Below are 516312 nucleotides of genomic sequence, written 5' to 3'. Positions count from 1 at the left end.
TTGACCTCCCAAAGTGCTGGGATTACAGGTGTGAGCCACTGTGCTCAGCTGAAGATTTCATTGTTATTTGCCAAAGATGGTATAGACATTTAAAAGCTGCCAGTTCCTAGATTGATTGATCCATTCAATCCATCTATCATTCAATCAACCAACCAAACATGTATAGATTGCTCTCATGTACAATCTTTTTTTATTTTTTTTTAGCAGAGTCTCACTCTGTCACCAAGGCCAGAGTGCCGTGGCGGAATCTAGACTTACTGCAACCTCCACTTTCCAAATTCAAGCAGTTTTCCTGCCTCAGCCTCCCAAATAGCTGGAATTACAAGTACACACCACCATGCTTGGCTAATTTTTGTATTTTTGTAGAGACAGGGTTTTGCCATGTTGCCCAGGCTGATCTCCAACTCCTGACCTCAAGTGATCCACCCACCTTGGCCTCTGAAAGCATTGAGATTACAGGTGTGAGCCACTGCCCAGACTCTCATGTACAATCTTCTATGATAGATAAAGACTAAGGAACAAGGATTCTGTTCTCTAGGAGTGTACAGGCAATTGGGACAGATTTAAGACATATCTGTGTATATCTCTAATACAAAAAAGAATTTTTAAAAGTTTATGCAAATAAGATGCAAATAAGTGTTCTTGTAGTCCAGAGGAGGAAAGGTAATTTCCAACTGGTGATTTTGGTGGGGGAAGATATGTTGAGGAAGAACTTTGAGATCAGAAAATATGAACAATATATAGATATATGAAATGTTCCTTTGGCCCAGTAGTCTTTGCTCTTCCTGACCAGTATCAAAACCACTATTAACTGTGTGTGGAACTTCTCAGAGCCTCTGATATGCTAAGTAAACTTCAAGAGAAGGAGATATTATGTAGCACATTTCAAACGTGTTAGTAAATGTATCACTTTATTTATTTGTCAGGATGTAAGTTCCACAGGCCACGTTTCAGAAAATGCTATTTTACTCTATAGAAGCTGGGTGAATGTGGAAGAAAACAGGCCTCTGGATAATTTTGAAATCACATTCAGGGAAGAGGAAAAGATGTAACAATTTTCATGTGACTGAAATTGTGCTGCGTCCTGTATGTAACCACTTGCATGGGCTACCAAAAAGCTCCAGCCCAAGGAAGGGGTTGGTTTTGAGACCAAGGATGAGCAGGCTGTTGGGTGTCATGGGGGCTATGTGTTTCATGTGACAGATACACACCAAGAATTCATTTAGCTCCATAGTAACATGGAGACTGGCTGCCTCACTTAGCCGACTCATTTCCTCTTATGAAACTTGAACAGTACACGAAAACCAGGTTCCAGGCATCCCCCCAACACCCCTCCTTTTTTTCCATTTTCAGGATTAGAAATTTGATCTTTGGAATTATGCTTTTTTTTTCCTTTTTAAAATAAAACAATGGTGGCAGGTTTGGTATGGAATGCTTCTGTAATTGTAAATAATTGTTTCATATATTGGCAATGGGGCATACTTAGAATTGAAGGGTCCCTAGGTCAAAATGTGGAACCCATTCAGACAACATCAAAGCCTTCTCTGTTCTCTCCAGAGGGCAGAGAGCAGATACATCTGCTTGATCCAACACATACTTTTCTTGCAACCAACCAGTCGTTTATTGCTTTAGCACACACTGACAAGCAATGAGACAAGACAGGGACAGAGGAGGCAGCTTGCCAAGGGATAGGGCCCTGAGCATCTGTAAGGGAGCATTACAAAATCACAGAACACTAAAGCTGAAGGGAACTTACTGATTCCCATAAAAGAATCAGCTTCCCTAGACAAGATGGGGGGAAACTGAGGCCAAGAAGTCCAAGTGATGTTCCTTAATTAATCAAGCAATAAAATCAGATTCTGGGCTCAACATCTCAGTCCTAAATCAGTGTCCATTTTTCTGCATCACAAATTAGTTTGGATTTCATTATGCAATACATTATCTACTCTTGGCTTTTTTACTTTTAGTTTGTTTGAGAGTAAATTGGGATTCCCTGCTATCCTTTCCTCAGGCATGACCTTTAGAGGTTTCTAATTAGAAATAGTAGATGGTTCTGGCATTTGGATGGAGTGGAACACAAACAGATCTGCAACAGAGATTCAATTTTGTTGGAAACTCACTGAAGTTGCAAAATGAAAGACGAAATTGCCAGGTAGAAATGTGTTTGGTGTTTTAGTGAATCCAGAATGCTGAGAAAGAGTTGAAAAATTTGGACCAATCTCCTCATTGCTTGGCTTGCTCAGCCCTGCTCAGTACTACGGGAAAGTTTGGTGGAAAAAACTGGAAAGAGGCTTAGTCTATAAATATCCCAGCCGAGTCCACCAAAACAATCTTGGGCTCATGCTTTTATTCTCAATATATCCATGACCCAATTAGCAAATGTTTACTAAGCAACTACTGTGTGCTAGGCAGTGGGAATACAATGGCTTTAGAGATGCTCTCTCCCCTAGCAGGTTGTCTTCTAGCATGGAATTTCCAGGGGCCTGGCATGGTGGTTTGTGTCTGTAATCCCAGCACTTTGGGAGGCTGAAGGGGGAGGATTGCTTGAGCCCAGGAGTTCAAAAGTAGGCTGGGTAACATAGTAAGACCCTATCTCTACAAAGAATATAGAATTAGCTGAGCATGGTGGCATATGCCTATAGTCTCAACTACTCAGGAGGATGAGGTAGGAGGATAGTTTCAGTCTGGGAGGTTGAGGCTGTGGTAAACTGTGATAGTGCCACTGCATTCCTGCCTGGGTGACACAGTGAGACCCTGTCTCAAAAAAAAAAAAAAAAAAAAAAAGAGGCATTTCCAGGGGACTTCTAGAAATCATCCTTGACCTGCAGTTCAAGGACACTATAGCAGATGTTCAGGTACATCCTTCACTTGCGGAAGGGAACTTGAACTCAGCTCACAACAGAAGTTCAAACGTCAGTACTCTGGTCTAGTGCACTGGGGTGCCAGGGGTGGAAGTTGGGAGTCAGAGATCAAGGATCCCCTGAGAGAAAATCATCATGAGTGAAGACAGTGGGCCCAGCTGTTCAGATGGAACAATGTGATGATGGTCCGGATGTTGGAGAGAGTAGTGGTTTCAGTTTTGGTGTGAAACTACACTTGACCCAACCAATTCTCCATTCCTCAAGGGTGCTTAGTCCTTCCCACCAGGTATTATGTTATTTACGTGTCTCTTTCTCCAACTAGACTGTAAGCCTCTTAAAGGCAAGGTATATATTTTAAATAATAGTAACTTTTGTTGTTTTTTCTCTTCAAAGGAAATGCACATTTATTATCAGACACTTGGAAAATACAGATAAGCAAAATGAAGCAATACAATGTTTGGAAAATTTCCATATACCTTCTGTTACTGATTTCTAAATAAATTACATTGCAGTTAGAGAACATGATTTGTATGACTTTAATATTTTCAAATTTATTGAGATTATTTTAAGGACAAAAATACAGTCTGTCTTGCTGACTAGCGTATGTGTACTTGTAAAGACTGTGTATTCTGTTGTTGAGTGGGATGTTTTATAAATGTCAATCAGGCCAGATTGGTTCATAGTGTTGCTCAGGTCTTATATTCCCTTACGGATTCTCTGTTTACTTGTTTCGTCAATTAATGAGAGAGAGGTATTGAAATATACAACCCAAGTTGTGGCTTTGTCTATTTTCTTTTCAGTTCTTTTAGTTTTTGCTTCATGTACTTGAAGAAGCTCTGTTATTAGGTTCTAGTTCTTACTTTGGTGCTGCTGACCCCTGGGGCTGCACAGTTCAGGGTCTCATGGATCAGGGACAGGCTTTGAGTGTCTTGGTGAATACTATTGCTAATAAGAAATAATAAAGTAGGAAGCAGCACCTGATTTTGGTGCCATTCGATACCTTGTTTGAGGAGCCCCTCCCTTATTTTCAGAACCCCATCTCTGACTAACCCCTCCATGCCTTTGCTCCTCTCTGTGCTACATAGAAGCTCATTTAAGATTGTTCTGTTAGATTTATTTAAAATTTTCCTTTCTTTTACCCCTCTCCAAAATGTCTGGTTCTATAGGGTTCAGATGAATGGCAACTGTAACTACTGTAATGAGATTAACAAACTCTAGTTCAAATGTTCTGTCAGACACAAGTCTTGAATCTATCTCAAGCAAGAAAGAAATACACTGAAAATATATACTGAGTAACACAAAATACAGAAGGAGAAGGTTTCTGAGCTCAGAAATGACAGAAACTAAGGAAGGCCAGTGAATTAGTCCATTTTCACGTTGCTATAAACAGCTACCTGAACACTGATATAAAGAGCTACTTGAGACAATGTCATTTCTAAAGAAAAGAGGTTTAATAAACTCACAGTTCCACATGGCTGGGGAAGCCTCAGGAAACTTATAATCATGATGGAAGGTAAAGGAGAAGTGAGCACCTGTTTCAAAAGGCAGCTGGAGAGAGAGAGAGTGAGGTGGGAACTACCAAATCCTTTGAAACTATCAGAGCTCATGAAAACTCACTCACTATGAGAACAGCATGGGGGAAACTTCCCCCATTATCCGATCACCTCCCACCAGGTCCCTCCCTTGACACATGGGTATCACAGCTTGAGATGAGATTTTGTTCGGGCCACAGAGCCAAACTATATCAGCCAGGCAGCAGGTACATAATTTAGAACATGTCACAGGAACAGCTGGTTGGAGTATGGCCACTGACCTGACTGCCCCTGAGCACACTGAGCTACAGCTGCTGGCCTCCTGCCTTTGAGCCACTGTCTCTGTCCTTTACATCATTCTTTCTCTATTCAAAAATCAAAGGAAGAAGCATCCAATTATCCAGGCTTAGGTTTTACACCTGTGTCCCCTTTACCAGAAAGTTGAGGAAGAGAATAATTTGTCCCCTAACTCCAGCTTCTGTAGTTGGATATGGGCCCAAGTCCTCAAGCAGAAAGCATGTTTACTTCTTGTGCTGATCCAAACCAGAATAATGTAGTAATTGAATAATAATTTAACCTTCCTCCTGATAACATATTTTAATAAGTACATTCAAAACTTTAATGCAAAGTAGGGCCTAATACAATAACAGCAATGACTTCTCACAGCACAGTGGCTATCACACTTATTGACTCCCCTTTGACCATATCAAGTAATAACAATAACAATAAATTATAATTTAAATAATTTTTGCATAGTTTAAAAAGCATTCTTGTAAAAATTATCTCATTTCACCTTGATAATTTTCCTGAGTAACAGACAGTCTAGAATTTTGAGTCCTATTATACAGATGGAGAAACTGACACCTAAGGGGGTTTCACCTAGCCTGGAAGGGAGTAGAAACATGATTTGAACCCATGATTCCTTTTGCTACATTCTGTTGTCTGTCACATGGAGCTGCCAACTTTTGATAACCCTAGTTCACACTAAGAACCAGAAAACAGCTTCAAAAAACTCAGTGTCTAAAAAGTTGGTCTTGTTTCTAGCAATGGTTCTCAAATATTGGTCCATGGACCAACGGAGTCAGGTTCACCCGGAGCTTCTGCTGCACCCCATCTTCAGTCCTTCTCCCAGGTGTTTCCCTTGAGGCCACCATTTTTAATACTTTTAACTAAGTGTCTTAGTCCATTCATGCTGCTATAACAAAGTACCTTAGACTGTGTACTGTATACACCTTGTAAGTTTATTGCTCATAGTTATAGAGGCTCGATAATCCAAGATCAAAGTGCTGGCAGGTTCAGTGTCCAGTGAGGGCCTGTTCGCTGCTTCCAAGATGGTGCCTTGAACACTGTTTCCTCTGGAGGAGACAAACACTGTGTCCTCAGATAGTAGGAGGGACAGAAGACAAAAGGGCATAGCTAGTTCCCTCAAGTCCTTTGATAAGGGCATCATCCCATCCATAAGTGCTCTACCCTCATGACCTAATCACCTCCCAAAGACTGGCTTGCCAGCTTGCTTGTTTTTCTTTCTTTCTTTCTTTTTTTTTTTTTTTTAGACGGAGTCTCGCTCTGTCGCCCAGGCTGGAGTGCAGTGGTGCGATCTCGGCTCACTGCAAGCTCCGCCTCCTGGGTTTACGCCATTCTCCTGCCTCAGCCTCCTGAGTAGCTGGGACTACAGGCGCCCGCCACCGCGCCCGGCTAATTTTTTGTATTTTTAGTAGAGATGGGGTTTCACCGTGTTAGCCAGGATGGTCTCGATCTCCTGACCTTGTGATCCGCCCGCCTCGGCCTCCCAAAGTGCTGGGATTACAGGCGTGAGCCACCGCGCCCGGCCTCTTTCTTTTCTTTCTTTCTTTCTTTCTTTCTTTCTTTCTTTCTTTCTTTCTTTCTTTCTTTCTTTCTTTCTTTCTTTCTTTCTCTCTCTCTCTCTCTTTCTTTCTTTCTTTTTCTTTCTTTCTTTTCTTTCTTTCTTCTTTCTTTCTTTCTTTCCTTCTTTCTTTCTTTCTCCTTCCTTCCTTCCTTCCTTCCTTCCTTCCTTCTTTCCTCCTTCCTTCCTTCCTTCTTTCTTTCTCTTTCTTTCTTTCTTCTAAAAAAATGTGCAGAACGTGCAGGTTTGTTACATAGGTATACATGTGCCATGGTAGTTTGCTGCACCTATTTATCCATCCTCTAAGTTCCCTCCCCTCACCCTTCATCCCCCACCAGGCCCTGGTGCGTGTTGTTCCCCTCTCTGTGTCCACGTGTTCTCATTGTTCAATTCCTACTTATGAGTGAGAACGTGCAGTGTTTGGTTTTCTGTTCCTGTGTTAGTTTGCTGAAGATGACGGCTTCCAGCTTCATCCGTGTCCCTACAGAGGACATGATCTCATTCCTTTTCATGGCTGCAGAGTATTCCATGGTGTATATGTGCCACATTTTCTTAATCTAGTCTATAATTGATGGGCATTTGGGTTGGTTCTATGCCATTTGTATTGTAAATAGTGCTGCAATAAACATACGTGTACACGTTTCTTTATAGTAGAATGATTTATATTCTTTTGGGTATATACCCAGTAATGGGATTGCTGCGTCAAATGGTATTTCTGGTTCTAGATCCTTGAGGAATCGCCATACTGTCTTCCACAGTGGTTAAACTAATTTACACTCCCACCAACAGTGTACAAGTGTTCCTATTTCTCCACAGCCTCGCCAGCATCTACTGTTTCTTGACTTTTTAATAATTGCCATTCTAACTGGTGTGAGATGTCTCATTGTGGTTTTGATTTGCATTTCTCTGATGATCAGTGATAATGAGCTTTTTTTTCATATGTTTCTTGGCCGCATGAATGTCTTCTTTTGAGAAGTATCTGTTCTTATCCTTTGCCCCCTTTTTAATGGGGTTGTTTTTTTTCTTGTAAATTTGTTTAAGTTCCTTGTAATTCTGGATATTAGACCTTTGTCAGATGGGTAGATTGCAAACATTTTCTCCCATTCTATAGGTTGCCTGTTCACTCTGATGATAGTTTCTTTTGCTGTGCAGAAGCTCTTTAGTTTAATTAGATCCCATTTGTCAATTTTGGCTTTTGTTGCAATTGCTTTTGCCATTTTTGTCATGAAGCCTTTGCCCATGCCTATGTCCTAAATGGTATTGCCTAGATTTTCTTCTAGAGTTTTTATGGTCCACGTTTTAATACTATCACTTTGAGTCTTAAGTTCCAACATATGAAATTTGGAAGGACACATACATTCAAACCATAGCACTGAATCTGTTTGTTTATTTCTTTCCTATTCTTCTGATGGTTATCTTCATGTTTACTGCTAAATTATGAATTATATACTTTAGCCATTCTCTACTGTCATCCTACCATATTAGGATTTAGCTCATAAATATTGCCTTTGATCTCCTTACCTGTTCCTAATACAAAGATATGACTATTTTTGTTATTTAATTGATTACACTTGTAAATGTTGACTGATAATGACACTTGAATCCACATTTTGTACAATGAAGAAAATCGTGTCCTTTCTTAACAGTTTTCCTCTCCCACTTTCAGCTTCCAACTTTTCAGAGCTATACTTTTATGTTCTTAAGGTTGATAGTATTGGTATTTGTATCCTGTTTCCTAATCATTATTAAGAACTTTTTGTTTTAGCTATAAACTAGTTCTAAATATTTAAAATTAGAAAACAGTGTCTATATCATAGCAGTGTAAATATTGTTTACCTTGCTACACAAGAGATCCACACAATCTGTTATGATAATGGTTTATTTCTTGTACAGCCTTCTGTTTGCATAGGACAGGGGTTCACAGAATGTTTCTATAATAGATAGTGAATATTTTAGGTTTTGTAGACAATATGTCCTCTGTTGCAATTCCTTTTCAATATTGCTACTGTGGTGTGAAAGCAGCCAGAGACAATATATGAATGAATGAACATGGCTGTGCTCCAGTAAAACTTTATTTACAAAAATAGGCAGTCGGCTGGATTGAGTCAGCAGGTCATAATTTGCCCACCCTGAGTGCAGGAAACTCTAGTTGCCTTTCTATTTTCTTTAGCATTCACCTTATCCCATTCTTAACTTTGTCAGATGTCTCAAAGAAACTATTAAGTCTGTGAGATTCTCTTGTTTAATCTGTCTCTGCAGCATCTGCTTTAAATTCTGCTAGGATTGGGACTTACGGCTTTCTTTGTGCTTGTTGTCCAGCTATCATTCATTCAATTATTTATTTGGCACCTTCTTTTGGAGTACCTACAATATATTAGGCAACATTCTAGCTCAGAGGTAGCCTTGGGTCAGGTTTAGTATTACTTTGTAAAGATAATGCAATATGGTAAGTTTTATATACTTGTTTTTGTGTGAATATCAGCTGTAATAAAGCAAAGTAATTATATCTAAAACATATACATGTATAATAACAATGGCTAGCATTTATTAGGTTTTGATTATAGTATAAATAAGTGTTTTACATGAATTATTATCCTATTCCCTCTCTTAAGTCCTCATCACACTTCTGGGAAGACATTGGTATTTGGGAGGACAGGTAGTTACTTCTAATATTTTTTAGGATAATGGTCAACCAGTTAGTATAAAATACATAATTTCGGAATTCTTATAAAGTAAAGAAATTAATAAGATGGTCTCTGCAAGGAAATTGGACCGTTAGCAGCAGGAACTACAAATTTGGTGGTCCAGGAATAAGACGATGATATTAGTTTGTGACTTTAATTTCATCTAGATGGCTATAGGACCTTTAAGGAATGTATTGACATTAACAGCAAGAAAATAAAATCACCAGCCATGATCTGTAAGCTCTATCCTACCACTCAAACATTCATTCCCCTGCTTAGTCATCTTTTCATTTGGCTTTATCTTAAAAGGTGAGTGTCATCCTAGACAATTGTTTTATAGGTCACCAATTCTTGTTTTTTCATCAGACCAACTCCACAATTGTTTGATTGGGGAATCTGATAATTTTTTTCATATTTTCATGCAGACCAACAATGGTAAGTATCAGAGCTGATTTTATCCACAGTGGGATGAGTCTCTCATTACTCAGTTGCTTTTTATTGGTGATTATAACTCCTCTTTCCTCCCTCTTCTTCCTTAAATTTAGAGATCCCAGTACTTAGGGCAACTCTGGTCACTCCACTTGCATTTTTGAACTTCCTCCAGCCAAATTACTAAAAGAATGTATTCCTGAAGCAATTGCTCTGGTGATTACAACGATTTTGCCTTGTTCTAGCGACAGGTGTTAGGACCAGGGCAATCATGACTCACTGGAAAAAAAAATCCTAAATTGAATGCTGCCCAGGACCTAGGCATTCAGGCTCTCTGGGATTTGCTGTTCTTATTAAGGCTGCAGGAAGGAGGTTTTGTTATACTTGTCACCACCTGTTTAACTACACGTTCCCTCCAGATTGTTTGTCTGTCTGGCCTGCCTAGACCCCATCTCCTAAGCTGGGGAATTGATATGTTCATTTAGATCCTTCTTATTTGCTGAGGAAAACAGAGCCCCTGGGTTCTGCCTGGTTCAGTAGCCCTGCAGAGCAGCATGGCTGGGCTTGCATTCAGGGGGGATCTTTCTGTTAGGGAGGTTAGCAATTCTGTGACCAGAGAGCAAATAACACTAAAGCTGTAAATACCTTAAATTTCTCTGACTTCCACAGACAAGATATTTTGGAACAATGTACCTTCAAGAACTTACAATCCCAATGAAAAGATAAGTAAAAAACTAACTGTAAAAGAGGTTCTCAGTGTGAATTAAGAATCCTTAGGCGAACAGTTTATATATATAATAGTATATAAATTTATATATATAAATAAAATAGTAAAATACTAAGTAATAATACATAACAAAATAATAAAATGATAATCACTAATATTTCTTGAACACCTAATATATTAGTCCATTCTCACACTGCTATAAAGTATACTACCTGAGACTGGGTAAATATAAAGGAAAGAGGTTTAATTGACTCACAGCTCTGCAGGCTTAACAGGAAGCATGGCTAGGAGGATTCAGGAAACTTATGATCATGGCAGAAGGCAAAAGGGAAGCAGGCACCTTCTTTACAAGGTGACAGGAGGGAGTGTGTATGAGAATGAAGAAGTGCCACACTTTAAAACCATCAGACCTCATGAGTACTCACTCACTCTCATGAAAACTGTATGAAGGAAACTGCCCTCATGATCCAATCACCAATCACCTGGTCCCTCCCCTGACACATGGGAATTATTTATACAAGTCTAGATGAGATTTGGGTGAGGGCACAGAGCCTAACTGTATCACCTATCATATGCCAGGCTGTACCAAGTACTTTAATAGACTGTTTCATCATTGTTCAAGGTAGGTCCTAATACAATCTCTATTTTCAGAGGAGAAAACTGCATAGATGTCTTCTTTAGAGAAGTGTCTGTTCATATCCTTTGCCCACTTTTTGATGGCGTTGCTTTTTTCTTGTAAATTTGTTTGAATTCTTTGTAGATTCTGGATATTAGCCCTTTGTCAGATGGGTAGATTGCAAAAATTTTCTCCCATTCTGGAGGTTGCCTGTTCACTCTGATGGTAGTTTCTTTTGCTGTGCAGAAGCTCTTAGTTTAGTTTGATCCCTTGTCTATTTTGGCTTTTGTTGCCATTGCTTTTGATGTTTAGTCATGAAGTCCTTGCCCTTGACTATGTCGTGAATATTATTGCCTAGGTATTCTTCTAGGCCTTTATGGTTTTAGGTTTAACATTTAAGTCTTTAATCCATCTTGAATTAATTTTTGTATAAGGTGTAAGGAAGGGATCCAGTCTCAGCTTTCTGCATATGGCTAACCAGTTTTCCCAGCACCATTTATTGAACAGAGAATCCCTTCCCCATTTCTTGTTTTTGTCAGGTTTGTCAAAGATCAGATGGTTGTAGAGATGTGTTTTTTTCTGAGGCCTCTCTTCTGTTCCATTGGTCTGTATACCTGTTTTGGTACCAGTACCATGCTGTTTGGTTACTGTAGCCTTGTAGTATAGTTTGAAGTCAGGTAGAATGATACCTCCAACTTTGTTCTTTTTGCTTAAGATTGTCTTGACAATGTGGGCTCCTTTTTGGTTCCATGTGAACTTTAAAGTAGTTTTTTCCAATTCTGTGAAGAAAGTCATTGGTAGCTTGATGGAAATGGCATTGAATCTATAAATTACTCTGGGCAGTATGGGCATTTTCATGATATTGATTCTTCCTATCCACGAACATGGAATATTCTTGCATTTGTTTGTGTCCTCTTTCATTTCATTGAGCAGTGGTTTGTAGTTCTCCTTGAAGAGGTCTTTCACATCTCTTGTAAGTTGGATCCTAGCTATTTTATTCTCTTTGCAGCAATTGTGAATGAGAGTTCACTTGTAATTTGGCTCTCTGTTTGCCTATTAATGGTGTATAGGAATGCTTGTGATTTTTGCACATTGATTTTGTATCTTGAGACTTTGCTGAAGTTGCTTATCAGCTTAAGGAGATTTTGGGCTGAGACAATGGGGTTTTCTAAATATACAATCATGTTATCTGCAAACAGGGACAGTTTGACTTCCTCATTTCTTAATTGGATACCCTTTATTTCTTTCTTTTGCCTGATTGCCCTGGCAAGAACTTCCGACACTATACTGAATAGGAGTGGTGAGAGAAGGCATCCCTGTCTTGTCCCAGTTTTCAAAGGGAATGCTTCCAGTTTTTGCCCGCTCAGTATGATATTGGCTGTGGGTTTGTCATAAATAGCTCTTATTGTTTTGGCTACATTCCATACCTAGTTTATTGAGAGTTTTTAACATGAAGGGCTGTTGAATTTTGTCGAAGACCTTTTCTGCATCTATTGAGATAATCATGTGGTTTTTGCTGTTGGTTTTGTTTGTGTGATGGATTACATTTATTGATTTTCCTATGTTGAACCAGCCTTGTACCCCTGGGATGAAGCCAAATTGATCATGGTGGATAAGTTTTTTGGTGTGCTGCTGGATTCGGTTTGCCAGTCTTTTATTGAGGATTTTTGCATCGATATTCATCAGGGGTATTGGTCTAAAATTCTTTATGTGTGTGTGTGTGTCTCTGCCAGGCTTTGGTATGAGGATGATGTTGGCTTCATAAAATGAGTTACAAAGGATTCTCTCTTTTTCTACTGATGGAAATAGTTTCAGGAGGAATGATAGCAGCTCCTCTTTGTACCTCTGGTAGAATTCAGCTGTGAATCCATCTGGTCCTGGACTTTTTTTGGTTGGTAGGCTATTAAGTATTGCCTCAATTTCAGAGCCTGTTATTGGTCTATTGAGAGATTCAACTTCTTCCTGGTTTAGTCTTGGGAGGGTGTATGTGTCCAGGAATTTATCCATTTCTTCTAGATTTTCTAGTTTATTTGCGCAGAGATGTTTAGAGTATTCTCTGATGGTAGTTTGTATTTCTGTGGGATTGGTGGTGATATCCCCTTTATCATTTTTTATTGCATCTACTTAATACTTCTCTCTTTTCTTCTTTATTAGTCTTGCTAGTGGTCTAGCAATTTTGCTGATCTTTTCAAAGTACCCACTCCTGGATTCATTGATATTTTGAAGGTTTTTTTGTGTCTCTATTTCTTTCAGTTCTGCTCTGATCTTAGTTATTTCTTGCCTTCTGCTAGCTTTAGAATTTGTTTGCTCTTGCTTCTCTAGTCCTTTTAATTGTGAGGTTAGGGTGTCAATTTTAGATCTTTCCTGCTTTCTCTTGTAGGCATTTAGTGCTATAAATTTCCCTCTACACACTGCTTTAAATGTATCCCAGAGATTCTGGTACGTTGTATCTTTATTCTAATTGGTTTCAAAGCACATCTTTATTTCTGCCTTCATTTCGTTATTTATCCAGTAGTCATTCAGGAGCAAGTTGTTCAGTTTCCATGTAGTTGTGCAGTTTTGAGTGAGTTTCTTAATCCTGAATTCTAATTTGATTGCACTGTGGTCTGAGAGACAGTTTGTTGTGATTTCTGTTCTTTGACATTTGCTGAGGAGTGCTTTACTTCCAATTATGTGGTCAGTTTTAGAATAAGTGAGATGTGGTGCTGAGGAGAATGTATATTCTGTTGATTTGGCGTGGAGAGTTCTGTATATGTCTATTAGGTCTGTTTGTTGCAGAACTCAGTTCAGTACCTGGATATCCTTGTTAACCTTCTGTCTCATTCATCTGTCTAATATTGACAGTAGGTGTTAAAGTCTCCCGTTATTATTCTGTGGAAGTCTAAGTCTCTTTGTAGGTCTCTAAGGACTTGCTTTATGAATCTGGGTCCTCCTGTATTGGGTGCATATATATTTAGGATAGTTAGCTCTTCTTGTTGAATTGATCCCTTTACCATTATGTAATGGCTTTCTTTGTCTCTTTTGATCTTTGTTGGTTTAAAGTCTGTTTTATCAGAGACTAGGATTGCAACCCTTGTTTTTTTTTGTTTTCCTTTTGCTTGGTAGATCTTCCTTCATCCCTTCACTTTGAGCCTATGTGTGTCTCTGCATGTGAGATGAGTCTCCTAAATATAGCACAGTTTTAATTGTGATGTTAAGGTGTCAATTTTAGATCTTTCCTGCTTTCTCTTGTGGGCGTTTAGTGCTATAAATTTCCCTCTACACACTGCTTTAAATGTGTCCCAGAGATTCTGGTACATTGTATCTTTATTCTAATTGGTTTCAAAGCACACTGATGGGTCTTGACTCTTTATCCTTTTACATGGCTGGAAAAGAAGCAAGGCAGGGGAAGGTGCCACACACTTTCATTACTTACATTTATAAAAAATAAAAAACAGAGTAAAAATGATAATGAGCTGTATCTCATTAAAATAATAATTATTATTTGGTGAACTAATTGAAAAAAATTCTCATCTTATTAAAAGACGTGTGTCCAATAAAATTTTACTTTTTATGTTCAGTTTAATTATTCATTGAACTTTGTAATATATATGTTGTTTGGAACAATTGTATATTACCATTAATTTCAATGGCTACATCAATCTAGAAGAAATTATATGGATAAGAGGATTATGGATACAAGCAATTCAAAATAAATTCATATTTCAAATAACATGTATGTTAGTTGCAGAGTGTATTATAGGGTGATTAAAATAGCATAAATATATATTTATTTTGGCAAATTATGTGAGGGGCATTCTTTTTGATGCCTAAAAAAAGCAACGATGTAGCATGTATGTTAAATGTTCATTTATGTGTTTTTAAATAGTTGCATATCAAGTTGCTAGGGTATTTAACTTTCATTGGGCAAATTTATAAAAAGATGCAGCAGTTTTGATTTTAAATGTTGTTATTTACAATACACCGGAAACATCACCCTTTGCAATTACTTAAATTTATGATGAAAAACTTTAGAGGACATTTACAAAGTATGTGAATGGGTACTTAGCTTTCGATCTTTTGGTGAGTAAGCAAACCAAAAGTGGGAAGGTCATTGTTACAGAGAAAATGAAAAGTGCAATTTGGATAAGGTTGATGCTTTACTTACTGCAGGTAGCAAAGAGTAGTTGGGGAGAAGGATTAGCATACGTAATTTGCAGTACAACAGAAGTACCATAGAGGGGCGCTGGAAGACTGAGGGACAGAGAGGTACTTGACTGACCCAGCTGGAAGGGAAGTGGATCTTGGGTCAAGCGCGGGTAAAACAAAATGGCGACGGTTCGTCAAAGATGTTCAGCTGCACAAGGATATGATTGGATTCGTGACAAGGAATTGGTTTGGGGCAACAGATTTCCAGCGAGTCGGAACGGGAAGCTGTCCCAAGCACAGTTGGTGAGTTGGAGTGAGTGCCGATGGAGAGCAACCATGATGATTTCACTTGGGAGATGCTATAAGTCCATTCTGACAACTCATGTTTGACTCATGCAAAGCAGTCTGTGTGTCTTACGCATAGAAGTGAGAGCACCTCAGGATTTCCCATGCCACTTAGGAAGAGGAATGCAGTGTTGGTTGAAAATGAATAATGGGTGTGCTTACTGAAGACACCCAGGATCTCTTGGTGATTGTAATGATGCCTGTGTAAGCAAAAATTTACTTTCCAAAGGCAATCAGTATTTGGTTAAATCAACTACTGAACTTTTTAGAAAGAGTACTTTGTATTTCAGAGGCTCCTGGGTTTCTGGAAAGTAGGAGCTATCGTCCGTGAAAGTAGCAATTTAGGAGAATTCCTCCAGGATTTCACAAATGATGGTGCTGCAGAGACGATTTTCCGTCTTGACGATTTTCCGTCTTGACCATTCAGGTCAAGTTGCAATTGTATACTACCAGCTTGTTTATTGGATTTGAGGCAGATCTGGCTAGTCAAATGCAAATCTAAAAACATCTCCAAGACAAAAATAACTGTTTAGACTCTCAATCATTTCACATTATCTAAACCCTGATTTCTACTCCACCTTCTTCCTTTCCTTCAGAAGCACAAGTGTTCATATCACTAATTTCTATTTTGTAAATATTCCAGTTTTCCCAGCAGCTACTCTTGCCTGTAGAGGAAAATCTAATTTTTTTTAATCTGGCATTTAGGGACCTTCACAGTTTACCTCAATCTATATTTCTTATTTTATTTTTATGGTGTCCTTATGTGGAGTCTCAGCACAGTCCATCTGCTTCTCTGCCATCTGAATATGACTTCAGGATATAGCATGTGCCAGATTGAGATACAAAAGATGATTGGTGATCACTTTTAATAGGGCAATCAAGGAAGTTTTCAGAAAGAGATGACGTTTGAACTGGTTCCTGATTTGTTGGATTTCAAGGTATGGGTTTAGAGTGAAATACTGAGCTATTGGTGAGAACTTAGATGTAGCCCAGCTTTTTAGGAAATTTATTCCAATAAAAGTCACCAGGAAGCCAGGGACTATTTGTTTTGGTCTTTTCTTATTATATTCCATGCTGGTCAGGTAAAAGTGCCTCCATTAAATGTGTACTTAGGTGTCTTTCAACACATAGAGTTGTGAAGTAGGAACTTCCTGAATTTTGATCCATTAGTAGTCGGAATTTGATACAGGGGCACTTCTGTCTAGTATACTGTTTGAAACTAGGCCTCATAATTCCTAAGCCTCATAAAATTTAGAAAGCTTGGCCATCATGAAACTTAAACCCCAGATGGCCACGGATAGCCCCCCGATGTTCCCAGAACCCAAACAGAAAGACAATTCCGGGAAATAGCCTCATGGGGTCCCACCCTGATAACCTCATGAGGTCCCACCCTGATAGCCTCATGAGGTCCCACCCTGATAACCTCAATGGGGGTCCCACCCTGACTCAATGTCCCCGATGTTCCTGGAATCAGCAATTCCAGGAAAGAACCTCCTAAGGTCCCGCCCCAACCAATCAGAACAAGATACCTTGCTCAGGCCATAGACAGACCCAATTACCACGCGCCTAAAGCTTTGTTTGAATTTCACGCCCTAAGCTGTGTTTGAACTTGTGTTTGCCTATATAAACAACCTGTAACAAGCACTCGGGGTCCCAGGGCCAACTTAGAGCTTGGGACCCTAGCGCGCTAGTAATAAATAACTCTCTGCTGTGAATCTCGTGTCGGTGATCCTTCGCGGCGACCCCTGCCCAGGAGGGAATCGACAGTTCGGTTCCAACATGTTCATGTTGTATTATAATCAGAGAATGACTACATTACTATATCTTTCACCTGGAGCATTTTCACACAGGAGTTATCCAGACATCTCTTAGGCAAAGTGGTGATTCAGATTTTTTTTTTTTTTTTTTTTTGAGACAGAGTCTCACTGTGTTGCCCAGGCTGGAGTACAGTGGCGTGATCTTGGCTCACTGCAACCTCTGCCTCCCAGATTCAAGCTATTCTAGTGCCTCAGTCATCCCAGTAACTGGGATTACAGTCATGCGCCACCACGCCTGGCTAATTTTTGTATTTTTAGTGGAGATGGAGTTTCTCCATGTTGGCCAGGCTGGTCTCAAACTCGTGGCCTCAAGTGATTCACCTGCCACGGCCTCTTAAAGTCGTGATTCATATCTTTATTGTCAATCTGGGATTCAGAAAAAAAAATCTTTAATCAAGAATCTGAGCGTATAGATCCTAGACCTAGCAGTGCCACTTAATGCTAATAAAAACAACAACAACAAAAACCTTCCCCACCCTGGTTTTCCCACCTGTGAATTTATATAGTAATAATTTTTTTTATTTTTAGGTGTACAGTGGAAATTAAATGTTAATATAGGCAAACATTTTTCCAATATATAAAAAAGCCTTAAAATGCAAAGGATCAAATTCCGAGCCTTTTGTTCTCTGTGAAGGTACAATTAAGAAAAATGAAAAAATATAAGTATGCAAATATGTTAGATGGTACAGGTGAAGTTCAGGACAGTCAGGACTTTGTTTTGCATTATATGTTCAGTTCACTTTACCGACATATAGAGAGTATGTGAACAGTGCAAGTGTATCTGTCACATATGTCTGTCACATACTGACATTGTTCACATACTCACTATATATTGGTAAAGTGAAGGGATGAATGATTGACCGGAGGCATTTAGGAGCCTTCTGCTAGCTGGCTTACCTGGCTGCCAAAGCTCTATATCTAGGTGACCGGCTGAGTGAAGTCTCCAAACTGTGTGTATTTTAAGGATATCTTGCTTCCACCTGCTTTTCTCCCTGTTTTGATAATACTAACAGTTAATGTTGCTTGAAGACCAAATATGTGCTACTTCTTTACATAAACCATTGGTAATCCCCACAACCCTGAAAAAGTGTTTATTCCTATTTAAATATCAGGAACTTATTCTCAGAGAGGCTAAATAACTTACTAAAAATGGTATAGCTAATGTATCTGTTTGGATGTGTTAGATTATGCTGTAATAATAAACAATCTCTAAATCTCAGTGTGACGGTTAATACTGGGTGTCAACTTGATTGGATTGAAGGATGCAAAGTATTGATCTTGGGTGTGTCTGTGAGGGTGTTGTCAAAAGGAAATTAACATTTGAGTCAGTGGGCTGGGAAAGGCAGACCGACCCTTAATCTGGTTGGGTACCATCTAATCGCCTGCCAGCTCGGCTAGAATATAAAGCAGGCAGAAAAATGTAAAAAGATGAGACTGGCCTAGCCTCCCAGCCTACATCTTTCTCCCATGCTGGATGCTTCCTGCCCTAGAATATCGGACTCCAAGCTCTTTAGTTTTGGGACTCAGACTGACTCTCCTTCCTCCTCAGCTTGTAGATGGCCTATTGTGGGACCTTGTGATCATGTGAGTTAATGTTTAATAAACTACCTTTTCTAAATAGATCTATGATGTTAGTTCTATCCCTCTAAGAGAACCCTAATACACTAAGTAACTTAAAATATAATGGTTTATTTTTTGTTTGTAATACATATTCACCGGGAATCAGCAGGACGGCCCTGCTTATTATACTTAGAGATCCAGGCTGCAGAGCAGCAACCATCACAAATACTCCTACACCAGAGGGAAAAGCATCTCTGGAGAGTGTCATACCAAAAACAAATGCGCTTTACTTAAAAGTGACATCCATCCCTTCTTTTCATCATACTTTGACTAGGATTAGTCATATGACACCACCTATCCACAGGTGGGCCAGGAGATATAGCTCTGCCATGTGTCTGGAGGATAGAGCCAGACATTTTGGAGGTGATGCAAATGACTACCAGGGCAAGTAAGTCAAAGACATGGTTTCTGAATCCAAAAGTATTTTACTCCAAAGCCAGGTTTATTTCACAAAACCATATGGCTTTACTCAACTTGCCTAGAGTTCTGGGTCTGGGGAATATCCTTTTGACTTTCTGTTGCTTTTCAGTGAGGATTGTCTCCACCCTAAATTTTCATAGGCTGAGAATAACCCTTCCCTCTCAATTGTCGTACCAGAAAGTATGACCCCTTTGGCCTAAGGCAGATGAGGGCTTGAAAATCAGACCCTGGTGGGATATGGTACTTGTCCCTGTTCCTGCTATCTTCTGCCTCTGTATCTATGCACAAGTAGCATCAAACCACTTTCTGCTATTCCAGTCCCAGAGGTGCTAGAGTGACTTCTAGTACCAGAGCAGCTGGAGTGACCTAACAATTGGCTAGGTACATCCTGACCTATAGAAGATGTGTCCTGGGCCAAAAGCAGGACTTTTTCCTGCAAACTTGAATGGAGCTGATGACAGTGACCTGTCAACAGTGCTGTGACTGTAGTTTAGGGTCATTCACATTTCTCTCTTTATAGGAAGCCCATGGTAGGAGTTTAGAGTAGGCTGTCCAGCAAACAGCCCTGAATCAGAAGTCAGCAGCTTTGAAATCAGTCCTGGCTCTGTCATCACTAGCTATGTGATCTGGGGTAAATAACTTAATCTCTGTGAAGTGTGAGTTTCCTTATCTGGAAAAAGAATGACCATTCCAGCATTCACATTTTTTAAATGAAAATGCCAATCTGCAAATAGCGTGAAAGGCTAACATCTAAATAGTGCTTAATACTTTACAAAGGTTTTCAACTGCCCTGCTGTGTAGTCGTGATCGCCGTGATTTCCCCATTGAAGAAACTAAGTCTTGTAGGATTAGTTGAGTTGCCTAAAGTCTCACAATTAATAAATAACAGAAGTGGGACTTGAATATAAGTCCTTGTCTCCAAATATGGTATTCTTTCCCTTGTCTCCAAATCTGGTATTCTTTCCCTTGTCTGAGTCTTTAACTAGGGTGGTCCATAGGATGTGAAAAAGGAATACACAAGTAAAGAAAGTGGGAGGCAGAGAGAAAGCAGTAGAGGATTTGGATCCTTGAAGACCAGATTTGAATTCCAGCTTTTCCATATACTGGTTTGTAGTCCTTTAAAAGCCATTTCATCTTTCTTTTTCTGTTTGGCAAATGTAGACAGGGCTGATAGTCATGTGGTATATACTGGTACGGCCATATTGCTTATTAAAATACTGAAATCCTGCCATACTATTTAGTGTATTTAGGGGGTTCCAACTGATCCCCTCGTTTGAGGTCCCCTCTCACCTCCTCATACTTTAGCAACAAAAGGGTTGATAGGCTTAGCAGGGGATATTAAGGACCCACTTCACTCCAGGGCTATGGCTTAGCAGAGGATGTTAAGGACCCACTTCACTCCAGTGATTAGGAATAATGGCTACACAGATGAGAGGGTCAACCATAAACCTTAAAGCACTATTTTCTAAAATGTCATAGCAATGCCCTCTGGAAAAATAATTCTGTTGTGTAAAAAACAGTACATAGAATTTTACCTAGGAGAGACTTACTGTACATTAGCCTATTCAAGACTCTGAGATGGCCTGTTGTAAAGGCACTTATTTTACATTTTTAACTTTGATTTTTCTAATATTTGAGATTGTAATTCATTTTCCCCCATATCACCTATCATATCTTCTGCTCATTTTGTGAATCTTAGATTTTGATCCTGAGCTTATTATTTTCTGTCTACTCATTCTCTTACAGTACATCTTTTTATGTGGTGGCTCACTTAGTTTGTAACCCAGATGCTCTTTAGTCCAGGGTGGAGATAGTCAACTTCCTATGGTAGGTTTATTGCAGGTTATTCTAGAGTTCAGCTATCCTAGAATGACAGGAACAAGAAAAAACAATAGTATTATTAACAACAGTGGCAGCTAGTACTGATTGAGTGCTTTTGATAGACTCAGCTGAGTGCCATACATATTATGCTGGTTATGGTGCTTAACTCTGTTTCATTTCAAATGATCGGTCTAAGCCAAGGGGTAGTAAACTATGGCCTGTGGGCTATTCAGTCCTAGGCCTGTGATTGTAAGATACATGAGATAATGATTTTTAAAAATGTTTTTGCAAGGTTCCAAGAAGACTGGTGTGTTACAGAGACTGTATGTGGCCCACAAAACCTATGTTATCATTTTGCCCTTTATAGAAAAAGTGTCAATACGTGGTAATCCCACCTTGTTTTCTAATGGCTAGAATAAGTTTAGACATGTGGTCCATTCAAACAACAAATAGTCATTGAGTCCTAACCACTATATGAATGTTAGGGGCATAGCAGTAAACAAAACAGACACAAAATCGTATTCTTGTGTATCTTGCATTCTAATTCATTAGACTTAATGAGATATAAATCTGTTACTGTTTGGTTGAAGCTTCTCACACCTAAGTATGCAATATTGCAAATGATATTTCCTTTTTATGTTTAGCTATTTCTGTCTTTAAATGTGGTAGTTCTAACTTATAATTGTAAAGGGAACCAGTTCAAGAAAGACCCAGCACATTAAGGGTGACAGAGAAGAAAGTTGAGAATTAATTAATTAAGCTACTGAGTCAACCAATCTTGAATTCTGCCATATCTTAGGACTTCCTAGTATATTAGATAATAATTTTCCTTATTAAGTCCTTTTAAATCAGTTTTCTGTTACCAAAATTAACTAAAGGTATATGTATACACAAGTATTGCCTAATATAATCCTTATGACAACCCTATGAAATATTTATTATTCCATTTTGCAGAGGAAGAATCTTAAGATGAGAGAAATTAATTAATTACATAGTCAACATATTATGTAACATAACCAAGATGAGACTTCAGGTCTCTCTGACTCGAGTTCAATTATCTCCTGCTTACAGAATTTCTGAGCAGAGAGATTGTTAGAAGGAAAGGTAGGAAGCCAATATAGAGACAGTGTTTCATGTCCTGTGCCTGTGTATATGACTGTGTCATTGAGTTTCATCCTCTTTCTTAGATTAGAGTATGTTTCTTTCTTTCTTTTTCTTTTTTTTTTTTTTTTTTTTTGAGACACAGTCTTGCTCTGTTGCCCAGGCTGGAGTGCAGTGGTGCAGCAACCTGCACCTCCTGGGCTCAAGCAATTCTCCTGCGTCCGCCTCATGAGTAGCTGGGATTACAGGTATATGGCATGGCTAATTTTTGTATTTTTAGTAGAGATGGGGTTTCACCATGTTGGCCAGGCTAGTCTTGAACTTGCGACCTCAAGTGATCCACTGGCCTCGGCCTCCCAAAGTACTGGGATTACAGACATGAATCACCACACTTGGCCGAGTAATGTTTCTTGACTCCTATCCCACTATGAGAAGACAGCATTTTCCCGTTTGTTGGGCATTCATTGTCCTAAGACAATTGAATAACATACATAAAGAATGAGGGAGGGACAAATCTGTCAGTTTCTTTCATACATAAATACATACATAAATCGCCCAGGGAGGGACAAATCTGTCAGTTTCTTTCCCTCTTCTCTACAACCATCTGATCACTTTTCACTTTGTCTACTCCAGCAATACATTCCCATCTGGTCTGTTTATTCACTCCGGCCTTCCAATTCAATCTTCACATTGCAACTAGAAGATAAAAACAGATTTTTCGGCCAGGCGTGTTGGCTCACGCCTGTAATCATAGTACTTTGGGAGGCCCAGGAGGGTGTATCACCTGAGGTCAAGAGTTCGAGACCAATCTGGCCAACATGGTGAAACCCCATCTCTACTAAAAATACAAAAATTAGTCAGGCATGGTGGCGGGCACCTGTAATCTCAGCTACTTGGGAGGCAGAGGCAGGAGAATCACTTGAACCTGGGAGGCAGAGGTTGCAGTGTGCTGAGATTGTGCCTCTTCACTCCAGCCTGGGCAAAAGAGTGAAAGTCCGTCTAAAAAATAAAATAAAATAAAAAGACAGATTTTTAATATGGTCTACAAAGCCTCTTCAGCTTCATTTTTCCTCAAGTGCCGTCCTGCTTTCTCTGTTCTTGTGTACTGACTTTTATCAACCATTAGTTTCTGCCTGGAATGATGTTTCTTCCCTTCTATGCCCAGTAAACAACTATTTGTCCCTTTGATATCTGTTCAAGTTTTTCTTTTCATACAAACCTTCTCTGCCCTCCCTGACTAGATTGACTCCTATCATAAGCTCTTAGTGGGCCATGTGCATTTCCTTCAAAGCACATGGCACAATTGTAGTTTCTCATTAGTGTGTGTGATTACCCATTTATATCTGTCTACCCTACTATATTATATGCTCTAGGAGAGCAGTAGCCACATCTGCTACCCAGTGTGTGGCACACAATAGTTTCTCAGTACATATTTGTGGAATGAATGTGTAAATGTATACAGAAAAGACATTTTACATTTCATCAGTGATTTAAAACAGATTTCAGAGCTCAGGTTGTAGCAGTCTGAGTCCCTGCAGGAAATAAGTGAGATCCTCAAATGGAACAATTTCCATTTTGAACAAGGAAAGTTCAACCTAGGGACTATTTACATAGTTGTAACTTCGTTATAAGGGAAAGTAACAAGGGATGAAGAAGCACCCTGGGGTTAGCAACAGTGAGTTAGAAGTTGGTACCCCCAAAACCGAATGGGCAACTGAAGGGAGAAGTTTGGCCTTAAAGAGAATAGCCATGGTTCTAGAAGAGAGCCACAGGATAGGTGCTGTGGCCATTGTAGAAAATCCCAGCCAAGCCAATGAAGCTCTGCAGTGTCCAGTCATGTCAGAATTATAAAAACAAGAAAAAACATTGTTATCGTCAGCACTCTTTTCCCTTCCTTGACCTCCATCCAGTGCCTCCCATTGGCTAAACCCAACTGAAATCCAGAGGGAAGAGAACTGAATGATGTTCATAAAGGCCTGGACTTTTAGAGAACAGAGCTGGGTGGAAAATGAGTAAATGGATCTAGCAGGAGAAGTGAAAAATCCCAGCCATTGGTCACTGGGACAATTTCCTTTTTTTTTTTTTTTTTTTTTTTGAGATGGAGTCTAGCTCTGTCAGCCAGGCTGGAGTGCAGTGGTGCCATCTCAGCTCACTGCCACCTCCACCTCCTTGGTTCAAACAATTCTCCTTTCTCAGCCTCCCAATTAACTAGGATTACAGGTGCCCGCCACCACGTCCAGCTAATTTTTGTATTTATAGTAGAGATGGGATTTCACTGTGTTGGCCAGGCTGGCCTCGAACTCCTGACTTTGTGATCTGCCAACCTCCGCCTCCCAAAGTGCTGGGATTACAAGCGTGAGCCACAGCGTTCAGCCGACAATTCCTAATTTTTAAAGAATTGCTAAGATAAATAATGCAAAAAGGTAGCTTGGAAAGTTTTAATTTAATACAATAGGAAGCAGTTACTAAAGTTTGAGAGTTATATAGGTAATGGTAGCTACAAAAAGTTTTCTTATCATGGAAATGCCATGATTAATGAAATGGATTAATGAAAAGTCATGGGATTTTAAGTTAGATGTGAGATAGAATCTTAGCTCTACCATATCCTGATTTGTTAGCCTTGGTTTCCTTATTTATAGGGTGAAGATTATAGTGCCTCTCTCATAGGATAATTGTTAGAATCCATTGTCTGGCACATTGTAGGTGCTCATGAAATGGTAAGTATTGTGAGAAAGGCATGTAGTTATTGTCTGCTATGGCCTAGCACTATAATAAGGTCTCCTCCTGGGAGCTTTTGATGTAATTAGGCAAGCAAAGTCACCAGGAATGGAGCAATTAGAAACTAACAGAACAGGAAATAATGAAAATAATCAAAGACCCAATGGTATATTAAGATCCACAGGAAAGATGCAGGCCACAAGCTCTGACAGATCTGTAGTGAAACTGGACCACTCCTCACCTTTGACCCTTCCCCACTCCTTCTGCCACTCCCTGCACCCTGGATCTTTAAGGAACCTTCCAGTCCTAAAAGCTAGTGCATTGTAGATAATGAGGATAGTGGACGTCAATGAACTCTACCGAGTCACTCAGCTACGTGCAGTTAAACCACAGGCTATCCAAGCCAGTAAAAACAGGAGCAGTTTAGAACTCCTTAGTGGGTAGTTCTACCTTAAGACTTTAGTGACATTACACAGTCCAGCTCTGATGCATTGTTTGAAAGTGCCAGGTTCCCCCCAGCCCTCCACCCCCTTGCCCACTTCATAAAACTGCTCTTTGCTTACTTGGTGCCAAATGGCTCATGTGTTTACATGAAGGACAGATTAAAGACCACATTGTACTTTTCCTTGTCATTGTGTAAAGGGCATTATTTTCCATGTTGATAAGATCTGGAGGGAAGAATAAAGCACAATGGACTTTTATTTTAATCACTAACCACTCACCCTATCCCACAGAAAGCCCAAAGTTTTTTATGCTTCTCCTGGTTTCAAGGAATCTGCCATTAGGAAAAGTAAAGTCCAGTGGCTCAGATTTTATCCAATGGAGACTTAGCAGTGTCCTTCCCTCATTGGGAAGGGGTTGAGAAAAGAGATGAAGAAGCAGAATGTAATGACCCAGAGGAAAAGCTGAAGTGACAGTATTTATGCCTGGAGTTTACTGCCTGCAGCTGCTATGGGACCTGATTAAAGAGTCAGAACAATATGATTCTTGCTCTCAATGGCTTGAGACATTTTGGCAGAGAGGAGCAGATGCCACCTGTGTTAAGTAAGTCAGAGCATATTAGCAACGGACTTGGATAATTCCCACTTCACCCACATAGCCTTCTGTCCTGTGATGCTCTTTCTCTCCTCCATATTTTCTTCAAACAAGGCTAGCAATTCTTCTGTTGCCTCCTCTCTTTTTTCAGTAATATTTGTGCTTTATGTTGTCTCAGTTTGCTCTTGTATTTGAAGTCACATTGGACCAGAAATCAAGAGACCTACTTCTTCCATTAGCTTTGCCATATATCAGTGAACATACCCTTTTAGAACTTCCAATTTTCTCAACTCTTAAGAAATATCTGTTTGCTGCAGTTAACAGTGTTGAGAAACCAGAGAAATACATGTATGTAGAAGTAGCTTTTTTAAAAATTTGAGGTAATATTTACAAATGATTGAATGCATAGATCTTAAGTGTACAGTTTGATGAGTTTTAGAGAATGTATATAGGAATACCTCATTTTATTGTGCATTGAAGATACTGTGTTTTTCACAAAATGAAGGTTTGTGACAAGTGACAACCCTGCATCAAGCAAGTCTGTGGTGCCATTTTTCCAATTGCATGTGTTCACTTCATGTCTCTGTATCACATTTTGGTAATTCTTGCAATATTTCAAACTTTTTAATGATTATTATATCTGTCATGGCGATTCATAATCAGTGATCATTGATGTTACTATTGTAATTGTTTTGAGGTGCCACAAACCGTGCCCCTATAAAATAGCAAACTTAATAAATGTGTGAGTTCTGACTGCCCCACTGACTGACTGTTCCCCTTCTTTCTCCCTCTCCTCAGGCTTCCCTATTCCTTGAGAGACAGCAATGTTGAAATTCGGCCAGTTAATAACCCTATAATGGCCTCTAAGTGTTCACATGAAAGGAAGAATTGCATGTCTTTCACTTTAAATAAAAAACTAGAAATGACTAAGTTTTGTGAGGAAGGCAAATTGAAAGCTGAAACAGGTTAAAAGCCAGGCTTCTTGCACCAAACAGTTAGCCAAGTTGTGAATGCAAAGAAAAAGTTCTTGAAGGAATTTTAAAGTGCTACTCCAGTGAACACATGAATGATAAGAAAGCAAAATACCCTTCTTACTGATATGGAGAAAGGTTGAGTCGTCTGGATAGAAGATGAAACCAGCTACAACATTCCCTCAAGCCAAAGCCTAATCCAGAGCAAAGCCCTAACTCTCTTCAAGTCTATGAAATTTGAGAGAAGTAAAGAAGCTTCAGAAGAAAAGTTGGAAGGTAGCAGAGGTTGATTCAGAGGTTTAAGAAGCCATTTTTATAAAATAGAAGTGCAAGTTGAAGCAACAAGTGCTAATGTACATGCTTTAGCAAGTTATCCAGAAGATCTAGCTAAGATCATTGATGAAGGTGGCTAAACGACATTTTCAGTGTAGGTGAAACAGCCTCATATTGGAAGAAGGTGCCATTTAGGACTTTCATAGGTGGAGAGAAGTCACTGCCTGGCTGCAAAGTTTCAAAGGACAGGCTAACTCTCTTGTTAGAGGCTAATACAGCTGGTGAAGTTGAAGCCAATGCTCATTTACCATTCTGAAAATCCTAAGGCTAAATCTACTTTGCCTGTGCTCTATAAATAGAACAACAAAGCCTAGATGACAGCACATCTGTTTACAGCATGGTTACTGAATATTTTGAGCCTACTGTTGAAAATTACTGCTCAGAAGAAAACATATCTTTCAAAATATTACTTCTCATTGAAAATGCACCTGGTCACCCAAGAGCTCTGATGAAGATACACAAGGAGGTTAATGTTGTCTTCACACTTGGTAACTCAACATTCATTCTGCAACCATGGATCAAGGAGCAGTTTTGATTCTCAAGACTTATTATTTAAGAAATACATTTCATAAGGCTATCGCTGTCATAGATAGTGATTTATCTGATGGATCTGGACAAGGTAAATTGAAAACCTTCTGGAAGGGAGTCACCATTCTAGATGCCATCAAGAACATTCGTGACTCATGGGAGAAGGCCTAAATATCAACGTTAATAGGCATTTGGAAGAAGTTGATTCCAACCCTTGTAGGTGACTTTGAGGGATTTACAGCTTCAGGGGAGGAAGTAGCTGCAGATGTGGTCTAAATAGCAAGAGAACTAGAATTAGGAGTGGAGCCTAAAGATGTGATTGAATTGCTGTAGTCTCATGATAAAACTGGAATGGATGAGAAATTGCTTATTATGGATGAGCAAAGGAAGTGATTTCTGAGATGGAAACTACTCCTGATGAAAATGCTATGAACATTGTTGAAATGACAACATAGGATTTAGGATGTTACATAAACTTAGTGAAGCAGTAGCAGGGTTTGAGAGGACCGTTGCCAATTTTGAAAGAAATTCTACTGTGAGTAAAATGCTATCAAACAGCATCACATGCTACGGAGATTCTCTCAAGAGTCAACTCATATGGCACACTTCATTGTCATCTATTTTTTTTTTTTTTTTTTTGAGACAGAGTCTCGCTCTGTCGCCCAGGCTGGAGTGCAGTGGCCGGATCTCAGCTCACTGCAAGCTCCATTGTCATCCTATTTTTAAAAATTGCCAAAGCCACCCAGCTGATCAACAGCCTCATCAGTTAGCAGTCACCAACAATAAGACAAGACCTAACAGCAAAAAGAGTACGACTCAGATGATCATTAGCATTTTTAAAGCAATACTGCGTTTTTGTTTTTTTTTTGAGATGGAGTTCTGCTCTTGTCGCCCAGGCTGGAGTGCAATGGCACGATCTTGGCTCAGTGCAACCTCTGCCTCCTGGGTTCAAGCGATTCTCTTGCCTCAGCCTCCCAAATAGCTGGGACTACAGGTATGCACCACCATGCCCAGATAATTTTTATATTTTTAGTAGAGATGGAGTTTCACCATGTTGGCCAGGCTGGTCTTGAACTCCTGACCTCAGATGATCCACCCGCCTCGGCCTCCCAAAGTGCTGGGATTACAGGTGGGAGCCACCATGCCCGACCAATATAGCATTTTAACATTAAGGTGAGCAGATTGTTTTTTAGATGTAATGCCATTGCACACTTAATGGACTATAGTGTAGTATAAACATAACTTTTTTTTTTTTTTTTGAGATGGAGTTTTGCTTTTGTTGCCCAGGCTGGAGTGCAATGGCACGATCTCGGCTCACCGCAACCTCCACCTCCCGGGTTCGAGCGATTCTCTTGCCTCAGCCTCCTGAGTAGCTGGGATTACAGGTATGTGCCATCACGCCCAGCTAATTTTTTGTATTTTTAGTTGAGACATATTTGTATTTTTATTTCTCCATGTTGGTCAGGCTGGTCTTGAGGTCCTGACCTCAAGTGATCCGCTCGCCTTGGCCTCCCAAAGTGCTGGGATTACAGATGTGAGCCACTGCGCCTGACCCATAACTTTTCTATATACTAGGAAACAAAAAAATTCATGCGACTTATTTTACTACAATATTCATTTTATTCCACTGATCTGGAACTGAACTTGCAGTATCTCCAAGGTATGCCTGTACATCTGTGTAACCAACACTCCAATTAAGATATAGTATATTTCTATCATCCCAGAAATTTCCCATATGTCCCTTTCATATCCCCTTTCAACCAGTCCTTCTTATCTTGAGGTAACCACTATTCTATCACCAGAGATGTTTTTTCCTGTCCTTGAACTTGTTAGAAGCACTTTGAAAACTGAAAGCCACTGTACAAAATCCGGTATTATTACTGTATCTCAACTAGATGTTACATTATTTAAAAGACCTAGTGTTTTACTTAGTACTGAGCAGAAAGCATGGTAGACACTGACTCAATTCAATATTGAATATATCTTAAAGTAAGTGAAGTATAGGGAAAGGGCCTTTGACGTGGGTTCTGGGAAAGCTGAATTCTAACCTGCTCTGACTTACCTAACATTGTGACATTTAAAACAAAACAAAACATTTTTTACCTTAAGTGTTTCTTCTGCTAAGTAAAGGAGTTGGACTAGATGATGTTGTAGAGTACCTTCATGCTTTCAGAAATTACTTAACGATGATAATGACTAACATTTATTGAATGATTATGTCAGGCAGTACTCTAAATAAATTTATTAACTCATTAATCTTAATAACAGTCCAACAAGGTAAATCTTATTACAGTTGACTCCTGAACAACACAGGGGTTGGGGCTGCTGACCTGTGTGTTTGAAATCCATATATAAATTTTGACGCCTCAAAAACTTAACTACTAATAGCCCACTATTGACTGGAAGCCTTCCTGATAACATAAACAGTTGATTAACATATATTTTGTATATTATATGTATTATATACTGTATTATTACAATATAGTAAGCCAGAGAAAAGAAAATGTTATTAAGAAAATCACAAGGAAGAGGAAATATATCTACTATTTATTAAGTGGAAGTGGATCATCATAAAGGTCTTCACCCTTGTCTTCATTTTGAGTAGGCTGAGGAGGGAGAAGAGTAGGGGTTGGTCTTCCCATACCAGGAATTGCAGAGGCAGAAGAAACTCCGTGTGTAAGTGGACCTGTGCAGTTGAAACCCATGTTGTTCAAGAGTGAACTGTATTTCCATCTTAGAGATGAGCTTCAGTGACTTTCAACATTTTGCCATACTCATTTTCTACCTCTCTCCTTTTTTATAGAATAAAAACTTTTTTTTTTTTTTTTTTTTTGAGACGGAGTCTCGCTCTGTCGCCCAGGCTGGAGTGCAGTGGCCGGATCTCAGCTCACTGCAAGCTCCGCCTCCCGGGTTCACGCCATTCTCCTGCCTCAGCCTCCCGAGTAGCTGGGACTACAGGCGCCCGCCACCTCGTCCGGCTAGTTTTTTGTATTTTTTAGTAGAGACGGAGTTTCACCGGGTTAGCCAGGGTGGTCTCGATCTCCTGACCTCATGATCCGCCCGTCTCGGCCTCCCAAAGTGCTGGGATTACAGGCTTGAGCCACCGCGCCCGGCCGAGAATAAAAACTATTATGAAAAATTTCAAACATACTCTTATAAGTAGACGGATGGCATTTTTCACCCTTAAATACTCTAGCATGCATCTAAAAAAGGACAATTTTATAACTGTCACACCTAACAAAATTAATAATAATTCTTGAATATTATTTATTTACTACTAAGTTCGTATTTCTCTGATTGTCTTAATGTTTCTTTTTTGGTGTTTTGCTAAATTAAAGCCAAAAATGGTCTACTCGTTTTATTTGATGGTTGTGCCCCTTAAGCCTCTTTTAATCTAAAATCCCCTCTGCTTGAAGAGGGAGGATTTAGATTGTTGTGAAGGCAGAAGACCAAGGGGTGCCTTTCTACTTTGTTTCTCATACACAAAAATGTGGTGATGAGGTTACAGGAGAATACAGCAAAATCACTTCAGCTTCTTCCTATTTCTTGGACTCTTCACCCACCTTCTTACCTTATGGGTGGCCATCCCTATTTCTGTAGGTCACTTTCTTATGTGAATAGTAAGGGGTTGCTAGGAAGAGGCTGGTGGATTTCCTTGCACTTACCAGAAACAGGGTATATCACTACCAACGGAAATTACTATGAATAGCTCTCAGCAAAACACTTCCGTTGTAATAGGGGCATGATCTCAATGAGGAAATTGCCATTTGAAGATTTGTCTTTGTATACTTTTTTTTTTGATGCAAGAAGAGAAAACATGGGGTTATTTACATTGTAGGGAGGAACTCTTCAAGGTCAGCAGGGGCTCTAGTGAACTCAGCCTGGTTGAGGCTTACCAGCCTGTGCTTTGTGAGATTGAGTAGGCATCCAGAGAACCATGTCCATCCTCTCCATAGTCTGGATTAAATATGGAGACATTCTAGTAAAGAGTAACTAGAATCGCAGAAATGCATTACTAGCAAAGGCCTAAAGAATAGCCAACAAGTGTTTTCAAATGCTGTTCCCACAAGGCTCCAACCTTGGAGGCACTTTGAGTATTCTGCAAATGTTTTGTTTGAACTTCCTTAAAAAATGTGGTCAATTCTTTATTTTAGTACTAGTCCTTATTTTGGTTTTCTTTTCCAATCTCTCTCTTAGAATTCAATTTTCACTAAACTTTACCAACACTAATAATAAATTAGCCTCATCTCTTTGTCATGAAATCTCTGAAGTAATGATTCCCAAACTGCTATGGAAAAAGCAAGCATTCTTGATGCCAAAATGAATTTTTGAAAAGGTGCTTTCTTCTTGTGTACCTTAGTAAAATAATTTTTTGGAAGTCCATTCTCTTTGGTGGATCTTGAAGCCTGGGAAGACCCATTCTGGAGTGAGAGAATGCTCTCACAGAATAGGAGTTGTGTAAGTTAGGGTTTTTGTTGTTGTTGTTGTTGTGTGTGTGTGTGCAGTAAAAGTCTGAAGCTTTAACTCCATAGAGGCTGGTGGAAGGAATGTTCCTCATCTTGTAAAGATGATTTCCAAGGAAGAGTTTTAAAAGAAATGATTTGGGCCAGGAACTGTGGCTTACACCTCTAATCCCAGCAATTTGGGAGGCTTGAGGCCAGGAGTTTGAGGTTCAGTGAGCTATAATTGCACCACTGCACTCCAGCCTGGGTGACAGGGCAAGACCCTGTCTCTTAAAAAAAAAACATGAGGATAAAGTTGCCAAGTTTAGTATATTAAAATATGGGATGCTTAATTAAATTTGAATTTCAGACAAATAAATGCTTTTTTAAAAGTACATCATATTTGGGACATATACTAAAAACATTTGTCATTTATCTGAAATTCAAATATAGCTGAAACTTGTTGTTTTTCTGAAATTAAAAAATAAGTGGTTTTGTTTTTCATCTGGTGACCCGCTTGAGTAAGCTGCTTTTGTCTGTTATATTCAGAACTCCAGATTTATTAATTTGTAGTCATTCCTCCTATAGCCGTCTTTCCAGTGTGCTGAGGTCCTGCAAGACTCAGAGCCAGGAGAAATGCCTGTGTACTGTGCCACTGACACTTCCTGCACTTAGTGACCTCAAAGAGGTTGACCCCAGGGCGATGAGAAACAAAAGAGGAAAATCAAGTCTTGGGTCCCTGTGAAATCTTTTCTTTCAGGGCTGACCTTGATGGGTCGCAGCCTCCCGGTGGCCTGGTTCAAGTGGTTTCGTGTTGAAATTCTTTTAAGTGATTGTGTTAGTTTCCTTTTGGTAAACCTTATCTCTTCCTTGGAGTGTGTTTTAGTTTGCCTGGATGGAGTTGAGTATTCCATCGGCTCCCTGAGTCCTCACGTCGGACTTGGTTTCTGTGGGATTTCTCTTTGCTTATTTGCTTTAGGAAGAGGCTCGTTGATAAAAGAAGGCAGCCATCTGGGGGCCAGAGAGTCCTCTGGTGCAGCTGCCCACTTGGGACCCTGCCTCCTTCTCAGACTGCAGGGAGTTTACTAATAATCATGGAATGTTTAAGCTGTGAAGCACCTTAATGTGATAAAAGAGCATGGGAAGGGGTCCCCTCGCACCTCCTTCCTTAGTAGTTTCACTTTTTGTCTGTTATACACTGTAGGTTCCCCTGAAAGATATCATTTGATGAAAGGGTTCTACAGCTAGAAAAAAGCTACAAAACCAATTCTTAATTATGGCCCTGGCCCTTTACAAGTAAGGAATCTGAAGCCCAGAGAGGTTAAGTGACTTGCCAAAGATAGTACAGCAGATTAGCGGCAAAAAGTGGGAAAATAAAAGCCCAGTTCCTTCAGCTTCCACATGGTGATTTTTATTCAGGACTATGAAAGATAATGTACCAAGTCCTTAACATCATTACATGAGGAATTTACTAGTCGGATTACGCACATTCCAAGACTCAGGCAAGAACTCCTTGGCTCTCCAGTTCACACGCCCTTTATGCGTGATCAAGGAGGCTTGGAGATTGTTTTGATTGCTGCTGGGGGAGAAGCGGGGAATAGGAATGTGTTAAGGCATAAAATGTAAATACCGGGGAGAGGCTAGACAACCATTCTATTCCACACTTATAGAATAAGTAAAAAGATATGAGTTTGTTGCCTGAGAAAAATGTTTCATGGAGGAGAGCATAGAACAATCTTGGACTCTACAATTGGAACACTTACGTGAGTTGTCTTTAGGGTGGAAATGGATTCCAAGAGCACGGGAATGCGACTATGGCATATGTGCTTCTCAGTTTTTCTTTAGCTAATCCTTTTTATGGTATTTCTTCACCTCTGGGTGTGAGACAAATTTGGAATTCTCTTTTCTCTTTCCAGATTCTTTGCTGAAATGTGAGGCTAGGTACTTCACTTTCTTTCTTGTGTCATGTGCTTGTATTATTTGTAAACCTTTCCCTGAGAGATTCTCCATAGTTCTTTATTATATTGTTCCTCAAACACTTCAGGCAACAATAGAGAATCATAAATGCCAGGAACTATAGCCCCAAATATCCCTTATGCTTTCCTGTATGTAGAAAAATGTGCCATGTCACAAGGGGATAGAATAATGAGATGTTTAAGGACTGGGGGTTTGGATTCAAACAGACCTGGATTTAAGTCTCAGCATTGACTTTTCTTAACATGTGACTTTTAGTAAGTTATTTTTATCTTTGTGAGCTCAGTTTCTTCAAATACGAAAGAGGTGGATTGGGGGCTGGTATAATAGCCCATTCTTCATGGGATTGCTGTGAGACTTAAATGAGAAATGTGTATGAATTGTGATATGGCTTGGCTCTGTCCTGACCCAAATCTCATCTTGAATTCCCACGTCTTATGGGAGGGACCCACTGGGAGGTAATCATGGGGGCAAGTCTTTCCCATGCTGTTCTTATGATAGCAAATAAGTCTCACCAGACTTGACAGTATTATAAGGGGAATTTCCCCACCCAATCTCTCTCTTTGCCTGCCATCATCCACGTAAGATGTGACTTGCTTCTCCTTGCCTTTTGCAATGATTGTTGAGGCCCTCCCAGCCACGTGGAACTGTAAGTCATTAAACTTCTTTCTTTTGTAAATTGCCCAGTCTTGGGTATGTCCTTATCAACATTGTGAAAATGGGCTAATACAGGAAATTGGTACCAGTAGAGTGGGGCACTGCTGGAAAGATACCTGAAAACGTGGAAGTGACTTTGGAACTGGGTAACAGGCAGACGTTGGAACAGTTTGGAGAGCTCAGAAGAAGATAGGAAAATGTGGGAAAGTTTGGAACTTCTTAGAGACTTGTTGGATGACTTTGACCAAAAGCCTGATAGTAATATCGACAATAAGGTCCAGGCTGAGGTGGTCTCAGAGGTGGCATTTTACCCTTGCCCTAGAGATTTGTGGAACTTCGAACTTGAGAGAGATGATTTAAGATGTCTGGTGGTAGAAATTTCTAAGCAGCAAAGCATTCAAGAGGTGACTTAGCTGCTGTTAAAGGCATTCAGCTTTATAAAGGAAGCAGAGCATAAATGTTTGGAAAGCTTGCAGCCTGACAATATGATAGAAAAGAAAAAATGCTTTTTCTGGGGAGAAATTCAAGCAGCTGCAGAAATTTGCATAAGTAAGGAGGAGCCAGATGTTAATCCCTAAGACAATGGAGAAAATATCTCCAGGGCATGTCAGAGGTCTTCACAGCAGCCCGTCCCATCACAGGTCCGGAGGCCTAGGAGAAAATGGTTTAGTGGGCTGGGCCCAGGGTTCCTGTGCTGTGTGCAGCATAGAGACTTGGTGCCCTGTGTGCCAACTGCTCCAGCCATGACTGAAAGAGGCCAACGTAGAGCTTGAGCTGTCGCTTCAGAGTGTGCAAGCCCCAAGCCTTGGCAACTTCCATGTGGTATTGAGCCTATGGGTGCACAGAAGTCAAGAATTGAGGTTTGGGAACTTCTGCGTAGATTTCAGAGGATGTATGGAAACTCCTGGATGTCCAGGCAGAAGTTTGCTGCAAGGGTGGGGCTCTCATGGAGAATCTCTGCTAGGGCAGTGCAGAAGGGAAAAAATGTGGGATCGGAGCTCCTACACAGAGTCCCTACTGAGGCACTGCCTAGTGGAGCTGTGAGAAGAGGGCCACCATCCTTCAGACCCCGGAATGGTAGATCCACTGACAGCTTGTACCATGTACCTGGAAAAGTTGCAGACACTCAACACCAGCCTGTGAAAACAGCTGGGAGGGAGGCTGTACCCTGCAAAGCCACATGGGTGGAGCTGCGCAAGAGCATGGGAACCTACCCCTTGCTTCAGTGTGACCTGGATGTGAGACATGGAATCAAAGGAGATTATTTTGGAGCATTAGGGTTTGACAGCCCCGCTGGAATTTGGACTTGCATGTGGCCTGTAGCCCTTTTGTTTTGGCCAATTTCTTTCATTTGGAATGACTGTATTTACCCAATGCCTGTAGTCCATTGTATCTAGGAAGTAACTAACTTGCTTTTGATTTTACAGGCTCATAGGTGGAAGGGACTTGCCTTGTCTCAGATGAGATGTTGGACTGACTGTGGACTTTTGAGTTAATGCTGAAATGAGTTAAGATTTTTTTTTGAGACAGAATCTTGCTCTGTCACCTGGGCTGGAATGCAGTGGCACAATCTCAGCTCACTGCATCCTCTGCCTTCTGGGTCCAAGCAATTCTCCTGCCTCAGCCTCCTGGGTAGCTGGGATTATAGGCATGTGCCACCATGCCTGGCTAATTTTTGTATTTTAAGTAGAGATGGTGTTTCACCATGTTGATCAGACTGGTCTCAAGCTCCTGACCTCAGGTGATCTGCCTGCCTTGGCCTCCCAAAGTGTTGGGATTACAGGCCTGAGCCACCAAGCCTGGCATGCTGAAATGAGTTGAGACTTTGGAGGACTGTTGGGAAGGCATGATTGGTTTTGAAATGTAAGGACATGGGCTTTGGAGGGGCCAGGGCAGAATGATGTTGTTTGGCTGTGTCCCCAACCAAATATCATCTTGAATTCCCAAATGTTGTGGGAGGGACCCAGTGGGAGGTAATTGAATCATGGGGGCAAGTCTTTCCTGTGCTGTTCTCATGATAGTGAATACGTCTCATGAGATCTGATGGTATTATAAGGGGGAGTTTCCCTGACCAATCTCTCTCTTTGCCTGCCGCCATCCACATAAGATGTGACTTGCTCCTCCTTGCCTCCTGCCATGATTGTGAGGTCTCCCCAGCCATGTGGAACTGTAGGTCATTAAACCTTTTTCTTTTGTAAATTGCCCAGTCTTGGGTATGTCTTTATTAGCAGCATGAAAATGGACTAATATAAAGTGTTTTACGTAGTGCCTGGCAAGTGGTAAGCACTCAGTTGCTGCCAGTTGTGTTATTATTATTGACATCTTTATTATTTTTTTTTCCATAAACTTAATTTAGAACTCTTATACCATGATCTGGGGTTTGGGTCATTATTTCTTTCATTAAAGAAAATCTCTCTCTCCTAATCAAAATCTATTTATCATATTTTAAATTGTTTTCCATTATAATTGCTTAAGTTCTAATTCCATTTGCACCTCATTGTTGAAATCTTCTTTCACCATTCTATATCATTGATTTCTTTCTTCTTTAATCTCTCAATTTACACATTCCCTGTTCTAAATGATCAAGAGCAGCTTCTAACATTTTTCACATATTCTCCTTGTATTATTTTCCTTATGAATGCTGTTATTGAAAACATATTTTTAAAGCTGATTTTTTTTATTATGGAAATCTTAAACATACATAAAAATCATCATAAAGAATAGTGTATTTGTCTCCATGTATCTATTGCCCAACTTCAACAATTATCAACTTTTTGTCAATTTTGTTTCTTTTAAATTCTCTGCTCCCCTTTTATTTTGGCCACACTATTTTAAAAGCAAATCCCCAGACGTCCTGCAATTTTATATGTTAATAGTTCAGTATGTATGTCCAATTGATAAGGATTTTTTTTTTTCTAACTGCAATGCCATCATCATGTCTAACAAGATTAGCAATAATTCCTTTTTATCATTCAACACCCAATCAATATTCACATTTCTCTTATTGCCTCAAAAATATGTATATATATTTTTAGAGATGGGGCCTCACTCTGTCACCCAGGCTGGAATATGGTGGCATGATCACAGCTCACTGTAACCTCAAACTCCTAGGCTCAAGCAATCCTCCTGTCTTAGCCTCCCAAGAAGCTGAGACTGCAGGCATGAGCCACTGGGCAGGGCCCCTCAAAAATATTTTTTAACAGTTTGTTTGAATCTGGATTCAAACAAAGCCTACATATTTCATTTGGTTGCTATATCTCGTAAATCTCTTTTAATTAATTACAGTTTCTCTTTCCTAATTTTTTAAATGAGTTTTCTAAAAACTCAAAATTTAGACAGAAAAACAACTCAGACTGCATTTATTATAAAGAAGTCACTTTCTTATGTATTAAATGAGACGTCTATAACTCTCAGTCATGAGATAACTAAAATTAACTTGCCAATTTATCATCAGTTCAGCATAAAGCGAAGAAATTTGATATTTTAGTTAACTTATGCATCTTTATTTCAAGGCTTATTTCCATTTGTCCTTTTAAAATAAAAATAGTTTGGGAAGTTTTCTCCTAAAATGTAAAGTTGGGGCCAACTGACATTTATTATAGCAAGACAGTTTTTACTTTTAAATACCTAATATTAAGTATTTTTCTCAGGAGGAAGAGTCCTTTTATGTCTGCACTCCATTTCCCCAACCCTACCAGTTATCACTGATGCAGTCTGGTGATGCTTTCCTGTTCTCCAGGTCTCAGTCTTTGTCTTTGACCTATTCATTGGCTATTTTCAGCCCCAGTGACTTTGCCTTCCCCATGAGTCTGGACAACAGAGGGGATGAGGAAAGCATTTCACTTTTCTTGGGTTTGGAAGGAGGGAAGAACATGAGATCAGTGGAGAAGGAATCATTGAAATAGTCTAGACCAAAACCCTGAGAGAGACAGGAGCCTATAGATCTAAGTTAAGAAGGCTGATTTAGAGAGACATTTAGCTTTGGTGGCTGTGGAAATTATGTTTTATTCAGACTCAAAGTAGAAAGCATGTCCAATCCTAGGTCTAAGGTTTGTTATATTATTATAAAAATCATCTTTAATTTTGTGGATAGAGCCATCACCAGAGATTAAAAGGGCAGTTTTGGCTGGGCATGATGGCTCATGCCTGTAATCCTAGCCCTATGGGAAGCTGAGGCAAGAAGATTGCCTGAGCTCAGGAGTTTGAGATCACCCTGGGCAACATAAGGAAACCCCGTCCCTACAAACATGTTTTCAAAAAATTAGCCAGGTGTGGTGGTGTACACATGTGGTCCCAGTTACTCGGGAGGCTGAGGTGGGAGGATCACTTGAATCTGGGAGGTCAAGGTTGTAGTGAGCCATGATTGTGCCACTGCACTCTGGCCTGGGGGTCAGGGTGAGATCCTTTCTTTTATTTTCATTTTTTTGAGCTCGAGTATTGCTCTTGTTGCCCAGGCTGGAGTGCAATGGTGTGATCTCAGCTCACTGCAACCTCCACTTCCTAGGTTCAAGCAATTTTACTGCCTCAGCCTCCCAAGTAGCTGGGATTACAGGCACCCGCCACCACACCCAGTTAATTTTTGCTATTTTTAGTAGAGACGAGTTTCATCATGTTGACCAGGCTGAGATCCTTTCTTTTAAAAAGATATAAATAACAACAACAGCAACAATAATAATTTTTATTATAATAATTGGTGTAAACTAGGAAAGAACATGGCCAGTTTGATTCCTAGATAGTGACTCCTCTGTTACTTTAGTAATTTGATTTTTAATATATCAAATTATTTAAAATTCTTTAGAGGGGCTCACCATGCAAAGAAATATTCTTTTTTTTTCCAAAGTAAATTATAACCTTTTAATTACCTGTTTTGTAAGTTTTGGCTTTTATATTTTGACATTTCTTGAAATGAGTTCTAGCTAGATATTTGAGAAAATGAAAATAGAATCACTGATGTTACTTGGTCTACAAAGAGAAAATAACATTTCTGTTATATTCATTCTACTATTATACGTGTAAGAGATGCCACATACTCTAATTCTGATGACATCCAAAGGTTCAGTGGATGTATTCTTGAATGTTCTCTGGACATATGTAAACATGTTGAATACAAAACAACTTTCATTTTTCCTAATAATGGAAAATTAAGCATGCAATTAAATATATGACAGTCATGGATGACTTTGTAAAGGGATTTTAAACTGAATTATACAGCTAATAAAAAATACAACGAAAGAGTATTTACAGCTACTATGAAAAAATTACAAAGAAAACAATAAAATCATCTTTAGGGCTTTCTTATTAAAATTAGTTCTTGCTGTGTAAACATAAACTTTATCCTTAATTTAGGTTTTGTTATATTTTTAGCAAATTATGTTTTAAATTAATTGGTGGTATCAGAAGTATCATTAAAATATGTTAAAAAGATATTATTGACTGAGCAATCTGCAGTCTCAGTGTTGCCAGGAGATGTAGTTAGCTTAACTGAAATATAAGATATTTTTGCCTTTAGTTGTTTATAGTCTTCTTAGGTAAACAAGAGAAAACATAAAATTATGAAAAAAGAGTGAGTCGCGATTAAGTGACATACTGTGTCTTACAATCACTACTTGGATAAATAATTGATTGGTATGAGCTGAAGTAGTTTGTCTTGTGGTTCCTGATAGAGTTTATAAAATCAAATTACTATTCCAGTATCTTCTTGGACCTAGCCATTTGGTTAAAGGTCAAATTCCTCCTGCCACATATCAGAAATTCCATCTGTAATTTTTATTTGAACATTTCCCTGCCTTTTCCAATAATGTAATCCCACCCTAACCACCCACCAGAGAAAACAACACAGGATTCTTTTGTGTGCTGATGGCATTTTGTGAACAAAAGAACATGACACATGTGATTCAACTGAGTATCTGGATGTCTGCATGATGCTGTAATGTAGTCCTTTGGACAAGAATTACATGCATCTATCTTGGGAGTCACTGTACCAGGGCTGGTGTGAAGAAGCCTTGGACTTTAAAACCAGCCCATAGGCAGAATTCTGTTTTTGAAGGGAAAAAATAACCCAAGAATGGTGTGTGTGTGTGTGTGTGCGCACACGTGTGTAGTGGCAACAATGGCAAATTTCACAGATAAGGCAACGGCAACAGTTCTCAATTATTTCCTAATAATATTGAGTGAGGGAGGAGCTCTGTCTTTCAGCTTTCAAATTATGTAAGAGGGATGAACTGCTGAAACTAGCATCCTGTACCAAGTAAGTCAGATGCTATATACAAACTTAAGTGCTTCTATTCACCAGGCTAGGTCAGGCTGTAGTAACAAGCCATATCAAAATCTGAATGTCTTGAAACAACAAAGGAGTATTCCTTGATCCCTCTCATGTTCACGGTGGCCCAGCAGAAGATTTTGTTGCACTACACTATTGTCCCTACCTGGGACTTAGGTTGACAAAGCAGCCACCATCTGGAACATTACCAGTCAAAGTGGCAGAAGGGAAAACAAAACAAAAAAACCTCTCTAGGGTCTTGTATCTGCATTAGTCTTTAACTTGAATGTAATACAAATTAGTGGGGAGGGTTCCCAGATGGCCAAATAGGAACAGCTCTAGTTTACAGCTCACAGCGTGAGCAACACAGAAGACAGGTGATTTCTGCATTTCCAACTTAGGTACCTGGTTCATCTCACTGGGGCTTGTTGAACGGTGGGTGCAGCCCACAGAGCATGAGCTGAAGCAGGGTAGGGCATCACCTCACCCAGGAAGTGCAAGGGGTCAGGGAATTCCCTTTCCTAGCCAAGGGAAGCCGTGACAGATGGTACCTGGAAAATTGGGACACTCCCACCCTAATACTGCACTTTTCCAATGGTCTTAGCAAATGGCACAGCAGGACATTATATCCTGCACCTGGCTCAGAGGGTTCCATGCCCACGGAACCTTGCTCACTGCTAGCACAACAGTCTGAGGTCAAACTGCAAGGTGGCAGTGAGGCTGGGGGAGGGGCGTCCACCATTGCTGAGGCTTGGGTAGGTAAACAAAGCAGCCAGGAAGTTCAAACTGGGTGGAGTCCACTGCAGCTCAAGGAGGCCTGACTGGCTCTGTAGACTCCACCTCTGGGGGCAGGGTATAGCTGAACAAAAGGCAGCAGAAACTTCTGCAGACTTAAACATCCCTTTGAAGAGAGTAGTGGTTCTCCCAGCATGAAGTTTGAGATCTGAGAATGAACAGACTGTCTCTTCAAGTGGGTCCCTGACCCCCGAGTAGCCTAACTGGGAGACCCTTCCCAGTAGGGGCCGACTGACAGCTCGTACAACCAGATGCCCCTCTGAGGTGAAGCTTCAAGAGGATCAGGCAGCAACATTTGCTGTTCTGCAATACATTATTTGCTCTTCTGCAGCCTCCGCTGGTGATACCCCAGCAAACAGGGACTGGAGTCGACCTCAAGCAAACTCCAACAGACCTGCAGTTGAGGGTGGAAAACTAACAGACATAAAGGACATCCACGCCAAAACCCCATCTCTAGGTCACCATCACCAAAGACCAAAGGTAGATAAAACCACAAAGATGGGGAAAAAACAGAGCAGAAAAGCTGAAAATTCCAAAAATCAGAGCACCTCTTCTCCTCCAAAGGAATGCAGCTCCTTGCCAGCAGTGGAACAAAGCTGGTTGGAGAATGACTTTGATGAGTTGACAGAAGTAGGCCTCAGAAGATCAGTAATAACAAACTTCTCCGAGCTAAAGGAGGATGTTCAAACCCATCGCAAAGAACGTAAAAACCTTGAAAAGATGAGATGAATGACTAACTAGAATAAACAGCATAGAGAAGACCTTAAATGACCTGACAGAGCTGAAAACCATGGCATGAGAACTATGTGACACATGCACAAGCTTCAGTAGCTGATTTGACCAAGTGGAAGAAAGGGTATCAGTGACTGAAGATCAAATGAATGAAATGAAGTGAGAAGAGAAGTTTAGAGAAAAAAGAGTAAAAAGACAAACAAAGCCTCCAAGAAATATGGGACTATGTGAAAAGACCAAATCTAAGTCTGATTGGTGTACCTGAAAGTGACAGGGAGAATGGAACCAAGTTGGAAAACACTTATCCAGGAGAACTTCCCCAACCTAGCAAGGCAGGCCAACATTCAAATTCAGGAAATACAGAGAACGCCACAAAGATATTCCTTGAGAAGAGCAACTTGAAGACACATAATTGTCAGATTCTCCAAAGTTGAAATGAAGGAAAAGATGTTAAGGGAAGCCAGAGAGAAAGGTCAGTTTGCCTACAAAGGGAAGCCCATCAGACTAAGTGGATCTCTCAGCAGAAACTCTACAAGCCAGAAGAGAGTGGGGGACAATATTCAACATTCTTAAAGAAAAGAATTTTCAACCCAGAATTTCATATCCAGCCAAACTAAGCTTCATAAGTGAAGGAGAAATGAAATCCTTTACAGACAAGCAAATGCTGAGAGATTTTGTCACCACCAGGCCTGCCTTATTGCCTTACAAGAGTTCCTGAAGGAAGCACTAAACATAGAAAGGAACACCCAGTACCAGCCACTGCAAAAACATGCCAAATTATAAAGACCATTGATGCTTGGAAGAAACTGCATCAACTAGTGAGAAAAATAACTAGTTAACATCATAATGACAGGATCAAACTCATACATAACAATATGTAAATGGGCTAAATGTTCCAATTAAAAGACACAGACTGGCAAATTGGATAAAAAGTCAAGACCCATCAGTGTACTGTGTTCAGGAGACCCATCTCACGTGCAGAGACACACATAGGCTCAAAATAAAGGGATGGAGGAAGATCTACCAAGCAAATGGAAAAAAACCAAAAAAACAAAAAACAAAAAACAAAAAAAAAAACGGGTTGCAATCCTAATCTCTGATGAAACAGACTTTAAACCAACAAAGATCAAAAGAGACAAAGCAGGCCATTACATAATGCTAAAGGGATCAATTCAACAAGAAGAGCTCACTATCCTAAATATATATGCACCCAATACGGGAGGACCCAGATTCATAAAGCAAGTCCTTACAGACCTAGCGAGAGACTTAGCCTCCCATAGAATAATAATGGGAGACTTTAACACCCCACTGTAAACATTAGACAGATCAATGAGACAGAAAGTTAACAAGGATATCCAGGACTTGAACTCAGCTCTGCACCAAGCAGACCTAATGGACATCTACAGAACTCTCCACACCAAATCAACAGAATATACATTCTTCTCAGCACCACATCGCACTTATTCCAAAATTGGCCATGTAGTTGGAAGTAAAGCACTGCTCAGCAAATGTAAAAGAACAGAAACTATAAGAGACTCTCTCTCAGACCACAGTGCAATCAAATTAGAACTCAGGATTAAGAAACTCATTCAAAACCGCACAACTACATGGAAACTGAACAACCTGCTCCTGAATGACTACTAGGTACATAACAAAATGAAGGCAGAAATAAAGATGTTCTTTGAAACCAATGAGAACAAAGACACAACATACCAGAATCTCCAGGACACATTTAAAGCAGTGTGTAGAGGGAAATTTATAGTACTAAATTCCCACAAGAGAAAGCAGGAAAGATCTAAAATCGACACCCTAGCATCACAGTTAAAATAACTAAAGAAGCAAGAGCAAACATACTCAAAAGCTAGCAGAAGGCAAGAAATAACTAAGATCAGAGCAGAACTGAAGGAGATAGAGACACACAAAAAAAACCCTTCAAAAAATCAGTGAATCCAGGAGCTGGTTTTTTGAAAAGATCAACAAAATTGAGAGACCGCTAGCAAGACTAATAAAGAAAAGAGAGAAAAATCAAATAGACACAATAAAATGTGATAAAGGGGTTATCACCACCAATCCCACAGAAATACAAACTACCATCAGAGAATACTATAAACACCTCTAGACCAATAACAGGCTCTGAAATTGAGGCAATAATTAGTAGCCTACCAACCAAAAAAAGTCCAGGACCAGGTGGATTCACAGCCAAATTCTACTAGAGGTACAAAGAGGAGCTGGTACCATTCCTTCTGAAACTATTCCAATCAATAGAAAAAGAGGGAATCCTCCCTAACTCGTTTTAAAAGGCCAGCATCATCCTGATACCAAAGCCTGGCAGAGACACAATAAAAAAGAAAATTTTAAATCAATATCCTTGATGAACATTGATGCAAAAATCCTCAATAAAATACTGGCAAACCTAATCCAGCAGCACATCAAAAAGCTTATCTACCATGATTAAGTTGGCTTCATCTCTGGATGCAAGGCTGGTTCAACATATGCAGATCAATAAAAGTAATCCATCATATAAACAGAACCAAAGACAAAAACCACATGATTATCTCAATAGATGCAGAAAAGGCCTTCGATAGAATTCGACACCCCTTTATGCTAAAAACTCTCAATAAATTCGGTATTAATGGAACATATCTCAAAATAATAAGAGCTATTTATGACAAACCCACAGCCAATATCATACTGAATGGGCAAAAACTGGAAGCATTCCTGTTGAACACTGGCACATGACAGGGATGCCTTCTCTCACCACGCCTATTCAACATAGTATTGGAAGTTCTAGCCAGGGCAATCAGGCAGGAGAAAGAAATAAAAAGGCATTCAATTAGGAAAAGAGGAAGTCAAATTGTCCTTGTTTGCAGAGGACATGATTTTATATTTAGAAAACCCCATCATCTCAGCCCAAAGTCTCCTTAAGCTGATAAGCAATACAAAATCAATGTGCAAAAATCACAAGCATTCTTATACACCAATAACAGACAAACAGAGAGCCAAATCATGAGTGAACTCCCATTCACAATAGCTTCAAAGAGAATAAAATACCTAGGAATCCAACTTGCAAGGGATGTGAAGGACCTCTCCAAGGAGAACTACAAACCACTGCTCAAAAAAATAAAAGAGGACACAAACAGATGGAAGAACATTCCATGCTCATGGATAGGAAGAATCAATATTGTGAAAACGGTCATAGTGCCCAAGGCAATTTACAGATTCAGTGCCATCCCCATCAAGTTACCAATGACTTTCTTCACAGAATTGGAAAAAACTACTTTAAAGTTCACATGAAACCAAAAAAGAGTCTGCATTGCCAAGACAATCCTAAGCCAGAAGAATAAAGCTGGAGGCATCATGCTACCTGACTTCAAACTATACTGCAAGGCTACCATAACCAAAACAGTATGGTACTGGTACCAAAACAGAGATACAGACCAGTGGAACAGAACAGAGTCCTCAGAATTAATACCACACATCTACAACCATCTGATCTTTGACAAACCTGACAAAAACAAGAAATGGGGAAAGGATTCCCTATTTAATAAATGGTGCTGGGAAAACTGGCTAGCCATATGTAGAAAGCTGAAACTGGATCTCTTCCTTACACCTTACACAAAAATTAATTCAAGATGTATTAAAGACTTAAATGTTAGACCTAAAACCATAAAAACCCTAGAAGAAAACCTAGGCAATTCCATTCAGGACATAGGCATGTTCAAGGTCTTCATGACTAAAACACCAAAAGCAATGGCAACAAAAGCCAAAATAGACCAATGGGATATAATTAAACTTAGAAGCTTCTGCACAACAAAAGAAACTACCATCAGAGTGAACAGGCAACCTACAGAATGGGAGAAAATTTTTGCAATGTACCCATCTGACAAAGGGCTAATATCTGAAATCTGCAAAGAACTTAAACAAATTTACAAGAAAAAATCAAACAACCCCATCAAAAAGTGGGCAAAGGATATGAACAGACACTTCTCTAAAGAAGACATCTATGCAGCCAACAGACACATGAAAAAATGCTCATCATCACTGGCCATCAGAGAAATGCAAATCAAAACCACATTGAGATACCATCTCATGCCAGTTAGAATGGCGATCATTAAAAAGTCAGGAAACAACAGGTGCTGGAGAGGATGTGGAGAAATAGGAACACTTTTACACTGTTGGTGGGACTGTAAACTAGTTCAACCACTGTGGAAGACACTGGCGATTCCTCAAGGATCTAGAACCAGAAATCCCATTTGACCCAGCCATCCCATTACTGGGTATATACCCAAAGGATTATAAATCATGCTGCTATAAAGACACATGCACACATATGTTTGTTGCAGCACTATTCACAATAGCAAAGACTTGGAACCAACCCAAATGTCCATCAATGATAGACTGGATTAGGAAAATGTGGCACATATACACTATGGAATACTATGCAGCCATAAAAAAGGATGAGTTCATGTCCTTAGTAGGGACATGGATGAAGTTGGAAGCCATCATTCTGAGCAAACTATCACAAGGACAGAAACCAAACACCGCATGTTCTCACTCATAGGTGGGAACTGAACAATGAGATCACTTGGACACAGGGTGGGGAACATCACACACTGGAGCCTGTCATGTGGTGGGGCGAGTGGGGAGGGATAACATTAGGAAAAATACCTAATGTAAATGACGAGTTAATGGGTGCAGCACACCAACATGGCATATGTATACATATGTAACAAACCTGCACTTTGTGCACATGTACCCTAGAACTTAAAGTATACTAAAAAGAAAAAAAAAGGAAAAAAGAAAATAACACAAGTCAATCTTTTTACATTTTTAACGTATGTTTGTTTTAATCAAATACATTTTAACTTTAATAAAGCATTAAAAATGAGAATAAAAATTATAAAAACCTATCAGTGATATTTTATAATTTATTTTAGTTTTCGTTTTAGGTTCTGGGGGTACACATGCAGGTTTGTTACATGCATAAATTGCGTTTTGCTGGGATTTGGTTTATGAATGCTTCTGTCACCCAGGTAGTGAGCATAGAACTGGATAGTTTTTTAACCCTTTTAACCCTTACCCACCTCCCCAACTCCCACCCGGTATTCTTCAGTGTCTGTGGTTCCCATCTTTGTGTCCATGTGCACTCAATGTTTAGCTCTCACTTACAAGTAAGAATATGTGGCATTTGGATTTCTGTTTCTGTGTTAATTTGCTTAGGATAATGGCCTCTAGCTGCCTCCACGTTGCCTCAAATGACATGATTTTGTTGTTTTTGATGGTTGGGTAGTATTCCATGGTATATATATGCCATATTTTTATGATCCAGTCCGCCATCGATGGGGATCTAAACGGATTTCATGTCTTTGGTGTTGTGAATAGCACTGCAATGAACATACGAGTGTGTGTGTCTTTTAGGTAGAATGATTTATTTTCCTTTGAGTGTATACTCAGTAATGAGATTGCTGGGTTGAATGGTAATTCTGTTTTAAGTTCTTTGAGAAATATCCAAATGGCTTTAAACAATGACTGAACTAATTTACATTTCCACCAACAGTATGTAAGCATTCCCTTTTCTCCATAACCTTGCCAACAACTGTGGGGTTTTTTTTTGACTTTTTAATAATAGCCATTCTGACTGGTTTGAGATAGTATCTTATTAAGGTTGTAATTTGCATTTCTCTAATGATTAGTGACGTTAATGGTTTTTTCACGTATTTGTTGGCCACATGCATTTCTTCTTTTGAGAAGTATCCCTTCATGTTCTTTGCCCATTTTTTAATGGAATTGTTTATTGCTTGTTGAATTATGTAAGTTCTTAAAGATTCTGGGTATTAGACTTTTGTCAGATGCATAGTTTGCAAGTATTTTCTCCCATTTTGTAGTTTGTTCATTCCGTTGATAGTTTATTTCGCTGTGCAGAAGCTCTTTAGTTTAATTTGGTCCCACTTGTCAGTTTTTGTTTTTGTTGCAATTGCTATTGAGGCATAAATTCTTTGTCAAGGCTAATGTCCTGAATAGTATTTCCTAGGTTTTCTTCTAGGATTTTTTTCCAATGTTAGGTTTTACGTGTAAGTCTTTAATCCATCTTGAGTTAAGTTTTGTGTATCGTGAAAGGTAAGGGGTCCAGTTTCAATCCTGTGCATATGGCTAACTAGTTATCCCAGCACTATTTATTGAATGGAGAGTACTTTCCCCATTGCTTGTTAGTTCAACTTTGTCGAAGATCAGATGGTTGCAGGTGTGCAGGTTTATTTCTGGGTTCTCGATCCTGTTCCATTGGTGTATATATCTGCTTTTTTGTACCAGTACTGTGCTGTTTTGGTTACTGTAGCCTTATAGTGTAGTGTGAAGTTTGGCAGTGTGATGCTTCTGGCTTTGTTCTTTTACTTAGGATACTTTTGCTATTCCAGCTCTTTTTTTGGTTCCATGAATTTTAGCATAGATTTTTCTAATTCTTTGAAAAATGATGTTGGTAGTTTTGTAGGAATAACATTGAATCTGTAAACTGTTTTGGGCAGTATGGCTATTTTAACAATATTGATTCTTTGTATCCCTGAGCATGGAATGTTTTTCCATTTGTTTGTGTCATCTCATTTCTTTCAGCAGTGTTTTGTAATTCTCATTATAGAGCTCTTTCACCTTCCTGTTTAGCTGTATTCCTAGTTATTTTATTCTACTTGTGGTTACTGTGAATGGGAATGGGGTCATGGGAGCTCCTGCAGTTAAGATCCCAGAGGTCCGTGATGAGAGTGGGCTCCTTCACAGTTACTTCACTCACTCTTTCCTTAGGAGCCGTTAGACAAGTCAGTCTTGACAGTTTAGGATTTATTCAGTTTTCATAAGGTAAAACTCCACTGAGGTAAATACAAAGCCTTACATTTGAGATCTCTAATTCACATACCTGGGATGAGCATGTGTACGAAAAAGTCCGAGGGCTCAATATGAGCAGGTCAAATGTGTTATGTGATGACAAAAAAGGAAGTTAATTGATTTCAGGTTACAATAATAACATCGAAAGCAAAAGAGATAATGGTCTCTAACAGTTCTACTACACTCCCTAACATTCTAGATTCTAGAAGGATCTAGATTCTAGAACGACCTACTCAGATTTGATGTTATATGTGAAGATAGAGATTCATAAGTTAAAAATGCGTCTAGATGCAAATGAACAGGAGGTCGAAGGGTCAGGAAAACTCTAATGTGAGGAATGGTTGAAGAAACAGCTATTTCACTTAAGAGAAGATAGGCTGGGCACAGTGGCTCACGCCTGTAATCCCAGCACTTTGGGAGGCCGAGGCAGGTGGACGAGGTCAGGAGTTTGAGACCAACCTCACCAACATGGTGAAACCCTGTCTCTACTAAAACTGCAAAAATTAGCCAGGTGTGTTGGTGCACGCTTGTAACCCACTACTCAGGAGGCTAAGGCAGGAGAATCACCTGAACCCAGGAGGCGGAGGTTGCAGTGAGCCGAGATTGTGCCACTGCACTGCAGGCTGGGCGACAGAGCAAGACTCCATTTCAAAAAAAAAAAAAAGAAGATAGAGTTGGGATATCTTGGCTGCCTCTAATATATGGAGATGGAAATTCACTCATACCTATGTATATAGATGGTAGGATGGGACCCATGCATGAAAGTTAAAGGAAGGAGACTTCAACTCAGTATAGAGAACTTAGTCGTAATTAGAACTGTCTAACAGTAGCATGGACTATAGGGTGAGAGGTCTGTCTCTGTGAGAGTTTCTAATTGAACAACCTTTGTTACACGATGTGATTCCACTGTTGTCTCTGATAGACTTTTATCCTTATTTAGTTAGCTACATTTTTGTTCTGTGCAGTTAGGAGGCTATTTTAATCTTATTTGGGATTTCTGAAACTGTCAAAGTTCTTTAAAAACTTTTTGATAAATAAAATAATGAAATTTTGAAACTCTCTTTTAGGAATTATTAAATCACATATGTTGGAGTAAGACTGACTTGTGTTCACATGCTAGCTCATCCCTTACAAGCTTTCTCACTTTAGCAGTTTAGTTACTTAATCTCTGAGCCTAACTGCTGCTGCTACTACTACTACTACTACTACTACTACTACTACTACTACTACTACTGTAGTAGTGGTATTGCTGAGAGGGTTAAATCAAACGAGCTAATGCACATAAAGAGCTTTTATGGTGCTTGGCACAGAGTAGGCACCCAGAACATGAGGCTACCACTGTTATTAATCCTTTCCTTGACCTTTGTTTTGCTAAAGCTAACATGATGCTTAGTAAAGGCTGTTAGATCTTAGTCCGAGCTTCTTTTCACTATTGTCCTTGAGTTACTTAGGTTTCAGGTTTAAGTCAAGAATATCACGAATTTTAATGACTCTTCTATTCATTTACTTTCTTTACACTCAAATGCTCTAGAATCAGGCTTTTTTGATAACCTCTGCAGCTGCAATCACTCATTATTCAAATAGTAAAACGCATGGTACTGCAGCATGCAACTGTCTCACTTGTCTTTGAACCAGTCTCTCTGGCTCCATGCACACTTTAGATTTTGGGGCCATAGGCCAACTCATGTGTATATGATCTTCCTTAAGTTTCTCCTCACAGTCAAAGGCTTTTTAGTTTTTCTTTGGCAATTATCTAGAGTGTGAGACTTAGATAGTATTGTTAACTTGACCTTTCCATTAAACCAGAGGCAATTCAAAGGAATCTCATCTAAATCTCTTTTGGGGAAAATAAACTTTAGAAACAATAACATTTGCAAGCATTTAAATTTTTTATTTTTTATTGCCTCATTTTTTCCTTGGAGTCGACCAAAATAATTGGTATCTCAAAATCTGTTGGAGGCAGCAGACTTTTAAAATTTCATATTAGATGAGAATGTGAATAATCACGTTGTATGTATGTCCTGTTTTGCAATACTTTACTGAAAAATCACTAAAAAGGATGTTTTTGCCCGTGGATGGGATGCTTGCATCTAGCTCTTTCTCACCTATTCTGCTTAGATGCCAACTTGTCTTTATTTCTTGTTGAGTGTCCAACCTGTTGGCTTTATTCCTAAGGTTTGCAAGGAATTAATTCTCTACCTCTCCATAGGGACCAGTGAAACCTAACTATGTTGTGATATGGAGAAGCATGAAGCCTTTGGAATTTATGAATCATAGCACTAAAATCTGGAACTAGTCATGTAGCCCTTTGCCTGGAAGCATATTATTGAGCATTCAATTCATGGTTATAGCTTTTCCCTAGTGCCAGTTTGTAAGTTAGTTTAAAAACTGTTGTAATTCTATGAAGAAAGTCAATGGTAGCTTGATGGGGATAAGATTAAACCTATAGATTACTTTGGGCAGTATGGCCATTTTCACGATATTGATTCTTCCTATCTATGAGCATGGAATGTTTTTCCATTTGTTTGTGTCCTCTTTTATTTCCTTGAGCAGTGGTTTGTAGTTCTCCTTAAAGACGTCCTTCGCATCCCTTGTAAGTTGGATTCCTAGGTATTTTGTTCTCTTTGTAGCAATTGTGAATGGGAGTTCAATCATGATTTAGCTCTCTGTTTGTCTATTATTGGTGCATAGGAATGCTTGTGATTTTTGCACATTGATTTTGTATCCTGAAACTTTGCTGAAGTTGCTTATCAGCTTAAGGAGATTTTGGGCTGAGATGATGGGGTTTTCTAAATATACAATTATGCCATCTGCAAATAGAAACAATTTGACTTCCTCTCTTCCTATTTGAATACCCTTTATTTCTTTTTCTTGCCTGATTGCCCTGGCCAGAACTTCCAATACTATGTTGAATAGGAGTGGTGGGAGAGGGCATCCTTGTCTTGTGCCAGTTTTCAAAGGGAATGCTTCCAGTTTTTGCCCATTCAGTATGATATTGGCTGTGGGTTTGTCATAAATAGCTCTTATTATTTTGAGATATGTTCCATTAATACCGAATTTATTGAGAGTTTTTAGCACGAAGGGGTGTCGAATTCTATCGAAGGCCTTTTCTGCATCTATTGAGATAATCATGTGGTTTTTGTGATTGGTTCTGTTTATGTGATGGATTATGTTTTTTGATTTGCATATGTTGAACCAGCCTTGCATCCCAGGGATGAAGCCGACTTGATCGTGGTGGATAAGCTTTTGATGTGCTGCTGGATTCGGTTTGCCAGTATTTTACTGAGGATTTTCACATGGATGTTCATCAGGGATATTGGCCTGAAATTTTCCTTTTTTGTTGTGTCTCTGCCAGGTTTTGGTATCAGGATGATGCTGGCCTCATAAAATGAGTTAAGGAAGACTCCCTCTTTTTCTATTGTTTGGAATAGTTTCAGAAGGAATGGTACCAGCTCCTCGTTGTACCTCTGGTAGAATTAGGCTATGAATCCATCTGGTCCTGGGCTTTTTTTAGTTGGTAGGCTATTAACTATGCCTTAATTTTAGAACTTGTTATTGGTCTATTCAGGGATTCAACTTCCTCCTGGTTTAGTCTCGGGAGGGTGTATGTGTCCAGGAATTTATCCGTTTCTTCTAGATTTCCTAGTTTATTTGCATAGAGGTGTTTATAGTATTCTCTGATGGTAGTTTGTATTTCTGTGAGATCAGTGGTAATATCCCCTTTATCATTTTTTATTGTGTCTATTTGATTCTTCCCTCTTTTTTTCTTTGTTAGTCTGGCTAGCAGTCTATTTATATTGTTAATCTTTTAAAAAAACTAGCTCCTGGATTCATTTATTTTTTTGAAGGGTTAGTTCAACCGTTGTGGAAGACAGCGTGGCAATTCCTCAAGGATCTAGAACCAGAAATACCATTTGACCCAGCAATCCCATTACTGGGTATATACCCAAAGGGTTATAAATCATTCTACTATAAAGACATATGCGCATGTACGTTTGTTGCAGCAATATTCAAAGTACCAAAGACTTGGAACTAACGCAAGTGCCCATCAATGGTAGACTGGATAAAGAAAATGTGGCACTTACAGTATGGAATACTATGCAGCCATAAGAAAGGATAAGTTCATGTCCTTTGTAGGGACATGGATGAAGTTGGAAACCACCATTCTCAGCAAACTAACACAGGAACAGAAAATCAAACACCAAATGCTCTCACTCACAAGTGGGAGTTGAACAACGAGAACACATGGACACAGGGAGGGGAAGAACACACACTGGGGCCTGTCGGGGGTTGGGGGATTAGGGGAGGGATAGCATTAGGAGAAATACCTAATGTAGATGATGAGTTGATGGGTGCAGCAAACCACCATGGTGCATGTATACCTATGTAACAAACCTGCACATTGTGTCCATGTAAGTTCTGTCCCAGAACTTTAAGTATAATATTAGTAAAAAGCAATAAAAATAATTAAATAAAAATTTTAAAAAAACTGTTCATGCAGTCATTCTATGAGGAGAGTTATGCTGGCAAACACTTCAGTGTTACAGACATTTATTACCAAACTAAGCAAAACATTCCCATAAATGTTCATGTTTTTTTCTTTAAAACAGTCCCCAAAGGGCTTATTGCACATGGCCTCCTCACTTACGCATTCATCAACACTCCCTTGACTAATTGGTGTTAAAGTGATGATTGGGGCATGTTTTCAGTTTTTTAAAGGAGGAATTCACAGTTTTTTGCAGATGGATTTCTGTAAGCTAATCTTAACTGTTCTTAACAAACTTTAGATTACTGGGCTAGTATTCATAACTGGATTACCCTAATTTTGATAATGGGGGAAAGTTTAAAATATTTGAATTGCTCACTATGTACAGGCACTCTCATATGCAAAAATGAGTTACCAGAGAGAGAAATTCAGGTAAATTAGTATTAGTAACTTTCATATGAAAGTTATTGGGAAGGCATTAGGCCTCTAGTTCTTCATTTATAAAACAGGACTGCTAACATAATATCTCATAAATCTGTTGTGAAATTCCAAGGAGATTGTGCATAGCAGCTAACCCAGTGCCTATGGCATTGTGAGTGAGGATTTGATCTTTGCAAGCCTGTGACATAGGAGGTAGATTGTTATCTGCACTTTACAGATGAGAACACTGAAGCCCCAGAGGATTAACAGGGACTTGCTCATGAGAGTGAGATTTTAGTCTGAGATTCCTAACTTACAGTTCAGTGCTTTTTCACTATGAGAAGGTCCAGGGGCAATGAATCAGGTAGATTGCTCGACCTTAATCCTGTTTTTATAAGTACTTTTTCTTTGACTCTTAGTATTAACAGTACCTTAGTAGGACCTTTCACTTGGGGGTAGTATATTGCCCCAAAGAAAAATCTGTTACTTTCCTGCCCCAGAGATATAACTTAGTTGTTGTTTTTTTTTGTTTTGTTTTTCGTTGTTTTATTTATTTTTTATTTTATTTTATTTTTTTTGGTATTTTATTATTATTATTATTATTATACTTTAAGTTCTAGGGTACATGTGCATAACGTGCAGGTTTGTTACATATGTATACTTGTGCCATGTTGGTGTGCTGCACCCATCAACTCGTCAGCACCCAACAACTCGTCATTTACATCAGGTATAACTCCCAATGCAATCCCTCCCCCCTCCCCCCTCCCCATGATAGGCCCCGGTGTGTGATGTCCCCCTTCCCGAGTCCAAGTGATCTCATTGTTCAGTTCCCACCTATGAGTGAGAATACGCGGTGTTTGGTTTTCTGTTCTTGTGATAGTTTGCTAAGAATGATGGTTTCCAGCTGCATCCATGTCCCTACAAAGGACATGAACTCATCCTTTTTTATGGCTGCATAGTATTCCATGGTGTATATGTGCCACATTTTCTTAATCCAGTCTGTCACTGATGGACATTTGGGTTGATTCCAAGTCTTTGCTATTGTGAATAGTGCCGCAATGAACATACGTGTGCATGTGTCTTTATAGCAGCATGATTTATAATCCTTTGGGTATATACCCAGTAATGGGATGGCTGGGTCATATGGTACAGTGCAAGGGGAAAGGGAATCCATTTTCCTAGCCAGGGGAACTGAGACACATAACTTAGTTTTTAGCATTATGAGCAAAAGCCCTGGTGCAGGAGACTTTTACTTAATCTACTGTTTTTAGTATGGTATTGCTGCCTTCAACTGTGCCTGATGTTTCTGCATCCATAGAACTTCAGTTTCAGTATCTTCATAAAAATCAGTATGTCCAGTCTTCTGCTGGGGTTGGGGAGAGACAGTCTCCTGGCTTTGCCTGGTAGGAGAGGAAGTGCTCTTTCTATGGCTCCTTTTCCAGTCCCTTCCCATATTCGAAGCCAGTTGATGCCTCCACTTTCTGATTCTTTCTGGTGTTTCCCACTGTGAATCTGCTTCTTTGCTACCATTGCCCCCCGCTTCCAGCCTGCCACTTGTAGGTAGTGAGCTTTCTGTCTTTTTAAGGATGTTTCAGTTTCTACTCTTTATTTACTTTCCAGCTTCCAAAGATTTTGATGTGGATCATTTGTTGTCTTTTCTCTTGTTTCTGTTGTTTTTTTGATCCTTGTGGGTTTATGAGTTTTTGAAAATTAAGTAATTTTACCGTTTTTACAGGGTTTTTTTAAGAGATGGAGGAAATCTAAAATCACGTGTTCAATCTACCATGCTTAACCCTACCATTTTATTTGTTATTTTGAAGAACTTAGCATATATTTATTTTCAGATCACTTTACTAACTCTGTCTCTTTGGATGTGATTATCCTTTTAGTCTGCCTTTTGTAGCACTTAATTTCTGCATATTTGTAGTTGTTGTTAAGTATGTATTATCCTTTGTGGCTTTATCATGTCCATCATCTCCCTATGGGCATCTTTCGTCTTCTATTCCATCTCTTTACTGCCATTGAAGTGAATATGCTGCTTGCTAGGCTCTTCCTTCCCTATTTAGATATTTGTTCTTTTGTTTATGGCAATTGCAGTCTAGGTTACAATAGGAAATGTGAGGATATGATGGCTGCAAGAGGGAGGGGCATGGGGCGTTCTTCTTTTCCCTTTTTTTCTTTCTCATTCCAATCTGCCTCCTCGGATCTTTCTTCATCTACTGATGTCTTTACTCTTCTGCAGACCTCAGTGATAGTTCAGAGCATAGCTGCCAGCAACAGGGATTGTGACTGCAAAGGGCAAAGTGAGAAACCCCAAACATGCCCCACCAGTCCTAGGGCTGTCAGCCACATTCCTGCCCTGTCACACCTCAATCCCAAAAGCTCAGTCCTGTTTGAAAACCTTAAGGACTTTTTTAAGTGGATGTCTTCCTTTTATAACCCAGAGGGGCCTTAGAATGTCTTGGTTTTTCCCTTAGGACCTAAGTAAAAAGAAACGAAAGAAGAAACAGGAGGGAGTTATTCTTTTTTTTTTTTTTTCTCACCTACTTTTTTGCTTACTAGCAATTTAAAAAAATGACAAATGGGATCTAATTAAACTACAGAGCTTCTGCACAGCAAAACAAACTACCATCAGAGTGAACAGGCAACCTACAGAATGGGAGAAAAGTTTTGCAATCTACTCATCTGCCAAAGGGCTAATATCCAGAACCTACAAAGAACTCAGACAAATTTACAAGTAAAAACAACCCCATCAAAAAGCGGGCAAAGGATATGAACAGACTCTTGAGAAATGTCTTCTCAAAAGAAGACATTTATGCAACCAACAGACACATGAAAAAATGCTCATCATCACTCGCCATGAGAGAAATGCAAATCAAAACAACAATGAGATACCATCTCACACCAGTTAGAATGGCATTCATTAAAAAGTCAGGAAACAACAGGTGCTGGAGAGGTTGTGGAGAAATAGGAACACTTTTACACTGCTGGTGTAACTGTAAACTAGTTCAACCATTGTGGAAGACAGTGTGGCCATTCCTCAAGGATCTAGAACTAGAAATACCATTTGACCCAGCCATCCCATTACTGGGTATATACCCGAAGGATTATAAATCATGCTGCTATAAAGACACATGCACACATATGTTTATTGTGGCACTATTCACAATAGCAAAGACTTGGAACCAACCCAAATGTCCATCAATGACAGACTGGATTAAGAAAATGTGGCACATATACACCATGGATTACTATGTAGCCATAAAAATGGATGAGTTCATGTCCTTTGTAGGGACATGGATGCAGCTGGAAACCATCATTCTCAGCAAACTATCGCAAGAACAGAAAACCAAACACCGCATGTTCTCACTCATAGGTGGGAATTGAACAATGAGATCACTTAGACACAGGAAGGGGAACATCACACACCGGGGCCTGTCGTGGGGTTGGGGGAGGGGGGGAGGGATAGCATTAGGAGATACACCTAATGTAAATAGCTAATTAATGGGTGTAGCACACCAACATGGCACATGTATACATATGTAACAAATCTGCACTTTGTGCACATGTACCCTAGAACTTAAAGTATAATAAAAAAAAATCTGAAAACTAAGATTAGTGGTAAAGTTGTCAGATAATATTTTATTGTTCGTGGCTCCAGAGTGGAAAGAAATTGGTCAAAAGTTATGTGATGGCTTTAAAGTGAAAGGAGGCAGATCCGATTCATTCTAAATTTCTTTGGGAGAAACATGCTTTGCTCATAGACCGTCTCTTTGTTCCTTTACCTTTTCAGATTCTCCCTTTCCTCAAATTTTAGATAAAAAAGTGGTTCAGAGAGGAAATTCTAGAGCTAGACTTTTTTTTGAAGCCCAGCTTTGATGATTTTTAGGTATATAAACTTGAACACTGTCATAATAGTTGTGACAGTGTGATACTAATTCAAGCATAGACAAATGCACCAATAGAACAGAATAGACTCCAAAACAGACTAACTTATGACTTATGATAAGAGTGATACTGCAATTCAGTCCTTAGCCTCTGTATGTCTCAGTTTCCCCAAATGCAGAACAGGAATAACTGTATCCCTATGGTGGTGTCGTGATGATTAAGTGAATGAACACAAATGTGCTTACAATAGGGCCTGATGTCTAATAAATGCTTTATAAGTTCTACCTATTATTTGTGTTATCTGTATTTCAATAAAATTTTTCCTGGTCCCAGGCCTTAATCAACTTCCTCTGAAATTTCACAGTCCTTATTCTGCACTGCCTATTTTGGGACTTAATTATTCACTTCCTTACTTTGCTATCAAATTATTTTGTGTGCAGTAGTTGTGTGTCTCCATCTATTGTAAACTCTGAGGACAGAGACCACATGGACTGCATGTAATTGCTTGTCTAGTTATCAGGGTGCCCAGAATAACATTGAGTTCCAGCTGGCATTCAATCTGTGCTTATCAGTTGATTGGGCAATAGATCACTTTGGGGGTTAGGAGATGTTTGTCAGGAGATCTGCATTTTACCTTCCAAGATAGAGGGTAGGAGCAGTTCTGTTTTTTTGTAGCCTTATTTGTTATCAGAAACATTTGCTGTTTTTACTTTTTAGTAAACAGCTCTGGACTGTATGAGTTCTTAGGGATTATACCTGAAAGAATCCACCCAGAAGTAAATACACTGTGAAGAACCATGTAAAGACTCACGGTTCTTCGCCTTTCTTTCACCTCCAGGGCCTTTAAAGGAGACAGGAAAGAGTTTATGATTTTGCTCACTCATGAATAAGATTTTCTCATCCATATTGTTCTTTTGGGTCTGCTTAGTTTATATATTTTATGTTACAACCCGAGACTTCCAGTTGATTTTTTTTTTTCTCTTCTTTTTTGCCTTCCATTTTCACATTACCTTCTGGCCCTAGGAAATCTGGTTTTTCACAGTTTTTCTGCTTTGCCGAGACAGTTTGCCAGTTACCTGGAAGGTGGCATATTGCCCTTCTTCCTGTTTCCAACTAGTCTCAAAGTGCTTTCTTTCCCAAGAGGTGGCCAAAATCTGCTGTGCTGAAACGGTCATTTGTGAATACAGTAATTCTCAGGAGGCATAAATTCATATCCTGTTCTCACTATGTATTTTATTAACTGTTAGAGTTATTCTACTGCCAGGCCCTGGCTAGAACCTGACTTGGTGCCTAGTGCTAACAACTGTCTTTAAAGGATTATGAATAGGGTCATAAACACTATTTACATTAGCAGGAACATGTACTTTTAGTATTTCTACCACTCCTTCTCACTTCTGCTCACCCTCACAGGCATGGTCAGTTCATAATAGGTGCATGGGTACTCTGCATTTCCCCTGTGGTTTTTTTTTTTTTTGGTCACATGTGGATGAATTTGTTTGTTTAAACTTTATTTTTCACAATCAAGTCACTCTTGTATGCTGGCCTCCAGTCTTCAAATGACATGAAACTTCCCAGATTATGTGTTCTAAGGATTTTTTCCCCTTTCTTTTTAACTAGAGCCAAAAATAATAAACCTGGGTTATGATACAAGTAACCAGAAAGTTAAACCACTGCTTAATGTGCATTAGCATTAGTATCAGAGCCTTGTCATAGGCATAACAAAATCGTGGAACACTCTTTAGTTTAATGGCAAACTTAATGTTTACTCCCAGGTGTTTGAGATATTAAATATCAACTTCACATCAGAGAAATGTAAAAATGAGAGTTAGAGAGGCAGCTCATCCGTGGAGTTTTCCCTGTTTTACTTAGGAAGAAAACTGGATCGTTGAAAAGAGGGATTATTCCTGTTCTCTTAAGATGTGAACCCTGTCCTGTTAAAACATGTATTAGATGGCAAATGTGGGAAAGAGGCAGTATTGTGCAAGGGTTACTTCGATACTGACTGGCTTTGCACTAAGAACATATGGTAATACATGGTGGATATCATTCAAAAAGCTTCCAAGTGTATGTAGGACAGGGCTTGGATTCAGTTCAAACAGATGGATGAACATTCACTCATTCAGCATGCCCCTTTAAGTGACGAAATCAGAATAATGATAGCAGGGATTATAGATGACAGAGTCTTTCCTACGAAAAATGTACATGGCAAAGAAATGTAAAAACTAATGATTCTTTGATCTTCATGTAGAGATAAGGAAAACTAAGGGAAGATTGCTGATTTTATACTTAATTTTTTCTCATAGTCTCATTTTCTCATTCTCATGATTTGGCTATGCATTTTATATTATGTGTCCTTAAAACTGATCATAGTCATGAAGTGTGCCTGAAAATGCTTTTAAGCCAGCAGAAGTTTCAACAAACCACTAATCCTGTAGAAGCACTTCTGAGTAATTCTTAAATGCACTGGCTTTGGAGGTAGCAGAGCTATTCATTATAGCACCCACTGATTCAACCAGTCATGGATAGAAAATATTTTTTCAAAACAATAAAAAATAACAATACAACAATACAAGTAATACAAATTTAAAAAACCAATACAGGATAACACCATTTACACAGCATTCACATTGTGTTAGGCGTTATAAGCAGTCTAGAAATGATTTAAAATACACAGGAGGATGTGCACAGGTTATATGCAAATACTGTGCCATTTTGTATAAGGGACTTGAGCATTTGCAGATTTTGATATCTGCAGGGAGTCCTGCAGCCAATCCCCACAGATACCTCAGAACAACTGTAGAGTCCTGTTAACCATTACTTTGATTTTGCACTGACAGAAGATGTCAACTATTTGGCTAGTTTGAGTAACCTCTTCTCTAGACACTGCTAGAGAAACATAATGATATGTATTTCACATTTAAAGTCCATTTAAGGGGCTGGGCACGGTGGCTCACACCTGTAATCCCAGCACTTTGGGAGGCCAAGGTGGGTGGATCACCTGAAGTTGGGTGTTCGAGACCAGCCTGGCAAACATGATGAAACCCCTTCTCTACTAAAAATACAAAAATTAGCTGGGCATGGTGGCATGCACCTGTAATCCCAGCTATTTGGGAGGCTGAGGCAGGAGAATCACTTGAATTTAGGAGGTGGAGGTTGCAGTGGGCTGAGATCACGCCACTGCACTCCAGCCTGAGCAACAGAGTGAGACTCCGTCTCCAAAAAAAGAATCCATTTAAGTCTTTTAAGAGTTTTAAGTCTTTTAAAAGCCCATGTAAGTCTTCTGATTATAGCCATGTGTTATTTCTGCCCAGTTTATAGAAAAAGATTGTTCCTAGTTGTGCTAGGAGAGAAAGTTGACCAGTGGGTACCGATCCCTTTTTTAACATGGCTTCTGTCTTTAACCAAGGAGGGCTGCACACATGCCTCACCATAAAGAAGATAAGAGACAGTGAAAATTTAGAGGGTAACATTAACTGTAGTGTCTATTACAGAATGGGCTCTTGTTGAGGGGCTTTGTAAACAAGAAGGGATTGATCAAGTGAAATACATAGATTCAAACAGGAAAAGCTGGGGAATTTTCTAATTCTAGCACCTTCCCCAAGCCTCAGCATTTGTAGACCTTTATACATATGGTATGAAAAAGAAGAATCTATTTTGTTTTGTTTTGTTATTGATTTTTAACTACGAAAGAGTCTTCCCTATGAAGCTATTGTGTTAGTGAAATAAATTTTACTCCTTAGAAATTGAATCTTCTCTTCAGAAGGTCTTTGATGGCTCTTCTTGCTTTGAATATCCAGTGGAAAGAAGGCTTACATTTCTGTGCCAATATTTTCTCCACTTTGGAAGCACTTGAGTGAACATAACACATCATTTTTTCAGAAATCAAAGATTTCTCATTAAAATCTTTACTTGAAATTCACATACAATTTAATAAAGTTTCTGAGTTAATATGAAACTAATAGTCCATTAAGAATAAGGAATGATTGACTTGTATTTTTATTAACCTTCAGCTGTAAGCGACCTTAAAATACCATCGAACACATTCAAATTCACCAGGCATGACTGCCCAGTGCCTCACCCAACCTAGCCTCTTATTCATTCTCTTATTAAATCTCTTATTAAATCTGCAGTGGAAGAGATTGTGTCAGAGTCTCCTTCACTGGTCTATTTCAGTGTCTTACAATTCATATAATGCTTAAAAAGAGAAGTAAGCATTGTTTAAGTGTAGATGTTTATTTTGTTGTTTGCTCAGATTGAATCCTTTTCATGTTCTGCTGGCTGTCTTATTCATGCCCTAGTTGTTACTCATGATGCAGATTGCTGATACTATATCTGATGTTATTGTATACCATCGAAGATGGGCCAGCAAACATGCTGAGTGTCCATGAATCACACAGCAATGATTTGAAATCTCTTTAAGTATGAGGACCATTGTTAAATGACAAAATGTCATGCCATCACCCCAGCCCCGATCCCCTGACCTCCTTCCACACATATACACAATACTAGTTTTACTTTTAGTATCTAAGAAAATGTATAGTTGAAAACAACTGTGATGAGTGTAGTAAAGCTTTATAGTGAAAATGTATTTTATTAAATATAGTAACATCTTCATACATCTAAAAAGCAGTAATGATATGTCAAAGTTTTTTATCTAGAAAATGAAGGTACTGTATTTGTACAAGTTCTCATTCTGAGTCATTTAGTGAGAAAATTGGTGGTGTTTTACCCTTAAACATCCTTAAAACATTGTGCATATTTCTGGAGCTAATTAAAAGCAAAAATAACAAAGATTGATATACATTTAATGTTGTTCACTCTACATAGCTGCTATAGCCCACAGGAAGGGTTCTGCAAGAACACAGCAATCACTTCGATGATGAAGCATAATCACTGTGGGTGCTTCATGCTAAGTTCTGAGCCTCAGCCCATGTGGTCTATGGTTAAATCAAATAATGTTTGTAAATAACAGCAAAAGGTCTGTAATCTCAAAAAGTTACCTCTACACAAAACTTGTGTATATACATACTTTTCTCTATACAGAGTACCAAAATTTCCTGATTCATGAGTCTTCTTTAATTTAAAAGTTTAAAAATTGCCCTCTGTGGCATATGTGGAGATTATCTCAGAATAAAACAATCTCTTAACAACAACACAAAAGTATTTATGAGGGCCTACCAGGCGGCTGGCAAGAAATTAGTGGTTTCTCTCATGCATTTACCACATGTTATCTATTGGCCATAGATGAGTACTGAATGTCTGTTTCTATGGATGCAGAAAGGAATTTTTATATTGGTGAGCTGCATTTCAGTTTAGAACATTGACCCAGGTTTTGTAAAAATAGATTCGTCTTTGATAGATATTTTTTTGGATAGCTATAAAGGCACTGTTGTTTTCATTCATTTTTTATATTTGTGAAGGAAAAGTTGATTTGTATATTTTTGGTGCCGGTGAATTCTTTTTCTGCCCATATATGAAGAACTGAATGATTATACATGTGGTTCAATGTTTTTGTTAGATTGTTGGGGATAGTGATGAGGGTGGGATTAGGGAATTGAAAATTGTTATACCAAAGGTACCAAGAGATTGCTTGTCTTGATTTGGTGCTAATAGAGGGACAGAATTCCCCTTTCAGACCCTGGGAGGCCTGTTTGTTTTTGTGTGTGGAGATAGATACATGGAGGTTCAACTTGTAAATATAGTCAAATCTCTGCTAGAATAGTTGATAGAAAAGCTACTGTGGGTCACTCATATTTCTGGTTATCATAAAGGTCAAACTGGATATTTAAAAAATAAAACAGAAGGCTTTAAAGGACTGCTTCCCTTGCTGTGAAAACCATTCATGCCCCTCTGCAGGTAGCAGTATTTTGGTGGGAAAGATTGATAATCACAACTCTCATTATCAAGTTTAATATAAAATATGCCTAAAATACTTCCATTAATCATGAATCACAGACTTTTCTTGGGCATTCACTGTGTTCAGGGCACTGCAGTTGACAGTGAATACACAAATATCTGTGGTGTGATGAAATGTGAAGTTTAATTAATGGGCTCTTTTCATCCTCCGAGTTTAGTAACCCAAGTGAGTTAACTGCCCATTTGGCAGTTATACCTTGGACACCTATTGCTTTTGTGTTGCAAACACCACATGCCAAATTTGCAACTTCTAGCTTCAAAGAGTAAGACAGATGATTTGAGAAGAGAATGCCAGTAGACTGAGCAAGTTTCTTATCCTGTTTCCAGACTAGGTAAAAGACTCTTTGAACTAGCACAGGAAAGGAGCATTTGAAGAGGAAGAGTAGAATGAGACATAGTCCTGGGCATGACTTTTAGCCTCCCGATGGGGTTGGGGCTGGGCAGAGGATACAAGAAAATTCCCCTTGATGTTCTCAGGATTCCAAGAGTAGGGGAGACTTGTGCTGTATCTTCACTTTTCAAAACTTTGAAAGTAATAGTTTTACATAGCTGTCTTGTGCTATCTTTTTACAGGTGAGAAGACCATATATATATATATATACACACACACACCCACACCCACACACACACATACACACACACACAAATGGTGTCCTGTACATATGCCAAATGACTCTTACAGTATGGTAGATATTATAGAAGTTAAGAAGAAAGAGCAGTTATTATGGCCTGGGTTTGTTGGAGAACATTTAACTATTTTCCTATCTTAATAATTTTAGTATGGGTAACAGGATATTATATTAGCCAGTTAAGATGAATAAGATGTTTGTTACCCCCAGAATTTGATCAGTAATAGTCTTGGTTTCTTTTTTCTTTGTCCATATGTGTAATAAAATATCTACTTATTATTGACTAGAGAATGGATAGAGCAAACACACTTTTTTTCTTGACCCTTGGGGTGCTATTTTCTTCTTTCAGTTATTAAACTACTTCAGATCTGATGGTTAGTAATTTTCTTTTTTCTTCCTCCAAAAGTAACTGAGGTATTAGGAGTCTTGATCAATTGCCATCCATCTAATAGGCATTATAGAAGAGCAACAATAGCCCTTAATAGAACGAGTTCCAGCCATCACATTTTAGAAATAAACCTACATCCTAATAATCACTCAGATCACAGGGCACACATATCCATCCATTTCCTGTGTTCCAGGCACTACAGTTGACAGTGAAGAGTCCTCGCCCCCAAGGACTCACATTTCTTCCAGATGTTCCTTGTTCTCAAAAATTACAGAACAGTCACTACAAAGGTAACACTACCATAAATTTTGCCTGCCCTAGAAAACCTTCAGGTAAGAGCCTCATATATCCAATTTCCATTCCAAGAATAAAGTAATAAACCAAATTACAGCAAGAAAATACAACCCCCACATCATTTGTATCCCATGCAATTTGACCTCACAGGGAAACAATAATAAAATTATCATTAAACTAACTGCAGAGTGTACCATATGAACTGGAAATAAGAACTTTAAGGTTTGCAAAAGCCATTGGGAGATGCTGCTTAGATTTAATTACATCTATATTGTATTTCGGTTTTTCAAACATTATCAGTTGTTTGGTGAATTCAGAAGATCCAAATAACATAATGTGGAATACCAGTTCAGAATTTACATTATGCAATGATTTATACTTCTCTCTATCTTTTGTCCTTCATAAGAAAAGTAGCATTTTCTTGACAGTTCTATACCTGGTAAAATTACAAACTGAGGTGTGACTTTTCACCTTTAAGTATACAATTATATCACTACTTAGTAATAATCAATTCATCATCTACAGTTCACAGTAAATTAAAAGACATCTGATTCTCATTTCTGGCATGTGGCCCCAAGCCCTACCTTTCTTTTCTTAGTTCATTAATGATCATTTGTATCCTGGTGACTGTTGGACTCAATCAGCTTGATGGATGGAAAAACAGAGCATGAAATGTAACCTCATTTATTCTGAGCTGATTACTACATCCAGCTTTGTTTCCATCCCACAAAGCTCAGTTCTTAGATAATCCAGGTTTTCAGGTTTCTTCCTTTTTTTATTAAATCACTTTATTGCGGTATGACTGGCATACAAAAAGCTGTGTGTATTCAATGTATACAACTTCATGGCTGTATATTTACCTCCAGGATGTCATATTTCTTCATCCCATTTTGGTCCTGTAAGTACATGGACTATTTATTTGTGTTAATTTTCCATTGTGAGGCTTTCTAGCTTTGAGTGAGATTCCAATGGGTTCTGAATGGAAAGGGGAATATAGAAAGGTCAAAATCTTTCTTGTAACATGGATTGTGTTCTCTGTCTCCATGGAGAGACAAGGCTATCCCTTGATGGGCATTAAACTAATGCAAAGGTTCCACCCAGACTCAGTTGTGAGGAAAGCATTTGCTTGTGTTCCAGTGTGTAGCAGGCTTTTACAGCAGAGTAAAAAAAAAAAAATTAATCACATTTCCTGACAGTCTAAACACTTTCTTTATGTATTGCTCTTTGCTGGTGCTGAGGAGGGAGGGGAGGGGAGGGGAGAGGAGATGTTGGCAATCATAAGGCTCTGAATTATTAGCCTTTTGTCCAATTCCACAGATGTTCTGGCCTGAGAGCCTTCACTTTAAGGCTTAAAGACAATATTCCACCACCAACTTCTTCTGATAGTTACAGATGAAGAATTTGGATTCCATCTCTCTTTCTTTTTTTATTTTTTATTATTCATTTAAGTGCCTGATATACTTACCTTTCCATATTCTGTCTTTGCTTTCATTCCTTCCAGTTCTCTGTATTAGCTCACTGTCTTTCTATACCAAGGCATATACTTTGCTGGACTTAAAAGATTTGAACTTATATTCAATGTTGAAATTATCCCTGATTATTTTGCCTGTGTCTGTGACTTCTAGGGTATCCTACACTTTTCATGATAAAGAGAAGGGTGGCCAGCATGGAGTCAGTGACTTGCTATTTCTAGAAACTCATATGTATGAATTGGATTTACGGCAATTTAAGTACCTGCTCTCTGGAGGTCACTTGGCTGTCCAACTATACTACCCTAGAAGATTCTTGTTGGAAATGAGCTGTTAGTGCAGAGAGCAGCCTGTTAGTGCAGAATAATTCTGCAGTCAGCCAAAATATAATTATGGAAACATTTGCAAAGGTTGTATGACTTCAAAATAAATCCCCTGAATTTTTAAAGAAAACTTATCAGGCCTGGATATGCATGAAACTTACCCACAGACACACACACACACTCTATCATCAATCTATTTATACTACATACTACTATATAGAGTATAGTTCGATAGATAACATGTATTATGTTTGCTATATAATTTCCTTCTCCTAGGTGCCTCTAGGGAAATGGCCATCTCCTCCCAGATTAGCCTTGAATATAAGGATAGTAGATAGCCACTTTTATGGGATGATGGATTAACTTGTGTGAACCCAAAAACATCTCTCTCACACCCATCATAGAACCTTAAATTCTGTCAATTGGGTTTCATTCCTTTAAGTTCTGAAGACCTTTCAACATTCTTAATTAAGCATCAATTAAAATTTAAATGTTCTTGGGAATACTTATCAGCTAAAACTTGTTTGAAAGGATGAGAGAAAGAAAGGGTGTCTGCTGATAATTAGATAACAGTAAAATCTTGGCAAAAAGAGTCCAGGGTAGATAACCTGGGTTTTACAGGGGGACAGCTGGGAGTAGGGGATGGGACTCACAGCCAGAAGGGGTGAGAGGGAAGTGTCAGGAACAAATTCACCTATTTAGTTTTGCAGAAGTCTGGCCCAGCCCCCTTTTTGTGTGTAATGGGTGTTCACTTTGTCAAACAAGGACTTGGATGGCCTCTGAAGGGAGGGAGAGAAATAACTTTTCTCTCCAAGCTAACAGCCAGAACCATCACACACCTAAATAAACACCCTTCTGTGCCAAACATCACATTAGTTTATAGGGAGATGTCAGTGGTAGAGCTAAAATATTACTTTAAAAGCTTTCCTGTTGGAGGGGTCTGACAGAGGAGCTGGAGGACAGATTTGCTGGGCTGGACCAATAAATGCTCAACATTATTTTCCAGTGGCTGTGTTGAAGTTGTAATTCTTCACATGCATGCAATTTAATGTGTTTCCTTGAAAGTGAAATGGCTGGGATGCGGCTCGGAAAGTCAAAATCTGCCCCTGTCTGTTGGATTTGATGTTGATGGGGTTAGTGACAAAATCTTTAAATCTTTGTTTTGGTCTGAGTCTGTGTGTCATTTTCAGCCTTTTATGAGGACCCAGTTTCCTTTGCTAGCAAAGTTTGACAATCGTACCTTTGTTTCAACATCACTGATGAGTCTCAGGCTAACTAACTCCTTTTGGCCAGTCTCATCCTTCAGTTGCTTGTCAATACTATCAGTTGTCCCTATGTTTTCTGGGGTCCAGACTTAGCATCTCTTTCTTTTTTTTTCTAAAATTTTTTGTTAACATAACATATTGACCAGACCAGAGTGGTGGGAGTCAAAAAAACTAATGGAGGTAAAAGTAAGTACCTATTATGTGTCAGGTACTATGTAGCATTATTTACACACTTTATCTCATTTAATCCTCAAAGCACTGTGGCAAGATAGATAATTATGGTAATAATTTTCATATGTGTGTAAATTGTAGCTCAGAGGTTAACCTAGATACTACTTGAGTCTAAAGTCAATTATGGGTTCTAATCTTCACTCCACTCACTTAATGTCTCACTGTTTCCATTTTCTTATGTGTAAAATGTATGGAAATGGATAAACTTTTCATGTGCCTATCAAAAACATTTTCATATGGTTTATAATAAAAACACAAAATGAGGCAGCTAAAATTTTAAAAAATTTTATACAGCAGTGGTTTTCAAATGACAATCGCTGGAATCATAGGGGATCAAGTGCCATTGGGGGGAGGGGATTGGCTTTTTATTTTCTTAAATTTCTTTTCTTTTTAAATTGATACACAATGTTTTCCATATTTATGGGGTACAGGTGATATCTTGCTACATATGTAGAATAGTCAGAGTATCTGAGGTATCCATCACTTTGAGTATTATTTCTACTTGTTGGAACAATTCTAGTCCTCTCTTCTAGATACTTTGAAATATATAATACATTATATATCTATGATACATTGTTGTTTACTGTAGCCACTGTACTGTTTACTATAGTCACAGACAACACTTTGTTGTCAAACAATAGAACTTATACCTTTTATCTGACTGTGTTTGTATTGATTAACTTACCTCTCTTCAGCTCCTCTCCCTTCCCAGCCTCTAGTATCTATTATTCTACTCTCTACTTTTATTATATCAACTTTTTTTAGCTTGGGGTGGGGGATTTTTGAGAGAGATTTAGTTGGGAGTGCTTTAGCTCTGCTCTCAACAGCTGTACTTTTAACTGTTTCATGTATCAGGATTCTAAGTAATACATACTTTTTCAAGCCAAAGGTACATTGCTTATCAAAAACAAATTTATAAGTCTTGATTAGTTACAGAGTTGCAGAGGTTTGTGTGAGGAACTTGGGATGTCCAAGTTAGAAGCAAAAGGTTGATTGAATTTCTTAGCAACTTCTAGGGCAAAGAAGGAACTATGTTTGTTTATACAGTCCCTATTATCTTGTGTACAAAAGAGAAAGAAGGAAGAAAGAAATTAAGGAAAGAAGGAAGAAAGGGAGGAAGCCATGCCAGTCAGAATGGCAATTACTAAAATGTCAAGAAACAACAGATTCTGACAAGGCTGCAGAGAAATAGGAACGCTTTTACACTGTTGGTGAGGATGTAAATTAGTTCAACCACTGTGGAAGACAGTATGGCGATTCCTCAAAGATCTAGAACCAGAAATACCATTTGACCCAGCAGTCCCATTACTGGGTGTATACCAAAAGGAATACAAATCATTCTATTACAAAGATACATGCACACGTATATTCACTGAAGCACTACTCACAATAGCAAAGACTTGGAATCATCGCAAATACCCATCAATGATAGACTGAGTGAAGACAATGTGATACACATTCACCATGGAATACTATGCAACCATAAAAAGGAATGAGATAATGTCCTTTGCAGGGACATAAATGGAGCCAGAAGCCATTATCCTCAGCAAACTAATGCAGGGACAGAAAACCAAACACTGCATGTTCTCACTTACAAGTGGGAGATGAACAATGAGAACACATGGACCCAGGGAGGTGAACAACACACACTGGGGCCTGTGGTGGTGGGGGACTGGGGTACAGAGAGCATCATGACAAATAGCTAATGCATGCTGGGCTTAATACCTAGGTGATGGGTTGATAGGTGCAGCAAACCACCATGGCACGTGTTTACCTATGTAACAAAAGTGCACATCCTGCACACGTATTCCAGAACTTAAAATATAAAACAAAAGAATTTATATTAAAAAGCACAGCGAAAGGGAGGAAGGAAGGATAGAAGGAAGAGAGAGCAGGCAGAGCAAGGACAGAACAAGCAAATCAGTATGGCAAGGCTGACTTTCTCCTGGCATTAACTGAGGAGGAATTTACCATGTTTCTTATATAAGGGCATGATGGATAGTTATGGTTTTAGCTGTGGTTTTACGTAAGATATTGTTATGATGGATTTTTCTTATAACAACCTTTGATGAAATCTAAAGCATTGAAAAGCATTCCTGGGGGAGGGAAACAAAACAGGGTATATAAAATGGGTCTACCAACTTGCCTAGCCTGCTTTACAAGGTTGTCGCTGAAAGCTCCAAAGAGCTAATGTGTGTGAAACTGAAAACCTGTAGGAATCACTTAACTTGTAGATAGTTATATCATTCCTTAGACCACACACATTTATGGGGCTCCTCCTCTGTGCCTGGTAGTGTTCTAGGTGCTGTGAATGCTCAATGCCAATCATTCTAGGTTAGATTTCATTTGTTTACCTTTATTTTTAGCAAACTATAGATTTAGTTATCTTGCTACTTGGAAAGAAAAGATTAGTCACAAAAATAAATTGAGTGGGGATTCATCAGTGATTCCTGGATTGCTCTCAGAGCACGCTGGAAGGGTTCTAGGGGTTATCTGGTTCATCTTGCCAGTGTAGGACTCCCTCTCACAGAATTCTAGAGGCAGAGCACCAGAAACTCTTCAGAGATTTTGAATTCCCAGGCAAGCCAGCGTATCATTAGTTTAGTTTTTAGAGAATTTCTTCACGTTGAGCAGCCTAGAACAGTAGTCCACAATCTTTTTGGCACCAGTGACTTGTTTTCTGGAAGACAATTTTTCCATGCACCGGTGGTGGTGGTGGGGGTGGTTTGGGGATGATTCAAGTCCATTATATTTATCATTCAATTCTTATAAGGAGCACGCAACCTAGATCCCTGCATGCTCAGTTCATGACAGGGTTCATTCTCCTATGAAGATTTAATGTCTCTGCTGATCTGGCAGGAGGCGGAGGTCAGGCCTTAATGTTTGCTGGCCTGCCACTTGCCTCCTGCTGTATGGCCCAGTTCCTGACAGTCCATGGACCAGTACTGGTCTATGGCTCGGGAATTAGGGACCTCTGCCATAGAAGGTTGGCGAGCAGTGGTAGAGATGGGTATTAGAAAATTCTTGATATTCTTACGCTGATTCTTTTGCTCTTTAACTTTCGTTTATTGGCCCTCAAAAGCATGGTGGGAAGAATCCTGCCACCTTTGCACTTGACAACCTTTGAATGTAAAGATGTCTGTGTCATCCCTGCAATTTGTCCTCTTACAGGTTAAATGTTCTCAGTTCTCTCCCTCATCATTTGAGATAATTTCCAGACAGTATCTTGGTTGCCTTTGTCTGTATACATTGTTTTGACAGTGTTTCTTTTACAACACAGCATTGAGAAATAAACACAGTGTCCTAGATCTGGCTTTGCTAACACATTGGATTCTGTCCTGGAGAGTTTATTTTACATTTTTATTTTCTTTTTTTAAGCTTCAGCTCAACTTATATTTGAAATATGCACTTATGAGTGACCTCTGATCATATGCTGTCTCTCAAATTGTTTACTAATATCATTGTACAAATGGTATATCTAAAAGTAACATATCACATAATGGATGCTTGGATGAGGTAATCAAAGCAAAGCCTGTTTGTAAGTCATTAAACACTGTACAAGTATGAGATGTTGTAATTAAAGTCCTCATAATTTCAACATGTCAGTTTGAAATCATTGTTGAAATACCCCTGGATCCATAATTTTATTTAGGCAAAATAACCAAATATCTTCCAACTAACCAAATGTTTTTTTCCTGATCATTTTTTCTTTTTTTGAAATAAATTAATTGGGCCTACATTTTCACAAATCAATCAGGAAATAGTTATTGAGCACTGATAAGTGTACTGTTAAGCACTTCAGTGGATACAGGGAAATCTTGGACACTCTGTCACCACGGAGTCTCTCTCATGAAGGCAGGGTGGCCTTGGGCAAAAGTGAATTTGTCATTGTTGTTTTCATTAAAATATTCTTTCCAAAAGGTGCTCATTTGCTGGAAGAAGAGGGAACTAAAGCCTGGGAGACTAGAAAAGAGTGGTTGATTTTGGTGTATGTAGAAAATGTGTAATCTTCAGTTTTTAAATATTTGCACTGAGCTGACAGTGTGGACTTGCAGAGAACTCTTGCTTTCTGGAAGTGAAGGCAGAAATGAGAAGCTATAGTCTGGAAGAGAGAAGTGCAAAGAAGAGAGAAAATAGCAAACAGTGAGTGAGAGGATAGCACCCTGGGAATAGCTGATGGAGGTTAGCAACTAAGCATAGGTGAACTAAGGGGGTGTTTGCAACTGAGGGAAGGTTAACAGACACACTTGGCATAGCCCAGGGAGTCAGAAAGGCAGCGAGCTCTAGCACAGAGGTTTCAACCAGAAGATAAAGAAATTGGACAGATCTGTGGCCCAGCAGGACAAACTTGGCTGTTCCATAACTGAAAGGAAGCTGAAGTTCAGTCTTGAACTAGAAAGAAGGAATAAGGGAGGATGATCATAAATGTCAGCACTCAAAATGGGCTTTTTATTGTCTTACGTTAGAAGCTTGGAGTTAAAGGTACTACAGATAATTCACTGCCTCAGTGCTATGATCAAGGGCCCACCCAGGTCAGCCCTTCCCTCCCCTCTGTTTTGCCAGCATCAACATATTAGCTTTTGTTCTTAGATGAAATTCTTACAGTGTCAAGATGGTTTCAGTGGTTCCAGACATCACTATTTCAATACAGTTTTATATAAATATAGGAAGGTATACAAGTGGGGCTAACCTACTACCCTCAAGAAGAGTTTGGGGGTAAAAGTCTTCTCCAGAAACCCCGATATACTTTCCTTATATATTGGTTATATTTCCACATTTAAGTCCACTGCTCAATGCAGCTAGAACAATCATGGCATGCACCAATCATGGCTTGTATTTTGGAAATAGGAGAGAGGCTCACCTTTCCTGAGCACATGGCTGCCTGCTCTCACCCAAATTGGGAAGGGAAAATGGCAGGGGAGGCTGTTGATAGGCAGTCCACAATACCTGCCATAAATAACTCCGAGATCTCATTCAAAAAAAAAATCCTCTTTTTTGTTTTTATTTAAGGATATTGATAAAGGAACAAATACTATAGAGCAAGTTCTGGGAGGCATTTATTTATTTATTTTTAATGTTTGTGCCTACTGTGTAGTGTGAGGCTAAACTTGTGTTTTTTTTTCTAACCACCTTGTTTATAGGGTATTCAAGAATTCTGAATTTCTGTAAATTCAGCTTGGTAATATACATTCTGATTCTTGGGACTATGCAGATTAGATTTGCTGACTACTATGTATCAAAATGTTTTATTGAACTAAAAAATGGCTTTCTCTATTTTGTGCTTATAATACATTTCTCCCAAAGCAAAATACCACCAAAAAGATTTCAATGTCCAAGAAGTTTGGTGAGACATAAAATAAAAGTTATAAGCCTACAATTTCATACCATAATATAATTTCATCATAGTGGTATCATGAAGGAGCATTGGGTTAGAAGACAAGAGAGCTGAGGTGTATTACTGGCTCCTCAACAAAGTAACTTGTGGTCTTTATTCAGTGATTTTACTTCTCCAGACCTCAATTTCATCATCTCTTCCCTTGAGGGAGTTATGTTAGATCAGTGTTTCCTACACTGTGTTCCATGTAAAACTAGCTTTCCGAGAAAGGTTTATTGATATATGAAAACTGGAAAATTTGGTCGAACAACTTTGGAAAATACTGGGTTAAACCAAGTTAATCACATTTCTTCATTGCAGGATTTCCAGGGCCTTTACTATGCTAATATACATTGTGAATTTCCAAGAAAAGGAAAGAATGTATAGGGTTTTCTAACACTGTTTGGCCAGTAAATCTATTTTGTTTTTGTTTGTTTGTTCTGGTTTCAGTTTTTTGAAGAATCACAAAACATTTTTCTTTGGAGCACAGTGTGAAACATTGAGCTGGTTAACATTTGACTCTGAAGTTGTTCACAAGGGATGTGTTCTTTGATTTCAGAGGCTTTCTGTGAAAACAACTGGGTAGAGGGGTATCTCCAATTATATTGAAGGAGGAAAATCAAAACTAGAATCTGGGGCTGGGCATGGTGACTCACGCCTGTAATCCCAGCACTTTGGGAGGCCGAGGCAGGTGGATTGCTTGAGCTCAGGAGTTTGAGACCAACCTGGGCAACATAGTGAAACCCCATCTCTACCAAAAATACAAAAAGATAGCTGGGTATGATGACGCACACCTGTGGTCCCAGCTACTTGGGAGGCTGAGGCAGGAGGATCGCTTGAGCCTGGGAGGCGGAGGTTGCAGTGAGCTGAGATTGTGCCACTGCACTCCAGCCTGGGTGACAGAGCGGGACTCTGTCTCAAAAAACAAAACAACAACAAAAAAATCAAAACAACAACAAAAAAAACTAGAACCTGCAGAATGGATAGAGTTTCCATAGCTGAAGATGAGTGGAGACATTTTTGGATTAAAGGAATAAACTGGATAAAAACATGAACAGAGGGCTTCGAGAAAACCCCCACCATCTTCATTTGTAACTTCAACCTTCTGCAGTCCTCATCGTGCAGAAGTGGGTTGAGAGGGGTGTATGGTAGAATGAATGAACCCTTATGTATAATAGACTATGACATTTGAGAGAGCCTGGGAGGTGTAGGGCTGTGGTTCTCTGTGACCTATTGGAATGAGAGGTCCTCAGAAGGTGCCTGTGAATGTGCATGTGACTAGTATGCCATGTGTGGTCATGTGTGTGCATGCATGTTCATGTGTATGTGCAAGTGTTTGTGTTTTAACCAGTTTATTTGGATCTGAGATGGTTTTTATACATTCTTCACCTAATTTTAATATTTTTTCCTTAAATCGTTAGAGTTTCTTGGCTATCTTGAAAGAAGCTGTAGAAGTCACGCAGAAGGGGAGGTAAGAAGGCAGCTCATGCAGAAGGGGACGTAAGAAGGCAGCTCTAACATTGCAGTCTTCCTGTTCTCCATTCCTCTGCCACCTGGCAACTTTTGCTTCCTATAACAATTGAATTCTGGACCCAGGATTTTTAAGGGTAGGAACACATTTCTATGAAAATTTGCAGTCAAAGAAAACATGTATTGTCAACACTGTTTGGAATCCATGATAGTTATCATACTTGGCATCAGGGAAATTGAAATCCCACATGATTCATGCCCTAGGATTTTTCCCTTGGCTTTCATGTCCACTGAAACATTTCCTGGCTTGCTTGAGTTCTCATCCAGCCCAGGAGGTTCCTATCAGAGCTGCCTGAACAGACTGCGTAACATGGGTGATTTATGATGCACTAATGACGGAGTTACAGATTTTTTTTATTAAATACCAAGAACAAAAGGGAAACAAAAGGGAAAATTATAGATCATAACCGTTACTGCCTGAAGTCTTTGCACTGGGCATGTGAAAGACAAAGCAACAAGAGGCTCAAGTCTTACTGCGTCGAGCAAACTTGTCCGTGGATTTACGGGTTTATTCTCCTGGGGTTTTCTGTTTCTTCCCCTTTGGCCTCCTCTTTGGAACAACAACCTAGCAAATATTGTTATTCACAAACATTTTATTGAAGTGCATTTATTCAGTCAACATATATTTGTTGAGCAACTACTCTGTTTCAGGCACTGGTTTAGGCCCTGAGTACATGCAGCAGTGAACAAAACAACAAAAATTCTTTCACGGAAATTGTGTTTCTAGTGGGAAGATTTTACATAAACACACACATACATATAGTTGTGCTATAGATGTTATTTATTATATGTACATAATATACCCACATATATAATACATGTACCTATATAATATAAATACATATATACATATACAAATATATGTGTGTATATATAGTAAATTAAACAGTGATGAGAACTAAAGAGAAAAAAAACCAGGAAAGGTGAAATGGAGAGTTTGGGGAAGGAGAAGGGTTGAAATTTCAAATGGGGTTCAGAGGGAAGGCCTTATGAAGAAGGTGACTAAAGCCTCCAAGGCATTGAATCTTTCCAGACAGAGGGAATCTCAGGTGCAGTGGCTCTGAGGAGGGTGAGGAAAAGCAGGAGGCCATTATACTGCAGTGCACAGAACAGAGAGGAGGAGATGAGGGCATGGTAGCATGGAGCAGGCCTCGTGGGTTATAGTAGGGACTTGGCTTTCTACTCCTGTGACAAGGAAAGCCATTGGAGGGTTTTGAGCAAAATCTGAGCTTGACTTACGTTTTAGCAGAAATATCTGACTTCTGTGGTGAAACACACAAGAGCAGACACAGGGAGACAAATAGGTAAGCCACCTGGGAATCTGAGGCCTTGTCTTCAGTTTCTTCCAGGGAGCTTTTTTGACCAGACCTAAATTGCTGGCTCTTGCATATAGTGTTCCATATCCATTTCATGGGAATCCTTTCTTCATCTTTGCCTCAGCAAAATGCAGGAAATGCAGCAACTTCTTTCTGGCTGCCAAAGCCACAAGCCAACCTATCTCTTGCTTTTCAGAGTTTTCAGGCAGGATCAGACACCATATCAGTGAGTTCCCCTGTAACAGAAGATTAATGAAAAGCTATCTGAGTGCTTTCTTTGTAGCCTAATTTCTCTTGACTGGGGTCAAGAAGGAAGCACTCTATTCCCCATTGGGAAGGGAAAGACTCGTAAAACACCAATAATTTTCTCCACTGAAATCCCCTTTAGAAATTCTCTAAGTAATGTCCTCAAAGTCTCTCTCATTAGACTTTAAGAGCTAGTACTACTTCTATGCCTTTTTCTTGGAGGAAAAAAGATAGCATAACATTCTCTGAGGAAATCTTTCTTCTCAAGCTGTATTATTCCCATTTTTTATGCTCTGGATGAAAGTAAGGGATTAGAGAGTTTTGCAATTATTTCTTCCAACTACCACTTTTGAAATTTGCATCTTGGTCTGGCATTCTACTTTGCAATGTCATAGCTATTATATTTTGGTGCCTTGGTTATAACATCCTATTACAAAGGGAAGGGTTCTTTGCTAGTTAATGACTTATGCATTTCTGCCTTGATAATAACTATCAATAAATGAGAATGTGTTTGGCGGAGAGTTTCTAAAAAGAAAATGCAGGATGTCTTATATCATTGTGTTTTGGCCTGGCAATATGCATGTAGTAGATACTTAACAATATTTGTTGAAAGAATGATTGAATTTTGTGGTTTGAATGGAAACTGCAAAGATAATTCATATTAGGAAAGCAGTTCACGGTCAGAATTAAGTCCATCCCTCACAATGATAGAGCAAATAAGGTAACTCTGTTCTCATTCGATATCAGATTACCGCCCATGCTATTACTTTTTATTTATTTATTTATTTATTTATTTATTTTATGTTTTTATTTATTTTTATTTTTTTCAGCACAGGAGTTGGTCAGCAAGCTCTAAGCCTCAAAGTTGTTATGAGTCTGTAAAGAAGCTGCCACCTAATTAGATAACAAATACTTTCATATCACCAAGAGCGTACTGGTTTGTAGAAAGAGTAGGAGAGTTTTCTGACCAATGCAAGAGAGACATGAGCCTTCATGTCTAACCCTCAGACCTGGACTAGAGGAACGTGTTTTAGAAATGACGGTAAATACTGGAAGACTGCCTTAACCTGACCTGCTCTGATGTGGGATTCACACTTAGACTTTGTATTGCTTTTTAGCAATAAATCCTTATCAGGAGGATACTGTGAGCCAAGCCATGAGCTGGAAGACAAAGCATATGAATGAGAAAGGTTCAATAACAGTACAGGAATGATTGTGAGGCAGTTCATCGTCAATTGCCAGTAAGAGGTCTAAACAATGAGCTCTGTGAGAATAGAGGAGGAAGCAGTCATTGTGGGATGGGGAAAAATGTGAGGCTTTCTGAAGTACTAGAGAAGCTCGCTATATGCCAGGGTTCCACCCTATAAATTTTACACTCATGTAACATATGTCATGTGTGAAAAATATAAGTCACTTAATCACTCTGTGCCTCAGATTTTCATCTGCCCTTTATTACCTTTCAAGTCAAGAAATATAACACATACACAGAATAGTACCTCAAAAATAAATGTACAGTTTAATGAATAGAGAAAGTAAAGCCACATGTATAACTGTAACTACATGAGAAAACATGCATGGGGCTCTAGAAACCCTGTGTGTCTCTTCCCAAGCCCCATCTCCTCCCTCTGTCATCCAGATAACTGCTGTCCTGAGTTTTACGGCAGTGATTTCCTCAGCTTGCTTTTTAGTTTTGTGCACAACATACTGTCAAAGTTGCCCAAGCCTGGTCTGGAATAAAACTCATCTCTGTGATTTAATTTACAGATACTTTTGGGGAGAAGATTAGCATCCTTCATAAAGTGCCTGAACAATTTTCCAATAAACTTTAATGAGATTTCGATTTGTTTTGGAAACTACTCACTCATCAGTTTTGCTCTCAGTTGACTATCAGTCAAACATCTACTATTACTATCTTTAACCAAACTTTCATTCTTTATATATCTAGACTAAAAATAATACCTCATCAGCCTCCTTTCCTATAAAATGTACGTATGAGGAGTAAGTATTTGAATAGATCTCTACCTTTCCCTTGTGTTTAAAAATTTTTTAAAATATTTGCTACCTGCTTATAAGTAAATAGTCTGAAAAGTTTACTTTAATGGTAAGCATTACTAAACTCTGTATTCTAGTGCATAGGGCTCAGTTTTGAACCATATGAAATGGATTTATATTTTTTTTGTCATCTTTTTTATTTCACTGGATAGTTTTTAAGAGCTGACCATCTTGTTCTATGTAGTTTAATTATTTTTATTGCTGTATAGTATTACATTGGAGATACATACCAAAATTTATTCATCCTACTGTTGATGGACACTTTGTTGTTTCCAAAATTCCAGTTAGGGATGGCTAGGGACAAGAGTTTTAGGACTATTCTTGTGTATATATCTTGATGGAAATATCTAATAATTTCTCAAGGGAATGTACCCCAGAGTAGACATGATGAATCATAGAATATGCAAACGCTCAATTATAGTAAGTAATGCCAACTTCCTTTTCCATTGTGTTTCTACCAATCTGTACTCCTGGCGGCACATACCAGAGTTTCCATTTGCTCAATTTCCTTACCCAACACATTGTATTTTCAGACTTTCTAATTTTCTTGGTTAGTTTGGAGTAAAGTAGGAATCTCATTCTGTCTTTAACTTGTATTTGTCTGATTAGAAATGAGATTGAACACATCCACATAGATGTATTGATCACTTGGATTTCCCCTTCCATGATTTTCCTGTTCAAGCCTCTTGCCCTTTTTTCTATTCTATTAGGTAGTGTTTCCCTTTTTTTTTCATTGATTTGGAGTTCCTAAATATAAAAAGTCCTCTGTTGCTAATACCTTCTCCCACCTTGTACCTGTTTTTATGCTCTTTTCAATACAATCAAATTTAGTAATCTTTTCCTTTGTGGTTTGTAATATAATTCAGATGGGGACACAGCCAAACCATATCACCTATTGTTTTCTAAACTTGTTTGACTCCCAGCTTACTTTTGCTATTCTCCAGAACTTGTCTTCTGTGGAAAAAAACTTTGGGGAAAATAAGCCCTTGCAAGCTGACAAATTAGGGTCGGTTTATGGTCCTCATTTTACAGATAAAGTAATAGAGACTGAGAAGGCTTATATAACTTGGCAGTCATAACACTGTGAGTGGTAAAAGAGTTGTATTGGCGTTTTTAATCTTTCCCAATATTGCATCACTAAAAATATAATTTTTGTTGAAAGAAAGTAATTAATGATTGGGGAATCTCCATCTCCTGTCAAATGCACCACTAATGGACAAAAGGATTAGGTTTCCCTAACGTCCTCATTGGTATTGTTGCCTGGTGTAACATTTCTCACAATTAGACATCTCCAAATTCCCCAAGGGCAAATCTGTATATACTTCAGCCTATAAACACCTTCTGAGGGTCTCCTATCTAGAGATTATTTTTCTCCACATGATGAGATGTTTAGTGTGATTCCTGCATGAGAAGACAAATCAGATCTATCAAGGCCTTTTTGGTCAGAGGATGTTCAGGTAAATTGTACAGCTAGATTGGATGTACCCCATCCTCTTCCCACTCAATCACTGCTTACTAGTGGTCTATTGGGAGCTTGGGCTGGCCTCTGGTGAAACTTGTTGGGGTTCTATCTGTATTATTTCCCATGAAGCCATTTTTCAGTCACATGGTGACTGATGTTCTATAGGATGCACAAGAAGTATTTTTTTCTTCTATAAATTTTTCCTGTTGTTTGTTTGTAATTTCCTTATCTCTTTAATTTGTCTTCATGCCATTGGCTGGAGTATGAAGTTTTCCTTCTATGAAACAATCTTTGAGAGGGTACAGTCAGAATCAGCTGTGTAATTTGCAGGACCAGTGCAAAATGAAAATACGGGGTCCTTTTTTCAAATATTACCAAGAATTTCAAGACAGGTACAGCAGAGCATTAAACCAAGACAGGGGCCCTTCTGAGCCCCAGGCTCTGTGAGATTTCACAGGTCACATGCTCCTGAAGCTGGCCCTGAGTAGAGTATCAGGAATCAGAATATTACAGTTCCAGTTCTGACTTTGCCACAATCCAGTTGTCTGATCACTTACTGAGCCATTTCTTTTTCATCTCTTAAACAGGGAGCTGAATTAAATAGTTTCTAAGATTCTCTCCAATGATAACATCATTTACAGTTTCTTAGAGATAAACAGTGGTACTGAATGCATTAACTATTCATCTTTAATTATCCTCCACCCTAAAAATCCACGCACATATATACATTCAATGCTCAGACAGGGGGTAGTGGTGGGACCTCCTCACCACTAGACATTTTGGATGACTACTTCTCTCTTCATTGTATTTTCAGTAACAAATGACAGCTAGAGAAAGGCCTTTAGGTTCCCATTTTTCACTGGGGAAGATGGGCGTAAAAGTGAGAGACTGAGTTTGCTCTTAGAAAAATAAAGAAATTTTTAGATGTGGCTAATCATCTGGCTAGAGGCCTGGTTTAGTCCTGTCATGCACACATTCTGCATCATCTAACTATGTACTTTTATCCAGTTATTTGTCTTTATGTTGAATAAAAAGTGTCATTACCATGGAAATTGCTTTGTTGCATCAGACTTTGAGATAAAGCAAAAGAACACATGCTTTTTTCACAATGCCTCTTTATATTCATGGATAAAATGAAAACTAGAGCTATAACTTTGTTATTAACTAGTTCTTTTAAAGCAGTATAAAAATTATAAAGAGCTAAACTGAAGAGATCCATAGGTTACTGGATTCACAATAAAACATTCAGAGCTGCCGCTGATCCCTTGTGTTCTTAAACATTTTCACAAATCTTCTGTGCTCCTCACACTTTTTAAGATTTTTAAAAATTTATATACAGCAAAATTCACTTTTGGGTGTGTGTACAGTTCTGTGAGTTTTGACAAATGCATAAAATTGTGTAACCACAGGATATAAAACAGTTTGATCATCCTCCCCTGAAATTCCCTCATGCTGATTCCTTCAACCTTTACTCTTGACAACCACTATCTGTTCTCCATCCCTCTCATTGTGCCTCTTCCCAAATATCATATAAATAGAATTGTGCAGTATATAACCTTTTCAGGCTGGCTTATTCCACTTAGCAAAATGCATTTGAGATTCATCCATGCCACTGTGTGTATCAATAATTTGTCTCCAATTGAGAGACATTTGGGTTGTTTCCAAGTTTTGGCAATTATAGCAATTCATGTATGTGAATGTACAAAAATTCATGTATGTGAACATAGGTTTTCATTTCAGGATAAATATTTAGGAGTGAGACTGCTTGGTCACATGGTAAGTGTGCATTTCAATTTATAAGAACCCGTCAGACTCTTCTCCGGAGTGGCTCTACCATCTTGCATTCCCAATGGCAATATTGTTTTTGTTTCTTATTCTTGCCAACAGTTGGTATTGCCAGATTTTTTCAATTGTAGCTAGTATAATAAGTAAATAATGACACTTATTGCAGCCTCTTTTTTAACATTTCCCCAATGATCATTGATGGTGAACATTTTTTCATATTCATATATGCCATCCCTATTTCTTTTTTGGTGAAGTGCCAGTTCAATTTTCTCTTTTGCTATTTTTGAAACTTAGATTGTTTTCTTATACCTGAGTTCTGTGAGTTTTTTGTATATTCTAGATACAACTTTTTTTTTTTTTAGAAATGTTATTTGGAAATATTGTTTCTCAGTCTGTTGCTTGTCTTTTCATACTCTTAATACCTTACACCACACACAAAAATTAACTCAAAGTAGATAATAAACCTAAATATAAGAGCTATAATTCAACTTCATCATAATTAAAAGCTTTTGTTCTTTAAAAAAGTGAAATGATGACCCACAGAAAGAGAGGAGATATTTGCAAACTATGTATCTGATAAGGGACTTGGATGTAGAATATATAAAGAATTCTTACAGTTCAATAATATAAAGACAAATAATTCAAATAAAAATGGGCAAAGGATCTGAATAGACATTTCTCCAAAGATAGAGAAATGCCAATGAGCTCACGAAAAGACGGTCAACATGATTAGCCAGAAGGGAAATGCAAATAAAAACCATAATACATATTCGGTAGATGGTTATAATGAAAAAATGACACATCATAATAATTGTTGGTGAGAATTTAGAGAAATTGGAACTCTCATATACTGTTGATGGGAATGTAAAATAGTACAGTCACTTTGGAATACACTTTGGCAGTTCCAAAAAATGTTAAACAATCAGCAATCTCCTCCTATGTATGTACTGAAGAGGAATAAAAATGTGTTCACACAAAAACATTTACATGAATGTTATTTATGTTAGCATTATTCATAATAGCCAAAAATGACAACACAAAGTCCATCAATTGATGAGTGTATAAACACTGGCTGGTATAGTCACACAATAGAATATTATTTGGCAATAAAAAAGAATGAAGCACTTATACATGCTACAACATGAATAAATATTGAAAAAATTGTGCTAAGTAAAATAAGCTGGTCATAAAACCACATATTGTATTATTGCATTTAGAGCAAGTGTCCAGAATACATGATTCTGTAGAAAGTAGATTAGTGGTTGCCTAGGCCTGAGGGTTGTAGAGAAATAGTGAATGGGTATGGAGTTTCTTTGTGAGGTGATGAAATGCTCTAAAATTGATTGTGGTGATGGTTGCACAATTCTAGAAATACACTAAAAACTGTTGACTTACACATTTTATAAGTGAACTAAATGATATGTGAATTACTTCTCAATAAAACTTTAGGGAGGGGTTAATGGAAGAAATCTACATTAATTTCCTAAAGCAAGGATAACATATTACACACTAGGTGGCTTAAACCAACAGAGACTTACCCTCTCACCATTGTGGAAGCCAGCAGTCCGAAATCAATTTCAGTGGGCTGAAATTAAGGTGTTGACAGAGCCATACTCCCTCCAGGGGCTCTGGGTGAAAATCTGTTACTTGCTTTTTCTGACTTCTAATGACTGCCAGCATTTCTTGGCTTGTTAGCTGTATCACTCCAGTCCTTGCCTCCATAGTCATATTGCCTCTTTCCCTTCTGTGTGTCTCTTTGTTAAGCCTCCTTCTGCTCACTCTTGTAAGGATACACGTGATTGCATTTAAGGCCCACCTAGCAAATCTTACCATCTGAAGATCCTCAACCTAACCACACCTGCAAAACCCCTTTTGCTTCATGTTAAAAGAAAATTTTCAGACAAATTTAATGCAGTTTGTTTGAGCAAATAATGATTCATGAATTGGGGACTTCTCAGAATTGGCAAAGGTTCAAAGAGCTCTGCCCATCTGTGGGAGCAGCAAGCTTTTATAGGCTGGACATGGGACCAAAGTGGAGAAATCACCTGATTGGCTTTAGTTGGATGTTTGCCTTATTTGGGCATGGTGTGATGAAGCATTTGCCTGAAGGGGTATGGTCTAATTAGTTGGCTACCTGTGATTGGCTGAAGCTTGGCTGTTTGTGATTGGATAAAATGGCTATTTGTTACAAAATATACTCTGAATTAGGTTTTGGTTTGTTTACTACTGAGTTAGGTTGTAGTTTGTTATGTAGGAACTCAAACTATGGAGAGAGCCTCTGGCTAATGGCCTCCTGCTTATTTAACATTTAGCAGGTAACATTTACAGGTTCTAGAGATTACAATTTGATTATCTTTGTTGGGGCATTATCTGGCCTATCTCAAACTCCAAAGGCCTGTTTTATAAAGCATCTCTTTGATGGGAGTTATCTTCAAGGGGCATGTCTACGCCCAAGGGGCATGTTTATGTTTGGTGGTAAATTTGAGGAAGAAAGACCAGGTGATCTGTTAATCCCATGAGTCTACTTCCTAGAAACATTACTGGATCTACATGTTTCCATGATGTATTTAACACCACAGCCAAGAATTTTATATATATTACCTAATGTACTTTTCAAGTTTCAAGCTATTCTAAATTTTGTCTCAGATTTGTGGTAAACATGGTGTGTATTTGTGACTGGCTGAAATGCCTCATTTTGGCTTGGTTCGTATAAAGTGCTGATACTTCTCAGAAACATTATTGGGTCAGGAAACCTTCCTTTATGTTAGTTTTATTAGTTCCTGTGTAAACTGTGAATTTCTATAAACACAGGAGATCATTTTATTGGACATGTTCTCCTCTGATACTTCTCACTGCAGTACCTAATCATGAGTCCCCTGACATGGCTTTAGGCTTCTAGGAAGAAGGAAAATAATGTCTTATAAATTGAAAACACAGTGTGAGGAGGTACATTTTAAAATATGTCCTCTAAGAGTTCAAGGATTTGAAATTCGTGTAAACTATTTATTTTAAACTCCCATTGAACTCTTTAGAGAAAAAAATCTGAGACTCATATATAAACTGGAGGTAATGAGCTGAGTTTTAAAGTTATGATTAGAATTTTTGCATTAAAATGGCAGTTTTCTCTTAGAGTGCTGACTTGAAAATGGTGCATTTATTGTGATGATTTGGCCCTTGTGCAAAAACATTGGTGACTCATTTTGTGTGGGTGATTGTCTTTAGTCCAGTTTCTGAATAACTGAGCTCTTACTACCTTATAGTCATCCTTAATATTTGACCACAACTGGTATCACTCAGCCTGCTTATTTACTTCACTTGCCATTCCTTATTCTGAGTGATTTAGGGTTATTTAAGAAAATTAAATTCATCTATATTTGCTACAACTGAGGCTACTCAAAATAATTTGAGCTGATGTCAATAATGAAATGGAGCTCTGAGAAATTTTAAGTAATGGCAACTTAACGAGAGTAAGTGAATAGATACCAAAGTGGAAGACCTTCAACAGGACAATACACATTTAGATATGTAGATTTAGGTGTGAATGTGTTAATGATAAAATAAATCACATGTCTTGTAGTTACTTTGCATACTGCAACCCAAAGTACAGAATCCTTTGTCCATTGTATCCCTTGCCTGTCTTCAGCCAAGAATAAATACTTTTTGCATATTCATCATTTATTGAAACTGGTATAGGGTATTAGGAACTAAATGGACACAGTCTCTGATTTCATGGGGACATGATTAGTTAGAAACAGACAAATAAAAATATATAATATGTCATGGGTAATAAATGCTTCAGGGAAAAATTAAGGTAAGAGAGAAAGAGAGTGATGAGATGGAGCTATTATTTGGATAAAGTGGTCAGGAAAGACCTATCTGATAAGATGATGTTTCAGCAGAGATTTGAACAAGACAGCTAGATTTGTGGGTATTTTCAGGAGCAGCAGGAGCGGGATGTTGAGGAGAGCATTTTCCAGGAGGAACAGCATTTGCAAAGAATTATGCTTGGTTAACATTGTAAACTATGAGAGCAAATATCATGTCTCAAAAGACCATTCAGGACAGTTTAAGAATGAAGTATAAATATACAGGGGAGGAAAAATCTGATTTGTACTGGGAAAAGATCTCTCTCAATCAAAGCTCAGGATAAAAACTTTTCTGTGTCTTCTGCTTTTCATCCTACTCATGAGCATTTGAACTTGCTCTCCCTTTTAGTTTTCTGATCTCAAATTATTTGACTAGAATAAATGTAATCATGCTATTCTAGATACATGTCCATGCACTTAGGATGAGTCATTCTGATTCAGTCATTGTGTTAGTTAGCTTATATTAGTGCATTAGGGTTAAGACACATTGCTAAGGGAAAGGGAGGCTTAGGTGGAATGGGGAAAGATTTTTTGAGCAATACTTTTCATCTGGATATTTTTGCTGAATTATCTGTATATCTACCACAATCCTAATTTTTCACTCTTAGTTTCTAAAGATATGCTTTCTGTTAAGTCTGGAGAAAAACCATCTTTGGAGGATGATTTCTCAAATGTTCTTAAACAGCAAAATGAAGACTCCTGATGAGCCACAACGATAAACTTTCTCAAGCTGAGGGTTTTATTTTATAACAGAGGAGTTGGGACATAGTTGTAGAAATCAGTTTGAAGGAACTATATAGCTCCCTGTGAATTGTACTCCCTCAATTTACACTTGGTGGCATGAAAGCCCTGCAAGGCTAGGGGGAATGGAAACTCATGTATACTGAGTGCTTTCTGTGTGGCAGGCATTATACTGGACACCTTCATGTGTATCATCTTATTTTATCAGCTCCACAATTCCATGAAGCATTGCCAGGGATATGTATTAGCTCTTCTCTATTTGAGAAGTCTACTCTGCACACTCCTTCACCTTCTTTGCTCTGGGAGGCTAACCTTTCTGCATCTCATTAGCCAGATTCCTCTGCCAGAGGGAAGCATAAGCTGGAGATCAGAGGGTGGAAAATGAGAGAGGGCATGGTCTTTGTCCCCTAGCTCCTGTCTGGTCAGAGTCACAGTTTAATGGTGATGGGCAAAAATTGATTGAATTAGAGGGAAGAATCAGATGTGAAACTCAGATAATTAGCATAGATGGTTCTTTTAGGTACCTGGGGCGTTTTGTTCTCTCAGTTCTTCAAACATAATTACATATTTGAAGTTTCATTCTATATCTGGATAGTATTGTATTTGTATCTGCCTGATAAGAGGAAAATCCTCTGCAGTTTCCCAGTGTGTATCTTGGCTTGTCTTTAGCTTTGGCTAAGCATAAGTCAATACTTACTTATTTGACATATGTAATCATGAAGACTTTTCTTTCTGTCTTAATAAACGTGATACAGTGTGATTTTTTGCCTCTGGGATCTCTTAAAATGTGTTTGGAATTAAAAATTATATATATACACACACACATACTTTCATATACGCTATATTCATCTAGCATTTTAAAATCATGTCATTGTTTCTGAATGTGTAGAGCTAGAATTCTAAATGAAAGAATAAAGGAAACCATGGACTTTGATGGTTTTAAAATATGCTTCTTTGGAATTTTGAGAGGGAAGTCAGAAAAGAACTGCAAAAATGATGTATGAATGTAATCACTCTGTCTTTTGTAGCCTTTGTTTTCTGTTCTTTCTTTCTTGACCTCGAGCCAGTTTTCATTCTGTTGTATACAACTCTTTCCAGTAGAATGGATTTACGTTACTTGCAGCCTGGACTTGGTCCCTGAAGAGATATTACAGGAACAGTTTAATGGTTAGAGAGTTATGTTGGGAGCTGAGATTGCTGAGGCAGAACAGGACGCAGTTGTCCAGACTAGTTGCTTGGGGAGCAAGGTTGTCTGGATGGTGTAAGTCTAACTTAATGGCTTTGGCAGTGGCTGAAGGCGGAGGTTAAAGCATGTCTTAGAGCGGGACAGAGTGAAGGGGCTGCTGCTCTGAAGTTTAGTTGTAGTTCAGTTGCTCACAATTTCCATTTTATCTTCAACAAACTTAGGATCCTCTTGTAGTTTGGGAGCTTATAGAGCTCTGAAAAAGGTAAGATAAGAAGGGCATTAGCAAACTACTTGTGGGGACTTAGGTGTCTCTGAGAAGCAACACAAGTTGGCTGTGAATAATACAGAGCTGGGCTGCTTACCCTTAAATATTTTAGTGACATACTTCATCCCCTCACTTCTTCCTTCTCAATAAGGAGAACTTCCTTTGCAATAAATGAGCTTATAATGTGCAGGCAGGAGTTTTGGCTGTAAAATTGTATGACTTGACTTTGCTTTTATTCACCATAAATATTTATATTTCAAGATGCACTCCAAACCCCATAACAAGAGATTTTAAAATAGTCAGGCCCTAAAGGAAATACGTATGAAGATAATGGAAACCAGGCTGGTAAGCCTAAAAAGAATTCCATGTCTTCTATCTAGCTTTGGTTGTGACTGCAGAAAAAGGAGACTTAGTGCATGAAAAGGTAGCGTTCTGTCTAGTGATATACTGCTACTACGGGGGTGGCTTGGGTTTTGAGAATCTATTTGTTCATTTAATAAAAATATTAGACACCTTGTAAAGGTTAGTTATATTCGTTAGAGGAAAAGTACTTTTATTGCCATAGACTATGACCTGAATTTAAGGCCAGATAAATTTAAAGGGCTTGTAACTGAGCTTAGGAAAAGCCCAGATGAAAGCATTTGGAAGGATTAGGAAAACTCATCATCTCGACAAGGGAAAAATAATTTGACAAAACATGCATGCACAGGTTCACTAGCATGATCTCAAGTTAAAGGGAATATGTTAGGATGCTGAGACAAGCATTTTTAACAAAATTTAGGAACAATTTTGAAGACAGTAGAATTTTTTATTTGGAAGACTTCTATTTTGAATTATATAAGAAAATATATATATATATATATATATATATATTTTTTTTTTTTTTTTTAGGCCCAGGCTGGAGTGCCGTGGTGCGATCTCGGGTCACTGCAACCTCCACCTCCCTGGTTCAAGTGATCCTCCCACCTCAGCCTCCTGAGGAGCTGGGATTACAGGTGTGTGCCACCACACCTGGCTAATTTTTGTGGGTTTTTTGGGTAGAGAGGAGGCTTTGCCATGTTGTCCAGGTTGGTCTTGAATTCCTCATCTCAAATGATCCACCCTTGACCTCCCAAAGTGCTGGGATTATAGTCGTCAGCCACCGTGCCTGGCCCAGAAAGTAACTTACAAAGATGTGCCAAAGGAGATAATTCCAGGGTCTGTATCATAATTGTAGTGTGCTAAAGGACACTAATTTTAATTCCAAAATATTTGTATCTAAACAATTTTAAATTTGTTTAAGAAGAAAGGCCACTGGGATCTGGTGACATCCATTTACCTTAGATGAGTTTGTTCATTCATTCATTCTATAAACCTTACCTGAGAATAGACCATGGGATAGGCTTTGCAATAAGCACAGTGTGGTGAATTGTATGCATGCGACACTTCTCAGAAGAAGGTGGGAGTTTTGACATTTAGGGAAGAAACTTTCCTGAAAGAGAGCTTCTGGGTCTTGGTAACAAGCCCATGTAAGTGAGGGCAAGATGAAGGTCTCATGTGGAGAGATACAGGCTCATCTGGAGGCCTCTGACAAATGTTCCATGGGCCTTTAGGGATGTTTCCACAGTTTTCTTATTTGAAATGTCTTTAATTTTAGCTCCTCCTTTGCTTTATTTGCCAGGAAAATTCTTCAAATTCTGTGTAAAATGCAGACATTTTAGCTTAGAAAGAGATGAACTGTGCAATTTTTATAGTAAAAATATTCTTTTTACCTCCCACTTTTAATTTCTCAGTGTCTACCACTACATTTGCTAGGGGTCTCCATTTCCATGTATCTCTTACTTACTAATCTTGCATGTTGACTTATCTTTTTCTCCAGTATATCCAATGTTTGGGCAAATTTCATTATGGCTTGACACACAGATGGAAACTATTTGAGTTTTTAAATATCCAAGGCCTTTGCTGTGGTTTCTAATGTGTCTTTCCCAAGTTTCTAATAATAACTTCCTCTGATCTTTCTGGTGGCAGCCAGAAGCTACAAGGGTGATTGAGTTGCTTTTTCTAAATGTAATTTATTGAGTTTTCCTTCATTGGAAGAGATGGCTATTCTTGGACAGTAAAAGAGTTGTAATATAATTGATCTGATTTGTTATTTTCCTTCTCTTAGTCACTATCTATGCATGAGTTTTTAGGGCTTAGGGTAGGAGGTTGGTATAAATAGCAGTTATTTGTCTTCTCTGATCCACTTCCTCTAAGAATTTTACCTGATTTATGGAAATTTAGTGACAGCTTGAAATAGCAGTGTATATTTTTCTAAGTATGTTTATGCCCTTATTTTAATTCCAGATAGGTGATAAGGGTGCCTTTTTAAAAATAGCCAACTTCTTTGTGCTTTAGTCTTCATTCTTCTTGGACAATAGTTTCTCTAGCTAAAACTAATATTTTCTGAAAGTCAGTTGATTTGTTTACTAAATGTTCATTTTAAAATGGAAGAATCTTAGAGTTGGAAGGAATTTTAGAAATTCTTTATCCATCCCTCTATTCCCCATTCAGTGAAGAAATGCATTCAGACTGCTTGAACAGGTCTATTGAATTCAGCATCCTACCTCATGGGAATCATCCCATTTGTAAAAGTTCTAATTATACAGTGAGCAAAAGTATGTCACCTGTAGTTTCTACTCATTTCTTCTAGATGATTTTCTGTAATCAACTGGAATGTCTCTTTCTTTTACACGTTTAAAAATGGTAACATCCTTTTGCTCATAGAGCAGATGTCCATGGTCAGTTCATACAACCTGACTTTCAGGTCTATCATTGTTCATTTATTTTTTCCATCTACAAGAGTTTTTTTGAGTGTCATATTGTGCTGGGCATTGTGCTACCCACTGAGATTACAAAGACCGATAAGACACTAAACGAGAAAGTTTAGAGTATAATGAGAAAGAAAAATGAAACATAAGAATTTGGTGATTGACGCTAATTAGAAGTATATACTAAATTCTATAGAACACATAGTAGAGGCATCAAAGACATTTTGTTTTCTTAAAGAGTTAACTAAATTGAGACTTGAAGGAAAAGAGATATATGGACTGAGTAATAGCAAAGGCACAGAAATATGAAGTAGTGCAACATATTCATGTGAAGTGTGGCAAGAGTGAAAGCAGTGTATGGTGCAGTGATAGAAGAGAGGGCTAGAGAAGGATTTATAGGTTATAGATAAGGCCCAGATCATAAAGAGTCTTGTACACTTCATGGAATTTGAGCTTTATGCTGAGTACTGTGGGTAACCATCGAAGTATTGTAAGTATGGGAGCGACTTGATAATATTTGCATATTAGTCTGATCACCTTGGCAGCAGGTAAAGGGAGAGTGGGTTAAAGTAAAGTAAATCTGGAATCTGGGAGCCTAAGTAGGCTACTGAGGTCATTCTGGAAAACCTTTGAGGGGTGCAAATTTGAGGGAATTTGAGGCAGTGGGGAAGAAGGAGAGACCAAGACAATGGCCAGAGGAGATAGATAAAAGAGGTTTATGGCTGAGTGTGGTGGCTCACGCCTATAACCCCAACACTTTAGGAGGCTGAGGCAGGTGGATCACCTGAAGTCGGAGTTCAAGACTAGCCTGATCAACATGGAGAAACTCCGTCTCTACTAAAAATACAAAATTAGCTAGGGATGGTGGTGCATGCCTGTAATCCCAGCCACTCCGGAGGCTGAAGCAGGAAAATCACTTGAAGCCAGGAGGTGGAGGTTTCGGTGAGCCGAGATCGTGCCACTGCATTCCAGCCTGGGCAACAAGAGTGAAACTCTGTCTCCAAAAAAAAAAAGAGGTTTATATCTAATGTCCTGATTTTCTAACTTTGCTGGAAGTTAAAAACAAACAAACAAACAAAAACTGTTGCCTGGGGCCTGCCCTGTGAGATTCTGATTAATTGGCATAGGGTGAAGCCTCGGCATCAGGATTTTGAAAAGCTCCCCAAGAGATTTTAATTGTACAGCAAAGTTTGAAAACAACTGATCTGTACATTTCAGGAACTAAATAGGTACTAGTTTTCAATATCCTATTTCTATGGCACCAAGAAGTAGACAAAATGCTCCAGATGTGTTCTCATTAAGTAGGAAAATTACTTTCTTGGATCAAGACACTATTCTTCTTTATTAATGAAGCCTAACTTGGAATTTGTTTCCTATTTTGGCAGTGATATCACATTGTTTCACAGAGTAAGTTTATAATTAACTCGCCTACATGCCTCTGTCTTAGGAATTATGTTAAACAAGGTCTCTTCTAGTCCCCACATTTGCAGTTAATATTTCAGACCTAATTACAGGCCTTTACATTTAACCATGTTTAATGTTATTGTATTAGGTTTAGCGCATGGTTCACTAAATCTTGATTCTTGATTTAAACTCTCTTCCCTTGTCATCCATAGATATAGACATTTCTTCTAAGTCCTCAAACAGGTAATTAATAAAATATATTAAATAGAACAAGGACAATAATTTTTGAGTTTCAGTAGAGTATAGAATCCTCTGCTAGACATTTACGTGTGTGAGTATGTATGGGTGTTTGTGGGTATGGATTCACACAAGCTTCAGGGTTGGGGGTTACAAAACCTACTTTCCCAGCTTTAAAGCTTGTAGGCTCACATTTAGAGCTCAGACGAAATATTTCATTAAAAGATCCTGGGAGGTCTAGTTGGGTGAATTCTGCTTCTGTGAGTGCCCATAATATTCTCAGGAAGTGTCCTTTACTCCAGAAAAATCTTATGTATTTCTCACCACCTTATCACCACTAGAAATAGCATGAGAATTCTTAAGCTCCTGATTTACAAAAATTCTCAAAGAAGTCTCCTGATAAAGGCCTGATAGTCCATTGAAAGGTATTTGGTCAAAAGGTCTTCTGCAAGCTATAATTTATAATATGTGAAGGATAAAGGTTGGGAAATGACCACTAATATCCCTTTCTTTGGAGAAAAATGCTTTTTAAGCCCTGAATGACTTGAATAAATGCTGTTTTGTTTAAAGCGTTTTGACTTTAACCTCAAGGGTCTGAAGATGTCAGAAGTCCAGCTATCACTAAACAATAAAGCACTTGTTCAACTGACTAAGGAATGTAAATGCCATTTTTCTGACAATTGATGGAAAGCCATATATAAACTGTGAAACCTGCAATATGCTTTCACTGGATTTCATTTAGAAGAATTCTACTAGACAGACGCCTTTGACCCAAGGGCTTTTACTATAGACTTTCCTCCCAAAATGAATCTTTTCTGAGTTACAGACTTTAGCAAAAGAGGATTTGTTGTGAAAAACCCAAAGACATTTCTAATCATAGCAAGTTGAACAGGATTTTTACTATGAGTAAAGAAGGAATGTGGCAATTCTAAAGCCTTCCTTTGGAAAACAATTATAAAACTATTGCAGAATTAGAAAACTAATTAAAATAGTCATCTTTAATTTTGATAGTTGAAATTTTTATTAGGCTGTCCCTAATAAAAAAAAAGTGCTAAAGAAGATGAAGTTTCTTTTCTGGTCTGGTTGTCCCTGTTCTGTTTTTTTGGCCCCTTCTACCTTCCGATATGTCTCACCCCAGGATGTCTCATGCCCTTACATACCGTGACCAGGGCTGTCCTCCCACCCTTTACAGCACTACAATTAACATGTGAAACCTAAGCCTTTGGGCAGCATCCTAGCATCCTTCAGGCTCTCTTCTTTGCAGGCTGCATTGAATCTTTTTCTTTCAGCATCCTGGTACAAACCATTTCATTAGTTTCCAGTAAAGGGTTCACCTTGAGGGTACATGTCTTATTATTTTATTTTACCCTGAGGGTAATTCACAGAAGACAATATACAGATGTCCAATAAATATATGCTTGTAGGATATATAACTAGTAGACAGGGTTATGGGAGGATGAATTACCCCAACACAATCTGGCCCACACGTTTTTACCTCTCAATCTTTCTCTCCCATGCTTACTCTCCTCCTGTCACCTGGCTTTCGACATCTCAAGCATGCACCCCTTCAGGGCTTGCACTTACTTTTTTTTGTTATATTGAAAGTGAAACCTTCCCTATCTATGCTATTTAAAATTTCACCCTCTCCTCCCAGATACTCCCCCGTCCCCTCCCTGCTCTGTTTTTCTCATGGCATTTATTACCACCTGACATATGATTGACTGATTGTCCATCTACAACCTCTAAATTTAACCTATATCAGAGCAAAAGTTTTATTTGTTTTGATCATTGCTCTATTCTGTATCTGGAGCAGTGCCAAACAATTAACATTCCTCAAATATTTGCTAAATGTATAAATTAACCCTTTTGGAAAAGGATCTGGCAATATTTAGTCATACTAAAAATGTGCAGGATAATTTTACTCAGCAATCTTACTTATAGATTAAAGTTGGCTGCATATGATTTTGCTACTCCTCCTATTTATAGGTTTATGTCCAATCCTCTTGAATCTAGGTGGGCTCTATGACTGACTGACCAATAAAATATGGTTGAAAGGACACTGCCAGTTTCCAGCACCAGGCCTTAGGAGATTAGCACTTTCCATTTTCTCACTCTTGAACATTTGCTGCTAGAACCAGTTGCCATGCTGTCAGGAAGCCTAAGCAGTTCATGGAGAGGTCTAGGTGGAAAGGAATTGAAGTACTTTGTTAATAGCTCCTGCCAATAGCCAGCAACAACTTGTGGTGTGAGTGAGCTCTCTTGGAAATGAATCCTCTATCTACATTTAGGCTACCCCAGCCGAAGCTGCATGAGTTGTTGTGCTAAGCATTGCCCCAATTTTAAATTCGTAAGTTTTTTTGGTGTGGTTTGTTATCTAACAATTAGTAACTGGAATTCCACTTTTTATGAATCTATCTTATTGAAGCAAGAACGCCAGAAAACAAGACTGGATGTATTTGGGAATGTTTATTACAATGTTCTTCATGATTAAAAACAAGAAAGAAAAAATAAACTAGGAACAACTTGAATGTCCATTCTGTACATTATGGTTTAAAAGTATTGCATAGATCCGTTGTGGACTATATTTGGCTATTTGTTTGTTTGTTTGTTTGTTTTTGAGACAGGATCTCTGTTGCCCAGACTGGAGTGCAGTGGCATGAACAAGGCTCACTGTAGCTTCAATCTCCTGGGCTCAAGCCCACCTCAACCTCCCCAGCAGCTGGGACCACAGGCGCATATGCCACCATGCCCAGCTAATTAAATTTTCTTTTGTTTTTTATAGAGACGGGTTCTCCCTATGTTGCCCAGGCTGGTTGCAAACTCCTAGGTTCAAGCAATCTTCCTGCGTTGGCCTCCCAAAGTGTTGGGGATTAAAAGGGCAAGCCACTGTGCCTGGCCATATTTGGCTGTTAAAACATATGAGTTATGGCTATATATATCAACATGGAAGGATATCCAGAATGTATTGATAAATGGAAAAAAAGCAAATTTCAGAGTAAAATGCTTAGTCTAATTTCACGCAAACAAAACAAAACAAAACAAACAAACAAAAACCTCTATAGGCTGGGCACAGTGGCTCATGCCTGTAATCCCAGAACTTTGGGAGGCCAAGGTGGGTGGATCACTTGATATCAGGAGTTTGAGACCAGCCTGGCCAACATGGTGAAACCTCACCTCTACAAAAGTATAAAAATTAGCCGGGGATGGTGGCGTGACCTATATATAGTTCCAGCTACTCTGGAGGCGGAGGCAGGAGAATGACTTGAACCCAGGAGGCAGAGGTTGCAGTGAGCCAAGACCGTGCCACTGCACTCCAGTCTGGGCAACAGATCCAAGATTCCATCTCAAAAAAAAAAAAAAAAAAAGAAAGAAAACAGTATAAATATGTGTACTTTACATATATTTACATAAACATAAAGCATAAAAAGTATGAAGAATCTACACACCAAATTATTAACAGTGATTTTGTCAAGGAAATAGGATTGAGTAGGGAAGCTAGAAACTGTTTTTTTTTTTAAACTCTTCTATATTGGTAAAATTGCTACAAAAAAGTTACAAAAAATACTACTCTTGTAATTAAAAAAATATCCTGGGTTTCAAGCAAAGTGGTGGTGATATGTGTGCATGAAGGCAGCTATGTATTTGTTGGGGAACTTTCTTAGAAGTGCTGCTCTGTTCAAGGAGAATGGTTTCTTTGTGGGTGCAAGGTCGGGGAGAGGGCCTCAGGGACTAGTGACATTGAATCCGTTTTCTTCCATTTCTGACAATGGCTTTGTTGGGGGGCAGCAATACAAGTGTGACTAGAAGAAAAAGAGAAAGGTATGTTTCTAGTTTATTGTAGTCAGTCCTCCGAAGTGTTAGCAGGGAGGAAATCTTCAATACCGGTATGACAGGGCCAAGCTTTGTAGTGGTTTTGGAACTTGGTTATAGGGATTTCCAAGTGGAAAACAAAATCTGTCTAGTTACTAATTTTGGAAGTTTTCAGACACCTTTGACTCCTTTTTAGGGGATCTTCATAGAAATAGATTCTCAGAGGGTGACTAGTAAATCATTTTCTCTCATGTGGAAGCAGGGGAGAACACTTTTGTAATGTAGTGATTTATTTGCTTTGTGGAGAGATGATGTGAAAGCAGAACTTGCTTTGAAGATTAGGGACCTGTCTTTCATTAGTGGTGAGGAAATGGAAAGAGGAATCAAAAGAACCAGGCTCTGATCCTGGTTCTACTACTGACCAGCTGACTGGCTGACTGACTTCTCTGCGCCTCTGTTTACTTTTCTACATGGAGATATGACACAGAAAGAAAGATTATGCCTTTCATTGCCTATAGAAAACGATCAGAATATTTACTTTCCTACAGGAGTTTATAAAAATAGGTTAAGTCTCACCATTACAGCAGCTAGATGGCACCACCACCTCTAACATTTCTTTTTTAACGATTCAACTGTAATTGCAGCTGGTATAGAATGTGCTGTTTCTTTCCTTTCATGATAGCATCTGTAAAAAGGTATGACTTTTAGATGAAAAGGAATTTAGCTATGTTGCTTTGAGACATCATGGATCTCTCCAAAGGAGATTTAGCATAGATAAACCTGAAGTCTTTGAGAAAACTAAAAGCCGGTAATTATAGAGGATAATCACTGTATTGTAATTGTCCCTTGGGTTTTAGTTGCCCTAATTTCATCAGAGTTCTCTCTTTGTTCCCCAGAAGACATGCTGACAGGCTTAGCCTGAGGGAGTGATATTTTGTTAGCCGGGCAGTGTTCGGTTAGGGAGATTCTGTCCTTACCACATCTCTAGATACAAGGGAAGAGACCTCCTATGCTTTGTTGACTGTAGAATCATAGATTTTTAGCAATTCATGAGGAAGCCAACTTCTGCATTTTACAACTAGGTACATGAGACCCAGAGAATTTAAGTGATTTGCTCAAAAAGTAGTATATAGTAGTCTCAATACTCTTATTCCTTGTTTTTCCACTTGACTGTTGCTGCCTGTTTTTTGTGTATGTGTGTGTTTTTAACTTAGATAGACTGCCTTGGGGGTTACAGCTAAATGGGAATTGGCAGGATTGCTTAATATTTAAAAAAAAAAAAATCCCATAAGCAGGGTGGAATTTTAAACTATTTTTATCTCCCTTACCACCAATGCGCTTCAAAGAAAGGATGATTTGGGCAACTGGAGAATTGTGATCAAACCCTCTGCGGTTAAAGTTTTCTATTTCTTATAAACACGTTTAAGTAATATTTTGCCTGTCTTACAATATTGTACTGAAAAATTATGTGAGAATTAAGGAGTGTAAAAATTAAGAGTAAAAATTTGGAATTTAGGAACAGCTGAATGTTTAATTATTTCTCTGCCAAAGAAGTTAGTTTTCATTTTTCAAAATTTACTTCTTATTTATAATTTTTTTTCAGTTTGCAAGATGCTGAAGAACATGCTTAATTGACCCTTTCCCTCTTTAGTCTTACCTTTATCAATTTAAACATAAAAGAGTTGTGCATTCAGCTTCATCCATGCTCTGGTGTGCGTGAGCAACAATTATGGAAGGAGTGATATGCTAGCATGTTGTTCATTTCCTTGTTTTTTCTTTCTTCAAATATTGGGTTACTGAATTGTCAATTCCAAGGAGTTGCTAGGATTTTAGAAAGCTGCTTGAAAGACTATTGGAGTTTTATTGGGTAACACTTTGTCTAGTAGTCATATTTTTTCCTTTACATTCATCGAGTCTATTCCTTTCACTAAAAATTAAATAATAATTAGTTTTTATTTTAACTTTTTATGTACTGTGTTGCAACTAGAAATCACTTTATCCAGAACTCTGAGATGAGCATAGTGAACAGGTTTATTAGGAAATTATGCTGATAGTAATTTGATATTTTGGGGGTAGTGTTTCCTAGTCTATTTGAAAATTATAAGATGTTGAAAATAAACTGAAGGAATGTTGCATGATAATAGTTATATTTATAGTATGTGTTGACAATGAAAATATATAGTGACAAAAAGCAACTATGAATTCAGTAACACTGTTTACCTGACTTTGTATTTTATTAGTCACAAAACACACATATATATTTTTTAAAATAGGAATACTTTGTGAGCAAACTATATTATTCATTTAGTTAACAGATAATACTAGATGCACCTGAGAATTTAGTTGCAGTTTCTCTGAAGCTTCTGGTATCAAACCTAACTGTGGTCTGTTCACCCGGCGCAGGAAGACCAGATATCCACACTGAGGTTTGCCGCAGGAGAAAGGCAAGTGTTTATTTGCAGAGTGCCAAGCAATGAGAATCAGGCAGTTCATGCTTAAGACTCAGACTTCCAGAGGGCTTACTGTAAGATTCTCCCAGGGCCTGAAAGCTTAAGATGAGTAACTCCTCCCTTCTCAGGCCCAGTCCCAAGGCGCAACTTGCGCCAGCAGCTGCGCCAGCAAGATAGCAGAAGCAGGAAGAGAGCAGGCGGAAGACACCTACCCTGGCCGGAAGACACGAAGATCGAGAAAAAGGCCATCCGGGTACCACGTAGCAGTTACATCGGACTATGACACTGCCTGTTTACAGGAGACTGTAAGACCTTTGCCCCGTCCTCACTTGGGGCCGGCCTGCACCCAGGCCCTCATTAGAACAGCATGTTGCTCCACACGGCCTCGTGTTGTCTGTTGGCTGCTCTCAGGGTCGAAATGATACAAGAACCTTACACTTACAGGTAAGGGTTTTTAAAGGCAGGAGGGCAGAGGTTACAGGTGAAGTCATAAATCAATATATAGAGGCTATACATTGGTTTGACCTAAAATGGTGGGACATCTTGAAGGGGAGGGGCCCACAGGTCATAGGTAGGTTCAAATATTTTCTGATTTGCAATTGGTTAAGGAAGAGAAGCTTTGTTTAAAATCGTGAGGTTAGCAGTAAAGAATGTTAGCTCTGGCTTGTGGGTGTGACTTTCTCCAGGCCCCTCAGGAAGAAATTTAGGAGAAAGGTCAGAGTGCAGTCCTTAGCTCCCCCTTGTCTGAGGTCTCAGTGCCAGCAGATCCATTTGGTGGGGGTCCAGGTTGCTGAAAAACAACTCAGGTATACATGTTAAGATGTTATCTTTAGTTTCTGCAGGGAACCAAACATTCTGGTGATTCTAACTCCTTGGCTATTGTTTTAAGCTACTATTACCTTCCCACTTATCAAGTTGTTTATTTACTTTTTAAGGATGCCTAGGTGCCTGGAATTTCCCTTGAAGGAACTCAAGATTTTCCTTTATTTTCATGCTCATTGTTGGGGTGGTACTCACAGGCCCCTGTGAGGGGTCCCTGCCCTGTTTCACTTCCCCCAAACTGTAAGTTGGAAACACTGTTCTAGAATGATAAGTATCTCCAAGTGAATCAAGTTTTAACAATTTATATTCAGCAGCAGCTAAAATGTATTGGGAGCTTAATATGTTCAAGGAACTATGCAAAATTGCTTTATATGTATTAACTAACTTAATCCTCATAACAGTCCTATGAAGTAGGTGCTACCATTGTCTCCTTCTTATAAATGCAGAGCAGGAAGCTTAGATGGTTAAAATCACTTTTTCAGGGTCACATATTTTCAAAGATAGCCCCAGATAAGTTCAGTGCATATCCTTGGTTAAAAACCACTGGTCTAATTCATCTTCCTTATTTGTATTTGAGGAATTTGAGTTCCAGATGGGAAGCAAGTTACTCCTATGCCATATCTAATATTAAAATCTTGGCCGTCAACATAAACTTTTTTTTTTTTTCTGTTTTCAGAGATTTACAGAGATAAAAGACTCTTTGAGTGGCTTGCAATCTGAATAGGGAGGTAGGACTTGAGCAGAAAAAACAGAAATAATAAAAATAACTAATGCTATGTGGAGAAATGAGGGGTAGCAGAAAGAAAAAATATTTAATGGCGAGAGACATCTTTAAGGTAGGCTTCAGAGTGGAGGCAAGTTTTCAAAGAAAAGCAGAACCTAGTGAAGCCAGAGAGGAGTGGGAAGTTCTCTAGTCTGGAGTAGGAGTATGAGAAAAAGACAGGAAGGTGGGAAGACGAACAGAAGTTTGGGTTTGATGAACAGAAACATTCTAGTTCAGGTGAGTGTCTTTTAGGGGACAAATAAAAGACCAGTTATGGAAGTGGATAGGGTTTAGATAGTAGCCTCTTGTGCTGGACTAAGAAGTTTGTGTATTTTCCTATAGGAAGTGGGAAGCTATTGAAAGTTTTAGAGGATGAGTAACTGGTTAAAATATTTCCATGCCCAGTGGCTGAGTTTGAGGGTCGGGAATTGGATTCACTTGATGCTTTTGGGGTCCTCCTTCAATAGTAGTACAACTGGCTTGGAATTAAGAGTTGGAATGGTGAGTATAACTTGCCTGAGATGAATTGTCAGACACAGACTCTGATAGCAAATAAGCAAGGAGAGTCTTGCTCAGGACCATCAAAGCAGTGCCCTGAGCTACTTTCCATGGTGGAACTTCTAATATCTGTGTTTAAAAAGTTAGTATTCTTAAATTTCAAGGAGGATTGAGGAGGTGTTTAGAATTTAGTTCAATGTTTTATGTTTGTTTGTTACTATCTGTTCTTGCTCTAGCTAAGTATGCTGATATGTCATTACATGGACCTCAGGACTTTTCATGTGGTGAAATTGATCTGGCTCAGAAAGACAAGTAATAACTCTTCAGGAAGAATTTATTTATTTTTGTTTATTCACCCTTGTGGATTTAAAAAATTAAATAAATATAGATCCACATGTGGCTATAGAGAATAATACAGAGAGATCTTGTGTACTCCTTAGTCAGTTTTCTCCAATAGTAACATCTTGGAAAACTAGAGTTCAGTATCACAGCCAGGATACTGACATTTATTCAGTGAACATACAGAACATTTCCATCATCATAAGAATCTCTCATGTTGTCCATTTATAATGGCCATATCCAGTTCCCGTCTGCCTCCAACACCACCTTAACTTCTGGTAACCACTAATCTGTTGACTATTTATATAATTTTGTTTTACACACACACATACACACACACACACACACTCAAGTAAATTGAACAATACACGATGTAACATTTAGGGACTGGCTTTTTTCACTCAGCTGAATTCTTTGAAGTTTCATCCAGGGCATTGCATGTATCAGTAGTTTGTTCTTTTTTATTACATTCTGTAGTGATTTTGATGTATCTCTTTGAATAACTTGTTTAGTGATTGCTCCATATATCACATTATGTCTTCATTACTCTTCACAGTCTACTGGTATTATCACATTATTACTTCAAGTGAAGTATAGAAACCTTACCTCCCTTTAAATTTTACTATCCACCCCTATTTGCAACACAGTTGTCTTAGATACCTCTTCTGCATACATTTAGAACCACATCAAGTAGTGCTATATTTTTTTGCCTCAGCCATCAAACATGATTTAGAAAATTCCAGAAAAGTCTGTTGTATTTACCTATATTTTTGCTTACCATGTTCTTTCTTTTTGATGTTCCAGGTTTCCTGTTTTATAAATTTCTTTCTGTTTAGACCATTTTCTTTAACTGTTCTTTTTTAGTAGAGTTATTGGTGACAAATTATATTAGTTTTCCTTCATCTGAGAATATCTTGATACCCACTTTATTCTTGAAGGATATTTTCACCCAACATAAGATTTTGGGTTGACAATTCTTTTCTTTCAGTTCTTGAAAAATGGCATGCTATTTCCTTGTGGTCTCTATACTTTAAAAGTAATAGTTACACTGTCATTTGAATTGTTTTTTCTTATAGGTAAGGTACATCTCTTTTGCTGCTTTCCAGACTTCTTCTTTAGTTTTTGACATTTGACCATTATGTGTAATAGTACAGATTTCATTGAGTTTATTCTATTTGGAATATTCTCACCTTCCTAAATCTGTAGGTTTGTATTCTTTTGCAAAATTTAGGAAGTTTTTGGTCAACTCTTATTTCTTCAAGTATTTTTACAGCCCCATCCTCTTTTTTCACCCCTTCAAGAATAAAACATGAAAATTAGATGTTTTGTTATAGTTCCAAAGATCCCTAGAATCTGTTAACTTATTTCAATCTATTTTCTCCTTATTGTTCAGACTGTTTAATTCCTATCATCCTGTCATCTAGTTCACTGATTTTTCTGTTTCCATTCTGCGGTTGAACCCATCACTTTTTAAAAAATTTCAGTTATTATATTTTTCAGTTCTAAAATTTCCATTTGGTCCTTAATTATATCTTTCACCTCTTTGCTGAAACTTTAAAAAATTTCTTTGCTGAGACATCCTATTTTGTTTCAAGTGTATTTGTAATTGCTCATTGAAATATTTTTATTATGGCTGCTTTAAAATTTTTGTCAGATAATTCTAAGATCTCTGTCGTCTCACTGGCATCTGTTAACTATCTTTTTTCATTTAGTTTCAGATTTTCTTGGTAATTGGTGTAATGAGTAAGTATCAATTGAAACCTAAACATTTAGGCACTATGTTATAAGACTCTAGATCTTACTTAAATCTCTGTTTGAGATGGCTTTCTCTGACACCAAGGGAAGGTTGAGTGCTGCTTTGTTACTGCCAGGTTTGTGTAGCAGTCCATTCAGGTTCCTCAGTTTGGATACACTGGTAACCAAAGCCATATACTTCTTGCTACTACTGGGCAGGAATGGGAGTTCCAGATCCCCTCTAGTCTGCACTGATACCTTCCTAGTGGGGAAGGAGGACGTCCTTGCTGCTCCCTTCCTAGCTACTACTGACATGATGGGGAGAGGATGAGTGGCCTCATTTTCTCCTGGAGAGTGATGAAAGTCCTAACTTTCCAGTAGGGCTCCTCTGACACCACTCCAGTGAGAAGGCAGAAGCATACCTCATTACTGCCCGGTGGGTAGAAGTATGTTCCCCATGCATCTCCATTGCTCCCCAGGTGGTCTCCATTGACACCATGGGTGTTTGAAGGGAGCTGGCTCATTGGTGCTCAGTGGGGAAATGAATGTCCCACTTCCTACTCTACTACTATGATGAGGGATGTGGAGATGCCCTGTTACAGCCTGAAAAAAGTGGATTTTTGCTTGGCTTTTGCTGCTGATGGTGGTGGTGGAGGGGAGTGGCAATGGTGTTTGACGAGAGTAGAGCAACTATTTTCTAAACATTTTCTGCCTCTTTCCAGGACCTTTGACTAGAAAGAGCAGACTTTTGTTGTTGTTGTTTTATTTTTGCATTCATTGGTGTTTTGGGGTTGCTGACTTCTTTAGCTGCAAATCCTGAATATATGAGGCAATGAGAAAATGCAGGGAACTCATCACTGTATTGTCACTCAGATCCTGAGGTCCTTAGCCTGTCTCCCTTTTCTTAACCTATTAGTCTCTTTATATAAATTTTACATATGCAAAGGTTTTAATTGTATTTACTTGGATGAATACAAAAAAGAACATCTACTCCATCTTCCTGAAAGGGGAAGCCCCGTGAAAAATTTATTTTTAAACATTAGTCTAGACCTTTAGGGTAACAGATGTTCTGAAATGCATAATTTATAACTTGTCCCCTTTCATACTGATTTATGCTTTTAAAAATTAATAAATTTTCTTTGTGTATATTTGAGTTACTACTTTTTAAGTGAAACATTAAAATGGGTGCTATTAAAAAAGAACTTTTGGTTTTAAGTGACACTGCTCTCTAAGTCAGTTGACACTTAGCTCTCTAACTCAGTATTTATTATTCTGTCTTGCTGGGGGCGGTCAAAGAAGTCTCTGAGAATCTAATTAAAATAATATGCCTTTTGCTCCTCAATTTTGCTTACGATTTAGGAAGTTTATATGCAGCATATAGAACCCTGGTAAACAATTCACTTTCTAAGTATTGATAACATAAGAGCTATGAAACTAAGAAAACCCCAAGAATGGAAATGAAAAAAGTGATGAGGAAATACTGGACTCAGGCCTCTGTCTTGAGTTAGGCTGGGCAATACCTATAGCCCAGCTCTATGGTAAAACTCTATTTGATTAGCCTACGTGGAAAGATGACTCTTCTACATACTGGAAAGAGCTTCTGTCAATTCCTATAAATGCGATCCTTAAAGGTAGTGGAGCTACCGTTCTAGGTCTTCCTCATCTCAGTGTTTATACTTCTTAATGTCATGTCTTAAGCACACACTGAATATTTTTCTATTTGTACATTAACAGCAGTTTGAGGAATTTCCTAATTATGTAATGGTCATATCCTTACCTTTGGCTGACCAAAATTGGCATAAAATAAGCCATTATGTGAACAAAAATGGTATGTTAGTAAGGACTGATTTTTTTTTCCCTCTTGAACAAAAGACTGAAACAAAGTGTTGAATGACTCTTGAGGAAAGACTGCTAAAGGAAGGTTTTTCATTTGTCTATTGCTATGTGATAAACCACCGCAAACTCAGTAGTCTAAAAACACAACTATTTATTCTCTCATGTAATCCTCTGGTTTGTCAATCTAGATGGTACTTCTGCTGGTGTGGCCTGGGATCACATGATCATAGTCATACAATGACTTGGCTGGGGCTGGCAGTTAAATGTCCTCCCTAATACTTCTGGCAGTTGATGCTGCCAGTCAGCTGGGGTACCTTGGCTCTCCTCCATATGGCCTCTCAGCCTCCACTTGGTGAGACTGGACTCCTTGACAGCATGGTGTTCTCACAGTTACTTCAAAGAGAGAGAAAAATGGAAGGTATAAGGTCTCTTAAGGCCTGGCCTTTGAAGCCACAGTGTTATTTCTACAAATCAAAGGCCCAACCCAGATTTCCGCAGAGGAGAAATAGATTCCGTGGCTTGATGGGAAGAGGGGCAAAGTCACACTGCTAAAGGGCATGTGAGACGGAAGGAATAGTTGTGACTATATTTGCTAACAGTCTGCCACAGGGGACAGAGAAGTGAAATGCTGATGAGGTCGAGGAGGGTTGCAATGAGTGGTAGGGTGAGCTGCTGACACAGGGCCATGTGTCCTGGAGAAAACTCGAGATATGAATAGCAGCCAAAGAAAAGAGTGTGAAGCAGTTGGCAGGGAGACTTTCCATGATGACTTTAGACAGCCCGAGGGACTGCTCATTTTGACTGAGCCAATGGACAGAACTGTGCTTTTTTTCTAGAGTTTTCCTTTTATTGGACACAAAGACCTAAATCAACAGGCTGCAGTTCAATCTGGATTCATAATCAGCCTGGGACAAAAAGATTTTCCCAAGCTAAGCACCCCATGGGCTTAAAAAATTCAAATATGAAATGAAGCAGTCTGCAAAATACCTATTATGCAAACATTTTGTAAGCAATGAAAAAATGAAGAGTAGGGGTTTTGCAAAGTAAGTGATCATTTTGGTGCTTAATGACCCAGTGGATTATCACATTAGGTTTAGCAAACTAGCTCTAAAGGGGATGTTGTGGCTATTTCTTGGTAAAAGGTGGTACCGTACTATTTAGTATTGTGCCATCTTGATTACTTAGGTGAGAAGTTTATATCAGGTATTCACTTCTGGAACAAGAGCTTTGAACAGAAATGTGACTATGCCTGCAAGACAGAGTGAATGCCTAAGAATGATATTTTGGGGGATTAAAAGAAAAAAGACAAAAAAAAAAAAAAAAGAGTAGATGCAGAATCAGCTATATCTAGGAGAGACATGTATGTGATTGATTCCATGGCAAGATTCCAGTACTCAGTGTATGTCCAGTCATGTGTTTTACAAGGCTAGCTTTTAAAGTTTCACAATTTGGGATCTCTGAATTCTAGGTATGCAACCTTACTCTAACACAGCAGTAAGAAACAGCCTAGTAAATAAATGTAACTGAAGTATGGCAGTGATTGCAGACAGATGTCAAGACCCACCTTATTGTCCTACATGTATTTTATTCCTTTAATGGGAATATATTATTGAGAGTATCAGCAATATAGATAAGCCATTGTCATGGAAATTAACCAGATAGTGCATATGGCTGGTTTTATAAATATATGCAATAGCAAAGAATTTTAAGGAAAACTTACTGCAAAAGAACATCCTTTCTGACTCTTTTCTAAGATGTGAAATTTTACCACTAAAGCAATTCTCTTTCCCTGTTCCCCTCTTCCTTTTCCTTCTAATATTGTTTTCTATAGGTTTTCACTTTTAAAATGCAAATACTGCTGATATGTTACTATATCAAGCTTCATGATATAGTGGAAATCATATAGGCCTTGATTTCTGACCCTGTCTTTACTATGTGTGTGATTAAGGGAAAGTTACTAAACCTCTGTTAAATTCATTGGGTTTTGTGAGGATTAAGTGCTATAAAAATTATATGTATATTGAATAAATATGTATATGATGTTATGTACATAATTATTAAATATATAATCTATATGTTTATATTATATATGTTATAATTATATGTAGAGAGAGAGAGGGGGAGAGAGAGAACTGGCAAATAGTACATGTTCAATAAACTTAAGTTTCTAGCTTCTCTTAAAAAAGCAAGTTAGCAGAATATTTGGGCAGTACTTTCTTTCACTGCTTTTTTCCCGACTCTAAGGCAGAGGATTTTAACTTGGGGTCCCTAGGTAGAATTCAGGGGCTCTGGGAATTTTGATGGGGAAAATCACATCTTTATTTTCATTAGCCTTTAACTGAAATGCAGCATTTCCTTCAATTATAAATATAGGTTATAAACCACAGAAATATTGGCAATATCAGTGACTTTGTCACTAACAGAAGTCATAGATACTTTCATGTAATGTTATAAGTTAAAGAAATCTTGAAACATGATTTATGCTCATGTCTGCTTTGAAGTTGTGATAGTTATTAGACTGCCGCTACATATTATTTTCTGCACTGATAAAGATGCACATATGACAGTACATCACAGTTTGTTTAGTGATTGATAAGTGTATTCCGTGGTAATTGGTTTCATTTTAAATTTTATGTATTTTATTTTGCATTTAAAAACATTATTTTAAAACTGGGTCATATGCAGTGAAGGAAAATGATGTTGCTTGTACTTGTTCATTAGTGGTGTTTGTGATACTAACTTTTGTTTATTGTGAGGTTTAATCATTTAATCACTTACTCTTAGGGTTATCAATTGAGTGTAGACATGACTGCCTTTTAGCAATTCGCAATTTTATTGTTCAAAGTAATTCTCCACAGTGATTCAATTTATTATTGAACAATTAAAATTTTTATGTATGGGAGACTTTAATTAAACTATGACATATCTATAAAATAGAATATAAACCAGTATAAAAAGAAATAAGGAATAACTATATATACTGCTATGAAATGATTTCCGGGATATGCTGTGAATTCAAAAGAGCAAAATGAAGACATAAGTATATAGTATACCACATTTTATCTAAGAAATAGGATATGTAAATATAAAATAAAAATATATGTTAGCTTATTTTTAGAAAAATGGCCTAAATGCAGTGAGATATTCTAGATACTGGAACAGAAAGAGGACGTTAATGGAAAAGCTAATGAAATCTGAAAAAAGTTTATAGCTTAGCCAATAGTGTGCCAATGTTACTTCTCATTTTTGACATTGTACCATGATTGTGTAAGATGTCAGCATTAGAGGAGGCTGGCTGAAGGGCGTCTAGTCCTCTCTGTGCCGTCTTTGTGGCTTTTCTGAAAGCCGAACATTATTCCTAGTTTTTTAAAACAAGAGTAAAAAAATGAACAGATAAATAAGAAAATAATAAAAATATTACTTACTGAGGGAGAACATGATAGAGACAATAGGAGTAGAAACTAGAGGCCTCTAAATGTATAGTGTTTTATAAATTTAACTCTGGAAGTATGTAATGTTTTAAGTAATTGTAAAACAAAAGTGAAGGGAATAAATTTCTTAAAATCAAAAGCAAAAATAATTAAAATATAACTACTTTTTGCATCGCTGGCTTAATTACACAGAGGGGAATTATGTCAAGTGATTTTAAAACAGATAATTTGCCTGCACACTCCTAGTGGGAGGTATACTATGGCCAAAACAAACTGTAAAAAAATCTGTTTTGAGTAATTGCATACTAATATTAGCAGTGTTATTTTGAACCCATTATATGTGTACATATATATGTATATGCATATATATATGTGTCTGTGTGTATAATATATAGTAGTATAACATGAACAAAGTATGTTTATGTCATTGCTAATCAATATTTTCAGTACAATAGGCAAAAATAAAAACATAAATCTTCAAGAAGTAAAAGCCCTATAGTGATGTACATAAACTGGGAACACTGGGATGAATTCATGAGAATTTTCTCTTAAAGGTATCAGAGGAAATATGATATTCTTTTACTGGTGATTAAAAGAAGCAAATTAGAGATAAAGACATAAATAAGATAATTAAAAGACATAAATAAGGTAATTTATTGGTGATTAAAAGAAGCAAATTAAGAGATGCGTATGTAATAAGGAAAAGAGGTCAGATTGAAAAAAATCATTAAATCAGCACAGTGGTCTCCAGTGTGCAAGGCACTGTGGGGAATAGTGGGAAAAGGATAGTTTGCTCATTATAGCTATTGTCAAATGGAGGAAAGAGATACTTAGGAGATAATGAGTATGGGGCAAACCATCCCTTTATACTTAATCACTGAGGATATTACACTAAAATTAACGATACTGACAATTATGATTTGAATTAAGAAAAGCTTCAATCATGACCATATCCTCTTTTGGAGAGCAGTCAAATGTTTTAATATATTAGAAAATAAATAAAACACATTTCAGCATTTGAACGTAAGTTCAGGTATGTAAAAATTTATGTGTGTGGCTTGCCTTATTCCCAGATGATACTGCGAAATGAAGTGTGGTTATATTTGGAAGCACTTCCACATATGAGCTAATGTCCCCTATTGATTTGCACCATGTGATACCTTAAAGTATCTTGGTAGGAATAACAAGCGTCTGGTCTGAGTCTATAATTATGAAAGGAATTGGCTGATAAGTAGTTATATGAATCCATGTGTCTCTCAGAATGTAAGTGCTGCCTGAATAGGTCATTGCAAGATGATCAGGGTTGTCTAAATATACAGTTAATCTCCAAATGAATCTGGAGTATCTCCTCCCCTCCCCACAGTGCCTTGTACATTGGAGACCATTGTGCTGATTTAATTAACTATTTTTTTCAATCTGACTTCTTTTCCTTATTTATGTCTTTATCTCTTAAAAAGTAGTAGCACTATAGTTCGCTTCACATTTTAAACTTGGGATTTGTTGTCACTAGTCTCAGATATCAATGACAGAATAGCCTTAGTTGAACTTGTCCTTATGTGAGATACTCAGACCCTGATGGCTTTCTTTTTTGGTAGAATGGTTAATTTCTTTATACTTTACTGCTATCTGTTTTCTGGGGCCAAAAGTAAAGAAATATACTGAATTGATAGATCCCATTATAAGGAGAACAACTGATCTTATTTTTCAAACAGGGCAGAAATGTGCTCAATTGTATAAAATATGTTAATTCTTTCTTTCCTAAATATCTATATGCCAGGCACTAGTCTAATACTGTAACATGCAGGGGTGAATTACACGTGGAGAGTATCCCTCCTCACACTCTTGCCTCTTCCTACCATTTTCCTCTATGGTCTGAAATTCATCGCATAGTTGTAATGCAAGTGCCATTCATGTATTTTAACAAGTTTTTTAAAATGCATATGTATCTGGAGTTGGTAGAAGACTAGCCCCTTAGTATTAGCAGAATCAGATTACTTCCCTTCTAACACTTAGCTGGAATGAACCTCATTGATGGAATAAACTTTGTCTTAAAATGAGCGTTGTGGAAGAAATTGTTGATTAATTTGGCACATTAAATATTTGTAGTATGGACATTTGGACAGCTAGAAGACAGATGAGAGCAGTGAGTGTCTAAGGAATCTGGGGTAAGGGAAAGAAAGGAGTAAAGAAAGGAAGATCCATTTCTAAGGACAAACTGCTTTTGTCATTGTGCCACAGACTGACTTTGTAGCCTATCCCAGAGCCAATTCTCTTGGCACCTCGTCTCTTGCTCCACTCTCCCTCATCTCTCCCCTTGACCTTCCCTTTTGTTGAGGCTGTTCTTTATTTAGGATATACCAATCAGAGTATCCTCACAGTTTCCATGTTTACAAAGCTGTCAGAATGATATTTTATAAACCTAAGCCAAATCATATTACTCCACCAATTAAAACCTTCCAGTGGGTTCCCATTTAGAATAAAAATCAAACTCCATACCTCAACCTCAAAAGTCTGCTTCATCTGACTTGGGCCTGTTCTGTGATATTATTTCCCACAGTCTTAGTTGTTTTATATTGCTATCACAGAATACCACAGACTAGGTAATTCAAAGTGAACAGAAATTAATTTGGCTCACACTTCTGGATGCTAGGGAGACCAGAATTGAGGGGTTGCATCCAGAAAGGGCTTTGTTTTTGTTTTCTTTTCTTCTCTCTTTTCTCTTCTCTTCTCTTCAGATGGAGTCTCTCTCTGTCACCCAGGCTGGGGTGCAATGGTGCAATCTTGGCTCACTGCAACCTCCACCTCCCAGCTTAAGGCAGTTCTCCTGCCTCAGTCTCCCGAGTAGCTGGGATTACAGGTGCGCACCACCACACCTGGCTAATTTTTGTATTTTTATTAGAGATGGGGTCTCACCATGTTGGCCAGGCTGGTCTCGAACTCCTGACCTCATGATCCTCCCATCTCCGCCTCCCGAAGTGCTGAGATTACAGGCTTGAGCCACCATGCCCGGCTCAGTGAGGGCTTTCTTGCTGTGTTACAACATGGCAGAAGGCATCACATGAGTGGGAGACAGTGGGAGATCAAACCCACAGCCTCAAGCCCTTTTATAGTAATTGGCATTAAAACATTCATGAAGGCGGAACCCTCATGACCTTCCCATTGGGCCCTCTTTCCCAACATGGCTGCATTGGAGAGTAAGTTTCCAACACATGCTCTTCGGGGGACACATTCAAACTACAGCCCCCACTGTTCTGGTGCTTTACCCATGCTACCTTTCTCCCCGTGATTTGGACATCCTGAGTATATTCTTGGTTAGCAGATCTCGGACTTCTTTTTTCTCTCCTTCTCTTGACTCTTTCCCTAAACCATTGTATGTCACTAACTCTCATGTTAATCTCTAAATGGAAACACCTTATTTTTTTTGTTTCCTTGTTTGTTGTTTCTCTGATCTCATTGGAAAATAAGCTCCATGAAGGGAGAGATCTATTCTGTCATGTTTTCTGCTGTTCATTAATGATGTGTTAAATGAGCAAATACAGTACATTTTATTGTGATTAATTTTACTTATTATTTTAGGGGAATACCCTCTGTCAGCAATGCCTCATTTTCATTTAGTTTCTCTCTTTATAAAAAGGCCAAAGTTTTCAAATAAATATACTAATATATGCACAAGCTGAATAAAACTTTGCCTTATATTTAAGTCTCTTTAATTTGGGGGAAGTTGAGATGGTAAAAGAGCATGCAGCTCTCTTTTTCTTACAGTTCGTATTTGTGCTAGAAGGCTGAAAAGTATTCTTAAGTGTCTTGGATATGTTTCCTGGGGCTTAATCACTGTTAGCCAGAGAATGTTATCTGTTGTTGAAGAAAAAAAATAGGCAAGAGGAATGTCAGAACAGCTGTATTGCTTTCTATTTTATGTGATTTTTATTCTTACTGCGCTATCCTCCTTCTCACTTCCATGTCCTGTAAGTAATCTGGAAGCTTCTTAAGAATGAAAATGGGAACATCTATTTTTATTTCCCAGTGGTGTGTAGCACAGTGCTAGAGAGTAAATAATCACTATCACTTTTTCACTAAAAATTAATATTTAAGTTTTACATTGATCTTTACAGTTTAGCAAGAAATACATCATTTATTACAAAAACCCAGTGAAGTAGCAAGGAAGATATTAATTGCTTTTCTTTTACAGATTGAAAGACAGATTTCAGAACTTACCAGAGTTATCTGAGTTCACTCAGCGAGAAGTGGCTGAGCTGGGAGTAGAAACTCTGGAGAGTGTTCTGTTTCCTCTAAGTGCTCATGTCTCTGTGACACATTGTTACTGATGATGGTATTGCATACAAATTAAAAGAGGAAATAACTTCATGTAAGATTTAGTGAAATACTGTTAATTCTTTGGTAATAAAATGAAAACATGGATTAAGCATTTGAAACAAAACTCACATACAATCTCTCAGATACCAATGAGGCCTCTGAGACTATGCTGGCATTTTAGATCAATAGTGGAAGAACAAATGGTTCCAAGGGGTCTGAGCCTTCAAGCCTTATTGTCTTTTGCAAATTCGCTTATAAGCTGCTGAAAATGCCACAGAATTGCCCTATCATTAGAGAATATAATAGTATTAAAGAATTTTGCTTTTTCACTTCTAAGAGAATTTTGAAAAACTATTAACCTCCTTGCATATTTTTGACATTCAAAATTTTTGTTATAAATAAAATGGTTGACCTGGAGCACTGGCTCACGCCTATAATCCCAGCACTTTGGGAAGCCGAGGCGGACGGATCACGAAGTCAAGAGATCGAGACCATCCCGGCCAACATGGTGAAACCCCCTCTCTACTAAAAATACAAAAATTAGCTGGGCATGGTGGTGTACACCTGTAGTCCCAGCTACTTGGGAGGCTGAGGCAGGAGAATTGCTTGAACCCAGTAGGTAGAGAGAGGTTGCAGTGAGTCGAGATGGCACCATTGCACTCCAGCCTGGTGACAGAGTGAGACTGCATCTCAAAAAAAAAAAAAGGAGTAAAATAGTTGCAAATGATGGAATTGTGACTGGATTATTATAAATACAGTGATCTGCAAATACCATTTTGTATAAAATAAAATAAAACTACTATATGACTTTTTAGAATATGTTCAGTGGCATATAAGTGCAATTATCTATTATTAAAAGCAATCATATATTTTAAAACACTTGCATAAGCTCTTTTTAACAGTTGGAAATTTTATATCTCTCTCGGAACTATAATTTTCATTCCATTTTTCTTTCATAAATCATAATGTAAATAGTTTTATGCTTGCTTTACTTTATGGATCACTCATTACATACCTCTTAAGACATATGTCTATTATTATAAAATTTAAAACAGTTAATTTTCTGTGAACATAAGTCTCTATGTATTTAAAACATTCTCCTGAATTGCATTATCATTACAATATTATTACTACATGATTAGTACAAGATAAATATATATTTTAAAAATAATATATAATTATTAACATAAAATAAAATTTTCTTAGGCATACTTTATTACCATTATTAGATGGGGCAGGTGTTTTCCCAATCAATTCATGTGCCTGTGTTTACTATTTATTGCTAGGATGAAATAGGATTTAGCATCAGTTTTATTTCTGTTAATTTTTAAATGCATAGATGCTGATAAATATCATTCATACAAATAAGTAGATAAGAATGGAATGGAATAAGTTTGTTATAGCAGTATTATTCAGTGTGATATTAGGGCAGTATTCACTTAGTTCTTTTTTTTTTTTTTTGCAATAAATGCCAAAATTCATGTAGGTTAACTTTCATCAAGATTAATTTTAATGATTTATCAGCTGACAAGTTGATTTTGGCACTCCTTCAATTTTGCTCAAAGAATTTGAAACCATCTTATTTTCCAAAGGTTTTGCTTCCCTGTCAGAATAATTCATTTTCTAAAAGCTGATACTGATATTTGAAAATGTTGCTTTGCTTGGTGCCACAGATGTTTTGACATTCGTGGGCCATGAACTAGGGTAAGATTCTGGATGGGTAAAAAGTTTACCTGTTATCGGGAGAATCCGCTCCCGATGTTTAACATGGGTTCTTTTCTATTTCCTAAGTGTCTCAGCTGGGTTGAGAAATAAAGGGAAAGAGCACAAGAGAGAGAAATTTAAAGCTGGGTGTCCGGGGCAGACATCACATGTCGACAGGATCCGTGATGTTCCCCGAGCCGTAAAACCAGCAAGTTTTTACTAGCGATTTTCAAAAGGGGAGGGAGTGCACGAATAGGGTGTGGGTCACAGAGATCACATACTTCACAATGTAATAAAATATCACAAAGCAAATGGAGGCAGGGCGAGATCACAGGACCACCGGATGAGGTGAAATTAAAATTGCTAATGAACTTTAGGGCACAGATTGTCATCGATAACATCTTATCAGGAAACAGGGTTTGAGAGCAGATAACCTGTCTGACCACAATTTATTAGGTGGGAATTTTCCTCATCCTAATAAGCCTGGGAGCGCTATAGGAGACCAGGGCTTATTTTATCCCTTCGGCTTTGACCATAAAAGACAGGATGCCTTAAAAGGGGCCGTCTATAGGCTTACCTTCAGGGCGCATTCACTTTCTCAGGGATGTTCCTTGCTGAGAAAAAGAATTCAGCGATATTTCTCCTATTTGCTTATGAAAGAGGAGGAATATAGCGCTGTTCCGTCCGGCTCACCAGCGGCCAGTTCAAAGTTACCTCTCTTGTTCCCTGAACATCGCTGTTATCCTGTTCATTTTTTAAGATGCCCAGATTTCATATTGTTCAAACACACATGCTCTACAAACAATTTGTGCAGTTGATACAATCACAGGATCCTGAGGCGACATTCGTCCTCCTCAGTTTATGAAGAAGATTACGGGATTAAGAGATTAAAGTAAAGACAGGCATAGGAAATCACAAGGATATTCATTGGGAAAGTGATAAGTGTCCATGAAATCTTCACAATTTATGTTCAGAGATTACAGTAAAGACAGGTGTAAGAAATTATAGAAATATTAATTTGGGGAACTAATAAATGTCTATGAAATCTTCACAATTTATGTTCTTCTGCCTCGGCTTCAGCCGGTCCCTCCGTTTGGGGTCCCTGACTTCTCGCAACAGCCTGTCTTTTGTGGGGAGGGAGAAAGAGATTATGAAGGAGCATCACAGGCATATCCTCAGGCAGATCAGCTTTAGTAAAAAGAATGTATGGAAATTGAGTACCTGGAAATACAGTGATCTGCAAATACCATTTTGAATGCCACAGGGGTTAATGGACAAGCTGTCAATGTTGAATGAAACACCCTGATAAACTGGGTCAGGAAGCGGATGATCAGAAGCTGTCACGATTCACGTTTTATTATTTATTATTGATTGTCTCACTTTAGAGGAAAACTCCGAAGATGGTCAGATACAGTGACTTTTCATTGATTTCTCAGAAAAGTGCTAAGTCGGCAGAATAAAGTAAGCTATGTGTCTAACTTTTATTATTTAGAGATGTTTTGCTTACCTTTTGAACATAGAAATTTGGTGTTTGCTGAAAGCAAACTGGTTCACATTTTCTTTTTTTTTTTTTCAGGGATAAATAATAGGAGGGCTGGTTTTTGGCAAAATTTTGAGATAGCAATGTTGATTTTTGGTGATTTCTCACATCTTCCTTCAGCATTCCTTTTTCATTTTTCAGATTCTTCAGTCCTTCACCTCTTGAGTTGCTACAATGATCTACCTACCCCCGAACCCCAACCTCCTCATCTTCACCTTGTCTCTGACATCTCAATTTTAAGGGAATTCCTAAAGAATTCAAAACCTTCAAGACACAAAAGAATGCAAGATACAAAAGAGTAGTGACAGACAATGAGAAATGTTCTTTTGGAGTAAAAAGTTACTTCTTGAAATGTAGTTAGGTAGACAATACTACTTATTTTTTCTTCCATGGTCAGGTCTGGGGCACTGGGAAGGATAAGTAAAGGACAGCGTAGTTCCTGTGTGCTGGACCAGTGTTTATTATGTAGGCCAAGTAGTATTTTGTAAGCCAAATGACCTTCTTAGACTCAGTTCCAAGACTAGGCTATTTAGATCGGATCCACGTGATATAAATATTGCATATCATATGAAACTGAAGACAGTGACCAGATACTGACCTCCCAGGACGTGGCGCCGATAGATTAATGAATGGATGAAGTTTGGGTTTCTGACAGCATTTTGGCTTTTAGAAAAAGTTGTGAGTAATGGTAGTGACAAGCAAGTAAAGGACTGTTGTATGTAAGTCTAAATAAACAAAAAGATAGGAGCAGACTGAATATAAATAGATGAAGGTTTTTTTTTCTTAGTGCCAAGATAAAGCACATAGCAAAGCAGAATCTTTATTTATAATGATTATAGAGTCGAGTTTGAGTTCATTGCTCTTGAGAAGAATAAGCAAATCTGTGTACTTTTAAACATCTTCCATGCTAAATTTGATTTTTAACGAAATCATGTGCATCAGTTTACAGAGAAACAATATTCTCGAATCCATAGAACTTCAATTTTTGACATGAAGAATGTGGTTTAACAAGATACTATCCTGCAATTTTTTAAATGGAGTCAGTTTCTTCTTCAAAAAGCAAAACCATTCTTAACTCTATAAGAACATCATAAACTATTGTATTTCCATTCCAAGGAAAGTTATTCCAGCACAGCAAGCTGCAGCCATCATGATAAATCGTTGAGCCAATCACCAGAGTGTTTCTATATTGCTCATGAAGCCTTAGCATATTTTATATCCTACACAGTGTAGTGGAGAAAATTAAGCCTTGCAACAGCTAGGGACTTATGCCAGGGTAATTTCCTTAAATTATTTATTTAATTTATTATAAAAGTTATTAATACATAGGTTATAGAACTTCTGCCATAAAAAGGCCTGAGGAGATTCTCAATTTTTTTTTTTTTTTTTTAAATCTAGAGGTCTAGAGATTGGTCAAAGATCACATCATGAGTTAGTCCCAGAGCTGTCTCCTAGTCCACTGCTCCTGCCACTTTTCCAAGCACCCTCCTGAGATGGTCTGCTTGTCTGTATGCACATACATAAAGAAGTACTGGGAAAAGTAGGAAATAACACTCAAAGCTCTTCATTTGTATTTCCAGAGCCTGTCAGAGAGAATTTGTCAACCCAAGTAAAGTCTTTAGAGACATCAGAATATTTATTCTTCACTCTGATGATCAAATTTAGACCTGTCTGAGATTTAAGACGTTTGGTGAACTATAGCATCAGTGATATTTCCTCTTAAATTTTAAGAGCGGTATGCCAAAGAAATGCTGGGACACGGGACAGATTCACTGGGCAGGATCTGGGTATAGAGAAGCACAAAGCAGTCTGGAGAGCTGAATGTTTGTGGTAAACGTTTGCAAATTTGAAAATCTTGTTTATACCAACAGGTGCTCTGATTGAAGTCAGGGGTGAGTGTTCTGGAGCTCTGTTTACTTGTCTTTCTCTTTCCTCTGAGCAGCTGCTGCTTCAAAGATCCCTGGGCTTATAGAAAAGCACCTCTTGGAAACCATGGGGCTAGGAAATTGACTTGCAAAGGAATCATTTATTTGAAATTACAGACATATCACTTTCTTTCTTTAGTTCAACAAATATTTACATAGAGTGATCTTTTATGCAAATTTATGATGTGCTACTTTTCACTCTAATATAATGTTAAGTGAGCTGATTCCTCAATAATAATTTATTTTTCCATACCAGTTATTGGAGGAATGTCTATGGCCATACCACTCTGAATACGCTTGATGTTGTCTCATTTGGGAAACTAGGCAGGGTTGGGCATGGTTAGTACTTGGATGGGAGGTAGTCGACTATACATTATGAGATGTTTTCATGTAATTGACTCACTTGATCTTCGTAACAATTCTTTAAAACAGATATTTTAAATATTCATTTCTCAGGTGAAGCAGCAGGCCTCAGAAAAATTGAGTTGTCCCAAGACTGCATAAGTAGTCACTGGGGAAACCAGTATCTCAACCTAGGCTTCCGACCATAAGTCTGGGCATTTTAGACTGTTTTCTTTCTAACCTATGTGGGTTTGCCCATTGTCTTTGGTACAATTTGAGAAAATGCTAGTATAGCCTGTAGTCACAGAGTGAATCAAATCCAGATTTGGTTTATAAAGTACAGAAAACCGTGACCTCGGTTTCACTTGCACTTACTAACTAAGCTAACTGGCTGAGGGGAATAAAAATCTCCACTGTAATTATCACTGAAGCTTAAGCATGCTTAATTATAAACTGGAATCCTGGGTTGTTTTCATTACTGTCTGCTTCAAGATTCACTGTTCTTATTGAAGCATAGTCATGTCTATGAGTCCTCTAAGCAGAGCTATCTCTAGATAGTAAAAGAATTTTCCCTAAACTTTCATCTCTATTTTTTGTGCTAATGTCAGGGCAATGACTTAGGGAGGTGGGTGATGGGAAGAAGGAAGTCATCCTGCCAACAAATGCACAAAAGGACTTATACAAATATAATCAATCCACAATTTTGCCATTTTATGCCAAAAGGGATAGAATTTCTCTCATTTCACCCTCAAGCTGCAATTTTCTGACATCATTTTAAAATCACTGCTCCTAATACTCATTTCATCAAACTTTATCTCATCATAATAACTGAGATGTGGAGACAGAAAAGTAAGCTCATACTGATTTTCTTCCCTAACCCTGTCCCTCTCAGGAAAGTCGCTGCTAATAGGCACCAGCACAAGCCTTTTATATGTTCTTATACAATGCACAGCTGTGCATTAAGCACACAGAGAGGCACACAACACAAAACCAGTCACCTGGTGATCAAAGAAGAATCAAGGGCAGGGGAAAAGTCACAGTAAGATTTTTGGCTGTTTCTTCTTAGGACAGTGTTTTTGTCTGACTGTAATGTAAGATTGGAGATTTGTTGGCTCTAGTTTACAAGTCTGGCCACACTTAGCGAATCCTTTCCATGTGGGGATCATTTTGATCTGATAGGCAGCCACATACTTGTCTTATTTGTCTGGGAGTCCAGTCATCTCACCTCTTTAATTTCCACTCAAACTTTCCCACCATATGGTTAGGAGTTTGAAAATATTCGATATGGTCAGACCTCCAAGGTTTCTACAATGTGAATGTTTAATTGGCTCTGAAATTCTCAACCCTGGGAATCAGTTGCTATCAGCCAGAATCTCCAGAGGTCACTTCATACCATAGCAGACCACCTCTGATCTTCTCACCCGATGGTATTTTGGCAGGGTATTCAGACTTCCTTTCGTTTCTTAGTTCTCCTTGAAGTTTGATGCCAATTAGATGCCCCCACCATGACAATTTCCTCATGGACACATCTCCAGGTGTTGGGAACAAGTGTGTCTGGTGCTATATTTGAGTATGACCCAAACACATATTTTCTTTCTTCCCAGGCAAGCCTGGAAGCATTTTAACCATCTTTTCTGCACATATTTTTGAGGAAATCCTGACGAGAGAGTACAAGTTGTGGTTTTCATGTTGAATTTATTGCCTTTCTCATTAAATAATAGTAAGAAATGGAGTCTTGTAGAGTCTGTCCAGAGTTTCTGGTGCAGCTTTTGATGTTTTCTGGTTTATAGCCTGGTATGGATTTCCTGTATTCAGCAGACATTTGATCCTTTTTCCCACCACCCTCCTGTTTTTTAAACACTGGAAAGTTAAATTCCTGGGATGGCAGAATACAGTAGCTGATACAAAACTGTGGTATTTTAATCCTATCACACAGTTAATTGTTAAGTCCTTGGTTGTGGGACATACACTGTCAATGTTAAAAGGCCTCAGAATTGGGAATACCACTGTCATTCATTCAGCATGTATTTTTTTAAGCCTCCCTTTGGAGGGACAATGCTGGACTAGGCAACAAACTAGATTCTGTTAATTTATTTCAAATATTTTATCTTGAGAAAAGGAAAAATGTTTCAAAGAAAATAAGAAAGCACTTGAATTTATTTTTAGTTATTGGTGTTTTCAAAAAACGACCGAGTAAATCTATTTGTGGGATCTCACTATGGCCCCAGTTACTAAACAGAGATAGCGAATTAATATCATCACATCTTCTCAAGTCTTTATCTGAGAGGCATGGTTTGTCTTTGCAAATGGAAAAAGCAATATTAATTAACATGATGTATCTCCCTAGGAATGATGTATGATGTGGAGTCCCACCCTTGGATCTTTAATGCTTTGCCTGGTTCTCTATCTCCTACCTCTTAGAATTTGACACACGAGGATGGTTTTTATAAAAAAATACATAGGATATAATTAGGAAACTACTGATTCTTCCTGGTAATGTTAGTGTTTAGTGGCTGAGATAATAAAAAACAAGATAATTCAAAATCATTTATTAATTTTTGCAACCAATCATATGCATACAGTCACATACCACATAATGACGTTTCCATCAACGGTGAACCACATATACTGTGGTGGTTCCATAAAATTATAATGGATCTGAAAAATTTGTATCACCTAATGATGTCGTAGCTGTTGCCATGTCATAGTGCAGCACATTACTTCTGTGTTTGTGGTGGTGCCGATATAAACTAATCTGTGCAGCCAGTTATATCAAAGTCTAGCACATACAGTTATGTATAGTACATAGTTCTTGATCGTGATAATAAATGACTATGTTACTGGTTGATTTATTGTACTATACTTTTAATCATTATTTTAGAGTATACTTCTTCTACTTATAAAAAAAAGTTATCTGTAAAACAGCTTCAGGCAGGTCCTTCAGGAGCGTTCCGGAAGAAGGCATTGTTGCCACAGGAGATAGCAACTCCATGTATGTCATTGCCCTTGAAGATCTTCCAGTGGGACAAAATGTGGAGGCAGAAGACATTGATACTGTAGGCCTAGGCCAATGTGTTTGTGTCTTAGTTTAAATAAAGTTTAAAACATTAAAAACAATTGTTTTAAAAATAGAAACAAGCTTACAGAATGATAATATGAAGAAAAAATATTTTGGGTAGCTCTGCAATTGTGTTTGTGTTTTAAGCTAAGTATTACTACAAAAGAATCAAAAAGTTAAAAAAATTAAAAAGTTTATAAAGTAAAAAGGTTTCAGTAAGCTGAGGTTAATTTGTTATTGAGTAAAGCCTTTTTTTTTTTTTTTTTTTTTTTTTTTGAGACGGAGTCTAGCTCTGTCACCCAGGCTGGAGTGCAGTGGCCGGATCTCAGCTCACTGCAAGCTCTGCCTCCCGAGTTCACGCCATTCTCCTGCCTCAGCCTCCCGAGTAGTTGGGACTATAGGCACCCGCCACCTCGCCCGGCTAATTTTTTGTATTTTTAGTAGAGACGGGGTTTCACCGTGTTAGCCAGGATGGTCTCGATCTCCTGACCTCGTGATCCGCCCGTTTCGGCCTCCCAAAGTGCTGGGATTACAGGCTTGAGCCACTGCGCCCAGCCTAGTAAAGCATTTTTTAAATACATTTAATGTAGGCGAAGTATACAGTGTTTAAAAAGTCTACAGTAGTGGTACAATAATGTGCTAGTCCTTCCCATTCACTCACCACTTATTCACTGACCCACCCAGACCAGCTTCCAGTCCTGCAAGTTCCATTCATGGTAAGTGCTCTATACAGGTGTACCATTTTTTCTCTTTTAAAAGATAGTTTCACTGTATTTTTTCTATATTTAGATATGTTTTGATACACAAATACTTACCATTATGTTACAGTTGCCCACAGTATTCAGTACAGTAACATGCTGTGTAGGTTTTATAACCTAGGAGCAATAGGTCACACCTTATAGCCTAGGTGTGTAGCAGACTGTACCATCCAGGTTTGTGAAGTCACTCTGTGATGTTTGTACAGTGACGAAATGCCTAATGAAGCATTTCTCAGAACATTTCCCTGTCATTAAGCAATGCACGACTGTATTTATAAAATCAGATATATCTTCACTGATTTGCTTTATTTAGGAGAATGTTAAAATGTTTTCCCAAAATCACCTAAGACTTGGAGGTTATCTTACACAAGTATCGGAGATTACAAATGTATTTTGAATATCTATAGTAGATATTACATTCCGTATTTTTTCATATTTGTTGATTTACATAATTATTTTCATTTCTGCTACCGTGAAAACAAGAATGAGTTTAGCATGCTGTTCATAAGGTGTGAAAGGTATACTGGCTAGGTTGGAGTCACCTCTCCAGATCTGTCTCTTTCTATTCACACCTACTTCACCCGGCTCTGGCCCCTAGAAACTTCATAGGTATAGACTAGTCAGACTCTGGTGCCTCTAGCTTCTGGATGCTTTTGGTTATATTTCTGGGCATTTTTCCCGAGTTTACTTTCAGTGGCTGGCTCTGTTTCAAAGGTGACCATCTGACATGACGAGTTTCCTCTTGGGTTGTGGTCACCTCACTCCTCTTCCACCGTGCTTAGGAGTATCAACAGATCCTTAGGTACTATGAGCCTTCAAGTGACCTACTTACTGCCTCTTCCCTCACATACTTCCACACATTATATATCATCTTGTTGTAAATACAGCATCCTCAGACCCTTCTGCCTTCAGTGTGCCATCTGTTTCCTGTAAGGACCCCTTTTTTTTGTTTGTTTTTTTTGTTGTTTTTTGTTAAAGAAAAGATACAGAGCTCAGGGTGCAGGGTAGCTGTGGATTACTTTCATTTGTAAACAATGAGGGAACCAATAGAGAAGGAAGAAGAATAGAAAATTGTAGCTCACCTTTGGATTTGTTAGAAAAGAACTTAAAGCTCCTAGGATAAGCACATTTACTATATATATATATAGTAAATATATATATAATACATATATATATGTATACCTAGTGTTTACTCAGTTTTGTACATAGCTCAAAATTTCAGTTAATTTACTAGTGTATGAGTATGGGTGAAGAATAGTGGTTTAGATCCGCCCCATGGGTAAGATGCAATCCTTTTTTTTTTTTTTTTTTTTTTTCCCTTGACGAAGTTTTGCTCTTTTTGCCCAGGCTAGAGTACAATGGCGTGATCTTGGCTCGCTGCAACCTCTGCCTCTGGGGTTCACACGATTCTCCTGCCTCAGCTTCCGTAGTAGCTGGGATTACAGGTGCCCGCCACCATGGCCTGCTACTTTTTTGTGTTTTTGGTAGAGATGGGGTTTCACCATATTGGCCAGGCTGGTCTCAAACTCCTGACCTCAGGTGATCCACCAGCCTCGGCCTCCCAAGTGCTGGGATTACAGGCAAGAGGCAATTTTTTATTCCTGAGATTCTATATGTTTCTTCCAACTGCCCCTGAGATGATTCTTTATTATCCATAGTGATTGTGCTGATGGAATTTCTGAGGATGACTAATAATTCTGTCAGAGCTGACTCCAGTTAGAGCCTTTTCTTTGGCAAATGTCTTTTCTTTGGCAAGTGACTAAAAGTATTGTTACGTCTGTTATTCATTGTGGTATGTGGACTATAGTATTCTAAACCTTAGTGTTCTAGGTGGGCATTTGGAATGAGGAATGGCAAAAAGCTTTTCTACTCACTCAGGACTTTCATATATAGGATACAGGACAGGATAGGTGAAATGATAACTCTGCTTTTTTAGCATTTGTTTTGAAATAATTTTAGATTCACTAAAAGTTACAAAAATAGTAGAGTACTCTTGTGCACCGTTTACCAGCTTCCCCCATGATAGCATCTTTGCATAACCAGAATTTTATATTTTATTATTAATAAATTTTTTATAGAATAGATTTATTGATTTATTTCTGTTCTCCGTGTTTTAGTTTGTTCATGAGCTAATATCAAAGAAGCTCCACCTTTCTATTTTTATTTTGGGAAACAAATTTAGGATGCTTTTTAAGAGGGAACAAATAGTATAATAAATAGATTCATTTTGCTAGAAAGTATTAGCTGGGCGGATGGTGAAAGGCTGCTTTTCATGTAGAATTTTTAGCAATGACAACAAAATACTGACTTTTTTTATTCCATGGCAGAACAATTGGTTGTGATTTGTTACATACCAGAAATGCTTTCCCTAGCAGTGCCAAAGTGTATCTGGGGAAGGCTCTGTAGTTTATAGGCAGCCTTTGTTTAAAAAAAGAGAGAGATGGAAAGAACTCCTTTTTCTTTCCAATTTTTTATTTATTATAGCTAGCACATTTTTCTGTTTATAAATTTATTTCCAATGTCTGTCTCCCAAAAAGTAAAATCTGATAGAGTATGTTTGGATATTTTATTTTCATTTTCAGACGTATGGTCTGGAAAGACCTCTTTGACATTAAAAGATCCTTTAAGGCTTCAAATTGCCAAGAGCTGAAAATTCAGAGTAATAATATTTATGCTAAACTTGACTTTTGAGTACTCTGTAATGATTATTGTCTCTTCTGATGTCCAATTCCATATGAAATATTATACTTTTGTAAGATAATTTGTATTATAGCTATAGAATGATCATATTTTCATTCAGATAGCCCTGCCCTCAAAATGTGGCCGTGGTCTACCAAATCCTGTGTATTCAGACACCTCTTTCAGAGTCTGCTTTCGCTGAGGAGATGAAAGCAAGTGGAAATAACCTGCTCTCTGTAGCATTCATTCAGCTCTAAAGAGGTAGACCATTGGTCTTTTAAAAGATTATTATGTATTAGCTGCTTTTCACTGAGGTCAAGTCTACTGATCAAGAAGAAGACACATCAGCTAAAAACTAGTAACTTTATAAATGACCCATTTGCCAGTTTCCAATCATTATTTGAGATATTTGGATTTAAAATTGGAGAGACAAATGAAATTTTAAGTTTCCATAAAAAATGGTTATTAATTGCAATGAATTTTCAAGGTTCTATTTCTATAATATAAAGCAAATTTATACTATATTAAATTGTACATTTATTGTGGTACTTTCAAGCACTGAGTATTAATAGCCCTGGGGAAGACTGCAGCTTGTTTTACTATGCTCAGTAACAAGTCAAGGCTTGGGTTGTATGTCTGTTTACCTCCAATTTGAAATTCTTTCTACAAGTATCTTTCTGCCAAAGAGGAGAATTTAAAGATGGAACCGAAGTACAAGGAACATGTTCAATTTTGGTGAATACTTGGTTCACTTAACGTGAACCCTAATCCTAGGATCTAGAAAGGGACTTGCCACTCAATGGTGTGTTCTTAGGGAGCTGTGTATGTCATAAGGAACATGACCGAACTTCCTTTTCATCAGCTTTCTCTTCATTAATCCTCTTATGGTTTTTGCTTGCTGAGATTTATACTACTTATGTTGTAAATAAAGAGGTATTTTTAATAAGGCAAACCTCTTAGGTACCTACCTGTGGTCACTTTATTAGATGAGTTCATAACGACACTCATACTTGTGTATTCTCTGGGCTGTAGTGAAATTAGCACATACTGTTAATGACCTGAGGAGAGCTGTGCAAGGATAGTTGTGCATCCTCTTTTATGGTCACAAACTTTATTCCTAACCTGGCTATGTACTACTGGTTATAAAGAAGACTGGTCAACAAAGAATAAATCCATCACCACTACAAGGAAAATCCTTGGGATTTAAAGATTTAAATTGGGATATAAAAGGCATAAGACATGGTTTGTATCATCTTGGAGTTCATAATCCAGTGAGTTGGAAGTAAGCACAGAATTACAATGTAGTTTGTTAATGATATGATTAGACTGTGTACTATATCTTTTTCTAAGGGTGAGGTTTGGTTCAGGGAGAGCTACCAGGTGGAGGTAACCTAAAATGTGAGTTCTGGAAAGAAAAGTAAGAGGGCTTCAGGGTGGGCAGACTGGGGAGTGTTTGGGGATGTGAGGTGCAGCACAGTAGAGTCAGAATAGATGGTAATTAGGTGAGATACTATTATGAGCAACCGTGTGTCTGAGCTTTGCAGTTCTCACACACCTTCATTTCAGCCCATTCTATAGGCAAGCAAAATATCATTCCTATTTAACAAGTAAGAAAAGTAAGCCCAGAAATGTTGAGTGATTGCACAAAATCTTATAACTGCTACAGTCAGGGTTTGAATCCAGGTCTGGTGACTCTAAATTCTGTCCTTTTAGTATGCCATTTTGTTCACGTCCCTCTAAAGTGATAGTGAGAGTTGGACTATCTTTTCACTAATAAAAATGTACCAGTTTTCTTTCTGAGACTATGCATTTTTTTAGATGTACTACGTGCTATTTCACTTTGTATCCTCAACCGTGCTTAGCATGTGCTTGACTTGTAGTAGTAGATGGCCAATCATTGTTTTGAACTGAATTGAATTGATGTGTGGGTATTGTAAAACTTCACTGAATGAATGAAAGTCTTGGCCAGGACTTTTCACTTTTTGCTCTCCTTACTTAGTTCTCTTCTGGTCTGTTCTTACCTTCACAGGTGTCAACTCGCACTAGAACTTCATTCCTAGATCCTAAACTCGGAACGTCAGCTTCTCACCCTCTAATCAGACTCTCCTTTGCATGTGGTAGAGGGTTCCTTTTCAGATACGTTTATGTAGAAACTATGCCACACGTTTAGGTTTTTTTCCCTTCATATTCTTCGCTCCAAACAAAATCTTAACAAAGAAAATTATGCCTTTGTCTTGGCAAATGGTGTTTGTTATCAGTTTTCTTAAAACACTAGCAGAAGGCATAGGCACTCGGCTTCCTATGAAGACCTTGGAGTGATTGTATGCTATTTCTCACACTTGGTCTTGGCCAGGGTGGTGATGACATTTTTGTTTTTAGTGGATTTTTTGTTTGGTTTGGTTTTGTTTTGTTTTTGAAACAGAGTCTAGGTCTGTCACCAGGCTGGAGTGCAGTGGCACGATCTTGGCTCACTGCAACCTCCGACCCCCTGGTTCAAGCGATTATCCTGCCTCAGCCTCCCGAGTTTTGGTGGTCTTTTTTTTTTTTTTTTACCTCTACTTGAAATTGATGAAAAAGGAAACTATACAGTTTGTCTGGAAAGGAAATTAGAGATCATTTGATGCTGACCTGATGTTAAATGAGGACAGGGCTGAATTTAAGCAACAGAACTTGTTTGTACTGACTACTCTCCACTTTCCAGTCTTTGAATTGTGTTGACATTCACAGGAGCTGTGTGAGGCCAATTTTGTGTCAGAAAATCTGAATTTCCAAAAAAATCTATGGAAGTAATTATATGACTGTAATGGTTCATCTTCCCCACTGTAATGTGAGAGACAGATCCTAAAGGACAAGCTGCATCAGTCATCACTGGAAAAGCCTGTCCTGTGTTGGAGTGGCCCCATATCGAGGGTTTCTAGTGTTTCTAGTGAGGAATCCACCATTTCTCTTGGCAGCCCTTCCAATTCTCTGTCCATCACAGCTTTTTCCAGATGATGAGGCTTGTTTTCTGCAGCTGTGTTTGGCCAGATGGTCATGGGTCATTCTCCCAGGCCCATCCTGATCATGCCCAATAATGTTTGGGCCACAAAGTCCTGATTTGGATGCGGTGGAGGGAGAAGTATAAATGTTGTTAGCTTAAAGATTCATGTTTTAGTGTTACATTTTTGCTCTTAGTTAAGCCTCTAGGATCCCTGTTACTTGTTTCTTACAAATGGGAGATATCAAACATAGTGATACCTAGCTTTACTTTTTATCATCGCTTAGTTCTGTAGTGACAAACCAGTACCTCCACATCCAGTCTTCATCAATGTCGCTACATCTTCGTTGGGACCTAATGTCACAAGAAACATGAGGCATTCACTTGACCAGTACACCAAATGTTCCTGGCCCCACTTTCAAGCAGTACTCTATTGGAAAATCATCCATAATTTTCTGGCTGCTGTCATTCCTGGGCCTCTGCTTTCCATAACCTCTCATTCCTGTTGAACAGCTGTGCTTCTGATTAGTTTTCTCTGGAGGTATTAACTTTTCAGCACTCTGCACAGGGAAACTTTTGAAGTGATGGGAACAATGGGCCCATCCTTGCTTTGTTCCAGCCAGTTAGTCTGCTGTGCTTCAGAAAGAACACTGAGAGAGACATGAAACTAAACAAAAATAAGAATTCACGTAAAATTTTCTTGAAAGAAATCTTGAGCATTGACATTGTAAAAATCATGATTATCCACCCAGCATGAAACAACGTATTTACTTATTATATTTCTCTTATCTACTTTTTCCATATAGTTTGAGAAACAAATATTTAGTTATCAGTAACACATGCCAGTTCTCTGAGAATTTGAGGAGGGAATGAGTGACTTCAGTTGTCAAAGGTAACTATGCATAACCACTTTTACTCTTTTTTTCTGACCATCCAATTTTAGGTCAGATTCTATTGTTATATACACTTACTGAATGACATTTTCTTCATAGCATTTACCACTCATTAAAATAAAATCTGTTTTACAAATGTAAACATGGAGTTCAAGTGATTCTCCTGCCTCAGCCTCCCAAGTAGCTGGGACTACAGGTATGCGCCACCAAACCCAGCTAATTTTTTTGTATTTTTAGTAGAGACAGGGTTTCATCATGTTGGCCAGACCACTCTTGAACTCCTGACCTCAGGTGATCCACTCACCTCAGCCTCCCAAAGTGCTGGGATTACAGGAGAATCTCTTGAACCCTGGAGACAGAGGTTGTGGTGAGCCGAGATCTGCCACTGCACTCTAGACTGGGTGACAGAGTGACACTCTGTCTCAAAAAAAATGAAAAGAAAAATAATTCTATAATCCTATGTAATTCCTATTACAGAATAAAAGATTATCTGTAATCTTTCATTTTTGTGAAAAATATTTCTTTGTAATTCCTATTATAGAATAAAAGATTATCCATACTAATAAAAGATCATCCATAATCTTTTATTCTGTAATAGGAATTACATTGAATTTTTCAAATAGTAAATTAATTTTGTATGCCTAAAAGAAACTCAATGTAAACATAATTGTCATTCTATTTATCAATTGTTGAATTTTCTTTGCTAAAATTTTTCAGTGACTGAAAGATCTGTGGTGATGATATACCCATTTTTATTCCTAACATTGATTATTTGTGTCTTCTGTTTTTGTTTCTTGATGAATCTCCACAGGGAGCTATTAATCCCATTAGTGTTTAATGAAAACAAATGTCCTGAAAGGAAAAGAAAAGGTATGCACAGCTTTGATTTTGTAGAGAATTTAATGAAGGAAATATCTAAAGGTATGTTGTTAGGGAACCCAACAAAGGATTTTGAAGCTTTCAGGTCCTAACAACAAGAAGCCATTGCCATTACTGGGCTTGATATATTTACAGGAAAGACACCTAAGAGTATAGCATTAATAGGAATGAATGGATCTTAAGAGGTGTGCTTGTAGAGGGACATAGCACCTGCCACAACTATAGCATTGAAGCAGAGAGGAAACAAAGGAATTGATTGCCTGATTCCTTGTTTTCTTCCTATAATTCTGTCTCTTACCAGTGCCTCCCTTTGTCTGAACTCTATCAGAAGGCTAAGTTTGCAGAATATAGTGGTCAGCCTTCTGAGATTGAGAAAGGCAGAAAATGGATCTTGAGGTCAAACAGAATAAGCAGCACACAAACTTTTGTCTTTATTGATCTATATTTGCATAGTTTTTTATGTTGTTGATTTATCTCCTACATTTATTAAACTTAAACTGTTCTTAGATTCATTTCACACTTTTTTTCTAATATTTTGAGATAGATGCTTACCTATTAATGTTCAGTTTTTCTTCTTTTTAACATGAAACTATCATTTCCCTTTAGGCACTCCTTCAGCTGTATCCATATTATTTGAATTTTGTTATCATTTAATTCAAAACATTTTCTAATTTTTATTAAAACTTTTATTTGATTAATTGGGTATGTAGGAGTATATTTTTGAGTCTCCAAACATATGAATATTCTCTATAATTTTGTAATTGATGTTTAGCTTACATATAGTCATATGACATATAATTTCAATCCTTTAAAATTCATTCAGTTTTTTTATGCCCACTATATTTGTCAATAGATGTCCTGAGTGTTTGAAAAGAATGTGTTATGAATTTATAAATAAGTACTTCATATGTGACTATTAGGTCAAGTTTTAAAATTGAATTGTTTAGATTTTCTGTCTCCCTGATGATTATTTGCCTTTTTTTCCCCTGTCAGTTAGTGTCTGAGTGCATTTTCTGTTGCTATACCAGAATATCCAAGACTGCATAATTTGTAAAGGAAGAAGATTTATTTAACTCACGATTATGGAGGTTGGTAGGTCCAAGATTGGGCAGTTGCACATTTTTGGCTTCTGGCGAGGGCTGCATGCTGCATAACATGGTGGAGAAGTGGAAGGGAAAAGGGCATGTAAAGAGAGAGGGAGCGAAGAGGCTGACGAGTTTAATAACAACCTGCTGTCACAAGAACTCATCCAGTCTCAAAAGATTTAACCCAGTTTCGTGAAAAAGACATTACTTCATCTTAATGATCTAATCCCCTCTTAAAGGCCCCCACCTCACAACCCTGTTGCATTGGCAATTAAATTTCAACAGAATGTTGGAAGGGACAAACCACATTCAAACCACAGCAGTTCCTAAGAGGTGAGCATAAACTTCTGCCACTATGATTGTGGATTTGTCTATTTGTCCTTATTTTTGTCAGTCTGTTTATTTTGAGGCCATGTTATTAAGTTTATATGAATTCAAAACAGTAATATCTTATTTGTGAATTACATCTTTTAATCATTATGAAGGAGCCTTCTTATCTCCATGATACTTTTAGCTGTAAAGTCTAATTTGATGTTAATTTACTTATATCACCTTTATTTTCCTCAGTGTTGGCATGGCAAAATTATTTTGATCCTTTCTTTCAATTTTTCTGTATGTTTTCTTATGATTTCGCTGTGTCTTTCACAAACAGTCTATAGTTTGTTTTTAAACATAACTGAAAATCATTATTTTAATTGAAGCATTTAGTTAATTTATATGTATTGTATTTATTTTTATAGTTGTATTTATATCATCTTACCATGTGTTTTCTATTTGTTGCACTTGTTCTATATTCCGTGCTTGGCCTACTTTCATTTATTATTATATTTTTTCCTCAATTGATCCAGGAATTTTGTATTCTTTTACTATTTATATTCTTTTACTGAGCAAGTTGTCAATTTGATTTTTAATCCTTTAAAGGTAATCTGCCTTTTTTCCTCTGGTTGGTTTTAAGCTCTCCTATTTGTGGGCCACAATAGCTCACACCTGTAATCCTGGCACTTTGGGAGGCTGAGGCAGGAGAATGGCTTGAGTCCAGGAGTTCAAGACCAGCCCCGACAACATAGCAAGACTTCATCTCCTAAAAAAAAGATCCTATTTGTCTTTTATTTTCTGCAATTTTTAGTGGTTACTCTAGAGTTTATAGCCTGAACCCCTACTTATTATATCTAATATTAATTAATATTGAATATTAATTAGATGTTAATATTAGATATTAATTAGAATGACTTAGAATAAGTGAGCAATATTTACTGACCTTCCAAGGTACATTTTGTTATTTTTGTGCATTTTAATTCTTTCTATATTTATAGTCAATGTTCATCTACATCTATCCACATATTATTATTTTTGTTGTTTTCCTTTTTTCTACATTTCTAATCTTCCATCTAAATCATTTCCCTTTTTCCTGAAGAATATTCTTTAGTATTTCCTTTAGTTTGGTTTATGTTTCTTTTAGATTTTGTGTGAAGATAATTTTATTTTACGTTTATTCTCAATATTTATTTGGGGAGGTGTAGCTTTCTAGCTTGTCAATTATTTTTGTTAAGCACATGAACAATATCCTTCGATTAACTTTTGGTTCTCATTGTTTCTTTTGAGAAGCAAGCTGTCAATCTGATTTTTAATCCTAAAGGTCATCTGCCTCTTTTTCTCAGATTGGTTTTAATATTTCCTATTTGTCTTTTATTTTCTGCAGTTTTTCTATGATGTTTAATTGTGTATCTTTTTAATCCTAGTTGGGGTTTGGAGCTCTTTTTCAACCTGTGGATTGATGTCTTCCATCAGTCTCAGAAATTCCTCAGTCATTATCCTTTCAGATAATACTCTCCCAATTCTCTCTTCTCTGTTTAGGGCTCCAGTTGAACCTATGTTAGACCTACTCACTGTATCCTCTAAATCTCCTGTCCTATCTTTTATATTTCCTATCTTTTTGTCTTTCTGCTTTTTAAAATTCCGGATATTTTCTTCTGTCTTATTTTCTATTTCACTAACACTTTCTTCAAATGTGTCTAATCTGCTATCAAACCCATACTTAGAGTCTCTGATCTATTTACTAACTGGGTATAGAAAGGTCAAGGACCATTTTGGCTGTACTGGTGCATACCAGTGGAGTGTTAACCTTGGTGATGTCAACCATTCCCAAGGATTTAACTACTAATTGTATGTCAAAAACTCTCTAGCTTAATCTCTTCAACACATTCCTCCCTTTAGAACTCTAGACCCAACAAACAAATGCTTACTTAACATTCCACCTAAAATTACTTTCAGGTATCTCAAACTTTACATGTTTAATATTAAACATTCTATTTCCCATTCAAATCTGCTGTTCCTTGAACCTTTCTGTCATCAGTCAATAGAATTCCCACCAATTTATATATTCTTGCCAAAGCCTATGAATGGTTCTTGATATATCCCCTTCTCTTATCTTTAACATCCAGTCTGTCACAAATGTCATCTGTTCAACTTCCAAAATATATTTGAATCAATTCACTTCTCTCCAACTTACGGTCACCCTACTAGGCTAAGCTACAATCTCATTGTATCTTTTCTTTATCTATTCTCTCTGTTTCCACACTTGTCCTTTCTTCAGTTGTTTCTCCATTCAGCATCTGAAGAGATCTTTGTAAAATCTTAAATCTCGGACTTTTAAAAACCCCTCTTAGGATTTCAAATGCTTTCCCATAATACACAAGACAATACATGATGTTATCATAGCCTGCTTCTCCAACTTCCTAAAAACTTTCTCTTTCACACTATTTAGCCATACCTATTTTAGTTTTTTGAAGGTTGGTTTTTGTTTGTTTGTTGTTCATTTGTTTTTGGCCTAAAACTCTTTTCTCCTCATTCTCTCTTTCTGTCCTGTAGGCTTTAGTTTATAAGTAATTCTTCTCATAGAGGACTTCCTCATAATCCAGTTTAAAAAATGGGAGTTTCCTGCACAAGCTCTTGCTTTGCCTGATGCCATCCATGTAAGATGTGACTTGCTCCTCGCCTTCCACCATGATTGTGAGGCTTCCCCAGCCACTTGGAACTATAAGTCCAATTAAACCGCTTTCTTTTGTAAATTGCCCAGTCTCGGGTATGTCTTTATTAGCAGTATAAAAATGGACTAATACACCACAGCCCTCAGGGTACTCATTAAAATTTATTCTTCAGTATTAAAAAAATTAATGCCAAAGAGTAAAGATGATGACATCTTTTTCCCCACCACCATAAAACCAAGACCTAGTTTGTGTCTAGTACATAGTAGGAACTCATTAAATATTTGTTGAATGAGTGAATGATCTCCAAATGGCAAATTTTACTCTTCCAAAATTAAATTTCATTCTCAGCTCCCTGCTATATTCTTTTTGAAAAAATTTTTCTCAACCGTAACTTTCCATGTCTGTTATAAGCCATTCATTAGAGTTTTTTGTCCAGCATGTATTTACAAATCTAGTTAGTTCTTGTTTTTCCATTACAAACAAATGTCAGGACATCATTCTCCAAAACCCTATCTCAGAAACACAAATTTGCTTTTATTTTTGAAGTTTATTGTTTAGTTAGTTTAAATCAGATTTTCTTGATCTTTCCTTTTTACAATACAAACATGAATTCTGTTAACTGAGACTACCTGAAGCCACCCAGTTACCCAGTGTCAGTGTGTACTAACTGTAGATTTTTAGACCAATGGCCCTTGTTTTCTCCATACATTTCTTGGAATTTTTCTATTGCTTTTGGTATTAAGATTTTTTTTTTTTTTTTTTTTTTTTGGTCAAAACACTGGGTTTGCCCATCTCCTCCTCCTCCTCCAACAAGATGCCCAAAAGAAGCATGAGTCATAGGAAAATGAAAGAGGAATGTCTCAAATATTGGGATGAGAAGACTGCTCTTCTCATCTAACAGATTCTCATTTCCTGTCCTGAGTCATTTCTTCCCACTGAAATAACAACTGTAATTCTAGTCATGGATGTGTGTTTGTGGGGGTGGGTGGGAGGTCTTCAGAGGTCTCAATAAAAAAGAGAGAGTATGAAACTTTTGTTATTTCCTGTTTCTGAATATGTCTTTTGGTTTAGGATGTTGGAAGGGGTGAGAATCTTTGGATCTCTGTAGTGCTTGTAGTGGTGATGGAGAGTGTTGAATGTTACCAAGCCAGTACGGCACACTGAATAACTGGATCAGAGTTCTCTTTTGGTGGGAATAACAATAAATAATGGAAGGTAACTACATGTTGAAGACTGGTAGAGTAATCATGAGTGTCACCTTCTCATGCCAGGTGATTCTTCTTTATGGGTACAGTCCTGAATTTGGTCTTCTAGCTTCCGTGTGAAACCAGTCAACTTTGAGAAGTTTTGATCTGTCTAAACAGAAACGAATCAGGGAGAGGGGAAACAAATACATAAATGGTAGTTACATCAAGGTAGTATCCTAAGTACTAAATATAAATTCTCAAAACTTTTACCCATTTTCATTTAAAAATATTTATTTATTATTTGTACTCTCATAGAAAAAAATAAAGATCTCTTAAGAGGTCTCTCAAGACATTTGCAAACAATAAGGGTTTGTTTTTTCGTGAGCCAAGATAGATTTTGTTATGTCCTGACTTTCCTTGAAGTAGTTGTATTTCAAATGATTAATTGCCTTGAACTGCTTTTAAAAATTGTTTTCCTGCTTCCGTGACTTTTTTTGTGACAAAATATGAAGGAAGTAGTAGAAATAATATTCTTCTGCCAAATTTTAATTATTGAGATTTCAAGAATTTCTTCTTTCTCCTTTCCTTTAGGAATAAAATTAAAATGTAAAAATCTTGGAATTTGGCATTAACCAGCTTAAAATTTAGAATGCTAAAAATAATATCAATTCTACATTATTCTATGAAACTTATAAAAAATTTTGGAAACATGGTCTTTACAGATGCTATATATTTCAGTTATACAAATTCAGAATTAAGTGTTTATGCCACATTACATTTTGATTATAGAGTTACTTATATTTCCTCACCTTTCATATTTTATTAAAGAGATTCTCTCTCTAGCCTCTAGTAGTTTTTGATAACAGTCCTTTCTCCCTAGGGAACCCAACGTCTCATTAATGAAGTCCAAATATGAGTCACCAATCCACATTCCCAAACACTGTGCTTTTTAGGTGGCTCTTCATACTCCTTTACCTCTGGACCAAGCTAATCAGAAGTGGAGTCCTTCAAGTTAATAAGTCATGTTATATAACTTTTTCTATTATAGCTATGGCTCAATATTTTTTTTAAAATCCTAAAATACCACTAAGTGTCTTTGGCCACATAAAAGACTAGATTTCCAATTCAGAATGACAACAGATATAGGGCTTGACATATCAGGTACCAAATAATGCTGTGGCAAAGCTTGGATTTTTTTTTTAAGATGGTAAGATGTGTGCAAATCCTTAATATCACTTGCATTAATGGATTTCCAAGTAGTATATAAACCAGCCATTATTCTTATTAAGCAGTGCTAATATATTTTACATATAAAAATTCTTCCCAGTTTTATCCCTTTTTATGTGTCATATTAAAAGAATTAGTCAAAGCTGCTTTGCAGTTAATGTTTATGATGTTATATACTTCACAAAAGTACTCCTGTATTATGCTTCTAATGAAACTTTATTTTGTCTTGTTTTATGTAACACATTTGAAAATTCTATCTTTTAAAATACATTATTTTATTACTACAGGGGTATTATGATGCTTTCTTTTACATAGTTTATTCTTGTATTGATTTTAGTATTTCCAAAAATAAATTAATTCACATATTACTTTTGGTAATACCTGAAAAAAATTAAGTTTTTCACAAAATATTTGTGAATCCTGAATCAGTGTAAGTTCTATTCAATTACAGAAATAGTAATTGCGTACCTACTAGCACTCTCTGAAGTTATATATAGTGAGATTTTTGTTTTCTTATTTATTGCCTCCTTCCAGAGTATTGAGTTCCACAAGAGAAAGGCCTTTGTTGGTTCACTGCTGGATTGCTGGTTTCTGTAATATTTCATGGCACATAGTAAACTGCCAATAAATATTTGCTGAATGAATTCACTTATTCAGAAACTATTTATTGAGTGTCCACATATCTAGGCACTGAGGATAAAGCAGTGAATGGGCCAAAGTCCTGCCTTTCTGGAATTTATTTTCAAGTGGGAAGAGAGAGATTATAAAATACGTGACCCTGAAAATGTATGTCATATGTCTGATGTTGATAAGTGCTAAGAAGAAAAATAAAGCAGGACAAGGGATGGAGAGAGAGAATTACTATCCTAGCTAAGGAATTCAGTGAAGGCCTCCCTGAGAAGGTGAAAAATGATTGAATGTCACTACTCCTGTGCCACTGCCACTGGCGATACTGAAAAACATGGAAGACCAGGTCTTAGAGTCCAAGGTGACTATAATCTGATGATGAAGTCATACATGTACATGTACATCATAAACATAATGATAGGTGGTGCTATGATAGATGTGCAATGATAGTGGCATGCATGCAGTGCAATGGAACAGTGTCTGGAGAATGAAGCATAGCCATGTATTAGCAAGCAGGGTATATGGTGGTGGGCTGGAGGATGACTATTCTTTGAAAATGCAGAACTGATTCTAGGCTGTGAAGATTCTGCCAGATTAAGGACTTTGGGCTTCAGTCAATATTTGGTGGGTGACTAATGGTAGTCTTTAAACATGGAAAGGGACCAATCAGAGCTACATTCTAAAAACTAACTTTGGTAGCAAAATGAGTGGCTTTGAGGGCATGAGATTGGGTCAACTGATGTTTTGATAGAATTTGTGATCAAATATTACTTGAAATAACAGAACCTTAGTTGGGCCAAATCTTTTCTTCAAACAAAAGAATAGTGCTTCCAAGATTTCTGTTTTTATAGTCAAACTGGATTACCGTATAAAGTCATAAGAAAGAAAGAAATAATATTTCATGACAAACTGTAGCTGAGAAGGATCAAGAGAAAGGCAAGAATGAAGATTTATAATCTGGGATTTATAAAATAGCTGTAATTGGTACAGGGAAAACACTCAATTTATCTGGATATACTTGTGTTTCCCTATTTAATCCACATGGTGTCATTTTTTACATGTGTTTTCTCAGAGCAGTTATTTTCATTCACAGGCTGTGGTGATGACTCACTTCATCCCTTTTGGGTATTAGAGGCTCTTATTTCATTCAGGAGATTTTCCGATTCACCAGACAGTGCATTAGACATGATTGTCTTGTTGGAATTTGGCTGGGGGAAAATACTTAAAGAAATATATCACTGTTGCTTATACTACCCTCACATATACGTTTTATTTAGCAAAATCTGAACTTGATGAGGAATCTGTATTAGTTTGCTAGGGCTGCCATAACGAAGTACCATAGACTGGGTGGCTTACATGAAAGAAGGTATCATCTCACAGGGCTGAAGGCTAGAAGGCTGAGATCAAGGTATAAGCAGGGTGGGTTCCTGTTTTGGACATTGAGGAAAAGATACGTTCCAGCCCTCTCTCCTTGGCTTGTAGATGACATTCTTCTCCCAGTGTCTTCACATGGTCTTCCATCTGTGCAAGTCCCTCTGCACAAATCTGTATCCAAATTTCTTCTTCTTGTGAGGACGCTGTGCTTAGGGTCTACTCTAATAACCTCATTTGAACATAATTACCTCTTTAAAGATCCTATTTTCAAATATGGTCATATTCTGAGGTACTAGGGGTTAGGACTTCAGCATATGAATTAGGAGGATGGGGGATACACAATTCAGATCATAATAAGTCTAAATATTTGGCTTTTTCTCTCCAGATACCCAGTTTCCCTAAAGTGACAACCCACACCCAGTGACTGGCTGATGCAGTGCTATAAAGGTCTGTTCCACTTGCCCCAAATTCAGGCTAACTCCGTAAAGCCATCCCAGCCCCAGAGCTCCCTGTGCCATGAGCTGAGTTCTTTGTTATGAGAGTATCACAGCTCCCCTCTACCTCATCCTACTTCCTCACTCCCTCACAAGTGTTGGGTCCTTATACATTTGCCAAAGAACTCAACCTGTGACAACTTTAGTTCAATAGATTTGACACTTTCCTTGCAAGGGAACTCTTGGTTTCTTACTATTATTGTCAGTTGTCCTCATTAACAAGGTCATTTAATACCTAGCTGCAAATTACTGAAAGTTTGTTTGGAACGACAATTTTTCTTATAGACTTTAATGATTATTCTAGCTAAAGGTCATTTTTTTTTTCCTCCGAACTTCTGTAGGACAGCCCTGTACAATTTAGTACTTTAATGATGATTTGTATTTTTTGCTCATTCACATTTGTAAATGATTTAAGATTGCACATTTCCTGAAAGTTGATATGCTTCTATCATATTTTTTTCCTGTTCTTCACAATGTGTAACACAGTTTCAGAGCTCTAGTTGGTACTTAAGGAATTTGGGAGCATACAGTAGTGTAGACACCCCAGAATTTTTAAATGAGAGTGTGGAATCTGAATTATAAAACTCATATTAGGGAAAGCCTACACTGGGAAAAGAAACTGCATATGTGGTATAAAATAAATAGAAGATCTGTGTTTGAATATTGACTATGCTGTTTACCCACTATGTGATCTTATAAAAGTTACTTACCCTCCCTGAGCCTGAGTTTTCTCATCCATAAAATAGGAATATTATTAATAGCAATCTTATAAAGTTGCTGTGAATGTTAAATGAGATGCAGTATTAAATAAGATGCATGCAGTATTTAGCACATGATTCAATCATAAAATGGATATTATTACCTTCACACTTCAATCTTTCTGAATTCATGATGCATCTTGTGATTAGTGTCAAAAGAAATTTGTCAGTTTTATGCAAGGAAGTGGAGCATGATATGTTAATAGTTCTTAAGGTCTGTATGAGTGGACTTAGTCATCACAGAAGATAACTATTCACCCAGTTACTTGCCTCAGTTAAATACCTTGTAGTTGTGACAGAACCTTAAATTTGGATACCTAGTTATTATTTTAAAGTGTCCCCAAAAGGATTACATTATAATCCAAAGACATAGCTTTAACATAAATGGTTACAGTGGAGCAGATTGCCTATCATATGCCAAGTAATTCAGTTAAAGATGATGGAAAATATTTTAGAATTAGCTGTATAACTTTCAAAATTAGAAAAAGTTGTATGACCAATTGATGAATTAGGAAAACCAAATTCTAAATCTAATCCTAAAGAAGCAATCAAACAAACCCAAATTGAGGGTCATTCTACAAAATAACTGATCTGTGTTCTTCAAAAATGTCAGTGTCTGGAAAAGCAAAGCAAAGCAAAGCAAAGTTGAGGAACTATTTAGAGTTAACAGAGACTAAACCAGTATGACAACTAAATAAAATATATGGTCTGGATTGGATCTTGAATTAGAAAAAATAAAATTGCCATGAAGGACAAATTAGAACAATTGGTAAAATATGGTATGGACAGTTTGATTATCATATTGCATCAATGTTAAATTTTCTGAATTTTCTTATTATACTTACTATATTATATAAAATTCTTAAATACTATAATTAATCTAATTATACTGACTTATTGAAGAGTTTTCACAGGTTAAGTTCCTCAGCAAGTTTATAAGGACTCAACACTTGTGAGGGAGTGAGGAAGTAGGATTAGGGAGAAAGGGGAGCTGTGATACTCTCATAACAAAGAACTCAGCTCACGGCACAGGGATCTCTGGGGCTGCGATGGTTTTATGGAGTTGTCCTGAATTTAGGGCAAGTGGAGCAGACCTTTATACCACTGCATCAGCCAGTCACTGGGTGTACGCTGCCCCGGGGAAGAGTGCATGACATTCATCAAAGTGTGTCTCTTTAGCCAAGGACAATTTCCAGAAGGGGATTCAGCTGCAAGCTGTTCATTGCCAAAACTCTTCAGCTGATGGGGAGAATTAGTAGTTCAGTCCTAAAGAGGGAGGAAGAATATAGGTGTCAGACCACAGCATCCACTCTGATTATCATATCTGTAATTTACTTTAAAATGAGTCAGTAAGTAGAATGATGTGAGAACAAAGATAATACCAGAAATGGACAAAAGCAAGAAAGAAAGATCTCAAATTAGCAAAATACGAAAAAACCAGTGAATCTGAGTGAAGTACTGTTTTCAGCTTTTCTGTAGGTTTGAAATTTTTTTTAAAAAGTTTAAAAAATGAAATTCCCAGGTGATAACAGTACACTAGCAGATTGGAGAACTGTGGAATGAAGTCATCTTTAGAATTCATCCCAGCTCTAGCATGATGGAATTCTGTGACATGGTCAGATTGGTTATGGTGCATTTGCTTTGGGCTCTTGAAGCTATGGAACCACAGCATATTTCCTACATGTTTGTTTTGTCCATAAGTTCTCAAACTTTAATCATATTGTTTAATTAAATGGGTTTGAGGGATTGTAATACCAACCCTGGATTTATAAATAAGGCTGTTCTTTTCTCTATTTTGATGATCAACAGTGGGCAAGTTTCTGTATTAGTGATCAATTACCCATTTGAAGAAAAACAGGGAAGCTAAGAATATTTAAAATATATTTATTGAGATGATTTAAGACAAAATTATTAGACCTCATAGTTAATGAAATTGTGTTGTAATAGTTACATATTGCCAATAGTTTATTGAAAAACTGCAAGCAAATCAAATGTCTTTGCCTTTATTAAAAGCCAGGGGAAGATATAGCGGGCTCAAATATTTAATATTTATCTTTTTAATTGTGAAATCATCTTTGGAATATTTATTTATTATGAAATACGTTTTAAAATATTGCTTAATTCTAAAATATGATTTAAAATAAACTATTTCTCTATAGTTTTTACCGAGTCCTTATCTCACTAGGCTGGAATATTGATCCCAACTACATCTTGTTTTAGATGTGAGGATGGTCATGTCTTTCCACTCTGTTTTCAATGTTACATCAAAAAGTCTCAATTCAAGGGCATTGAAGACAGTTATTTTCTTATGAAAGGTTTGCCAACTCCTTTCTTACAGGGATCTTGCTGAATGCATTCAGCAAACATTTTTAAGCATAGACTTTAGAGTCAGTCTCCCTGGATCCAAATTCCAGTTCTAACACGTAGCTATGTGCTCTTTGGAAAACTACTTAACTGCTCTGTATCTTAGTTTCCTCATCTATAAAATATAATACTTATAGAATTAATAGTTCATATTATCTATGTTATAGAGTTATTTTGAATATTGAATGAGTTATAATATGTAGAACACCAGGCATGTAATAAGTACTTAATAAGTTTTAGATATTATTATTGTCATCATTATTAGATATTTATACTGCATACTAGAATCACATTTTAACTTAGATCATTATTATTATATTGATTTTATAAAAATAAAGATGCACGTTAATTAAATGTTAATCCAAAATCACCAAGGTCATCTAACTAGTGAAGGAGGAGAGCTGGAATTCAAACTTCAAGCCCAATTTTCTTTTCACTTTTGTGCACTCATGGGTGGGAGAATTCCAGTGTATTTTTTTGTCAGCCTCCCAGGACCAGCAGTAGATTACCATTTGGAATGGGCTTAGATAGATCCTGCCACCTCCAATGTGTTTTTACATGTAATCCTGCATGCTACAGATGTGAGTATCTGGGGACTTTATTTTCTATCAGATTATACATTATTGAGAGCACAGTCTAAGTCTTATTGGTATTTGTGTCCCATGCACTGCTTAGTGCAATGCTTTGAAGATAATAATTGTTCAGAAATTATTTGTCAAAAGCATTCCTGAACAAAATTACTATTGATTTTTAACATAGTTAGGTTGGGCGCAGTGGCTGACGCCTGTAAATCCCAGCACTTTGGGCGGCCGAGGCGGGTGGATCACAAGATTAGGAGATCGAGACCATCCCGGTTAACGTGGTGAAATCCTGGCTCTACTAAAAATACAAAAAATTAGCTGGGCATGGTGGCGGGCGCCTGTAGTCCCAGCTACTCGGGAGGCTGAGGCAGGAGAATCGCTTGAACCCGGGAGGTGGAGGTTGCAGTGAGCTGAGATCGTGGCACTGCACTCCAGCCAGGGCAACAGAGTGAGACTCCATCTCAAAAAAAATACACAAAACAAAACAAAACAAACATAGTTGATGCTTGTGTTTTAGTTTTACATGTTGCTATTCCAACATTTAGTAGGGATGCAATAGCCAAGACTCAAGCTTCCCACAAGGAATTAAACAATTTGAACTTTGCTTTGTCCACCAAAACATTCATCCCATTATGGTTTTATGTAAAATAAGCCTTATTTTCTGTCTATAAATAGATTATTTCAAAACATTAATTAGTGTGGCCAGACCTGATAATAGTTTCCTGATTTATAACTAGATCTTTTAATTTATCTAACCTTAAAGCTTTGTATTATTCTTTTCTCCTTATGAACTTATTGCCATTTCGATCAAGCTTGTCCAATCCTCAACCCACAGGCCGCATGCGGCTCAGGACGGCTTTGAACGTGGCCCAGCCTAAATTTGTAAACTTTCTTAAAACATTATGAGATTTTTTTTTTTTTGCGTGTTTTTTCTTCTTTTAGTTCATCAGTTATTGTTAGTGTTAGTGTATTTGATGTGTATCCCAAAGATAATTCTTTTTCTTCCAGTGTGGCCCAGGGAAGCCAATGTGGATACCCCTGATTTAGATGATAGTCCGCTTCTGCCACTTCGTTGAGCTTCATTTATCTGATCTGCCACATGCAAAGGTTAGGTAAGATGGCTTCTAAACTATGACTTTGTAAATTTTTGCTCTTTATAAGAAGATAATTTATATGTAAACCAGTTTACTTCCATACTAACCGAGATTGTCTCCTTTCACAGTAGTGAATCAGATTGCTATCCATTTGGCCTGGTCATTTGAGTCTTGCTAATTGGTCTATGAGAAACATTGCCATAGATTTTGAATCTGCTCTTTAGGGGGACATTTAGGTGAACCGGTGTGAACTGATAATTTAGGATTGTGTCCAATTGAATGTGTGTGTGTGTGGTGGGGGAGTTGAGGTTTGCCACATGATTAGTTTTTCATCTAATTTTAATATTAATTATTTGGAGAGTCCTAGTAATTGTTCATGTATTTCTTCTTAAACACAATATAAACAGACCCATTATTAGGATTCAAACTTTGAACTGTATCCTTTCCTCCTTCCTTCCCAACTCCTTTCTCTGTCCCTACTCCTCCCTCCTTTCTTTCTCTCTCCTTCTTCCTTTTCTTCCTCTCCCTTCTCTCCCTTCTTTTCTCTCCCCTCCAAATATTCTCTCCTTTCTCCTTCCCTTTCTTCCTCCCTCCCTTGCTTACTCACTCCTTTCCTTCCTTCTAAGAGAGTTTAATGAGAATCCACTGTGAGGCATTTTTCTGAGGACTTAACGATTCAAGCTTTAAATAAGGTCTAGTCCTTGTCCTCAGGTAGCTCTTAGACTCATAGGGCACACAGAAACGAACAGATACTAATCATAAAATAAGTTGGTAAGTACAGCAATGTCAAAAACACTGTGTTCTTATAGGGTTAGATAGAATTTAGGGTTAGGAAGCATTCCAAATGAGGCGATAGTTGGGTTGAGACTAGTCAGATGAGTATGGTCATGGTAACAATATATACAATATATATACTATATATACACACAATATATATACAATATATACTCTATATATAATGCATATACACACACACACACACATATATATATTTCCGCAAACACCTTTTACTGAACTTCTTGAGTTTCATGACTGCCCTTTAGAACTTGGAAAAGAACGCAAGCTACAGTAAAGAAAAATATGCCTGTCCAAACAAATTTGAAAGGTCAACTCTCAGTCTGTCAAACTGAGATTCTTGTTGTACACTTGATTCTCTTAGTGTAACACCCCCATGGTTTGAAGGGAAACATGCCCTTTAGAAAACAGGACAGACCGTCATGGGTTGGGTTTGTCAAACTTTTTTAGTACCCTGGGTTTTATCAAAATAACGCCATCCAGTTTTGCCAAGGGCTTTGCTCCTCACTTAAAAAGCCCTCGTATTTCAGTCCATGTGTTTCATATTCATTTAGACATCTTATCACGCTAGAGTTGGGTAAGAATTGTTTAGTGTCCAAAACGTCTTTCCTACTAGCCTTTGATTCTTAGATTCTTAGAAATAAAGATTATGCCAGGTATGGTGGCTCACACCTATAATCCCAGCACTTTGGTAGGCCAAGGAAGCGGATCACTTGAGGTCAGGAGTTCAAAACCAGTCTGGGCAACATGGTGAAACCCTATCTCTACTAAAAATACAAAAATTAGCTAGATGTGGTGGTGCTTACTTATAGTCCCAGCTACTTGGGAGACTGAGAATTGCTTGAATCCAGGAGATAGAGGTTGCTGTGTGCTGAAATTACACCACTGCACTCCATCCTGGCTGGAGAGTCTGAGAATGAGACTCTCAAAAAAAAAAAAAAAAAAAAAAAAGAAAGAATGAATGAATGAAAGAATTACACTTTGCCAAATGTAAATGAATTTCAGACCCTTACTTTTCAAAGGGGCTTTGCAAATCTCCTTGTGCTGTAGGCAAATCTGGAAAAATCTGTATGTCCCTATCCTGATTCTAGAGATACTCAGGCAGGGGAGCCTTTCTCAAAGTGATCTCCCTACATTAGAATCCCCCAGGGGTTCTTAAAAATGCCTCTTCATGGGCTCCAATACAGATTTACTAAATTTGAATCCCTTCTTGTTTTATATAATGTGATTCTTTAGAAGGAACTGCACATTCACTTAGTGAATATGTACTGTATATTTATATAGTGAATAGGTACTATATATAAATATATAGGTAAATATATACACACACACATAAATATAAATATATATTACTATATATATTTATATATAGTACCTATTCACTAAGTGTTAGCTGTTATTATCCAGATGCCTTCTAGACGTCTCAATTTGATATCCAACAGACATTTGGAACTCACCTTGTCTAAAATTGAACTCATGATCATCCCTCCAAATGTAGTCAAAAGTATGCCTTGTCTCAGGGGGCAGGGTGCCACCATTGCTGAATCTAGAAACCCCAGCAGTTACTTGCCTGTCACTTCCAATGGCTCATTATGTCCTAGTTAGATTTTATCTCTAACATCTTTCTAATTAATTCCCTCGTTTTCATGCCTTCTGCCACTGGCTGGTTAGATCCACAACATCACCTCCACCCTCATCCAGATTACCACAATCACCTCTTTCCTTGGCTTTCAGTCTTCCAACTTCTCCAGAGGACTAATCCATCCCCCACACTTAAATATATATCTGATGGTGCCACCTCCCTTTTTGACTGCCTGGGCTTAAGCCGTGATTCCTTATTAATGTCTAGGATGAAGTTTAACTTTTACTTTAATGCCCACAGCCCTTATGATTGGTCTCTTTCTTACCTCTGCAGTTTATCTCTCACTACCAGATGTGAATCCTTTGCTCTAGCCCTACAGATAAAGTTCTCCAAATGTGTTCTGCTCTTCCATGCTTTTACGTACTCAGTTATCCTCTGTCATTCCTATTCCCTTCCATGTGTCACCCTCTCCTAACTTCTTTTAGCTCTTACGTTTTCTTCAGAATCAGCTTTGATATCACCTCTTCTTTAAAGTCTTCCCCTATCAGTCTGATTTAATTGCCACTATCCTTAGCAGAGTGTAGTAAGTACTTAGCAAAATATAATAAATAATACAGTTTATCATTTATTTATTTTTTGGGAGAGGTCAAGTGGAGTTTACCACACTTTGTAAAGTTTACCACACTATAACTATTGTTAGTTATAAAGCTTATTTTGAGACCTGTTCTTTCCACATTTACTCTAGAACTTTCTAAATTTGTGAAAGTAGTTGATCTTTGGAATGCCAATTACATTTAGAGGGAGGTATCGGAGGGCTCCATAAGGCTTGCTGAAGTGCTGCTGATGACGTTCTATATCTTCATCTGGGTGGCACTCTATGAATATGTACATATGCAAATGCATTATTCTCTATTCTTAAATATGTCCACTTGACTATAAGTCATACTATATTTTTTAAAAAGTGAATAAAAGTAGCTGACCTTTTATCTTTAACTATAAAATTCTTTTTTCTGTTTTGTCTATTGAATGATATCATGGGCACCTTGCCTCCCGAGCACAACGTTAAATGCCATTATAGTAAGGCACATTTAGCTTCCTGGGGAAAAGGGCTTTTACAATTTTAACTTCTCACTAGGCAATGAAATAATAAAATGGGATTAATTGGAGAAGTAGTTTAATACTTGCTTTACTAATGTTTCTCCTCCCCAAATATTTATTTAATTTTGGTAGGTATTAATCTTGTTACTATTGTGATACTCTTTTTAGCTCTTCAAGGTTACCAGAAGTAAAGATTATTATGAATTATCCCATTAAAAATTATTTAAAATATAGATAAAAAATAAACCATTGCTTCTGAATTTTCAACTTCAGGTCTTAACTCTTTGACTTAATCATTGTACTACATGATCTGCAAACTCTTAGTCCTGAGGGTCTATGATTTCACTTGGAGTGTTTTCTTTGAAGAGACTTTATTGATTAAGCATTGCATTCATTTCCTATTTCTTTGAAAAGTAAATTCCCTTTAAAAGTAGACTTATAAACATAGATTATGTTGCTTGCTATTGTATCTCCAGCACTTAAAACAGCCTCTGACACATAGTTGATGCCAAAGTATAGTAACAGTAATATTGAGGCACACCCGAAATATGGGCCTCTTTATTCAGTAATTATGTGTATATATACAAAGCAACCCAATGCTATGTCTTACCTAGATTTACTTCTAATTTAAAATTCATGGATCACAGCACAGCCATATTTCTGGGAGATGGAAGCATCAATTTCGTTGTTACTGTGGCACTAGAACAAGTCTTGGTTTGACTGGAAAATCATAAGTAAATCTGGACTCAGTCCAAGTTTTATCAAATAACCTTGAAACTTTTAGATTTGAGTTAATCTCCTTGTACTGTAGGCAAGTAGAAACAATAAAATTGAAATACTATTTTTCCTTTTTATAATAGTATTAAAAATAAGAATGAAGTAAAATCTATAGTCATTGAAAAAATTAAAACATTATATGAATTTAAGATGATATTATTAAATATTTTTGGCTAGTACTGATAATAATTTGCAATAACCAGATAATGTGCATTTTCAGGTCCTAGTCATACTTGTTAGGATTTTAGAGATAAATTATATTAATAGCTATTTCTCAGAGCAACTGTTTCTGGAAAGAATATAGAAAATAATTTACTCATACTGTAGAAAATGTGTTTTTTCATAAAATATAAGAATGTATTTATTGGGCATATATTCAGTATATTCTGACTAAAATCAGCTTAGCACTCTTCTTTTTCAAAAAACAAAATATGGCTGGTTGCGGTGATCCCAGCACTTCGGGAGGCAGAGGCGGGTGGATTACTTGAGGTTGGAAGTTTGAGACCAGCCTGGCCAATATGGTGAAACCCTGTCTCTGCTAAAAATACAAAAATTAGCTGGACGTGGTGGTGCATGCCTGTAATCCCAGCTATTCAGGAAGCTGAGGCAGGAGAATTGCTTGAACCTGGGATGCAAAGGTTGCAGTGAGCCAAGATCGTACCATTGCACTCCAGCCGGGGCAACAAGAGTGAAACTCCATCTCAAAAAATAAAAAAAGAAAAAAAAAAAGGAACGCAAAAGAAGTAGCGTTTTCTTGCCATTCACTTAGTATGCCGTTACTGTTTTTCCAGATCTGTACTGGGTTTTGCGGAAAATATGGAAAGATTAGTAAACATGCTACTTACATTGAAAGGGTTTACAACCTTGTAGGATAAAATAAGCCATATCTGTGGCATTTTTATTGAACAGTTTTCTTGTTATTAACTGGTTTTCAAATCCACTAAATACATTCTTACAAAGGCTAAAACTCCAGCCTATTAAAATCCCTTTGAGTTAGTTTCCCAGGTAGGTTGTTAACAAATATAAGTGATGCTGCCTTCATTTTCTGAGTTTTTGTTGGTCAATAATTTCTTTTGACTGGTACTTCTTTGTTTTACATTTAAAATCGTTATTTCAAGTATTTACTATTAGGATGCTGTAAAATATCGATAGAAATGCTTTCTATATCATCAGAATTAAATAAGTGATTAAAATGGTTGAATTTAATTTTAAGGTTAAATAGCTTAAACTTTTTATTTCCATGTTTGTAGTGCCCTGGAGGAAAGACATGACATGTTTTACTTTCTTGCATACCCCAAGCATTATGTTTGTGCAAACAATGATACAGTTTTTCCCCCCAAAAGCTAAAGGCGTGGGTCATATCTATAATCACAGCACTCTGGGAAGCAGAGGTGAGAGGATCAATTGACGCCAGGAGTTCGCAACCAACCTGGGCATCATAGGAAGACCCCATCTCTACCAAAAAACAAAAGATAAAAAAATTAGCTGAGCACTGTGGCATGTGCCTATAGTTGCAGCTACTCGAGAGGCTGAGGTGGGAGTGTGGTTCAAGCCTAGGAGATCCAGGCTGCAGTGGGCCATGATCACACAACTGTGTTGTAGGACTTTCTCCTTAGTTTAGCTAAAAGCCGGGTTCTTGTCACATGGCCATGAAATATTAGGCTTGCAGACACTTTGAAGAGTGAGAAAACTGGAATTTATTGGGTGAAAGGGAAAAAAGGGAAACACAGACTCTCAGGAAAGTGAGAGTCCTGCTAGCTGGTTTCCTGCTTCATAGATTGAATGGCAGGTTACTACCCTGGATCAGAAAGGCCAGGCTCCTCCCAGATGCAAAGGGCATGAACTTCCTGAGGCCCCACCCCAGTGCACACTCCTCCCAGTGGCGGGCTGGTTGGAGGTTCTGCCAGGGGTCCCTTTTTACTTGGCTGTCTCAACTGCACTCCAGCATGGGAAACAGGGAGGCCCTGTCTTGAAATAAATAAATAAATAAATGGCCGGGCGCAGTGGCTCACACCTGTAATCGCAGTACTTCAGAAAGCCAAGGTGGGTGGCTCACTTGAGGTCAGGAGTTCGAGACCAGCCTGGCCAACATGGCAAAACCACATCTCTACTAAAAATACAAAAAATTAGCCAGGCGTGATGCTGGGCACCTGTAATCCCAGCTGCTCGGGAGGCTGAGGCAGGAGAACCGCTTGAACCCGGGAGGCGCAGGTTATAGTGAGCCGAGATTGCATTACTGCTCTCCAGCCTGGGCAACAAGAGCGAAATTCTGCCTCAATAAATACATAAATAAATAAGAAAAAATTTAAAATTAAATAAAGAAGGCTAAAGGCTATTAGAAATTATTATATACTAAGATAAATTTAACAATAATTATGTAAGATGCAGCGATGCTATTTTAATTATACAAAGAAAAAACAAATTTAAATCTGCAGATTGCAATGTCCAAATGAAGTAAAGAATTTCAAATTTTTGGCAGGGAACGGTAGCTCATGCCTATCATCTCAGCCCTTTAGAAGGCTGAGGGTGGGAGGATTGCTTCAGCCCAGGAGTTTGAGACCAACCTGGGAAACATGTAGTGAGACCCTGTCCCAGTTAAAAAAAAAAAAAAGAAAAAATTTCAAATTTTTACCTAACACAATGAAATCTGAGTTGAAATCTACTGAAATAGTATTAGATTTTCCTTTCACCTTCTATAGCTGAAATTTTATTTTGAAAGATGTCAAAAGAATAAATAAGTATATAAAAATATGGATTTGCTTCTTTGAAGTGTTTAAAAATTATTTCTCATTTTACTACTGGTCAAGAACTTGTATTAACTTAAATGTTTGGCATCTGGCTCATAGGTTCTAGCATGTAATAGGCACTCAGTAAAAGGTTTTATTAGTTCAGCTGGAAATTTAAGTTAATACAGTAACATGAATAAAAACAAAAAACAAACCAGGATCACCACAACAAAAACACCTGGCACAAAGCTCAATTTAGACAAAATACAATAAAGGATGAGTTCTTGCCTTCCTCCCTCTCACTCCTGCCTCTGAATGTTTCCTATATTTCATAATTTTGCTGCAAGAATCCCCTACTGGATTCCTTTATTTAAAACCTCAGGTTCGTTGGTTCTCTGAAAGTGCAAGTGATTATAATTAAATGTCCACAAATAGTCTTTCACATTAGGGCCAATGGGAGATAAATAGAGTTAGTCAAAATGTGTCATGTCCTAAGCTTGGTCACTTTTCCCATTATGCCTTGAGATCTGCTAAAACCTTTGTTTTAATGAACTTTGACTGGAGTGTTGCGAAAGGAAATGAAGCATGGTATGTTGATGGAGAGTTTGCTTCAGTATTATGTTCTTTCTCAAAATACACTATTTTGTTCAGGGCTAGCCTAATCCTAGTATGAACTTAGCCATAATTATATGACTCCATTTACCTTGTGCAATTAACTGGATAATTGCATGAATGTGAACATTGCTTTGGCCAGCCTTTCCTCCATATATTCCGCAGGGGACATCCTCTTCAGCTGCAATGTAGTCTTCTGGGATCTAATTATGATGTCTCTTGGAATCTGGCCCACATACAAGAATTCAAGCTGGTTTTCCAGGGTGGAGACCATGAAGAAATCCCAATCGGATTCACTGGAATTCATTTGTAAGCATCATGCTATTCGACAGTATCGTAATGGAGTAATTCATTATGATTTTAATTTACACGCTAAAATTGAATGCTAAAATATGTGTTGACCGTCGAGCTTCTACTTCAGCATGTCTGACCTGATATACTTAGTGAGTGTTGACTGATATATCTATAAGGTTGAGAGGCCCTATTGTGTTGTTAATGAGACAAGGTACTTGCTGCTGTTATGGGTTTACAGCAAATGGTTCCAGAATGAAAGAAGGGCCAACATTCTTAATTTAGAGGTTAAAATACATTATTTCTTCTCAAGGTGAAAGAAACTTGTAGCAATGGTCTGAACTGCTAAAACACTAGACAGAAAAATTGAAGATGAGTAAACCTTTACTCTACATTTTGACTGAGTGGAAGAAAATGTCACTTTTCATATTTCCTCAACTTGTCTTATTAGGGCTTAGAAAGAGACCACTGATGCTGATAGCCACAGCATTCTTCCGGGAGAATTATGTTTACATGGATTCAAGATTTTTAATTCATCGAGGACAAAGTACTACCACTTGTGAAGTCATTCACTATCCAAACTCATCTTCTTCTTAAAAAAAAATATTCACCAGGGAGAGTGGGATGTGGAGGGCTGATATGTAAAATGAAAAAATATGGCTAGATGGATTCCATTACATAATTGGGAATAGGTGTTAATCAGTCAATCTAGTTATTTAGCTGTAGTTGTATACTTGATCTTACAGCTCAGAGTGGTGGCAGCTGCTTGCTTTTGCTAATCCCTGGATTACTTTACCTTATTTTCACTTCTATACCTTGACCCTGTTTTGTTTCTTAGCCTTTGTATCACCTATGTAACTAAATTCCTTGTATTACATTTTCACATTCTTGTTTGCACAGTTGAACTCTGAACGATGAGAATGAGTTTTACTAATGGAAAGAAAGAGTAGAAAACAGTTGAAGAAGAGAAATAGAGCTGTATTATAATTTATGGATTGACAATGTGTATGTTTAGGACTGGCCTGTGAGCTGTTACTTTTTTCTTTCTGCTGTTTACCTAAGTCACTGCTCACTTGCAGTAGTTCGAAGGACTGGAGGTGGACATCTGAATTTGTCAAGTCCTCAGTGGTGGCTCTTACTAGAGACTTTCATTCCTGCTTTGTCATTTGACCCTCAGTAAGTTTGGTTTTCCTCCAAGAGGATACAGAATTTGTCCACTGAAAGGCTCCTGTATTTTTTGGTTAGTGCAATATGTGGAGAAAAAAGAAGGAATTCTTAACTGTTCAGTGTAGGAAATTAAATATTCAATCCAAATGAGTTCTCTTGTTCCCCATAGAGCTGCATTTATGAAATTCAGACTGATTTAGCATGTGTTTTTGCTTCTTCAACCAAATCATAATATTAATAATTTTTCTGCATACACTTTGGCTGAAATTTTCTCTATAAATGAAGCTCCTTCTAAAATGACTTCCTTAATGTGATGTTAGATGTGATTAGTTCACTGAAAAGCCACAGAAAATATTTATATGATCAACATTGTAAAAGTAATACCTCAGATGCTGTCACATCATATGAGTACTCCATAAAAGGCAATGCAAATGCTCTTTCCATCTATGCCTTAAAGGAGACCGAAAGAAACCATGATGTTCTCAGCTTCTTTATTATAAAAGTTGATCCTTTGATAAATTTTATTAAAGAATAATTTGCTGAATTGGAAAAGAAAATAAAAAATAGGTATGTCATCCAATAATTTGTCCTCTTTATGCTAAAAAAAAACAAAGAAACAAAAACCTCAGCATAATTGGATGCCTTTTAAAAAATCCAGGTTTTCTGTGGTTTTAAAGCATACAGTCATTTGAAAGACAATCCAGTGTCAAATATTTTGTAGAAGTTGAGAAATTGAAAGCCAAGGTAGAAACCAAGGTGGGCCTTGTATCTATCTCAGGGAGCTAGCCCACTTCTCTGAGACAATTGTGAATTGTTAGTTGCCTCCAATTTAAAGTATTTATGTTTCATATAAAAAAATCCTGGGTTAAATGGAACTCAGATGACCTAGGACTGACATTAGGAACCCCTTTACATGAATTAGAAATAGGACGTGCAAAGCCAAGCAGGGGCGACCAAGTGGATACACAAGCTTTCTTTGGCTCACAGAAGGACTTGCACAGCCAGATGCATTAACACTCTGTGGGCATACATACAGGAACAGCCTTATGTCAGTGTCAGGTGCCAGGCTGCTGATGGTGTATTAGAAATCATCTGATAGGTGGTAACACAAATCCGGGCTCCTCATAAAATAAGTTTACATGGTTTTTTTTGGTAGGAACCAACACCAGGTTGGACAGTTAATGAGCTCCAGAGCTGTTTATTGGTTACTCCTAGGGAGCCTGATGAAGTAGTTCAGTCAAGCTGAGATGCCGTTTGGCTGGTGCAGGGAACCTACCCAGCCTTACTGCTGTTTCCTCTCACATTATGGTAGATATTTCCCTTACCCAGAGGTCTGCTTTCTTGTTTGTTTGTTTATTTAGGGGGTCCATTGCATGGAAATTGATGGGGTTTGTTTGTGTCTTTATATATATATATATATTTGTAATCACATTTTGTTGGCAAAGGAGAAGAGGGGATTGGTCAGCTGGATGGCATTAGGTCAAAGGCAGACGGGGAAAAAATAGTCTTGGCTAAGGGGTCCCGGGCAGCTAATGGGTCCCAGGCAGCTTGCAGAAGGCTGTACTGAGAGAATGAAAGATAAGCAAATTTAGCAAGTGCAGGGAGAGGAAGGAGCACTTCCTCCTGGCAATTCTCAGAACTGTTTCTCAGCTATTTACTTCCTATTTTGATACCTAGAGCAACAAGAAACAAGGCCTCTGGAGCAGCCTTTGACTGGCCTTGTCCTGAGCTTGTTTATCCACTGCATCTGTCAGGAAGCAATTATGATAAGGCCTCTGGCACTGGTCTGGAAGATTTTTTTTTTTTTTTTTCTATTTTCTGTGTGGCTTTTGATTGATCATGTTGTACACACAGAGCTCTATTCTTGGATTGATTTATTAACAAGCTTCAAAAGAACCTCCACCATTTACAGGGTTTTTTCCTTTTGCTTCAGAGGAAAAGCATTATTTACACCTTTACATAAGGGCATTCTCTAGGCTTTCAGTTCAATAACTAATGAGGATGGAGTGACTTGTGTCTAGGGATCAATGCCCCCATGTCTAGATGTATTATATATGTGTACACTTGACACTTAATTTATTGTACTGGAGTGGATTTGTTTTATCTGCCGGGAAAGTAAAAGATGAAAGGCTTCTTGAAGAAAATGCTGGTTTGGACAAGTCACTTTAAGACTCCAGGGCTTATTCAAAGGATTTCTATTATTTTATTATATGTTAGGGAGATCCCTCTTATTTTCTTCCTGAAACCACTTCCCCTCCCACAGTTTTCCCTTTGCAATCACCCCAAGCTATACCATGTTGATTTTGTGTCATTGGTTTCATGTTGGATTGGGTCTGCATTTGGAATCTGCCTGCTTTGGACCAGAAATTTGATTTGCTTGGCCCCACTTCAAATATTGTCAGCACTCTGTGCATTAAGGACTCTATAAAAATATGAAATAATAACCACTGCTTTATGAGCTGAAAACAGCTTTTCTCACCACATTTACTTCTCAGTGGACAACAGTAATTTCCACATTTGAAAGACAATCAATATTAAGCATCTTTCATTATCTCCATGCTACTTCCACTGAAATGGACATAATGAGAAATTGGAAGCATCTTATTTCTCTCTGTTTGCAGATGATACAGACTCAATGAATGCTTTTCAAAATTGTAAAAAAGGATACACATTCTTCCCTGCAGTGAGGATGCTTAGATGAAAAATTTGTGTTGTCTGGCAGCTGCTATCACTTGTCATGTTTCTTTTTACTTCTATACCTTGACCAATAGCAAGGGAACAAGTAGAATAGACCACTGATAAAATTAGTTTATTTTTAGAAAAAAGTGTGACCATCTTGTAACTCAGAGCAGCTTTGGTTTCTGGAAAATATCATCTCAAATTCTGCAGAGTCATCAGATAGGGCAGTTGATTAAACAAACAAACAAATTGGGCGTGAGCAATAATTACACAAGGGCGATGTGGTGACAGCCAATGAGATCCTTTTGTGAAGTCATTATTCAGTATGGCCAAATGCCATGTTGAGTCAACAAATGTTGGTCCAAATTTTGCTGTTTTATTCTTAAATTACTGCTGTGTACTAAACTGGGACACAATACTGAGTTTTTCAGAAGACTAATTTTTTAAAAAATGTGATTATTTTCTATTAATGGGGTTAAAGCCTTTTATGAAGTGATTGTAAGGGTAGTAACTAATGCATCAGTGAACAACAAAAAGTGTTTGATATGATGCCAATTGAGTAAAATTTTACAAATATTTAATAGAGTACATTACAGATACCTCATTTAGTAGGACCCCAAGGAAGAGAAAAGTTACCCATGATTGGTCATGAGCTGACAAGTAGGATTTCTGGAGGCAATACCTCAGTTATATGACTTGCTTCTTACCCCTGGTGCCCATGATTATAATAAAGCATAAACTGCAAAACATAGGGCATCTGCTCCTAGTCCAGCTGCAGCACAAGCCTGTCATGTATTCAGACTTTATTCCTAAAGAGTAGCTTTCCTGGATCCATGAACAGCTCACCGGTTCTAAAAGCAAGGTCTGCAGCCTGAACTCTCCTAGCGTGGGCTTTTTGGGTAATGATACAGTATTTGGATCTGTGTTGTTACTTATCATATTATGGGATGTAGATAATATACTTTGTGGTGACGCTGAGAAAGGAGCATTGACTAGCACACCCAGGAGACCTGGGTTCTCCTTTCGGTACTGTTTTTAATCTGCTAGTGTCACTTGCTTGTGCTTCAGTTTCCATTTGTAAAATGAATGACAGAGTTGGTTGAGGTCAGTGTTTCTGGTCAGGATCTGTTTGCCGTATGCTTCATGCTCAAAAATGCCTGTTGAAACACAGATTCCCGGGTCTATCTTGCCCCTATTGAATTAGAATTTTGTGGGTTGGCCATGCAATCTGCATTTATACTACATTGTTCCTCACAGGTGATTCTTACACAAGCAGAAGTTTGAAAAGTACGTGATTGCACTGAATCTCTCTAGGATTCCTTCCTACTCTTCAGTCTTCTACTCCTCAGGGTAGTGCTTCATCGAAAGGAAGAACTCACTCTCCCTCCCCCATGGGAATGGATGATGGCTGTTCAAGGGTGTTTTGCCCGACTAAATTCTTTTGTAGATAAAAAACTGTGGAACTTAGTTATCTCCAGTACTTTAGGTTAGGAAGATTGCCTGCATCACAGAGATAAATTAAAACAATGCCCTTGTGGGGGGAAAGCTTCACAAGGTTTTGAAGGCACAGATGTCCTTGTATTACATTCCCCTACAGTCACCTTCAAAATAATCCCTTGAAAGTCCCAGCTTCCTCTTTGTGGGCAACAGTTCAGTCTGTGCCGAGACTCATGCAGCCAGGTGATTCAGCTCTTTGAAAGGCTTCGGTTCAATTCTGGTGAGGATTCAGTTCTTCCCTGACTCCTTCAGACTAAACATTTGAGTTACAAGCCACATTAAAACCATTTGGTAGAGATTGTAACTAGGGAAAGTCAGTTCACAATCTGACACCTTATAAAGCCTTATTTTAGAGTTTGTGGGATTTGGTGTATGAAATTTATTTTTTTGGTCTTAAGCAAGCACCTGGCTGTAGGTTTTTCTCTTGCTGGCTGACAAAACAAAACAAGGTTCAATTGATTTCTCTGCTTTAAACAGTTTTAGTCTTTGCCTAATTTTATTTGGACTTAGTTGAGCTAGCTAGGATCACTGCAAACACAAAGCAGCTGGAGGAGCCTGGGTACAGCCAGATGAATTTGAGCTTGGGTTTCCTTTCTCCAGCATTTACAGAGGTTGTTCTCAAACAGGGACAATTTACCTCCCAGGGACATTTGGCAATGTATGAAGACATTTTTGCTTATCATAGCGGGGCAGTTCTGGCATCTAGTGAGCAGAGGCCAGGGATGCTGCTAAACAGCTATAATGCCAGGTTAACCCTTATTGCCTACAAAGCATTATCTGGCTCAAAATGTCAACAGTCCTGAAGTCAAAAAGCCCTAATATTCTAGGGTAGCTAGAATAATAATCCATGTATTTTGGGGGTGAGATGTATCCATAAAGCCAGAAAAGAGTATAGGATGGAAGAATAGAAGGAGGGTGGCTTTGACATACACTTTTTGACATAACGGTGCTGAGCATGGTGGCTCATGCTTGAAATCCCAGCACTTTGGGAGGCCAAGGAAGGAGGATTGCCCAAAAGTCTGAGAGCAACCTGGGCAGCATATTAAGACCAGGTCTCTATTTAATTTAAAAAAGAAAACTTTGTATTTGAAAATGAAATCTAACTAATTTCTAGGACAAGTTCAAGCTCAATAAGGTGCTTACAACAGATTTTGACAAGGATCCAGGAGAGAACTGTAGGCTGTGTTAAATATATTAAAGCAGGCCCGCTCATTTTAGGCCAGGTAAGAAACAAGATGAGTTTCATTTATCAACAGAGACATATTAGACACCTTAGCAGTTTGTTTTTATGATGTGATTTTAACAAAAAATACATTTTCTTTTTTCTTTCAAAAGTTGTATTTATAGATTCTAGAATATTATATATATGTATATCCCTATCCTTTCAACTTTTCTAAGGCTATTAAAAGCATCAGATAGTTAACTACTAGCTAAAAAGAGAGCCTAGCTGAAAGCACTTGTTTTTACTGATGTCCCTAAGACCACCTTTGCAAAATTACAACAGTCTGATTTCCAAGCTGTCCTTGGTCATTCCTAAGCATACAGCAAGCTAACTTTGGGAGGAATTATAATAGTCCCTCCCTGAAACTAACCCAGGGACCAAATACTCCCTTTATAAGACTAATGAAAAGTCACAGGTATAGGATTATGGGAGGGGCCTGAATTCTGCAACGAGGTAGGCATAGTTTCCATAATTTCTTACTGCTCAGGGGTCCTGTGGCCAGAGATCACAAGCTTTGTGACTTTCTCAGTTGCTCCTATAGATGACGTCACTATTGTAGAACCTAAGATTGGTTTTTCTTGAGGTGTTTCTCACTGACCTCACCCAGACTCATGATCCATGACTCAGCTGGTCCTGTGGCCCCACCCAGAGGTAGACTTAGCCTGTGAGGATGGTTTTCTATACCCGTGTGATTTCATCCCCAACCAATCAGCAGTACTCTTCTCTAGCCCCCCGCCCACCAAATTGTCCATAAAAACCCTAATCTCTGAGCCTTCAGGAGGAAGTGATGTTTGAGTGATAACGTTAGTTCCATGTGATCTGGCCTTGTGTCAATAAAATTCTTTCTTTCTCTACTGTAGTGCCATGGTCTCAGTGGATTGATTCTGTTTGTGCAGTGGCCGGGAAGCACCTGTTGGTGGTTACATCCTTCTACTGTCAACCTGCACTGGTTATTTTCTCTGCTCCACCCATTGTTTTATCTTCCTTGTATACCGACAAGCTCCCTTGCTCCTGGTTTCTTTGTAGATTTGGCTAATGAGAGACACCAGTAAGAAACTGAGGGCAAGATGAAAAAGAAGTCCAGGAGGTTTACCCCAGTTCTCCCGACTTTACAGCATTCTGGCAACAGATGACCCTGTAAGACCCCTTCTTCCTCCAGTTTTGCTGGGAATAAACCCTGGTTTCTCCCCTTGCTCCTTCAGACCTAAGAGTAGTAACGGCTTTTCACTTTTCCTAGTTTCTAGATGCATCACAGTTTCCCTTTTTCCTGTAACTCAACACTACTCTGTAAATAGCCCCTTCAGTTCTTTTCAGTTAAGCCCTTTTTAGTGTAGGCCTCTCAATGATGCACTGTCAAATTTTCAGTGGAAGGATTTTGATTTTTTTTAATGAACTAGTCAATTAATATTGAACTGGAAGCTGTTCTTCTATTCAAGCTCTTTCCTTATAAAAACCCACTGAGTCTTAGTTTCTCATCTGTTAAATAAAGATTTAAAAATACGCCCTGTGTTACACAGAAATGTAAACATTACTGCATTGAAAATTGGAAGCCATATATATATAACATTTATGTTATGTTTTATGTATATAACTTTATGTGTATATTTTAGTTCTCTGGGACTCTTTTTTTCCCCATGATAAATATGCTGATTAGATTAAATAATCTCCCTGGCTCCTTCTAGCTCAAAAAGTTTCACAATCCTTATATATTCTGTTCTTATTGTTCTAGACTATTCAGTAGCATGACCTATAAAAACAAACGAAAAGAATGTGGAACATAAAACTAAAGAAAAATGTTGATAGAAGTTCTCCAGAGAAAGGAAAGTTAAAAGATCTAACTTCTATGTGGTTACAAAGGGCATAATCAAGACCATTGGCTAGATGCTATAGGAGGTGGCTGTAAGTACAATGAATGGGAAAGCCTTTGTAATATACAGACTGGTTCAGTAATGAAGTGGAATATGTTGACTTTCAGGGAAGTGACTTTTCCATCACTGTAATGTTCAAGAAGAGATACATATTTACTGTTTTCTCAGGGGTACTGTGAAGAAGATGCCTGTGAGGATATGCGGTTGAACATTGTTTTCACATTTAATGAAGTAATGGCTAGGTAAGTCACAAATGTGCAGTAGTCTTCCCTTATCTGTGGTTTCATTTTCTGAGGATATGACTATATGTAGAAACAGGGCATGTAAAGAGGTTATTAAGGTAAAACGAGGTCATATGGGTGGGCCTTATGCCTCTGCGACTGATGTTCTTTTAGGAAGAGGCAGAGGCACAAGGGGTGTGCATGCACAGAGGAAAGACCATGTGAAGACACAGGGAGAAGAAAGCCCCCTGCAAGCCAAAGGAGAAAGGCCTCAGAAGCCAAGTCTGCTGACACCTTGATCTCAGACTTCCAATCTCCATACTGTAAAAAACACAAATTCAGCTGTTGAAGTCACCAATCTATGGTAGTTTGTTCTGGTAGTCCTAGTAAACTAATAACATGATAAAGGACACTTAGTAGTAGCACATGATTTCAAACTTTTCTATCATATAGACATAATGTTTACTATACTTCCACATCCTCTTCCCCTCACATGTACTTACACCACTGGCACTGGGTGTGAACCCCTAGAAACTCTATACCCAGTGGTTTCAAACCTTCCAGGAGCTGCCATTGCATGTCTTTCCAGCATATCAGTGACTCACCAAGGAGGAGAGCAGCCAGGTAAGGAGGGATTACTGACTATTATTATTATCAAAGTTCTGTTTAGATACCTCCTGCTGGGATGTGCACAAAAGAGAGATCTGGTACATCACTGTAAGCAAGCCTCAGCCTTCAGAATGCAAAATGTGCTCTTGAATCTAATTAGATATGAGATCAAAGTAAAGAATTTTGTTCCCCAAATTAACTGGAAGTTTTGTATTTTTTTAGTGGACCGGGTCACCTGACAGTACCAGTCAACCTACAGGCTCAAACTGATTTGTACTTTGGAGGGAAGGAGAAGTGGCTTTGGAAACTGCAACCTTTTCTAAATCAAGGTATTTTCTAGATACCATCTGTTTTTGGCTCTAGTTGGCTGACCCTTCTAAGGCAGCACTGTACATCTGCAATGATTTATACAAACAGAGTCTGCAGCTTGGTTATTGTGGCGTGACTTCTTCCTCCCAGCCCTGTGCATATTTTTAGGACCGAATGGAAGAGCCCACCAGTAGCAGCACCCCATGAGGAAGAAGTTTGTTACCTATGGATTCAAGGTGAAAAAGACGAAGTACTATTTCTTTTGAAATAGGTGCTTAAGAAGCAGAAGAAACAGCTATAGGGAGAAGCATGCTCCAGGAAGATCATCATCTTAGGCCAAATGCTATCAGGAATGTAGCATGAAGAAGAAAAGCTTGAATAGATCAGGAGAGGTCTAGGTGTAATTCTAACTTCTAGCACAGGAACACAGTGGTTGGACAGGTCATTTAGACCTTCCATACCCTCCTAAGAAATCCAGTCTGTGAAAAAAAATAATGGGAAATTTTACATAGCAATTCAGGCACTAAATGCTTTATATTTATTGTAACTCAGTTAATCCTCCTAAGGGTTTTTGAAGCTTGTTGTCTTACACAGAATTCCAAAATGACCCTTAAGATTCCTGCCTCCTTGTGTATATGCCCTGTATGATCCTCCCTCCCTCACAGCCACCTGAGCATGCATGGGACTTACAAATATGAAGCCTATCACTTTATGATTGTTGCTTTCTAAGATGAAATAAGTTTGTAGATGTAATTAAGATCCCTAATCAGTTGGCTCTGAATTAATCGAAAGAGAAATTATTCCGTTTGAACCTGCCCTAATCAGGTGAGCCTTTAAAAGGGACTGGGCCCATCTTGAAAGAAGAAATTCAGCCAGGCGTGGTGGCTCATGCCTGTAATCCCAGTACTTTAGGAGGTCGAGGTGGGTGGATCACACGGTCAGGAGATCAAGACCATCCTGGCCAACATGGTGAAACCCTGTCTCTATGAAAAATTAGTTGGGTGTGGTGGCAGGCACCGTTAGTCCCAGCTACTCAGGAGGCTGAGGCAGGGGAATCGCTTGAAACCGGTAGGTGGAGGTAGCAGTGAGCCGAGATTGCACCACTGCACTCCAGCCTGGCGACGGAGCAAGACTCCATCTCAAAAAAAAAAAAAAAAAAAAAAAGATAGAGAAAGAAGAAATTCATAGAGGAGTCCGTGTAAGAGGGACTCTTCTGCTGGTCTTAATGTAGCAAACTTCTGTGTTGTGGAGAGGGACACATGTCAGGTATAGCAGGCAGCTTCTAGGAGTTGAAAATGACCCCTCCATTGGCAGTCAACAAGAAATCAGAAACCTCAGTCGTACAATCACAAGGAAATGACCCAAAAAAGCTTAGCAGTGAGTCTTTCCTTAGTCAAGTCTCCAGATGAGCATGCACCCAGCCAATTCCTTGATTTCAGCCTGTGAAACCCTGGGCATATACATATATATGCACTAAAATGTGACTGGCTCTGACCTGCAGAAACCATGGGAATACATTTGTGTTGTTTTAAGTCACGAAGTTTGTATCCACAGAGACTGCTAAGTTTGTGGCAGTTGTCATGCGGCAATAGAAAACTAATTCACTGGTGCTATCATTACCTCTATTTTGCAATAGGGAAACTTAAACTAAGTTGTCTAAGGTCACAAATAAACAAGTGGTAGAACTTGGATTTGAACCTGGCTTCTGACTCCAAAGTGTGTATGTTTAACTATTGCCCTGCACCAAGCTCTTGCCACCTGCCGTTTCCCTCTCCCTATAAGTCGCCATGGCGAGTGTAGACGTAGGACTCCTCCCTCTGGTATATCGGTCTGAAAAACCATTTTGAAGGCAGTAACTCTAGGCTCGTGGCCTCTAGCCAGTCTCCCACTCTGTAACAACTCCTATTTTTCATACATGGGAAATTCTAGGCTTCATTCCCAGAAGGTTTTTTTTTTTTTTTTTTTTTTAACACTTCTCTTAAAAAAAAAAAATCTACGGTTTTTAAATTATAGCCCTGTGGTTAAGGGAAAATGACATTTACTGGGGAAGCAACTTGTTACGGTCTTAGGTACTCTGCCAACTGCAATGAAAAGGGGGCTTTTAAATGTCATTTATACATTAAGAAAGATTTAAAGAGACACTAAAGAATATACCTCGCTGGCACTGCCAAAATCTGTAGGTCTTATATCTACGAGTATCCTGGGCTAAAATTTAATTCGTTCTTTTATGTGTGAATAGAGTATGTTCTGCCCCAAGTCTAAACCAAAATGTTTAAAAATCACCCTTCATTTAAAGGGATTCATGGAGGCATGCCAGATCTACAAAGATACTAAGTGTAGATCTGAAGAGGAGGCAGAAATCTCCATTACCTAGAGAGTCTCTTTTTAGGGTGGAAAAATTATCTTAAAATGAGGCAATATGCTGTTAAGTAAGAGGACTTAACCTGGATGAGTTGTCTTAAACTTTCTGAAAGCCAAAACAGAATCTCCTCTAATTTAAATAAAAGATGACTGAGGCCCAGGTAATAATAATGGTCCAGGTATCAAAAGATAAAGAGGTGAGTAATCAGATTTATTCAGCAATGCTATTGAGTTAAATTGAATTTCCACTGTGGCTGATTTAATCTGATCTCTGTAGAATAGAGGTTGAAGGAAGATAAAAGCTTGAGGATAATACTGGCAGTGATACCACTGTGATGCATTTTAGGTTCTGCCAGTTAATTTCATCTATGGCCATGAATATATTAGCATTATTTATCTCTGTTGTTTCATTGAGTTATTCATGTTTTTGCCTGTAAAATGCTCTTGAGAACACTTCTCCCACTAACCTTCAAACATCTTAGACCCTGTATTTCAGCTCTGCTCATTTATAGCCCTTACACTTGCCTTGGAAGGGCCTACAAAATACTGATACATTTCACTTTTCTGAGGTTGATGGAGCACACTAGCACATTAAATTGAAAAGTGGTCGTTATATATAAAAGTGACGTAAGAGTCTCAGTATCACTAGGCTGTGTATATCAAGCTGTTTTTATTATAAGTGTTGAATTTGGGCCAAGTCATTTAATGCGTTTTAATCTTGTGACCGAGAGTATGCATTTACAAGATTTTCACCAGGAATAAGTGTGCACTAGAGTAGATCTGCTTGCCATGTGTTGATACCACAGGAATATGATTTTTAGAAACAGGGTAAAAAATGGTACAATGGTGAGGGACTATTTGGTCAAAAAATTTGCAAAGACATTTTTAATGCTAAGAATTGGATATCTTTAAAAATCTAATTATGATGTATTTGTGTAGCACAAGACCTGCATCTTAGTAATAATAATCCCCCGTGTCCATAGCAAGGTCTCCTTGAAGGTGATATCTAACTCAGGATTGCTGTGATGAATTTAGGAGAAAATACATGAGACTGTACCTAACACAATGCCTGGCACCTGTGAGTCATTTAATTGGTAGAAAATAGAAATCTAAAAAACAAATTAACAGGTTGTATTGAGTGCCTAAAATAATGTATGAATGCAGGTAGGAAACATTTAAGATACTTATTAATGAGTAGGCATGGGATTTTCTGTAATATGACTACATAACTTCTTAACATTGAAAAACATTGTTTTAAGAGAGTTTTTGACATTTTAGTATCTCATGACTGTCAAATTCTTTTAGAGAGGAGCTTACACAGAGGGAATGTTGCATCATTGAAGAACACTGTGGGATGATAAATTGGGCTATACCAAATCAGGTCATCCTTAGTCAAAATATATAATGACGGTCTTTTCACAGACATCTTCCCTGGGTTAAAGTACCTGACCCAGGAGTTTTATCTGAATGATAGCTAGGTGGATAACAGTATTTTCTCATGCACACACTGTGAGCAGAAGAAAAGCCAGGGTGAAAAGCCCTTTCCCCCTGAGGCTTTAGCCACCTTCAGGCTTTAGCCAACTACCCTGCATGATACTCTGGTCTATTTAAAAACACATTAGTTGGAAAACAAAACAAAATATCAATTCAGTTGTAAGGATGTTGACCAATTCCCTCTACTATTTCAGGCATCGCGACTCTGCCCTAATTGGCAAATAGGTCACAGAAGGCTGATCATATTATTACATCTGCGTCACTATAAAATTGAACAGTTTTGTTTATTTAATTATTTTCATTAGATACCCTTGATGTTCTTTATTCTTTAATTTTCTTCTAAAGGAAAGATTGTATTTGTCACTCTTTTGGAGCCTGCCAAATAGTGTAATTGATAAAGGGTATTTCAGGTATTGGGCTCACTGTCTAGAATTCACTGCAGTCTTCATTGTTCTGGGGGAAAAGAAAACAAACACTTGGAAGTGGCAGTGGATAAGCCAGGGCCATGGTTTAAGCAGTGGAAGGAAGTGTAGTTAGTTTCAGCGTAGAGGAAATCTATCTAAAGGAAACTGGATTGAATTCTTTAAGGAATAAAAGCCAGAGTGCTCTGTGGGGAAGGTGAAACACACGGTGACAGTTTGCTCAGCTTTCAGTACAGTCACAAATACTAGTCTGCTGAGTAAGAGCACCTGGGAACAGTCACAGAAGGGCTCTACCACCGCAATGAGAGGCTGTGTAGGACCTGCCCTGAGCAAATAAACGAGAAAGTTTGTCCTCCACAGGTGTCCACGTCCCGCCTCCACCACCATATTCTGCAACCTCTTCTTCAAGTCTAGAGTTTCTTTTCTCTATTTTCTTTTCAAAGGCTTACGGTGTTTTCATTACTTTTCTGTTGTTGTTGAAAGTATTTCTTCTGTTTTCTTTCTGTAGTGTAAAGTTCTCTAATTAAAGCAGGAAAGTAGTTTGATAAACTGTATTCATACTAAGGTAATAGAGTCTCAGGATTTTTTTTTTAACACTTTGTAGTGATCTTTCCGCTAATACTTGGAAAGGATTGTGCTGAACTTAAGGAATTTTTAGACACTTGAGAACCAGAATGGAAGAGATAAGCAGGCACTTGAGCAAAAGTTGAACAGAGTGAATACAATTGTACAGTGGATGCCAATAGGACTGAAAGTGTTGAGTTTCAAATCTGTTTCTGCACTCTTGAAAAAAGGGTTATTTTGCTTGATTAATATGTGAAGTAGGCTTAATTACTACCACATTCTCTATCATTTCATTTTAGGTCCTTCCCAGAAAAAAATATATACTACCTGTAAGACTTCTTGTCCTATGAAAGTATAAATTTTCTTTTTTCTGGCAGTTTGTCATATATAATACCTAACCCATCTGCCATCATCTTTTTCAGTTTTTGTTTTTGTAGAGCTTAACATTATGCTGAAACTCAATCATATATTTTCCCTGGGAGTTGTATCAGTTTTGAAGAAATGAAAATGTGCTTATGTCCTAAAGAGGACAGGCTACAAAGTGTGACTTCTGTCCAGATAGAAAGGATTCCTCCATTTCCATCGAGCATCGGGACATGCAGAGGCTTCAGCCTAACCTGCAGAAATACATATCTCAATAAGACTGAAGTCTCCTTCCTATTTTTTTCAAACAACAATAGTTTGCTCTGTATCTCAGTAGTGCCTGTAGGGAAAAGAGCATGGGATTTGTAGACAGGAAAGTAGATATGTCTGTTTGGCATGCTGCCCTTCTGTATGTCCCCCACATCCGTCAGATTCATTCCACCCTTTTTTGATCAGTTCTGTGCCCGGGAAGCTGACCTTTTTTGATTGCCTCATCTGAGATCCTTACTCTCTGGCTTCTGCTTTATTTTGGCACATGGGAGGTACTGGCAGGGGACTGGAAGGTGACAAGAGGACAGGGTCAGAGTATTTCTTCACTGGCTTTAGGCGTGCATTGTCACAATTCTGGCAGTACCTGTGTTCACTGTCTGAGGCCACAGCTTCTGCCACACAGCTCCTCTCACGGTGGCAGCTCTCACCAGGCCCTGGGAACATTATTTCCTCTTCTTCAGGCCTCGATGTGTAGTCCTGCTCCCTGCTTTTAGTCCCTGAGTGCTTTATCTTTTTTTTTTTTTTTTTTTTTTTTGGCCCCCTTAGCTTTACTCTTCAATTATTTTCAGTCAAATCTGTAAAATGTGCCATCTGTTTCCTGCCAGGACCACAAAGGATACATTCAGCCTCGTGGACAAGTCAGATAATCTCTTTGACCTTTAATTTCCTTTATCTATAAAACTGGATAATACCTATATTGCCCACCTTGAAGTGTTGTTAGGAGGACCAATCATGCATGTGAATTTGTAGAGTGTCATAAAAATGCACACCATGGGTAGCAAATCCTCTGTTAATGTTGATTTCCCAACCAGCTTTCTTTAGGCACTTCATAAGTTTTTCTTACCTTCCCCTCTTGATAAATTGATATAAGCGTTGGGAGTGCAATTTCACATTGACTAAAGGTAAGCAGAAGTGGGAACGGGAATCCTGTATTCCATGCATTCGAAAGCTAAATATAAACCATCCTTAGGTTTATCATGTCTCTGCTCCCCTTCTTAGCAGTGTGTAGTTCAGACCTGGGAGGGCAGTAGAGAAGATCTTAACATACCTTTGTTTCTGCCCTGAATTTTTACACTTGATAATAATTTTGTCAAACAAAATTTCCTCATAGTACAGTGCATGTATGACTCACATCTCAATGAGATTGTAAAGCTTCTTTATAATGTTTCTGAGGATAGGGATCCTATCGTATATATATATTTATGACTCATAGTAACTCTCATACTGTTAAGCATATATTTGATAAAGTGGATACTTGGGAAGTGGATGGCTAAGTGTTAAGTGCACATTTGTTGATACTGAGATTTCTCAATCATGATAATGGGCATTCACTGGTTTTATGCAAGAGCACGCTCTCTCTGATTAGCATGGTCCTCTCTTTGCATGCATGGAAAGTGTTTGTTTAACAAATGAATATTTTATGGACATCTGTTGTGTTTTATGTGTGTATTTTATTGTGTGATTTGGCACATGCAGGACCAAAATTCAAGAGGAGAAACTCTTCCTGTCTGTCCCCATCTTACTAGGTTGGAGCTCAGTAAAATGATGTTACAAAACAAAATAAACATTGAAAACGAAGAATGCTTTTCCATCTAGTCTCCCAAAGCTAATTAAGAAAAGTAGTGCTGCTCCTGAAGACTAGGTAAACCCAAACCCAAAGTTCAGGGGGAAGCATTTACATTTCAGAATGTTAGGCCTGGGAATAGTGAGTGCTGGTTGACCCTCAGCACCGGCTCTAGAAAGGGTACACAGACAATGGTATGAGAGGTATTTGGCTCACTGATCCTTCCTTTCTTTGTTTTCTTACTTCTGGGTAGGCACAATGCACTCCAGAGAACCCTTGCTATTTTTTGTTCCCACATTCTTACTCTTTGAAAAATAAAAACAGAAAAATAACTGAGATAATCAGGGGCTACATTAAGGGCCCTTGGGAGGTCCAGACTGATCCTACTAATTTCTCTCAAGGAGAGGCTATGTAAAAACAAAATCAATGGCCTAGGTGAAGGGGCAGTATAAAACTTTATCCTAGTTCGCTGAAGTCACCGAGGTGCTGAGGAAAGTGAAGAAATGCTTGGACTCTAAAATAACTTTGGAAATGTAAAAAGCGGCCAGAAATATAAAATGGTAGGAATATATGTGTTTATGCATGGTATAAAGAAAGAAAAGCGTAATAGAGGGGTCATGGTAGATTAGCAGCTGACTGAGAGTAACATTCCAGTGTTACAGATAAGAGCACAGGACTACTGGGAAGTTCCAAGAGGAAAAGAGAATGTATGAGTTGGATACATTTCTAAGTTATTTGTTATAAACAGGAATGTCACAGAGGTTTAGACAATGGACAGATTAAAACAAAAAGAACCATCAGGGAACATTCCTTGAAGAAGGTGAGCCCAGCTGGCCTCTGAAGGGTTGGATTAGTGGAAGGCAGAGCTATGGGGGTGATGAAATGCCACACACCTTCTCATGGGAGAATTTATACATTAAAGCAAAGAAAACTGTTCAAATAGAATGCCCAGGAGAAAGTATTGAGGTGATATTGGAAAGTTTTCTCTCCTTCACCCCTTTTCTACGCGGACTCTAGGCAGAGAATCAGTCTACCTGGTAGTTAATAGTAATGTTCCCAGAACCAAGCTGGGTCCAGCTGCATTTTCTCAAGGCCCAATAACGAGAACTAGACAAACTGGGAAAGAAGGGAATTTATTGCTGTAACCAGATACAGGGAGAAGGCTGGAGATAATTCCACCAGACCAATTCTAAGTGTTAATGGTTTTCTTAGTGCTTATATAGGTTGGGGTTATGTGCCTACGTGCAGTGTAGCATTAACTTAAATCTATTGGTAACTAATTTCGTTTCAACTAGAAGGTCAGAGGCAAAAAAAAAAGCTAAGTCCGATTAAGCTGTGAGAGCTCCAGGACCTTCAAGGCCTGTTTACTGTGGTACCGGAGTGATGATTTCTATCTTATCTCTTTTGCAGCTTGGTCCAGAGAGCTGCCTTAGACTCTCTAATAAATCTATTCATATAGCTGCCTGTTACCTTGCCTCGTCTCAGATTTTGTTGACCCAAGATGGGTGCCGGCACTAGGAATGTTAAGACTGTCTCTTACATTCCTTATTTTGGCTTGCTACAGGTTAGGGAGAAGCCCATACAACGCTCCCACTTACCATGTGTTTTATTTCTCGCTTTGATGTCTGGGCACTGATTTCCTTAGGTTTAACTGTTTGCTTAACGTTCAGGCAGCTCTGTGGAAATTTGTCTGTATGTTTGAAGTGCTATGCAGGCCTGTTTGTATGATTGTCAGGGGGAATTGGCCCGCCACAGTAAGGCAGGGAAGGATTCCCAGGGTTTTCTTAATGGAGAGGCTGAAGGGGGTGTCTTGGTCAGCTCAGGCTCCCATAACAATACCATAGACAGGGTGGCTTAAACAACAGAAATTGATTTCTCACAGCTCTGGAGGCTGGGAAGTTCAAGATCAATGTACCAGCAAGATAGGTTTCATTCTGAGGCCTCTTCTCTAGGATTGCAGGTGGCTACCATCTTGCTGTGCATTCACGTGACATCTTCTTTTTGTGTGCTCAGAAAGCGAGAGGAGCTCCAGTTTCTTCCTCTTCTTTTAAGGGCACTAATCCCATCATAGGTGTCCCACCCTGGTGACATCTTATAACCCTAATTATCTCTCAAAGGCCCCACCTCCAGATACCATCACATTAGAGTTTAGGGTTTTAACGTGAATTTTGGGAGGATACAAACATTCAGTACATAACAGGGAGTAAGTCAGTTGCAAGAAAGGGAACTCATTCTGTGGGAGGCATCTGGAGAAGCTGTCACGTGAAAAAGGGAAAAGGTAGGCAAACAGCAGGAGGAACAGTAAAATCCTGACTACATAGTTATTTAAGAAACTGGGCCCAGAATAAGAGATGAGAAGATGTGACATATCTAGAGTTCATTGACTAGCCATGGGAACTAACTGGCAGACTAGGGACTGCTTAATTAGACAAAAGAATCAGAATGCACAGGAGTTGATTGGATATGGAAAAAACAAATATGAGGACTGATATCTGCATCTAGGGTTCAGATAGAATTAATTCCAGGGAAGGGGAAGTTTCTTAAGTCACTTCATGATGGTTTGGTTGCCAAGGAAGGACACTTTAGAGTCATATAGGAAATAATTTTTGACGTGTAAGGCCAGGAATTAATGGCAAAGGAACAGTTGCAGAGTAAGTGCAGAATGACCCACATTCAAAGAGGGTAGGGTCCTGGAGCAGAGACCTGGTGTACTGAAAGGAGATGGCTATATTGTACTTAGTGGAAATGGGGGAAATGGTGCAAAGTTAACCCTCTGGTATGGGATTAGGGAAAGGATGTTTTTGCAGAGTGGGCTAAGAGTCTTGACCTAACCATAACCCAAATGACTGGTGAGATATCCTGGGAAGAGATTGTGACATAGATCAAAGTGAGACACCAATAAAGAGATCATAGTGATTCTAGGATCTCTCACTTTTAAGTATAGTATCATTGTAGATAGGAGTAGCCTTTCATTTAATACCACTGAAACTCTGTTGCCCTGGGGCCAATGGGGGGTGGAAGGAGGGAGAACATCAGGAAGAATAGCTAATGGATGCTGCCCTTTAATACCTTGGGATGGATTGATCTGTACTGCAAAGCATCATGACACACGTTTACCTGTGTAACAAACCTGCACATCATACACATGTGCTCTGGAACTTAAAACCAAAGTTGGAAAAAAAGAAATAATATTAGCTATCTTCCCCCAGCCTCCCGCTCCTTAGGAAGTTCCAAAAGAAGACAGTGGCAAATAGAAGAGCAGCTGAAACATCTGAGGCCTAATACAAAGAGGCGGCTATTAATGTACTTGATGGAGAAGGAGACCAATTTCTTTTAGTAGAATGTGCTGACCTTGAACATTAAACCAATTTATACAGGATCAGTGCACTCCAAAACAGGCACTGTGGCATGCATACTTTGCATTTGTCCAAATGTGTATTATCATAATACTAAGAATAATTCATAATAAAAATAACTCTAATCAAAAAATACACAAAAATAATGTGAAACTATACATTTAAGATGATATGAGCTATAAAGTTTAAATTTGCATTCCTATTTCTACCTGTAAATATTTCATATTTATTGGGATAAATTCCACAAATAGTTTTTCAAGACCTTATTTAAAGAAACAAACTAAATTTCTGCCGCATCTGTAGAATCTACATTACACTGTGACCTCATTCTGAGACAATGAAACCTGGATAACTTACGGTGGCATGAATAAGTGGAAGAGATGTATACATATGCTTTCTGCATGTGTGCATGCGTGTGTCTGTGTTTTTTTCCATTGGATTTTAAACTCTCTCATTCATTACTCTACCATTCTATTCCTTTTCCCTGTCTGTCTGTCTGTCTGCCTGTCTATATTAGAGGAATCAGAGCCCATCTGAATGATTGTGGAACTGTAAATCTTATCTCTGGAGCAGCCAGTTTGAATCAGAATTTAAATACTACCAGCCAAAAGCTGACAAACAGTCCCAGAATGTAGAGTGTCTGCCAATGTCTGTTACTTGAGGATAGATGGATTTGGTTCTGATGTGATCATTCTCTATTGGCAGCAGAGACCTGTTATGAGACAGAGTGCTAGGAAACAAACAAGACATTTACTTATTTTCAAATCAGAAATTCCAGAACTCCTTTATGTAGGGTGATTATCTTTTGAATTAAAAAATTGAAACATTATTTGAAATGTACATTTGCATTTTATAGATTCCCTGGGCTAAAACTTTTTGGTTGCCCCAACAAAAGAGGATTAGGAAAAACCATAAACGAATAGATGATTATAAGGAAGGCAGCAGGCCAGATCAAACAAAGGTCAGAAGCAAAGTGAGCCCAGGCCTACCATCACTGCCCTACTAGATGGGCTCACTCAGTTGTCCTAATCTGTGTCATGAAACATGGCATAAGCTAACCCTGGAGAGTTGTAGAACATAGAACTTGCTCAGCCATGCTAGGTGCAGCTCACATACAGCCTCGATTTGTGTATGTGTCTCAAATTTGTAACAAAAGAGCATTGGCCCTTTTTAGTGGAGTGTATATGAGGGTGAGGAAGGGAATATGCTTTATGCTTAGGCCTGCCAGCTTTTGAGTCTTGCAGATGGCAACAAATTTGTTCAGGACCAAAGTGTATATGTGTGTGTGTGTGTGTGTGTGTGTGTGTGTGTTTTGGAACTTTGAGTGGAAAATTAGTGTGAGTGTATAATTTTTAGTTTTGTAAAATCCCAGCATTTCCACGGCTACCTATTTCCTTCTAAAATGATGCCATTCATATAAATGATAATCAAAGGTACATATACTAGGACCTTGAGATTTTAACAGCTAGGCTCCTAAGTAATAAAATCAGCTGAATTAAAAGACATTTTTCTACCCAATCTCTTTTCTATCAAAATCTAAACTTTAATTAAGTATTAAAGCACAACTATTACCTAATATATGTCTAAAACTGTACCAAGAGCTACCTAAGGTACTTACTGTCTTTAGAATGCTAATGCGGTCAATAAGAAACCTGAAATGAATCATAACTGACTTTGACATTCTTTTTAAGAAAACTAAAGAACTTATACAGAGAAATGGGAGAGATAGGTAGAATTAAAAAGAAATAGGGTATGGAGAGTGGACCCTGATTATTTAGACTAATTAATAATAATTTAAAAAAAATTTTGACCAAAAGACTGGAGGATGAAAAGTGATAAAGCGTTTCTGGAAGACCAAGAAGAAACTGTTTGTAGTGGATATGCTAATGTCTTAGAGGTTTTAAACTTATTCTGAAGATAAGACCAGATAGAGAAAGAAGATATCATAGTGTAACACACGAAAAACTGTAGTGGAAATGCTGTCCAGCTATTCTTGGCCATCTCCTACCTTATATTATCTCCCCAATGTGTCTCCCACCACTTTTTTAAAGCTCCCCACTCCAAGTCATATCAAACTACTTAAAATTTCATCAATCCAACATCAAGTACCTTTGTTCCTTGATGCTTTCATTGTTTGGAAGCTCTTTCCTCCTTTGGCCACATGGCAAACTCCTACTTATTTTTCAAGACTCAGCTCAAATATCTCCTTTGTCATAAAGTTATTCCTGACACCCTGTAAATTTTTGGTTTTGATTGTAATAATTGCACTATCAAAATTATTTATGTCTTCCCTTTTAGACCATTCAAAACAGGTATAGGCTATCATAGTCATCTTTCAGTTTCCTAACTCATACTAAGTGCTCAACAAATTTTTCTTCAACAAATAAGTGAATATTGAGTATCGTGATTTCAGAAAGACATATGACTATTTCTCATGATATAATTGTGAATCAGTTAAGGAAGTACAGAGTGGATTTATGGTTGGTTAAATCACTAGCCTAGAAAGTCATTGGTCAATGTGAATATAGGGAAGTCTCCAGTGACATACATTAAGACTTTGTCTTAAGCTAAATTCTGTACTGTATAATCAGTGACTTAAATAAATAAATAAAAGACTATAATTGATTAATTGCATTTATTCAACTCTTGGTAGTCTTTAAAGTTCTAAAGTTCTACAGCTCTAAGGTATGCTGTGCTCCTCAATGTATCGGTATTTTAGCTTTGTAATAAATTAATTTTGTGAGTTATACATTACTGTTTTTTTTGTTTGTTTGTTTGTTTGTTTTTTGAGTTGGACTATTTGTTTGGCTTTCCAGAGGTTGGAAATTTCTACCTAAACTAAAAAGAAATAGAAAAATAAGAAAACTAAAGATTCTGAACTTGTAATGGTGAAGTGTCTCTCTCTTTGTTATTTTCTCCTTAGTACCATAAAAACAACAGTAATTTGTCAAAAACTACAAATCTTAATTGTTTCCTTTTATTTAATCTTTTTCTTTTGTTTGTTTGTTTTTGAGACAGAGTCGTTCTCTGTTGCCCAGGCTGGAGTGCAGTGGCACAATCTCGGCTCACTGCAACTTTCACCTCCTGGGTTCAAGCTATTCCCTTGCCTAAGTCTCCCAAGTAGCTAGGATTACAGGCACCAGCCACCATGCCCCGCTAATTTTTGCAGATTTAGTAGAGACAGGATTTCACCATGTTGGCCAGGCTGGTCTCAAACTCCTGACCTCAAGTGATCCACCCAACTCAACCTCCCGAAGTGCTGGGATTACAGGCGTGAGCCACTGTGCCCAGCCTATGTAATAAGTAAGATGCAAGACACTGAATGTCTTCAGTATTTTTTAGATGGCCCTTGGAGACCAATAGGAAATACTAGCAAATGAAAATAATACTAGTAAACCCTTAGGTTGTTGAGAACAGTCAGACTCTTACAGAAAACATATGAGTTGTGTATGTGTGTTTTAAGTTTTAGGGTACATGTACTGGATGTGAAGGTTTGTTACATAGGCAAATGTGTGCCATGGTGGTTTGCTGCACCTAACAACCCATCACCTAAGTCTTAAGCCCAGCATGCATTGGATCTTTTCCTTAATGATCTGCGCCACCTTATCTCCCCCAACAGGCCCCGCTAAGTGTTGTTCCCCTCCTTGTGTCCATGTGTTCTCATTGTTCATCTGTCACTCATAAGTGAGAGCATATGCAGTGTTTGCTTCTGTTCCTGCATTCGTTTGCTGAGGATAATAGCTTCCAGCTTCATCCATGTCCCTGCAAAGCACATGATCTCATTCCTTTTTATGGCTTCCTAGTATTCCATGGTGTATATGTACCACATTTTCTTTATCCAGTCTATCATTGATGGGCATTTGGGTTGATTCCATCTCTTTGCTATTATGAATAGTGCTGCAATGAACATTAATGTGCATGTATCTTTATAATGGAATGATTTATATTCCTTTGGATATATACTCAGTAAAAAACTGCTGTTGGAAAATAATGAAAAGAAAGCCTCTCTAAACCTGTTGGCTTAGAATATAAACAAAGCCATTAATCCTGAGGTCTTGCTAATCTTGACATCTCAACTCTGCTTTCTCCATGCTACATAGAGGAACCAAGTGTCTGGGTTTAAAGACTGACTTGCACAGATATCAATGACTGCAAAAGAGAAAAATATTGATAGTTTTTGAGCCAGCTGGGAACTTCAGAAATCATTTGGCTTGTGTGTTTTCAGACCTGACTGCTCACCAGAATCACCTGAAGTGCTTTTAAAATATAGATTTCTGGTCCTCATCCCTGAGATATTCTGCAGAGAGTCTAGATAAGTAGATTCATTAGAGCCTCCAAACAGTTTTGATGTCTACACAGGTTTGGAAGCCACCAATCTGGTCAAGCCTCCCTGATTTCCAGATACCTAAACTGAGACACTGAAGGTGAAGTGACACTTAGCTCAAGGTTGACAAAGCCAGCATCAGAACCCAGTGCCCCAGTATGCAGTCTTCAGTGCATCTATGTTAAACCACGGAGGCACAGATGACATTTTTCTCTGCCTAAGTGATATTGTAAGTGACCTTCCATAGTTATAGAAGGCAGTGGAATAGTGAAAGAAAAAATATCCAAGTAAAACCAAAGACTTGAAATACTGCTATGAGAATCAGTGAAATGGCAGGTTAATGCTTCATGAACTGTGAAGTACCCATACCAGTACCTGTATAATATGGTATATGCAGGGGAGCAAAATTGTCATGTAAGAGGGAAATAAAAATATTTTAAATGAGTTGGTACATTAAAATTATCCCAACTTTTCCTGATATAGGCATAGTGTCGAGGTGAGCAGGAGCAGGAAGATCCATAGGTGCTTTGTATCTGTGGATTCTTTGTTTTGTTTTTGTTTTTGTTTTTGTTTTGAGACAAGATCTCACTCTGTCACCCAGGCTGGAGTGCTGTGGCATGCTCAAGTGACCCTCCTGCCTCAGCCCCTGCCTCCCCTGTCCCCGCCCCAGCAGCTGGGACCATGTACGCCTGGCTAATTTTTATATTTTTTGTAGAGAGAGTGTTTTGCCATGTTGCCCGGGCTGGCCTAGAAGTCCTGGGCTCAAGTGATCTGCCCACCTTCGGCTCCCAAAGTGCTGGGATTACAGGTGTGAGCCCCTGTGCCTGGCCTGTATCTGTGGATTCTAAGAACTGTGGACAAAACATTGAGACGTGGGTTTAAGCACTTCTACTTCTTTGCTGCTTGAGCTCTCTGAATTTGGTTTTATTACTGATTAAATTAGATGATTAAAAAAAGATGAAAGTTTGTTTTAGTTTCAATATTTTGTGATATTTTTCTCTGCCTATTTTGCAAATCTCTTTGCCATCTTGATTTCTCCTGTTTCCTGATTCTGCTTGGAGACTTTCCCCATTTTCATCTTATTTCCCAGTCTCTTTTTTAAAATTCAATCATAATTTATTAAGCAGCTTTTTAAATATGTTGCTCTGTTAAGGAGTTGGGATATAAAAATGAAGTGTTCCTGATCTTATAGAATTCACATTCTAGCTGGGCAGAAAGTCACGTAATAAGCACATTATGATAAAATATGATAAGTGCTACAATAGTAACATGGGACGTTTCCTGCAAGCACATGGAAAAGAAAGATTAATCCTTCTGGAGATATAGAACATGCATGTGGATGTTGTTGATGGATGATAGAGGTAGGGGGATTTGAGTGGGATGTATAGAATGAATAAAGCATTGGAGACTGCATTCCAGGTAAAGTATAGATCAGTGTGAAAGTGCCTACTGTGTTCACGGAATGGCTACTAAAGCTAGAGTGGGCCTACAGTTTGGTATAGGGTGTGGTGGTACTTGGATTAGGGACGGAAAATGAAATGGAAAACTAGGATAAGATGAGAGAATCATGGTAAGATTTGGATTCTAGAAAGATTTCTGAAACAGCAATGTGGTTGTGTTGAAGGGGGGTGGAATAGAGAAGGAACCCAGTCAGGAGAACATGTAAGTAATTATGAAGATAGGTGAAGAGAGTCGGAAGTAAGATGGTGACATTAAGGATGGAGAGGAAGAGGGATATAAGAAATGCTTAGAGGCAACATTTGTGGAATAAGATGGCTAGCTATAGTGAATGATGGAGAAGATGATTTGAGGTTTCTACTTTGAGCAACTATGGAATATAGGGCTAATAGATCGAAGGGCCTGGTAAACAGGAGATACCTGTTGGTTTCCCAACTGGAGTGTCTAGTGAGTTGTTTGAAATGTAAGTTTGGTTTTCTGTTTGTTTGTTTTGTTTTGTTTATAAAGTTTATTTATTTATTTTTTGAGATGGAGTTTTTCGTTCTCATTGCCCAGGCTGGACTGCAATGGCGCAATCTCGTCTCATTGCAACCTCCATCTTCTGGGTTCAAACAATTCTCCTGCCTCAGCCTTCCGAGTAGCTGGGATTACAGGCATGAGCCACCACTCTGGGCTAATTTTGTATTTTCAGTAGAGACAGGGTTTCACCGTGTTGGTCAGGCTGGTCTTGAACTCCTGACCTCAGGTGATCCACCTGCCTCGGCCTCCCAAATTGCTAAGATTTAAGCAATAAAAATGCATAGACTTGCTGGGGAGAATGTTTAGCTAGAGGAGATTCTACAGGTTAAGACTCTGAGCAGTACTAACATTTAAGAGTAGGTAGGGGAAGAGGAAGCAAGAAAAGAGAGTGAAAGGAACAATGAGATAGAAAATCAAAACAAAGCAGGAGAATGATGCTATAGTGACTAAGGAAGTCCAAGCAGGGTAGTTCATGCTGTTGGATGAAAACTAAAAATGGGCCATTAGATTGGACTACTTTGCTGGCTTTGTGAGAAATGTAATGTTATTATAGCAGCAGAGGCTAGACTTTTCTGGATTGAAGAATGAAGGAGAAATGAGGGCAAATGTAGATCACTTGAATGGTGGCAGAAAAAAAGAATGATAATATGATGACTTGAGAGAATTGTTTTTTAGGAGAGTAAGAGACTTCAGCAAATTTCTTCTTGAAATTAAAATAGCGTACCCCCTAACAACAAAGAAGCAAATCTGCATGTCATCTTGTGACTTTTTTCTCTCTCTCTCTTCTCTATTCCTTCTATTCCTCCTTTGCTTTTACTTTATTTCAAGCCAAGGCCTTACGCCACCTGGTTCTTCTTTATCTCTTTCCTTTTCTCACTCCTCTCCATTCTCACTCCTCTCCGGCTCTGTTGCTGGCACTCAGAGGTACTAAACGTGCTCCCACCTGTGGAACTCTGAATTTGCCGTTTCTTCTTTCTAAAATGTTCTTTCGGTCGAGTGTGGTGGCTCATGCCTCTAATCCCAGCACTTTGGGAGGCCAAGGCGGGTGGATCACCTGAGGTCAGGAGTTCAAGACCAGCGTGGCCAACGTAGTGAAACCTGGTCTCTTCTAAAAATACAAACATTTGCTGAACATGGTGGCGCATGCCTGTAATCCCATCTATTTGGGAGGCAGAGGCAGGAGAATCACTTGAACCCGGGAAGTGGAGGTTGCAGTCAGTCGAGTTCGCACCATTGTACTCCAGCCTAGGCTACAAGAGCTAAACTCCGTCTTAAAAATAAAAATTAAAATAAAATAAAATAAAATAAAATAAAATACTATTTCATCCTATATCCACATGGCTAAACTTTCAGTTTATCCAGGTCTCTGCTTAAATTTCACCTCCTCATAAAAGCCTTCTGTGGCCACCGGATGTATTCCTCCTTCTATCCCCCAGCCTGCAGTGTTTTCCTCTTTACACTGATCACTACTTGGCCTCTTATGTGCGTACATTTGTTTGTTTGTTGTCTGTTTCTATTTATTATAAAATATAAACTCCAAAGGTACAGGATATTAGTTCTACTCACTGTGTTATCTCCAGCCCCTAGTATAGTGTGTGGTTCACAGTAGGCATTTAATACATATTTTTTGAAGAATGCTGTCTTAGTTCTTTTTACTGCTATAACAAAATACCATAGACTGGGTAATTTACAAAGAACAGAAATGTACTTCTCATAGTTCTGGAGGCTGTGAATTCCAAGATCAAGGTGCCAGCAGGTTTTATGCCTATTCCTTTTAGATTTTGCTGTCTAGGTGTCCTCACTTGGCAGAAGGGGCTGAAGAGCAAAAAGGGGACAAACACTGTGTCCTTATGTGGCAGAAGAGCGAGACAATGTATTCTTCAACCTTAAGTCCTTTTATAAAGGTGCTGATCCTATGAGGGCTCTGCTCGTGGCTGATCCCATTCTTCAACCTCAAGCCCTTTTATAAAGATGTTGAGCCCATGATGGGGCTCTGCCCTCATGACTTAATTGTCCCTCAAAGGCTGCACCTCTTAATACTGTTGCATTGGGATGAAGTCTCAATGAGAATTTTGTAAAGAACATCATCATTCAAATCACAGCAATTACTTATGAAGGATGAATTTAATTGTGGACCTGGTTAAAGTGTCTATTTATATCATTTATTCTTATAGGAAGGTATAAGATAGTAGTTTTGTCTTCTTGGCTATTTGTTTTTGTTGTTGTTCTTGCTTTCTTCATTTTTTAAATGCATATATGCATATACATTAAAAAATACAAATCAATGAGCAATAGGATTAGAGTCTAGTATAGTTTGGATGTTTGTCCCCTCCAAATCTCGTGTTGAAATGTAATCCCAAATATGGGAGGTGGGGCCCGGTAAGAGATGTTTGGATCATGGGGGTGGATCCCTTATCAATATCTTGGTGACAACTTCATGGTAAATGAGTGAGTTCTGACTCTAAGTTCCAGGAGATCTGGTTGTTTAAAAGAGTGTGGCATCTCCCCCAACCCTTGCTCCTGTTCTCACCACATGACTTCACCTGCTCTCCCTTCACCCTCCGCCATGATTGTAAGCTTCCTGAGGCCTCACCAGAGGCAGACGCCAGTGGCATGCTTCCGTTACAGTCTGCAAAACTGTGAGCCAAATTAAACCTTTTTCTTTATAAATTACCGAGCCCCAAGTATTTCTTTATAGCAATGCAAAAATGGACTAACACAGGGTCTTACTGGGTATGTCTTATCAAATGTTGATCAATTTTCTTTAGGCTACAAGGTGTGAGTGTGTGAATATGTTTGTGTTTACAGGTGTGTTGGTAGCTAGGAAGAAGGGAGTGGCATGGCTTACTGGGAGGAGGTGTTTCCAAAGACTTAGAAGTAGTCATTTTTCAAGACTTTATGGTCATAGTGGATAAAAAACTTATAAAAGCACTTGCACATTTTTGGTTCCACAAACACTTTTGAGCAACATGCCAGGCACTGTGGAGGGGGTATGGTTGAGGAGGACAGAATCCCTGATATTAAAGTATTCAGTCTATTGATATATGGGATGATATGTTTACCCTGAGCTATGCTATAATATAGGCTGAGGGTACTATGTGCTGCAACAGAGAAGCAAAGTGCTCTGAGTAAGTGAGTGAAGAGTTAAATACAAACTAATAGTGATGAATATGTTCCTTATTAGCTAAGAGATGACATTCAGAAGGGACAGGAGGCTAGGAAGATTGGGCATCCACTCATACATAGGGGAGAATGTCTATTTCCTGTGTGCCCTACTTCCTGCCATCATGCAGATGCTTCTCCATCCAAGGCTGCCACTTGTCAAGTGAGTAACCTCACATGAGATGGAAATAACTCTTTAAGTTCTCTCAACTCTTCACAAAGTTTCTTGTAGTTGAATACAGGGGGAAAGAGGTACTAGGTTAGATATGTTTTGTAAACTCAAAACCTAACTAACTCTTATGGCATGAGGAACTTGCTGGGTAATTTTTAACACTGTTAGGCAGTGCCTGAGAAGGAACTCCTGTGGACACTGAAGCCCTTTGAAGACAGAAAAGCACAAGGCAGGACATGGGTTCATTTGCCATTTTACCTCTCCCCGCTCCTCCACCATGCAGTGTGAGAAAAGGTTATCATTTTCTGGCTTTCAAGATTTTCTCTCAGGAAAATCTTGGCCGTCGTTCTATGTATGCTGCAGGTACAAAAGCACCCAGTCCCTTAAGTCTGGAACACTGACACTCCAGCCACAGCAGCTGGGTAGCTGAATGAGTCAGTCTGGAATGGACTAGTTTGTGGTCTTATTATAGAAAAGAAAGAATATTGCTTTATATTTATACAATCTGGAAGGCACTGTTGCTGCACAAGAACAGAAAACCCTCTCCTTCCCATACCCTCTGCTCTAGTTTTAAGACAAAGACAAAAAGTGAGCTGAACTGGAAGCTTGCATGTCTAAAGAAAATGCTGCTTTCTCTCTTTAGCTTTTTGCTTTAGTGAGTTACAAGAGTGAGTGGAAAATGAGGACATGGAAAAGAGGCTGGAGATGAGCACATCCACCTGGAGAGAAGATTGTTGTCATTACTATATTCCTCAAAGGAAAAAAATAAGATAGTGAACTCAAGCAAGTTTAAATATCGTTTGTAAGGTATTTAATACTAAGGAAATGGAATTGAGCCACAGCACAAAGGGATTGGCAAGGCCCAGTGTATGAGGATGATCTGGTGCAGAGTCTGTCCTGGGTTTATTTGAATATTTGCAGAGAGAAAAGAAACAGTTGTAGCAGCATGTGGACCCTAACAGTGGTAGAAAGGAGAATGAATAAGGAGAGGAAGGAGTATGTATGTGTATTGTGAAGGTGGGTGATAGTTAAGAACATAGATGCTGACAATGAACTGCTTGGCTCACAGTTTTCACTTGCTAGTTGCATGTGTTAGGCAAATTACTTAGCTTCTTTAACTGAGGTCTGCTATTCCTCATCTGTAAAGTTTGGATATGAATAGTAAAAATCTCATAGAGTTTTTGAGGACTGAATAAGATAATTCATTTAAAGCACTCAGCCTATAATAAGTGCACAACAAATGGGAATTGTTACAATGAGTACATATATCTACTGCAGCTGACATTCACATTATATGGAAGTAAGGGTTGTTAATGCGCTGGGCATGTGATGAATGGATTTGGTGAGTAGAGGAGTGGAAATATTTCTCTTTGTCTTTTTTTCCCCCTACCTGATACTGCCTTTAATACCAACAGAGTTTTCAAGAATTTTGAATGTATTAAATGCCAAACAGAGTTCTGGAAGTTTGTTTTGAAAACTTAATTTTAGGACAGTTTTAGATTTATAGAAAAGTTGCAGAGATGGTATAGAGTTCCCATATACCTCCCTACTACCATCACACATATTCCCTTGTTATTAACGTATTTCACTAATATGGTGCATTTGTCAGTTAGTGAACCAATATTTACACATTACTATTTGTTGCAGAAAGTCAGGGACCCTGAACGGAGGGACCAGCTGAAACCATGGCAGAAGAACATGAATTGTGAAGATTTCATGGACATTTATCGTTTCCCCAATCAATACTCTTATAATTTGCTATGCCTGTCTTTACTTTAATCTCTTAATCCCATCATCTTCGTAAACTAAGGATGTATGTCACCTCAGGACCCTGTAATGATTGTGTTAACTGCACAAATTGTTCGTAAAGCATATGTGTTTGAACAATATGAAATCTGGGCACCTTAAAAACAGGGTAACAGCGATTTTCAGGGAACAAGGGAGAAAACCTTAAAGTCTGACTGCCTGTGGGCTGAGTGGGACAGAGCCATATTTCTCTTATTACTGAAAACAGGTAAGATAAATATCACTGAATTCTTTCCTCAGGAATATTAATAATTAACAGCCCTGGGGAAAGAATGCATTCCTAGGGGGGCCTCTAAAATGGCCTTCCTGGGAGTGTCTGCCTTATGCAGATGTAGATAGGGATGAAACACGCCCTGGCCTCCTGCAGTGCCCCCAGGCTTGCTATGATTAGGAAATTCCAGCCTGGTGAATTCTAGTCAGACCGGTTCTCTACTCTTGAGCCCTGTTAAGATGTTTATCAATGACAATGTGTGCCCAGTGGGACATGGACCTTCATTAGCAATTCTAGTTTTGCCCTGACCTTGTGATCTCACCCTGACCTTCTGCTTTGTGATCTTTTGTCGTCCTTGAAGCATGTGATCTCTGTGACCCACACCCTATTCGTACACTCCCTCCCCTTTGAAAATTGCTAATAAAAATGTGCTGGTTTTGCAGCGTAGGGGGCATCATGGAACCTGCCGACATGTGATGTCTCCCCTGGATACCCAGCTTTAAAATTTCTCTCTTTTGTACTCTTTCCCTTTGTTTCTCAGACTGGTCAACACTTAGGGAAATAGAAAAGAACCTATGTGAAATAATGTTGAATTATCGGAGGCAGGTTCCCCCAATAACTAAACTTATTAGTAAAGTCCATATCAGTTATTACCTAATGTCCTTTTATTTTTTTTTTTTTTTTGCTCCAGAATCCTATTCAGAATGTGGCATTACATTTTATTGTCATGTCTTTTTAGGCTTCCCTTGACTCTGACAGTTCTCCAGACTTTTTCTTGTTTTTGATGATCTTGACAGTTTTGAGGAGTACTGATCAGGTATTTTCTAGAATGTGCCTCGATTTATGTTTGGTCCCTTGTAAGAGGGGCCATAGGCAAAGTACTACTTCTGAGATTCATTTTCCTTATTATAAAAAGTAACATTATACTAGGTCTAACAGGGAATGGTGGCTCACGCCTGTTATCCTAGCACTTTGGGAGGCCAAAGCAGGAAGATTGCTTGAGTCAAGGAGTTTGAGACTAGCCTGGGCAACATAGTGAGACTTTGTCTCTACAAAAAATTTTAAAATTGGCTTGGTGGTGTGCACCTGTAGTCCCAACTACTTGGGAGGCTGAGGCGGGAGAATTGCTTGAGCCCAGGAGGTTGAGGCTGCAGTGAGTGTGATTGCACCACTGCACTCAAGCCTGGGTGACTTTTTCTCATGATTACTCTGAGGTTATGGGTTTTGGGAAGGAGCACCACAGAAGCGAAGTGCTATTCTCATCATATTATATCAAGAGTATATCATACCAACATGACTTATCACTGTTGATGTTCACATTAATCACCTGGCTGAGGTAGAGTTTGTCAGTTTTTCACTGTAGTAATTCCCTCTCTCTCCTCCTTCCCCATTTCATACTGTATGTGGAAGGATGTCACTATGTGCATCCCACATTTCAGGAATGAGGAGTTAAGCTCCACCTCCTTGAGGACAGATTATTGACATCAATTATTTGAAATTCTTCTTCATAGGAGATTTGTCTATTAAATGTCAGTGTTCCCCAGTGCTTCATCTTCAAGTCTTCTTCACCCTCTCTGCATACTCAGTGGGTAATCTCATGCTGTCAGTTACTGCCTAATTCCTCAAGCTTTGATTTCTTTTTAAAATTATTCTTATTTACTTTATGAGATGAGGTTTTTTTTCCTGTCACCCAGGTTGGAGTGCAGTGGCATGATCTTGGCTCACTGCAGCCTCCGCCTCCGAGGCTCAAGTGATCCTCCCACCTCAACCCCCAGAGTAGCTAGGACTACAGGCACATGCCACCACACCTGGCTAATTTTTTGTGTGTTTTTCATATGGATGGGGTTTTACCATGTTGCCCAGGCTGGTCTTGAACGAACTTCTAAACTCAAGCAATTCACCTGCCTCAGCCTCCCAAAGTGCTGGGATTACAGGCATGAGCCACTGTGCCTGGCCTCTAGCTTTGATTTCTATTCCAAGTTTCAAATTATATTTCTAGCTATGACTGGACAGCTCCTAAATCTAATTCAATGTTTTAAAAATCAAACTTTTTCCAAATCTCAGCTTCAGTCTTCTTTATTACTTTTCTCAGTGGTTGGGTTTATCTCCTATATACTTTCTTATTTTAAAAAATCACATTCGACCTTTATTCTTCCCTTCCTATAAACTTTACATACTCCCAATATCTACTGGTCATGACATCCTGTGGAGCGTATCTTTGAAATATTTCTCAAATCAAGCCCTACTTTCCATCCTTACAGAAGTGTCTAGTATTGGTCCCAGTGTAACCTAATAGGCCCCAAATAACTGCTTTAGGCTTCTAGATAGAAGTCATGGGTACAGCGTCTCCTATGTTTAGTATAGCCTGCACACAGGTGCCATGGTGATCTTCCTACATCAGAACTCCACATCTAACTTGTATTCCTAAAACTGTGCCATGGGACATAGCATGGTGTGAAAGCTACTTCCAACTCTGGCTTCTCTCTGACCTCTTCAGCTGCTATTTCCTTCCTTTCCTCACATCTTGAACTTAAAGTTCTATAGAACTTATTACTATTAGTGAGCACGCCATGCTCTTTTGTTCTGCTGAGATATTTAGATGTATAAAGCTGGAGGAATTTCTGCCTGAGAAAAGTCAACCTTCCCCTGCCAAAAATACTTCCCTGCGTTCTTTATGACGTCACTTGAATATCAACTAGTGTTTACTGGGAGCCTACTATGTATAGAGCCAACATACTATAATCTTCGTGTTTTCAGTAAGTGTCCTAGTATTAAGCATTTTGCTCTTTTTTACTTTCTTCTAAAATGTAAACATTTGGGGGAAAATAGCATATTAAGTATTTTATACCTAAGTGAGACTCAATTTATAACATTGTTTTCCTCAATGAACATAAGGGCCATGTGAGAAGAAGAAACAGTGATGAGAGGGAAGAGTCAAAGAAGAGGAAAATAGAAGTAGATACTGAGAATGGATAGCCTGTTACCATATTTTCCAGTCTGGAAAAGTGCTGTAGTCCACAAGTGGTATACTTTTTTTTTTTTTTGAGATGGAGTCTTGCTCTCTCGTCTAGGCTGGAGTACAGTGTCATCATCTCGGCTCACTGCAACTTTTGCCTCCCAGGTTCAAGCAATTCTCGTGCGTCAGCCTCCTGAATAGCTGGGATTACGGGTGTGTGCCACCATGCCTGGCGAATTTTTGTATTTTTAGTAGAGACGGAGTTTCACCATGTTGGCCAGGCTGGTCTCAAACTCCTAACCTCAAGCCAGCATAATATAATCTTTATGTTTTTAGTAAATGTCTTAGGCTTCCCAAAGTGCTGGGATTACAGGCGTGAACCACCACGCTCAGCCCACAAGTGGTATATACTCTTAACTGGATGATAGCAATAGAAAAAATTGTCAAGGCACAGACAAGACTGAACATCCCTGAGCTGAGTCTTAGTAAACTCAGAGGTGTGTAGTATGTCAGACATAAAAATAGGTCTTGAATTTAAAGCAAAGAAGGGCAAAAATGTGCAAAATCTCAGACTTTAGCGCTGTTCTTAGAATATGGTTCTGTGGTCAAGATTCCCTTCTGTGTAGTTAGGCCCTTCAGGCTAAATGTCAAAAAGGTTGTGGAAAGAATCAGGCAGTTTGAAGGGAAGTGATATCTCTAGAGAGGCTGTGCAATTTCAAGTGCTGTGTAGGAAAAAGGAAGAAGTGGATGGCAGATTTTTTGTTTTTGTTTTTTCAGTTTAAATGGACCTTAAAGATAACTTAATTCAGCTGTCTCATTTTGTAGTGAAAGAAACTGAGACCTTACATGTTAGCTTTGAGCAGATCTTAGCCCTCCTGCTGCAAGGATAGATAGGGAACTCCCCCAATCGGTTTTATTTTTCCGCAAATAAAACTAATACCAGGATGTTGCATAAACATTATAACAATAGCTTACATTTGTATAGAGCTTTGTTTATAATATTCTGGGCATGACATTATCAGAGAACGTGTACTGTTTCTGCCCCTGAGACACTTATTAATAATGTGTAACCATATAATTTATTATCTGAACCAGGACACTTTTGAAAATGAAAGGGGAGGCTATTAATACTTTTTCAAAAACAATAGGCATTAACTGGGAGTGTTCCAAGCACCCCGGGATATGTGGTCACTTGCTTTTCACCTAATTGCAGAATTTCCAAGGCTAAGGTCCAGATTAGGTTACAGTGCAAAAGTTTGTGGGCCAGCAGACTGAGAGCTGTTGGCTCAGGTTCTCACTCAGAATGGGAAGACTGGGTTTGTTTTCTGCCTTCAGGTTTAGCATGTGTGTGTATATATGTATATCTCTCCATGTTTGATGGGATTGTGTTCAGGCTAATTCGTTCAGTAAGCTAAACATTTGCTGAGAACCAGGTAAGCAGTGTTAAGAGAGAAAACTGTAGAGGTAGGAAGAAGTAATATCATTGAGGACAATTTGTGCCATATAATGAACTGGCACTGGTAATTTAGCAGGCAAATAGACTGCTGAATATTTAATTCCGTTTAGTCAGAATGAACAAACAAAATAAAAATACTGTTATTTCGTTTCTGTTATCACTACATTGAAATGCTGCTTTCTGGACTTTGATTCATTCTTTGGTACTTGGCCTCCATCATACACAAATGTATCTGCTTTTGCTTCCGCTAGTGCAGACTTAGAGAATAGCTAACTCTGGCCTGTTTAAGGACTTAGATCAGCGTTTCTCAGTGGAGGGCAATTTTGTTTCTCACGGGACATTTGGTAATGTTAGTAGACATTTTTGTTTGTCACAAATATGGGAAGGGATGCTGCTGGCATTTTAGTAGTTAGAAACCAGGATGTGGCACAACATCCTACAGTGAACAGAATAACCTCCTATAACAAAGAATTATCCAGCCCAAAATGTCAACAGTGCTCAAGCTGAGAAACTCTGGAGTAGATGGAGGCAGTATTTTTGATTCTTTGTAACATTGCTGTGTTGGTTTGGGTTCTTCCAAAGCAGAGCCCAAGATGACGACTTGGATATGGGAAGTAAGAGTGAAGGAATGGGGAGAGTGCAACAGAGAAAAATGAAGAGCTAAGATAAGGGGCATTATTGGGGTGTCCCTGTGTGTAACGGAATAGATTCCACTGAGATCTTCTGAAGAATATTCAAGATGTTTTTCCTAAAGGAAGAATAGTCCTTCCAAGAGGAATGAAAAATGGTAGCATTTACTCACCACTCACAACCCCTCATTGGCTGCAGAAAGCTACTGGGGCTTGTATACCTTCACCCATCCAAACTGTGTTTACAGGTGGGCTGTGGAGGCTGTTGTGCTCTGGAGGAGGTCCTGGGGCAGAAACAGGAAAGATGTACCATGTACTCTACATGGAGCCCTATCAGTGTTAGCTGAGTCTTATACATGAGACTGTCTACCACAGATGCAGCTGAAGTCAGAGGTGGGCTTCTGAGGTTGACATGGGGCACCAGAGGTATTTGTTACAGTTGGTTTAGGAAAAGTGCAGTTGCTTTCTAGGTAAAGTGCTGTGTCATCATACTAACTATATTCCTCAAAATTTATAATTCAGTTTATTCTATTATCGTTGACTTTTTACTATGCATCAAAAAAGTGTTTGCTCAGCAAATTGAGACTGTAAACAAGAATTCAGGAAATATTATTATTTAAAAATTGCTTAGGACTTCAGCACCTTTTATGTTAACAAAACATGTTCAGAATAAAAGAATTGTCTGTTAAGTATATATTAAATTTCTCTTCTTCCACAACGTAAAATTAATAAAATAACATTAAGTATGCCATATATTTAAAAATTTAAACTTTTTAATGCTCCTAACCAGTTACATTGGGTTAATTATTCCTCTCTTTGTTCTCTTAGCCCTTTCTCTTCTTCCTTGGTGAAAAGTACAAAGTGAGCGGATGTCAGCTTTGGGAATCAGGAAAATTTGTTGGTATTGTGCTTAAGGAGTCTGCTAATGTTAGTCAGAAACTACCCTGTGTTTCAGTCTTGACACAGGGTTATCATATTGACTTGTATTTTCCACTAGCTATGCATAAAACAGAGAAAAAATGTGATCCAACATTTTTTTTTTTTCTGATGTTAATCAAGTACATATTCAGCAGGGATTGGAACTTTAAAGAAAGGGCCCTTTTGTTTTGTGTTACACTTTAATTATAGTAAGGATATACCTCAGAGATACTGCAGGTTCAGTTCCAGACCATGGAAATACAGCAAAGATTGCAGTAAAGCAAGTCAAGCTAATTTTTTAGTTTCCCAGTGTGATGGTTAATATTGAGTGTCAATTTGATTGGATTAAAGGATGTAAGGTTGCTCCTGGGTGTATCTGTGAGGGTGTTGCCAAAGGAGACTAACATTTGAGTCAGTGACTGGGAGAGGCAGACCCACCCTCAGTCTGGGTGGATACCATTTAATCGGCTGCCAGTACAGCTAGAATAAAGCAGGCAGGAGAATATGGAAGAGCCAACTTGCTGAGTCTTTCAGCCTTCATCTGTCTCCTGTGCTGGATGCTTCCTGCCCTCGAATATCAAACTCCAAGGCCTTGAGCTTTTGAACTCTTGGGCTTACAAGACTGGTTTGCCAGGGGCTCTTGGACCTTTGGCCACAGACCAAGGGCTTCACCGTTGGTTTCCTGACTTTTGAGGTTTTGGGACTCGGACTGATCTATCACTGGCTTCCTTGCTCCTCAACTTGCAGACGGGACTTTACCTTGTGATCATGTGAGTCAATTCTCCTTAATAAATTCCTTTTCATGTATATGTATATTCTATTAGTCCTGTCCCTCTAGAGCACGCTGACTAATATACCCAGTGCATATAAAAAGTTGTGTTTACACTATACTGTAGTCTAATAAGTGTACAATAGCATTGTCTAAAAAGTGTACATAGTTTAAAATTTATTTCTAAAAAATGCTAATGACCATCTGAGCCTTCAGTGAGTTATAATCTTTCACTGGTAGAGGGTCTTGCTTTGTTGTTGATGGTCACTGACTGATCAGGGTGGTGGTTTCTAAATGTAACCTGCACAGACCTTGGGGGACTGAACAAAGGAGGGCAAAAAGGGGAATAAAGACAAAGACAAAAGAGTATGTTTGGAAGAATGGGTCAGGGGGCATCTTGCCTCTAGTGGACAAGGGCCCAGACTTTCCACCACCCTTCGTATTCATTGGTAAAAGAGACAGCGAAAAGTAGGGTAGAAGAAGGGGTCAGCTGCTTGGTCCAGAGTAGGCTTGCAAGACTGCATTCCTAGAACAATAGGCTCCAGATGTCCCAGTAGATAACCTCAAGAAGCCCTGCACCAGGTAGTGACTGACCTCAGCAAACCTTCTGGTGGCAGGCGCAGCCGTGAGTTTGCCCACATCCTGCATTCATGATAAACAGTTTGCTGTTTGATCATATAGTCTCCAGTGGAATGCTGAGTTGGTCATGATCCCTTTGGCCTTTTTGGCTCTGAACAGCTAAAGGTTAGGGTGGCTGAGGCAATTTTTAAAAATAAGACAATAATGAAGTTTGCTGCATCAATTGACTCTTCCTTTCATGAGAGATTTCTCTGTAGCATCTGATGCTGCTTGATAGCATTTTACACATAGTATAACTTTTTTCAAAATTGGAGTCAATCCTTTTGAACTCTGCTATTGTTTTATCAACTAAGTTTATGTAATATCCTAAATCCTTTTTTGTCATTTCGACAATGTTCACAGCATCTTTGCCAGGAGTAAATTTCACTTCAAGAAACCTCTCTTTGCTCATCTATAAGAAGCAACTCCTCTTCAGTTCAAGTTTTATCATGAGAAGGCAGCAATTCAGTCACATCAGATTCCATTGCTAATTCTAGTTTTCTTGCTGTTTATACCACATCTGTGGTTCCTTCCTCCACTGAGGTCTTGAACTCTCAGAGTCACCCATGAGGCTTGGAATCAACTTCTTCCAAACTCCTAGTGTTGATATTTTGACCTTTTCCCATGAATCACAAATTTTCTTAATGGCATCTAGAATGATGATTCCTTTCCAGAAGGTTTTCAATTTACTTTGTCCAGATCCATTAGAAGAATCACAATCTCTGGAATTTTTGTCGCTACAAAACTTGTTTCTTAAATTATAAGACTTGAAAGTCAAAATTAACTTTTTGATCCATGGGCTGCAGAATGAGAATGGATGTTGTGTTAGCAGGTATGAAAGCACCATTGGTTCATGACCAGCCTGGCCAGCATGGCAAAACCCCATTTCTACGAAAAATACAAAAAAAAAAAAAAAAATCGCTGGACATGATGGTGATTGCCTGTAATCCCAGCTACTCGGGAGGCTGAGGCAGGAGAATTGCTTGAACCCGGGAGGGGGAGGTTGCAGTGAGCCGAGATCGTGCCACTGCACTCCAGCGTGGGTGACAGAGTGAGACTCCATCTCAAAACAAAGCAAAACAAAACAAAAACCTTAATCTTGTACATCTCCATCAGAGTTCTTGCACCAAGGTGCAATCCAGGTGCATTGTCAATAAGCATTAATATTTTCAAAGAAATCTTTTCTCATAAGAAGTAGGTTTCAACAGTGGGCTTAAAAAATTCAGTAACCTTGCTGTAAACATGTGCTGTCATCCCAGCTTTGTTGTCTCATTTATAGAGTGCAAGCAAGGTAGATTTAACACAATTCTTCAGGGCTTAGGATTTTCAGAATGGTAAATGAGCATTGACTGCAACTTCAAGTCACCAGCTGCATTAGCCGCTAACAAAAGGGTTAGATTTTCCTTTGAAACTTTGAAGCCAGGCAGCATCTTTTCCTCTCTAGCTATGAAAGTCCTAGATGGTATCTTCTTCCAGTATAAGGATGTTTCATCTACAATTAAAATCTGTTGTTCAGTGTAGCCACCTTCATCAGTAATCTTAGCTAGATCTTCGGGATAACTTGCTGAAGCTTGTACGTTAGCACCTGCTGCTTCAACTTGCACTTCTATTTTATGAAGATGGCTTCTTTTCTTAAACCCTGTGAACAAACCTCTGCTGCCTTCTACCTTCTCTTCTGAAGCCTCTTCACTTTTCTCAGCCCTCATCGAATTGAAGAGAATTAGGGCCTTGCTCTAGATTAGTCTTTGGCTTAAGGGAATGTGTGGCTGGTTTCATCTTCTATCCAGACCACTCAAGCTTTCTCCATATCAGCAAGAAGGCTATTTTGCTTTTATTATTATTTTTTTAATCATTCATGTGTTCACTGGAGTGGCACTTTAAATTTCCTTCAAGAACTTTTCCTTTGCATTCACAACATAGCTAACTGGCACTAGAAGCCTCGCTTTTAACCTGTTTTAACTTTCAACATGCCTTCCTCACAAAGCTTAATCATTTCTAGTTTTTTGTTTAAAGTGAGAGATGTGAAACGCTTCCTTTCATGTGAACACTTAGAGGCCACTGTAAGGTTATTAATTGGCCTAATTTCAATACTGTGGTGTCTCAAGGAATAGGGAAACCTGAGGAGACGGAGAGAGAAGGGATATATCCAGTCAGTATCTACAAAGCACAGTAAGGCAAAGTACAATAAAATGAGGTATGCCTGTAAGTAATTTCAAACAGAAACAGACAATCCTAAAAGGCCTAAGATTAATATAACTGACTGTTAACTCTCTTGCTCCAACTGAGGAACTTCTCAATAGAGAATCTATAGTCAGCCCAGAATCAATATTTCTTGGGATTATGAAAAGAAGCAAGGTGGCTATTGTATCCCAACTCCAATGTAAAATATAGTAATGACAGCTAACTAAAATTTACTGAGAGATTTGCCAGGTATTTGCCTACTAGGCATCAGTTCTACATTCTGCTTTCCACTTTTGCAGTAAATTACATTTCCCAGACTTCCTTACACACTGGCATCTAGCAGTTCAGAAAATGGAGGCACTGCCAGAAGATTAGAAGACTGGAGCCCAGGTATATCTCCTTATATATTTCCACACGCTGTCTCCAGAAGTGGCTGTCTTTTTCATGGTTTCAGCCTTGTCTAGAAAGCCCCATTTCTGAGGCTTGGATAACACAACTTCTTTTTGGCCGGGCGCGGAAGCTCATGCCTGTAATCTCAGCACTTTGGGAGGCTCAGACAGGCGGATCACGAGGTCAGGTGTTCGAGACCAGCCTGGCCAATGTAGTGAAACCCCATCTCTACTAAAAAATACAAAAAATTAGCCGGGCTTGGTGGCAGGTACCTATAATCCCGGCTACTCAGGAGGCTGAGGCAAGAGAATTGCTTCAACCCGGGAGGCAGAGGTTGCAGTGAGCCGAGATCATGCCATTGCACTCCAGCCGAGGCAACAGTGTGAGACTCCATCTAAAACAAAACAAAATAAAATAAAACAAACAAAAAAACCTACTTCTTTTCTTTGTCTTCCAGTCCTATGGGGTGGTAGAGACTTCCAGCAATTGTTAATCTCTAGATTCCTTCATGGTCCCCTGTTTAGCCTTGCAGCACTTCCAACACATTTGAAAATATTCCCTAGGGTTTAGTTTCTCTGCCTGTATGCCAATATTTAAAGTTATAGGCACTTTACCTATATTAATTAACTCTCTACTCCAAATAGCAAATCTATGAGGTAGACACTATTATTTTCCTCATTTTAGAAATGAAGAAACCAAGGTAAGTAGAGATTCAGTAGCTTGTCCAAGGTCCAACAGGAAGTGGTAGCTTGAAAACAAGGCAGTCAATTTCCAGAGTCTAAACTCTCTTTTTTTTAAGAAGACCATAAACTCTTAACTACTAAATTATATTGCCTCTCATCAGAACCAAATTATTCACCCTTGACTCCAAACATTTCTAACTGAAGGATTCTTCTCTCAACTCTGAGCTCAGGGTCGTTGGCATTTTGTCAAATGTCTCTACTGATGCTTCTATTATTAGTAGGGCATGTGGCCAAGGGACTGCTTGTGTTACCCTCATGAACCCCTAAGATCCATTTTGCTTTCTTTCTATGTTTTTTCCCCTCTGTTTCCACTCCAGGCCTCCTACCAGGTTCACTCACTGAGTTATCTTGGTCCCAGTAGTGCACTCAGTGCAATCCAGAGGTGCCTCTTGCTCTAGCTTTGCTCTGTGTCTCAATTCTGCCTTTTGCCAGGTTCATTGGTGCATAAGGACAGGTCAGAGATAAATCACAGAACACATTGATGATTCTAATGATGAAGTGAATACTTCCCAGAAAAATTCCACTGTCTTTCCCAACATAGCACTGTTATAAATATACACTGGCTCTTCATTTGTGATTCTGTGAATATATCATATACTTTTGTATTTCTATATTTTTTCTCTGTCTTCATTATTTGAAATGTCCCTTCCTTCTCTTTCTTCTGGGTGAAATATTACTCATCTTGAAAGGCAAGGTCTAGCTTAAATGCTATCTATTCTGAGAACTTTCCATGATTCCACTTTCCCTACTCCTACCCCAGATAAACTAAATCACTGTCTACCTTTTGCTTCTACATCACTGTGTTCACCCCTTTGTTCCAGTTCTCAGGGTGTACCTGTCGCCCAAATAGACTTGAAAGTAAAGAGTATATCTTTGCTTTTGCGTTTCTTGTTACCTAATACCTGTTTATCAGATTTTTAAGTTGAATCAGAGCAAGCAGTTTTGTTGACCTCTGCTCTAACAAATCTAGGAGCCAGATGATAATAAGCAAGCATCATTTAGTGAGTGCTAAGCAGGTGAAACTATCTTCCATATTGTCTTGTTTTTTGTTCTTTTAGCTTGAAATGTTAGAAAATGGGAAATTTGGTGATTTTCATAAGTTATTTATTTCTTAGATGCTAAGTTCTAACTCAAAATTGTATGTGTGTGTGTGAAAGTGGACAAATTTGCTTGAACAATTCCTTTTCTTGTAGACAACTGCTTCACAATATTATTGTGAGGAAAGACTGCATGGTAGCAGAATATTATTTTGGAAATACAACTCCTATGATACACTCAGCAAGAAAGATAAGAATTACTGAATCAGCAGTAGGTTATAAATGAGTTTATTTTTAATAGGAACCATTTCACACAGAAAGTTTACTGTTTTGGTGCTAGGGAGAATATGTACAGTTTTAGCCTATACCCACACAGGTTGGGTATTTCATGTGTGGCTTTTACCAAAAGATAGTTAATTCATTATTCAGGCATTATAAAGGCCATATGCCCAATAGTTATATAGTTTGTTGAATAGCTATTATGAGTTAATCATTAAAAAGTTTGCAATTTGCAAATCATTAAGTTCCCAGTCTATCTTTGTATAACGTATGAAGTTGGTCACTTACCAAAGTGGTTTATTAGCTAGATAGATAGACGCATTGCAGTACTAGAAAGTACAGTAAGTCTTAGTCTGTTAGAGCTGCTGTGATAGAATTCTATAGACTGCATGGCTTAACAACAACATAAATTTATTTCTCACAATTCTGAAGGCTGAGAAGTTCACAGTCAAGGTGCTGGCAGATCTGGTGTCTGGTGAGGGACCCTCCCTGGCTCATAGACAGCAGTCTTTTCTCTCTGTCCTCACATGGTAGAAGGGAAGAGAGGTCTCTCTGGGGCCCCTTTTATAAGGGCACTAATCCTATTCATGAGGGCTCTGCCTCTATGAACTAATCACCTCCAAAAGTCCCCAGTTCCAAGCACCCTGACACTGGGAATTAGTCTTCAACATACAAATTGGGGGTTGGGGGAGGGCACAGATATTCAGACCATAGCATATGGTACCTGTATTTCCCTCATGGTGGGTCACCCAATATAACCCAGAGAGCCCTATCAAAGGATCATATCTGACAAGAGTGACTGGTCCATACTGTTGCCTAGTTTTACACTTGTAAATACTAGTGTTCCATTCTCTGCTTCTTCAGTTTACATGATCGCCACTAAACCAATTCTTTTCCTTAAAAAAATTGTAAACGTTTTTATTTTCAACATGGTCTATCCTTCTGCCATTAATTTATGTTCAGGTGAAAAATTTAACCCCAAACGCCTAATAAAAAGCATGCAAGTAATTTGGCTGGAAGTACAGCAAGAGTGCTAAAAAAGAGTGTTGTTATTTGTGAAAAATGAAGGTTGCTATTGGCTAGAGGTGAGAGGGCACCCAAAAGGAAATATACGAGAGGCCGGATTGTAGTGTTAAGGCTTTTAGACATAGATGAATACCCTTTGACATTGCGAAGGGCATTATAAACATCTCTGTAACTGGGAAGAAGTGACCAACAATTGTATAGACAGGAGCTCCACTGATTATGGTTAGGGCTTCATGGGAATTTAGAAGATCTGAAGAAAATAAAACAACCACCAAAGTAAAAAAATCAGGAATGCATCTCCATAGAAGCTATAAATGAGACAAGCCCTGTAAGTATGCCCTGCATGTATATAAACACAAATATAAATGTATATAAACACATATAGAAAGTTAGTGTTTGTTTTTATTAAAATGAGACATCATGCACATTATTCTATAACTTATTTTCCTCACTTAACAGTGTGTCATTGGAAGTGTTTTCTTAATATGTAGATGTAACTAATTTGTTTTTTGACAAGGGTGACAAGATAATTTAATAGAGAAGGATCAGTCTTGTCAACAAATGGTGTTATGTTAGCTTCATATCCATATGCAAAAGAGTGGAATTTTGCTTCTTTATATCATGCACAAAAATTACCCCAACTGCATCATAGACCTAAATGTAAGAGCTTAAACTACAAAAACATTTGAAGAAAGCATGGGAGAAAATCTTTATGACCTTGAGTTAAGTAAAGCATTTTCAGATACAATACAAATGCACAAGTGAAAAAAGAAAAACAGATAAATCAGACTTCATCAGAATTAAAGACGTGTGCTTCAAAATACCCATCAAGAATGTGACAATATTTTTGTGTCATACATGATGAGGGGTTTGTATCCAGAACATATAAAGAAGGCATGTAACTCAACAATGAAGACAAATAACCCAATTAAAATGAATAAAAGATCTGAATACCTATTGCTCTAAAGAAGATAATGCAAATGGACAATAAGCCTATGAAAACATGCTCAACATTGTTAACTATTAGTGAAATGCATATCAAAAGCATGAGATAATACTTCACACCCACTAGGTTGGCAATAATCAAAAAGATAGATAATAGCAAGTGTTGGTGAGGATATGGAGAAATTGGAATCTTCATTACATTGCTAGTGGTAATGTAAAATGGTATAGCCTCTTTGGAACACAGTTTGCCATAAACGTAGAGTTACCATATGACCCAGTAATTCCACTCGCAGGCTATACCCAAGATAAATTAAACGTATCTTCACATCTCAAACCATATCTAAGCTTTGATATCTAAAACATATCAAAAACTTGTTCATGAATGTTCATAACAGCATTAGTTATTAGAGCCACAAAGTGGAAACATCCCAAATGTGCATCAACTGATAAATAAATCAAATATAGCATAACCACAAAATGGAATATTATTTGGTAATAGAAAGGAATGAAGTACTTACATATGCTACAACATAGATGAACCTTGAAACTTTATGCTAAGTGAAAGAAGCCAGTCACATAGGACCCCATACTGTATGGTAAATTCAGTATAGGCAAATCCTTAGAGACTGAGACTAGATTAATGATTACTAGAAACTCAGAGAGTTGGAGGGAAATGGAGAGTGACAGCTAACGGATATGGGGTTTATTTTTAGGGAAATAAAAATGTTCCAAAATTGACTGTGGTAATGGTTGTAGAACTCCAAATAAACTAAAAATTACTTAATTGTGCCCTTTAATTATCTCTTAATTTTTAAAATCCATAACAATAATATTTGCAAAATTATTTTTGCTGTGTTAGGTGCCATATTCATTAGCAGGTTCCGGGAGTTATGATGTAGACATATTTGTGGGAGCCATTATTCTGTCTACCCTACTTAGATTGTATGGAAGTAGCTGCAACTGTAATAGTCAGACCTGGCTAAGACCTTGCTGTCCTCTGTGAGTAGCAATGCAGCTCTACAAATAAGGACAGTCAGGATGATAAACTTCTTAGCAGATAGCATGTAAAGATGAAGATAGGAGGCACTCCCTTTTCTCTCCCAACAGTGGGACATAATGATACCACAAAAGGCCCTTTGTCTTAGTCATATCTTTGTTATGGTGTCTTTTTCCCTCGATACTTTAAAGTTTTAAGTAGACTCTCCTTCTTCATATTTCCTTGTTACTTATGTTGTTTAGAAAGATCTCCCCTACATCAACATCAAAATTATTCCCCTAATTTTTTTCTATTATTTTATTTTTCTTTTAAAAATATAATGTGTGTGAGATTCTTTTTATCAATAATGTGAGACAGGAGTATGCCTTCGTTTTCTTTTAACTGGATAGCTGTTTATTCCAGCATCATTTGTTAAATAATCAGTTTTTTTCTCTCTGAATTAGAGATCTTAGCCATATGTTATACTCCATATTACCCCAATCTATTTCTGGACTCTCTCTTGTGTTCCATTGATAGCTTTCATTTTCAAGAGTAAGAGTCTAATGCAGAAAAATAATTACATAATTAAAACTTCTGTTACACACACTTTGACTCTGAACAATTAGAAGGCAAAGCAGTTTGGGCCATTTTTCTTTGCTGCTATTAACATAGGCCTTTTTTGTGTAGTCCAGTTCACACAAATGCAAAGCAAGATTGTGTATACATGTTTTTTAAGTATTTACTCAAAGAGCTGGCTGATAATGTAAACACTACCTGAAATGTACAGATTGAGAGACACTGAGAAGCTCCTCTGCTTAAGAATATCTTCCTTACTGACAAGCAGCCTGGCCTGAAATAGCCACCATTAGAGTTACTCTCTTATAATAAGTGTACCACATCTAGAAGTTTCTTATATGAAAAGTTGAACACAAATCTATGGGCATCTACCACCATATTAGACTTGAAATGATAGATTTGATGGCGTTATGGAATGCAAAAGAATTCCATTCAGTAAATTTTCCTAGCTTCATTAAATATTGAAGGAGATGGGGAAAGGTTTCCCCTATGACTTAATCTCTTACTAGAAGAAAATGGGATTTTCATGAATGTATTATCCTGGAAAGAAATCTCAGGGGGAAGGTTTGTGTGTATCAGTGACTCTTGATTTAGCGTTGCCATTTTTTTGTTGTTGTTGTTAGCTTTGTAGGCCTTGCTATACTTCTTGACTGTTGCTTATTTAGAAGCATAATAAAGAAAGTTGATTTTTTCCACCCCGAGACTGCCTGCTTTCAGGGTCAATTTATCTTTCTTCTACTGAAAGCTAAGATTTGAGCTCCTATAAATGATTTATTAATTGGAATTTGAGTTACCATCTTGAAGAGAAGCCTACTATTTAAAAACATTAGCATTTTCTCTCCTCAACCCATTTTATTGAAAGGACATTAAGCAATATTGTAATTTATGCAGTTACTCAGAATTTACTCTGTGCTTTGCTTTCTGTAAATGTTATATGTTATAATGTGGTAAGGCAGAAGTAGCCAAGTTACATTAAGAAGGAATGTATCCTGAACAAATTAATTAGAGTAACAATTTTCCTTTTGAGGTTTCTTAGTCTCTTGGAACTCTTAATAGTATCTGTAAGGAGACTAGTCTATATTTAGTAATTACTGATTACTTAACATGAGATTTCAATAGTTAATTTTCTCTTCATGACTTTTTCTTAGAGTCACTTCAAGAGATGATATGTTTTCTATAGATGTTTTTCAATAGTAATTTTACTTTTGTTCTCCTGCAATAACTGAAATCATTTGAGCTTTCTTCTTATGCTAGATGCTTTTTTATATCACTTTAAGTGAAAGAATAGGTAGGAGGGTGGTCATATTTGGAAAATAGAAAAAAGCTAAGATTGAGCCATACACATAATTGTAAGGCAGTATTTGTCTGTGTTTATCTGTTCATTGACCAAGGCAAAGAAACAATTAAAAAGCTGTTTATTGAAATGTTTTTTGAGGAAACCTTTATCAGAAATGGTGATAACATCATGAACTGGAATGAGAAATAACATAAAACATTTAGCAGAGAGATTAAAATCGGAGAACTACACCACTGACAGTAAAGACATTTCAAGACTAGTTTTATTAACTACTTAGTATAAATCAAAGACTACAGAATAATTGTGTAATTATTTATCAGAGCTGCTGTGTTTATTTTCATACAAAACAGAGAAAAATACCATGTAGACAAAATATTTCATTTTAGTCAGCGTATAATAGCAGCTTGACATTTTTTCCAAGGCAAACATGACTTCTAATCTTAGATATCTCTTCCCCTTGGTGATAAGTGTAATTTCCCACCTCATTCTAGTTGATTTTGTAAAACAACCAAACAATTTTTAAATTGCCCAATAGTGACTCTAACACATGTACCCTATTCAGGGGATTATTTTATAAATATTCTAAATTTCTTAAAATGCTTTTGTATGAACTTATTCTATATACTGATAATTTCTAATGTGAAAAATCTCAAATTTTTGCCACTAAAGAGTAAATATTTTTTATGTTATTGTTTTAAGAAGTGCTTCCTTAAAACAGTAGAATGCTGGTTACCAGAGGCTGGGAGGTGGGATGAATGGGCATGATAATCAAAGGGTAAAAAGCCACAGTTAGATAAAAAGAATGAGTTCGAGTTTTTAGATCTATTGCACATAATGGTAAATACAGCTAATATTTTTTTTAATTTCATTTATTTCTATTTTTATTTATATATATATAGAAAATAATATTTTCCATTATTTCATTATTATTTCTATTATTTCAATATCTTGAGAATAAATCTCAATCTTATCACAAAAAAATGCCAAATATTCCAGGTGATGGATAGGTTAATTAGCTTGATTTAATTATTTCATATTGCATTAGAAATAGTAGCCTCACTTTGTACCCCATAAATATATACAATCATGGTTTGTCAATATATAATAATACTACTAAGTGTTTTCTCAACTGTTTTGGCATATGGTGATAATATAGGTCATCGATTATCTATTACATTCATGATTGGGTTGTATTTAAACAGTGATTTGGATGAGTGTTAAATTTTGCCATTTTAAATGCAACCAGGAAAAGAAGTACCATTTTGCAAATGATTTTTTTTTTTTTTGAGACAGAGTCTCGCTCTCTCGCCCAGGCTGGAGTATAGTAGTGCAATCTCAGCTTACTGCAACCTCCGCCTCCTAGGTTCAAGCAATTCTCCTGCCTCACTCAGCGTCCCGAGTAGCTAGGATTACAGCTGTGTGCCACCATGCTCGGCTAATCTTTGTATTTTTGGTAGAGATGAGGTTTCACCATGTTGGCCAGGCTAGTCTCAAACTCCCGACCTCAGGTGATTCACCTGCTTCAGCCTCCCAAAGTGCTGGGATTATAGGTGTGAGCCACCATTCCCAGCTGCTTTTGTGAGGTTAGAACTCTTGCTATTTCAATGCTCACCACACAAGCATTATACTGTTGAATATTTGCTTGTCTTATGACTATACACATGACATATACACAAGCACAAATATGTAACTGATTGAAATTTTTGTGTTAAATAAAATAAGAAGGTATTTTGTCCACTCTTCTATGAATTATTTTTACTTAAAGTCAATACAAACAGAGATTCATTATGACTACAAAGTAATTAAATAAGTTTTAGAATTGTTCAATCTCATTATGTAACAGTCACATAATGTATATATAAGTTAAGTATAAATTTAAAAATTCCTAGAAAATTGTAATAAAAATTTACTAGTCAAGGAGCTGACATGCTCTACTATATTGAAGGAGTAACTTCGTTTTCAGATGCTATTGAATCTAAAATTCTTTCTATTAAAAGAGATACCTGTCTGGGTGCAGTGGCTCATGCCTATAATCCGAGCACTTTGGGAGGCCAAGGCAGGCAGATCGCAAGATCAGGAGTTTGAGACTAGCCTGACCAACATGGTGAAAATTAGCTGGACATGGTGGTGTGCACCTGTAGTCCCAGCTATTCAGGAAGCTGAGGCAGGAGAATCACTTGAACCTGGGAGGCAGAGATTGCAGTGAGCTGAAATCACACCACTGCACTCCAGCCTAGGCAACAGAGTGAGACTCGGTCTCAAAAAACAAAACAAAACAAAACAAAACAGAGATATACCTTACATACTACCAAAAAAAAATCTAATTAAACTTTGACATAATACTTTCTTATTACTTCAGATTTTTATTTTATACTTGCCAAAAGAATTATTTTAGACTCATTTATATGTGGATTTTTAAATAATTACTTCTGAGCACTCAAGCAAAAAGAAAATTTAAACAAAATGCATTTATTATACTTGCCAAGCATCTTTGCATTCCGAGTTCAATTCTTCCAAATAACTTTTAAATTCAAATTGTCAGTATCTGTTTTTCATACATATTATCTCTTGTATCTTCAACAACATTAGTGCTATAGCTGTTCCTAAAATACTAATCCAGTATTATCTCTAGTATTTTCTTTCAAGTCACTAATGCTCATCCAGTCTGCCAATTTTGAAACTGGCACTTTCCCGTCTTCTAGAATATTTCAGTGAAAGGTTTTTTTTGGACAATAACCAATCTTGATATTCCTTCCTCAAATTATAAAGTTTAGACATTGAGCTCAAGGCATTGCAATTGCCTGGTCATGTGCAAGAATATAAACCTAGTTCACTCCTTCAGTGACAGCCCCAACATAACTGCTCCCTGGATGATAGAGATTATAAGATGCCACCTGTTTAAGACAGATCCTAATTTCAGAAATGTTAAAATATAGAAAAATGTGTATTTTAGAATTAATGAAGTGTGGCATTAACATTGTTAAATTTTTCTATAATTGCAATAATTTAAAAAGTTTTAACAAAACTTTATATGCCACATTATCACCATATATCTGGAGCACCTATGTGTGAATCTTTGCTGTATAAACAAGAAGCAGCTCAACTGCAAAACAACATCTGTATTTCAGAGATTCATTTTGTTTTTATGAAAGGATATGGAACAGATGTTCATTGGCAACTGACAACCTATGGAGGCAAAGGGGAATATTTCTAGGGATTCGGAGACATTCAGGAATAGGAGTTTATAGAAAACACACTGTCACATTTTTAGGTTTTTCTCTTAATGACTGAAATGTTAGACATAGAATTCAGAATTGGATGGCAAGGAAGTTCATCAAGATATAAGAAAAAGTTGAAACTCAATCTAAGCAAAACAGTAAAACGATCCAAGAGTTGAAAGACGACATAACCATTTTAAGAATGAATGAAACCGAAAGTTCAAAGATGAGAAATTTACTACAGGAATTTCAAAGTACAATTGGAAGCAAAAACAACAGAGTAGATTAAGCAGAGGAAAGAATCTGAGAGCTTGAAGTCCGCTCCTTCGAAACAACACAGGCAAACAAAAATGAGAATAATTTAAAGAAATGAGCAAAAGCTCCAAGACACATGGAATTGTATAAAGAGGCCAAATCTGTGACTCACTGGCTTTCCTGAAAGAGGAGAAAGAGCAAACAACTTGGAAAACATATTTGAGAATATAGTTCATGAAAAATTTCCCAATCTTGCTAGAGAGGTCAACATACAAATTCAAGAAATTCAGAGGACCCCTGTGTGATACCATATAAGACAACCATCCCCAAGGTGTGTAGTCATCAGATTCTTCAAGATCATTGTGAAAGAAAAAGTGTTAAAGGCAGCTAGAGAGAAGAGGCAGGCCACTTACAAAGGGAGCTCCATCTCCTGACCTCGTGATCCGCCCGTCTCGGCCTCCCAAAGTGCTGGGATTACAGGCGTGAGCCACCGCGCCCGGAGATCCGGCCACTGCACTCCAGCATGGGTGACAGAGCGAGACTCCGTCTCAAAAAAAAAAAAACAAAAAAAACACAAAAAAACAAAGGGAGCTCCATCAGGCTAACAGCAGATCTTCAGAAACCTTACAAGTCAGAAGAGATTGGGGGCCTATTTTCAGCATTCTTAAATAAAATAAATTCCAACCAAGAATTTCATATCTCACCAAAGCTTTATAGGCAAAAGAAAATTAAATTCATTTCAGATAAGCAAATGCTCAGGGAATATATTACCACTAGATTTGCCTTACAAGAGGCCTTAAAGGGAGTACTAAACATGGAAATAAAAGAACAATACTTGCCACCAAAAACCACTTGAATACATAGCCCATTGCCAATATAAAGTAACTGCACAATCAAGTGTATGTAATAACCAGCTAACAACATGATGACAGGATCAAATCCTAACATATCAATATTGGCCTTGAATGAAAATGGGCTAAATCCCCCACTTAAAAGGCTAGATACAAGCTGGATAAAGAACCATGACCCAATTGTCTGCTGTCTTCAAGAGACCCATCTCACAAGTAGTTATACCTATAGACTCAAAGTAAAGGGATGGAGAAAAATCTATCATGGAAACAGAAAACAAAAAAGAACAAGAGTTGCTATTCTTATATTCGATAAAAAAGACTTTAAGAATGATCAAAAAGGACAAAGAAAGACATTGCATAATGATAAAGTATTCAATCCAAAAGAAGAGCTAAGTATCCTAAATATATAGGCACCCAACATTGAAGCACCCAGATTCATAAAACAAGTTCTTAGAGATCTATGAAGAGATTTAGACAACTGCACAATACTTTTAAATATTTAAGTACTAGCCTTTTCCACATTAACAGGAATTTTTAACAATTATGAAATGATTTAGCAGTGGGATTGCATACAGCCTTATGCTCACCATTGTGTTTTAGGGATTGATTGAGAAATCTCAGATAGTCAACAGATACTGAATTTCTCAGCATACTTAATTTCTTGCTTTGGAACCATTTCTTGATTTGTACATAACATTTTAATCTTATGATGCGTCTTTTTGAATCAGCAATCAAATGTCCCCTGAGCTGAACTTTGGCTTCAGTGACCTCTGTTAAGGCAATCACAGCATATATAACATGTTGGATATAGCTGTTTAAAAATTACTATCTCTTTGGCTGTTCAAATTTTTTTCACATTGATTCTTCACCTTGTTTTTCCTTTGACATTGTACCTCTCTCAGTGGCCTCCCAAGTGTTCCTCACATAGGACATTGCTACAACTGACTCAAAAACAAGCAAACAAACAAAAAACGTTTGTTTTTAGACTGGCTTTCAAACAAGAATTCCATATAGAGAGATTTTTAGACTCTTTCCTCTCCTTTCTCACCTTCCCAGCTCTTGCTGATATGACACTAAAATTGTGTATCCTTGGAGTGGCATTCAGATCATGAGGAATTAATGAGTATTTGGGACCCAGATTTATTAAATTAGACCAGAATTCAAATAATAAAAGTTTCTGAACATAATTCATTGAAATATTTACAATTATGTGCTACTCCTTACAAAAGAAAAAAAAATAGCCAAACCTGTGTTAGTCAGTTCTAGTAATTCTTGTTGGTTTAACAATCTCTAAAACCACAGTAGTATATCACAATAAAATCTTCTTTCTTGCTTATATACATCCTTGCAGTCTGTCAGGTCCTGGTTCCATGCCTTCCAGAAGGCAGGTTCCTTCCGTTTGTGTAGCTTTATCTGTTTTTCATTTCTTGGAGTCCTCTTCATTCAGGATTAGGGAATTACATGAGATACAGTTTTATAAGCTGGGCCTGGAACTGTGCACATCTCTTTTCCTCACATTCCAATGAACTAAATGCAGTCATCTGGTTACATCTAACTGCAATGGAGACTGGAAAATGTATTCTAGTCTTATACCCAGGAATAAGAGAAGAATATGGATAATGGTGAGCACCAGCTCTCTCTGTCTCAGTAAATTTTGAGTAGGCTATTTAACAGTACTCCAGATATACCCTCCAAATTTGTTGAAAATGTTCAAACAAAATATGTTATTCAAATACAGGTATATATGAATAAATATTAATGTATTATAGATTCAGTCTTGTTGATTGAAGCTTTATTTAATATCTGAGAAAATTAGAATTAAAATGATAATCTATCAACTGAAATTTTCAAGAAAAAATATATTGAGAGGATTTCACATAAGAAATGCATCACTATAAGGGAGTACATGATGTTGTTCAATATGTAGGTCCATGTTTAAAGACTTTTAAAGGGGTTATAGAATTTGACAACAGATTTGGGAGAAACAAGGGGCATGGTTTTAAAAATCAACTTTTGATTATTCAAGACCTGATTACCTAGTTAAGGTATTCCAGAATACTCAATTTTCATCATATTTGTTCTAATACCTCCAGTAGCTATTTTATGAATTATATATGTCTCCCCTGGAAAAAAGAAAGGACAGAGAATTCAAACATTTAATATAGTTACAAAGGAGTTTTATAAATTGTCAGTCTCTGAAATGATGTTTGTTAAAATTATCCTACTGTCCATGGCAATGATAAGTATTAGCCCTAGTTTTCAGTACCCTAGTATCAATGAGGTACGAGTGAAGGCCAAAAGCAGATGTTGTCCCCAAGACCATGTCTTGTCATACATCATGACAGACTTGATTTTCTCAGTCATTAGTTCAAGGGAACAGGGTTAAACAATTTAGTTTTATATTAAGACAAGCTTTTGGCTTACACTGCAGTCTTTCTTGCTTCTTGGGAATCAGGAATTTTCTCTGTTCATCAGTTCTCATTTATCTTTTGTTTCTCTTTCTCATTGTTCTTGCTTTCAAGTGATAGGATAGAGGTTGAATAATAGTAAGGATATAGACATATCATCCTTTAAATATTTGTTTTTAAGAAAAAATAATGGGTGATTCCTCGAAATAGATGACTAGCTTTTTTCTTTCTCTCACCTTTTTTTAGTGTTTTCCATATACATAAATTTGGCTTCACAGGTAGGCAGAGCTTGAGTATTATTCTTTCAGAGGACCAAGTATCTCCTGTCTGACCTGGCATGCAGTGATTTGAGGCAAAACAAAACTTTGTGTGTAGTGTGATTCTCAAGGTGTCTAGAAGATCTTTTAGTTGAAGGTTTCTGAGCAAATGAACAATCCTCAGTTCTTTGAACTGTGATAAATTCTGAGAGAAGCTCATAGAACATTCATTATTCCCAGGTTATATTTTTCCATCTTGGAAAGTACTAGAAAGCCTTTTCCCATTAATTCAGGAATGGAATAAGATGATGTTGTTTGAAAGTGTAGTTTGGTAATTAGAATGTAACCACAGGACTTGTTTTTGCAGAAAAGATGGTTAAGTATGATGCATTCTACAGACTGTCTTTCCAACAAATTCCTATCACCAGCCTATCTTATGCTTGAAATTGATTGTATCAGGTTGAAGCTTTGAACACAGACAATCACAAAAGAGATAGTAATATCAGTCATTAAAAGAGCTATTAGAAGAACATGATTTCTAGAAGAAATGGGATAAGAGAATAGCTGAGCATTTCAGGTATATTAATCAATGGAATAATTCATGCTCAGTCAAAATTCATGCTCAGTAAGAATCAGCTATGTATCTGCCACTGTGATAGGTTCTGGTTATACACACATAATTGAGACACTACTGCTGACTTCAAGGACTTACAGTCTATTAGGCAAGACAAGTAAACAAATAACTGTCATACATTGAAAATCCCCCTAAAGCCTGTGAAGTGGGTATGATTTTCCCCATTTCACAAAAAGAGCACTTTTTTGCTGCCCAAGGAAGTAATCCTTTTGAATAAGTAGTGTCCTTAGTAAGGGGAGACAGAAGTAACATAAAGTATCTGGAAATTAATAGGTGCCCAGGAAATATCTGTGCATGATCTCTTCTATATCATGCTTTCAAGGATCAGTTTTGCCTACCAGTTAAGAAAATGGAAAAGGATTTATATGATAGTATTTCAGTTTTTCTGTTTATAAATTAGACATTCTAATTCTGTAGAATAGAGTCAGAAGTGAGATTTAAATATCTAACAATCTGTATAGCGTGGACACTGACCACTCAAAATAGACACAGTGATAGCACTGAGGCAGAGTCCTGTACATCCTGTGCTGTGAATAGACCTTTATTCATTGGATAGTGGGGGTCACCGGAATCCTGGGGGAAGGACCTGGGAGAGTTGAGTGGTGATGGATCACCTGGAAAACTTCAGATAGCAGCTATTTTCCAACTTATACAAACATATTTAAATATTTTAACAACAGGTTTAGCCATTCTAGTGTGTAGGGATGAATGTGATCTCTGAAAACAGCTATGCTCCAGAAAAAGAATAAATGATACTGTGAAGTAGAGAAGTTACAGTTATTGTAAAAATTGATGCCACTAAACTAAAGCCAGATTTTTTTTTGGCATCTGGATGACTTTATGATGGGGCAGGATATAATTATTTCTTATTCTTTGCCCTTCCTATATACAGCTGAGGCTAAGTTGTGGGTGAATTTAGCTAAGATCTAGAGGCTCCTTTCTTCTGCCTAGCCCCAACTCGTGGGACAGAGGCTGTACCTTTGTTGTGGTAGTGTTGAGAATACTGGAGCCTGCATTGGCCTTGCCCTACCTTATGGTCTGAGAGTTGCACAGTCAGAGAAACATGCCCAGGACACCTTTGACTGCTGCCCTCTATCAACTGAGTGTTCAGCTCTCAAGAAGGTATTTCACTCAGAAAGAAGCTCCCATTGTTCCTATCCCTAGCACCAGAGCCATGGATTAAAGATTCTTTCCCAGGGAAGGGAGGAGAAAGCAGGTAGAATATATAGCTCCAACTCCTACCCAAAGGAACTGACTTCATTTGCAAGGAAAGATGGAAAAGTTAAAACCTAAGAACACTCTCAAAAGCAGTGGTGAAAGGCAATTGGGAGGAGATGGATGGGCTCACTGGAGGTATAGAATAAATTGTAGGCTAACTCATTCTCTGGGGACAACTAAGGAAAGAGATACCTGAGAAGAGCCTTTTTTGGGTCAGAACAAATTTAAAACACTGAGGAACTATCCCTTAAAAGGATCCTGAATTTAAATGGATTAGTCTGTGAAGCAATTTATGCCTCAGAGCATTGTTGAAAAAAATAGAGCAATCAGCCCTCAATTAGTGGAACTTAACAGCTGAAATGGTCAGGGAAAAAGACAAAGAGAGCCCTGCCAAAATTATGGTCATCCCAGGGTGACTGTGAGCATAAGCAAGAATGAACACCCTGAGGAGCAACATCAGAGGCTTCACACTCTGTAGGAGTGGATAGACTTAGCTAAAATAATCTAGGTCATCTCTAAACAGCTAAACAAGCAACCAGCAATAACAAGCCCCAGAAGGAATACCCAGAGTTGCCACAATATATTATCTAAAATGTCCAGTTTCAAACAAAAAACATAAACACGCAAAGAAACAGGAAAGTATGACCCATACGCCAGAAAAAATGCAACAGAAATGGTCAGTGAGAGCAACCTGATGCCAAATTAAACAGACAACAACTTCAAAGTAGCCTTTATAAATATGTTCAAAGAACTAAAAGAAGCTGAGATTAAGAAATAAAAGGAGATATGATGACAATATCAAATGAAATGAAGTCCATCAATAAAGTAAAACAATTTTTTAAAAAGAACTAGTTAGAAACTCTAAGGTTGAAAAGTATAATAATTGAAATGAAAAATTTACTAGAAGGGTGACAGGAGATTCACAGTGGAATCACAGTAGATTTGAGGTGTCAGAAAAAAATAATGAGTTAGCGTGAAGGTAGAACAGTATGTATTATGCAATGTGAAGAGCAGAGAGAAAAAAAAAAGAGTGAAGATAAAAGTAGAGCCTCTGGAAAATGTGGGACACTGTTAAGTGCACCAATATATGCATGAGTGTGTTAGAGAGGGTGAAAAAAAGAAAACAACAGAAAAAAATTATTAAAGGAAATGATGGCTAGAAATTTCCAAAATTTATTGAAAAACACATCCAGAAAACTCAGCAAACTTCAAATACGATAAGTGCAAAGAGATCCACAAATAGACACATCACAATAAATATGCTGAAAGCCAAAGATAGGGGAAAATCTTGAAACCTTCAAGAGAAAAATGGTTCATTACTTACAGTGGAACCCCAATAAGATTAACACTCACTGCTTATCAGAAACAATTGTTGGCCAGAAGACGGTATGTTAACATTTTTAAAGTGCTGAAAGAAAAACAAAATGAAACAAAAATAAAGACAAAAAAAAAAAAAAAACTGTCAACGAATAAATTCTATACCTAGCAAAGCTGTCATTCAAACATGAAGGCAAAATAAAGACATTCCCAGATAAGCAAAAACTGTGCAAATGTGTTGCCAACAGACCACCATTACAAAAAATACTAAAGAATTCCTTCAGGCTGAAAGCAAGTGGCCCATGACAATAATGTGAATAAATAAATAAATAGCACCAGTAAAAGTAATTATGTAATTATAAAAGACATAAAAGTATAAAGGTATATTTCTTCTCCTTTTTAAACCTATCTAATACTGAGTTTAAAAACCAATATGTATATAAAATATAAACATAATGAGCTATAGCACATAGAATCTAATCTATCTGCCAATAACAATACAAAGGATATGAATGGGAGCAAAGCCATATTGGGCTAAGAAAATGACTCCAAATGGCAATTTGAACCCATAGAAATAAAGAGAAAGAACCAGACAAAAATACAAACGTTAGTAAAACAATATCTATAAATATATTTGCTCTCCTTTCTTAGATTCTTTTTAAAAAGTCTTTTATAGTAATAATTATAATAATAATTATAACCAAAAATAGTCAGGTTTTTAAAATTTATAGATATAATATGTATAACAATAATGCCACATAAGGGAGAAAAGAGAATAGAGCTATATAAGAGTAATGTTTCTATATTGCACTGGAATTAAGTTAGTATAAATATGAAGCTATTTCTGATAAGTTAAGATGTATATAGTAAACCTTAGAGCAAGAATTAAGGAAATAACAAAAAATAATTTTAAAAATTGAACTGCTACATTTGAAAATATTCACTTAATACAAAAGAAAGCAGTAAAAAAAAATAGAGGAACAAAAATACATGAGGCATATGTATTTTACAAAAAGTAAAATGGCAGATTTAAATCTATATCAATTATAACATTGAATATAACATAGATTAAAAATTTCGACAAAGGACAGAGTTTCTCTGACTAGATTGAAAAACAAGATCTGACTGTATGCTATCTAAAGGTGACACACTTTAGATACAAACAAATCGAAAATAAATGGTTGAAAAAAGATATGTAAACAGAACTACAAGAAAATTGAAGATTCTGTAATAATAACAGACAAAATGACTTTAGTTGTGGTAAAGAGGGGCCTTTTCTAATGATGAAAGGCTCTATCTGTCAGAAGGATATGGCAATTGTAGGTTAAGCATCTTTATTCCAAAAATTTGAAACCTGAAATATTCCAAAATCTGAAATCTTTTGGGCCAACATAATGCCATTCGTGGAAAATTCCACACCTGGCCTCATGTGATAGGCCATAATCAAAACATTGTCAAAACTTTGTTTCACGCACAAAATTATTTAAAATATTGTGTAAAATTACCTTTGGTCTATATGTATAAGGCATATATGAAACATAAATGATTTTGTGTTTAGACTTGGATCCCAGTCTCAAGATATGTCATTATGTATATGTAAATATTCCAAAATCTGAAACACTTCTGGTCCCAAGCATTTTGGATTAAAGGATACTCAACCAGTATATACATATGTGCAGTTAATAGCAGAAAACTAAAATACATGAAGCAAATACTGACAGAAATGAAATAAGAAATAGATAATTCAACAACATAGTTGGAAACTTCAATATTCTACTTTTAATAATGGCTAGAACCACTAGGCAGAAGGTCAACACAGATCTAGATTTTTGTAATGCTAGACCTAATACATATCTATAGATAACACTCAACAACAGCAGACTACATTTATCTCGTGTGCATAAAACATTACTCAAAATAGAACATATACTAAGCCATAAAATAAGGCTCAATAAATTAAAAAAGATAAAAAATAATACAAAGTATGTTCTCTGTCCACAAAGGGATGAAATTAGATATTAACAACAAAGAAATATGGGGACCTCACAAATATGTGGAAATTAAGCAACACACTAATCAGTTTCAATGAAGATATCAAAAGATAAATTTTGATATAATTTTAGGTGAATAAAAAAAGGCCAGGCACGGTGGCTTACGCCTGTAATCCCAGCACTTTGGGAGACCAAGATGAGTGGATCACTTGAGGTCAGGAGTTCGAGACCAGCCTGGCCAACATGGTAAAACCCCATCTCTACTAACCATACAAAAAATTAGCCGGGTGTGGTGGCACATGCTTGTAATCCCAGCTACTTGGGAGGCTGAGGCAGGAGAATTGCTTGAACCCAGGAGGTGGAGGGTGCAGTGACCCAAGATTGTGCCATGCCATTGCACTCCAGCTGAGTGATGACAGAAATTGTCTCAAAAAAAAAAAAAAAAGAAGAAGAATATTACGTGATAGAGTAAAAGTAGTACTTAGAGGTAAATTTATACCGCAAATGACTGTATTTAAATATATCCTACCCTTCCATATTAAAACATTGGGAAAAGAAGAGTAAACTAAACCTAAAACTAGCAGAAGCAAGAAAATAAATGTTAGAAAGGAAATTAATGAGATATAGAATAGAAAAACAGAGAAAAATAATGAAACCAAAAGCTGGTTCCCTGAAATGACTAATGAAATTGACAAACCTTTAGCTCAATTAACCAAGAGCAACAACAAAAAATACTCAAATTACTAGAATCAGAAATGGAAAACAAGACAAAACTACTCATCCTATATTGGGGGAACCCACCCTCAGTATTTCAGTGTAGGTTCTTTCTGTTTTCCATAAGTGTTGGCCAGCTGAGAAATAAAGAGAGACAGTATAAAGAGAGGAATTTTACAGCTGGGCTGCCAGGGGTGACATCACGTATCGGTAGGACCATGATGCCCGCCTGAGTCTCAGACCAGCAAGTTTTTATTAAGGGTTTCAAAAGGGGAGGGGGTATAAGAGCAGGGAGTAGGTACAAAGATCACATGCTTCAAGGGGCAAAAAGCAGAACCACTAATAAGGGTCTAACAAAGATCACATGCTTCTGAGGGAACAGGACAAAGGGCAAAAGCAGAACCACTGATAAGGGTCTGTGTTCAGCGATGCACGTATTGTCTTGATAAACATCTTAAACAATAGAAAACAGGGTTCGAGAGCAGAGAACTGGTCTGACCACAGATTTACCAGGACAGAGTTTTTCCCCACCCTAGTAAGCCTGAGGGTTCTGCAGGAGACCAGGGCTTTTCTCAGTCCTTATCTCAACTGCACAAGACAGACATTCCCAGAGCGGCCATTTATAGACCTCCCCCCAGGGTATTAATATTAATATTACTTTCCCTAGGTATTAATATTAATATTCCTTGCTGGGAAAATAATTTAGCTATATCTCTCCTACTTACATGTCCATTTATAGGCTCTCTACAAGAAGAAAAATATGGCGCTTTTTGCCCAACCCAGCAGGCAGTCAGACCTTATGGTTGTCGTCCCTTGTTCCATAAAAATTGCAGTTATTCTGTTCTTTTTCAAGGTGCACTGTTTTCTTATTGTTCAAACACATATGTTTTACAATCAATTTGTACAGTTAACACAATTATCACAGTGGTCCTGAGGTGACATACATCCTCAGCTTATGAAGATAATAAGATTAAGAGATTAAAGACAGGCATAAGAAATTATAAAAGTAATACTTGGGAACTAATAAATGTCCATATTAAGATGAAATCTTCACAATTTATGTTCCTCTGCCGCAGCTCCCTCCATTCGGGGTCCCTGACTTCCTGCAACATCCTAGAGAAATAAAGAGGATTACAAAAGGAATAATAAGAAGAACTGTATATTAAAGTATTAGACACCTTAGTTGAAATGGGCAAATTCCACTTTAGAAAGACACTGCAAATGACTGTATTAAAACAGATCCTAACCTTCTATATTAAGATATTGGGGAAAGGAGAATAAACTAAACCTAAAACAAGCAGAAGTGAGGAAATAAATATTAGAAAGGAAATTAATAAGATATTTTAGAAAGACTCTAACTACTAAAACTGATTCAAGAAAAAAAATAGACAATCTAAATTGACCTATAACAAGTAAAGAGATTGATTTAGTATAAACCAAACAACAACATAAAACTACTACCACAAATAAAAGTCCAGGCCCAAATGGCTTGTAGTGAATTCTACCAGACATTTTAAGAAGAATAACAATTTTTCACAAACTCTTTCCCCCAAAAAGAATACTTCTCAACTAATTTTATGAGTACAGTATTAGCCCAACCAAGACTAAACAAACATATCATAAGAAAAAAAAAAATAGAGCCTCTTATGAATATGAATATAGGAATCCTCAATAAAATATTAGGAAACTGAATCCAACAAGGTATAAAAACTACATATATATACACACACACAACATGACTAAGCAAGGTTTATAACAGGAATGAAGTGTTGTTTAACATTCAAAAACCAATTAATGTGATACAAATAGATTTTCTTCAAAATGAAATGCTTTTTAAAAGTTGTATAATTTGTTTCTCTTAAATAATTAAATAACCAGGATACAGGATATAATGATAGTAACTGGTTAAGAAGATATTCTCTTTTGAATGGCTAATACCATTCAAAATAAAATGGCTAATACCATTCAAAAGAGAAAATATATCATCTTCAAATGAGAGTCTGTTATATTCTTTCATTATGTACTGGCATGTTCACTTTTTACTTATTCACTAATCTGTTAATTAATCCACTAATTCAGTCAAAGGTAATTGAGATCACTGAGTCAATCCATAAGGATCTCTAGACTACTCTACTTCTAATATATAATAGCAGTGTCACACTCTCAGAAAGCCTTCTGAAGGAGTGCGTGATCGTGTTAAGAAATGGTTTTATTGTTAGTATTCTGGATTAATTTCTGGTAGCTTCACTTGTTAATAATAATGCTAATATTTTAATTATTATTAAACTTATTTTCATGGATAAGGAAGTATGAAAACTACAAGGAAAGTAGAAGGTAGCCACCAACGATGAAATCAATAATGATATAAAATGCAAAAATGTGATAACAAATACCCTTGTTGAAACATGGGTGTTGTGTGTTAGTGTTAGACCAGTACCTTCTCTTTCATCTTAGTGGTGGAGGTGACAGATAGAGTGGCCTAAGGAACACTGAAGCTGACCACAGCTAACAAATTTTTGTAACTTTGTTTTTCCCATTAGTTAGTCCTTTAGTCATTGTAAAAACCATTGAATTTACAACAGAAACATTTGCCCTGTGAGACACACTCATGCTTTCTTTTAGTTAGAAAAATACATTATATAATACTGAATTTCCCTGAGAAAACAATAATGCAATTCAAAAGAAGAACATAGGCACCTTAAGGCTCTCACAGCCAGTGGTCAAAGAGCAAGATTATTTGAGACTGAAAGGTAATATCAATTTTTGTGGTAGAGTAATTTATAAGAAACCCCTCCCCTGCCATTATCCTTAGAATTGGAAAATAGCAGACAAAAAAATATTACTTTGGGAAAATCTTCGGTCAAACTTCAATTTCAAAATTCAGTTACAAATACTTCAGAACTGGGTCTTAGGATAATGCCTAAGGAGTATTTTTTTTTTAAATCAATTCAAGGAGAATAAGGATTAATTAAACCAATTGTTTGGCATAGTTGAATTTTAATCATTTCAGTTCATTGTACTGGCTTCATATGTTTAGGTTTTGAATCCCATGTCACCATGGATACTTCTTTGTCTTTTTCCCTAATAATCAACCCATTATTGATTTCAGGACTTTAATTGGGTTGAAGAATTAGTACAAATATTAACTGTTCCATCCTGAAGAATGATGATTACTGTGAAAGGACTTTTTAATGTGTGCAAGAAATGATCATAATTTCTCTTTGATTTTTCTTTATGATAAAGAAAAAAACCCATAACAATAGTAATTGTTAGAGAAGGTACTAATAATATATAATAGTTATATAATAATGGCAGAGTTAAGTTGAACACAATTTAGTAATCGTTTTGTTACACAAAATTTGTAAGATTCTTTTTTCTTTCCTAGAAAGTTTGTGTCTAAATTTTAAACATCAGACAAATTGTTTTTAATTTTAGTGATGATCAGAGGAAATTAATGAGAAGCGTTTGACTTTGCTTAGTGCAAATTATACTGGTTTTGGTTTGGTTTTTGTTTTGTTTGTTTAACATTTGACACATTCTAGGAAGTACGATTGTTTCGGTTACCTAAATTGTGTTTTATACTACATGAATGAACTTACCTAGGGAATGGAGTAGATGAAAAAGGGAGAGGAGGAAGGAAATCTCAAAGGGATATTTTTATTTCTACAACAAAATAGCGGACTTGTAGCTTTTCTATCAAAGAAAGAATAATAATTAATTATGGACCAGCAGCATGGACATGGGCATCTCCTGGGAGCTTGTTAGAAATACAGACTATTAGATACCACCACAGACCGACTGAATGTGCATTTTCACAAGATCATGTGATTCCTTTGCATATTCAAGTGTGAGTAGCCCTCGTAAGGTACCCCTTCCCTGCACTATCTAGAAGCACTTTCTTTATTTGTGGTATTCTGCTAGGTGGGGGATTCTACCCACCTAGCTCAGTGTTTACATTTGGATAAAAGGCTTTTAGCTTTAAGCTATGAAAGACGTTTATGTAATTTACAACATTATTGATTACAACATTATTGATTAAAAGCACCAGGAGCTCTAGTTCCATTAAAACTGAATCGTAGGTGTGGTATCTGTTTCACATGTAAGTAAGCCAGCTTTTTTCAGTTAACCAGTACAAAGTAATTTAAATGCTTTGGGTCTTGGATTTAATTTGTTGTTAGAAGGTCTGGGCCTAAAAGTTATTATGCAATTTTGAATGAATCTTATAGGGGATCAGTTTTTACAGACATTTGCCTCTCAAGACTGAGGATGCTATCTGCCCAAGGGGAGAGGGCATACTTTGGAAATTTTGGCATCTTTGGCTGAAAGGAATGTTTGTGGCCTGACTATGTTTACTCAGCCTGCCTGAGATGATTCTGTTAGTATTTTGATATAAACCCATTGTAGAGAAGATGAGTATTAAGGAAAATCCGTAAATTTTGCTTGCACCAGTTTGAGAATTTTGTATTCCACTATCATTGCCTGAGGACATTTGAAGAACTATTATATATTTAAATGATATAATAGTCCCTAAATGCAGAACCACAGAGAGTGTATTTACTTAAATATTCTGGACAAGTATTAGCAGATTGAATGATGTCACTATGAACTAAGCAGCTGCCAGCTTGAATCTGTTGATACAATTTGTGGTCACATTAAATAGTCAGTTTTATTCATTAAATGACAACTTCATCCTCCAAAAACTCATCTTGTTTGCAGTGTGATATGAATGGAGAAAAGCAGATAAAATGCAAATATCAGGGCTTTGTTCTTAGCAGTACAGTTTAAGCAATTTTCTCAGCACCCTGGTTTAATTTTCTTTCAAGGAATACCTACTATCTGTTGAACACTTTCCACCTGCCCAATATTCTAAACTTAATGAAACAACGTGGCAGTAATTTTTGCAAAAGGCAGCATTTTCTAATGAAAATGCTCTTCAGGTAAGGAACACCAGAAACACACTTTTAGTTGAACAAGTTGATTATTTATTGATAAAATGAAAGAGAATAAATCCCATGGAACCGTGGGACGTCTCAGTAATAGTATTGTTATGAGTGAATATTTGTGTTCCCCCAAAATTCATATGTTGAAGCCCTAATCTTGATGTAATTGTATTTGGAGATGGGGCCTTTGGGAGGTAATTAGACGAAGTCACGAAGATGTGGCCATGATGATGGGATCAGTGCCTTATACGAAGTGGTATGGGGCAGATTCCTCTTCCTCCCACCCCTGCCATATGTGGACAAAACGAGAAGGCAGCAGCCATCTACAAGTCAGGAAGTCACCCCTCACCACAAACAGACCATGGTAGCACCCTGACCTCAGACTTCCAGCCTCCAGAACTGTGAGAAAATAAATTCTACTGTTTAAGTCACCCATTCTATGGCATTTTGTATGGCAGCCTGAGCAGACCAATACAAGGGTTCTGGAAAGAATCTGTGAGAGCATTTGAGCATTGGTGGGGTGACTTTTGGGAGGGTCCAAGAAAGCAGAGATTTGCTGTAGATTGGGTACTATCAAAAAGTTGGGACAATTCCATGACTGGGTATCTCAGTAAACAGAGAGGGCAGACAAGAAAGAGGATAAAGCTATTTTTTGTAAAGGAAGAGCAGGCACTCATATTAACCAGGAGATAGGGAGGTTGGGTATTTCATGGGGGACACAATGACCTTGATTTTGTCTATGCTGAGATAAAATTATAAACTGACCTTGTTTTGTCTCACTTTATCATGGTCTCAGAGTGACCTTTTCTATTATTGGTGTCATGTGAAATTGTTTATGTCCCACAGGGGAATAAGACGGCCTAACTGTGAGTACAAGGCCAGCTTCTTAACAACAGTGAAGCTCAGCCACATATGTCAGACTAGTTCCAGATATTACAGGCTGATTTCCTTTTCACTAGCTAGAAAATTGTTTTCTAGATGTTTTGGAATAATCATTCCTTCCGTAGTAAAATATATTTTATTGTAATAAAAGTATTTTTAATTTAGAGTCTTCATTCAATAAGCAAACATTACATAGATAACAGGACCATACATAGACTCTTGAAATTTCAGTTATGAAATAAAGCTTAAACAGCATCTAATTCAATCTCTCATTTGATACTGGTATCCTTTCTCTGACATTGCTGCCTAGGAATTGCCCAGTCTGTGTTGGAATAGTTCCAATAAAAGGAAGCACTCGCCTTCCTGAGAGAATTCATTCCGTAAGTTGAATAAGTTAGACTCTGATTCTTTGTGTATTTCACCTATTGGCTTTATTTGTACCCCTGAAGCAACAGAGAACAAAACTAATGTTTTCCATAAGAAAGGCATTCTAATCAAGGAAAAAATAACTCACACAAACTAATTCAAAGAAAAAAGGTAAATTTTTTTAAAAAAAGGCTACAACAGGCAATATCGAAGACAATAAAAAGAAATTCCCATCACACTGAAACAAGGTAAGCCTCTTCCTCACATCTTCCAGAGTCATACCATCTCTCATTTCTATTTTTCACTGAGTGTCCCTCCCATGTTTTCCTCCTTGCCAATCAGCATTCTGTTTCCTATTTTACTTATAACTTCAGCCAGCGGATTACTTGTGCTTATTGTGGTCCTAACTCCAACGGAAACTGAAATCCCAAATCTACAGGATATTTTATCTTAAGAGCTTATGAACTTACAAGCTTAAGTGACTCAGTCTTGGATTAGTTCAAATTTAAGGGTAAGAGAAATCTGCTTGGATCAGTTCAGCCTATGATTTTTCTTCCTCTAGGTCAGGTGTTCAGTCTTGTCTAATTGTTCTACTTCTTAAAATGCAGCTTTTGTAGACAAGGGCCAGCATTGTGTTCATTACAGAAACTATTCAAGGCTCAAATAGTTATTTAGAAATGTACCAGATTAGGGTAAAGGATGTGAAAATACAGGACCGTTTAAGAAACTGGTTCCTAAACTATGAAAAAAACTCACTCATAATATGAATATAAAATAAAACTACTCTGTAATGCTGTTTTTCACAGGCCTGTAAAATTGTTAAGGAGTAAAATGTTGGATATGTTAGATAATATAGCATATCAGAGACTGTGAGGAAGTAGACCTTTTTACACATTGCTAGTAGGAGTATATATTAGTACCATTTCTATGGAGATTAATTTGACAATGTGTTCGATTTAGATTTTCCTCACTAGGGACTGAATTAATTTATTAAGATGCAGTCATAGAATGAAAACCTGTGTAAAAATAATAAACATGGAAATACTTTACTTAGTGATATGGTGTTTCCACATTAAAAAAAAAAAAAAAAAAAAATCCCACTTTCCTGGACCCTTCCCCCACCCCCAAAATATCCATTAAAGAAACTAGATTCTGCTACACTGACAGAAGAGGGCACCATTGAACTAAAAATTTTGTAAGCCACCACAGATCTACAAAATGTATTAGACAAAAGTGAATAAATCTATACAAATCTACTATCTACTATAACAAAATCAAAATCAAAATTTTCATCTGATAAAAATTTATCTTCAAAAAGCAGCATGAAGCTGAAGAAAAGTGTGTTAAAAAGCTCCAAACTTGATTTAGAATTCTTAAGCATTTGTTGATATGAAAACATTAAAGGCAAAGTGGACAAAAAGCTATAGAAATCAAAAGAGATTGACTCAACTCAGGAAAGAAATTCGGAAAAGGAGCAAATCATAAATATGAAGACTAAATTATAGAGTGCTCAAGGGAGGACAGACTGAAATGAAAATTTTATGATATATCCAAGTAGGAAAACAGAAAAGATGTTGAAAAGTGACACACAGAAAAGTAAAATGGAACAGAAAAGAAGTGGCTGAAATGGAAGACAGGCAGAGAAGAAGACATATTAATTACAGTCTGTGGGTACACTAACATGTCAGAAATCATCACTAAAGAACTTATCCATGTAACCAAAAACCACCAGTCTCCCCAAAACTACCGAAATAATAATAATTGAAAAACTATAGTCCCTGAAGCAGAAAAGAAAACAATAGAAGAGGGCTAATATTTAAAACTTTAATTTGAGAACACTTTCCAGAGATAAATGAAGACTTGAATGTATGTATAGTAAGAGCTCAGTGGGTAGCTGGAAAAATCAACCTGGAATGGTGAACTTTGAGGCACATCCTAGTAAAACTATTAGATTTTGAAATCTAGAAAATAATTTTCTTAAGCCCTCCTACCAAAAATATTAAATGTTTTACAAGGAGGAAAACATAGACTAGAGTCAGACTTCTCCAAAACAACATACAAAATAAGAGAGCAATAGAGCAACTGTGCAGAGTGGGGAGTGTGGAACTAGGAAGAAATTTTGAACTGGGAATTCTGTATTCAGATCTTACAACAATAGGTAAAGTCTACTAGAGATGGTTTTTGTTTTTTTTTTTTTTCCCTAAATAAAGGGACAATTGGGAAAACTTCAGAAATGGGGTATATGGTAAACATCTATATTTCATCATAGATAGAAGATTAAAACAAATACGGGTACAAGGATATAAGTATAATGTAGATATATTACATGTTTTGACAATGTAATGATGCAAACAAAAGAGAGAGGATAAAAGAGAGATAAAGGTAAATAGGAAAGAGAAGCTCTTGGTAGAATATTTTATATGTGAGAGTTAAAGGATCATTAAAAACTGATAAATAAGAAGGTAACAGACAAGTGAAAAAATTATTTGCAATATATAGCCAAATAAAGGGCTAATATCCCTAATGTATAAAGAACTATTAAAAATTGAGAAGAAACACCAAAAGTTTGGTAGAAAAGATATGAACAATTCACAAAAAGAGATATAAAATTGACCCTTAAATATTTGAAAAGTTATTCAGCCTCACTGATAATACAGAAGTGCAAATTGGAACTACAGAAATATATTTTTCATCTCTCAGATTGGAAAGAACTAAAACGTATGGCAACACATTTGTTGGCGAGGTCATGTGTAATCTGGCACTCTCATACTGACAACCTCAAACATGCCAGTTGGTACAGCCTTTGGAAAGGGAATTTGGCAGTATCTAGTAAAAGTATTTAGACATTTACCTTTCAATGCAGACACCTTTTCTAGGAATTTATTCTGAAGATTTTCATTCAACAATTCAAAAAAAAATGCATGCATAAAGTTGTTCACCACAGCATTGTTTGTAATCGCATAGGAAATAACCTAAATGCCTTTATGTAGGAGAGAAGTTGAGCAAATTAGAGACTGTTCATCCAATGCAGCACTATACACCTTAAAAATAAGGAAGACCTCTATTCTGATATAGAATAACTTGTAGTATACTGTTTTACAAATTTTTAGAAAGCAAAATGCAAAACAGCGTCTAACACCTATAACTTTTATTTAAGAAAAAAGGGAGATAGAAATGTATACATATTTGGTTATTTGTGCAGAGAAAAACACAAGAAACATAAACTAAAACTAAAAAATAATGAGCTAGTTACCATCAGCGATGATTAGGAATATGAGAGAGAGAGAAGGAATGAGGTAGAATGCATGGGTTCGGGTAGAGAGAGTTCTCTAAGTATATGTATTTGTATAATTCTTACAGTACCAAGATGATGTTGCACATCCTAAAATAAATGAAGGAATGGATGAAATCAATAAGGTTGGGGGTGGGGAATGATGGAATACTAACAGGATAAATAAGGCTAATTGTATTTGAAATGAATAACATAACTCTACTGAATGGGGAGGGAGCAGACTCATTTACAGAGCTTTGAACATTGTATTTTTATTATATATCCTCAGGTTACAGACAAAAAGAACTTTAAGCAAACATTTATTCTAGTTAGTAGGTTTATTTTTCACAGGGTGTATTAATCTGTTGTCATGCTGCTAATAAAGGCATACCAGAGACTGGATAATTTATAAAGAAAAAGAGGTTTAATGAATTCACAGTTTCAGATGGCTGGGGAGGCCTCACAATCATGGTGAAAAGCAAATCATAGCAAAATCATGTCTTACATGGTGGCAGGCAAGAGAGCTTGTGCAGGGGAACTCCCATTTATAAAACCATCAGATCTCATGAGGCTTATTCACTACCCTGAGAATGGTATGAGGGAAAATGCCCCCATGATTTAATTATCTCCACCTGACCCAGCCCTTGACACATGGGGATTATTACAATTCAAGATGAGATTTGGGTGGGGACACAACCAAACCGTATCATAGGGGTATAAGTTAGCAATTCTGAAACTATTTAAAGTGTATTCTAGTATGGAGTGAATAATATATAGTAGTATATGAGACAAGTTTTTTTATTGTCAGAGAAGCAAGTTTCAGATACATAAAATGGAGACTAGAATTGCTAAGACCAGTTCAGTCAGGGAGACCCTAACCCAGTGGCACTAGAGGAATTAAAGAGACACACACACAAATATACAGGTGTAAAATGGGAAATCAGGGGTCTCACAGCCTTCAGAGCTGAGAGCCCTGAACAGAGATTTATCCACATATTTATTAACAGCAAGCCAGTCATTAGCATTGTTTCTATAGATATTCGATTAACGAAAAATATCCCTTATGGGAAACGAAGGGATGGGCCGAAATAAAGGGGTAGGTCTGGCTAGTTATCTGCAGCAGGAGCATGTCGTTAAGGCACAGGTTGCTCATGCTATTGTTTGTGGTTTAAGAGTACCTTTAAGTGGTTTTCCACCCTGGGCAGACCAGGTGTTCCTTGCCCTGATTCTGGTAAACCCGCAACCTTCCAGCGTGGGCATTATGGCCATCATGAACATGTCACAGTGCTGCAGAGATTGTGTTTATGGCCAGTTTTGGGGAGCCTGTTCCCAACATGTCCCCCTTCTTTGATTTGCAAATCGATAAAAGCAAAGGCAGCTTTGTCACGGTGAGCTACTTCTTGCAGGAGTCAGGATCCACATCTGCAGACTATACAAAGACAAACAACACAGATTAAAAGCACAGTCGTCATTGAGATTACAGAGCTTCCAAGTGTTTTTATCCATTTTAATGTGTTAATATCTGCTAATCTGTCTGCAGCTCCTGTAAGCACTCCAGTTCTTGGCATTAAGGTCAGGTGTGCCTGGGATGCTTTAAATATTTGTTCTTTTAATTTTGCAATATCCAAAAACAAGTTTGTAGAGTGTCCTTCTAGATGCTTTTTTATTCTTTCCCAAATTTTGATCTAATTAAGAGCTATTAATAGTTTCCACAAATCCTTAGTTTAGCTCCTACAGCGGGCCATATAATTTGAGGTTGAGGTGCCACTATACCACCATGGTTCCAGATAATAGGAACTCTTGCCATACTTCTTGTGATTTCTACTATCTGAGCATTTTGTTCAGATGAGCTGAACATAGTCTGGCCATGGCACACAGACTAAGAGGTGCAATTCAAGCTAAACATCCTCTTAGGGGACCAATTAATAATGATTCCATAGGAATTGCTGTGCAGCACCTCTGCCTGTTTTGCAATGCAATCTTCCTAAACAAGTATGTTCATTTTTTCTGGCCGGGTTTAATTTTGTTTACAAATAGGTTTTTGAGGGTGGTATGCCTCAATTATAGGATCAGATTTATTATGGCAAGTACTGAGATCAGAAGACATGTATAACTGTGTCATAGAGTGATTACATCTAGTCATTATTGCCAGCCAAGATTGATAAATATGCCCAATAAGTATAATTGTTCTCTGTGTCAGCCCTTATTGAAGGAATACTCATGGCAATGGTGATCACCGCTATCATAGCTACCATTCAATTACTCACTGTGACTGGTTGTCCCGCTTTCCTCAGGTTTTCTTCCACCATCTGTGACAGCTTCTTGATCTGTCCCCAGGTGGGTGGCTGTGTTCAACAGGTGTTGCTCGTGACAATTGTGGTCCTCTTCAGCATCAGTCTCGACATGGCAACAACTGGGGGGTCCTCGGGATCCTCCCGGAATCTCTTCCTTGGCATCTGGCTCGTGATAAGGTTTCATGTGTCTTGATGGTATCCAAATTGTCTGTTGATTTTGGCCTGGAGAAACAAACATAACCTCTACCCCAAGTTGTTATTTTACCTATTTCCCAACTTTTTGTTATTGGATCTCTCCACCAAACCAGTTGTTCGGCTTCTGTCTTTGCAGCTGGTTTCTGTAGATGCTGTTCAGCTGCTGATAACATCTGACCCTGGGCAGGCTCAAAGAATTTAAAGTTAATAATGTTAGATTCAATTGTGTATGAGCTGTCCCGCAATCCCTTTTTCTCCCCCTTTTTGTTTTTGTCATCAGTTGTTCATCTGTATGAAATTGTAACTGAGCATTTGCAATTAACTGTGTGGAATGAACCATGTTTGAAGAATCAGAAATCACATTAATAGGCGTATCAAAAGCAGTCAATATCTCAATTACAGCTACAAGCTCTGCTTTTTATAGAGCATCTGGAAAACTTTACCTTTTGATCCAGAATAAGAACTTTACCATTACTAGACCCATCTGTGAAACAATGAAAATGCTTAGCTGGCTGTATGTAGGTTGTTTACCACAGGAATTATAAATGCAAACCATTCAGTCTTGCTCAGCTAAGGGGATAGTAAAGAAACAGTCTTTCAAATCTATGACTATTAAAGGCCAATTTTTTGGAATTATAGCAGGAGAAGGCAATCCTGGCTGTAATGCTCCCATAGGTTGTATAAGTGAATGGATGGCTCTTAAGTCAGTTAACAGTCTCCATTTACGTGATTTTTTCTTAATTACAAAAACTGGAGGATTCCAAGGGGAAAATGTTGGAGCTATGTGCCCATTTTCTAATTGTTCAGTAACTAATTTCTCTAAAAACTCCAGTTTCTCTTTACTTAGCAGCCATTGTTCTATCCAAATTGGCTTATCTGTTAACCATTTTAAAGGTATAGGTTCTGGAGGCTTAACAATGGCCACCATCAAAAATGATATCCTAGTCTTTGGCAGGAATTTTGTTTTTCCTCTTGAAGTGGTTCTTTCAAAGCTTGCAATTTTTTTTCTAGCCCAATACCAGGAATATACCCCATTTCATGCATCATATGTTGACTTTGAGGGCTATATAATTGTTCTGGAATTAGAACTTGTGCTCCCCATTGTTGTAATAATTCTTTACCCCATAAATTTATAGGTACAGAAGTTATAATTGGTTGAATAGTCCCAGGTTGTCCATCAGGCCCTTCACAATGCAAAATATAACTACTTTGATATACTTCAGGGGCTTTCCCAACTCCAACTATGTTAAATTGAGTGGGTTGAATTGGCCACACTGACAGCCAGTGCTGTAGAGAAATGATTGAAATGTTTGCTCCTGTATCTACCAAACCGTTAAATTTTTTTCCCTGAATAGTTATTTCACAGGTAAGACATTTATCAGTAATTTGATTTACCCAATAAGCTGCTTTGTCTTGTTTAGTTGTGCTTCCAAATCCTCCTGTTCATTTAGTTTCACTTTTCCCCATTCCCACGTACAGCACAATGAGGAGCTGTGCTATGCGCTCTCCTGGCTCTGCTTTCCAAGGAACAGAAGTAGATATAACAATTTCAATTTCCCCATTGTAATCTGAGTCAATGACTCCTGTATGTATTTGTACCCCTTTTAAACTTAAACTAGACCTTCCCAGAAGTAATCCTATCATTCCCACTGGCAAGGGTCCACAGACTCCTGTTGGGACCTTTTGTGGGGGTTCCCCAGGCAGAAGGCTCACAGCTTTTGTGCAGCATAAATCTACTGCAGCACTACGGCTGTGGCAGGGGACAGACATTGTACAGGGGTGAGGGAATGGCCTGAACTGGTAATGCCCCAGTTCACAATGGGGCCTGGGACGGGCCCCTCATGGCATTTCCCGAAATCAGGTTCCCATCTTTATCAAACTTAGAGACACTGATTAGCCCAAAGTTTTCCTTTTTTACATTTTGGACATATTTCAGGATCAGCAGTTTTCCTTTTTCCCGTATCTGGTAGCCTGACTCGCTGATTTTTTTCTACATTCTTTTTTAGCATGACCATGCTTTCCACAGTTAAAACAAGCTCCAGGAAATGGAGTATTTCCTTTATCCACTCTCAGTCCTGCCATTGCCTGTGCCAACAAAGTAGCTTTCTGCAGATTACCTCCAATACCATCACAGGCATTGATATAATCAACTAAATGTGCTTTCCCTTTGATAGGTCACAGAGCAGCCTGGCAATTGGGATTAGCATTGTCAAAAGCTAATAACTGCAGCACTGTATCCTGAGCAGCTGAATCTGCAATCACTTTTTTTTAGAGACTCCTGTAACCGAGCTATAAAATCCACGTATGGTTCTTTTGGTCCTTGTTTTTATAGCACTAAAGGAAGGGTATTGTTCTCCACATGAAGTGATTTTTTCCCAAGCTCTAATGCATACTCCTCTAAGCTGTTCTATGGCATCATCCTGCATGACCACTTGTGCATCTAAATCAGCCCAGCCCTAAACCCCCAAAAGTTGGTCTGCAGTTATATTAATTTGAGGTTGGGCCTGGGCATTGTGAGCAGCCTGAATGGAAGCTTCATGTGCCCACCAAGTTTCAAATTGTTAAGAACTGAGCAGGAGTTAGACAAGCTCGAGTAAGAGCATCCCAGTCAGTAGGAATCATCCGACTGGAAATAGTAACATTCTTTAACAGTCCCATTACAAAAGGAGAACCTGGTCCATACTGATTTATAGTTTGTTTAAATTCTTTGAGTAATTTAAAAGGAAAAGGCTCAAATGTAGATATAATATTTCCATGTTGATCTGGGGGGTGTATTCTAACAGGGAACTGCCAAGCCTCTAAATCACCCTCTCATCTAGCTTGCTGAATTCCTGCCTGAATAGAACTAAGAGCAGTCACTTGAGGCGCTGCTCGAATGGTCACTGGGGCAACTACTTTTCGCCCAGTGTCCTCTGGAAAAGACAGATCTGGAGGATCTTTTTCTTCAAAATAATAATGAGGGGGTACAGAAGGGTAGGGATGAACCTCTTCCTTCTTTGCCCCTTAGCTTTAGCTGCCAAACAAACCTGCTTTGTAACCTCTTCTGTTACTTCATTATACCCGCCTTCCTCCTCATCATCAGTGTGAAAAGGTTCCAAGGTAGAACGAACCACAACCCACACTTGTCCCATTGTTACCCTGATGCTTTCAAGCTCCCCTTCTTACTCACCACAGGGATTACTGTAAGAGTACTCGGGTGTCCTCCAGCTTGGTTCCACATTCTCCAACCATTGCTCCGGTGACCCTTTGACCTGGATTCGAGCCCCCACTTATCGGCGCCACTTGCTGAGACCAGCTCAGTCAGGGAGACCCTAACCCAGCAGTGCTAGAGGAATTAAAGACACACACACACACAAATATAGAGGTGTAAAATGGGAAATCAGGGATCTCACAGCTTTCAGAGCTGAGAGCCCTGAACAGAGATTTACCCTCGTATTTATTAACAGCAAGCCAGTCATTAGCATTGTTTCCATAGATATTTGATTAACTAAAAGTATTCATTATGGGAAACAAAGGGATGGGCTGAAATAAAGGGGTAGGTCTGGCTAGTTATATGCAGCAGGAGCGTGTCGTTAAGGCACAGATCGCTCATGCTCTTGTTTGTGGTTTTAAGAACGCCTTTAAGCGGTTTTCCACCCTGGGCGGACCAGGTGTTCCTTGCCCTAATTCCGGTAAACCCGCAACCTTCCAGCGTGGGCATCATGGCCATCATGAACATGTCACAGTGCTGCAGAGATTTTGTTTATGGCCAGTTTTGGGGGCCAGTTTATGGCCAGATTTTGGGAGGCATGTTCCCAACAAGAATGAAGCTTTTGATGTTACATTAGAATTTGAGATGCCATTATGAACTCATGGCTTCAAAATATATAATAAAATATATGTAAATAGAAACAGATCTGTGTGTGTGTGTGTGCGCGTGTGTGCACGTGTTCTATCTTTGTCCACCAAGATAACCTTGAAACAATTCTCCCTAATACCATTGAGCATCCCTGCCATCCAGACAGTAGTTTCTAAATACTATTGTTTACAAAAAGGAATAGGGGTTCCTTAGAAAAAAATGACTGGTTCCAGGGCTGGTGTAGAGAAAATTCAAGTTCAATTAGAACATCTTTTTGTGTGCTAGTAACTAAGGAAGTGATCAAATAGTGATAGAGACATGACAAAAAGGCATAGGAACTGGTTTAAAGGGTCCTCACTGAGAAAATTTTGGACAATTGAATGTCAAAATAAATAATGATAGATTAAAAGTCATGAGTTTTTTATATAAACATATAAATGAATATAAATGGGGTAAAGGAACACTCTGTCTAATAGTAAAATATTAAGTAGTAAATGTAGATGAATGATGGAATTAGAAAAAAATATTGAAACACCCACCGTAGTAATAAATGTTTCAGTCAAGAATCATCAATCAGAGAGTGGAAATATGCTGATGAGAAACAAAGTTTTACTTAATCTCAAAGTATCACCCTATAAGATACTTATTAATTACAAAAGGAAAAATAGTAACTTTATCATGGACAAACTTTCAGACACTATCATAGCCAAATAATAAAAGTCAGCGTTGTTAGTGATAGGACAAATGTCGTGTACTTCCAGCTATGATGTACCTAGAAGACACATATTTTCTGTTATTCCTGCCGAAAGTGAAAATGTGAATCTATACTTGAAGAAATGTCAGACAAATCTAAATTGAGGGATAGTCTACAAAATATCAAGGTTATTAAAGACTGAGACATTGTTCTAGAATAAAGGAGACCTGACAACTAAATCTAATATATAATCTTGAATTGGATCCTGGGCAAGTAAAAAATTATAGTTCTATAAAAGACATTAGTGAGACAGTTTGTTACATTTGAATAAGAGCTATAGATTAGATAATATTGTATCAGTATTAATTTTCTGATTTGGTAATTCCACTGTGGTTATGTCTGAGAATGTCCTTGACTTTGTGATACATACACTGACATATTTAGGGGTAAAGCAGCAATATGTCTGCTAAGGGAGGGTAGCTGGGGAGGCAATGATAGCACAGATGTAGTAAGATATTTACATTTGGGGAGTCTGGGTGAAGGATATGCAGAAATTCTTTGTACTATTTTTGTAATGTCTAAGTCTGAAATTATTTCTAAATATAAAAATATAAATTTAAGATATGTAGAAATCAAAATATTATAATTTACTATCAAAAACAAGGTTAAAATTCCACTTTAGGAATTTTGCTAAAGTATAAGTAAATTGAAGTATGTTATGGGCCAGGCATGGTGACTCACACCTGTAATCCCGGCACTTTGGGAGGCCAAGGCTGGTGGATCACTTGAGGTCAGGAGTTCGAGACCAGTCTGGCCAACATGGTGAAACCCCGTGTCCACTAAAAATACAAAAATTAGCCCAGCGTGGTGGCATACGCCTGTAAGCCCAGCTACTAGGGAGGCTGAGGCAGGAGAATTGCTTGAACCCAGAAGGTGGAAGTTGCAATGAGCCGAGATCGTGCCACTGTACTCCAGCCCAGGTGACAAGAGTAAGACTCTGTCTCAAAAAAAAAAAAAAAGAAAAAGAAAAAAAAGAAAGATATGTATATCTGATTTTCAGGTGTTTTAAAACTCTAGTTTGTCCACTTATTTGTTAATTCATCAAAATGGTATGAGCTGTACTAAATGGTAGGTGCTGCACTTAAAGATATAATCAAGCTAGAAAAATCTCTTAGCACTCATAGATCTTACATTTGTAAAGCAATGACGTGTTATGGGAGACAAAAACAACAAATGTAATAATTACTATGAGGTATATTGTTATGAGTAAAGTAAAATAAGATGGTGTGATAGTGGGAGTCACAGAGGTGTATGTGTGGAGTTGGTCAGGAAAGATCTTTCTGAGAGAGTAGCATTTGTTATACTTGAATAATGAGAAAGAGCCAATAACTTGAACTGCCAGGAGAAAACCTCATAAAGGAATGTCTTAAATTTATAATAGAGGTAAAGTTGAACACCACATTAGCAACCATTTGGCCTACAGGAATAATATGAAGCTTAATGCCAGCTAGAAAATTGCTTCATAAGTTACTGAAACATAAGAGACATGGAATATCATTGGAAATAAAATTAATATTTATGGGATCTGTTCTTTTTATCACTATGTAGCTAGATCTTATACTGTACAAATCACTGAAATTCCCTGGCTCTCAACTGTATCTGTAATAAAGTCTATGAGTAGATAATATTTATAATTTTATAATCTTATAAATTCTCACTATGCTTGATTTTACAATATAATTACATAAGTATACATATATATAAAAGAAAATTAAAGTCGATAATAAAGAATAAATGATGTTTTACAGATTGTCCGTTATCTGTACTCTCTGAGCTAGACCATACTTTGACTTTTAACAACAGAAAGGGGATAGTTCCAGGACACCAAGAAACAGAAATTTGTCAAGGAGTTTTACAAACTCCTATTAAATTCAATATTCAAACAGTACTTCAAACTTCAACAACACTTTTCCCTTTTCACTTTTTAATTTTAATTTTAATTTTAATGTTTTTGAAGACAGGGTCTGTCTCTGTCACCCAGGCTGGAATGCAGTGGCTTGATCTTGGCTCATTGCAACCTCTGCTGTCCGAGTTCAAGCAATCCTCCCACCTCAGTCTCCCAAATAGCTGGGACTAGAGGCACACGCCACAGCACCCAGCTAATTTTTTGTATTTTTTGTAGAGATGGGGTTTCACCATGTTGCCCAGGCTGGTCTTGAACTCCTGAGCTCGAACTGTCTGCCTGTCTGGGCCTCCCAAAGTGCTGTGGTTACAGATATGAACCACTGCACCCAGCCCCTTTTCACTCTTAATTGATAACTTTATATCTTATTTCACTGAAAAAAATATATAATCAGATTTGACTCTATCTAGTCTTCTAACAGCAAATGTACCAACTTATTCACATCTGTCCCAGTATTTTCTGCTTTAAGTCCTGTTACAGTGAATGCATTTTCCCTGCTTCTATCTAAGGTGAAAGCATGTATGTATGCACTGAATTCCATGCTCTGCAGCTATTATTCTCCTTCTCTTTCTTACATCGTTAATTATTCCTTCCAGCCTAGATATTCCTGTCAGTACATACAAAACAGTGGCTAGCAGAGAGCAAGTGTTAACCTAACAATAATAATAACCCATCAATTCCCATGGCTTTAGAAATCATCAATATTCTGATACATCTAACATTGTATCTTAGCACAGGACTTCTGTACTTTTGAATCGTATATCCAAATCCACTAAACACTTCCAATTGGATGTGCAATAGCTACCAAAACAACAACAACAAACTTAAAATGTCCAAAATTGAATCTTGGTTCTTACTCTCCAACCAGCTCCTTTTGTAATTTCCCTCATCTCAGTAAATCACATCTCCATTCTTCTAGTTGCTTTGGTCAAAAATTTTGAAGTCATTTTTGACTTTTCTGTTATTCTCTCATATTCCACATCCAAATCATCAGCATCTCTTCTTGTGAGCTCCTCTTTGAAACTTAATGAAACTTACCACAATGCTATAAAGTCATGTGCAAAGACTTCAGTTTAAAAATGTGCATCATGTTATTGGAACGTAAATGAAATGGCAGAGAGCAGCCTTCAGTTAGCAGGTTGGAGGCTCTAGGGTCCTGCCGCAATCCAGTCCATCTTTGTCTTTACTGTGGCTTGATACTATCTGTTGGTAGTTTTCTATTTCAGTTTAGATATCCATGGGGACCATTCTGGAATCTCAGTTTATGGGGAACTTTCAAGGACAGTAGCAGCAGTTCCAGTAATCTCTTGTTGCCTGTTTTATTGAATCTCATACCAACAGAATAGGCCAAGAGACTATTTGGGATTCAGAAACTCACCCTTTGCCTCTTGACTTCTCAAAGCTGATTACTATTTGTCGGTCTTGGTTCACTCCTTTCTCCATGTTTCCCCAATTTCTCTAAAAGATAAGAACTTTAGCCTACTCCTTTTGAGAACAGAGGGCTTATGCAGAGGCTGGGAGGCAGTTATGAAACAATTTATATATCTGAAGTCCAATCACTTACTTCCACTCCTATTTCCCTGATCCTAGCTAATATCATCTCATACCTTGATTGTTGCACTACCTTTCTGATTGACGCTGTTGCTTTTACTATTGCTTTCCTGTAAACTACTCTTAACACTGGAGTCATAGTGAGCTTAAGTCAGATCATGTGACTCTTCTGTTCAAAAGCCATTAATCTTTCCATCTCTTCAAGAGTAAAAGCGTAAGTCTTCACAGTGATCTGCCCCTCTGTCCCACTGCTGCTCCAACCTCACCTTCTTCACTCTCTACTTCGAAAACCTCTGAAGGACTCTTCTGCACAAGAGCATTTATACTCACTGATTACTCTGCCTGAAATATACTTCTTTCAGATGTTTTTCCCTTACCTACTTTTAGATTTATGCTCAGTATCACTTATCAGAGTTTTTTCACTGGCCACCTGTTATATAATACTCCTCCTACCAGTTGCTCTTTTTCCCTATATTAGTTATTATTGAATAACAAATTACCCCAGACTCAGAAGTTTAAATCAATAAATATGTATTGTCTCTATTTCTGTGGATCAAGAATTTAGTAGCGACTTAGCTGAGTGATTCTGTTTAGGCCCTCTAGTCATGTTGAAAGCAAGAGGTCAGCTGAAGAAACGCCATCAGAAGTCATGAGTGGGGCTGAAAGATTCACTTCCAAGGTATCTCACTCACATGCCTGGAAAGTTGATGCTAGTTTTTGGCTGGAGGTCTAAGCTTTTCCCCATGTTGATCTTTCCATAGGACTGCACAAGTCTCTTCATGATATATGGGCTCCCACCAACATGAGTGATCTGAGGCTGGAGGAAAGGGAAAACTCAATGTTTTTTATGACCTAGCCCTTATCATTTCTGCAAAACTCCATTGGTTACATAGGTCATCTCTATTCAGTGTAGCAGAGGACTACACAAAGGCACGCATACCAACAGGCAAGAATCACTGAGGACCATTTGAGAAGCTGACTTCCAAATCCTTCATATTCTACTTCATTTGTCTACATAGTTCTTAATTTCAACTAACCTATTATATATTTATTTTTAATTTGTGATTTATTTGCTTTTCCTCATTTGTCTCCTTTATGCCCAGCACCTAGAAATTTTTTATTTGAATTCAGTATTATCAATACCGCAATCAGGTTTTTGTTTGAAAATAGAAAATATCCATAGTTGGATAACTTTGTTAGGATAATTATACAGGGATTAAGTAATAGAAGAATGTTCATGCAATCTACACCTAAAACTCTGTAGGAAATACTTTGCTACTCCTTCATCAATGTAGAATACAGACCTGGAAATTGCCAAAAATATAGTGACATTGACTTTTACTTCCTCTGTACTCTATTCCCAAGCTCCTTCCAAATAATATTCTCTTATGCTTTATTAACAAAGAGAAATGGATTTTTAAATCTTGTCAACCTTAGTAGATCTCCCCCACCCCCATTAATAGGGTTATTTTGAGGATTAAGTCAGTCTTATGAATATTAGGAGACTATCTCTGGGTGACTATTATGTCTTCAACTTCTTTGAAGAAATTGGATTCAATTTTGGAATGTTAAGGTTTTTGGTAGCTGCTACACGTTCATGTGATCCTAGGTGGTTTATCAGAATATTAAGTTGTAGGCATAGGCTTTTGATATGGCCTGGCCTGAAATCCCTGCCCAATAAGGACAACAGTAATAAACTGAACCAGTAAAATTTTCTGTCTCGGGACTGGGAGTCACGCTTCCTTAGGAGGATGCATCAAATCTCTCTCAAGATTTCTGCATTGACTTTCTCAAAGAAATCTCCACTGATGCTGCTGTTTAGCCGCACTCCTGCCCTCCCTGTCACTGAACTATATAACCTCTAAGCTTCATTTCAGCAATAAGTTCTTTGTTATTTAATGAGAATCAAAAGTTTAATGTAGGCTGGGTGTGGTGGCTCACACCTGTAATCCTAGCACTTTGGGAGGCCAAGGCAGGAGGATCACTTGAGCTCAAGAGTTCAAGACCAGCCTGGGCAACATAGTGAAATTTTGTCTCTATATATTTAAAAGAAAAAATTTGAAAAAAGTTTAATGTGGTCCAAAATAACCTGACTTCAAGATTTTAGTAAAGATTGTTTCCTGGTGAGAAATACATAGTTAAGAAAAAAATAAATATAAAAGAAAAATGAAATATATACCTGGAGGTAGCTTGCCTACTATGGAGTGTCTATATAGTATTTTATGGATCTGCCTCTTCTCTAGAAGGTGAGCATCTTAAGGGCAGAAGCTAGGATTTACTAATGAGATATGTGCCTACATAGTGTTAGGGCTGACTCAACATATCTCTTGGCAAGAGAATCTGGGAGCCAGTGGAATTCTCCCCTCAGCAGCTGGGTTCTCCAGCCTGTAGCAGGTAATGGAGAGCTTGATGGGATGCAAATGAAACAGTACGAGCTTGGTTAGTTTTTCAGAATGAGTGGGGGCTGAGAGGCTACAATATCGTTCATTGATGCTAGTTTGAAATGCATGTTAATGTGCTGATTCACAGCAAAGATAAGTTTGGCTTTATAAATAGTCTTTCTCTCTCCCAGCAAATAGGCTAGAAAAGATGATTCTCTGACAGGAATGATACTCAGGACTAGGACCTCCTAAATGAAGGGGCCTATTTAGTTAATTATGCGGCCAATCTGTGAATGTGTTGCTAGAGGCTTGGAAGTGAACACTTTCCCTTGTACTAAAGGAGCAGTAGATGATGGTTTCAGCCAACTTCAGCTCTGTCTATGAAGAGCCCACACTTCCCTGGAAAAGCAGCCCAACTGTTAGGTCTCTTTAATAATTAGAGAAGTCACTTGTTGGTCAGAGTTGACAAGAAAAAGTAGGGAGCAAATAAGGGTAATTTTTTTCATCTCTTTCATTAGAGAATGTTCGTGTATATATGTACGTTCTGGGTTGAGAGTCAGAATCACGTTCTGAGTGAGGCATTGGGGGGATTCTACTTCAAGAACTCTGAAATTAGCTCAGAGTTCATCGTGTGACACTCTAGTTCTGTCTTCTGTTCAGAAACTTTTAAAGGAAATAATACAAACAAAAATTTCTACAAGACTTAATGTGTTCTAAAAAATTCTACATTTGGAACACATGAAATCAATGCAAGGAATTAAACTGTTTTGTACAGTATCTAGTCATTTATTTCTTTTACTCAATACTTATCTCTTAGTCCATTTGGACTGCTTTAAAAAAATGCCATGAACTGAGTAGCTTATAAGCAACAGAAATTTATTTCTCACAGTTTTGGAGGCAAGGAAGTCTGAGATCAAGGTGCCAGCAGATTCAATGCCTGATGAGGGTCTGCCATCTGGTTCATAGGTGATTTCTTCTATCTATGTCTTCATACAGTAGAAGTGCAAGGAAACTCTTTGGAACCTCAAATATAAGTGCACAAATCCCACTCATGAGATCTTAACCCTCATGACCTTATCACTTCCCTAAAGACACTACTTCCAAATGCCATAATAGTGATGATTAGGTTTCAACATATGATTTTGGGGGACACAAACCCTCAGGCCATAGCAACTTATGAGGTGTGATAAGAAGCTCTACTGGTCCTGTATCCAGTTCCCAATTTCTATCAATTTTGTTTCCTGAGGTCAAAAAATATGAGTGTTTGTATTCTGGTTACATATTTATATAACCTCAGAGTGTTTATTTGTAAATTGGTACCTACTTCATAGGCATGTTGTAAAGAAATAAATGTGTTAATACATGTTAGATATTTAGATCAGTGGCTGCATACAATAAGTGATTTTTTAAAGTTAGCCAATTATCTCTTGAACCTGTCCGATCTTTGTTTTCCTTGTTTCCTTACCTTAATCTAGGATATTATCCTTTTTCTGGATTGCAATTCTCTCCACTAACCTCCTAGCCTCCAGTATTTCTCCTCTAAGATCCCTTTCCTACATAGCTACCAGGGTAATTTTTCTGAAATTCAAATATTACCATGTAACTCTCTTGGTTATATTCAAACTCCCCATCACGGCATGTTACAAGGCATCTCTCTCTCTAACCTTAATCTTCTGTCTATTCTTCCCATTTTTCTCTTTCACAATACTGAAAGCATTTCAGTAACCCCATTATAACAGACTCTCTTTTGCTTCCATTATTCCCATATATTCTTTTCCTTCTTGCTTAGCTGATGGGCATCCTTCAGATTCCTTCTTAGGATTCCCCTTCTATTGATAGTCTTCTGCAAGCTTCCTTAATCTGTGACTGAGCTAATTACTTATTCCTCTGTATTTTTTCTAATTATCGATTATATTTTTTTCTAGTTTCACATACAGTATTGTGGCTGCACATGAGAGTAGGATAGTTGTTTTAGTAAGTATCTAAGTAGGCGACTGCACACTCTTCACAGGTGAAGGGCTTACTATTTGCTTAGAAAAGCAGTTGTCTGAAATTAGAGATCCAAACCTCACTTATATTAAAATAGCTGTGATTCTGTGATGTGTAGTCTCTGAAAGGGGAACAATCACAGAAATATTTATTTATACCCTATGATGTTTAGAAGTGTGATTTAAAGTGGCTATTGTGAACTATGGAATTCGAGAAGGTAAAGCTAGTAAAAAAGTGGAATAGGATCTTTTGTTTGACTGAGAATATTCAAATAATAGAGACTTTTGGTTGCACTCCAATTCCATTTGTCTCTTCTTTCTGAGTATATGTAATTAAAGTCCTATAAGAAGATGATTAGGAAGGATCATAGAAAAATATTTGAAGAAATGTTGGGGGGCATTTAAAAAATGTGATGGAAATTGAAAGCAAGCTCAACAAAATTCAAGTGGAAAAAAATTGCAGGACATCATAATCAAACAGCTCAAAGCCAGTGATGAAGAGAAAACCTTAAAAGTAAAAAGAGGGAAAATGACATGTTATGTAATAAGGAACAGAAATGAGAGTGACAACAGATTTCACATGGGAAACAATGCATGTCAGAAAACAGTGGAGTGATATTTTTACGGTACTGAAAGAATAAAAAACTATAAAGCAAGAATTCTAGAGCCAACACAAATATCTATCAATAATGAAAAAGAAATGACTATTTCAGACATAAAAAGCTAAAGTACAACAGACAATATCTGCAAAACAGACAAGATCAAAAGAAATCCAGATAGAAGTAAAATGAGAGCAGGTAGAAATCTAGCTATGCAAAAGATAGAAGACCACTGGAAATGTTAAATATGAGGCTAAGTATAAAAACATTTGTCTTATTTTAAAAATGAATTTAAAAAATAATATACTATTTAAAACAATGATAATAACAATATAAGTTTATAACACATGTAGAAGTAAAATGTGTAGTGATAGTACAAAGGCCAGAATAGTATACTGCTGTAAAATTCCTTTACTATGAAGATGTGGTGTAATATTAACTGAATGTTGACTATAATAATGTAAAGATCTATACTATAAACCCTAAATCAACTGCTAAAGGAACAAAAGAAAAATTTACATATAGCCAATGGTGTAGATAACATAGAATCATAAAATATTCAGTTAATCCAAAATAAGGCAAAAGTGGGAAATAAAAAAGTATGGACAAATTGAAATCAAATAGCAAGATGGCAACCTCTAAGCTAATACACAATAATCACATTAAATGTAAATGGTCTAATCAGCCCAATTTAAAAGGCAAATATTGTCAGATTGATAAAAGTGAGACCCAATTATATACTGTCTGTGAGAAACCAACTTTAAATATAAAGACATGTGTAGGTTAAAAGTAAAAGACTGGAGGGCAGTATATTATGCCTACATTAATCTAAGAAAGCTAGAGTGGCTATATTAATACCAGGCAAAGTAAATGCCATGTGCTATTTCTAGAGCTAAAGAAGGTCATTTCATAATGATAAGTCAATTCATACAGAGTACATAACAAAGCTAAATATTTATGCAACTAATAACAGATATTTTTAAAATATGAAGCAAATATTGATATAACTGAAAAAATATACACAGCCACAATATTAATCAGAGACTACAACATCCTCGTCTCAATAATTGATAGAACAAGGAGAAGTAAAATAACAAAATAGAAGACTTGAAACAACACTACCCCCATCTTGACTTCACTGACATTTTTAGAAGTCTCCACTCAACAATATGGGCAAATGTTATTTACAAGTGCACACAGAACATTTACTGAAATAGACCATATTCTTCACTCTCTAAAAATGTCTCAAAGTATTCAAAAGGATTTAAATTATATAAAGTGTGGAATCTGACTGCAAGGGAATCACAGTAGAAATCAGTAACAGAAAAGTATTTGGAAAATTTTCAAGGATTTGAAAACTAAGCAGGATCTTTTTAAATAACACATTGGCCAAAGAAGAGTTTATAAGGAAAATTAAAAAATATTTTGACTTGACTGAAAACGAACACATGGCATATCATAATTTGTGTGATACAGCTAAGTCGGTGCTTTGAGGAAAATTTATTACATGAAACACATATTAGAAAAAAGAACTTTCATTTCAATGCCCTAAGCTTCTACCTTAAGAAACAAAAATATAAGAGTTAGTTATGCCCTGCAAAAAAGTAATGGAAAAAAATCATAAGTGCAGAAATAAATAAAATAGAACTAAGGAAAACAGAGAAAATTTGTAGCCCAAAACCAAAATTTGATTAGAGAAAATCAATGACGTTATCAAATCTCTAGCTACATTGATCAAATAAATAAAGAGAAAAGACACAAATTACCAATATCAGGAAAGAGAGGGTCATCTCTATAAATCTTATAGACTTTAAAAGAATATGGGGCTATTAAAGCAACTTTATGAATATACTTGATAATTAGATGAAATGGGATATTTCCTTGAAAGACAAAAATTGCCAAAGTCCCTCAAGAGAATAGATAACCTGAATAGGCCTATATTTTTTAAAAACACTGAATTTATATTTAGATATATTTATACAGACAAGACACAGACACACAAACACATGCACAAATAAATAAATGCCAAGCTCAGAAAATTTCACTGATGAATTCTACATTAAAGAAGGAAACAATAGCAATTTTACACAAATGTCTCAAGAAAACCAAAGAGGGAATATTTCTCAACTCATTCCATGAGTTCAGCCCTTCCCTAATACCAAAACTAGACAAAGGTATTACAATAAAAGAAAACTTCCGACCAATATCTCACATTAACACAGATTTAAAAATTAAAAATTTTAGCAAATGGAATATAACAATATATTGAAAAGTTAATGCATCATAATCGAGAAAGGTTTATCCCAAGAAGGCATGATTGGTTTAGTATTTGAAAGTTAATCAGTGTAATCTACCATATTAACATTTTAAAAGTAAAAAATTGTATGATCATCAGAATAGATGTAGAAAATGCATTTGACAGATTCCAAATTCATTCCTGACAGAATTCTCAGCAATCTAGAAATAGAACATTTCTCAACCTAATAAAGGACATATATGTGCTCCCACTCAGACAGTCAGCACAGCATGTGGAAACTCACATCGGGAACTTTTGCTCCAAATACTACCACAGGAACATACCAGGAAACCCAAAAGAATTCACAGGCTGTTTGAAAGAAGTGGCTTGTCACTGCAAACTCCATGAGACAGCCAAAACACTATGAGTACCCAAATAGTAAGAGGGGAAAGTCTACCTCCAAACACACATCCTCACTGGGGAACCTGAAAATCCAGATCACAGGAGAAGGATATAACCTTACCTAGAGCTGAAATGAATTTAGAGAGCCAAGCTAAACATAAAAGTAGAAGAAGCTGCAAGAAGAACCCTGTAGGCCCTCCTGGTACCTAGGGAAGCCATTTCTGACTTTATCTCACAGGGGTCCTTGGGGAGGACCTGGACCCCTGCCAGTGGAATTGGGGAAAAACCACAGGGAAAAGGAAACGTCCAGTGAACTTTGTAATAATTTTGACTGAATGTAAATTTTCTAGGGCAGTATCCAGGGGTGGAGGGGCAGTGAATGGGAAGTGCAGCACAGAAGCCTTGGCAGGTGGGGAGGCCAAACCCTGAAAGCCCTGCTTGCTGTCTCTCAGTGAGGAGGCTTGTAGCCTGAGGCAAGATAGCAGCCCTGCTCACCAGCTGCCTGGCTGTAAGCTCAGTACTTTTGGTGGGGAACACGGGGAGTGAGACTGGCCTTGTTGACTGTGGGAATTGGGTGAGGCCTGTCACTGTTTGCTTTCCCCCAGTTCCCTGGTGACCTGTATATGCAGCAGAGGCAACCATAATTCCCCTGGGAACATAACTCCATTGACCTGAGAACCACACCCCCATTCCCCACAGCAGCCATAGCAAGCCCCTCCCAAGGAGAGTCTTGAGTTTAGGCTTAGATATGCCTAAGCCTACCCCGACCTAATGATCATTCTGTACCTGCCCTCGTAGCCAAAGACAAAAGACATAATCTCTTGGGAGCTCTATGACCCTGCCAATTGCTTAAGAAACCCAAGTACTTATCCAGGTGACCTTAGGACAAGCTTCTATCCCCGCTATACTACTGCAGCTGATGCTCTTGAAAGCGCCACCTCCTGGCTGGTGGCCAACCAACTCAAGCCATTACAGCAACTCATAAAAGAAAAATCATGCTCCAAGAAAGGAGAAAACAACAACTATTTCCACTGCCTGCCACATCCTGGCTAACCAGAGGTCCTGAGTCTGACCACATGACAACTTCACTGCTAGCACAACCAGCATTTGAGAAAACTGGTGCACTAAACAAAACTACAGCCAAGGACCCTCAAAGAGTCCACGTCATTCCCCTGCTACCTCCACTGGAGCAGGTGCTGTTATTCATAATTGAGAGACCTGAAGATGGATCACATCACAGATTCTTTGCAGACACTCCCAAGTACCAATCCAGAGCCTGGTAACTCTGCTGGGTGGCTAGACCTAGAAGGGCAATGACAATCACTGCAATCCAGTTCTCAGGAAGCCCCATCCCTAGGGAAAGGGGAAGAGCACATCAAGAGAGTACCCATGGGACAGCAGCGCTTGAGCCCCAGATCTTTCCTTTGACATAGTTAGTCAAATGTGAAGGAACCAGGAAAATAATTCTGGTAATATGACAAAGCAGGGTTCTTTAGCACCCCCAAAAGATCACACTATGTCACCCACAATGGATACAAACCAAGAAGAGATCTCTGAATTGCCAGAAAAAAAGAATTCAGAAGCTCAGTTATTAAGCTACTCAAGGAGGCACAAGAGAAAGGTGAAAACCAACTTAAAGAAATTTTGAAAAATGCAGGATATGGACAAAAAGTCTCCAGAGAAAGACAGCATAAATAAAAAACAAGCACAACTTTGGGAAATGACACACATAGAGAAATACAAAATACACTGGAAACTTTCAACCGTAGAATCAAACAAGTAGAAGACAGAACTTCAGAGCTCAAAAACAAGGCTTTTGAATTAATCCAATCCAACAAAGACAAAGAAAAAAGAATTTTAAAAAATGTACAAAACCTCCAGGAAGTTTGGGAACTATGTTAAACAACCAAACCTAAGAATAATTGATGTTCCCAAGGAAGATGAGAAATCTAAAAGTTTGGAACACATATTTGAAGGAGTAATTGAGAAAAACTTCCCTGGCCTTGTTAGAGGTCTAGACACCCAAATACAAGAAGCCCAAAGAGCAACAGGGAAATTCATTGCAAAAAGATCATCACCTACGCACATAGTCATCAGGTTACCTAAAGTCAAGATGAAGGAAAGAATCTTAAGAGCTGTGAGACAAAAGCATCATGTAACCTATAAAGGAAAGCCTATCAGATCAACAGCAGATTTCTCAGCAGAAACCTTACAAGCTAGAAGGGATTGGGATCCTATATGCCAGGAATTTCGTATCCAGAGAAACTAAGCTTTATAAACGAAGGAAAGATGAAGTCTTTTCCAGACAAAGCTGAGAGAATTTGCCACTATCGAGACAGCACTACAAGAACTGCTAAAAGCAGCTCTAAATCTTGAAACAAAACCTTGAAATACGCCAAAATGGAACCTCCTCAAAGCATACATCTCACAGGACCCATGAAACAGTAACACAATAAAAAACAAAAAAACAAACAAACAAAAAGCAAGGTATTCAGGCAACAACTAGCGTGATAAATAGAATAGTACCTCATGATCTCAATACTGATGTTGAATATAAATGGCCTGAATGCTCCACTTAAAAGATATGTAATGGCAGGATGGATAAGAACTCACCAATCAAGTATCTGCTGTCTTCAAGAGACTCACCTAACACATAAGAACTCACATAAACTTAAGATAAAGGGGTGGAAAAAGATATTTCATGGAAACGGACACCAAAAGTGAGCAGGAGTAGCTATTCGTGTATCAGATAAAATGGAGTTTTTAACAACCATTAAAAAAGACAAAGAGGGACATTGTATAATGACAAGAGGAGTAGTCCAACAGGAAAGTATTACAGTTCAAAATATGTATGGACCTAACACTGGAGCTCCCAAATTTATAAAACAATTGCTACTAGACCTAAGAAATGAGATAGATGCCAACATGATAATAGTGGGGGACTTCCGTATGGTAACTATACCCTAGAACAAATAGACATAACAGATATTTACAGAATATTCTACCCAACAGCTGCAGAATACACATTCTTTGCATGAGCACGTGGAGCATTCTCCAAGACAGACCACATAATAGACCACAACCAGTCTCAGTAAACTTAAGAAAATCAGAATTATAGCAAGTACTCTCCCAGGCCACAGTTCAATCACTAGAAAACCTAGAGGAGGTGGATAAATTCCTGGAAACGTACAACCCTCCTAGATTGAACCAGGAAGAAAGGTCATATTAAGGTAATAAAAGCCATCAGTGACAAACCCACAGCCAACATTATACCAACTGAAGAAAAGTTGAAATCATTCCCACTGAGAACTGGAAGAAAACAAGGATACCCACTTTCAGCACTTCTAGTCAACATAATAAATGAACTCAGTAAAGTTTCAGGATACAAAACCAATGTATGCAAATCAGTAGCACTGCTATACACCAGCAGCAACCAAGCTGAGAACTAAATCAAGAACTCAATCCCTTTTACAATAGCTGCAGAAAAGTAAAATACTTAGGAATATACCTAACCAAGGAGATGAATGACCTCTACAAGGAAAAGTACAAACACTGCTGAAAGAAATCATAGACAACACAAACAAATGGAAATGCATCCTATGCTCATGAATGGGTAAAATCAGTATTGCAAAAATGACCATACTGCCAAAAGCAGTCTGCAAATTCAATGCCATTTCCATCAAAATACCATCATCATTCTTCACAGAACTAGAAAAAACAATTCTAAAATTCATATGGAACCAAAAAAGAGCCTGCATAGCCAAAGCAAGACTAAGCAAAAAGAACAAATCTGGAAGCATCACATTGCCCAACTTCAAACTATACTATAAGGGTATATTCACTGAAACAGCATGATACTTGTATAAAAATGGACACACAGACCAGTGGAACAGAATAGAGAACCCAGAAATAAAGCCAAACACTTAGAGTCAACCAATCTCATCTACAAAGCAAACAAAAAATAAAGTGGGATTTTGGGATTTCTCTGGACCTTCAATTTATCTGTAAATCTAAAATTATTGAAAATAAAAAAATTAATAAAATTTAAGTTGTTACTTATAAAGTAGAGAAGTATTAGAATTATTTACATAGACATACAGATCAAGAGAACAGAATTCAAATTCAAGAAATAGATTGACTTATATGGTTAACCAGTTTTCAACAAAGTTGTCAAGGCATTCAATGGGTCTTTCCAACAAATAGTGCTAGGTCAATTGATTGGGTATAAGCAATAAAATAAAATATATAAAGAAAGTCTTTCACACCATTTACAAAATTCACTCAAAATGGATCAGAGACCAAAGGTATAAAACCTCTAAAAGAAAATATGGCAGAAAAATTTGAAGACCATGAATTAGGCAAAGATTTATTAAGTAAAACACAAGAAGCATAAACTAGAAAAGAAAAAAATTGATATTACATTTTATCAAATTTAATGCTTTTGGTTCTTCAAAACGTTACAAAATTAAAAGCCAATCTAAATATTGGAGAATATATTTGCAAAATATTTACAGATGCTCCTTCACTTACAATTTAGTTATATCTCGATAAACTCATCATAAGTCAAGAATATTATAAGTCAAAAGTGCATTTAATACCTTGGCAAACCCACTGTAACATCAGAAAATCATAAGTCAAGCCATTATAAGGCTAGATGCTCCTTGACTTATGATAGGTTGATATCTTGATAAACAAATCATAAACTCAAAAAATCTTAAGCCAAAATCTTAAGTTGGAGACTGTCTGTATTCAATAAAGGAACTGTATCTAGAATATATAAGAAATTCTTACAACTTAACAATTAGAAGACCTCGAAATAATCAAGGCTGGGTGTGGTAGCTTTCGCCTATAATCCCAGCACTTTGGGAGGCTGAGGCAGGCAGATTACTTGAGTTCTGCAGTTTGAGACCAGCCTGGGCAACATGGTAAAACCTCGTCTTTACAAAAAATACAAAAAAAAAAAAAAAAAAATAGCCAGGTGTGGTGGTGCATGTCTGTAGTCCTAGCTATTTCAGAGTCTGAGGCAGGAGGGTCACCTAAACCTGGCAGGTGGAGGTTTCAGTGAGCCAAGATTGAGCTACTGCACCCCACCCTGGGAGACAGGGTGAGACCTTGTCTCAAAAAAAATAAATAAATAAAAAATCACTGAAAATTGAGCAAAAGATTTGAAAAGACACTTTAACAAGAAGACATGCATATAGAAAGTAAGCATAAGAACAGATGCTGAACATTATTGGTCATTAGGGACATGTAAAACAAAGCCACAATGACATACCACTATATTTCCACTGAATATCTAACATTAACAAGACTGAATATCAAGTGTTGGTGATGATGTAAAACAACTGAAATTCTTATAGACGAATATTAGTGATTTTAAATAGTCATTAAAGTTTGTAATTTTAAATAGTCTATCTAAGTAGTAATTTTAAATAGCTTTCATTTTGAAAGTCCTTTTTTGAGGTGATATTCACATAACATAAAATTAATGCTTTTAAAGTGTACATTTCAGTGGCATTTAGTACATTTACAATGTTGTGCAACCACCACCCCTATGTAGTTCCAAAACATTTTCATAACCCCGAAAGAAATTCTCAATGCTTGTTATATTCCCTTTTTAAAATTATAGCTATCTTTGTGGGTATTCAGTAGCATCTCTTTGTGGTTTTAATTCTTCCTGACATTAAAACAAGTTAGACATACATCTACCATATCATCTAGCCATTGTAATGTTACACACTTACTTGAAAGAAATGAAAGCATTTGTGCTCACAAAGACTTGTACATGAATGTTCATGTTTTATTTGCAATAGCCCAAACCTGGAAACAACCCAAATGCCCATCAATCAGTGAATGGGTAAACAGATTGTGGTATGGTTATATAATGGAACCACTGAGCAATATGGCTGAATTTCAAAAATGTCACTGAGTGAAAGAACTCAGAAAAAGCCAATTTATAATTTTAATAATGTAAAATTCTAGAAAAAGACAAACCATTCTATGGTGACAGAAAGACCATAATTTGTTCCCTATGGATTTAGATTTGGAGATTAAGAGAGGAATGGATTACAAAGGGACAGGAGGTAGCTCTAAGGAGTGATGGGTATGTTCACTATTTTGATTGTGATGATATTTTCACAGGTATATACAACAATCATCAGATTGTCCACTTTATACACAATTTATTATACATGAATAATTCAAAAACATTGCCAATTTAAAAAACTCCAGAATTTCTACATCAGAGGAGGGAAGAGAATGGAGAACTCAAGCCTTCTCTTATTCTGTCTTAGAAGTATGAAAGGTCATTCCTATTCACAGTTCATTGAGAAGAACTCATCATGTGTTCCCACCTAACAGCAATGGCACTGGTAGTGTAGGAAGCGCGTGGCCATTCAGTGAGCTATAAATACTTCAGTCACAGTTATAGTAGAATCTAGACACCTCCAAGGTAATTATTGGGAGATACAAAAAATTCATATCAGTCAAGGAATGTATTTAAGTTACAACATCCTTGGAATATAATAAGAGATTCCCTCTAAATATTTTAGTGAGGTTAGATAAATTTTGTCCATAGATGTGCATCCTTCTTTTGTCACTGAGGGATAATTTACCTTGAGTATCTTATGTTTCTGCATATCTTGCAAGCAGAATAACTAACTTTTCTTTTTCTGGACTATCTCTTTAAAGATATTGGTATAGTGAATATACCTGGAAAGATAGAGTATCCCACTCTAAAGCAAAGGTCAGCTATGCTTACTGTCCCTTATAAAAGATTTGGGTTCCCTAAGCTCAGGTTTTATCTCCTGTAGTGTAACTCACTGTATGTCCAGGCATCCATCTGGGCCAATTTGTGTTGCCTTTGTGGGACCTGGAGAAGGGGGAAATGTAAAATATGCTGGTACGCTGGCTATTGCTATTGCTATAACAGTCTGTACTTTTACTCTACCCTAGTGTTGTGCTTTCTTTTGCCTGCATCTAGGAGACTGCTTTGGGCTAAATTATTACCTTGGAAGTAGGTTAGAATCTCAAACCTTTCATGATTCTTATATAATAAACACAGTTGATATATAACCAAAATGGTTGATAAGACCTCTAAAGGCTCATTCATTTAATAAGTATAAGTTACAGGCCTAATATATGTGAGATATGATTCCATGTATTAGAGAATAATAAAGACGGACAGGCATGGCCTTTATACTAGGATTATTTACAGTCTAGTTGGAAGACATGCGTGGAAACAATGATAATACAGTGGCAGAACCATGGTGATAAAATGATAGATAAAATGCAATAAGACTCTAAGGAGTAAGAGGAGCCCATTCCACTAGCAGAAGTTTTACATTGAGGAGATAGTGTTTTAATTGAAATATGTAAGATAAATACAAGTTACCCTGATGGTCAAAAAGAGAATACGAATTCTAGGCAGAATAAAAGTCTTGAACAAAAGCCCGGAGGTATGGCCTGTTTAGGGAGCTGCAAGTTGTTGAGCATGACTGAAGCTTTAAGTGCGAGAGAGGATGAATGGAGAAAAGGGTGGCTTGAGAAATAGTGACAGCACTGTGAAAGTGTATTGTGGTGACTATAGTAAATAATAATGTATACTTGAAAATTGCGAAGACAGATTTTAAAGGTTCTCATCACAAAAAGTGATACGTATAAGAGGTGAGGGATTATGTTAACGAGCTTCATTTAATCATCTCACAAGGTATACATCGAAAAATCACATTGGACATTATAAATATGTGTAAGTTTATTTTTCAATCAAAATAATAACAATGAAAATAAAGTTTTTTTTTCAATCCTGTAGGCCACACAGAACTATTTAAGCGCACTTTGAAAAAAAAAACAAAGATAAGCCTGGCGCGGTGGCTCATGCCTATAATCCTAGCACTTTGGGAGGCGAGGAGGGTGGATTTTCTGAGTTCAGGAGTTCAAAACCAGCCTGGTCAACATGGTGAAACCCCGTCTCTACTACAAATACAACAAAATTAGCCAGGTGTGGTGGTGGGCACCTGATATCCCAGCTACTCTGGAGTCTGAGGCAGAAGAGTTGCTTAAACCTGAGAGGCAGAGGTTGCAGTGAGCAGAGATGGCACCACTGCACTCCAGCTTGGGTGACAGAGCAAGACTGTCTCAAAAAACAAACAAACACTCAAAAATAATTTGTGGTAATAAGACTCTCAAGAGGGTTTTAAGGAGCAAATCTTACTCTTTCTAGAATAATGATTTACTGAATTACTATGATCATCCTCATTTTCATATAAGGTCATTTATTGATGTTTAGAATAGTTTTTTTCTCATAAATAAATAAGTTCTCTGTAATATTGCATATAGACTTAAAATGGATATTTAAACCAGTTTTTAAATTGCAGTTACATAGCCAAGCTGCAACAGAGCTATATCCTTAAAAGTGAGTTTTGTTTATTAAACTCAAAGCTAATGAAAAACAAGATTTTATTAAACAATAATTATATTAATTATTTTGTACTAAAGAGGCACGATCTTTCCTATTTTTATGAACATTTTTTCTTTTATGGAATAATATTCAGTTTAATTTTTATTTACACTTTTGATGAAATACATTTGGACTCCTTATATACTTCTGGAAAGACTTAAATTGAAATACAGTTGGCACTCTGTGTGAAAAGTGTATCATCTGTGTATGTTACATAGGTTACCTTCAACTTGGTGGTTCCGAAACAGTATTTACATATTCCTTGAAGATGTGATGGACACCTTTTTCCTGAAGAATAGGGTTTTCCTTGTGGTGAGACAGAGTTGAGTATGGGAAACCTAAAGTATATATTTGTTAAAACATCCCTGGTGTTTGCTCAGGCACTTGCCAAGTTTGTTGAGTGAGACACTGTCTTTTGTTGTTACTGGAATTTATAAAGGTAAGGCAGTTTTCATCCTATGTAGCTGCTCATCTTTTGTCTTTTTGTTGTTGTTGTTGTTACTCTGGAAAAATAAGTAAAGAAAAACGTCTATGAGCAGAGTAGGGAAAGGCACATCTTACAAAAGTGGACTGTAGGTAGCCATGTTAGAGTAACAGAGATGATGTCATAGTAAAGTAGTCTCTTACATTATAGTGTGAAATACCAAATGTCAAATAATGGCTCAACGTGGAGCTTTACTTACCTCTAATTAGAAAATAGCCAACCTACTGTGATTTTAAGAATGCTACACAGGATTCCTGACAAGCAACATAGTTTTCTAAATATTTAGTAGTATACTGGTAGACAACTCATTCTACAATTACAGATAAAACTTAAGGTACAAATTCCACCAGGTGAGGGAGCACATATACTTAGTACACTGTGTTGGAAATGCATTGTAAAATCAAATGTTGTTGATAGAGATTTTTGAAAAGGTTAAATCACCTGAGTACCAGATGTATGAAGGGAAAAAGGATTTGGAAGATGAAATGAAGAGTAGTGATTCCAAAGACAAATGAAATTAAATTAGCTAATACTTACTGAGTGCCTATTGTATAGTAGGCATCTGAGTTCTTTGAATGGGCCGTCTCTTAACCCACCCCAACAACCTTATGAGACAGGTACTATTCTTATCCCACATTTTAGAGATGTGGCAACTGAAGCACAGACAGATTAAGTCACTATCTCAAGGTGATATAGTTGGTAAGTTGTTGAGATTCTGATTCAGACGATCTGACACTAATGCTGCACTCTTAACCATCATACTATACTTCATTGTATCACAATGCCGTGCAATAGTATGTGGATTACAACTACCTGCATTGCACGGAGGGGTTGGCCCAGCAAGCCACAGTCAATTTACCACAGAAGTGGTAGGGTAAATAACTGTGTGTGTGTGTATATGTGTGTGTGTTTGTGTGTGTATGGTGTAATGTGAGATGATAGGAAATTTCTAATTTCTTTTGTTTTTTTTTTTTTTAAACAATTTCCTTTATCTACTACCACTGTAAAAAAAATAAGAATTCAGTAAATGTTTGAAGGAACCCACAACTTAAGCATCAGTTTGTAGTTTTGGGTCATAAACGTAGACATTGTCAACATGCTCACTAAATTTTTTATTTCCCCATGAGCAGTACCTTAAGCTAGTAGTCTTCCATGTCTCATAGAGAGAAGAAGGGAGGGAAGCCTGGTGGAAAAGCTCTGGATAGATGAGAGAGGGCACCCCACAAAGGGAGACATTCTTTTATTCCATATTTTCTCGTTTTCTCTTTCATTAGGGACAAAAACAGGTTATTAACAATTTGAGTTTTCATCTTTTCTATTCCTAAATTTTCCTTTTCTCTACCATGAAGATTCTTTTTCTTTAACACAGGAATGGATTTACCTTCTACTTTGCTCCTTTTCATGCAAGAAGAGTGAGGAAACACTACCAGTATGTTGAGATGTTTAAGAGCTCAAGCCTTTTTTTTTTTTATTGTCAACTTTTATTTTAGTTTCAGGGGCTACATATGCAGATTTGTTACACAGGCAAATTGTGTGTCACTGAGGTTTGATGTATGAATGATCCCATCACCCAGGTAGTGAGCATGAGCATAGCAACTGATAGTTTTTCAACCCTTGCTTCCCTCCCCCCCTTCCTTCTCTAGCCATCCCCAGTGTCTGTTGTTCCCATCTTTATGTCCATGTGTACTCAATGTTTAGCTCCCATTTATAAGTGGGAACATATGGTATTTGGTTTTCTGTTCCTGCATTAATTCATTTATAATTATGGCCTCCAGCTCCATCCATGTTGCTGCAAAGGACAGGATTTCATTCTTTCCTATGGCTATGTAGTATTCCATGGTATATATGTACCATATTTTCTTTATCCGATCCTAGATTGATTACATATCTTTGGTATTGTGAATAGCACAATGACAACATTCTTCATGGAGTTAGAAAAACTATTCTAAAATTCATATGGAACCAAAAAAGAGCCCAAATAGCCAAAGCAATACTAAGCAAAAAGAACAAAGCCAGAGGCTTCACACTACCTGACTTCATATTATACTAGAAGGCTACAGTAATCAAAACATCATGGTATGATAGAAAACACACACATAGACCAATGAAACAGAAAATAAAGTCACACACCTGTAACCGTCTGATTTTTTTTTTTTTGAAATGGAGTCTCATGCTGTGGCCCAGGCTGGAGTGCAGTAGCGTGATCTCAGCTCACTGCAACCTCTGCCTCCCAGGTCCAAGCAATTCTCCCTGCCTCAGCCTCCTGAGTAGCTATGATTACAGGTGCACCCACCACAACTGGCTAATTTTTTTTTTTTTTTTTGTACTGTTAGTAGAGACGGGGCCTTGCCATATTGGTCAGGCTGGTCTCAAACTCCTGACCTCAGGTGATCCACTCCTCTTGGTCTCCCAAAGTGCTGGGATTACAGGCATGAGCCACCGTGCCCAGCCAACCATCTGATTTTTGACAAACTCAACAATAACAAGTAATGAGGAAAGGACTCCCTATTCAATAAATGTGCTGTGATAGCTCACTAGCCATATGCAGAAGAATGAAACTGGACCCTTACCTTTCACCATATGCAAAAATTAAGATAGCATAAAGGTTTAAATATAAGACCTCAAACTATAAAAATTTAGTTGTATCACTATCCTCAAACTATAAAAATTCTAGAAGAAAAACCTAGGAAATACCATTCTGGACATTGGCCATGGCGAAAAATTTATTGGTAAGTCCTCAAAAGCAATTGCAACAAAAACAAAATTTGACAAGTAGGACCTAGCTAAACTAAAGAGCTTCTGCACAGCAAAAGAAACTATCAACAGAATAAACAGAAAACTTAAAGAATGGGAGAAAATATTCACAAACCATGCATCTGACAGAAGTCTAATATCCAGATTCTATAAGAAACTTAATGCAAGAAACAAAAAACAAACAGCCCCATTAAAAATGGGCAAATGACATGATCAGACACTTCTCCCAAGAAGACATGCATGCAGACAACAAACATGAAAACATGCTCATCACTACTAATCACCAAAGAAATGCAAATCAAGACCACAATTGAGATACCATCTCATATCAGTTAGAATGGCTACTATTAGAAAGGAAAAAAACAACAGATGCTGGTGAGGTTGAGGAGTAAAGGGAACATTTATGTACTGTTGGTGGGAATGTAAATTAGTTCAGCCACTGTGGAAAGCATTTTGGAGATTTATCAAAGAACTTAGAACTACCATTGGACTCAGCAATCCCATTACCAGGTATATACCCGAAGGAATATAGATTATTATACCAAAAAGAAACACGTACTCATATATTCAGCAATGTTTTGTAGTTCTCCTTGTAGAGATCTTTCACCTCCTTGGTTAGTTGTATTCTGTGTGTATATGTATGTGTCTATTGTAAGTGGGATTGTAGTCTTCATTTGGCTGTCAGCTTGGACATTATTGATGTGTAGAAATGCTACTGATTTTCATACATTGATTGTGGATCCTGAACATTTACTGAAGTTGTTTATCAGTTCCAAGAGCCTTTTAGCAGAATCTTTAGGATTTTTTAGGTAGAGAATTATATCATCAGCAAAGAGAAATAATTTGACTTCTTCTTTTCCTATTTGTATACCTGCTATTTCTTTCTTTTGCCTAATTGTTCTGGCTAGGATTTCCAGTACTGTGTTGAATGGGAGTGATAAGAGTGGGCGCCCTCATCTTATTCCAGTTCTCAAGTGGACTGCTTTTAGCTTTTACCTGCTCAGTATGATGTTGGGCCTGGGCTTGTCATAGATGGCTCTTATCATTTTGAGCGATGTTCCTTTGATGCCTAGTTTGTTGAGGGCTTTTATTGTGAAGGAATGTTGGATTTTATCAAAAGATTGTTCTGCATCTATTGAGATGATCATGTAGTTTTCGTTTTTAATTCTGTTTATGGAGTGAATCACATTTATTGATTTGTGTATGTTGAACCAGCCCTGCATCCCAGGAATGAAGCCTACTTGATCATGGTGAATTAGATTTTTGGCGTGCTGCTGGATTCAGTTTGCCAGGATTTTGTTGAGGAGTTTTGCATCTATGCTAATCGGGGATATTGGCCTGTAGTTTTCTTTTTTTTGTTGTGTCTTTGCCATATTTTGGTATCAAAGCGATACTGGCTTCATAGGATGAGTTAGGGAGGAGTCCCTCCTCCTCAATTTTTTGAATAGTTTCAGTAGGATCGGTAACAACTCTTCTTTATATGTTTGGTAGAATTCAGCTATGAATCTCTGGTCCAGAGAAGAGCCCAAGCTTTGAATCAAACTTGATTTAGAATCCTGACTCTATCATTTGGCAACAGCATGGTCTTGAGCAAGTTGTTAAGAACTCTACACCTCATTTTTATCTTCTACAAAACAGGGATATTTGTTGGGAACATTCATAGCTGTACATAACAAAACTTCCAATTGACAATGGGCTTATTTTTCCCACCGCTAAGAAATACAATGATAAACAGCTGCTGATTTTGGTGCAGTAACTTGAAGATTTCAGGGTCAGCTTTTCTGCGTTTCTCTAGGCCATTCCCTATTTCTTTTACCTCATGGTAACAAATTGATTGCTGCAACTCCAGACATTTCATTTTGTTCAAGGCAGGAAGAAGATAAGTGATGGTAATACTCATTGCTGTCTTATTTTAGTCAGAAAAGCAACATCTTCCTTAGGAACCCAGATTTCTTATGCCTCATTGACTAGAATTGTGTGACATGGCCACTCCTAGCTAAGGAATAAAGGAAAATAAATATTTAGCTCTCCCAAATGGGATCTCAAAGTTATTTGGCTGTTGGGTCAGCCAAATAACTGTATCACTAAGGAGAATCATAGAATCTATTTCATAGGTTAAGTAAAAATTAAATTAGATTATACTATATAAAGTGATATTTCTATGCCTGATATATAGGAAGTACTTAATAAGAGCTGGCCCTAGTTACCATTGTCATTCTGTATATTTCAATTGCCACTATCAAGAAAGGTAATATGAAGCCCTTTATAGACACTCATCTAGATAAAATCCAAGGTAACAGATCTTCCCATGTCACAGTCCCTTTTATTTTCTATCTTATCTCTGACTGCTTTTTTTAAAATTCTCAATAAAATAATAACTGTTTCAGCAAAACTCACTGCTTGGAGTTCTCATACAAACCTTTCTGCTTCCCCTTTTTGTCTGCCTATCCTGATCCCCTACAGTGCCCTTTCCATTCTCATTGACTTACGTAGCTCTGACTCAGCCTCTAAAACCTGCATAGGCTTCACTTCTCTGGCAACTCCCAGCCCCACTACAAATGGGATTAATGTCCCTCTTCAATGTCCCTCAGGCCCTGAGTGTATCACTATCCTAGATTTTTACAAGGGTATGTAGGATTTTTTTCTTTACTAATGGCCTTCTGTGGCAGAATCTAAATTACTTAAGATCTAGAGGAGCTTTCCCTTGTATCTTGATGTTCACTAAATAGTTGACAGTGAGCACACATTCATTAAGCACAACTGGGAAGTCATGTTGTATTTTTTTAAATCTTCATTGTCCCCCCATCCCAAGCTCTTCATAGATGTCTTTCTCATCTTGCCTTTTTTCCTCACCTTTCTCAGGGGATTAATGATCATCTTTTAATGAAATGATAATGGAACCATGATTTATTCTAGTGTTTTGGAAAGTAAAGATTTACTTAGATAGCTTGAGCTCCTGCTGATTCTGACTGCCAGTAGTAAGGAGTTAAAAATGGAAACTACATAAACTAGCTAGAGAAAGAATCTCTGTTCTTCAGGTTTTCTGATAGCTCAATTGCCGTGGAAACAGCTTTTCCCTGGTGTTAGTTCATTAGGGTTTTTTTTTTTTTCCCACTTAAATAATTTGGAGGACGGCCATGTTCCACAGTAGACTACTTCATGGGAAAGATCATACTTGTCATCCCCTTCCTTATGCTTAATTCTGTACCAAACAGAAAGCAGCTATCCTTCAACATAACATATCCTATGTTAAAAATTCACTTCTTATAGCAGGCAATCCATCTGATTTATTTTTAAAAAAAAACACTTACTGCTAAAGAATGTACATGAAGTAAGAACAGGAATATATTTTCAAAATCAAAATGATTCTAATAGATCTTATTTAATCTATGCATCTAGGATTACAATCTTAATTCATGTTTATCAGATACAAGTGCACCTCTTCTTAAAGGAGAAGAATCAGCTTTCCTTATGATTATCTAAGGAAGTGAATTCTCTGTCACTTAGGAGTATATCAGATAAAATACAGATAAGAAAAATTATTTTTTGTAGATTACTGAAGTTACTTTTTCTGTTAGTTTTGGAGAATGTTTCCCCCTGAAATCTCAAATTGCCACAAGAGGAGTCACAAAAGTATGTTACAGGCTTTCACCTGATTTTGATCAGGGCAGGCTGTTGATAGTGAATTCACTCAAACTGCAAACTTTATTTCTATGGTGAAAACACTTGAATATTATGGTATATACTTGGGTTTTCTACCAAAGGAATTTGAAAATTTTATCCCTTGGTTCTGTGAGGCAGAGATCAGTAAGAACTCAGTTACAAGTGATTTAAAACATGATTTGACTTTGAAGAAGTTCAGCCTGCCAGGAACAAACCTGCAAATTTGGTACCATGGTCCTCCCCTTTAATATTTTCCATAGATTGAATAATTAGGTCTGGTCATTTCTTTATTAACATTTGTCCTTCAAAAAGTCTCTAAAGCACATTCAACAAACTAAAGCCCAAATTATTTATAATGACTGAAGAACCTTCACTTGAAAAAGAATCAAGATCTTTAACTAAAACTGAGGTAGAATTTGGGCAGGCGAGAAGTGGCTCCAATCTCCCTTAGCTATAGTTGATCATCATCTTTCTAACTTTAGATATATTAGAACTTTTTACCATGCTAAATTCACATCATTCCAAAAGAAGTTTGGATTCTCATAGAAAAGTGGTAGCCTACCTAGTCAGTGATCCTTCTCTAGGCAAGGTATGGATCATAAAGGTAAGAGGCCTTATGGAATTGATTAAAAAAACAGCTTTGGCTGTCCTATTTTGGAAAACGAACCTATGAGGAAAATCTTTTCACAAGTAGTTTAGAAAGAGTGTGATGCTTTTTACTTCAGGTCTGAAATTCAACACTGGAGGAGAGAACACAACCCATCTAGCATGGACAAGAGGGTCTAAAAGTTGAAATAGCTTTATATGTACTTAGGTCTGGAAAGAAACAAAATTTTGCAAAACAACAGAAAGAGAAATTCTATTAACGTTCCTTTGTCTATGTTAGCAGGTTTTCTGCTGACTTTTGTTGTTATATCTCAGCTAGTTTTTGGAACATATTCCAAATCATTAAAAAAGAAATTATAATTAATTGTTAATTTAATAACAATTTCTAAGAAAACATTGATCAGTTTCTCAAAATATCATTCGGCATTCAAAAAACATTAATTTTGTACTTACTATGGGGAAGGTGCTCTGCTAAGTATTAGAAGACAAACATGAATATGACTTAAAAGACTTATAGTCTAGGAGAGGAAACAGAAAATAATTGCAGTAAGATGCAGTGATAGAGGTTTGCCCAGAAGACTAAAGGCAAAGTTTCTCTGTAAAAGAAAACTTTGACTGAGACAAAAGACTAAGTCAAAGATTAGGTGTTTCTCTGTAAGATATATTATCTACAGAGAATAGTCAATAAATATTTATAGATATGTGTGATATTGAAGCAAAGCACCAATTTAAATCTGTTATTCTTTTTATTCTTCTTTATACTTCTAACCTTAAAATACAAATGCTTTGGGGGATACAAAATGTGTATATAATTTGTAAAACACATGTGAATATATGATACAATGGGTATTTACAAATATTATTTGTTACACATTTGAGTAACAGTGTCACAGTACTGAATTTATTTTGGCAGACTTTGGCCTTTTTTTTTCTGGGGATGGACAGCAGGGACTAACATTAATAGACACAATCAGGCAAGATTATGTATTTATGTAATTTTAAATATAAACGTACTCTGGGAATCCTCTGTTTTCTGAAGTATTTTTTCTAACATCATAGCCAGTATGCTGGTTTTGCCTTAGTAAGGGGACTACTTTACCTCATCAATTTCATCAACACCTAGCTTTTAATCAGCTAGTCAATTAAGTAGAAATTTTGATTCTTAAATAATGTGATTTTACTTATTACATCAGTATTTATGTTTCCAACTGAGTGTTACTCCTTATCATTTTAAGAGATGGTAATCTTCTTCCATGACTCAAAATGATTGGCAAAGTCATCTTTCAGACGCTTTCAAGTGTCTGTGACCCATTCTTCTGAAAATTTCTATTTAAAAATTACATTCAGTCTATTTCTAAGACCACAAAAATATAAGTTCACTGTAGGATATTTGAAACTTTGATAGGCAAATTAAGAAAATTCGAACCATCAATATTTCCATCTTCTGGAAACTATAATTCTCATTATTGTAGTTTATATGCTTCTGACTTTTAAGAGAAAGATAATTTTTAAAAATTAGATCAGGACGGGAGCAGTGGCTCACACCTATAATCCCAGCACTTTGGGAGGCTGAGGCGGGTGGATCATGAGGTCGAGAGACTGAGACCATCCTGGCCAACATGGAGAAACCCTGTCTCTACTAAAAATACAAGAATTAGCTGGGCGTGGTGGCGTGCACCTGTAATCCCAGCTACTTGGGAGGCTGAGGCAGGAGGATTGTTTTAACCCAGGAGGCAGAGGTTGCAGTGAGCCGAGATCCTGCCACTGTACTCCAGCCTGGTGACAGAGTGAGACTCCATCTCAAAACAAAACAAAACATTAGATCTTATTATAATATTGTTTCGAAATTATTTGCTTCATTCAAAGATAATGGCATAAATCTCTTTCCATCCCCGGAATTCATCATATAATATAATGTACCTTATCTAAAGAACACTCTATTTTCAACTTTACGATGGTGCAAAAGTGATATGTATTCAGTACATTCCTTGATCTACCATTGGGTTGTGTTCAGACAAACCCATTGTTAGTTGAAAATATTGTAAGTTGAAAGTTTTGTAACCCATTGTAAGTTGAGGGGCATCTGGTATAAATTTACTTCTTGATCTCATTGCCACACTATTATAAATAGATGGGTGGGGAGCCCCCTTCCACACAGTCATTCAGGGGCCCACACTGATGGAGGCTTTTGTATTTTACATTTAGCTTCCAACGTGGCACTGTGGATCTTCTCCATCTCAGCCAGCTATAAAAGAGAAAGAGCATGGAAGAGAGTAAAAGATGTTTTTAATAGACTAGACTGGATAGAGGTGTCCTCATTTCTGCTGACATTTCCTTGGTTTGAATTCAATCATATGGTGACATGTACATGCAAAGAAGTCTGGAAAATGCAGCTTTAGCTGTGAGGATAAGAAAAAAAATTGTGAATGTTGATGAGCAGTTTATAACCTCTGCTATACTGTCACTTGTTAACATGCTTTAATCTAGAGTTATTAGGCCTAAAAATCCCATGTAATATTACATAGCCACTTAAAATCAATGGTTCTGGTGGCTTGCAGGAGCAACATAAAATTTAGCATAAATATGTAATTTCATGTGAATGGCTTCTATTTTCATCCAGTACCAAACTTGAACAATAGATGAACTCAGCACCTCTTTGATTTCTTCAATAAATAATCCCATCATACTAAAACATTAACAAGCAATGCAGAAGTGATGTACAATTTCACAGGAGTGGCAGACAACATTCACCATACAGCAAATGGCTCAATAAATCGTCATCACACATTTTCATTCTCTTCCAAAGTCTTCTTTCAACTGTGTGGCCATTTGGAGACTTAAAAAGAAAAACTTTTCCAGCATGAAGGCCCTAAATCTTCCCATCTTCTGTGTCCCATACCTATATCAACTTTCTTTTATATCTTGTAATAGACCAGATACACTAAACATGCTTACTCACACTCATCACCTCATTTAGGAAAAAACGTAAGACCCTTTGAGTTACTGATTCCATCCCCCTCAAAAAACAGTAAGGGATGGTAAATGGCATCTTGTCCTCCCCACCTGCCACTGTACAAGTTACGTCAAAGACCTTTTTGTCAGGCTCATTTCTACCTTTTATAATTTTATCTCTAGTTTTCCCCTTCGTGCCTCCTACTATACTCCAATTATTCTGAACTCCTGTCACCATTCCTTGAACACATTATGGTGGATTTTGTTTTTCATATCTCTAGGGCCTTTGTAGAGACTGCAACCTCCACTCAGAACCCTTCTCCTGCTTCGGCATGTCAAAATCCCATCAACCCTAAAGACTGTCTTAAATGTCTCCTTCACTGTGGTGCCTTACCTACCCTTATTTCACTGCTCTCACCTGCACAGAATTTATCTCTCTTTCTTCTCTGCTCTGGTAGAATTCTGTACACATTTCTATTTTAGTACTTATTACATTGTCCAATATATTATTCAGGTATCTAGCTCTTCAGAACAGAGAGATTTTGTCATCTTTGAATTCTCAGTGTAGTACCTAAGATGGGGTTTGAAACACAGTTTCTCAGTAAATGTTTGTGGATGCAAGAAAAACTGTCCTGAGAGCTGAAAGCTGGCCAAGAGACAGGGAGGCTCTCAGTCCATGACCAAAGGTTGAGTAACTAGTCTGGAACGCAGAGCACTCCCATGAGGGAAGCCTTCAGGGTAACTTTAATTATTTCCCCCAAAGTGCTATCCTTGCAGGGGAAAAAACATTTTTGGAGCTGTTTTAATTTGCTAGTTTCCAACAGGTTCTTAAATTACACTTTCTGTGAAGAGAATGCTTAGAGACAGAGGAGATGAAGTAAAAGGAGAATACCAAGCCAGAAGCTAAGGACATTCCAGAAATGTTATGAGAGTTAAAATGTGTAACTTTTCCCTTCACTTCCTGGGTTTACATGCATTTGATGTAGCTTGACCTATTGAACTCAGCTTGGGTTTCCCTGTGGAGTCTCTTTCAGGCCAAACTATCTACTGTAACAGATAGAGAAATAACCATATATCCCTAACAGTTCCATGCATGCCTATGAATTAATAAAATAATCCAGAACCTAAGTTTTCTAGCTCAATTTAGAAAGTAATTAACAACACTATGAATCTTTGCATGGAAAAACACATTGACTGTATAGTCAATAACCCAGCCTTCTTTGTTATTATTTTGACCTTGATGCTAAAGCTGACCAGAGATAGGTGAGTAAAATGATACCCCATCGGACAATCAAGGTACATCCTCCAGAGGATTAGGCAGTAGGGACATATCCAAAGGATGATAGATGCCCCCTTATACCAACTGGAATGGTAGTTATTTAGCATATTATTTAGGTAGCTCTAGCTGCTGTTTACAAATAAATCTCCAAGTCTCAATGGTTTGATACAAAAATGTATTTCTTCCTCGTGTTGGACAACTCACCTCCAAATGATGATGCTTTAGGGATAATGGTTTCTTTTCTATGGTTTCTTCCATCCTGTGGCTCTGGCAAATTCAATGTAGGATTCTTCCATGATTTCCCTGTGAGTTGTCTTCATCCTAGGCAGTGAAAAGGGGGAAACAGCACAGAGACTCTTATGTGGGAGGGCTTTATGCGTTAGGTCTGGAAAGGGTGCACATTACCTCTAAGTCCATTCCTTTGGCAAAAAGCCAATCACAAAACCATGCCCAACTCTAAGAAAAACTGGAAATGTATTCATGCTGTTGCAAGGAGCAGGAAAGTGGTGTGGCAGTCAATGCCGTAATCAATTGAGGAAATAAATGTGGTTTAAAAAGGAAACAAGAAAAATTTACAGTTGATCCTCGTTATTCATGGATTTCATATTTGCAAATTCACTTATTAGCTAAAACTTATTAGTAACCTCATAGTCAATACTTACAGCGCTTTCATAGACATTGTGATCATGCACAGAACGGTGAAAAATTTGAGTCACCCAATATGCATGTCCCCAGCTGAAGCTGAGTAAGGTGATACTGTGCATTCTGGCTTCAGCTCTCATCTGTAAACAAATGTGTTTTTCACAGTCTATTTAGTGCCATATTTTTTATGTTTTTGTAGTATTTTCTTAGTGATTTCACTGTTTAAAATGACTCCCAAGCATTGGGCTGAAGTGTTATCTAGTGTTCCTTAGTGCAAAAAGGCTGCAATGTGCCTTATGGAGAAAATATGAGGATTAGACAAGTTTTGTTTAGGCGTGAATCATAGTCCTGTCAGCTGTGAGTTCAATGTTAGTGGATTGAAAATATATATTAAATAAGATATCTTTAAACAGAAACACATGTAAAACAAGATTGCATATTGATTGATTGATGAAAATGTGACCAGAAGCTTGCAAGAACCTAGCCTTGTATTTTCCCAAGGAGCAATAGTTTAATATTGCCTAATTCAGTGTTCATGATAATTTTATAGAACACAACTACCATGAATAACAAGAATTGACTGAGTGTGTGTGTTTGTGTGTGTGTGTGTGTGTAATTTTAACTTTTTAATCCCATTCTTTTTTGTTTGTTTGTTTACATATTGTATCAGGTACTGCCTGTTGCTTACTCCAAAAGGCAATCTCCACTTCCCTCTGATGTCCTGGTTTTGTACACTAACAAAACCCTGATTTTGTTCAGATATCAGAAAGAGAAGAGAATCTAGATCTCAGCTAATGTCAGTGAGTACTTTGGCATGGCTGAAGTCACATGGAAGAAGTGGAAATAAATGAGACTGTAATATTAAGTTGAGACAGATGTTAAAATATTGTATATATCATACTCAAGGTTTGACATTTAACCTATAAACCAGTGGATGTCAAACTTTTTTAAAGCAATTAGATACTTTAGAAACAAACAAAATCTTACCTAGAGTACCAGTACATAAAATGAGTAAAAGCAGAATTCCTCTGAAATGGAAAGTGGGAGTCAGGAATTTTATCTGTCCTCTTCCTTTTTCTTTATGCTAACCCCTATAGAACCCTAGAATTTGACAAACTATGACTTGAAAAATCCACTAACAGAATCAGCAAGAGATTACCTGATATCTTAAAATAAAACTTTATTGAAACATAATTTAAATACCATACAATTCACCCATTTAAAGTCAACAATACAATGGTATTTACTGTATTCACAAAGTTGTACAACCATGTGCGCATGTGCCACTACAATGTCTTCTAAACATTTGCATCACCCCTGAAAGCAAGCTCATACTCATTATCAGTCAGCACCGACTTCCCCACAAATACCCTTATTACCCCTGAAGCAACCGTTAATCTGTTTCTATCCTTATAGATTTTGCTATTCTGGACATTTCATATAAATGGAATCTTATGACTGAGTGACAGGCTTCTTTAACTCTATTGTGATTTCTTTTTTGACCTATTGGTTATTTAGAAGTGTTGATTAATTTCCACATATTAGTGAATTTCTCAAATTTCTTTCTGTTTTTGTTTTCTAATTTCACCCTTTGTGGCTGGAGAACATACTTTGTATGATTTCAATTCTTTTCATCCTTTTACATGTATTAAGGCTTGTGCTATGGACTAGTGATGGCCTATTGTAGAGAATGTTGCATGTGTTTATTATAGTTGGGTAGAATGTTTTATAGATGTCTGTTAGGTCTAGTTGATATATACTGTTGTTCTAGTCTTCTATTTTTTTGTTGCTCATCTATCTAGTTATTCTATCCATTATTAAAAGTAGGATCTTAAAATAACCAGCTAACATTATTGAAATTTTTACTTCTTTCCATTTTTTCTCCGGTTTTGCTTCATATATTTTAGGGCTTTGTTGTGCATTTATGGTGCATATTGGGTCATGTATATTTATAATTGTTATTTATCCTTGATAGATTGACCCTTTTGTCATTATCCTTTTATTACTATAAAATGTTCCCCTCTCTCTTTAGTACTTTTTTTTGTTTGTTTTGAAGTCTGTTTCTTCTGATACTAGTATATACACTCCAGGTTTCTTGTGGTTGCTGTTTGCTTGATGTTTTCAATCCTTTTACTTTCAACCTATTTGTAACTTTTACCTAAAGTGGGTCTTCTATAGATGACATATAATTGGATGTGATTTATTTATCTGGTCTGATAATCTCTGCATTTTGATTGGAATATTTTGTCTGTTCATATTGAATGCTATTATATATTTACATAATCAATATATAGTTATATGTCTGACACTTTACTACTTTTTGTTTTTTATTTTGTTTTTTATTTTTGTTTTGTCTCTGTCTTTTTTGTTCTTCTATTCCTTCTGTATTGTTTTCCTTGCATTAAATAAATATTTCTAGTGTAACATTTTAATTTTTCAAATTATCTTTTTTACTGTATTTTTGAGATTTTTAGATGATTTCTCTAAAGTTTGAAATATACAACTTTGAATCTATTTCAGATTTATACTAAGTTAATTCCAGTGGCATATAAAAACATTGCTTCTGATTAGCTCTAGTCCCTCTTCTCCTTTTAGTGCTATTTTGTGGTGCATATGGCATCTACATTTATTAAAATCCCTACAATACTTCCTTATAATTACTTTAAGTAAGTGTCTCAAAGAAGCTGAGAAAAAAAGGGTACCAGTATATAATTATGGAATGTGTTATGTTAATCTTTTGATTTACCATTTGTAATTCTCTTCATTTGTTCCTGTGAATTTAAGTTTCTATCTGGTGTCATTTCCTTATTTCAATAAAACTTTGCTCCCACCTACCTTCTCCTCTGTACTGTTATTGTCAAAAATTGTATTTCTCTATGTTAAAGACCCACAATATAGTTATTAGTTTATAAAATTGCTTTTTAAATTCTTTAAAAGAAAGGGGTAAGACAGACTATTCACACTTTCTTTCATAGTTACATTATTATTTTTATTGGTATTCTTTGTTTTTTCATGCAAATTCAAATTACCATCTGGGATCACTTACTTTTAGCCTAGAGAACTCTGTAAAAATGTATTTCTTGAAAGGTGGATCTGATAACATTGAATTCTCTCAGTTTTTGCTTATCTGGAAATGTCTTTATTTTGTCTTTATTCAGCACATTGAATATATTATCTCACTGCCCTCTGATTTCCATTGTTTGTGATAAGTCAGCTGTTATTAAGGTATCTTATATCATGAGTCCCTTCTCAACTTGCTTCTTCATGATTCGTTGGCTTTGCCTTTTGACAGTTTCATTATGATGTGTCTGGGTGTGGATTTTTTTGATTTTATCCTCTTGGAGTTTGCTGAGGTTCTTGGATGGATAAATAATATTTTTCAAGAAATCTGGGAAGTTTTCAGCCATTATTTCCTTGAATATTCTGTTCCTTTTTCTCTCTCCTCTCCTTCTGGATCTCTCATTATATGTATGTTGGTATGCTTAATGGTGCCCCACATTTATCAGAAGCTCTGTTGATTTTTTTTCATTCTTCTTTCCTTTCTGTTCTTCACATTGCATCATCTCTATTGCTCGATCTTCACAAATTCTTTCATTTGCCTGTTCAAATCTGCTATTGAACTTCTCTAAGAAATTTCTCAAAACAGTTATTGTACCTTCAATTTCATGAGGTTATTCACATACTTTGTATCTTTTAAAAAATATTCTGTATTTAATGAGATGTCATCATAACTTCATATTTCTTCAAGCATGGTTTCCTTTAGTAAATATTTATAATGGTTGCCTTGAAGTCTTTCTTAAATCCAACATCTGAACCTCTTACAGAATTTTTTTAACCTGCTTTATTTTCTGTGTATAAATCACACTTTTCTATTTCTTTAAATGTCTCCATTTTTCATTGAAAGTGGATATTTTAAGTAATATGCTGCAGCAACCCAGAACATGATTCTCCTTCCTTTTCTACAGTTCTATTTTTGTTGTTGTTGTTTTATTTAGTAATTTTGCTAGGTGATTTCAGTGAAGTCCATTTTCCCTGCAGGGTTAAACTTCTGATGACAATTGTCAAAGGGCACAACCTTCAGCATAGGCATAGTAACCTTGTGATGAGAGTGGTTTTAATGGGCTCTCTTTGATTGTCTCTTTTCCTTATCTCTCTGTTAAGCTGTGTGCCTCATATTATATCATGCCCAGGTATTAGGCTTCACTGATTTTAGGCAGATTACTCTATTGTTTTCAATGATATACTAAGGCATAGATTGTTCCACAGTCAGAACCATTTACATTTTTGAAGTGTAGTTTTTGAGACTAGTTTTTGAGTTCTTTAGCTGTCTCTTTCCCTTGTTCCTTCTGGTAAACTGGATGGCCTAAAGTTTAGCTTGTCTCTTTCATGGAACGCGCAGCCTCCTCTTAATTGCTTACTATCAAAATCCTCATTGTTTTCAAGAGTGTCCCTAGGCTTGAACTTTCCCATACTCTGTTTTAAATAAAGCCATTTCCTTTGAGGAGAGCTTCAGAGCTCTGCGTTCTTATGGACTACCTATTTCACTGGGAAAAATCTCTGAGCCACTACTCCAGGTGTTTTATTGCACTGGTATATTAGTTTCCTAAGGATGCTGTGAGAAAGTACCACAACTGAGGGACACCAAGCAACAGAAATTTTTTCATTCACAGTTCTGGAGGTTAGAAGTCTGAAACTGAGATGTCAATAAGGCCATGCTCTTTATGAAGACTCTAAAAGACAATCTGTCTGATGTCCTTCTCTTAGCTTAGTTACTGGCAATCAGAGGTGTTCCTTGTCTTACAGCTTTATCATTCTAATTTCTGTCTCCTTCATCACATGATCCTCTTCCTGTGTCATTCTTTGTGTATTCTTTTTTTTTAGATGGAGTCTCGCTCTGTCTCCAGACTGGAGTGCAGTGGCGTGATCTTGGCTCACTGCCACCTCCACCTCCCAGATCCAAGCGATTCTCCTGCCTCAGCCTCATGAGTAGCTGGGACTGTAGGCATGTGCCACCGTGCCCACCTAATTTTTGTATTTTTAGTAGAGATGGGGTTTCACCATGTTGGCCAGGATGGTCTCGATCTCTTGACCTCGTGATCTGCCCACGTCAGCCTCCCAAAATGCTGGGATTACAGATGTGAGCCACTGTGCCCGTCCTTGTCTTCTTATAAATACATCAACCATATTAGATTAGGGCTCACTCTAATGACCTCATCTTAACTTTTTACATCTGTAAAAACCTCATTTTCCTAGAGGTCACATTCAAAAGTACCAGGGTTTAGGACTTCAACGTATCCTTTCTGGGGACACAAAACCCATAAAAGCAAGTGAGCCTAGACAATGTGATCTGCAGGAATTAGCATCTCAGGGCACAAAGCAGCAAGACAAAAGTAGACAGTGGATTAAGGGAATTGCTAATGGAGACTTAAGTCTATTTAATGCTGCTATAGCTGAATAACATGGACTGAGTAATTTTTTAAAAATAGAAGTATATTTGGCTGAAGATTATGGAGGCTAGGAAGTCAGAGATTAAGGGGTCACACCTGGTGAGGACCTTCTTGCTGCCTCATAACATGGTGGATGGCATCACATGTTGAATAACATGCAAGAGAAAGAGAAGGCCAAGCTTGTTTTTATAACAAACCCATTCTCATGATAACAAATCCACTTCTGCAGTAATGATATTTATCCATTCAAGGGGGTAAAGTTCTCATGACCTAATCATCTCTTAAGGGTCACATCTCTGAACACTGTTGCATTGGGGGTTAAGTTTTTAACACATGAACTTTGGAGACACATTCAAACCCTTTCTCAAAAGTAGCTGACATGTGGCAAACCTTGGAATCTGAAAAGCAGAGTCCAAAAACAATTTGGCTGTGTATCTTCAAAACTGTACAGTACATAGGGTGCCGTGATCATTGACTTCAAATTTCCCTTCACTTTGGCATATGTTACCTCCCTAGTGGAGTTGTATAATAGCCTATTGTCACATGCCATTAAAATCACTAAATAAAATTTCCTTGTTCTGAATTCATGTTCAGCAAACTGATCATAATTTGGCTTTTCATATAGTTTTTCCATAGGGAAATAATGTACTAAATTTTACAGTAGGTAGTCAGGCAGACATGAGCAGGGCAGGAGACATACCCCACCCACCAGGAATGTCAGGTGACCATCAAGTGGTGGTTAGGCAGTTATAAGATGTCTCTCTAAAATAATAATTGGTTGCAGCCAGCACCAGGGAAAGGCAGTCTTGCTACCAATAGGTAGAAATACCTGAAACTGGTAATCAGCAGCTTCCCAGTAGGATCTCAGGAGATCAGAAAACAACTGGGCAAGGGGGCTTAACCATGCTCACTAAAAGGCAAAATGGTGGAGTTTAACTGGTGTATGACCTTCCTTTAGGAACCACACTGGTAAGGGAAAAATACCACAAGTGAGCATGCATACAACTTCAGTAAACACACTATGCACAAGCCCCCTCCCAAGTGCTAGTAGGCTACTGCACATGTGGATAGCCCACCCTAAGGGAAGAATCAGGGAAGAAGTAATGCAACCCCGGGAGCATGCCAAGACCCCATGTCAAAAGTCAAATCACACACTTGGGAGATCAAGTCACCCGCTTGGCCCTTTTCCAAGTGTACTTTACTTCCTTTGGTTCCTGTTCTAAATTTTTTAATAAACTTTCACTCGTACTCCAAAACTTGCCCCGGTCTCTCATTCTGCCTTATGCCCCTGGATGGAATTCTTTCTTTTGAGGAGGCAAGAACAGAGGTTGCTGCAGACCCATATGGATTCACTGCTGATAGCACTAACCACCTTATTTGAATGTTCTCATCTGAAAAACCATTCTTACTTCTGTTATAAATTGGCAATTTATGTGCTGGTCTGTAAAAAATCTTCATTGTACTGGCTATGAAGAACTGAAGATAATACTGACTTCTTAATCGAATTTCTACCCTGCAAATCACTGGCATAGCAGCTAGCTAGCCTAAGAATATGACTCTTCTGCCTCTACTTTATAATTATAATAATTAGGTTTTACATGAGTACTGAGTGAAAAACTAAAATTTATTGAATACTTATTACTCGCTATGACATATGCAATGGACTAAAGGCTTGCATATGCCCAAAATTCATGTGCACCCACCAAAATCCTAACCCCAGTGTGATGACATTAGGACGTAGGGTCTTTGGGAGGTAATTAGGTCATGAAGGTAAACTCCTCATGAATGGCATTACTGCCCTATTATAAAAAGGGACCGCAGAGAGCTCTCTTGCCTTCTTTCCACCATGTGAGGGATCGCCAAGAAGTCAGCTGTGTGCAACCCAGAAGAGATCCCTCACCAGAGCCTGACCCTTTTGGCATCCTTATTTTGTACTTCTCATTCTTAAAAAGTGTGAGAAATAAATTTATTTTGTAAACCACATGTTTATGGTACTTTGTGATAGAAGCCCAAACTAAAATAGCATATAAAGGTTGTATATGCTGTTTCATTCAGTTCTCATGATAATCTTGTGAAATATTCTCACTTTACATCCATGGAAACTATGGCAAAGAGAAGACAATTTCAGTAACCCCACTGAAATTTAGTAAGCTGTAGAGCTGCGATTTGAACCCATGTCTTTATGGCTCCAGAGCCTGTACTATTTCCATGACAACATGCCTCTTTTCTGACTATTGATTTTACTGAGCAATGACCAAAGGGTATTTTCATGGTAATTTAATTTACTAGGTCTTTAATTAACACCTAATTTTATTTCATATATTGACAGGCATTGTGGGGAACATGAAAGAATTTAAAGAAATTGCCTCTTTCTTCTGGAATCTTATAATCTAATTTAACAGAAAGGCAGTGTTTGAGTCCCAGAATAACATTTGTGAATTGTAAATGCTGTGGGAAGTCAGAAATCAGTAATAATTGATATAGATATGAAAGACCTCATGGAGGTTAAACAGTTTATACCAAGGGGTATTGTATTTTAGGCAAAAGATCTAGCATTAATAAACATATTTGGGTGAGAATGAGTGTAACATATTTAGGAATAGAGAGAAGACATGTAGAGCAGAGGGGATGTAAAATGTAAGAAAGAAAATAGTAGGCCAATAAGTAGTCAGGCAAAACCTCAGCCCTGGAACATCTGATTAATGTCTAAGCTTTCAGTCATTGTAGAAGTACTGAAGGGTATTGTACAATGCTGATTTTGAAAAAATATATATTTTCTGAAAATTAGCCTGTCAGGAGTATGTGAATAACAAGGAGTCAAAGATAAGAGTTTGGTAAGCAAGATATCAGATTAGGAAGTCTCAGTCTGTGCTCCCCCTCCTCAACACACAAAAAGTTCAGTGAGCAACTATCTACAGACCATAACATCTTTCTGAAAATTTCAATACTTGGAAACAAGGCTGAGACACCCATGTGGCCCGTGGAACTAAATAATACCTGAATTAGAAAAGTCTCACTTCAGCTGTGTTACTCCCCAGCTCCTTGAAGTTGGCACAGTGCCAGACAGAGAAGATCCCCTGGACCCACAGTTTTTATAGTGGGAAAAAAGAATTGGAGGCAGTCATCCAGTGTCCCTAGCATTCTGAGATGTTTCCCAGGAAGCCTACTCAGGTCTCATCTTATGGGATACACTGAGGGTAATGACATAGCTAAAGTGTTCAAAGTCAAGTAGAAACAAAGATTAAGGTGGAGCTGACAGTGACCAGTGTGTGGATCTTGGTGGTACCTCTGTGTTCCTACCAATTGTGGCACCCAACTGGAAAGTCCAGCAAGTGCATAGCACACCTGAAAAGCTGAACTGGTTGCTTTCAGAAGCACAGTGAAAAGTTTAACTTTGGCTTGAGTCCCTAGACAACTAGTCTCCACAACCAGCCTCTTGAGACACCCCAACCACTTCACCCAGGCAAGGAGATGCTTGCCTCAGCCCATTCAGAGAAGCTTAGGGGCTAGAAGTGCTTGACCTGCAAGTGCAGAATGGCTTAGTTCAGCCAAAAAGCCCCGGGTGGCCCCATTCGGGCAAGGAGATATTCACTTCTTCACATTTCAGAGAAGCATAAGGACTAGACCTGCTCAACCTGGGAAATTAACAGTTTGACTCAGTCAAAAGTTCACTCTATGGCTCTGCCTGGACATGGAGGCAATCCCCAATTATGCATTTCTAAGGAGCATAGCCTCAGGTTTCACCCTTCTTGAGTAGCAACTCTGCCTAACCTCAGAGGTCAGGGCCACTATAGACTTGCCCAATTGCAGATTCCAAATAGTGGAATTGCCCAGCCAGGAAATACATCCTATGACCAGCCTGACCAGACGCCATCACAGTACCAAGCCAGAAGCCCTGCCTGATAGCAGAGCCCATCAAGTGATCTCACTGGACAGCTAAGTCCAGCCAGTAGCCGCATCTGACATCAGAGCAAAGACAAAAATCTCAGCCACCTAGAAAACTCACACAAACTGTGCCTGCCTAAGGTTGTCATCAGCTTGCCATTTTAGAATTTCAGGCTAGAATAAATAATGAAGACCTATCCCTACCAAAGAACACCGATAAAAGTTGGAAGAGGAGGCTCTCTCTTTACATGCACAGACAACACCACAAGGATTCTGAGGAATCAAGAAATCATGACACTTCTAAGAAATACAGATCTATAAAACGACGACTTAAAATGAATTCAGAATAATCCTCTTAAAGAAATTCAGTGAACTACAAGAATATATGGATAGAAAATTAAGTGAAATTTGGAAAACAATACACAAACAAAGCTAGAAGTTCAACAAAGAAATAGAAACAATCTTTTTTACAAAACTAGAAATCCTAGAGATGAATACAATGACTAAACTGAAAAAATGCACTAGAAAGCTCCATCAGCAGACTTGATCAAGCAGAAAAAAAAAAAATTAATGAGCTTGAAGAAAAAGCATCTGAAATTATTCAGTCAAAGGAGCAGAAAAAAGAATGAAGAAAGCCTGTGGGAATTATTGAACACTATTAAGACACCAAACCTTCACATAATAGAAGTATCAGAGAAGAAAAAAGAGAAAAATGGCCAGAAAGCATATTTCTGGAAATAACGGCTGAAAATTTCCTCAATTTTGGGATAGATGCCAATGTTCAGGTACAGGAAGTGCAGAGCTCTACAAATTCTACCGAAAGAAGAGTTCACAAAAACATGTAATAATCAAAATATCAAAAATCAAAGACATAGAATCCTGAGATAAGCAAGAGATAAGATATATAAAGGAGTCTCAATATCACATAAAAAGGAGTCACAATATGACTATCAGCAGATTTCTCAGCAAAAACCCTACAAGCCCAGAGAGAGTGTGATATTATATTCAAAGTGCTAAAGGAGAAACACTGATGACCAAGAATACTTCACATAGTAAAGCTCTCTTTCAGACATGAGGGAGAAATAAAAACTTTCACAGATGAATAAAAACTAAAGGAGTTCATTACCAGCAGATGTACCTTACAAGAATTGCTAAAGGGAGATATTTAATCCAAAACAAAAAGCTGCTAATTAACAACATGAAACAAATGAAAGCACAAAACTGAATGTTAATAATACAGAGCTGTGTTGAGAATACTCTGGGAATGTAAAAATGGTGTTTAAAGCAATTTTATCTCTGGCACAAAGGTTAAAATACAAAGCTATTAATAAAAACTATAGCCAAAATAAATTGTCAAGGGATACACTTTACAAAATGATGTCCATTCTGACATCAAAGATGTAAAATGTGGGAAAAGAGAGTAAAAATGTAGATTATGACATTAAAGTTGATATTAGCTTGAAATAGTCTGTTGTAAGTATAATATGTCCTATGTAAGTACCATGGTAAACATAAAGCAAAAATCTTTAGTAGAATCACAAGGAGAAAAAAAAGAATTCAAAGCATACCACTGCATAAAACCATCAAACCATAAAGGAAGACAGCAAGAGATGAAGAAGGAAGTAAAATAACTATAAAACAACCAGAAAACAATTCACAAAATGACAGTAATATGTCCTTATCTATCAATAATTTCTTTGAATGTAATACATTACATTCTCCCATAAAAATGCATGAAGTAACTTAATGGAAAATAGCAACAACAACATGATGCAACTATATGCTGCCTAAAAGGGATTCACCACATTTTTAAGGACACATATACACTGCAAGTGAAGGCATGGAAAAAATATTATTCCACCTAAATGGAAACCAAAAGAAAGCAGGTTTAGCTATACTTATATCAGAAAAAAATAGACTTTAAGTCAAAAACTGTAAAAAGAGACAAGGACATTATATAATGACAAATGGATCAATTCCTCAAGAGTATGTAACAATTGTAAATATATTTGCACCCAATATTGGAGCACCTAAATATATAAAATAAATATTAAAGGATATGAAAGGAGAGATAGATATTATTCATTACAATAATAGTAGGGGATATTAATACTCCACTTTCAACAATGGGCAGATCATCCAGACAGAAAATTAATAAGAAAACATTGGACTTGAATAGCACCTTAGACTAATTGGACCTACCAGACTTATACAGAACATTCCATCCAACAGCAACAGAATAAGAAATTCTTCTCAAGTACACATGGGACATTCTCTAGGATAGATAATGAAAGGCCACAAAACAAGTCTTAGCAAATTAAGAAGATTAAAATCATATCAAGTATCTTTTCCAACCACAATGATATGAAACTAGAAATCAATAGCAGGAAGAATTTTAGAAAATTCACACATTTATAAAAATTGAACAATATGCTCCTGAATGGACAACAGATTGAATTAAAAGAGAAATTTAAAAATATCTTGAGACAAACCAAAATGGAAATACAACACACCAAAACTTACAAGATACAGAAAAAGCAGTTCTAAGAGGTAAGTTTATAGCAGTACATGCCTACGTCAAAACAAATATCAAATAAACAACTTAATGTTACTTCTCAAAGAACTAGAAAAAGAACAAACTAATCCCAAAATTTAAAAAGGAAGGAAGTAATAAAGATTAGAATAGAGATAAATGAAATAGAGATTAGGAAAAAATAATGTGCCTGATCTTGTCTGATCTTAGAAGCTAAGAAGGGTTAGTACTTAGGTGGCAGACTTGAAAAACAATACAAACGATTGATGAAACTAAGAGTTGATTTTTGGGAAAGATAAATGAAATTGGAAAAACCTACATCTAGACCAAGAAAAAAAAAAGACTCAAATAAATACAATCATAAATGAAAGAGGAGATATTGCAACTTATACCAGAGAAATACAAAGAGTCACAAATGATGATTATGAACAATTATACACAAATTATCTAACCTAGAAAAATGGTTACATTCATAGACACGTATGACCTACCATGAATGATAAAGAAATAGAAAATCTGAACATACCAATAATAACTAAGAAGATTGAATCAGTAATACAAAGTCTTCCATCAATGAAAAGACCAGGGCCGGTGGCTTCACTGTTGAATTCTACCAAATGATTAAAGAAGAATTAGCACCAATCCTTCTCAAACACTTGGAAAAAATTGGAGAGGATGGAATACTTCCAGACTTTTTAATGAAGCTAGCATTACCCTGGTACTAAAGCAGAAAAGAACATGACAAGAAAAGAAATTACAGAAATTTAATATTCTCTATGAATTTTGATGCAAAAATCTTCAACAAAATACTAGGAAATCAAATTCAACAATACATTAAAAGAATCATTTGCCATGATCAAGTGTGATTTTCCCCAGTATACAAAAATGGTTCAACATACACAAATCAATAAATGTGACACACCACATTAACAAAATGAAGGACAAAAAGAAAACCACCAAAAATCATCTCATTTGATACAGAAAAGGAAATTGACAAAATTTAACATCCTTTGATGATAAAAAAATCTCATCAAATTAGGTACCTCAACACAATAAAGGCCATGTGTGATAAGCCCACAGCTAACATACTCAACAGTGAAAAATCAAATGCCTTTTTTCTAAGCTCTGGAACAAGATAGGGATGCCCACTTGTGGCACTTCTATTTAACATAGTGTTGGAAGTCTTTGCCTAAGCAATTAAACAAAAGAAAGAAATAAAATGTATTCAAATAGGAAAGGAAATGAAATTGTTACTTTTTGCTGACAACATGATCTTATCTATAGAAAACCTGAAGATTCCACCACAAAACTGTTAGGACCAATACACAAATACAGTAAAGTTTCAGGATACAAAATCAACATACGAAAATTAGTAATATTTCTATACGCTAACAATGAACTACTTAAAAAAGAGATCACGAGAACAATCTCATTTACAATAGCCACAAAAAGTTACTTAGAAATAAGTTTAACTAAGGAAGTGAAAGACCTGTATGCCGAACCTTTTAAAACATTGATTAAAGAAATTGAAGAGGCCAGGCATGGTAGCTCACACCTGTAATCCCAGCACTTTGGGAGGCCAAGGCAGGTGGATCACTTGAGGCCAGGAGTTCGAGATCAGCCTGGCCAATATGGCAAAACCCAATCTCTACTAAAAATACAAAAATTAGCTGGTTGTGGTGGCAGGCTTCTGTAACACCAGCTACTTCGGAGACTGAGGCAGGATAATTGCTCAGACCTAGAGGGTAGAGGCTGCAGTGAGCCAAGATCACACCACTGCACTCCAGCCTGAGTGACAGAGTGAGACTCCATCTCAAAAAAAAAAAAAAAGAAAGAAATTTGAGAAAACACAAATGGAAAGATATCCCTGTACTCATGGATTAGAAGAATTATTATTGTTAAAATGCCCATCCAAAGTAATCTATAGATTTAATGCAATCTTTATCAAAATTCCAATGTTATTTTTCTGAGAAATAGAAAAAAATATGTATGGTCTGTTTTCATGCTGCTGATAAAGACATATCTGAGACTGGGCGAGTTACAAAAGAAAGAGGTTTATTGGACTTACAGTTCCACGTGGCTGGGGAAGCCTCAAATTCATGGCAGAATGTGAAAGGCATGTCACACATGGCAGCATACAAGAGAAAAGAGCTTGTTCAGGGAGACTACCATTTTAAAAACCATCAGATCTCCTGAGACTTATTCACTATCATGAGAACAGCACAGCAAAGACCTGCCCGCATGAATCAGTTACCTCCCAAGAGGTCCCTCCCACGGTGTGTGGGAATTCAAGATGAGATTTGTGTGGGGACACAGTCAAACCATATTATTCTGCCCCTGGTCCCTCCCAAATCTCATGTCCTCACATTTCAAAACTAATCATGCCTTCCCAACAGTCCCCCAAATTCTTAACTCATTTCAGCATTAACTCAGGAGTCCATAGTTCAAAGTCTCATCTGAGACAAGGCAAATTCCTTCTGCCTATGAGCCTGTAAAATCAAAAGCAAGTTAGTTACTTCCTAGATGCAATGTGAGTACAGGCATTGGGTAAATACAGTCATTCCAAATGGGATAAATGGGCCAAAACAAAGGGCCTACAGGTCCCATGCAAGGCCAAAATTCATCAGGGCAGTCAAATTAAGCTCCAAATGATCTCCTTTGACTCCATGTATTACCATCCAGGTCATGCTGATGTAAGAGGTGGGTTCCCGTGGTCTTGGGCAGCTCTACCCCTATGGCTTTTCAGGGTACGGACTCCCTCCCAGCTGCTTTCACAGGCTGGCACTGAATGTCTGAGGCTTTTCTAGGCACAGAGTGCAAGCTGTTGGTGGATCTACCATTCTGGGGTGTGGAGGTCAGTGGCCCTCTTCTCACAGCTCCATTAGATGGTGCCCCAGTAGGGACTCTGTGCGAGGGGTACAACCCCACATTTCTCTTCCATACTGCCCTACCAGAGGTTCTCCATGAGGGCCCCACCCCTTCAGCAAACTTTTGCCTGGGCATCCAGGTGTTTCCATACACCTTCTGAAATCTAGGCAGAGGTTCCCAAACCCCAATTCTTGACTTTTGTGCACTTGCAGGCTCAATACCACATGGAAGCTGCCAAGGCTAGAGGCTTGCACCCTCTGAAGCTATGGCCTGAGCTCTACATTGGACCCTTTCAGACATGGCTGTAGCAACTGGGACACAGAGCACCAATTCCCTAGGCTGCACACAGCACAGGGACCTTGGGCCCGGCCCACAGAGCCATTTTTTCTTCCTAGGTCTCTGTGCCTATGATGGGAGTGGCTGTCACAAAGGTCTCTGACATGCCCTAGAGACATTTTCCCCATTATCATGGTGATTAACATTCAGCTCCTTGTAGCCAGCTTGAATTTCTCCTCAGAAAATGAGATTTTCTTTTCTATCGCATTGTCATGCTGCAAATTTTCCTAACTCTTATGCTCTGTATTCCATTGTATATATATGTGATATTGTATATTTAGCCTTAGAAAAGAAGGAAATTCTGCCATTTGCAACAACTTGAGTGGAACTAGAAGACATTGTGCTAAATGTTATATATTAAGCAAAATAAGCCAGACACAAAAAGACAAATACTGCATATTCTCACTTATATGTGGAATCTAAAACAACTGAACTCATAGAAGCAGAGAGTAGAATGGCAATTACAGATCTTGGGGCTGAAAAGAATATGGAGATGATCATCAGAGGATTCAGTCTCAGAAAGGAGGAATAAGTGCTTTTGGCTTTTTTTGGGATCTATTCATAGCACAATAAATGTAGTTAATAACAGTGTATTGTACATTTATTTATTTATTTATTTATTTATTTATTTATTTATTTTGAGATGGAGTCTTGCTCTGTTGCTCAGGCTGGAGTGCAGTGACGCCATCTCGGCTCACTGCAAGCTCTGCCTCCTGGGTTCACACCATTCTCCTGCCTCAGCCTCCCGAGTAGCTGGGACTACAGGTGCCTGCCTCCTCGCCTGGCTAATTCTTCGTATTTTTAGTAGAGACAGGGTTTCACCATATTAGCCAGAATATGTATTGTACATTTTTAAATTGCTGAGTAAATTTCAAATGTTCTCACAACAGAAAATAAATATTTGAGGTGATGGATGTGTTAATGAGCTTTATTTAATTATTCCACATTGTATTCATAAATCTTAACATCATTTTGAACCCTATAACTATATAAAATTAACAATTGCAACTTACAATAAAATTTTTTTTTAAAAATAGGAGTTTTATTTGGGCCAGAGATGCCAGCCAAGAGTTAATGGGATGCATTCCCAGTTTAGAGCAGTGCTATGCTGACCTTGAGAGCTGCACTTGCGGCCAGGCATGGTGACTCACACCTGTAATCCCAGCACTTTAGGAGGCCAAGGTGGGCGGATCACCTGAGGTCGGGAGTTCGAGACCAGCCTGACCAACATGGAGAAACCCTGTCTCTACTAAAAATACAAAATTAGCTTGGTGAGGTGGTGCATGCCTGTGATCGCAGCTAAGACTCGGGAGGCTGAGGCAGGAGAATTGCTTGAACCGGGGAGGCAGAGGTTGCAGTGAGCCAAGATCGTGCATTGCACTGCAGCCTGGACGACAGAGCGAGACTCCGTCTAAAAAAAAAAGAGAGAGAGAGAGCTGCACTTGCACAGACAGCCTTTCTGCTTCCACTCATCAGTTGGAGAGATTCTGCCTCTGGCCACTGTTTGGATCTGTGGCCTTGTGCAAGCCATAATGAGGGAGGTAGAGAGTTTATAGATGCATTTGTTCAAGGAATTTATCCCTCTTAAGCAAGCAGTTTGTTTAGTGAGTTTTGGCATGGTCCTGTTGTAAAGAGCCAGGCTCCTTTAGCACTTAACGTATTTTGGAGGAAAGGTGCTATGCAAATTGAATTGATGCTATTTATGACTGCTTTGGTTTTTCTCTAAGTGTCTGGAATGTCTACTCAGAGATTACCAACTTGAGGGCTCAAAAGGCATGCCCAGGAGGCCTTGCCACAAGTGGCAGTTCTATCAATATCCAGTTGTGTAAAACAGGGCAGGATTTTGTGACTATTGGGAAAGCTAGTGCTATTTATACCATGTAAAAGATTGCTCAAGGTCATCCCTCTTACACCAGCTTCAGCAAATTCAGTGTGACATGTGGTTTTCCTCAATTGTTGATGAAATGTCTCCTTTGGGGACACTCGCCAGCAAAGGATAAAGTTCAAACTTTTAAACTGGTATTCAGTGTTCTCTATGACTCTTCTTTTAGTTTCTGTTTACTACTTACCTACATGAACCTCTTGCTCTGATCAAACAGCCCTACACACCATTGCCCAACTTTCCACTTTCTCACCAGTGTGTTTTTGTTCACCCCCATCTTCTCCTCCCCCACTTCTCCTCCCTAATCCCTCCTTCTTGACCATCCCCAAAACTCAATATCCTCTATTTAAATCCTATATACCTTTTACAAGGCAGTATAAATTCTGGTTCTCCTTGAGGACAGCTGCAGAGAAATTATAGATGACCTGCTGTTCATTCTTGCAGTTGGTGTTTTCATTTTAGATTGTGTTTTACATTTTTAAAAAATGTTTTTAGATTTTAAACTCCTAAAGGGCAAGAACTGACTCTATAACTCTGCATACAACCAAGAGCCCTGTGTAATTAAGAACTCAAAAGTTGATGCTTTTAATGTCACTGATATTATGAAGATAAATAGAGAAATGCAATAGGGAGAGTTGTTAATGACTTACTCCTAGAAATTTGCTCTATAATTTTTAAGAAAAATTTATGTTGACCCAAATTCCCCTGAAGAATTTGTTTAGATGTGTGAACTTTGTATCACTCGTGTGCCTCATCAAGGGTGGCTGGTTTTGTGGGGAGTAGTGACGCTCAGTGAGGCCTGCTGAATGGGATTCTCAGACTTAACATTAATGATCTCTCCCCTGGACGTACAAAAATTATCTTCTCTGAGTAAAGATCACTTTTCCACAAATGTGGAAAGTTACCACTTTACCCCTAGAAATCTAGGGGTAGCTGGTAATGTGTTCCTGTTTATCTGCCTGATAATTATAATTTGATGTCTAGCTCAACAATTGTGGCAACACTGTGATTGCTTTTATAGTACTCTTTCTGGTGATTCAGATTTCTTTCAGCAGGAGCAGCAATTGCTCCAACCATCACCAAGAGTGATAGGCAAGATCAACATATGCTGACACAAGGCCAATAAAAACTAGAAACCTCCTGCAGTCATTGAGGATAACTTAAAAGTGTACTCAACATTCACTTTTATTTCTTATCTTTTCCCCTCGACACCCCATTTATAGTGCACCTAACACTTTGCTTAATGATTCAGAATTGCTCTATGCACAAAAAGTAGTTTGCTGCCATTTTTATAAATGCTTCCAGTGAACCAGGATGGACTATGTGTCTTACTGCCTGATATTGTCACTGTTTATAGGAGATGCTGCTTCTGAGACTGAAATTCTTAACAATATGTTCCTTGTGACCTATTTAGATCACAAATCCAGTTCCTTGCTGAATGAAAAATAACATATGTGGAAGACCTGTAAGTTGATCTAAAGCCAAATGTCATGTACTCCCATCATTATCAACTAATATGCTAAGAGGTGGACATAGTGCTTTTCTCTTTTATTCTTTATTGCCACTTTGTTCTGTCTTGTGGTAATATGCTATAAGAATGGTAGAAATATATGTAGCATTTAATTCAAAACTACCAACAACGTTTGGCACTTAGTTTTTGAAAAGAAGGAACAAATCCATTTTTTCTTGCCACTGTTCATGACTTTCATCAAGCAGTTACCACCAACTCATCATGTGCTATGAAGCATCAGGCAAGACAGGTCATAGGAAAACACTTGAAGAAATTAGAAGTTAGACTATACATAAATACTTGTTATCCTGTTGGGGTGTTTTCCCAATTGTAAAATGTTAGAGAAATATGAAGAAAATGTGCACCATTTGCTTAGAGAAAGAATGCTTCATATTCTGTGCCAATGTCTCTTTCTTCTTTTACTTGCTTACTTTTTTTAAGGATTAGGAATTAAAAATATTTGGTGCAGCCTGAGGTAGAATATGATCTAGTGACAAAATATAATTGTGAATTTGTCCAGCTTCTAATCTATTTTAACTTTTTTTTTAAACCTCTGCACAATTGACTTCTGGATAAATAAACTCACTTGTTACCACCCACCTTCTTAATTACTATTAACTAAATCATAATATGGGTCCTCCTGGGGGATCTTCTGTTGAGTAAAGTTATTTCCTTTACTGGATCCTTCCCAATATGCTGTCTGTAAAACATTCTGAATTTTTTTTTGTTGTTATCAAAACAGTCTCGTAAACCCATGGTCTGGGTTGCAATTTGGATTAGAAAGTTACAGTTTCATACAGATCAAATGAATGAGCATTTTTGGAAGGAAGAAGCATTTTTTGTGGTCACAGTGAATGCCACTGGACATCACAAGTGTTAGACTTAGGGGCATCTGAGAAGAATGTGATATTTTTTCATATTTTACTTTCTTGTTCAAAGCTAGGTTCCTTCATTCAGTGACATGCTCTTATACTGGAATAGTTGATTTTGTTTGTTTTCTTGCTTGCTTCTTGTGATTACAGAGGTACATGGTCATCTGTAATCAGCCTCCAATATTTGTGAGCACCCTGAATTAAATGTGCATAATGAATCTGGCTACGCACTGAACAAAAGTAAGAAATTTGATGCAGATATATTACAGTTTCTGTTCAGAATGGGGCACTACTCAAAGTTAAGAAGAGGAAAGGGAGGATATGTATAAAGATAATTTATCAAGAAGCAGGTTTGATTCTTTTTTTTTTTCCTGGTTTTGACTTAACCTCAGGATATTTTGAAAGGGATATATGGAAATCATAGGTAAAGGCATGAATGGTTAGTGGTGGAATAAGGAGAAAGGAATTTAAATAATAGGAATATAGATTAATTTGGTAATGGATCAGGAAACTTTGGTAGGAGATAGACATTTCTAATCGTATTTATATAATTCATTTTAAAATAATTTCTGATAGAAAAAATATAATGACAGTACAAAGAAGTCTTCCTTGCTCGGGTTCTCCACCTGTTAACATTAGACCACGTTTGTTCAGTCTTCCCTAAATCCTTCAGTGTGTTTTCCAAAAACAAGAACACACTCCAACATAACCAAATCATCCATACAATGAAACCAATAGTCATACTATAATACTATCCAATTCACAGACTCATTCAGATTTTTCCAACAGTACCACTTGTGTCTCTGATCCAGCATCCAATAGAGATTATGTGTCACTTTTAGTTGTCATATCTCTTTAGGTTCCTCAACCCAGAACAGCTCCTTAATTATTCCCCTGGCTTTCATGCTCTGCACAATTTTAAATAGTAAGGCCTTTCATTTTGAAAGGTGTTCTACAACCTGGGTTCATCTGATATTCATATTTCCTTGGAACCAGTCTCAGGGTATGATTTCCTAGCAGTCAGACTACAGATGTGATGCTGTGTTTTTCTCAGTTCAGGATTATGGGTATGCACCAGGTCTATTTGTCCCACTACCAGTGAGGCTAACCCTGATCACAAGGCAAATTAGTGCCTACCAGATTTCTGTACTGTAAAGTCATGTTAATATACTTTTTTCCAAAATCATGTTAATATACTTTTTTGTAGCAAAGTTCCACCCAGCAGCCTTAGCATTCACTGAGCATTCATTTAGCATTCACTGAGCAGACTTAGCATTCATTCATATAAACCATCAATATGGCTCTTGCCAAATCTGTATTTATTAGTTGCATTCTATAGTAAGAAAAAGCTTCCCCATGAGTTAGTCTGAGTTCTCCAGAGAAACAGAACCAATCTAGATAGATAGAATCTATCTAGATCGATTTAGAGAGATAGACAAAGATAATGATGTAGATATAGATACATAGAAAGAGATTCACTATAAGGAATTTGCCCATTCAGTTATGGAAGCTGAGAAATCCTATAGTGTGCAGTTGGCAAGCTGGAGAACAAGGAGAGCTCATAGTATACTTCCAGTCTAAACCAGAAGGCCTGAGAATCTGGAGAGCTGATGGGGTAAATTTTAGTCAGAGTCCAAATGCCTAAGACCAAAAGAAGTGACAATGTAAATTCCAGTCTAAATTCAAGTCTGAAGGCAGAAAATCTGTGTCCAGCTCAAAGATAATCAGGCAGAGAAAGTGAATTACTCTGCTTTTTCCATTCTATTCAGGCCTCCAACAAATTGAGTGAGGCCCACCCACACTGGAGAAGGCAATCTTCTTGACTCATTCTACTGATTGAAATGGTAGTCTTATCCAGATATACCCTCACAGACACACCCAGAATAATGTTAAACAAATATCTGGGCATCTCATGGTTTAGTCAAATTGGCACATAAAATTAATCATCACACCCCTTCTCTTTCATTCAGTCAATAATTTATATCAGTATGCAGTCAAAGATGCTTGTTTTATTTGGTGGTTTATAACCATGACTATCATTATTTTGATGCTCAAATTGTCCCAGTTTGGATTGCTGACAGTCACTTTCAACTGGATTCTGTGTTACTTTGACATACCTGCATTTTTCTTTAAGAATTTGCTTACTTTCTGGCATAATAAGAACTTCCAGGTCATTTTGCATTTTCATTCCCTTTGACTTTGACGCAGTGCTTGAATCCACGTAGCATCACTTTCTTTAAGTAAGGCTTTGTATTTTTCCAGCTTCCATAATATTGCAATGGTCTATGCCTCTCTTTTACTTCAACAGTTTTTTTCTCCTACTTTGTCCTCCTCCCAACTTCTAAACGTAAGCATTTCCCAAGATGGAATCTGAAGTATCTATTCTTTTCACAGACTCTCAAAAGTCTTCCTCTCTCAGTACACGTGTGATTTCTTAACAGATGAATTTCCCCATGGCTGTATTTATAGCCTTGATGTTTTTCCTGCATTTGTATTTGCCAGCTAATTGTTTACTCTTAAAAGCTTTAATATTATCACAAAATATGCTTTGCATCAGAACATCTTCAACATTCTGAGCAAAACAGACGGTTAAGTTTCCAATTCCACATGTCAGGAACTTACAAGTCACTACTCAGTCCTAACGAGTGAAAGGCTGAACAACCTGAAAAACCAACTCTTCTTAGATCTTTAAGAGAAGTGAGGTCCCAAGGCAAATTGCTGCCCTCAAATTGGAGGGACAGGCAGGTGGATACAGAAAATCATGACATACCAAAGCAGAAACCTTTTCATGAACCAGTGCGAGGGTGGGAAAACATGAGCTGTAATAAATTGTTGGAGTCTGGGAGTGGACAAATCTGAGAATTAAAATCTCCAGGTGGGTCCAATCATATGGATTCCCCCACTTTTCTGTTTTACTTTTCTGTTTTACCTCTAGGAGCTTGACCAGATTCTCACAGTAAATATTGGAGAAAAATTCCCTCATTCTTTCAGCAATGAAAGAGGAAAAGGAACCATTTTGAAACATTCCAGAGCACTCTGTTCTTAATAAGTCCTGCCCTCAGGAGAAACTAGTTAATCACAGCCTAACTTTCTGGGGTTTTATCACATCCTACCTGACTTGGGGAAAGAGAGAAGGAAAATATACAAGTCTAGCCCACTTTAGCCATTCTGTCTCAGCTAAGGGGTACAAAAACACAAATGTGAAACGCTGTGACATTCAAAGTCCAGAAACAGGCTCACTAAAAGACAAAGACCTAATCTTAGAACTATAGGATGCTTCCTCTCCTCCTGCAACTTACCACCACATTACTGAAGGACTATTCCCAGCAGACCTTTTACCCAATACCTCATGTCAGCTATCAAGAGAAAAATTACAAAGAATACTAAAAGGCAGAAAAAAAAAATCCTACAATTTGAAGAGACAGAGCAAGCACAAGAACCATACCTGGTAGGGATGTTAGAAATATTAGACAGAGAATTTATTTTTTTATTTTATTTTATTTTATTTTTTAAATTTATTTATTATTATTATACTTTAAGTTGTAGGGTACATGTGCATAACGTGCAGGTTTGTTACATATGTATACTTGTGCCATGTTGCTGTGCTGCACCCATCAACTCGTCATTTACATCAGGTATAACTCCCAATGCAATCCCTCCCCCCTCCCCCCTCCCCATGATAGACCCCTGTGTGTGATGTTCCCCTTCCTGAGTCCAAGTGATCTCATTGTTCAGTTCCCACCTATGAGTGAGAACATGCGGTGTTTGGTTTTCTGTTCTTGTGATAGTTTGCTAAGAATGATGGTTTCCAGCTGCATCCATGTCCCTACAAAGGACACAAACTCATCCTTTTTGATGGCTGCATAGTATTCCATGGTGTATATGTGCCACATTTTCTTAATCCAATCTGTCACTGATGGACATTTGGGTTGATTCCAAGTCTTTGCTATTGTGAATAGTGCCGCAATAAACATACGTGTGCATGTGTCTTTATAGCAGCATAATTTATAATCCTTTGGGTATATACCCAGTAATGGGATGGCTGGGTCATATGGTACATCTAGTTCTAGATCCTTGAGGAATCGCCATACTGTTTTCCATAATGGTTGAACTAGTTTACAATCCCACCAACAGTGTAAAAGTGTTCCTATTTCTCTACATCCTCTCCAGCACCTGTTGTTTCCTGACTTTTTAATGATCGCCATTCTAACTGGTGTGAGATGGTATCTCATTGTGGTTTTGATTTGCATTTCTCTGATGGCCAGTGATGATGAGCCTTTTTTCATGTGTCTGTTGGCTGTATGAATGTCTTCTTTTGAGAAATGTCTGTTCATATCCTTTGCCCACTTTTTGATGGGGTTGTTTGTTTTTTTCTTGTAAATTTGTTTGAGTTCTTTGTAGGTTCTGGATATTAGCCCTTTGTCAGATGAGTAGATTGCAAAAATTTTCTCCCATTCTGTAGGTTGCCTGTTCACTCTGATGGTAGTTTCTTTTGCTGTGCAGAAGCTCTTTAGTTTAATGAGATCCCATTTGTCAATTTTGGCTTTTGCTGCCATTGCTTTTGGTGTTTTAGACATGAAGTCTTTGCCCATGCCTATGTTCTGAATGGTACTACCTAGGTTTTCCTCTAGGATTTTTATATGGAACCAAAAAAGAGCCCGCATCTCCAAGACAATCCTAAGTCAAAAGAACAAAGCTGGAGGCATCACGCTACCTGACTTCAAACTATACTACAAGGCTACAGTAACCAAAACAGCATGGTACTGGTACCAAAACAGAGATATAGACCAATGGAACAGAACAGAGTCCTCAGAGGTAATACCACACATCTACAGCCATCTGATCTTTGACAAACCTGAGAGAAACAAGAAATGGGGAAAGGATTCCCTATTTAATAAATGGTGCTGGGAAAATTGGCTAGCCATAAGTAGAAAGCTGAAACTGGATCCTTTCCTTACTCCTTATACGAAAATTAATTCAAGATGGATTAGAGACTTAAATGTTAGACCTAATACCATAAAAAATCCTAGACAGAGAATTTAAATCAACTAAGATTAATATCCTAAAGGTCCTAATGGGTAAAGTAGACATCATGCAAGAACAGATGGGTAATTTAAGCAGAGAGATGGTAATCCTAAGAAGAAGGCAAAAAAAGAAATGCTAATGATCAAAACTACTGTAAGAGAAATGAAGAATGCCTTTGATGAGCTTATTAGTAGGCTGGACATGACTTGAGGATGTATCAACAGAAACTTCCAAAACTGAAAAGCAAAACAAAACAAAACAAAACAAAAAAACAACGACTGGTAAAACAGAACAGAACATCTAAGAACTGTGGAACAACTACAAATGGTGTAATGTATGCATAACAGGAATAGGAAAAGGGGAAGAAAGAGAAAAAAGAACAAAAGGAATATTTGAGATGATAATCATTAATAACTTACCCCAATTAACATCAGACATCAAACCTTAAATCCAGAAAGTTCAAATAATAACCAATAAGATAACTGTCAAAAAACATTTAGGTATATCATATTCAAACTACAGAAACTCAAAGATAAATGAAAATCCTGAAAGAAGCCAGAGGGGGAAAGAAACATGTGACCTATAAAGATACAAAGATAGCAATTTCATTTGACTTCTCTTTGGAAACCATGCAAGCAAAAAGAAAATAGAGTGAAATATTTAAAGCTTAAGACAAAAAACCCACCAACCTAGAATGCTGTATCCTGTGAAATTCTTCAAAAATGAAGATGACATAAAAGCTTTCTCAGACAAACAAAAATTGAGGAAATGTGTTGACAGTAGACATGACTTACAAAAAATGTTAAGTTCTTTAAAGTGAAGAAAAATATGTAGATCTGAAGCTCAGATCTACTTAAAGAAACAAAGCATTGAAGAAGGAATAAGTGAAGGTAAAATATAAAATGCTCAGTGAAAACCACAAAAGGCAGAAAAAGAGGGGAAGACAAAAATAAGAAAAAGGAAAAGAACAAAAATCAGAAAACAGTAACAAATATGGTAGATATTAATTCAACTATGTCAATAATCACTTTAAACATCAATGGTCAAAATGAACCAATTAAAAGACAGAGATTGTCAGAGTAGATTTAAAAACAAGACTTAACTATATGATCCTTTCAAGGAACTCACCTTAAGTAAAAATATATAGATTAAAGGTAAATATTAATTTTTTTTATTCCATAGCTCTTTGGGGAACAGGTGATATTTGGTTATATGAATAAGTTCTTCAGTGGTGATTTGTGAGATTTTGGTGTATCTATAGAGAAAGAGATACCTTGCTAACACTAATTTATAAAAGCAGGAATCACATATTAATTTCAGACAGAACAGACTTCAAAACAAGGAAAGTTATCAGGGATAAAGAAGGGCATTACATGGTGATAAAAGGTCAATTCTCCAAAAAGACATAACAATTCTTAATGAGTATATGCCTAACAACAGAGCATCAAAATATGCAAGGCATAAACTGGAAGAACTGCAAGGAGAAATGGATGGATTCAAATTGGAGACTTCAATGCTCCTCTTTCAGAAATGGACAAATCCAGCAAGCATAAAATTGTAACAACTTAGTTGAAACCAACATTATGAGTCAACTGGATATAATTTGACATCTATGGACTATTTCATCCAGCAACAGCAGAACACACAATATTCGCAAGCTAACATGGAACGTTCACCAAGATAGGCCATATTCTGGGCCATTAAACATACCTTCACAAAGTTAAAAGAATAGATATCATGCTATGTCTGGTCTCTGACCACAACAGAATAAAACTACAAGTCAGTAGCAGAGATAAGTGGAAAACTTCCAAATATGTGGAGATTAAACAACACATTTCTAAATAACACAGAAGTAAATAATAAATCTCAAGAGAAATCTCAAAATATTTAGTACTGAATGAAAATGAAAACACAACTAATCATAGTTTGTGGGAAGAGAGAGAACACAGTTTAGAGGAAAATTTATAGCATTGAATGCATATATCAGAAAAAATACATAAAATCATCTAAGCTTCTACTTTAGGATACTAAAGAAGAGCAAATCCAAAGTAAGCTGAAGAAAAAAGTTAAACATTAGAGCATAAATTAATCAAATTGAAAATAAGACATATGTAGAGAAAATCAATAAAGCTAAAAGCTGCTTCTTTGCAAAGACCAATAATATTGATCAATCTCTAACCAGGCTAACTATAAAAAAGAGAAGAAACAAATTACTAATATCAGAAATGAAACAAGGAACATCACTGCAGATCTTACAGATTTTAGAAGAATGATAAAGGAATACTATGAACAACTCTTTGCCTACAGATTTGATAACCTAGATGAACTGGACAAATTTTTTGAAAAAGACTGTTTGCCAAAACTCGCACAAGAAGAAATAGGCAATCTGACTAGGCCTATATCTGCTAAAGAAATAGATTCAATAATTAATAACCTTCCAAAACAGAAAGCACCAGGCCAAGGTCGGTTCATTGGTGAATTCTACCAAGCATTTAAGAAAGAAATTATACCAAAGCTCTACAGTCTCAGAAGATGGAAGCAGAGGGAATAGTTCCTAACTCATTCTATGAGGCTAGTATCACCCTAATACCAAAACCAGTCAAAGACATTACAAGAAAAGAAAACTATAGACCAATATCTCTTATAAACATAGATGCCAAATCCTCAACAAAACACAGTCACATGCTGCATAGTGATGTTTTGGTCAACAATAGACCGTATACATGATGCGGTACCATAAGATTATAATGGAGCTGAAAAACTCCTATTGCCTAGTGACATTGTAACATCACAGCAAAACACATTACTCATGTCTTTGTGGTAATCCTGGTGTTAACCTGCTGCACTGCCAGTTGTATAAAACATAGCATGTACAATTATATGCAGTACATAATACTTGATATATTACTGGTTTATGTATTTATTACATACTTTTATCATTATTTAGAGTAAAGTTCTTCTACTTATATATTAAAAACGTTAACTGTAAAACAGCTTCAGACACATCCTTCAGGAACCATTCCAGAAGACAGCATTGTTGTTATATGAGATGACAGCTCCATGCATGTTATTATCCATGAAGACCTTCCAGTGGGACAAGATGTGGAGGTGAAAGACAGTGATATTGATGATCCTGACCCTAGGTAGGCCTAGGCTAATGTGTGTGTTGATGTGTTAGTTGTTAACAAAAAAAAGATTAAAAAGCAAAAAAAGAATTTTAATAAAACAAAATGCATAGAATAGGGATATAATGAAAGAAGTATTTTTATACAACTATACAATGTGTTTGCTTTTTAAGCTAGGTGTTATGAGTCAAAAAAATTAAATGATTAAAGTCAATAATTTAAAAATGTATAAAGTGACAGTTATAGTAAGCTAAGGTTAATTTATTGATGAAAAAAGAAAACTATTTTGTAATAAGTTTAGAGTAACCTAAGCATACATTGTTTTTAAATTCTACAGTAGTGTCCTAGGCCTTTATATTCACTCACCACTCACTCACTAACTCAGCCAAAGCAACTTCCAGTTCTACAAGTTTCATTTATAGTTAGTGCACTATACTGGTATACTATTTTTAAAAATCTTTTGTATTGTGTTTTTACTGTACCTTTTTATTTATTTATTTATTTATTTATTTATTTATTTATTTATTTATTTTGAAATGGATTCTCACTCTGTCATCCAGGCTGGAGTACAGTGGCGTGATCTCAGCTCACTGCAGACTCCACCTCCTGGGTTTAAGCAGTTCTCCTGCCTCAGCCTCCTGAGTAGCTGGGATTACAGGCATGCACCACAGCACCTGGCTAATTTTTGTATTTTTAGTAGAGATGGGATTTTGCCATGTTGGCCAGGCTGGTCTTGAACTCCTGACCTCAAGTGATTTCTCTGCCTTGGCCTCCCAAAGTGCTGGGATTACAGGAGTGAGCCGCCATGCTAACCTTTACTGTACCTTTTCTATGTTTAAATACATAAATACTTACGATTGTGTTTCTATTGCCTATAATAGGGCAGTTACATGTCATAACAGTTTGTAGCCTAAGAGCAATAGACTGTACCATAGAGCCTTCATGTGTAGTAGGCTACATTATCTAGGTTTGTGTAAGTATCCTCTATAATGTTTACGCAATGACATAATTGCCTAACAGTGCATTTCTCAGAATGTATCCCCATTGTTAAGCGACACATGACTATTTTAGCAAATTGAATCCAACAACATATTAAAAGAAGTATACAATGGGACCAAGAGAGATTTGTCACAGATATGCAAGGCTAGTTCAACATTAGAAAATCAATTCATGTAATCCATAAAATGTACAGACCAAGGAAAAAATATCACTACAATTATATCAATAGATAGAAAAAGCATTTGACAAAATCCAATACCCATTTATGATAAAAACTCTCAATAAATTCAGAATAGAGGGGAACTTCTTCAATTTGATAAATAATATATATGTAATCCACAAGTATATAAATATTTTATATATATTTTATATATAATCTATAAATATATATAATCTACAGCTAACATCATACTTATTGATGAGAAACTAGAAGCGTTTTAAGATTAGGAAAAAGATAAGGATGTCCTCTCTTGCTATCTTTCTTGAACATTGTACTGGAAGTCCTAGCTAATACAATAAGACAAGAAAAGAAAACAAAAGTTATACTAGATAGGAAGAAAGAAGTAAAACTTACTGTTTTATTTTGACATGATTGTCTATGTACAAAATAAAAAAAAAATTGACAAAAAACCTCCTGGAACTAAATAGTGATTATGATTATAAAAGGGTTGCAAGGAAAGGTTACTGTACAAAAGTCAATTGCTTTCCTATATACTAGCAATGAACAATGGGAATTTGAAATTTAAAACACAATATGATTTACATTAACACCCTCCCAAAATAAAATACTTAGGTGTAAAACTTAACAAACTATGTACAAGATCTACGTGAGGAAAACTACAAACCACTGATGAATGAAATCAAATAACTGAATAAATGGACAGATTCTGTTTATGGGTAGGAAGACTTAATATTGTCAAGATGCCAGTTCTTTCCAACTTGATCTGTAGATTTACTGCAATCCCAAACAAAATCCCAGAACATTATTATGCAGATACTGATAAACTAATTCTAAAGTTAATATGGAAAATTATGTCAGCAAGATAGTTGAATAGAGATGTCTGATGCTTGTTCTCCCCCCCCAAAAAAAGGACAAAACAAAAACAGTGAATAAACAGCTATATTTTAAGTAGAGTGACAGAGGAAACATGCTGAAGATCACCAGAGATAAAATCCCTGTGTAGCAGGGAAGCCCAGGATAGCAACATAGAGAGGGGTTAGAGGAACCTTCTGCACTGTCAGGATCTTTTCAGAGTCCGGGATACTTATTATAGGGAAAAGGTCAGCTAGAGATAGATGCCCAGTGGTCTCTAGTGCCATGACAGACATCATTAGTCCCACCACAGGAGAGCCCTCCAGTCCTCACAGTCTCCAAATCCAAGCTGGAGAGTGGCTAGGAGTTTGTGTGGCTACATTGCCTCAGAGTAGGAACCTATGTTGAACACCTCTCACCCATGTGACTTAAGCTGCTATGGCATGACACCACCCTGAATCCAGATCCACTGCTAGAGTCTAGACTATCTTGGGGGCCAGTAACCATTGGCTTTCTCCATCCCTAAGGTCCCACCATTATTTCACCACATTCACACAGGTGCCTGCAGTGTTGCAATAATGACTGTCTGGAGGCTAAGACTGATGGTACAACCAAAACCCCAGTGTCTAAAACTACATAGCATACCCATCACTCCCTACCCAGCAACAGGTCAACTTGCATAGCAGAGAAGCCACCTAATAGCCAACCATCCACTACACCTGCATGCACCCATGCCACACAGTTGGCCAGTTCACCACGCCCACCAAGCATGCACGGGCGTGCATACACACACACACACACACACACATACCTTATTTAAAAAATGGTGCTGAGATAACTGGCTAGCTATATGCAGAAAATTGAAACTGGACCTATCCTTACACCATATAAAAAATCAACTCAATATGGATTAAAGACTTAAATGTAAAACCCCAAACTATAAAAACGCTATTTAAAAAACCTAGGCAATATCACTCAGTACACAGGAATGGGCAAATATTTATAACAAAGACACCAAAAGCAATTGTAACAAAAACAAAAATTGACAAATGGGATCTAATTAAACTGAAGAGCTTCTGCACAGCAAGAGAAACTGTCATCAAGTGAACAGACAACCTACAGAATGGGAGAACATTTTTGCATCTATCCATCTGACAAAGGTCTAATATCCAGGGCCTACAAGGAACTTAAACAAATTTACAAGAAAAAAAAAAAAACATTAAAAACTGGGCAATGGACATTAACAGACACTTCTCAAAAGAAGACATTTATGTGACCAACAAACATATGAAAGAAAAGCTCAAAATCACTGATCATTAGAGAAATGCAAACCAAAACCACAATGATACCGTCTTACACCAGTCAGAATGGCAATTATTAAAAAGTCAGGAAACAACAGATGCTGGGAAGGCTGTAGAGAAATAAGAATGCTTTTACATTGTTGGTGCAAATGTAAATGAATTCAACCCTTGTGGAAGACAGTGTGGCAATTTCTCAAAGACCTAGAACCAGGAATACCAGTTGACTCAACAATCCCATTACTAGGTATATGCCCAGAGGAAGATAAATCATTCTGTTACAAAGATACATGCACATCCATGTTCATTGCAGCACTATTCACAATAGCAAAGACATGAAATCAACCCAAATGCCCATCAGTGATAGACTGGATAAAGAAAATGTGGTACGTATTCACCATGGAATACTATGTAGCCATAAAAAGGAATGAGATCTTGTCCTTTTCAGGGACATGGATGGAGCTGGAAGCCATTATCCTCAGCAAACTAGTGCAGGAACAGAAAACCAACCACTGTATGTTCTCACTTACAAGTGGGAGCTGAACAATGAAAACACATGGACACAGGGAGAAGAATGACACACACTGGGGCCTGTTGTATGGGGTGGGGGGAGGGAGAGTATCAGGAAAAATAGTGCATGCTGGGCTTAATATCTAGGTGATGGATTGATAGGTGCAGCAAACCATATTTACCTGTGTAACAAATGTGCACATCCTGCATAGGTACCCTGTAACTTAAAGGAAAAGAAAAAGAAAAAAATTATAACTGATACACAAAGAAAACAAAGTTTAGCACCACAGGAAACCACCAAACCAAAGAGGTAAACGAGTGAGAAAGAAAGGAACAAAAATTCTGCAAAATATCTAGAAAACAATTAACAAAATGGCAGTAGTAAGTCAAGTCTTTACCTATCAATATTAACCTCAAAAATAAATGCATTAAATTATTCAATTAAAAGATATAGAATGGCTAAATGGGAAAAAACAAACTATGTGCTGCCTACAGGAGACTCAACCCACTGTTAAAGACAAACAGGCTAAAATGATGGGATGAAAAAGATATTTATTTCAAACAGACATCAGAAGTGAGCAGGAGTAGCCATACCTTTGTCAGATAAAACAGACTTTAAGTCAAAAACTGAAAAGATACAAAGAAGGTCATTATAAAATGATAAAGAGATCAATTCAACAAAGGATATATAAAAATTATAAATATATATGCACCAAACATCAGAGCACCTGTATTAGGCTGTTCTTGCATAGCTATAAAGAAATACCTGAGACTGGGTAATTTATAAGAAAACAGGCTTATTTGGCTATGGTTTGTAGGCTTTACAGGAGGCCTGGTGACATCTGCTTCTGGGGAGGCCTCAGGGAGCTTATACTCATGGTAGAAGGCAAAGTGGGAACAGGTCATCTTACATGGTGGGAGCAGGAGCAAGAGAGAGACAATGAGAGGGAGGTGCTACACACATGTCAATAAACAGATCCTGTGAGAACTCACTCACTATCACAAGAACAGCGTGAAAGGGATGTTGTTAAACCATTCATGAGAAATTCATTTCTACGATCCAATAATCTCCCACCAGGCCCCACCTCCAGCATTGAAGATTATAATTTGACATGAGATTTGGGTGGGGACGTAGATCCAAACCATATGATCCTGCCCCGACCCCTCCCAAATCTCATGTTCTTCTCACATTTCAAAATACAATAATAACTTCTCAACAGTCTGCCAATGTTTAACTCCTTCCAGCATCACTCAAAAGTTTCAAGACTCATCTGAGACCAGGCTAGTCCCTTTTACCTATGAGCCTATCAAAAACAAGTTAGTTACTTTCAAGATACAATGAAGATATAGACCTTGGGTAAATACTCCCTTTCAAAAAGGGAGAAATTAGCCAAAAGAAAGGGGCTACAGTCCCCATGCAAGTCCAAAACTCAGCAGGGCAGCAATTAAATCTTAATGCTTCAAAATAATCTCCTTTGACTCCGTGTCCCACATTCAGGGCACACTGACGCATGGAGTGGGCTCTAAATGCCTTGAACAGCTCCACCCCTGCAATATTGCAGGATTCAGCCCCTGTGACTGCTCTCATGGGCTGGCATTGAGTGCCTGTGGCTTTTCCAGGCACGGGGAGCAAGCTGTCAGTGGATCTACCATTCTGGGGTCTGCAGGATGGTGACCTTCTTCTCATAGCTTTACTAGGCCAGTGCCTCAGTGGGGACTCTGTGTGGGGACTCCAGCCTTACATTTCCCCCTTTGTACCACTCTGGTACAAAGGCTCCCAAGCCTCAACTGTTGCACTCTGCACAACTACAGGCTTAATAACACATGGAAGCTGTCAAGGCTGATGGCTTGCAACCTCTGGAGCTATAGCCTGAGGTATCTGGGCCCCTTTGAGCCATGGCTGGAGCTGGAGTGGCTGGGATAAAGGAAGCAGTGCTCCAAGGCTGTGCAGGGCCACAGGGCCCTGGACCTGCCCAATGAAATCATTCTGTCCTCCTAGGCCTCCAGGACTGTAAGGGGAGGGGCTGCTGCGGAGTTCTCTGAAAAGCCTTTGAGGTTTTTTTCCTTATTGTCTTGGCTATCAGCACTTGCCTGCTTTGTAGTTATGCAGATATCTTCAGCCGGCTTGAATTCCTTTCCTGAAAATGGGCTTTTATATTCTACAATGTAGCCAGGCTGCAATCTTTCCAACTTTTATGCTCTGCTTCCCCCTTAAATATAAATTCCAACTTTAGGTAATTTATTTTCTCATGCATATGAGCATAGCCTGTTCTAAGCAGTCAGGCAATATCTTGACCACCCAGCTTCTTAGAAATTTCTTCTGCCACATGCCCTATATCATCATTCTCAAGTTCAAAGTTCCACAGATCCCTAGTTCAGGGACACAATGCAGCCACATTTTTTGCTAAGGCATAACCACAGTGACCTTTGCTCCAGTTCCCAATAAGTTTCTCATTTTCATCTGAGACCTCCTCAGCCTGGATTTCATTGTCCATCTCACTATCAGCATTTTGGTCACAATCATTTAACTAGTCTCTAGGAAATTTTAAACTTTTCTCCATCTTCCTTTTTAGTTATAAGCCCTCCACACTCTCCTGACCTTTGCCTGTTACCCAATTCCAAAGCTGTTTCCACATTTTCAGGTATATTTATAGCAATACCCAGTTCCTGGTGCCAATTTTCTATACTAGGCCATTCTCACATTGCTATAAAGAAATACCTGAAACTGGGTAATTTATAAGAAAAGAGGTTTAATTGACTTATGGTTCTGCAGGCTCTACAGGAAACGTGGTGGCATCTACTTCTGGGGAGGCCTCAGGAAGCTTATATTCATGGCAGAAGGCAAAGTGAGAGCAGGCCTTCTTACAAGGCAGGAGCAGGAGCAAGAGAGAGCAAACAAGGGGAGAGGTGCTATACATGTTTAAACAATCAGATTTCACAAGAACTCACTCACTGTCACGAGAACAGCACCAAAAGAATGGTGTTAAACTATTTGTGAGAAATCTGCTCCCATGATCCAATCATCTCCCACCAGCCCCCACCTCCAACACTGGGGATTACAATTTGACATGAGATTTCGGTGGGGACACAGACCCAAACCATATCAGCACCCAAATGCATAAAGCAAATATTATTAGATCTAAAGGGAGACATAGATGGCAATAAAATAAAAGTAGGGTACATCACCACCCCACTTTCAACAATGGATAGATCATCTAGACAGAATTCAACAAAGAAACATTGGGCTTAAACTACATGATTGATCAAATGGAATGTGCAGACATTACAGAACATTCCATCCAACAGCTGCAGAAAGCACATTGCCCTCAATGGCAAATGGAATATTCTCTTGGATATATTATATATTAGACCACAAAACAGGTCTTAAAAAATATAGGAAGATAGAAATCATATCAAATTTTTTTGATAATTCTATAAAACTTGAAATCAACAATAAGAAAAGCTTTGAAAACATTCCAAATACATGAAAATTATATGCCATGCTCCTAAATAACTAATGGGTCAATGAAGAAATTAAGAGAATGATAAGGTTTGACTCTTTGTTGCCACCCAAATCTCATGTCATATTATAATCCAATCCCTAGTGTTGGACGAGGGGCCTGGTGAGAGGTGATTAAACCATGGAGGCAGACTTCTATCTTGCTGTTCTTGTGATAGTGAGTTATCATGAGATCTAGTTATTTAAACGTGTGTAGCACTTCCTTCTTTGCTCTCTCTTTCTCCTTCTCTGACCATGTAAGGCATGACTGCTCCCTCTTCACGTTCTGCCATGATTGTAAGTTTCCCGAGGCCTTCCCAGTCATGCTTCCTGTACACCCTGTGAAACTGTGAGTCAATTAAAACTCTTTTCTTTATAACTTATCCAGTCTCAGTTCTCTATAGCAATGCGAGAATGGACTAATACAGAAAAATACTTTAAAATTTGTGAAACTAACAAGAATGAAAGCATATTCTGACAAAACATATACAACGCAAGAAAGACAGCTCTAAGAGGAATGTTTGTAACAATAAATACCTACATCAGAAAAGAGAGAAATATTTAAAATGATCTAATGATTTACCACAAGGAACTAGAGAAACAAGAACAACTAAACCAAAAACTGCTAGAAGGAAGGAAATAATAAAGCTCAGTGCAGAAATAAATGAATTAGAGACTAAAAAATAATTCAAAAGGTTCAAAAACAATTTTTTCCAAGATTGTGGATTAGAGGTTTTCAGCATGCCTCAGCCACTTGGAAATTGCAAGACAATGAATAAAGATTAACTCTATGAACTTTAATTCAGAAGGTAAATGGGAATCCACCAGACTCATGAAGGACACCCCAGATCCTGGGGAGAAGAACATGAGCAAACAGCCCCCATGATGGCATCTGTTTGGTAAGAGTGAAGCTACAGTACATGAGAGGGTACAGAGAGCCTCCTCCTGTGACTCATCTTTCCAAGGGAAATCTGAGCAATTCAGGCAAGAAGGAAATCATTTTGTTTCTCCTAAACTTTGGAGCCAAGATAAGGAGAGATTTGAAGGCACTGAAAGGGAAATATACTGGGAAATGCTGCAGGCATTTTCCCAAATCTGGGACCAAGAGCAGGATGAGATTTTTCATCTGGATGATTACAAAGTCAGTCATTCCTTGGCAACTTGGCAGTGGGTCCGCACAGGCATTTGAGTCTCAGGCCAAAGATTAGAGTGCTTGCTCTGGAGCAGGGTAGTGGCTTTCACAGCCAGAATTCTGGAAAGTGCCTCAGCAGTAGGCATTGGAATTGTGCTCTCTGCCATTGCAAGCCTGGGGCAGGAGGACAGCTTCTACAGCTACAGTTTCTCCTGAATGATGAGACTTGTAGCCAGGGCCAGCTTGGTGAACCAGTCTGTGTGTGTTATTGTTGGGTGCCCCAGCCTGCTACCTTGAGATCATGGTGCAGTGGGTCCTTCTCTGCTCCACCCCTAGAAAGATCTCCAGGCATTTGAAGCACCTGCTCACATGAACTAGCACTCTGAGCCACCCCACCCTTCTCGTGCATAGATCATAATGCAGTGGGCCGTCTCTGCTCCACATCCAGGCAGACTTCCAGGCAATCAGATTACCCATTTCCCTGTATTAGAAGCCAAAACCACCTAACCCTCTCTGTGCATAGATTGTGGTGCACTTGGGCCCTATACACTCCTCAGCCAGGCAGATCTCCAGGCATTCTGAACACTCACTCACCTAAATCAGCAGTCTGAGCCACCCTACTCTCTCTTAGCAGAGATTATGGTTCAGCAGAGCCCTATATGCTCTGTGCCCAGGTAGATCTCTAGGCGTCTAAGTACCCACTCTCCTGGATTAGGAGTTTAGAGTATGTTTCCCAGCTCCATACCTAGGCACTCCTTGGGGCACTTGGTGGCCACCCACTTGATTCTCATTCAGTGTTGGTGCTTGTGCCAGTTATTGGGGAAACTGTAGGTGGGCATGCATGGTCTGGCCCCACCCATCTTGTCCCATACCTCCCCAGCACTGAGCAGAGAGCTGTTTGGTAAGAGTGAAGCTACAGTACATGAGAGGGTACTGAGAGCCTCCTCCTGTGACTCATCTTGACATGAGAACACTGTGTACTCCACAGATCAGCCCATTGCTTAAAGCAACAGAGAGCTTCTCCTAGAAACAAGGATAAAGTATATACCCAGTCACATTGGCTGCAGCTGGCTTTTTACCCATAAGAGCCATTTACTGGCTTGTAGGTCAAACAGCACTGCACAATATAAAGCCTGATGAAACGATTTCTTAGAGCTATAGAAAAAAAAAAAAAACCCAGAATATTCTTCCCAACATTCTTCACAGTCACACACTATAGAGGCAGGGGGAAGGGAAAGGAAAAGAAAAAAAAAAAAAAGAAAACAATAATATTATAGGGAATAAAAGAGAAAGAAAAAAATCCTTCCCACATGAAAATAATTACAAAAAGTAGAATTTCTAGCATCTCCAGATGAGAAGGAACCAGCACAAGAATTCTGAAACCATGAAAAATCTGAATGCAGTGACACCACCAAAGGATCACAATAGCTCTCCAGCAATGGTTCCTAACCAAAATGGAAATTCAGAAATTACAAATCAGGAATTCAAAACATGGATTTAAAAAAAGCTTAGTGGGATCCAAGACAAGGCTGAAAGTCAACACAAAGAAACTTCTAAATCAACCCAGGAAAAGAAAGAAGAAATAAACATCTTAAAAACAAATCAATCACACTCCTGGATTTGAAAACGCTCATTTAAGGAATTGCAAAATACGATTGAAAGCTTTGTCAGTAGACTGGAACAAGTAGAAGAAAGAATTCCAGAGCTTAAAGACTGGTCCTTCAGACTAACTCAAACAGACAAAAATAAAGAAAAAAGAGTTAAGAAAACTGAGCAAAACCTTTGAAAAATATGGGATATGTAAAGCAACCAAACCTACAAATTTTCGGCATTCCTGAGAGAGAAGAATAAAAATAAAACAACCTGGAAAACATATTTGGGAGGATAATTCCAGAAAATTTCCCTAATCTTGCTAAGAGGTAGACATGCAGATACAGGAAATCCAGAGAACACCTGAATGATACTACATAAAATGTACATCAAAAAGACATATAGTCACAGACTGTCAAGGTCAATGTGAAAGAAAAAAATCTTAAAGGTAGCTAGAGAAATAGACCAGATCACAAAGGGAACCCTATCAGTCTAACAGCAGATTTCTCAGCAGAAACCTTACAAACCAGGAGAGATTGAGGGCCTATTTTTGGCAGTCTTAAAGAAAAAAAATTGCAACTAAGAATTTCATATCCCATCAAACTAAGCTTCAGAAGTGAAGGAGAAATAAAATCTTTTTCAGACAAGCAAGCACTAAGTGAATTCATTAGCACTAGACCAGCCTTACAGGAGATCCTTATGGGAGTTCTAAACATGGAAACAAAAGAATGATATCGGCTACCACAGAAACACACCTAAGTACATAGCCCACAGACCCTACAAAGCAATGACACAATAGAAGATACAAAACAACCAGCTAACAACTTTATAAAAACATGAACACCTCATTTATCATCATCAATCTTGGATGTAAGTGGTCTAAATGCCCTACTCAAGAGGTACAGAATTGCAAGTGAGATAAAATTTTTAAAAAGACCTATCCATCTGCTATCTTTAATAGACCCATCTCACACATAAAATCACCCACAGTCTCAAAGTAAAGGTTGGAGAAAGACCTGTCATGCAAATGAAAAACAAAAAAGAGCAGATGTCACTATTCTTATATTAGATAAAACATACTTTAAAATGAAAATGATAAAAAGGACAAAATGGGCATTGAATAATGATAGCGTTCACTTCAATAAGACTTAATTATCCTAAACATATATGCATCCAACATTAGAGCACCCAATTCATAAAACATCTACTTCTCAGCCTACAAAAAGACCTAGTCACACAATAATTGTGAGGTACCTTCAACACTCCACTGACAATGTTAGACAAGTCGTCAAGGCAGAAAACTAACAAAGAAATTCTGGACTTGAATTTGATACTTGGCCGACTGGACCTAATAGACATCTACAGAATATTCCACTCATCAACCACAGAATATGCATTCTTCTCATCTGCACACAGAACATACACCAAAATCAACCACATACTTGACCATAAAGCATGTCTCAATAAATTTTTAAAAATCAAAATCATACCAACACCACTCTCAGACCACTGTGGAATAAAAGTAGAAATCATTACCGTCCAGACGCAGTGACTCACACCTATAATCCCAGCACTTTGGGAGGCCAAAGTGGACGGATCGCCTGAGGTGGGAGTTCGAGACCAGCCTGACCAACGTGGAGAAACCCCATCTCTACTAAAAATACAAAAAAATTAGCTGGGCATGGTGGTGCATACCTGTAATTCCAGCTACTCGGGAGGCTGAGGCAGGAGAATCACTTGAACCCAGGAGGCAGAGGTTGTGGTGAGCTGAGATCGTGCCATTGCACTCTAGCCTGGGCAACAAGAGTGAAATTCCATCTCAAAAAAAAAAAAAAGAAAAAGAAAAAAGGAAATCATTACCAAGAAGATCTCCCAAAACCACACAATTATATAGACATTAAACTGCTCCTGAATTACTTTTGATTAAACAATTAAATTAAGGCAAAAATCAAATAAATGAAAACAGACACATTATAACAAAATCTCTGGGATGCAGCATAAATAGTGTTTAAGAGGAAAGTTTATAGTGCTAAATGCCTACCTCAAAAAGTTAGATCTCAAATCAATGATTTAACATCAAACCTAGTGGAACTAGAAAACAAGAACAAAGTAACCATAAAGCTACTAGGAGAACAGAAATAAATAAAATCAAAGCAGAACTGAGTGAAATTCAGACCCCCAAAATCCATACAAGGAACCGATGAAAGAAAAAATAGGTTCCTTGAAAGGATAAACAAGATGGGTAAACTGACAGCTAGATTAACACAGAACAAAAAAAGAGAAGATCCAAATAAGCACAACCAGAAACAACAAAGGTGATAATACAACTGATTTTGCAGGAATACAAAGATCTTCAGAGACTATCATTACCACTTCTGTACACACAAACTAGAATATCCAGAGGAAATGGATAAATTTCTGGAAAGACACAACCTTCCAAGATCGAATCAGGAAGAAGCTGAAACTCTGAAAAGACCAATATCAAGTTGCAAAGTTGAATCAGCATGAAGAAACCTACCAACAAAAACAGGCCCACACCAGTTGGATTCACAGTCGAATTCTACCAGACATACAAAGAAAAGCTGGTACCAATTCTACTGAAACTATTCCAAAAAATTTGAGGAGGAGGGATTCCTCCCTAACTCATTCTATGGAGCCAGCATTACCCTGATACCAAAACCTGGCAAAAACACAATGAATAAAGAAAATAGAGGCTCAGGTGGGAGGATTGCTTGAGCCCAGGAGTTTGAGACCAGCCTGAGCAACACAGGGAGACTCTGTCTTTACACTTAATTAAAAAATTAACCATGCATGGTGGCACATGCTTGTGGTTGCAGCTACTTGGGAGGCTGAGGGGAGAGGATCACTCGAGCCTGGGAGGTAGGGACCTCAGTGAGCTATGATTGCACCACTGTACTTCAGGCTAGGTGATAGAATGAGACCCTGTCTCAGCAAAAAAGGAAGAAAACTGCAGGCCAATATCCCTGATGAATATAGATGCAAAAATCTTCAACGAAATACTAGCAAGCGGAATCCAGCAATATATCAAAAAGCAAATTCACCGTGATCAATTAAGCTTCATTCCTGGGATGCAAGGCTGGTTGTATGCAAATGTATGCAAATCAATAAATATTATTCACCATATAAACATAATCATAAACAAAAACCATATGGTAATCTCAATAGATACAGAAAAAAGCCTTCAACACAACATTCTTTCATGTTAAAAAAAAAAACCCTCATTAAACTAGTCAATAAAGAAACAGGCTGGGGGCAGTGACTCACACCTGTAATCCTACCATTTGGGGAGGCCAAGGCAGGCAGATCACTTGAGGTCAGGAGTTTGAGGCCAGCCTGGCCAACATGGTGAAACCTCGTCTATACTAAAAATACAAAAATTAGCTGGACGTGGTGGTATGTGTTGTAATTCTAGCTACTTGGGAGGCTGAGACAGGAGAATTGCTTGGACCTGGGAGGGAGAGGTGGTAGTGAGCTGAGATCATGCCACTGCACTCCAGCCTGGGTGACAGAGTGAGACTCCATCTCAAAAAAAAAAAAAAAGGAACATACCTCAAAATAATAAGAGCCATCTATGACAAACTAGAGTCAACATCATATGGAATGGGCAAAAGCTAGAAGTATTGCCCTTGAGAACTGCAACAAGACAAAGTGCCAACTCTCACCACTTCTATTCGACATAGTGCTGGAAGTCCTCGCCAGACCTATCAGATAAGAGAAAGAGATTAAAAGCATCCAAATAGAAAAAGAAGAAACCAAACTGTCTCCCTTCTCTGAGGATATTATTCCACATCTAGAAAACCCCAAAGATTCTGCCTAAAGGCTCACAGAACTGATAAAAAACTTCAGTAAAGTTTCAGGATCCAAAATCAATGTACAAAAATCAGCAGCATTTCCATACATTAATAGCGTTCAAAGTGAGAGCCAAATCAAGAACACAATCTTGTTTACAATTGCAGAAGAAAATAAAATATCTAGGAATACATGTAACAAAGGAGATTTAAAAAACTCTACAAATAAAACTGCCAAACACTGCTGAAAGAAATCATGGCTAACATAAACAAATAGAAAAACATTCCATGCTTATGGATTGGAAGAATCAATATTGTTTAAATGGCCATACTGCCCAAAGCAATCTACAAATTCAACACTATCCTTATCAAGCTCCCAATGTCATTTTTCATAGAATTAGGGAAAAGCATTAGAATTTATATAAAACCAAAAGAAAGCCTGAATAGCCAAAGTAATCCTGAGTTAAAAGAACAAAGCTGGAGTCATCTCATTGCCTGACTTCAAAATATATTGTTTAAGAGAGAAGAGCCAAGATGGCCAACTAAATGCAGCCAGGAAGCGCTTCTCCCACTTAGAGACCAGATCATTAAGAAGACTGGCACAATCTGAACAATCTTTGGAAGGAAGACATTGACAGTGTATGGAGTGAGGACACCAACTGTGAACTGAAGCAGGAGGAAGCTGGGAACCCTGCACAAGGTTGCTGAGCACCAGGACTCATTCCTGGCTCCAAGCAGCTCCTAGGAAAGGGATGAGTTAAATAAGTGTGGAATGGCCCACTCTCACCTTGGAACTCCTGAATCCTAGCTGCAGGACCCCCAACAACCACCACAGACATTTGAGCTGACAGGGAGAGTTTCTTGGAGAGTTGGCGGGGACAGAACTCCAGGCTGTGTGGAGCCCAGAGAGTTTGGCATGGAAATAGTTGCAGTGGAGCACAGCCAAGGATGCCCATCTCCCAAGGCTCACCATGCTCCTCTAGGTGGCTTCAGCCTTTGTTGACTGTCAGACCTGGACAGAACAGGGCTGTCCTGCCAGTGAGAGGGGCCAGTCTGATCTGAGCACCCTGCTGTCTGCCAGTCTTTCCCAGAATCTCTGACGCAGGATCCCTGCCTGGTTGCACCTACTTGCAGCACGGCCAGAGATAACCAACTAAGGCACTTCCCAGCAGCTACTACTGTAGCTTCTTCACAGGTAGACCATGCCTAAGTATCATAGAACTTCTGCAGATGGGCCACTGTGGGCACATACCCACCCATAGCCTGCCCGCATGTCTTTGCCAGCACACACTCATGCATGGCCTTCCATCACCGTTTTGCTGACATGTATGAATCCATGGACCTGACAGTCCTGCCCAAGCTGGTGCACGTGCAGACCCCACCACACTGCCACCACTGGCACACACACCTGTGCACATGCAAACCCCATCATGTCAGTGCCTCACCAGCAGGCATGCATGCACAGACCTCGCAGCACTGCCACCATGATGCTGCTGGCATGCACATGCTCAAAGACACACCACACTGCCAAAGTCCTGTCAGAGTACTATTGCCAGCCCTCCACATCTGAGTGTTGTGGCCCGCATCCTGGGATCACCTCAGCTCTCCCAGCACTACAGGTACTCAACCTCAAGGGACCAAGAACAAAGCCATGGGCCTGGTCCCGCCCCCCCGCAGGGTTACACCACATAGCCCAGGAGTGCTGAGCTGAGACGTGGCACCCTGAAATCATCCAGAAACAAAACCAGTTCACTGAAGCCAGCTTATGCCATAGTCAAACTTCAAAAGCATCTAAGAATATAAAATGAAAAATCCCCATCCAAAGGACAGCAACTTCAAAGATAAAAGGAACATCAGCCACACAGATGAGAAAGAATGAGTGAAGAACTCTGGCAACTCAAGAAGCTAGAGTGTTTTCCAACCTCCAAATGACTGCATTAGCTCCGCAGCAATGGCTCTAAAACATACTGAAATGACTAGAATGACAGGCATAGAATTCAGAATCTGGATGAAGATTGAGATTTGGGAGAAAGTTGAAACCCAATTCAAGGAATCTAAGGAACCCAGTGAAACAATACAAGAGCTGAAAGACTAAATAGCTAATTTAAAGAAGAACCAAACTGATCTGATAGAAATGAAAAACTCCCTACAAGAATCTCATAATACAATTGGAAGTATTAACAGCATAATACACCAAACTGAGGGAAGAATCTCAGAGCTTGAAGACTGGTTTTTTTGAATCAACTCAGTCACACAAAAACAACAAAACTGTAAAAAAGGGTGAACAAAACCTTCAAGACTTACTGGATTATTTAAGGAGACCAAACATATGACTCATTGGCATCCCTGAAAAAGAGAGAGAGAAAACAAACAACTTGGAAAACACAGTTGGGTATACTGTCAAAGAAAATTTTCCCAGCCTCACTAGTGAACTTGACATTCAAAAATTCAGAAAATTCAGAGGACCCCTGTGAGATATTACACAAGGTTACCATTCTAAAGATACATAGTCATCAAATGCTCCAAGGTCAATGTGGAAGAAACATATTAAACACAGCTAGAGAGAAGGGACAGGTCACCCACAAAGGGAACCAAATACACATAAATAGAAACAGCAAAGGGGATATTACCATGGACTCCACAGAAATAGTTTTTTTAAAAACCCTCAGAGATTATTACAAACACCTCTACGCACACAAACTTGAAAACCTAGAAGAAATGGATAATTCCTGGAAAATATATTCTCCAAAGGTCGAACCAGGAATAAACTTAAACCCTGAATAGACCAATAACGAGTTCTGAAATTGAATGAGTAATTAAAACCTATGAACCAGAAAAAAACCCTGGAACAGATCGACTCACAGCCACATTCTGCCACATGTATAAAAAATATCTGGTGCTAATCCTACTGAAACTATTCCAAAATATTGAGAAGGAGGGACTCCTTCCTAACTCATTCTATGAGGCCAGCATTATTCTTGATATCAAGACTTGGCAGAGACATAACATAAAAAAAAAAAACTTCAGGGTAGATATACCTGATGAGCATAGCTGCAAAAATTCTCAACCAAACACTAGCAAACTGAATCCAGCAATACATCCAAAAGCTAATCCACCACAATAAAGTAGGCTTTATTCCTGGGATGCAAGATTGATTCACCATACACAAATCAATAAATGTGATTCATAAACAGAGCTAAAATGAAAACCACATGTTCATCTCAATAGATGCAGAAAAAGCTTTCAATAAAATGTAATGTCTCTTCATGTTAAAAACTCTCAACAGACTAAGCATCAAAGGAACACACCTCAAAATAATAAGAGCCATCTATGACAAATCCAGAGTCAACATCATACTCAGTGGGCAAAAGCTGGAAGCATTTCCCTTGAGAACCAGAACAAGACAAGGATGCCCACTCTCACCATTTCTATTCAACATTAGCACTGGAAATCCTAGCCAGAACAATCAGGCAGGAGAAAGAAACAAAATGCATCCAAATATGAAGACAGGAAGTCAAACTATCTCTTTTCACAGATTATATGATTCGATACCAAGGAAATCTTACAGTCTCTGCCCAAAAGCTCCTAGATCTAACAAACAGCTTCAGCAAAGTTTCATGATACAAAATGAATGTAAAAAAAAATCAGTCAGCTTCCAAAAGCAATCACAACAAAAACAAAAAATTGACATTAGTGGAACCTAAGTAAACTAAAGGGCTTCTGCAAAGCAACAGAAACTATCAACAGAGTAAACAGACAGCTTACAGAAAGAAGAAAATATTTACAAACTATACATCTGACAAAGGTCTAATATCCGGAATCTGTAAGTAACTTAAAAGTTCAACAAGCAAAAACCAAACAACCCCATGAAAAAATGGGCAAAGTCAGGATGTGGAACACGTGTTCAAGCAATTCATCAGGTTAACCTAAGGGCAAGGCAGATGTGCAGTCCATCATTGGCCTGCAGTGCTTCTTCGCGATGCGCATGAGTGAGGCCTTCAGTACCTCACGGTTCTCTGCTGTACTGGTGGAGCCCCCACTGATGAGCCTGCCTGGTGCTTGCCTGAGTTCCCAGGAGCTGTCGGATGGCCCTGGTGATGGCCCCTGAGGCCAGAGTCCACATGGCCAGCCCAGCCTAGCTTTATTCTCTGTCCTGTCACCCCATCCCCACTCCCCTGGTGGCCTGACTTCCACTCCCTTCTGGTCCCATCCCCCAGTTCCTCATGATATGGTTTTTACTTCTGTGAATTTAAAAAAAATTTCACCAGTTCAAAAAACAATGAGCAAAGGACATGAACAGACACCTCAAAAGAAGACATACATGTAGCCAACAAGCATATGAAAAAATGCTTCACACGTCTAATCATTAAAGAAATGCAAATTAAAACCACAATGAGATATCTCACAACAGTTAGAATGGCTGTTATTAAAAAGTAAAAAAATAACAGATGCTGGCAAGGTTATGGAGAAAGGGAATGTTTATACACTGTTGATGGAAATATAAATTACTTCAGCCATTTATTAGTTAATAAATAATCTTATTTATTTTATTAATATTATTATTTATCTCTTAATAAATAAATAATTTTATTGAAAGCTTTTAAAATTTTTATTGAAAGCCACTGTGGAAAACAGTTTGGAGATTTATCAAAGAACTTAAAACAGAACTACTATTTAACCTAGCAATCCCGTTAGTGGGTATACTGAGGAATATAAATTGTTACACCAAAAAGACACATGCATTTGTATGTTATTGCAACACTATTCACTGCAAAGCAAAAAATCAACCTAGATGGCCATCAACTGTGGATTGGATAAAGAAAATGTGATACATATACACTATGAAATACTCGCAGGCATAAAAACAAATGAAATTGGCCGGGCGCGGTGGCTCAAGCCTGTAATCCCAGCACTTTGGGAGGCCGAGACGGGCAGATCACGAGGTCAGGAGATCGAGACCATCCTGGCTAACACGGTGAAACCCCGCCTCTACTAAAAAATACAAAAAACTAGCCGGGCAAGGTGGCGGGTGCCTGTAGTCCCAGCTACTCGGGAGGCTGAGGCAGGAGAATGGTGTAAACCCGGGGGGCGGAGCTTGCAGTGAGCTGAGATCCGGCCACTGCACTCCAGCCTAGGCGACAGAGCGAGACTCCGTCTCAAAAACAAACAAACAAACAAACAAAATAACAAATGAAATCATGTTCTTTGTAGCAACATGGATGGAGCTGAGGGCTATTATCCTAAGTGAATTAATGCAGGAACAGAAAACCAAATAGTGAATGTCATGGACATAAAAATGAGAACAATAGACACTACGCACTACTTCAAGGTGGAGGGTAGGAGGAGAGTCAGGGCCCAAAAACTGCCTATTGGGTACTGTGCTCATCACTGGATGATGAAAAAGTCTGTACACCTATACCTGTGACACACAATTTGCATATGTTACAAACATGCACATGTGCTCTCTGAACCTAAAATAAAAATTGAAATTTAAAAATTAATAATTAAATAAAATTATACTCCATAAAAACAATACCCAAAACAAAATATTGCAAGTCTACATTTACCAAATCAGCATGGTATTGGTATAAACATAGACACATAGACCAATGAACAGAATAAGGAACCCAGAAATGAAGCCACATACTTACATCCAACTGATCTTTGACAAAGTTGACAAAAACCTACATTTGAGAAAGGACACCCTCTTCAAAAAATGGTTCTGGGGAAATTGGATAGCCACATGCAGAAAAATAAAACTGAACCCCTGTCTCTCATCATATACAAAAACCAACTCCATGTGGATTAAAGTATTGAATGTAAGACCTGAATCCCTAAACATACTAGAAGAAAACCTATGGAAGACTCTCCAGGAGTCAAAAATATATGACTAAAACCTTAAAAGCATAGGCACCAAAACCAAAAATAGACAAATGGGACTTAATTAAACTAAAAAGCTTTTGTACAGCAAAAGAAATAATTGACAGAGTCAACAGACAACATGCAGAGTGGGAGAAAATATTTGGAAACTACGAATCTGTCAGGAGACTGACATCCAGAATATACAAGGAACTTAAACAATTCGACAGGAAATAAAACAAATAATCCTCTTTAAAAGTGGGCAATGGGGCTGGGCGCGGTGGCTCACGCCTGTAATCCCAGCACTTTGGGAGGCTGAGACAGGCGGATCACGAGGTCAGGAGATCGAGACCATCCTGGCGAACAGGGTGAAACCCTGTCTCTACTAAAAAATGCAAAAAACTAGCCGGGCGCGGTGGTGGGCGCCTGTAGTCCCAGCTACTCGGGAGGCTGAGGCAGGAGAATGGCGTAAACCCAGGAGGCGGAGCTTGCAGTGAGCTGCACTCCAGCCTGGGCGACAGAGTGAGACTCCGTCTCAAAAAAAAAAAAAAAAAAAAGTGGGCAAAGGATGTGAGTAAACATTTCTCAAGAGAAGATGTACACCCACTATAAAAAACAGTAGGGAGATTACTCAACAAACTAAAAATAGAATTACCACTTGATCCAATAATCACACTACTGGGCCTCTACCCAAAGGAAAAATCATTAATATATCAATATATCAAAGGGATATCTGCCCCGGCATGTTTATTGCAGCACTATTCACAATAGCAAAGATATGGAATCAACCTAAATGTCCATCAATAAGTGAATAAATAATAGACATGTGGTATATATATACAATGGAATACTATTTGTCCATAAAACAGAATGAAATAATGTCATTTGCCACAACATGAATGGAACTGGTGGTCATTATCTTAAGTAAAATAAGCCCCGGAATGAAAAGACAAATATCACATGTTCTCACTTATATGTTGGAGCTAAAAATTTGATGACATGGAAGTGGAGAGTGAAAAGATAGATAACAGAGACTGAGAAGACTGAGTGAGGGGAAGGAGGGAGGATACACAGAAGTAGATTAAAGGGTACAAACATACAATAAGATGAGATAAGTTAAGTATTTGCTAGTATAGTAGGGTGACTATACTTAACAAAAATGTATTGTACATGGGTGCTGGATACCCTAAATGCCCTGGTTTGATCACTACACATTATATACATGTAACAAAATTTCACATGTATTCCATACATTTTTACAAATAATACATAAATTAATTAAACCTTACCAAAAATTTGAAAAAGAAAAAAGAACAAACAGGCTGGGCTTGTTGGCTCCTGTCTGTAATCTGAGCACTTTGGGAGGTCAAGGCAGGTGCACTGCTTGAGACCAGAAGTTTAACACCAGTCTGGGCAACACAACAAGATGCCATCTCTACAAAAAATTAAAAAAATTTAGCCAGGTGTGGCGGCATGCACCTGTGCTACTCAGGTCATAGGTCATGGTCTTGCTCTGTCACCCAGGCTGGAGTCCAGTGGAGCGATCATAACTCACTGCAGTCTCGAACTCCTGGGCTCAAGTGATCCTCTAGCATCAACCTCCCAAGTAGCTGGGACTACGTCTGGCTTTCTTTTTTCTTTCTTTCTTTCTTCCTTTTTTTTTTTTTTTTTTTTTTTTTTTTTAGAGACAGAGTCTTGCTGTGTCACCCAGGCTGGTGATTCCTAGTCTCAGATGAGCCTCCTGCCTTGGCCTTCCAAAGGACGAGAATTACTGGCATGGGCCAGCATGCCTGGCCTGTGTTTCTTTCTTAATTTTGTTCTGTTTTGTTTTTGCTTTGAGTTTATTCATGTGTAATATTATTTCTATTCTTCAAAGTAATTCATATACATAAAGTCAAATATTGCTGTAAGTTTCTAAAAGAAATGACATTTCTCTCATCTTCCTTTTCTACTTCTGAATCCTGTTCCCTAGTAGCAATTGCTTTCAACTCTTTTTTTTTTTTCCTATGGTATTCTTCAGTAAACAAACTTATGCTGCCATTTCTGGATTCTTTTTTAGTGTTAGATATTATCTATTTATTTATTACTGGAGAATATAAGGCTACAGCTCTGTCATGTATCTCCTTTACCAAAAATATATATGTTCTAATTTCCCCTCCATCTCTTTCCTATGTAGTTTTTTTTCCCCACAGTTTTTGGATGGGTCAATATTCAGTGTTTATATTATTATAGCCATTGAACCATGTTGCATATGATGATTTTTTCCTTGCTTATATAACCTTTCTTATTTTTTTGGTAAGAATTCCTGTTTGGTGGTTTTCATAGTTATTTGTATGCCTATCAATTAGTTCTGCCTGAACTTTCCAGAAACACTATAAAATCAATCTTGCATTTTTAAAAATGATGTCAAATGCATTAGGCAAACTGTCAATTCTATTTTTTTTTTTCTTGAAAAGCTATCCCTTCCAGATCCCTTGGTCCTTTTGCTCCAGTCTGGATGCATTATTCTCTCAGTCTGTTGCCTGTTATCCTGCAGATTCCTCACATCCTGGCACTTCACTAAACCATCATTCCAGGAACGCTGTGTAGCTTTCTTCTATACTAGATCCCTTATTTCTTGTACTTTTTCTTTTCCATTTTTTGACACCCCATCCTTTATTTATTTACTGTGTGCACCATCTCTTCTAGTAGATTCCTAAGAAAGAGGTCATAGAGGTAATGTTTTGACTTTACATATCTGGAAATATGTTTATTTCATCTTTATTTTTTATTGATAATTTCATGCTGGATTCTGGGTTACAGATCTTTTTTCCCCTTAGTTTTGAAGGCATTGCTCTACTGTCATCTAACTTCTTATGTTGTTTTGAATAGTCTGATATGTTTCTCAATCATTTATCATATCGTTGTGTTTATTCTGCTGCATGAAGTGAGAGATGGGAACTCTTTGATGTGGTTTGGCTCTGTGTCCCCACCCAAATCTCATCTCAGATTGTAAACCCCATGGGTTTAGGGAGGGACCTGGTGGGAAGTGATTGGATCATGGGTGCAGTTTCCCCCTTGCTGTTCTCCTTATATCTAGTGAACTCTCAAAAGATCTGATGGTCAAAGTGTTTGGCAGTTCCCTCCACTCCTACTGCCTTGTGAGGAAGGTGCCTGCTTCTCCTTCATCTTCCATCATGATATTAAGTTTCCTGAGGCCTCCCCAACCATGTGGAACTGTGAGTCAACTAAACCTCTTTCCTTCATAAATTGCCCGGTCTCAGGTATTCCTTATAACAGTGTGAAAATGAACTAATACACTCTTTATTCACTCTCCCAATTAGTCCTCCTATTTAGGTCCTCCTGTTTCAGGGTTTTGCAGTACAAATTATCCTGCCTCTAGTTGATGCTACTTTTTACTGGCACTTAAGTTTGAACTTTACCTGCTCTGTTATGTCAGGTACCACTCAATCATCTATTTTCCATCTTCCAAAATCGTGTTTAAATCTCTAGTTTTCTGTATTTCTTTCACTCTTTTTTTCTTCTGGCATTTATATTTTTAGAAATTTCCTTGGATCAATTTCTGGACATTGTAGATATAATCATGTGTTCAATATGTTATGTTTAAAAGGAAGTTAATGATTTCAGAATTTCAAGGTATAAACCTATCTCCCCACCTTTGTATATTGTTTTATTTTAAACAGTCCCAATTTTCTTTTTTTTTTTTTTTAATTATACTCTAAGTTCTAGGGTACGTGTGAACAACATGCAGGTTTGTTACATATGTATACATGTGCCATGTTGGTGTGCTGCACCCATTAACTCATCATTTACATTAGGTATTTCTCCTAATGCTATCCCGCCCCCTCCCCCAACCCCACGACAGGCCCCAGTGTGTGATGTTCCCCTTCCTGTGTCCAAGTGTTCTCATTGTTCAATTCCCACCTGTGAGTGAGAACATGTGGTGTTTGGTTTTCTGTCCTTGTGATAGTTTGCTCAGAATGATGGTTTCCAGCTTTATCCATGTCCCTACAAAGGACGTGAACTCACCCTTTTTTATGGCTGCATAGTATTCCATGGTGTATATGTGCCACATTTTCTTAATCTAGTCTATCATTGATGGACATTTGGGTTGGTTCCAAGTCTTTGCTATTGTGAATAGTGCCACAATAAACATACGTGTTCATGTGTCTTTATAGCAGCATGATTTATAATCCTTTGGGTATATACCCAGTAATGGGATCACAGGGTCAAATGGTACTTCTAGTTGTAGATCCTTGAGGATCATCATACTTTCTTCCAAAATGGATGAACTAGTTTACAATCCCACCAACAGTGTAAAAGTGTTCCTGTTTCTCTACATCCTCTCCAGCACCTGTTGTTTCCTGACTTTTTAATGATTGCCATTCTAACTGGTGTGAGATGGTATCTCATTGTGGTTTTGATTTGCATTTCTCTGATGACCAGTGATGATGAGCATTTTTTCATGTGTCTGTTGGCTGCATCAATGTCTTCTTTTGAGAAGTGTCTGTTCATATCCTTTGCCCACTTTTTGATGGGGTTGTTTTGATTTTTCTCTTGTAAATTTGTTTAAGTTCCTTGTAGATTCTGGATATTAGCCCTTTGTCAGATGGGTAGATTGTAAAAATTTTCTCCCATTCTGTAGGTTTCCTGTTCACTCTGATAGTAGTTTCTTTTGCTGTGCAGAAGCTCTTTAGTTTAATTAGATCCCATTGGTCTATTTTGGCTTTTGTTGCCATTGCTTTTGGTGTTTTAGTCATGAAGTCCTTGCCCATGCCTATGTCCTGAATGACATTGCCTAGGTTTTCTTCTAGGGTTTTTATGGTTTTAGGTCTAACATTTAAGTCTTTAATCCATCTTGAATTAATTTTTGTACAATGTGTAAGGAAGGGATCCAGTTTCAGTTTTCTACATTTGGCTAGCCAGTTTTCCCAGCACCATTTATTAAATAGGGAATCCTTTCCCCATTTCTCGTTTTTGTCAGGTTTGTCAAAGGTCAGCTGGTTGTAGATGTGTGGTATTATTTCTGAGGCCTCTGTTCTGTTCCATTGGTCTATATCTCTGTTTTGGTACCAGTACCATGCTGTTTTGGTTACTGTAGCCTTGTAGTATACTTTGAAGTAAAGTAGCATGATGCCACCAGCTTTCTTCTTTTTGCTTAGGATTGTCTTGGCAATGTGGGCTCTTTTTTGGTTCCATGTGAACTTTAAAGTAGTTTTTTCCAATTCTGTGAAGAAAGTCATTGGTAGCTTGATGGGATGGCATTGAATCTATACATTACCTTGGGCAGCATGGTCGTTTTTCACAATATTGTTTCTTCCTATCCATGAGCATGGAATGTTCTTCCGTTTGTTTGTGTCCTCTTTTATTTCGTTGAGCAGTGGTTTGTAGTTCTCTTTGAAGAGGTCCTTCTCATCCCTTATAAGTTGGATTCCTAGGTATTTAATTCTCTTTGAAGCAATTGTGAATGGGAGTTCACTCATGATTTGGCTCTTTGTTTGTCTGTTATTGGTGTATACGAATGCTTGTGATTTTTGCACATCAATTTTGTATCCTGAGACTTTGCTGAAGTTGCTTATCAGCTTAGGGAGGATTTGGGCTGAGACGATGGGGTTTTCTAAATATAGAATCATGTCATCTGCAAACAGGGTAAACAGTCCCAATTTTCATATGTAATTCTTTAACAGTACAAAGTAACATTTTATAATATAAAAATGCTAGCTTGGGCAGGGTGTGGTGGCTCACGCCTGTAATATCAGCACTTTGGGAAGCCGAGGCGGGTAGACCACCTGAGGTCAGGAGTTCAAGATCAGCCTGACCAAAATGGTGAAACCCATCTCTACTAATGATACCAAAAATTAGCTGAGTGTGGTTGTGGGTGCCTGTAATCCCAGCTACTCGGGAGGCTGAGGCAGGAGAATCCCTTGAACCCGGGAGGCAAAAGTTGCAGTGAGCCAAGATTGCACCATTGCATTCCAGCCTGGGCAACAAGAGTGAAACTCTGTCGCAAAAAAAAAAAAAAAAGTGCTAGATTGGAATTGTATTAATGAAAATCAAATCAGCACATTGAGGGTTTACCATGACAGTAGTTGGCATCAAGGGGATATAAAATAAACATACGATACAGTCTGTCTTTTCAAGGAGCTTGCCAACTTCTTGGGATGATAAAATGTACCCACTATTCATGTGAGAGAGTGAAAGACTTCATCAGAAGCATAAAAAATATTAGACATGGACTTAAACAGAAAATCAGAGTTTTTATTATTATTATTATTATACTTTAAGTTCTAGGGTACATGTGCATAACGTGCAGGTTTGTTACATATGTATACTTGTGCCATGTTGGTGTGCTGCACCCATCAACTCATCAGCACCCATCAACTTGTCATTTACATCAGGTATAACTCCCAATGCAATCCCTCCCCCCTCCCCGCTCCCAAAATCAGATGATTTAATGAAATTAAATAGATAAGGTATGTGCTTATGAATGAGAATGTACGAGTCAAGGTATGAATACAAGTTTAAACCTAAAATGGTTTGGTAAATAAAATACATTTGCAACACTAACAATTTCTTACCTATTTTGTTCATTTCATGTCATCTTGTGTGTGTGTGTGTGTGTGTGTGTAAAAGAGGGATTGAAGGTATAGCAATAATCATTTCCAAAGGAATGTTAGTAACCTGAGTATTTGCAGTCATTTTAGAAATAGGTATTGTGGACTTAGAATGGGTTTCTCTTCACATAAATTTTTTGAGTATATTTCAACTACATGATTTGAAGTGGAGTTCAGCCCCTGTGTCTGGCAAAGTTAGACTTAATTGGATTAGCAAATGCAATTCTAGAATTTTAAATAGCAAATTTGTGTACATTCTTGGCATTCTAAATTCATTGGAGGCATTCTGGAATGCTTAAAAGTGTCCAAAGGGTCCAGACTAACCAATCTACCCACTCAGGCGAACATTTTGACCTAAGAGGAGACTGCATTTTAATTTCAAAAGGTTTTGTAATTTTCAGTTTAGCTCTATAGTTAGGCTCATGAGCCTAAGTGCATCAGAGACTATACCTCTTCTTATTTTGTTCCCATTTACCATTTTCGCCATGTGATAAATGGATGCCGAATATAATTTTCATTTTCAGACACTTCAGTTCTCATTCATACTTCCTCTTCAGTGAAGTCAAAGAGTGATAGTATCCCATTCTCCCTCCTACCTTCATCCCTGGAATCCTGGCAGTTTAGCTGGCTTGCCTTTATGAAATTTTATTCTGGTGATCACCTTCTGATTCTTCCTCAATGTTTAATTCGGGTCCACTGTTCTGCCATGAAACTTTTCCCAATTATTCTTGTCTATATTTGATATCACATCATCTGAATTTGTATTTTACTTACAAGTTCTGATACTTTAGCTTGTATTTTTTCTCTAATAATATGACATGTATTTGATGTGATCAATCCCCCTAGATTATGAAAAACAGTTTTCAAAGATGGCATATTACATAGAGAATGTAATTTGGCTGGTAATTCAATTCTTCATTAGATATATAAATTAGATGAATTAGTTTTATTGCAAATGATTATACCAGTTGTAACTGCATTTGGAGTAATCTTAGGTAAAAATACTTGACTTCAGATCATATATGTTGCCCTAAACGATACATGCTATGACAGATTTTTGAAAGTAAAAAACATTTACATCCTGGAAGTTAATTTTCCATCTCAGAAAAATATTTCCATTCCAGAATTCTTGCCGTTTATGAATAAAATGTCTTCAGTTTAACTATGTGTTTGGTGAGTGAAGTTTTTCTAAAGGAGAATGAACATCAAGATTTCAGCCTAATCTTTGGTCATTCTTTGCACATGTAGTCCCCTTGGATCCTAACTTGACTTTGAGGTGGTGCCTGGATCTAAGCAAAGACTAATAACACCTGTATCATTTTGCCTTTCCATTCAGTCTCAGTTTTCTATATTATTTTGGGTTTGAAGCCTCGTTTCTCTACACTTTCAATGAAAAAAGCAAGGAAGGAAGAAAGGAAGGGAGGCAGGGAGGGAGAGAATCATTCACCTCAAGTCATGTTTTGTGATGGTGTAGTTTTCTTGAAGATGGTTATAGTGAGCGGGTTATAGCTTAGAGCTTGGAGCCTTTTCTGCCTTTGTTTACTCCTTCATTTTCCTGGAGTCGCCAATACATTTTTCCTCTTGTCTTATGTGAAGTACATTTATTCATATCTAGGACCTAGAGGCTCAGCCTCTCCTCTGAAACAGGCTTTAGAAATCTTATCTTCAATAAAAGTGAGCCCTCTGCTTACAAGTGAGCTTGCTATTAGTAGCCAATAATTTTTTTTTCAGATTTCTTAGCTTCTTTCAAATATCCTTATAAGTAACGGGGACTACCTGATCTTATAAATTTTATATTGATGTAGGAGACACTTGGTCCTTGATTCCACGAGTGTCTTGTGGCCGTGTGTTTGAAGTATCATGTACTATTACCATAGGAGCTAACACTAAATAAATGTTTACTTTGGCTATGCACAGATCTATCTATATTCCCCACAAAAACCCTATAATGTCATTGTATTCACTTCTTGGGGCTTCTGTTAAAAATTACCACAAACTGGGTGGTTTAAAACAACAAAAATATATTTTCTTACAGTTCTGGAGGCCAGAGGTCAGAAATTGAGGTATTCTAAGGGCAGTGTTATCTGTAAAGGCTCTAGAAGAGGATTTTTCCTTTCCTCTTCCAGCTTCTTGTGGCTCCAAGTATTCCTTGGCTTGTGACTAAATAAGTCCAATCTCTTCCTTCATCTTCACATGGCCTTCTTCTCCACTTCCTCCCGTGCAACTCAACCCTGTGCATCTTTCAGAAGGTCACTTGTCATTGGACTTAGGACCCACCAAAAAATCCAGAATGATCACTTCTCAAAATTATACCTGCAAAGACTTTTTTTTTCCAAATAAGGTCACATTCATAGGTTTTGGGGGTTAGGACATGGACAAATGGGGTCCACCGTTGAACCCCCTATGGTAAGCTTATTTTATGGCTGAAGAAACCAAGATCTAGAAAATTTCCATAATTTGGCCAAAATTAGAAAGGCAGAATTTGAATCTGGATTAATCTCCCATCAAAATTGTGCCATTTCTATCACACTGTCTCTTAGGTGACACTCTCTGGATTGCATGTATGTCTTGAGTAGAGTTGGAAATTTGTAGACATGATAAACCTACCCTCACCAGGAGAGATGCCTGTGGACTCTTCTTGGGAATATGCCTGAAGTACAGTTATCTCAGTTATCCAATGTTAAAATGCTGATAAAGAACAGCAGCCTCCCAGCAAACCAGCTCACTGCTGTAAACAGCATTTACATCATTCTCTTTCACATCAGAAACAGGCAGATGGTTTAACTCATGCATTTGGGTTATCAGCAGGACAGAAATTTCCACAGATAAATGTAAACAGTGCTTTTTTAAAAACATAATTTTTATGGCATGTTTTAATCTGAGTAGTTGTTTATCACTAAAATTCAGAAGACACTCTTAACTTGGTACATATGACATGTTGACCTAGACCCGGATGTCAGCACACAACCTATCTGAGTATTTTGATTTTAGGCTCAGCTGCCATTTTCCCTGACCTCTCTAATGGGGTTCTTTCATAATAACAGATATTTTGTTTCATTTATTGTTCCAAGAATGGCAAAATCTCATCTTTTTTGTGTGTGTTCTGGGTTTATTTTTTCCTCTCTAGTTCATTTCAGTTCTTTACCTCAGCAACTGCACCAAATTGCATTGTAACAAAAAATGTCAGGACTTTTGTAAAAGATGAAAATTAATTCAGTGATGTATGCTTTTGACTGATATTACTTTAGTCCAATTTTATAGCTAGGGAAGTGGGTTCAGAGGCAAATGACTTCATAAGTTAAAGGCAAATTCTCAGAGATTTCCTGGCCATTGCTCTGAGGACCATTGTTGACTTTCTCTTGTTGAATATAACCGTTATAAAAATAGACTCTAAACAATGGCGTAAACCTGGGAGGTGGAGCTTGCAGTGAGCCGAGATTGCGCCACTGCACTCCAGGCTGGGTGACAGAGCGAGACTCTGTCTCAAAAAAAAAAAAAAAAATAGACTCTAAACTTTTTTTTTTTTTTTTTTTGAGATGAGTCCCCCTCTGTCACCCAGGCTGGAGTACAATGGCACAATCTCAGCTCACTGCAACCTCCATCTCCCGGGTTCAAGTCATTCTCCTGCCTCAGCTTCCCGTGTAGCTGAGATTACAGGTGCCTGCTACTGTGCCCAGCTAATTTTTGTATTTTCAGTAGAGACAGGGTTTCGCCTTGTTAGCCAAGTTGGTCTTGAACTCCTAACCTTAAGTGATCCGCCTGCCTTGGCCTCCCAAAGTGCCAGGATTACAGGTGTGATAGTCTTTTTTATTCTTACAATTGTCACACCCCTAGCATCTTCTTAGCATTCAAGCAATTGCTCTGAGTATATTAAATTGTTTAATAATTACTTTCTTCATGATTTTATGTTTTTTTAGAGTCTTTATGTTGATTATAGGCTGAGAATTATCTCCCAAGATACCCGGATTGTTGTTCTATTCATACTGGCACACAGTATGTCTACTGATAATAGTGTCCAGAAAGTGAAGTCCATGCTTTTCGGGAACAGGAAGCAAAGGTTGCTCACTTCCACTACATTAGGCTACCATTACCACAGCACTGCATGGTTTGAAAGATAATGGACTCCAAACTCAGGCCACCTGTTTTCAATCCCAACTCTACTTTTTGGTCAAATTACTTAGCCTATCTGTCCCTCAGTTTTCCAACCTATAAAATGGAGATAATAATACTATTATATCATGGAATTGGTGATGGTTAAGTGAGTTAATACTAGACTGAGGAGAGTACCTTGAATAGAGTGATCACTAAATATGTATTTATTAAATAGGTAATTTTTTCCAGGATTACTCCTATTGCCATGTGTTGTCTGTGTGCACCAGTCTTGTCCTCTACCAATTCACTTTCCATTGAAACTTGAGTGACCCTTCTAAAGTACAAATAGATTATTTTACTTCTCTGCTTAAAAACTAATCGAGGGGAGTTTCAGCTGTCAGCATTTATGAATTAAATGGTGCCAAACTAGACTTCTTGCATAAACATCTCAAGCAACTGACGGTTTTAAGCCTGTGATCTTAGAAACGAGGGAAACTCATTAAGTGGGGTCCACAATTGCCAGTTCTCTGCTTGAGAACAATTTTCTGATTGCAGAATAGAAAGGTGGAGTTAAGCAGAGTACGGAGGTCCCACTGAGCACAGGGGCAGGGATCAGAGTTCTGGGTAGCTGAAGTAGCAGAAATATAATAGGTAAAACATCATAGAAGAAGGAAGTGTCTCAGAAATTTGTGTGATGGAACACTTCAGGTTCATGACTGAGAGGGGGTTGTATAGGTTCAGGGCAAATTACCCAAGGCTTAACAGGTAGCAATTGCTGTAGGGCTGAAAGGTGAACAAAGACATTGGAGGTTAAGCAGTACCTGCAGATACTGGAGTTCCAGCCTTGCCAGAGTGGAGAAATGTCCTTCAAGCCTCTTTAACACCTCTGGAATCCACTTGAGATGGCAGAAAGACCACGTCTTAAGAGTAAAGATCATGCCCTAGAGAAAGACCTAATGTAGGATTATCTGAAGAAAGTCTAAAACCAACCTCTACCAAGATCCATAGAGAGGCAGTTTGGAGACTGAGTCTTACCAACTTAGAGGGGCTTGCAAAATACCTTTGACTTTTCACAGTTCCTAATTGTATTAGTTAGTTTTCACGCTGCTAATAAAGACACACCCAAGACCAGGTAATTTGTAAAGGAAAGAGTTTTAATGGGCTTACAATTCCACATGGTTGGGGAGGCCTCACAATCATGGCAGAAGGCAAAGGAGAAGCAAAGGCATGTCTTATATGGTGCAGGCAAGAGAGCTTGTGTGGGGGAACTCCCATTTATAAAACCATCAGGTCTTGTGTGACTTACTCACTACCATGAGAACAGTATGGGGGAAACCGCCCCCATGATTCCATGATCTGCACCTGGCCCCACCCCTGACACAGGAGGATTATTACAATTCAAGGTGAGATTTGGGTAGGGACACAGCCAAACCATATCACTAATTAATGAAGCACAAAATCAATCCTAGACAAATTCTAGGGGGCAGCCAGAAATTGAATTTGTTGCTAAATAGGAAGCAAAGAAGATAGAATCCTAATTCTCTAAAATATAGTATCCAAAGCATCTAGTATTCAATCACAAGAGAAACAGAAATGTAATATATATCCTTCATCCAAAATGCTTGGGACCAGAAGTGTTTTAGATTTTGTATTTTTGCCAGACTCTAGAATATTTGCATACAGATAACAAGGTATCTTGGAGATGGGACCCAAGTCTAAACACGAAATTCATTTATGTTTCATATATACTTTATGCACTTAGTCTAAATGTAATTTTATGGGGGGCGGAGCAAGATGGCCGAATAGGAGCAGCTCCAGTCTCCAACTCCCAGCGCGAGCGACACAGAAGACCGGTGATTTCTGCATTTTCAACTGAGGTACTGGGTTCATCTCACTGGGGAGTGCCGGACGATCAGTGCTGGTCAGCTGCTGCAGCCCGACCAGCGACAGCTGAAGCAGGGCGAGGCATTGCCTCACCTGGGAAGCGCAAGGGGGAAGGGAGTCCCTTTTCCTAGCCAGGGGAACTGAGACACACAACACCTGGAAAATCGGGTAACTCCCACCCCAATACTGCGCTTTAGGAAACAGGCACACCAGGAGATCATATCCCACACCTGGCCGGGAGGGTCCCACACCCACGGAGCCTCCCTCGTTGCTAGCGCAGCAGTCTGTGATCTACCGGCAAGGCAGCAGCGAGGCTGGGGGAGGGGCGCCCGCCATTGCTGAGGCTTAAGTAGGTAAACAAAGCTGCTGGGAAGCTCGAACTGGGTGGAGCTCACAGCAGCTCAAGGAAACCTGCCTGTCTCTGTAGACTCCACCTCTGGGGACAGGGCACAGTAAACTAAGACACACAGACACCTCTGCACAGACGCAAACGACTCTGTCTGACAGCTTTGAAGAGAGCAGTGGATCTCCCAACACGGAGGTTGAGATCTGAGAAGGGACAGACTCCCAGCTCAAGCAGGTCCCTGACCCCTGAGTAGCCTAACTGGGAGACATCCCCCACTAGGGGCAGTCTGACACCCCACACCTCACAGGGAGGAGTACACCCCTGAGAGGAAGCTTCCAAAGCAAGAATCAGACAGGTACACTCGCTGTTCAGAAATATTCTATCTTCTGCAGCCTCTGCTGCTGATACCCAGGCAAACAGGGTCTGGAGTGGACCTCAAGCAATCTCCAACAGACCTACAGCTGAGGGTCCTGACTGTTAGAAGGAAAACTATCAAACAGGAAGGACACCTACACCAAAACCCCATCAGTACATCACCATCATCAAAGACCAGAGGCAGATAAAACCACAAAGATGGGGAAAAAGCAGGGCAGAAAAGCTGGAAATTCAAAAAATAAGAGCGCATCTCCCCCGGCAAAGGAGCGCAGCTCATCGCCAGCAACGGATCAAAGCTGGACGGAGAATGACTTTGACGAGATGAGAGAAGAAGGCTTCAGTCCATCAAATTTCTCAGAGCTAAAGGAGGAATTACGTACCCAGCGCAAAGAAACTAAAAATCTTGAAAAAAAAGTGGAAGAATTGATGGCTAGAGTAATTAATGCAGAGAAGGTACTAAACGAAATGAAAGAGATGAAAACCATGACACGAGAAATACGTGACAAATGCACAAGCTTCAGTAACCGACTCGATCAACTGGAAGAAAGAGTATCAGCGATTGAGGATCAAATGAATGAAATGAAGCGAGAAGAGAAACCAAAAGAAAAAAGCAGAAAAAGAAATGAACAAAGCCTGCAAGAAGTATGGGATTATGTAAAAAGACCAAATCTACGTCTGATTGGGGTGCCTGAAAGTGAGGGGGAAAATGGAACCAAGTTGGAAAACACTCTTCAGGATATCATCCAGGAGAACTTCCCCAACCTAGTAGGGCAGGCCAACATTCAAATCCAGGAAATACAGAGAACGCCACAAAGATACTCCTCGAGAAGAGCAACTCCAAGACACATAATTGCCAGATTCACCAAAGTTGAAATGAAGGAAAAAATCTTAAGGGCAGCCAGAGAGAAAGGTCGGGTTACCCACAAAGGGAAGCCCATCAGACTAACAGCAGATCTCTCAGCAGAAACTCTACAAGCCAGAAGAGAGTGGGGGCCAATATTCAACATTCTTAAAGAAAAGAATTTTAAACCCAGAATTTCATATCCAGCCAAACTAAGTTTCATAAGTGAAGGAGAAATAAAATCCTTTACAGATAAGCAAATGCTTAGAGATTTTGTCACCACTAGGCCTGCCTTACAAGAGACCCTGAAGGAAGCACTAAACATGGAAAGGAACAACCGGTACCAGCCATTGCAAAAACATGCCAAAATGTAAAGACCATTGAGGCTAGGAAGAAACTGCATCAACTAATGAGCAAAATAACCAGTTAATATCATAATGGCAGGATCAAGTTCACACATAACAATATTAACCTTAAATGTAAATGGACTAAATGCTCCAATTAAAAGACACAGACTGGCAAACTGGATAAAGAGTCAAGACCCATCAGTCTGCTGTATTCAGGAGACCCATCTCACACGCAGAGACATACATAGGCTCAAAATAAAGGGATGGAGGAAGATTTACCAAGCAAATGGAGAACAAAAAAAAGCAGGGGTTGCAATACTAGTCTCTGATAAAACAGACTTTAAACCATCAAAGATCAAAAGAGACAAAGAAGGCCATTACATAATGGTAAAGGGATCAATTCAACAGGAAGAGCTAACTATCCTAAATATATATGCACCCAATACAGGAGCACCCAGATTCATAAAGCAAGTCCTTAGAGACTTACAAAGAGACTTAGACTCCCATACAATAATAATGGGAGACTTCAACACTCCACTGTCAACATTAGACAGATCAACGAGACAGAAAGTTAACAAGGATATCCAGGAATTGAACTCATCTCTGCAGCAAGCAGACCTAATAGACATCTATAGAACTCTCCACCCCAAATCAACAGAATATACATTCTTCTCAGCACCACATCATACTTACTCCAAAATTGACCACGTAATTGGAAGTAAAGCACTCCTCAGCAAATGTACAAGAACAGAAATTATAACAAACTGTCTCTCAGACCACAGTGCAATCAAACTAGAACTCAGGACTAAGAAACTCAATCAAAACCGCTCAACTACATGGAAACTGAACAACCTGCTCCTGAATGACTACTGGGTACATAACGAAATGAAGGCAGAAATAAAGATGTTCTTTGAAACCAATGAGAACAAAGATACAACATACCAGAATCTCTGGGACACATTTAAAGCAGTGTGTAGAGGGAAATTTATAGCACTAAATGCCCACAAGAGAAAGCAGGAAAGATCTAAAATTGACACTCTAACATCGCAATTAAAAGAACTAGAGAAGCAAGAGCAAACACATTCGAAAGCTAGCAGAAGGCAAGAAATAACTAAGATCAGAGCAGAACTGAAGGAGATAGAGACACAAAAAACCCTCCAAAAAATCAATGAATCCAGGAGTTGGTTTTTTGAAAAGATCAACAAAATTGACAGACCACTAGCCAGACTAATAAAGAAGAAAAGAGAGAAGAATCAAATCGACGCAATTAAAAATGATCAAGGGGATATCACCACCGACCCCACAGAAATACAAACTACCATCAGAGAATACTATAAACACCTCTACGCAAATAAACTGGAAAATCTAGAAGAAATGGATAATTTCCTGGACACTTACACTCTTCCAAGACTAAACCAGGAAGAAGTTGAATCCCTGAATAGACCAATAGCAGGATCTGAAATTGAGGCAACAATTAATAGCCTACCAACCAAAAAAAGTCCAGGACCAGATGGATTCACAGCTGAATTCTACCAGAGGTACAAGGAGGAGTTGGTACCATTCCTTCTGAAACTATTCCAATCAATAGAAAAAGAGGGAATCCTCCCTAACTCATTTTATGAGGCCAACATCATCCTGATACCAAAGCCTGGCAGAGACACAACAAAAAAAGAGAATTTTAGACCAATATCCCTGATGAACATCGATGCAAAAATCCTCAATAAAATACTGGCAAACCGGATTCAGCAACACATCAAAAAGCTTATCCACCATGATCAAGTGGGCTTCATCCCTGGGATGCAAGGCTGGTTCAACATTCGCAAATCAATAAACATAATCCAGCATATAAACAGAACCAAAGACAAGAACCACATGATTATCTCAATTGATGCAGAAAAGGCTTTTGACAAAATTCAACAGCCCTTCATGCTAAAAACGCTCAATAAATTCGGTATTGATGGAACGTACCTCAAAATAATAAGAGGTATTTATGACAAACCCACAGCCAATATCATACTGAATGGGCAAAAACTGGAAAAATTCCCTTTGAAAACTGGCACAAGACAGGGATGCCCTCTCTCACCGCTCCTATTCAACATAGTGTTGGAAGTTCTGGCTAGGGCAATCAGGCAAGAGAAAGAAATCAAGGGTATTCAGTTAGGAAAAGAAGAAGTCAAATTGTCCCTCTTTGCAGATGACATGATTGTATATTTAGAAAACCCCATTGTCTCAGCCCAAAATCTCCTTAAGCTGATAAGCAACTTCAGCAAAGTCTCAGGATACAAAATTAATGTGCAAAAATCACAAGCATTCTTATACACCAGTAACAGACAAACAGAGAGCCAAATCAGGAATGAACTTCCATTCACAATTGCTTCAAAGAGAATCAAATACCTAGGAATCCAACTTACAAGGGATGTAAAGGACCTCTTCAAGGAGAACTACAAACCACTGCTCAGTGAAATCAAAGAGGACACAAACAAATGGAAGAACATACCATGCTCATGGATAGGAAGAATCAATATCGTGAAAATGGCCATACTGCCCAAGGTAATTTATAGATTCAATGCCATCCCCATCAAGCTACCAATGAGTTTCTTCACAGAATTGGAAAAAACTGCTTTAAAGTTCATATGGAACCAAAAAAGAGCCCGCATCTCCAAGACAATCCTAAGTCAAAAGAACAAAGCTGGAGGCATCACGCTACCTGACTTCAAACTATACTACAAGGCTACAGTAACCAAAACAGCATGGTACTGGTACCAAAACAGAGATATAGACCAATGGAACAGAACAGAGTCCTCAGAAATAATACCACACATCTACAGCCATTTGATCTTTGACAAACCTGAGAGAAACAAGAAATGGGGAAAGGATTCCCTATTTAATAAATGGTGCTGGGAAAATTGGCTAGCCATAAGTAGAAAGCTGAAACTGGATCCTTTCCTTACGCCTTATACGAAAATTAATTCAAGATGGATTAGAGACTTAAATGTTAGACCTAATACCATAAAAATCCTAGAGGAAAACCTAGGTAGTACCATTCAGGACATAGGCATGGGCAAAGAGTTCATGTCTAAAACACCAAAAGCAACGGCAGCAAAAGCCAAAATTGACAAATGGGATCTCATTAAACTAAAGAGCTTCTGCACAGCAAAAGACACTACCATCAGAGTGAACAGGCAACCTACAGAATGGGAGAAAATTTTTGCAATCTACTCATCTGACAAAGGGCTAATATCCAGAACCTACAAAGAACTCAAACAAATTTACAAGAAAAAAACAAACAACCCCATCAAAAAGTGGGCAAAGGACATGAACAGACATTTCTCAAAAGAAGACATTCATACAGCCAACAGACACATGAAAAAATGCTCATCATCACTGGCCATCAGAGAAATGCAAATCAAAACCACAATGAGATACCATCTCACACCAGTTAGAATGGCAATCATTAAAAAGTCAGGAAACAACAGGTGCTGGAGAGGATGTGGAGAAATAGGAACACTTTTACACTGTTGGTGGGATTGTAAACTAGTTCAACCATTATGGAAAACAGTATGGCGATTCCTCAAGGATCTAGAACTAGATGTACCATATGACCCAGCCATCCCATTACTGGGTATATACCCAAAGGATTATAAATTATGCTGCTATAAAGACACATGCACACGTATGTTTATTGCAGCACTATTCACAATAGCAAAGACTTGGAATCAACCCAAATGTCCATCAGTGACAGATTGGATTAAGAAAATGTGGCACATATACACCATGGAATACTATGCAGCCATAAAAAAGGATGAGTTTGAGTCCTTTGTAGGGACTTGGATGCAGCTGGAATCCATCATTCTTAGCAAACTATCACAAGAACAGAAAACCAAACACCGCATGTTCTCACTCATAGGTGGGAACTGAACAATGAGATCACTCGGACTCAGGAAGGGGAACATCACACACCGGGGCCTATCATGGGGAGGGGGGAGGGGGGAGGGATTGCATTGGGAGTTATACCTGATGTAAATGACGAGTTGATGGGTGCAGCACAGCAACATGGCACAAGTATACATATGTAACAAACCTGCACGTTATGCACATGTACCCTACAACTTAAAGTATAATAATAATAAATAAATTTAAAAAAAAAAAAAAAAAAAAAAAAAAAATAAATGTAATTTTATACAACAGTTTTCATAATTTGGGGCATAAAACAAAGTTTTCACTGTAACCTGTCACATGAATTCAGGTGTGGAATTTTCCCTTTGTGAGGTCATGTTGGTACGCAAAAACTTTTAAAATTTGGAGCATTTTAGATTTTTGATATTTGGAGTAAGGATGCCCCTCCTATACATACTCCAGAAAAGAAAAAAAGTCAGTACCTGTAAAAATGGAATTGATTTTCTGTAAGATAATTCAATGAGAAATGATAGTCTTTTCCATATATGGTGCTAAAGCAATTGGAATCTAATCTCCATATACAAAACAATTAACTTCAACCATTACTTTACACCATAAACAAAAATCAAATTTAAATGGATTATAGATCTAAATGCAAAGATTATGACTATAAAGCTTCTATAAGCAAAAGTAGGAAAAAAAATCAGTAACCAGAAAAGAAAATATTGATAAATTGGGCTTCTACAAAAATTAATATAATCACTTTTCAAAGAAGACACTTAAGAAAATAAAAGGGCAGGCTATGTGCTAGAAGAAAATAATTACCACAATGTAACTGACAAAGTACTTGAATCAACAATATATAAAGAACTCTTTCACAATTAATGGCAAACAATGTAAACAAATTTTACAAAAGGCAAAATAGAAATGGCCAATAATCATGTAAAAATGATGTTCAACATCGCTGATCATCACAAAAGGACAAATTAAGATCATAATGAAATACCACCACACACCTACTGGAATGACTAAAATTAAAATGACCAGTAATATAAAATGTTAACAAGAATGTGGAGAAACAGGAGCTCTCATACATTTACAGTAAGGTGTAAAATAGAGTGACCACGTTTCAAAAACAGTTTGCCAGTTTCTTATAAAGTCAAACATACTTATGTGACCCAGTGATTCCACTCTTAGGTATTTACTCCAGAGAACTAACAACTTATGTCTATAAAAAAGGCTGGTACATGGATGTTTGTAGGAGCTTTATTGATAGCAGCTAAAATCAACCCAAATAAGGGTGGGTTCTAGTAAATGAATGATTGGATAAACAAATTAGAGTATATTATATAATCAAATTCTACTCAGCAATAAAAAGAATAAGCTACTGAGATACCCAACAGCATGGAGGAATCACATAGATGTTATACTTAGAAAAATTGGTTTATATTAAATTCTAGAACAAGTAAAACTAATCTATAGTGAAAGGAAGCAGAGCAATTTCTACCTGTCTCAGGGGGTGAGGGGGATGGAGGGGAGATGACCACAAAGAGGCACTAACAAATTTCATCGGGAGGTGGAAATGTTCCATACTTTGATTGGGTTGCAAGTTACATATGGAAACATTTTTCAAAATTTATTTGACCTTAAGGGTGTGCATTATTGAACATAAATTACACCTCAATTCAGTCCATTTTTAAAAAATTAAATCTTTCATAACCGGACTTCCACCCTTCTCAGCAGCCAAATCTATAGGTGTTTCAACTGGAACTTTAAGGTTTTCCTTTTTGGGATGTTTCTCCATTTCTTACCTTCAAGTTTTGGAATATAATGTTCCTATTACCTGATCATCTTTTTACTTCTTCTTCACTTATAACCCCAGATTGGTTAAGTATTCTTCCTGTTCCCACAGCACTAGAATAATGCTCAGTAGAGAATATATCACATTTTATTGTTTTTGCTTAGTTAATTGCCTGCCTTTCCTCTTACACTGTAACCCCCCCGAGTACAGGAACTGTGCCTGCTTTGTTCCCCACCATACATATCCCAACCTTGGCTTAGAGCAGGCACTTAAAAAATACTTGTTGAATGAGTGAATGAATGAACCAATAATGAACAAACGAGCTCACATAAACTTCCTGAGATCTTCAGGTAGATTCTCAGTGATGTCTGAGAAGGTTCTGTTTTCTAAGGGCAATTAATTGAGGGTTTCCCCCTCTAAGTGAATGTTATGTTATTTTTGGTATGGCACCTCACATTTTATTATAGATATTTTCTTCTAAATTGTATTTCTCAGAAGCCACCGTTTTTGTAGGAGCAGTGAGTCACTGAAATGCAATTCTTGGCTGTGCCTTGCCCCACCATCCTGTCCCCCCAGCTAGCCAGACCAAACATTCCATATTAACTGTGTTTTTGATTGTCTAAAGGATTTCTTTTAGATTGTTCATCACGGTATTTTATAGTCTTCTTCTACTCCAAGAAGTGTAGCATATTCTTCTCTTCTTATAATATCTTTTACCTTTTTGCAAATGCTTTTGAGAAATAAGCATCCAAAATATATATAAACTATATAGATGAAATCTAATAAGATAGATTCTTATTTATCCATGCCACTGTTTCTTGTGTCTTTTATTCTATTTTTTTTTGACATGTAGATTCAGAGCTTTTAGGATAAACAGTGCCATTTCGTTAAATTCAAAGTATTAGATAAAAGTAATACTGTCTCTTCAACTTGCTTAGAGATTGGTGTGGACTTAAAAATAAACCAACCATTGTGTACTCTGGGAAACAGTAAAGTCATATCCAGGACACTAAATGACAGTTGGAGTCTGCAGTGCTATATACATTATGTCTAGTTATTAAACATCCCTCTAAGATAGGCATTAATAATCTCATTTTACAAACAAAGATAATGAGCCACAAGGCAGTAATGTTTTCAAGGTCAAAACTAAGTGACTGAGCCAAATTCCAGGCCTGTGAGACTTTTAAGCCTATGCTTTTCATATGCACCACGTTGCTCTCCTTAGTCTGCAGAGGGAAGGAAATGAAGGAAGGAAGAATGACCCACAGTTTTCCAGCTAGGCAGACTGCATGGTAAGTGCTGGTGCCCATATTCTGAGACTAAGAATGTAGGCAGAGGGGCAGGTTTGGAGAACATGATATTTGGAGGTGTCTGAAGATCAGTGTTTGATGACCCTGAGACAGAGATGCCTGTAGGTCATTATATCCAGCTACTGCAGGCGGTTGGGAATGAGAGTCCAGAGTCCATAGTATAGGCCTGGGCTGGAAATGAGGATGTGAACACCATCCATACCTATCTAGTGGCTGAAACTCTGAGTATTACTGAATCATACCAAAAGAGTATATAGATTGAGAAGAGGCTTAAGCATCTATTATTGATTCATTGCTTTCTGGATCCCTTTTTGTGTACCTTATAAAAGAATCTAGCCGGGCACAGTGGCTCACACCAGTTATCCCAGCACTTTGGGAGACCGAAGTAGGAGGACCACTTGAGTCCAGGAGTTTGAAAGCAGCCTTGGCAATACAGGGAGAACTCATATCTAAAAAACAAACAAAAAAAAAAAACAAAAAGCCTAGCTGAGTGTGGTGGCATGCACCTATAGTCTCAGCTATTAGGGAAGCTAAGGTGGGAGGATTGCTTGAGACTGGGAGGCAGAAAGAAAATGTAGTGAGCCAAGATCACACCACTGCATTCCAGCCTGGGCAACAGAGCAAGACCCTGTCTCAAAAAAATTGGATTCATTCATTTAACAAGTATTGATTAGTTACTGGGTATCAATTATGTGCTTAACAGTAGGCTAGGCTCTATGGCAAATGGAAAGGAAGAGAATATAATTTCTCCTCTCCAAGAGCCTGCAATCTGGTTGGCAAGTCTGCATATATTTATATACCAAGTACCATATAGACTGTGGACAGCATCAGCATGTTTTATGCTCCTGGAAATGTTTCAAGGAAACTTTGGGGATCTCATAGCAAATCATCCCAAAGCATCCAAAAGGTGCAACGTAAATCTTACTGATATCAGTTCTTCCCAATTTGCTACTCTCTATTCTCCTCTTCCGAAGCTGTTCTTTCTTGAGCATTGTATACTTTAAGCCCATTTATTTTAAAGCCAAAGAATGCAGCTGGGCCTCAGGAAAACTGGAACTTGGAATTGCAAAGCTGTAGGGAGACCCACGCATGACCTCACACCATCTCCCATCTCTGCTTCTTACTGCATGTCTGATTCATTCTTCTCTCTGCAGAACTTCTGTCTCTGCTCCAAAACCCGGCTGACAAAATATAACAATTCCAATTAGAATATGGCTACTCAGTGTTTTCTTGGTCTTGAGTCCCTGTTGGTTTTCATCTCTTCTTGACACTGTGTGTGTGTTATTTTTAATCCTTACGGCAATCCTTAAAGACTGAAATTATTCCTTCTGCATTACACATGAGGAAACTAAGGCTGGGAGAGATTGTGAGCCCCCGAGTCACTGTCATCTGTTGGGGATTCAAAGATGGAAAGACGAGATGCCTGCCCTCATAAAATTCAATAGTACAGTGGCAAAGCAGGTAGTCGTCATCTTATACACTTAGTCATAGAATGATCACTATAGCGTTCCGCAAGAAGTGCTATCATAGCTATGTGAACAAAGAGTTGTAGCAACACAGCGAATGAAGGCTGGGCAATCAGGAGAATCACTGTAGAAAGGACGCTTAAATAAAACTTGGAAGGATGTATGGCTCTCCAGGTAATAAAAGTGGGGGACATGACATCTTAGTCAGTAGAAATCTTAGGTGTAGTGATAGACTCATAGGAGTACTTACTGTAAACAGGAAAAGTAGCGCTGTTTGTGTTTCTCTTTGAACCCACAACTCACCTTCTGAGCTGGCAACCCAAGCACAGGTGCACTCATGGCAAGCCTGGCTATAGATCCTGCTGAAATAGTCCAAAATGATCTCATTTCCAATAAGCCAGAGAAGAGAACGCTGTAGCCCAATATTTGGTATAAAAATTTATCCTCTCTCTTGCTCTCTAGTTTTTTCTCTCTCTTTCTCCTCCTTGCACCCCCACCCCAACCACAATATAAATCAGCACAAAAAACAATGTGGGCTTTGGCAGTAATTACTGTTAGTTTTGAGTGCTGACTACGTACCAGACATGGGCATTACAAAAGCTGCTTGTGTAGTATGTTACACTTTTTCTCAGGATATCATCAAGTATACTTATGTTGTCTCTATCTTATGGCCTGTATCATACAGCTTTGCACAGACTTTTTGGGTTATCCCACCAAATAATATGACTCCAGATTTTGTACAGACTGATTCGACAACATATAGGTTACAGAGTCTTGCATATGTCTCTTCAGAAATAAGGTTGAAACGTAGATGCTATCTCTACCCAGAGCAGCCCACGACTGTCTCTGGCTGGCTGTAAATAGAGAAAAGTGCTAATAGTTTCTGCTGCTTACAAGGTGCATTTCCACATAGCTATGTATACCCTCAAAAATGTTTAAATCAAAAGTTTTTTCTTAAGCCATATGATATCCTAATAAACAAGAAATCACTTAAAACATTGTATTTAAGTTTCAGTAGAATTACTCCCAAACATTTATAAACTCATTCTATTCCTTAAGCTCTGGAGAAGGTGGGTGTGTGTTTCTCAAGAAAGCTCTTTCAGCTTCCAACTTGAATGTCTTTTCTACATGCCATTGTTATCAGAAGCAGTCCCATGTTTTTCTGAACCCTAGCTAAAGGTCTTGCTGGTTCAGGACATAAAAAATATTGCATATACTAAAATGCCTCATTTTATCTAATATAACTAAAAATTAACTAGTTCAGGACTCAGATAAAAGCAAGCACAAGTGCATTTATGTGTGTCATTGATTGAGGCTGCCTCACTGGCACTCACCACCATTGGGTACAGCATATAATGATAGCAGATACATTTCTTTTCTCTTTTTTGTCCAGGTAATCACGTTTCCATAGTAAAAAACTGAAATAAATATATATATGTGTGTGTGTGTGTGTGTGTGTGTATAAAGGTAAAAGTAAATTTTATTTTTTTATATATATATAAAGGTAAAAGTAAATTTTATATATATATATAAAGGTAAAAGTAAATTTTTCTTCTTCACCACTACCTCTAGCCGTCTAGCCCCTTCTCCAGAGGCAATTACCATATCCAAACTTTATCTATCCTTCCAGAGATATTATGCATATATATATATGTATATGATGTATATGTACTTTAATTTTATACAAATGGTGGCACACAATATACACCCCTTTGCATCTTGCTTTTTCACCTAATGTATCTTGGAGTTACTGCTTATTTGTTTATGTAAACCTGCCTCATTTCATTTAATTGCTGCTTAGTATTCAGTTATTTCATTGTGCTGTAATTTATTTACCAGATTTCTGTTAATGAAAATTCATGTCGTTTCCAATATTTTGCCAATATAGACAATGCTGCAGGAAATATGCTTTGCATATGTATGGGAATATTTAAATTGCTGGGTAAATTTCTGGAAGCAGAATTGCTATGTTAAAGATGGGGCAGAGGTGAAAGGGTATTTAGTGAGTAAAAGTTCAGAAATGATTAGAGGTTGTATACCTTAGCTTAGCTCTGTGTCTCTCTTATTCCTGCCTCCGTCAAGTGGATTCATTAGCTGAGACTGTTCAGACACTACAGTACATCTCATTTCCACTTTCTTCCCCGTACTCTGAATCCCTTCATCTTTTTAGCCTGCTTGCTTCATCAACCCTCAAATCTGGATCAAACAAAACACCTACCTTCTTCACTGCTATACCTAGACTGCCAAGTATTGGTGGGGAAACGCAGGTATCCTGGCCCTATTACAAATTTATATTTTCTGAAATACAAATCTATACTACTCAGAAATCCTTTTACTTAACAACTCACCGTGCCCCCATTTCCAACACTGGCCGTTCCACTGGCTGAGCCGTATTCACCAACTTCCCTTCCTCCTCTCGCCACTGTCACTCTCAGGAAGTGACTTGGTTTCCTCCCTCTTAGAGAAAGTTCTCGTTATGTCATGATTCCCTCAATTTTTAGTTTATTTTTACCTTCAAAGTTCGTACATAAAATTCTCAGATGATCTCGAATCAGGAGCCCCTTACTATTCATTTGTAACCCTACCATATACTGCTTATTCCTGCCGCCTCTCTACTTATTACCCCAGCCAGTAAACACATTTTTAAAAAATCTTTTGTTTTCTTTTTTATTGTACTTTAAGTTCTAGGGTACATGTGTACAACGTGCAGGTTTGTTACATATGTATACATGTGCCATGTTGGTGTGCTGCACCCATTAACTCATCATTTACATTAGGTATATCACCTAATGCTATCCCTTCCCCCTACCCCCATCCCACAACAGGGCCCAGTGTGTGATGTTCCCCTTCCTGTGTCCAAGTGTTCTCATTGTTCAATTCCCACCTATGAGTGAGAACATGCAGTGTTTGATTTTCTGTTCTTGCAATAGTTTGCTGAGAATGATGGTTTCCAGCTGCATCCATGTCCCTACAAAGGACATGAACTCATCCTTTTTTTATGGCTGCATAGTATTCCATGGTGTATATGTGCCACATTTTCTTAATCCAGTCTGTCATTGATGGACATTTGGGTTGGTTCCAAGTCTTTGCTATTGTGAATAGTACTGTAATAAACATACATGTGCATGTGTCTTTATAGCAGCATGATTTATAATCCTTTGGGTATATACCCAGTAATGGGAGGGCTGGGTCAAATGGTATTTCTAATTCTAGATCCTTGAGGAATCATCACAGTCTTCCACAATGGTTGAACTAGTTTACAGTCCCAGCAAGTGTAAAAGTGTTCCTATTTCCCCACATCCTCTCCAGCACCTGTTGTCTCCTGACTTTTTAATGATCACCATTCTAACTGGTGTGAGATGGTATCTCATTGTGGTTTTGATTTGCATTTCTCAGATGGCTAGTGATGATGAGCATTTTTTCATGTGTCTGTTGGCTGCATACATGTCTTCTTTTGAGAAATGTCTGTTCATATCCTTTGCCCACTTTTTGATGGGGTTGTTTTTTTCTTGTAAATTTATTTGTGTTCTTTGTAGGTTCTGGATATTAGCCCTTTGTCAGATGAGTAGATTGCAAAAATTTTCTCCCATTCTGTAGGTTTCCTGTTCACTCTGATAGTAGTTTCTTTTGCTGTGCAGAAGCAATATTCACACTTCTGCAGCCTCCGCTGCTGATACCCAGGCAAACAGGGTCTGGAGTGGACCTCGAGCAAACTCCCATAGACCTGCAGCTGAGGGTCCTGACTGTTAGAAGGAAAACTAACAAACAGAAAGGACATCCTCACCAAAACCCCATCTGTACATCACCATCATCAAAGACCAAAGGTAGATAAAACCACAAAGATGGGGAAAAAGCAGTACAGAAGCTGGAAATTCTGTAAATCAGAGCGCCTCTCCCCCTCCAAAGGAACGCAGCTCCTCACCAGCAACGGAACAAAGCTGGATGGAGAATGACTTTGACAAGCTGAGAGAAGACTTCAGACAATCAAACTTCTCTGAGCTAAAGGAAGAATTACGAACCCAGCGCAAAGAAACTAAAACCCTTGAAGAAAGATTTGACGAATGGCTAACTCTCTCGACAACATCACTGAAGCTGCTCTTGCCAAGGTTCCCAGAGAAGGTCAAATTTCCAATGCTTTTGAGCAGTCCTAGGCATCACCATACTTGAATTTTCTTCAATATCTGTTACTGTTAATGCACCCCTACCCCCACCTACCTCTAGCGGAATTTCTGTTGTTTTTCTAATACTCCCTCTTTTGGTTTTCCTCTTACTTATTTTTCTTTTCCTCTTACTTATTTTTCTTTTCTTTTTTAAAAAAATTATTCTTCTGATTTCTTTCTAACTTTAGGTCTTTATGTCCAATGTCCCCTATGATTAAGCTGTTATTTTATTCTCATACTTTATTCTTTCCATAGATGATCTCATTTACTCCCTAGCTTCAATGATCACCTATATGCTGATGACTCACAGAGCCTGTCCAACCCTCTCTCCTGGGCTCCAGACAATATTTACAACTGCCTTCTTCTTCTTGGTTGACTCACAGATACCTGAAACATAACATGTCCCAAATTGAACTCTCTTTTCAGCTCCCCACCCCATTTCCCAAGGCTGTCCTTCCTCTCCATCATCCACCCAGTTGCTTAGGCCAGGAATCTTTAAGTCATCTCCTTTTGCTTTCCCTCTTCTAACCACACCTAATCAGTCACTAAATTCTGTTGTTTCTATCTCCTAAATACCAATTGAGTCCATTCCTGTATTTCCATTCCCATGTGACTGCCTTAGTTTTATTCCTTATAATTTCTGAACTATTTCAATAATCTACTAACTGGACTCTATCAAATTACATGTTTGTAATTAAACCACTTCACACTGCTTGAGAGAGTTTTTAAATTGCTTATCTTATATTACTCCTTTACTTTATTTGCTGGATCTTCATTGCCTTCAATACAGTTTGAACTTTTCACTACATCTTACATTTTATTTGTTTCTCTAGCCTTATTACCTTTGACCCTTCAACATAGATTACATGCTACGGTCTTTAAAGTTGAATTGCCTCAATATTCCTTTTCTTTCTATCTGTGAATGATTGTTCATGCTATTGCATTGATCTTCTTCATCCTAGAGAATATCTGTTGATCTTTCAAACTCAGATCAAGTGATTTCCCCGCTATGGTTTCTTTTTTTTTTTTTTTTTTTTTTGAGACAAAGTCTTGCTTTCACCCCAGGCTGAAGTGCAGTGGCACAATCTCAGCTCAGTGCAACCTCCACCTCCCAGGTTCAAGTGATTCTTCTGCCTCAGCCTTCCGAGTAGCTGGGACTCCAGGTGCATGCCACCACCAGCTAATTTTTGTACTTTTAGTAGAGATGGGGTTTTGCCATGTTGGCCAGGCTGATCTGGAACTCCTGACCTCAGGTAATCCACCTGCATCAGCCTCCCAAAGTGCTCCATAGATTTTTTTATGTGTACATTTTAAAAATTTATTTGTATATTTCCTCCATGACACTACAAGGCTTTCCTGGGAATTGGTGATGTTTTATTCATCTACATATCCATATCTTTCACAATTATTTGCACTGAGAAGGCATCCAAAAACATGTTCATTGAATGATGTTCCTATGTCTGGTCCCTCTTCTTCTTTCTTCATTCTGTTTTATACCATTAAATTAGCTTTCCTAAAATAATGCTGTAATTATGTAGAGTTATTTTCCATTTTCAACTTTTCAAGGGACTCTCCTCACCTGTAGGGTAATGTTCAAACTCCTTGACATGGTGCTTGAGTTCCTTACAACCTGTTTCCTCATATATCTTCCCAACATCACTCTTGGTTTTTCCATAAACATCTTTTACTTGTTAACCAGGGTGATCTATTTTATATTCTTCAAATCCTCCATGTGAATTTCACTTCCTTTTTAATGTTCAAATTATCCTAGGGTCAAATGATCTTTCTCCTTTCTATCTTGTACAATCTCACTATCTCACTAATCCTTCATGGTTAAATCTAAATCTAAACCTCCATAAAATTTCCACTGACCATTCTCTCAATATAAATCACTTTCGCCCAGCTATCACAGCACTTGACTGATTGCTGTGTTCAGCATAATTTTTTTGTTTATGGCTAATTATCTCTACTATTGGTGAAATTTTAACTTATGCAAATCTCATTATATGACTAATTCAAATGCCTCAAGAATAGGGACTACAGTCTCAAAAGTATTTGTTGAATAAATGCTTTTATTACCCCTTCCATCATTGATCAGGACTATTGTGATATTTTTCATTTTTTTCTCACACCTAGTATGACAATGTAATGATATCCTTATTTAACATACATGATTTTAGTCTTGTCCAAGTTTTATGGGTATTTTTGCTTATTCTGACCATTTCCTATGTTATTATTTTCCACTGATTCCTGATTTTCTGCCTTCATGACTGATGGCCTTTAAAAAAATGTAGCCCTTGCTTTTTAACTTCCCAATTCCATCACCTTCCTCTGCACTAAGCCAATGGCTAAGATTATGATGACGAGAAGAAAAGGAGGCGTTAGCCTAAATGCTAGCATACCTCAAGGTACAAGGGTTTGAGGTGTGTGTGTGTCTGTGTGTGTGTGTGTATGTCTGTGTGTGTATATATATGTGGACAATGTTATAAGCAATGTGAATTTTATAAATACAACATGTTCAATAAGTAGAGATAGAAAAAACTGTTGCTCTCATTCATATCCCAAGATATGAAAGGAACATGTGGTCACCAGATGTGATAGAATGTCAGGACCCCACTATCCCAAACCCACTAGGTCTCTTTTGAATGCTACCACCCAGAGATTGAACAGAGACTATCCCCCCAACGCACACACACACGTACACACACTCTCACACACACACACCCCCCCCTCATTTCCAAGGCCATGTCTCCAGAGTCATGGCCATGTTATTTTTCTTTTTTAGGCTCACTGCTTAAAATAGAACTTCATTTTACAATAATGGTGAGGTATTTGGGTGCTCATAACATTAGTTATTATTTGACTGTTCAGCTTTCTCAAACTTGAAGAAAACAAACAATTTTATTAAAAACTTGTGTCACCTTTACCGCCTATTACTTGGCCCCCCTCCTGTTAGCCTTTCTAGACCTCCAGGCCCAGTTCAAGCTCCTTTCCTGCAAATCCTGTGCCTGTCCCAGCTTCTGTTCTCACATGCTGAGCATCAGTGCCCAGTTCCACTGTTTCCTTTGCCAGATGCAGCCAGCTTTGCAAATGAAATTATACTTTTGAACCAGATGAGTTTGGCTTGGTGATTAGCCCTGTGCAGGGTATATAATTTGAGTCAGACTTATGAAAAGTTTGGTGAATTTGGCACCATCTTTGAGGAGTGTGGACTGTCTTAAAACTCCAGAGAGAAACCTTCAGGATCTCAGACATTCCATCTTTTGTGGGCTTCCAGAAAAGGCCACCCTCAGTTGGCATAGGAGAGAGGGCTCATTTTCAAACTATTTAAGTCATGTTGTGACTAGAAGTTGAAGTCTGGTGCAAAATCATGAAAACTGAAGAGATCATTTGCACTGATGCTAGAATAAGCAGCTTTACTGTATAAGAACTCTGGTTTAGACAATCTAGGAAGATGATATTTGTACCACTGAAGTAGAATTCTACTGAAGAGTTTGTTTTAAGCCATTTGTATATCATAGAATAATTGTCATTTCTAAAATGTGAGGAAAAAAACAGAGCTGAGTTAGTTTGTTGAGGGAATCCAATGACCTGTTCCTATTTATCAATTAAAAGGAATTTGTAGGTTCCAAGATGAGATTCCCTCTATGCTTCCTCCTTTTCTTGGCTTCAGTAGGAATCAGGCTTCAATTAGGATCTCAGTACTAAGGTCTAAGAATTTTTTCCACCCCTAGATTTTTAAAGAATCATAAAGCAGCTTGAAAGAAAGCCTCACTCACTCACACTGAAACCTCCACTGAAAAATAAATAATTGAAACCATAGCTGAACATGATTAATGAAGATGCATTATAATAATTTATAATAGTGTTTTTGGAGGGCTGTTTTTCCTCCATTTTTCCTCATCTGTCTCCCCTATTACCTCTCCTACTACACTGGAGACTGAGCAAAATGCAGATGTTAAGAACATAAAGATATCAAAGAGTTAGTTTTGGCTGAGTTGGCAGTGACCACATTACAGATCTCAGATTTTCTCTCCTTTCATGTGGCTTTTTTGTAGGCTGGACAATAAATCTTCTACTACACATTTTATCCGAATGTGCTGCAGTGGATAAAAGAGAGTAACTACGGATAGGTCTACCAGAAACTTCTAGATTAGACTCAGGCATGCACAGAGGACCCTTAAATATAGATGAGACTTTTTCCAATCTAACAAATGCAGTGTTTAAGATAATTTGGAAGGCTCTTAAAACAAATAATAGAAAGTCCTCCTTGTGCCTAATTACCACATGCATTTTCATACAGAAAGCCATATAATTAAAATTAGCGAATGCAGATTCTATTCACCAGAATATATCTCTACCTTGGGTGAAGTATTACCTTCTTAACATTCTAGCTGTACCACTTACCCCTTGTTTTACAAAGCCCTGATGCTTAAAAGTGTTTAATTATATGTGGGTGGTATAGATTCATCATAAAACACTGCTAAAAATGTGTGTTTCTTGTTTCAATTGTTAAAGCTCTTTTTTTTTTTTCTTTTGAGATGGAGTCTCACTCTGTCACCCAGACTGTAGTGCAGTGGTGCCATCTCAGCTCGCTGCAACCTCCTCCTCCTGGGTTCAAGCAATTCTCCTGCCTCAGACTCCCAAGTAGCTGGGATTACAGGCACGTGTCACACCTGGCCAGTTTTTGTATTTTTAGTAGACTCGGGGTTTCACCATGTTGGCCAGGTTGGTTTCAAACCCCTGACCTCAAGTGATTTGCTCACCTCGGCCTCCCAAAATGCTAGGATTATAGGCATGAGCCACTGTGCTCAACCAGTTGTTAAAGCTCTTATCTAGAAAACAAGAGCTTCTGTATTTTTATCTCGAAAGAGTATATTTAGACCAGGCATGCTGGCTCACACCTGTAGTCCCAGGACTTTGGGAGGCTGAGGTGGGCAGATCTCTTGAGGTCAGGAGTTTGAGACCAGGCTGACAACATGGTAAAAGCCTGTCTCTACAAAAAAATTTAAAAATAGCTGGGTGTGGTGGAGCTCACCTCTGGTCCCTTCTACTCAGGAGACTGAGGTGGGAGGATTATCTGAGCCCAGGGAGGACAAGGCTGCAATGAGCTGTGATCACACCACTGCATACTGCACTCCAGCCTGAGCAACAGATTGAGACCCTGTCTCAAAAAAAAAAAAAAAAAAAAAAAAAAAAAAAGAGAGAGAGAGAGAGAGAATATATTTAGATCAATGATTTTTCAACTTTGACTGCACATTAAAATCACTTGAGAAATTTTTAAGAATTCTAATGCCCAGGCCATACACCAGACCACTTAAATCAGAATTTTAGAACATGGTACCCAAGGATTAGTACTTTTTCTAGTTCCCTCGATAATTCCAGTGTGCAGCCAGGGTTGAAACTACTAATTTAGAAAGGTAAAATGTTCCGGTAAAAAGAGCAAGGGCTGTGGAATCAGCCAGTTCTTTGGTTGTCCATTCTATTTTCAGCACTTCATTCATTTATTCAAATATAGTTTAACACCTAATAAAAAATAAAATGCCTAACATATGCCACATACACCAGGACATGCAATACATAGAAAGTATAGTAATATTGTATGTTAATAAAAGAATTTATGAATGACATTATATAGATATAGAAAATAAATGTTGTTATTAACTTAATAAAATGGTATTTTAAGTGCCTTGATGTGCTTGAGGGTTAAATTATATATGTTGTATTTCTAAGGATGACAAAGCCAAATAGACATATCTCATCCCTTGAGTCTTTTTAACACTTTAAAGCCTTTGAGTCTTTTTAACACTTTGTACTTCCTTTAGAGTGATTATTTTAATTCCATCTTGGACTGTATGCATATTACCTTTATCACTGCATGAGAAGTATTACCTTCATCATTGCACAATAAGCTTCTTGAGAACAGAAGAGCTTTCTTACTCTCTCTGGTATCTTTCTCTTAGCTTCGTGCCTGTTTCTCCATGATGCGGCTTATTTTTCCTGAAGCCAATGTTATAAACAAATTGTGTTGTATTTGTTTGGTTATATTTGGGAGATTATTAAAGACAGGGATTATAAATTATATATCCATGTGGGGTGTATGTATTTGTCTGTGTGTGTGGATGTGTTTGGAGAGAGAGAAAAAAGATTTTCTGTTAAAGAAAACTATGCTCCTTGGCTCATGGTCTCTTGCAGTAGGCATTTTCCTGAGGGTTGTCAGAAGACTGATTTTGTGGGTGGTCTGCCATACTGAATTTTGGATCTAAGATCTTAGCTCCAAGGCCTTCATCCTCCATAAAGCCAGCAGACGGTACAGTCCATCAACGCCTAATTACTTCCTAGTAGTTTGAACCCACAATCTTTTTGGTTTGGTACCAGAATCAACTTCTGAAGACATTGAAGAAAGAATGTCTGGAATTGGGAACCTAAATATGTGGACTTTTCTTTGAGAGGTGATTGATCAGAAGAACATTTGCTATCCACAGTGTGCTTACAGAAGACAACTTAGAGAAGGAAGGGTTTTAACCTCATGGCAACCATTCTTGCCCACTGAAACTTCTGACCTGATTGCTTTTTACTTTAGCCCCTATTTTTATCAATAATTTGAGGCAGAAACTAGTTAATTAAAAGGGTATAGTCCTTTTAACTATCAATTGACTATACTAACCAAACTGCCCTAGATTTCACTTGTAGCTGAAGCCTCCACAGAGCTGAATCCCTCAAGCATCCTAAACTAATAGGGGAAAACCTGAGCCAAGGGTAAAAAGGGTTTCTGCAAATGGTCTTTGAAAGCAGATAATGTGTTTTCTAAAGAAGTAATGAAATAGAAGAATATATGTAGCTTTGCCTTGCTCTACTAAATTTATGGTCATGTAGAACCTATACAAATGGCTAGTTGAGATTAGGGATTGATATGGTTAGGCTTTGTGTCCCCACCCAAATCTCATCTTGAATTGTAACTCCCAGGTGTTTAGAGAGAGACCTGGTGGGAAGTGATTAGATTATGATTGTTTCCCCCATGCTGTTCTCGTGATAGTGAGTGAATTCTCATGAGATTCAAAGGTTTTACAAATGGCAGTTTTTCCTGCACTGGCACACTCACTTTCTCTTGCCTGACGCCATATAAGACATGCCTCTTCCACTTATGCCATGATTGTAAGTTTCCTGAGGCCTCCCTAGCCATGCAGAACTGAGAGTCAATTAAATGTCTTTCTTTATAAATTACCCAGTCTCAGGTACGTCTTTATAGCAGTGTGAACATGAGCTAACAAAGGGACTATAGATGGGTTTACATCATTTTATTGAGTCAATTATCTTAACAAATATAATATCTTAATTAATCACCACAACTTCCACAAAACCTGTGAAAACAAAGCTATGTAAAATAGTAGGTGGAAGCAGAAAAGTAGTAGGATATAGATGTCAGCTTTCTCCTTTTCTACATGTTGGTTTCCCATAGAGGGAATGACTAACTTTCTTCCTATGTATATTATTAATTTTATTAAAATTATGCTTAACTGAGCAATGTGACTGGGTATAGAAGCAGTGCTGAAGATGATTTTTCAATGCCAGTGAGATCTGAGCCCTAATCCATATCAACACTGAGTATATATGAGTATCTTCCCATATAACTAGGTTAAACTGTTAATTTTTAAATGGAAGAAAAGTACATTTAAGTCTGAATCTTAAAGCTAATTTAAAGAACATAAATCCTTTAGGTCTGAAAGTAATACTGATTATCCACAAATATCATTAATTTTGAGGTAGTTTACAGAGTAGGGGATATTGAAAAAGGAATAAAGGAATCTGAAGCTTCCACATCACAGATACCAATCAATACTTTGAATTTGGATGTATTTGAAATCCAGAATTATTCTTCAATCAACAGTTACTGGTGTATGATCTCACCTGAGGACAAAAGAACCTATTAAATAAAGATGGAAAATCAATGAACACTGTACTATTTCCCATCTCTGACATCAGTACCTCTGTAAAGACCCATTTTTTCTTCTTCACAATTGTTATCAGTCAGACATTCCTAATGTGCAAACATATTTGTATTCTCAGAACAAATTTCTCCTATTCTTTTCTCTCACCTTAACTTTAGAGTTTTGAATACATACATCTTCTCTATTCTTGGCTACTTCTAATTTTCTGTAGTCAATCAAATCCTGGAGCATTAATCCATTTACATTAAAAGTGTTATACATTTTGTAATGAAACTCTGTTGGATCAAAAAGATCCTGTTTTATCCCTGTGAAATGGGAAAACACCTGAATCTGAGAGGGCTATTCTAAGTAGGTTTAAGTTAAGAATACCCAGCTTAACATTTTAATACAAGCAATATATTGAAAACCATAGTTTTTGACAAAACACAATTAATGCTATGACTGATGAGTCACAAAGCAAAATGCAAGCCAGTAAAGACATCATTTTCTCTAAAAGAGTTGGAAACTTGGGAGAATATTTTTAATGGCTGGTGTTTAAGATTGGCCTTTGGTCTTCCTCTAGTTTTTATAGTGTATATTTTGTAAACTCCTTCCTCTACTCACCCACACCTTCCCTCATACTTGGCATTGGTTTTGATGACTTGAAATGGAAATTCTCCCATATCACTAAACAGATCTTTCTACTACAGAAGTTTCACTGGACTCCCATCGTAATCCGTAAGAGATACTATATGGTTCTCAGCATCCCCTGCCAAGAACTTTACTACCATGATTGATTCATTTGGCATTAATCTTCTCTTTTTCTGTTCTGTGATCTAGGTTATGATGGAGCAGTGTCTGAGAGAACTGTAGCACCCGTGAGCCAGATCCTACTTTCCACTGTAAAATTTCTTTTTCTATTGGGGGTTTCATGCTTAGCCTCATACTGTTTGTGTGAGGGCAAAATGTGTCTGACCCAAAGTATTCTAATAGCACATCCTGGGAAGGCCAGCCAGCCAAAAATATCATTGGATGTTCATTTTGTTCCCTAGTTTAAAGAGAGAAAAGCAAATCACGCCTTATATGTCATGCCATAAATGTGCTTTCTTTGGTCAATTATGAAGAGTGTGCATTGGATTTTAACATGTTGGTCTTTGACTTTGGGGGTTGAGATATTTTACAATCATCAGATCACCTGGTTTGCTTCCAGTATAATCATTTAATTAAGGTATTAAAAACTTAATGAAGGCAACATGGAAAATATTAATATCAATATATAACATTTATTGAATGTCAGCACAGCCCAAGGAATTGAACAAAGCACAAAATTAGTGCCTGCCAGTTAGCTTAGCACACATCAGCCAAATTTTTAAGCTGTTATTAAAAAAAAAAACCAGAATGTGCCTTTATAACCACTGCAGAATAAAACCTAACTAAAAAATTCGGTTGATCCCTTTCACCAAAATCCCTTATCATTGATCTGTTTTACTCATATCTTTTTGAAAATACTATTTACACTGTCTTCACAAGTGTGTCAACATATAATGGAATAATTCAATCTCCCTGTCAAATTAGCAATGGGAAATTTGGGGGGAGCCTGATAAATAACCTTAGCAAAACAAAAATTTTTTTTTTTTTCACTTTAAGTTCTGGGATACATGTGCAGAACGTGCAGGTTTGTTACATAGATATACATGTGCCATGGTAGTTTGCTGCAACTCTCAACCTGTCATCTAGATTTTAAGCCCTGCATACATTAGGTATTTGTCCTAATGCTCTCCCTCCCATTTCCCCCATCCCCCAACAGGCCCCAGTGTGTCATGTTCCCCTCTCTGTGTCTATGTGTTCTCATTGTTCAACTCCCACTTATGAGTGAGAACAGGTGGTGTTTGGTTTTCTGTTCCTGTGTTAATTTGCTAAGAATGATGGCTTCTAGCTTCATCCATGTATCTGAAAAGGACATGAACTAATTTGTTTTTATGGCTGCACAGTATTCCATGGTATGTATGTGCCACATTTTCTTTATCCAGTCTATCATTGATGGGCATTTGGGTTGGTTCTAAGGCAGCAAAACCAAATTTTATTTTAAGATCTAACTGAAGGAAAGATAATGTCTCATACCAATAAGTTCTTTGGCATGAGTAATTGCAGGTTACTATATGTTCCCTAGCTGAAACCTACTGTGAGCGTCCAGTTGATTTTGAGTTCTACAGTGATTCACTGGCCATGTATTCACAAAGAGGAAAAGCCAATAGCTGTTCTCACAAATAATTCCTACACGTTCAGAGTATCCTTTTACCTGCTCTTTTTCTTTTTTGGCCAAATTGATCCAAAACACAAACAAAAAACCAGGGCAGTCTACATGTACTACCTACTCCTCTTACTTGACATCCACCCCTACTACTCAAGGGAAACTCCTCTGAAGGATCTCTAATTACCAGATTGAATGGCTTTTACTCAGTCCTTGTTTTCATGCAAAATATAAAACAGTTGACACTAGGCAGTAGTTAAGCCTGTTGAACAGCCCCTCTTTTATTACCTTTTCTTACAGAAGCTTTCATCTACTGGGGTCTCCTTGTCATCTTCCTTTAATATCCTTTTTCTCTTTATCCATTTCCACTACCTAAATGGAGGTATTTCCATAGATTCTGTTCTTGACATCTCATTTTCTTTCTCTTCAAAGAACTCTTGTTCTTGCATTCATTGTATGAAGTTAACTCTAAGATTTAGTCCACTACCTCTGTGACCCCCATCCCCACTCTCTGCTCCCTGGCTCCCTCTGATTTAGCCACACTGGTCCTTCTGCCATTCCTTGTATTTGCCAAGTCTACTCTCACTTCAGAACTTTTCCAATGGATGCCCTCTGTGCTCAGACTGTTCTTCCCGAAGTATTTGAATGGCCTGTTTTCTTGTCTCCTTCAAGTCTTTGTCAAGCATTGACTTACAGGTGAGAATTTCCCAGATCGCCTCATGTAAAATAGTAATTTCTACTTCCATGCTCATTTTCTTACTTCACGTTTCTTTACACTACTTAACACAATTGCGTATATTATGGATTTTATTTTCCTTATCATCTGCCTCTCCATTCTTGAACATGTGTTCCATAAACACACACAGGGATCTTTATCTGCATTGTTCACTATATTCTCGGTGCTTAGAATTGTGCCTGGCACATAGTAGGCCCTCGGTAAACATTTGTTGAATAAATGAATGAGAGTGAGAAAAGTTATAAGGAAGTGAAAAACTCTTCATTTCTCCAAAATTCCTAAATGTTACTATCCTTCATCTCACCTGTGGGATAACAGCAGTGAGGCATCTTCTCAAGTCATCTTTCAGATTATAATATGACAATTTATGTGACAGTGATTTATTAAGGCAGTTCTCCCAGTTTCTTCTCTGGAGATGGTGCTGGGAAAGATGGAAGAATTGGCAGAATGTAGACCTGAATCTGACCCCAGTGCTTTTGCCTAGAAAACCCTTCTCAGGTGAGAAAAAGTAGTCATACATAAGATTCACAATCATCTTGAATTCAACTGAATTAATTAATTGCTAATTGTCATCAACAATTCATTGTATCATACTGACATGGCCAAACACAGCTCATTGACAAAGTCAGTAGGTGGAAGAGCCAAGTAAGATTTTAAAATTCCACGGTTTTCATAGGTCATTTTGCTGATAATCAAATGATATGGCACTACAAATCACAGGGGTTCTTATTTGAGCTTTTCAATGTATTCATATTGAACTCTTCTTAAGACCAGAATATGGTCTCCTTGTTATTTTTATGTCTATAGGCTCATAAATCCCACTGAAAAAAGGTCTTCATTAAAATGTTTTGTAAAAAAAAAAAAAAAAAAAAAAAAAAAAATTAGGCCTTTCTGTGAACAAAACTAGTTTTTTCATATTCCTAAAAATATATTCTTTGTAAAACTCAAAACTCTCAAGTCTGGTTAACTCACAGAACATTTTCTTGTTTTCAAGAAAGCAAATATCATAGTAAGTTCAAAGTAAAATGTTAGGGTACAATACTGTATATTCATTTCAGAAAAGGTTTTATTTCAAAATACTTCTTTTAAGGAATATTTGTCCAGACATCTCTTCCTTCCCTCATGTGAAATTAATAAGTTAAAAAGAACTTTGTGAATGGTTCCAAATGCAAACTACAAAATTGTTGAATAACTTAATAAGGATGCATTTCATTCCTGGTTTACTAAATATGGGTTTGACAGTATTTCCAATAGTCAAGATGGTTTCTATAATGGAGAAAGCCATATTATTTAGTAATAATGGCACCCTAACAAAGAACTGTAAGTGCTCTTTAAGACTTTAACTGCACAGACCATCTATTTAGTATTGGAAAATCCTTTAAGTTCATACAAGTGTCCTCTGAAATTAACAGGGTAGAAAAAGGTTTTCTAACAGAGAAAATGCTCTAATTTGAAAGAAAAAGTCTGAATCTCTCCCCTATTAACAAGTTTACTTGACCAACAATTGTACGAAATGACATTGGTCTATGTGAAGTGGACACACACTTAATGAAGAATGTAGAGCCCTCATTGAAACTCCACACAGTCTCAGATACATTTGCATATATTATCTTATTCGGTCCTCAAAAACAGCCCTATCAGATAGGTGTAGTTATCTTTGGATGTCCAGGAAAATTTTGATTACAAGAGATTAAAGGATTTATAGCCAAGCTAGAATTTGAACCCAGGTCATGACTCCATGGCCAGTGTTCTTTCTAATAAGTTATTATATCCCGTAAGCCCCAATCATCTCTGGGGCAGAAATGGTATTCACAATCCCTTGGCCAACAGATATCATTAGGGACTGTCACAAATGCCAGTGCTCCCCCAATATTCCTTCAGAAACTTGCCACAGAAATTCTTATAATTTCAGTGCCTGTTCTAGATTCTATGGCTTGTAAAAAAGTATCTCACAACTCAGTGGCATGAAACAATGATTCATTATGCTTATGGATTTTGTAGGTAGAGTTTGGACCAGGAACAGCATGGGCAGAATGGCCCTAGCCTATGATTTCTGGGGCATCATCCAGGAAGCTGAGACATGGTATCATTGGAAGACTAACTCGTTCACATGTCTGTGGTTGATACTGGCTATGGGCTTAGAGACCTTAGCTGGAGTTGCCAGCCAGACATCTCCATGTGGATAAGGCTTCCTCATTACATGATACCTGAGTTCTAAGGGCAAGAATTGCCTGAGAGAGGGTCAGAATCAGGGAGTAGGACACCTTTTTGAGCCTTTGGAATTCATGCAGTGTCTCTTCTGCTGCATCGTATTCATTAGAAGTGATCACTAAGACATGTCCATATTTAAGGGAAAGGGAATTGGTCACCTTTTGTGGGAAAAGCATTGAAGAATTTATAGAGATGTTTTAAAAATACCATACTGCCCCTCCTTGGTGTTGGAGTGCTTTTGCTTGCAAGAGTCTGTTCCTATGATTCTTTCTTGAAGGACTGCCCTCAAGAAGAGCCACTTTGCTCCGAAGCCACAAGCATAGAGAGCCAGAAGTGCCTGAGAGTTGACATAGAGAAGGCCTTTTTCACAGAATGGAACCAATTTTATTATTTTGCATGTGGAAATCTAGTTTTCCCAACACCATTTATTGAAGAGATCACCCTTTCCTCATTGTGTCCTCTTCATGCCCTTGTCAAAAATTAGGGGATCATATATGTTTGGATTTATTTCTAGACTCAGTTATTTTCCACTGGTCTGTTTTTATGCCAGTAACATACTGTTTTGATTACTATAGCTCTGTAATATAATTTAATATCAAGATGTGTAAAGCCTCCGGCTTTGTTTTTCTTTTATAGACTTGTTTTGGCTAATTGGGAATTTTGATAGGGGTTGCATTGAATATGTATATTGCTTTGGATAGTACAGACATTTTAGCAAAATTAATTTTTACAATTCTTGAGCACAGGATAGCTTTTCATTTATTTGAGTCTTCATCAAATTCTTTCATCAATGTTTTTATGGTTTTCAATGTGCAGATCTTTCACTTCTGTGGTTAAATTTATTCCTAGTTATTTTTATGGTATCATAAGTGAGATTGTTTCCTTGACTTCTTTTTCAGATAGGCTATTGTTTTGTGTGTGATGATGATATTGAGTTTTGTGTGTTGATTTCATATCCTGCAACTTTACTGAATTCATTTATTAGTTTTAACAGATTTTTGTGGAACCTTTGTTTTTTTTTTTTACATACAGAATCATGTCACCTGAAAATCAAGATAATTTTATTTTTTCCTTTCTGATTTCTATGTCTTTTATTTCTTTTTCTTTTCTGATTGCTTTTGTTGGTACTTCCAGTACTATGTTTAACAGAAGTGTTGAGAGTGGAAATCTTTGCCTTGATCTTACTGGAAAAGCTTTCAGTTTTTTCTAGTTAATTATGTTAGCTGTGCATTTTTCATACACAGTCTTTATTACATTTATTACATTTAAACTTTTCTTCTATGCCTAAACTGTTGAGGATTTTTAACAAGAAAGGATGTTGGACTTTGTCAAATGCTTTTCTCTTGTCAATTGAGATGAACATGTAGCTTTTGTCCTTCATTCTGTTAATGTGATGTATCATATTGATTAATTTGCATATGTTAAACCAGTCTTGCAAGCCAGGGATAAATCTTACTTGGTCATGATGTGTAATCTTTTTTATGTGTTGTCGGATCCAGTCTAATAATGTTTTATTGAGGATTTTTGCATTAATGTTCATCAGAGATTGGCTTGTAGTTTTTTGTGTTTTTTTTTTTTTCCCTTGTGATCTCTCTGTCTGGGTTAGGTATCAAGGTGATGCTGGCCTCATAAAATGTGTTTGGAAGTACTCCCTCCAATTCTATTTTTGGAAGAGTTAAAAAACGTATTGTTATTCTTCTTTGAACATTTGGTAGAATTCAGCTGTGAAGCCATCTGGTCCTGGGCTATTCTTTGTTGGAAGGTTTTTTGTTATTTCTTCAATATCTTTATTTGTTATTTTTCTCTTTAAACTTTGTAGTCCTTTCTTAACTTGCTAAGTTGTATTTTTCTAGGAATTTATCCCTTTCCTTTAGATTGTCCAATTTATTGGCACATAATTGTACATGATAGTCCCTTATGATCCTTTTCATTTCTGAGACATCTGTTGTCATTTCTTCACTTTAAGTTTTGATTGTATTTATTTGTCTTCTCTCTTTTTCCTTAGTTATACTAGCTAAAGGTTTACCAATTTTGTTTACTTTTTAAAACCAACTGTTAGTTTTATTGATTCTTTTTTATGGCTTTTCTGTTTTCTATTTGATTTAATTCTGCTCCAATTTTTGTTATTTCCTACCTTCTGTTAATATTAGGTTGAGTTTGTTCTTTTTCTAGATCCTTTAGGCATATTGTTAGATTGTTTATTTGAGACCTTTTTTTTCTTTTTTAGCATAAGCATTTAGTGCTAGAAATTTCCCTGTTATAACTGCTTTTCTGAATCTCATAAGTTTTCCTATGTTATATTTTCATTGTCATTTGTCTCAGGATATTTTTAATATCCCTTTTGTTTTCTTTGATTCACTGGTTGTTCAGGAGCATATTGTTTAATTTCCACACATTTGTAAATTTTCTAAGATTCCTCTTGTTATTGATTTCTAGTTTTATACCATTGTGGTCCAAAAATTATACTAGATAGGATTTTGATCTTCTTAAATTTGTTAAGACTTGTTTTGTGGCCTAGTATGTGATCTATCCTGGAGTATGTTCCATGCATGCAGGACAAAAATGTGTGTCCTCCTGCTGTTGGATGGAGAGTTCTGTGTATATCTGTTAGGTCATTTTGTTCAAAACTGCAATTGAAATCCAGTATTTCCTTATTAATTTTCTGCCTGGTTGATATATCCAGTGTTGAACGTGGGTTGTTGATATCTCCTACTATTATTGTATTGGTATCTATCTCTTCCATCAGATCTATTAATATTGGTTTATTTATTTAAGTCTTCCGATATTGGGTGCATATATGTTTATAATGGTTATATCCTCTTAATGAATTGACCCCTTTATCATTAAATAGAGACCTTCCTTTTCTCTTGTGACAGGTTGTGAGTATAGGCACCTCTGTTCTTTTTTGGTTGCAATTTGTGTGGACTATCTTCTTTAATTCCTTCACTTTCAACCTATGTGTATCTTAAAGTTTAAATGGGTCTCTTGTGGGTAAGATATAGTTGGATATTGGGGTTTTTTTTAGCCATTCAGCCACAGCATGTATTTTTTATTTTATAATTTAATCTGTTTACATTTATGATTATTCTTGATAGCTAAGGACTTACTACTGCCATTTTACTTGTTTTCTTGTAGCTCCTTTGTTCATTTCTTCCTCTCTTGTTGTCTAACTTTGTGATTTGATAATTTTCTGTAGTGTAAAGCTTTCATTCCTTTCTCTTTATCATTTGTATAACTGGTGTTGTTTTGCATTTTGTGGTTACCATGAGACTTACATAAAACATATTTATAATCTACTTTTTAAAGCTGATAACAACTTATTGTCTGTTGCAAAGAAAAACTCTCAACTTTTACCGTCTCCCGAAATTAATGTTTTTGATGTCAAAATTTACATCTTTTTATATTGAATATCACTTAACAACTTATTGTAGCTTTAGTTGTTTTTTATTATTTTAACTTTTAACCTTTACACTAAAGATACAAATAATTTACACACTACCATTACAGTATTAGAGTATTCTGGACTATGTATTTGCCTTCACCAGTGAGTTTTACACATTTATATCTATTCATTATAGCAATTATCATCCTTTCATTTGCATTTAAAGAACTCTGTTAAGCATTTCTTGTAAGACAGGTCTAGGAATAATGAATTCTCTCAGCTTTTGCTTATCTGTGAAGGGCTTTATTCCTCCTTCATTTCTGGAGGACAACTTCCTTGCATATAATGTTCTAGGCTTGAAATTTTTTTCTTTTGGCACTTTGAATATATTATCCCATTCTCTCCTGGCCTGCAAGATTTCTGTTGAGAAATCCACTGATAGTCTAATGGGAATTTCCTTTTATGTGACTGGATGCTTTTCTCTTGCTGCTTTCTTTGTCTTTGACTCTCAACAGTTTGATTATATTGTGCCTCAGAGAGAACCTCTTTGGGTTGAATCTATTTGGAAACTTTTGAGTTTTCTGGATCTGAATGTCTATATTTATCCTAAGATTTGAAGATTTTTCAGCAATTATGTCATTAAATATACCTTTTGTCCCTTTCTCTCTCTTTTCCCTTTCTGGAACTCCCATAATGTGAAGATTTGTTCACTTAATGATGTCCCACAAGTCCCAAAGACTGTCTTCACTCTTTTCATTCTGTTTTCATTTTTTTCTCTAAGAGTCATTTCAAAAGAACTGTCTTCAAGTTTATAAATTCTTTCTTCTACTTGATGTAAATTTTTGTTTCTTTAGGGTCAGTTACTGGAGAATTATTGTGTTCCCCAGGTGGTGTCACATTGCCTTTGTTTGTTTGTTTGTTTCTTATGTACCAGCATTGATGCTCTGCATCTGGTGGTATAGTCATCTCTTCCAAACTTCACAGAGTGGCTTTTGTAAAAGACTTTCACCACCATATGGGCCTGAGGGTGCCAGCTCAACAGAGTGCAATGGTTCTGATTCCATATGGGTGCAGTGGTATAATTACCATGCAGCTTCTTCATTTGTCATCAATGTTAATGATGACTGTAGGTGTCTCAGTGGTCTAGGCTGCAGGGATTATGGCAGTGATGGTGGCTGCTTAGGTTATTAGGGCAAGGGCTTTAGGGATCCTCCTATTCTTATCTTTCTCACTGTGGGAAATCACAGCCATAAGAGAATCTCTCTTAGTATTGGGACTGACATGGGTCACAGGCAGCTATTGTAGCCATACGGATGACAGTGGCACTAGAATCCAGGTCATAGATGTTCAGAGCAGCTGCAAAGCTGGTTTCCTGGGCTTGACGTCTTATAAAACTAATGTAGCACCAGGGACTTGAAGTGCCAGTTTACTCTCCAAAGCTCGAGTGAATGCTGTTCTCCCACTAACCTGGGGTCTGCTGCTCTGAGGCATACTCCAGGAGCTTGGGCTCAAGGGGCTGTGATTTAGCAGTGGTTCTGTGGTTCTGAGCCTGGTGGGGAGGGGCACAACACTGGCGTAGCTCTGGGAAAGAATGGGTGCTCTGGAGGGCCCCAAGATAGCTCGCTACTGTGGTACAGTACTGGCTAAACCTCCAGGACAGAGAGGTGCAGTGGCTACTCACTCTCAGAGCAGTACACACTGTAGCAGGATTTGGTCCCCAGTAGCAAGGCACAGCTGCAGTTCAGTACTGAGGACCCAAGAGAGCATAGTGTCAGCTCGGACTGTGGGTGATAAAGTACCATGCTGTGGTGACTCTGGGCCCTAAGATGATGGGACCTGACAGTAGCCCAGGCTCTGTAAGGTCAAGTGCAACAGCAGTAAGGACCCAGGAATGTGAAGATGTCACTGTGGCTCTGCCCAAGGAGGAAGTGGGCTGATGCAGAGCAGTGCAGCAATGACTCCACTTCCCGTAGAGGCAGGGTGCTCAGCAGTTCAGGCTATGGGTCCAGCTCCAGGTGGGCAGGAGACTAGGACTGTTTGTCCTGGACTGTGGAGTGCCACAGTTCAGCCAAGGCTCTGATTCCCTAGGACGTGAGTCACCATGTCTGCTTGGCCCCGGAAAGCCTGGCTACATGAGTCAGTGGAGTCCCTGGATCACAGGGAGTGGGTGACTGCCTTAGCTGTGGTGCTAAGGGGCACAACTGCTGTGGTGTGCAGGAGACCTGGGGTACCTAGGAGCAGAGTGCTGCCTCAGCTGTGGCACCAAGGGGGTGTGACTGCTCCGATGTGAAGGAGGCTGGATTGTCCCGGGGGTGGGATGCTGCCTCCGCTGTAGCACCAGGGATATGACTGCTCTGGAATTTCTAGGCTTCCAATCACGGGAGGTGGGGCACCACTTCTGCTCAGCCCTAAGGAAAGGGTAAACCAGCGACTAGGATAGGGGACAAAGTGGTTCTGTGGTACCTTGGCCCTAGTGGTCAGGTTATAGCAGCAGCTTTGCCCCATGATGGCTCGCTCTTGAGTGTGGTACAGTGCTGGCTAAACCTCCAGGATGGAGAGATTCAGTGGCTACTCACTCCCAGAGCAAGCCACGCTCTAGCAGTGGCTCAGGGTCTGAGAGGGCACAGAGTAGTAGCAGCACAGGCCACAGAGGGGTGGGGCACAGTGTCTGCTTTTTCTCTGGGTGTAGCCCAGGATTTAGACTCCAAGGAGCTCCCTCAAGTGCGCTCAGAACCTGCGAGGATGACAGCAGTGTCCAGCAGTGAAGACTGAAGTTGTCCACAGCCATGGAGGGGCTTCTGGGTCCTCTTCCTTGCGTTTCTTCATGGGAAGAAGTCCCTCCTAGCTCCTGGGGGTTTGATTGTGGGCGGCAGGGGTGTGCCAGAGGCGAGGTGTCTCCTTCCTTTCTCTATGTGATCATCCTGAGTTTCTGTGCTTTGCCCGATTTTGGCTGTTTCTTTGTTGTTCTCCAGTGCTCTCCTTTATTTATGTATTTATTTATTTTGTCAAAATGTGGTTGTATATTCATTGTTTGGGGCTTTTTGTGGTAAGGAAAGGACACTAGGAGGGTCTAAACAGCCATCCTGTTGACTTTACATCTCCGATTTGGGACTTTGGAATGGGGCAGCAATCTGAAGGGATTGAGTAAGAAACATCACATTGATGTGATAAAAGTCCTTCTGCATGCTATTCTGATTTTTAACATCAGTTGAATATACAAATTGTTGTTGCTGTTGTCTTTTTATTGAGACATCATAGTTGTACATATTTTTGAGGTACATGTGTCATTCCGATCCATGTACACAACGTGTAAAAATCAAATCAGGGTATTTGAGATATCTGTCACCTCAAACTTTTATCTGTTTTTGTGTTGGGAACATTACAATTCTTTTCTTCTTGACTATTTTGAAATATGCAATAAATTACTATTAATTATAATTTTCCTACTGTATTATCAAATACTAGAACTTATTCCTTTTATCTGACTGAATTTTTGTACCCATTAACCCAAGGGACCCCACCCTCCAAGTTGCAGTCTGGTACTGGTCTGAGGCCTGTTAGGAACTGGGCTGCACAGCAGGAGGTGAGCAGCTGGTGAGCGAGCATTACTCACCTCCTGCCTGAGCCTCACCTCCTGTCAGATCAGTGGTGGCATTAGATTCTCATAGGATCATGAACCCTATTGTGAGCTGCACATGTGAGGGATCTAGGTTGAGCACTCTTTATGAGAATTGAACTAACGCCTGATAATCTGAGGAGGAACAGTTTCAGCCCGAAACCATCCCCCTTCCCCTCACCACCCCATCCATGGAAAAATTGTCTTCCATGAAACTGGTCCCTGGTGCCAAAAAGGTTGGGGACCGTTACATTAACCAACTTCCCTTCATCCCCCGCTCTGCCTTCCCAGCCTCTGGTAACCACAATCCTACTGTCTACCTCTGTGAGATCCACTTTTTTAGTTCCCACATGTGAGTGAGAACGTACAGTCTTGGTCTTTCTGTGCCTAGCTTATTTCACTAAGCAAAATGTCATCCAGTTGTATCCATGCTGCTGCAAATGGCAGAATCTCATTTGTTAATGTCTAAACAATATTCCATTGTGTGTGTATATATCTATATGCCCACACACACCACATTTTCTTTATGTGGATGGACACTTAGATGTGCTCCATATCTTGGCTATTGTGAATAATGCTGTAAATACATTGGAGTGCAGATATCTCTTGGATATACTGATTTTCTTTCTTTTAGATATATACCCACCAGTGAGATTGCTGTATCTTCTAATAGTTCTATTTTTATTTTTTTAAGAATATCCATACAAATTCTTCATGTGACTGATTTTAGTTGTAGAAACTAAAGAGGAGCTGAGTATCAAAGTGAGATCAATGTGCTGTAGAAAAAGAAGACATTAATGAAACGTATAAGGCCCAAAAACAATAATGTCATGGGAGTATAGACCTAAGGAATTTACAGAAATCTTGGAAAGGGTTTAGTGTTTTCTTAGATTATAAAATTAAAGATTGAGGCAATTCTAAACATAGCCAAAAGGTTTAGAAAGCTACAACTGATATCTAGGTTTCAAATCATTTAGTCAAATTCTACCCCTTACCATGTACAAAATAGAAATCTAAAGTTATTTAGCAGTATTTAACTAGATATAGTCAACTGATAGATTATTTTATATGAATTGACATCTTCACAATATTAAGACTTTTCTTTCTTAGTATTGTGAAGAAATATTGTGAAGGATATTGCAAGTCCTCCCCACCTACTGCCTTCCTGTGTCCTCCAGGAGGGTCAACAGAATGAGCCTCTTATCAAAGATGTGAGAAATAAATTCATGAAGGAAGCACTCAGCATCCTTGAAGGATTCTGTGGTAGAAACGCTTTTATTCATTGAGGAAGAAAACAGAAGTGTTATAAAGTTTCTTCTGTTAGAAGAAATTTATTACTGGGTGTTTTCTTTCTTGTAGTTGCAATTGTGAAGGGTATATTTCCATTATATTTTCTGTTAGTGTAAAATACAGAACTATTAATTTTGGATTAATTTTATAAATGACAAATTTTCCTGAATTATAGTATTATAGTTATACTCTGCCACAACACGATAAATGGTTTCAAAAATTTTAACTCCATAAAATGTGGGATTATATTATTAAGGTTAATGAACTATCTGGCCCAAGTCTATATATAGGAGTTCTAATGTCCACTTGTAAAATCCAAATGTATCCCAAGTCTTCAAGCCAATCACTATTCTCATTTACATATCAATGGGGACAATTTTGGACCTGGCGGCTGGTTGGAACTTACAGCATAGCAGCAGTGATTCTAAATCTCTTATTTGGTACCAGTTTTATTAGCCAGATCTGAGAATATTGGCCCAGCAGAAATATTAGGACATAGGAACTCACTTTGCTTTCTCTGTATCTTTAGATAGGGCTTTCTGCCATATACATGTTTACTCCATGTCCCTCGACCGGAGAAGATAAGAACTTTTAGTCATTTGAGAATGGGGTCTTGAGAGGGAGCTAGAGCAGCTGCCAACCAGGTGATATCGGCATTTTGATAATACTGGGTTACCTAATGGCAATTTTCTTTGCTGCAATTGGAGTCATTGTCTGATTAACTTTAGGGTAATTATATATTCTCTTTCATTATTAAGATCCATCTGTATTCTGGACATGTCAGCTAGTTAAGTTCAATAGAGATGTGGTAGGTACTAATCTCTGCAGTCTTTCAGGAAGCAGTATTGCTTTTGGCTTACTATTTCTGGAGATAGATGCAGTCCTGGTGGCCTGCACTTGACCTTTTCTGTAATAATGGCCCTCACTTCATGAGTCAGGGAACTAATATAAGGACTCTACCAACTGTGGAGTAATACTTTCCTATTATTCATTCCAGAACTTGGGAAATAACCACAAGATCAATTCAGAGACCACTGGGCACACTGCAATAGACCTGAGCCAAAATTTCACTGGTCCCTTGATTCTCCATAAGCCCCTGCTCTGACTGGTGGGCCACAGTGATGCTTGGGTCTCTGGGAATTAGTATCAGTTCAGAGCCAATGTCCAGTGATCCTCCAGTAATTCTGATTATTTTAACTTCCTCAGTGCACAGCTGCATGGAAGGCTGGGAGGAAGATTAACCATATAGATTTTTGGCAGTATGGAAGAGCCCTTCAAAAGAACCTTGCGGGTTCTTCAAGGGAACTAAGGCTCACCAACATTAAAGGGGCTCTAAGTCTGTAAAAAGGTTCATAACTTGGAATTGACTGAGACCTAACTTTCTGTTTAAATTATTCAAATAAGACCTCTCTTCACTAGACATAGAACTTTTCTGCTTATACAGGGTAAGTAAGAGTTTAGTAGTGTATCTATCTATTCAGTTTTAGGAATGCCATTATCAACTAGCCAACGCTAAAGATCTCTGCAAGTCACACTGTTCGGATTACTGCTTTGGCTTTACTTCATTACAGTAATCAAATTCACCCTGTCTCTGGCAAACAAATGCCACCACTACCATCCCAGAGTGCCACCATCTGCATTGAATTGAGGAATCCCAGTTTGATGATAGCAATTTTCACCCTAACTCTTGACCCATAAAGAACCACCATGGAATGCTTCAAGGATGCTGAGTGCTTCCTTCATGAATTTATTTCCACATCTTTGATAAAGGGCACATTCTGTTGACTCTCTTGGAGGACACAGGAAGGGGTAGGTGGGCAGGACTTGCAATAATCCACTCTAGCACTCCCATCTCTTTTCTCTACCATTTATGAGTCTCCTCTCTCTACTTGCGCTACTTGTTTTGGCATTCCAACTTCATTATTCTAGGTTACTTTGTGACCATGTTTTATTCAAACAACCAAGCAAACTCGTAGAGCCATTTGCAGCCCTTTGAACTAACACCTTGAAACTGGATTCTCTCCCAATGAATCCATATCAGTAGAATTGTCTTTATGCAATTCTACATTTCTTCCACCTTGATTCCATGATTTGAATGTCCTCTCCAAACTCAAGTTGAAATCTAATCACCATTGTGGTTGTATTAATAAGTGGGACCATTAAGAGGTGATAAGGCCATGAAAGTTGCACCCTCATCAGTGGGTTAATGTTTTTATCACAGGAGTGGGTTTGTTTTCACAAAAGTGGGTTGTTATAAAAGTGAGCCCAGCCCTCATTATCTCTCACTTTTACCCTCTCTTGTCCTTCTACAAGAGAAGGATGAAGAAGAGAAAAGAAGGGATAATACAGCGTGAAGATTCTTGTCAGATACCAGTGCCATGCTCTTGAACTTCCCAGCCTCTAGAACCATGTAAACTTCTTTTTTTGGTTTTTAAAACATAATATTTATTTTTTTAAGTTAACACGTGCAGTATAGAAAACTGAAAAACACAAGAAGCAAAGAACAAACTCATCCACAATCAGAAGGTGTTTACAGTTTTCAAATGTCCTTCTAGGTCCTGTATGTGTTTAGACAAAACATCCAGTTTTATGCGATTAACATCATACAAAATGTATCATGATTTTTCACACATCATAAATACTTACCAATTCAAAATCCCAAAGCTACATGAGTATTTTGATAATCAAGAATATACTACACTAACTCAATCCATTAGGAAAAAAAAATGAAATCCTGCCTTTCTTGGAACGAAGACTTCATAGAAGACAAAATAGCAACAGGCCTCAGATAAAAGCATTGGCAGGGTTCTGATTAAAATACTGCATTCCCTTACAGCTCAATTTAAAATGAAACACAAAGCAACAGGATACACTAAGTATAATGTTTTTAAGAAAATTTATTATGAGACCTTACCATTAAAATATTAGCAAGAAGGTATTCTTTCACTGATTACTTAATGTATTCCTATAGTCCAGCCAAAGACATGCACATACATCAATAGCTTTTGTCAGAATGTAAATAAGAACATATCTCATACTTCTCTCCCTGTGTGCTTCCTTTTGCCCCTCTACTGCCAACCTAATCCACAAGTTCTGGCATACGCTGCTCAGAAGTGGTTTAACAATCCCATGTCCAAGATGCATCTTTTCTACCAATTATAACAAAAAGATGTTTACAAACTGGCTAATTCTCTAACTCTACTTTTTGTCATGTACTGTCACCTCAAGACATCTATAAAGTCTAGATGTTGTAAAATGATATGAACTTTGTTCCCAGTAAACACAGGCACTTTACTAAATATGCACATATAGACCTATGGTTATAATCTAAAACCACATTCCAGATATGGAGATACTAGCAAGGATCCCTTCCATTCACCATTCCTCTTCTCCATCTTCCAGCATTCCAGTGACTAAGTAAAGAGCTACACCTGGCTCTAAGACGTGGATTAACAAAAGTCACTCCCAGAAGACAGTGCTTCCTAAAAACTAACAAAGATACATTTATAAAGGCATTATTTTACTACCTCTACTTACAACATACTTTGAGCCTTAGGACTTGTTTTTCCTTTAAACACAGCAGTATTAACTAAAATGCACATCAAGAACAATGGTTCAACCCTCTGGACTAATCTAACTCATGGGCACATAATCCTCTCCTCATACTTCCTCCTCCCTCCACCTGCCATCCCCCAGTGAACAGTCAGCATACTTTCCAAAACATCAAGTTTAACAATCCCATTTCTAAATGCAGCCACTCCCCAAATGCAACCACTCCTATGAAATAACAAAAAAATAAAAAATAAAAAATAAGTAAAGGATGTGACTTTAGCCCTTTACTTTTAACGCACTTTTAAACATCTATAAACACTGGATGTTTCGAATAGGACTTCAGTTTTCCACTATAAGCTGAGTCAGCATTAAATAAATGATGCACATACATAACAAAGAATATAATTTGAAAGTATCTTCTAAATAGGAACATTTGGCCAACAGCCCTCCCCCCCTTCCACCTCTCTCAACCCCGTGGCCAGTCATAAGCATCTGTAATGTTTAGGAGGGATTTTAACATTTCATTTCCTAAGTGTTTTTAAGAGAAGTCTTTTCTATAAATTTTAAGACAAAATATATTCAATGTATTAGTTTACTAACTCTTTTTATACACTACAACCTCTTTAACATCTAGAAAGACGAAATATTGTAAAATAGGACTTCTTTGTCTTTTATATACACTACATACACAGATAAGTAAAACAAAATGCATAGACATAAGAGACAATGGTTAATCGTGCCTCACTACAGGTGCAGTGGCACAGAGCTCGTTGCATTTTTCCTCCCTTCTCCCTTCAACCAGTGCACAAACACAATGTGTATTACTCAAAAGGTTTGGCCTTCCCTGCCCCCACTGGCAAAAAGCATTTTATATGAATTTTTTCAAGATATTTATAAAATGTGTTCTTTTACCTCCTCTACTTTTAACATATATCAGGCACTCCTGAACATCTATGAAGATATTTCAAAAACTTCTTATCACTGTCAATTATACATACAGTAGTGGGGAATAAAATGCACACACAAAACAATGGTTATAATACAAAAATGTCTTCTAAATATGACTAGTCTGGCATGAAGTCTTCTGCTCCACATCCTCTAACCCACTGAACCAACATGGACATGTGTGGTTCCTTGTGTCACTTCCAGAGGTGGTCTAACAACTCTATTTCAAAAAGTCACTTTCAGAATACATTTAATTTCCATGATTTTGTAAACAAATGGGCTTTTACAGGATGTGTAATTTTCTAACCCTATCATATGTCAGCAACCTCTTTTCACCTAGAAAGGCTAGATGTAGCAAATTTTTCTTTTAAAAGGTTGGCAGGATTGTTGAGAGTCTCTTTTTCATATTATATACACAGGCTGTCTATAAATGGCCAATCTTCCCAAAGGGTGGTGGGCCTTTCCAGTGGACCAACTGTGGCATGTCATCCTACCATTTCTCACTTCCCACATTAAGGTCTGGTGGAATGAAGACCAACCGCAATCACTGGATGACTGCAAACTGTGAACTGTTCCACTCATTGTCATGTAGGGCTCCATTTGCCTTTCAGGTGTTCAGCCCTTTGTTCCTCATTGTCAGGGCTAGGTTGGATTTGCTCTTAGGACACAGTGGTCGTGCCAGGACCCAGAACTACATGGCTCCAGGCCCGAGGAGGTGGCTGAGCTTGGTGCAAACACCTGCCTCCTTCTGCCCCATGCCATGATGGCCCTCAGCGCATGTGGGGCACCTTCCCACCCTGCCACACTCGCTGTCACCCAAAGGTGCTATGTCCAAGCACAGCAGGGTTGGACAAGCAGACACTGGCCGCTGGCGGGGCCAGGCTCAGAGAGGCCACTGGCGCCATCAGGTCACCAAAGTGGGGTGGAGAGAGGTTCACAGCTGCTTCAAGGCCTGGGCTTGGCCAGTGGGTGCCACAGCGAGAGCTCCAGGTGTCTGCAGGGCAGAGGCTGTGCCTGTGCCAGGTCCCTAGCATACCTGCCTGTGAGGGAGCTTCCCTGCTTGACTTCTCACCATACTTTCTGCCAGATTCTAAATTTCTTCATGTATTATCATTTCTGTGGTATTCTGTTGCAGCAGCACAAAGTGACTAGGATAACCTTAAGATCCATTCCTACACACGTTCTCCAGGTTTCTGTTGATAGAAATTGGCAAAATCATGCAATACTTTTTGGTGTGTATTATGGCTCCTCTCAGATCATCCTCTGTATCTCATCCTTAGACTTGCTGACAATGGTGGCAGAAGGCAGACAGGTTCCTAGGCAGGAAGGAGTGGGTCCCGGTGAGACCCAAACCTGAAGCCAGAGATGGCCTGAAGCCTGGGAGCTGGGCTGCCAATTCTGGGTGGATTCCAGGGCCCAGTGTGGTAACTTCCTTGATGCCTTTCAGCCAGTCAGACAGTGCTTTTCCTGGGCCCGCCCATGGACCAATGAGCATGCACTTCCTCAATTCTGAGCCCATTCTGAGCCCAGACTCAGGCACATGTGGGACTACCTACCTGCCTATGTATAGGAGCTACTCACTTCAGGCCTTCTGTCTGCTGAGAGCTGTTCTGTCACTCAATAAAGCACTTCTCTGCCTTGCTCACCCTCCAGTTGTCTCTGTAACCTCATTCTTCCTGAACGTGGGGCAAGAACTCGGGACCTGCTAAATGGCAGGCATGAAAATGTCTGTAATACTTTCCTGGCCAGTTTGCTGAGCTGCGGACAGTAACATGCTCCCATTTGTGGGGCTGTGGGAGTGAAGTGTGGCGACCCTTCTAGGGGTCCAGACCTTGGGACTTCCTGAGTCAATGCTGTAACACTATAGCCCTCCCACCTTTCACTGGTGTTGGGAAGCTGCCCCATGTGATGGGAAGCAGCAGCAGAACTGGGCCAGCCCAGGAACCATGGGCCAGAGTGAGTCAGTGGGACTGAACGAGCTGTAACACAAACTGGCTCACACCCACCTCGTCATTTACCGTGCTGCAGGTGGTAGGAACAAGAGAGCTGTAACATGCCCATCCCCACCCCTTGGGGTTCCACTGTTGCTGATGTCTCCGAGTTTTCAGGCATCACTGCATTCTCCTCATCCAGATGCCAGTGTCCACAGCAGAAGCTGCTTGTGGTACGCCTGGTCTAGCCACAGCCTCACACAGAACCAGTGCCTGGAGCTGCCCACCCCACCACAGCATCCAGTGTACCTGGCTGTGCACAGTGGCTGGACCCTGCACTTTCTCCCTCACATACCCCTCACCTCTTCACTCCTGCCTCGCCCTCAGTGGGTGTGGGATCCAGGTCTGTAGCGCAAGCCAAGTGCATCTGACAGGTTGAGTGGGCGGGACAAGCCCAGCAGGCACGAGCAAAACTCAAGCAGAGGCACTGCTGGCAACAGAGGTTGGTGAAGTGACCCCCAAAGGATTGTGGGACACTGAGACTTGTATCTAGTTACAGTAGCAGAAGCAATGATAGGTGGTAGGGAAATGTTCTGAGGAGAATCAGAGCCTCCTCCAGTTCTTCATGCAGGGGGGACAGCTCTTCAGACAGGAGTGGAGGGCTGCTTCTACTGCCAAAGACACTTCTTCTGTAATTGAGGTACACATGGTATTAGACTTTGCATTTGGTTTTCAGAAATCTTAGCCTTGCCGCCCCAGGAGATAAGTTTCCTTGGGAGTAGTCATTGAAGTAGCACTGTGAGCTGGGAACTTAAAGCCTTTCATTCATAATTTTGTTTCCCTAAATGCTCCAGCACACTTTTTATTTAAATGCTCTATAGCAGAAAATATTTTGTCACCCACAACCTTTGCTTTCTCTTTCTATAGACATATTATTATAGGCATTTCCAGGTGATAATTTGAGTAACTGTTTAGCCACTGCATCTAATAGACTGTTAATGCTGCCTATACCACTGGAAACAGTCATTAATGCCTTTAAAGCAGAGCAGATCAGAGCACTGAGAACACCCAGAGGCAGTTTAGCAACTAGTATTTAAGACTGTGTTTCTTAGAAACTGCTTTTAATATTATTTTTTAATTTCAAACTTTTATTTTTTAGTTGAGAAATGAAAAGTATATGTATTTATTGTGTACGTGTCATTTTGGAATATGTATACATGGTGGAATGGCTAAATTGAGCTAATGAACATATGCATTACTTCACATCTTTATTTTTTTCGTGACAGTTCTAAATTCTGTATCATTCAGGTTTCAGTCAGAGAAACAGAACCACCAGGATGAGTGTGTGTGTGTGTGTGTCTGTGTGTGTGTGTGTGATTAGAGACAGGTAAAGTACATTCTCCAGCCTTAATTTCTTTTGAAACTTTTTCTTGAGGTGGGGTGTCGGAGGGGGTGGAGAAGAGTTCTATAATATTATTATGAAATCTGTTTTTTGTGGGTCTGTGTTCCTGGGCTGGAAACTTCACAGGTGTTTCTTAGCTTTTGTCTCACTTAGATGAGACAGAAAGTCTAGAGAGGACTGAAGTTGGGCAATTGCCCTTCCCCTAGGTGGGACGGGGCTCTGGTAAAGTCTTTTTCTATGAGTACTTTGTGATGAAGAATGTTCTGAGTGTGTTTCAGATGGTTATTTTTACCTTCCTTCTGGGCTCCTCACTGTGGGAACCTAGCAGTGTTTCTGGAGGTAAAAGCCATGAAAGTGTGGGGGCCCCTTGACACTGTAACCCCCAAGAGTTTCTCTCTTCCACACTCAGCCTCCAGCAATTTGCCCAATCACTATTTAGTTTTTCCTACCAGTTTAAGGCTTCAGTGACTTCTACTCCAGGTAAACTAATCTCAGTTGTAATTATCTGTGTTTGTCTGTCTCTTCAGATTGTAGGATGTCAGTTTGCCTTGAAACCTCATTGATAGATCCAAGAAGAGTCACTGACCTGCATTTTGTTCAATTTTTTTCTTGTCGTACGGACAAGAGTGTCAACTTCCAAGCTCTTTATGAATTGGAGTTGAAACTGGAAGTTGGTGTCTTTTTTTAAAAAAAAAAAATCCTTTAAAACCAGTATTTTCAATAGACTATGTCTCAGTAGTGATCATTTTCTTCAAATCATCCTCAAACAATACAGTGCATTTGCAATTGGAAAATTTAGGTTTTTTTCTTTTTATCTTTGCATTTTTTCCCCATTATTTCTATGTACTTAGTTAGGGAAACAATTTATCCATATGTCACCTCATCTCCTTTATTAGTTCAACATAGCTTCACTTTTTTTGTTTGTTTGTTTGTTTGTTTTGTTTGAGACGGAATCTTGCTCCCTTACCCAGGCTGGAGTGCAGTGGCCTGGTCTCGGCTCACTGCTAGCTCTGCCTCCCAGGTTCATGCCATTCTCCTGCCTCAGCCTCCCGAGTAGCTGGGATTACAGGCGCCCGCCACCGTGCCCAGCTAATTTTTTGTATTTTTAGTAGAGATGGATTTCACCATGTTAGCCAGGATGGTCTCTATCTCCTGACCTCGTGATCCACCCGCCTCAGCCTCCCAAAGTGCTGGGATTACAGGCGTGAGCTACCGCGCCTGGCCCACCATAGCTTCTCTTTACTTCCTTTTACCATTTATCTACATTAGGCATTCTGTTAGTATTTTCTTGAGATTGTCATCAACTTGGTCTTTTGCTACAATCACTTATTTGTTGTTACTTAAAAATAATTAATTGGTTCTTAGTTTTATTTTGTCCCCAGTTCATTCTCCAGTCACATTTTTACCTCATCGTGTTGTCATGATTTCACCTTGAATTTCTTCTTTCAAACATTTTATCTTTTCTTTAATTTTATTTAATTAATAAAGTTTTTTTTATTACCAATGTCTTTCATCCAGACTGGATAATTTTTGTAGGTTGCAGAATATATGCTTACATATTATTTGTTTTTTATTGTCAAAATTTTGTTTTCTTTTGCTGTATTGTTTTGTTATAGCTGCTTCGCCTTTTCTACTCCCCCTACTCATTTCTCAAATATATGGGTAGATTCTCCTTCTCTACCTTTCCACTTTATCTCTGGTCCTTCTTGTAAATCCCCCCTTGATCTTATTGGCTGGATTTTATGTTTGGATTTTTAGTTACTTAGAGAAGGTAAGTGGTGGCATGGAGGAGAGAGAGACTAGAGCTATGCATCAGTTCTATTCAAGTATTTTGTCTTTAATCCCTTTCTTTGGAAGTTTACTAAACCTTTTGTACTAGATTTTATACTGTCTATTTGTGGGGGAACTTCGGGTCATTTTCTCCATTTTAGGGTGAGTCCACCAATTTCGCTGCACTGAGTCTTTGGATATATGAAAACAACGATTCCTTAACTCACCATTTTCCAGCCATTTCTCCTCTCATTTGAGGAAATGTTGGAGATAAACTCAAAATTTGGAGGTTTTCTATACAATGTGATGCTTTTTAGCTACTATGAAAAGGTATCCACTGGTGTGGGGAGTGATAGTTCCCTTTTATTCTAATATTTTCTTCTGCCAAACTTTTATCTATTATAGACAGTCAGTTCCAGATAATTCTTCCTGAGGTATTTCTCTCATGTTCCTTTAAGCCAGGAAAAAACAAAATTGTGACTCTCTTTAGTTTTTCTGGCTTTCAGTTCACCTGCCCTTCAGTCATCTTTCCTGGGCCATCAAGAGACTTTTCAGGATTTTATCCACTCACTTTTTTATTCATAGTACAGCTTCTGCTTGGGGTGTGTGTGTGTGTGTGTGTGTGTGTGTGTGTGTGTGCATTTGGGAGGCAGAGGAGTCAGTAGAGAAATCTTGCATTATTCTTAAAATCTTCAGTATATAAAGATACTTTTTAAAATTTAGGATTCATGGTCTGTCCCATTTCTTGTAAGAGTATTATTTGTATAATTTTGTGTTCATTTTACTTCTTATTTTCATTAGTTTAGGTTTAGACAAGGAAATTTCTGTAATTATATATTTACTCTACCATATTTCTTCGTAAGTCCTTTAATATAATTCAATATTTGGTGGTGATCAAGTGACCCAGTGTTTCTTAGAGGAGAATTGTTATGAAGATTAGCCTAATGAACACACATCACAGTGTGATTTATCTTCTAGTGTGAGAATTTAGATAATGGGAAAAAGAGGCTGAGTAATTGAAATCCATCCATGCATTATGGGTACTGAAAGGATTTTAGTCATTACTATCAACTTCTTTTCTGACTAAATTTGCTACTAGTCTCATTGATTCTGCTAAATTAATTATAAAGACAGAATGAGAAGTACAAGGGTCAGATAGGAAATAAAAGAAGGACTGTATAATTAACATGTCTGATAGTTACCACTCCTCTACACCCCCCAGTCCTATGTCCAGATATATGAAAGCTGACATGTGTCTCAGAAATGAAAACTTACCCCAAAAGACATTACACTTTGTGTTAGTCCATTCTCACATTCCTATAAAGAACTACCTGACCCTGGATAATTTATGAAGAAAAGAGGTGTAATTGACTCACAGTTCTGCAGTTTTAGCAGGAAGCATGGCTGGGAGGCCTCAGGAAACTTACAATCATGGTGGAAGGTGAAGGGGAAGCAAGCATGTCTTACTGTGACGGAGCAGGAGGGAGAGAGAGTGCAAAGTGGGAAGCGCTACACACTTTTAAACAACTCGATCTCATGAGAATGCATTCACTACCAGGAGAACAGCAAGAGCGAAGTCCACCTCCGTGACTCAATTACCTCCCATCAGGCCCTCCTTCAACACATGGGGATTATTGTTTAGCATGAGATTTGGGTGGGGACACAGTGAAACCATATCAATCTTGGAAATAAAGAATTTTCAAAACCAATATAGTGAGATTAAATATAGGCAAAACTATGAGGTTGGTGAAGTTTGCCTTCTGAGCCACTTAATCTTTTGTTTCCTGGATCACAGCTTCCTCGAGCTGCTCATAACTCATATGCCCCTTGGCAAAACCTGTTCTCAATTTTTTTTACTCTGAGGAATAAATAACTGATGGAGGACCCCACACAGGGGATATTTTCATTTAATCAGGATTTAAGGATTAAGTAAACGAGTTAGATTGTGGAATGTGGAATTTTATGTATCAGCAAGCTTATAAGGAAGGATTTCTTTTTACTTTGGGGCCTCTTGGGTCCCTGAAATCACATTATATGGCTAATGCCTATTCTGTTCTCTGCATAAGGAAAACTCTCAGTGGTTATTAACTTCTTTTTGAGTTCTCTACTCTGCTGAAAGTTAGCAAAGCTTTGTGTACTCATTCAGCAAATATCAATTTATTGACATTTGTTTAATACAGCAAAGGGAAAAAGGTTAGAAATATTTTTCAACAATTTGATATTTTAACAGTTTTCACCTTCAGGTTATGCGAGGCCTTAAAATACCTTACTACCTTTTAAGGTCTTATACACTAAAATCTTAAACATTCGGCTGGGACTAATGTTTAAGTCCAAGGGCTTTCTTTGACTGAACATTTGCCATGACTAGGCACAATATCTAGAATCCTTCCATAGCTCAACCACTTTGGAGTCTTTTCTCATTTTATCAAGAAAGAAAGGACCCAAACAATGCCCAAATCATACTTGAACCCTAGTCTAAGTGTATTTGAAACTTCTGGTTCAACGTAGGAAGCATTTATGCAACCCTGTGCAAGTACTATCGAGCACTATGAGAAAATAGATTTCTTTCATGCAACGAAACTTTGATAATTGCTTATGTCTCCTTATGGTCCCATGAGCATGTCACGGTTACAGATCTTTTATCACAGTGGAGATAGAGTGCAAGCAGGGAAAGGCAGATCATAAACAAACAAAAAGTAAAATATACAATGTGTCAGATGGTCTTAAGTATTATGGAAAAAAGTAAAATGAGGTTGGGAATTCTGAGGTTGGGGGAGAGTTGCATTTTAATCTAAGGTAGTTAGGGAAAGCCTCATTGAGGTGACAGTTGACAAAAATTCAAAGGAGATTTAGGACTGAGCCATTCAGATATTTGGGGAAAGAGTGTACCAGGCACAGTGAATAGCAAGTGCAAACAGTTTTTCAATTAAGGGTGTACCTGGTTTATTTTAAGCACAGAAAGGAGTTTAGTGTTAGCAGAAAGGATAAGAGAAGGAGGGGAGTAATGGGAAATGAAGCCATAGAGGTGAGAGAATCGATGGGAGATCTTGTGGGGTCTTATAGACCAATTGTAAGGATTTGATTTACTTTAGTTAGAGTGAAGTGGGAGGGTATTAGACATTCTGAATAGAAGTCTGACATGATCTAACTTAAGTTGTTCAAAGGATCATTTTAGTTTCTGTCTTGAGATTAAACCATAAGAGGGCAGGGGTGGAAACAGCATATCTAGTATAACATTCCAGGCAATTGGTTATTAGAATTGTGGTGGCAGGGAGGCGGGTGGGATTCTGGATGTATGTGGAAGGAGAGTCAACAAGATTTACTAAAGGATAGGATGGTGGTCAGGAGGGGGAAAAGTGCACTTAGGGATGTCTCCAAGAGTTTTGGCCTGCATTTGTTAGGAGATGGTAACAATTGAGATGGAGAGGATTGTTGGAAGAATGAACTTTGATGAATAATCAGGAGTTCAGTTAGGAGATGCCTAGTAGAAAATTGAAGTTCAAGACTGAAATTCAAGACTGGAGATTTAAAAAACCTGGCTGAGGCCGGGCGCGGTGGCTCAAGCCTGTAATCCCAGCACTTTGGGAGGCCGAGGCGGGCGGATCACAAGGTCAGGAGATCGAGACCACAGTGAAACCCCGTCTCTACTAAAAATACAAAAAATTAGCCGGGCGCGGTGGCGGGCGCCTGTAGTCCCAGCTACTCAGGAGGCTGAGGCAGGAGAATGGCGGGAACCCGGGAGGCGGAGCTTGCAGTGAGCCGAGATCGCGCCACTGCACTCCAGCCTGGGCAACAGCGTGAGACTCCGTCTCAAAAAAAAAAAAAACCTGGCTGTCATCAGCACATAAATGGTATTTAAGAGAAGAAGTCTAAGCCCTCCAGACATTATTACTCAGGCTTCTTTGTCCTCTGGCTTGTTGTTGGATTTTGTCAATGGGTGGCCCTTTCAGGAGAGAAGAAAGAAGAGAAAAGCAAGGTCTGTGTTTTTTCCCCATCAACTCATGTTAGGCAGCCCCTCTGCTGTAGTGAGAGCTTTCACTGGGTTCTGGTCACTGCTTCTTCCCAGTCCCTCCAGGCCTAGGGCTGACGGAGTGTCAGTTGCTTCTCACTGTTACCAGTCCTGGCTGCTGTATCATCTCTTATTGGCTCCCTTGACCCTGTCCACTCCATTTAACTCTCTTCAGTTACTGCTTCAGAGTATAACATCTTTTTCCTACCAGGACCCTAATGACATTAGCAGATCTGGTAAAAAAATAGTTGGCAAGCAGTGGCACTTGAGTCCTGAGGCCAAATCTATTGTCGATTTGTGATTATCATTTTGATAATTGATAATTATCATGATTCCTATATGGTTATTGAAATGATTATTTTTATTATCATTTAATTTAGTTAATTTTGTTCTATCTTACAACAACATGTATTAGAAGCATGATGTAAGGAAGAAGCAGTTTAGGCTTGTTGTATGATCTTGGGAAAGTCATATCACTTCCTGAACTTAAGTTTCTGGATAAGTGAGCGTGGTAATTACTGCCTCTTAATAAATAACAAGTCCTTCAATATTAAACCTCCTCCCAGGTCCTTGAAGGAAGTTGCTAGAGGAGCACAAAGGTTAACTGCCTACTTTCAAATTTGTCTAAAGGTACAATCCTGGTACCTAAAACCCACTATTGCTAGCCAGGGTTAGAAGAGATGGGTAGGAGAAGGGGAAGGCTGTCAGTACCTGCAATGTCAAAAAGCATGCCATTTTAAACAGTTTTCAGTATTTTTTTTCTCAGAATAAATTCTTTTGGTCAAAGTCACATAAGGAAGGGCAGAAAACAAATCTAAAGACTTTGGAATGGCAGTCCAAATATTGACTGTTACCAGCATGTTTCCTCCGGGTCTCCCCACTGAAGGCTACATCTAGGAATGATACACAGTCACGCAACCCTGGAGTTTGTCAGCTGAGCACCTCTGGATCTCTGGCCTTCAGCACCCGGAGAATAATTCTTAAATCTACAAACTGTCTCGTGCAGCATTTTTTTTTTCCCTTCTCCTCAAATAATATCCAATTACTGAGTGCTGTGCTGGGAGAACCTGGGGAAATGCTAGAAGGAAACGCAGCTGAGAGCCACTGTGGTTTGACAGCTCTCCAGCTACTTTGAAAATATTTTGGCAAAAACAAGATTTTAAGTAAAACTGTTTCCTTTGGTAACATACCCAAAACTGCAGGTTTTACATTTTCAGTACTATGATTTGGGCCAAAAGTGGAAAAAGAAAAAAAAAATGGGGAGCTAAAAGCTGTTCTTGAGGGAGGAAGATAGAATCTAAGAAAAAGGGGACTGTTTCGCATGGGATGCAGATATGAGAGTAGGAGGGAAACAGATGGAAGCATATTGAACTTTCTCTCCTCACTTCTTTTCTCTACTAAAGAATTTCCCCGTCAAAACACAAGGCTCTTTTTTTGCCTTAAGATGGCCAGGAGAGGATTCACTGGGGAATTACTAGGCTAGGATTTGTGTTATTGCTTATTATAGGATGAGCAATAGCAACTGGGGAGGGTCAAACCACATGGGTGCTTCATTTCAGGCCATCCTACATTATAGCAGATGCAGGAGGGGATAAAATGGATAATAGTTATATCAACCCTGTTAGTTGGTCCTTGGAGAATATGCTCATTTATTCTTGCTTCATTTTTTTTCCTGATTGCATCCATGCATAAATTCCCTCCATTTTTTAAAACATCAGCTCTCTCCTATCCCAGGACCTTTGTAGATACCTTCTCTACCCAGAATGCTTTGCCCTCAAACTCCACCATTCTTTTCAGGGAAGCCTCCCTTTATCCTACAAGTGATGGTAGTGTTTTATGTTGTCTTTCTGGCCATCTGTTTACATATTCCCCAACACTGTAAATTCTACAAGGGCCTGTTCACCATCACATCCCCAAGGGATGGCATAAGGTGAATGTTCATTTTAAAAGGTTAGCAAGTTGTCTGACTAAACCTGCTTTTCTTTAGTTTCCTTTTCTCATTATACTTCTTTCCTAATAATCTAGTTCTCCTTTGTTTTTGTTTCCCCTTATATTGCTCTTTTTTCCTATTACCCTTTCTCCGAGACTTCTCCTTATGTAGAAGCTTTGCCTAAAGCAAGGGTTTGTAGGAAATATACTCTGAACTATATAATGTTAATATCAGAAGGTACTTTGGAGATTATGTAATTAAACCCACCTCCAGTTTTATAATTGTGCTCCATTGTCCAAGGTCACAGAGCTAGTTGGGAACAGAATTTAGATTTGAATCCTGTAATCCCAACTCTATGTTAAGTCTTCCTTTCATTATTGTCACTCTATACAAAGTGTTAGACAAAAGGGTGAGGTTCCAAAAATACTAATCATCTCTCTACAACACAAGCTCCATATCATCCAAGAGTTTGACATCTCGTTGGCAAGAAAAGACTGCTCCCTGGGTCCTTCCCAAAAAATTGCTATTATAAGAATAAAACTTATGTTCAAACTCTGTCCTTAACTTCCCTCAGACTCAGGAAGATCCATTTATCTTAGCGTGCTAAGGGAGAGATACAAGTTTGATATTTAGTTCCTAAATAAATGTTTATGTCCAAAACAGTGAACCCAAAAGTTCAAAACCCTATTAAAAAGAGAGAAGACTAGGAGAGAGAAATATTAATAATGATAATAATAACAATAGCTGACATTTATTACTAGCACTGCTCTAGCAACCTGTCCTAAATGACATATATTTACTCAGTTAATCCTCCATCAACCTGTAACTTAAATACTATTATCCCTACTTTATCAATGAGGAAACTGAAGCATAAAACAACTGTTCAATGTATTTATCTAGTAAATGAAAAGCTGAGATTTGAACCTGAGCAGTTTACTCCAGCATCAGCACTCTGTGGAACATCTAGATGAAGATTCTACCCCCAAAACAGAGATAAGTTTTTACAACCTCCGTGAAAGATCCCACTGATATAACCAAGTTCTACGAGGCCTGAAATAATTTGGAGTCAAAACCTTGGGAATGGCCGGTCTTTCACAATTGTATATGTAACTGGCTGCCCTGTTCATGAAGCACTGAACTGATTCTGAGAATTTTCTTTTATCTGTCTGTTCTCTGTAAATAATTTTCACTTGTTGCCAGTTTTTTTAATTCAGGCAATATCCTTTCTCACAAGCTGAAGAACCTATAAAGGGCATGATGGTTTCAATAGGAGTGAAAGTCAAGAGGCGCCTCAGAAAAGGGTTTTGTTACCACTTCACTGTGGCACTTAGCATGAAATCCAAATTTCACCCACACAGCCTTACAGGGAGGGCCTTGCTCATGATTTGATGTGATCTCCCACCACTCCCTGTGCTATAGCCATTGCAATACTCCTGCAGCCTCTCGAACTCGCAACTGTGTCCTGCCCCCAGGACCTGTGTTCTTGCTCTTATGTGGCAAGTGGCTTTCAGAAAAAAAATAGTGCAGTTATAGAACAAATTTTTCATGCTATACTTTTACTGTGCAGAACTTTTACTGTGCAGAAAGTTCTTTTAGACAGTGTTGGATTGAGGAACATAAGGGCTGGAAGAAAAGTCAGCATGAAGGAAGTCTTTCAAGGCAGTAAAGGGCATTGGCTTTAAGATTAGATCAGCATTGATTCTTTGCTCTTCCACTTATTATCTCTGTGTTCTTCTATAAATTAATTAATCTCTTTATACCTAGTTTCTGGCACAGAAATTGAATGAATATATGTATCCATTTAATCACCTAAAGAGGTATGTATACATATGTATTATGTATTTTGCCACAAATTCTGCACAACTGCTAGTCCTCAACTAAGGGAAAATAGCAGCAATACCAATAGAATGTAAATCGGATGAAAGCCACTCTGCTAAGGATTAAGATTCACATAAATGGTCAGTATGTGCATGCATAATATGTATGTACAAGGCCTAGGCTCCACCTAAATAGGTCAGAAAGATAGAAGGGCGGATTTTACAAGTAACCGTTTTAGGAGGAGTTTTTGTTTGTTTGTTTTTAAATTTATTTTTATTTTTTATTTCTGTAGGTTTGGGGGGAGCAGGTAGTGTTTGGTTATATGAATAAGTTCTTTAGTGGTGATTTCTGAGATTTTGGTGCACCCATTACCCAAGCAGTATTGACTGTACCCAGTTTGTAGTCTTTTATCTCTCAACCACCTCCCACCCTTTCCCTTGAGTCCCCAGAGTCCACTGTATCATTCTTATGCCTTTGCATCCTCATAGCATAGCTCCCACTTATGAGTGAGAACATGCGATGTTTAGTTTTCCATTCCTGAGTTATTTCACTTAGAATAATTGTCTCCAATTTTAACCAGGTTGCTGTGAATGCCATTATTTTGTTCCTTTTTTATGCCTTAGTAGTATTCCATGGTATGTGTATGCCATAATTTCTTTATCTGCTCGTTGATTGATGGGCATTTGGGCTGATTTCATATTTTTGCAATTGCGAATTGTGCTGCTGTAAACATATGCGTCCAAGTATCTTTCTCATATAATGATTTCTTTTCCTCTGGGTAGATACTGAGGAGTGGGATTGCTGGATCAAATGGTAGTTCTACTTTTAGCTCTTTAAGGAATCTCCACACTGTTTTCCATAGTGGTTGTATTAGTTTACATAGTAGTTTATGACCAGTAGTGTAAAAGTGTTCCCTTTTTACCATATCCCCACCAACATTTATTATTTTTTGATTTTTTGATTATGGTCATTCTTGCAGGAGTAAGGTGGCATCACACTGTGGTTTTGATTTGCATTTCCATGATCACTAGTGATGCTGAGTACTTTTTCATATGTTTGTTGGCCATTTGGTACCTCTTCTTTTGAGAATTGTCTATTCATGTCCTTAGCCCACTTTTTGATGAGATCGTTTTTTTTTTTCTTACTAATTTGTTTGCACTCCTTGTAGCTTCTGGATATTAGTCCTTTGTTGGATATATACATTACAAAGATTTTCTCCCACTCTGTTGGTTGTTTGTTTACTCTGCTGTTTCTTTTACTGTGCAGAAGCTTTGTAGTTTTATTAAGTCCCATCTATTTATCTTTGTATTTGTTGTATTTGCTTTTGGGTTCTTGGTCATAAAGAACTTTGCCTAAGCCAGTGTCTAGAAGAGTTTTTCCAACATTATCTTCTAGAATTTTTATGGTTTCAGGTTTTAGATTTAAGTCCTTCATCCATCTTGAGTTGATTTTTGTATAAAGTGAGAGATGAGGATGCAGTGTCATTCTTCTACATGTGGCTTGTCAATTATCCCAGCACCATTTGTTGAATAGGGTTTCCTATCCCCACTTTATGTTTTTGTTTGCTTTGTCAAGGATCAGTTGGCTGTTAAGTATTTGGCTTTATTTCTGGGTTCTCTATTCTGTTCCATTGGTCTGTATGCCTATTTTTATACCAGTACCATGCTGTTTTGGTGACTATGATCTTGTGGAATAGTTTGAAGTCAGGTAATGTGGTGCCCACAGATTTGTTATTTTTGCATAGTCTTGCTTTGGCTATGTGGGCTTTTTTTTGGTTCCATATGAGTTTTATAATTGTTTTTTCTAGTTCTGTGAAAAACGATGGTGGTATTTTGATGGAAATTGCATTAAATTTGTAGATAGCTTTTGACAATATCACCATTTTCACAATACTGGTTCTACCCATCCATAAACATGAGATGGGTTTCCACTTGTTTGTGTCGTCTATGATTTCTTTCAGCAGTGTTTTGTAGTTTTCCTTGTAGATGTCTTGCACCTCTTTGGTTAGGTATATTCCTAAGGATTTTTTTACAACTATTGTAAAACAGGTTGAGTTCTTGATTTGATTCTTAGCTTGGTCACTGTCAGTGTATAACAGAGCTACTGATTTGTGTACATTAATTTTGTATCCTGAAACTTTACTGAATTCATTTATCAGTTCTAGGAGCTTTTTGAAGAAGTCTTTAGAGTTTTCTAGTTATACAATCACATCATCAGCAAACAGCAACAGTTTGACTTCCTCTTTACTGATTTGGATGCCTTTTATTTCTTTCTCTTGTCTGATTGCTCTGTCTAGAACTTCCAGTATTGTGTCGAATAGAAGTGGTGAGAATGGGTATCCTTGCCTTGTTCCAGTTCTCAGAGGTAATACTTTCAACTTTTCCTCATTCAGTATTATGCTGGCTATGGGTTTGTCACAGATGGCTTTTATTACATTAAGATATGTTAGGAAGGAGTTATCTTAAGGTAAGTTTCTGTAAGATAAGGTAAGATCATAAGGGGATGACATAGAGGGGACATGAAGAGAGAAAAGATAGGAAGAAAGCTAGAAAGGATGTATAAGCATCAATTTCCACTTTCTGATTGCTGAAGAGATGACAGTGTTGTCAGTCAAAAATAATACCACATACCAGTGACGAGATTGGATAGTGTAATCTTTACTGGGGGAGGGCAGAAGAAAGTGAAAGTGGGAACAAAAGGTGTTTTCCATTGCCCTTGAAATCCCATTATTACTAGGGCAGGGGTTGGTTTTATTTCTAAAATAAAAGTCTGACTTTTTGATAATTGCTGCCTGAAGTCTACATAGAGAAAGTTTCTGAGGCTGTATTTGAGCTCCACTGGGAAGGAGTGCATGAATAAAGAGCAACTTCTGCACAGACACAGAAATCTCCTCCTAAGGTCAACTCTGCCGGCAAACCTGGTCCTGTACTTAAAACACCTTTCCTACATATCATCCCATGACTGTATCCTTGCTGTCATTCAGGTATCAGCTTAAACATCACTGCTCAGCAAAGCTATATACCTGTCTACCCTCTCTTTGTTCCATACAGCATGACTGTAATGATTTTAGGCTGAAAAAAGCTTAAAACACATATAACTTCTAAGCAACAATAACAGCAAAGGAAAAGAACATTCATTAAATCTCCCACACACCTTACTCCAGTAATACTACTTCCTAGTATACTTGACAGGATAAATTATTTATTAATTAAAAGTAAATAAGTAGGGTTAGAGGATACAGCCAAAAATAGATTTGGCTTAGTATAATTAATATTAAGAATTCCATCTGATGTACTTGGCTAACAGGGCCAGTTGTTTATTTCAGCCACTTTTCTTTCAAATAATAACATTTTTTAAATCACATAAAGGATTTTTTTTCTATCCACTGAGAAAGGATAAATGCATCCAACCCTTTATGAGAACTATCAGATAATTGAGAAACAAGTGAAAGGGTGGAGATAGAAATGGACTTGAGGGCAATGTACAGCCTTTTCATTTTAACCTAGTACAAAATTTAATGGGATGATTACTATTAATCCTGACTCTTTTATGCAGCCATCGCTGTCTAAATGTCAATTTTAAGTAGGACTGTATGTCCAGCTTGTGCCAGTGAGCTGATAAAGGATTTCTGACGATAAGTAATAAAGCCATGAATGATATAGTCTCTGGTTTCATTTTTATTGAAATAGTGAAATCTCTAATAATAATATTTGCTGAAATAGCCTTACCTACAGTCTACCTATTCCTCATGTAAAACATTAGTGCTGTGGTTTGACTGTCTGTCCACTCCAAAACTCATGTTGAAATTTAATTGCCATTGTAACTGTTTTAAGAGGTAAAAGCCATTGTGGAGAATCTCTATGAGGCCTAGTAGAGCTATGGGGATGGGGCTACCCCCAAGACCCCAAAACTGTAGAGCTATCAGTGAGCAATGACAGTGTGGGAGAGCTGCAGGAATGAGACTCCAACCTGTGAGAGCTCCTGCATGGGCTGAGTCCAGTAAAGCTATATAGCAGGATTGCCTAAGATGTTGGTGGACCAACCCCACCCCAGTGTGCCCAGGGACATGAACTTGAGAAAGATTAGTCTCCAACTTTAAGATTTAATGTTGTTTTCCCTGTTGGATTTTGGACTTGCTTGGGACCAGTTACTCCTTTTTTTTCTTGACTATTTACCCCTTTTGATATGGGAATGTCTAGTCTATGTCCTACCATTGTATCTTGGAAGCCCATAATTTGTTTTGATTTCACAGACTCACAGCTGGAGAAGAATTTCCCTCAAGATGAATTGTGCCTTGGACTTCACCCATATTTGATTTAGATGAGACTCTGGGCTTTAGACTTCTGAGCTGGGGCTAGAATGAGTTAAGACTTTTGGAGCTACTGGGAAGCAATGAATGTATTTTGTGTGTGAAGACATGAATTTAGGTGGGGGTGGGCAGGAGCATAATTCTATGGTTTGAATGTTTGTCCTCTCCAAAACGCATGTTGCAATTTGTCAGCGTAATGGAAGTAAGAAGTAAGTCCTTTAAGAGGTGATGAGTCCATAAGGGCTATACCCTCATGAGTGGAATTAATGCCATCATAAAAGGATAAGTTTGGCCTCCTCTTGCATTCTCTCTTGTCTTCTCTTGCCCTTTTGCCATGTGACCCTCATGGCAGAGGGCCCTCATAAGATCCCATTTCCTTGATCTTGGACTTTGCAACCTGCAAGAATGGTAAGAAATAAATTTCTGCTCATTATAATTTATTGTGTCTCACATATTCTGTTAAAACGACACAAAATGAATTAAGACCCTTTGTCTGAACAACCCAGAGTTGCTGTTCAATAAGTGAGTATTTTTAGGCAGTAAAGGTTATATTAAGCTGTCAACAAAGTCATCTTTTTGAATATGGAATAAATATACGTTAGATATAATCAAAAAGGACCTTGCTAAAACAGTTAATAACAAATCTAGAAAGATTTCAAAGCTTACATTTCAAAACAATTATTAATCAACCTGGAGACTAAATTCTCCCCAGGTGCTTTATTCAGTTCCATTTTTTAATTGAACTGTACAGTGCAAGAAACTTTTCTGAGATCTAATCAGGAAATAGCCGGGATCTACAAAAACTAACTTAGGTGATCTTGGTTTATAGCAGGGTTTCTCAGCCTCAACAATTACTGTATTTTGGGTCAAATAATTCTTTGTTGTGGGACACTCTCCTGTGCATTGCTGAATGTTTAACAGCATCCTTGGCCTCTGTCCACTAGATGACAGTGACATCCTCTTCCCCAGTTTAACAAACAAAAGTGTCTCCAGACATTGCCAAATGTTCTTTGGAGGACAAAATTAACCCATGTTTTTTTTTTTTGTTTTTTTTTGTTTTTTAATTAATTAATTTATTTTTTATTATTATTATACTTTAAGTTCTAGGGTACATGTGCATAACGTGCAGGTTTGTTACATATGTATACTTGTGTCATGTTGCTGTGCTGCACCCATCAACTCGTCAGCACCCATCAACTCGTCATTGACATCAGGTATAACTCCCAGTGCAAACCCTCCCCCTTCCCCCCTCCCCATGATAGGCCCCGGTGTGTGATGTTCCCCTTCCCGAGTCCAAGTGATCTCATTGTTCAGTTCCCACCTATGAGTGAGAACATGCAGTGTTTGGTTTTCTGTTCTTGTGATAATTTGCTAAGAATGATGGTTTCCAGCTGCATCCATGTCCCTACAAAGGACACAAACTCATCCTTTTTTATGGCTGCATAGTATTCCATGGTGTATATGTGCTACATTTTCTTAATCCAATCTGTCACTGATGGACATTTGGGTTGATTCCAAGTCTTTGCTATTGTGAATAGTGCCGCAATAAACATACATGTGCATGTGTCTTTATAGCAGCATGATTTATAATCCTTTGGGTATATACCCAGTAATGGGATGGCTGGGTCATATGGTACATCTAGTTCTGGATCCTTGAGGAATCGCCATACTGTTTTCCATAATGGTTGAACTAGTTTACAATCCCACCAACAGTGTAAAAGTGTTCCTATTTCTCCACATCCTCTCCAGCACCTGTTGTTTCCTGACTTTTTAATGATCGCCATTCTAACTGGTGTGAGATGATATCTCATTGTGGTTTTGATTTGCATTTCTCTGATGGCCAGTGATGATGAGCATTTTTTCATGTGTCTGTTGGCTGTATGAATGTATTCTTTTCAGAAATGTCTGTTCATATCCTTTGCCCACTTTTTGATGGGGTTGTTTGTTTTTTTCTTGTAAATTTGTTTGAGTTCTTTGTAGGTTCTGGATATTAGCCCTTTGTCAGATGAGTAGATTGCAAAAATTTTCTCCCATTCTATAGGTTGCCTGTTCACTCTGATGGTAGTTTCTTTTGCTGTGCAGAAGCTCTTTAGTTTAATGAGATCCCATTTGTCAATTTTGGCTTTTGCTGCCGTTGCTTTTGGTGTTTTAGACATGAAGTCTTTGCCCATGCCTATGTCCTGAATGGTACTACCTAGGTTTTCCTCTAGGATTTTTATGGTATTAGGTCTAACATTTAAGTCTCTAATCCATCTTGAATTAATTTTCGTATAAGGAGTAAGGAAAGGATCCAGTTTCAGCTTTCTACTTATGGCTAGCCAATTTTCCCAGCACCATTTATTAAATAGGGAATCCTTTCCCCATTTCTTGTTTTTCCCTTTGAAAACTGGCACAAGACAGGGATGCCCTCTCTCACCACTCCTATTCAACATTGTGTTGGAAGTTCTGGCTAGGGCAATCAGGCAAGAGAAAGAAATCAAGGGTATTCAGTTAGGAAAAGAAGAAGTCAAATTGTCCCTCTTTGCAGATGGCATGATTGTATATTTAGAAAACCCCATTGTCTCAGCCCAAAATCTCCTTAAGCTGATAAGCAACTTCAGCAAAGTGTCAGGATACAAAATTAATGTGCAAAAATCATAAGCATTCTTATACACCAGTAACAGACAAACAGAGAGCCAAATCATGAATGAACTTCCATTCACAATTGCTTCAAAGAGAATAAAATACCTAGGAATCCAACTGACAAGGGATGTAAAGGACCTCTTCAAGGAGAACTACAAACCACTGCTCAGTGAAATAAAAGAGGACACAAACAAATGGAAGAACATACCATGCTCATGGATAGGAAGAATCAATATCATGAAACCCATGTTTATAAGGTAGGGAAAAAGGCTTTCCAAATATTCAGGATTTAGGCCCACAAGCTTATTCAGTGGAATCAAACCTAAGGAAACTGTGCCACAGAATCTAGACTCTTTACTACTTCTACAAGCAAACTCATATGAGTCCACCAACATGGTTTGTGGAAGTTAATCAGTTGAAGCAATGATAAACATATGCTCTACATATGAGTTCTATATTATATAAGGTCTTTGGAGAGCACACCTCTTCTGATTTGGACTCTACTTGGTGTTTCACAAACGTTGTTAATTTTATTTTAGCTACCTTGTCGAGGCCTACTTTGGGTAACATGGATAAGAATTTGGTTTACCATCCCATTCTGTAGTTAAAATTGCATTAAAGTTATTTGAATACTATGAGGTTAGAGATCTCACCATCAAGTTTACCTGAGGCATATTTTTAAGACTCAATAAAGTTGAAGTCCTTAAGCCAGTCTTACTCTTTTCAGTATTTTAATGCTTCCAGTTCAACTATTCATTCAGAGCATAAAAAGCAAGGATGAGTTAGATGGTCACTTTCTAAGCAATTCAGATTACCCAATAGGTATACATTTTTTAAAGGCTAGAAGCACAATAAGGCTAATTTCAAAACCATTTATAGTGATAGGTCTCAGAGTAAATGTACCAATTTACCATAAGACATCACTAGGCTCTGATCATTAATGAGTATGTCAGAAATTTCTCCTTTATATTCATATTTATATATTTATCTTTAAAAGTTATGTTCCACAGAGTATCAACCCTCTCATTCCTTAGGGATTCCAAACATGGCCCCATTGGACCAGCTGCCAATCCTGGTCACCACAAATAATTAATCCCACCATGAAATATTTAAAATATGTAAAGGTTAAAAGATCATAAAAATGAGACCATATGTCCAAACACACCACGTGTGCTTTGGCAAGAGAAATGTATGTGTTAAGACAAGTCTTAACCAGCCTGCCAGGGAACTAGATCAAAACCAGGACAAAAAGATTCTTTTCATATAAGCTAGGTATTTCCCTAGCACTTACCCCAAGGTTAGCTGAGATGAAAAAAAGCCAGTATACCCCTATTGGCCTGGCAAAGCCATCTTCTTTGATGGCTGAAAAAAATAAAAGGCCTAGAACCTTATTTGGGGAGATGAACTGCCTTGGTCTAAATCCTGGCTCCACAACTAATTCTGCCAACATCTTAATATGTTGGCAACATATTTAATATCTCTGAGCCTCAATTTCCTCACCTATAAAATAGAAATTGTTATATCTTTCTTCTGGAATGTTTCGAGGATCAAACAAGATAAAAAAGGTTTTAGAACATTTTTGGCACAAAATGAAGGCTGTTGTTCTTATTAAGAAAAAAAATCTATATTCCATCTCATCAGGAATGCTAACATTTTGATTCTCACTTTTACTTGTTTCAGATTATGCTCCGAGACACTGAATCTGAAAAGATGCATCCAGTTTTGCCAAGTGGTTTCACTACCAAGGCCAGTCTCCACCTATGACAGACCCAAGGAAGATCATTTACAACTAGAATCTAGTCATTTAGGAGCCTGTGTGCTCCCTGGGTGGGCCGTCTGCACTGGTGTGAGGTTTATCTCTTTGAAGGGAAAACCAAAGGAATCTTCTTGAATATCAGCACCAGGAAGAGCAGTACAAACTGGAGAAGTTGGGGTATGTAGGCAGTGGCTTCAACCCATGCATTATATGTATTCAATTACTCAGAAGACCCTGTACTCCACTTATTTTGGTTGAATAAGCAGACTGTAAAACCAACAAAAAATGGAAATTGCTTTTAGATTGCTAGTGTATGGGCTTATTCATGTCATACCTCTCATCCTTCAGAACCAATTATCTAGTGTTGATTATACCACTATGTGTCAACATTATTAAATTTAAAATGGTTGTAGCTGGGCATGGTGGCTTGCACTTGTCATCGTAGTTACTTGGAAGGCTGAGCCAGAAGCATTTGTTGAGGCCAGGAGTTTGAGACCAACCTGGGCAACATAGCAAGACACCATCTCTAAAAAAAGTAGCCAGGCAGGGTGATGGCAAATACCTGCAGTCCCAGCTATTCAGGAGTCTGAGGTGGGGGGATTAGATTGCTTGAGCCTAGGAGTTTGAGGCTGCAGTGAGCTATGATCACACCAATGCACTCCAACCTGGGCAACAGAGCAAGACCCCGACTCAAAAAAGAATTTTGGAACAAAACTTTTTAAATTTTTAAAGTAAAAATTCACTTTAATATTAGCTAAGTGAATAAGAATTAGTTTAGATGACCCTCAAGAACAAAAGTGTAGTTTTCCACTCTTTTAATGCCTTTTAGAGCTTATTGTACAATATTTAAATATACAAAAATGTATAAAGAATAATACAGCAAACTTTTCCTGAGGTTAAGGGTCTTTAGGGAGCTCAGCTTTAAGCTGGTCCAATTCCACATCTTGTTACCCCTTTTAATACCTACACCTTTAATACTCAAAACTCTGGGCATAGAAATTGTCAAATTCCCTGAAGGTAGCTAAAGAATTAGCTGCAGTTTTCCATTCTACTTTCTTTGTGAGTATAAAAGAGTTTTACATTTTAAAAGGCGTATACAATATTTCATTCGGCACTCTGTTTTTACTGGGAAGTTTTTTTCAGGATACCTAACCTCCTTCATTTTTCATCAAAATGTACTCACTATTATGAGTTTAAAATGTTTTTAATTTTATTTTATTTACACAGTTGTCTCTGTCCTCACTATTGAAATTGGAATGCAAATAAAAACAAAATGGCCATGAACAGAATTCGTATGCATTAAAAACTATTGTAGGAACACACAGGTTTCCATGGAGGAGAGCAATTTTTGTATTTCAATGTATTTGCAATAGTTTCAAAACAATAACTAAATGTAAAGAAGTCATTTTTGTTGTTACTCAGTGAATGTGAACCCCAAACCAAACTATAATACCCCTTTTCAAAGGCCTTCTAGGATATTTCCCCAATTTATGAATTCTCCCATTCTAGTGTAAATTCATCTTAGATAACTAAGATGATTTAGAGAAGGTGCATGCTAGCAAATCCACTAAGCCTTTTCCTTGTAACCTAAAGTATGTTGAGTTAATGAAGAAATTCAATCTCTTTCTCTAATGCTTATATCAAAAGTTTAGAATTCCTACAATTTTCTTACCCAAGTATAGTGATCAGGAAAATCAGCAAATGCTAAATTGATGGTTTCAGTTTCCCAAAGTTTGGATGAGCCCTGGGATATCATCAAGGTGATATCATCAGATGTATATCTCACCTTGGTAACCATCTTTGATAAGGATGCTGACTTACACTCCTCTGGGTGTGCTGGCCAGCTAAAGGCTGATACTCTCTGCCAAAGTCTCTACTGAAGGCCTGAACTTCAGCTCTGGCACCACTGTTCTGGTCATCCCATTCAGACTTTCCTTGGCCCCTATTCATGGGAAGGGGAGTAAGCATATGTTCTCTCCAGTTTCAAGATGAGGAAAATGAGGTTCTAAAAGGCTCATTTTTTTCTGAATCCAGATAGTAAATGATGGAACCAAACAGACTGCACAGCTCATATTTCACTATCCTGTATTTCACATATAAAAAAAAAAATCAATTTTGAGCTAATGGCCAATCGTGTAATCACTGACTTTGTAGATATTTTAAGTGTTTGGGCTTATGCTGACTACTTGTGGGATGTCTAATTTGTTTGCAGGCCTGCTTGGCATGTAGTAACTGTTATGTAAGTGTTTGCCATTTATCACTGGCAAAGGCATGGCATGCTCAAACTGAGCACCTTAGGCGTCACAGTATGTCAAAACTACCATTTCTACAGCACCCTTTCCTAGATCCAGGCTTAAGAAGAGGACTATTCCCTTAAAATACAAGCAATTCTAAGCCAGAAAGAATTTCTGCAGCCAAACCGGAGTAGTATTTCTGTGATGCTCAGTGAGCCTTCAGTAATTTCAAGAAATGAAACTATATATAACCCTATCTGTATAAAGTAAGATTAGATCTTTGTAACACTCATTCATCTTGCTGTTGATTTCAAGCTCTTCCCTGATGCTTCAAGCTTCTTCATTGCTGCCTACGCAGAGATATCGAATTATGGGAAGCTTGTTAATTCAGAACAAGACTGCCCTCATAGAATCACATTGTTTGGATAAAGACTTGATACAGACATCTCTCTGTAACGTCTATTAAAAAGAAATCTTCCTGGGCAAATAACGATATAAACAATGTTAAAGGAAGCTTATTTAAATGTTTCAAGGTAACATATATTTTAAAATTTTAACTCTTACTAACAATACAAATGATAATATATAGTTATGAGATTTGTTTCTTAAACCAGGTCCACAAAGAATTTCTACTGGGAAATACTTCCTAATAGGCTGACTCTATTTGCTTCCCACTACAGATTTTAAAATATTTTCAGACCAATTGTCTCAGGAATGTGTGTCAAAGAAAACAGGTGGTACTGAAGTTTTAAATCTAGGAGCATTTATAAAACTGGTGAATAAATCAACAATTATTAATTTTAGTTCTACAATATGTTTATCTACCTATGTCATGTTTAGGAAACTCATGTTACTAAAGTCCTAGGAGATTAGACAAGCAATTTTCTTTGTAGTGCTGAATTTGAATGTTTCTGAATAAATCTCTTTTACAAATGAGAATTATAAATGAAAATTTCAAATGTCTCTGTGCATATATATATACAAACTTACATGTTTATAAATTTGAGAAGATACAAAGAAACCACTAGAATATTTCTATAACATCTATGCAATTTAAATTTTAAATTTGTATGGTCTTACTGTGTGATGTTTTCTGAGAGCCCAAACTTAAGCATTTTCTATATGAGAGGCAATGTTCTGTGTCATCAGTCATAGGTTCACTCTAGTCTTTAAAAATACCCAGTGACCAAGCATGGTGGCTCATGCCTCTAATCCCAGCACTTTGAGAGGCCAGAGGGGGAGGATCACATGAGGCCAGGAGTTTGAGACCAGCCTGGGCAACAGAGCAAGACACCATCTCTATAAAAATATATTTAAAAATTAGACAGGCCTGGTGGTGCATGCCTGTAGTCCCAGCTATTCAGAAGGCTGAAGTGGGAGGATTGCTAAAGCCCTGGAGTTTGAGGCCACAGTAAGCCATGATCATGTCCTGTACTCCAGTCTAGGCAAAGGAGCAAGACTTTATGGAAAAAAAAAAAAAAAAAAAGAAAGCCTCAAATGGACATTTATCTGCAGCCTGCTTTCCATATTCTTCTTTTGAACATTGCCCCCACCACCTCCTACCACCCCTTTCCTTTTCTCACTGAAGTAACACAGAGTCCAAACAGTATCTTCCATTTTCTTGCACAATCCCACAGCCTTGGCACATGACTCTAGCCTGGCCAATCAGTGTGTTTCCCTGGGGAAAGCTTTCTTCCTTCTGTGAACCTGAAAGAGCAAGAGCTATTGCTAGCTGCTGTGTCTGCTTGTACAGAAGATCTCCTGCCTTTTGAAAGGGAGCACAAAACTGATGTTCAGAAAGAAGGCTGTATGTTAAGAGAGAGAAAATAGAGACAGAGCAAGAGACAGAAAAAGAGAGAGAAAACTGAGAAGAGAAAAAGACTAAATCAGAGACAGAAAAAGAGAAAAGAAGGCTGGAGGGAGGGAGACATTGACATTGTATTAATGTGATTGTCCTGACTCTATCTTTGGCTCTGATTCCTGCCCTAGTCCCGCCTTCCAAGGCTTGGCTTTTAAGCCTTTGCTCCTGTTCTGTGAGATATTTGTTAACCTTCCAAAAAATTCCCCTCTGCTGTTCTGGCTGGGTATCCTTGCATTCAGAAGATTGCTGATAATGTCAGAGCCTCTTCAAAGTCTCTGTAGCACTGCATTTGGAAGGTATGCAAGTTTGATAATGTGGAGAATCATTTGGAATTTATGTTAAATTTTAACCTTCCACCAAATCGTGTATCAACGTGTAAGGAAGGAGAAAAAAATCACCTAGCATGTATTATTATTATAGAAACTATTATTTCAAAGAACAGTAGGTGTGATTGAATTGAGAATGACAAACCAGCCTCAACTAAGCAAGTGGATGAGACCAGCTCCATGTAATCCACTTAGAAAAACTTAGACTATATGAGAGGCTGAAGGAACTTCCAAATTTTCAGTTACCCAAGTTATGTTTTCCCTGCAGACTCTTGGTATGTTTGTTTCCTATTACTGCTATAACGAATTACCGCAAACTTAATGGCTTAAAATGAAAAATATATATATAGATCTAGAGATAAGAAATATAAAATGGGGTGGTAGCACCATGTTCTTTCTGACAGCTCTAGGGGAGTAACTGTTTCCTGGCCTTTTCCAGCTTCTAAAGACTGCCTGCATTCCTTGGCTCATGGCCTGCATCATTCCGACTTTGCTTCTGTCGTCACATCTCTTCTTACTGAGACGCTCCTGCATCTGTGCAGGAACGCTTGTGATTACGTTAGGTCTACCTGATAGTCCGAGGTAATCCCACATCTCAAAATCCTAAATTTAATCATATATGCAGAGTCCTTTTGCCATGTAAGGCGGCATATTCACAGGTTCTAGAGATTAGAACATAAATATCTTTGGGTACCAATATTAACATATACGTGATACTGATCTTTGCCAGAATAGGTGTAGCAGTCAATGCTACCCAGGAATCAGTGACTTAATATATTGTCTCAGACTTGTTTGGAGGGGCCCCATCTTCATCTCCAAATGGGGTATGCTTGTGGGGCAGAGCTCAGTATCTGGCTTGGACTACTCATCATTTCTCTGTCGCTGTAGAGAATATGGGCACTTATCAGCAACCTCACATATGTGAGAAAGTGTCAGTGGTGATACAAAAGCTTTTCACCAGGCAGTAGGGACAGATCCAGATCTAGGAACCCAGTTGCTCAAAGGCCTTAGGATAGAACATGCTGCTTACCAACAAACTGGCCATGGCACTTATCTGGATTAATAGATCTCTGAAAATCTAGAAGCATGATGCAGAGGCAGATTTCATGAAGCTAATAACCAATAATCTCACTATGCTGACATTTATGCAAATAGTGCGGTGCTACAAAGACAGTGAGCATGTTTCATGAGTCCTGGCATGCAAAATGCTAGATACTTTCAGAAAACCACCTGGCCTACCACTTGCAAAACAACTCACTCATAGATTAGCAGTAACAGGAAACCCTTACTGCTCTTGGTACAAAAGAACAAAATGGATCTGAAGCTACCCAGGAGAACTCGGAACCACTGAGAATCTGTTTGTCTGCTCTTCCTATGGAAGAAGCACTGATGTTGCAGAAGACTCCACTGAAGCCCTAGGTGGATCAGGGCAGGGAGAATACGCTGACCTTTTCTTGCTTTCTATCCTCCAGTCTCCCACCAGTCTCACATCAGGGTCAGAAAGCTAGTTGACATGGAAGCCTGAAAAATGCAGCTTGCCAGGATGCCTCCTCCCTTCCACTCCTCTCTTCAATTCAGAGGAGAGAAGGGAGAAGGTAAGCAAGGGATAAGCACATGGCTAACTTTGAGAATTGCTGGGTTAAACAAAGAACAATTCATTTCTTAATTGTAGGATATCCCATATGCACTATGATTCTTCACAGATGGGATTTAGTATTTAGTTGAATATGGAACCCCTTTATACCAGAATATTTCATAAAACTCATCTTCAAGAACCACACTTTGACTTTTGACTCTACTGCTAACTCTAGGATCCATCTGAGTTCTTGCTTTTGTGAAACTAACTACAAAGGTGAAGAACAGAAATATACCCTCAGAATACATTGGAGTGCAGGGAACAAGACTGACAAGCAGAGCTCAGAGAAAAAATATAAGAAGGAACATGAAGAGCTGGAAATGAGGAGTGATATCAGAAAGATGGCAGCATAGGAGCTTTCTACCATCAACCCCCATGGAAGCATTGATTTTGACAACTAGCACAAATGAGTGTACATTTGTGGGAGTCAGGGAATACAGTGAAGAAGTTCCAGCACACCATTAGAGAAAAAAAATCTGAGAATAGTCACACTGAGGAGAATAAGAAGAAGAGTTTTACTTTACCCATGTCACCCCTCCAGCAAGGCAGCACAGTTCAATGGTGAAAGACACCATCCTCAGCACACAAGTTTTCCAACAGGAAAATAAGAGCATAGTGAATTAGTGTCCTGCTCCCCTAGCTACACAGGACACTGTCCAAGAGGCCCACTATCATTCCACCCAGAATACTGAGGAGACTGGCACAACTGAGTGGTTGGAAGATACCAGAAGCAGGGAGAAGAGGCCACAGATTCCACTAATCACTCTACAGACTCTATCAGGAAGCCTTCCCATGAGCCACTTGGGAATTTTTGATTTTTAAACACCTCCCAGCTGATCCACAGACACTCTAGACACTCCATGGCTCACCATCCACACCAGGCTAGCTCCCCAGCACACCTTCACAGATAGCAATTCAAGCATCTTGTGCAGACAGCCATCTGGACTCTGCAGGATCAGGAGAAGGCATTCAAACTTAAACATTTCAGAGCACTACCATAGGGAAAACAAGCAAGAGGCTCTTAGCATCCAGCCTGGCTTCGCAGGATTGAAAGAAGGCAAAATATCTCAAGAATGTCCACATTAGAGGGAACAAGAGATGTGGAACAGATGCAGCCACAGAAAAGGTCAGAGAGAGCCTCAGAATCATTAGCCATGCTGTTTGGTGAAAAACTTTCTCTCCTGAAGATAGTAAAGGCTGAAGGAGGTGACTGTTTCTTCAAATCAAAGACAGCAATGCAAAACTTCAAGGAACACATTTTAAAAATCAAGTAAACATGAAACCAACAAGGGAACACAATAATATACTAGTAACCAACCCTGAATAAATGGACAACTATGAATTGCCTGACAAACAATTTAAAATAATAATTTTGAGGAAGTTCAACAAACAGCAGGAGAACACAGATAGACAACTCAATGAAATCTGAAAAACAAACCATAAACAAAATTATAAGTTCAATACAGAGAAATTATTTTTTAAAAAAATTCTGAAGCTGAGAATACAATGAATGAATTAAAGAAGGCAATAGAGTATGTCAACAGCAGACTTCATCAAGCAGAAGAAAGAATCTGTGAAATTAAAGAAAGATCATTTGAAAATATCCAATCAGGGGAGAAAAAAGAATGAAAAGGAATGAAGAAAATCAATGGGATTTATTGATGGTGTTATCAGGAGAGCTAATATTTGCATTATAATATACCAGAAGGAAGGGAGAGAGAAAAAGGAGCACAAGCTTATTTAAAGAAACAATGGCTGAAAACTTTCTAAATCTGTAGGGAAATATGGACATTTAGGTATATGAAGTTCAAAAGTCTACAATCAGATACAACCCAAGAAAGACTTCACCAAGACATATTATAATCAAACAGTCAAAATCAAAGACAAAGAGAAAATTGTGAAAGCAGCAAGAAAAAAGAGGTTTCTCACACACAAGAGAACCACCATAAGACTATGACCAGATTTCTCAGTAGAAACTTTGCAAGCCTGGAGGGCATGAGATGATATAGCCTAAGTGCTAAAAGAAAAAAAAAAATAAATGAACTGTTAACTAAGAAAACTTTACCCAGCGAATCTGTTTTTTTTTAAAAATGAAGGAAAGAAAAAGACTTTCCTAGACAAAGCTGAGAGAGTTCATCATCACTAAACCTAACAAGAAATGCTAAAGGGAGGTTTTCAAGCTGAAATAAAAGGATACTAATTACAATATGAGAGTATAAAACTCACTGGTAAAAGTAAGTATATAGTCGAATTTAGAATATTCTAATACAGGTTGAGTATCCCTTATCCAAAATGCTTGGGATCAAAGTGCTTAAGATTTCAGATTTTGGAATACTTGTATATACAGAATGAGATAACTTAGCAATAGGACCCAAGTCTAAACACAAAATTCATTTATGTTTCACATATATCTTTACATGTAGCCTAAAGGTAATTTTGTACAACATTTTAAATAATTTTGTGCATGAAACAAAGCTTGTCTACATTGAACCAATCAGAAAGTAAAGGTGTCACTACCTCAGCCACCCATGTAGAGAATCTGTAGTTGTTTGTTGTCAACATCATTCCTGACTCTGAATTTATATGCTACCGATAAGCAATCATTTTCTTGTGTTTATTCACACATCAGTACTTAACAGTAAAAAATATGACATACAATTAATATAGTAAAAAAAAATAGTATGTTCTGGGTAGTTAAGCAGCACAGAATATCTACAGAATATAATCACCAGAATATCTACATCACCTGTTCAACATAGCAATAACAAACAATGGAAGGCTTTTTTTTTCTCCGCTACAATGCTGTGTTTTGATTAAAAGGTTAACTGCCTTGGGGACCCTAAATAAAGTGTGTTGTGCATCTGCAGTTTGATTGTGACACATTACATGGGGTCAGGTGTGGAATTTTCCACTTCTGGGGTCAAGTTGGTGCTCAAAAGTTTTGGAGTTTGAGCATTTTGGAATTCAGATGTTTAGGTTAGGAACGCACAATCTGTGCTGTAATGATGATTTGTAAATTATTTATAACTCTAGTATAAAGGTTAAAAAACAAAAACTATTAAAAGTACAGCTGCAATCATTCATTTGTAGATACAGAAATAAGAGGATATAAATTGAGACATTAAAAATATAAAGGAGAGTAAAAGTGTAGAGTTTTATACATTATTGAAGTTAAGCTATTATCAACTTAAAATAGACTATTATAAGCGAAGATGTTTTATGTAAGCCTCATGGTAATTACAAAGTAAAAACCTATAGTGGATACACAAAAGAAAACAGAAAGGATTCAAAAGATACGACAGAAAATCATCGCATCACAAAGGAAGACAGCAAGACAGGAAGAAAGGAGCAAAGAATCTGAAAAACAGCCAGAAAACAATTAATAAAATGCCAATATTTATTCTTTATTTGTCAATAATTACCTTGAATATAGATGGATTAAATTCTCCTATTTACTGCCATTCTGGAATTTTTTTTTTTTTTGTAAGGAATTCTTGCACCCTAGAACCTGACAGTCTGTACTTTGAAGACTCAAACCAGAGTTTGATATGCAGAAAGATAGGAAAGTCAACATTTAAACCAAAAGAAAAAAAGTCTTGACTAAAAAGTCAAGAAAAATTTATCTACTTCAAGGGCACCACTTGGGGGGAATCTAGCTTCCAATTGGACCCTTTACACTTGTTTTTCATCTGATAAAGCTCCAAGTGCTTTGCCAAGACTAGTTCACCTGCCAGACATTCAGCAGGCTGGCAAAGGCCAGACATTCTCAAGAAGTAGAAGAGGTGATGAAAATTAAACGGCATGCAAAGCCTGTTTTCCTGCATACTTCTCTTACAATAGACTTTAAAAAAACAAAAAAATGAAAAATAATTACTAAACGCTATCACAGTATATTTTGCTGAGTCACTGAATTAAGTTTTTTTTTTTAATAGATCTATTTATTTCTAGAGGACTGTTGATTTTTAATAGAGATGTTACTATTTGAATCCAAGTGGGGTTTCTTTTGTTCACATATATATTCAAGCCTAAGGCTATGTCAAATAGCAGTTAGTTGTATGTCAAACACAAATACATTATAAAAAGGAACACAATGTTTAAGGGAACCCCGAGCCTTATCAGAGCTCTTAAGTTGAAGCAATCATGTGCTGAAGATACTGCAGAAGAGTTTTGGACTTAGGAAAAAGATGCAGATTTCATCCTGGCCCCTCTACTTAGTAGCAGTATGATTTGGACTGGTCACTTAATGTTTCTGATTTTTAATTCTATCATGTGGGAAATGAGGATAAAAATGTATTATATGTCCTTGTGTCCCTCAGGTCATTGTTGAGAGACAAAATGAGATCATGTCTGGGAAAATACTTCTAAATTATCAACTGCCTTTCTATAGAAGAGGATGGCCAAAGAAGGGTGCACTCTTTGTCTGGATTTATGCCGGAGGTCTTAAAATGCTCAGAAATGAAATCAGCCTTCTTCCCTCTCCTAAGAGACTCAGGTTTTCGGCAAGTAACTCATATAGTTAATGCTCCACTGAAAATAAAATCTGATTTGAGGAGTGTCAGCATTTAGAAGACCCTCGGAGGCCAGGGGTTTTTTCTCTTTTACAATGCTGTGAACAACATTCACTCCTGGAAAACACTCCAATGTCTTACATCTCAAGGCTGCGAGTATTTTTTTTTTCTTTTGGTTTAAATGTTGTCTTTTCTGTCTCTCCGCATATCGATTTTTTTCCCCTGCCCAAGTCACAGACTTGGTAGTAACCATCATGTTTACTGCTGTTCTTTCACATGTGGTTCTCTGAGCCTTCTGAGTACCAGAATTTCATTAAACAGAGCTACTCACAGCATAAAGATGGAATTCTGCCAGATCTAAAAAGAATAACACCAGAATTGACTTCAGAAACCATCTTCTCTGATGGTTTGCAAGATTTTTAAACAGCACATACCTTTGTAAAATGAAATCATCAGAGGAACACCATATATAAAATAAAATTAATAATAACTACTATGGCTGGAGAGGTGAAATTCTAACATATTACACAGTCTCCTGGGTTTTTTGCAGATATTAAGGATCTACTAAACTATTTGAAAACTACTCTATATACTCCCCCTTTCCAGTGCTTCAGTCCCTTCTATAGTAACCACCACTGGATTGCTCAGTCTTTCAACATTTTCAGTGGTGCCTATCCTCCTAAGAAAGGCCATCTTCATTTGGGACAGCTTTAACTGTCTATATGGAAAATGATTCTTACATTTTAATGGTCTCCTTGTAACTTCTATTTATTGTTACTAGAACAGAACTAGACTGTGCTCTATTCCATGTAAGTATTGGAGTCAATGATCATATTCCTCTACAAACTTATTTTTTTAAAAAACTAAATATTCCCTGATTTTTTCAACTTTCTCACAATGTGAGAATATGTGGGCCTAATCTCTTTATTCTAATTTCTTTCCTTTGAACTTGCTTCACTTTGTCAATGTCAGTTTTAATTCGTGTGCCTAGAACTGTAAAAAGTAATCCCTGTGTTGACTGTCATCATCAACTCTCACTTTGAACATTCTACCCCTGTTAATTTGGCCTATAATTGAATTTGATTCAGGGAAAACTTGTCGGAGCATAGCCAACTAAATCCTCAATATCATCCTTGAATATGCTACTGCAGAACCACATCTCCCATATTACAAACTTTTAAAATTGTTTTAATGACTTCATGTGGTCATTTTCCTTTGCTGTGGCTTTTAAAGTCACGTGGTTCTATTAGAAAGATTTCTAGGTCTCTTGTCATTTCTAGAATCTGGTTTGTTGGATTTGGCGAATCAATATCTGTATATTTGTTCACTTTTTATTCTGTCAGTCACAGACATGACATCTGCTTAATAATTTCCCACAGATCTTTATTGATATATATTTTGTTGGGAAATAATTTATCATTTTAGATCCAGACTATATCTGACATAAAGAACTTTCCTACTATAGAATTTTTGAGATTTGGTGAGGGCTAACTAGAAGGTTGAAAGGATAGGAAAGCTGCTGGGTTTATCGCGTTACCTGCCAATGGTCCTGTAAGTCTGTAATTTCAAAAATCGACCCCAAAACAAGGGATTGTATCCACTGTTAGATGGATGAAGTTTTAAGCATCAGAAGATCAGTCTGAATTTTCATTATTCCCTAGAAATGTTCTCAACTTTGTGGGTTTCAGCCAGGTACTTTGCCTTCCTTGAACATATTTTCATGTGGTTTTATAATATTTATTCAACATTATTTTCCATTAGTTCTCTAATTTTAATTGTTGGTAAGCATTTCAGTGTGTAGCTGTTACATGGTGCAGAACTGATTTATCCATGTTAATGTCTGAGGAGACCATGGCCCATTTTATTTGCTGCGTGGTCAGCCCTGGTATTCATGGCAGGTTTTCTGAATATTTCTGATGAAGTCTTTAAGTACATGTAATTCTGAAAACACATTCCCATTCAGTAAGACTTATACAGGATGGTAAGCCTAACATGGCAAAAGGTTTCTAAAAAATTCCATAAACATTAAGCATATTTATGTCATAGCATTAAGTTTGGTCAATTTGAAACTTACTGTATTGTAGTATAAGAGGCATTTTGTTTGCTTGTGTTTACTTTCCCAAGAGTAAATGCGTTTTGGTTAACCACAATGGCAAACTTAGTCAAGACATTTATGTCAACAAATCCTACTGCTTAACAAAGTCACATTCTTAGTTTCTGGGACAGCAGACTGGATTCTAAGTAATAAGGTGTTTATAAGGTGTGCTGTAAATCCGGGACTATAAACATGTCTACTTTTCTGTTAAACCTGCTGCTGTGCATGAGGTACAATAAGCTCTCTTTTCAATTTTATGGTGGCCGGTATGTTGGCTTGCCAGGCTTGATTGCTGTTGATTCTACTGTTCCCAAAGCCTCCTGCCAAGCTCTTGACCCAAGTCACGCTCCCTGGTGATGTCATAATGCTGCTAAGAATTTGCTCATTCACTGTACCTGCAGGGATGCCCCAAGAGTCACATACCTTCCCTGTTAGTCACTCGTTGGAGAATAACACCTTGAAATGAGCAGGGCCTCTCCTTCCCCTGATTTCAAAGCCATTGCATTTTGAGAATTTTCATAATAAGTTTATAGATATAGTAAGAGGACTATTACCTTTATGGAAATTATTTTTAATTTGTTTTTTCTGAAAAATAACAGTGTTAATTTTGTTTTGACCAAAAATATTTTCTCTGCATTCATAAGCAAAATTTATTTCAGTTAAACACATATTTATAAAACACAGTGCCTGGTATTTGAGATCATCACCATTGTTATGTATGCCAGATATCTGGAGGAAAAGAAGAGAAAGTGGTCATAGATCTGAATATTTAAATTACATGATGTTGAATACATCTATTTGGAAAAATCTTATTAATTCTAAATTCTTTACTTTTTGCCCAAATATTAGGCATTTATATAGATATAGCTTGTATCTTGCTTTACTTTACAATTTAATTCCCCCTACCAAATTGCTCAAACCATGCTTCGCCAAAGATTCTATGAGTTAGACCAAATATAAAAACAAAAACAAACAAAAAGCCCCAACAAAAATTATTTAAGGCTGGGATCAGTGGCTAATGCCTTTAATCCTAGCACTTGGAGAGGCCAAGGTGGGAATATCTATTGAGCCCATGAGTTCAAGACCAGCCTAGGCAATATAGTAAGACCCCCATCTCTACAAAAATTAAAAAGCTTACCAGGGCTCGGTGACCTTTTTTTAAAAAAAAAATAAATTAAATAATTACAGGTTCATGCCTATAATCCCAGCACTTTGGGAGGCCAAGACAGAAGAATCCCTTGAGCCCCAGAGTTTGAGACCACCCTGGGCAACATGGTAAGACCATGTCCCTACAAATAATTTTTTAAAAATTAGCTGGGATGGCAGCAGGCACCTATAGTACCACCTACTTGGGAGGCTAAGGCAGGAGGATTGCCTGACCCCAGGTGTTTGAGACTGCCGTGAGCCATGATTATGCTGCCACACTCCAGCCAGAGTGAAAGAGTGAGACTCGGTCTCAATTAAGAAAAGAAAAATAGCCAGGCATGGTGGTGGATATCTGTTGTCCCAGCTACTCAGGAGGCTGAGGCAGGAGGATTGCTTGAGCCCAGAAGGTCAAGGCTGCAGTGAGCTGTGATTGTACCACTTCACTCAAGTCTGGGTGACACAGCAAATCTCTATCTCAAAAAAATTATTTAAAACATACTGGTTGTGAGCTCAATGCAAAACAAATACTTCATATACTTATATAATTTTTGTTTCTCTACCAAGATAATGTTGGTGTTTTAACCAGATATGAATAATGGCCCAAATACAAATGACTAAACACCACAAGTTAATTTTTCATAGACTATAAAATATTTGGAGCTAACATTTTGACTTTTGATATATCAGCATTTTTCCTCTGACATGTTACACTGAAAAAAAGAGTTTTTATGCACCGCATGTTCTCACTCATACGTGGGAAATGAATAATGAGATCACTTGGACACAGGAAGGGGAACATCACACACCAGGGCCTATTGTGGGGAGGGGGAAAAGGGGAGGGATAGCATTAGGAGATATACCAAATGTAAATGATGAGTTAATGGGTGCAGCAAACCAACATGGCACATGTATACATATGTAACAAACCTGCACGTTGTGCACATGTACTCTAGAACTTAAAGTATGATAAAAATAAAAAATTTTTAAAAAAGAGTTTTTATGTAGAAGATTTTCTTCTTCTATCTTCGGAGAAAATTCCATCAGAAACTAAAATTTTTATCCAAAGACTTAGAGACTACTTCTGAGCAGTTTTTTGAGTTATTGTGTCTATGATTACATCTACATTTGATGTTTAATTTGGAAATTAACATAAATTAGCCAAAAACCATTTCCTTAAACTGGTTTTCAAACTTGAGCAATATAAGACATTTTGCAAAAGGAAAAAGGTTTTATTGATCTCCCAGTGTTATAATACTTTTATCATGTTGTTAAACCTGTTGCTCTTATATGATAAAACCTAAACAAATGTATAAAGCAAAAATAAAGTCATAAAATTTATAGAATTCACATTAGCAATATTAATTTAATGTGACTTATGTGGTTGCTTTAATTATATGAAATTACTATAATAATTGCACTATGAATATGATAATATTTTCAGTATCACTGGACTATAAGCTTCACGAAGACAGAGACCATGTCTGGTTTTCCTTACCATTGTGAGATCTTAGGAGGACAAAATGAATTAATGGTCCTTATTTATATAAGCAACTTTTAAAATATTGAGCAGGCCAAAATGTACAACACCTTACATTGAAAACTACAAAACATCATTGGGAGGAGTTAATAGGAGCTAAATAAATGGAAAGATATACCATGTTTATGGATGGTAAGACAATATGTAAGCATGTTAATTTCCCCCAAATTAATCTATCAATTCAGTGTAATCCTACTCAGAGTCCCATTTTGAAGAAATTAATAAGTTAATTCTAAAATTCATATGGAAATGCAAAGGCCAATGAGTAGACAAGGAAATATTTTAAAAGAATTAATTTTAAAACTAAAGGCTTTACTAGCATATATTAAGATCCATTATAAACCATACTAATTAGAAATTTATGGTAATGATGAAATTACAGTCAATTTGAGAATTGAAACAGAACATAAAGTCCATAAACAAAGTAACAGATATACATTTACCTGATTTACAACAAAGTGACACTGCAGTGAAGTGCAGAAAGAATGGTCTTTTCAATAAGTAATGCTAGGTCAATTAAATATCCATATGAAAAAAATGTTTTTGCCCCCCTGATTCACTCCATTGTCAACAAAAAGAGTCAAACTCTAAAATATTTAAAGAGATTTGTTCTGAGCCAAATATGAGTGATCAGTGGCCCATAACACAGCTCTCAGAAGATCCTGAGAACATGTGCCCAAGGTGGTGAGGCCACCACTTGGTTTTATAGATTTTATGGAGACATAAAGTGTCCGTTGCTATGTGTAAGATGTACATTGGTTTGGTCTGGAAAACCAGAATAACTGGAAGTGGGAGCTTAAAAGTCATAAGAGGATTCAAAGATTTTCTGATTGGCAAATGGTTGAAAGAGATACTATTAATAGAAAATAATGTCTGGGTTACAATAAGGCAGTATGGAGACCAAGGTTTCATCCTGCAGATAAAGCTTCCATGTAGCAGGCTTCAGAGATAACAGATTGTAAATGTTTCTTACCACACTTAAAGAATCAGTTCTATCAGTAATTCCAAAAGGGAAAAGAATATAGTGAGGGATGTTCATTACTCCATTCCCATCATGGCCTGACCTTGTTTTTCACATTATTTTGGAATGCCCTTGACCAAGAGAAGGGGTCCATTCAGATGATTGGGAGGTCTTTGAATTTTATTTTTTGTTTACACCATATACAAAATTCAATCTAGATTGATTGCAGACCTAAATGTAAAATGTAAACCAAAACATTTAAAGTAAAAATAAAGGAAATACCTTTGGGTCTGAAATAGCCAAAGAGTGCTTAAACAGGACACCAAAAAACACAAATAATTTTTTAAATGATTATCTACAGATCTATAATAAAGCAAAAAACAACATAATAAAAATATAGTGACTTCTGCTGCTATAGTAGATTAAATAATAGGAAGAGATTTACCCTACCATCTGAAATTTTTAAATACAGGAAAAATATATTAAATTACCATTTTCAAGACATTAGAATTCAGGGAACAAAGGGCAATGTGATCTCTGAAAGGTGGGGAACAAATGAGATGAGCCCTTTTGTCACCCTAGCTCAATCTCTTGAGAGTTTGCAGTCTAAAGTGCAAGGAGGGGGATCGCAGGTGAAGCCCAGCACACCTCCTGACTTGAAGAGACAGAGCTAACTGTCTGGCAAGACAAAGGAGGGTTGAATTTACCACACAGATTATTAGAGAGAGCTGCACAGAAAAATCATTGTAAAGATAAGTACTTAACTGTATATTGATTGGTACATACATATAAGGAAACCACTTCTTACCAGGAAAAAAATAACAAGGTCAGAATAATGCCTGTTTGCACTAGCCAGAATGGTAAACCTGATCATTAACAGGACATGGGAAATAACTAAAAATGAAATTTCTTCAGTAAGGGGAGATTAGTCCTAGACTAAATGCCCCACTGATTCTACCTAACAACTTTCAAAAAGTGAACCCAAAAGGGTTAGTTTATGAGCGACTTAACTACATCCCAGGACATAGTTTAAGAATAGTCATTGAAATACAAAAATATCCAGAGCACAAAGAGGGTTAAACCACAATGTTTGGCATTCAATTAAAGATTACAAGGCATACAGGTGGTAACTCAAGCTTGTAATCCCAGCACTTTGGGAGGTCAAGGCAGGTGGATCACCTGAGGTCAGGAGTTCAAGACCAGCTTGGCCAACATGCAGAAACCCTTTCTCTACTAAAAATACAAAAACTAGTCGGGCGTGATGGCACACACCCGTAATTCCAGCTACTCAGGAAGCTGAGACACCAGAATTGCCTGAACCCGGGAGGCAGAAGTTACGGTGAGCTGAGATCATACCACTGCACTCCTCTCTGGGCAACAGAGTGAGACTCTGTCTCCAAAGGAAAAAAAAAAAAGAGAGATTACAAAGCAAACAAAGAAGCAAGAAAATATATCTCACACCAGCACAAAAATCAACCAACTGACACCAACTAGCAGTGACACAGATGTTAGACTTAGCATATGGGGCATTAATATAGTTATTGTTATAACTATATGTTTTCAAAAAATTAATCAGAGGTGAAAGTTGCTTAAAAAAATAAAATCAAATATTGAGAGATATATTTTAGTAGGAAAAAAATGAATGAAGTTGAAGGCAAAATAATGGAAACTATCCAAATGGAACACAGATAAATTTTTTAAAATTTTAATAAAGAGAGCATCAGCGAGATGTAGGACAAGTTCAAGCAGGCTGATATATGTATAACTAGGGTCCCCAAAGGAAGGTGGATAAGGCGCAAAAGATAGTTGAAGAAATAATGAGAAACTATAAACCCATGGATCAAAAAAATCTATAAACCCCAAGTCCAAGATACATGAAGAAAACTATACCAAGACAAATAATAATCAAATTGCTTAAAACCATTGAGAAAAATTCTGGTAAAGAAAAACTCCTAAGTGCAATCAGAGAAAAAAAAATAACACGTTATATGTAGAGGAACATGGAAAAGGATGTCGACAAGTTTCTCAGTGGGAAAAAGTACAAGTAAAAAGATGGTAGAGCTGCATCTTTAAAGTACTGAAAGGAAAAAAAATCAAGCTACAAATTTATACCCAGCAAAACTATCTTTTAAAATAAATATTCATCACAACAGAACTTCAGATAATAGAAAATGATACTGGATAGAAATCTGGAGTTACACAAAGGAATGAAGATCATCAGAAATAGAAATGACATGGTAAATATATAATATTTGTTTAATTTTAATATCTTCTTAAGCACAATGATAACAATGTATTATGGGATATATACATACAACAAATAAGATGTGTAACAAAAATAGCATTTAAGCCAGAAGGAGAGAAACGAATGTGTACTATTGAATGTTATATGTGAAATGATATAATCCCACTGGAAGGTAGATTGCAGTAGTTTAAAGATGTATGCTATAAACCCTAAAGCAACTACTAATATGATGAATCAGTTACAGCTAATGACCCAACAAGAGATAAAATTGAATTATCAAAACTTCAATAAAAACAGTGAATTAAAAGGCAAAGACTCAAGTCATACAAAGTATGCTCTCTGACCACAATTGAAATAAAGTAGATATAAATAAAGAGATCCAGAAAATCCTCTAATATTTAGAACCTAGTAACACCATTATTTGACCCATGAATCAGAAAAGAAATCAAAAGAGAAATTAAATAGTATTTTGAACTCAATAGCAATAAAAAATACAACTATGGCATGTAGCTAAAGCATCTATTTAGAGAGGGAATTTATGGCACTAAATGTCCATAGTAGAATGTAAGAAAGCTCCCAAATCAATAACCTCAGTTTTCACCTTAAAAAACTAGAAAAGGAACCTACTAAAGCTAAACAAAAGAAAGGAATAATAAAGATTAGAATAGAAATGAATTAAGAGAAAAACAATAGAGAATATCAATGAAATAAAAAGCTGGTTCTATGAGAAGACCAATAAAATTAATAAAAAACTTTAGCCAGACTGACCAGGATAAAAGAAAGAAGTCACAAATTACCAACTCGGATAATGAGTGGCTATATCACTACAGATTCAGACTCTATAGACATTAAAAATGTAAAGGAATATGAACAACTTTATGTCAATGAATTATACACATAGATGAAATAGGCAAATTATCTGAAAGCTCAAACTACCAAAGCTTAAGTAAGAAAAAACAGACAATAGGCCGGGCGCGGTGGCTCAAGCCTGTAATCCCAGCACTTTGGGAGGCCGAGACGGGCGGATCACGAGGTCAGGAGATCAAGACCATCCTGGCTAACACGGTGAAACCCCGTCTCTACTAAAAAATACAAAAAACTAGCTGGGCGAGGTGGCGGGCGCCTGTAGTCCCAGCTACACGGGAGGCTGAGGCAGGAGAATGGCGTGAACCCGGGAGGCGGAGCTTGCAGTGAGCCGAGATCCGGCCACTGCACTCCAGCCCGGGCGACAGAGCGAGACTCCGTCTCAAAAAAAAAAAAAAAGAAAAAAAGAAAAAACAGACAATCTGAGTAGCTCTATTAAGGAAATTGAATATGTAGTTAAAAACCTTCCAAAAAAAAAAAAAAAAAATCCAAGCTCCAAAGACTTCACTAGAGAATTCAACCAAACTTTTATGGAAGAAATAATAGCAGTTCCACACTAACTCTTTTGAAAACATTCAGAAAAGGAAATATTTCCTAAATCGTTCTATGAAGCTAGCATTGTCATAATACCAAAACCAAATAAGACATTATAACAATGAAACTTCATTACAACAAAATGAAAATGATGTTTTAACATACGCAACATATGCAATATCGCCCACATACATAGATTCACATATTGTTAACAATTCCTTGTAAGTTGATAGCAATTTATTGTGTGTGCAATAAGAGAAAAAAAATCATCCACATTGAAAAGTAGAAGTAAAATTGTCTCTGCTTGCTGAAAATTATTATCTATATAGATAGTCCAATGTAATCTACAGAAACCTACTAGAACTAGTAAATTAATTTAATGAGATTGCTGGATACACAATCAATATATAAATATCAATTGTACTTCTATATACTAGTCATGAACAATTTGAAGTTTAAATTTAAAGGTTGCTGTTTATAACAATATAACCATACAAAATATTTAGGTATAAACCTAACCAATATTAGGCAAGATTTGTATGCTGAAACTATAAAACATTGTCATGAGAATTGAAAACCTAAATAGGAAACCTAAATATATTTTGTTCATGAGTCTAAAGATTGTTACCATATCAGTTAAGGTGTGTTAAGCTATCAGTTTTTTCAAATTAATCTATATATTCAAAGCAATCTCAATCAAAAACCAGCAGGCTTTTTGTAAAATTGATAAGCTGATTCTAAAATTCATACAGAAATGCAAAGGATCCAGAGTAGTCAAAAACTACTTTGAAAACAGTTGAAGTTCCAATACCAGCTGATTTTAATAATAAATATTTAAATACCCAAATCAGTCAAGGACACAACAACAACAACAAAAATCTAGAAGCCAATATCCCTGAAAACAGATGCAAATTATCCTCAACAAAATACTAGCAAACTGAATCCAACAGCACATCAAAGAGAGAATACATCACAGTCAAGCAGGTTTTATTCCAGAGATGAAATGATGTTTCAACATACACAAATCAATAGACATGATTCACCACATAAACAGAACTAAAAACAAAAACCATATGATCATCTCAATATACACATAAAAGACATTCAGTAAAATCCAACATCCCTTCATGATAAAAGCCCTCAACAAACTAGGCATCAAAGAAACATACCTGAAAATAATAAGAGCCATACATGACAAGCCCATAACTAACATCATACTGAATGGGGGAAAGTTGAAAACATCCCCCCTAAGAACTGGACCAAGACAAGGGTGTCCATTCTTACCACTCCTATTCAACATAGTACTGGAAGTCCTAGCCAGAACAATCAGGCAAGAGAAACAAATAAAAAGCGTCCAAGTTAGAAAAGAGAAAGTTACCTCTGTCTACTGATAACATGATCATATACCTAGAAAACCCTAAAGATTATTCCATAAGACCCTAAATTTGATAAATGACTTCAGTCGAGTTTCTGGATACAAAATCAATGCACAAAAATCAGTAGTATGTCTCTACACCAAAAACATTCAAGCTGAGAATGAAATCAATGCAATACCATTTATAATAGCCACAAAAAAATAAAATGCCTAGGAATACATTTAACCAAGGAGGTGAAAGATCTCTACAAGGAGAACTACAAAACACTGCTGAAAGAAATCATAGATGACACAAACAAGTGGAAAAACATCCCATGCTCATGGATTGGAAGAATCAATATTGTTAAAATATCCATACTGTCCAAAGCAATCTACAGAATCAATGCAATTTCTATAAAATTACCAGTATCGTTTTTCACAGAATTAGAAACAATCCTAAAGTTCATATGGAACCAAAAAAGAGCCCAAATAGCCAAAGCAATTCTAAGCAAAAAGAACAATCTGGAGACATCAAATTGCCTGACTTCAAATTATACTACAAGGCCATAGTAACTAAAACAGCATGGTACTGGAACAAAAACATAGACATGGATCAGAATAGAGAACCCCAGAAATAAAGCTATATGCCTACACACCTCAACCACGTCAACAAAAATAAGCAATGGGGGAAAGAACACCCTATTCAATAAATGGTGCTATGAAAATTGGCTAGCCATACACAGAAGAATGAAACTGGATCCCTATCTCTTACTGTATAAAAAAATTAACCTAAGATGAATTAAAGACTTAAATGTAAGATATGAAACTATTAAAAATCCTACAAGAAAATCTAGGAAAACTCTTCTGGACATTGGCCTAGACAAATAATTTATTATGAAGCCCCCAAAATCAAATGCAACAAAAACAAAAATAGACAAAAGGGTCTTACTTAAACCCAAAAGCTTCTGCACAGCAAAAGAAATAATCAGCAGAGTAAAAGATGACCTACAGAATGGGAAAAAATATTTGCAAATTATGACTCTGACAAAGAACTAGTATCCAGAATCTACAAGGAACTCAAAACACTCAACAACAACAAAAAAAACCCCATTAAAACTGGGCAAAGGACACGAATATACATTTCTTAAAAGACAAAATCCAGGCAACCAACAAACGCAAAAATGTTCAACATCACTAATCATCAGAGAAATGCAAATTATAACCACAACGAGATATCATCTTACACCAATCAGAATAGCTATTATTCCAGAGTCAAAAAAACAACAGATGTTGGCATGGATGTGGAGAAAAGGGAACGCTTGTACACTGTTGGTAGGGCTGTAAATTAATTCAACCTCTGTGGAAAACAATATGGATATTTCTCAAAAATAGTTCTCAAAAGACTAAAAATAGAACTACCATTTGACCCGGGAACCCCCCCTGCTAGGCATCTACCCAAAGGGGGAAAAAAATCATTATACAAAGGGACCTGCACTAGTGTGACCAAATCTAAAAAGTATATAATTACAATTCACAAAAGCAAATCATAGAACCAACCGAAGTGTCCATCGACAGTCGACTGGAAAAAGAAAATGTGTGAGATATATATATATATACACCATGTAATACCACATAGTACCATATAAAATATCCATACTGCCCAAAGCAATCTACAGAATCAACGCAATCTCTATCAAATTACCAATGTCATTGGTTTAAAAAAAATGAAATCATATCCTTTGCAGCAACATGGATGGAGCTGAAGGCCATTATTCTAAGTGAACTAACTCAGAAACAGAAAATCAATACTCCATGTTCTCACTTATAAGTGGGAGCTCAGCAATGGGTACACATGGACATAAAGATGGGAATAGACACTGGGGACTTCAAAATGGGGGAGGGTTGGTGAGAGACAAGAGTTGAAAAATTACACATTGGGTACAGGGTTCACTATTTGAGTAATGGGTACTCTAGAAACCCAATCCCCACCAATATGCAATATTCCCATGTAACAAACATGCACAATACAGTTGAATCTAAAATATAATTAAAATAATAATAATAATAGATATTTCATTAATAAATGATGGATATATTAATAAATGTAATAAAACTGCAATAATTGAGACACTTGTAGTGTTGGCATCAAGATATTAATAGATAAATTGATCTAGACCAATGAAAGAGAATAGAGAGTTTAGAAATAGATCATACATTTGGACAACTGTTTAGCTTTGGGAGGAAAAAACCTAGATGACCTAAAGCGTGATGATGACTTTTTAGATATAACACCAAATCCATGACTGATCAAAGGAATTATTGAAGAGCTAGACTTTATTAAAAGTAAAATGTTCTTCTCTGCAAAAGACACTGTCAAGAGAATAACAAGTCATTGACCTGGAGAAAATATTTGTGAAAGATACATCTGATAAAGAGCTGGTATCCAAAATACACCAAAGTAACTGTCCTCGTTCATTTGTATTGCTATAAAGGAATGCTTGAGACTGGGTAATTTATGAACTAAAATGTTTGTTTGGCTTGCATTTCTGCAGGCTGTACATACTGCAAAGCATGGCACCAATATCTGCTTCTGCTGAGAATCTCAGGCTACTTTCACTCATGGCAGAAGACCAAAGGGAGCCAGCATGGGCAGAGATCACATGCTGAAAGAGGAAGCAAGAGAGAAGAGGGGAGGTGCCAGAGTCTTTTTAACAACCAGCACTCATGACAACTAATAGAGCAAGAACTCACTCATTACCGCGAGGACAGCACCAGGACATTCATGAGAGATCCATCCTCATGAATCCAAACACTTCTCATTAGGCCCCACTTTCAACATTGGGGATCAATTCAACGTGAGATTTGGAAGGGTCAAATAAACAAAAGTATAGCACTGTTAAAGCTCAACAATAAGAAAATGAGCCTGATTTTCAAATGGGCAAAAGGCCTGAACAGACACCTTATCAAAGAAGACAAACAGATGCCAGGTAAGCATACGAAAAAATGTTCAACGTCATATGTCATTAGGGAATTAAAAATTAAAACAAGAAGATACCACTACACACCTATTAAAATGACTTGTGTTCTGGCTGTCCAGAACACTGACAACACAAATTAGTGAAGGTGTTGAGTAACAGGAGTGCTAATTAACTGCTGGTAGGAATGCAAAATGGTATAGCCAATTTAGAAGACACTTTGTTGATTTCTTAAAAAGTAAAAAAAAAAAAAAAAAAAAAACCTAAACATTCTTTTATGTTACAAACCAGCCATTGCACTTCTTGGTATTTACCATAATGAGTTGAAAACTTCAGTTCACACAAAAACATGCACACCAATGTGTATAGTGTTTTATTCATAATTGCCCAAACTTAGACACAACCACAATGTCCTTCAGTACATGAATGGATAAATAATAAATAAACTTTAGTACATCTGGGATATGGGATATTATTCAGCAGTAAAAGAAACGAGCTATAAAGACATGGAGGAAACTAAATGCCAATCTGAAAAGGCTACATACTGCATGGTACCAACCATATGACATTCTAGAAAAGGCAAAACTGTGGAGACAGTAAAAGGATCAGTGATTGCCTCGAGTTAGGGCAGAAAGAAGGAAGAATAAGCAGAGTACAGTGGATTTTTAGGGTAGTGAAACTACTCTGCATGATACCATAATGGTGGATACATATCATTATCCATTTGTCAATAGCCATAGAATGTACAACACCAAAGTGAACTCTAATGTAAACTATGGACACTGGATGATAATGAGGTATCAATGCAGGTTCATTGATTATAATAAATATACCACTCTAGTGTGGAATTCTGATAGTGTGAGAAGCTATGCATAATTATGGTAAGGAAGTTATGGAAAATCTCTGTACCTTCTACTAGATTTTTCTGTTAACCTAAAACTGCACCAAAAAATAAAGTTTGTCTTTAAAAAATACCAAGGATAGTTTATAAAACATATTACATTGAACCTCTACTATATGGGAAAGAAGTAAAATAATTATAAATACAAAATGACGAATAGATGGTATATATCCTAAGCACTCATATGCTAGTTGGGAAGATGAGGCACAGTAAAAATAGATCAAATAGCTAGCCCAGCTTTACCTTCTTTCTTTCCTGGTCGCCACCAAGACCTTCTCTGGGTATGTGACATTTATTAGCAACACACAACTTAGAATTTTATTCAATAACCTCTAAAACACATAGAATTACTAAAGGGAATATGACCAAAGGGATTGAAAACTCAAAAGACTGCAGGGGCCAGGCAGGTTACAGAAATTAGTAAAGCAGTCTATACTACTATCAGATAGTAGGAAATTATGGGAGTGGGTGGAATGAGAGAAAACCGGTCAAACTGGAGCATGCATACTGCCTAAAAGAACTCAAATTCATAGGAAAAGCCAAATCATGCTGAAACAAAACAAATTTTGTAAAAACTCATGCCTACTGAACAAAGTCAATCTTTGCCAGATGTGATCTTTGTCCTAAACTACATTCCTTAAAGGCTAGGCCACCAATCTTACTGAACACTTTCTTGCTTTGGGAAGAACTAGTGGAATAAATAAAACACATAAGAAGTTAAAGCCTAATAAGTGCTTGAGTTCAAGCCCTCATGATTTTAGAGCTGGAAAAGCCCAGTGCTAACCTGTAGGGAAAGAATGGGTAGGAATTAGATCAAAGGCAGGGGAGAAGACCTCAGGTCCTTTTTTTTTTTTTTTTTTAAATTCCTCACCAAGCATCCAGTGAACCATCCAAGAAGGACCCAGTACTAAAAATCTTACTACCTAGGAAATCACCCTTGCCCCAAAAAGTGAATTAGCAGGAGTACTCCTATGCCTTCTCCCTGGGAGGTTAATGGACTTTTTCACAGAAAAAAAAATTGAATTGCCTCCAATTCTCAATTCACTTGGAAAATGCTCTGACCACATGATACCTCATCTTGGCAACTACCACAAGACCTAGAAGCAAACTCTATGGGTTTGCTGTTTACTAGGAACGAGGAGGCACAGGAAGATTCTTCATTACTCCTGAGGTCATTAGACGTATCAGAAAATGCATGCAAGGTGGGCAGGGAAGGAAAAGGAATGGAATGTACTATAAGAGGAAAGTGAAAACAAGGACCTAGATTTGGGAAGAAATAAGCTCTGTTGTGTCCTTCCTAAAGTAGATTTTTTTTAGTTACAATCCTTTCATCTTTCCTGCCATCTGCTCCCTCTATGCCTGCCTACCCCCAAACCCCTTCAACACTCAGACCAGGCAGTGGGAGCCTGGGAATGAGGAGCAAAAGGGAGAGAGGGGCTCAATTGCTATACAAATAAGGCAAATCATTTAGTATAATGAGTATAAATTTTGCATTCAATTCCCTGCTAAAGCTGTTTGGTGTACCTGTGGGTACCCGCCTCCCCATCTCTGGCATGCAGCTAATGTAAATCCATGCCCATATGACTTACAGGAGGAATCATTGCTTGTTCCTCTCCTGTAGACTTTCAAGTAAACATCATTTCACATTGGCTTCAACAAACAATGCTTTTTCTGGATACCAAAGGGAATGGATACACATTCATATTAGATTTGACTAAGAGTCTAATCTCCTAGTCAAGGTTCTCTTTGTCTTAAGGCCAGATGATATAAAAGCAGAGACTTTGAGCTTATTTCAGCTGCTTTATTATTTCTTCCTCCCACTACTCTAGGCTTTGAGAACAGAAAGTAGATGGAGGAGAAAAGGAAAAAGGTATGTGAAGCTAGACTGGTGCTGGCTGGCTTGCATTTGGAAAAGGCATCTTCTCAAACAGTTGTATAGGGCCAGCCAGCTGTGGGCTCATTGGCAAGGGAGAATCAGGCAGCTGAGATACTTCTCATGAAACTCCAAACAGAGCTGAAAGTTTTCTGAGGAACTGCTCCATTTCAGGGCAGCTGACTTGACTCTTTTATCTACTTAAGTGGTTACAACCATGATGTATGACAGTGACAGCCAGAAACCTGGACTATAGCTCCCAGCTGTTGGGCACCTCTCCCATTTTGGGAGTCCTATCCTGTATGCCCAGGACCATCTGCCATAATAAATGGTTTATACTTAGTATACTGCTCTAGATATTTTAAACATGGAATTTAGATAGAGGTTGGGTTACACAGGCGATGAAAGAGCTGAGAAGCTAAACAGAGATGAAGCAACCAACCCAGAGATGATTAGCAACAGCAAGAAAGTCTATTTCAACTTTTTTTTAAAACCAGAGGTTAAAAATAAGAGGTAGGGGATGAGGCAGTATTACTGGAGCCCAGCAGACAGGGCTGCCTGGCAAAGTTTTTACCTGCAGGGGAGGGTCTGCTCTGCAGGAGCTGGGACCATGATGGGTGAGTATACCTAGCAGAAGCGAGAGTCATAGAAGAGATGAAGCTCCTGTCAGAGATGCTGCTTTGCTGCTTTTGGCAAAGAGGCGTGTGTGTGTGTGTGTGTGTGTGTGTGTGTGTGTGTGTGTGTGTGTAGAGACAGAGGTAGGAAGATTGATATATCATGATTTCTTCTTACCTCCCTTCCTCTAAGCTCCCACCAGAACTCCCATTGGCTGATCTTAGGAGAAAGTCGATTTACAAGGGATCCTGGGAAATGTAGTTCTCTGTGATGCCAGGCAAGGCCAGAGAAGGGTTAGGAATGGCTTTGAGACAAAATAAGCAAATGACTGGCCCACTTACTATTACAGATAAATTCTCCTTCAGTTGGTATCTCATCCCTCAACTTAGACTTCACCTTCGTAACACTGTTAGCTAACTTCCTTTCTTTACTCATCTTAGGTGCTTTACAAAGGTGAAATTATCATATCCTCATGATGCATGGATGGATAGATGAATGAATGGATGGATGGATGGATGGATGGATGGATGGATGGATGATAGATTAATATATGATTGATAGAAAGCCTCAATAAGCAACCCTTTCTTTTCAGATAATCTTCACATTCACAGCAATTCACAATCATAAATGGTATTTCCATATCTGTGCTGAACCAAAGATCAGATAAATATAAAATGTTGAAGATAAGAAGTCATTTTTTTTGAGAGAGAGCGGGAGAAAGAGGAGTGGCTCTGATGAGTGACAACTTCTCTCTAAATTGGCCGTGATATCTGAATACAATGATATAGCACAATTCTTAGCATATTTTCTGTTGAATCTATCAAATAGGATTTACTTCAAAGGATATTTACAAGCTGATGGTGGCAACCATTGCGGACTGCCCAATGTAAGCTTTAGGCATTGTAGAACTATGTTGAGTGATTCTTATCATAAAAGTTTCTTTCTTGCAGTATTTTCACCTATTAGCTACTGTTTATATATATGTCAAGGCATTTAACATGGAAAGTTGCTCCAATCAAGGAATGACTGTAAGGGTCAGTAACAACATGAAGTTATAACAGGTATGTGTCTCTACCACCTACAGGAGGGCAGAGCATGTTTGAAACAGATCGACCTACCACTTACCTGGACCTGGTACAGAAGACCATCAACTAAATAAAACTCCTCTACTGAAAACGGTGGAGGTGTTAACTTGAAAAGATCTGAGATATGTCTATTTGCTGGCATAGCATAGATGGAAATTAGAATTGGAAAATGAGAACCAAAATATTAAATAACTTAGGTCAAAAATAAGTTGATTCATAGCCAGGAGGCGTCTGAGGAGACATGATGGCTGAAGGTAATGTGGCATCCTGGATGAGATCCGGAATAGAAGAAAGACATTAGACAAAAGCTAAGAGGAGCTAAATCAAGTATGGACTTTAGTTAACAATAATGTGTCATGATTTGTTCATTAATTTTAACAAATACACCATACTAATATCTGATGTTATTTATAGATGTAACTGGATCCTGGGTGTGTGGAAATTCTCTGTACCTTGGCAATTCTTCCATAAATCTAAAACCATTCAAAAAGAATCAAGTTCTTTCAAAATGAGTTAATGACTAATATAGAGGTAAATCAATCCTCATGATTTCCCCACAGGCAGGAGTTTTTAATTGGCTTGTATCATGGAAGCCTTTGGCAGACTGGTGAAGCATAGCTACATACAAGATGTAAGATTATAGAGGAAATACATTCTATTGAAATACAGTTATCAAAATATTGAGATCAAACAGGAAGTGTATTGAAACACAGTTATCAAAATAGTAAAATATCAAACTTGCTGCACACTAATATGTGTGTTATCATTAATGCATCAAATGCATGATCTAGTGACCTATTACCTACTGTGATTTTGGAGAATGATGAGTATAAATGACAGTTCAAAATGCCTGCAAGTACTGAAATATGATATGAATTTTTTTATTTCTGTTGCTGAAATACTGCTAATTCTACTGTGGTTTGTTGCCTACATTCATAATGTAAGAAAAAGTTAAATTTCAATGAGAAGTTGTGAAAAAAACTTGTAAATTTTTCCCATTTAAGTTCATAGGCCACACTGTCCTCTATCATCTCCTGCATTCAACCCGCAGTCCAAGAGTTAAGAATCCCTGGGTTAAAGGAAGTGCTTGCACTTGCCAACTCTGTAAGGATAATAATCACTGAGGTTCCATGAAATCAGTGGTCTTCCCAGTCTTGTATTTGTGCTTCTGTCTGGACACAGAAAGATGTGTTTGGGGAAATGCCATACTGTTGTGTGTTTCTCCTTCACCCTGCACAGCCTCACCTTTCTTCCCATCTTCTCCTCCATGTTCTGATGTTTTTGGACCCCTTAAGAAGTTAGAGATGAATCTGAATGTTCAGAGACTTTTGTTATTCATAACATGAATCTAAACCTTACTGTAGTTTGTTTATACTCGCTTCCCTTCTTAATTCTCTGGGCAAAAAGTTCCACATGTAAGCTAGGTGCTTTATATAGGAGTGCTTTCTTTAAATTGCTCATAACCTTTTCATATATATATATATACACACATATATATATATATGAAGCAGTCGAAGATTCACACATATATATATATATTTTTTGGAAATAGTGAAAAACAACACATATTCAAATCATAATACCTAACAATTTACTTGTTTACATACTGTTAATCTGTGGTCAGTTTACACCTTATCAGTCATGGATACTTAAATGTGCCTTTGAGATGCAGCTTTCTAAATTTATCTCTGATGTCCTGTCTTCCTCCCACCAAGTTAGTAGGAAAGAGAAAACCCATGATATCCAAGCTGTATATATATCATCCAAAAAGCATAGTATTCTGCCCAGCCCAGAAATATTCAAAGACTAACAGCTTGGCAGTGCCAAGTAAAATTTTGAAGGTAAACACTTAGAGGTATTCCCCTAACGACTTTCTGCACCTCTGCATAAACTTACCTGTTGACGGTATCTGTCAGTGCCTCCCTCCCGGTAGAGCAATGTTGGCCTCACAAATCAGAATTTCTGTTTACTAAGAACTGGAGCCTGGCAACCATTCAACCACAAGAAACCTGAAAACATCTACCTGCCTAAACCAATCTTCCTTTTGACACACCAGCCGGGCGTGGCCAAGCTTGGAAACATCGCAACTAATGTTTTCTTTCTGAAAAACGTAATTAATCTACAATTGTTAAAGTCTGACAAAATGTCCTCAAGCCATCCTTTATTTTGTTTTATTATGAGCAACTTTGCATAAGCAATTTATTATCACAAAATCTGAAATTGACTAAATGAATTTATGGGAGCTGACTGGCTTGAATCTATTTGATTTTGACCATATACTTCCAGCTAATTACTAGTTCTCGGTAATGCTGTCATGTTAAAATACAGATATGTGGATTTATAAGAGCAAACTGTTTGATTTTCTTCCCCCGAGCTCAAGTAGAAATTTGCCCGGGCTTGCTGAGTACCTGCATACTTAGAAAAACTTGCTGTTTTGCTGCCTTTTTTTGTTATCCTGAGATATAAAATAATATCCTTAAGTATAATTTTTTTTTTTTTTACTTTTCTATGATCCAGTGCTTCAGGCATAGTAAAAGAATGCCATATTTGTAAAATCACACTTTCGTTAGATCTCCTGGGCACGTTCTGTGCCAGTGGCAAACACGCTGCTCTGCGTTGCCCCCTCCCTGGTGGTTTCAGCGTCTATAGCTGTGCATGCAAAGCGAAGTAGAGAAATGAGGTCAGTCTGAATCATTTCAGCCCCTAATCCAAAGACAGTCCACCTTTTCTCTTCTCCCAAAAGGAGAATTAGCAACTTGATCTGTATGAAGGGACTCGACTCTCCATTTTCCCTCAGATTGTCTTTGTCTACACTCGCTGGTTGTCCTCTGCGGAGCCAGAGTAGGGCTCTGTAAGGAACAGAGACTGGCCAGAGGGAATGAGCCAGAGGGTGGTACAGAAGCCAAAAGCCCGAATCAAGCGAACTTTGGGACAGACTAAAGACAGCCCCTCCAGATTTTCTACACCTCTGGAAGTTCTGGACACCCTAGACAGCATCAGGCTGTAATGAATAGGAATGTCTCATACTGAATATTTTCCTCTTATTTCTTAGAAGAAAAAAAAAAAAAACTATTAACAATAAACCTTTTTCCTTTGAACTGTGCTCTTTGCTTTACAATTATCCTAGGGCTGTGAGTCCTTGTCTTTCTGACCTAACCAATAAGATTGTCTTGGGACCTCCCTAGCAATGCACAGTTTTAAATTTTCCAAGTTGTGAATATTAAAAATACCACTACTCTCTAGCATCATTTTCATTTCATTAAAAATAAAAGGATATTTTAATGTCCCTCTAAAAGGTAAAGAATGGACATAACCTAAGAATGAAGAATAGTTGTTTTAGTAAGTTTAGTTCTATGGAAAACTCATCATGACTACTTTTTATTTTTTGGTTTGTTTTGGTTTATAGTTTGTTTTTTAATTTCACCACTGTCTAGCCTAACTTTCAGGAATTATTGCTTTGGAGTATAATTTGTCTAGGCCAAATTATCAGGAAATAGTGTGCAAGCCTGTGGTGGCCATAAAAGTGTGCCACTCACATCTCCTGCTGTAGGAATGTGACTGGCAGGTTCAGCCATGGCCCTCTGCACCCACAGTCAGGCTGCACTTCCCACTGGCTGCCCCCAGCCCCTGACTGCATGCAGCAGGAGGAATAAGACGCAAGGCCCCTCTGATGAGCAGCTGACTGCAGGGCTCCCCAGCGGCTGGCCAAAACCTTCCTAGGACTGAGCTGCAGGCCAAGACTCTTCCTGCTCCTCTTTTTCACAGGGGTCAGACTTGAATCTCAGGCTCAGGGTTCTCCATCCCTGCTTCAACTCTCTCCCTTTTTCCCCTTGTAGGCATTTCCCCCATCTCTTATAAGTTGAATCTATCTAGGTGGCTGCTGCTCTAAGACCTGAACAAACACAAAGTCCTTTCCCATCCAGTATTTCATTTTACTTGGGCTTCACACTGCCACTGGGAAAGTTCAAGGATATATATACCACAAACAGGAGATTTCAGCAAATATAATCCATACCAAGGCTAGGACTGGAAGCTAGACATTCCAATGCTCTTTCTAAGACCTCAACTTCCAATTATACCACACATTTCTCCTGAAGGAACCACTTCTCAATGCAAAGTATCCTGTGGGAAAAAAACATACCTAGTTTATAAGTACTCGAGAGAATTTTCCAATGACAATTTCCAAGTGATTGTTTCATCTCTCCAGGCTGGTGGTTTTCAAATGTCTTTAAGCTGTTGACTCCTTTCTTCAAGTTACATCCTTATGGATGATCAGTAGGTCACAGCAGAGGCAGGATTGACCCACAGCTGAGGTGGTTGGTGAAGGGGAGATCTAGACCTGCTGCCAACCGCTGGCCTCCTGTTTTCTCACCCCTCTCAGTGCTACTGAGATGCCCTTTCCAAGAACCCCTGAGCTCAACTAAGCACGGTGATAAAATCCCTGCTCAAATCATTGATTTGTAAATAGTATTTCACAGAGACCTGCTCAGTGAAATCTCACCAGGAGAATGAGGGTCAAGCTACGGGCTTCTGCCTCCCAGGCTATTTCAGAGAGGGCCTCCTGGCTTTTATCTGTAAGGGTATGATTCCTCACCAGATTTCCCTTGAAGAAAGTGTCCTATAGTTTAAAAAATGTTTGAAAAGCTCCGGCTCCAGGACACTACTACAGAATGGACCTTACACAAAATGCTTTCTTTTTTCCTTACATTGCAGCCACATCTACAAGTATCTGGAACAAATGGACTAGAGCACAATCTCAGCCATTTGACTCATCCCACGGTGGTTCTGCAGAACTCCCAGGGAATTATCCATTTCAACTCTTTTATCACATATTAATTCATCCAGCTATTCAAGGAATATATGGTCAGCATCTAAAGTCACATTCTTTCAAGAGAAGGAAATATATAAATAAATGCCAACCAGTGTGATCCCAATTCAAGAAAAGCCCAAAAGAAGTGTCCCTGTCTACTAGGGAGGTTGGGAAGTGGGGGGAGCCAGGAGACTTGATGTAGAAAAGAGACCTAAAAAGAGGCAGGTATTAGGCCAGGTTCAGTGGCTCATGCCTGTGATCCCAGCACTCTGGCAGGCTGAGTCAGGAGGACAGGACCACTTGAGCCCAGGAGTTCAAAACTAGCCTGGGCAACATGGCGAAACCCAATCTCCACAAAAAAATAAAAAGTAAAGAGTCAGGTAATAGACCCTGGGTGTTTGCTCCTCCTATTTTCTGCCAGGCATTTCTGCCTCAAATGTCTTATGTCTCAGAACTCCTTCCTGCCTCACCCTGTGAGATAGAGGCTATTGTCACCCCCCATTTTAGAGATGAGGAAACCCAGGCACAGTGACATCAGGTTAAGTGCCATGTCTGAGGTAACAGATCAATAAAAGGCAGAACCAGGAATACACTCTCCTGTGTCCATCCTCTTAGCCCCCACACATCCTGCTCATGACCAACAAGGCAGGATTGAATCAAGGTGCTCTGATTCTCAGACTAGCATTAAATTCTAACTCCCAAGACCCTAGAATGGTCTGTCAGAGGCTGATGACTCACAAAGTAGCATCTTTTTAAAAAGGCGAGGCATTCACTAGAATAGCAACTTCGGGCTTCGTGTTTAGAAGTGCCGGGACTGGGGGTAGCGGAAATGTGATAAATATAAGGCTGAACTTCCATTAAACAAAAATGTACTGTGAGAAAAAGCTTGGTGTGTTTGGGTGAACAGTGAGTTTCTACCACATGCAAGGGATAATAATCATCAGGTTTTCAAAATACTCAGCCAGGCTCTGCTGGCTTCTCTAAGGTAGAAATGCACGGACAGATAAAAGACTGTTCAGGTTTTATTTTAATCTTTCCCTCCCTGCTTGTGGTCTTAAAAGTCTTAGTATTGAAAGCAAATGATATAGCTACCTCCTCCTTCCCGAGGCAGGAATTTGCATTTTAATTTTGGATCCTCTAGGAAAAGATCAAATGAAATGCTTTATTTACTTTTTGGGGACTTGTTTTTCTTCTTTCCAGGAATCAAGCCTATTGCTTACTGAGTTGTAGACTAAATACCATGAGTCCCAAGAAAGAGATGGTTACTGGAGCTACAGTGAATGTGTTTGTGCTTCACTAACGAGGAAGGAGCCTCGCTCCAGAGTGGAATGGGTTTCTATCAGAGCATAGTAATTCGACTTATCTTGAACTGAACTTCAAATCAGGAGCTTTATACGTAAACATGCAAGAAATATATTTCAATAACTATGTGCTGAGAGCCCTTCTTTGGTAAGGAAGTTAATTACATACACTTTTGTCATCTTATTTAGAAATTATAAAAGCCTCTAAACTATGAAAATAATGACAACATAGCTACCAGTATATTATTCTTAAGTTTTTCCACCCACACTAGCCACTGTTTATCTAGATAAGATGGCCACACAAGTTATAATCCAAACTGGACATTTGGAAAGCAAAATGAGGGCGGGCACGGTGGCTCACGCCTGTAATCCCAGCACTTTGAGAGTCTGAGGTGGGCGGATCACGAGGTCAGGAGATCGAGACCATCCTGGCCAACACAGTGAAACCCATCTCTACTAAAAAATACAAAAAAAAAAAAAAAAAATTAGCTGGGTGTGGTGGCAGGCACCTGTAGTCCCAGCTACTCGGGAGGCTGAGTCAGGAGAATGGCGTGAACCCAGCAGGCGGAGCGTGCAGTGAGCTGCAATCACTCCACTGCACTCCAGCCTGGGTGACAGAGTGAGACTCCATCTCAAAAAAAAAAAAAGCAAAATGAGTGTTGTTATTAATTACATTGGGATAATAAACCAGGGCTGACCCAGGCAAACTAGCATGAACGATCAGCCTAATCATAAACAAAATTCCTTTTTCCAGCAAATAAACTGAATCAGCATGGAGTTTGCAAGCAGTGGGTAACGGCAGGCACAAGGCTCAGTCAGTGAAGGGTCAAGAAGAGGAAGTTCTCTACCTGGGACTACTTTAAACACAGTTATGTAGAGATGGAAGGGATGGTACAATCATGTAGTTCAACCAGATGAGGAAGTAAAGAAGAACTGGGAAGACATTATCAGCTTTTCACAGTGGGACAAGCTCCAGGCCTCCTGACTCAACGACATCAAGCTGACTCTTGGGTAGTCTGAGGCTTTACTGTCAGCTGAGTGGATAAGATCCAATGAACGGTCTATCAGGGGCCAGTCACTTTCCATCCGAGCATCCCTTCCCTCCCCTGAAACATCCTCAACACTGCACCCAATTTGTAGTATTTTGTCCCTCACCCCTTTCCCACCCTTTCCTCTTGAGTCCCCAAAGTCCTTTGTGTCATTCTTATGCCCTTGCATCCTCATAGCTTAGCTCCCACTTATGGGTGAGAACATACGATGTTTGGTTTTCCATTCTTGAGCTACCTCACTTAGAATAATAGTCTCCAACATTATCCAGGTTGCTGCAAATGCCATTAATTCATTCCTTTTTATAGCTGAGTAGTATTCCATTGCATGTATACACCGTATTTTCTTTATCCACTCGTTGATTGATAGGCATTTCGGTAGTTCCACATTTTTGCAACTGCGAATTGTGCTGCTAATAAACATGTGTGTGCAAGTATCTTTTTCATATAATGACTTCCTTTCCTCCGGGTAGATACCCAGTAGTTGGACTGCTGGATCAAATGGTAGTTTTACTTTTAGTTCTTTAAGAAATTTCCACACTGTTTTCCGTAGTGGTTGTACTAGTTTACATTCCCACCAGCAGTGTAGAAGTGTTCCCTGTTCACTGCATCCACACCAACATCTACTATTTTTTGATTTTTTGATTATGACCATTCTTGCAGGAGTAAGATGGTATCGCATTGTGGTTTTGAATTTGCATTTCCGTGATCACTAGTGATGCTGAGCATTTTTTCATATGTTTGTTGGCTGTTTGTATCTCTCCTTTTGAGAATTGTCTATTCATGTCCTTAGCCCACTTTTTGATGAGATTGTTTTTTACTTGCTGATTTGTTTGAGTTCGTTGTCGATTCCGGATATTAGTCATTTGTCAGATGCATAGATTGTGAAGATTTTCTCCCACTCTGTGGGTTGTCTCTTTACTCTGCTGACTGTTCCTTTTGCCATGCAAAACCTCTTTAGTTTAATTAAGTCTCAGGTATTTATCTTTGTTTTTATTGCTGGGACTGGTTAGTTTTTGTTTGTTTGTTTGTTTGTTTGTTTTTTGAGACAGAGTCTCGCTTAGTCGCCCAGGCTGGAGTGCAATGGCGCGATCTCGGCTCACTGCAAGCTCTGCCTCCCGGGTTCACGCCATTCTCCTGCCTCAGCCTCCCGAGTAGCTGGGACTACAGGCGCCCGCCGCCTCGCCCGGCTAATTTTTTGCATTTTTAGTAGAGACGGGGTTTCACCGTGTTAGCCAGGATGGTCTCGATCTCCTGACCTCGTGATCCGCCCGCCTCGGCCTCCCAAAGTGCTGGGATTACAGGCGTGAGCCACCGCGCCCGGCAGGACTGGTTAGTTTTGATGAAAGGGGGAAAGGTCTTCAGGGAATATGATACTATAAAGAACAGCAGATGACAGGGACCTTCAATAGAGTGCCTGAGATACCCAGCTGGGCTATGCGAAGGTACTGAGTGTTGGTGAGAGGATGGCTAGAGTAATTAAGGAGAACATAAGAAGGGAAGAGAAAATTTCAAGAGATAAATTTTTCATGGTGTCTACCCTGGCAAAGAACCTTGACAAAGGCTCCTTGAAAAGCATGAGCTCACACATGGAGCAAGTGTAGGGTGCTCAGAGCACCTAAGAGTGTTGTTCATGACTTTGATTATGGGCAGAGGCTTAGGAATCCAAGACCAGGAATTAATTGTCCCCTGGAAGGCAGGTTCCTGTGTCTCTCTCCAGCTTTTTAGTGCTCCCCGGCAAGCCAAGGTGAGTTGGCAGGAAGAGGGAAATGAGTTAATTTCAAATATAGAATTATTTTTCTTATTAGTCATGAGTAGCACATTCTCTTCTATAAAACAAACCCAAGAAAATTGGAATGGATATGTCCTGCAGATCTAAGAGAAGAAATAATGAAATTCTGATATGAAATTAAATGAAAGAGGAATTCTTTCTGGAGTCTCAGCTTATCTGGGGCAATGTCTTTGCTGCATGAAACCAATGTTTAAATGAAGACGGAAACATTAAATCAGGTAGTCATAATTTTAGTCATACTATGTTTTTCCTACATTGCCTATTGCATGTTAGGGGATTTATGGACAAACATTTCAGGATTCACCAACATGTTGAATGTTATAGAAGTTAAATAGTGCTGCAATCAGATAACAAAGTATTTCTCAAGTCATCTACATTAGAGCTTCCAGAGTATCCCTTAAAATGTTGCTTTTTATTGGGCCGTACGTTGTAAATACACTATTAGTTTTTTATACCTGGTCTGAATAAAGATACACAATCTGCATGCATACCCTTGGAAAGAAGAAGCACTAGGACAGTGCTTTTCAGTCTTTTTTGACTGCAATCCACATAAGAAATGCATTTTACATCATGACCCAGTACACACACACACACACACACACACACACACACACACACCCCTGAATCAAACATTTCACAAAATAATGCCTTTACTACATATAGCACATTCTGATATTTTCTATTTTGTAAGGCTGGTTTTGTCTGTGAAACTGATCAGTTTGAAATATAATCATTCTAAGAGGCTATGAATTAAATATCTGGGTTAGAGTTGGTATTTTAAAGCTAATTTTTCATGAGACATTTTGCGAACACTTTTTTGCACATAGTCATCTGTGCTGCAAAACAAGAAAACCAAGGCAGTATATAAACAATGCCAAAACTAAGCTCTATTCAATCTATCCAGTTAAAGAAGCCAATGCAATTGCTTTCAAGGTGGACAATTGGTTTCTGACTGTTCATATCTGTCAAAATAGTAAATGTTACAAATTTTTGTGTTCTATCTGCTCTGGAATTAATAAAATGACTAGAAAGTGCTCTGAATCATTAAAAAAGGATGCAAGAAATGAAGGTAAAATTAATTTAAAATTTGCTGTTATTATTAAGGCTTTTAAGGTAAAATCTTCAGTCACTGGAAAAAGTCACCATTTCTTTGTTCTTGAAAGAAGTCTACATTTAATTACCAGAGTTCTATTTGATTAACTTGTTCCATACTTGGAATTTGGGTTGTCCATAGCTAGGTAATAAAAGAACAAGGGATTTGATTATTTATATGTAGATTTGGTTACTTTTCTTAACAAAATAAAGGGTTAAATTAAAATATTCGTTATCTGCACTTTCAGTGTAAGACACAGTACTTGGTTCTGTTTCTTGGTTCACCCAATAAAATATATCTGTTGAGCCAGTGTTAGGACTGAACTCATAGACACACACAAACAAACTTAGTCACTCACATTTTTAATGAACACTTGCTCTTTTTTTTTTTTTTTTTTTTTTGAGACAGAGTCTCACTCTGTAGCCCAGGCTGGAGTGTAATGGTGTGATCCCTGGTCACTGCAACCTCCGCCTCCCGGGTTCAAGTGATTCTCGTGCCTCAGCTCCCCCAGTAGCTGGGATTACAGGCACATGGGACCACACCTGGCTAATTTTTGTATTTTTAGTAGAGACGAGGTTTTGCCATGTTGGCCAGGCTGGTCTTGAACTCCTGACCTTACATGATCTGCCCACTTCAGCCTCCAAAAGTGCCGGGATTACAGGTGTGAGCCACCATAAGCACTAAAGTAAGCATTGTTAGAACTGAATTAAAGCCTTTATAGGCCCTAAGCACTGAAAAGATTATTCCATGTACCCCTCCCCCCCATGGACACACCACAGACAGATTACAATAAAAATAATTCTAAAATATAAATTATGTAAAGAAATCATCAGAATTCTTTTTCCCATACCACATTATAACTAACTTGATAATTTTTGGAAACATCAAATATTAAATTCACTCAGAATATTTTTTTCTCATTTTTTGGTGCCTGTGTTTTTCTTATTCTCTACACATCTGTTTAGTCTGCCTATTGGATACCTCAGGCCTAGACAGTGTTAACTTTTGAGATAAAAAGACATTCTTTCTATCTTCAGTGACAGTACATATGGTCCAGTGAATAGAAAACATTTCTAACACTGTAGGTCTTAAATCACCAGCCACCCTCCCAGAAAGCCTGGCTAACATTCTTTTCTATGAGAGCTGCCTTTTAAATGACTGCTTATTTGCACACTTGAATTTTGATTGCAATACTTAGCTAAGGACACACCTGGTCCAAAAATCTATAGTAGTACCTGTTTTGTTTTTTAACTTTGAACTTTGAGAAGTAGGATAAGTGGAAATCAAAACATCTATATTCTAACATACAGTACCTATAATTTGTTGTATTTAATGATACACTTCACCGTAGCAAATGAGGTATGCAAATTTATTTATTTATTTATTTAGTTTTGAGATGGAGTCTCACTCTGCCATCCCAGCTGTAGTGTAGTGGTGCAATCTTGGCTCACTGCAACCTCTGCCTTCCAGGTTTCAGCAATTCTAGTGCACCTCGGCCTCCTGAGTAGCTGGGATTACTGGCACTCACTACCATGCCTGGCTGATTTTTGTATTTTTAGTATAGAGATAGGGTTTCATCGTGTTGCCCAGGCTGGTCTTGAACTCCTGACCTCAAGTGATCGGCCCACGTTGGCCTCCCAAAGTCCTGGGACTACAGGCATGAGCCACCATGCCTGGCCGCAAATAGACTTAGATTAACTACGACCTAACAGTAAAGTATACATATAATTAGATTTAATTATTTAATGTAATTTAATAATATTGCAACAGATTTGGGTGGTTTAGCTTTAATTTTTCCTAAAGAATTGGTTTGTGTATGCTTCCCCTTGGAGATTCCAAATGGTTGTTGAGGGCAGGCAAGAGTTGTGCCTTATTCATCTTTGTAAGCTCAGAGTCTCAGAATGTCTGGCACAAAGCAGGTGGGCTGTACATTGTGAGAGTGATGGCAGCTGAGCTGAGGAGGTTCATTTCTTGGAATACACCCTGGAAAAACCAGCTGACAGGCTTCTTTCTATTCAGCATGGCCCATGCTGCCCCTTAACAAGTCATATTTTTGCGGAAATAATAACATTCTGATTTATAAAGACTAAAAATGGATCCCCATGTTAGAAAACATAGATATCAAAATACTCCTGGGTACCCCTTTTAAATGTTCATTTCACATCTGCCATTGTGAGTGGTGGCCATTCTAAGATGAAGGCTTGTTCCTTTTTGTTGGAAATGTAGAGGCCCAGGACTGTCTCTATCTTGGGGAGCAGTATACAGAGAACAGTGTGGCATCATACTTCTGAGCACCACCACCTGCCGGAGGGTGAAGCAGAGGGAGACTGGGGATAATGGTAGCAATCAGGAAGGCAACGTTTTGACAACAAGTCTCGAGTTAAGAGGACTTCATAGTGTGAACTTGCTAAGCCTTGTGGGGGAATAGAGTTGAGGTAAGCATTAGAAATACACAGATTGGAGACCCGGATAGCAGTCAGGAGGTTATTTCCATTGCTAGTAGTAACATAAGAAGGGCTAAAACTGTAACATTCAATAGACAGGACACAGAAATAGCCCACTGAAACTTTTTACAGCTTTATTAGGGTAAAGTTGACATATAAACCACATATCGAAAGTGTACACTTTGATACATTTTCACCATATATACACACTATGAAACCACTGCCACAATCAAGATAAATGAACATTACATAACTCTCAAAAGTTTCCTTGTACCGTTTGTAATTCCTGCCTATTTCCAGATCAGGCAAACACTGATTTGCTTTCTGTAATGATGATCCATTTGGTGTGAGGTAAGGGCCAAAGTTGGTTGACTGGCTAATAGGTTGGTTGGTTGGTTGGCTGATAGGTTGGTTGGTTGGTTGGTTGGCTGGATGGTTGATTGGTTGGTTGGTTGATTTTACATATGGCTGTTTAATGCCATTTGTTGAAAAGATTATTCTTTCCCCTTGAATTGCCTTGACAAATTTTCCAGGAATCAATTGGCCATATATGTGGCTATTTCTGTATCTGCTATTCTGTTCCTTTTTCAATCTTAATGCTAATAACAGTCTTGAATTACTGCCATTATAATAAGTCATAAAATCTGGTAGTGTAAGTCTTCCAGGTTTATTCTTTTTTCAGACCTGTAGGGTTATTATAAATCCTTTGCATTTTCACAGAAATTTTGGAATCCAATTCTCAATTTCCACAAAGAAGCCTACTGGGGATTTAACTGAGACTGACTTGAAAGTATAAGTCAGTTGGGGGATAATAAGCACCTTAACAATATCAAGCTTTTCAATCCATAAGCACAATGTATTTCTCCCCCACTAAGGAATGTACCACAGTTTTTAATGTATAGATCTTGCACATCTTTCGTCAGATTTATCCTTTAATATTTCATAGTTTCATCATGGTAGAAATGGTATTTTTATTTCAATTTTTGATTATTTGTTGCTAGCATATAGAAATACAATTGATTTGGGAATACTGACTTTGAATCTCTTTCACCATTAAGTATGATATTACCTGTAGATTGTTCTTCATAGATATCCTTCATCAAGTTGAGGAAGTTTCTTTTGTTCCAGTAAGAATACTGAGAATGTTTATCAGGAAGAGATGTTAGATGTATACTTTTCCTGCATCTATTGAGATGATAATATTGTCTCTTAATATGATGAATTATAGAGACTGATTTTCAAATATTAAATAAAACTTGCATTCTGAGGATGAATTCCATTTGGTCATGAGATACCCTTTTAAAATACTATTAGATTTGATTTGCTAAATTTTGTTAAGAATTTTTGCATTTGCATTCATGAGGTTTTATGATTGTCCCAAACAATGCTCTATTATGGTAATGTTCTCAATGCATTTGAAGAATGTATACTTTTGTTATTGAATAGAAAGTTGTACTAATGCCAATTAGATCGCGTTGTTTGATATTGTCTTCTAAATTCCAATTTCTGTCTTCTTGCTCTATCAATTATTAAGAGGGGTTATTAAAATCTTGACAATAATTTTGGGTTTATCTATTTCTTTTTGAGTTCTATCAGGTGTTGCTTGATGCATTTTGAAGCTCTGCTGTCATATTTGCAAATGTTTAAAATTGTCTTTTTGATGAATTGACTAATTTTAACAACTTTATTGAGATATTGAGATATAATTAAGAAGTAACCAACATACCTCAACTTCATTTAATTATATTGTACAATGCAGTAGGTTGTGGTATATTTACAGAATTTTACAACCATTCTTGCTGCCTAATTTCAGTACAGTTGATATGCCTATTTTGAACATTTCATATAAATGGATCATGGAGTACACGAGTATTTTTTACTGGTTTTTGTTGCTAAGCATAAGGTTTTCAATGTCCATCCATGTTGTAGAATGTATCTGAACTTAATTTCTTTATAATGCCAAATAATATTCCATCATATATATATACCACATTTTGTTTATCCATTCATTAGTTAATGAACATTTGGATTGTTAACACATTTTTCACTACTATTAATAATGATGCTAGGAGCATTGATCCACAAGTTTTTGTGTGAACATATGCTTTCATTTCTCTTGGGTAAATAAAATTACTGGGTAACATGGTAACTCTAGGGTTACAGCTGAGGCACTGCTACATACTTTCTAAAGTTGCTGTTCTATTTTACAACCACCAGCAATGTATGAAGATTCTTCTTTGTACATATCTTCATCAATACGTGTTATTGTCTCAAGAATTTTAGCCATCCTAGTGAATATGAAATTTTTAGTTTTATTAATTTTTCTTTATTGTTTTTCAATTCTGTTCTTTACTTTTGCTCTAATCTTTATTGTTTCCTTGCTTCTTCTTTTGAGTTCTTTTTCTGCTTTCTTAGTGTGAAAGTTTAGATTATTTATCCAAGATTTTTCTTCTTTTTTAGTACAGCCATTGACAGCTATAAATTTTCCTCTGAGCACTGCTTTAGCTGTATACCATATATTTTGATATGTTATGTCTTTGTTTTCATTCATTTCTAAGTATTATCCAATTTCCTATGTAATTTCTTTGCTGATCCATTTGTTATGTCATAATGTGTTGTCTAATTTCCCCATATTCATGAGTTTCCCAAATTTCTTTCTGAAGTTGGTGTCTATCTTAATTTCTTGTACCGAGAGAATGTACTTTGTATAATTTCAATCCTTTTAAATGTATTAAGGTCTGTTTTATGATATAGATCTATTCTGGCAAATGATCCATATACATTTGTGGGAAATCTGTATTCTTCTGTTGTTAGTAGAGTGGTCTCTAGATATAGTCAGATTATACTGTTGTTTAAGTCTTCTGTTTCCTTGTTGATCTTCTGTCTAGTTATTCTATTCATTATTGAAAGTGGGATATTAAAGTCTCCAAGTTTTTTGTTTGAAAAAGGTGTCTATTCTGTCTATATCTTCCTAGAATTCTGCCAGTTTTTGCTTCATGCATTTTGTGGCTCTATCGATAGTTGAATACGTAAGTGTTATGTCCTCATGATGGATTGACACTTTTATCATTATTAGAGGTCCTTTTTATTTCTATGAATCATTTTAGTCTTAAAGTTTATTTTGTTGATATTAGCATAGCCATTTCAGCTCTCTTTTGGTTATGGTTTGCATATTATATTTTTATTCATCTTTTTACTTTCAACTTTTTTGTAGCTTTGAAGCTGAAATGTGTCTTTTATAGTGTCAGTGTAGTTGAGCATGTTTTCATCCATTCTGCTACTATATGTCTTCTGATAGAAGTATGTAGTCCATTTACATTTAATTTAACTACTAATAAGGAACTTTTAAAAAACAGCTTTATTGAGTTATAATTCACATATCATTACCTATTTAAAGTATACAATCCAATAGTTCTTAGCATGCTCACAGGGTTGTGCAACCATCACCATGATCAATTCTAGTTTTTAATCGCCCAACAAAGAAGCTCCATAACCAATAACAGTCATTTCAATTTCTTCTGCCTCCCTCTATCCTCTTCCTTCTACCACCCCAGTCCCAGGCAGTCACTTATTTACTTTATTCGTCCATATATTTACCTATTGTGTTTTTAAATATTTGCCTAATCTGTACATTTTTCACTCCCATCTAACTATAATTACATATCCTTTAACTGACATTTCCCCATTCCCCTGGCCACCCAAACCTCTGTTAACCACCTAAGCCTCTGGTAATGGTTATATAATTTAGATGAAATTATATAACTTAGATAATTATATAACTTAGAAGAAAGGATATATCATTTAGATGTTCCACATCTAAACCAGTATTTTTAGATTCCACATATGAATTGAGATCATGTGATATTGGTCTTTCTGTGTCTGGATTATTTTACTTAACATAATGTTCTCCAGGTTCATCCATGCTGTTGCAAATGACAATATTTCATTCTTTTTTGTGGCTGAATAGTATTCCATTGTGTATATATACCACGTTTTCTTTATTTATCCATTGTTGAACGCTTAGGTTGATTCCATATCCTGGCTACTGTGAATAGTGCTCCAATAAACATGGAAATTTGACATACTGATTTTATTCCCTTTGGAAAGATACCTAGTTCTGGAATTGTCAGATCATATGGTAGTTCTATTTTTAAAATTCTGAGGACCCTGTATAGTGTTTTCTATAATGGCTGTACTAATTTACATCCCCACCAAAGTATGTAAGGATTCTATTTTCTCCACGTTCTTGCCAACATTTGTTATCTTTCGTCTGGTTTTGATTTGCATTTCCCTAATGACTAGTGATGTTGAGCATTTTATATACTTGTTGGCTATTTGTACGTCTTCTTTTGAAAAACGTGTATTCAAATCTCTTGCCCATTTTTTAATCAGATTTTCGCTTGCTATTGAGACTTTTTAGTCCTTGTATATTTTGGATACATACCCCTTATCAGATGTATAATTTGCAAACATTTTTCCACATTTTGTAGATTGTCTCTTTACTCCGTTGGTGTGCTGTTGTTGTTGTTGTTGTTGTTGTTGTTGTTGCTGTACAGAAGCTTTTTAGCTTGATATAATGAGAAGGTACTTTTATGTCTGCTATTTTGCTCTTTGTTTTCTAAATATCTTATGTATTTTTGTTCCTTAATTACTTTATTACTGCCCTCTTTTGTGTCAACTATATATTTTCTAGTGTACTATATTAATTTGCTTATTGTTTCTTTCACTATTTTTTAAGTTATTCTACTAGTGGTTGCCCAAGAAACTAAAATTAACATCTTAACATAAGTAATCCTGTTCATATTAATATCGCTTTAATTTCAATAGCATACACAAACTTTGCTCCAATACACCTCTAGTCCTTCCTCCCTTCTCTGTGCCATTCTTGCCAATCCAGTTAAATTTTCGTACATTATAAGCCCATCAACACAACTTTATTACTATTGCTTTATACAGTTGTCTTTTGAAATCAGATAGAAGAGCTACAAACAAAAGTACACTTATAATGTATTTTATATTAACCTTTATTATTTGTGATCCTTATTTTTTCATGTGCTTTTGACTCATTGTCTAGTGTCTCTTCATTTAAGATGAAAAAATTCCCTATCATTTTTCTAGTAGGGCAAGTCTGCTAGTAATGAATTCTGTCCCTCTTTGTTTATCAGAAATGTCTTAATATTTCCTTCATTGTTGAAGGATAGTTTTACTATATACAGAATTCCTTATTGGCAGCCTTTTTTCGTCACTTTCCACATGTCATCCCACTGCCTTCTGGACTCCATTTTTCTTTTCTTTTCTTTTTTTTTTTTTTTTTTTTTTTTTGAGACGTATTCTTGCTCTGTCGCCCAGGTTGGAGTGCAGTGGTGCGATCTGGGCTCACTGCAAGCTCCGCCTCCCGGGTTCACGCCATTCTCCTGCCTCAGCCTCCTGAGTAGCTGGGACTACGGGCTCCCACCACCAAGCCCAGCTAATTTTTTGTATTTTTAGTAGAGACGGGGTTTCACCGTGTTAGCCAGGATGGTCTCGATCTCCTGACTTTATGATCCACCTGCCTTGGCCTCCCAAAGTGCTGGGATTCCGGGCGTGACTTTTCTTCTTTTAATGAGAAACCAGTTGTTAATTTTATGAAGACTCAGTATACATAATAAGTTGTTTGTTCTTGCTGCTTTCAAGATTTGTGTTTGTCCTTGTCATTTAACAGTTTTGCTAATGTGTTTAGGTGTGGCTGTCACTGAGTTTATCCTACTTGAAGTTCATTGAGTTTCTTGGATGTATAGAGTAATGGTGTTTTTAAAATCATATTAAGAAGTTTGGCGTCCTCATATGTTCTTTCTCCACATATTCTTCATGTGTTTCTTCATGTGTTCTTTATACCCCGTTCTTTTTCTATTCTCTTTCTAAGATCCCATGTAGATATGCTAGATAGTGTTCCATAAGTATCTGGGGCTCTGTTCAATTTTTTCATTACGTTTTTCTTTCTGCTCGTTAGACAGCATAATCTCAATTGGCCTGTCTTCAAGTTTGCTGGTTCTTGCTTCTGCCAACTCAAATCTGCTGTTAAACTTCTCTAGTGAATGTTTTTTATGAGTTATTGTACTTTTCAACTCCAAAATTCCAAATTATTTTTTATTATTTCTATCCCTTTATTGATATACTCTATTAGGTAAGATATTGATCTCATAATTTTCTTTAATTACTTAAGCATAATTTCCTTTAGTTCTTTGAACATAATAGCTGATTTAAAGTCTTTATTCTTTAGGTCCAACATCTGAGCCTCTTTGAAGACATCTTCTATTGACTGCCTTTTTTTTTTTCCTGTTTAAGAGCCATAGTTCATGTTTCTTTGCATATCTTATAATTTTTGTCATAAACTGGACATTTTAAGTAATATAATGTGGCAACTCTAGAAACGAGACCACCACCCTCCAGGATTGTCTCTTGTTGTTATTTTGTGTTATTTCTGGATTTTATTGTTGCTGTCGTTGTTGTTACTACTTGTGTGTTTAGAGGCTTTTGTGTGTGTGTGTGTGCCAAGGCTTTAGGTCTGTATTCCTCACAATGTACAGATGCTGAAGTGTTTTCCTGGTTCGCTCAGTGGTCAGCTAGCACTGAGAAAGATATTGTCTTAAATACTTTAAGCCAATAGATCTTAAGCTCTTTGCCAAGGAATTCCGTGTGTTTGTTGGAGCACACCTTCAGCATCCCAGCAATTTCCCTTGTCCTTCACTTTCTGCTTGCACACAGCCTCAGCATCAGAGTAGAGTGATGCTGGACCTTTTTGGTTCTTTATTGGGCATTCACATAGTCCTGCACATGTGCATGGCCTTCTAAATCCTAAGGACTGCACCTTTACAAAATCCACCCCACCCCTAACCCACCCATGGACATTGAATTCCCCAGACCTTCCTTTTCAGTGTTTTGACCAGCCTCTTGTTTGCACCAACTAGTACTGCAGCCTCAGGCAGCTGCAATGTTACATAAATGTCACTGATTGTTTTCAACAGATGCCCTAGGGATCCAGTTTTCCCCCCTGAGAGAGCCCTAAGTGGGTTAAATAATGACAAGCCCAGTGAGTGTCTTTTCCAGGGGGCTTCCAGAGAAGTCAAAGAGTGACAAATTCTCTGGGAATATCCATATTTAGGAGCTTCAGACCCAATCTTTCCCTTTCAGTGGCTTTAGGTTGCTGCCTTTCAAGCCTACCACAGAGCTGAGGAGAGGAGGATGGGAATAAGGCAAGTTAAAATGCCAAAAATGTCATTATTCTTACTGAGATTCAGCTGCTTTTTTGGAAAACAAAAATAGTTTTCAAATTGTCATGAGCTAATTGACTAATTTCTAGAATTCTGAAAGGTTGAGTCAGCTGCTTTTCTTGAAAAAAAAGTTCTCAAATTGTTGCAAGTTAATTTGGCTAATTTTCAGTATAAGAGTTTTATAAGGGTATGATTCTGTTTCCTCCTTTCCTAGCCTTTGTGCTGTGATTGTCTTTCATTTTACCTCTAATTGTTACAAACCCCACAATACATTATTGTCGCTTTAACTAGTGGATTATCTCTCAAAGAGATTTTCAATGAGAAAAAATTATATATTCACTCACATAGTTACCATTTCTGTTGTTTTTCACTTCTTTGCATAGATCCCTATTTTCCTTTGGTAGAGTTTTTTTTCTACCTGAAAGATTTTCATGAGTGTTTTCTGTAGTGCAGTGCTGCTGATAGAGAATGCTTTCAGCTTTTATATGCCCAAATGTTTTCTCGCCTTCTTTTTTGAAAGATATCGTCACCGGTTGTAGAATTCTAGGTTTGTTTGTTTGTTTTTAATACTTTAAAGATGCTCCATTTTCTTCTGGCTTTCATTGTTTCTGATAAATGTGTTGTTGCTCTTACCATTTTCTTTTTCTGTACGTAATATGTCTGCTTCCTCAGACTACTTTTAAAATGTTTTCTTCTTTATTGCTTTTAAGCAACTTGTTAATGATATACCTTGGTACATTTTCTTATCTCTTGTACCTGGAGCTTGTTGAGTTTCTTAGAGCTTACATCAATTGGGAAAATTTTTTATGTTTTTCCAAGTAACTTTTATCTCCCCTCCATCTCTTCCATACACACACACAGGCCATTTGAAATTGTCCCACAGCTCATCTGTGCTCTGTTCACTTTTTTCCAGTTTTTTTTCTGTTTTTCATTATAGATCATTTTTATTTTGTATCTTCAAGTTTACTAATATTTCTGCTGTAATATCTAATCTGCTATTAAGTCTATCTAGTATACTTTATTCTCAGATATTGTATTTCTTATGTTTACATGTTCAATTTGAGTCTACTTTCCGTCCCTCATGTTGCTACTTAATAAGCTTAAGCTTTTACCTTGTTGAATACATGGAATTATATTTATAACTGTTTTTCTTTTTTTGTTTTTTTTTTTTGTTTTTTTTTTTTGAGATGGAGTTTTGCTTTTGCCACCCAGGCTGGAGTGCAATGGCACCATCTCACTTAACTGCAACCTCCAACTCCCAGGTTCAAGCAATTCTCCTGCCTCAGCCTCCCGAGTGGCTGGGATTACAGGCACCTGCCACCACTTCCGGCTAATTTTTGTATGTTTAGTAGATATGGGGTTTCACCATGTTGGCCCAGCTGATCTCGAACTCCGGACCTCAAGTGATCTGCCCACCTCAGTCTCCCAGAGTGCTGGGATTACAGGCATGAGTCACTGTGCCCAGCCAATTATAACTATTTTGTTTATTGTTCTTGTCTATTAATTCTATCATCTGTTTCATTTTGAGATCTCTATGTGTTTTTCTCCTTATAATGAATTGCATTTTTCTGCTTCTTTCCAAACCTTGTAATTTTTTATTGGATTTCATACGTAGTGAATTTTATTTTGTACTGTGCTTGAATTTTTTTATAAGGATTCTTGGGATTTGTTCTGGATCACAGTTAAGTTTCCTGGAAATCGTTTGATCTTTCAAGGCTTTCTTTTAAGCTTTGTTATGCAGTAACATAACAACCTTCATTCTAGAGCTAATTCCGTCCCGTTACTGAATCAATAACTTTCTGAGCACTTTATCCATTACCTTGTGAGTTACAAAGTTTTGTACTCTGGACAGTTTGTACATTATTTGAAGTGTAAGATCTGGAAATTATTTCCTCTGCTTATTTCAAGTAGTCTTTTTCTTGGCCTTGTGTCATTTTCTCACACTTACGTGCTGATTAGTATTCTGCTGAAAACTTGAGCGGAACCTACTGCAGATATTCAAAGCTCTTCTCTCTCTCTCTCTCTCTCTCTCTACCTCTCTCTCCCTCCCTCCCTCCCTCTCTCTCTCTTCTCTCTCTTTCACTGTGCAACTCGCTATTCTGTGGCACTCTGCCCTGTGAACTCTAACTGCCTTGATCTCCCAGGCTCCCAGCTGTTCCTTCAATTCAGATGATCACTGGGTTCTGCCCAGGTTCTCCTGTCCTACACTGTGGTCTGGAAGTTTTCTCCGGGCAGTAATCTGGGACCCTGATATGGCTCACTTTATTTGTTTTCTCTCTTTGGGGGATCACAGACCAATGTCTAAAAACTATTATTTATATTTTGTTGAGTTTTTAGTTGTCTTAGTGATAAGGGTGACTACTCCCTGTTACTGTAGCTTTGTGAGAAGCTGAAGTTCTATTTGGTTGAATATGAGAGACGCTTAGGAGGTAGAATTGACAAAACCTGGTGACTGAGTGAATATCAGTATGAGGACAACATTGCAGTCTAGAATTATTCCCCGTGGATAGATAATTGCATCTGAACAGCTTTCACTAACTGATTAGTATTAATCACTTGCATTTGTATAGCACTTTGTATTTACTATCCCCATACTATTGTCTTCTTCTTCACTAGTGAAAAGGAGAGCTGGTAAAGTTAATCAGTAATAACACCCTTACCATTTGCCAGCTATGTGCTGCCACAAAGTCCACAAAGCTGTATATATTATATAAAGTGGTATTTGTGAGATGGGAGAGTTCTTTTGACCCCCTTGCGGGACTCGTGAAAGGGGTAGCTCATTTATTCAACTGCCACACTCAATCCCTTATGGGAGGGACCACACTAGCTGATGGGTGCAGGAACCAGAGCAAATGAACGCTGGAACTGGCTGGTCGCTCCTCTCTGATGGGAGCAGGTTCTGTGTGGGCCCCACAGCAGCATCCGAGTGTGTTACAATGCTCTTTTAGCTTTGCTGTCCTGGAGGGGTTGTCTGCAACCCACGGAGCCCCAGAGGGTGTGTGTTAAAATCAGTGCTTTTTTAACATTTGCCATCCATGGACAGTTAAGTATTAACCAGCTCAGTGGAGGGTCAGGGTGACAGCCTTTTACACCCTGCCCTCTTGGGTGCACAATATCCCTCTTGGTACTCAAGTTCTTGTCCAGTGTCCAGGAAGAATTAGGTCACATGAACAAATCGAAGGGTGGTGAATGTGGAGGACTTTTAGTGGTGGAAGTGGCTCTCAGCAAAAGGTAGAGCTAGAAAGGGAATGGAGCAGGAAGGTAATCTTCCCCTGGAGTCTGGCTATTCCGGGCCAAACTCCTCTGTGACCCGTCTCCAACATCCAGCTGCTGCTTCTCCTCTCAATGTCCAGAAGCATCTCTCGTGTGTGTGTGTGTGTGTGTGTGTGTGTGTGTGTGTGTGTCTGCTCAGTCTGGAGTTTGGAGTTTTTATGGGCACAAGATAGGGGGCAGGGTGGGCCAAAAAGCAACATTCAGTGGGGAAAACAGGGATAGTTCTCACTTTGGGCTCCGGATCCAGGCTTTAGGGTGGAGCCCTTGCCAGGGACCCTGCCCTCTTCTACCCAGTATTTCCCTGTTTTCTCTGTCTCCTGTCCATATCATTTGCTTCAGAATTTCAACCTACGAAACATCCACAGAACAGTGGAAGTTTTAGTGCCTTCTCTTTTCTGTACAATATCCAATTCCACTATGGCCCCCACCAAGAGTTACTGAATGGTCTTTCTCCTATATTCTCTACTCTCAAAGTCTACCTTCTTCCTTATATTCACCTCTTTCATAATCATTAGGAGATTTTTAAGAAAAGTCTTTCTTTGGAACCTCTTTTCTCTTTAATATCACAGCTACTCTCCCCATCCTCTGCTGTATATTATATGCGATTCGTTAGAAATAAACATAATATTGCCTTGTATCCCATAAGGAGGTGGATATATACCACTCTGCAAGAAAGGGGTGGAAGATGGTGGAATATGTGTAGTGGTATTGGCAGAGGGAGAAAGCAAGTCCTGCCACACCTCTTTTATAGATATAGAAATTAAGCCAAGGGAAATCAAGTATAAAGTATATAGATCATGAAAGAAACTAAATAGGTATGATAACTGTATGCAATGTGTATTCTTGAATTAGATCCAGGATTGGATTTTTTTTTTTTTGTTATAAAAAACAGTGAAACAATTTTTAAAAACTTAAGTACCTAATTTTAGTAATTATTATTGTGATTATGTAAGAGAATGTCCTTGTTTTTAGGAAATCCACACATAAATGTTCAGGGGGAAGGAAGCATTATGTCTGACTCTCCGACAGTTCAGAAAAAGATACTAGACAGACAGATTAGATTTAAAGCAAATGTAGTAAAATAACATTTGGGAAAACTGGGTGAAGAGTATATGAAAATTATATTGTGTATTGGTCCATTTCTGTTACTAGAAGGAATACCTGAGACTGGGTAATTTATAAAGAAAAGAAGTGTGATTGGCTCATGGCTCTGCAGGCTGTACAGCAAGTATGGTGCCCGCCTCTGCTTCTGGTGAGGGCCTCAGGGAAGCTTACAATCATGGCAGAAGGTGAAGGAGGAGCAGGCATGTCACATGGTGATAGTGGGAGCAAGAGAGTGAGGAGTGCAGTCTCAGACTTTTAAACAACCAGATCTCCCTCAAACTAACTGTGCAAGAACTCACTTTTCACCAAGGGGATGGTGCTAAACCCTTCATGAGGGATCCGCTCCTGTGATCCGCTCACCTCCCACTAGGTCCCACCTCCAGCACTGGGAATCCCATTTCAACATGAGATTTGGAGGGAACACACATATAAATCATATCATATTGTTTTTGCAGCTTTCCTAAAAATCTAATTTTGTTAAAAAAAAGATTTTTTTTTTTTTTAAGTATCTGGATCATATTTGATACAGTCAGGACTAGATCTATTTCTCTTGGCTCCAACATCCACTTCTAGTTATGTTTCCTTTACAAGATGGTTTGGGAAATTTTTCTCCTAGAAAATGTAGATTGATTTTTAAACATGCCCCAACCCCCCAACATGCACACTTCTAGTCCTTGGTGAGAAAAAAATATTCAAATGCCTAGTTCATTTTTTTACTAATCTTTAGGTCTCCATGTTTAAAAATAAATACTTCAGCTCTGCCAATGGCATCTGTTTCTTTTATGCCCTGGGGGCCATTGCCCAGTGGGATTGCTTTTGAGGTGATAGAACATACTCTGAATTTTCTGAGAACTAACATGTTAACATATGGAATTATTTTTGAGGACATCTTACAAACTCGTCTCTTCTTTGAACAAACAGTTCTAAATTATCTGTCACTCTGCAAAATCTCATGAACTTCAACAAATGCAAACATATTCAATTTATGGAAGCAGTCAGTTCCAATATTTTCTTTATGCATTTTTTTCCTTCACTGGGATATTTTCTCCTGACAGTTTTTATGATGTAAGGAACTCTTAGTTCTTTGCTCAAAAAAACAAAACAAAGTCACTTTTTACAAATAGTGATCCTCTTTAATCAGCAGCTGACCTCTAGGACTCTGGTTAATTCATTTTAAAAATAGTTTAGAAAACAAATGATTGCATATGTGTAAAAGGCTCCTTAGCCTGAGTGGAGCTATTTTTTTCCATTTTAAAAGCTGGGATCTTTTAGAGCACTCTCTTTCTCTAGCCTCCACAATCACATTTTGTGTCTTTTCCCTGGATGTGGCTATCCTTTATCTCTCTGATAGCAACAACTTATTCCAGGACAGACTTCATAACAACAATTTGCTTGGTCTTTCCTTGAAACTCTGCTAAAGAAACTGGATTCAAGAGAATCTGCTCAGCAAATTTATGGCAGTAGTCCAAATCTGACGGAAATAAAAATATCAATGACCCTCTAGGTTGCTCTAAGGAGTAAGCAAGAAGAAAAAAAAATGTTTAACTTTGTAAGTACTGCCCCAAAATCTAGAATACTCTGCCTTGCGTTTTAGATACATATAGACACGTCTTATCCTACTCAACAAACCCTGCTCCATCCCCAAAATGCTCCCACTTCACTGTAAAATTTTTAAGTACCGGGATTTTTTTCTGCTTATCTTTGCATTTCTGCAGCAGAAAACTGTTAGGAGGGATTGAGTAGAGGCTTTTGAGTTCATTTAACAAGAGGGAACTCGCTGTGGAAACTAGTGGATCTGCTTTTGCTGTAGAAGATCATCTTTGAGCAGGATTGGGAGCTTTTTGTTTATCTGAGAGAAGAGAATCATTTCTTATACTGTGCTTGACCAGTCGCATATGTAACAGAAGCCCTGTGAAGTATTATTTGAGAGAAACCCCTGCCCCTAGAAAACATCCTTCATCGGTCGCTGAAATCCTGCCATTAAAAATTTATTTTTCCTTCAACTTGATAAAGAACATCTACAGAAACCTGCATTTAACATCATACTTAGTAGTGAGAAACTAAATATTTTCCTACTAAGTTCCGGAACAAGGCAGAGATGTCCACTTTCACCATTCATATTCAGCATCATATTGGAAGTTCTGCTTGATGCAATAAGTCAAGAAGGAAAATAAAAGGTGTATAGATTTGGAAATAAAGAAATAAACTGTCTTTGCTCACAGATGACGCAACTGTTTATGTAGAAAATTCCAAAGAGTCAACAAAGAAAACTTCCTGAAACTAATAAACAATTATAGTAAGGTTGCAGGATACAAAGTTAATATGCCTAGTTTATTTTTTTAATCTTTAACAGATACCATTGATGGTATATGGGAAGTCAATTGCTTTCTTATATACCAGCAATGAACAATTGGAATTTGAAATTTAAAGTACAAAGTCATTTATATTAACACCAAAAAAAATGAAATGCTTGGGCACAAATTTAACAAAATATGTATAAGATCTGTATGAGGAAGAGTACAAAACAAATGAAAGAAATATATCAACAAGATATAAATAAATGGAGAGATATTCTATGTTCATGGATGGGAACATTCAATATTGTTAAGCTATTCATTCTTTCCAACTTGATATGTAGAGTCAACACAATCCCAATAAAAATTCCAACAAATTATTTTGTCAATAATTTGATTGTTATAATATAAATCAAATGATTCTAAATGTTATATAAAATATAAAAATGTGCAAAATAACCAACAAAATATTGAAGAATAAAGTCATAGGATTTACACTACCGAACTTCAAGACTTACTATAAATTTACAATAATTAAGACAATGTGGTATTGGCCAAAGAATAGACAAATAAATCTATGGAACAGATAGAAAGCCAATAAATACAGCCACACAGATATAGTCAATTAATCTTTGACAAAGGAGTAAAGATAATTTGATGGCAAAAGAATAGCTGTTCCAACAAATGATGCAGGAACAAGTGGACATCAACAGGCGAAAATACATGAATCTAGACATAAATCTTACACTTTCCACAAAAATTAACTCAAAATGGATCATAGCTTGAAGTGTAAAGTGCAAAACCATAAAACTCCTAAAAAATACCATAGAAGAAAATCTAGATAAACTTGGGTTTGGCAGTGACTTCTTAGCTACAACACCAAAAGCACCATCTATGATAGAAGAAAACTGAGGTGTGACTCCATTAAAATTAAAAGCTTCTGCTCTATGAAGGATTCACTTAAGAAAATGAAAAGATGAACCACAGATGGGGAGAAAATCTTCGCAAAGCAAATATCTAATAAAGAACTGGTATCCAAAGTATGCAAAGAACTCTTAAACTTAACAATAAGGAAGAAAAATGTGGTTAATTAATGGGGAAAAGACCTTAACAGAAACCTCACCAAAGAAGATGTACAGATGACAATAAGCATATGAAAAATACCCAACATCATATATAGTTAGAGCATTCCAATTAAAACAACAATAAGATACCACTACATACCAATTAGAATAACTAAAATCCAGAACACTGACAATACCAAATGTAGGTGAAGATGGAGAGCAACAGGCACTCTCATTCATTGCTGGTGGGAACACAAAATGGTACAGCCACTTTAGAAGACAGTGTGGCAGTTTCTTACTAAACTCAATGTATTCTTACCTTATAATCTGGCAATCTAGCTCCTTAGTATTTACCCAAATGAGCTGAAAACTTATATCCACATAAAAACCTGTACATAAATGTTTATAGCAGCTTTATTCATAATTGCCAAAACTTAGAAGCAACCCAGCTGTCCTTGGATAGGCAAATGGATAAACAAACTACGGTATACCCTTACAATGGAATATTATTGTGTAACTCAAAGAAGTGAATAATCAAACCATAAAAAGGCATGGAGGCATATTGCTGAAAGAAGTCAAGCCTAAAAAGGCTGCATACTGTTTGGTTCCAACTGTAGGACATTGTGGAAATGGCAAAACTGTAGAGACAGTAACAGGAGCAGTGGTTTGGAGGGGTTTTGAAAGGAGGGAGGGAGATAAGAGAGGTGGCACATGGGGAATTTTAGAGTAGTGAAATTATTCTGTATGATACTTTAATGGTGGATACATGACATTATTCATTTGTCAAAACATACAGAGCTTTACAACACAGGGTGAACCCTAATGTAAACTATGACTTTAGTTAATAATGTGTCAGTATTTGTTCATCAGTTGTAACAAATATACCACATTAATGCAAGATGTTAATAAAAGCAGAAACTGTGGGAAGTAAGTGGGGAGGGGAAATGGGGAGCGGAGGCATGAAGGAACTCCGCCATTTTTCTGTAAATCTAAAACAGTTCTAAAATATGAAGTCTATTACTTTAATTTCTTAAAAATTATTTCCTGGGAAATTCAAAGGAATTTTTAATAATTCTCACTTGTAAAATTTCTGTGAATAATTAACTAACATATTTGTATGCAAATGAGTAGATCTCATTGGTAGTCTTCTACTCAAGAGTCTCTCTGCAGAATGAAATTTCCAGGTTTCATGAGACTGGGGGCTGCTGAAAGAGAAAGTGTGATTCAGAAAAGATCACTAGGTCAAAAGTCACCTTTGTATTCTGGTTATGAGCTCTCATGATACTAGGTCTCCACAGGAGAAACATCCTCTCTTTTTCACATTTATGACTATTTCAGCATCTCTGAGTAAGGGGCTAGAGCTTCTCTAATACTTACAAGTAATGAAAATTCTACTGCCTTTGTACTTGGAGATAACAAAATGCATCAGTATGTATCAACAGCATGTATTAAGTTTGCATCTCACTTGAGCAAGTTACTTTAACCTCCTTTAAAATAAAGATAATAACTGTTACTTCGATCAAAGGGTTGTAGTGATGATTAAATGAGGTAATGTAGGTATGTTATGAGGCTTCAATAAAATATTAGCAATTGTTGCTACTGCCACTACTGTTGCTGTTATGTCTTGCCAATAGAATACTTTCTGGGGAAAATGCCGATAAAATGTAAATTTCAGAATGTCTGATTTTAGTTAGAGGACTAACTGTGGTTGTAGGAGGTGAGAGGATAGGAACAAGAAGGATATCTGGATGAGGTAAAAAAGAAACTAACTTTTTTTTTTTTTATCAGCTACTTGGCCCCTGTGAATCAAGCATCACGTGCATTGTTATCTCAGGAATCCTCGGGCAACCTTATGAGCTAGTCCTTTTTATACTAGATGGAGAAACTGACATGGAGGGTAGGTAATTTACCCAAGGTCGTGCAACTAGTATTGCAACTCACAATGCCGAAGTTCGAACTCAGGGCTTTTTTTTTTTTACTCAGAATCATGTGAACTTCCCTGTCTGGCATGTAATGTCACATGGGCTGAAAGACTAGGCTTCTTCATTATTTGGACTTAGACTACCTTCCTTGTGGTCAGTGTCTCAGAAGTGTCAAATTTGTTTAACCTATTTTTGAACAAATAAGAAAGTGATTAAATGAATGAATTAGGTGAATTAATCTATACAAAAATACAGAATATTAATGTAAATCAAAAGTGGACTTTATTTTCACACTATGGGTGCGCTTGCCTTAAAGTTGCAGAACTTCTAGAAATGTAGTTATATTTTAAATGCTCTAAGGAACCTCCCTCATTTGAACCTGATAGTTTTGTGAAGGAAAAATTCCTTTTGAAATAGGAACAATTGCCTTATTTATCAGTAGGTTTTTATTTCAATGGGTTTAATTTTTTGAAAAATGAGGCACCCCATAGAGGATTGAGTAAATGGTCCTAAAAGTTTGCTTGAATGTCACTTTGTGAAATGAACACAGATCAAAGCCGAGTCACTGAAGATTCCCACTTTTTCTATAGCACTTTTTCCCCACCTTATAGAGGCATACACATTGGCTCAGGCAACCAGTTTTGTTTGTTCGTTTGTTTGTTTCTGGCTAAGTCTCTTCCAGGCTTCCGTTCAGATAATTCTTTTCTGTTCTCATAGGAAGATGAACATGTTACCTGGTAGAGGCAACAATCTAATTTGAATTTGTGTTTCTGATTAAAACTAGTAATAAAAGGCATTCCTGCTGTCAGAGGTGTCTAAAATATTGAATTAGTCAACAGATATTTGTAAAGTCTACTATGTGCTAGACAATAGAGACAAAAGATGTAAACCACAATCTCTGTCTTCAATGAACTCATAATGCAATAAGTGAGATGACTAGATAATCACCTTTTGAAGATTATTTTTATTTTTATTATTCTACAATAATATGGTAAAACATTTGCATATAAAATGCCATGAAGAAGTAAGGAAATAATCAAGATGTAAAAGCATTAGTGAGTGGGAATTATTATCTACGTACCAGACCTTATGCTCACTAAATTCTTAAAACTACTCTTTGAGATGCATATGCTTACCACCGCCCCCACCCCAACCACACCTTTTACAGATAAGAAAAAGTGCCAGTGCCAGGGAAAGGCAAAGCTGGGAGTTCAAACCCAGTCCTACCAATTCCAATAGAGTTTTTCTCCCGAAGTAGCCACCATTTTCTGAATACATTCAATGCACCCGGTTCTGGAGTAGGCAGTTCAATATGTCTAGATGGTTCAGGGAGTGTGGCTGGATTTGAGCAAACTCAAATGCTTCTCTGAGAAGTGAAGAGTGACAACCTCACCCCAAGTATCAGTTGATCAGCACGGGAAGCATTGTTGGGGGTGTATGGAGTTGTGCTTTGTTTTGTTTGTTCTGCTGTGTTTTGTATTTTGCTGAAGATTAAGAGGAACTTGGAGGCAGGTGAGCTAAGGGAACAGGAAAAACCAGGACAATGGAGAAGGCCTGGACTATTTTCTTTCACTCATCTCATCCCACCTCCACTTCAAACTTGAATGGTCACTTTTTGTTAGAAGGTAAAATATATTTTTTCCATGAAAGTTCTTGTGAGACTCAAGGCATAGGTAGTGCTGACTAGCGGCTCAGATGACCCAACTGAATCCAAAATGAGGCGTGCCCTGTAATGTCTACTTGTGCCCTACATAGGAGGAGGGAGCAGTATCTTCTTAGTATATTCATTTCCTAAAGCACTTTAACAAAGTATTCCAAACATGGTGTCTTAAAACAACAGAAATTTATTCCCTAATGGTTCTGGAAGCCAGAAGTCTAAGATCAGCTTCACTGTGCCTAAGTGAGGTGCTGGCAGGGTGATACTCCCTCCAGAAGCTATAGAGGAGAATCTGTTCCTTTCTTCTTCCAGCTTCTCGTGGTTGCTGCTTTGGCATCCAGCTTCTTGTGGTAGCTTGTAGCTGCATCACTCTAACCTGTAAGGCCAGTATCTCCAAATTTCTCTCTGCCTCCCCGCTCACGTCACCTTCTCCTCTTTTTTCTATGTCAAATCTCCTTCTGCCTCCCCCTCATAAGGCTATATATAATTGCACTTAGGGCCTACTCTGATAAACCAATGAAATCTCCCCATCTTAATTAAATCTGATCATCTTAATGAAATCTATAAAGACTCTGTTTCCATATAATATAATGCTCACAGATTCCAGGGATTCGAATATGTATATCTTCAGGGATCATTTTTCAGCCCATCACATCCAGGATTCCTGTCTTTCAAGTCAGTGGGTAAGGGCCTCATTTGAGGCCTACAAACCCATGGACTTCCCAAAGGGTTCACAAACAGAAGAAGAGGAGCAGTCAGTACTGAGACCCTGGGAATCCCCTTGACCTTGGAAAACTCCTGACTATGACCCAAGGAAACCTTGATTGAGCTGGGGAGTTGAGTAGGGAAGTAGGGTGGGTAGGGTGACCACCTACAGGAACAAGTATGAGCTAAGAGCCATGGAAATTTGGAAATACATTTTCATGTGTGCTACAGACTGCATGTTTATGTTCCCCCCAAATTCATATGTTGAAACCTAATCCCCAATGTGATTGTATTTGGAGATGGGACCTTTAGGAGATGATTAGGTCATGAGGGTGGTGGCCTTATAAATGGGATCCATGCCCTTATAAAAGAAACCCAAGAGCTCCCTCAGCTTTCTACTACATAGGAGATAGTAAGAAGACTATGAACCAGCAAGAGCCCTCACTAGATACAGAATCTACCTGAACCTTGATCTCGGACGGCCCAGCCTCCAAAACTGTGAGAGATAAATTTCTGTTATTTCTAAACCACCCAGCCTATGGTATTTTTATTATAGCAGCCCAAAAGGACCAAGACAGTCTCTACATATACTCTCGCAGACTGATACAGGCTGAGACATTTGGATGAGCTATAACCAGTACTTGATGGGGCAAAACATAAAAAGGTGCAATCATAAAGTAACTTTACTTTCCTCCCTGCCCTTGGCACTAGCTCAATGGGTTCGTAACTGGTAACCCATTGTAACTCAGTAACTCAGGCAGCACCCATAATTTTCTGATTCATTTTGAATATTAGGAGTCCTCTGGTCAGTCTCACTCCAGTAATTAAATGTCCAGTCCACTATTATGATCAACTTTTCATACTTTATTTAAAGCTAAAGTTCCTTCCTTCCTCTGGTTCGGGGCTACTTCCAGCTAAGAAACCTGCAGTGGGGGAAAGGAACATGGTCCTTTTTATTTCTCAGACTTGAATTTTTCTCCTTCTCTACCCTCCCCAAATCCTACAGAGTTACTGCTGGGAGTGGGAGTAGGGAGAGGTAGGGGAAAGTTCTTACTGGACTAAAAGATATGTAATCTGATAGTAGCGCTCTCAGGGTATGGCAGATTTCCAATACTGATTTTTTTCATGAGCATTTTTCTGGAGTTTCTTCAAGATTCTGCTAGTAGGAACATCAAATGGCAATTCTTAGGTCACCAGCAATCTGACAAGGTGCTAAGGAGTCAATCCTTGGGTCCTGGGAATCCAGCAGTCAACACACACAGATGTTCCCTGACAGGGTTCATTAAGTCCCTTTTAAGCTGGCTGTAAACCAACTCTCTCCCAAAGTGTCGCCATCATGTCCAAAGTAATCTTTCATATGACCAGGCTATGTAGTCCCCAAAAAGGCAGCTTACCCCATTGCAGCCTACATTTTCTCTTCTCTGCCATCTTAAGCTTCTAGAATAAAAATTAAAAAAAAAAAAAATTGCAACTCTTAGGCAAAAGTTCTGCTAAAGAGGAATGTCTTTGCAGTTACTGAAGTTAACTTTTTGTAAAACTCTTCTCCCTCTTTTCCTCCTCCTTTGGTTGATTTCCTCCTCCTGTTTTCAAATACTTGGTATTTGAAACCAGAAAAAAAATAAATAAAGGCTGTAATTTTGACTTCCCAGGACCCATACTGACCTATGGTCTCCAACCAGCAGATCCAGAGCATGTTAGATGAAATTCAAGGACCTCCAGGCAATACTATATCCTCCTCCTCAGGGTGACGGTTTTTCCACTGCCTCAAACCCTATATCTTTCTTCTGCAGCTGCTCAGCACAGAGTTTTGGTTCTAAGATGTAACAAAGGTGCAGGAAAAGGCACACTCTTTAGTCAACTCTTGGACCCTGCTCCAAATCTCTATCTCCCTACTCTAGAAAGATAAGTTGTTTAATCTAATTCAGGGCTTCTAAAGGAAAAAAACCCTAAGTCAGATTTCATTTATTCTGTTCCCTTAAAGCTAACACCAGTTGGCTTGAGAGGACTCTATTATTTCCTTTTCTCTTGAGTGGCACCAACACTTGAGAAAAAAAGTCAAGTCTATTTAGAGGCTGATGCCCTCTAAAGCACACTCAACACAAAAGCCCTTCAGTGACCTCAGAAACTCTGGTTCTCAGACCATAGAGGTCCACACCCCACTTTGTTGAAGAAATGTGTACATTTTAGCCTTTGCTATTTTATGTTGGTGCAAAGTAATTGCATTTTTTTGGCATTAAAAGTAATTGCAAAAGGCCGGGTGCGGTGGTTCACGCCTGTAATCCCAGCACTTTGGGAGGCTGAGGCAGGCGGATCACCTGTGATCAGGAGTTCGAAACCAGCCTGGCCAACATGGCGAAACCCCGTCTCTACTAAAAATACAAAAATTAGCCAGGCATGGTGGTGGGCGCCTGTAATCCCAGCTACTCGGGAGGCTGAGGCAGGAGAATTGTTTGAACCCGAGAGGTGTAGGTTGCAGTGAGCCAAGATCGTGCCACTGCACTCCAGCCTGGGCAACAGAGCAAGACTCCATCTCAAAAAAAAAAAGTAATTGCAAAAACTGCAATTACTTTTACACCAACCTGATACCTTTCTAAAATATTGACTTCAACTTTAATTTAACCTCATCATTGCAGAGCAAATGGAAATATTCTGATTTCTCTGATAGAGCAAGTAAAGTTTCTAATCAACAAAAATAAGCAGAGAAGCTATCTCCAAATACAGATGTGTCTTTTAAATAAGAAGAAAAGAACTTTTCTTCAGTTCTTAACAATATTTTAAAGCTTAACAAACTGGATAGCATGATGGGTTATATATATTTGTTGACTATTTAAAGATCCACATAGATTTCAAAAATGTCATCCCTGAAAGACAAATAACATATGGTAGAATTTAATATTTATGTGCCTTTATGGAAAGGAATTCATTGTTTTATGATGGAATTTTAAGGGAGATAAATGAGACCTGAAGCAAGACTGAGTTTCTTTAAAATGAGTCCTGGATAAGGAGTGAAGAAGTGGCAGTTAAGAAATTCTAAAATTGGGACAATTTTTAATGCATACTTTAAAAATAAGCACTTATTTGTTTAAATTAGACCTTCATGATAAAGTACCATTATTTTATAAAATGCTGATTCTAGTCAGTAACAATATGGAATTATAAAACTATAATTCACAATACTTAGGAAACTCAAAATCACTATGTTTTAATGCAATTAATTAAAAACTACTATAAAACAGAAAGATTTTCAGTTTTTCAAACATTTATAATTGGTGAGAAGTATAAGCAATTTTATTAATAACAATAAGCATTGTTATTATTAATAAATCTTCTAATGGTGTGTTCCATTTCAAGGATATCAGCCAAAATTGCTTTTAGCTAATGTAAATAGCCTGAATTTTACAGAGAGAAACACACAGTTTCAAATTCTAAGTTTGTCACTTTCTAAATGTAACTTTGAGTTATTTACTTGGCTCGTCTGTGACCAATTTCCTCACTAGCAAAGGAATAATAATCCTTATTCCACCATTCGTGAAAATTAAATGACATAAAACTGCACTTCCATTGAAGACAAACTGAGACAGTCAGAACAACCTTCCCAAATAAACAGCTGGAAACTAATTTTTAAAAATGTTCTGCTTGAGAGCTTTGGGGAACCAACAAGATAGGGGAGAATTACAGAGCCGAAATCTGGGGCAGAAACCCACTGAAGTAAGCTCAGCTTGGGACCTATTTTCCCCTCTATTGTATGCGGGTTCTGGAAGAGGATGCTGAGAAGCCCAGAAGCTGGGCAGAACTTTCAACCAGCTCACATGAACAGCAGCGCCGTAATGGTGTTCAGAGTCTGTTCTCAGCAGGGATCCTGAAGGGCACCTCCTTGGGAATAATGGTCTATCCGAGTAGACTAGCCTTCACAGAGACTGAAACCCAGCTTCAAATCATCTCAACCCAAGCGGTAAGAAATGAGAGAAGAGAACACACGGTGAGATGAAGAGAAATCAAGCAACGACATAGTAGATTTAAACTCAAGTGCATCAGTAAGTACATGAAGTGAAAATGGGCTAAATGCTACAATTAAAAGACAAAGATTGACAGACTGGCATAAAATGTATGTATATTCTTCTTAATATGGGCCGAACCTAAAATACAAGGAACAGTCTAGAAGTAAAGGAATGAAAATATATATACCTTGTAAATACTAATTGCGGTCGTTTTAAAATAGGACCACAAATTCCTTGATACTTCTGTCTTCAAAGGTGGACCCTATTTCCCCTCTCTTGAGAGTGAGTTGTATTTAGTGACACTTCTAATGAACAGAATGTGGCAGAAATGTAAGTGTGTGACTTCTGAGACCAAGCCATAGAATACATTGTGGTTTCCTCCTTGATCTCTCTCTCTGGATTGTTTGCTCTGTGGGAAGCTAGCCATCATCTCATGAGGACACTCAGGCAGCCCTATGAAGAGATCCATGTGAGGAACCAAGGCTTCCTGCCAATAGCCAGTGAGGAACTGAGGTCTCCAGTCAACAACTATATGACTGAGCCCTTGTGGAAGTGGATCATCCAGCCCTGGTCAAGCCTTCGGAAGACTGCAGACCCACTTGACATCCTGGCTGCAACTTCATGAGAGACTAAGCTGCACCTAGATTCTTGATTCTCTTAAAGTGTTAGGAATAATAAATATTTGTTGTTTTAAATGACTATGTCCATGGATACTTTGTTAGTCACCAATAAATAACCAAAAGAAAACTGATAGAACTGCACTAATATGAGAAATATTCGTGTATGTGTGTGGGTGTATATATATACAAATACATATATAAATATATAAATATATATAATAGACATAAAGTAAATATCTAAGTTTATATATAAAGTATATATATATACTTTAAAGCAAAAATGAGAGACATTATGGGAAGAGGATTTAATTTAACGGTTATATATAATAATTCTAACTTTATGTCACCTACTAAAATAGCCTAAAAACATATGAAGCAAAAACTGATGGAATTACAAGACGAAACAGGCAAATGCACATTCATGCTAGAAGATTTAAAAATACTTCTATGGAACTGACAGAACAGGCAGACAAAAAAAAGATATAGAATATTCGAACAACCCAGTTAGAATTTATGTATTTGAATAACCAACAACTGCAGACCATACCTTCTTTTCAAATGCATGCAGAAATTTTTTTAAGTTGCTAGACCATAAAGCAATTCCCAACAAATTTCAAAGGAGTAAAATCACACAGATTACATGACCATAGACTAATGGATAATAAAAAGATAACTAGAAAATTATCATATGTTTGTAAAATACAAAATATATTTCTAAATAACCGTTGGGTCAAAAAGAGATCACAACAGAAATTAGAAAATACTTTAAACTTAGTGGTAATGAAAATATGTGCAGAATGCAATAAAAGTCATGCTTTAGAGGAAAAATTCTACAACCTTAAACATAGATGTTAGATAAGAATAAAGGCCGAAAATCAATAATTTAAACATCCATCTCAAGAAGTTAGTAAAAGAAAAACAAATTAAAACCCTCAAAAATAGAAGTTAGAATTAATGAAGATAGAAGCCAAAATTAATGAAACACAAAACAAACACATGAGAGAATTTAAAGAATCAAAATGGATTTTTTGAAAGAATAATGAAGTTATGAAGGGGTTTGCAATAATCCCACCTGACTGGGTAGTAATTTAAGAAAAGTGCTTTCTACTCTGTTTGAATCACGGCTCCAGAGCTGGTGGCACAGAAACAAAACAGACAGACAGTGTCCTCAAGTATAGAAGCTAACAGTCTAGCATGAAGACCAACAGTAAGCAGATGGAATAAAAGCTCTGTTACAAGTGTGACAGCAGTGGCAAAAACAGGGAGCCATGGGAGTTCGCGGAAGAGCAGAGTGCTGAAAGATAAGCAAGATGTAGCTAGATGGAACATTAAAGAAAAGATGACTCAGGAAAGAAACATCAGGTACAAAGCAAGACACAGCTGGTATCTTCTGGGACCTGCAAATAGTTTTACATAGCTACAGTGGGAGGTATGAGCACAGTGTGAAAGCTTTTTACTTCCCAAATGCCTCAAATTCATTCACTCACTCTATCTCCAATGCCAAACCCTTTCATAAATTACCACATTTTGCCTAAACTACACAGAAGCCTCCCAGGCAGTTTTCCTGCATGTGTTTCCCTGTTTTACACGCCAATCTTCACACTGAAGCCAACATAATTTTTCTTAAATATACAATCTCAATCCCCAGCTATAGTTCTTGTAGCACTGTGTACTTTACCTTCATAACATTTATTTTAGTTTGTAATTAAATTTATTTTATTACTACTTATTTAATTACAGCTGATCCTTCCACGAGAATGTATAGGAATTGGAGATTATAAGCTCTACGCATTTTGTAAAGCCTTGGTTAAAATTATAGCTAGAACATTAAGTTGTAAGTCGAAACATTATTTCATAAGAAAATAAAGAATAATACCATTGTGATGACAGGTCTCTTGAAAATGTAACTGAACTAGTTATTATTCTTTGTCACTATACAGACAAGAAAGACACTATATAAGATAAGAAAATAAAGTTCCAAAGATATTTATACTCCTGCGATTATCAAACATGAAAACCAGAGAACCAGCCAGGTAAGATAAAGTTCACATTTAAGTTAAACATATACACATTTTGTGCTGTCATATTCTGTCATCATGAAATTTTTTTGATAATGATAAGCAGCTTCCCCTGATATTCTTCTACTGTGCTAACTACATTTTTCCTCCCACAGAACATTAAAAAGCTGTGATTATTGCAAATTGATATTTTTACATTTTTGATGTATTAAACACCAAAACATCGAACAAACACAGTTAGACTATGTTTGGTAGGAAATTGAATTTGGTTCCTGATATAGTTTGAATGCATGTCCCCTCAGAATCTCGTGTTGAAATGTGATCTCCAGCATTGAAGGTGGGACCCAGTGGGAGGCATTGAATCATGGGGTGGATTCCTCATGAATGACTTAGTGCCATTGCCTCAGTGATGAGTGAGAAAAGTGTTTCTCACTCAGTTAGTTCATGTGAGATCTGGTTGTTTAAAAGAGTCTGGGACCTCCTCCCTCTTTCTCTTTCTCCTACTCGCTCCATGTACATGCCAGCTCCCCCTTCAATTTTCATGTGACTGGAAGCTTCCTGAGGCACTTACCAGAGGCAGATGCTGGCACCATGCTTCCCATACAGCTTGCAGAATCTTGAGCCAAAATAAACCTCTTTTCTCTATAAATTGTTCAGTCTCAGGTGTTCCTTCATAGCAATGCAAATAGACTAAGACAGTTCCTTAAGTGATAGTGAACACACTAGAAAATAAAGTTCCAAAGATATTTATACTCCTGTGACCATCAAACACGAAGACCAGAGATTAAATTAAATTAAATTAAATAATTATTAACTATGGGCTAACTTATCTTATTCCCTAATTCTATCACTATTTAAGTCACATATGTAAATGATATGAATTCATTTGCTAGTTAGAAAGCATTGAGGCCCTTTTTTTGCTTCATACAAGTTTGTTTGAGAAAAATAAATTATAATTCTAAGAGATTCAATTTTAAGTGAATTTTCTATTGGAGTAGAACGCATAGAAAGTTTTCCAAATTATGCGTCTGTCATGAGGTGACTCTTCACAAATTGAGTATATTCCAGATCAAGAAACAGAATACTATCAGTGCCCTAGGAACTCTCCTTGTCCCCCTCCAGCAACTGCCCCCATGAAGGGAGCCACCATCCTTTCAACAATTTATGTTCATTTTTTTCTCTTTTGAACTTCATATAAAGTGTACATTATACAGCCATTTAGTTCTTGCTTTTTTTTTTTTTCCAGGCTTAATTCACTTTATTTTTCTTGTATAAAAACCCTATGTTGTAGCCACAGCTGGAGCCTGGGTCGGCGGCACGGAGACTCTGGTGCGGGTCTTGACAAGGTGGTCAGTGAATTCCTGATAGGGAGACTTGGTAAATACAGTCTCCTTCCAGAGGTCAGGGGTCAGGTAGCTGTAGGTCTTACAGATGGCATCAAAGGTGGCCTTGGCGAAGTTGCCCAGGGTGGCAGTGCAGCCCCGGGCTGAGGTGTAGCAGTCATGGATACTAGCCATCATGAACAGCTTCTTGGCCACAGGCGCTGAGACGAAGCCAGTGCCCCTGGGTGCACGGATGAGGCGCACCAGCACAGAGCCGCAGCGGCCTGTCACCTTGCAAGGGACGGTGTGGAGCTTGACAGTCTTGTTCCCCCAGTAGCCTCTGCGCATGGGGACAATGGAAAGTTTGGCCAGGATGATGGCCCCACGGACGGCGATGGCCACCTCCTTGGAGCACTTAACACCCAGGCCAACGTGGCCATTGTAGTCCCGATAGCAACAAAGGCCTTGAACCTGGTGCGTGGCCAGCATGGGTCTGCTTCTGCACGGGCATAATTTTCAAAACCTCGTCTTTGAGAGAGGCCCCCAAGAGAAAGTCAATGATCTCAGATTCCTTAATGGGCAGGGAGAAGAGGTAGATCTCCTCCAGGGACTTGATCTTCATGTCCTTGACCAAGCGGCGCAGTTGGTGACGGGCATGCACTCCTTATCCTCGGCCTTGCCTCCCTGAGCTCCGCCCCTCGGCCTCGGCCTCGGCCCCACCCTGTCCACGGCCGTGACCCAGGCCCCAGATGCCACTGCCTAAACTCCGCGGAAGCCACCGCGGTTCCCCATCCCAGGACCATCAGGGCCTCTGGGCCCCCCCGCTGCACCGGCGTCATCCGCCATTTGGTGTTTTCTCGGAGAAGAAGAGTTAGTTCTTACTTTTTATGCTTCACACTATATTTGTGAGATTCACCCATGTTGTTGTATATATTTGTGGCTCATTTATTCTTATTTCTGTAAAGTATCCAGTTGCATTATATTAATTAAAAACAAATCAAACTTAGATAAGGAGAGACTTTATTCAAAAAGACTATTGCAACAGGAAGAACATGCCAACCTCAGATATTTGCAAGTGTCTCAAAATCAAACAGAAAGAAGATTTTCCTTTTTATGGAGGGAGAAGGACCAGCCAGACCTTTGTGGAGAAGGGCATAGAGTGTGGCAAGCAGGTGGCAAAACCAGGATATTCCAATAGGAAGTGTTTCTATCTATGGTCAGTTGATTTTCAGGATGAGCTGTTAACAGATGTTCTGCTCCTTAGTGTTTCGGGTCTTGCTTAAACTTGCAGGAGAGCCAAAATCTAGGAATCTTTGTGGAGGAGAGAAGCCTGACTAAAGTCTGGTCAAGCCAAAGCAGAGGGTCAGAAATGAACTATTGTGAACACGTGGTCAGTTCCCCTTGTTGCTTAAGACAAAGTGTGTTTTTAAACACCACTAGGGATGGAATAAGAGTCATTGTGAAGCTGAGTTTGATCCGTCATTTTCAGGGGTGGGCTGGTCTTCACGTTCTTGATCTTGAATGACCAGCTGTCATGTTGTGAGCATGCTGTCTGTCTGACAGCTGGTGGAGGGTCTTAGAGATCAGGCACTTAGCATAAGGTACACCTTGTGATGTCATCTGCTTGGTCCAAAGGTCTTGAGAAAGCTCTCTACCTCTCTATTTGCAAGATCTATGTCTACCTATAATGGCTCTGCTCCCTAGAAGTACTCAACAGCTGTTGTTCCTGTAGCGCAAAGTGAATCAGAAATGTGAATGAGAATGTTTTGAATGTGGGGATTGTCAATGGCTTGGGAGGCTGTGGGAAAGGCAAGAAAACTTTCCCCAAATTGAGGATATCAACTTGGATATAGTACATGTGCCCCAGTTATCGTGGCCAGGACTGATATGTGACTTCTTCAAATTCTGGACAGTTCCTGCTCCACTTGAACTCTATTGTCCATTATTCTCCGTGCTACTTTTGTGATGAAGAAAGACAGAATAAATACCTCAGCTGTGTTTGCAAAAAGGCTGGTTCTAACTAGCCTTCCTTGGCCAAGTGCCCACTGATGTTGTAGTGAAGTCAAAGAGCATTTGTCTTCAAGATTCAATGGCCTATGAAAGTCATTAATAAGTTTAATTATGTCACACTGAAACTTTGTGAAATATAAGATACTGGTTTTCAGAAAATTGACTCATTGAGAAATTCATAAGACTCACCAAATTCCACAGTCTCCACAACCTCTTTCACCTTCTGCTCAAGCAGAGGAGGAGGGCATATGGAGATAGGTCTTGAGTATAATTGGAAAACACAGTGAGTCATTTTTGCTTGTCCATTCCTATTTGAAAGAAAATATCATTTCAGTGATTTAATTTTTGGTACAAAACCTGGCTTAGTCCTAGAACTGTAAGTGCTTCCACACCTACTATTATTAAACCCATCATTAAGAGTCACTTATTTTTTGGTAATTGGAATTGCATGTTTGAGAGAGTAAACTAAAACCACCTTGTGACCTGGCTGCTACCTCGTTGGGGCAGTTCTATCCCAGAAAGTGGTTACTTAAAGAATATTGTAATGACAATGGATGAGATGATGTCCGCACCCTGAGCCAGAGTTATTTTAGAGATAGTCCCGTGGTAAGTGAATCACATGTTTATCTTATAGCGAAAATATGGATTGCACATTTTTCTGTTTATAAAGAGGAAGAAAAGAAACATTGTTGCCTAGAAAACTCTCTGCTGAGAAATGCCTAGTGGTAATGGTATAATTTTGATGCCATGTGACAATTGGATTGAGAAATCTAATATTGCAGGCAGCATTGTAGAAGAAAGTTAAGATAATTTATAGCTCATTCTGAGTGATGATCCAGTTTTGGGTTGTCCTGGTTCCTGGATTTTCCTCCTTCTCTTTCCAAAAGCCTGTTTAGGGACGATTTTATTGCTCATTAGCACCTCGCTAAGACAGCTGGCAAGAAACGATGGAGATGGAATTTGCATCATTCAATGCATTTGTATTTTTTGGATTCATAGAAGATTTCTGAAGAAAAGAGCACCAAAATAACTGTGAAATGAGGTTTGAAGACCTCTGGGAACTTTAATAACGTATCTTGTCCTTACCCCATAGCAATTATAAGTGCATCTATTTGACTGCCTTTATTGTAAGCACCTTTCTTAGATTCCCAAAGCAAATCCCATAATGCCACAAATGATATCAGGGCCTCTGACATAGACCTTTTCTAAGTGCTGGGGACTGGCCTGTGATAAACAGTTGATCACTTCTCCAGCCCTTATTGGTTCCTTTGTGATTTCATCCCTGTGGGGCTCTTCCAACATCAAGCTTCCAATTTGAGGGCGTCCACAAAGCCAACTGACAAGTACAGGAATCAAATACTATACCGTAACATTTATTCTTTTCAGTGTGATCACTTGGTGTTTGATTTGTTTTCTGGCTTGCCTTTGAGAGCCTTTGTTTTCTGGATTCTTGGCTGTCTTGCCCTTCCCAGTGACAAGGAGCACATGGCTTTGTTTCTCCATAATCTCCATAATCGACACCTCTGTTTGTGATGATGAAGTACATCCATAAGCCTCTTGTGTAGAGCAACTTACTTTACTTTCTAGAAGTTGGGGGAGAGGTGAACAGATGCCATGTTGTGTCTCATATTCAGAACTCATTGGTGACCCTGGGAGAGAACACATTGTGACTTTCTTTTGGAAATGTCAACACCTTACACATATCAGACCAGAATTTGTCTTCTATGCCAAATCCAACATGAACTTATCTCTTGGAAGAGAGATACTGCTCTTCTGGATGGCTTGGAAACTCGATGGGAAAAGCTGTGACAGCAGCTGCCTTATCGCTAGACCTAACACTTGTCCTCCCTTTAGTATCAGTGTGATTTGTAATCAAATTCAGTTAACGAAACTGGTATTCTTTGATTCCTCTTTAGTAGAAATTGATGGGGGGCAGTGTTTACAATTACACCTGAGGCAAAATTTCAATGTGAATGTTCAGCCATGTGAAATGATTCAGAAGTGAACTTTCCAATTTGATGCTAATACACATCTATAGTGGCACTTTACATTTTCTTATTCCAAATCCCATATTATTGCAAAGCAAAGGGGAAAAAATGAGATCCCTATTAGTACATTTGTCGTATGTTGAACGGGCCAGGTAGGAGTTTCCATTGCAGTTGTAGACCAAATTGCGTCCCCCTGAAATTCTTATGTTGAAACACCCAATATGACTGTACTTGGAGAAAGGATCTTTCAGGAGGTAATTAAAGTTAAATGAGCTCATAAGGGTGGGACCCTAGTCCAATATGACTGATGTCCTTGTAAGAAAGAAGAGAGACAGCAGAGATGCACACATGCATGGAGAAAAGACCATGTGAGGGCACAGTGACCAGGGAACCATCTGCAAGCTGAGGAGAGAGGCCTCAGGAGAAACTCCTACCCAGCTGACACCTTGATCTTGATCTTCCAGCTTCTAGAACTGTGAGAAATACATTTCTGTTGTGTGTGGCCTATGGTATGTTGTTATGGCAGTCCTAGATGGCTGATACAATTGTCAAAAATGTCTTCTTGGGAAAAGGTGAGAACGTCAAGCCTTTGAGCTTTTGGTTAAATTTATCTTTTGTGGATTCTATGGATTTAATTTGGTTGCTTTGAACAAAAATAATGTAGTCCTTTTATAAAAATCATATCAGAGCAGCAATAGAAAAGCACAATTTTGAGTTCCTTAGAAGTTCAAATCAAGACTCACCAGATGGGTGGGGTAGGCTTTGATGTATTTGACACGCGAGGAACCTGGTGGAATGTTGGGCATGATTATTTCAACCAGAAACACCTAAAGAAGGAAATGTACTACTGTCCTCGTTGTGGTTGTGTTATGTTGATCATTCCATAAGCTATATCTTTCTCTTTCCTATCTGCATCTCCCAGATTTTCTTCAGTGTGCTGGCATATCTTTTATAATGGAAAACTAAAACATAATTGGCTTGAAAACTTTATATATGTGTCTGTGTAGTTATATACATAACATTTTAAGTGGAAACTAAATGGTGAGAACACATGGACACATGGAGGGGAAACAACACACTGGGGCCTTTCAGAGGGTGGAGGGTAGGAGGAGGGAGAAGATCAGGAAAAACAAGTAGGTACCGGGTTTAATACCTGGGTGAATAATCTGTACAACAAATCCCCATGACACAAGTTTACCTGTGTAACAGACCTGCACATGTACCCCTGAACTTAAAAACATTATGCTACACAGGAAAAAAAAAGGCTTGTTGTATGCTTGCCATGATGTGAACATACTTGCTTCTTTGGCCTGACTGAATAAACGTAACCAGGGAAACCATTTTACTCCCAGAATCAACAATAGGATGGAGCCTTGCTGTCTAGGATAAGATGGGGCTGGCTATTCATTCTAAGGCCCTTCCTTCCTTCTTCTTGACCTACAAGCTGGCCTCCCTGCAGCTCTCTTATCTTCAACTTGTAGGGAGCATACTCCAGCTCAGAGAAAAACTGCTTCTCTCTTCCCTAGGCACCTCCTTCTGTTTCATTATCTCTTACCAGTTGCGACACAGTCCAAGGTTGTGATTCCAGACAGCAATGGGCTTGGACATTCCCTCCACACTTTTAGCCAGTCCAGAGGTTATCCAAACAGCCAGTGGGCAAAGAGAAGTATCTCTCAAATGATAATACAAAAAAAATTCAACAACTAAAATTGAGACTGCCCTGGCCACCCAACAACTGTGCTAATTGATCTCACTATATATCCATGACCACTAACCTCAAATGGGCAATCCTACCACATATGCCTAGTTTATTCACCTATTTTCCTAAATTACTAGTTCACATCTTTTTCTCTACCCCCAAATCTCCTACTCCCCCACCTTCCCCATTATTCTCATTTATAACATTATATTCTCATTATAACATTTACAGACATCATAGAACCAGTCACCATCAACTTTCCACCATCAAATCTATCAATCTATCAATTCATACCTGCATTCAGCACCCAAACTGCAATTCTTCAGCTACATTGAATTTACTATCATTGCTTTACCAAAATCTAGTCCCCCTCCACCTGGATCCCATACCCTCTCACCTGCTCAGTTATCATGTTTCTTGTATTATCCTCTCTCTAATGAGTACTCTCATCAGCACAGAAACACTGATACTAAATTAACTTTTCAGAGTCCCAGCCCCACCAGTAAGAATAAGAGCATTTAGATTCTAAATACTCTTCTTTATATTTATAGATCCTAAATATTTAGATTCTTCCACAAACTCTGTAACCCCCTTTCCTCTTCTTTCTTCCTTAAAGCCTTCTTGCCTCACGTATGCTATTTTATTTTATTAGGCGTGGTACAAAGAAAAACATAATTGTGAATTTAGTCCCTGTTTTAGCCAATGATTCTCTCACTGGCTTGTGGATACAACAGTCTTTCTAAAATGTGGCCAGCTTTCTAGAAAATGCTACCAGAAGATGCGGAAGGATAAGTAGTGTCAATTCTCTATTTATTAACAACAATTTGAAGCATATTAACTAAAACCAGATTTATTTTAAGATAAGTGAATCTTGGGAAAAAATCAAAAAGATTGTTTAAATGGTAAGAAAATTAGACCTAGATTTATCTCCAAGCTTATTAAGCTGAAGAAACACTTAAGAATGTTCTTTTTTAAGTAGGAGAATTATTCATTTGACAATGATTAACTGATTACCAATTGCATTAGTAACGAAGAAAAAATGGATGTTAATAGAACCATGAGCATTAGTGTATTTCTTAATCTTTAGGGATTGAAATGTATTACTCAATAAGTTTTAGCATTTTTTGCCCTAGAGTAGATATTTTCATATAAAACATAACTGCCTCATTACAGTGGCTGTTCTTGAAGTCAGAGGAAGGTAATAGATTCTCTCTCCAAGACTCTTTTACCTCTATGATTCTGAAATGTTTTGTGCTACCATATCAGAGTTATTTTTCCTTTAGTCAAATGAGTTTTTTCTGTTCCCCAAGCTGTGATGAACTCTCAAGAAGCAGGTACATTAACATTTCTAATCCAAACATTTGAAATCCAAAATGCCCCCAAATCCGAAACTTGTTGAACACTGACATTATGCCACAAATGGAAATTTCCACATCTGACTTCAAATTGCAGGTGCAAACTACACAGCTTATTCGACATTCCCAAGGGAGAAATGACCCTCCCAGCCCCCATTTAGCTGCATTATGTCTTTTCTGCACGCAGCATGATGGTGATACCAAACAACCACAGACTGTCCACATGGGTGGCCGAGGTAGTGACACCTTTGCTTCCTAATGGGTCAGTGTGCTCAAACTTTGTTTCATACACAAAATTATTTAAAATATTATATAAAATCACCTTTAGGTTATATGTATAGGGTGTATATGAAATATACATGAATTTTGTGTTTAGATTTGGGTCTTATCCCCAATTATATATATTCAAGTATTCCAAAATCCAAAATCTGAAATACTTCTGATCCCAAGCGTTTCAGATAAGGCATGCTCTACCTCTAGCAGAAATGGAATTAAACTACTTCCAGCTCTCATGTCCTTTATCTGCTCACCTGAGCAGGTCCTTCTGTGAATGGCACTCTCATCACACAACCACAAGGAATTTTGCCTCTTTTGTTTCTATTCCTTCTCTTTTATGACACAAAGTGACAGAAGCCATCAAGGTTTAACTATTTTTCACATTTTTACAACTCTGTGCATTCTTGTGTAACTGGCAAATACCATGAAATAGTATTAATTACTGCACAGAGGAAACCTTCAACTCACAATAGATTTTACTGTACAATGGTCATGAATGCAAACAGTGCATTTGACCTTTAATTCATCTGCTCCCAGCCTTAGTTAGTGGCCACAGGAATCCAGGAGCAATGTTATGTCCATGAACATGAAAGCGTTGACTTTGACAGGAACTCCAATTTAAGTTTGTGCTTCTGCCATGCTCCTAGCAGAGGTAAGCCTTTTTGCTATATAATTTATGTGATTACTTTTTAAACTACAATGCAGAAAAAACTGCATACCTGGTAAGATATACTAACCATGACAAAGCTGTAACACCCCACTATGCGCTACAGAAGAAAACCAGTAAATTGCCTGGATAATTTGGGCAAAAGAAGAAAAAAAAATCCACATTTACATGAAATATCCAAGTAATTCTAATTTAGTACTTTGGGGCCATTAATATCTAGATGATGGCACTTCTGTTTAATGCCTTCTGGATCTGAGTGATGTCTTCAGTGGAAGAAATTTTTCACTGAATTTTTTAATCATGAAGGTGATTTTTTAAAAAAATGTTGTAAATAACTAAAATCACTTGGAGTGATATCTAATAAGTAAAACAGCTTACCACATTGTATTTCATGTTTCTGAGACTGAATCAAGGTGTAACTTTAAAGTAAAAATGTTGATTGTCTTAGCTAGCTTATAGCAGTCCCTGGGGAGCAGTTGAGTGATGACTGCTCTTCTGCCGGAATAAGGGTTGCTGGAATGAAGGTGCTATTTTGAAGGGCAATATTATTGATATGCTTAAGTTTTGTTTTAGAATAAACAAAAAAGTTTTATTTCCCTTCTTCTCAGTCACAGCTCTTCTTAAAAGTACATCCCCCCTTTTTTAAAAGAATTTTTCTAGCATCTCTTGCAGTCCCTCAAGCCTCTTTTAGTGTCACAATGTCAAAGCCACTAGTTAGTGTCAACAAAAGAGTCAAACTCTGCAAAACATTTGAAGAGATTTATTCTGAGCCAAATATGAGTGACTATGGCCCATGGCACAGCCTTTAGAAGGTCCTGAGAACATGTGCCCAAGGTGGTCGGGGTGCAGCTTAGTTTTCTGCATTTTAGAGAGGCAGGAGACATCAATCAAATACATTTAAGAAATACATTAGTGTGGTCCAGAAAAGCAGGACAACTCAAAGGGTCTGAGGGGTGTGAGGGGGGCTTCCAGGCTATAGGTAAATTTAAACCTTTTCTGACAATTGGTTGAGTTTGTCTAAAAACCTGGGCAGAAAGGAAATGTTCAGATTAAGATAAAGATTGTGGAGACAAGATTCTTTTGAAGTCTTATAGTGGCTGCCCTTAGAGACAATAGATGACAGATGTTTCCTATTCAGATCTTTAAAAGGTGCTAGACTTTCAGTTAATCTCTTTAGGATTGGGAGGGTCTGGAAGAAAAAGAGCTAGCTATGTTAATACAGATTCTTTACAGATGCAAAATTTCCCTCACAAAGGGCCGCTTTGCTGGGCCATTTCAAGATATGGCAAAGAAACATGTTTTGGAGTAAAATATTTTTATTTTCTTCCTTGTCTCGTAATGTTATTGATATAAGAGTTAGAAATTACTTAGGCAGATAGTAAAGTATGGAAGTTCTCAGTAAGATTTTACTTTTAATGAAAAGCAGCCCCAAATCATTTTCCTTTCTAACAAAGAGCAGCCTGTAAAATCCACCTGCAGAAATAGATGCCGGTAATTGTGCCAATCATGTTCAAAATGGCATTTCCATCTTCCCTTCTCTGCCAGCCAGGTGTATAGTAAGGAGTAGACAAGATGGCAATGGCCAACAGGCCTTTTGCATAATACAATTAGGGTGGGGTGACCACCTTCCCCGTGCAGCATGTAAATGTCACACCTGGCCGAACCAATCTGTGGGCCCTATGTAAATCAGACACCACCTCCTCAAGCCTGCCTATAAAATCTGCTGTGTTGGCCACTTTTCCCTTTTTTGCTATATAATTTATGTGATTACTTTTTAAACTATAATGCAGAAAAAACTGCCTACCTGGTAAGATGCACTAACCATGACAAAGCTGTAACACACTATGCGCTACAGAAGAAAACCAGTAAATTGCCTGGATACTTTGGGCAAAAGAAGAAAAAAAATCCACCTCTCTCAGACACCTTTCTCACAAGAGAGAGCTGCTCTGCTCTCTTCTTTCTTCTGCCTATTAAACTCCACTCCTTAATCCACTCTGTGTGTGTGTCCGTGTCCTTAATTTTCTTGGTGTGAGACAACAAACCCCAGGTATTCAACCCCAGACAACAATGTCACTTCATTATGCCAGAGTCAGGTTGGAAAGTAAGTCATGATATATAGGGTTAAATAAAACCCATCTGATGAGAATTTATGGTTTGTAGGGCATGACTCCCCAGACCCCTTAGATAGGAATTTGGGCAAAATTTTAAAAAAATCAGAACTTAGTCCTCATTAGAATTCAGAGTTCCGTATGCAGGAAGGGACAGTACAACTCTCCTGGCCTCAGCTTGTCAAATAACCATCAAGTGCCATGTCCTTTGCCCCAGTTGCCCACAGCATGCCATCCTAATGCCAGCCTTGTCGCGAAGTGAAGTATTCAAGCTACACAGCTTGGGAGAGGGGTCCAACTGGTGCATTTTAAGAAGCCGTGGTGAGAGTTAAATCTCGAACAGTTGATGATATCTCTCTGGAAGCACCCATTTTAACATTCCATGTTACTGGAATTTCCAAGAAGACAGAATTACATTTATATTAATACTATGCTTCATGAGATGTTAAATTTTTTCTTGGTGTAGAGGAGACTGCCAGTGTTCTGCCTACCACTACTATGTGACCCTCCCCTGGCTTCTGTGTGCTCTTGCTTCCAAAGCTCACACCAATTTTCTTGGAGGGCTACCAAAGTGCTCCTGGGCCTCAGCCCACACAAGCACGGAGCTGAAAGTCCCCAAGCAGCCCTCAACTAGTGACTGACTGGTACAGGAGTATAAGGCACAGTTTTCTTGCCCTGGGGTCAAGAAAAACGCCGAGAAGATAGGCACAAAATGGGAGCCAAGGAATTCTAATTTCTATTTGTCACTTATCAGCCCAACACTAGTGACCCTAAACAGCTCATTTTTAAAAATCCCCTAGAATCTATTACATAAAGCTTAGTCAGATTTATATGAATGCTTTATTCAGATTTGTGTCAGTCAATAACTTGCATTGAGGATTCCATGTAGACAGAATACTGTGCTTATATTTAGATTATATAAAGGATACATGAACATCTATCTTGAGGCATATACAGCTGCCAATATATTCTGTTTGTTCTTCTCTGGTTGATGAGGGAAGTGTCTCATTCCTATGAATTCCATTGAACTTTACAATGCCTTACAATGTATATGCCTATGGAAAATTATCAATGGCATTTGGAAATACAAGGTCCAGAGTTGAGATCATAGCCAGAGAATAGAGAATGGTTTGCTTGCTAAACAGGTCACAGCAGTGGAGTGAGAAAGGAGTCTTAGGGAAGGCTCTCCATTAGGAGACTCGAGGTAGATTACCCAGAGATTAAAACAGAGCAGGTAGGAAGACCTACTACCTAGGAAAACATGGTGTCACAGAAGATAAAAAGAAGTGCTTTGAGAAAGATGCAACAAGAAACTGTGCTTCTTCATGAGCAAATTCAATCTTATCAGTCCTCCTTCACATAGCTAGGGGCTGCCCCATGCACCACTCCTGTTGCTGCTGCATCTCCCAAGGTACTTGTGTGTTTCGGATTTTATCTTTGTACCTAACACTCTATTTCCATGACACTGTATTTGATAGTAGGGAACATCATCACCACCTTTTTTGAAGTTAGTTTGGCAGGCAGTCTTCTCTTGCAAATATCACAAGCTCTACTGAGCTTCATGGGCCCCTCCTTAATCCTTACTTTGGCTAGTTGTTTCTTGATATCTGAATGCCGAACAACAGCATCTACTGTAGCAGCAATAGCCAACAAATGCACAAGTTAAGTAAAAAGAAAAGAAAAATGAATTTCCAACAAGTGGAGGTATTTAATATAAATTTAAAAACATATTCAATGTCTTAGTGGTTTTTACCATTGATTTCAGCCAAATGGGCAGGAACATTTTCAAGTTCAATTGTTTCTGGGCTGCTATATTCCTGTCCTGTTGTGGCCTTAAGAAATGTTCACATTTGCAAGTTGCACCAGATACCATCAGATCTAGTTCTCTCCCTGGGGCCCAAGGATGCTCTTCTTTTTCATCTCTTTTTTTGATCACAGAGGTGTTTTCACAGAGTTTATCACCAATAGTAAATTAGTAAATTACATTCCAATTCTTTGAGTCAGAACAACGTTTCCACATGCACACCCACGTCTGAGTTGCTGTGTTGCTACCAGTTTTGCCTACGGGTGCGGGTATTTTTGGAGATGAGTCTAAAACATCTCAAAACCACATGAACATGGAACAGTGAGAACTGATGATTATTAAAAGATAGTTTTCCAGGCTTTGAAGAATTTTCACCCAAAAGACAAGAGTCTTTTACTATTTTCACTTAACAACAAGAACAGACCTAAGTACAAGCATTTAAATTAGAAGGAAGAAAATCCCAACAATGCTGACGTATGGTATACATTGGAAGTGGTTCCAAAAGCTGAATGTGAAATGAACTTCTAGGAAGATGTTAGAAATTGAACAAATTTGCACCAGTCTTAGGAGGGTTTAGGTAAAGAGGGGTTCAGCAACCTCTATGTCCCTTCTCAGCTGCACAATTCACAATAATACTGAATCACTATGAGCTTCAAAGTCACAGTCTTTAGCATCCAAAATAATTCATGGAAAAGCATTTACAGCAGTGTAGGCACTGCTTTTTCATAGTACTCAAATGGCATGGTGGTTTTGGTTGGCATTGAAAATTAAGTGAAAGGGCCGGGCGCGGTGGCTCAAGCCTGTAATCCCAGCACTTTGGGAGGCCGAGGCGGGCAGATCACAAGGTCAGGAGATCGAGACCACGGTGAAACCCCGTCTCTACTAAAAATACAAAAAATTAGCCGGGCGCGGTGGCGGGCGCCTGTAGTCCCAGCTACTCAGGAGGCTGAGGCAGGAGAATGGCGTGAACCGAGGAGGCGGAGCTTGCAGTGAGCCGAGATCGCGCCACTGCACTCCAGCCTGGGCAACAGCGTGAGACTCCGTCTCAAAAAAAAAAAAAAAAAAAAAAAGAAAATTAAGTGAAAGGAATTCTGCATTTTATAAAAATTAAAGTAAAGCAAGTGAAAAATATTATCTGGAATATGTATAACAATTTATGTGCAATCTCAGATAAAGTTATGTGATATTGTCACCTCAGTTAGCCTCATATATCTTGAAGCAGCTCTGATTTCACGTTCAGTAAATAGTTATTGAGCTTGTAATTCAGGACTCTGTGCTAGGCATTGGAGATGCAGTGATGAATGAAGTAAAGCATCTACCACCATGAAGCTTATAATCTTCTGGAGATAGACTTTAAAGAAGCAAACAAACAGATAAATTACCAACTGCAGAATACGAGAAGGAAATAAACAAGACATCATGATAGAGCATTACAGTGAAGATTTACAGTAATCAGAAAGAGTCTCCTAAGTCATTTCTTGGTTATACAAAAGGAGCCAACATGTTGTTTTAATGTAATATATTAAACTATATGAAATTGCCATAATTTGGCCATATTTAAGCTAAAAAAATGGCAATTTTGATGGCAACCTAACAAAAAGAAGCTATGCCTTTATATTTAAACTAGTCAATTTGGAAAAATTCATTTATATAAAACAGTGTAACTCACATTCTCTAGACATGCACATGCAAACAAATAAACATGTTTAGTGTCTTTCTGTTTTTTCTAAAAACCTGAAAACTGGCAAAAGCTGGGACAGAGAACAAGTTTGAGGCAGGGCAGATTTTTATTGCTGTATCCAGGATGAGAAAACTGAGACCCAGAGACCTTAAGTGACTTTTCAGCAATCCCTCAGTGATGTCGCAAGTATTTTAAACTAGAGCTAATAGCTGCCTAGCTATTATGCTTCTCCCTATTATTTAATTGACTGTACTTCACAATCAAATTTGTTGTTTTTCCCTGTCCCTGTATTTTCATATTTTATCAAAAGATGGCCTTGCCCAGTTGTGGCTGAGACTGCTATGTGTTAGTCAAGTTCCAAATTTCCTTTTCCTCGAGGACACAGCTAGACTACATTTCATGGCCTCCTTTGCAATGAGGCACATGCATTTACTTAAGCTCTGGTAATGGAAAGGAGTTGGAAGTGATGTGTCCTCTCCAGGCCAGGCTCATGAAATCCTTCTACATAATGCTCCACACATTTTCTCCTTCTGCATCTGCTGGAAGGAGAAAGGATTTTAAGGTCTTGGAAGAAGTTGGAGCCACAGGATAGAAGAAGACTGAACTTGGAATGACTATATGGAAAGTGACTAGAGCAGAAACAAACATCTGTCTGAATTCTCTGGGGCAAATAATACATTCTAATTATATTAAGCCATAAGATTTTTAGAGATTTTTGTTATGGTAGCGAATATCACTTGCTTTAACTAATACTGTGACATTGTTATTTTTAAGTGGCTTTTGTTAGTATTCTGTAGGCATAGCCTGAGTTAGAAGGTGTGTTACTTTTTTTTATGGATGCTGTAATGAATTGCCACAAACTTGGTGGCTTAAAATCACACAAATTTATTATCTTGCAGGTCTGTAGGTCAGAAGTCCAACATGGCTCTCACTAAGCTAAAATCCAGATGTCCTTTCTAGAGGCTCTAGAGGAGAATCTGTTTTCCTCCCTTTCCCGGCTTCTAGAGGCTGCCCACATTTCTTGGCTTGTTGCCTCTTCCCATCTTCAAAGCCCTCGATGGCTGGTCACATCTTTTTTATATCACATCACTCTGACACTGATTCTTCCACTTTCCTTAGCCACGTGAATGGTCTTGTGATTACACTGGGCTCATCTGGCTTATCTAGCATAATCTCCCAGTCTTAAAGGTCATCTTAACTAGAAATCTTAATTCCATCTGCAAGCTTAATTCTCGTTTGCCATGTATCCTGACATAATCACAGATTCGGGGGATTAAGACACAGACCAGATAGCTCTGGGGGTCCTTTATTCTGGTTACTCCCCAAGAGTACCTAAAACATTGCTTTAAGATACAACATGAAGGTGGAATCTAACCTTAAACTTAAACTGAGCATGAACATGTTTACCCAGATCTTCATTATATTTTGATATCCTCAGGATAAAATTATTGTGCCTCTTACAAATACTAAAATGATACTGGCGACCAAATGTGTCTTTAAATAATTAAGAGTATATATACCTAACACCACATAATCATTATTTAATTTGTACATTCTCTAGAGTTCCATATTTTTCCAAGATAGACCGTGACCAAATTTGAGCCACAATTCAGGATAATCTCACCAGCTGGGAAAATTAGGAAAAGTAATGGTGTAAACATTTTTTGTCGGGTAAACATTATTCAGAGGGTCAATCTTTGCATCTTTTTAGGACCCTCAATTAGAAAGAACTTCTACTATATGTATACTATTGCATACATACAGTATGCATATACACAACCATACATGTGCATGCATTCACACCTGAGAAACATAACCACCCTCTCCCCCAGAAAAAAAACAGAGGTTGAGGAAGAAAAAAGAAGACTTGAACTGAAGTTATAATGAGAAAAGACACTGCAAAAATAACATTGTGGCTTCTGTGGGATCCCATATTTATCCTCTCAGATGCTTCCAGAGCAAACATAGTCCATTTATAAATGAAAGGAGGATTTTGCTGTCAACCTAGAGCTTCACCTGAGATCTGGGGAAAGAAAGCCCCACCCTCACTCTTTTAGTCTCTTACCTCATTGCCTGGGAGCAAACACTCCCACCCCTAAAACTCAGTCTTAGTCTCTGAAAATGTAGGCGTAGGGCATCTTTGCTTAGCTTTGCAGTACGGAAAAGGAAAGCAGTTAATATGTAAATCTCCTCGAGAGATAGTTTCAACACAGTTTTGTAACGTCAATGATTATAACTGAAATAAGGTTTCTCTTGAATGAAAGATCATATCTTCCTGGACTCTAGTCTCAGGATGGAGTACAGAGACTCTACCTGTTATTCAAAAGTTGCCTGGGCACCACAGGAGAGGTGAAAAGGGAAAATCAGTGGTTAGGAAGGAGATGTGCCCCCTGCTAATATCCTGAGGGCTCAAGAATAGAATGAAGACTGGATGCAGTGACTCATGCCTGCAATCTCAGCACTTTAGGAGGCCGAAGCAGGTGGATCACTTGAGCCCAGGAGTTCGAAACCAGCCTGGGCAGTATGCGGAAACCCCATCTCTACAAAAGCACACACACACACACACAAAATAAATAAATAAATAAATAAACAAATAAATAAACAAACAAACAAACAGGGCATGGAGGCACATACCTGTGGTTCCAGTTACCCAGGAGGCTGAGGTGGAAGGATCACTTGAGCCCAGGAGGTTGAGGCTGCAATAAGCACTTGAGCCCAGGAGTTCGAGACCTGCCTGGGCACTATGCTGAAACCTCGTCTCTACAAAAAAACACACACACACACAAAACAAACAGTAGGGCATGGAGGCGCACACCTGTGGTCCCAGCTACCCAGGAGACTGAGGTGGGAGGATCACTTGAGCCCAGGAGGTTGAGGCTGCAGTGAGCAGCGATGGCACCATTATACTCAGCCTGGATCACAGAGTGAGACCTTGTCTCAAAAATTTAAAAACATATATATACATATATATATATATATATATATATATATTTTTTTTTTTTTTTTTTTTTTTTTTTCCTGAGATGGAGTCTCCCTCTGTCGCCCAGGTTGGAGTGCAGTGGCGCTATCTTGGCTCACTGCAAGCTCTGCCTCCCGGGTTCACGCCATTCTCCTGCCTCAGCCTTCCAAGTAGCTGGGATTACAGGCGCCTGCCACCACGCCTGGCTAATTTTTTTTTGTACTTTTTAGTAGAGACGGGGTTTCACCATGCTAGCCAGGATGGTCTCGATCTCCTGACCTTGTGATCCACCTGCCTCCGTCTCCCAAAGTGCTGGGATTACAGGCATGAGCCACTGCGCCGGCCAATATATATATATATATATATATTTTTAACTGTCCAAAAAGATTAAATATAAATATATTTTTTTCTTCATATATATCTATATAACAATAGAGAGAGAAGAGGGTTACTAATTAGGCAGGGATGGATTTGAATCCTGACTTCACTGTACTTAACTTAGTATCATACTATGAACAAATTCCACAAACCCTCCGAACCTGGGTTTTTTTCATCTTTAGGAGGTTGATAATCATTCCTACTTTCAAAAGAAGACTTCCGTGATGACTAAATGAGAGTATGTTTGTGAGAGGTCCTAACCCAGAACTTGGCTCATGAGACTTAGGAACATTTCAGTACACTTTCACAGCTCCTCCGATACACCTGGGCATATATGCCCTCAAATCTATTCCTCACCCCTACCCTGTTTTTTCTTTCTGTCGCAGACGGCATAGCCCCCTGCAGGCCACTTTCCCCATACTCCCATATCACCTGGCTTCTGGCTGGGTTTCACCCATGGGAAATACTTGTGGGAATTAGAAGACAGGGGTTATAGGAACAACCCAAGGTGTTTTATTCCCCTCTTCCTGTCCCCAGCCTTTAGTGGTTGCTCTGGTAGCAGTTACATTTTCTTTACATCCCTTCTAGCAGACAGACCCATGATGATTCCAGCTTTGATCAAGTGGTCTCAGTCCCTTAGGCATGGGGAGAGCCAATTCCTTCCAGCTGTGGGATGATAATGGCTGGCCTCAGGATTCGCTCGCTGAAGCTTATGCAGCCTGATTTGGCTCTACTTCTCCATCACTTGTGTTAACTAGTTCCCTCCATCAGAATCCCTGTTTTAGATGCTGACAGTAGTGTTTCTGGTTAGATCCCAACTAATACAGTTCTTTTCCTCTTTCCTTGGCAGTGAAAGCAGAGGGAGCAATATAAAGATTGGGAAACAGACTGCCTCAGAATTACTGAATCCCAGCAGACTTTGCTGTAGTTACCTCCCTATTCTTTAGCTCTTCGGTCTTTCAGTCCTAGTTTTGACTTGCTCCCTCTAAGTGATCAATATGATCCAATGATCTATAGAGAAGGAAAGTACCAAGAAGCATCTACCACTACCTCAGTGAGTGGTTTGAAGGGTACCATGGGTCTCTTCAAATAGAAGATCCAGTTAGTTTAGTTGTTCATCATCCTGAAGCTTAGAAACCAGGGCTTTCCAGCAGGTAAAATAACTGCCAATGGGCTAGAAGTGTTCTGATGTGCAAAGTAGGTGGACGAGATGGTCAGTATTAGTGCCTTGGGAGAAACCACTTAAGGGACCTATTACTTCACTCAGGCATCCGCACAAGTGACACTCAGAGAAGTCTGACCACCCCATCTAGAGCAGCACCATCACCACCATTACTAATCTCTTTTCTATCACTTCAAAGCACTTGTGAATACCTACATTTATTCCTTTATTATTTGTTGCCTTCTCTAGCAATGGAAGCCTCAGGAGGTCAAGAGCTTTATTTATTTGTCACTAAAAGCCAAGAACTTAGCACTGTACCTGACACTTGTAGTAGACACTCAGAAAATACGTACTGAGTGAATGACTGAATGTGACAGGGTGCCTGGCGTCTGGACCTGCCTTCTCCAGGCTACACAAGCCCTACATCAGCCAAGGGTATTACCAGCTTCTGCCTGCAAATCCCAAATTAACCACCAGGAGGCCCTTCTATGCCTTAACAGAAAACATGCAATCACCTGGTTTCAAGCAATGTGTTATCCTCACTTCTTAGAATTTCTTTTCTTCTTCCTCCTCCTCCTCTTCTCCTTCCTCCTCCTCCTCCCCTCTTTTCTTCTTCTTCTTCTTCTTCTTCTTCTTCTTCTTCTTCTTCTTCTTCTTCTTCTTCTTCTTCTTCTTCTTCTTCTTCTTCTTCTTCTCCTCCTCCTTCTCCTTCTCCTTCTTTTTCTCCTTCTTCTCCTTCTCCTTCTTCTCCCTCTTCTCCCTCTCCTCCCTCTCCTCCCTCTCCTCCCTCTCCTCCCTCTCCTCCCTCTCCTCCTTCTCCTCCTCCTCCTCCTCCTCCTCCTCCTCCTCCTCCTCCTCCTCCTCCTCCTTCTTCTTCTTCTTCTTCTTCTTCTTCTTCTTCTTCTTCTTCTTCTTCTTCTTCTTCTTCTTCTTCTTCTTCTCCTTCCTTTTTCTTCTCCTTCTCCTTCTTCTTCTTCTCCCCCTCCTCCTCCTCCTTCTTCTTCTTATAGCCTTATTGAGATATACTGCATACACCATGAAATTCACCCTTTTAAAGTACACAATTCATCAGTTTTTAGATATTCACAGAGTTGTGCAACTATCACCATTATCTAATTCAGAAGATTTTCTTCATCCCAAGAAGAAACTGCACACCCATTAACAGTTACTCCCCCACTCCCAACCCAGTACCTGGAAACCACTAACCTACTTTCTGTGTCTATGAATGTTCCTAGTCTTCACATTTCATATAAATGAAATAGTATATTCACATTTCATATAAATGAAATAGTATATTTTGTGACTGTGTTCTTGTGCTCAGCATAATATTTTCAAGATCTGTCCATGTTATAGCGGGTACCAGCATTTCTTCCCTTTTTATTGCCAGATACTTTACTGTACAGATATACCCTATTCTTCCTTTCATCAGTTGATGGAAATCTGGGTTGTTTCCATTTTTTGGCCATCATGAACATATGCTGTGAACATTTGTACACAAGTTTTTGTGTGGACATATATTTTCTTGTATTCCCCAGCTTTATTAAGATATTATTGACAAAAATTGTATATGTTTATGATATATAATGTGATACTTTGCTGTTTACTTATCTGAGTTTATCTTATTTTGCCTCTTCTTTTCTTTTCTTTTAGAAAGAATCTCACTCTGTCGCCCAGGCTGGAGTGCAGTGGTGCAACCTCGGCTCACTGCAACCTCTGTCTCCCGGGTTCAAGCAATTCTCAGGTCTCAGCCTTCCGAGTAGCTGGGACTACAGGCATGTGCCCCCACACTTGGCTAATTTTTGTATTTTGGTAAAGGCAGGGTTTCACCATGTTGGCCAGGTTGGTCTCGAACTCTTGACCTCAACTGATTCATCTGCCTCAGCCTCCCACAATGCTGGGATTACAGGTGTGAGCCACTGCACCTGGCCTTGGTTTTGCCTCTTTAATCCTTATTGGTTTTTGTTTTCTGAATATCTACCTGGACCATTTCTCCTATTCCTTGCTCATCTATATGCATGAATATCTAGCTAGCCTCTGACTCAATCTTTTAAACTAGCTACAAACTCACGTGTATGTCTTGGCTTCTCACTATTGACCTAACTGCTACTGACACCTAACTTAGGCTCCCAGTTCCTGGTTCTCCTTTCTTATGTACATCCATGTTCCATGTGTCCTAGCACTCACATGTTAAAATAACAGAAAGACAACACAGAGAAGGAAAAATAGGATATACTGAAAATGAAATGTGTCTGCTCTACTATTTTGTCTTGGGTTAAACTTAACCAAGAGCACCTTGAGTTTAGACTTGTTTGAGCTGATGACTGAATATATAACCTCGAGGAAAGTTATTTGACCTTGTGGTCCAGCTTGCTCCAAGGTAACAGAAACGGTATAAAGCAGGAATGGAATAAAGCAGAAAGCTAATGCAGAGCTGCACATTGCCAGAGGAGCTCCAATCCTGGACTGATAAACAATAAGTAAAATTAGCCCCGCTAATCCCTAGATGTTGCAGGCTTCTGTGCTAAGTTCATGCTGTTGAAGCAACACCTTTTCAATTCCTTACGTAACAGTATTTTGTGCTTGGGAACAGCCTCGCTGATCTCCCTGTTTTACTGAGATAGCATACTCCTTGGTGGAATGGAGAATATTTGGCCTAGGAGTTAAGAAAGCTGGATTCCAGTTTCAAGTCTGCCACTCATTAGCTATGTGACTGGACAGTTCACCTCTCAGGGCCTTCCTGTTCTCATTTCTGTATAAACAGTTTGGACTTTGATGATCTCTGAAAGAATTTCAAGCTTTACAATCCCATGTAACCAAGAAAATAAGTAAGAGCATTCTCTGTGGGGCACCTACAAAATTTGCTGGTGTATGTAGGGTTTTTGCCAAAAGGACACTCAAAGCAACATCTTGACTATGATGTGGTGAAAGAAACTCTGGAATCTCAGTGCTTTTTTTTTTTAATAATCCCTTCAGCTTTTTTTTGGCTTCCATTTCTTCATCTATAAAATAAAGAGTTTGAGCAAGATCATCTTCATCTGCCCTTCTTTTTCTGAGGTTTTATAATTTCTGCATTTCTGTGACTATAAAAAGTCTAGCCAGGCACTGTGGCTCATGCCTGCAATCCCAACACTTTGGGAACCTAAGACAGAAGGATTAGTTGAGCCCAGGAGTTTGAGACCAACTCTGGGCAACATAGCAAGACCCCCCATCTCTACAAAAAAAAAATGAAAAATTAAAAATTAGCCAGGTGTGGTGGCTCACACCTGTAATCCCAGCACTTTGAAAGGCCGAGGTGGGTGGATCACCTGAGGTCAGGAGTTTGAGACCAGCCTGACCAATATGATGAAAGCCCATCTCTATTAAAAATACAAAAATTAGACAGGCATGGTGGCGCATGCCTGTAATCGCAGGTACTCAGGAGGCTTTGCCGGGAGAATCGCTTAAACCCGGGAGGCGGAGGTTGCAGTGAGCCGAGATTGCACCACTGCACTCTAGCCTGGGCAACAAGAGTGAAACTCCATATCAAAAAAAGAAAAAATTAACAATTAGCCAGGCTTGGTGGCGCATGCCTGTTGTCCCAGCTACTTGGGAGATGGAGGCAGGAGGATCACTTGAGCCCAGGCATTCGAGGTTGCAGTGAGCTATGATTGTACCACTGAAGTCCAACCTGGGCAACAGAGAATGGACCAGTCTCTAAAAAAAGGTCTATTTGCCTGGCATGTACTATGAACAAGTTACAAGTTTTCTCATCTTTAAAAACAAACAACTACTGAATGACACTTGGAATTTTGGTGAAAGTGGTATAAAATCTTTTTCACCTTAATAAGTGAATATTTTACCATATGGAAAATATGGTAAATTTCAGGAGGAAAAAACATATCATTTTGTTATTCATGATCAGATAGATAGATAATGTATAATAGAGGGACTAAAAAAGGAGTAGTAGCTAATATGCCTATGTGACTTAATGTGATTGCCAGTGTCACACCATAAGCCATGTTTTGTCTTTGATAAAATGTGGTCTCAACTGATCCAATCCTTGCCCTTATCTTATTTTTCATGCTTTTGAAATTGCACCCAATCCTTAGAACTTGATCTGCTAGAGTCAACATCTCTAAGATTGATTGAAGAATTTTATTTTTAACTAAACTGTCAACATTATCCCCAGAAGCACATCATCTTAATTAACATTGAGAAGAATTAATTTCTTAACTTTATTAAAAAATATTAATTAAAATAGATTAAGAATCAAAAATGCTTGAAACCTGTGATTCATATTGTTATTATTTTCCAATAGGGGAAAAAAAGCTTAGGGTAAGTCTTCCTAATTCTTAAAGAGAAAGCATATGAATACCATTGCTTATCTTAAAGAGAAAAATCTTGTGATAATTAAAAGAAAGGTATATGTAAAAGCACTTAGTACAGTGCCCGGAAGACAGTAGATATTTGGCAAATGTAATTCTCCTTCTTTCCTTTCTCCTTTCTACAGATGGATTCCTAAACAACCCTCAAGATGATCCTGAATCCTGAGAGTTCTAAGTCCTCCCCGCTCTGTCATTCACTTTGGTTCTGCCCTTTTGCTAAAGCCTAACAAATATCTCTATGCTTCACAAATTCTTAGGCTGTTCATTTTGTTTCTACTTGTGTCTAAATAGATGAAAGTCACAAGACATGCCTAGTCAGGATGCAGCACGCTTTAAGGATTCTGCCTTTTACCCGGGTCTATTTTTAAGTTTCAAGCTCTGAGAACATACTGTGTATGGATGTGAGTAATAATGCTTGTTCAGCTTTCCTTTTGAAAAAGGTTTGGGACCTTTCCCATCTCCTTCTAGGACAGCAGAGTTTCCAAGCTACATGTAGAGATCAACATTCTCTCTGGGGCACCTACAAAATTTGCTGTTGGGACCTCTGGGTTTGAGGTACAAACTGGCAGATTTAACAGGCTTCTAACATTCCCTATACCTCAACTATAGCTAAAGTTATTGAGTTCCATTCTCTGTCATTAATTTATGCTTTACCAGTTTTTTTAAATGGTAACTAAAACTGTTCAATAATATATTAATACTTAGTCTATTTATATGTAATGATTTATGGTAATAATGTATTATATATTTAATTTATTTATACCCATCATTTTATCACAAAAAATTAGGGTAGCTTTTATCAAAACACATGATAAATGTATAAGATAGAAAATCAGGGCCAAAGAAAAAAGGTGCCTGCTAGTCTACGTGGTTGTTGTGACTGGGCCTCTCATTTAATTATGACCTCCCTGGCAGCCAGGACGACGATTCTCATCAGAAAGGCAAAAGTACGCCAGTATCTAGAAGTGAGATAAAACTATACCCTACATTCTAAATAAAATTATACATGACTTCACATAGGAGACACAGAACCATTTAAGGACCAAACTGTTGGTATAGTCACAACAAATTAAGAAGTGGGTTTCAGATGGCAATTTTCGATGGTATAGAACTAAAGAACAACTTTGAAAATGTGTGATATTTAAAGTGTTGAGACCAGTTCTGAAAGTGGCTGGAAATGCAGTTGATCCCAGTGGAAAATGTAGGGCGCTTAGAGAAGGGAACAGATTCAGTGTCTTGGATAACCCTCCAAGAATGCCACTTTTTACAACTCAACTGCTGAAAGACCATATAAGAGATCACGCTTTTAGACAAAGGTTTAGCAGTCTCGGCTTCTACACTAGGAAAAATCCTTAAACTCTGAAAATCAAATGAGCAAGCACCAACGTGTTAGGCGCCTATCTCACGCTCCAGCCTGAACTGATGACCACCCTGTGTATGAGTGTATGGGAGCGTTGTATTAAGAATCTTCACAATAACCTGACTTGATTTAACAAAGTAGGATTGGCTGAGGTATAAGATACCTTCATCAGGCTGTGCTTTCCTTACCCCTTCTCATTTAAAACCCACATGTCACTTCAACAGGCGTCTTTCCTCACCTCCTGTGCTCAGGTGGGGCTCCCTCATGCATGGTCCTAGCTTACCACTCATCATACTTCAGCTGTAATTCGGTGTTTAATGTTTTTCCTGCCCTCCAGGCAAGAAGAGGACAGGAATTCTATCTGTCTTTCTCTTATTATGATATCACCGTGTCTAGAATAGTGCCTGCTTTGTTATTTGTCCTCCAATTCATTTGCCACAGGATTGAATACATGCATAATTTCGCTACGTTTCAGTTTCGCTTCCTAGATCATTCCATTCATCAGGAGTGAGCTCACATAGTATGTATGTTGGATGTAATAGGATGTAAACATGATTTAATCTTTAAAACCATCCTATGAGAGAAATATGATTATTATCTCCATTTTACTGATGAGAAAACTGGGGCACCCAAGAGCGTAGATAATTTCCCAGGATCATACTGTTGGTAAGTGGTGCAGCTAGGATTCATTCTTGGGCAGCCTGGCTCAAAATCCACAATCTTCACCTTCGGATAATATGAAATCTACAACAAAATTACCTTTAGGGATCCTAACAATTTCATCTTCTCACACTCAAGAGTGTAGTAGAATCCACCTACTACGCTCTTACTGACTTTAATTATTGGTAACAACTTGTTTTAACCTGTGTCTCCTTGATAAAAAGCTAAGATTAGATATCATCTCATTGTTTATTGACTCATTGTATTTTTTGGAAACTAGAGCACATGTGTTTTAATTGATAGGAAATAAAGAGGAAAGAAAAGGCCAAGAAATAGACCAATAGAAATAGTTTAGGCAGGCCAATAGGCCTAACTAACTAAACTAACTAAAATGTTGCCCTTAGAAACTCAGAGGCAGGGGGGAAGGTACCCAAGGAGGTCATTAATTGGTCCTCCAGGCCAGTCCTCTTCAGAGAGGAAAGGGGACAGATGTTACTAATTTTATCAAAACGACAGGCATAAAGCAGGACTGTCCCAGACAAACTGGGATGCCGTGTCACCTTACCTATTTTTTACCATTGGATTAGGCTAGTTTTAGTGCTGAGCTGTGGTGGTTGCTACTGGTTATCCCAAATAGTTTTATTCTGCATATGATGTGGGCCATGTTCGTTTTGTAAGATTCCAGGAATGGCACAACTATGTGTACTGTGCAATTTGTCACCTCAATTTGTCCTCCTGGGAGACTACACACCTATTCCAATGATGTTGCAATTGTTCAGAATATTTTCTGTAATTCTATTTGGCATCTCCTTCTGAACCAGTTAATGGTCTCTTTAAAAAGTCAATATGAATACATCTTGTTAATCTTTTTATTCCACTTACTCAGCTCCTTGCATGTAGAGACAGTCAATAAATATTTGCTGAATTCAACAAAATGGAATTAGTTTCCAAAAGTTCGAAATTACATTCAGAGGACAAAGATTTCTCACTTCTGAGTCTATTCAGTAGGACGAAACTCAGAATAAAAGACTGCAAAAATATATATATCTCTATATATATGTACATGTATATCTCCACATATATATAAAACACATTAAAAATGCCTGTCTCTGGGTTTTAGGATTATAATTATGAATTCAGAAAACAATAAGAACAAGAGAAAAATTAAAATTTCAATATGAACGTGTATTATTTTTAAATTTAAAAAATTATGATTTTGTTTTGTCTTTACATATGATGCCTCATACATATTTGAATAATTTCAAAGAATTTCTCAAATATGTTACATAATCTTGCCATTTGGGGAATATGTGTGCAACTTTCAAAAGTGATGACTTTGAAAGGGACAACACACATTTAGATGAGGACATTCTGTAATGTTTGTTTTAAAAAATAATCCACCGCTTTATAATCATGCTTCTATTTTAGATGTTTTTGTGAATATAAGTCATGACATGGATCCTATGAGGGACATGATTTTAAAAATAAGAGAAATAAACAGATGACACTCAGGGTCAGGGCACACAGCCAGCTGCCTGGGGAGTAGTCTCTAAAGCTGTGCTGTCCTCCAGGCCTGTGGAATCGAGCAGCCATGTGGTTCAATCAGCAGTTCTGCTTCGTGATAAGCAAGATGGGCCTTCACCTGGCCAGATATCGAGAGACTGAGAACGTTAGTTACCATTTCAGCTTTATGGAATGAAATTGAACCATAGAAGTTGCAACAGTTTGCCTCCACTGGGAGTGCAGTGAGGGCCTATTGAGCTTTCAGACCAGAGCCTGGGGAGGGCATACAGAGAGGACCCACATCAATACACATGTATTTCTGTCAACTGCATAACCAACTAAAACAGCCACACCCTCAACTCAAACTGCCCCATAAACCAAGAGCTAATTAAACACAAACAGAGTTGTTATCACTCACCGCGGGATGGAGTGGTGTATGGTGAGGGCGTTCTGAGTGAGGGTGTCCATGTCAATAATGAGGCTTTCTATGAAGAGAACTTTCTTAAACTTGTTGATGGGAGAAGGAGAGGGCGGAGGGGGAGGGCACTGTGGCGGCGGTGATTTAGGTTAAAGGAGGCCATTTCACCGGCTTCTCTTGAGCCCGGGCCCCTGGAAGGGGGCCACATTTAGAGCAGATGTTCCCGAGTGACTGTGACTGCTGCTTTCTCTGTAGGGGAAGACGGGGCTGGGCTGAAAAGGAGGCGGCTCCATGGGAAACCAGCCCTGGTTCCCCTCTGGCAGTGGAAAGGAGAAGCGTGCTGCCCGTTGTCAAAAGAAAACATTGTAAAGTACCTGTTTATGTGCTGAAGTAATTTCTAATTACGTGGTCTGGTGTGGTTAGAAGAGGGAGCTCAGCCCCAGGACAGTGGCCATCCTGTTCTTTCTGCCCTGAGCCTCCTCGTGTGACTGACGGGCTGCGAGTCACCTCACCTCCTCCTTTCTCCAAGCTCCCAGCTCTATGATTTGGCTAAAACTTCGCATTCATTCAGTCCTTAGCATCCGGCAATTCTCAAGCCCCTTAAAACTTTAGACTAATTAATAGCATCCGTTTGAGGCTGGAAATCATTATTATAAAGATGACGATGCCTTTAGTTGATGGCACACAGAGTTTAAGACTCTTAAACACAGAGTTTAAGATTCCTGCCAAGGGTCAGAATCCCTAAATGTGGGTGAGAGCTAATCTTGGGCTATCACCATTCAACTCCACACCCTCCTAGACCACACCAGGGACCTCACAGGGTGCTCTGAGGATAAACGAGTGCTTATTCAGCCTTTGGGACAACTCAGATTAGGTGTTGGAGAAATACAAAGCATTTATCATACAGATGGGGGTTTATTTTCTCAAAGCCACACAAGCATTCTTGAACCCTCAGCTTGTGGGGTAGAGCTCCTTCCTGGGCATCTGCTCTCCACTGGAGACGTCACAAGTACAGGCTGTTGGAAGTAGGATGAATTACTGCTACTTCGTTTTGTTTGTCAATTTTCCTCTGAAAAAAAATCGCAACATACTCCTTGAAAAAATAAACTTTAAATAATCAAAAAGTACATCGAGTCCAGAGTGACAACGAAAAGAACAATCCTGCCTCAACATTTATCCCATACCCACCCCCAGGGACTTCCAATTAGACTTCCCAGGGCCAAACACTCTCCAGCTTCTTATTCGTCCTTCCAAGCAATAACAAAATTAACAATATTTGGAAGGTCAGAAAGCACAGTGTGACTGCCAACTCCATTATTTTCTAGCTACGTAATTTGGCCAAGTTCTTTAAGCCTCTCTAAGCTTCAGTTTTCTCATCTATAAAATGGAAATAATTATAAAACCTACTTCTCAGGGATATTTTGAAGATTAAATAAGATACTCATTTTGTACAATTAAATAATGTTCACTGTTCGTTTTAAGAATACATACACTCCTTTTTTGACAAAATAGAATCATTCCAGGTATGAGTTTTGCAAAGTGGCTATTTTTTATCCAATCTTCTGCCATGCCCAAAAGGATCTTCCCCCATGTTAGTTTGTAAAGATGGGGTAATATTCAGAGTGTTAACAACCAGCCTGACCCAGATCCTGAGCAGGCAGAAAGAATGCACTGAATAATTTGAACAGATGCCAAGCAAAATTAGCAGATGGGTACCACTGAATATCAGCAATGTCTAGACAGCCACCTTATTCTCTTTTATTTTAACCACCTCTTTAGTTTCGTTACAACATTCCATCATTTCAATAGTATTTTTTTTTAAAACATGCTAATATATACTTGATTTCTTGCTTAATGACTTTGTGTCAAAAAATATGACTTCTATCCTTTGGAGTTGGTTCAGAATTATTTTTGGCCCAGTACATGGTCAAATTTTTTGAAAATGTTCCATGTGTAGTTTGAAAGAATGCACATTCTGCAGTTGTTGAATCCATGTTTTTTATATGGCATAAAATCAAATGTTTCAAACTGTGTTTTCCAAATTTCTGCAATTCCACTAGGTTTTGTTGTTTGTTCTGTTGATTATGGAAAACAGTATATTAGCAATGCATCATTGGAATTGTTGACTCTTCAATTTCTCCTTGTTTGTTTTGTCAGTTTCAGTGGAGGCTGTACTAAGTGATTTCCAATTATCCTCACAGTCCTAATCCAGGCAAAGTCTACTACTATCTCCTTATATATTATGTGGTTCAGTTTTGCCTCCATTGTGGTATATAAACTATGATGGTATCAACTTTTTTAAGATAGTTAAACTTTTTAAAAGAAACTTGATAAGCTATTCACTTGATTTCGTGTGTATCTTTAAAAAATAGCCAGGCTGGGCAACACAGCAAAAACCGTCTCTGTGAAAAAATACAAAAATTAACTGGGTCTAGTGGCACACACCTGTAGTCCCAGCTACTCAGGAGGCTGAAGTGGGAGGGTCGTTTGAGCCTGTGAGGCAGAGGTTTGCAATGAACCGTGATCGCACCACTGTACTCCAGCCTGCGAGACAAAATAAGGCCTTGTCTTTAAAAAAATAAAATTACAAATAAAAAATAGAAAACCATCAAGTTCAAGATGTCATGGGTTTATTGCTTTAAATTAAACTAAAATTAGCTATTTAAGTTTTTAAAAGAGAGTCAGTTTAAAGGAAAGTAATTCATGAAAAAAGTTACAGATTATACCACATTATGTTAATGTAGTTCACAAAAGACTGAGGTTTAAGAGACCTTGAACTGGGTAATAAATTAAAGCAAACCTCTTATACAACAAGAAGCACGATTTTAAATTGCTGTGCACCCTGTGGGCAGACAGTAAATAGAGTGATGTTTCTTTATAATGCTACAGTAGGAGTTGGGACTAATGCTGGCATTATATACTAATAATGGCTTTTAAGGGTTTTGAGTTATTTATACCCTGTTTTTTGCTGAAACAATTTCAAGTGTTATCTAGGTGTAGTTATTTGTGCTTTCTAAAGAGATAATATTTACCTTCACATATTGACATGTTTACAAAAGTCTTGCTTTATGTATTTAATGTACTGTTCTTCCGAAACCACTATGTTTCGACTGCTGATTTCTGGTTAAACCTGTGCACTTTACTTCTCTACCTCTCACTTTTGGGTTATTTCACCAGCTTTAGGTGAATAAAATAAGTGAGGGGGTGGTTGAAGTTTTGATGTGGGATCATTTGTGGGAATGTTAGTTTACCCTTCTTGAGGCCACTAATACAAGTAGTAGAGAATTTCCAATAGTTTGATCACTTAAAAAAACTGACAGGATTTGGGCTACAATTCTCCAAGAGTAACATGGTTTATATCTATGTAGTCTTTACATGTTGCAAAGCACTTTCACAGACACTGTTTAATGTAGTCTTCACACAACCTTGTGAAGAGTGTTGTTATACAATGTATGAGGGTACCCTAGGATGATTGTAATTTAGAGTTGTTACGATTAGAGAATTGTCTTCTAGGACATTTCTAGGACATTTGAAAGCAGCTGGTGTATTTCAGGAGAAAATTTATCTTCAGGAATAGCCTTGTTTTGTCCCGGGAGAGATCGCTATGGAGCTGATGGAGGGCAGTACATTACAGACAGTTCTTTGGATTGAAATGTTAAGAATTTGGTTTCATAATGTAAAGCAAGTGTATTAGCAAGACCATGAATCCAAAGATTTAGACAACTTTTAAAATTTGTTTTAAGTTTCCTTATGCTGAAAAATTGTATTGATTCTTGGGGAGAGTGTCTATGCTCTTGCTTCAACACTGGCTCATAGGAACAGGACAACTGACTGATGGTCAAAAGGAATGAACAAAGTTCACCTTCTCTTTCACATCATCTATGACGTACTATCACATGTACTATTCTTAGGTGTGAGGTGTGTTGGCTAAACCAATGATTTCTCAAATATGGTGTCAGTAAAGGCTTAATAACCCAGACATCAGACTTTGGGATATATGCTGTGAACTACTGTGATATCCATGTCTATGGCATGTGAGCCAGGATGCATCTTGAAGATGGGGGTTGGCATTTTCTTGAAGAACATAGATCTTCCTATCATGATTCATCCTGGGGAAGGAAATGAAGCATAAACTGATGAGTCTTGAATATGCCCATTGTTAGGAGCTGAGCTGGCTTCACTTCTCGTGGAAGCTTGATAGGAGCTATACAAATAATCAGGGTTTGGGTCTGGAAACTTCTGGGAGCAAATAAAGGTGAAGGTGGGTTCACCATAAAACTAATGAAGTTTAATTTCCAGCATTCTTTACTTTTAGGCCCCCTTCAAAGATCTTGGGAGTGTGTACCTGGTCATATGTTTTTAAATTTGCAAAGGTAAGATATGTTTGTATTCTTTTTCTTACAGAAAGCCCCCAAATTATATAAATATTATTATATTATTCGCCACAGAATCTGGATCTGTTTTTGTTCTAAGGTAATTGATGTTATACTTTCGTTCTCTCCAAGCCTTTGCTACCATTCTGCTAAATATTGTGGCCTTGTCTCACCTGTTCTTTGGAGGAATTGAAGGGGACTGGGTGTACACTTTGCATGAAATGGTGTGGGGTTATGGCAATATCCTGGAGAAGCTGGTTATGAAATGCAGTAAGTTGACTAGCAAAGAGTGGAACAGAGGTCTGGAATGGCTGTTAGGAGTCCAAAGACTGTGGCAGTACAAGAAAAAGTGTGCGCCAATGCAGGAGCGTGCCTAGAACAAGCATGCTCACCACAACTTCCATATCTATTAAAGGCAGGGGAACCTTGCAAGAAGATCCTTGACACCACTATTTATGTGTGGCCATCTCGAGTCATATTCATTTTAGAGATTAGAAGAGCTAAAGAGAACAGAGACGGAGCAAACAACTTGAGCAAGACTATTAAGCGAGTTATCAGAATTAACAGGAATAGAGCCCAAGTCTCCCTGATGTCATGGTCAGGTTCAGTCTTCCTGAAAGCGGTACCTTTCAGGTTATAAGGTTATATGTTCCTATCTAGGAAAATTGAGCAAAAGGGGAAAAAAGCAACTTTAAACTCATTTTTGTTGCTGTTGTAGTGACATATCTACTTGTTTACATGAAGTGATTGATAACATCCCAGAATTCTTTGGAGGCTAGCCCAAGAAATTTCAACGAATTTCAAACTAGACTATGTAGTCAAAGCTCTGTTACTATGTGTTGCTGTCTAATTCCATTTATAAGAATTCCAAAAGGGGAAAAAAGTAATCTGTGGTGATAGAAATCAGAAAGTAATTGAGGAGGGGACAGGGGAGTTGATGGGAAAAGGGGCATAAGGGAACGTTGTTGTTCTAGATCTTATTACTGTCAAACCTCCTCAAACTGAATACCTAGGAACTGTGCATTTCATTGTACTTAATTAAACTTTAATACAAATATAAAAATAAATTAAGACTAACAAAAACACCCGTAAGAATTAAAAATTGTATTACATTTAAACTCTGTTACTCTGCAGTGGCATGGGTAAAGATTCTCAAGATTCAGGGAGGTAAGATTTTCTGTTCTTCCTGTTGCAAGGGAAAATGTTTCTCCACATTACTACGTGTCACATATCTGTCTCGCTTTTATCTCTCACTGTCACTAGAGAACATAGAGAACAATGCCACTGGCAGACACAATATCATTATCAAGCAAACCAATATTATTACTAGAAAAACTGGCAAATGTTTTCAGCAAAATCCTTTCCCAATTATGGGGTTGAATTTCCTTTCTGTCTTCTCTGATCTTCCAGTGTTTTTGCTGTGGATTTTTAAAAATAAACTCTAGTACGACCCTGTAATTCTAGGTGCCAGTGCTCTGGCTCAACAGGATTAATTCCAAGTAAATACAAACTTGGTTTCTGAAAACTTCTATACTAACTACCTTTTGGACATATTTTTAAATAAATGTGTATATTTTTCAGATTCTAAAGAAAATACACCCTTGATATAAATAAATATAATCCCAAAGATAGTCACTATTCACATTTTAGTGTATGATAGTTCCCCCTTATCCACGAGGGATATGTTTAAAGACCCCCAGTAGGTGGCTGAAACCACTGATACTACCGCTGATAGTACCACTGATAGTACCGCTGATAGTGCTGAAACCCTGTATATACTATGTCTTTTCCTATACATACATACCTATGATAAAGTTTCATTTATACATTAAGCACAGTAAGAGATTAACAACATAATTATTAATAATAAAATAGAACAATTATCATAATATACTGTAATAAAAGTTATGACAATGTGCTCTCTCACTCTCTCAAGATATCCTAATATTGTCAGACCACGGTTGACTGCAGGTAACTGAAACTATGGAAAGTCAATCTATGAACGCAGCAGGACCGCTGTACTTTTCTTTTTGTCATGTTCCATAGTTGAGATCATGCTGCATACTCAATTTTTTTTTTCACCTTTTAGAACAAAACATCATAGTATAAGAATTTTCTGATACTGTCGGAATTACTGTCTAACATGGGATTGGCTTGCTAATTATTGGTCCTTTATTTTCAAATCATCAACTTTCCAATGATTATTTTCTTGTTATATGAATTAATAAATCAGAGTCTGTCAATAGCATTTTTTCAAGTTTCATGTTAATCAAAATTATATAACATCTTTTGAAAGTAACAGGTCGACTGTAAGCAACTTGAGGGCAGGGATAATACTCCCTCCATCTTTGCAGTCTCCACAGTGTCAGCACAGAATGGGAACTAAATAAGCACTCATAGCTTGAATGAATAAACAAGCAACTCCCACTTGCATAATATTTCCACACAACAGGGCTTCAGAGGTAAGTGTGTAGAGCTCAGTGCCTATTACTTACCTTCTGGAAGTAACATGGATTGTGCTGAGAACTCAAGCAAAAATAAAATAACTTTTAGACTACTTCTCTCCTGCTCTGGATTTGTAAGCCACCTTCTCACAACAGCATGGACCACATATATATATTGACACTGCTCAGCAAGCTCTAGTTAAAACTTTTTTAGATGTTCTAGCCATAGATGTTCTAGGGTTTTTCTAACTGATTATCACTGAATATGATTTGGAATTGCATGTTTTGTGATGCCTGTTTTTGTTTTAACACTCAGTTATCGCTTGACTATCAGAGAGGCCTTATAGAACAGAAATTCCAGATATTTCAGAGAATTTTTTATTCACAGAATAAATGAATTCTAAAAAGTTTAAAACCATAGAGAGCCTAAGTAATCATCTATTTCCAGGTCATTTTTAAAGAAGAGGGAGGTAGTCAGTTGATTTGCCAAGGCATTGGGCTAGCCAGGAGTGATGCAGCAGTATTTTCACTTCCATTTTATAATTTTTATGTGACAACGTACTGCCTCCCATGGGTCTAAGATTTATTAGAAACAATTCATGTCTAGGAAATACCATTTTCATTTTTGATAAGATCACTCTGAACATGAGGGAAATGTGCTTAAGCAGGAAATTTGACAAGGTATTTTATATCTTTGTACTTATAGAGGAGTAATATAAGCTAGATGCTGGGACAGTCATTGTTGTGTTTTTAGTGATTCATTTTACTCTTTGGCCTTGTGAAAAATGACAGACAATAAATATGCATAAAGCATAAATGTGTAGCTTAATGATTTATTATAAGACTAACAGATGTGTAATCACCAACCAGATCAAGGAATAAAACACTATCAATGCCTTAGAAACCCACCCTTAAAGTATTCATCCGTAAACACAAATCTCATCCTCCCCTCTAAAGATAACCATTATCCCAACATATTTCTTGCTTTTCATTATAACGCTAGGGACTGATCCCTAAACACTATAGATTACTTTTGTGTGTTTTCAAAATTGATTTAAATGGAATGAAAAAGTGTGTATAATTTTATATCTGGTATATTTTGCTCAACATTATATTCAAGATCTATCTAAGACCATGGCTATACCTACAGTTTATTTCCTTTATAAGATTCCATTACTTGAGAATTCTACAATCTCTTTAAATTTATTTTCTGTATTCATTTTACTATTAAGTGACATTTGGGTTATTTCTGAACTTAGTCTATTATAAATAATGACTGGGGCTTTTTTCCATGCATCCTAGCATACGTATGTACCCACTTCTGCTGGGTATATACTTAGGGGCAGAATTGTTGTATTATAATGTATCTGCACCTTCAATTTTAATAGATAAATCTCAGAGTTTTCCAAAGTGGTTGCACCAATTTGTACTACCACTAGTTACATATGAGCTTTCATTGATCTATATCCTTACTAAAATGTGGTATTGTTGGGGTTTTTAAATTATTGTCAGTCTGATTTGTGTGTATCTTGTAGTTTTTATTTGTATCCTTCTGGTTATGAGTGGGGTTGAATAGCTTTTCATAGATTTATTAGCTATTTTTCTTTCTTCTTATGAGGTACATGCTCAAAACTTTTGTCTATTTTTCAATCAGTTTTTCTAGCATTCTTTATATACCCTGGTATGATACTTACTGATTATATGCAATGAAAAGGTTGAAAATTTTTTCTGCCATTCTTTGGCTTGCTTTTTCAGCCCTGAATAGTTTTCTTGATAAGCAGAAGTTTTTAATTTTAATGTAGTCAGATTTAGTAGTTTTCGCCTTCAAGGTTAGTACTTTCTTGCATCTTATTTAAGAAATCTCTTACTTACTTGAATGCAATGAAAATATTCTTTGGTATTAATTTCTAAAACTTTATTGTTTTATCTATCACAGTTACACCTAAAATTTACCTGGATTTTTGTGAGTGATGTTCTGTAGGGTCAAATTTCCTTTTTTCCGTATGAATGCTCATTGATCTCTGCATCATTACTGAAAAGACTATGCTTTTTGTAACCCTCTACAGTGCAACCTCTTTTGTATCTTTATATGTGTCTCTTCTGTAGCTCTTTTTGTTCAAATGATCTAATCCTCTCTTCTGAGAATGCCATAAAAGATATTAAAGTTTGCACATCCTCATATACGGTAGAACAAGTCTTTCTTTTTTCTTCTCCGAAAGTTCATTGGTTTTCTGGCCATAATGCAGCATCAGGGATTAGATTTATTTGTTGACTAATATATTAGAAAAGGAAATAAAATAAAAAACTATTCAATTAATCCAAAAGAAAGCAGAATAAAGGTAAATAATAACAAATGAGACAAAGAACAAAATGGCATCTATTAAAATATAAAAATTCTATAGCTAACATATACATAATGGTAAAAATTGAATGCTTTCCCTCTCATAGGAGGAACAAAGCAAGAATGTCTACTCTCACCATTCTGGTTGGCATTGTACTGGAGGATCTAGCCAATGCAATAAGGAGAGAAAAAGAAATGAAAGGTATACAACTCAGGATGGAAAAAAGTAAAACAATCTTTAGTCACACCACGATCTTACGTAGAAAATCCTTTGGAATATACAAAAAGAGTACTTGGTCTACTAATTCGTAACAAAGTTGCAAGCTACAAAAAAAAAAAAAAGTACATTGCATTTGTACACATAATTTCAAATTAAATTGTAAATTTAAAATAAACTGAAGTTATAGCTTTAAATTAGAAATTGAAAGTTTAAAAAAATATTTACAAGAGTATTAAAAATACAAAACTCTTAGGAATTAACCTGACTAAAGGAATGCAGGATCTATATACTGAAAACTACAAATAACATTGAAAGAAATTAGGCAAGCCATGATGGCTCATGCCTGTAATCCCAGCACTTTGGGAGGCCGAGGCAGGTGGATCATTTGAGGCCAGGAGTTCAAGAACAGCCTTGGCAAAATAGTGAGACCCTGTTTCTACTAAAATTTTAAATTAAAAAATTTTCTTTTTCCATCTGGGCTCATTAAAAAAATAATTTCAAGAGAAATTTAGAAAGACCTAAATAAATGATGAGATATACTGTTTTGTGGATAAGAAGAATCAAATTAAAGTTTCACTTCTCCTCAATATTTATAGATATTTAAATATAATCTCAATCAAAGTCTGAGCAGTCTTTTGTGTGGAAATTGACAAGCTGATGCTAAGGATGCACCAAAATCTCACAAATCACCACTAAAGATCTTAATCATGTAACCAAGCATTACCTGTTCCCGAATAACCTATGCAAAGAAAAAAATTTTAAAAAAAGAATCTAATGAAAATTATTTTGAAAAAGAACAACAATCTTGGGAGACTTACACTGCCTGACTTCAAGATTTGTTTTAAAGCTACAATGATAAGACAGTGTGGCATTGGCATCAAGATAAAAAAAAAAAGATCAGTTACATAGAATGGAGGGCCTGGATATACAGCCACACATATATGATCAACTAATTTTTGAAAAAGGTGCAAAGGCAATGCAGGGTCAAAATGATCAGAAAATCATACTGGAGCAAATGGATATCCATTCATCAGCAATGAAAAAAAGGACTTTGATCCATACCTTTTGCCAAATACAAAAATCGACTCAAAATGAAGCACAAATATAAAATAAACCACAAAGCTATAAAACTTCTAGGAGAAAATATTTGGTTAGACAAAGATATCTTAAACCATTTGAGCATGAATTCAGCATGATACATGAAGCATGTATGATACATAAGACATAAAATTTTAGAATTATAAAATGAACTTTAGCAAAATTAAGAACTTTTGCTTTCTGGAATAATTAAGAAAATAAAAAGGCAAACCACAAACTGGAAAAATATTTGCAAAACGTATATCTGACAAAGGGAGTGCATTCCAATTACATAAAGAACTCAACAATTCAATAATAAGTCAACTCAATAAAAAAAAACGTGAAAATGTTTTGAACAGATGCATCATAAGAAGATACACAAGTAGCCAATAAAACAAAAGATGATTAACATCATAAGTCACTAGGGAAATGCAAATTAAAACTACAAATGAATACTACGGAAACCTATGAGAATGGCTAAAATTAGAAACACTGGCAATATCAAGTGTTAACAGGGATATAGAGCAATTCCAACTCTCATACATTGCTGGTAGAAATGCAAAGTGGTACATCCACTTTGGAAAATAGTTCAGCAATCCCACATCAAAATGTTTTTTCCAGGAGAAATGAAAACATACGTCCCCAAAAAGGTCTGTATGTGAATGTTCACAGGAGCATTATTCATACTAGCTAAAAAACTGAAAAATATCCAATTGTCCATCAACTAGTGAATGAATAAGCAAATGTTGTTATATTTATTACCCCACAATTTTAAAATGACTTATTAATATATGCGACAGTGTAGATGAATCTCAAAACATTATCTATGTGAAATAAGACAAATATATGAGACTCCTGATTATATAACTCCGTTTATGTGAAACTCTAGAATAGGCAAAACTGTAATGGTATAAAACAAAACAATGATTGCCTGGTGATAAGTATTGGGGGGAATGATTTCAAGGGACAGAGGGAACTTTTTGTGGGATAGAAAATTCTATATTTTGGCAGGGTATGGTGGCTCATGCCTGTAATCTCAACATTTTGGGAGGTGAAGGCAGGCAGATCACCTGAGGTCAGGAGTTTGATACCAGCCTGGCCAACATGGTGAAACCCCGCCTCCACTAAAAATACAAAAAAATTAACCAGGCGTGGTGGCACACACCTGTAATCTCAGCTAGTCTGGAGGCTAAGGCAGAAGAATTGCTTAAACCGGGAGGCAGAGGTTAGAGTGAGCCAAGATCGCACTACTGCACTCCAGCCTAGACAACAGAGTGAGACTCTGTCTCAAAAAAAAAAAAAAATCTATATTTTGATTGTGGTGGTAGCTTACATAATTGTACATAATTTCCAACATTCATCAACTCTGCACTTAAAACGGGTAGACTTTGTTATTTGTAAGTTATTCCTTAATAGACATGGGGGGAAATAAAGAAGGATACTTTCTCAAATGAATAAAAAGGATGGTTTTTATCTTTTACCTTATATACTTCAAAAGTGTTTGATATTTATTTCAGCAAACATGTTTACTTATATTATTTTTATAAAAACTGATACAATGGTTATACAAAGAATAAATTTTTTAAATTATTAGCCCAAGCAAAAATTTCAGAACAGACCATATCTATTCTTTCGAGATGAAAGAAAGAGAGAAAAGGAGTAGGACAAAGGAAGAAGGGAGGGATACCCCCAAGCTCAGCCATCTTCTTCCCTTAATGAGGAGTGCTCTAAACAGATTTACAAAGGTGGGAATTGTTTGTTTATGTAGTATTCAGTATATCTGAAATCTTCAGTTTAGCTCTTCAATGCTAGAATCTGAAAACTTCAGCTCAATTCGATAGTATATATTAAACATCTACTATTTTCCAGCCTTGTAGTAGGTGTTACAAAGGATGCAGAAGAGATGGTCTAAGTCAGAATAAAACTATTTATAACTTACTTATTAAATTTTGGTATTTATGCTTTGAGATGTATTAGAATTACTCTATTTCAGATTTTATTATAATTCCTCCAGAAAAGAGACAACTAAATTTCTCCTGAAAACATTTAGCCTAACAGAAGTTAATCCTTAATCCAACCCAGAATTTTAAAAAATAAAACTGAGCCATAACATACTCAATAAACCATTTTAAATATTTAGGTCATCCAGGACTCGTTCACTGACTGATGCTAAGAACTGTGACTTGCCAAAGACTGAATTGTTAGACTTATCTCACAATAATTTTGGGGTATCTCAGTCATTCTTAGGATTGAGTCTACCCAGCATAATCATCTATACTTAATTTTATAAAATTCTCAGAAATTTTTCTTCAAGTATATCTCAGAATATCAATGCAAAAACAGATAGAAGTAAAGCTCTGATCGTTGTAGGTGTGCAATCTTATTCCTGGGTTCTCTATTCTGTTCTATTGGTCTATGTGTCTGTCCTTGTACTAGTACCATGCTGTTTTGGTTACTGTGGCTCTGTAGTGTAGTTTGAAGTAGGTTAGTATGATGCCTCCAGCTTTGTTCTTTTTGCCTAGGATTCCCTTGGCTATTTGGTTCCGTATGAATTTTTAAATCTTTGACAAACCTGACAAAGACACACAATGGGGAAAGGATTCCCTATTTAACAAATGATGCTGGAAGAACTGGCTAGCCATATGCAGAAAATTGAAACTGGACCCTTTCTTTACACCATATACAAAAATCAACTCAAGATGAATTAACGACTTAAATGTAAAACCCAAAACTATAAAAACCTTAGAAGAAAACCTAGGCAATACCATTCAGGACACAGACATGGACAAAGATTTGATGATGAAGACACCAAAAGCAATTGCAACAAAACTAAAAATTGACAAATGGGATCTAATTAAACTAAAGAGCTCTGCACAGCACAAGAAACTATCAACAGAGTAAACAGACGACCTACAGAATGGGAGAAAAATTTTGCAAACTATGCCTCTAACAAAGGTCTAATATCCAGCATCTAGAAGGAACTTAAACAAATTTACAATAAAAATAAAATTACACCATTAAAAAGTGGGCAGAGAACATGAACAGACACTTTTCAAAAGAAGACATACATGCAGCCAACAATCATATGAAAAAAAAAGCTCAACATCACTGATCATTAGAGAAATGCAAATCAAAACCACAATGAGATACCATCTCACACCCATTAGAATGGTTATTAGTAAACAATCAAAAAAAATATGCTGATGTGGTTGTGGAGAAAAAGGAACACTTTTACACTGTTGGTGGGAGCGTAAATTAGTTCAGCTATTGTGGAAGAGTGCGGTGATTCCCCAAAGATCTAAAGACAGAAATATCATTCAACCCAGCAGTCCTATTACTGAGTATATGCCCCAAGGAATATAAATCATTCTATTTTAAAGACACATGCACTCATATGTTCGTTGCAGCATTATTCACAATAGCAAAGACATGGAATCAACCTAAATGCCCATCAGTGATAGACTGGATAAAGAAAATGTGGTACATACACACCATGGAATACTATGCAGCTGTAAAAAAGAAGATCATGTCTTTTGCAGGGACATGGATGGAGCTGGAGGTCATTACCCTTAGCAAACTAATGAAGGAACAGGAAACCAAATACTGCATGTTCTCATTTCTAAGTGGGAGCCAAATGATGAGAACACACGGACACATAGAGGGGAGCAACACACTGGGGCCTATTAGAGGGTGGAGGGTAGGAGGAGGGAGAGGGTTGGGCAAAATAACTAACGGCTTAATACCTAGGTGATGAAATAATCTGTACAACAAACCCTCATGACCCACGTTTACCTCAGTTACAAAACTGCACATCCTGCACATGTACCACTGAACTTAAAAGTTAAAAAAAAAAGAAAGAAAATTGCTAAATACAAAAAAAAAAAAAAAAAAAGAAGTAAAACTCCTCTAATTGATAGGTGGGTCCTTCAAAAAAACTGTTCCACCATCTCTCCACCACAACCCATTGCCCTTGAGTTATCTCCAGGGCACCCTTGGGATCCAGGGAGACCTGAAATGGTTCACTAAAAATGAATATTTTGCATCAGAAATAGGTAACTAAACCACTAAAACAAAAACTAACCTTAATTTAGAAAACTTAGTTGGTCCCTTTTCTCATTTTTGGTGCCAAGAGCAGCGCCTGACTCCTGGTGGGTGATCTATAATGACTTGCATAACTATCTGTATAACCTAGAGATCTTCAGAAGTCAGCATGTAGGGGAAAGTCTCTAAGGAAACAAAGATAGTCCACTTGGGAAGGTTTTTTTGGTCTCTCTGCCTATTTCTTACTCTAAGGAACATTTGTATTCAATTACCCTAAATCCCTGATTAGTCTACAGAATCATATCACATGGTATAGAACCTCGTATCATGGAGCATTAATTACATGGCTCACATGTCATGAGGCAGGCAACTACTATGCTCCATATTGTCTGTCTTTCTTCATAGAACAAGAAAATCGCTGACCCTGTCTTCTTGATTTCGTAGCTAATGATCTGATAGCACTTAACAGAACCTCAGGCAGCACGAAAAAGACCTTCTCAAAGAGGCTTTTCCTGTATATTCAGGAGGACACATAGACCTGCATCTAGGCATCAAGCCTGTTGGATGTATTCTCCAAAGGATGACCTAATTCTAGTCTCCTTTATCTCCTGACTTAGGGTGGGTTCCTCACCGTTCTCTGGACCCTTTCATAAGCAGGGGAGTTGTAGATGATACTGAGGAATCGTTAGCACATATGTGTAGGAAATGTTAAAAGAAGTGATTAAAAATACAAAGACAAAACAAATTATGATAAGAAAATGAAAACAGAAGGGCAAAGAACCAAGCAAGATAGGTTGCTCACCCTTGGACAGGTAGTGACTTTTCTTTCCTATGTGGCACCTCATTCTCCCTGCATCCAGGTGGTGGCACTGGTGCTCTTTCTGCTTGCCCTGTGGGTGACATTCACTTAGTCTCCCTAAAAGAGGAGGAACTCTAAGAGATAATGAGAAGAGGGCACTTGGCTACCCAGTGTTGGGTCCCTTGAGGCAAAGCTCCTGAAGGACTATTTCCTTGCAACAAATTACCTTAACAAAGATGTACTAAGCTATAAGCAAGGGAAGGAAAGGAAATGGGACCCTAACTGAATATAGCCTATGGATGGAACATCCAGGGATTGAGCAGAAAGAGCCTTTCCAGTTTTTTAAGGCAGTCTTAAAGATGGTGGCATTAAACAATTTATATCCTAAATTGTGCACATTGTTGCCACAAACACATAGGTCAGTTTCTATCATTCTCACCAACTTGTATAGCCTCAAAAACTTTATAACTATCCTCACTCTGTTATTCTACACGGTGCCTGATTTTATAGGTAGAAAGAAAGCATAGAGAGGTCTGCTAACTTAGGCAAGGTCACCTAGCAAGTTAGTGATAAAGTTCTCCAAAGCCTTTGGTTAAGCTAAGGAATTCTCTAACTATAGTATAGGTGCTTTTGGATGCATCCTTTGCAAATAAGCATTTTTCTACGTGTATCTAAAACTAAAGGCTCAAACACAGAAATGGATCTAAGTTGCAAAGAGACCATCTCAGGCTTTCAAGTGGTCCTGAAAGAACAATCACTAGTCTTGTTCACCATGCAAATGTATCTGCATCATAACCTATACATAAGACAAATAGCATTTTGAATCCTTCTGTTTTTAGATTCCTCAATAAGACTACAGAGAAATGATTACAAATGGACACTTGTGACATATACAAAAATAATTGGTATTGAAGATACATTGGTTTCTAGTTCTTTCCTATTCCCTATCAGATCATGTGATCTGAAGTAAGCCACTTAATTGTCCTGCATCTCTAACTTCCTCGTCTGTAAAAAATAAATAAATAAATAAACTCAACTGGATTAATCTTTAAATCCCATCCTTCTCCATTCAACCAGCATGATTCTGCTGAAACTCCTTGTAAGCAAATGTTTTTCCACCTGAAATTGCTTCAGGCTAATCGCTTCCCCAGGAAAACTCATTCTAAGACTAAAGTTGATATGAAAAAAAAAAATTCAGTTGCGTTACAAGTGCCTGCTGCCTTTGCCTTTCTATGTGGCTTTTTTCCCACAGTATCTCAAATCCAGTATATATCTCAAAACACATTGCTGCAGTATATAAACCTAAAATTTGACCAGCAGTGTCCATGGGGCTGGTATATTTAACTGTGTATCTCGTTTAAATACAAATAATTACATGGTTATGTCAAACTCTATTGTCAACTCGCCGTTTTTGCAGATAAGAGAAGAATTAGCCTAGTCTAGGAATGAATGTCAGTTCCAGGACTGAATATCATATGAGATTATACCACCCAATTTGAGGTAAGTATTGTCACTGGCAGCAAATCCATATGGGTCTGCAGCAACCTCAATTCCCGCTTATTCAGAAGAAAGAATTCAGCTGAGGGCCAGAAGGCAGATGGAGAGACAGGCAGGTTTTAGAACAGGAGTGAACGTCTGTTAAAAAGCTTTAGAGCAGGAGTGAAAGGAAGCAAAGTATACTTGGAAGAGGACCAAGCGGGCGACTTGAAAGACAAGCACACCATTTGACATTTGACTCAGGCTTTTATGCCTGGGCACACTTCTGGGTTCTCGCATCCCTTCTCCCCTGATCCTACCCTTGGGGTGGGCTGTCCACATGCACAGGGATCTGCTGGCACTTAGCTGGGGAGCATGTGCAGTGTGTTTACTAGAGTTGTACGCATGCTCACTTGAGACGTTCTTCCCTTACCAGTCGAATGTCCCTAGAAGTCCGTTTACCAGTTAAACACCGCCATTTTGCCTTTTAATGTTTGCGCTTAAGCCCAGCTGCCCAGCTCCTGAGATCTTATCAGGAGGCTGCTAATCACCAGTTTCAGGTTTGTTCTGTTAGGAGACTGCCTTTCCTCCCTGGTGCTAGCTGTGACAAGTTATTTTAGAGAGACAGTTAACAACTGCCTATCACCTGATGGTTGCTTGACAACCCTAGTGGGGTTAGGGGAGCCCTCTCCTGCCCTGCTCATGTCTGCCTAGCTACCTACTGTAACAGTATGACCAGAACTCACATGGGAAGCGAAGGTAAAAAATTGGTAGCAATAGTGACTCTTTTTTGGCCAGATGTTTATTGGTCTTGGATAATATCAGGCTAAGTTAACATTAGCTGTACTGTGTAGTTGTATTCTCTTTATAGGAGGAAATGTTTGTGTCTGTAAAGGATTTGGGTTGATCACCAAATAGTATTCATTCTGACTATAGGAACATACCTGCTTCAGAGTTCAAAGAGCAGTTCTGTCCTGAACAATTGAATTTCCTCCTGTTGCTTGACTTAGTAATCTCTGGAACCACAAGGTTAATCTTTGGTGTTGGTTAATGTTTATCCTACCTAATTCTTCTGATTTAATGAGAAATTAGGCAAATAAAACATATTTTGCTTTGACTTCTGAAAGTCCACATTTAGCCAAAAGATATTCAAATATAGTTAGATAATTATCTGGATATCAGGCCAATCACAAAAGCACAAGTGACTGGAGATTTCTTAACAGTCTCTGCTAAGGGCTTTATTGTGTCTTCTCTCTTATAGACCTTGCAGTAAAAAGACATTTGACAGAATCTTAAAACTGCACTGATAAAGCTGAAGGGATACATAAAGCTGTTGTTGCTTGAACAGTGAGTTCATTTCAGGTTTCTTGGAATGCATAAATGTACACTGTCCACATTCAACTTCCCTTTTGGCCCTTTTCACTATTTTCCAAAACAAGCCATTTTCCTTTAAGATAAAAAGTTATGGAAAGAATGTTTACAGGCCTTTGATAAATGTCATTCTCTGCAACCCTCATAGAAGTGTTCATGGTAGTGGCAGGGAAGCAAAGTAAGTGCCTTAAGCTCACTTGGCTTTTCTAACCCTAAACTGTGGCTAGGAGTTGTTGGTTTGGTGAGGTTTTAGACAAGTAAGCAAGGCGCATTTAACCCTTTTCCATTCCCATTGAAGTGGCATCATTCTTCTGGGGTAATACCCAAGGTTTGTCAGCTCATGCCAAGGAAATCAAGGACACAGACACATAAGAAGTGAGTTTAAGAGCACAGGTGTAATAGGTGAAAGAAAAAAGAAGAGAAAAGCTTTCTCCCCTGCAGAGAGAGAGGCTTCTGAGTGGGCCTTCCGGTTTTGTGGTGAAATGCATGGAGTTTTATAGACGAGCTTGAGGAGGGGGTGTCTGATTTACATAGGGTCCGAGAGATTGGTCGGACCAGGTGTGCTATTTGCACTGCATGCAAAGAAGCTGGCCGCCCCACCCTACTCTTTAACCCTTTTCCATTCCCATTGAAGTGGCATCATTCTTCTGGGGTAATATCCAAGGTTCATCATCTCGTGCCAAGGAAATCAAGGACACAGACACACAAGAAGTGAGTTTAAGAGCAGAGGTGTAGTAGGCGAGAGAAAAAAGAAGAGAAAAGCTTTCTCTCCTGCAGAGAGAGAGGCTCCTGAGTGGGTCTTCTGGTTTTGTGGTGAAATGCATGGGGTTTTATAGATGAGCTTGAGGAGGCGGTGTCTGATTTACAAAGGGCCCGAGAGATTGGTCGGACCAGGTGTGTCATTTGCATAGCAAGCAAAGAAGCTGGCCGCCCCACCCCAATCTTTTATTATGCAAATGGTTCTCTACCTGGCTGGTGCCATGTTGTCTGTTGCTTACTGTACACCTGCTTGACAAGGAAAAGGGAAGATGGAGCTGCTATGTTGAACATGCCTGGCTCGCAGGTAACCGCTGCCAGCATTCACCGGTGCAAGCTTCCAGCTTGCTTATCTATGTCTGCAGCTTGATTTTACAGGCTGCTCTTTGTCAGAAAATAAATAATTTTGGGGCTACTTTTTGTTAAAAGGGAAGCCTTACCAAGGATTCTCTTACCCTCACTAACTGCCTAAATAATTTCTTTTTAGCTCCTGTATCACCACCCTTCCTGAAGCCTTAGTCTTTTCAGGTTCAGCTTTGGTTAAAATGGTGAAACACATGATGTGGATGGCCCCCACTTTGTATCAGAGCATGAGAATGCTATTCTCTTCCCCGGCCCCTGCTTTATCCTTTCAATTTTATCCCTCTTCAGTGCTCTGAAAAAAATTTCCTGACTCCCAGTTCGGTGCTTTTTAAATGTTTACAAGTTGCGAATTCCTTTGCTCTATAATCCTCCCTGGACACCCAATAGATAAAGCTGATAAAACATCTGTTAAACTGTAGATAGAAGGCCCACAGCCCCTACTTAATCTATCCTCTTCACTTCTCCCCATTACCCCACAGCTTCCCATGAGTGGGGCCTCACAGAACCCCCCAGAGCAAGCAGAGCTTTGTTGGAAAATGACTAGCCCACTCAAAATTACTCCCTTCCTTCGTCTGGATTCCTTTTTTCTTTTTTTCCCCACTGTTTCTAACATTATTTCATTTATTCACTCACCTAGTAAATACATATTGAGTATCCACTATGAATACCTGGCACTTAGTTATGGATGGCCTGGTTATAACACTTATCTAATTATGTTGGAATTTTCCGTGTAATGTTTGTTTCCCCATAGACTGGATTCTTCCTTGGATCTCCTGATCCTACACAGAACTTAGAACATAATGTTCAATGTTCCCATATAGCGACTTGCCTCTAATCAAATGCCACCTAATTAGGGAGGCCCTCACTCACCATCCTACCTCAAATCCTACCACCTTCACCCTCTCTCTCCTCTCTACCCTTAATCTGCTTTATATTTTTCCCAAAACGCTTATCATCAGCTTGTAAATTACATTTATCCCTAAACAAAAGTAGGGTCCCCTTGTTTATTCACTACCATATACACAGCATCTAGAACAGTGATGGGCACTCAAGTTGGTACTCATTAAATATTTATTGAATGAGTAGCTGAATAAATGAAGTGAGTAAATATGGCAACATATTGTTAGCTATTTAAGAAGATATTCATATTAAAATGCTTGTGTTGCTTGTGTCCCTCACTGGAATGACACCTTTTTAAAAACAAATCTATGTCTTATGTTTCTCCTTATCCTACACACCCATCACCCTCTATGCCCAGCACAGTATCTTGTTTATGGAAGAAGTTCCATACATTTATTGAGTTGACTGACCCAGGGACCAGCTGCATTGGCGTCACCTGGGAGCTGGTCATAAATGCAGAAGCTCAGGCACCACCTCAGACTTCCAGTACCACCAGTTGGAAGCTGAATGCAGAAGTTTCCAACACCACCAGTTGGAAGCTGCATTTTAGCAAGATCCCTAAGGCAATGGTATGCACCTTAATGTTTGAGAGGCTCCAGTGTCATCCTGTTCTGAGCCTCCTCTCACTCTTCTACATTGCCTTAATTATTCTCTTACTTTATTGCATTGAATAGTTCAATTTTTGAACATGCCATTATAGTTTACCTAAAAATATTTACAATTCCTTGGCCTCTTTCAAAGTAAATCTGTGAGTCAATTAATAGCTATAACTTGACCTTCTAGGTTCCGGGACATCAATTTCTGTGAATGTAAAATCTGACACAAATTTTCTCCTTCTGGAAAACATGGAAGAGGACACATCACATGGTATTCAGAGCTGCCCCTCAAAGAGAGGGGACAGAGGGCCACTTCTACCCTCTGGTCCACTAGCAGAGATACTTGGCTAAGCAAGGAAGGCCCACAATAGGACCCTGAAAGTTTGGGGTACAAGTGCTGAGAGGCTGAGTCCGCCAGCAGAGCTTTGACAAATGGCACATTCAGCAGCTGAGTTCTGCGGCCTCGGAGGGGCAGCCTCTGCCCTCCAAGTTTGTATTAAGTGATATGTTTGTCTGAAGTTATAGGAGTCGTGGCCTTCAGAGAAAGGAACGGGGATAACAAAGGAAGGTTGATACTGATATTCTTTAATGCCTCAGAAGAATCATGAGGAGCTTGGTCATTGGACAGATACCAAAAACATTCTTGAGGTGGTTAGGCCTGGGGGAGGAATGATGTTAGAGCAATGTGACTTAGGCAGCAATGCTCAAGATTAATTGCTCTGTGTATGTGTGTGTGTGTGTGTGTGTGTGCATGTGTGTGTGTGTGTGTGCACGCGCTTTTTTCCTACTTTGAATGTGGAAATAATTTCAAACATTCAAGAAAGCTGCAAGAATGTCACCTATTGCTAACATATTGTCCCCATCCACTTTACCAATTATGTGTTTCTTTCTCTCCTTTCCTTATCCCCTTTCTCTCTCTCTCTCCCTTTCTCCTCTCTGTGTCACTCTGTCTCTATGTCTGTCTGTATCTAAATATCCATATAACTATTTTTCAATCATTTGAGAGTAAGTTGCGTACATCATGCCCCTTATCCCCTATGTAGTTTAATGTATATTTCTTAGAATAAGACATTCTCTTACATAATAAAGTGGCTATAGCTTTAAATGTCCTAATTTCCACAGCTTTCTCATGATGACTACATTCCTCTTTGCACTGTTTCACCATTAAGATGACCACTTCCTATGTGATTAATATCTTGAGTTCTTCTCATGTTCTGACTTTTACACATTTTTCAGTGTGATTTACTGTTGTGAGTAAAAATTTCAGTATTACACAAAGTTTTTCCTACAAGCTCTTGGCTCTGCTCTGTTCCCATTATCCCTCTACCAGACCACCTCTAATAACTGGGCTGTGGTAATGCAGAGCCTTGCAGTGGGCACTAAAAGGTTTTACTTCATGGGACCAGCTGAAGCATTTGGTCTAAAATCTATTCCATTATCCTTAGAGAAAAATCAGCTAATATATTTGAGGCAAAAACATCAACCATTTTTATTATGAGCTGTCTCGGGCTTTTGGCTGCAGTTTTGGGTTATCATCCCTTAACAAGTTCAAAAGATGAAAAGTAGAACCAAGAATGGAAGTCACACTGCTATATGCAAATAATTGGATTGACTTCATATGTGGAAATTCTAAAGCTTAGCCTTTTCAAGCTATGAAAATAGCATTTCTCACCTTATGTATTGTTTATAAATATATAATTGATCTGAGCCATAATGTGCTCTTCCAAAATAGAAAATGTCTAACACTAAGAAGGGTCAATTGTTCATATGATTAGTAGGGTATCTCCTTAAAAATTGAGTTTGTGCCATAAAGACCCTAGAAGAAAATCTAGGCAATACCATCCAGGACATAGGCTCGGGCAAAGACTTCATGACTAAAACACTAAAAGCAATGGCAACAAAAGCCAAAATTGACAAATGGGATCTAATTAAACTAAAGAGCTTCTGCACAGCAAAAGAAACTGTTATCAGAGTGAACAGACAACCCACAGAATAGGAGAAAAATTTGCAATCTACTAATGTGACAAAGGGCTAATATCCAGAATCTACAAAGAACTCAAACAAATTTACAAGAAAAAATCAAACAACCCCATCAAAAAGTGGACAAAGGATATGAACAGACACTTCTCAAAAGAAGACATTTATGCAGCCAACAGACACATGAAAAAATACTCATCATCACTGGCCATCAGAGAAATGCAAATCAAAACCACAATGACATACCATCTCACTCCAGTTAGAATGGCGATCATTAAAAAGTCAGGAAACAACATATGCTGGAGAGGATGTGGAGAGATAGGAAGGCTTTTACAGTGTTGGTGGGAGTGTAAATTAGTTCAACAATTGTGGAAAACAGTGTGGCGATTCCTCAAGGATCTAGAACTAGAAATACCATTTGACCCAGCCATCCCATTACTGGGTATACACCCAAAGGATTATAAATCATGCTGCTATAAAGACACATGCACACGTGTGTTTATTGAGGCACTATTCACAATAGCAAAGACTTGGAACCAACCCAAATGTCCATCAATGATAGACTGGATTAAGAAAATGTGGCACACATACACCATGGAATACTATGCATCCATAAAAAAGGATGAGTTCATGTCCTTGGCAGGGACATGGATGAAGCTGGAAACCATCATTCTTAGCAAACTATCACAAGGACAGAAAACCAAACACCATATGTTCTCACTCATAGGTGGGAATTGAACAATGAGAACACTTGGACACAGGAAGGGGAACATCACACAGGGGGGCTTGTTTGGGGGTGGGGCACTGGGGGAGGGATAGCATTAGGATAAATACCTAATGTAAATGATGAGTTGATGGGTGCAGCAAACCAACATGGCACATGTATACATATGTAACAAACCTGCGCTTTGTGCACTGTACCCTAGAACTTAAAGTAAAATAATAACAAAAAATCCTAAAAGGCAAAAAAAAAAAATTGAGTTTATGCCATTTTATAAGCTCCATGTCATCAGTAACATAAATGATTTTTACTCTGTTTTTATGTGTGTATCCCCATGATGCACAAATAGTTTTAGACAAAATGTCTTCAAAAATTGTTACATTGATCTAGGTTGGTTTTCATTATTTTGGAATGTTAGGATTAAATTGTGATTATAGTCTCATGCAAGGATGGAAACTTGGAACCAGTGTTCAGACAACCGGTCAGTAGACAGTATCTAAATTTACATAAAAATGAATGGATTCTGGGTAAATAGGGATTCTCCCCACCACCATTCCCCATTAGGCTGCCTATAAGATGACTTAATTATTAAGTTAAATTCACCTTTATAAAGGATATAATTAAGTTATTAATACATTTCTTACCAAGGCTTAACACCTGAACTTCTTGTTTTTATATATCTACTTATTTCTCTGGTGACTGTGCCTAGTCTCATGGCTTTAAATGGAATCTATATGCTGATGAGCCTCAAAGTTGTGTTACCAGCCCATCTTCTCTCCTGAACTCCTGAACCATATTTACTATCTATTTGGCCTATCCACTTGGATGTCTAATAGGCATCTCAAATTTAATAGGTCCAAATTAAACTCCTAGTATGTCCTTTCAAAACACCAGCTTCGGCAGTCTTTACATCTCAATAAATAGCAACTTCATTCTTCCAGCGGCATAGGCTAAAATCTTTTAGGCCATTATGGACCCCATTGTCTCTCTCACACCCCTCATCAGGTCCCATCAGAAAAATCCTTCCATCTTTATCTTCAAAATAGATTCAGAATTTGACCACGTCTTACCACATTATTGCTAACACTCTGGACAAACCACTATCATCTCTAACCTGGCTTACTGCCATTGTCACCTATCTCATTGATTCTTCCATGACACCCCTCCAATCTTTTCTCAAGAAAGAAATGAAGGAAATCTCTTCACTACCCATATCTCAGAACTTCTTGCTCTAGCCATGTTAAAGTCACTGGCATTAGACTTACCCTCCTTCTGTAAACAACGATAAAACTGGATAAAAAAATATAGAGAATAATAGTCTGCAGTCGGAAATTAGACAGAAATCGACACAGGCTACAAACCTTAAGAGAAGAAAACCATGTAAGGTGAGCCCCACCTTTTCTCTGAGAGCACTTTTCAAAAAGTGGCAGTTTGCTGGGCATGAGAGTTCAGGATTGCTAAAGTGGTTAGGATTTGGAGGTGGAGGGCAGGGCACCAGATATAAGATAATCATAAAGGAACCCCAAAGGGTTACATAGAAACTCTTGGGATTTTGGCTGTGTTACGCTACATTTGTGCAGGAAAGGATTCCAGGAGGCCTATGAAAGAACAGCTTCTGGGATGCTGAGAGTTGAACAAGTATTTCAGAAGTCATGCAATGCCTGGGAGAAGGTAGATATCTGGCTCAACCAGAGAGGAGAGAATTTGATGAATACTCTGTGTTGAGACCTTAAAAAGATCATGACTTAGAAATAAGAACCATGCCATAGGAATAGAATTATGATTGAGTACTAAGCAAAACATTGAAATTGACCTGTCAGAACAAAACCTGGAACCAATCTTTGGCAGAATCAAGGTGATACACTAGTAATTTTGAATGAGGAAGAGAACATTATCATCAAATTAAAATATCTATAATGTCTAGCATATCAGCAAAAATTCCTGGACAGGTAAAGAAGCAGGAAGGTACATTTCATTGTATAGAATTTAAACTTCAATAAAGTTTATTTTAAAAGAGAAAAAAGCTTAGAAGAAACACATTATCTTCTTGAGAGGAACAAATATAAGAGTTGTAGTTCATTCCTCAGCTGAAACAATGAAACCAGGAGACAACAGAATAACACCTTTTAAGTGATGAAAATGCTCTCAATCTAGTATTCTACATTCATTAAAAATATCCTTCAAGTTTGAATGAATTATACACGTTCCAAGACAAAAGCTGAGAAAATTTCAAATCAATGGACTTACTACAAGAAGTACTATAGGAAGTTCTTCAGGCTGAAGTAAAATAATCACAGATGGAAAGGCAAAATTACAAGAAAGAATCAACTGTAGTGTAAAGTCTAAGTATATGGATAATTTATAAGTGTAAAAGAAAGGTAAATTAATAATGATGTTTTGTGAGGCTTATAAATCGGAAGACTTAAAAAGAAATTTTAAAATAGTTAAGTGGGTAAATGGATTTAAACTGTTACAAGGTTATTGCATTGTTTGGAATGTGTTGAAAATATAAGTAGGCTGTAGTAAGCCAAAGATATACTTTATGTTTCTAGGTTAACCATTGAAAGGACAATACTAACTTATTCTAATGTATATATGGAAATGCAAAATACCAAAAATAATTAAGACTATGTAGAAGAAAAATAAAGAACTTTTATTACCACTTCAATATTTCTTTTAAATCTACAAATAATTAAGAGACTATTATATTGGTGAAAGATAAGACTAAATAGAACAATGTAACACAATACAATCCAAAATAAACTCAAATATACATTGTCATTTGATATGAACCAAAAGCACCATTGTAATTTAATGCAGAGGAGAAGAGTATGTTTTATAAATATTGCTAGAGAAATAAGCTATCAGAAAAATCCATATCGCTCACCTCAAACCATACCTAAAATTAATTCAAGATGGACTACAGGGCTAAATACAAAAATGAAAATAGTCAAGTTCTAGAAGAAAACATATGTCTTTTCTGAGCTATGAAAAGATTTCCTTAATGGAAAACAAAAAACAGTAACCATTTTTTAAAAGGTAAATTGGATTTCATGAAAATTAAGAATTTCTGTTCATCAAAATTAATCATTAGGAAAGTAAACAGGCAAGCTCCGGACTGGAAAACAATACTTGTAATATATATAGCTTTAAAAAAGGCTGATATATGGAATATATAAAGAATTTCAAATCAGTAAGAGAAAAAACAAATCAGTAAAGAAAAAAACAAAATGGGCAAAATGTAAACAGATGTAAATAGATGGGCAAAATGTAAACAGATACTTCATAAACAGATGGCCAACAAGCACATAAAAATGCACTTAACATTATTGCTCATCAGGAAAATAAAAAATAAAACCACAAGGTGGTACCATTACATAACCATACCAGTATGGCTAAAATAAGTCTCACAATATCAAGATTTGGGAAGGATATCTAGCAAATGGAATGAGCATAAATTGTTGATGTTAGGTAAACTATTCAGCCATTTTGTAAAATGTTTCCACAGTACTAAAGCTAAACAAAAGCCCAACCTATGACTCAGCTTTTCTCCTCCTAGGTATACCCAAGAAAAACTAGTATATATAGTTAATGAAAAATACATTCAAGAATGTTCGTGGTATCTTTATTCATAGTACCCAAAAGACACAAGCAATCAAAATTCCCATCAATAGGAGAATGAATAAATTATGGTATATTCATACAAACAGTACTCCATAATGAGAGAGAGAGAGATTCAGAGAGAGCCTTATACGTGAAACAACAGGAATGAAGCTCAAATATAAAATTGAGCAAAAATAACCAGATACAAAAGTACGTATTGTATGATTTCATTAAAATAAAGCTTGAGAACTAATACATAGAGTCCATCAGTAGAGCTAGAAGACAGAAGAGTGATTATTCCATTAAGGAGATGGGTTATGGACTAAAAGGAGCAAGAAACTTTCTGAGTTCAATATTCTGTATATTGAACCAGGTGTTGGTTACATGGGTGGATACATACATAAAAATTTATTGAGATATACATTTAAGATTTGTGCACTTTACTGTGTATGTTATATCTCAATTTTAAAAATTGTTTAGAAAAAGTATACAAGTCAGATCACATGTTGTCTCTATTTAAACTTTGCAACAGCTTCCTATCACTCCTAGTAAAAGCCTAAGTCCTTACTCTCTACTGTGTTCTTCATGGCTGAAATGATCTCCTCCAGCTCCCCTATACCGAGTTCAAATCACACTCCACCTCACTATTTCCAAATACTCCAAGCACACTTCTGTCTCAGGCCATTGTTCTTACCTGGAAAGTTCTTTGCAATCATTGCTATCTAGTGTGCCATGTATTTTACATTATTTAGCATCAGTCTTCTAGACTTGATTGTAAGCTTTATGAGGGCAGAGATTTTTGCCAGTTTTGTTCACCACTATGTTTCTAGTATCTAGAAGAGAGCCTGTCATATAATAAGTGCTCAATAAATATTTCTAATGAATAAGCAAACCATCATCATACCATTTTCACTAAATATCAGATATTTTTGAACACACTTTATATTCTACCAGCCAGCCTCTTACACCAACCATCTTACAACTGTCAGTTCCACACACATTTTGACAAGATTGTCCTGTCTTAATGTGACAGTGGTTAACCTTGGAACATTCACTCTTGCACTGTGGCTTCTCTTATGCCACAGTGTGGGAATCTGCTTATTACATGAGAGTAACCCAGAGGGCGGGACAGTTAACTCCATTGAGCCAACCCTTGACCACTAGGAAGGAAAGCTAATGGATAAATGATTTTTACTCTCATCCTTTAGAGCAGAAGTCAACAAACTTTTTCTGTAAAGGGCAAAATTGGGAATACTTTATGTTTTGTGGGCCATACAGTCTCTTTCACAACTATCCAACTCTGCCATCACAGCCTAAAAACAGATATAGAAAATACAGAAATTAATTTTGAGGCTATGTTCCAATAAAACTTTATTTACAAAAATAGATGATTAGACAGATTTGCCCCAAAGGCTATAGTTTGCTTATCTCTCCTCTAGACAACAGTTTAAGACACATTTCAAAAGGCTCCTCAGAAGTTCCCAGCAAAATCAAGTCCCAGTTTCCTATAGTGGTTTTCAAATCAATTGCACACATTTGTGTTGGCTTTTCCCCTCTCTGTTTCACTCCTCCATCCTTCCCCAGAATCACTTCCAAACTACAAGGCTTAATCTCTGGCTTTGCTTTCAGAGGAACTTGGGGTACACTACCATCCTCAAAAACATGAATGCATTTTTATTATAGGCCAAGCATTATTTAATTCCTAGTAGTGAGTACAAACAGTCCTTTAATATGGTTAGGCTTTATGTCCCCACCCAATTTTCATCTTGAATTGTAATCCCCATAATCCCCATAATCACCACGTGTCAAGGGAGAGACAAGGTGGAGGTAATTGAATCATGGGGGTAATTTTCCCCATGCTTTTCTCATGATAGTGAGTGAGTCCTCACGAGATCTGATGGTTTTATAAGGGTCTCTTCCTCCTGTGCTCAGCACTTTTCCTTCCTGTCACCTTCTGCAGAAGGTGTCTTGCTTCCTCTTTGCCTTCCACCATGGCAGTAAGTTTCCTGAGGCCTCCCAGCCATGCTGAACTGTGAGCCAATTAAACCTCTTTCCTTCATAAATTGCCCAATCTCAGGCAGTTCTTCATAGCATTATAAAAATGGACTAATACAGTAAATTGGTACTAGCAGAGTGGGTGCTGCTATAAAGATATCCAAAAATGTGGAAGCAACTTTGGAACTGGATAAAAGGCAGAGGTTGGAACAATCCAGAGAGCTCAGAAGAAGACAGGAAAATGTGGGAAAGTTTGGAACTTCTTAAAGACTTGTTGAATGGTTTGACCAAAATGTTGATAGTGATATGGACAATGAAGCTGAGGCTGAGATGGTCTCAGGTGGAAATGAGGAACTCATTGGGAAATGGGGCAAAGGTCACTCTTGCTATGTCTTAGCAAAGAGACTGGTGGCATTTTGCCCCTGTCCTAGAGATCTGTGGAACTTCAAATTTGAGAAAGACAATCTGAAATCGGAACTTATGTTTAAAGGGGAAGCAGAGCATAGAAATTAGAAAAATTTGCAGCCTGATTATGTAGTAGAAAAGAAAAAAAACATTTTCTAGGGAGACATTCAAGCTGGCTATAGTAATTTGCTTAAATAACAAGGAGCCAAGTGTTAATCACCAAGACAATAAGGAAAATATCTCCAGAGCATGTCAGAGACCTTCAGAGCAGGCTCTCCCACCACAGGCCCAGAGGACTAGGAGAGAAAAATGGTTTCCTGGGCCCAGCCCAGGCCCACCCTCCGACCCTCAGCTGCTCTGTGCAACCTCATAACTTGGCACCCTGCATCCCAGCTGCTGCCACTCCAGCTCCAGCTCTGGCTAAAACATGTCAATGTACAGTTCAGAGTTCAGGCTATTGCTTCAGAGGGTGAAAGATCCAAACTTTGGAGGTTTACACATGGTGTTGGGCCTGCAGATGCACAGAAGTCAAAAACTGAGGTTTGGGAACCTTCACCTAGATTTCAGAGGATGTATGGAAATGCCTGGATGTCCAAGCAGAAGTCTGCTGCAGGAGGAGAGCCCTCATGGAGAATCTCTGCTAGGACAATGTGGAAGGGAAATGTGGGGTTAGAGCCCCAACACAGATTCCCCACTGAGCCTAGTGGAGCTGTGAGAAGAGGGTCACTGTCCTCCAGACCCCAAATGGTAGAGCCACTGACAGCTTGCACTGTGCATCTGGAAAAGCCACAGACACTCAATGAAAGCAGCCAGGACAGAGGCTGTACCCTGCAAAGCCACAGGGGCAGAGCTGCTCAAGACCATAGGAGCCCACTTCTTGCATCAGCATGACCTGGATGTGAGACATGGAGTGAAAGTAGATCATTTTAGAGCTTTTAGATTTAATGACTGTCCCACCTGGTTTTAGACTTGCATGGGGTCTGTAGCCCCTTTGTTTTGACCAATTTATTCCATTTGGAATTGAAAATTTTACCCAATGCCTGTGCCTGCATTGTGTCTTTGAAGTAAATAACTTGTTTTTTTTGTTTTACAGGCTCATAGGCAGAAGGGACTTGCCTTGTCTCAGACGAACTTTACACTTGGACTTTTGGGTTAATGCTGGAATGAATTGAGACTTTGGGGGACTTTGGGTTGGAAAGGCATGCTTGGTTTTGAAATGTGAAAGGTACATGAGATTTTGAGATTTGGGAGGGGCCAGGGGTGGGATGATATGGTTAGGCTTTGTGTCCCCACCCAAATCTCATCTTGAATGGTAATCCCCATAATCCCCACATGTCAACAGAGAGACCAGGTGGAAGTAATTAAATCATGGGGGCAGTTTCTGACACACTTTACTCATGATAGTGAGTGAGTTCTCATGAGATCTGATGGTTTTATAAGGGGCTCTTCCTGCTTCACTCGGCACTTCTCCTTCCTGCTGCCTTATGAAGAAGGCACCTTGCTTACCCTTCACCTTCAGCCACAATTGTAAGTTTCCTGAGGCCACCCTAGCCATGCTGAACTATGAGTCAATTAAACCCCTTTCCTTTATAAATTACCCACTCTCAAGCAGTTCTTTATTGCAGGGGCCCTTGAAAACAGTATGATGAGAATAGATAGGGCTCAAGGACAGTATCTCCAATTGAACTTTTAATGAACTCCCGTAGGCGCCAAGAAGGCGGACAAATAAGGAAGAGCATAGAGACAAGGAACTAAGCAGAAGGTTACATCTGGGTAAAGAAAGTTTGTTTTGCATTGTGTTCTTTCTGCTGACGTGGGGTTTATGGAGTATAAATAAAGTGAGGTGGAGGCTCTGGGTGCGGCCGCCATGTTCTCTGTATGTCTTGTCCTGTGTTGTCTTGTGTGTTCATTCCTTTGTTTAGGAAACACGTGGACCCCAACATTTATAGCAATATGAAAATGGACTAACACATCCTTGATCTCATAATAGGCCGTTTTACTGAAAAATATACCATTAGTAAAAATTAGGTACATGAAATCTGATTTTTCTAAGAAAATGCAATGCGAGTTCTTTTGTTTCAAAGGCCATGCGTTCATTGTTCATAGAAACAATTTCAAATGAACATTTAGATAGACCTGGCCAAAACAGTAAACAAAGCACAAAATTTTATTTAATATAAGCTAAAACATCAAACCATACACAAGGCTTATTTTTGTGACTCCTGCCTTAATTTTATTCCATGTATTAGAATATTTAGTGAAGTAATTCTGACAGACACCTGTGAGGAAATGCCAAACCATTTTAATGGCAGCTGAAGACGTGATTCGGGAATGTTAGGTTTCTTCCTGTTGAGCTTTTTCTTTCTGTCTTTCTTTTAATTAAAGTTTTCATGTGGCACGGCCGGGCGCGGTGGCTCAAGCCTGTAATCCCAGCACTTTGGGAGGCCGAGACGGGCGGATCACGAGGTCAGGAGATCAAGACCATCCTGGCTAACACGGTGAAACCCCGTCTCTACTAAAAAAATACAAAAAACTAGCCGGGCGAGGTGGCAGGCGCCTGTAGTCCCAGCTACTCGGGAGGCTGAGGCAGGAGAATGGCGTAAACCTGGGAGGCGGAGCTTGCAGTGAGCTGAGATCCGGCCACTGCACTCCAGCTTGGGCGACAGAGCGAGACTCCGTCTCAAAAAAAAAAAAAAAAAAAAAGTTTTCATGTGGCAACATACTTTTCAGCATCAGGTATTAGATTTTTCAGCTACATCCGTTGTCAAAATTTTCCTCAAAATTGTTTGTGTTGGGGTGGCTGGAAAGATGGATGAATAGGAGCAGCTCTGGTCTGCAGCTCCCAGTGAGATCAACACAGAAGGTGAGAGATTTCTGCATTTCCAACTGAGGTACCCAGTTCATCTCACTGGGGCTGGTTAGACAGTGGGTGCAGTCCACAGAGGGTGAATCAGGGTCAGGCGTCGTGTCACCTGGAAAGTACAAAGGGTCAGGAAACTCCCTCCCCTAGCCAAGGGAAGCCAAGAGGGACTGTGCCATGAGGAATGGTGCATTCCAGCCCAGAAACTATAATTTTCCCACAGTTTTCACAACCCGCAGACCAGGAGATTCTATTGGGTGCCTACACAAACAGGGCCCTGGGTTTCAAGCACAAAACTGGGCAGCCATTTGGGCAGACACCGAGCTACCTGCAGGAGTATTTTCTCACACCCCAGTGGCACCAGGAACTCCAGCGAGACAGAACCATTCACTCCCCTGGAAAGAGGACTGAAGCCAGGGAGCCAAGTGGTCTAGCTCAATGGATCCCAGCCCCACAGAGCCCAGAAAGCTAAGATTCACTGGCTTGAAATTCTCACTGCCAGCACAGCAGTCTGAAGTCAATCTGTGATGATTGAGCTGGTTGGGGGAGGGGCACCACCATTACTGAGGCTGGAGTAGGTGGTTTTCCCCTCACAGTGTAAAAAAAGCTTCAGGTAAGTTTGAACTGGGTGGAGCCCACCACAGCTCAGCAAAACCGCTGTAGCCTGACTGCCTCTCTATATTCCCCTCTCTGGGCACAGCATCTCTGAAAGAAAGGCAGCAGCCCCAGTCAGGGGCTTATAGGTAAAACTCCCATCTCCCTGTGACAGAGCACCTGGGGAAAGGGGTGGAGGTGGGCGCAGCTTTGGCAGACTTAAACATTCCTGCCTGTTGGCTCTGAAGAGAGCAGCGAATCTCCCAGGACAGCACTCAAGCTCTGCTAAGGGACAGACTGCCTCCTCAAGTGGATACCTGACTGGGAGACATCTCCCAGCAGGCGGCAACAGATGCATCATACTAGAGAGCTCTGGCTGGCATCTGGCAGGTGCCCCTCTGGGACAAAGCTTCTAGAGGAAGAAACAGGCAGCAAACTTTGCTGTTTGGCAGCCTTCACTGGTGATACACAGGCAAACAGGGTCTGGAGTGGACCTCCAGTAAACTCCAGCACACCTGCAGCAGAGGGGCCTGACTGTTAGAAGGAAAACTAACAAACAGAAAGGAATAGCAACAACTTCAACAAAAATGCCATCCACAAAAAAATCTCATCTGAAGGTCACCAGCATCAAAGATCAAAGGTAGATAAATCCACAAAAATGAGGAAAAAGCAGCGCAAAAAGGCTGAAAATTCCAAAATCCAGAATACCTCTTCTCATCCAAAGCATCACAACTCCTCACCAGCAAAGGAACAAAACTGGATGGAGAATGAGTTTGACAAATTGACAGAAGTAGGCTTCAGGAGGTCAGTAATAACGAACTACTCCGAGCTAAAGGAGCATGTTATAACCCAATGCAAGGAAACTAAGAACCTTGAAAAAAGGTTAGAGGAATTGCTAACTAGAATAACCAGTTTAGGGAAGAACATAAACGACCTGATGGAGCTGAAAAACACAGCACAAGAACTTCGTGAAGCATACACAAGTATCAATAGCCAAATCGACCAAGCAGAAGAAAGGATATCAGAGATTGAACATCAACTTAATGAAATAAAGCATAAAGACAAGATTAGAGAAAAAAGATTGGAGAGGAATGAGCAAAGCCTCCAAGTAAATGGGACTATGTGAGAAGACCAAACCTACGTTTGATTGGTGTACCAGAAAGTGATGGGGAGAATGGAACCAACTTGGAAAACACTCTTCAGGATACTATCCAGGAGAACTTCCCCAACCTAGAAAGTCAGGTCAACATTCAAATTCAGGAAATACAGAGAACACCACAAAGATACTCCTCGAGAAGAGCAACCCCAAGACATATAATCACCAGATTCACCAAGGTTGAAATGAAGGAAAAAACATTAAGGGCAGACAAAGAGAAAGGTCAGGTTACCCACAAAGGGAAGCCCATCAAACTAACTGAAGATCTCTCTGCAGAAACCCTATAAGCCAGAGGAGGGTGGGGACCAATATTCAACATTATTAAAGAAAAGAATTTTCAACCCAGAATTTCATAACCAGCCAAACTAAACTTCATAAGTAAAGGAGAAATGAAATCTTTTAAAGACAAGCAAATGCTGAGAGATTTTGTCACCATCAGACATGCCTTACAAGAGCTCCTGAAGGAAGCACTAAACATAGATAGGAGCAACCGGTACCAACCACTGCAAAAACATGCCAAATTATAAAGACCATTGATGCTATGAAGTAACTGCATCAATTAATGGACGAAATAACCAGCTGGCAACATAATGACAGGATCAAATTCACACATAACAATATTAACCTTAAATGTAAATGAGCTAAATGCCCCAATTAAAAGACACAGACTGGCAAATTAGATAAAGAGTCAAGACCCATCAGTCTGCTGTATTCAGATGTCCCACCTCACATGCAAAGACACACATAGGATCAAAAGAATGGGATGCAGGAAGATCTAGCAAGCAAATGGAAAGCAAAAAAAGCAGGGGCTGCAATCCTGGTCTCTGATAAAACAGACTTTAAACCGACAAAGATCAAAAGAGACAAAGAAAGCCATTACATAAAGGTAAAGGGATCAATTTAACAAGAAGAGCTAGCTATCCTAAATATACATGCACCCAATACAGGAGCACCCAGATTCATAAAGAAAGTTCTAAGAGACCTACAAAGAGACTTAGACTCCCACACAATAATAGTGGGAGACTTCAACACCCCAGTGTCAATATCAGACAGATCACCCAGACAGAAAATTAACAAGGATATTCAGGACTTGAACTCAATTCTGGACCAAGTGGACCTAATAGACATCTACATAACTATCCACCCCAAATCAACAGAATATACATTCTTCTCAGCACCACATCGCACTTATTCTAAAGTTTACCATGTAATCGGAAGTAAAACACTCTTCAACAAATGCAAAAAAAAAATTGGAAATCCTAATAGTCTCTCAGACCACAGTGCAATCAAATTAGAACTCAGGATTAAGAAATCTACTCAAAACCACACAACTACATGGAACAGAACAACCTGCTCCTGAATGACTACTGGGTAAATGATGAAATTAAGGCAGAAACAAATAAGTTCTTTGAAACCAGTGAGAACAAAGATACAACATACCAGAATATCTGGGACACAGCTAAAGCAGTCTGTAGAGGGAAATTTATAGCACTACATGCCCACAGGAGAAAGCAAGAGTGATCTAAAATCAACACCTTAACCTCACAATTAAAAGAACTAGAGAAGCAAGAGCAAACAAATTCAAAAGCTAGCAGAAGACAAGAAATAACTAAGATCACAGCAGAACTGAAGGAGATAGAGACACAAAAAACCCTTCAAAAAAATCAATGAATCCAGGAGCTGGTTTTTGGAAAAGATTAACAAAATTGATAGACAGCTAACAAGACTAATAAAGAAGAAAAGACAGAAAAATCAAATAGACACAATAAAAAATGATATAGGGGATATCACCACTGATCCCACAGAAATACAAACTACCACCAGAGAACACTATAAACACCTCTACGTAAAATAAACTAGGAAATCTAGAAGAAATGGATAAATTCCTGGACACATAAAACCGCCCAAGACTAAACCAGGAAGAAGTCAAATCTCTGAATAGACCAATAACAAGTTCTGAAATTGAGGCAATAATTAATATCCTACCAACCAAGAAAAGTCCAGGACCAGACAGATTCACAGCCGAATTCTACCAGAGGAATAAAGAGGATCTGGTACCATTCCTTCTGAAACTATTCCAATCAATAGAAAAAGAGGGAATCCTCCCTAACTCATTTTTATGAGGCCAGCATCATCCTGATACCAAAGCCTGGCAGAGACGCAACAAAAAAAAAGAGAATTTTAGGCCAACACCCCTGATGAACATCAATGCGAAAATCGTCAATAAAATACCTGCAATCTGAATCCAGCAGCACATCAGAAAGCTTATGCACCACAATCAACTCGGCTTCATCCTTGGGACGCAAGGCTGGTTCAACATATGCAAATCAATAAACATAGTTCATCACATAAACAGAACCAATGACAAAAATGACATGATTATCTCAATAGATGCAGAAAAGGCCTTCGACAAAATTCAACAGCCTTTCATGCTAAAAACTCTCAATAAACTAGGTATCAATGGAAAATATCCCAACACAATAAGAACTATTTATGTCAAACCCACAGACAATATAATACTGAATGGGCAAAAACTGGAAGCATTCCCTTTAAAAACTGGCATAAGACAAGGATGCCCTCTCACCACTCCTGTTCAACAGAGTATTGGAAGTTCTGGCCAGGACAATCAGGCAAGAGAAAGAAATAAAGGGTACTCAAATAGGAAGAGAGGAAGTCAAATTGTCCCTGTTTGCAGATGACATGATTGTGTATTTAGAAAACCCCATCATCTCAGCCCAAAATCTCCTTAAGCTGACAAGCAACTTCAGCAAAGTCTTAGGATATAAAATCAATGTGTAAAAATCACAAGCATGTCTATATACCAATAATAGACAAGCAGAGAGCCAAATCATGAGTGAACTCCCATTCACAATTGCTACAAAGAGAATAAAATACCTAGGAATACATCAAATACAAGGGATGTGAAGGACCTCTTCAAGGAGAGCTACAAACTACCGCTCAAGGAAATAAGAGAGGACACAAACAAATGGAAAAACGTTCCATGCTCATAGAGAGGAAGTATCAATATTGTGAAAATGGCCATACTGCCCAAAGTAATTTATAGATTCAATGCTATCCCATCAAGTTACCATTGACTTTCTTCAGAGAATTAGAGGAAATCTACTTTAAATTTCATATGGAACCAAAGAAGTGCTTGTATAGCCAAGACAATCCTAAGTAAAAATGTGAAAGCTGGATACGTCACAGTACCTGACTTCAAACTATACTACAAGGCTACAGTAATCAAAACAGCATGGTGCTGGTACCAAAACAGACACATAGACAAACGGAACAGAACAGAGGCCTCAGAAATAATGCCACAAATCTATAACCATCTGGCCTTCAACAAACCTGACAAAAGCAAACAATGGGGAAAGAATTCCCTATTTAATAAATGATGTTGGGAAAACTGGCTAACCATATGCAGAAAACTGAAACTGGACCTCTTCCTTACATCTTATACAAAAATTAACTCAAGATGGATTAAAGACTTAAACATCAGACCTAAAACCATAAAAACCCTAGAAGAAAACCTAGGCAATACCATTCAGGACATAGGCTTGGGCAAAGACTTCATGACTAAAACACCAAAAACAATGGCAACAAAAGCCAAAATTGACAAATAGGAACTAATTAAACTAAAGATCTTCTGCACAGCTAAAGAAACTATCATCAGAGTGAACAGGAAACCCACAGAATGGGAGAAAAATTTTGCAATCTATCCATCTGACAAAGGGTTAATATTCAGAATCTACAGGGAGCTTAAACAAATTTACAAGAAAAAAACAAACAACCCCATCAAAAAGTGGGCAAAGGATATGAACAGACATTTCCCAAAAGAAAACATTTATGCAGCCAACAAACATATGAAAAAGCCCATCATCACTTGTCATTAGAGAAATGCAAATCAAAACCACACTGAGATACCTCCTCATGGCAGTTAGAATGGTGATCATTAAAAAGTCAGGAAACAACAGATGCTGGAGAGAATGTGGAGAAATGGAACGCTTTTACACTATTGGTTACACTTTTACACTATTATGCCTTTACATTGTATTTCAACCATTGTGAAAGACAGTGTGGCGATTCTTAAAGGATATAGAACCAGAAATACCATTTGACCCAGCAATTCCATTACTGGATATATACCCAAAGGATTATAAATTATTCTACTATAAAGACACATGCACACATATGTTTATTGTGGCACTGTTCACAATAGCAGAGACTTGGAACCAATCCAAATGCCCATCAATAACAGATTGGATAAAGAAAATGTGGCACATATACACTATAAAATAGTATGCAGCCATTGAAAAGGATGAGTTCATGTCCTTTGCAGGGACATGGATTAGCCTAAAACCATCACTCTCAGCAAACTAACACAGGAACAGAAAACCAAACACCACGTTTTCACTCATAAGTGGGAGCTGAACAATGAGAACACATGGAGACAGGGAGGGGAACATCACACACAGGGACCTGTCATGGGGGCAGGGGGCTACTGGAGGGATAGCATTAGGAGAAATACCTAATGTAGATGATGGGTTGATGGGTGCAGCAAACCATCATGTCACGTGTATATTTATGTACCAAACCTGCACGTTCGGCCCATG

At 38.0% G+C, this 516312-nt stretch overlaps 1 long non-coding RNA gene and 1 pseudogene across 1 annotated transcript; one reads left to right on the top strand and one right to left on the bottom strand.

Moving 5' to 3' along the window:
* Positions 1-99236: 99236 nt before the first annotated feature.
* On the top strand, positions 99237-383530 carry LOC106998702 (uncharacterized). The gene is made up of 6 exons (XR_003730277.2): positions 99237-99548; positions 143289-143392; positions 151130-151273; positions 159857-159930; positions 160741-160847; positions 382698-383530. It is a non-coding gene; the product is annotated as an uncharacterized LOC106998702 (long non-coding RNA).
* A 67642-nt stretch (positions 383531-451172) lies between these two features.
* LOC106998695 (small ribosomal subunit protein uS5-like) lies at positions 451173-452105 on the bottom strand (annotated as a pseudogene).
* Between the last annotated feature and the right edge of the window lie 64207 nt (positions 452106-516312).

Source organism: Macaca mulatta, chromosome 6, assembly GCF_049350105.2.
Source record: "Macaca mulatta isolate MMU2019108-1 chromosome 6, T2T-MMU8v2.0, whole genome shotgun sequence".
Classification (NCBI taxonomy): Eukaryota; Metazoa; Chordata; class Mammalia; order Primates; family Cercopithecidae; genus Macaca; species Macaca mulatta.
The sequence above is the reverse complement of the archived record's forward strand: the minus strand, read 5'-3'. Positions and strand labels throughout refer to the sequence as shown.